The 422,456-nt window shown below is 37.4% G+C and overlaps 3 protein-coding genes across 8 annotated transcripts; 1 reads left to right on the top strand and 2 right to left on the bottom strand.

Moving 5' to 3' along the window:
* Positions 1-2,087: 2,087 nt before the first annotated feature.
* GPATCH2 (G-patch domain containing 2) lies at positions 2,088-152,195 on the bottom strand. Of its 3 annotated transcripts, none has more exons than XM_037496550.2 (10): positions 152,023-152,195; positions 139,055-139,771; positions 134,394-134,455; positions 130,913-131,095; positions 130,365-130,444; positions 51,223-51,290; positions 42,046-42,085; positions 35,093-35,157; positions 16,814-16,902; positions 2,088-6,583 (listed from the first exon to the last, which is right to left on the bottom strand). In XM_037496550.2, exons 1-10 carry the CDS (start codon positions 152,076-152,078, stop codon positions 6,363-6,365), a joined length of 1,581 nt encoding a protein of 526 aa, XP_037352447.1. In that variant the 5' UTR covers positions 152,079-152,195; the 3' UTR covers positions 2,088-6,362. The 3 variants fall into 3 exon arrangements, with proteins under 3 accessions (XP_037352447.1, XP_037352448.1, XP_037352449.1); XM_037496551.2 differs by lacking the exon at positions 152,023-152,195 and adding an exon at positions 151,738-151,819; XM_037496552.1 differs by lacking the exons at positions 2,088-6,583; positions 16,814-16,902; positions 35,093-35,157; positions 42,046-42,085; positions 51,223-51,290 and adding an exon at positions 128,218-130,236.
* A 66-nt stretch (positions 152,196-152,261) lies between these two features.
* SPATA17 (spermatogenesis associated 17) lies at positions 152,262-287,360 on the top strand. The gene is made up of 11 exons (XM_037497738.2): positions 152,262-152,547; positions 163,280-163,369; positions 165,352-165,433; positions 178,224-178,274; positions 189,214-189,317; positions 211,027-211,150; positions 236,657-236,860; positions 239,486-239,634; positions 255,704-255,839; positions 283,534-283,616; positions 287,080-287,360. The coding sequence occupies exons 1-10, from the start codon at positions 152,480-152,482 to the stop codon at positions 283,612-283,614; spliced, it is 1,089 nt and encodes a 362-aa protein (XP_037353635.1). The 5' UTR covers positions 152,262-152,479; the 3' UTR covers positions 283,615-283,616; positions 287,080-287,360.
* Positions 287,361-312,384: 25,024 nt separating this feature from the next.
* LOC119234264 (serine/threonine-protein kinase MARK2-like) lies at positions 312,385-326,726 on the bottom strand. Of its 4 annotated transcripts, none has more exons than XM_054690338.1 (3): positions 324,410-326,726; positions 318,029-318,231; positions 312,385-312,530 (listed from the first exon to the last, which is right to left on the bottom strand). In XM_054690338.1, exon 1 carries the CDS (start codon positions 325,325-325,327, stop codon positions 324,689-324,691), a length of 639 nt encoding a protein of 212 aa, XP_054546313.1. In that variant the 5' UTR covers positions 325,328-326,726; the 3' UTR covers positions 312,385-312,530; positions 318,029-318,231; positions 324,410-324,688. The 4 variants fall into 4 exon arrangements, with proteins under 4 accessions (XP_054546313.1, XP_054546316.1, XP_054546314.1 ...); XM_054690339.1 differs by lacking the exon at positions 312,385-312,530 and adding an exon at positions 316,968-316,987; XM_054690341.1 differs by lacking the exon at positions 318,029-318,231.
* Between the last annotated feature and the right edge of the window lie 95,730 nt (positions 326,727-422,456).

Genomic DNA, 422,456 nt, shown 5'->3' with positions numbered 1-422,456 from the left:
GCCTTCAGGTTGGCCAGTCCCCAGAACGAGGTAACTCACTTGCTTCACTGAAAGTGCTCTTTCTTTCCAGAATGCAATTCTGATTCACTTCTGGTATTGTCTCAGAAAAAAATCCTGTTGGTAAGTGCCTTATGGTGGCTCCCCGAATTTCCTGGATCTGAAAAAGTGAAGTGAAAGCTTATTTGCTTTTATATAATCAGATTCTTGGGAATTTAATCCTGTATCCTATTGATGGCTGAGCTAGCCATTCAAAATTAAAATGAACCTTTCATCCATGTGTATCATAAATGGGCATTTATCAGGATTATATGATTTTGCAATCCATCTGAATACGTAACCAGAATTTGTTTTCTTTCCGTTTCACTATGTAATTACCAAGCAACAATAACAAAAGTGACATGTTTGAAGAACAGATAAAATGCTGTAAATTGGCCAGTAATGGTGATATTTCCTCATCTTCTGAAAAACCCATTTATTCTCACTCTCAACAAATCAAGGCATTGTCAGCCCATACTCATCTTGTGGCCAGAGGGCCTCCACCAATTTCTGGATGTAAGTGAGTCCTGGAATGCAGATGAGGGCGACTCAGGAAAGCTTTCAGTGCAGGCAGCTGGTCTTTGCTTGCCTCAATTTCTAAATCATCCATAATGGGGCCAAGACCTCCCAAGCACTAAAAAGAGAGAGCTGACATGCTGGACAAACTGTTAATTTTTTCCCGAAGAAGCTGCTATATTGCACATCTGTCACTGCAGCGTAGACAATTACTCACAGGGCTGCCTGCTTTGAGCTGAGTTGTTAAGGGACCTAATGGAGAAATACAATGGCGGAACATTCACAGCATGCTGGCTTCCAGCATTGCTTGGCGATTGTTAGGTGATATTTAAAGGCTGTCCTGTGATATTAAAATATGTGAAGCCAGCAGAGATGCGTGGAGAGGAAGAGAAGTGGTATGATGAAAGGGAAGTTCTGGGAAGACAGGGAGACTCAAGAACCAAGTCTTAAGTTATGGATCACCTCACCCGCGGCTGAGAACCTGGGCACTCTGCCTTTATTTTAGAAAGATCGGAGATTTGCACCTAAATCTCACACCTTTCATGGGCTCCCAAGGGCTTCACACCCATTTCAGAATCTGTTATGTGAATTCCATCCGTGGTCCATGAAATGTGGATCATCTGTAGTTTCCATAGTGAATTCTAGTCATCAGTGAACTTCTGATTACAGGTGAGCCACACAGCAGCCCTCTGCAGGACCATTGTTCCCTCCCCTGACTTTTGAGTGCATCCTAACTACAAAATTCAGACATTTGAAGAAATTCACCTCAATAAGGAATCCATGAATTTGCTTGCTTTTGAAAAGCCTATTTTAAGTAGATGTGGAGTTAGTTACTATTTCGCATTCTTTCTGCTTTTATTAAAGAATGCTGTCTTCAGAAGAAAAATCACTGTATCTTGGAAATTAAATAGGGAAAAGAAGATGGGTCGAAAAAGTTTGGGGTCTTTTTTTTTAAACTTAGAATGCCATCATAATACACTCTTGCCTCTACCATCTTATAGCTGCAAAATCAAATAAAATGCTGGTGATTTATTTTGCAAATTCAAACCGAGGAAAAAGAAGAAACATAAAATATAGCTTCAATTTACTTAACTCCATTCTTGAGATAAAGGAGTAAAAACATAATATTCTGACCATGCAACAGGAGTGAGATCTGTGAATCTGAGAATGATTTAAACTGTGGGACAATTCAAAGACAGAAGACGACCGTAATGTACAGATAAAAGTGAAGTGGCAACAGTAGATCATCCTCCTGGCAGTTAATGGCACCGACTCGCTAGAGACAAATCTGGATCTACTTAAAGTGTCAGGTGTGTAAAGTAATGAGTCTTTGCTTAGTAGGAACCCAGCAGAAGGAGACTTCATGGTCCACTTGTCAGTTGAGTATATATTACTGCAAGCCTGTTAAATAAATGAATATTTAATACCTATAGGATTAAAAAAAATTCCACTTACCTAACAACTCTACTTAGTTTTTTGGGAGAAAAGATAAAATTTTATCAACATACAGAGATGCTTCTCATAGTAAGCAGAACTTAACATTTTAATGAGTATTATACAATATTTAAAATATCAAGCATGCTAATGAGATTCAACTTTCCAGAAGGAAATGGAATGACTATAACACGATTCTAATAGATATTTCAAATGGCCACAGAGAACTTACACTTGCTGCTTAGCAATCATAGAATCTTTGAGAGAAAGAAACCTTAAGCCAGTCAGTCCAGACCAACTTCAGAGAAAATATGGCAGAATAGGTCACAATCACCTGTTTGTTAGTACCATTGTGAGTCAAATGTTTATCAATTTATTCTCGAAAGTTTTTTTTGAAAATATTGAAATTTTTCAGGGCTTACAGATTAACAATGAATTTGACTGCACTGCTAAATGTTAATTGTCAACAATAGTAACTTACAAAAAGTTAAGACACTCTCACATTTATTACTTTAAGAGGGAAACATTTAAAGTACAAAGAGACAGCTTATAAATAACATTCTTAAACATTGCTTTAGTCTTTCTTTCTTTGTTGTACTATTAATATAACTTTCTACCCAAAGGGGTAAAAAAAAACTAAGGAAAAAGCCCAAAATATTCTTTGCTAAACAACTTCATTTCACAATACCAATTCAAATTACTTTTTTTTTTTTAGAAAGACAAAATACAGGAGGAATTGGTTTTTTAAAGCATGTCAACAGTGATTTTTCTTTTTCATGAAAGACCTGCTCAAAAAGAAAATGGATTGAAGAGAAGCAATTGTCAGTTGAATTAATTACATTATCAATTCACAAGTTTAGAATAAAGATATTATTAAAATGCAAGATTTTGCAATCATGTCCAGTATATTACACACACATGTGCCCAGTAAACACACACACATGTGGACCTCCTGCATGTCTTTCACCTGCTCTTCTGTCTTGGAAGCACAGTATGAGTTGCAAGTGCTACATATTCAAATTCTGACACCACTCAATTGAACATTTTAGTTAGTAATGGGTATCATATAATTAAAAATAAAAGCAAACAAATATGAAGGGAATGTAGTCTCAGAAACTGTATTTGGGGAGCAGGGAGGGGACACCAGTACATAACCTGGTCAGTATCAAGTATATAAAGCCAATAAAGAAAAAAACCTTGAATTACTAATGCTTAGCATCTCTTGGCTATTGCTGCAGAATGGATACTTTTTTTGACTAGTCAGGGAAGAGACCTATGCAGCCTCTAAAATTTTAGCACAACCAATTTGTTTCATATGAAGCTTTGCCTACAGTAAGAAAAGCAAATTTTGAAGGAGCAAACTCTTACTGTCTTTTTAAGGAGATAGACAACATACATTCTAATTCATGAGTTCCTTTGGATGCTTTGGGTTTTACAGTATATTGATAGTAGTATGAACCACAACTACATAACTAAAATAGTGGACTGCTTATCTTATAAGGTATTTGATTTACAACAAAAATTCCTATTTTAATTGTGTTAATTTCTCTAGTAAGTTCAGGTACAAACAGAACATCAGGGCTGTAGTGATTTTTCTTAAGGACTGAAAGATGAAGGGAGGGATTTCCTTAGGGTGTGTGTTTATGGAAGGGGTGGAGAGAGCTTGGGTATTGCCATTTCTCTACTTGGAGTATTGATCTATATAGTTCATCTTGTTAAACATGTCCATAGAGTAAAAATAAGTATTGAATCCTCTGTGGGTCCCATAGAGGGCTCAGGTTGTCAAGATGAAGACCTTTCTTATATTAGCTAAAAATTTAAAGATGAATGTTTGTGTGTGGGGGAAGGGTATTAGCAAGACTAAAGCTAAGCATCTCAGAGGGGTGCTTCAGAGATCAGTCCTGTCCAGAGAGGCAACAGAAATACTCATAAAGCCAGCAGAACTTAACTAACAAGTTCCCATGCCCCCAGTAAATCTTTCACTCTTGATCACACCCAGGTTCAGCTCAAGGTGAAGTGGAAAAGAACAGACAGTCCCCAGTGGTTGGGGACCAGTCTCACAATGACTTTACCATGTTACCAGCGGCTCCAAATTTGGGTTCTCAAAATTCTCATATTTTAGAAGATTTTTTGAAAAACAATCTTTTGAATAGAGCACTATGTACTACCCTGAAGAAATTTTATTTATTTAATTTTTGTGTAGCAGAACTGGGGTATAGGCCAGAAGTGTGGGAGTGACACACCAGAGACAGAGTGGGGAGCAGAACAGGTGGATTTACTGAATTCAGACCTGAGGGGAGCAGCAGGCAAAAATAGCAGAGATATGCTGCACCTTATTAGCTCCCTGGCCAGGGATCAAACTCAGGCCGTAGAAGTGATAGCGCTGAGACTTAACCCCTATGCCACCAGGGAGAACCTCCAAGAAGAAATTTTAAATGGGCATAGAGACAACTTCCCCTCCCCACCCCACCAGATATTCCCCTGTGATGAGCATTTAACAGAAAACATTGTTTAAAAAATGGTAAATTTCTAAGTAACCAACTTGTCAAAAAATAATCATAAAACAGTGTTGCTTCAACCAGTAAGTAAGAATGTGTCAACAGGGCAACTTATCCAGTAGTTTCTATTCTCTTAGCCAACCTGTACCACGAACCCCTGGGAAAGAAGATAGTTCTTGAAAGAAATGTGTGCTTTTGGGAGAACTTCCAGTCCTTCAAGTAGAGGGCAGTCCTTCCTCTGCCTAGTTGACTGTAGGCTCACCAGGGGACCACTTGGGAAAGGCCTGTAATACCCACAAGCTTCCTCTACTCCCCTTTCTAAAAAGTAGGGCTTAGAAAATTTTAAAAGCCTATAGGGTAGAGCACAGAGGAATTTTCAGGCAGTAAAAGCTATTCTAAATGCTGCTGTAAGGTGGCTACACGCCATTTCACATTTGTCCAAGCCTACGGGATGTACCACACTAAGAACTGTGGACACTGGGCCCACGATTGTAACAAATCAGAACAACCTGTCAATCATAATAAAGGCAATGCCCCTCTGTAAGGGGAGGTTGATGATGGGGAAGGCTGTGTAGGTGTGGCAGGGGACATATGGGGAAATGTTCTTACCTTCCTTTTAATTTTGCTGTGAAACAAAAACTGCTCTAGAATAAATAAAACCTTAAAGGACAAAACTATTAGAAAAGTGATTCATGTGTTTTGTCTTTAGTCAACCTTAATAAAGGCCACAATAAGTAGAGTATTATTATTAGTTCTTACGAGTGAAGGTGATAGCTAGTCAACATCCTCTAAACTATGAGCAATTTAGAACCTCTGCCATCAGGAAGCAGATGATTCAGAAATAACAATAGCAGGCACATGACAAAAATGACTTGTTTTACAGCAACTGCTCAGATGCTGGAAAGGCAGATCTCTACCATTCATTTTCTTGTTCACCTTGGGAATGGGCTGGATCATGCCAGGAGTCTGAATTCTTAGGAGAGCCATTTAACTCTTCAAATAAATGGATTCGATATTCTCATAATGTACTCCAATAGTTAAAATTTAAAATCAGTTTACTATAGTTGAGTTGATTTTAAAAAAATATCAACCTTTGGGAAGTGAGAGGTAGAAATGAGTCTAGATTAATAGAATTTACACTTCAGTCATGGTGAATTTAAAAAATACATCTTTCTCTCAATAATTATTTTATGCTCTAAATGAGGTAAAATTTGTAAAATCTGCATTAAAGTAACATGGAGGGCACTCTGGTGAGAACAAGGATGAGGTTTATTTTTGTTACAATGTCAGAGGGAAACATTAATTGCTGTTTGTCAGCTGTGAACTTCATACTACATTGTCCACGGATAGAAGATTAATGGGTAATCACCCATTAGAGAAGCTTCACAAAAAACCAAACTCAGGAATAAGACCTACCAAACCAAGATTTGCTTAGACTCCATGGATGTGATGGTAGGACTCTTGGGTTACAACAGGTGGGGACAATGGGCAACATCCTTCCTGGCCTCTCCCATTGTAAGACCCTGTGGCTATGTGTGCCCCCAGCCACCCAACACCACACACAGGTGACTGGATTGAGCTACACAGTGAGAAATGACTGACACAGGAGATCAAAATAAATAAGGGCAACAAGCTATTCTTTACACCTAAAAGTAGCTGAAATTTTTGAAAAGGTTTTCACTTTAGCACCATGAAGTATGATGAAATCCCATTTCCTTCTCTGTGACAGGGCCAGATGCAGTTGGGAAGCCAGGGCACAAGCTGGAGGCCGCTCCATGACTGCTTCACAAACAGAAGCTCTCTTGTAGTTTCAGAACAATGGGGCCTGTGTAGCCAGTAACAACTGTACAATACGGCACTGCCTCTTTGCTTTCCTTCTCAGGCGGATTTTCCTGAATTGGGGGTAGTGGTCGCTGGACTGCTTTTTGGTAGAGGAAACCCAAGTCCTAAGCCCTTTGGCCTCTGCAAGGCTTGGATGGGCTCCGCGATGCCCTTGCCATCTCGTCCAAGGCCTGATCCTGGCGTCCAGCCCATGTTCTGGAGCATTCTATTTCCAATGTTGTTTTCTAGAATTGGCTGGGCATTTTCTCCTACAAATCCTGAAACAATAAGATGACACAACATTAGCACAGGTGTAAGTGAGGATGCGCTCAGGTTAAGAAAACCGTATCTTCCCAAGTTGTTCTTTCAACGGGGAACCAGGGAGGGTTGTGGGTTCCTGTTTGCATAAGTAGTAGCTTGTGTAGTAGAGGCAACAATAAGAATGAGATTTTGGTTAGAGAGGAGTTTAGTAGCTGATTACTGAACTCCTTGGGGCTTTTGTTTTCTCATCTGTACACTAGGCCTAATGTGAACATGCACTGACTTAACACAGACAGTGTTTGCCCACGATTCCCCCTGAGGTCTCCAGGGAACAAAGATGCTCACTCTTCAAAGATCTGCGGGTGCCTGTGGATTATCAGCTCAGCCCTGGATCTTTTATATTTCTGTTCTGAAGTGTGGGCTATCTTCCCAACACTTTCAGGATTGAAATAAGTAATTGTTGACAAGATCACTCATTATTCTCAAAGGTGTGTGATTCAGTTATCTTGCTGGCACCAACCCACATCTTCCCTTTACCCATTTTCCATCCTCCTCAGTTTTTCCTCCCTGATTGGGGATTATACCAGGACCTTCTACCCTACCCCCAAGTTCAAAAAGTTGGGGCTCTGTTCTTTTCCTTCTCTTAAGACTACGCTTGGGAATGATCATATAAGGCCCAGAAGGATCCTCAAGCACCAGAGCCAGCAAAGATGTCCCAGATGGGACCACAGAGTATGGCCATGTCCTACCGTATGACCACATGGGGGTGGTTTCATAAATGGCCAATTTATGATTCTTTAAACTGTAAGCATTTCCAGGCATTCCCTGTATATGTGTCTTAAAAATAAAATAATAACAGAACTATCAGGGTTGAATCTATAAGTCACCAAGTAATTTGTATCTGACATTGTGGGCTGCCTCTTCTGACTGATAAAGGAAAACTGCAAAGTGGCAGAGGTGAGTTTTCATAACTGAAACTCACATTTACTACGGCATCATCATTAATTGGTTGTCAAGTCCACTATTGAACATTTGGTAGTGTCAATCTTCAGTGCGTTCTAGAGTCCAGATTGCTACCATTTGCTAATAAATTCATTACAAGGAGTAAGAACCAGGTTACCACAATAATGACCTGGCTTGGGATTTGTCAAATGGGCTCTTTACTCATCAAAACAAGACCCATATCATAGAAAAAACTTTCCCTTGCCAACCGCTTGAACAACAATGGTGGGGGGGAGGAGGAGGGGAAAGTGTCAAAGAAAAATTCTTGATGCACACTGTTTATTGCTGGACCAGGGCAAAATCTGCATATACCGAGATTTTTATCTCTAAAATAGAAATATAGAATTTATAAACAATGAATCTCTTAATTTCAACTAAACCCAACAAAGAAGAGCCCTTTGTCAAAATAACTCTTGCTTAATGTAATAACAAAAGCAAGTAAGTATTTACCTTGAAATTATGATTATGGTGGCAACCGAGACCACAGAGGTATGCAGTTTTTTCCTAAGAACTGTTGATTAGGTTTTTCAGGTGAAACAGTGCACGTGCATTTTTTGTCTGCTACTTTAGTGATTGCTAGCAATTAATTAAATTCCATGTATAAGTTAAAATCACATCAGAGGTCTAATGCTGCAAAACTACAACAGCTGTTTAGTCATTTTTGATATAAGAATGGGTAAAAGTTCAGGTGTAAAATTCAGTTAATATTTAAGAAAAAATATCAGGCTGATATAGAACATCTCTTCAAGAACTGCTAAATTCTGCTCAATTCTCAATTTCTGAAGTGAACAGCATAGGTGACTAATTCACTATCCAAATGTTGATTAAAAATATTGGTATTTCAAGCATGGGGGCCCAGGACAGGCCTCGCTGCTCTGCCCACATCTGTGTTTTTATGTTGGAAAAAAAAAATCCACTCTCTCTGCTTTTAATCCTGGCTTCATTTTTCTTCATGCTAAAATTCAATAAAATAAACCATTATCTTTTAACTTTGATGAAAAACAACAAATAGAAAGTGGGGCACTTAATTTTTCCAGTGCTCCGTCTTTTCACACAGAAATGAGATTCCTGAAAAACAAAACAATGGCTTTTCCATACAACCTTAAACAAAATAACAGTGACTGTATTTTTCATGGAAAATTATTCTAGAGGGAAATCTGCTGTTGGTCTCTCATCCTTCCTTTATGAGATTAAGATGTGGGAGTGGAGCAACGCAGGCTCAGCACAGCACAGTACAACCATAATTTCCTTTTCTTTGGCTCCTGGCAGTGCTAAATCCTTTAAGTCCTTTCCTAGAAGGCTCTCCTCCTGCTCAGGCAATTTTAGTGATATGCAGTGGGCTAACCCTTCCACAGCACAGGCTCCCAGCCCTCTCCATGCTGGATCTCTTATATCTATTACAGCTGGGTCAGTTCTCGCCCCTCAAATCTTCCAAAGAGTATTGTGGATGGCAATTCACTTGCGTAATTGGCTCAAGAGATGAAAATCTTGTATCGGCCTCTCTTAGCTGCTAATCTATCCAGCTGACTGCAAGCCTAATTGGCAGCTTGTTTAGTAATTTGGCTCCTAAAGTGTTGTATTGATGTTGGATAAACAGCCGATGGAAGGGGAGGGGACACATGCTGCTCCCCCATCACAGACAGTGCAGGCTCAGCCCAGCCCCTACCCTGTTCAGGAGGCATTGTGGGGCTTAAGCTCACCACTCTCTCCCATCCTCTCTCCCCATCACTTTTTACTAGCCAGCTGAGGAGAGGGGCTATTACTATTATCATCAATGCCATTAAAATGGTGTGACCATACTGTCCTCTGTGTTCAGTAACTACTGGTAATTTAGCAACATGGGTTTTTGACTTCTGATCAGAACTCAAGCATGAAGAACAGCTAGAGAAAGTGGTAGGTGATACCACTGTCAAATATTTTAATGATTTCATTTCTTAATACAGAAAACCTCACTAATTTTGTCCATTCTACATTTTATCTGTAATGATCACAGGTCTCCTTCATGGAATTTTGTCATAACCATTTGAAATAGTTAATTGCTTTAAAAAGGCATGTACTTTTTAAATACTGAAAATTTAATGCAAAACGAGTTTCCTTTTAAGAGATGCAACATTTTATTTTTATTTTATTTATTTATTTATTTTTTTATTTTAAGCAGCATGAAAGATGTTGGATACAGAAAAACATTTCTTCTGAAACAACTATAAAAGAAAAGCATTTGCAAAAAAACTAAAAAAAAAAAAAATATTACAATAAGACTGTTCTGTTTCTGGAGACACAGGGGGTGTTTATTTGTGTACTATTATTGGGACCATGTACAATCTGCCTGTTCTGTGCTAGGCCCTTAGCACACTGGTAGGCACACAGCATCCATGGTCTCTTGTCCTCAAGCTCTGACAGATGATTGGTGTTTCCATGGCCATTGTTTCTTTGGATCTTTATCAATCAGAAGGGCTCCAATCAGTTCCATTTTTCAGCTGAAATTGGGGTTTGAGAAAGTGATGGACTTGGTCTAAATTCAGCTAGCTGGAAATTGTCTCTGTTAGTTAGACCTTGAACTCAGGACAAATGTTACCGTGACTGAACAATGAACTTGAAATAACATGTGACCAATATTTTTGATATGTCTTTCTTCTGCTATATTTTCCCAGACGACTTAAATTTTTTTTTTTTTTTCACAAATTTCAGACTACTGGAAAAAGAACTAACCTTCCTTAGCATAGCAAGTCTGTCCAAAAAGGGTGTTCCAATTCTCCTGAAATACCTCAAGATCCATTTTGTTTGTTATAAATACAGCTACTCTAGCCTTCTATGTTGGATTATAGAAATTAAACAACTTATGCTTTCATTACATTTACTGAAAATAGGAAATATTGAGTTTTGTTCTTTCCTCTATTTTGATAATCCCTGAATTTAACTGATACATTTACTCCATTTACATTTATTGTGATTATTAATATATCTGGATTTATTTTTAATGTATTTAAGGCTATTTACAACTTGCTTTTAAAATACATTTTTGCTTCCTCCTATTAGCATCTATTGCTAGTGTTAGCTTGACAATTACACATTATATTTCTATTCTTTTGGTGATTGCCTTTAAATGTGAACATGCTAACCTATTATTCCCTAGCATTTTATATATTATGTTTTTTGGTTTAGTTCCTTCTTTTATACATCCAAATTAATCATCTTCTCTGTCAATTTCACCATCATTTTTACTTTTATCCATTCAATATTAGTTTAGTTTTAAGTACAGGATCATTAATTTCTTTGCTCATAATTTTTGATTTTCATTCTTTTTACGTGGGTTCTGTTTTTCTAATGAGGTATTAAATTTCGTAATGATCAGGCTTTACCTGAAAATGTCCTTATTTCATCCTCACTTTTTGGTAATAGCTTCACTGGATATTAACTGTAGGTGAATTCAGTTATATTGTCTGAGCACTTTAAAAATATTATCTCCTATCTTCTAGATTGTACACTGCGAGAGGTTTCATTTCATTGCTCTTAACTTCTCCTTGCTTTCAGTATTCTATAGGTTTATCGCGATATGTCAGGCATGACTCATTTAATATGAATACAGAGATTCATGTTTGTCTTCAATTTTAGAAATTGTCATTCTCTCCTTGATTATTGCACCACCATTTTCTCTAGTACTTCTAGGAGTTCTAATTAGACACATGTTGAACTTTATTTAGTTGCATGTTCTCCAGGCATTCTTTTTATATTTTCTCTATTGACACGTCTCTGTGCTTCTCTTCAGTTTTTTAGATCACTTTTAAAATTAAGTTTCTTGGCTGTACACATATTATTTGTTGTTTAGCCCATGAGTTTATGATTTTTCATAATAAATAATCTCAAATTTCTACTCAGTTCTTTACCACAGTTTCTTTTTTTCTGTATTTATTTCCTATCATTTTTAAAATCTATTCTTGTAACTATATATATATATTTTTTTTTTTTTTTTCACTTTTGGTTTGTGAGATTGTCTTCAGCAGGTTTCACTTTGCGGCTAGAAGGTGTGTGCCTCTGGAGTGGTCTTGGATTTGCTTCAAGATCAGTTTCCACACAAATTTTTTGGCTTGGCATATTTTAAGGTAGAAACTCATAAGGACAGGTGCTAGCTTACAAGTCTTCAGAGTTTTCAACAAGGGGCCCAGGTGTGGGAGGAGTTTTATTTCTCTTATGCCCTCTTCTGAGGACACAGATTTTCAGAGGTCCTGGCTTGATAGGAGCCTCATACTTAGCTGCCAGGAGTGGCTCCCTGCCCAGAGGGCCCCTAGCCTATACCCCTTAGAGTTCTGAGACTGGCAACAGTGAGGTGGATATGGGGACTGTGCAGGACCATTTCTCATCTTGAATATTCCTCTTTTGTTCCTGCAATCTCAGCTAAGCATCTAAAAAGATGGCTTTATATCTTAATTCAGCATGTCCAGGTAATCTGTCATTTGAGTACTTTCTCATTATTTAAGCTTCCATGTTGTCAGCAACAGCAGTCCTTTTTAATATGTGTGCTTACCCTCTTCTTAAGTGTGTGGTGTACCCAGAGGTGATGGAGGATGATTTAAGACTCTACTAAAACATGAAAATAAAGGTCATTTAAGGACACAGTCATCCTGAAATTATAGCATATTATAATCCTGAAATTTTTCAGAATGTAAGCCAATAATATTTGAATAAAAAAAATAAAGGTAGCTTGGTGGTTCATGTGTCAAGACCTGAGGGCTCCTAGGCTTTGGTACATGGTTATTCGTTTCAAAATCAATAACCACAATACCTCCCTTTCCCAAAGTCTCCTGGAAGAGATATGATAATCCACAGTGGTCTTATAGATCCAATGATAAAGGAAAGTAAAAATAAAATTACTGGACAAATGAACAGTGTATTACCTTGAGAGCGACCTGGGGTAGACCAAACATTTCCTGATTGTGTTCTTGATTCTGACTTTTAATTGAAAGCGCACCTTTAAGAAATCTTCACCTACTGCTATGATTTATAACCTGTCTTTATTTATTTATTTATTTATTTATTATTTATTTATTTTTGTGGGACCCTCACCGGTGGCCGGGGATCGAACTGGCGCTGCAGAGGCTGTGGGCAGCCTCGCAACCCAGCGCTGTGCCACCAGGGGAGGCCCTATAACCTGTCTTTATTGCTGTAAATATCCACAAAGATTACTTTCCTGTTCAACTATCAGTGGGATGTGGAGGAAAAAAGTCACACAAAGCTATAAAGTAACATCTTGCACAAAACATGGAAGTCCATGAAAACAGTTCACTCTGGAGCTGTATCTGTAGCAAGACATTAAACTATAATATAATGAGCAGCTCTTTGCCTTATTTAAAATATATAGAATAAAGTCTGATGTCTGATAATGAATGTTTTCATTATGTTATTATTTTTGCAGAAAGCTGAAACAGTAACAGCAAATTTCCATTGTGGACAACAATGAATTTAGTAATATATAAATGGACACAATTAAAAAACACAATGCTAGTCACACTAACTGAATAAACATACTTAAATTATTTTTACTGCCAAGTCCTCACTAAGCTCTGACTTCTGCCAGAAACACAGATCATAACCAACACTGCTGACTGCCTTTTAAAAATGTATTAATAATATTCCTCCTATTTTGTTCACTGCTTTTCTTCACCTTTACAGATGACATTTTTCAAACTATAAAATGCATTCTGCTGGCAAATCTTCTTGCTTCAACAGTTCTCAATTTTATAATAGTAAATCTACATCCTTTGCTAGCGAGACATCCACTATCTTTTGCTATGTGACTTTGAATGAGGCAGAGAACAAGTCATACATTTAAAAATCAATATCTAACCTTATCAATATTCATTTTACTTTGTCAATACAAAATACAAAGGTGAAAGAGCAGTAAATAAGCTAAAGCACTGAAATAAATTTGGTGTTCCTGTCACAATTAATAAATGTTCAACCGATAACACTGCTAGGTAGACGAGAGCCTGATAAAGCCACTGAAATCCTGCCTCAATACTAAAGCTGAAACAGGCAGAGTCAATTTTCAACACAGCCGCAGGTAAACATCATCAGATTTGGGGCCACTAATTTCACAGGGGACTTAAAATCATTTAAAATATATTCTTTTAATAAATGCAATATAGAGCTTTTTTGTGAGTCTAAAACTGTATAAATCCACTGGGATTACAAAGTTAAAGTGCCTAATTATAGTTTTCTGACAATTTTTTGGTAAATCTTCTCTAAACTTGCTGTTTGATCACATGCTATTTCACATGTCTCAGAGGATCATTAAACAATATTCAAATTGCCAGTCTTTTAAATCTTATCCCTGTTTCATGTGAGAGGGCATTATCTTCACCTGTATTTTCCAGCTTCGACTGAATGCTGACTAAAGGCAGAAGGAACTGCGAAAATCTGTCTCAATTCAATGTGCTTTACCAGAGGTCTGCCAGGGCCTATAAAGTGGTGAGAATATTCTCTCTGAAATAATTCTACCTGTTAACTCAACTTTGAAAGCTTACAAATACAACTGTCTTTCTTATTATGTGACTATGTTCCAGAATATCAAAATTGTAATTTTTAGAGAGGAGATGATCTAGGATTCATAACCTCATTATCAAAGTGTATTTATGCAAAAGCATTTCTTACTTGAATTTGGATAATGATCTTCACCTTAGAGTTGGTTCATTAGTATTAGTAGATATTCTTTTTAAAACTGAGGACTTTTAAATAACCTCATTCTCTTCCACTTTGAGAGGAGCAGTTATGCCTGAATTTTAAAAATGCATTGAAAATGAGAAACATCATTTTCCTACTCCACTACTTTTTCAGTAATTACAAAAAAGCATTATATTTTCTATAAATTGTATCATGTAAGTGAAAAAATCTAGTAATCTAATCAAAGTCCTGATTTTAAGAGAATCACAACAGTTTCAAAATGTAACATCTGGAAATATGCTGGTGTAAGTATATGAATGTTTTAGGCTAAAGTTTAATGTTTATGCCCATGCTCCGTATAAATGATCTCCACTGATGTTATTGAGTTGTAATGTCAAAATCACCTTGTAGAAATAATTATATTATCCTCTCTGCAACCATTATGCATTTCCTTCTCACTTCACGTATGTTCAGAGCATGAGGACCTGACCCTGACATTCTCTCTTCCTTATTGCTGGCACTAAGGTGCTTTAGTCACATTCCTAAGATTGTTCTTGTGCCATTTCTGCCACTAATGTCCGAATCATTGGAAGATAAAAGAATTCAGGGGACTATTCAGGTGGAATGGGGATATTAAAGAATACTACACCTGCCTTATGAAAGATTTGAACTGAAGAACTTATGACACGTATTTGATCTGAAAGTGGTTCTATGTTCCCATATGAAGACATATATTAGAAGCATGAATGCTCTGTATTTGCAATGAATGTTCTGTATCTCTACCTCTATTATCCTTAATATTTAGATGCATCTTCTATGAAATGTATGACATAGAACAGTGGACACAAGTACACTCATGCAATAATATAGTCCTTATAAGTATATTCTTACAAAGAGGCTGTAATTATGTTGTTGTGGAAAGTCAAGTAAATTAAGCTCAAAGCCTGCTCTCGCTATTCAATAATTATGTCATTTTAGGTAGCTAACTGAACACCTCTCTGAATCTTAATTTTATAGTGTATGATGATGATAACACCTGGATCATAATGTTGTTGCAATGATAAAATGAAATAATGAAAATCCTGGTGCACAGTAGAAGGTATTATTCTACATAAATATAAATACACATCACACTGAATTCTGAAAATTCAATACAGCTAGAAGATAAAGATCAGATATTGTACTTGTAGTTATAGGCATGACTTCATAATGTAGTTCTTTATGTGGATGGGATAACAGTATTAAAAATGCTTCAGTTTTAAGCTATTCTTTAATTTTTAATCTGAAATCCAGACTAGAACCCCTAAATAGAGGGTTCAACCTTCACATTTTTTTATTTCCTTTGAAATCACCATGTCTACATATAAACATATATATATATATATGCACATATATTTTTTCTTCTCATTATTTAACCTCTTGACACAAATCTTATTTTCATATTCTGTAAATAATCATGGGGAAAAATCACTTTTCCTAAAAAAAGACTTCCTAAATGAAGTTAAGAAAAAGTATATAAATCAGAATAGTTAAGAATCCCCACCTATAGGTCAAGGTTATCATTCCATGTAAATGATCAAGTAATATTGACTGAAAGTATTTTTTCAGTCACATTGCTACATACAAATCCATTATGGTTAGCTGTTGTCTATTCACGAGGTGTTTACATTTTTATTTTTTCTTTAGGAAATCAGGAGATAAGTCTTTTTTTTTTTAATTTAAAAATATTTTATCTTGAAAATTCTCTGACTTCAGGGAATTTCTTTTTTTAAATTTAATTTTATTTTTTTATTATTATTTTTAATTTTATATATTTTTTACATCATTTTTCATTTTTGCACAATGTATGCATTTAAAGGTGTTTACATTTTAATACTGGGCTTCCTCATATCCGATCTTTAACTATGCCTCCTTTACCACTGCTCTCACGTGCAACTTTGTAGTCCACACTAACCTGATTCAGACCCTTCAACCCCGAGCTTGAGTCCTTTGCCTTTCCAGGGTCTAGTGACTTGGCTCTGTTGAGCAGTGGATATCCCTGTACCACACTCCTTAGAATAACACGAGTTTTGAGGTGGAAGTGATGAGAGATGTTCATTTTAAGGCAAAGTTGTCTACATGAGGAGAGACCAATCTAAGCCTGCAGTAGAGTTCATGTGCATTGTGCAATTCCCACCTAGCCACAGGGAACCTTGTGTTCTGGGCCCCCTTACTTCTGAACTTATTACTGTTAATCTCTGCTGGGATTTCGTGCTGTTTCCTCAATTTTTATGCCTTGTTTTCCCAACCAAGCTGTCAATGTCTTGGGGCCAAAGACATGGTGCCTTTGACCCTTTAGTAGCCTGAATGGCTCTCCCAAAGTTTTGCATTTGGGCAGGCACACAATGAATATTGAAGTGATTGGCTGCCCAAAACATCCACACAAAGAACATGCACTCTGTCCTGACACCAAATGCAAATGCTTTGCCCTATGAGTTTCTTATAAACATGCTTCTTCTTCAGTGTGAGTGATGGGCACTGTCTGCAGTCTGTCCAGGATGACCCGGATGCGTGCGCTGGCGCTTTGCCCCAGCCCCTTTCTTTTTTACCTGCTGTGGTAGGTCCAGGCACTGGAGCAGCTTTTCTTCTCCTTTTGATATCTCCCGTGCATAAGGATCCTAAATGCATGCTTGTTTGCCTACAAGTAATTATCAGAAAAAAACTATTAACAAGGGAGGAAAAAAATGACAGATAAATACACAGCTTGTATAATCTGAACCTAAATCAAAACATTCTCAACAAAGATGGAGCAGCATAGTAAAACCACCAATCTTGTTTATATCGAAACATAATTACGTTTGTTGACAAGCGTTCAGCAGCTAAATGTGCCATCATAAATTGTTACTGGAATGAATAATATAAAAGGAATGCTTTTTAATTTTCAAAACTGGCAATCTTTCTGGCTCCACATAAAATCAAGCACTGTTGTTTCTGACAGGAAAATAGCTAAGATTAATTATCTAAAGAGATCACAATATTGTTGCTAGGTTATCAATTGGTTACTAATGCTTTACTGTCAGAACAACATTTATTACAGGAAAAGTATGATCAATTTCTTTTAGGATATTATGCAGCAGTGAATTCGCTGAAAAGATAGAAGGAAACAGTGATGTTCTCCCTTGTAATTCATATGATTAGAATTCTTTAGTTAATTATTAGCTAGGTGAAGAAGCATCACTTGAATGCTTTAATATTGGTCTACTTCTATTAAACAGGCTAACATGTATTTGTAAAGATGCAACATGTAAGAACTGAGAATTTCTGCTATTCTCGGACCAGGTGGAAGCACATCGTTCTGTCTAATCATGGACTTTTCCCTAAACAAAAGAGTTTTGGAAATTAAAAAGTGGCCCAAGAAAAACTAACACAAAGGTGGAAAGGATTTAAAAACCTTCTAACTATAGAGGAACTCTGTTTATGTCTTGGGTCATAACACCTGACCTGAGGCTGGGATAGTGCCTGCGGATCATGAGGCAGAAAGAAATGAGGCCTGCTTAATAGCAGGTTCTTTTAGTGATTTGGGGGTATTGGGTAGTATCCTGAAGTTTTATAGGACTCAATTTGAAAATAACCACATTCTTAGAGGAAAACCTTAAAGAAAAAAATAATTTCAGATAAAAACCAAGTATATATTTATACATGTATATGCTTAAATACAGTGAAAAATTAGAGCTGGGGAGTAAAAATACTGTAAATATAGGTTCTTTTTATAAGGTGTAAAATAAAGTACAATTAATGATCTGAATAATCCAAGGGCGCTACACAATTAAGTAAATATATCAAGAAAACATCAATATAGGTAACAGCAAACAGGCATCTGTTTAGTTTTCTGTTTGTATAGAGTGCACAGTTTCTCTGTTTATAATTAAAATGTCAAAGAAAAGTTCATTCAATTAGTGGCTAACCTTGTGAAATACATATTTATTGACATGCATAACTAACGTTTTGGTGGATACTGAGGTATGATCTTGGCTCATATGCCCAGAAAAATAAATTTCATGATGGCATTTACTTTTTCAAACTATATGGAAATTGTACAAAAACTACAATAATATCACAGAAGATATCCTTCTTTACAAAATGAATGAACTCACTCACTCAGCAAGCATGTACTACTATCGACTACAGACAGCATAAGAGCCCAGCGTGGTGGTGAAAATGATCAAAGGAAATGGGATGTTCCATTCCTATTATCTGAAGCGGTTAAAGTCTCATTGGGGAGATAAAGTCATAAATATGTGAGACAATTAGGGATGCTGGTGGTAGTGGAAGGCACAACCAACCTTATTAGCTATTTCTAGAGAATATATTATTTAGTTCTTAAAACAATTCTAAGCACCTTACATTGAATATACTTCTTTTCCTCTGGAGGCAAAAGTTGGTGCTTCAATGGACAACCACATTTGAGAGTACACCCTCCCTCCCAGGCACTGGATTCTGACTCCACGGAAGCTTTTTATAACTCTAAGTTAGAGATAACTGAAAGCAATGGAAAATAATGCTTGTCTACAAAAATGCAAATTAATTCTGTCCAGGGAAAGTAAAATCCTCTTGCCTATGGAGAAACCAGTTTTGCATCCATTTGCACATTCATTTCAATGCTTCTTACTCGCTTCATTGACCTCCTTTGAACCTCTTGTAACATCTGCCTGGTTCCCTCATTAATGAATGAATTACATAAAATTTCAAACACATGCTCATCTTATAAAAGCTTGTAAAAGCTTTTGATTTTACCTTTTTGTACAAAATTATCACTTCATATCTCCGATCCTGTTGAAACTTCCCTAGCAAAGGACTGGAGTCAAGTTTACCTTCTGCAGAAGCTCAGATATCAGGAATAGCTGATGTAGAAGGGAAGGTATTAACTTTCTGAAAATGGAATCAAGTGGGAATCTGAATTCTGAAGTGTGGCCTGTCATTGCGATGTGTAAACCAACCCACGGACCATCTACTTCTGACTCTCTTATTAAAACATATACTTAGGATTGAAGACACTGTTGGTCAGGTTTGCTATACTTATTCCTGGAAGTATTTTTATATGATGGCTTGTCCTGTGCAGAGAATTAGGAGCAGTTCGGGAAGTCTAGAGAGCAGTGTTTAGAGAAGGGATTATAAAATATGGTGGCAGAGGGCCTCCCAGGTGGCGCAGCGGTTGAATGCTGGGCTGCAAAGCTGCCGGCAGCCTCTGCAGCACCAGTTCGATCCCCGGCTGTCGGCGAGGGTCCCACATGGCGCGCAGACCTCTCTTGCTGCGCCCGCTGCTCCCCTCAGCAGTGTGTTTTGTCAGTCTGTGTGCTGTGCTCCCTGCTCTGGCTCTGGTGAATTCTCTCTCACCCTCCGCGCTTCTGACTGTACTTAGTGCTTGTATAAATAAATAAATAAATCTTTATAAAATATGGTGGCAGAGTGCTGGGCCTGGGCCATGGATGGTCTACACCATGTGTGCTGTATGCAGGCACTGAATTTTATAGCCACGTGGAGCCATCGAAGGCCATTTAGACAGAGAGGAAGTGGGCCAGATTCATGGGTGCTGACAGCAAACTGGGGTGGGCAGAGCTGAGACTGATGACAAGAGGGTAACTAGGTGAGTGGTAATCTGGACACTCATTTCCTCCAGGGATATCCATCTCAATTAGGACTATAGAATAATACAGACTTGCCTCAAGATGAATCTTCTTTGTGTGAGTCACTGTGTGAGGTGTGGGCAGGGGTAGGAGTCAATGGAAAGTCTTAATGCTGGGTTATTATAAAAACAAAGCCCGATTTTATTCCTCTCAGGTATGTTTAAGGTGCATACTAAGCTAACAACAATCAGCCAGGAGAGGCCTTAAGAAATACACTTTTAGAAATAATTAGAAGGAACACTTGAAGTTCTGATACCAGGTAGTTGCTCATTGTAGCTATTAATACTCTGGATTTACTTATATGCCTCTTGCACTAGCTGGGCATAACTGGAATCTTCTGATGGCTTGAAAACACTCTCTTGAGTTAGTTGTTGCCTTTAAAACATGACATTTTTGGACTATTTAAAATTTACTGGGAAAACCTGGATATAAAGATGGTGAAAAATAAACTCCAGGAACAACTCCCTCTTCCAAAGCTTTTTCTCATTTGCTGGAACAAAAGTTCCCTTTTGGGTGTCTTTATAGACCAAATGAATACAACATTTCATTCACTGCCCTCCTCCAATCCCCACAGAGCTACATAAAGGAAAACAGACAAACGGTTCAAGGAGAATCAAGTTAAAGTTAATAAAGTCAGTACATTGAACCCGAAGACCTGAGCCATAAGAAAAACAGCTAGCTGCATTTCAGTAATTCTATCAAGAATTGACTATCTGCTACAGCACATTGAGAGATCTGGATTATTGATCAGTAAGATTGCCCCATTTAAGCCTCCCCCTTCTCCTTCAGACAGGTGCAATGGAGTTGCTACAAAGAACACCAAGAGAGGTCTACTCTGTTACTTAGTTGTCACTGTTAATGTAAAACATAGCAGTTATTTTTTAATTTAAAATCAATGAATGTCTCAAAGGCAGCTTTGTTGCTTCAGTCTAAATGAGTCATTTGTCTTTGCAAAGCAGAGCACTTGATTACTATTCAAGGTGATAGTCGGCAAGTTTTGTTTTTTTTTTTATTTTGCTGTAGTGTTAATGACAATCCATTGTGCTAGGAACAAAACCAAAGTTACAAGAAAATGTTAAGATCCTTTTGTAAGGCCCTGTAAGGATATTACCAATCAACTATATCACTATATTGGTTTCAGTTAGAATATTTGGTTAGGGAGGAGAAGAGGGGAGACAAATCAGATCTGATAACCCCGTAACTACTGACGTTGTTAATATCAGAGGAGAACACCTGTCAGTGGGAAGGAGAAAGAAAGTTCTTATGTTGTGGATTAATAAGCATTATCAATTAGTTATGATATGAGACACAGTTTCCTATGTTCTAATTCTGCAAATTTTCCTATTAAATATTAGAAAATCAGCTCAGAAAAGAAGACTTTGTTTTGTTTTAAAGCAAACTTTACCCCACCATCCTTTTAAATGCTGTAATGGCAGTAATTTTATCTAGAGGGGGAAAGAAAGTAAAAAAAAAAAAAACAAAAACACACACAGAAAACCCTCCAACAAAAAAATCCCAGCGAAAGCCAGCTTGCCTGAAAACCTGGCCTCTGACCTAGACTGACAAGGACTGAAGCAGGCAGTGTCAAACACCATAATATTAAAGAGAAGACAATAGGAACTTGTCTCTTGCTTATACACATTCACAAATAGAGGCTTTTCAGGGAATTAGACCTAGTTAAAATTGCCCCCTGGATAAAATGTGTTCCCTAGCCATCTCAGACAAGCTGCAGAGGAGAGAGAAACAGATGTGACTACGGACCCTGGCATTTGGCAAGAACACTCACTGTCACTTAGAAAAATATAGGCCTGGACAGGGCATCAGCCGCACAGAAATGAAGCAGGTCTGGTGTCATTGCAGGAGCAAGTGGGTGGCCGAGAGAAGGTTGGGGCCTGGAAAATCCAGTCCTGTGTAAACTTCCTCTTCAAGATCCAAGGACTCTGTCCTCCCCTGATTCCATGTCAGGATGTCTCAACAAATCAAATGGAACAAGTGAACATCAGTAACTAGAGCTTTGTACCATCAGGGCTGAGGGCGGGCCTCCCAATGTACCAAGTGGGATATTTATTATTTTGTATTAAAGTTGCTTGACTCTGAACTTCCCTGTCTCCTAAAAGCAGGAAGTAAACCGTGGTCATACCAGGAGGGAACAAGACATCTCATCACAAGGTTTCAGGGCCTGTTTTACTGGTACAAATAAACACTGAAAAATTCCTGTCCAATTTAGGGATCAACATTTTCTTTATGCTGTTAACTCCTCACAGTTTTACAGTTTCTTTCTCTAAAAAAATATCTAAACCAAACATCTTAGTCATTTCTTTGAACCTCTTTGTAACAATGTCCCTGTGTATGTGAATAATTTGGCCTTTATTTACAGGTTGTCTTAGCTAAGAACCTAGAAGTCTGTCAGACTTCTCTGCCCTTCTAAGAGTACCAAAATGCACATTAAGTGCCACCATGCAGAAATAATTGTTAACTACGAGGAAGATTGCATAAACTCCTTGGTCTTAGTAAAGTTTTCTCCCAAAACCTCTTCTTGTACACAAAAGCCTTTGCATGTGCAATTGAGGACTGCACCCCAGCCAGCTCTTGGTTCTGAAGCCTTTTCTTCAGATAACTTTGGTCATTTGACTTCAAGCCTTCTGCTCTTTTGGAACAATACTGACTTTACCAGGGGTCGTTTAGTCTTAACTCAGTGCACTGAACTCAGTTCTCCTGTCCCAGGAACTGGGCCCTGGATTTATTCCAGACTTAGCCCATCTCATTATAAACCTTCTGGTATCTTTGTTCTTATAGAATTAGGTCATTGCTTGGGGCTCTCCATACGCTGTCCCTGAAATGCAACTTGGTGAGTGAGGCTCTTTTTAATGCTGTCAGCCAGTGTCCTGTATCAGCTGCTCTTGGTCCTCTCCATGTTGCTTGCCTGCCTGCTGGACAATTCTTTACATCATGTCCACGAACCTCCTGTTACTTGCCTGGGGCTCTACCCTGGGATATAGTGGTCAGCCTGCCAGTGTGCAGGTGCTCTCAACAGTTTCGGATGGAGCTCTCCTTTCAGGACCTCTTCGCCAGTCATGATTGAGTTGGCAGGCACAGGCTCAAGACTGAGCTCAGCCTTGGTTTTTGAAAAGTGCCCTGTGACTCTGTTGGCTGAGAGAGGATTTGGGGTAATGCCATAATCCTATGCGCTGTGATGTACATCTGCTGACCAATAAAGAGTGAAGGAAAATGATCACCTCTTATATATTCATATTGAGGAGGTAATAAGGACTAGGTATTTTAATTATAAGTAAGAATGCCTGGAACTTCTGGAATATGTAAGGAGTTAGTTCTACTTAGGAATATGTCAGGCAGCACTACCACTTAATACAGGCTCACATGAATTAAGGTTAAATTAGTGTTTATTGGTGGAATTCAAATGGAAATCTATGATGCAGTTGAAATGCCATCTCCTTTTTGTAGCCTTTTCTGAGTGCCAGTGCCAGAAAAATCTATCAATCCTTAGAGAAAACAATGTTTTCCATCTAAATTATAGCTATATATGTGCACGAATATGATAGCTACCCTACATACTCCTTGAAGGCAGTGGGGCCTTCAAGCAAATTTCCCTTAGACCTTACAGTCTTGTCAATATCAGAAACTTATTAAACAGTTATTAAGTGAGATTTAACAAGGTCTGCCAGAATTTTTATAGTAATTTGTTTTTTATGACAATCAAGACTTTCTTAATTGAGGTTCCTATTTATATAATGAACAAATGCAGACTTATGGAAATAGAGAACTAATTCAGTCTGTATCTTGCACTCTGTGATAAAAAATTCTGCAAACTCAAACAGCCCATATAAGCAAGCTTTTAAAGTATATGCAGGTGCCTTAATTCTAAAGTGTTTCCCTTTCTACATAATTTTACATTTCACTACGTATAACTTTATGAAAAGAATCCTTTCAGTTCCTCCTCTTCCATGATAATTTTTGGCAGATGAATGAACATTATGTCCATAAAGCTTTTACAGACTTGTTAGCAAATGTTTACTGGACTGTGAAATATACTGTAATAGCTAGGTAAGGTATCAGGAAGCTTGTGATGGCTACATGAACACTAATGTTCAGTAATCAGGAGAAAGAGTCCTTCGGAGTTCTCCTAATTCAATTCAGTAGAAGCACTTGCAAAGTTGGAGTGCATTAGCTTATATTTAGGATTAATTTTGCCATCAAATTTCAATGATATACACCTGAAACTTATATAATGTTATAATGCAAATGTCATTTCAATAAAAAAGAATGAAATCTGATAAACACTGCTATAAAAGCAATTATATTACAAAGTTATAGAGTATCAAAGTAACATATGGTACATCTAAATTTACACAATATTACTTATCAAATTTACCCAATAAAATATAAAAAAAAAACAACCAAAGTCTAAAAACAAGCAAAAAAAAAAAATACCTTTTCTTAAAAAAAAAAAAATCCTACAATTTTGGTAATTCAGAGCTATTTCTATATTTAAAAGATCAAAGATCAATAGCTTTTAAATATCCATGGAGAAACACCCTACAAAATTAATTTCAAATATAAACTACATCTTTCCTCTTCTCATATATGCATTTCTTTTAAAAAAATGCAAGCTCTTATTTTTTTTTAAATTTCAGAAACAAAATGCCAAATACTCATACAGCAATCACATCAGTCATTGTTTCAAGATGCTGTCACTTCCTTTTCTATTTTTTTTTTAAGATTTATTTATTTATTTATTTATTTATTTATTTATTTATTTATTTATACAAGCACTGGGTACAGTCAGAATTGCAGGAGGATGAGAGAATTCACCAGAGCCAGAGCAGGGAGCAGAACAGGCAGACGGTCAAAGTACACTGCTGAGGGGAGCGGCAGGCGGCAGGAGAGGTCTGAGCGCCACATGAGACCCTAGCTGGGCGGGCCGGGGAGGCCCCACTTCCTTTTCTGAATAATATATAGATAAATAATATTTTAAGATTGCAATTTTAGAGGAGTCAACAGTTTTCCCTAAAAACAAGATGCTAGATTTTAGAAAACAGTCCAGTTAATAATTATATATCTTTGAAATAAGACCTAGAAAAAAAATATATATATAGTGCTGGGCCTCCCTGGTGGCACAGGCGGTTGAGCGCCGCACTGTGAAGCTGTCCGCAGCCTCTGCAGTGTTGGTTCGATCTCGGCGAGAATCCCACATGGCATGGCAGACCTCTCCTGTCTTGACCGCCTGCTCCCTTCAACAATGTATTTCTTTAGTCTGCCTGTTCTGTTCCCCGCTCTGTCACTGGTGAATCCTCTCACCCTCCCACGCATCTGGCCTGTACCCCAGTTCTTGTATAAAAATAAATAAATCTTTAAAAATATATATATATTGCTGTAAAAACTACAGCTTTAATCTGGGAAAATCATTTAACTCTTGTTTCTTCATATGTAAAATGGGGATAATAAGACAATCCACCACATAAGGTAATTTGGGAAATTAAATGAGTTAAACTTGGTATTCTATAAAAGATGGGAACTACTCCAAACAATTTAGATAGAATATTTTATTTTATTTTTGACAATCTGACCTGTTTCATTAATAATTAGAAGCTAAGAATCCACTGAAAATGCAGCTTTAAAAATATTAAGAATGTCATGCCAGGAGGGCTCCATGGTATAATGGTTAGTGCTCTTGACTCTGGAACTGCCATACCACTTCTCCATTTAAGATGAAGGCCAATATTACACGGCATTGTAACATTATATAAGTCTCAGGTGTGCACTGCTATAAGTCAACACCTGTATATTAGGTAGTACATTTAAACCCTTTTTCCTTGGCTGTCCTTTTCTACATATCTTTTTGCTTTGACAGGTAGTAAAGCACTGTAATTAAGAGTGTGGACTAGAGTCAAAAGAGATGAATTTTGAATCTTCCTCTGTGACCTAACAACCAGTGTGAAGCTGGGCAAACTATTTAATCTTTTTGTGCCTTGCCTTTCCTATCTGCAAAATGGAGGTAATAGTAGAACTGGTCTTATAGAGAGTTAATGAATATGTGGCTCACAGCATATTCATATTTCCCAAAGATGAAGGGAATTTGTACATGATCAATTGAATGCTATATAACTTGGCAACTGTCCCTTACCTACAATCATTAAGTCCAAAGAAGTAGAGAAAATCTGTAGGCCAGAATATATTTTGTTGTTAGAGTGTAAGAGAATAGAGGGATTGTATAAGAGTTATTATTAGCTAGTAAGTCTAAATTTTACAAATAACATACTAATGTGTCATTTATACTAACACAAAAGAAGACAGTATACCAAGTTGTAGATCATCAAGCTGAATTCCCACATCACAGCAAGTCCTCAGATAATGTCTTTTCTAATTCCTTCAATATAGTTTCATTATAAAGCTGATTTTTAAAAAGCTGACATTTGAATGAAAGGATGTTATTCAAGGAACTACTTTAGTTATACCTAGTTTGCTTAAAGTTGCAGTTTCCAAGAACCAACTGATGACATAAAGTGAGTACCTGTGGCACTTTAGAAACTTTCCTGAGCCTTATATTCTACTGTAGAGGGTGCACAGTTTATTTTAGGAACAAATTCGTATCAGTTGGACTGTAGTATTCAAGGTAGGGAGTAATTGGAGATGAAGCTGGAACAGTGAGCAAAATCAGACCAACAAAGCCTTGCAAGTCATGTTTTGGACTTGATACTAAAGGAAATGGAAGCCTTAGAGAACCTTTAAGTACACAGAAACAGATTTGGGTTTTCCAGTGTCACTCTGGCTATGTTGTGGAGAATTAATGAAGGGGACAGAATGAGAGACTGAAAGGAATACAGGTTAGTACCCAGGTTTTCCTAAATAGGACATATGACCCTGGAATGCAGAGATCATATGCATCACCTGGCCCAGTGTAAAGGTCCTTAAAGGTGTGTAAGTAATTTACCAAGATCTTTTTAAAAAAGAAACACAGAAGATAGCTTACTAAGAGATTAGAAAATCATAATATGCTAAGTGTATCAGTGAAGAAAGGCAACTCTGACAACTTACTACTCTAACTACTTACTTAAAATCAGCACATTATGTCGAAGTCCTGGACTCCTATAATTCTAAAAGAAATGTCATAATTAGAACATTCTGGGAATGTGGTGGCAGTGACATTGTTATTTATGAATCTATAAAATAACATGTCAGCATAGCCACATACTCCTGGATAACAACAAATAGCAGAAGAGAGCATTCAGAAGGACAATTTGAAATGACATTAAACTAGAACACAGATGTGAAAAAATATGATAGAGAAGTAGAATATGACAATATATTGAAAATCGAAAATACAAAGGATAAAATTAACAATTAAAAAAAGAAACAAAAAGATTAAAGAGAATGTGATAGCTACAGAAGACAAAGAAGAACCAATGTATGTGTAATAGGAATTAAAAATAAAACCAAAGCAATGAAATGAAGTAAATATGAAGAATTATAATGGGATAAAATCTTGATATTTAGTTAAAAATAATCAAACCTACCTATTGAAAGATACTTTATCTGTGGAGAGAAATACATAGTGATTAACATCAGACTAATAGTCCAACTATTGGACTTTGATAAAAGGAAAATATCTGTTGAGCATCCTGGCAAAAGCAAGTCACATACATACAAGAGAAAACTAGACTATATCAGACGATGAAAACAAGGTTTCAAACAGGACCATGGAATGACAAATTTCAGACAATTAAAGTGTCACTTTAATCCATGAGCCATGGATTGTGATATCTGTTCAAATTGACCTTCAAAGATAGAGGTCATAGATCATTAATAACCTGTTGGCCTACTTCACCAGGTATAGGTCACCTTGTACACAATCTTGACCATAAATAAAACCTAAATGAAATAAGAATCACATATCTGATAAGCTTTCAAGTTTGCCTGAAGGTATATGTTTTTCACAGCCCTCCAAAGCTGAAGATAAGGACCTGAAGTTGACACAGTGGGAAGAAAAGACATTTCTGAGGACACCCTCTCACATTAAACAATACTCGGTAACTTCACCTTACTGCCTCCTCCACACAATGTTTTTGAAATGCTAGTTTTTTTGTCTGTCAAATATCCTGGACAATTACTAGTCAAAGAGGATGGGGATTAATAAGACACAAACAAATAAATTCTTGTCCTTTGTGCACCCATCTCGGTAGTGTCTTCTATTTGTCCCCCACACAACCCAAAAGAATGGACCAACTGAGTTGGTTAACAAAATCAACTAGTGAATAAATACTAAACAAAAAAGAATAAAGAAATTTTAACTTAAGATCTGATGGAAGTCTTTAAACACAAATTCATTTGTAGAATTAAAACTGAATGAATCTAAAATTAAAACTGTATCTGCAATTAACTAGATTGTATATTAAATGGCTATATGCTGTCTATCACCTACAACTACATAAAAACAGAGAGAAGTGAAAAATATATAGGAAAAATAGAATAAATTTGCTGACCACCTTATAAGTGATAGCAGATTAATATTTACTTCAAATCAAGTGCTTTGGTGAGGAATGAGAAGGGCAAAATAGGTTACTAGCTAACTTCACTACTGCTTATAGTAGGGAACCTGGGCAAACTGCCTCCCAAGGGGACAGGGACTAAAGCTGTTATATAAAGGTATTAATATAAAAGTAATTACAAGGGAAAAAAATACTTTCCTAAAAGTCAGAATGACATAGCAGAGTGAGTGCAAAGAAAATGGAAAAGTACTGAGCAAGCAAGAAGGAAAGATATATTTGCTTATCTTAAAAATAGAAAAGTCAATAGAGGATAAGCCATAAATGCAACAAAATAATAGTGATTTATATAAAAAGGGAGGAATAAAGGGAAGAGACTAGGTAGGAACTAAGACTTCTTTGAAAATAATTTCCTATGGAAATTTGATCGTGAAACCAGTAACTTTTTATATTTTTATAAAGTAAAATTAAATATTTTAAAAAGCAGCTTCTGAAAATTAAAATAAAGCCAGTGAACCTAATTATACATGAGCATAGCTATACATAGAGAAAAACCGTTTCAAGTAACTCTCACACCCAGCAATATGACTGTCCATTCTTACCGAAATATAATTCAGTACAAAAATAAAAGAAAAAGGAAAATTCTTAAAAATGGTTTTTCTGTAATTATTTTATCGGCATCCCTACTATGTGTATATGATGGAGTAAATAAAAGAAATAATCACTAGAGTGTCACTGAGAGTTAACAGCTTTAATATTAAAAAAAAATTAAAATCAATGAAAGAAAATATGAAAACAATGAAGTTCTGGATTTGAACTGCAATTCTCAGTTTGGGTCCGTATATTTTTTTCTTAAAAGAAAAAAAAATTCAAACTCATTTCTCTGAAATGACCTAGAAACAATGATATCCCTAACACCCAGACTGTGGTTTCAAAAACTATTTCACAGCAAATGAATCAGCACTTCCTAAAGAAATAACTGATTTTGGTCTAGGCTGGGAAAGGTCCAAACAAAAGCCTTAAAAATATAAACACACTGGAAAGCAAAAACTAGTAGCATGGGAACAAACTCAGGAACCGACTAAAATAATCTTCCAGTGGCTAGAGATGAGCTAATTATAACATCATTTAGAATCATAACTAGCAGGCTGAAACACACCAAATGCATTGAAATCACAGTTAAAAACAAAGTAGGGTAAACTTTTAGGGGTAACTTTTGGAAAATGTAAGGAGCCCATTAATTCTGAACAGTGGTAACTAAGGGGAAATGTCAAGTATCTATCTTGCTCTTCCTATAGGATCTGTACCTCAAAGTCATCAAGGGGGCACAGTTCATAGAAGTAATCCAACTGGTAAAGAGAAGCAAAATGATAGAATGAGCACATCACCTCCGTTCTGTAACTTGTAAGGAATCATGATTATGGATGAGAAATTGTACGAAGAGATAGAGAAGTGAGAGAAGCATGCAGTATCACTCCTGCAAAAGCATTGCCAAAATAAAACAAAACAAACACTGAACCTGAATCTAATTAATTCTCTAGCTCTAAATACAAACATAAGGGACAGAGAAATATGTGAAGCGGTATCATATGTAAATAATCAGTAACATCCCTCAGATGTGGCAAACTTTATAGGACAACTAGTCTGACTTCAATAACAAATACGAAGGGGAAAAAAGATGGAGGGCACTTACCGATCAAAGGGAACATAAGAGATATATATCAACCAGTTATAATAGACAGATCTCACTTGGGTCCGAATGCAAAAAAATATGTGATAAAAGATGTTAAAATAATCAGGGAAATGTGACTATCACTGCATATCCAAACACAGCCCCACATATAAGTATATTAAATTATTGCCCTTTTAATAGATGTGGCGATGGTGCTATTTTTTAAAAATAGACAAAAGGCTTTTTTAAAGAGGAAGTTATATTTTAGAGAAACACATTGATATATTTCAGTGGAAATAATATGATAGCTGAGTTTTAGAGTAGGGGAAGAAGATACAGAAGAAACAAGACTGGCCATACACTGTTTATGATCTAAGCCAGCTGACAGATATATTGACTCCATATTGTTCTTTCTTTTTACATATGATTAACGATTAATTTTTCCATGATAAAATATTGTTAGAACCAGGTTTTTACCATTCTGACATTGCAAGTAAAAAGGCATCTTTTCAACTCTTAAAATTGCCAGTACTAAGTCATTATAGCACAATAACATTATAGTCATAGTACTAAGACTTTCACATCTTAGTGACTAGTCACTTTAAGTGACTAAATTGAGACTAAGTAAGTTATCCATAAAGTCTATGTTTCTATTCTGTATATACCTCTGGACTATAACTTCATGTAAAAAGATTACAGAAATCCCTATTTAAGGTTTAATGTCCTTAGAAAGGATAATGCATAGTTTTTATTCCGTCTTTCTAATTAGTAATTTAAGCATATGTTCAGCATTTAACTCTAAATGTTTGCCTTTTCCCCAAGCTCAAAGACAGCTGTCCAAGATTTGAATGCCAGAAAACATTTAAATATCAACATCTGTTGAATTATGTTAATTTAGTGTAATATAATTGGGTATGAGTTGGAATTGATCAGAAGTATATGAAACAAAGGTAAATTCCCAACAATATCGGTATACAAACAAATCACAATGGAGTGACGCAAAAACATTTCTAAAGAGAAAGGGCAAAGAAAAATACTAATAAAAAAATTGATTCTTTTAACAACATTGCTCTCAGTCTATGGGACATTATTTTATGATTTTTAAATTTATTTTTAAATGGTCTCATAATTTAGAAGTAATTGAAATTAGTTAAAACAAGCAATAGTTAAATGTTTAACATTTGAATATTTCTGTGAAATTTTAAGTAAAATATTTAAATAAATATCAATTGAATTTTGTAGATTGCAGGGTGAACCCTGTTATATTCTGAAAAATTACAAACCTCAAAATTCAAGAGTTGACGTAATTTCTCTTCTATAGGTATGATGGAGTATTTTAAAATGGGAAATATTCCTGAGGTGGCAGATGTATTTACTAGGTGTATTCTGGGATCTGAAAGGTGCAAATTACAAGTAGCAACTGTTTACTATATTGCTGATTGAAAACATTAATTTTTACAATCATTCCTTTACAAATAACGTAGGAATGCTTGTTGCTCGGAGGAGTATTCTGGCACAGATACACATGGGGTGAGCAGAGCCCCAAACAGTCTCATTATGAAGTTACTGCCCAGGAAGTGGCAGTGATACAGCTGCTGTGACACCATCCTGAAGGTGCCTCCATCATTTCCTGAGGGAACGTCTCCGGGAGTTAAAGGTTAGTTCTGCTTCCATGCCCATTTAACCACAGAACTAATTTGGAAAATGCCAACTGTGAAACAGACACCTGTCCTTAAGGGAATGGACTTCAGATGACATATTTATTTCAGCTACAAATATGGGACACTGGGACTGCTTTCACATGCTAACTACCTTCCACTACCAGTGACTGTGGCCAAAGGTAACCGCCGTTCCAGTGGTGAGAGGGTATCGTGCTTTGAGTAATTTGACGATATCCAGTTCATCTGTCAGATTTCAAAACAGAGGGGCCATAGTAATGAATGCCTGTTTTACAGGGGATACCTGGTGCTTTTTCTGTTCATCCAACACTGGACACATTACATATTTTCAAATGGTAACTACCCCCCTTTTTTCTGTGTGAGGGTTAGTCATGTCAATCTGAAAAACATCCTCTCAAAATTCTCACTGGTTGATGACTAATTTTATTTAGTATAATCACAACTTAAAAATACCTCTGTAATCGGGAGTAAAATATTTTTGTAATGATAGTTAGCATTTCAGGGTGCCAAAAGGACAGGAGGCATGAGAACCAACAATTTGAGAACCGTGTCTTTTTTCAATGTAATAATTTGATCATATAGATTAAACAGATTAAGTCCTTTAGAAACCACTTGATGTTGTGTATGTGGTATGTTCCTAATTATTCTTCTCTAAGTACCTCTATACCTAGAAGCTATTCAAATTTTTGTTTTAATTAGACCACATTTGCAATTAAATGTATTCCAATTAAACAAATATGGAATGTATATATTCTAATTAAACGGAATATGTGAGCACTTTCTATTTGGTCATATATGCACAGGCATGAAGGCATTAAAATAATCCAAAGTCACTTTTCTACTCAGAAAATTGGGTAAAATATTTTAGAATGAAGACATTTAAAGCTAATTTTAGGTTTGGAATAAAAAAATTAAGTACTAGAAATTTTATTTTTAAAGTAGTTAGTATTTAAGAACATTATCAAACCATTATTTTAGACATACAACTATAAAAGGCATTAAAATATAAAATGCTCAGTGATGCAACCTGCTTTTAAAATATGGTGTTGAATCATTAGTTTTAATACAACAAAGGAGGACTTGTTTGAAACTCCTAAATTTACCAACATGTGATGGGTAACTTATCATCCTAAATAATTAAAATAAAGCACCACTTACTTTTGTTGATACATTTAATTTTGTTGATGCATTTCCGTGAAAAGCAACACTAAACAAATACAGTCCATGCCATTAGCCAATACTCTAATGAACAGTTATCCTATCCCAGTTTATTAACAGCTGCTCAAAAATGTAGTAATTAATAGTTTCATTTATTTTTGGCAAACCTGCAAAATGACAAATAGTTTCATATTTGTTGCAAATTAGGTCTCCTTTCCAAATAATAGATGACACTGTGGGGAAAACTGAGCAAACTGAATCCTTGAACATCTTTGGATATTTAGAAGTTCAAATAAAGAACAGCTGTAATTGTATTTGTTACATCTGCAACAAAATACAGTTAGCTCTATCATTGGGTGAAAATAAATGCAAATAAGGAGGTTCTTTTTAACCTGATGGAAGAAGACTGACACAAATGTGTGTATGTGTGTGTGTGATGGAATTTGGAATTTGTTTTGATTCTCTGATTTAATCTTTTGTCATTTTTTCACTTTAGGAGATTTGTTTTACTACTGATGCAAGACAGCAAAGAAAAATAAGCATCTCTCTCCTCACCACTAGTTGGTAACATAAGAAATCAGAGCGCCTAGTATTCAGGGATTATCAAATCATTTTATTTTTTATTTTTTTAAAGATTTATTTATTTATACAAGCACTGGGGTACAGGCCAGAGGCACAGGGGGTAGGGGGAGGTGAGAGAATTCACAAGGAGCAAAACAGGCAGAAGGACCGAAATACACTGCTGAGGGGAGCAGCGGGTGAGACAGGAGAGAGTCTGTTGTGCCATATGGGAATCCCTGGCCGGCCGGGAATCGACCCGGCACTGCAGAAGCTGCCCTATCAAATTATTTTAACATTAGATTGAGGAAAAATGTAGGTCTCTAATAATTAAGTAAATGTAAATTAAAAAAAGTTTCTAAAACACATTTTTAAATGCAAAGTAAAATTTAATAATGTTCGCGATAAAAAGATTTTTCCTTGATTTCAAACTATTTATCAGACCTCTAGATCCTTTAATCTTTCTGTTTCCGAATAGTGAATGGTGCACATCATGTAAAGAAGGTGGCTCAGGAAATTTCAAATGAAATAAAAAAAGCACCAGATCTTAAAAGGGAAGGCTCTGCCATGATACAGACAATCCAATAACGTTGAGATAAACTATCAACCTTTTTGTATGAATTCTTAGAATCACGAAGATGATTGCAAACATGAAGTGTGCAGGAAAATAAGACCTATCCTTTTGGGAAGGGCACATCACTGAGCATCCAGCGTTGCTTCATGTTTTACTGACTTTCAATTTGGGAAGGCTATACAGAACTTTCCGGAGCTAATCAGAGGTCATGCATGAAAAATAACATGAACTTATTTAATTGATTTTTAAAATGAGATGAAGGCAGAGGGAAAGATATTTTCAATTTAAGAAGTACAACATTAGATACTGAAATTTAGAAAATAAAAGGTTTGACATAAGCCAATGGCACACAATTGAAGTGTACACTCAGTAAGCTTTGACCCAGGTATACACTTGTGAATCCATCGTCCCCATGCACAAAATGAAGATGCCTGTCACCACAACAGTTTCCTTATTTCCCTGTATCATTCTTCCCTCCAGTACCCCCGCCCTCATCCCACAAGCATGCAACAACTGTTTCCACAACTAGAGGTTAGTGTACATTTCTTAGAATTCTATAGAAATGTGCTATGTGTATCAATTCTTCACTCCTTTTTATTGCAGAGTATTAATCCAGTGTATGAGTATATCCCAGATTATTAATCTATTTACTGTGTATTTAATGACATTTGGATTATTCCTCTTTAAGAAACTATTACAGGTAAAGCTGCTTAAAAAGGATATTAAGGGAAATTAATTCTACTTTTTAAATTAAAAAAATAAAATAATTATCCTAAACCCTGATGTAAATGTTATTCAGGTAAGAGAGACAGACATTTTCTTTTCTTGCAAAAATGTATTGTTTATTTTTCACTGGCCTTTTAAAATACAAACAAAATGGTTTATCTTCCTATTGATGCTCAGTAATCCTGAAATGATTCTAATAAACAGGACACAAAACACTTTAAGCAGGCTCTTTATAACCCAAGGCAACTTAACTACAACTCACCAAATTCCTATTGGTATGGAAAAATATTGCACATGATTTAATGATCAGCATTAAAGTGATTTTGAATGGCTTACCTGCTGGCTGTTTTCACGGAACAGTTTTTCTTGTGTCCTCTTTCAGCTCGGTTATCTCGCAGAAGCTGATGTTATCCAAAGTGTTAAGACAAAGTTGCAGAAACAAAAATATTTTCATTATATTATTTGGCAAGTAGAAAAGTATTCTCATTCAAATGGTCACTATTGTTCAGTGGCATTACTTTTTCTTCTACCTGTTTTCCTTAAAACAAACACTATCAGGGTCTCCCTGGTGGCGCAGGGGTTAAAGACAGCGCTATCAACCTACTCTCAGCCACTACAGCACGAGTTTGATCTCCAGCCAGCCAGGGAGCTACCCACATGGCGGAGCAAATCTCTCCTGTCTCACCTGCTGCTCCCCTCAGCAGTGTTATTTCAGTAGATCTGCCTGTTCTACTCCCCAACTTTTCTAGTGAATCCTCTCACACACACACCCCCATCACACATCTCTGGCTTACACCCCAGTTCTTGTATGCATAAATAAATATTAAAAAAAAAAAACAAACCAACAGGGCCTCCCTGGTGGTGCAGGCAGTTGAGCGCCGCACTGTGAAGCTGTCCACAGCCTCTGCGGCCGGCCAGCGAGAATCCCACATGGCGAAGCAGACCTCTCCTGTCTTGCCTGCTGCTCCCCACAGCAGTGTATTTTGTCAGTCTGCCTGCTCTGTTGCCCGCTCTGTCTCTGGTGAATCCTCTCACCCTCACGCGCATCTGGCCTGTACCCTGGTTCTTGTATAAATCAATAAATCTTTAAAAAAAGAAAACCAAACACCATCACAAATGCTAGAGCTGCCCATTGCTGCTGTTGTCAAAATGTTAGTAAGAGTCGCCAACCCAGAGCCTCCCTGGCAGCTGAACTGTACGTACAGTCAGCTGACACCGGCCTTAAGCTGGGGGTCGAGGACTCAGCTCTATCTGGTCCTCTGGGGTGGTCCCTCTTTATCATCTGCCCCCCACAGCATTGAGCTGTGACTTTGATATTTTTTCACCTACCCTGACATAAAAGATCTAATACTATTTTCTCAGTATCTGCTGGCCTAACATGGTTAAAAAACACTTAAAACATTCTTTTTCAAAGAAATTATTGGCTTGGAAAAATATAATTAGAAAAAATATATATATTCAATTGCCTTCTCAAAATGTCTCACCATCTACTTTTTCCTTCACACTTGCTTTACTCTAACTAATTGGAAAGAAAAAAAAAAAATTAGTCAATACTCCTTACTAGGTGTTCACTCAAACTGTAGCTTATCTTATTTATGCAGAAATGTGATTACATGCAAGACTGGGCTAAGAAGAAGTTGTACAGCATATTAGAAAAGGACCCTAACAAAACTAAGAATCTTAGAAGTAATAACGTAGGACAGACCTGGGTTCTAATCCCAGCTGTGCCAGTAGCTCAAGTTACTACATTTTTAAAAATGGATCTATCATTTATAGGGTGTGTATCCCAAGGCAAAGTACTTCACCTGGTTGAGTCCCTGTCTCTATCTGTAAAACGTAGATAATAATATCTACCTATAAGGCTGCTGTGAGTGTTAAATAAAATAAGCCATGTACAATGCTTAGGACCATGACCAGAACACAAGATGTGCTGAGAACATGGTTTAAATGCGCAATTATAATTCTCTTTATAACAAAATAAACCTGTTGGTCCATGGGTATGGTCTGACCAAAAGTATCAATAACTTCAAATGAAATTACTTTGTATTGCTTAATGACATAAGTTAGACTCCATTATTAATGACCTTGGTCATCTTTGAGAAGTTTCTTTGAGAAGAAATAGAACTTAAATAGATCCGCAAGAACATAATTAAATCATTGATTCTTCCAGGAAAGTCTTATCTTAACATATATTAAATGGTTCTTAAATATCTACTTCTTTCCACCCCTCCCACCATCCTAGTCCAGAACATCATTTCCCTCACCTCTAACAGCCTCCCAACTGGCCTTTCTGCCTCTAGTTTTGCTCCCACTAATCCATTCTGTACCCAATAGCCAACAATTCTAAAATTAGATCTGATTTCATTATTCTCTTCAGATAAGCCCAAGATGTTTTCCAAGGCTTTCACGATCCTTGCAATTAAATTACATTTCTAAACTCATAGTTTATTACACTTCCTCCTTGAATCTAACCTTCTTCCTTCTAAATTACATGTCCCAGTCTTCCTGAACTTTGTAGCTTGCAGTATGTCCCTCGTTCTTGCTCCTCTTTGCACCTGGTTTAAGTTATTTAGTCTGTCTGCATGTCCAACCTCTAGTAAGATGTCTGAAACACTTTTGTGCTCAATAAATGTTTGTTGAATGAATGAATAATAAGATAAAAACAAATGGAGTGAAATCCAGTTTCTGATATGTAGCTGTAGTCATAACGCTTTATTACTACTTATAGAAAATAACAAACCTTTATCTTAAGTCCATTAATCTGAAAGTGTTTCAATTTAGAAACACTTCGTACCATGAAAACAAAATTGTTCCTGAAAGTAGAGCAATTAATGACTTTGGCATTTCTAAGTCTAGTGCTTTTAAGTGTATGTGTGTGTGTGTGTGTGTATATATATATATATATATATATATATATATAAACCAACACACACACATAAACCAACATTTGTGACACAGATAGTGAGCGGGGACATGATGAGATCTCTACTGCTACCTTAAATTAGTAGTAGAAACTAACTTCTCTATATGTGAACATTATTGCTGAGGCATTAAAACAAAGAACTCAAAATCTCAAACAATGTTCTAAAGTAAGAATATCATACTAAAATTTAGAAAAATACAACTATTGGACCAAAAAAATATGAGGATGTATCCACTAGGTTTGGACAGTTCTCAGAGAGATCACCTCCTGGATGAACTCAAAGAGATAGCAGCTGCTGTGAGTGCTGGCGGTAAAGTTCTTCCTCAAAGATTCACATGACAATTTCTCAAATTCATAGTTTTGAAGCAATTCATAAATGAAAAGAGACAAATATTGGAATTACTTAAGACAACGTACCTACAGAAAAGAGTTATCACAAAATTATATCACTTGATCAGTAAAATTATGAATCTAGATGTGGTTTTGGAAATTTATAAACAAACTCCATTAAAAAAATACAGATTCAAATCTCTGGGTCATAAATCTAAGATGTTAAAATGGGAAACTTCATCTTCCTAAGGGCAAAGAGGGGAAAATTAATCCAGCATGATAGTAGATGAGAGAATATATTATTCGTATTTGAAACAGTCTCATGTTTCTGCTGTGTCTCAAAGAACAAAAATAGGGAGATAGGATCAGGTCAACAAAATGGGAAAAGACACAAAAATTCTTGAACTCTGAACTAAGATAAGAAGCAAGAGTAGCTCATCAGGTTTTGCAAAATGCTTCATTCTTCCTGTGATTTTTTTTTTTTTTCTGTCTCATGAGACTCCTATCAGTGTCACAAGTGAGGTTACTTTTCAGGGTTCTGACTCAATAACGTCAACTTTGATTAAAAATAGAACTTTTGAATATGGTGCGAAGTGCTTCTTACCTTCCAACTTTCAGATTGCTGGACTTAGGTCCAACGGAGATACAATTTCCTTATTAGTGACCTGCAGGTGTATATTAAACATGACTTGTATAAGAATTACATTAAAACTCATAAATATAAAACCTAGTACATTGTGAGGTTTATAAAAGTTATGTATGATTGAGAAAATGGCTGAATTTTTAAACCAGGGAGAAGTGCTGCTGTGGGTAATGGTTTTTACAGTCATAGACAGGAAGCTAAGAATCTCTGTGGCTATTCATGATACTTTTACAAGATTATTAAGTTTCAAATCCTTCAGACAACAGGAAAACGCAAAGAGCAGAATTTTCATTCCACAGCAATCGTCTCTTCACTACCTGATATTTGCAAGGCATGCAAGCTCAGGAGTGTTTCTATTAGAAGTTACTTTTCAGGCAAGTCCTCAAATATCTGCAAAATAATTTTCAAGTCTCTTCACACTTGGCCTCTCAGTTCCCTCAACCTTAAAAGGAGAATGAATTAATACCTAAACTATGATCTATGACTCATTAAGATACCAGTAAACTCAGTCAAAATGTCAAATCATAAGATGTTCAAGGACGAAAAACAAAAAAAGTAATGAAGAAATGATGCTTCATACAGTACCTCTCCCTCCTCCCTTCTACCTGAACAAACTGACATTTCTCTGCTGGGCCCAGGATAGAATCCACTTCAGGGCCTTCCTCAAACATCAATCAACACACTGTGATTATGGTTTTTCTGCCCCAGATTACACCCCCCCAGGGGGAAAATTTTGCTGTTATTTGTAAATATTTTAAATTCCTTTTTTACAAAAGCAGAGTATCTGAAATATAATGGTTAGCAGATTATATTTATTTAATAAATGCATAGTAAAGGAACCATAACTATGCCTGGTGTACATGGAAATGGATTTTAGCACTAAGAGGAATCATAAGGTAGGAGAAAAGGACTGAGGGATGGGATTCCAAAAGATGGAGGGCTAATAGAGTAATTAGTTATTTATGGAAAAAATCAAAGGTGATCATGCATGTGAAGAGCCACTTATCCATCAACTATATTGAAGGATTTTATATTTCTTCATAGTCTCGCATTTCCTCACTTGCACCGAGATTTAGCCAATAGTTACTGGGTTATATAATAACAATATAATGTAATATATATTAATCTAATCTAATATATATAATAGATGAAATATAATATTGATATATTAATTTAATAGCAATGGTCTAAGTTGAACTAAAATATTTTGACCCTTAAAATGTTAAATATTCTGTACATGTATTGGTATGCATAGGTATATGTACAGTTAATCTTCATTATTCACAGATTCTGTATTTGTGGGTTGATCTGTTTGCTAAAATTTATTTGTAATGCCAAACTTCACACTTCTGGCATTTTTGCATTCATTCCCAGACACGTGCAGAGTAGTACAAATGTGAGCCTCCTATAACACTTGTTCCCAGCCTAGGTTCTAGGAAGTGATGTTGGATTTTGTTCTTATGCTATAAACAAGTGCCTGTTTCTCATCTATTTAGTGCTATGTTTTTTGCATGTCTGTGTTCTAGCTGGTGATTTCATTGCTTTTAAAAAGGTCCAGAGCACAGTTCTGAAGTGCTATCTAGTGATCCTAAGTGCAAGAAGGTTGTGATGGGTCTTGTGGAGAAAATGCACGTTAGATAAGCTTCATTCAGGTGCAGGTTAGAGCGCCACTGGCCCTGAGTTCAGTATTAATGAACCAATGATATAGAATAAGCTGCGTTTAGTCAGAGATGCACAGCACACAAAGCTGAGTATTAATCAGGTATGGAAAACTGTGTGACCAGACTCACAGAGACCCAGCCCTGCATCTTCCCCAAGAGCAAAGTCTCAGTATTCACCACTTTAGTGTTCAAGTCAACTTTCCAGAACACAACTACTGTAAGGAACAAGAATTACCTGCATTTATCAGTGAATAGGCTATATAGTCGACATAAATATCTGAAATAGTGTATTACCTTATAAGCAAATATTGATTTAGACATTGATCAAAGATTTTAAAAAATTTTTAAAAATTTCTTATCAACTTAATCTTAAAAATTAAGTCAACAACTGCCGAGAGAAAGCTTAGCTGGAAGCAACCAGCTACACTGTCATCCATGCCTCTAATTCTAAAGGGTAAAACATTAAGAAATCTGGAGGGGAAAAAAGTATTTTGGGATAATCTATACCCTGATACAGGCTATTACTAGAAGCAGAATCTTAATGTACATATGTACACAGAAGGATATGAATCACTTGGGAAAGTAGAAAGTCTAATTTTTGCATTGTGAGTAAGTTCAACATTTCACAGATGTCACTTAGCCTAGTTAATTACTAAGTCTCTAGAAACAGTGGTACATATTCTATTATTCATGTGAGCTGTATCTTTAAAGGGGCATATTGCTCTCATGGACAAAGGTACGTTAACAAATTCACTGTAACTGAACTTGCAAGTTATTTTCCCTTAATAAGGTTCTTGTGCGTTAAGAAATACAGCATAATTTATAGTGAAGTTCTTTGCACCTTCTTTTCGTAAGTAAAAAGAACTATGGTAAATGCAGCCAACTCTGCACCTGTTGCCAAGCTTAAGAAATAAAACATCACCCACACAGTAATCTTACCAATTACCATTGCCAAGCAAGACCTTCTCTCTACCTGTTTACCTCCCTCCCTCTTAGAAGAAATGATCACTGTGGAGTTGATGTCTATCATTCTCATATATTTAAAGGTAATCCTTACACAGATTTTTGAGCCACTTGAAAAAATAACTTTGTAATACCTAATGAAAAAAACTTAGTAAGGCTATAGAACACAAACTACGTCTTAAAACTTATCAGAAATTCCAGTCCTTATTTACTTAAGCATGCTCTGGAGAGAGTACATTAAAGGAACAAAGAGATACTTATTTTATATGTAAAGTTAACTGAAATGAATTCAAGTTCTTGCTAAGTCAACTAGCCATTGTGCTGTCATGCATACTAAGAGGAAATAAAAATAAACTCACCTAGAAATATGACACAGTTGCAAGAAACTATCTCTACCTTCTAAGCCTCAAAAATAAAAATGATCTCTTGCTGGTTGGACTTATGTTTAATACAAACCAATTTTTAAGCATCTGTCCTCTTTGGATACCTCAACTTTGTGTAAAATAAATACAAATGCTGAAGTCCTACAAACAAGTGACTTCAGAGTCTTTCCCTGGAGGGGACAAGGCTGACTGCAGAGGGAGGCAGTCAGAACTCAGATCCTTGAAGACCATTGATTTGGTCCAGGTATTAAGCACTGGTGCAGTTAACGCCTTTTTAAATAAACTGAGGTTTATATTCTTTCCCATAAAGCAGATCTATGGTCCGGAAAGGAAATAGTTAATATTTGAAAGAGACTAACTTCCCAGTGCCTTAAAAAATTCCTTACCTGGCCATGCTCTGTCCTAGCCCCAGGGCTAAACCAATGGCTGCAGAGGAAAGAGAAAAGCAGTTAGCATAGACCTTCCAGAAAGCATATGTTTTTCACACCATCAATCTGCAAGAGTTTTAAGAAATGTATTTGCCACCAGCAACCAGCAACCCAGCCTTAAATATGCTTTATTTTAATGGATGTTTCATGTACTTGTAGACATACACCAATTTTGACAGAAATGCAAGAGTGCTTATAACCCAGTAATTTTCAATTTAATAAGCAAACTCAGAATTACATTTCCATTTAATTATGTTAACATAAACTGCTGGGACTGTATTCATTTTAAGAATCAATTCTGGTTATAAACTCTAAAATGCTATCAGCTACCACAATTTAATTATAGCATCATTACAACAAATTATGACCTTTTGATTGTTGGAGTTTTAAAAAAAAAAAACAAAACAGTAAAAATTCAGGAATATTATAACCTCTGGCAAGGCCCCCAGGAAAATTCACTTAAAGCCCTCCATGTGAATTCTGGAGCCTCGGCTAAAGGAACCTTGAACCCTTCCTTCTAGAGTTATAACAAACTGGATTCCAACAGAGAAGTTCAACACTAGTCATGGCACAGTGGGGTGCAGCCTTACCCTGCCTGCACCGCACCCCCTCCATACTGTTTCAGTTGCCCCTTAGACAGTCATACTGGCCTATCAGGTGGACCAGGGCAGTTGTTACCATTTTCTAAATCTAGAGGTAGTCTGTATAAAAACTCATTGTCAACATAACAGACCAGGAAATTGAGGCACTGTGGCAAAACTGAAAACACTACAATCATGAGGAGCCATGCAATGTTATTTTATTATTATTTATGCTATTATGTATAATGTATCTATATAATGACCATCTTATTTTCAATGAACAGTAACGAGTACCTCTATGTAACAAGTTCATTTTAGATATATGACATATGTTATTTCCTACCCTTACAAATAACTTACAAGGTTATTTTCATGTTCCTAATGCAGAAATGAGGCTCTGATGTTAAGTTCTTTGACAAGGATGTGATGATATTCCTCATTCACTAACTTTTCTATGACACAAAAAGTTTATTCTACAGCAATGCTTAAGGGGCCCTTCTCAATTTCATTTCTTTTATTAAGTGACAAACGTAAATCCAGAAGTTCAGCTTAGTGTGGTTGCCTAATCATGGGTTTTAGAATCAGAAAGATCTAAGATTGGATACAAGTTCTGCTGCTTACCAGAGAAGTGAACTCTGACAAATTATAACACTTTTATTTTCTAAGTCTTGGTTTATTCCTCATCTGTAAAATAAAATTAACCCCACCTCTCTTATTGTGTTGGAAGGCTTGCACAAGACTAAGAAACTGGCACATAGTAGGTTTTTAAAAGAATTTTTCTTCACCCATGGTACACAACGTAAGTAAGAACTCAATTTTTATTCTGTGAGTTTCTGCAGTAACTATTTATTCCCAAATATCAGTAAAGATACCAGTGCTTATAGATAATATTTATACGAACTCAGAACAAGGTTAGCATGTTAATCAAAGACATAATGATGCTTAATACACTTGTTTCTTTATTTGAGTTTTGCTTGTGTGGAGTAGTGTGTGACTTTTAGAAAAGTAAGATTATCTATACAATGGGGTATAGCAATGCTTAAGAGAAGTAGTAAAAAACATTGAAGAGACTGGTGCAAATAAAAATAAAATAAAATACACCACACTATACAATGAAACATCTTCAGCGCCTTGAGATGTTTGATAGCTAGTTTAATAATCATTCTGTATTTTACATAAGCACTTTTTTTAAAAGTCGTATATAAAATATGACTTATTATCCTTATTCCATAAGTAAAAATTAAGACATATGTAAGCTAAAAGACCTACCCAAGGGAATTACAGTAAATCAGAGCAGCAATTGATCCAGTATATCTTATTTATCTCAACCTGAAGTTAAAGCCACTTTCACTATGCAGCAAGAGTTGCTAAATTTCAAAGCGTGCAAGTATTCCCAATGAACATAACCTTTAATCCAGGCAAATCTTGCTTTAAGCAAACTCGATATTTACACAAAAGATAAAATAAAGGGTGAATATTTGCTTTATAAAGGAATTCATCATAGGATTACAAGTAGCTTCTGGTGTGCATTTAAAGTAAGTTTTCATTTACATTCAATTTCTCAGGTAAATATCCTGCAGTTTAAAAGGAAATTAAAGAAAACTATAAATACCAATTTAAAATCAATTAATAAACTAAGTCTGCTCAATTTAAAACAAGCATTTAAGAAGTGATTGAAAAAGAAAAGAAAAAATTCTGGTACAATTTAAATAATTGTACTTAAATGCAGGTGGAGTGAACAAGGCCCCCATTTAATGCCTTAACTACTAAAAAACAGGCAGTAATTTATTAATTTTATTTTTCACATTTTAATATATGTATTTCCAGGAGGTCAACAGAATGGTTACATGTGAATTTCAAAACTAAACATGTTATTTTTACACACAGAAAATAAGCACTAAATTCTCTATTTTAGTTAGATTGAGAGTACTGTGACTTTTGTGTACCTCTCTGTTAGTAATTTTAATAAACATTTAGTTTATCTGGGTTAACAATTTCCTATTAAAAGAAACCTATCATACATTAATGATTAGACTTTAAATGTAGATCTAAGTTTTCCAAGGGAATAATTATTAGATGGTAAATGGTAGGTAAAAGAATTATTTTATCTGTTATTTTATTAAAGTAATCATATTTTCATCATTATGAAACTCTGCAAGGTTTTTTAATATCTATACAAAGCATGTTAGTTTGCCCCTAAAACCTAAGGCTCCAAATTCAGACATGTAGGCAGCAAAGTTGACTGTTCAACAAATTTCTGTCAGTAATTTTTCTACAATGGAAATTATTTTAAAATGTCATTTTTACATTTTTATTGACCTATCTCCACTATTTTCATAGACCAACCTGAGAACTTTCAGTGAAGTGAGCTTCTCCACACTGAGCACCATGCTGAGTGATGTTCTATTAATTCTAAAAGCATCCTTTTCCATGCCTTGCTCAGTAGCTGTATTTTTCTGGAAGAGTCATTTCTAGGTACCATAAAGTTTGGTAAACATGAGACCATACAGCTACATGGTTTCAGAACTGAAAATTCCTCAATATTATTGTTTTAGAACCTGTAAAATATTTCCCCCACTTATTAAAATCTATTTTTAAGTTTGAAACTCTATTTTAGACATCCCTATGTCAGACTGTTTTTAGAGATGATCTTCCAAAGCAAATTAAATATTGACTTAGGAATAGTGATTAACTGAGTGAAAGTAAGAGTAGTGCTTACTATCCAATTAGGAGTTTCTAAATATTTAATAATTATTTTCCATTACAGGTTACAGGCTACAGGTTATTATAGCTCTGAGGCAAATACAGTCAGGATTACCCAAAACCACAGTTAATGCACACTGTCTCTGTGCTCTTATGCCAGTATCAGGAAGGAGTATGTCTTTCCAGCCCTAGCCAGGAGTAGAATTTGATAAACTTGACCTGGGAGCCTAGGATTTGATGTGTGTGCTGCATACCATGAGAAACTTTGAGAAGAACTGGACAAAGCTACTGAGCTTGGCAAATTCATAGCCCCTTAAGGGAACTAAAGCATTTATATAATAACTATATTTAAAGAGTGAGGTAGCACATACTATAACTGAACAGAAAACAAAAACCTAAAAAAGAAAAATTAAAGGTGTAGAGAATTGCTGATGGGAATTTGGGGAGGTAAGAAACCAAAGATTTCTTTCTTTTCTTTTTTTTTTTTTTTTAAGATTTATTTATTTATTTATTTATACAAGATTGACTGATTGATTGATTGATTGATTGATACAAGCACTGGGTACAGTCAGAAGCGCGGGAGGGTGAGAGGATTCACCAGAGCCAGAGCGGGGAGCAGAGCAGGCAGAAGGACCGAAGTACACTGCTGAGGGGAGCAGCGGGCGGCAGGAGAGGTCTGCGAGCCATGCAGGACCCTCCTCCGGTGGCTGGGGAGCAGCCGGGGATCGAACGGGCGCCGCAGAGGCTGCGGGCAGCTTCGCAACCCAGCGCTCAACCTCTGCGCCACCGGGGAGGCCTGAAACCAAAGATTTCTTAAAGGAAGTATAGTATATACTGTAGCTGCCATCTCAACAGCCCTGGAATTGACTACTTTTATGTGATTAAGTCAGTGAACTAATCCACTATTTGTTTAAAACATTAGTTCTAGGATGTTCTGTTATGTTTTGTGAAAGTGTTCTTGACAAGACAGGTAGTCAACCATTTTTAATTCTAAAATATATGTTGGACTCTAAATATCACTTTGATCACCGTGAATCTAAACGTATCCAATTAGGTACTTTAGAATCTAAATCTCAACCATGAATTAAAAACAAAAAAAACCAAAAAAAAAACCCAGAACATAGGACAATGTGCCAAAGTAAGATCAGCATGTGGTGGTGGTGATGGGGTGTCTTCCTTTTCTCTAAAGTAGAAGAAAAGCAAGAATCAGCAGAATAACCTGGGCTAATGATTTTCAGAAAAAGCATGTATGTGGAAGAAAGATCTGAATCTTGATGCCCTAAAAGCTACTGGTTACTGTGTATCTTGGAGACTTGTACATTCTGAGGCAGTAAATGCCTTGTCTGTTCTGCTATTAGGTGCTGCCACATTCTGTGTAGCACACACCCATGTGCCTGACTTTACAACAGGAGACAGGATGAATGAAAGAAGGGCAGCAGGCTGTGTGGAGTTGTATGTCTGCACAATTACAATCTTCTATTAAAGGAGTATTAGGAGACTTTCAGATACTGGGCTTGCCCCTAGGACAATGAAGGACAAAAAATGAAGCAGAATATGGTCAGTTTTTAAACTATAGAGAAAGGTGTTGGGAAACTCAGTTGGGACACCATGTGCTCATGCCTGTGTTTATCTGTGTGTGAAAATTGTTTCCTTGTTAAATAAAATCACACACAGTTATATCCTATGATGTCCCCTTATAAGACATTTATAGAGTAAGTAAGGCCTACCAAGCACCTTCCTCATATTCCCTACCTACATAAAGAATACCTAGGCAAAGGATAGGTCTGAAGAGAGACAGGAAAATATAGATTTGCTAAGAGAAGGGGTTTCAGCTTACAAATTACCATTTAATTTGAAGGAAAGTCTCATAACTAGGAAGCTGAAGGTTGGGAAACCAAGTGTGGGAACTCTTACATGGAAGGAGGCAGTGGTGGCATAGAAGCTAGACTTAATGGGAGCTATGGTTAATATAATTAGGGTTCTAGTTATACCTTCCCCAGAGTATCTCTCTGTTGCATCATAAAGAAATAAAATACCTGGGGATAATTTTTATCAAGACGGTGAAACACTCGTACACTGGAAACTAGAAAACATTAATGAAGGAGATGAAAAAGGACTCAAATAAATAGAAAGATATATCATGTTTAAGGATTGGAAGAATTAATATTGTCAAGATGTTCAAAGTAATCCACAGGTTCAATGCAAGTATAGAAATATTCAACCTAAGTATTAGAAAGCTATAACAATCAAAACACGATAGCTGGGACTAAAAAGAAAAAACTGATAATGGAAAAGAATAGAGCCCAGAAATAAACCCATGCATATATGGTCCATTAATTTATGATAAAAGAATGAAAACTATATGATGGAGAAAGGGTTAGTCTCCTCAATAAATGGTACTGGGAAAACTGGTCACATGCAAAAGAGAGAAACTAGACACCTATCTTAAACCATGCACAGAAATCAACTCAAATTAAAAGATCTGAATCTGGGCCTTCCTGGTGGTGCAAGGGGTTAAGCACAGCACTATGAAGTTATCCAGAAGCCTCTGCAGCAAAAGCTGGATCCCCAGCCGGCCAGGGCGCAACCCATATGGCACAGCAGGCCTCTCCAGACTCTCCCGCTGCTCCCCTCGGCAGTGTTTTCAGTCAATCTGCCTCTTCTGTTCCCCACTCTGTCTCTTGTGAATCCTCTCACCTTCCCACACTTCTGGCCTGTACCCCAGCTCTTGTATGCATAAATAAATAAATCTTAAAAAAAAAAAAAAAAAAAGACCTGAATCTAAGACCTGAAAGCCTTAGACTCCTAGAAAAAAACACAAGGGGTAACTTGATGGCCTTGGCAATTGTTATTATTATTATTATTTTTGATACCCAATGCAAGAGCAACAAAAGCAAAAATAAACAAATGGTACTACTAATGGAAAGGAAACCATTAACAAAATGAAAAAGCATCCTATGGATGGGTGAAAATACTTGCAAACCACACATCTAATAAGGTGTTAATATCAAAATATATAGGGAACTCATAAAACTCAATAGCAAAAATCCAAGTAATCCAGTTAAAAAGTGAGGAAAGGAGGGCCTTCCGGGTGGCACAGCGGGTTGAGTGCAGCACTGTGAAGCGGTCCGCAGCCTCTGCAATGCCGGTTTGATTCCCGGCCAGCCAGGGAGATACCCACATGGCGTGGCAGACCTCTCCTGTTTTGCCCGCTGCCCCCCTCAGCAGTGCTTTTGGTCATCTGCCCATTCTGCTCCCTGCTCTGTCTCTGGTGAATTCCCTCACCCTCCCACGCCTCAGGCCTCTATCCCAGTTCTTATATAGTAAATAAATCTTTAAAAAAAAAAAAGTGAGGGCCTCCCTGGTAGCGTAGGCGGTTAAGCGCAGTGCTGTGAAGCTGTCCACAGCCTCTGCAGTGCCGGTTCAATCCCCACTGGCCTCAGAGCAACCCACATGGCGAGCAGACCTCTCCTGTCTCTCCCGCTGCTCCCCTCAGCAGTGTATTTCAGTCAGTCTGCCTGTTCTGTTCCCCACTTGTCTCTGGTGAATCCTCTCACCCTCCTGTACCTGTACCTGTCTCTGGTGAATCCTCTCGCCTCTGGCCTGTACCCTGGCTCTTGTATAAATAAAATAAATCTTTAAAAAAAAAATAGTGAGCAAAGGATCTGAATAGATATTTTTCCAAATAAGTCATATATATGGTGAACAGGTAGATGAAAAGGTGCTGAACATTGCTCATCCTCAAGGAAACGTAAACCAGTACCACGATGGGCTATCACCTCATACCTATTATATTAGGATGTCTGCTGTCACAAAGACAAGCAATGACAAATGCTGTGAGGATGTGGAGAAAAGGGAAGCCTTGTGCACTGCAGTGAAAACTGGTGCATTCACTATGGAAAACAGTAGAACGATTCTTTAAGAACTTAGGAATAGACCTACCATACCATACTCATTACCATGAGCAATGCTACTTTGGCATATACGGCCAAGGGAAATGAAATCACTATCTTGAAGATATCCGCACCCCCATGTTTGCTGAAGCATCATTCATAATAGCCAAGATGTGGAAACAACCTAAGCATCCATTGACAGAGGAGCAGATAAAGAAAATGCAAATGCATGTATATCTCAACGTGGATAAATCTATAGGTCATTATACTAACTGAAATGAGCAAGACAGAAAGATAAATACTGCATGTTATTCTCATATGTGGAATCTAAAATCAGATTAAACAAACCTCAAACTCATAAAACACGAGAATGATAGATAGCAGGAAATGGGGGAACAGAAGAGTGAGAGGCTATAAATGGGCTCACACTTTCAGTTATAATGAGTAAGGGCTGAGGATCTTATGCACAGTATAAGACTATAATTAATACTATTGTATTGTACACTGGGAAGTTGTTAGGAGTAGATAAGTGTTCTCGGGGGGAAAAAAGGTAAATATTAGGTAACAGATGTGTTAATTAACTGGATGGTGCGAATTCTTTCACAATGTGTATGCATATCAGATTATCACATGTACACTTTAGACATATTGCAATTTTTGTCAGTTATACCTCAATGAACCAAAAAGGGAGGGAGGGAGGGAAGGAGGGAGGGGGGAAGGAAGGAAATCTGTTGTCATGAATGTATCAGTTGTAATCTTTGAGTATAAATCACAATGATAGTCTTCCAAGAAGCAGCAAGGAGAACTCCCTGTCCATGTGGATCCATCTGGAGGCGCACTGAGAATTAAGTGCCTATTTCCTGAATAGGAGCTCTTGTTGACAGAGCTGGCCTCCAAACATCTGTATGGTGTAGCAGACACTTCTAATTTATAGGCTATCTACCACAAGGAGCCAAAGCCAGATCTGATTAAATTTTCAAGCCACTTGGAAATCCTGGATGAAATTTGGAGAGAGTCAAAGTGACTGAATGAGATTTTCGAGTGGTCTCCTTTGGCTGAGGCAGGAAAGGTACTCCACACCGTATGTCTGTGTGGAGAGAAGAGTGGGTGTGGAGGTGGCAATAAGCTTGAATAGGACACATCTGTTAGCTGCTTCCCAGTCGAAAGCATCCTTTTATCCTCATTTTGTTAAGGGCAACTATGCATCAGATTCAAGTCATGAAACATGATTGATTTAAAAATTTGCTAGATATGGGCCTCCCCTGGTGGCGCAGTGGTTGAGCACTGGGCTGCAAAGCTGCCCGCAGCCTCTGCAGCGCCAGTTTGATCCCTGGCCGCCAGTGAGGGTCCCACATGGCGTGCAGACCTCTCCTGTTGCGTCCGCTGCTCCCCTTAGCATTGTGTTTCATCAGTCTGCCTGTTCTGCTCCCCACTCTGGCTCTGGTGAATTCTCTCACCCTCCCACACTTCTGACTGTACCCAGTACTTGTATAAATAAATAAATAAATCTTTAAAAAAAAATTTGCCAGATACCTAGTCTTTGTAGTCTTTGAAAGTATTGGTTACCAAGTAACACAGTTCTGGTCATGAAAATTAAGGAATGGGTGAGTGGTTCTGAAAAGAAACAAACTTTTGGTTCCATCTATTGTTAGTTTTGTATTCTGTTACTTGAATTTAGAGCATTCTGATAAAATGGTGGTTTTTGTCAGTCTTGACCAACAAGGAGGATCTTGAAGCATCTGGGTAGGAGAGAAGGCATGCATGAGCAAAATCCCAGGAGTGCAGGGAAGTAGAGGCTAAATCCAGGGAGTAGAGGGAGAACAGAGAGCCAGATCACGGAGGTTATGAGGGAGAGATCACAGATACACTGAAAAGGTAACAATAGCTGCCAATTTCCCCCCCCCCAAAAAAAGCTGCAGAATATTCCACAGGGCTATATAAACACAATGAGTACTCACTCATGGTGATGAGAATCTGGAGAAAAGTGAACCATCCTCTTGTTATTTACGGGGCCTGATGTGGTCACCTGAAAGGAGATTATACACCAAAATCAAATCACATTTGAGTTTGTAAGAAGACAGTGACTAATAGGTGCAATTCCATTTGAGGACATCTACTCAAAAATTCAGATGATAACATCACTTCTCACAACCTAAGATAAAATTGCAAGGACCAAAAGTATAATTTAAATTTGGTAAGGAATGTTCTGTTTGTTTGGGTCTAGTGTAGTTCCACTGCTAGAACTTTAGACTATTTTAAAGTATCTTTATAACAGAAAAAAAATATGAGCTAGATACCAGAGTCAGTTCAAATATAAGTTAAATTGTGTATACATTTGATTATATGTAGGGAAAAAAAGGTTTATTTGCTTAGATTAGTGTTGAGCAGATGCCATTTCTGAGGCCCAACATATTTGAGGTTAATTCTTAAATATAACAACATGTCTCACAGCGCAGGCATTTATATACACACAAAACTTAAGTCAAGGGAGTGTCTACTGTATAGTTTTCCCAGTTGATTAGAAATTACCTGTTTATTCACATAAAACGAAATGTAATTTTACCTAAGAGAAAAACGTTCCTTTATTTCTAAGTAAAATTAAAAAGTTGACAAAGAATTAAAGGTTCAGTATTTTTTTACATTCCTGCTACTCCTATTAAAAAATTCACAGCTTTCCCTATCTTATCAAAAGAAGGTCGTCAACACAAACGCCAAACAGGAATGAACCTAACATCACAATCAACTAAACATAAATATACAGCAAAAGGCTTTAAATCATGCTGTCATAATAATAACTAAAACAAAAAGCCCTCTATAATCTCTATAATGTCAGCAGTTCCACTTAAAGGACAGAATCAAAAAAAAGGTGGGGGAGAGGAAAGCCAGGAAGAGACGGAAACTATCTCTGAAGAACAACTAACACTTCCCAATATGTATCTCCTCTTGTATCAACTGGGTGACAAGGACCCCAGCATCCACTCTGAATTCCAAAAAATGCAAATATTGCAAATATGCAGAGGTTGTGGCATTAATAACCCCACAGTCTGAGCACCACAAGTGAACTCGCGGCTCAACTCCAGGACCACAGCCCGCACGCATCTCCAAATGAGGTTTTCATGCTATTCCAGTGGGTCTCCCTGGAAGACAGTAATCCATTTGCTACACTGTGGCTCTGAGAAAAGCCGACTGTGCCTATGTCATGCTTTGTTAGAGGTTCATGATCACATTATCTCATGGTGGACCTGACACTTTTATTCAGTTTACAGTATGCTCTATGTACAGGCGACTTATTTCCTTTGCCAGGGCTGCTGACAACCTTTTCCACACTATATTAATCTTGTTTACTGACTTTATCTTGGTACAAATATCAGAAAACTGAACTTTTTATCTCAGAGAAAGAATAAACAACGTGTTGACAGAAGCAGAAGCTATTTTCAGGGCTAAAATTGCTTGTTTACCTGAAGCTACACTTATGGAAAAAATGTTTAAGTCTTGCTCTGGCTTGAAATACATAATCTGAAATTTAATAAATGAAGAAATTTCACATACAACCATGTGATAAATTGCCTGATGAAAACAATGCCACCGACTACAATAAAACAGCATTTATAACTAATTTATACCACAATACAAATGTAAGCTTTCAATCTAGTCAGAAATAATCATACCATGTATTTCTCAGAAATCATATCTATATCTACTTAAAAACTTTAAGCTCAATTTCAAATGCAGAAAATAACTCACAAAAGATATATAGTATCAAATGTACATATTTAAATAACTTTACATTTTACCCAATACAAGGCACTTAAAAAATAGAGGCAGATATTCATTATTGTTATTTCAAGTCAATTTCTTTTTACTTTGAAAGATAAGCAAATAGGCAGAACTTAGACTTAAAAAAATTGAAATACAGCAACACTGAGATCTGTGCATGATGATTTTCTCAGGGTCAAGGTCACTTGGTCCATCTCAGGAGTGAAATGTTCTTATAATGGGAACCTACTGCTACTGTAGTGACTGGATACCCTTTACCAAAATCTACAAATCAGATCTGCATACAGAATTCACTGGAGTTCCAGTTTATTTTAAACCTGAAAATACATGTTTAATGTGATTAACTGTTAGTATATATTCAAAGAATTATACATTATCAAGAAACCCCAGTCATAAAGAATTGCTTATAAAAATTCATAATTCAGAGTTAAAAATAAACCAGTTTTAAACATCAGAGGAAAGTATTAATTTCTATTAAACAACTATGTTGATTATTCTCAAAAAATGCCTTTATCACTTTAGAAACGTCTTAGAAAGAAATCACAAATTAAAAAAAAAATCATATCTCTTTAAATATACAACAAAATATCCACATAGTAAGATTTATTTGTTAGCTTTTATTCCACAAGATTTGATAGGGAAGCAGGCACTCTGCTCTTCATGAGAAACTAATCTGCACAGTCCAACTCTTGTTACTTGCCAAAACTCTGGTGGCAATCATTTATATAATTAGCCAATATTTACTGATGACAATCTTAGATATCACATTGTATGTTCTGCATTCTTATGATTCATTTGCTAAATACAACTACACTGACAGTGACCTTAGTCCTAAATAAATTTAGAGTATTCCTTTCATTAGCAATGCTTCTTACATATTAACTTTTTTTAAAATAAACTTGAAATTTAAAAGAAATAGATGCTTTTCAGATAGCTAAAATATCAACTTCTGGCTTTTCAAAGACTATGAAATAAACTAATACTAAAGACCACAATGGACTAGATTTTTGATGTTGCTTACAATTAAATTATCAACCTCAGAAAGCAGAAATGTAGGAGTGAAAGATGTGAATTTAATAACAGTTGTACAAATACCATTATCAAAATCCGTATGGCCAATTCCCGTAAATGGGAATTCTAGCTAAATGACACTGCCAACCTCCAATAAAAAACAACCAGCTATCTCACTAACAAAATGGGCTTACTGAAAACACCAATGGCAAGGCAATTTGGAAAGTGCAGTCTCAAGGCCAAGAACTCCCTTACGTAGGTGGCACCCTCTTTTATAGCTTTTAGAAGGGCATTCATTAGGTGAGGACCCTCCTTCCTTCGTCTGGGGCTTAGAGAAGGCTGGCCTGCTCGGTCCTGTAGCTTCTTGACAGTCAAACTTGGGAACTTTCCCCTAGCCTCATGACCACCTTTATGTAGGGAGTCTATATAGTAATTTTCACAATATCAATAACAAAATGCTGCTTCTCAAATTTACTATAGTCAAAACAATTTCATCTTTCCATCATTGATTGACACCAGGTGTATGACTTTCTTCAAAAGATAAACAGAACAGTTGCTTGTATATCTCATTGTCATTTTCTTATCACCAAACCCCCTGCTTTCCAACCCATTCTTCTACATTAGGTAGTGCAATAAATCACTTCCCAAATCTGAGACACTCCAGTCTTTGAGGATTAAAAAGAGGTTGTCTTATCCTACTCGCATTCCTCATGATCAAGATTCCTTCCATGAGTTAACAACGTTTTATGTCCGCCTTCCTCTTTTCCTCTAGTACAGCTATTCCACTTCAACTTTGCTCATTTTTCTCATTTATACTTTATTTGCTTTCCAAATGCTATTCTGCTTCAGGGCCCACACTGACAAACACTTGTGGTGGCAAGTTGCCTTTTAAAAGAAGGCATTTCAGATTTTGTGAGGACTGGTCAATCTATCTGTCCAGCTCCAGGCTAGAGGAAGACAGTACCTGAGTCTCTTTGCCAGTATGTCAGATTCAGAAGTTACTCACTTCTCCAAGGACCCTTATTAATTTGACTCAACTTCTCTGAAGAAAGAAACAAGCCTTTAGAGTTTAGCAGGCTCTGCATGAAGGCCCCTGGTACATTCCACATGTGTCAGATATCCATGATGGAAATTAAAGACAGCAACTCAATGAAAACAGGCTTAAAAATAGGACTTGAAACCCTGGGGGTAAGGGCAGGAGAGCAAAGAAGTAGAAGGAAAGTTTTGTAGTTGGCAACCTACACATTTGTCATTATTAAAAACCTAGCATAAGAAAATAATATTCTAAATGTTTACAGAAACTGATTTTCATTAATAGCTATTAAAATGAATGTATAAAATGTTTATCTTTTGGCCATATATTTAAAATAAAGATTCTCCAAAAGTAGTTCAAGTGAGGGCACCTGAGCTTTATATTGGTTTTTTAAAAAGATCTGTTATAAGACAGTTGGGGGAATGAATAAAATATTTCATTGCGTCATCTCTTCACATATACATTATTATAAAAGAGTCAGAACTGACAAGCAGCACAATCTATTTGGGGTTAAAAAACATTCAAGAAAATAACATTACAAGTATTTTTAAAGCAACATACAAAAAAGTAAAAATTTTCTTTAGAATTACTTTTAAAGAAAATATAAAAAAGAGACCATTTAAGCAGCATACATAGCTATCATTTATAAGATTAAAGGTAAACATAGGGCCTCCCCTGGTGGCGCAGGCAGTTGAGCCCCACACTGTGAAGCTGTCTGCAGCCTCTGCAGTGGCGGTTTGATCCCGGCCGGCTGGCGAGAATCCATAATGCATGGCAGACCTCTCCTTTCACGCCCGCTGCTCCCCTCAGCAGTGTATTTCAGTCAGTACGCTTGTTCTGTTCCCCACTCTGTCTCTGGTGAATTCTCTCACCCTCCCGCGCATCTGGCCTATACCCCGGTTCTTGATAAATAAATCTTAAAAAAAAAAAAAATTAAAAAAAAAAAAGGCAAACATAGTAGTTACCTTATTTAAGAGGAATAAGGAGGGAACAATCACCTCTGAGGAGGGAGTTACATGCGATTTATCTCTCCCTGCTGCAATCACCTAACCAAAATTCTAAATTCAACTTTCTAAATCACTGCTTTTCACATGTCAATTTTTCTCATTCCAGAGCCTTTCACAGCTGTACACTGAAAGTAAAATTAAAACTAATGAAAAATTCATTCAAAGTCCTCCCTAATCTGATCCTTACTTTCCAGTGTCCTCCCTCTTTCCAGCTCCTTGCGTGATAACCGACCGCTCCTTGTTCTAAACCCAAACTCCCCTACTTGATATTTTTCATCAAATATTTAGTACTAGTTACCTATAGTGTGTATAAAATTATGCTTTTACATGTACTATATGACCAGTGACATACAATTCGCTTGTATTGTTCCACTGAACCAAACTTTTTGATGCCATGATAAAGCCCTGAGTTAAGGGAACTCTTTATTTCCAAGTGTTCTTTTTTTTTAAAAAGAAAAGTAATTCATATTGTACCTTCATATGTTGAGATTTCCATTAAAGTAAAGTATGAATTATGCAGTGGCTCAGTAAAAATCCTCCTTACTGGGTACAAGAAAGGGAAGGACAGAAAGTGTGTTCAGCATGCTCCCTGGTACCTGGTAAGAGGTGAGATATTAGGAAGAGGTCACTTAAGTCTCACCTACCAGGAGCTTTAGCTCAGGCCTTGTCCTCTAAGAAGAACTCTTCAGGAAGGACACAATCCTTTTCTGAAGAAAGGCAAATTACTTGAGATACCAGGACTAAGTTTATGCTGATAACTTGGTTTTCTACCTGAGAAAATATCTCAAAGTTTGGAATTTTGTAGAACCTATTTTGTAGAAGCTAGTGTTTCTTAACACTAAAAAAGTTAGGCCAGGTTTTCATCATCATTCATACCTTTAAATAGACCAACATTCATAAACAATCTCGGTCATTATCAGCAGAGCTCACACTGATAAAACTTTTAGAATAACTTCCACTGGGATCTATCATGTGTGGCATCTGCTATTCACAGCTTAGGTGTGGTCTGAATTATCCTGCAGTGGGTAAACCTGATATTTGTCAAGGTTAAGGATTCTACATGGTTGCCTTATATTTTTAACTAGGCAATTTTTAATCCTCCTTAGAAGGATGTGAGCATGGAAAACCACAAAGAAAATGTGATAATGTCAAGAACAAATATGATTATAAGTAATTATTATTGTCATTAGTGACAATCACACTCCATTAGTGTTCTTGCTTTTAAGATGTTTTCACCAGCAAGGTAGTTAGAGTGAATAGACTTCATTATTCTTAGATACAAGATAACAAAACTGACATCACTGAAATAGGGGTCCTGGCCCCTGAGCACAAAGATCCACAGAGCTGGATTTGAACCGAGTTGTTGTCCTCACAACCTACTATGTTTTCCTACACAAGGGATGACACAAAGACAATAGTCTGAAACAACCAAAAGAAGTGATATCTGTATTGGGGATTGGCACTCAGAAATACTGGCCTGAATCTAGTTTTGGAAATTCTTCAGTCCCAAATTATATATCCAAGGACACTCTGGTCCTTCCTTGTGTCTTTAGGGTAACCTACGGGGCTATTTTAAATAGAGATAAAAGTGAGTGAGGTGGTACCAGCAAGGGTTGTCAGCACATGCTATGGACAGACTGACAAGAATAACACATGGCTCTGCTCCTAGTCATTACAGCCAAAGTAGCAAAATATTAAAAAATGTGCTGGAAAGGAACAGATTTTCTGTGATGAGAATGTGTGAAGGAACTTGAAAAATTAAACTTGGGCTACTTTTTCCCTCAAAATCAGAGCTCTCCCACTAAATAAGAGTTTATACCTTCAAGCCAAAAAGGTTTTGCAGAGAGCAACAACAAAAAAGTTGCAGGAAATAAAGCACAGAAAAAACACAGTTTCCTCTGGGTTGAGTGTCATCTTACCAAGCAGGGCCAAAAGTGTGTGTCACAGGGGAGATGTGAACCTTATTGTTGCCAGTTGCAGAGGAAGCAGGGGTGAAGGTGAACTTTAGGTAATTGGGAAGTCATCTTAGTGCATATTCAAGTAATTGTTGCACATGTATTTCTTTAAAAGAATTGTCAAATGCAAACTGATAAGGGCTAGAAAGTGCAGACATGCACACAGACACTAGCAAGTGTCATGTTTTTAATCTAAACCTCAACAATGTCATTATTTAAAATCCACACTTTAGTTTTTTGCCCAGTTAAAAATCAGTCAGCATTAACAATTAAGAATTAGAATTATTGGCCTATTAGAATAATAATACTTCTAATTATTAAGGGCATAAATTCCCATTTCTGGTATACACTAATAATGAATGATCTAGATATTTTAATAGAAAACAATTATTTATAACACAATTAACAAACAAATACTCAGCAACAAATTCTTTCATACTGCTCCATGGCAATAATTTTCTTTTTTGAGTATGATACTAAAAATTAACCAGCTTAGAATGATGGCCTAACAGTGATTAAAGAAAGAATTTCACTTTGCTGTCCAGTTTAGTAGCAAGCTGTGAGTGGCCTCTGCTGGCTGACCAAAGGCTTCCTAAACCACTCATTCATGATGCTTAAAATATACATGTTTCAAGAAACAGGATATGTCAGCATATGTTTATGCAAAATCCATAGTGCATAAAACCCGCCTTTTATAAGAGTAAATACCAAAGCAGTAAAAATAAAAGTGCATAAGAGGGTGTAAAACTTAATAATTTGAGCAATGTACTTAGATTATAATCAGAATCTATATATTTTCTAATAATTCTAACACATACATAATATTATATAGGTTATTCTATACAATGCATATCAAGAAATTCACATCTACATTTAAAAATACTTTCTTGCGATCCATTACACACACACACTCACACTCACAGACACACACCTTTTCTCAAATTAATAGTTAGGTTTGGCAAACTGAATTTACAGGAAAATACATAGAAAAACTGAATTAAAACATTTTAAAGAATTTTTGATTAAAAAAGCATTAATATTTTATATAATGGTTTATGACAATACTATCCTAAAATCATAGTAAAGCATTTTAAAAGATTTGGGCAGAAGTAATATTATATTCAAAACTTAAAATAGCACTTAAGAAGTTGAAACCTCACTAGTGCTAGGTAATATTAATTCAGTAATCATAACAAGGAAAAAGTGCTTCAATTTTTGCACAATAGCTTTCTATTAATAAAAGTCCCCTGGGTTTGGCAAAATTTGTAATTTCTACAAATTTATCTACTTAAACATACAATTACATATTTGATTCAATTCATACTCTACCCTATCTATCCACTTTATACATACACACACACCATGAAAATGATCACATATGCCTAATGATGTCAAAAGGTGGCTACATTTATTTTAAAAAGTTATTGTTCTCACATGTAATGATATTCTGGTATATTTCAACCCTCATTTCAGAATTCAGTCCCATTATCTTGCCTGTTCACAGGGTTAGCTAGCTGACATATAAGATAACCCTCCATCTCACTAGACACCGCTGGGATATGACACACTGACCCACTGAGAGCCCTTGTTTTTAGCCTGAAATATACAGCACATGATGTAGCTCCTGCCAAATAATTTGTTTATAAAAACGCTTTCATCTCTCTGAACATTCAAAATGCTTTTAAAAGTGATGTTCAAGTATTTCAAGGAATTTCAGACAGCAAGTAAAAATTCTAATGAGTGTCTGAGGCTGTCCCTTCTACCTCCCTCAGTTCCACAGAAGGGAAGTCATGTATAGAGAGCAAAATGAAGCTAAACCATGTTTTCTCTTGGAAAACAGTCTATTATATTAATATAAAGACAGTCTGTTATATTAATATAAATCAACAGAACTTAAGAAACAAATAGGGTATACTCACTAGTTTTCATCTCTAACAGGAGTTACAACATATTGAAAAGCTTGTTACATGAGAATTGCTTTTCTTTTCTAGTAGAAGAGATGAGAGGTAACACAGTGGTAAAGATAATTGTGATATTCAACAAATATGCTTGAGGACATAAAAAAGTCATTAAGGTAGTTTTTTGGACAACAATTCTACCAAGTACACTAAAACTTTACTTAAAGAATATAAGCAGACTAAGAAAACTTTTAAGTCCTTTGTTAGAAATTACTTAAATTATTTTGATACTTGAAACATATGATCAACATTTCAGTAGCTTAAAAGTATTTCCTTTCAACATTAAATGACAATGCATCATAAAAAGATACATACATCTTTTTGGATTGCATATTATTTTATTGTTTCTGCAAACTAATCAATTTTTCCCTCCTTAAGCTGACAGTAATATTGTATGGTATCTTAATCTACATTAGGGAGAAAAAAATTACAGCAGATTTTGATGTTTAAAAAATTGCTTCTTAGAATCTCAAGGATACATTGATAGTAATTTATAAGAAAAATGCTGATCATCTTCACATTTTTACACTGATTATTTTAATAAGGTTTATATTAGCAAATAAAACACTTAAGACATTAGCTGTTCTCCCGAAGCTAATATGCAGGTAACCACTCAATCTTGTGTAATGCAGTTCAAGACTTGATTATTATACTGTTAATTGCAGTAAAAAAAAAATCTATACTTAAAAATATGTAACTTGGATTTGAGAGGGGAGAGGACAAGATCACAAGTATAAACATATGATAACTACCTTTAAGGTATAAACATATGCATGAATGAGTTAATTAAAAAACACGGTGTTAATAACAGCATAAGAATAACTTTAGTATATTATATTACATACTATCTTTGCTCAATGAGTGACAACCCAAATTCCAAATAATTTGCAACTTGTAATATCCTTTGGTTAATATGTATTTCAAGTAAAAAAAAAAAAAATCAGTGTCTCGTATTTCACAAACTCTCATTTTTGGTGCATATTTACTAGTAGAATTAGTAATAAATTGATAGAAGTAAATATTCTAATTCTGACTGCATACTAAAAACATACAGTCAGAGATGGCCATGTGAGGTAAACTCTGGCCAAGGAGAAATACCTGCAGTGAGTGGGTGGGTGGGGCTTCTCAGGAACTTCATTCAAGGCACTTAGCAGCTGGCCATGAGTCTTGTGCCCTTCTTTGTACTTGAGATTGTAAAAAGGCAATAACTTTTGTTTTTTGGCTAAGCATGAATATCAAAGAATCAAAGGTCTCTCTCCTACTATCCTTTATCTGGATAAGGAATCCATCAAATGCCTTCCCAGGAACTGAGGGAATAAACAAGACCAGTTCCTATTCAAGTCAGTGTTATCTGGGCATCGCATTACATGTACCAATTCAACCCCTAATTAATATTTATAATGAAGACAGTTATAATGGTTTAGTTCTACCTTTATTCTTAAAAATAGCAATAACATGCCATTCAGTGGGTCAAAAATGCAGAAAAGGAGAAGAGATAATGAACATCTAGTTTACACGCCCAGCACTCTGCTTGGTGCCCTAGAAGATCCTAAAAAACTGCAACTATAAATCCCACTAAACAATATGTTGTAAATTTAAAATATCTGAAACCAATAAAGATGAAACAACCGCTAAGCTATGTGCATTTCATCGGAACTGCAAGAGCAGTTCAAAAAAGAGAGATCATTAAAGCCCAACTTAGCAAACATGCTTTTTGGAGGCATTGAGACTTAAATTGAAGATGGGAAGCATGGAAGCTGATGGAAGGAGGGCAGAAACACGTCAAACACAGATGGGTGTGATCATTCACAGATTGGAAAAAAGGAAAGAAGCCTTATTACACACGAAATTTGCTCAAATATAAGTTGGGTAGCTAATGAAGTTCCATATAGTTCGTTCCATAAAATAATATCTTCCCAGGACTTCAAAAACTGAGCTAAATTATTCTGACTTGTTGATATTGTCCGACTAGACTCTATTAAGAAAAGGGTATACCAAGTCAAAAGTTAATGAAAAGAAACAAAAAAGGAGACATTATTTTCACATTTTTTTTATTTGAATTTTTATTTTTATATTCCCCATACAATTACAACCCCCTTATTTTTACCACAAGCCCTCCTTTCCCCGTCCCCCACCCCCCATAGAGAGTCTCTTGTTCATAGTTATTTGTTGATTTTGATATTTTCTTTCTTATAGTTATTATTTTTCCTGGTCCCTTATTTAAGTTTTCTAGATTCCTGCTATGAGTGAGACCATCCGGTATTTTTCTTTTTCTTTCTGGCTTATTTCGCTGAGCATGATCCCTTTCAGCTCCATCCATGTTGCTGCAAATCGCATATGTTTATCTTTTTTGAATGCTGAGTAATATTCCATGGTGTATATGTACCACATCTTCTTGATCCAGTCATCTATTTTTGGGCATTTGGGTTGTTTCCAAAGCTTAGCTATTGTAAACAGTGCTGCTATAAACATAGGGGTGCAGGTGCTCTTTGGAATTGATGTTTCTGTGTCCTCTGGGTAAATACCTAGGAGTGGAATTGCTGGATCATATGGAAGCTTTATGTTTAGTAGGTCCAGAAATCTCCACACAGCTCTCCATAGTGGTTGGACCAGTTTGCACTCCCACCAACAGTGCAGGAGAGTTCCTTTTTCTCCACAACCTCGCCAACATTTGCTGTTGCTAGTTTTTTTAATATGTGCCATTCTCACTGGTGTGAGGCAGTATCTCATTGTAGTTTTGATTTGCATTTCCCTGATTACAAGTGATGTTGAACATTTTTTCATATGCCTGTTGGCCATTTGCATTTCCTCTTCAGAGAAATTTCTTTTTAGTTCTTCTGCCCATTTTTTGACTGGATTATTTTCTTTGTTTTTGTTGAGTCTCATCAGCTCTTTGTAGATTTTTGTGATCAGTCCTTTATCATTAGTGTTGTGTGCAAAAAAATCCAAATAGGAAAAGAAGTCAAACTATCACTATTTGCAGATGATATGATAATATACATAGAGAACCCCAAAAACTCCACAGAAAAACTAATTCAACTAATCAGTCAGTTCAGTAAAGTGGCAGGATGCAAAATCAACACGCAAAAATCAGTCGCCTTCCTATACACCAACAATAAATCTGAAGAAGAAGAAATACAAAAAAAAAAAATCCCTTTTACTATTAAAACAAAAAAAATCAAATACTTGGGAATAAATCTAACAAAAGAGGTAAAGGACCCATACAAAGAAAACTATAAAACACTGTTATTTTCACATTTTAAACAGTCATGGTTTTGCCTTCAGTAAATCCCTATCCCCCCGAGTTTTCGGTTCCTCTATCTTGAGCCTGGAGATGCAAAACTGTATATAGAGGAAACTATATACAGTGGGTTTTGTAGATTCAACTCCTTCTCTGTGATGGAGGTTTCCTGTCCCTTCTCATTCTCACAGAACATGGAGTGGAGAAGCAAGATGAAGAAGGGGAGGAGGTTAGGAGCCCATGCAAGAATGCCCTTATCACTCTGGGGTGAAGGGAGGCACAAGGTCTGACAAGTGGGCATCTGCTTCCTGAAGCACAGAAGGCAAGGAGGCAGGTTGGGGGAGGAGGCACATTTGGGTAGAAACTTCACCCAACCCGGGGTAGGCCAACAATGCTGGCCTTTGTTCCAGGAGTTTCTGTGGCCTGTTGAGGGGACTAGTGGATGAGCACAGTATTGGAACCAAAGAAGCATAGAAATTTGGAGGTCAGAAGCAAGTTTCATGTGATATCTCAGAAGTTCAAATGGAACCAGACTCAGGTATGTGTAGTGCCAGGGTTTAGACCAGAATGGCCAGCCAGAGATCACCAAGGATCAATGCGTGACAAGGACACAGGGTGGTACATGGGTCTACAATAATCTCTAAAATCCCTGGAGCACATAAGCATATATCTTAGAGGGAAGCAGATGGGAGAGGCTGTTAGAAAAGGCTGATTTGCCCAAAAAAGTACTTTCTGATGAGATATAGTGATTGGCAAATCTGTTTGATTTCCCGACACCTGCCCCCCCACCCATGTGCTGTCCATTCTCACTGTCTCCTCACCCAGTGCTACTAAGTGGTGCTATTAAGTGGAAGTGCATGAAAAAAATCAAATGCAGTAAATCAAGAAACTATGTTTTCTCTCTCCAACTGTTAAATCCCCCCCCACTGTACTTAAACTGACATTAACCCTTTACATGTATTCATGAAGAGAAGTATCGTCTTTACATTCAAACGGATATAAATCTTTCTCCATGGTCCACAAGTAATAAAATACTACATCATACTTTTCAGTCAGCAGGTTATAAAATCAATTGTGGTAAAGATATATCTTTTATGAAGAGATTAGAGAACAAAGCACTATGGATTCCTAGTAGTAATTCCTGCTGTCTAAGGTGGTGATCACAACGGGACGTTCCATCCACAGGGTATAACAAAATAAACTGGCATTTATGGGTTCCATCAATTTTCTTCTTTGCTTAAGCATGAAGTGGTTCCTAAGAACAGACAGCACAGTGATGAAAAGTGTGGACTCTGGAGCCAGATTAGCTGGTTCTGACTCCTGATATCTCCATATTTTAGCTTGATGGCTGCCTCGATGTCCTCATCTATGAAGTAGGGATGAAAACAGTACCATTTTGACCAGGATGGAAGGTTATGAATACTTTGGCTGTGGGGGTGGTGTGGTAACATACACATGAACAGGTGTGTACCTTAAATCACACAGTGTGTTCTAAGCCAATGTTGCTTCAATAAACATTCTCTAAGAAAAAAAAAGAATGGAAACAATACAATTTTATGGTACCATTTTATGGTACTGTTTATGGTACTTATTATGAGAATGAAAGGGGATAATCTGGAAATCAGAGAAATCACAATCTATTAACTATCAGTTGTGTTATTTGTATTAATTATCTCAAAGGCTGATGCCAAGATACAACCCCAGTAGCAAGATGGCCCAAACATCGCAGGAGAGGTAGGCAAGAATAAGGGGCCTTATACAGTTGGTGGAGACTTGGGTGCAAAGAGGGTGCACAGGAAGAGGAATGGTGTAGTGGGAGATATTTATTACCAGGGTTATCATCACTCTTTTCAGTGAATTACTTGAAACAATCTCAGTTAGGCTTGATAAAAATCAAATGAACAGTTATTTCTTGTGATTGGATTAAAATGCAGATACATATTCAATATACAAAAACACACTGAACTTTAAAGGAGAGTTACTTTGCAAATTAAGTTAAAATTACACCGTAGCCAGTCTAAATCACAAAACTTTCATTCAATAATTTCCACAAAGACATTATTAGTGACTACATAGCCTGGTGCTTTTCTGATGCTTTTCAATTAGTGTAAAGGTCATGAGTTTAAATAAAATAGAGTTAAGTATCTTATCTATAATAATGGTCTCTAAATTGAATGTTTTATAGCCGATTTGCTGTTCTTGGCCAATTTTAAGGGCCTGAGAGAAACATGAATTGGCAGACTATTTGAATACAAGCTACTGAAGGAAAGGTACCTCCTCCCATGCCCAGATTTAAATACACACACACACACACACTTTATTTTACACAAAATAGTTTTGAAGGCTTACCTGAACAACTACAACAGCAGTTCTCTCTACACTCTAGATTCCTCTATTCCTTTGTATCTTTCTTACATCACCTGAATAGACAATCTCATGATGGAACTAGGTATCTATTTCTCTCCTGCACAAGGATATATGTTTCTGGAAAGTCCTGACCTACTGATTACCTTCCTGGGTATCATCAACAGAACTGGGTTTATCTGCCTACACTGAGCCATGTGCTGAACTAGTCAAAAGCACAAGCGGTGTTTGCTAGAGCCAAGCAGTATTTCACAAGAGCATAAAACTCTGTCTACTACAACTAGCTAGCAAAGAGGTTAAATACCATGGCCCTTCAAAAATCTGAATGCTTTTAAAATATAGAAAATCAAAGATACTATTACTATCTTTAATGAACACCTAGAACACTTACAAACAAGTTGGTCAAACATAGTAAAGAAAAAAATATACAAGAAAGGAGAACAAAATGCTAAATTATCGTTCTAGGGCAGCAAACTATGAAAATAATTCATTGATGGAAAGGAAGCTGCCAGGCACCAGTACAACTCTGAATGTTGCAGGATACTATGTGCTCTTAAACTCCATTCTAGAAGAAGTCATCTATAAAGCAATGGTAGCCTCTAAGCATAACTATAACCAAGAGTCTGAATATCATCAAATCTTCATGAACTGTCCACTAGTATTAACTGTGAGCACCAGGGACATTACGCCATTACACAGATCTGAAACCATGAGATGATCTAGTATTGACGGTCAGTTTGTGAAACATGGATGTGATATGGCTGCAGCCCAGTGCTGCTGGATGGGTGTACACGACAGAGCACCAAGGACCCACTCCACTGGACCATGAACAACACCAAGCACAGAGACTATTTTATCCTTTTCTTTTGTATTAAGTAAATGGGTCCATTATTACTGAGGCAACACATATTGAGTGAGTACCTGCTAGGTGGTACAGAAGCCATGTGAAGCACAAGTGGCATATTACGGTATTTCTCATGCTCACAGATTCCCAAGATTCTAATTATGATCTCACTCTCACAATGAGGCTCCGAGAGATGAAAGCCATCCACACAAGGTCACCTATTAACAAGTGTCAGAGCCAGTATTTTAGTCCAGAAATGCCTGGTTCCTTTACTCATCAGGAAAATATTAGGCAAGAGAGAGGAGGAGATACATGGGTGAACATGCCTGACATAGACCCTGTATCTATGGGTTTGCCTTTTAGTCTAGGGAGACAGAATGAATGAAAAACAAACAAAAAGACAAAAATACTACAGATCGAGGTAAAGTCTATGAAGGAAATAAATGAGAAGGTGGTGGGGAAGCAGAACCCCGTGGAACTAAGTCCTGATGGATGAGAAGGAGCAGTGAAGCCAATAGGGGAGGAGAGTGGCACAGGTGAGGTCAAAGGAAATGGCAGAGATGAAGGCCTGGGAGTAGGGAAGAGTTCATGAGTTCAATGAACAGAGGATGGTGCAGGGGAGGGAAGACATGTGTGGTACAAGGTCACAGAGAAGGAGCCAGAACATGTAGGATCCTATGACCTTTTTTTTTTTTAAGATTTATTTATTTATTTTATACAAGAGCTGGGGTACAGGCCAGAAGTGCAGGAGGGTGAGAGGATTCACTGGAGACAGAGCGGGGAACAGAACAGGCAGACTGATGAAATACACTGCTGAGGGGAGCAGTGGGCAAGACAGGAGAGGTCTGCTGCGCCATGTGGAACCCTCGCTGCTGGCCAACCGGCCGGGATTGAACCGGCACTGCAGAGGCTGCTGACAGCTTCACAGCACAGCGCTCAGCCACCTGTACCACCAGTGGAGGCCCAGGATCCTATGACCTTAATTCTAAAAAGTTGTCCTTTTCTTTATACCAGCAATTTTCAAATTCTGTACATTCAGAAATGACAGCTCCAAAGAGTTTTTGTTTACATAGTTTATCTGTTGTTGGTTGCTGTGTTGAGCATTAAAGTTGCCTTCATTTTTAAGCCCAAGAATATACAACACACCTGCTGGGGGTTTTGGAAAATACCATCATCTGCTTGTGTAAACATGAGGATGAAGGGGACAAATAGTATCCCAGTATTATTATGAGCACAGTTTTGCCTGTGAACCCCTGGACATCTCAGGTATTCATCCCCAGCATGACAGACACAGCCGCTGTCCACAAGTGGCCCTCAGCACCACCTGTGACCTTGTTAGACATGCAAAGTCTTCGACCTCACCCCAAATGTCTGAAGTTTTCACAAGCCCAACAAGTGCTTCTGATGCCCAATTTGAGAATCACTAACTTTACCTTCTGAAGAAAACAGTACTCTTTGGGAAATTCATGAGCAAAGAGGTCCTAAGACATGCCTTTAAAACACACAAAAACTGGCTGTCAAACATTAGGAAATGGCCTGAAACTAAATACAGGGCGGGAGGGCAAATTAAAACCTTGCAGGAGGAAGAATTAATAGATGGGCGACTTATTTTTGGACAAAGGTGTTAGAGTGAATGGAAACTGTCAGATCACACAAATATGCATGGCAGCAAATCCAAACGTTCACCTAAGTGGCTGCGTGATACCCAGTGTTAAAATGCTGTCTTAGACACTTGGATACCTCCAGATAATGAATGCCATCAAAGGGGCTAACCAAGATCACCTCTTTTAGAAAAATGCTGTTTTTTATTGCATCATATCTCAGTTCTCACAAATAATTCTCAGAGTATACCTCCACATAGCTCATCAAACCTTGTTTAGCAGTACAAAGAAAGGATCAAGGAAGTTTGTTCACTGATGCCTATTAATATATTAACTGATTCATTTAAAAACTGTCACTATACACCAACTAATATTTTGGATTCTTTCATTATATCTGATATCAGTCCTAGAACATTTTATGTACTTGGACCTATAATGACACATTGATCACCCTTTGGGGTCCTAGCCATCTTACTACATACCTTAATCACAATACTGATGTGATTCACCATGCTGTATTTTAATTAGATGCTCAGATATGTAACCCCCACACCCCGCCCAGACTATAAACATCTAGAGACTAAGAGCCATGTCTCACCCAACTTTGTTTCTCCGGTCCAGCACATGGTAGATATGAAATGAAACAGTATTCACTTGTTGACTCAAGTGTTAATGCTTTATCTTGACATCCATATTGAAATCCCAAAAAAATCATCCTTGATATTGTAATCGAATCACAAAAATGGACAAGATGCACATGTTTTCTAAGTAAGCCTTGCTTATTGAATATAGATATAGATACAATCTCATAAATGAAAATGGGAATAACAAGTATAATTAGTGGCAAAGCTCTCACTGTGCTATTTTAATTATGTATAGGAATATTTCAGTGAATACAAAATAAGATCTAGCAAAAAAGATTCTTATAGATCATAGAGGTAACTGCCCTCTCCCCATAAATAATGACAAAATTTTTTTTTACACCATTCACATTTTGAAGATGTAGAAGCAGCCATAAAAACATTCCAGGAAACATTTAATTTTCAAATCAGAAGCCTAGACTGCAATTTAAAATTACTATTAACAGTGTAAAGCACTAGCTTTATAATCAAAAATTGCTCATCTTCTTACTAGTGACCAGGGTGATAATGGTGCAATTAAGTTCACCCTATGAAACAAGGCCACGTTTCATATTTAGAATGAAATTCTGCTTTGAACCTTTTCTTCTGTTTATTCAACTATTTATAATCTCTTGGGGGGAGCGATTCAGAATTTCTAAAGATAAAAGCTCACAACTGACATCCATAGCACCCACTACCTGGATTAAACAACACTTGTCCTCTGGAACCTTCAGGGTCTCTTCCAGTTCTCAGAGGGTGACTAGACATCACGTGACCACACACTGGGCGAGGATACAGTATCTACTGTAACAGGAGCCTAATGTCTATTAACAACTTTCAACTTAAGATATTACACACGCCTGGCCAACCTGGAATTACATAATTGGAATTAGTATGGATTTTAGTCATGTTACCGTGCTCAAATTCATGCTTTGCCACTTTGCTACACAAATTATTTCACTTCTCTTTACTTCCGTTGTCTTATGTGCAGAAGAACAAAGGGCAATAATAGTAATTGCCTCATGGGTCTCTTAGGAGAACTAGGGTCCTTGATATACATGAAGTGCTTGGAAAAATGCCTCGCACATAGTAAGGACTCAATAAATGTTTGCATGTACTAATACTTCAACTAGATTTTATAGCCTCAGTCTGTTTTGCCAACCACTTAATATTTCACTTCAGATGTAGCTGCTCGGCTATTCATTCCTTTGTGGCTGGTTTTTAGTTCCAATCACTGGATTTCATGAATATATAACTTCTCTGTATTAATGCCAATTAATATGATGCCAATTATCTACTGACTCAACTTGAGAGGGCAGGTTCTTGGCATTGAGGTAACAGTTTAATAAGGAAGTTGTTCTCTTCTTTGTAGGTTTATGCATAAAATTAAGTTAAAGAGTATTGAAAAGGCATCTTATGTACCTAAAACAGTAGCCACAATGTTTGTTGACTGAATGAATGAATGACTATTGGTTTTTAGTGGCTATATATCACACCTGAATCAGGACTTAAGCCCCACCGAAAAGGAAGAGAGGCTAAACACAAAGTCTAGCAACAGATTCACTTCATTCCACTATTGACCTCAGATTTGAAAAATGTCTTCAAATTTCCCCTTCGTTGACTGACCCACACACAGATGGGCTCTTCTCAACCGAGCTTCCACACTTCCAATGAATCATCCCCTATTTCCAAGAACCCTTTGACCATCTCTTTTTTGAAAATTCCAGTATCACCTTAAAAGCATTATATCCAAATAAACTCATTGTAATCCCTTGAGAATCAGCTTCTCTTCATTAAGTTCAATGTTTAATTTTTATTATTTGTTTTTGACTATGGTCAGTCTCACAGATAAGAAAATTTGCACGTCAGCTACCTTACCTTTTGTTATGAAAGAAAGAATGCACATCTCACAGTCAAGGGTAGAGCCCTGACTGTCACATATTAACTATATACCCTTGCTATGCTAATTATCTCCTCTGTACCCCATTAATTCTATCTATAAACTGGGCTTAAAGCTGATCTCACAAATGTTCTATAAGGATTAAAGAGAGAATACATGGGGGTGGGGAATGAAAGTATAACATTCTGGCACATAGTAGATGCATACACACACACTGAATTATTTGTGGTGCCAGGAATTGTCACTCTCACATCAAGCTCATTCCAGCTTCTAGCTTTATTTTCCCTTCATTCACACTAGGCCACCAGTATGCTCCAGCTATCCAACCTTGCCTACACAGAAGGCCTCATATTAATTTTATGTTTTTATTGAGGTAACATTGGTTTACAGCATTGTGTAAGATTCAGAAAAAGAGGATCTATCTCTTCAGATCATCACCTTCCATACCCACCACCCAAACACCCACCTTCCTCCACCACTGTCCACTGGCTCACTAACCCTCTGGTAGCCTCAATTTCACAGTCAGACCGGAAGCCTAACTTACTGCCATTCTCTCCACATCAGCCTCAGCTTTTCTCTTTTTCCTCTGAAATCATATGGCAAGGGGGAAGAACACAATACAAATTCGGACATAACAGCTTGTTCTTCAGTCATTTTTCCTAAATGGCAACCTCTAGGAACGTATTAAATCCTTAATCAATGACAGAAAAAAATAACTTGTGTGTGAAATTTGAGATGTCACTCGATGTTCTTGGATCTCAATTTTCTGATCTATTTCTAAAAACTCAATATTTTCTCTAAAATCCTTTCTATCAAAAACATTTTGAATTCTCAGATCATTCCACAGAGATTAGAAATCATTGAAAAGGAGTTCCTTTTGGCTTTATTCCTTCACTCTGAATTTCCTCAGTCCTTCACTCATTTCATTAACAAAGTGCTTATCCAGCCATGTTAGGTTAAATACATGTCTGTCCTACTAGTTTCTACTGTCAAGGGGTTTCCTGTTTCAATCAGTCTTTCTGCCCACTAAGTGGGCATTCAATATATATGGGCATTCACATAGGGGGCATTCAATATATATCTGCTCTATTAAAATTAGCTTGAGGTTTGAGATGGACAAAGAATACTTAAGGCTAATGGATAAAGAATACATAAGGCTACTTGCTTTGTACTGAACACAGGCACTCTCTCTACAGAACCCAGTTCATTGTTGGCACTCTTCTCACAGTGATAACGTTTTGATGCTACTCAAGACACTAAAATATAAGAAGTGAAAGAATGGTCCCTGCAATAAATGACATCAACTCAAACATCTATACTAAGGATAATGGGTCAAAATAGATTCATCCAAGTACAACAAAACAACTTAGGATTTCTAGTCCATTCAGATGAAATAAGAGTAAAAGTTTTCCCACTAATTCATTAATTTGGATAATTGCAAGAATTTCAAGTAAAAAATGACATAGGAATTTCATCTTTTTAAAATTACATCCAAGAATTTCAAATCACCAATAATATAGAAATAGCATCCTTTAAGAGTCTGACACCATAATTTATATATTTTCAATTTTGAAAATTAAAAAAAAATCTTAAAAAACAATAATCAGATTATATTGCCTAAATAGCTATAGATTCACTCTCTTCAAAAATAAACACTGGGTTCTGGTCACATAGACTTTACCGTTTCCTTATTGGGACCTTCTATTTTCAGATTGCATAAAAATTAAGTAGAAAATGATTGTTAGCTTGACTTTTCTTCACAAAACAAACCAATTCTGCCCTAGATGGATTTATGTGGGTATCAAAAACTAGACAGTCTATATCCTCAAAAATTTCTTTTTGAAGTAAAGAAGTTTTGCAAGAGAATTTATTCAAGAGATCCAAAAGGCATCTGGTAGTCATTCATGGTTCTGATTCATGATGAGAATCCCATGCGTGGACCAAGTTCATAACAAGACAGCTGAGCATTTGTAGCTCAATGTCATTCCAAAATAGCATTAAGCTAATACAGTTTATGATGTGTAGATTCGGTAAACTCGGGGTTAATGTTACTAAAATAATACTATTATGTGGTATGGAATTTATGTTGGTGGCAGAATTTACTTTAACAGGCTTTATAAATACTTTGACCTTGTTATAGAATCATTAATGGCCTGAGGGGGTCACTAATTTTTTTAGTTTTACTTTACTGGATTTTATGGGCAAATTAATATGCTACGTTACATTTTCCCACTTGCAGTACATGAAGGTCTCAGGACAAATCTCTTACAAATGTCAAGGGTCTAATGCAATTGGTCCCAGTCTGCCCACCAAAACTCAGCAAATGGGTAATTCCCTGGCCTCTCCATTCTGATGGTGACTTGGGTGGGAGGGTTAATCACCACAAAGAGCAGAAGAGTTGAACCTTAACATTAAGATGATCATAAATTCCAACCCACAATGCATGCTTTTTCCCCCCAATAGGCTCTTAAGGTTAGAATGGGCCAAGTCATGTCCATCATCACTATGCTGGGTGATGAGCCCCAATTTTTCACATCATTATGAATAATGAAAAACAGGGCCATTTAGGAATAGATTCATGCAGATGCCTTATGCTGACTACCATCACCCCTTCCTTTATCAAATCACTTTCTAGAATGTTCTACCCATTGAAAAGCAGATGAGAAGGTTTATCCATGTAGATGAGATATGAAATGTGGGGGGTAGATATAAGCTAGTGAGTGCATGGGTTTCAATTTAGAATTTTTGTGTGGTAAAAGTTAATTAAATCCACAATTTTATATAAGAAGATAAGAAACTAGTTGTTTTTTTTTCTTTAGTAATCTAGAAATAAAAAAGCCCACATTGAAGTGTGAGTCCAGTATAATATACTAAGGCTAATTTCAGAATGAAAAGTATCTCAGTATTCTTCCCAAATGTAATTTCTATGTTGAAGAAATGGCTATTTTCTCAGTAAAAGAAGGGTTATTAATTTTAAATCAAGCAATGGTTTACACTTTTAAAACAGTATATTTTTGCTCAATTTAATATCTGGAGATTCGATCAAAAAGACTGAAATAGACTGACTACTTGAAATTTGAAAAGGGCAATGTCTGCACTGCTCCCTGGTACTATACAATGGCAGGTCAAACTTTTGTTCCTCTTGTCCTACAAACAATTTTCAAGCCCACGCTCAATAAATAAATTCGGTCTCAGCACTCCAGATCAGGCTGCACAATCCCCTCAGTAGCAGACCTATGATAAATGGACTTATTTTCCCAAATCAAACACTTGAATTTAAATTCAGATGAGTTAATGCAAAGGTCAACATTGTAATCAGTTCTTTTGATCTTTATAGAATTTCTGGAGTAATACATAATAAATCTGAAACAAGGCAATTTGCAGCTCTGTATGTGTGGCTGGCAATAAAAATCTTAACGATCAGAGCCTTTATGTACTTAGGGGACGTTTTATAGTAATGGCTGTGGGGGGAGCTTCAATGCATGGGAACAATGGCAATAGATAACCCGGAAAGACTGGGTTTCTTGATTGTTTCTACCACCTATTTATATAAAAACTTAATGAATACACATCTATGCCAACTGTATTTTTTGAAATGGTCACTACTTTCATTATAATCACCTCATTTTGAATTAATACATAAAACATGCAAATTGTTTAGGATAAAAATTAGCGTATTGGATTCAACCTACAATTTTTCAATACCTAAGTCAGAATTACATTTCTTGTAGCTTTTTGCTTTTTATATTAAAAAGTTTTGGGACCATCACCACAGTCCCCTGTGCTCCTCCCTCCCTCCCTCTCACTCCTCTCCCTCCTTCTCCCCTACAGTATGTCTCTGATTTGTAATTGTATGTTTTTGCTTGGTTGTGTTTTGTACTGTTGTTGTTGTTGTTGTTATTATTATTATTATTATTTACACTGAAGTCTTATTTGGCTCCCCTATATTCCTGGTGATGGTGCACGGGTGCCTTGGGGAAGGAGATTCTATGGGTACTCAATCTAAGGGGGTGGGGGGGAAGCAAATATTGTCAAAAAATGTAAAAAATGATAAATGTTAAAATAAAAAAATGAAAAAGAAAAAAAAAGTTTTGGGAGGTTAAACTATTCAAAAATTAAAGTGTATTTGAGTTTTATGACTGAGAAGAAAAGCATGGTTGATTATGGGACAATCACAAAGGATTCCTGGGTTCTTTAAACTGAATTTGAAATTTAAAAAAGGAAGGAAGCTAGGAGAGAGGGAGAGCGGGAGGGAGAGAGGAAAAGGAGAAGGAAAACAGACACGCCAACAGAAAGCAAGCAGACAGACCAGCAGCTAATGCCATCTCTGCAATAGTTGCCGGACAATGTGACTACCCCGCTGTTCCCTTCCTTCACACATCTTAGAATCCTCTGATAGCTATTTATCCTAAAACATCAGAGGCTCTTGATCTTTAACAAAACACTGCATGATTATGGGAGAAATAACATGACAATTTAAATGGAGAGCAGTGATTGAATCATAGCCTGTTAATTTTTTTAAAACACTGATTTTCTTTAAACAATGCAGTAGAGGTCACTCCTCTCTCAACAGTAAAGTCATTTTTTCCAGCTTTATTGCCCTGACCTGGAGGGCACTTGCACTTCAGTGCTACCATCCACTCTGATTCCAGCTCATGAGGCCACTTGGAACTGTTCTGGGTGATCAGGTTCAACAAGTACTTTATTTGACTCACCATTCAAGATTTCCATGAAATTAACCACATAAAAAGAACATTCTGACTTCTAGCAGTGAGAAACCTACTATCTACAGGATGAAATACAGACACCATGGAGAAATTAGAGGTTCAGTTTCAGACCACAGTCAAAAAGCAGGTTGCATGAATATTTTGGTTTTCCATAGAGTTGTCAAAGGTTACATACAGCATATGTCTAAAAAACCCATGCACACCTTAACTATATGTGACATAGAGACATAAGCCAGCAAGCACTACTTGGAGAAGGGCGCCAATGGCCAAGTTACCTCAAGCCTTCATTATGTAAAAAGCACAATAAAGCCAAGTGCAATAAAACCAAGTGTAAGTCTGCAGCTGTTGTAGGGCTATATAGCTAAAGGTGAAAAGAAAGAAAAACCTCTAAATATCATCTCGTATCTGCTTTGAAGTACCTGCATCTACCTGTGTTGTTGGTCACACCAATGAGGTTGAGAGAGAGCCTCCCTCAAAGGTTTATAATAATTGAGTTTTCTGGAAACTCAATAAGAGCACCAATATTTAAGAGACAGAAAGAGCCTGTGTATTTGTTGCATGCCAGTTAGGACTCCAGCTGGGTGCAAACAAGGCAAAGGGTTTCACCACAAAGCCAGAAATCTGAAAACAATTCTGGAACAAAAATATTCATCTGCAGTTTCTGCAATAAGTTCTTTCCTTGACAAGGAAATTTTTGATTCAGGGCCAGTAGCTCCCTTTGCACATTACTGGTACAATTTCTGTCATTCTCGGCTTGATCCTCCAAGATAAAGGAAAGAAAACATGACCTGTGCTGAAAATCCTGTTCATTTCCTCTAAATGGTGACTTCATTTCCCCAATTAGCCTACACTGCTTTCATAAATCTAAGATTCCGATGAATTCAAGACAATTCCGCAGTAAGAAATGATTGGACTATTGGACTTTCTAAGACAGATCAGCAGTGCTCCTGTTTTTCTCCCCACAGTTTCATATTTATGGTTTACAGATGCCATAGCCATTAAAAAGTACAGTCCCTCAATGCCTGCTCACACAAAAAGTACCTTGATGGGAGGCGAGCGACTCTCCATGTTTTCATCAACCTTTCTGCAATGTTGCGCATATTAAGAAAACAAGCAAACAAATCTATGAACTTTAAGCTTCCATCTCTGTTCAATCTTCTAAGTGTCCTAAAAATCAGCAACAGTGAAGTGCACACAGATAAAGTCTAGTTCTTTTCTTGACAGTTATTCATCACCATTGTGGGCAGGACAATAGGTTGAGTAATTCATTACATCACACATCAACGTGGTCTGCAAGCTCACAGCACAAGCATCTCAGGTCAATGACAGTGGGAGCTGGAAATACTGAATTTGTTCTGAAGGACATGTTAAAAACCCCTTTCACAAATTACATTTTAGGTACTCCACCAGGGCAGAGGAAGGCAGAATTTCCCCTGAAGACAGGACCCTCTGATTTTCTTATCAGCATATTTCCCTCAAATTATCAGGCTTCCATCCCCATTTTCTTTCTTTTCCCAACCAGAGGGTAAAATTCGTTGGGGGGAAAAAAAGTTGCCTCTGTCAACTCACCCTTCTACCCCGCAGTCCACGAAGCCCTCGTCAAAACCCAACCTGACTTCCCCACACGCCTGCACATTATCTGCTGGCCATACCCAGGCTGTCAGTGCTCTTGAAATAAACCCCAGTTCTGAGCTGGGGGAGCTCAGGCAGGCATCCCTACCATCTTGAATGAGCCCTGTCTTCACATCTTCACATCCTTATTCATAACATACTCAAGCCACCCCAAAACTTCTGACCACTTCTTACCACCTTTTACCCCATCTTACATTACCCACATTACCCTGAAATTTGTAAAGTCTAATCTACCCACTCCTTCTGTTCCTCCTAGTGAAATGGAAGAAATTTCCTCAGGCTACTTTCTCCATCGGAGCACTGGCTCCTGTCATTTTCCACGTAAGGAATCTCGCTCAGAGAGTAAGGCCCTCTCCTTTGGAATTTCTCAACCTCTCTCCCTCTGCCGCAGCCTTTCCAGTTAGTCCTTCCTTTATAAAACACAACGAAACTCTGGATGATGCAGCTCCCCTCCGCTTCCTTGCTTTTCCAAGCCCAACTTCCTGAAAGAATTGTTAGCACACACGGTCTCCATTTTCTCACTAGTGGCTGAAAACATCACCTAGGGTTGAGGTGGTGGCCCAGCAGCCAGGGAATTCCAGACCTTCCACTTCAGAAAAGTGAGCAGAGAGCGAGACGAAGCACAGTTCCTTCACAATGGAATTCCACCAATGGAAGAAGTATCAGGAACAGTCCTAAGGCCATGGCAAGCACTGGCCAGTGAGTGCTTACATGAAGTCGTGGCCTCTTTACTGTCTTGGTCACAGAGGGAACTTGGCAGCTTCAAAAGTGTGGGGGCATAAAGATGCAGCCTCGTATGCATCCAAAGTATTGTACCTGTTACTGCATTCAACATGGAAACAGCCTAAATGCCCATTGACAGATGAGTGAATAAAGACGATGTGTATCAATACACAATGGGATACGCCTCAGCTATTACCAAAAAAAGAAAAAAAAAGATACAGTTCTGCCATTGCAACAGCATGGACAGACCTAGAGGGAATGATGCTTAGGGGAATAAGTCAGACAGTGAAAGACAAAACACCTGATGGTTTCCCTCTTATGTAGCAGAGGATCCCCCATAAACATATGAATAAAACAAGACTCACTGTGAGAAGTTCTACATTGCCTGCAGAAAGGGAAAACAAAAGAAAAGGATTTTCCTAAGAAAATCAGATTTTCCCAATCATAAATGATCTGTCCTTAACTGAATGTCTAAACACTTAACAAACAGTAATTTGATTTAATAGCTATTGTCTAAAGATCTCACACATGATTATAGGTTTCAAGGCCATACACAATACATTATTTTTCTCTGTGCTGTCCCTGGTACCAAACATAATTTGTTGAAAGAACAAGCCAGAGAGTCATGAGTGCAATCTGGGATTCTGAGGGGGACTGACATATAGATAAAGAATGTAAAGGTTATATAAAAGGCATCATAAATGGTGAAGCACCAGATAAATAGAAAATTATTTTACACATAGCTAGATTGTAATATATATTTGCTGAGTGAAAGGATAAATGTTACAGACATTTATTATCTTACAAAATCAACGATGATGGCCAATGGGTGGGATGAACAGTCAGTCTTGTGTTCTTATTTGTGAAATAAAGATGCTCTAACCAGTGAGTTTTCACATCACAATGAATAGTAAGTGATTATGCTTTCTCCAAATACTAAGAGGCACCAGCATCTATCTATGCAACTTCAAAAATACCAATTTAAAAAAGACTTTGAATATTTACAGGCTTTATACAATGGATTCAAGAACTTATTCACTTGTTAAGATTTTTTTATGGAAGACTTTTGCCTAAGCAGGACATAGACTCCCTCCCACAGCATATTTTGCCTCAAAGATTAGAATATGTATTTCTGGACTGCCAGTCAAATCTAAATGGGAAATATATATGGTAGATACTGCTTTGGGATAAAAATGCTCTGGAAACATTTAAAGACTTTCCCACAATGTTGTATGGAAAGATCACTTTCCCATGAGGAAAGTTTATATGATATTTTCCTTTTTCCATCATTGATTAAATGGTAAAAATGAATGGTTCCACTCCATCTGAATGATGGCTCATACAAGACCATGCAAAGAGAAATCATAAAATGCCTATGGCCTCTTATCTTCATTCATTCATTCAATCACTCATCTATTTACTTATTCTTCAATCAACAAATGTGCTGATAACTCATATTTCTTGGTAAGAAAAATCTACTCTACTTGTATGAGTATAAACAGTCAACTTAGATAAATCCATGAAATAAGGAAAACATAAAAGCACTTTTTAATTGACAAGTGAATCCAAATACTAACTCGTTCTACATAAATTCATGGGCCTCAGTAAAAAGAAAATTTTCGTGATTGAAAGCTTTCACTAGATCTAGGCTCACAAGCTAAGTGGGTGCAAAAATATTATTTTAGTTGGATGCCAATTGCTTTAAATTATGTGTAAACAAAATCAAACCTCATTTCCTTCTGATTAGTGCTTTAATGGAAAAGGCTGCAGGGAATAACCATCTATTCCCTGGTTTCAGTTTCCTACATTCCCAAACACCAATAGTGTTCCATTCTTCTCTCCTAATACCTCCCATGTGCGCATTTTACCTCCCAATACATAAGACAGTGAGACAGCACACTATAGCAGCAACAGCCTCAGTCTTGTAGCACAAAGATAAGGCCCAACATTTGATAGATGTGACACAAGGTAGGCTTCTAATCTCTCCAAACCTTGGGGTCCTCAGGATTAATATTCATTTTTATAGTCTGCACTGAAGATTGAAGACTTATGTAAAGACCTAGCAAAGATCCAAAACTTATAATTATTATCCCTATAATCCATTTATTCAGCAAATATTTATGAATCATTGCTCAGTTCCAGATTCCAATTTGACCCTGGAGACACAGTGGTTAGCCAAAGATGCAGTCAATGACCTCAAAGTTGTCATCCCTATGAAAGGAGGCCAGCTAAAATCATGAAAACATTGAAAAACTATAAATATCTAAGCTAGTGTTAAATAGAAACTGATTTTGCTATGATCATTGACTGTAATTTGTTTTAGTAAAGGATACTCACCCACAAGCCAAAGTCAAATTTTTGTTTCCTTCATGGTTTAAAAAATGAACCAAAAAATCAATTGATAAATATGAAAATATTTAATGACTTGCTTGAGAAATGGAAACCCACAAAGTTTATTTGCAAAAGTAATTAGGATACTTTGTATTAGAAATAATTTTAAAAGGATATAAAATATTTTTTTAACTCCAACAGCCAGTCAAATAGGACTGCTATATATAATCTTCATGAACAAATACTTTCATGGGGAGCAATAAAAAGTCTGTGGTGCTGAACTGTATTTTTGTGACTATATATGATATTAATATGATTACTTAAATACATACAAGGAAGCAATTAAGACAAGTGATTGTTAGGATATGCAATTACATAATTAGTAGTGTAACACATAGCATACAATCAGACAATGGAGAATTTTTGCTTACATTGACAGGTAATTTCTCACACACGTCAAATTATAAATCTTGAAAAAGATTCCTAAGTTGAAATAATATGGTATTTGAAACAAAATCATTCTAGAACTCCAAGCCTCTCAGGAAAATAAAACAAGTTCTTTTCATTCATCCTTAATAAAATAGAGAGAAACCTGGACAGACAGGAAGACAAATCTGGGTAGGTCAAAAAGGAAGAAGATGTTTTATCAGTAAACAAAGTTACTCTCTTTGGGGCCTACATAGGAGTTCAACTTAGTGCCAATTTCACAAAACACTAAACCCTACTGAATGTAGGGTCACATAAATTAGCTTATTTCACTTTAAATGTTAGTTAAGTAAAGGGTGTCCTTAGATCAGTGTTGCTGGAAGCATTGGCATCATGTGGGAATTTGCAACAAATGCAAATTTTCAGACCCTCATCTAGGCCCACTGGATGAAAAATTCTGGGGGTGCAACTCAGCATCTTCTAGTTTTTAACAGGCCCTCCAGGTGAGTCTGCTGTACACAGAAGTTTGAGTACTACTCTCTAGGTTAATGCATTCAGAGAATCAAGACTGTTATTCTTTTCTATTTTAACCTTGAAAATCATGCCCCCAAGTCCCCTTTGCCAACTATATAGCAATCTGAACCCTAAACTGAGAAATAGGAACATGAATGTAATTCTGTGTTGTATTTGGATAATAATGTCTAATAAGTTTCAAAAATGTGCAAGAAATCATATTAAACAGTTTATATTCATGAACACAATAAAATGCTAAGGGAAAAGTACTGTTATTAAGCTGTTTTACAAGAGGAAAATTGGATTTAGAGGAGTTATGTAATTTGTACAAGCTATGATGCCCATTAAGTAAAATAGAATGCTTGCATATCACAAAATAAGCACAATCATTAAGTATCACCCATTTTTCACCTATATTATTAGTTTTCAGTTATCACAGTCTCAGATGCCAGAGGTACTGTTCCTCAGAATAAAATGCTAAGAGTTTTATTCAAGAAATTCTGATAAATTCTTGAAAGTCTAACATAACTTCAAGTAGTAAGTCAAGATGCATAAGACCTAGAAAGAATACTGCCCAACAGCCCAATATGAATGGATGTATTCATATACATCAGACTGATGTATACAAATAAAACCTCATTTACTCTTTTTTTGATTTAGTGACTGAAACAACCTGAACTGAAATTCCACCTTTACATGTACAGGAGACACTTAAATATGTTGCTATTCATTAGATTCTTAAGTAGGTTCATATGATACCTGATATCTATACAGGTATATATACACTCTTCAAAGTCTATTCATGCCGTTTGTGTAATTTAGCAACTTGTCCAGCTGAAGGTGGATGTGGCCTAATATACCTTCCATGCTGGCTCACCTGTCCCAGAGGTTGGAAAGGTAGTGAAAGGAGCCACAGGAGGCAAAGGGAGAAGAGACTACGTTCAGCAGAGGGTTTCAGCTGGACAGTGATGAAAAGTCCATATGTTATAGTGCCACCATAAATTATGCTAGAACGAATGGCCAGGCCACCAAGGGGTTCCAAAAATAGGCTGAGACTGCTCACCGTCTGAAAACAAATTGCCTAAATTCCAATATGATAAAACAGTGTTCTTGACATATATTTTCATGTGGCCCCCACTAGGTGAAGCTTGGTCTACAGAGATGAAATGCAATATGCTTTCCCTTTGAAATTGGAAGCTGTTATTCCATCAAGACACTAAAATGCAAAGAAATCTGCATGAGTCTGGTGCCTGAAGGCTTAAAGATTTATTATGAAGGAAAGACAAAATGAACGATGGCATGTCAGTGGGCCTGAACCCTGGGAGTGAACTGGAATTTTGGAGAAATGGAAACCTCTAAGTCTCACTTTTAAATCATCTCAGAATAACGTGAGTCTGAATCATATAATTATTGGCTTAGCTGAAAATACATATTTAAGTGATAATAGTAGGAATATCATACATCAAAAGCAAAATTGCTCAAGGGGTCAACTGTCTATTATTAATGAGTTCATTTTTCTTAAAGACCAACACCAAATCTAAAATGTTAAGCATTACTTATCTGTTTCCTCAAAAGGTAGAAAACAAGCAAAAATGATAATAAAACACCTTAAAAAGATGCTTATAATCTTTATGAAAGATGGCTGTGGTAAGTAGAGAGGAAAACTAATGACCTATCAGTTACTAAATTTGCAAATTTCCATTATAAGGATATCATTCACAACAAAGACAACATACAAAATACATAATTATATGATCTTCCTAAATGCACATACACCAGACTTTATATTTTTCTAAATTTTGATATGCCTCTAAGAGGGAAACAATCAACACAATAATAATATTATATTGATTAATCTTGTAACTGAGCTAGAATGGTGAAGGATCAAGTGAAAATGGCTTTATTTGAAATCAAAAAGAATTCACTTGTCAATTCTGGCAGAAATGCCATGAGCATATTATTAAGATTAAGCATAATATGTATCAACAATAGTAATGCATGTAGGGAATATTATGTAATACTTTGAAACATAATTTAAACGTTCCAATAATTTCTGTTTTTGCTTGTATTACTGTTTTGAAAATTACAGACAGTAAATTATGCTGAGGAAAATATAAACACATTATTATTCAACCTACCAAACTCCTCTAATTCAGGACATAGATTTCAACTGTGATTCAGGTTGTATTAAAAATATGTTCGGATTTGAGAAGTCATTTATCAACAATGGAAAATATCATTAGCTGAGTTTTGTGAAAGAGAATAGCATTTTTATGTAACTGCAAAGTAACCAAACCTTTTGAACCGGGTAGAAATGCTATATTGCAACTACCAAGAGAGAAGCAAGCCGTGTAAAGCCATATTGTCCCACAGCATGAAGTGATCAGATACCTGCCCAAAATGATGGACAGCTCTGGCCTAGTGAACAGGCAAAAAAAATCCCATTTACTCTCGTCCAGATGGGACCAACTGGACGCTTCAGCGCAAACAACTCATCCTTCTTCGGACCTTCTTGTCCGGCTCTTGAGCTGGCTCCAGCTGATAATGATGAATATCGAGGCTACAGTAAAGTGGGTGACAACAGAAGCCTTGTTATAGCTGTCAGTCTTTCAGTCTTGTCATTATTACACATTGAAGATTTATTTGAGTTTATTGTTGTGCACAGGGTCTGGCCATTTGCAATTCATCACCTACTACAGAAAGTTCAAGAGAGTGGCCTGAGCTATAATTGCCACCTCCACCTGCTTCTGGAAATTATGAGGTCACTAGCTATGGCAGCCAGTCTTCACTGAGCCCCTGAAATAGTCACGGTGGCCACTAGCTCAAAAAACACACACCCTATCTGCACTTGGGCATCTCTGGAGTTCACATTAATAATGCCATGTTGCCTGATCATTGACTGAATTTTATCTCTAGTGCAGGCTTTAAGGCAAACACTAAAAGGTTATAGCTACAGGAAAGAAATAATGAAACAATTAGAGTTGCCACAATCTGAACATTATTGTTATCACAAATGCTATAGTTCCTTTGCGTTTGATTCAGGAATATATAAATCCATTCACAAGGCACATTTCTTTTTTTTAATCTGGTGTAATCCGCAAAATGTCAGAAGTCAGACGAGTCTAACTGCAAATCTTGTCTGGAAGCAGGTAGAATATAAATTTTAAAGAAACAGTTCTTTGGTAAAACTGGTAAGATAATCAAAATCAAATTACGAAGACATCATTTTGCTTCCATCCAAGGGAGAAAGAAATCCTCATACATTTGGCATGTGAATGTTATGACAACAGTTAAATGAGTTTCTCAGAAAAGGAAGTCAATAATAAAGGTAACCAAGTTTTGTTTTTTTTTAAATTAAACCCTTTCTACTGTATTAATTCATTTTGTTAAAGAGATACCAACCTCTTTACTTTCCTTAAAAGCTTTTTTAAAGAGCTTTTACTTGTTCTGCTGAGATTCAAAGTTCCATGGACAGTACTGCAAGAAAGGAGGCTTATAAGATATCCTCTCTCTAAAATGCATGATTTTCTCATCAGTGCACTCCGTGGACAGAGGGCTTGAAAATTTATGATACCTGAATTTTCCTACTTGGTATTATGCCACTGCTTGGTTTCTACATTCTCACTGTTAATGGATTCCTAAAACCAAGATTTACCGAGACAGATAGTTTGTGTTCCAGGTCCTCTTAAAAAATCAGCCTGCCAAGTAATGCAGAAAAAGGTAAGCTAGCATCACAATTTAATATAAAACCTCAACTATTTATAAAGATTGCCTACATCTTATTTTATTCCCTAGAATCTAATAATATTCAAGGATTGCATTTGATAAGGTCATAGAGGAATCAAAATTATCAGTGGGGAATGTCTGCAAATTCTGTAACAAGTGGCTTCAGAGACAGAGTCAGCTGGAGTAGGAAATGTGTCCCTCGGACTCCTGCTGGAAGGTTTGGGTAAGAAGGTTTGGATGTTGTGACATATTTTTATTTTCAGAGCTTTTCTCCCATGTTGAAGCTCACCTCTGGAGCACTGGGAGGAAGGCAGTGGAAATGCCCAAGTCACTTCTTCATCCAGTTGTTTTTCCAAAAACCTAACTACACAGCTAAGGCAAATTAACATCTCAGTGAGCTGTCCTAGGCTGCCACTTGCTGGAAGGCTGCAGAGAACTGGAACCTGCAAGCCCTTCTGCTCAGTTTCAACCCCGTTAACCAGCTCAGAAGTAAAGGAAAAGAAAACAACATTTTGTTCAATGCCCTATGTTACTAACAAGAAGAAGGAATCCTGGACAATGCTGAACTAAAGGCATTTTAAAGGACCTGGCTTCCTCATAGGTCATTTCATTAAGTCTCAGTTTCCAGCAACTTAGGGAGGGCATGAAGTGAGGAATTACTGTACCTGCAGTAATACCACCTGAAAGGGAAAAAGTCTGCTGACCCAGGAGGAAAAGTTCATGAACTAAGGTATTTCTACCAGAGTAGTGACAAAGAGAACAGCAAATCAAGCAAGTCTGTTCCAATCAATCCCATTCAGGGAATCTTGATGGCTCAAACTAGAGTCACTTAAAATTTTCAAATCAGTCCCAGCAAATAAAATTCTTGTTTTGCGTAACTCTAGCTAGACTGCTCAGCAAGAGAGAAGGCTAACTGGAGTTCTGCTGTCATGCACACTCTGAACTACCTACCACTGGCACTTCATCTTCAAGTTGAGGGACTATCCCATACAGGCCTGTGAGATAGGGAGTAAATTCAGACCTATTTTACAGAAGGAGAAACTGAGGCTGGAAGAGGAAGTGACAGAGCTGGATCCTGTTTAGGGGCCACACTCCAAACTCTTTACTTTGTACTCAATCACAGGCAGGACAAAAGGTGTTCAGCTAATCCTTTAAACTGCTCCTACTTTCCTGGTATGAAAGGATTTTTGAGATGATGCAATGAATATATTTATATCTTTATATAGCCACCAAGAAAGCTTATTTTCTTTTTCTAGAACATGAATCTAAACCATTAATGGGAAAGGAATAAAATTATAGAACAAAATCAGGATATGCATTATTTGGCACTTTTTTATAAAATAAATCGTGATATAGAGTATACATAGTAGAGACAGTATGGAAACACAACAACAGTTTAAGGAACAAGAACCTGGGCTAAAAGCCAGAATTTCAACATGCTCCACTATCCCCTCACTATAGTTCTATCTTTCACTACTAAAACAATAATTCATGCAATGATCACACCGTGATTTACCTGTTCTCCTGCTAATGAGGGTCTAAGTTTTTCACTCTTAACAAAGATTGCTACCATGAATGATTTTGTACATGACTCCTGCACGAAGGTGTGAAAGTTTCTCTAGGGGTTCTACCTTGTGAGCAATCACACATCTGACACAAGTACTTTTTACTGGCCATTGCCTTTTGTTAAACAGAAACTGTTGCAGGGATATAATTAACCCCTACCTTGCTAACCTTGCTAATTTGCAATTAACTTTGCTAATTTGCATTGTCTATTTTAAATTTTGTCTTGTCTGATGAGGGAGAAATCATATTTCATTGAGATTTCAATGACAGCTCCAAATTTCCTATGAGGTCAGGCACATTCATGATCATAGGTTATTTATGCTTTCTCTTTTGTGAGGTGCCTGCTCTTTACTTTAGCCCATTTTCCTACCAGATGTCTATTTTTCACTTACTGATTGATATTCTTTATCTATTTTAGATTCTTAACTCTGACAGTTAGCTGTGTCCCTACAAGCTTCCCCAAGTCTGTGGCAGGATGGACTGCATCTCTCTCTTTTGCACTCTCTTCTACAAATGTCAAGTTCATAGTTTCAATTTAGTTGAATGTATCATTCTTTTCCATTATGGTTTAAGCATTTTTGTTTGGCTTAAGAAAGTCTTCTTGCCTTGATGTCTTAGAGTCATCCTCTGATACTTGTTACAAAAGTATTGTATTTGTATGTTTCCATTTATGTGTTTAATCCACTTGGAATCAATTTTTGAATGTGTGGTAAGGTAGAGAGTCCAATCACCCCCCTACCCCCAGCATGAGTAGCTCATTGTACATCACTGGATGAAGAGTCCTTCCTGCCCTCGATCTATAATATCTCCTCTGTCACATGTCAAATGACACTATTTCTGTGGTTCTGTTTCATTTGTTTATTTTCCTGTTCCAGCACCTGTACCCAGATTGTCCATTAATGTATCTCTCATAAAATACTAAAAATAGATACTGAATTTCTATAAAAAAATATGACAATTAATTCTGAAAAATAAGCAGAAGTCAAACTTTATTACCATTTAACAAGTTAATAAGCTGAAGATACAAGTTAATCTGTAAAATGCTTCTGAATCATGATCCACATCTTATGATTCTCCAACTGATAATTTTCTAATTCACTGACTTTTTCAAAGCACTTGCATGCTAACTCATCAATCTCGAACCTAAAGTGATAATGATTTTATGTAACTTTTTTTTATTATTCTTAAAAAAGCAAAGACTTTTGTGTCTCAAATAAAAAATAAAAGATTAGAAAGAGAGCTATATATAGAGCACATGCAAAATCCTGGCCAAGTCATTTCCCTCACTGCATTAAAGTCACCTCATCTTGGGCCTCCCAGGTGGCGCAGTGGTTAAGCGCTGGGTTGCGAAGCTGCCCACAGCCTCTGCAGCGCCGGTTCAATCCCCAGCTGCCGGGTGAGGGTCCCACATGGCGCGCAGACCTCTCCCGCCGCCCGCTGCTCCCCTTAGCAGTGTACTTTGGTTCTTCTGACTGTTCTGTTCCCTGCTCTGGCTCTGGTGAATTCTCTCACCCTCCCGCACTTCTGACTATACCCAGTGCTTGTATAAATAAATAAATAAATCTTAAAAAAAAAAAAAAGGAGTTCTGCACCTTAGGTTTCAAAAAAAATAAAAATAAAAAAAATAAAGTCACCTCAATTTAACACTGTTAATAAGGATGATCTTTAAAGGAATGAATGTAAGTGGTAATATATTTCAACATTTAACACTATGATTAACACAGAAAAGCACTAAATACATTATAAATACTGTGATATGGAATACATATGCGCTCAGGAATCTTTTACTAAAAAGGCATAACCCAGGATAACACTGAACAATGGACCCAGACATTGGGTATACAAATTAAGTGATCTGCTGTTATAATCAAGTGCTCCACACTAACCACATGAGCCTAGCTGACTGCTCCAAAGTCAAGCCCCAGCCTAAGAAGTCCACCACCTATCCTGATATCCCATTCCTTTTGCTTAGCATCTGTTTTGTTGTTAATTAAACTCTGATATCCACCCTGTGCGGGGTTCCCATGTTTCACCCACCAGAACTCAGAAAAGTTGAGGGTTATCATTAAAACAAAATAAAAGACCACAATCAATCAATGCCCAGGCAAAAACTCAGAAGTCACTCTTGACTCTTTAGCTTCCTCCCCTTCCACTCAGTGGGACCGAATCCTGTTTACACCCTAAAATCTCTGTCCAGCAAATATCTCTCCTGGAGAATTCAGCACTAACTTTCTTCTCAAACTCTTCACCCCACAGGTCACACTCCTCTACAAAGCCACAGAAAAAATATTTAATTAAATTAATTTAAGCAGTTATTTAAAGACTGCAGCAAATCTTCCTTAATGTTACAATGAAATTCTTTTAAAAATATATAATTAGTTTATGGTTGAGAAAACTGAACTGAACAGGTTAAATGCCATGTTTAGATTATACAGCTTGAGGTATAAGAATTCAAACCAGATCAAATAAAGCCAGAATAATCTCTCAACAAGCACACTAGGACACACACCAAGAGTCTTATTCCACGTTGTAAACTTCTATCACCCCCTGGTTAAAAACCCTTAAAAAGGTGCTGAGTAATCATCTGATTCTAGATAAACTTTTAAAACAGATCCTTTAATGCTTCTCCCTCACTATGATTTGAACAGCCAAACTCTTTTTTCTAACCCTCCACTGAGAGCTGGCCACTGTCTCCCTTGGGTCCTGTTTCTCACTAGCCCCCCACTCTCTACTCAAGGGACTATCTTTACCTTCATCTTATCACCACACACATATACCCCAGCTTCAGGAAATGGAAAAAAGGGTGGAAAGCCTGACAGGTAAGGTGAGAGCAGAGGGGGGTACTCCGCAGGGCTAAGCTGGCAGGTGAGAGAACATGGAAAAGCCTGCAAGCATCCTGCGAGGGTCCAGAGAGAAGACAAAGACTGAGCTGGACAGACCAAAAACAGAGAGCAGACAGCCAGCAAGAGCTCAAACTGGCACGCATCAGTAAGTTAAAAACCGTCAGCACACACAAGACACACTTGCGATTGAGAGACACAAAAATCCAGAGACAAAGAGTCAGTTTCTTATGTTCCGTTGTCCTTTTCCTTGCCCCTCCCTCTTAATTGCAGAGCCCTCAGGGAAAAAAGGCAAAAGCTTTGGTCACGTAAGTAATTCCATTCACCTTTGAAAAGAAAATACACCAGTTGTGCATTAGTTGCACCTTTTTGAAATGCTGCAGTTTTCAAAGTGGTCTCTGCAATACACTTGACTTTTTCCTTATAGGTAGATGAAACCAGACATTTAAAGTTATAGCACAACATAGGGGTAAACAACTGTGTCTGCTATAAAACTTAATAAAATAATCACAAACACCATTGCTTTGCTGACAGGAGGAGCTTAAAAACATGCACAGTAGTCACTGAGTTAAAATTAAATTTAGAGAGTGAAAAACTGAAAAAAATATGTGCACTTCAGAGAGATTTATGATGACATTTGTCACTGGTGTGTCATGTATTTAATACATATCCTGCAAGCCTACTATAATCCACTGAAGCGCCTTCTCTTTTACCTTCTCTCCATTACTCTCCTCAAATTTTGATCTGTGCCAAGTTCATTTTCAAAACTGAATCTTCCACTTTGGTATTTATTTCTTTTTCTGCCAATGGTCTTTCTTGCCCTACTTTCTCCTAAGATAAATGCAGTTATCTAGAAGGCTTGCTGAAAGTCTGAGTTATACCTAAAGAATAACCCACAGACCAGATCATCCTCTTTATTTGCATCCCCTGACAAGGCCAGGCAATAAAGCAGAGACAACATGGGGTGCACAGCCCATGAGAATGCCTCCACTGCATGGTATGACTAGACATTTGCTTGCTTTTGAACTGACCCTGGGGATCTTTTCAGGCAGACCGAGTTCTGAAGAACAGGCAATTCCTCTCTCTGAGGAGTGGTTCTGGTTTGGGGTTCTCCAATCAGGTATATGGAAATGTCAAAGGAGAACCTATCTTTTTATTCAGGCTGCTGAGGTTGGACAGTCCATGAAAACACACCTGCTCTCCTCTTTACCCCCAGGTGCCAGGGTGCAGGATAACCACAGCCACTGGAGTTCCCCAGGAGTCAGCATCAACTCTAGCAAGCCCCAACTACCTGATAAGTATTTTTGTGTTGGCGGGGGGGCGCGGGGAACAAATGTTTAGAAACGCCACTGAACAGTGGTGCCCACAATGCACCATGGTTTTGGGTTTCTTTTTTGTGTGTGTGTGTTAATTTGTTTTTAAAGATTTATCCATTCACACATACAAGAACCGGGATTCTAGGCCAGATGTGCGGGAGGGTAAGATTCACCAGAGACAGAGCAGGGAACAGAACAGGGAGACGACGAAACACACTGGGAGCAGCGGATGAGACAGAAGAGGTCCGCTGCGCCATGTGGACATCTCCCCGGCCAGCCGAGATCAAACCCTAGCCGCGGACGCTGTGGACAGCCCCACAATGCCATGCTCAACCACCTGTGCCACCAGGGAGGCCCTGCACCATGGTTTTTTTAAATGCAGAATTAGGTTTACTAACTTCAAAAGCAGCACACAGAGTTCTAGTAATCATGTTTCATGGGATAGAGCATATCACTTCATAGCACTTTAGGCAGTGGGAGTTATCCTAATAATCTCTTACACAGAAACCCAAGGCTGAAGGAATTATGACAGAGGGCAGGCTAGACTCCCAATGCCTAACTATCACTTGGCCTGAGGCACCTGTGGGAGTAAGGGCTCCATGGAAAAGTTTAAGGACCCAAAAACAATGCTGCAGAAACACTAAGACCTGTTCTCAAGAACTTGAAGGGAACATCACCATGAAGAAGAGCAACAACTGCTTAAGAGTCAAAAGATTGGTAAATGAACCATAGTTCTATATTTACTACTTGTCTAATCTGAAAACACGTTGATTCACTCATTAACCTTACGTTTTCTCAATAATGAGCTGGAGATAGACATGTATGTCTAAGCCACAAGGTCTGACTAGTACCCAGTGTGTCATTCATTAGCAATGTGACCCTGAATAAGCTCTTTAACCTCTCTGTACCTTAGTTTCTTCATCTGTAATGAATGGATAGCATTATCCATCTCCTATGGTTGTGGTTTAGGTTAGCTGAAATACTTAGCATATAAAGGAACAATGAAAGTCAGCTATTCCACCTACTATTTTCTAGTAGTAAACTTCAAAAACTATAAAAGACCTATAATATCTATGCCAACAAGAACATCTATTGTACCATATCATTAGCCTTTTGTTGTTACTGCTGTAATTGTTGACCACCCAGTACAGTTTGCTAAGTTTTTACCAGCTTGCCCCTAGAAAACCAACAGTCCCCCAACTATTCCCACCTGTTTGACTTTTATTCTCAAATTTATGCTAACCCTCAACCCCATTCCTTCCTACCCCTGTTTAATAATCCCAGCTTGAATTCCTTTTCAGAATTTTACATTAAGCAAGAAGATTCTCTTAAACAACAATCTATCCATCGACTTGAACTACAGTTATAGAGTCACCATTAGCTTTTCCTTCAGATGACTAATTTATAGTTTATACACAGGAAGTTAACAACCACAACAAACAGCTACAATTTTCAACTCCAGACTTTTCATAAATTGAAAACGTTACTGTATAAAATGCTGCTTTCTCCTGGATGGAGACAGTTAATGTCACTGGTTCTCAGTAAACACACATCTTTCTTTCTACTAAGACCTACAGAGCCTGAGAGAGAAAAGAAGGAAATCGGAATACAAAGTCACTGACTTGAATGAACAAATCATTTATTTCTATTTGACCTTCTGATATTCTGTTTTCAGTACTTAAAAAAAAGCTTAAATTCCAGAATAGAAAACAAAGAACAGATGAAATATAATATAACTGATGAAGCATAACTATAATATTCCACCAAATTAAAGAGTAAACTAATGGTACACCTGGAACTTCCACAATGTTATAACCAATGTTACCCCAATAGAAACTTACTTAAAAAAAGATAAACTAATATTGCTACCTCTAACGACAGTATATGGGCATGCCAGAAGAATGAAGATAAAATTTTGAAGAAGTTGATGTAAAAAGGATAATTTATTCCAGAATAATTTATGGTAGAAAAGAATGTTGCAGATTACTAAACAGTTCAAAAAGTTTTTCTAACACCTTCCTTGAAGTCTGATAAAAATCCTCACTTAAAAAAAGACTAACATTATTTGCAAATTGAGCAAGAGAACCCGATGATAGCCATATATAATCAGTTGACACCTTGCAGCTCAATTAGCCCTCATGTAAAAACGAGGCATGTAAGGAGAAATGAGGTTTTGACATTATCTCTGCCAGCAAGATAATTACACAGCCTTCATTTAACAGTAGGGCAACACTACTGTAGCAACAAATTAACTCAGCTCCATTTGCAATTCATGGTGTGTTTTCTCATTTAATACCATTTGTCTTACCCCAAGTGAATGTTTCCATTAGTTTTCTCTAGCACAGCAAATACTCAGTTTGACTCCACACATTACATCACTGAGTCAAAGCTTACCTTCCAGCAAGTCTCTGTAAGCCTACTCAAAATGTGATCAAATGTCCCGTTTTACTATTTCAGGTACAACTTTTCTTTGGTTTGAAGCCAAATCATACTGCAGGTGTATCTGTGTTGAACAATCAAGGACATGAAACCCCCTATGCCTACAACTGATTTCAGAGTTTTCTCTTTGCAAAAAGAAAAACCAAGAAAGAAACAAGTATCAGTTAAGTCCAAATCTGGGTACAATCATTAAGTTATTAATGTACTTCCAAAAGCTACACTTTATGAAAGAAACATTTTTTTTTTAAATGTGCTGCTAATAAATGTTAAGTTTTTATGTATAATAATCTAACAGATAACTTTGCAATCCCATTTATTTTCCATCACCATTTTTCTTAACTTGACTTAAAAGCCACACTATCCCCTTAAAAGTATTAATGACTGAAGCATTTGAACAGTACTAAGAGTTCACCTTTCTTTTTAAACAGCTAAGTAGAATTCCATTGACTACATATTCCATATGTTCTTTACCAAATTATCAATCCACTGAAATCTCGCATTTGCAACATAGATGGAACTTGCGGGGCTTGTGCTAAGTGAAGTCAGTTAGAAAGAAAAAGAAAAATACTTGAAGCTTTTGCTCACATATGGAATATGAAGGAACAAATCAAACAAACAAACAAAACAAAAACAAACCTTTAGACTCTGACACAAAATGGTGGTTATCAGGGGAAAAGGAAAAGATGCTGGAGAAACAAGTAGAAGTGGGTCAAATGGACAGGGGAGTGGTAACTAGACCTTTTGTGGCAAGTATGGTGGGGTGCAGATATACTTACAGAGCTATGAATCTGTACTGGAAGCTACTAGTACTGTAAAGCAATGGTATCAATACTGTTTTCTAAAAAAAGAAAGGAGCAGAAGGTCATGGACACAGAAACAAGGACTGATGGAGCTGAATATCATCATCAATAGGCCTGTCGTTAAATGTCCTGTTCCACTACAAATGTAATGTTAATTTGACTATGGGTTTATCACTTTAGATTTTACTCATTGAATTATGCACTGCTGACAACACAAGAGGCCCTCAAAGACTTAAAAATCCCAAGTTCCTAGAATTGCTTTACTGTAAAACCTATATATAGAATGTTTATCTTCAGGTATCCAAATTATTTAGCAGCCGTGAATTTACTACAACTAATGTGTGGTAGGATAAAAACGGAAAATTTAACGCTATTATATTAGAGTGATTACATAAGTGCCAAAGAAGAAGATTTTAATTTTTAAAATTAGTCACTATTTGCCTGAAGTTTAAGAAAATTCCTGAGGAGAAAAACAATACTTTCCAGACATTTTATTTCCTTTATCACAATAGTGAGTAGTAAAAATATTTACAGAAAACGGCATTATTTTAGACTCTCTAAGAATTAGGAACAAAAGCATACACATCTACACTTTACACCAAGTTTTACAGCAAAATGGTTACTTTCACACTGGAAACCCCAAATAACTATCCACAATGTATTCATTTTCTTTTTTTTCCCCCTCTTACCATTCATCAATATCTCCAATACACTGACGTGGCAACTATTCTGAAAGAGAGCTTTCAGGCTTGAAACAATTTACAAACAAGATGTATCAGAGAGAAAATTCTGTGCCTTTTGGCCTTCTATCCATAGTCAAGGTGCAGCTAAGTGAAAAAAGATGAAAGAACTATTATTTTGTTAACTCTTAGCAAAGCACTGTGGAAGTGAAACTATTCTCAACACAGTATACTTGCTCAACAGTCATCCAGTACTGTCTCAAACAATGGACATTCAGAGAAAATACATAAAAGGAAGACACTGTAGGGTGTGTAACTTTTAACTAAAAACTTCTTTTGTACTAACTTGGACTTACCAGTTGGACATTCATTCATCTGCTGTGGGGAGGGAAACTGCTTCCTCATATTTTCTTTTTTCACTAGCTCTAATGCTGGACACATATCATACTAGTGGCTTCTATTTTGTGTAACAAAACAATGAATTATACACAAATATGACAGCCAAGGACTTATCTTATTTGTTCTGTATAGTGCACTCAAATCAATAGTTGTGCAAACGATATGAATGAATATCGTGTCCAGTCTACTGATAACTAATTCATCAAACCAATTATTAATGAAGCACATAGAGAAATGTTCATTCTTTTGTTTGGATTCCTCCATGACTCATTTACCCAGTTTAATCAACTTGGATAAGATCAACAGGGTATGTCTCCAAAAGGGATAGTTAAGTTAATCTTTAAGATAAATTTGATTTATCTTAAAAGAAGGTAATCAAAACATTGACATACCATTTCTCCATTTATACAAAGTAGACACTTAAAATACAACAGCGGCTACTCTGCTCTTGCCAGAGTTTTACTTCTAAGAAATGTCACACGTTTTAATGTAAAAGAAACAACTGTTTTGATGGAAAACATGGTCAGAGTATTATTTTTAGACTCACAGTTATTTTTAGGCAAATAGTTAAATACTAAAAGGTTTTCTGTGGATATTAGCTTAGAGCTATGAAATTTAAACACCACTCAGCAAAAACAGCTTTTTTTCCATAGTTTTTTTTTTCATTAAAAGTAATACATGTTCATTTTGTTTTATTTTTTAAATTTTCTTTTTATCTATATTTTTTTTTTACCTCATTGTTCATTTTTAAATAATATTAGCTTTTACCAAATCTAGCTTTGTCTTTTCCTTTCCAGTTCACCATCAGGAATCATATTAATGTAGTGCTTCATATATGTTTATTTTAAACATCTGTACAAGAAAGTACAAAGCCACTAAAAAAATGGAACTGTGATGTACAGGTTGGAAGTACCTTATCTTAACTGATTCAGTTCACATAACGTACTTGTCTATCCAATCTACTTTATGAATATGCAGACATAAAGCAAGAGAAACACTCATGTAATGTTGAGGAGTAACTGATGAAACTGATTATTTGAACACTAATTATTTATAGTATAAGCCTTTTGGGTTCAGATATTTTAATATTTCTATAGTCTTCAACAAAAAATTATATAAATAATTAATTTTAAGGAAATAATTGTGTTTGTGTGCATGTGTGTCCTGAAAGGGAGAACCTTGCATGTACAAAGATGTTCATTATAAAATTATTTAAAAGTTTTACAATGAGAACCTAAACAAAGGAAATACTTTATATCTACATGACAGATTATTCAACCACTAAAATCCATGACTATTAATACATATACATTAAGTTAAAATGCAAGACTCAAAGAGACACTTAACAGTGTGCATGACTCATCTGCTGATTCAGACACTGACTGCATCTCTCCTATATGTGAGGCACTGTTCTAGGTCATGGGCACAACTACAAACCAGAGAGAAGAATCTTGGACTTCATAAATCCCATATGTGAGTGCAAGGAAACAGACAGCAAACAAGGAAGACAGCAGATCAGATAAGTACTGTGAAAGGAATACAGCAAAGTAGTGTGGGAAGGGAGGTTGTATTTTTTAAATAATCAGAGATCAAGCAGGTTTACCCACTGGAAAAGCATTGCAGGGGAGGGAACGGCTGTGCTATGACATGAAAACTCGGAGGCTGCCTTGCTGTAGAGAAGAGGCCAGAGACCAGAAATAGATCAGAGATTGGGGTTGGGGGTGAGTGTGGATGGACAATCTTGTCTATAAGCTATTGGAGGACTGCTGTTTTTATTCTAGTGAGAGAGAAAACCATGGAAGAATTTTAGGTAGAAAATGATGAGCTGGGACGTCCACTAAATTGGTCACTAGCTGCTGTTTTGAAAACACTGTGAGAGCAGTGTCAGAATTCAGCAGCTTTTGTACAAATTACAAAAGATGAAGTTGCACGACAGTAAGAAAGAAGAGAAGATTAGAAGGTGCCTGATTCTGAAAGCATGTGAAGACAGCTGAGCTAGATTTACTAATGGGTTAAGAACTTTCTGAGAGGAAGCAAAGAATCGAGGATGGAGCCAAAGTTTATAACACCAACAGCCATAGAGAGAGTACTACTTTATGTTTCATGGCTCAAATGAGAAAAAGTGGAGATCAAAATTATTTTAAAATAAGACTAGTCAGGAGGTTGGAACTTGCACTTCTTACAAAACTGATTTGATTTGAATAAAAATTCCAGAAGGAACTCTATCTTTTAAAGGAGGATATCTTACTCTAATCAAATTTTACTGAGTAAAAATGATGATTTTAATAAGAAAGCAATGGGATGGAGTGACAATTTTATCAAGTTGATAAGAATGGATCAAATGAGTCCAGACATTAAAATAATATGTATACTATACAGAATGAAACCAAGATGAACCTAAAACATTGACACATACCCATTGCAATAATCTGGAGCTAGGGAAATGCCAAAGGTATACAAGAATGGGAGTCTATTTATTTTTGGCAAAGTCTAAGCAAGAAAAATGAAGATAAAAGATATGGACTCCCTGCCTGCAAATGACAAAAAAGGCAGAATACTACGTCAAATCCTTTTTTATCTTCCCCCCAAAGAAAAGTGCTCTTCAGATTTAGGAAGTTTGGAGAACTACTCTCAAGAGTGAACTGAAGTCCAAGAGACAAAAGATATTGTAAGAAAGCACCTAGTTCCTTGACATCAGCTTAAATTCTAGGTTTATATAAATGAAATTGGAAGGGATGAGACATTTGTGGATATACTTTCAGAAACTGAAAAAATATTTTGCAAGCCATGAAGAGGAAGATAAGTGTTAGAGCAGTACAATAGTGCAACTACACTGAGCTTCAAACTGGGGAATAAACAAAATGCAGTTGGAGCATAACAGACCAGAAAGATTCCTGTCTAATCAACTATCAAATTCTAGAATCAAATACAGAGCTGATTATTTGTGACATTAGAATGTATTCTCTTGCCGCAAAAAGATAATCAGTATGAATCAACAAAAGTTTACTAAGAACATTCCATTGGCATGTTCCTTTTCATTTTTTTTTTAAAATTTGTTTATAGGTTGCCAGATCAGTAGACAGATATTGTACCTTAGAGATAATTTAATGTCAGCATGACTTTAGAAGACTGTCATTTGTACTCTAGATCTTTCTACATATATTACAGCCCAAAGCAGAGAAGAGTGAAGATTTATTTTTAAATTAGTTGAAATTTCTAGGTTATTTGTATCTATAAGATACCAGGAGATCTACAATAACCAACATATTGATGACAGACTGAGATAAATGTCTCCATCACATTTTCATATAGTTTACGAGGATGTAAAAGAGGAGACAATAATCATTGGGAGCTAGCATAAGTTTGCTAAGAATACGTTCTGCCAATGGAATGGCATCTGATTTTAATATCAAGGTGAAATTCCTAAATGAACATTGTAGAAATACCATTTATTTGAACTTCAAAAGGGTACTTAATAAAGTCTTTAATAGAATTATTTACAACAATGAAGGAATTATAGCCACACAATCAGGTGTAGAAAATTGATTCACAGATTGGAATGAATCTATAAAGAAGTCTCCAATGGCAAGCCTTCTTGGATCCTTCAGTTTATTCACATTATTCTGAAAGTACTGGAATAAAAAAAAAATTGAAAATAAGCCACCTAAAATGAATGATACAAGACCACATTAGGTGACAGAGTCAAGATTCAAAAGAAAACCTTGACAAATGGAAGTTCAGCCTTCAACTAAGGAGAAGTAATAAGGGTATTATTTTATCTAAGAAATAGCAAACAGACACACAGCTCTAGAGAAAATGGAGGGATGAAGTGTGTGTAAATTAGTGGTTTTAGTTGCAAATTCAAAGAAATGAACCTAAATGTGGTAAGCAACCTTCCTTCTACCTTCTTCCCAAAATGAAACATTCTGAAATAATCTTAAAGTAAATCCTGTTTCCAGAGCAACAGAAGAAAAATATCCAATGAATTTAATACTATTTTAGTTCTGTGTACCATATCTGAAAGACATTAACAAACCAGCATACTGAACAGAAGAATCAGAAAGGTGTGGAGGTTTCGAAAGATATGGAAAAAAAAAAAAAACAACTGGACAGCAACGAGGTGACCTCACAGTAAGAAAACAAAGTATAAAATTGCCCAAGTATCTATGGATATGACATCAAAACTCTTAATTCCTTTTACTGGCCTAGTAGCTTTGTAGCTAGCTCACAGGTGAAAAAAACAGTGAGATATATTATAGATACCTAGTAGAAGGACTGGAACTTAAATTTAGGTCTTGTGAATCTAACTTAGTCTGGGTAATTGGCCAGGGTAAGATGATTTATATCCTGAAGTCAGATTTGGGGTCACTATAAGGGAGAAAAGAGAACAAAACAAGAATATAGACTCTTCTATGATAATGTTCAGAGTTTTCATAAAGTCTAGACACGGAAATATATACAGTTTTATCAAGAACAACTTCAATTTGGAAAAAGAGTTATCTATGTTTCCACACTCTGTGGGTACTTTGTATTTGGTGAAGATCCAATATATCAAGTGTTCCATACCCCCTTAATCTGTACACAGCCCCAGTGAAATAATAGGTCTCATGAAATACTACAGTAATCTGTCCAAGGTCTAGAAATGAATAAAGCAAAAACCAGTATTGAATCACAGGTCTCCTTAATTAGTTCTTTAGTTCTCTTACCTGGGTGGCACATTAAAACCACCCAAAGGACTTTCAAAAACACCAGTGTCTGGGTTCCACCCCCAGGAGTTCTGACTTAATTGGTCAGAGATGAGCCTGGTTGTTGAGGTCTGGTTATGACAACTGGGTAGAGATATGGCCACATCTGTAGGAGAGAAAAGCTACTTTTCTGGGAGGGAAAGAGAATAAGTGAAAAGGAGGATGAAATCTTGGCCAACAGTGTTAAGCAACTTCATAAAAATAAAATTCCAATTCAATGCCATGCCTTTCTTAGGATCTAGTCAAACAAAATCCAGATATTCTGAGATCGAAAACATTTGAAGTACAAGAAGAAAGCCAGTGTGACCCTAAAGTGCATAACCCACTCATCTAAAATATGCTTTTTAAAGTCAAATCCTGTAAAAGATGACTTGTCTTTTGCACAAGAGGCAGATCCGTTATCATTCTCATCATATTGAAAGCTTATCCAGGAGATGCCCTCTCTGTCCCTCCAAAGGCTCTTTGTGACTCAAAATTAACCCCACTATCACAGCGTTTCTTGGATCCACCAATGTAAGATATTGGAAGTGGGTCTTTGTTGTTGCAAAATGAGAAAGTTGCATTAAAAGCATTAAAATAATTGTGGTCACTTGGAAAAAAATCAGCAAAACACAGTGCCAGCACTTCGTGAGTCATTCCTTCCAAACAACGAAGACAGTTTTCAGCTCTTTAATTAAAGAGTTATTCTTTCAAATTGGGAAGAAACGTTAAGTTGAATGTCATCCCCTTCTATCTAGAATGAATGACCTCTGATAAGTATCTGAACCATTGAAATACAAACACACATAAAATGTGATTTTTTTTTTTTAATTCAACAAATGTGAACTTTGGGCTGGTTGAAGCAAAGCAAGAACTATTTTCTAAATTTAATTAAATGGAAAAAGACAGAGCTGACAAGCAAATGAGTTGTCTAAACAAACTTTACAAGCTAGAGACTAAGAAAAACAGTGTCATTTTTTGTTAAAAGAGCCCAAGGTGACTGCTTATGTTTTGAACTGCTAGTTAATTCTAGCTGGAGCACAAATCTGTCTTCTCTCTTATAATTAATTCTCAGTGTCAAAACTGCTAGTTGTCCTTTTCAGAATCAACCTATCCTGGCTGTTAATTATATTACAGAAATGTGTTCAAATAATGTTAATGGTCTGATTCTAATGTTCACAGAACAAGTTATAGGGAAAGCTAAATTAATGACTTTGCAAAATATGTTTACTTAATTATTCTGCAGAGAACATGAGAATGATTTCCTTTATGCAAAAATGATACAAGAGATGATTTTTAAAAAGAAAAGAAATGTGCAATCTTGACAGGAGAGGAAACAATGCTGGAATATTACAACAAATACTGATTATTCTTAGAAGTATGTAACTGAAATAATATTTCTAGATTAGTGGGCTTTTCAAATGTTGAGGCAATGGGAAAATCAGAGCAATACAGTGATCAAGAAGAAGTCTTTGGAAGGACAGTGATACAAAGTGTGTCTTTTTACACTTTTATATGGTCAGTTACAAAGGTTTTATTTTTCAATGGTCCATATTTCTCTTAAATTCCACCCTAGACCTTAACCCAGAAACTGCCAAGGGTATTTAGACTGAAACCAAGAGGCCTATTACTGTCCATCCCCCAGGGTGAGCCTAAAGCTTGGAGTACAGACTCGGAAGTCCCCAGGACTCCAAGACTGCTCTTAGTCCAGAGCACCCTCTTATTGCTATCTGCAATGGGATATGACACTCAGCTACTACCCTTCACTTTCAGATGGTTTACCTGTTTGTGGATAGTGGCCCTGTAATTTATCAAAGTGAGATCAAAGAACATGTGGAGCAATCCTAGACCTAAGAGAGAGAAAAGGGAAAGCACCTATAATGGGCCAGTCATGCGGCCCAGGACTTTGCAAAGCTTACATTTGTTCAACCTCTCTTCTCCCATAAAGGTTTTCAGGTAAATATTACTATTGCCATTTGCAAAAGCAGAAAGTGAGATGCAGAAAGGTTACAAAAATTGTCCAAAAAAACTCAGTCAACAAGAGACAAGTCCAACTAGGATTTGGACATAAAAGTTTTTTGGGCTCCAAAAAGCATGCTTATCTAGTAAACTACAAAGGAAAGTGAAATTCAAGGTTAAATTCAGAGCTTAGAGAAGCACAAATTTCAATCACATATACTCACACTTCATGTGTAAAAGATAATTCCTGATAAATTCACACAGAAGTTTGGCAATCTGGTTTTTTCTAGATCTGATGATTTGGCCTGTAGTGACTTTAGCACTTGGAATCATAAAATCCTAACATTTACTGGTTAAAATAAAAAAGCCTTAAGGTTTCCTAACTCTTACAAATGAAGAAACAAAGACATGACATGCTTAAATGTTTCACTAAAAGTCACAGATAGATTTTTGCCAAGTTGGAATTAGAATTCATACCCAACCTAAGGGAGACAGAAAGGTCTACTGTTCCTCCATTATAGTGTGGTTTTGCTTTGCTCCCCCACTGTCCACACATTCCCCCAACTCTGGAAAAGGTTGCAACTGTTGCAAGTCCATGCTACAACCATGAGAATGTCATTAAAATCCTCTCACTATTTACGTACTTTAAGATAATCCAATCATTACCTTAATGATTGGAGCAGTGGGCGAGACATGAGAGGTCTGCCACGTCATGTGGGATTCTCACTGGCCCACCGAGATCGAACCCGCGCTGCAGACTGCGGACAGCATTACAGTGTGGTGCTCAACCCCCTGTGCCACCACTGAGGCCCAGAATCTTTGTTTTAAAAAATAATCAGATGGCATTAAGAAAAAGATAAAATGAGGTAAGCTTCAAGTAACCAAATCAAATTTTTATTATTATTTTTTTTTAATACAAGAACTGGGGTACAGGACAGAAGTATGGGAGGGTGAGAGAATTCACCAGAGCCAGAGCGGGGAACAGAACAGGCAGACTGATGAAGTACACTGCTGAGGGGAGCAGCGAGCGCAGCAGGAAAGGTCTGCGCGCCATGTGGGACCCTCGCCGGCGCCAGGGATTGAACTGGCGCTGCAGAGGCTGCAGGCAGCTTCGCAGCCCATTGCTCAACTGCTGTGCCACTAGGGGAGGCCCCAAAAATTTTTATCTTTTTTTATTAATTTTTTAAAAATTTTTTTACATCATTGTTCATTTTTAAACAATAGTTGTTTTCCCCCACCCCCTCAGGTGTAGTCCCCATAGTGTTTCCCTCATCAATCAAATCAAATTTGAATTTACTGGTCAAAATTCCAGGTGGCTCAGATTTAAAATATAACTGATGTCAACAATCAATGCATCATGACAGAGAAAACTGTTACTGATTCTTTATGTGCTTCCCCTTTGATTGCTTTGGCCTTCCAAACAAATAAATGGAAGTACCAGAAACCTATTAGTATGATAATAAAGCCTTGCTCCTAGATGCGTATAATCTCTATACTTGCAGGATAATAAACAAACAAACAAAAACCAGTGTGAAGATCTGCTCTAGATTTCAATGGAAGAATATTTGAACTAATTATAAAATGTAAAACTTTAAAAAGGATTTTAGAATTATCAGATTGCCTTTGCTTTTTTTATGTCCCTCCAGAAATCCATTTCTGCAAGTCTTAAAAGCTAACAGTCTACCTTTTAACCCACTGTTACCAATTCAGCTCATTTGTTTTCAAAATTCCAATTTTGAAAAATTAAAACCTAATAGTGTCAGGTTAGTATAATCTAATACTATTCCAAAGACACTGAGTACAGTGGGTCCTTATGTAAACAGAAAATAGTACAGTTGATAAAAATGTGCTTATTAATGAATGTTATGACCAGAGAAAGTAAAAATGTAAAAGGTATATATCTATACACAGATGAGTAAATACACACATGTACACATACACATATTTATAAACATGTTTGGGATGCTTTTGCCTGGATAATGTACCTCCGATTCCAAAACAAATCAGAATAGTTTTAATAAATTAAAATGTATATTCTTATTATGAATAGATATTGTCCTATCAACTGTAATGAAATGAAATTGGAACAGTGATGATAGCCAGGCTGATAATAGCCCATGATCTATTTAAAGTGAATATATACTTTCCTAGGGTTTAATACAGTTAAATCATTTATGTTGCATCATCACTAGATGATACAGCATCATAAAATTAATACTGATTGCAAAAAAACCTGGGCTAGTGGTTTCATGTTTTTGCTCAGCTTGTGTAACTTTAAAGAATCAGCACATGTGCATACCCATGTGAATGAAGTCCCCAGATTTTTATGTATTCTATTTACTCAATTGTCACTAGCCACATCATTCACATGCAGAACTATCCCCCTTTGAACTAAATGAATTCTGCTATAATGGAGAGTTGAGACTTGAAAAAATTGCTTACAATTGCACATACAAGTGAAAAAGATAGCTAAGTCTAAATTAAGATGTTGGCTATGAGGTTTCCAATAGGACCTTGACATGACTGTTGACCTACTCATGACATGATCACACCAGTACGGATTTGGAATTCTATTAGTATTACCAGAGGAAAAAAAAGTCAAGGAGTCATCAAGAAAACAAATCTATATCTTCTACTCCATCAGCCAATTACTGTTGTTAAAGTGGAATTAGATGGGTATTGACAATGCGAGGGGGATAAGGATTAAGCAGATGGCCGAATACATCATAAGCGCTGGTATTCATGCTTTGCTCTTTTAGCTACTGTTTTTGCTTTTGCTGCACAAAGTTTTTTACAATTCTAAAATAGGAATGTTAAAGTAGATCAACTGCTAATATCATGCCTAAAAAAATAAAAGTTCTAATGTATGTTAATTGAGTGATGCACAAATATTTTTCACAAAAGGCACTATTTTATACAAGTATATATTTAACAGCTTAGCAAAAAGGTTTAGTAGAAATATTACCTGCCTATAAATAATGAATTGCTGAATTTTTTAATCCATTATATATTAATGCAGAAAATTTCCTAACTTCCTTTTAAAGACTTTATTCTTTCTTGAAAGTAAGGATAATACAACTCAATTGATTATAAAACCACACACTCTCCTGCATGAGAAGGCAATATAGTATAATATTTAAGAGCATGATCTTTGACTTTAGCGAGACCTAGTTTCAAGTCTGGTCTCTGCCATTTGCTATAGCTCCATGACCTTGAGGAAATTACTTAACCTACATCTTAATTTCCAATCTGTACAACTGCGATATAATACCCATGTCAGATGGCTGTCATAAGGGCTGAACAAATCCACTTGTGTAAAAAAACAGTGCAGTATTCAATTAGTGTTAGCTTTTACTAAAAATGTTAGCACTATATTTCTGTTGAAATCAGCCAGTTATTTTGTCTGTAGATAAAATTCAGTTTTGTTACACAATGGTTTCAAATTCCTTGCGTTCTAAGTTGTCAAAGTCAAGGAACTCATAAAAGCATCCGTTACAAGGGCAGTGAATTATATAAAAACTGTTTTTTACACTCTATTTCAATCCTCACTCCACCCAGAAAAAAAGCACAAAGGACTGGGTAGATTTGACTTAATGGTGGACAGGGCTTATCAGCTTAAACTGCAAATAATAGCACCAAGCCACAAAAAAAATAGTCTTGGTTTTTTAAATAGAAATATTTCCTACTATTTCCTACATAGCTTGATTAGTTCATTAAATCCCAGTATGAAAAATTAAAATGTCAATACCACTATGTCCCCCTTATCACAATTCATACTGTTTGAAATTAAATATTTCCATTGTAGCCTTTGCCTTTAAAGTCAGTTTTGGATTATGATATATAATAGATATGAACATATTTATGCCAGTCTAGAAAAATCTGTGTAAAATCATACTCTGATGAATAAATCAAAGAATTTAGATTAGTGTCCTTTGATGCTACCAGTTTCTATCATCTCAGTGTGTGAATATAGAATAAATGATTTTCTCATTTATCCTAAACACATAACTTACATTCTAGGTTAGTCAAAATATGCCAGAAAGGTTTTCACTTACAATATCAAAAAGCCAATGCTTTATGCACACTTAGAAATCACGGTGGGTTATGCCTAAAAGTTTTTAAACTCTCATGAAACTTTTCTTATTACTAGTGAATTGAGATAATTTTGGTTCAGTCTGATACTGGTATAAGATACCCTAAACTTAAGACTTAATAAAGTCTTTTAAATAAAAATAGAGTAATAAGATGTAGTTTTATGATTCAGATAAAAGTTAAACAGTAATATATTTTACAATAATATAAGGCAATTAAAATCATATGGTTTTAAAAAACAGTAGCAAAGAATGCAAAAAGCAAGTCCAGATTTCTAACAGCAATTCATGTAAGAGTAATCACAAAAATAGAAAGATGCATGAAAATGTGTTATTAATAAAAAGGTAGTAATTATTTTAAAATAAAATTTTTATTAAGAATAAAAAAAGCAAAGAGATGCCCAAACATAGACAAGAAAAAACCTCTAGCAAATCTAATAAATTTAACTTGCCTGCCAGATCTTTTCAACTTATTGGAAAATTCACTTGACTTAATATTGACACAGGGATGTGTAAATCAATACATCCAGAATGAAAGATATATTTTAATTTAAAAATGTTCAAACTGCAGCAGTAAATCTATTCACTAAGCACATAAAAATCATCAAGAGTTTGAATGTCAAGACAGTATTGGGGCTAGCCAACACCTAAAGGTAAATGACAAATACTAAATTTTTATCATTACAATTTTTACTTTTTATGACACATGTGAGGTAATCTTTACAAAATTTACCGAAATTTATTTATAAGCACCAGGTAAGCTAAAACACATTGAGAATCCATGTGTTGAATGGAAAAAGTAGACAACAGACTTTGAGTACAAAAAAGGTGGCAATTATTTACACTTCTGCTACAATAATTTTAGTATTACTTATATATATTTTCAGGGTATAAAACTAGGAAAGATAATTTGTTTCACTTAGGTAGGCGTTATATAAGATAGTCAGACTTCCACAGATTAGGACAAAAAATTAACTACGGTTTAACTTATCTCCTAAATAAGTTTATAATGTATGCACAAATTTAACTTGGTAACTCACATAATAAATTAAAACTATCTTGAATCTAAATAAGTAGTAAATATCTGCCCTACTGAATCTTTTCCTTACTATCTACTAGATACTATAAAAATAAAACACTGATAACCATAACTCTTATCACTAGTGAGATAACCTTTTAACTTATAAATTTGCAAGCTTAATAAAAAATGTTATACTTCAAAAATAAAGTGTATCCAACGAAAAAAAAAAACAGTTGGGGACAGCATATATTTACTGAAGTATGTATGATCTTAGTCACATTTTCCCAATTACCTCAAAACCACAGCAAGAAGATCTCTTATGATATCCTGCCTATAATTTCTCTTTATAATTAGTGTATAACTTTGCCTTCAGGAATCTCACTTCTTTTACTTTTAGCTTTCTCCTTTAAAATCTTTCTCTCAAGTTTTACTGCTAGAAAGAGTCATCCCCAGGCGTGCAGCATCAGCATTTATCTGGGGTTTTGTTAGCATTATCTGGAAGATTGTTAGAAATGCCAACTCTCATGTATCCCACCCCAAGATTTACTGACTCAGAATTTATGATTCATCAAGATCCATACCCACCAACCCCTACGATTTGTGTGGAGACTGAATTCTAGAAGCACAGCTCTGGGCTGGCCAGGAAGGAATTTCTGCCCTCATGTCTGCTTCTCTTAACTTACCCTTTGCATGTCTTTGTTGGTCTTCAAGTTACCAAGGTTAAAAAGCATCTTAGTAACCACTGATTTCAAAGCCTTCATTTGACAGATAAGCAAACCAGAAGTATTAATACCTAGTACAGGATCTTGCATAAAAAAGATTTGAATAAATGACAAGCTGTAAGACAAAGGTAAGAGGAGAAATGGAGGCTAAAAAGAGGTTAAATACCTATACAAGTTCATGCAATTAATTAGTTGCAGGGCTAAAACAACAATCTATGTCTCATGTTGACTAAAGAATCCAGTGCTAGTTTCAACATATCATGTTCCTAGAACATGGGGTCAGGTTTCTGAGAGATGCCCACTCTCCTTCCTCAAGGAAGGATGTGTTGATGGGTGTGTTTGGCCATCTGTGAACAACACATATGCCTATCTACCACAGGAGTGCTTTTCAAAGGAACTGTTTTAACCACGAAAGCATAAAAATGTAACTTATGCAAATATGATACATATTTTAGGTTGAGGTTAAATTTCCTTGTCTATATTCTTTGATTATCTTCACTTCTACCAAAAGAATATCTGTGGCACTTGAGCAGTGGCCATCGGGGAGTACTGAGTAAAGGTCACTAAATGTGAAGGAGATGGTAAACACAGTCCAAATGACCTTAATGAGGTTGGGCATTACTAACTGAGTTGGCCCCCGTTCAATTTCCCCTTTCATCTGCTTTTCTATTCCATTGCCCTTTGTCACCCTCTTCCTGTTCCATTGCCCCAGAAAACACAAGGCTGAAGGGTTACTTGTACAATGCTTGACACCCTGGGAGAAAAGCACCATGTAAATTATTGTAACATAACTTAGAGTTGTACAGTGTTTAAAATTATGTGCCTAGCATTCACAAAGTATTTCCATAAAAATTATCTTAAAGTCACGATAATGCCAAATACCTTTTGAAAATGGAGTACATTACAAAGTGATTAAAAGATGGACTACATGTAAGAGCATTCTATAAGCATGGTAAATCTATTCACTTTTCTCAAATAGTAACATAATATAAAAAGTTGTAAAAACAGACAAATATTTGGGCAATAAACTAAAAAGTTTACAGCAGAAAAAGCAACACCACAATTTTATTTTTAATAGCAATAAAAGCAAATTACCCACTTTTATAAAGTTGTTTCAAAAAATATGATAAATTTAGAAATCAATGCTTACCAAAAGATTGTGGCATTAAAGGTAATGGAAAAAATCATGCCTTATCAAAAATCAGAAGCTGACAGGTATGCAAGCATTTCACAGTGTAACTAGCCAGCAAATTAGTAAACAGAGAGCTTTAATGACTTGAATGACTGGCTTGGGCCTTTATATATTTAATGTCTTACTCTGAGTATAAAAAATACTTAACTGATATTAACAGAAGCACATTAGGTTGCAGATTTCACACTGGAACAAAAAAAAGGTTCTAAAATAAGCCATTTCTTGTAAGAATAGCATATATAGCTAACTTTATTATAAATATATTAAAAATTAGAATTTTTTAAGACTAAGATTCTTCTTGGTTAAAATGCAGCAAAACATGACTAAATAAGTACTGTAAGTATTAGGTTATTATCATTCACATAATGTAAGAATTAAATAACAAATTAGTTGCCGATAAAAAGAGAATTAGTTAGCTGGAAGTTAGCTGCCAACACGACACAGGAAGACAATGAAATGGAACTAGGTGAAAAGGGTTAGGAAACACTGAGAATAAAATGTAACAACACAACATAAGCTGCCTGGAATCCTAGAAAGACAGATAAAAAAGAAGAGGCAATATTAAGATAAGGAAAAACAACACAAAAATAGGGTTAAAAAAAAGGTCACATCCATACATGATGTTGTGAAAATAAAGAATATCAAAAAAAAAAAAAAAATCAGGCAGGGGTTGAAAGAAACACATTAACCATCATTAGTCTGTAACATATTTTTCAACAGCAACAACGAATACCAGAAAACAATAAGATGAACTTCCAAGAGTTGAGAAAAATGGTTTTACCCAGAATTATATAGTAGGAAATTGTTTTTTCAAAGCAAGGGTGAAATGAATCCAGTTTTACATTAAAATCATTAATTTTAGGGCCTCCCCTGGTGGTGCAGCGGTTGAGCGCTGGGCTGCGAAGCTGCCCGCAGCCTCTGCAGCACCGGTTCGATCCCCGGCCACCAGCGAGGGTCCCACATGGCGTGACAGACCTCTCCTGCCGCTCCCGCTGCTCCCCTTAGCAGTGTATTTCGGTCCTTCTGCCTGTTCTGTTCCCCGCTCTGGCTCTGGTGAATTCTCTCACCCTCCCATGCTTCTGACTGTGCCCAGTGCTTGTATAAATAAATAAATAAATCTTTAAAAAAAAATAAATAAAAAAAATAAAATCATTAATTTTAGAATTTTACTAAATGATATTCTATGATTGTACTTGAAGAAAGAAAATATCAAACACATAAAATGGCAAGAAAAAAAAAAACTATGGTAAACTTTATAGACCTAGATAAATACTTTTTCTAATTCATAGGTTTATAAAAGTGAGAGAGAAAGAAAAGGCAGAGACCAGGATGAGGTGAAGGGACATGACCACATATATCACTACAACCTGGGCAAGACTTTCAAACTATAACCACTGTTCTCCCACCTGGAGATGGTGGGACTGAGCTATGACTCCTACGACTGTTAAAAATTGCTTATGAGTGAATCATTTTATTGAAGTAATATGTTACTATCTGTCAAGTATACTCAGGTGGAAAAGTACCTACAACCACTGGGCTAGAAGGCCCGTGGAGCTAAAGATGAAGACCTATTTGCTTTCTGCATCAAGGCAAGAACTGAAAGCTGATAAAGCCAAAGTGAAAGTATACATAGAAGAGATCTGATTGAAAACAAAAGCAAATGTGAGCATGCCAGTATCTAAGATACAGGGTAAAGAAAAGCTGGAAAACCAGCAGAGAGGCAGAGGGACAGTTAGAGAGGAGAAATCTGAGCTCTGCAATAAGGAGCAACCAAGGTGGGAGTTTTAACAAGAAGGTGTTTAAAATGACAGATAGTGAAGAATAGCTGAGGAAGATGAAGTTGAGAAAAGATCCCAAGAATCATTACCACAGAGTTCAGGGGTGATCTGGGAAAAGGATGAGAGAGGGGAGTCTTAAAGGAATTAGAAGGGAATAGAAAAGATGAATCAAGGAAGAACGAAAAGATAACAAAAAGATCAATAAAAAGAGTTACAACCTCTGCATAGAATGTAAATAATGCTCTCAGTAGCATAGCCAAAGACTCAATTACAAATGACAACTGATAAAAATTACTTCGTTCTAATGCCTGAATAGCACCAATGATGGCACCTAAGAAAACAATCAAGAGAACTGATTTACCTACTAGGAAGCTGTTTCAATGGGGTCAATTTTTTAAGCACATAGTTGTGTTTTCAAACATTATTAATACAATTATTACTGTGATCTCATTTAAAAGTCTTAAGTTTTTTTTTTAACATGAAGCACATTAGCTATTAAAACTTAACAGAAACATGAAGATATCATACATTCTCAGAAAAATTCCAATCACATAATTAAATACCCTTCAAAATGAAGAGAAAAAAATAAAATGAAATAACTTAGAAATCTTTCACTTTGTATTACCTTATGGTTCTTTATTCTTTACTCACTGTCATCATTCATACAAATCACTGTAAGATCTCACATATATACACACACACACACACACACACCAAAAAAAAAAAAAAAAAACCAAGTACATGATTAGTAACATTTGTGCAAAGTAATTTTTTTATATGAATGAGATTAAAAAAAACTTAAAAGTGCATTTTTGGAGATACTTGTGAATGAGGAAAACTGAGTAATTATGAACTGAGCATTCATTGTATCAGGAAATAGTAAAAATGTAAGCCTTCCAGTGGGAACAATTATTTCAAATCTGAGCAACAGAAGGTATTTGGCCCTGTTTGGTGGTATTACACATGATTTTCCTTACAAATGAACAAACATGAGCCCACAGGCCGTGGCAAGTCATTGAACAACCTTCCTAGGTCCTGACTGCCTCGTCTAAATCACATACACTTCCAGTGCCTTAGGACCTGCTTCTTCACCTCTTCTATTCATCCTGCATCAGTCCCTCTCTTCACATCCCGGTGGAGATGACTTGACTACCTGTGGCTGCCAGAACATGCCATTTAGTCCTTGCTTATGCTTTTCCCTGGAAAAGTGAGCCTCTGGCTCACTCTTCTTCAGCAGGTAACACCATGGGAAGACAGCACTCATCTTCCATCTCCTCAGGTTCAGGGAGGTCCATCTACTCTGCCCGTCTCACCTGGACAACTGATTCACTTTCAGTGCTCAGTACTCCCAGTACACCATTTCCTCATTACCTCCCCAAAGGTGGGTGAGGGATCCTTTACCAATTTGTTTAATGAGTGCATCTTTCAGAAAACTCAGCTTATTATGTTGTAATTCGCTGTATCTATTTCTGTAATAGAGGATAAGCTTTCATGGATAATAGCAAAACATATTCAGCTTTGTACATTCCTTAACTAGCAATGCGTTGAAGGTGCTGCCTACAAAAAGTTGAGTTCTGCAAAGCCAGGGATTTTGGTCTGTTTTTATCCCAAGAATAAAAAGAATGGTGTGTGGTACACAGTAAGTTCTCAATGAATATTAGCTAATATTTAAAATAAATATTTCCTAAACTGGAATGTCTTTCTGAATGCTCTAAATGTCCCAAAACTTGAAAGTATAACAAGTATTTAACATTGTAAACCAAAAAGTATAAACACACACACAGGTACAGAGTTCTGTATTTATAAACAAGGAAATTATTTAGGCAACTGTCAACTATTAAGCAATTGAATGGAAAAGAAACGACTCAAATCTAACACTCTATTCAGTCTGCAGGAGCTCACCAATGCGGAGGACAGGGAAAACAGCAACCTGACAGGCAAATGCCTGGATTCTCAGTAACTCTAATAATGCGTCTGTGGTCAATGCTTTTGAAAGAAAGTTAAGACAAAACTGCAGAGCTTCTGCATGGAAGTTCTGCCTAAAGAACCAAAGAGAAAGGATGGTCTCCATCACGTCTTCTGGCATACTTCCAACGTGTGGATCAGAGAAATAGCTAAAAATGCCGACCTCCCTTTCCCCACATTATACATTTAAACTTCACTTTCCCTCTTAACTCATCCACTCAACCCGTTCACCCTGCTCAAGTCTAACAAGTACCTTCAGTAAGCGAGGATTCTGGGAGGGCAATGCTTTCTTCAGCTTAAGTTTGCATAGGAAAGCTGATGCAGACAGGGGGCAGCGGTATGTGACAATAGACAAGGTTGTCTTTCCTTTTGTGGCCATTACAGTGCCTTAAAATGTTTTGAATGTGAAATCTTTTACTAGGGAATGCCCCTTCCAGTGTGAACTCCGTGCCTAACACCAAGTACTTTATATTATGTATGTGTGAGTATATATCTCCTGCCTGGCCCCCGAAGGCATTGGAGCTTTGAATTCCTGAAGTACATGAGTAATAATAGTTCCTTTACAGTTCACAAAGTCCTATTACATACCTTATTTCATCTTATCTTTTATTATCCCTATTTTAGGGATGAGGAAACTGAAGCTCAAAAAGTGATTTCTCCAAGGTCACACAGCTAGTAAATCATGGATCTGGGAGTTTATTCTGACTTCTAGTTCCATGCTTTTTGCTTGCACTACACCACAAATGCTAAAACTTGGTTCTGGGAGCTGTGAAAGGATGGCAGCAAGGTCTCTGAAGGATAGAAGAGACACCTGTTGAAAACAGGGAAGTTTTCAGATAAGGTTTTAAATAGAAGAGATTTTGATTATCAGGCAGGAGGTCCACAGACTGGCATGAAGTGTGATGAGCCAAACAGTAAATCCACAAGAGCAAAGTGATCGAAGCTGGAAAGTACAGGGCGCAATCAGGATGCATCCACTACAGAGAATTAGGATATGAAGACTGAGAGATAATTCGAAGACTGGCTGAGAAAGACCCAGAAGAGGAAGAATGGATTTTACACTTTCTTTGTATAAGTCTAAGTGAGGCACTAAAAAATTTAAAGTCAACATCACATTGGCTTGAGGAGCAAGGATGAAAGAGTCTACATGGAGAGACTAAACAGGAAGAACAGTTACGCCACGTCAATGACGAGATTGAATTAGAGAACAGGGGGGAAATAAATCAATTACTAACAAACCTGCTTTTAAAACTTGCATTCTGCTTATAAGAGTAAAATTTACCTGGAAATCCCAAAAACTATGGCTAAAAACCTAGACAATATTTCAGTCTCAAGGATCTGAGAGAGGAGGTGTGTGGGAAATAGTGAACTACAACTGGATCAGGAAAAAGCAGACTGATGGGCTCTGCTTTTTATTAGTTATGTCAGTTACCCATCTTCTTAGAAACTTCACTTCCTCTTTTGAAAGGTAGCATAACAAATCTGTTGTCCTTCTTAGAACCTTCACTTCCTCTTTTGAATGGTAGCATGACAAATCTGTTGTCCTTGCCATGAAAAGGTGACAACTACGATATTATGTTTATTGTTAAAGTCTTCATTACTAACAGTAAAGAGAAAAATCCCAAACACTTAAGCAATAAATTGACTCTGTATCATTAACCAGAGCTTATAAAACCACCAGTGGAACACCTCTCAAATTTATCAATACTTTTTTAAAAAGGCATAAACATTTTAATTTACCATTTTTTATTTAAAGAGTATAATTTGATTTACTTTCTATCTAATGTGAGGGAAACCTAAATTAAGAAGTAACAGAAGTTAGAGATTACTTTTACAGTCTTAACACCTCAACTTATTAAAATTATAATTTGTTAAAAGAGAAATTAATTTAAGCCCACATGAGTAATATACATTATATCAGAGAATTCATATATCCGAAAAAAAGGTTCAGAGCTTCTAAAAAAAGGGCAGTTTTTATATGAACAACTAAGATCTTTACTTCACAACTAAGTTTTGCCTTAGAAGATATTTTCTTAATTATGCAGTTAAACTGATTAATGAATTCTATGGCATATGGCATCTTATATATTAGGAATGACACAAATTTGTCAATGAGTTACAGGTTTGATTCAAATTAATGTCACTTTCATTTTTAACAGAGTTTATTCTAAAAATCTATTTTAGAATAGACGATGAAAAAAATGGATACCAATCTGAATTCACAGTGGAATAAAGATACAAAATTAAAATGACAAAAGTCAGTGTTCACCATATGATATTTGAAAAATCTAATTTAATTAGGTCTAATTAAATTATTATGAATACAATGAGAAATGTTCATGCACCACGTATCAAATTAAGTAATAATTCCTATACTGGAGAACACAATGTGTGTGTAAAAAAACAATGTGACTTCACACTTAGGATGTACATTAAAAAAGAACAATCTGAGAATGCACATATAGAGAGATTTTCAAAGTGTACCTTGAAATTAAGGAAAGACATCTGTGTATGACTTCGATGAAGTATAGCTGATTATCTGTGCTTCCTATAAATGTGACTTTTGGATTACCTCAATCAACAGATATAAAGGCAGGCTCCCAATATCATCAATATCCGATCCTAATTCAAATAGGTGTTTCTTCCTCTTTGTATGAAATACTTACCTGAAATGATGGCATAACCCCATGTATCTCTCTCTCCTCCCCTGCCGACTCAAAAACGGGATCTATGGCAACAATCCTCTAACAACCGCCTAAGTGCTTGTTTTATGAATCTGGCCCTTAGTCAAGAAGTTACATTGAAAAGTCTTTTAATCTCCTCCTGAAAAGAATTTACTGGATTGCATTTCAGTTCAAGTTCAAGGGTATTAAAATGTACAAAGGAGAGCGAAAAAGGCGCTAGGTTATAGATTTTAACTTCTTAACTAGAAAACTGACTCAAAATAGATTTTCTAATTTACAATGAATCAAAAGAGAAAACATTAGACCATAGCAAAAGTGGCACAAATGTATCAAAACCCAAATGAATAAACATTTGAGGAGATTTATTATTAGAAATTGCAATAAATTTTGGAAAGATGAATTGATTTTAGTTAAAAGGTATAACTGACAATTTATTGGGCGGGAAGATGCATTATTTTCCAATTGTTATCCATCTACAGTAAAACTGATTTGTGTCCTATTGTATTTTATGGAAAAGGAGAGTGCAACTTTCAGTGATTTAGATTAAATGTATTAATCATAACCAGGCACTGTGAACTATATATCTACTATTAAAGAAGATTTTTGACATTTAATTCTGTAGCAATATTTTGGCTCTGTACCACTCTTCCTAAATCCAATTCCTGCTACAGTTGGCAGATTTCTCCCTTTTAATTTTATGAGGCTTAAAGTAGCATTTAACCACCCATGCGGTAAATAATGCGGGATTAGAAATATTTAGTGTTTTGTTTCCCTTTGAAGAGTGGTAATCCATCAAATCCAAAAATGTTCTCTAAAATTTTTCTATATTTTTGGCAATCTCTAATATATGATATCATAAAAACTATAAAATTAAATAAAATGCATTACATAGCCAGAATAGATCTGCTCTTCTAAAGAACTGCATTAACCTATGAGGGCAGGTAGAAATCATTTTGAGCCAGAAACAAGAATCCTTATTGAAAACAAAACAAAAAAAATAATAATATGGACTAAATCATGATATTTAATTGGAATCTTTTAATTTTATTCTCTCGGATGACAGATGTTAATGAGTGTGCAGATAACGTCTAAGCAGTTTAACCATTTGATATCCATCTAGATCACATACTATTGCAAGACACAGTACAAGAGTTATACAGGAAAACAATTATCAACCTCTAGACGTGTTAAGTAATGGGCTAAGTGTTCCATAAAGGTAAAAATAAATTCGAAGTTTAGTACATCGTGTGATGTACATTTGCTCCCAACATAAATTTAACTCCTAATTTTTTCATACAAGTGAAGCACAAGACAGAAATGAACTGGTTAGCCTAGAGAAGCTAGTATTTCTAACTATAACTTAGCATGGTTACAAACATGTTTTATACTTAACATGTGAGCTTAAAAATAATAAAAATGACAACGGAAGCAGTTTATTCTGTTATTAAATCAAAATAACTACCAGAAGTAAACAAAATCAAATTCTAACTTTTAAATTTCAAGTTATATGAAATATGTTTTGGTTATTAATGAATCTACATTATCACAGTAACATACTATAGCTGCATGTGGTACTTAGAGATATATCAAAATAATAAAGCTGTCAGTTGAGTAATTATATTTAATCTACACATAAAACAAATTGCCCAGAAATGAGCAAAGTCTGTAATGAACTCAAGAAACATGGATGCCAATATTGACCTTAAGTATAAGTTCATGATTATGATTATTGTGATGTTTATTCCTCACAGTGTAGAAATCCAGGATTCTCCACCAGAGGTAAGATAATTCAAAAAGAAAATGTGGGTGGAAAGGTTCCTTTTCTTATATAAAGTGGTCTGCCCTTCTTGCTCCCTTTATGGTGGAGCTGGGAGTTACATGCTAGGGAAAACAGGAGCGAAAACTCATTCAGTAGTTGGATGGCCAGCACTTCAAAGGACCATCCCAATGAAAGTGAAGGTATTTCAATAACAAACAATATGATGCATACATACAACAGTTTGTTATTAATGTGTCAGGGACACATATAATAATTGGTTGAGGAAACAAGATGACTCTGAGGTGATGTTCCATCAAAGAGTAAGTTAGAATAATTGACAATTAATGGTCAATTCCAAAGGTTTGTTGTGTGCTTGTGCTGTGAGGAACTATATGGAATAGGATTATGGAAAAGTTGGGATATTAAGCAAATATGAAAAATGCTAATGCCAAATTTGTAGCATGTATTATTTATTTCAATACAATTTGCAACAACTTAAAAGGGTAAACAAGAATTCAACAATAAAAACTCCTGAATCTTTCCTCTAAGCAAGAACCCAATAAAATTTCCAAGTGGATTTTTACAACTTGACAAGAAATTAAAGTTTCATGTCTCATGGTATTTTCAAGAGTTAACAATCAAAGAAACAAAGGACTGTGAACCCAGCTTAAAATACAGTAAAAGAGTACAATTTATGAAAAATTTTATTTGTATATGGAAGTTCAGAAGACCCATCTCTGATTCTTCTTAATGAAGCCAAAGTCTTTGGAAATCTTCATGAAACTACAGGATAAAGATCATAAAGGTGCACTTAATGAAATACTAAATTCTACTTCAATATTTATGTCACCAACCTTTTCAAACACAAACAAATGTCACTGATAGGTAACCAAATAATTTACCTTCTAATAAATTTAAGAAAAAGAAGATTTTAAATGCCAGTGAAGACCTGCTAAGTAAGTCAACAAGTACCAAAGAAAAGGAGAGAAAACATGTTAAGTGGGGTTAAAGAAGATGAAGAGTTGCAGAAAAGATGAACAGAGTATTTATAGAATGAAAACTAGTACTTTATATTTCTTACCCTTGAAGAAGAAACTGTATCAGTTGTTGGCTAAGTCCTTAAGGAATAAGCCACAGGACCAGAGTTTAAGTCCTAACACTACCAATGACTCACTGTGACTTTGAACAAATCTTAATAATTAAGCACTTTGTCCCTGTTTTCTGGTCTATGAGACAGAGCAGAGAGTATTTACCTCCTTAGGCTTTTTTGTTGAACATTAAATGAATTAACACATATGAAGAGATTAGAACACTAGCTGGCAAATAAATGTTAGCTAATATAATTGAGAGTACGCAAGCATGTCTACCCTTTAATACTAGTTTCATAAAATAGAAGCTAACATGAGAAATAAATTACTGAATAATATACTATTATGAAATACTAGAAGGGCAAACATTTGAGAACATAAGTATGATTTACAATATCTCAGACATGTCTTTAAAGTATAAAAACCAAGATGCTGAGTAATGGATGCAATATGTGCAGATAGCTATGGGGGAAGTGAGAATATAGCAAAGACTTTGCACTGAATTCTTGAGTCCTATTTGGCTTATAAAACCTGTTTGTTCATTTCTTTAAAAAAGAAAGAAAATGAAAAGAAGAGGATACTAGATAAGACTCCTTAGTAAATATAACATACAACAACCATATTCAGCTCCCTCTCATAGCCCCAATAAAATAATACAATAAAAAGATATGTAACTACCAAGGACAAAGAGCATAAGAAAGATACTATACCAGGGTGAGTCAATAAACTCATAGAAAATAAAAATTAAAGGATATGAGGTTTGTTATTCAGCTTTCTCTAGTGCAGTGGGGTTGAGGTAGAGGGTGGCAATACAGTGTAAGCTGACTGAAGCAGGGAGCCACAGAAAGCTTCAGGAATTGGAGGCTCCAGGTAATCCCCAGATCCCATTCCTCATTCCACATGCTATTACTCCTACCCAATCTCCCAGCTCAAACTTTATTTTTTGAAAATGTTAAACTACAAAGGGGCCATACCCATGGGCCACCTGATAGATCTTTAACCAAAATCAGAGGAATTCAGTGATTCTGTATTCTGAAAACTCCCTGTCCACCGCTTTACAGTAAGATGGCTGGGTAGTGACACCAACATCATCACCCTCCCCCAGCCCCACCCCACATGCCTTGAGGTGGGAGATTACTAATTACATTGTGTCAAAGGAAAACCCTAAGGACCAGCAATATTTAAAGATCCCCAACCAAATGGTGCCCTGTGTTTACACATGAGGCATCCAATCAGCTGGTTAGTGTTCGATCAAATGGAATTTTAAGTTATCAGATCAGGGACTATATAAAAAAGGGTAAATTAAAAACAATGACAAATTCAAATATTGATATTGGTAGGAAAGGATGTTACTAAGGTTGTACTGGCAATATCCCCAGTGAGGGAAAACAAAAACAAAAGGTGATACAAGTATTACCCAGTAAATCACCATCAACATTTTAGAAATTACTAGGGAAACACTAGGGTGTGGCCTGCACACCCCAATGCCAGCAACACAAATGCCAGCAAATGAATAGCAGAATAAAATAGAAAGGTTAATTATTAATGAATGAAAATCTGCCAGATATAAGTGCAGTGCATTTCCAGAAGATGAAGTGATCTCAGAAGTGTAAGGAACTGGGGATGATTTTGAAGAAAAGGTATAGAATATGGACTGTTCCTTAAAGGTCGTGACTCTATGAGTAAGAAGTGGGGCACACTGGAATGAGCAAAGGTACAGGGTGAAAGAATATGGCAGAATATGGTTGAATATGGGAAGGCTGAAAGAAAAGGAGAGAGTGTTGTAGGTCACAGGTGAGCAATGAAGGTAGAAAGGAGCACATCTGCATGTGATGATAAGTGCAATGAAAATTGTTCTCTGGCTAGCACATAAACATGTTTTAGAAGTGTTTGCTAAGAGTTACATTTGCTATGGATTAGAGGGAGGAAAACTGGAAGAAAGACTAATGTATTATCAAAATGAAGGGGTATGGGTAACCACACTAGGGCAGTAATAGATGAAGTTGTAAAAAAAGGAGCTTATATGACAGATAAAGAGAAACACGGTTCAGAAGTGCTTGATATGGAAAGAACAGAGTCAGAGAATGATAACACATGAAAGTAAAATTTAAGTTGAAGAACAAGCCATCAATGTAGTCTCTTAACAAATGTTAGCCCTCCTCTCTCTCTCTCTCTCTGTGTCTCTCTCTCCCTCCCTTCTGCAATTAGTATTTACTAAGTTGTCAAGTGCTGGAAGACAAAGACGGGTGCTACTCATTCCGTGGTCCCATGCCTTTGCAAAATGAAGGTATCACATATATACATGCATGCACAATGGCACTGCGGAATCTGTGGCTCAAAACACGACTAAGTAAGACATCAAGTCTCTAAGTCAAATGTTAACTTATGCTTATTTATTCATCCAACAACTGATATAAAAAGATCCTTTAAAATGTGCAGTAAAAAAGTGAGAAGAGTCTATCAAGGATGCTGGTAAATGAGATGAAATCTCAGCAGTAACTGTTTAGTTTTTGAAGATAAAGTTTTTAAAGAAGGATGTCTTGATGAAATACTGCCAAGTTTGTACAAACCTGAAAGACCTCAAAAAGCCCAAGCACATAAAAGCTATTCTGCTTGTGAAACAAGTCATCATTTATTTGGAATATTAAAAAATTCATCAAACTTATACTTCATTCCCCCATTAAATACTGGGCAGTATTTTAAACAATTGTGATTAAACAAGAAGTTTATAACTTTTATATACACACACACGTGTATGTATATATATACACATATGTGTATATATGCATATGTATATATGTATATATACATATGTGTGTATATTTGTGTGTGTATAAATAAAATATGTGTGTGTGTGTGTATATGTGTGTATATAAATATTTGTTTATCTGGTTTATCAGAATCCCCTTGCCTGGCTGACAGGCAAGGCTGGCAACTGCTAACTGGAGTACAGGAAACCCCTTCTATTTATAAGACTTCTTCATGAATTCTCAGTTGTTCAAACTGACCTTCACTTAGAAGATTTGCAGGTGACTTCAATATAGAAAGAGCTTGTTAAATATTATTTGGAAGTGTTCTACCCATCATTGATTTTGAACTTTTCTGATATTAGATATCTGACATATCTGAAGGCAAATTAGAAAACTGAGTTTTATAGACCATCAGAATAAATTCTATCACCAACATAAAAAGCAGAAAAGCAGATTTGAAGCTTCTAAGAAAGTAAAATGTTTGCAACATTTCTGTTTCCCTGATTTTGATTTAAAAAGGGGGGGGGGGTAGGGACTTTGGCAATGTCACCACCATTTAAAGAGAATCAAAGAAAAAAAGTCTTCAGTCTCCATTTATGGAATCAAATGATTATCAATCAGTAGTCTTAATTTCTAAAAAAAAAAAAAAAAAAAAAGCACTTCAAAACATATTTCAAAGGATTCTTAGTACAAAAGAGGAGAAAAGTTTTTCAACAATAAGCATGATCCTTATAAGAAGCATTTTTAACAACTTCAAACATTTACAATTTTAATCCTTTTAAGAAAATATTTATGTAGCCATAAAAGCAGAAGTACTATTACATTTTAAAACATGCTATAATTAAACCTAAACAGGAAAACTAAAACACTGTATAAATATTTGGCACCTGCAAACTTACTTTTAATAAAAAAAAAAATTCAAAAGCATCAGCAGCAATACTGTACTTTAGAAAAAAACCGACAGTGACTTTTAAAAGTTGTGGTGCTATTGGGAATGCAGGGTGGTGAAGCATCTATGGAAGACAGTATGGAGATTTCTTAAGAAAACAAAAATGGAGGGCAGAGGGACACCCCTGGTGGTGCAGGTGGTTGAGCGCAGTGCTGTGAAGCTGTCTGCAGCCTCTGCAATGTGGGTTCCATCCTGGTTGGCCAGGGAGATACCCACATGGTGCGGCAGACTTCTCCTGTCTCACCCACTGCTCCCCTCAGCAGTGTATTTCAGTCAGTCTGCCTGTTCTGCTCCCCGCTCTGTCTCTGGTGAATCCTCTCACCCTCCTGCACATTTGGCCTGTACCCCGGTTCTTGTATAAATAAATAAATCTTAAAAAAAAAAAAGAAAAAAAAAACAAAAATGGAAATCCCATATGATCCAGCAATACTAGGTATTTACCGAAAGAATACGAAAACTATTAATAGGGAAATTCTTATGTACTCCTATGTTCATAGCAGCACTGTCCACAATTGCCAAGTCACAGAACTGACCTAAGTAAGTGTCCATCAACAGATAGATTAAAAAAAAAACATGGTGGAATATATACTCAATGGAATACTACTTAGCTATTAAAAAAAGATGAAATAATGCCTTTTAGGTGAAAATGGATAGATCTTGAGGTATTGCTGTTCAATGAAATAAGTCAGAAAGTGAAAGATGGATACTGAATGGTTTCACTTATCTGTGGAATATACATAATCAAAAAACATACTGGTGAAATACAACAAAGACAAATCTTAGATTTAGTAAATTTAGTGGCTACCAGAGGGGGTGGAAGGACGTAGATGAGGATAAGGAAGGGAATAGAGCACTGACATGGGAGGTTTGGTGGAGGGTGGTGAAGCATGTGAACATTTGGCAGAATGAAAATGTACCCCTAAACCTATATAAAGATGTAAATGCATGAAAATTCTATGAAAACCATCAATCAGTAAAAGCTGAGGTCAACCTGATGAGGAAGAGAATCCAACTTGGTGAATGAATCGCAGTGAGTAACGTACACCCTTGTTTCTTTCCCCATGTGGTTCTAAAAGCATCAAGAAAAAAGGTACTTGACTGGTCAAGGTTGAAAAATCACATTCTCTCCAATCACCTCATGTCCTGAAACTTTCCCCACTTCACCCTGTTTCATTTTCTCTGTGGCTATTTTTAGCTGCTTACTCTCCTTCTTCTCCCAACCAACTTTATTTTTACTCACTATAGTGTAAGCTCCATGACCCTCATGTGCCTTTTTCATCCCTATAACCTCCGAGGCCTAAAACAGAATCAGGCATACAGAAGAGACTCAAGAAGTACGTGTTGAGTGAGTGGATACTACCCAAAAGGGAATCAGAATATCAAGTCCCATATAACATAGGAGTTCACTCTACTGTGGATCCCACCTATTGGGAGAATAGATATGGGGTTCATGCTCCTGATGCAGTCTTAATTTGTAGTTACCAATGTACTCTCTATACTACTGTACATGTGATCTTTTAAAAGACAAATATGATCACCTTAACTCCACCAGAGTTCATGAGTTCACATGTGTATTTCCATGGACCACAAAGTCTAAAATCATCTCTGGCCTACTTTGCCAATCAAACTACCACCAACACCGCCAGGTAAGCATGCCTTACACTTCAGCAACACTGGAGTCAGGGTTTCCCCAACAAGAAGTTCCGTTTCAAACTTAAGCTTTGTCCATCCACACCTCTAGCTGCCAATTCTATCCCTCATGAGCTAGTGAGCTCCAACTCATTCTTGAAAATCCAGATGAAAGATCTTCCTCCTGTGGTTAGTCTTCCCAGAACGATGCTGCCTTGCATTACAAGGAGGAGTCAAGGAGTAAAAGAAATACAGAGGATATCATCACAACTAAACCAAATAGAAATGAGACAGTGAGTAAGAACACTGTAAAATAGATTTGGAGGGATGAGGGACCAAGGAGTGCAGGGCAGGGAGAACAAGAACAAGCTGAGGAGAGCTAGAAAGCCAACCAAAATCAGACAATATTAAAGATCAAAAGGGAAGTCCATAAAATACCAGAGAAACAAAGAGAAGGCTCAGAGTGGAGGACCTGGCTCCAGTGATTAGTCTGATACACACAGTAAAACATTTTAATTCTCATTTTTATTGTGGCACATACCTTGAGTGTGTTTGCCATTCAAGACAGCAAAGGATGCTGTCTACCATAGCATCAAAATATTTCAAAATAACTCACACATCCAACAGCACATGTAACCAGGAATGAAGACTGGTGTATGAAGAGAGAATTTATTTGTATTTATTAACAATAAGGAAAGAGAAGAAACTTCCAGACTGAATAAATTCTGGCTTACCAAATGGGTAAAAATGTTTAAGTTGTAGCCATCCACCTACATTATAGGGCTGTTAATAGGATAAAAAGTATTAAATATATAAAAGCACTTAGGAAAGTATCTGGCACATAGTAAACATCACTATAATGTTTGCTATTTTTACTAACATTCTCTTTGATGTGTTCCAGATTCCTTAAGCATCAAATTCAAATAATTATATATATCCAAATAATATATATAAAATATATATAAAACACATATATATAAAAATAATATAAATCCAAATAATGATATATATACTAAGTTACCAAAGGAAGAAGAACAATACTTAAATATAGGGGATAACAGTGTATGTAGCTAAATACAACAGTACTAAAATACCAAGACTGAACATATATACGCAATTATTCTTAAAGAATTTTTAAGACTAAATATGGAGAACATAATAAGTCTTCAAATGCTTGATAAATGAATAAATGAAAATTATATATCTATACTATTTAAATTTGTATGTATCTGTCTACTTTTAATGATATATATTAAAATAAGTAATATTACTATGTATTGGTTTCTAATGGACTAAAATGAAAAATTGTTATTCAATTTTTAACTATCAATTATGAATAAATTATATATGAAATATAAAGTTGTGAATGCTATCAAAATAGAGAATTTAAACCAAACAACAGACACCGTTAAAATGCCTTTAGTAAAGGAAAAAATCCTTATAATTCTATTAAGCAGTATTTTTCCATAATACAAAATCCACTTTATCTCAAAATAAATCCTAAGGAAAAAGGATCCATTTCTAACATGAAATATGAATCTCAGGTTACTTTGAGATAAGATAAAACTTAGATTAGCATATATACTTAGAATACAGTCATATAGTGATATTCTAAATATATAGCCTTTCTATTCTGCAAAATATCAAAAATACTTAAAGATTATAAGCAAGTATTAACTCATACAGACTATAATTAAGCTTTAGTTATTGAATACCACTGAAAAATATTAGATAACTAGTTAGCAGATGGTCAAATTACAGTTGAGGATATATGCTGTGTGCATAAATTTTTAAAAATCATTTTATTTGTATTCATTGTAAAAGTTCTCCAATATCTCAGACTAGTCTAAGAGAAATGTCTTGTAGTTCTCTTATTTTAACCAGATCTAATCATCATGAAACTAAACCTTCTCTAGTAAAATCTGGTACAAATCAGGATAAATATTCATACACTACTATCCTAAGAAATATTAAAACAAAGGATGAGCAAGACACACAGAATAAATCATTATAGTATTGTTATCATTACCAATATGCTACTCATAAAAATCTGGTCTTCTATCACTTCTAAGGAGAAAAAAAAAATATTCTTTTTCAGAATGAATTGAGATTCTGAAGACATAATTTGTGTTCAGAGCCACTGTATGTTTGAATATACAGTAGAATGTGTGTGTGGCATGACAATTTAGCTTAAGTATTGATGTTTACATTTTTTCCCAAATATTTAAACTTAATAAACATGTATAAATAAAAGTCAATGAAATAAGACTCATGTTCTTTGACAGAATAACCCCCATGAGCATCATCAGCATATTTCTTCTCAGTCCAACCATACAAAAAATGGACTAAAAAAATTATGAATGACTTTTAGATAAACCTTATTAGAACCCTCACATACGATTCCTTATGTAGCAATTATATTGGATTTCAGGTAATATGTTTTAAGAGGAGTCACTTCCTTCCTGCTAACTTTGGTAAATTTAACTCTTGTTGAAGACCATCAGTTATAAAAAAAAAAAAAAAGAGAAGAAAAAACTCATGTACAGAAAACACTGATTAATTAGAATAATTAGGGTAAGATCTAGCTAACTGATATGCTACACTTAAGTCGGGTTAATCAGACTTTCTTTTTAAGTACTGTAGCCCAAAACTGATTCTAAATCATTTGAATCATTATTCTAAGGATTTTCATTGTGAATTCATTTAACATACATTTTTTGGGGCCTCCCTGGTGGCGCAGGCGGTTGAGCGCAGCACTGTGAAGCTGTCTGCAGCCTCTGCAGTGCCGGTTTGATCCCCGCCAGCCTCAGAGCAACCCACATGGCGAGCAGACCTCTCCTGTCTCTCCCGCTGCTGCCCTCAGCAGTGTATTTCGTCACTCTGCCTGTTCTGCTCCCCGCTCTGTCTCTGGTGAATCCTCTCACCCTCCTGCACATCTGGCCGGTACCCTGGTTCTTGTATAAATAAAATAAATCTTAAAAAAAAAAAAAATACTTATTTTGGAAATACAGGAGATTTGGGATGAATCTCCTGGATACTGACAACCCTGATATCCCTTGGAATGAAGTATCATTTATTTAAATTTCCTGAAAGAGGACCATGTTAGATGCTACTTAGCTGGGTGACAATAAAATAAAGCATTATTCTAATCAAAGGATAACAATAGTTAATCCTTTCAACATTAAAGTCTCAGGAATGCATTCACCCCTCATGTACTTGGACAAAGAATTATGTATTAAAATAAGATAACTCTAGACAAAAACTTACTATACTTCACATGTCTTTCTACAAAGACATGTATGTTGAGGGTAGGGAGCAATCTTAGAACAGCTTCTTCATTTTATAATTAAGTCTTGAGATTTAATGCAGAAGTTGTCAAACAAAACTTGATTTGGAGTTATTCTTTACAGACAGTATTAAAGACAAGGGCTGGCACAAATATAAATGATAGAGAAATGGCTGCAAATAAAACATTTTAAAAACATTTTAAAATATTAAATATAAAGGCATATTTTGTATAAAATATGAACAGAAAAGTTTTAAAGTCTCCAATTCTGCACTGTGACCCAAGATACAAATGTTCTCTTGGTCATGAGCTACTGTGTTTAATATATATAATAACAGCAACTATCATTGACTTCACATCCACCCTGTGCTGGCGATGGTGCTAGACCCATTATCCACACATAATCTCCAAATCCTGACAATACTTCTGTAAAGTAATTATTGTCTCTGTTTAACAGAAAGAGTAAATGAGGTTCAAAATGTCATTACAATAAAACAAAGAACCAGAGGATAGATCCATGAAGGTCTGGCTTCAAAGCCTGTCTACAGCATCCCTCTACTTCTACAAAATTAAATACTTTCATTTTTTATTCCTAGTCCAGGTCTCATAGGTGCATATTGGCCTACTTGCTAAAATGTATTTCTAAACCCAAGCCAATGCTCCCAGTGCTTTCAGTCATTCATGAATATGAGCAGAGCTGTAAGATCTTGGAGTCACCTGCATATCCCTAGCTGAGGTCAAATGAGGCAACACTGCCTTCTTGTTGCAGCTCTCATATTATAAACAAGTATCCTTTCTGTGGCTTATTTTTTTATTTTATTTTTTTTAAATAGAGGCATGTTTTATTTATTTATTTGTTTGTTTGTTTGTTTGTTTGTTTTGTTTATACATGCACTGGGTATAGTCAGAAGCGCGGGAGGGTGAGAGAATTCACCAGAGCCAGAGCAGGGAGCAGAGCAGGCAGAAGGACCAAAGTACACTGCTGAGGGGAGCAGCGGGCGGCAGGAGAGGTCTGTGCACCATGTGGGACCCTCCTCCGGTGGCCGGGGAGCAGCCGGGGATTGAACCAGCGCCACAGAGGCCGCGGGCAGCCTCGCAACCCAGCGCTCCACCGCTGCACCACCGGGGAGGCCCCTTTCTGTGGCTTATTGAGTGTTGTTTTTTTTTTTTTTTTTTTTTTACATTTTTTGTGCTTTTTGGGGTGACTCACTGTTTTTAAATGGCCCCCAAGCTTAGTGCTGCTGTGCTGTCTAATGTTCCTAACAACAAGAAAACTGTGGAATTGGCTATGTCAGGCATGCTGTTGGCCATGAGTTCAATGTTAATGAATCAACAAAATACATTCAATAATGTGCTTCTCAACACAAAAATACATAAAACAAGGATATGTATCCACTGACTAATGAAAATGTCCTGACCAGAGGCTGAGAGGAACCCAACCCTGTATTTCTCAGAGGTCCAGTATTCACTAAGTGAGAGTTCATGGTAACTTTACAGAAAATACCATGAATAAGAATCGACTACAATGCTGTTGAAAATTCCCTCACCCCCAAATTGTTTACATTAATATTTCAGTAAAAGATCCAATCACTTCTTTCAAAAATCATTATATTTATGCAACCATCACTCATCTAATTAAGAAAAGGAAACTCTTTGTTACCATTCTGCTTAATGATTGAGGCTGCCATGTCTGATTTTACTCTGAAAATTAATCTCTTAGAAACAATCTGGCTTTCAGTGTGAAAGTCTAAGACAATTAAATTTTATTTCTTTTTACTAGACGTCATGGGTACTGTTCAAAGATGACTGTTTGTGAGTTATGATATTTAAAACTAGTTAGTTATACTATGATATAGACAGTATGAAAAACAAAAAGCAAAAGAAACTCAGCATAGCAATTTTAAAATACGAGCACAAACTCGAACTCTTACCTTGCTTGTCCAAGTCAGATACTTTTATTGAAAAAAAAGATTACAGTACTTAAAAATCCAAACATGGACAATTTGGAATTGAAAGAAAGAAAACCTGAAGGTGCTCATTGTCTTCAGTAAAATTTTGAATACAAAAAAGTGTAGACCAGGAAAACAGTTTATGGCCTAATGCACTAGTTTCATGATAAATACACATATATAGTATATCTCCATCACGTGAAACTTAATCACCTTTTTACAATTGAGAGAGGAAAGGCGGCTTTTACTATGGTTAAGCCATGTATCATCAATACCATGAAGCTAGCCTATCAGTTGTAATAGCTTCTATAAAATACCACAGTGAGATTGCAATAAGCCTAGAAAATGGGCTACAAATCCCAGCTATGCTCAAGCAAGCAGTGAACCAAAAATAAAAATAGGTAAAACTGAACCAAGAACTAGATAGCATTCATCTAGATTCATGATTGGTAAGGCAAAGTTCACAGGCCAAGGTTTTAAAGTGACTTATTCAGATCTAAAAGACAGTCATTATACAAAATAAAATAAAAGCATTTATGTAATTCAGAAAAAAAAAATCATGAATTTTCACTCCAAAGGACATAACACAGTAAAGCTTACTTACAATTACCAAACACCACATTAGTGTACCTCTAAAATACCACTTTATGCAAAGGTAAAGAGACTCAAAGTTGCACTTTATCATTTTACATCTCTCCAGTTTAGACAAGCAATCTAAAAGGTGTTAGATATGTCTCCTTAATACATTGGCTAAAATCTTTCAGAGTATAATAACTTTCGGTAAAGGTCAACTTTAAGTTTCTTTTCCAATCATATTTAAATTAGCCATTTAAGTGCTGAATTAACAATCAATCCATACAATAATAGGAAAATACATGTATTCAATCACAGTTTTCATCAGTTATTAGAACTTAATAAAAATATTAATCATTTCAATAAAACCTCATTGAAAAAGTCAAATGACCTGAACTGGCACAGTGTCTAAATTAAGCCATTGCTAGCAATGGTGCATGGTGCCCTCAGTGTGGGGGAAACGAGCTCCTGCAAGGATGTTTGACACTCACAGTGACACACATGGTCTGCCACTCTAAGGGTGTGCAAGCAGCTCTCGCTCTTAAACATGACAGTACGATTCAGTCATACAATATTTGTTGAAATACCAGCTTTCACATAAGCTCAGAGACAAAATGATAATTTTGAATGGTTTCAAGTAGCAGACAAAGCGAAAAACTTGAAAGCTAATAGTGGAGGATTCTACTGGCACAGACCAGTTATCACTGTGGCTAGTCTATAAACTGGACAAATTTCTGTAGTACAATGAACACCAAACTATAAAATACAATGTATTTGCAATACAGAGCAGGTTATCTAAGTAGAAAGCAAACTGAACAAAATACAAACTAGCGAAAATTAGCAGGCTCACCTACTATTCATCTTAGCCCTTGTTAACATACCCTGAGTAAAATGCAAGTATTTTAAATAATGCTGGTTATATGACTTCTCTAAAAATGAACCATAAATTTCAATGCATCATGTTTATTTACAACAGGCAGATATGTAAAATTGAATTCTTAACCAGACACAATATAAACATTGAGAAATACTTATGTAAGATTTGCAAATTTTTCATTTGCTAGCTTTTGTTAGCATTTTGGCAACAAAGCAAGTGATACATAAATGGATTCAACGTGAAAAAAAATCATAAGAGAAAAATATATAAAATTTACAGTAATTTCTATCCACCCTGGGCCCACCTAAATCCCTAGAAAGCCCTCCCAACCAGTTCACCTCTGACTAAAGGAAGAATCCCAGTCCTCCAGCATAAACAGCCCCATCTTTTCATCAAAGAGGCTCTCACTTCAATGATATTTCTCCAGGGGAAGAGGACAGGAGCCAGGTTCCCTCGAATGTCATTCCCCAGATGTTCAAAACGTAACTAATTTATTAGCATTAGAAGATTTGGTTTATAGGGGAATCTCACTGGTCCAGTTTGTAGCCTACAAAAAAATGGATTATTTTTAAGTATAACATTAGAATACGAATAAAGGATGAGGATGTGGCTTTTCATTCCATACAAATGGATACATTCCCAAACATGACAATTAAACAAAAAAAGCATGCCTACCATTGAAGTGGGGGTCCCTCCCGATTTTTTAATATTCTTGGAAGGCATTCCATGAAGGCGACTGAGTCTGGCTTGGAAACCTGGAAAATCAAAGTACTCAGTTTAGGGGAGTCTGTGATCCCTGGAGGATAAAGAAAGCTCCTAACGATACAGATGCACAGTAAGTTTGAGGGGGTAAAACATTAAAAAGAAGCAGCAAAAGTGAAAAACTCAAGTTGACAAGATCTAAAATGTTGCTGATTGTGGTTCTACTGCAGTCAACACACAACTAGTCAGTATTTCAATATGAGGATATTACCAAGAACTTTTGCTTTCTCTAAATTTACCTTTCTATCTTTTTAACATTTTCATGATGGGCCTAGCAAGAAAGCAAGTCAAACTTTTCTAGTGACATGACAGCTTGATCAACACAGTAGCTGCATTAGTGGCCACATGTCTCTGCAGCATCCTGTCTTTAGATCCCTTCCATTTTAGCCTGTGTCCTTTAGGTGAATGTGCCTAGACTGACCACAAGCCCAACATATCCACCAGACAGGGGTGCCACTGACCTCTTCTGCCCGAATGTGACATAAGAGGGAAAGAATCAGTTAGGATACTTTCAAAGCCAGGATCCGGCAAATTTTTGTCTAGGTCAGTAGGATCTTCCTTCTCCCACCAGGGTATGACTCCTGTGATGCCACAAGCTCCACCTGACTCCTTTTCATAGAACCAGTCACTCTGCTCATCATCACCTGTGCCAACACAAGAAGCCCCCCAATGGTCAGTCTTATCCAAATAAACAGTTGTCAGATTTAGATAATTGAAATACCAGATGGCAATTAAATCTGAATTTCAGATAAATGATTAATTTTTAATATAAGTCTATAGTACTTGTACTAAATTTTTCATCTAAGTATGTACAAATTCTGCAAGGGACATACTTCTATTAAAAAATGGTTTCTTTATTATATGAAATTCAAAACTGGGGATCTTACACTTTCTCAAGCAATCGTATATTAGATATGCGAAACTTCATAGTCTGCATCACAGTTTCATCTAAGTGTTTTTTAACATTACTACAAGTAACAAAAATGTAAAATGTTAAGTTTTAGAATTAATTCAAAATGTGAAAAACAATAATAAAATGGCAAAAACTGTAAGGAAATCCATTTGCATTACTTCCTTTTCCCCATTAAGGAAAAAACAAGCCTTAATCTCCTGCCGGGAATGAGAAGGTACAAAGCTGTAGAACCTATTCTTTGCAGCTGATAATGGTATATAATTAGCTTAATTTCATGATTTGTATGGAGTGTAAAAGGGGAAGCAATCAGGAACAGATGTGACTAAATGAAATTAATCTGATTAAGTTCATTAAGAAGTAGTTGTGAAAAAGTTGATTTTAAATGAAAAGTGACAATACGACACAGTTGACAAAGAAACGACACTGGACAACTACAAGAACTGTATTTCTAAGACAGAATGCCATTCAAGTAAGTTTGACTTTGGGGAACATCCAGGAGTGTGACTATGGAGTAATAAGCAATATAAAAATTTTATTAGTTTGAAATGTGTCTTTGGTGGGAATCAACTATATTTTGTATTTTATAAAAAAATAATAAAGAGATCTAAAATGAGACAAAAATAGAGAATAAGGCCGCTGGCTTTTAAAAATAAGACAGGGGCCTCCCCTGGTGGCGTAGTGGTTGAGCGCTGGGCTGCGAGGCTGCCCGCAGCCTCCGCAGCGCCAGTTCAATCCCCAGCCGCAGGCAAGGGTCCCACAAAAAAAAAAAAAAGAAGACAAATCTTAGCTATGCTTCTTTGTTATTCTTAGCAACACCACCGTTTCTGGTTTCCATGAGGATCACTACCACAACTGCCATTAACTATTTCACTCTAGAAAATGAGATTTTTTAATTTTCAAAATATCTGCCTACAAATATTTTTTACTGCAAACAAACAAAACAGAAAACCCTTTCAACTTCAACTGAAAATGATTTTATGAGTGAAGATGTAAAGCAATTGGGAAGCTAAAGTTACTGGTTAAGTTTATTTCAACTTAGAATTTAATAAAGATTAATTAGAAAAAAACACAAAAGCACATAAATATCAGTATTTTCACTGAGCATGACATTCCAATTTCATAAGTCTGCTATAAGCACAAGAAAACACAGGGGTTGCTAGAAACTGACTACCCTAGAGTATAATTCCATTTGACACATTAAAATGAAGCTAGTGGTCCTCCCTGGTGGTGCAGGTGGTTGTGCGCAGCACTGTGAAGTTGTCCGCAGCCTCTGCAGTGCCGTTTTGATCCCTGCGGGCTTCAGAGCAACCCACATGGTGAGCAGACCTCTCCTGTCTCTCCCACTGCTCCCCTTAACAGTGTATTTTGTCATTCTGCCTGTTTTGCTCCCCGCTCTGTCTCTGGTGAATCCTCTCACCCTCCCGCGCATCTGGCCTGTACCCCAGTATTATATAAATAAAATAAATCTTTAAAAAAAATAAAATAAAATAAAGCTATTTTACTGTTGATGTGATACTCAATTTTTATTCCTAACAGGGAAATCAAATAGCTAAATATTAAGAACTTGGGACCTAAAGTCAGAAAGATCAATTCGAATTCTGAGGTTTCATAACACTGGGGAAGTTCCTTCAACTCTATTGTCCCAGCCTTCTCCATCTAACAAAAAGAAATTCATCTAAAAAAAAGAAAACAAATGGGAATATCATAGAATACTGTTAAGAACTAAAGATGCTAAAGTAAATTAAATGTAAAAAAAGGACTTAGCAATTTCCCATTAGCAATGGGAATAAGCTCACTTACATATTAGCATATTCATCTAAACCTCAATGTTTTCTGAATATTGATAGGCTTATGAAAAAGTTATTTTTTTAAAGTTTTTCATTTCACTTCATGACCAAATTTAACATTTTATAATAGAACTCTGGGTAAACCTCTATTTTAAGGAGAATTTAGGTCTATCATCAAGATTACTCTCAGCTCCAATGCTCTAACCTGCTTTAGTAAAGTCTCTTAAAGTCCGTGGTCCTTAAAGTAATTATGTATCTATCTGAGACAAATAGTTTATAAGTAAGCCATAAAGAATGGTCATTTAATTTATTTTACTCAATTGCCAAGAGGATGAATAGGTATGGCAGCTATTACTTTGTCCTTTGTTTCTTAACATCATTAAAATTATTCACAATTAAAACAAACCTTTCATATTTTCCCTTGGAACTCACTTCCCTCTTCTAAAGAGTTTCAAGAAGATAACACTGTTGATATTTGCATATATGTCCCCTCCCCCCCTTATTAACATTTTCATATTTTCTTCCAGAACAGATAATTTCAAAATACTGCCATGTTAAAGTATGAAAACCTTCAGGAAATCTCAAAATAGAAACAACCTAAGTTGTAAGACATTACTGTTCAAGTTTATAACATTCAATTCATGAAAATTGACTAGTTACTTAAAAGGTAGAATAAATAAAAGTCTTAATACGAAGACTTAAAAATCTACTTCTAATGTTTAAATAGTATAAATAAATTTGGAATCAAATTTAAGTAGAACAATGTCTTGCTAACATGCTAAAAAACAAAATTATAAAGACAGGTATGCAAAGCTTTCTCAAAGAAGATAATCCTTTCTTACTATTATTTAGCTATACAGAGTAGCTTTTGGAGATAGTTACTTTAGGTCCTGAAGACAGGATACATTTCAGAACATATACAAGAACCAAAGCCCAGTCCACCAGTAGTATGTGTGAAGTAAACAGATCACATTCATCAACTTATGAAATAACTAGGAATAAGCGCAACTTTAAAAGAAGACATTTTTAGAAGGCACTGATACCTAAAGGGAGTTTTCTGAGATTAGAGGGGTTGGGGAGGGAGAAAGGGTCAAGGGGGTAGTAAGGAAAGGGGATGGGGGAGAAAAAAGAACGAGGTTTACTTCATGGAGTTGCTGAGGACTACATAAATAAACATACATATTTCTACATAGAAAATAAACTACTTTTTCCCAAAGAGAGAAACAAATTGCATCTCAGTACCTTGTCTTCCCTCATCATTGGTAAACAAACCAGCATCAGTGCTGCTGAGACTGCTGGAATCACTGTAATAAGGGGGGAAAAAAAAAAACAGATCAAAAGAACAATTGATCTCTCAGTCGTAAAATTTTAAAGAGACATGGCAGCTCAGAGATGGAACTTAAGCCTGACAAAGATCTGAAAGAAAAGATGATTTTTTCTAATCAAACTGCAAATATCCCAGTTCCATTAACTACAGAGCATATTATTTTTGGCACATAAAACCACAGGAATCTAATGGGACCCTGACAGTAAGCCAGATGTGACTGCAACGAGGTGCTGACACAATTGATGCATTTTATTATCGGCTTTCATCAAATGCTCACTGCTCCTTTCTTATGCCACGCAATTCAGTCTGAGCCTGGACACCACTGCTCAATAAAATGGGAGAAGTCTCCATCAAAGGCAGGCTAAGCCTTTCTTCAGCACATGAAATGCAAGGGCCTGGGATGAAATTACTTTTCATAACCACATTTGCAAATATTCTGGAAAAGACATTATTTAAGCATTCACAACATTTTTATTACTTGGCAAGGTAGAAAAAAGTTTACAATCCATTAAATCAAAGTTAAGGTTCCTTTGAGCTTAAAAATAAAGAATAGTTCTTAAATTAAGGAGCGGGGATACAAAAGACAAGTCCTCATTATTTCCACAAAACACAAGAGTATGATCAGTCATATTTAACATACAAGTTAAAATAAATAATAGGTAATTCGACTGACATGAACAAACTAGTATATTCTTTCTAATAGAAGCAATACTTAATGATCTAGTTAGTAAAATATGAGAACAAGGTCAAATAATAAGTGATGTGTGGCCTCTAAACAAAATTGAGTGATATTCTTTAAAATTCCCACGTTCTCTTTTTCTATAATTCTTAATTTTATCAACTATCAGCAAATCACCTCTGGTGATTTCTTTTTAAAATAACTTATAATATGTTTCCCATTAACATGCAGAACTCTGTAACCTGGCTTATTAAAAAAAATAATTCTAATCTGTCATTTGTTTTAAAATATTTAAATTGAGATCTAAATCCACATACATTTCTGAATATAGAATATCATTCACTTTTGTTTAAATTTTTAAAAATGTTAACAAAAAGTGTAAGAATTCAAAAGGCACATTTTCCCTAGGAAGTCTGCATGAATACCTTTTTCCGTAACTTTCTTCAAACTGAGAGACTGTGTGAATATCCCTAAATTATACCATTGCTAGAGAAAGGAAATATTACTCTATAAACATAGCACATCATTGCTCTCTATGAACACACATGCTCTTCTATGCACAGTGATGCTGGAGTATTAAAAATACTTCAGAAACTTGATCTTTCTGCTATTTGGTTGTCAAACTACTATGACTCTTTTCCTCTGTGACTGAGCCGTGCTTTCCTGCCTTATTAGGCAGCTCTAATAAGAGCCTCATCATACATATCCCAGGTCACAATTCTTTTTCGGAAACCCTTGAAGCCAAATGTATTTAAAATTCACGATTTTTCAAACTTCATGAAAGTACATTCTATAATGCCTAAAGAGGGGTCTAGGGTGGCATTCCACAATGAAACTTATTTTTTTTTTAATTAAAAGAATGAATATTCACATTAAATACAGGTCAAGTTACATCTGGCCACAATTGAAATCCTGTTTTACAGCTTTCAAAGTTCAGCTTTGCAGAGGAAGGAAATTGCAGATAAGTGAAGCTATGTGCCTTTTTCTTTTTGGTACTGTGGTCTTCTGATCTATGTTCAGATTAACCCCCTCTCATCCATTTCACATATGGCCAGTGTCACCTTTTCAAAATACAATTTAGGACTAAAATATATACTTTGGATGAGATCCTGGGACAGAAAGAGCATGTTAAATAAAAACAAAGTATTGACTTTGGTAAATAATGTGTTAAATTAAAATAAATGTTAATGTGCTAAATAAAGTATTGGCTTTAGTTCATAATGTATCAACACTGGTTCATTAATTTTGACAAACATAAGACGTAATATATAATAGCAACAGCAGGAGAAACTAGGTGTGGGTTATAAGCAAAAAGAATATACAGAAACTACTGTACTATCTTTGTAACTTTTCTGTAAATTTAAAACTATTGTAAAAAGTTTACAATTATATACCATTCCATCCCATACCACTGCCATATTTGGTGGATTCGATTTGGATTTCAAGGTTTTCTAGGGCTGGGCCCCCACATAAATTCTACCCATTGACTGGTCTTTTTGCTTATATTCTTTCTACAAGTAACATCTCCATTTCCTCTCCTCTCTCTCTCTAACTTCTTAAGATATATCATTGTCACAACTCATCGCCCACTGAAGGATGGACCAAAGGTCAAAGCTAAAAAGCCACTGTTCTCAAGATTACTGTTCTCAATAATTAAAAAATTATTCACTGGCTTCCTGTTACTTATATAAGGAAATTCACACTTTACCAGAGCACAAAAGCCTTCCAGATTTGTCATCACTAGAGTTTCAACTCCTACTTTATATTCTAGTGATAATGAATAACACATACTTCCCCAAAGACCTCACACTGCTTCACCATCCATGCCAGTGCACAAGCTGTTCCCTTTACCTGGCAATGCCATTCCCTCCCTCTTTACTCCTCCAAGATTCAGCACTTGCTTTCAATCATAGCTCCTTTAGGGAGTCTTCCCTCACTAGTACCTTCACTTAGCACATTTTATTTTCATTATTTGCGTGTCTGACTATTCCAGACTATGAGATTGAAGAGGTCAGGTTATGTCTTACTAGTCTGGGGGTCATCAATGAATAGTAAACAACAGTTATTCAAAAGTGTGTTAAGTCTCACACGCATAAACACACACAGTGAAACAGTTCAGTTCTTGTTTGTAAATCAGTTGCAAGGAAATATAGAGCTTTATATAGTAGGAACTATAGAAGTAGCTTTAGAAGTAGTCTCAACAATCACACTTCTGAAGAAACTACTTTAAGTACTTAGCTATCTTCACACAAGAAGAAACACACACCTAATTTTTAAGTGACTGTGTAAGGTAGTTTCATAGGTAAGTTCAAAACAAGAGAAAACACATTTTTAAAATTCATTCAAGAATGAAATCATTCTCTGAAATTTTGTACCTGGGCTGTGGACTGCTGGATAGCCTGATCACAGCAATAAGAAACTCAAATATTTTTTTTTATTTTTTTTTTAATTGAGGTAACATTGGTTAATAACATAGCATTTGACTCAGATGTGTATTTTCTACAATGAGGAGAAATAAAGAGTTTCATCTCATTTCCATTCTAGGGTGGATGTCAATCAATAAAAGGCACACATCAATAAAAGGAGGGGCTTGCACAATCAATCCAGAAAGCAGGTAATCTGTGAATAATCCAGAATTGAGTACTTATCTCCACTGCCACACACCCTCCCTCCCAGCAATTGAGCAAGATAATTGCTTTCAAGTCAAGCTGAGTGGTCCTCAGTCACAACAGCCCAATACTAGCATATAAGTAAGTATCAATCAGGCCAAAAAAACAAAAACAAACAAACAAACAAAAAACCTACAACTTTCTTGGAAGAAAAACTGATACCATAAACTTTTCAAAGCCTTCATGAAACATTGCTTTAAGTAATTTTTACTTCTTTAGGGAAAAAATGACATTAATAGTAAACAATTTCTACTAAGATGTTCATTCTATAAATTTTTACCAGGACCTACTCATATCTATAATCAGTATTTATAAGGAAAATAAACACACACACACACACACACACACACAGACTCACACACACAGATCCATAGCTTCTAATTCACATAATTAAAATGATGCCAATCTTAAAATCAAATACTCTTTCCTAAAGCAAAAACACTCCCTAAGTGTTTTTTTCTAGATAATAGATCTGCCTTTGGTTTTAAGGACGCATCAACACTTTATCATTCCCTGCAAGAGCATTAGTTCCATGTACAAGAAAAATGATTACTTACCTTTTGATGCTGTCAAAATAACACAATTATCAAAATAGTACAAGTCAAAACAGTGAAAATTATCATTGTGATAAACGTGTTTTCTAGAATGGACAGATTAGACTATGGGACAAAGGATAATTACTTTCCCATTTGCCTAAAGCAGATATCAGGTGTTTGCAGACTGTAAACTAGGTTTCACAATTCATACGGGACCAGAATTCCTAGCGGTCTACAGACTTCTTAAAATGCCACAGCACACACTGTGAAGTGGTATCAACTTTTGATTCTCAGGAATCAGGACAAACTGATGAGTTGCAACACCAATATAATACCAAAGACTACAGCTCTATAATTAAACAAATAAATAATTATAAATCCAATTCTAAGAGTTACAAATGTGCTGTTATTCAAAAGCACATTCTTTCCATTGAAAATCCATTTCCTTTTCTCTTTGTAGCTGAAAATTAAGTCATTATAATACAATCAAAAGACTGTATAAATCAAATAAGCAATTTTGCTTTGTGCTAAACATCATAAATTATAAGGAAAGATAACCATGGTTAAACAGTCACATCACTACCATTATTGTAATTTATAATTATTTTAAAATAGAATTAATTAAAATACAAAACACAGTCAACCACAAACACTCGGGACATATTTTTAGAATAAGAGAATATAAAAGTCACCTTTCACTCATGAGTTCATCTGAGACTTTTTGCTCTTCGTATTCCATTTTGTCCTTATTGGTCTGGCTAATTTCTTCACTTTCCAAAACTATGCCTTCATCTTGGATTTTTGGTCCTTGTCTAATTATTTTCAATTTCCTTTTTTTGACTTTGTTTTTGGTAAACTCTTGGTATTGGCAAGCTCTATCACTGTCCATGTCCTGGTCTCTACAGCCTTCAAGGGGCTGGGTCATGGTCCGCTTAGTAGCGACGTCCTGGGGGATGTCTACTGCCATTCGTTTGACCTTTCTCCTCCTCCGCAGTGTCCTATTCCCCAGGTTGTCCACAGCAAAATCAGACTCATACCACAGAGGTCTTTTCCCTCGAACGTTATTATTTAAGTTTGATGATGGCCTGCGTTTTGCCACTAACATCTGGTCATCAGAGTCACTATGATCTTTTTTGTTATTATTATGATTCTCTCTATATTCTTTGCTTGGTTCTTCTAAACTAGAATCAGAGCCTTCACTTAAGCAGTGCCCAGTCTCCCATGGGTGATGAACATTAAAGGATCTCCGTTTTCGCCCTCTCCTTTTCCTCGCCTGGCGTTTCAGAGGACAAGATAAACTTCGAGAATGGTCTCCTGTTTCAGCAAATCCACCTCGAGCTTGCTCTGAGCTCTCCTCCAATGCAGAGACAAGATCATGGACCAGTTCTTCCATGGTTCGACTGAAATGCCTACATTTTTAAAAGAAAGAAAAAAAAATTAAAGAAATAGTATTAACTATATTGACCTACTTTATTGCAGCAGACAAATCACTCTAAATCTGACTAAAATTAAGTTATTATAAAGAAATATTTAAAAGCTATTTAATTCCCTATCCAGGATATAACAATTTCAAATATTCTGATTCACTTCTAAACCCTTTTATCTTGTATAAGTTCTTTTATTAAACACAGGAATTATTTATAGTAAGCATAATATCAGCAATGAAAGGTCCCAGTATTTTTATATTTTTCCTATGTAATTATGGAAAAGTTATTTCTACTTGAATCACTGTTCTTTGTTCCACTCCTGTCTTTTTCCTAGAGCACAAAATAGGAAGAAATTTCTCATTAACGCCATGCTCCTTACACACACACACACACACACACACACACACACACACTCTCATTTCCAAGAGAAGGAAATATCCCATTCCTTATTCACCACAAACTCTACTCAATTACTACCAAGACACACAAGGTAGAGAGAAAGAGAGACAGGTACTTTTAAGAGTTGTAGTATATGTGGGAAAAAAAGTCTAACCAAACACTAGGCACCTATTCAGGCCACACTAATCCTATAACCCAATGAAACAGAAATTTTGTTCATATATAAACTGGAGGCTTACTGGTCTAAATAAACTGGGTAATTGTGTTTCTTATCATTTATTCTGAAGTAGTCCTGTGGCTTTTTTAATAAAATACCACCCACCCACCAACCACTGAACTCAATTTATTACCAGGGAGAAAATTAATCACTGGTCAGCAAGAGTAAACATCAATATTCTTTAGAAATTTTTATAAATTCTACAGAACCTGTCCACACCCAACCCCTTAAGTCCATTGGTTATGACAGAGCACCCAGATATAGAAATTTATTTTGTAAACATTACAGATAATTCAAATGCACCCTTCTTAGGAAGATCATGAAAATTTTTTTCTCAAACTGATTTTGAGTAGCACCTAAGGATCAAAATTTCAACTGGGAGAGTTAACATAGTTTGTTGCTGTGGGAGGGGTAGGCATTTACATTTCTGTAAAAGGCCAAACAGTAAATATTTTTGGCCTTGCAGGCCATCAGGTCTCTGCTACATGGCTCATCTTTCAACAGTCTAAGGGGAAAATAGTCATAGGCAGCACATACATGAATAGATACGGCTGTATTCCAATAAATTATATTTATAAAATCAAGTGATGGCAGGGCATAGTTTGCTGATGTCTAGTGTTTACAGTCTCTAATTTTGAGTACTTGCAAATTCCCTCTAACAACTCTCAATTACATCTTCTCATTTAAATGACAATCTGAAAATAAATATACATACTGTGATTCAATTGTACTTACCACTTACATCAGTGTTATGTTGCATATGGCTGCTAGCACTTGAGTACCTACTATGTGACAGGCCCATTTCTAAGTGTTTTATAGGGCGCACAATAACATAGTGCACACAATAACACTATGAGTAGGTAGATGAAATACAGAGAGGCAGATATAAGGGTACTTTATCTAAAAAGTGATGGAAATTGGACTCTGACTCTAGTAATCTGTTTCCAGACCCAGAATATAAAGAAATGCTTGACCCAGAATATAAAGAATATAAAGAAAGACCCAGAATGCTTGCCCAACTATCAGGAAGAACAATTGCATAGCTCCAGTATCCACCCTGCATTTTTACAATTGATTTTGTAGTAGGCAGAGGTATTATGCGTGAAATAGATTTAACATACCTCTATGTAAAGCCAAATGACTAACAGGCATTCTATTGTTTTGAGTAGAAAAAGGGGTAGGAAAGCTGAATCAACACAAGATACAGAGCATCAAGTGAGTTGAACCCAAAATGCCAATACACCATGGTAGTCAGAAAAAATACAGTGAGCAACTAAGTATCTGACCTTGTCTTTCAGTGAATGTGGGTGTACAGTCCAGATCCATCACCTTTGAGGCTCTGAATGTATAAACAAAAAGTCTATATGAACACATATTTTAAAAAAATAAATTTGAAACTTACTCTGGAGGGCCACCAGATTTCTTATTATAGCCCTTAAAAGGGTTCTGTATATTATTCAGGTCTCAGAACTGTATTAGATTAAGAGAAGTGAGTGTTACATAGGAATTAGCATTAAGGCCAAAACAAGGACTGCAATTCTGATTACGCTAAGAAGTGGTTGTTTTCTTTATTACCTATATGTTAATCATTGCCTTTTTGTTTTCCTTTTATTGCAATGACTGCTTTATTCTTTTCCTTTAACACTACTTCTTTGGATGAAAAGTAGTCTGAGAAACCTATTATCTCTGTCTATAATATTACATCTCTAAAAAAATTCACTGTACGCCAGCTAAACAACAAGGAACCTTAGTCTAAAAAGAAGACTCTGTAGCATCATCTGGCTCTGAAGTAATTTACTTTTCGAAGACACAGTTTTCTTAAAAATGTATGAATGACGACTAGTCTTAAATATTAACTTGAAATTAACACAATGCCTGAATATAAACTTTAACTAAACCTGGAGATAATTTTAGAAACTGCAACTTAATTTATTACTTTAGAAGTGAAAACTTGGTCTTAATTAGAAGGTTAGCACATCAGATTCAGTCCACTCTTCAATTAATTTTATTTAAAAAGTATTATTATAACTTAAACAACTTAACAAATTATACCAATACAAATTCTAAGAATGGAAATAAATTTTTATAAAATTATTAAAATTGTGTCAGTCTTATTTAATTTTATACCATTTTTCTCATGAGAAACTGATATACTTAAAAATACATTTGCTAGAATTAATGTTTTCCATGACATTACTTAAATATCAATCAACTAAAAGCTATTTAAAAGAAATTTAAATGCTATAAAATCACACACAAATGCTATAAAATCACACAATACCATAATTTGACTCACTTTTCTCCCTTCCATTTCAACTAATCAGCCTCCTGCAAGTCAACTACACACAAAACTACTGTTAATGAATAAGCAAAGTTAGAGCCCGTCAAGCTGCTTCACTAACATTTCTCAGGTAAAAATGACATCAAAAAGCTCATAGAAATAAAGTCATTATATAAGACCATCACATGATCAATAATTCATTTGTTTCCTATGCCTTCGCGGCTATAATGAGGAATATCGTACTGAAACACTTTCTCTAAAGATGTTTTCTTAAGTACGTTCTTTCCTTTGGAGGGAAGCCTGGAATTACGTCACTTTTCCACACAAAAACCTCTATTGATGAAGCATCCAATGTGCTACAGTTTGTAGTAAAATTTAGTGAATTTTATAATTTGAACATTTATTTAGCTAATTTGAAAGTGTTATGTTCTTAAAAAATAGTTTCTCATCACTTAGAATTCATTTTGGAAATGAAATCTTTTGGGAATCATTTGCAGCTAGCAATGTCTAAGATAACAGTTCACTAATAGTTTCGTAAGGCATAGTCCATAAGAATAAAATAAAATTATAGTCCCACTATCTATAAAGACTTACATTCTGTAAAAGGAAATGACTTGAGTAGTTGCAGAAAAGTAAAAACAAAGCATTTTGTTATTACATTACTTTGAGCAATATAAAATGGATGATGAGCCCAAAATCTGATATTCCAGTTTCAGGTGAAGAATTTTTGTTCAAAGGTCGTTTGTTTCTCATTAGGCAATACTAAACTTCCAGGTAAATGAGTAAGTTGCTCTCCTCACTTCCTTAACACCAAGTTCTAATTTATTCAGAAAAAGCATATTAAAAAACTAGCAACAACAAATGTTGGCGAGGTTGTGGAGAAAAAAGAACTCTCCTGCACTGCTGCTGGGAGTGCAAACTGGTCCAACCACTATGTAGAGCTGTGTGGAGATTTCTTGACTTACTAAAGATAGAGCTTCCATATGATCCAGCAATTGCACTCCTAGGTATTTACCCAAAGGACACAGAAACATTAATTCCAAAGGGCACCTGCACCCCTGTGTTTATAGCAGCACTATTTACAATAGCTAAGCTATGGAAACAACCCAAATGCCCAAAAATAGATGACTGGATCAAGAAGATGTGGTCCATATACACCATGGAATATTACTCAGCAATCAAAAAAGATAAACTCATGACATTTGTAGCAACATGGATGGAGCTGGAAGTGATAATGCTCAACGAAATAAGCCAGAAAGAAAAAGAAAAATACCGGATGGTCTCACTCATAGCAGGAATTTAGAAAACCTAAATAAGGGACCAGGAAAAAGACTAATTAATAACAAAGTAAAAATCAAAATTAACAAGCAACTATAAACCAGAGACACACTAGGGAGCCGGAGGGGGGGGGGGTGGGGAGAGGAAGGATTAGGGTCAAAATAAGCGGGGGTGCAATTGTATGGGGAATATAATCAAAATGAAAATGCATACATTGTGCAAAAATGAAAAATGATGTAAGAATTATATAAAATAAAATATTAAAAAAATATATAAGCTGAGGCATACAAAGGAAAAGCAGATAGGCAAAGTATAAGATTATAGGTGGCTTCATTCACTTCTTTAAGTGATCAATTTACAGAAAAAGTGTTCCCAAAAACATGTGTTTTAGAGAAAGAAAAGTCAATAAATGTAGAAAACATGGCAAGGAGTTTAAGGTTTTTTTTCAAATGTTTTTGGTTCATAGAAAAACTATCAAAAAGCTGCCTTAGTCCTACCATGCTGCTTAAATGTCCCTAAAGGCCTGGGACCTGACTGTTGATGCAAAGGTTCTCCACTCAGACATGTAAGGTGGGCCCAGCAGGAGTGTGAGAAAGCCCATGAAAGTGTAGAAAAAAGATTCCTCCAGTAATAGGCTTGAAATTTGTCAATGATCACTCCTTTTTGAATCTTCTATTAACAAGAACTACCATTCCTAAGACATGACAAATATAGCAAGTATATAGAAATCAATTAATTAATTGCCTGGATACTGACAAAAGAATTCCATGTTGCAAGAGGCTATACATTTGTCTACTCAATAAACCCAACAAATCCATTATAAATAAACAAAACTTTCCATATATAACTAAAGAGTAATTGACTGCAGCTATCAACTATGTAGGAATATTAAGGAAAAAGGAAATCAAATACTATTTGTCACCTAGTAAATGATAAAATTCATACCTTCAGCTCTATAAAACCTGGATTGCCTTTCCTATAAAATTAAGTAATTTTAAGAGGGGAGTACTAAAGTTAGCTGTTTCTCAATACAACTGCTTAATTGAATTTCAAAAATCTAAGGGAAGACAAAGCCATCTGGAAGTGAGATTCTGTACACACTCAATGTGCACAAAAACTATGCTGATGAATGCATGCTACAAGTGCTCATAAACCTAAGAAGAAAATAGTCTTGGAATTAAGTACTTAGCTATTCATGCTATCTTTTATTTGATACCGGAACATCAGGTGGGTCATAAAAGTATATCACAAACTCTTTTTGAAATTAACACTTAATAGTGCAGACCATGACAATGGATGACTAAACATCCAGATGGTGAGTCTCAGAGATGCTACACAAAGGATTAAATTTGATACTTTAATGAAATATGATCTGTAATTATCTCCAATTTGAGTACAATTTCTGTGTTCACATGAATTTTTAAATTTCCTTTCTTAATGATATTATTTGTCAAAATAAGTTTTATCTCAAAATGGTCATATTACTTGTCAAAATAAACCTTTATCTTAGACTAGTAATCTATTAACAATGTATTTAATTTTATCCTCCTACATATTTGGGGAGGGAGTCATCTTAGAAAAGTAAGAATAACCCCCTAATATTAAGTGCAAATATTTGTGCTAGTTTAAAACTTCATTGACCTGTTTAAAAGAGTGTGGGGGAGAGCAATTATTAATAGTTCATCTGCCAACAACTCCTACCCACAAATAAGAAAAACCAGACACTGAAATATCAAATCAGATGATCAAAACATTTGAAACATCCATCACTGAAGGTAAAAACCACACCATACATCCTGAGGATTTCATAATAAGGCAAAGACCCTCAAACTTCCTGAATCACTCTGTGATTCTGAATGTTGGAAAAGTGGTGACAACAGATATTTGCAAAAATCTTACATACAATTTCAAGAAATTCAAGAACTCCATAAAGACTTATGAATGGAGAAAAATATCCAAGTTTAAAAGTACTATTGCTATGTATCTGAACTGCCTCTATCTTAAAAATATAAAAATGTTAAGAAAAAAATTAAAGAAAATGATCCTCCAAATTAAGTCAGGCATTCTCCACCAAACAGAAAAATGCATGTCCCAGAAGTGGGGCAAAAGCAAAAGCTCCCCTGACTGGCACTCAGCAGAAGATGGTAGGGACAACAGCTACTTACCTCACTATAGGGCACTCAGAAAGCAATCCTCTACTGACTCCAGTTACTTGATGATCAACAAGTAAAAGGCTTTAGGAGAAAGTCTAATTCTGTTTTCCAAATATTGATTTACTAAGGCAAGCTTGTTTATTATTTAAATGTGAAGAACATTACTTTGATTTTTTGGGTAACTTTAATGAGTGACCTCAAGATTCACTCAAAACTTCTTTCCTTATACTTTTAGTTGCTTTCAAAAAAGTAAACCACTGAACACAAAACCATTTAAATAAAAAAGTCAATAAAAAGTCAAAGTCTAAAACAAGCAAGAATTTAAGAGTCTAAAAGTTGATTAATTCCAATTCACATCAACACACATATATTAAAGTGCTTCCAGGGAAGCTTCTAGTATGTAGGAGAGGATTCTCATTCATTGCTTATACATGGTAACTGCTCAGTAATTACTGAATTATGTAATATACTCTAGATTCCTAGAACAGGAATTAGAGTGAAGACAAATGAATATTAACTACAAGTACCCAGTGTAATGCTTGACACATACAGGTGTTTTTTCAAAAAATCTGTTTGGTGAACAAGCTGTTGAGTCATTAAATGAATGAACAAATAACAAAGAAAAAAAATAAGACTTGACTAAAGATATAGACAATCCAGATTTCAAATTTTCTACTGCATCAGCAAACCAGATAATTTGAGGTTTTAGTTAAGTTAAAGTGGCAGTTCAGGGAAATTATGAAAGATGGTTTAAACATTTCCAGGTCGCCATAAATAATGATGTTAATAATCTATACCAAGATTAACAAAGGACTTGCCCAAAATCATACAGGGCAATGCTTAGATTCCTAATTGTTGAAACAGAAACCTGATTCAAACAAACTGAATTTGTGTTCAAGACAAAAAAAAATAAAATAAAATAAAATAAAGCAGGTACTTAAATAAATGCACATTTTCACTATGCAGTTTTCCAGACCTAAGAACAATCAAAATACCAAACAGAAATGGAACTTCAGAAACAAAGTCCAGAAGCAAAAGAATTTATTTTTAACCGTCTTTTATTTTAAACCACACTGTTGGGGGGAAAGGATGTCCTGAGCAAACTCCATATAGGCTTTGGGGATGCCACCCCCACTCAATCAAGACATGGGAACTACGAATCCCATGATCCCCAAAGGGAAGCTGCAAGAACCTAAGGGCGGAGTTAAGCAGCCATTTTCTCTTTGTAAATAAAAACCAGCCATGTTAGTGGGATCTGGGGCACTTGGCTCTTGCTCTTGGCCAGGCAGGTTTGGTCTGCGTGGGTCATATGGGACTCCAGGTGGGTGGAACGGGTAGGATGCATTTAAGAATTTATCTCCCTCTTTTCTCCCTAAGTTGTACATTTCCTCATTCCCCTTCCCTTGTAAATAAACCACTTGTTAACCTTTTGTGTGTGTCTGCAGCGTAAGTCCCTTTTAAGTCCGTGGGTGAGGACCCACCGTCAGGCAACCCATTTTATATTGGGGTTGCCCTGTAACAACACCAAGTTAAATAAAGATATATATATTTGTATATAGTTATACATATGCTATCCATCCTAACAGAAATATAATCATAATGTCTATACTTATACACTAATATCTAATAGCTATACTGATATTATGCTATGATACATATTAGTTCAATATATCAGCAACGATTTAAGTTTTATTATCAAGGAATTAATTTTTAAAATCTGTTTAATTCAACCTTTAACCCTTCTTTAAAAACCCAGAAATTGACTTCAAATATAAATCACTAAAAAAGTAAAAATAAACAATAAAGACAACGTGGATTAATCTCAAAAGCTTTATGCTAAGTGAAGTAAGTCAGAGAAAAACAAATACCATAAGAACTCACTTGTATGCATAAAGTTAAAAAAAAATCACAAACTCATACAGAGAAGAGATGGGGCAGCAGAGAAGGGAATGAGTGAAATGGAAGGGGTGTCAAAAAGTACAAACTCCAGCTACAAAACACGTCAGTCCTGGGTATATAACTTACAGCAAGCTAACTACAGCAACAACACTGTATTCCATATTTGAAGGGACTAACTAAAAGAGAAGACTTCATCATTTTTTTAATCAAAAAAATTGAAAATGATGCATGGTGATGAATGTTAACTAGACTTCATGTGATCATTTCACGGTATGTATCTACATATATGGAATCATTATGTCATAAAGTTAATTAATAAAATGTTCTGTCAATAATAGCTCAATAGTGCCTCCCCTGGTGGTGCGGGTGGTTGAGTGCAACGCTATGAAGCTGTCCACAGCCTCTGCAGTGCAGGTTCGATCCTTGCCACCCTGCGAGGGTCCCACATGGCTTGGCAGACCTCTCCTGTCTCGCCCACTGCTCCCCTCAGCAGTGTATTTCCTCAGTCTGCCTGTCCTGTTCCCTGCTCTGTCTCTGGTGAATCCTCTCACCCTCCCACGCATCTGGTCTGTACCCCGGTGCTTGTATAAATAAATAAATAAATAAATAAATCTTCTTAAAAATAAACAATAGCTCTATAAAAGCAAATACAAAAAATACATCAAGAAAAGTCGATCTGGGCCTCCCTGGTGGCGCAAGAGTTTAAGACACAACCTATGAAGCAATCCGCAGCCTCTGCAGCACAAGTTCGATCCCCAGCCAGCCAGGGAGCGGCCCACATGGCGCAGCAGACCTCTCCTGACTCGCCCGCTGCTCCCCTCAACAGTGTATTTCAGTCAGTCTGCCTATTGTGTTCCCCACTCTGTCTCTGGTGAACCCTCTCACCTCCACCCCCCACACCTCCGGCCTGTGCCCCAGCTCTTGTATGCATAAATGAATAAATCTTTAAAAAAAAAAAGAAAAGTCGATCTAACATCTAAATGTGATATAGCCATTAAATGACTGCAACTTTGTTTTTTTTTTAATTAATTTATTTATGCATACAAGAGGTGGGGTGCAGGCCAGACATGCGGGGGGTGAGAGGATTCACCAGAGACAGAGTGGACAACAAAACAGGAAGACTGACTGAAATACACTGCCTAGGGGAGCAGCAGCAGGGAGACAGGAAAGGTATACCATATGGGTGCTACAGTGGCTGTGGATAGCTTCATAGCGCTGATGCTTAACCCCTTGCACCACCAGGGAGAACCAAATGACTTCAATTTTTAAGGGCAGGTTAACATAATTACCAAAAGTTTTTGCACCCTTTATTTCAAAATTGTATGTGAGTAATAAGGCAGAAAGTGGAGGTCAATCTCACTTAAGATTTTGTAAAGTATAAAATGAATCACTTACAAGAACAACTTGCACAAGGAAATTTTCACTTCCTGCCACTCATGCAACAATCAAGGTTTTTTTCAATTGTATAAAACTTTTCTTCCTTAGGCTTTAAAATTATAAAATAATCAGTTCTACTTTTTAACAAATTGCTAAGATATAAACCATCTACATTTACCCATTTGGGGCTTAAAAATTAAAAGCTAACTGCGACACCAGAGAAAAACTTTAAAGTCAGGGTATCTTACTCAAACATGTAGGCAGTATAACAGGGGGTTAAAATTACATACATGTATGTATATGTATATATATACACACATATTTTATATATTATATATATATGCATTCACACTGAAGTCATGTTGCAAAATATGATACTGGGCAAGTTATTTAATTTTATTTGTTGCATCTCACCATTTCTAAAATGCGAAGAAATTATAGCACTACTTCAAACATATACTTGAGATGAGATGTAAGTATGTATGTATGTATGTATTTATGTATGTATGTGAAATCTGACACCAAGTTAACAACCTAGTAGTAGCATACCAGTTGCTCTGAGATTTCATCACTGGGATAAAATGTACATACAGAGTCTAGCAAATATCTGATGAATGAATAGAAAATTCCATTCAGAAATTTAGAATGATGGGAGGGCAGTGTCAGATAAATTAGAAATAACAACTTTCAGTTATCTGGAACACATTTAATTGATCATGGTTTTACTTTCACTCAAAAGCAAGGGTAAGTGCTAGGCACGATGTTCTACAGTGCCATATGGAAAGATGAGTAGCATGCTGCCATGTCAAAACAGGATAGGATCTTGACAAGAGGAACGAAAGAGGGCCTCTCTATTAAAAAGAGGTACCTGACCATCATTTGGGTAGAGGTGGAAAGAAGAGGAAAGAGTGGAATGGTTTTATTTTTTAATTAGATGTTCACCTAACCAAGGAATCAACATCGCCCACAGCAGAGCAAACCAACCTCCATAGAATATTTTGTCTCAGCACACAAAGATAGTGAATGGGGCAACGTTAGAAAAGATGCCCTGAAAGGGAACTGTGGGATGATGAAAATGTCCAGTATCTTGCTTTCTGTGGTGATTACACAGTATATACAAATGCCCAAACTACAAATACTAAATACTTAAGAACTATGTATTGTATTTTATGCAAATTATATCACCATTAAAAAAAAAAAAAACACAGTTCATTGAAGGAATTATGTCCATCAAAAGTGAAGAAAATGACAAATTCCAAATGATTTCACTCATAGGTGGAATGTAGAGAAACAAAACACCAAACCAAAACAAACCCCTGAATCTGACTGCAGAACTGATGCTACCAGAGGGGGAGGAGGGGAAAGAGAAAAAGGGTGGAGGGAGCCCAGTGGACAGTGAGGGAAGCTCACTGGTGCTTTGGAGGTGGGTGTGGTATGGTACCACATATTTGAAAAGGTAAACCTGTACTCCCAACACAGGCAAAGTTGTAAAGCAATGTTACCTCAATTTAAAAAAAAAAAAAAGTGTTTCCTGTTTTTCTCACGGTAAAATATAGGGATTTGTAGTATAACCCATCCACATTCGTTAGGAAAAGAAATAGAGAATGATCTGATGCCATGCAAAACATTTGGTGCAAGTTATTCTTTTAACTTTTCAGTGATATGTGATGCGAAAGAAATTCTTTGAGATCACAAACTTTTAGAAACCTCCCTGTCCTCATCTTTTCACCAGTTGCTCAATACGTTATGCTTGAGAACAGTCAGTAGAACATTTGCTGTTCATTTCACTGCTTGTCATGGGTATACTCGTAGGAAAGGGGCTTGGGAGAACAAAAAAAAAAAAAAAAAAAAAACCCACAACTGGACTGGCATTACAGTTATCAACGAGAAATGCAAAACACAGGTTCCAGTTCTGAGGCAACAGTGTGTGTGTGTGACGATTGGAGTCAAGTCACAAATGCACTCCGTGCCTGTGATCATCTCCTATCACAGAGTTGTGATAAGGCTATTAATTTGTGATCGTGCTTTTGAGAGGTCACAGCAATGTGTTACTTTAAGAGCCAATGGTGACAGGACACAGTAGACGCAGTCCAATCCCACACTGAATCCTGACATTTTATCTGTTTTTAGGGGATGTCTAGACACATCTCATTTGAACCAACACGAAACCTTCAGGTATAGAAACAGGTAGGTTACTCCACCTTTTTTTTTTTTTTTAAAGGGTGAGAGGACCCATAATCAAACTCTCAGAACTCCAGGTTTCTGGACCTGTTCTCCCAAGACAGCTAGTAAATTTTAAAGGGCAAGAGGGGGCGGGGGCCTGGGCTCAGACCACTGCTTCTACCTCAGGTCTCGCCTGCGATCGACGAGGAGATCCAAGGAGACCAGGCTACAGAAAGCTTGACTCCGGGCTCACGGCGGAGCGCGGGAGAGGCGGGCAGCCGGCCCGCACCGCACCCTTCACCGACGTTACCTCACACCGGGCGGCCTGGCTCCCAGGCGGCCGGCTCGGCTCGAGGGAGCGCGCCAGGCCCGAGCGCCCCCGCTCCCTCCCCGGGCACTTAGGGTCCCGCGGCCTCTGGCCGGCTCCCCCGCTCCTCCTCGCCCGCCCCCGGGCCTCCAGCCTCACCAGCTGTTCCCGGCGGCTGGAGCTCCGATCGGTTGGCGCCCGGCGGCCCCGAACATTAACGACACCCAGGAGCCTGGGCTCGAGGCTCAGGCCCGAGAACAGACCCCAAGCGGCAGCGCACCAGCGACCAGCCCGCAGCACTTGAGCATTTTGAGCGGAGCTTCCGGAAGCGGCCGCAGCGGAAGCCGGAAGTGGGAGCGACCATCGGCCCCTCTGCCCCGGGCTCCGCGCGCTCACCTTCACCTCTTCGCGCTCCAGGCAGAGACCCAAGCTCTTGAATTGCATTTTTGCCTGCGTGAAATGTCTTCGTTTTCGTTTTCCAGCTCCGAAAGCTGAAACAAGCTGGAAAAGGGGGGCGTAAATCCTAGCGAGCCCCCCCCCGGGCGGGCTGAATGGTTCATCCAGGTTGCCTAGGAGACTAACGGCAACACCGCGGTAGACCAGATGCCCAGAGGCTATGGCCACGTTAGCCGGGCTGCAGACTAAATTGAAGGACCTAGGCAGACAGTACTACTTCTCCAACAGGTATGTCAGCAGTGAGGGGTCCCGCGGGGGGCCGGCTGGACTCTAAGCTGTTACTCCTCAGCAGGAGTCTCCTACTAATATACTCCCTCCTTCAATAAATAGCACCCCATCCTTCCCATCATGTGTGGCCTGCAACATAAGTCACAAAAGTTTTTTTTTAATCTTTCATTTTTATTTATTATTTTTACATCATAGTTAATTTTTAAACAATATTTGCTTCCCCTCACCCCATCAGGTGTAGTCCCCATGGAGTTTCCTTCCCCAGTGCACCCGTGCACCATCACTTCAATCCCCCGTGCTCCTCCCTCCCTCCCTCTGAGCCCTCTCCCTCCTCCTCCCCTGCAGGATGTCTCTGTTTTATAATTGTCCGTTTTTTCTTTGTTGTGTTTTGTACTGTTATTATTTTTTACACTGATGTCTTATTTGGTTTCCCTATATTCCTGCTATAAGTGAAACCATCCGATATTTTTCTTTTTCCTTCTGGCTTACTTATTTCACTGACCATAATTCCTTCTAGTTCCTTCCACGTTGCTGCAAATGGCATGAGTTTATCTTTTTTGATTGCTGAGTAATATTCCATTGTGTATCTATGCCACATCTTTTGGATTCAGTCATCTGTTTTTGGGCATTTGGGTTGACTAGACCACTACCTTTCACCACGCACAAAAATAAACTCAATGGATAAAAGAACTGGACATAAGACCTGAAACCATAAACTATATAGAAGAAAATATAGGTTAAACACTACAAAACATACATTGCAAAAACATCTTTAAAGACTCATCACCCAAAGCCAAGATAGTCAAGGAAAAGATAAACACCTGGGATTACATCAAACTGAAAAGCTTCTGCACAGGAAGAGAGACATTAACCAAAACAGAGAGACATCCCACTGATTGGGAAAAAATCTTTGCACCCCAGTCAACTGATAAGGGACTGATCACAAAGATATACAAAGAACTCACATGACTTAACGCAAAAGTTTTAAATGAGTGTTACCATAGCAGGTGGATTATAAAGAGACAGGAGACAGAGATAACAGCTCAAGCTGATTTCAGTAAGGACCCAGCGTTGTGAATTGAAGTGTTTTTCTATGGCATCGTCACTCAAGCAGTTTCTTGAAATCTGTGATCTCCCTAGTTAAGATTTTGTTCTCACTACACTGGTCTGATGAATTAAGTGGCAGCAAGCACCAAGGTCCAGAATCCAAATTGCCTGAGCATGTGTGTCCAAATCCAGTAACCTGGAGGCCACAGACCCAGAGGAAACAATTTTAGTTCTCCTTGATTTGTTTCAACATCTTCCTTCTATATTGGTGGCAAGGCAGTGGCAAACATGTTTCTACCCACAGCTGGCACCAGAATGACTCTGAAGTTGAAAGTTGCCTTTGTTGAGGAATTATATTATTACTGAATGCTCCCTTTACCCCTGAGTCTTCCAGGGTCTGGGAATCCACAAGGAAGAAACAAGCTTCTCTGACTAACAGAGGAGGATTTAAAACTCCAGGAAGTGATAGGCTGTATGGGGAGTAGCTGATATGAGAGGGGAGCCAGAGACCAGAGGAGGACTGCTTTGTTGAACCTACAGCAATCCTCTGGAAGGGTGCCCATACAGGAAATGTTAGGTGGGCATTCAGCCCATCAAAGTAACTGAGTATTGTGTGTAGGATGTTATAAGGTCAAAAAACATAATGCTCTATTGTAACTGTAACTCAATCTAGAATTGGCCTTTTTTTTTTTTCCCCACTTTCACTATTCTAGTTTCATTTCTTCTGAATTATTGAGATTGTTTTGGTGACTTATTGGTCATTTCTATTATCTTCTTTGTGGAGAGTTTGATATATAGTCATTAATTATACTGCTCATTTGCTCCTATCCTTATTTAATTTTTTTTCTAGTTAATCTGTGAAATGCTGGTAAGAATGAGATAAAATGTCCTCTTCCACTGATGTTATGTTCTTTGTCTCATATCTGTGCACTGGTGTGTCTCTTCATTACTTGCTATGGACTAACCTTTTTTAATGTGCAAAATATTTTATCTTTAAATTATATTTGTTGTAATATCTTATATCTGATAGAAGTTAATCATATCTGTGTATTTTTCTTTTTTTAAAGGGAGATCATTTATTAGTTTTATTAGTGATACTGTAACTAAATGCAGTTGATATTGCTGGAATGTAAAGGAAAAATTGGGGGCCTCAAACTACTTTTCACAATGCACATTTACAATAAACTCTTTTTTATCTTTGGTGAAGTGTACAATCAAATCATTTTACTGTGAGTCCTTCCTATTAAAATACAACTCACTTTACAAGTTAATATTTACATTATGACTGCAGACTTCTAGATGGGTATTTGAGTAACTTTCAGCATACATGCAGCACAGTTTGGGATTTAAAAAGATCAAAACTGAGAAAGTTTGTGATGTTGAAGAAGATGAAATGTGCTGGTAAAAGAAATTAAAATTTAATGATAAAATCTCCTTTAATTGGGCCTCCCCATGGCACAGCGGGTTGAGCGCACTGCTGTGAAGCTGTCTCAGCCTCTGCAGTGCGGGTTCGAGTCCCAGCCAGCCAGGTAGATACCCACATGGCATGGCAGACCTCTCCTATCTTGTCCTCTCCCCTCAGCAGTGCCTTCAGTCTGTCTGCCTGTTCTGCTTCCCGCTCTGTCTCTGGTGAATTCTCTCACCCTTCCATGCCTCTGACTGTACCCCAGTTCTTGTATAAATAAATATTTTTTAAAAATCTCTTTTAATTGACTTAGTGCTAAGAAAAGGCGTATTTAGGAAATACTGAGGAAGCTGTTGCTCAGAAAGAGGAATAGAAGTTCTATAGAAACACTGTAGAGACCAAGCATCCTGTTACCAAATTTCCAGATCTTTCCCATCTAAAAGGGTATGGGGCATGCATAGAGATAGGAAAATGGAATGTAAACAAGATAAATGTTCTTAAATAACTGCTGTGTGCTGAGAACTCTGAAGTACTTTCACAAACATTTATTTTGAAATCAACAACAATCTTATGAAGTGATTTTTATTATTCCTATTTTACAACTGAGGAAAGTGGCATTTAGAATGTTTAAGTTCCTGGCCAAAGATCAAAAAAGATAAAGAACAAATGAACTTTGACCCATCTGAGTCCAAAGATTATGATTGAGGTGGAGGAATTTAAAGCATGAAGCCTTTGCATGGAGGTTAGTACACGAAGTACATAAAGTCCAAGGGTAGATAGAGGAAAGGAATATAGTAGATACTGTGATTTTGCCTGAGCTTCATTACCTTGTATCAACCTAAAGGATAATAATGATCCTTGAGCTGGCCTGATTCTGGAATCCATTAGTCCCAGAACTTCAACATCATCAACAGTTCCTATTTGATTCTGAGACTTGTCTGGTTGGTTTCCTGTCCCTAAATTTGGATAATTTATAGTCCTATTTACCTAAACAAGTAATATAATCATTTTAGAGAGATATGAGTCCCTTCCTCTGACTCTAATTAGTTGCTAATTTTGCTCTTACAATAAACTTTACTTTCTAACAGTAAGGAAACCCTGGCTCCCATTGTCCTCAATTTATCACATATTTGATCTACCCCGCTGTATGGAACCAAACTCCTATTACCAGGACCCTCTCCCCTTTATGGGGGGTCCCCTCTTCTCACAGTGGGAGCTGTACCTACCTGTGCTGAACTGACACCTGCTTACCACTGTGGATAATCTTTTCCCCCTCAGGCTCTGAATCCCTATACTGGCCACCATCCCATGTGTTTCCTCTCCTCAACAATTCTTGATACCTTACAGCAGGCCTCTTCTCTAGAACAACACTCTCCTTGCTCAGACTGTGACCTTAAGTTCTTGGCCAAATATCAAAAAAGATAAAGATCAAATGAATTTTGACCCAGAGTGCTTTTTCCCACACAGGCACTGATACCGCAGTCGCAGTCCAGCTATTGTGCTCCTCAAGTGCCCCCTCTACTTCTCATCCCTTCTGCTAATTTCTTAGGTCTTAATTGTTCAGGAAATCAAGTGACAGGTGAGAAGTAAATGGAGGAAAAATAAATATAAGACATTGTAAAAATCACTAATATAAATTTGTATGATAAACTTTGATAATACCACTTTATGATCTAGTACATATTTGCAAGCGATTATTCACTGAAGTGTGAAATAATAATGATAGTAACAATAATGGCACTACTACTACTACTACTAAGGGGGGGACTATTAATGAAAAACAAAACATGGTTTCTGGCTTGTAAAATGTAGTCCTGTGTCTCATCATCAAGTAGTTATTGACCTCTAATTAGGCACATGGGTGATGATCAGAACATATAGTAGAGGTTCAGTGTACCTCCTGCCTTTAAATCACTAAGGCCTAATAGTGAAATGACATACAAAAAAAAACCCTATCATCCTACACATCAATATACAGGTATCCCCCATAACAAAAGGCATGAGTGATACTAGCATTCAGTGTTGGTTTTCCAGCAGCCTTTCCAGAGGGAGCAGTGCCCCCAGCAGGGTGATTGGCCCCCAGCTCCTTCTCCAGAAGTACTTTCTACAGGATGTGTATCATATCACTCCTGCTATTAGTAGATGTGTTATTCCAGATTTTGTGTGTAATTTCTTATGATTTGGTAGGTTATATTGGTGGTCTGGGAATGCACAAAAATTCATCCATATAAATGAATAATAATTGCTTCATGCCTTTTGGGCTTAAAAAAGATGTCACTAGGGTGTTCTGATTTTGAATAGGAGGGAAAACCTGCATCTTATAACACTAATAGAGGAATTTTATTCCTAGTGCTAAAATACTTGCATATTATATGATAATGAGAAAGAATGGGTATTGTTTCCTTATTTACTCAGTAGCTGATCCACTAGGTCAGTCTAAGCACAGTCTTCTGATTTGTAAAATGAATATATTTTGCATATTACTGGAATGCTGTCTAACCACGCATTTTTTTTCATTTTCCATTTATTGTCAATTAATTTCTGGCCACTAATGATACACATGAATATAGTGTTATCCAGGGTTATATTACTTATTTCAGTTGATGATGAAGTGACTAGAAACTTCCAGCTTTTCTCAATGTTTTATTACTTTCCTGGTAATGCTTTTGGTCTTTCATCGTTATTAATTCATTTAGTATTCATTGTGATAATACTGATCATAATAAATTTATTTCAAATTCTTGTAGATGTCATATTTTATTCACTGCTATAGGATTTTCATTGTAATTTGGAACTAATTAATATACCATTAAAATAAAGTGTTACCCACATTTTTCATTTTAAACATAAAATGTCTAGTAGTTCATGACGTATTGTATGAGTATTCAGCATCCCAGTGGTAACCCAAGTATCTGTAATTTTATTTTTAAACAGTTATAAAAGGGCAACAGAAAAATGTGCATAGAAGTCAAATTTCAGCACATAAGTTAAAACTTAACAGTAAATTAACTACTAGTTATTTCTTAAATGCCTCCCATTCATTAAGATGTACTGTTATTATGGAAATATGTGTGCTTGTATTTATGTACATTGTTGCTCATAACTTCAGAGATATTATTTATCTTATCTTCAGATAAATAATTTATCTTCAGATAAATAATATCTTCAGAGATATTATTCATCTTCTTAACTATGTATTTTGTGTTAACATTATTACTAGGAGAGAATAAAAACATAAACTCTAAATAGAGAATTTGATTATCTACTGTGTTTCTAATATAATTATAAATAAAGAGTATGTTCAAACTGGTGCATTAGTTCAAAAGAAATATTAGGTTTATCTGTATATGTCATTCATAATTTTTGAAGGAAGGAAAAGCAAATGTTTTTAGTAACCAAAACAGTAAACTAAGAAGGAAATCAGATCTACTGAGCATATTAATGGTAAAAAAAAAAGTTACACAACTACTTTCTTCCATTGTCTTGAATTTCACCTTTTATCAGCCTCATGGGTTGAAACTATTCTTTATTTTCTTCACATTCTACTTTGAATTGCCTGCTCTACTGAATCTTGCATTGTAACATATTTTCTATTTATGCCATAAGTGGCATTTTATATCTGGTACTATTACCTCATATTTTAACTAGAATAAGTTTTGAAAAGTGAAAGATTTCCTCTAACCTAAAACTCCCTGAAACAGCAATGTTCTTTTCCTGGCACGGCTTAATTTTGTCTCCCTTCCTAAAGCCTCTTCATGAACATCTGTGACATGGAGAAATATTTATGTCTTATAATTAGGCTTTGTGTTTTTTTTTTCTCCTTATTTAACCTCTTTCACTGTAAGTATTTCTGATTCAAAGATTATTAAGCTTGAAGATATGTAGTTTCAGGACCATGAGGATTGATATTAAGGGGTCCAATATCCTTTTATATTATGCACAAAATTCTGAAAACTGTTTAAGAGCCTTGCCTTGTGCCTTGGCTTCAAATGTTAACATTTCTTTTCCCTCCCTCCCTACCTTCTTTCCACAACCATTTGTTTAGCTCCTCCATGAATCAGACACAATTCTGTGCATTGGGATACAATTATGAATAATACATAAGCCCAACTCTCAAGAAAAGTGTTATAATAGTAAGGAGAAGAAATTTCAGAATACTATAAAGATAAATCTTTCTGGAAATTTAGTTGTAAAAAAATCATTTCAAGAAGAGACGTAGCTTTGTGATAAGAGAGATATCTGTGATAAGGAGTCTACGAGAGAACATGGTCTGTTTGGAGAGCTGTGGAAATGAATGAGTCATAGGCTGGACAAGTGAAGAGGTAATAGGACACATGACAGTAAGTCTGGGCTAGATGCGGAAGGCCCTTGACATTCTAAAGGCTTTGGACTTCAATCAGCAGACAAGGAATATTTTGTGGGGTTGATAAGAAAGGATTCTAAGAAAAAGTGGTATTAAATTTGTGTTTTATGAAGGCCATTCGCTAGATTGCAGGATGGACTAGAGCAAAAGATGACTAGAACCTGGGAAAAAGATTTTTGCAAGTAACTCATCTTAAAATGATGAAGGCCTGAACTAACTTTGAGCTTTTATTGTGAGCCGCTGAATGGGTCACGTTGCCATTCATGAGAAAGAGTTATAGGATTACAGAAATAAGAGGTACTCCCGGGGAGAATAGAGGACGCATATGTGACAAGGAGGGGTGAGTGAGTCCCTTTAGATACACTGAATTTGAGGTACCTGAGAAGTATCCCAGAACAGTTGTTAAAATGTTTTACATGTACAGATCAAGAGAGCTACCCACACTCAGGGCACCCTCAAATACTTCCTTGACTCCCTTTCCCCCAAGGCTTATTTCCTGAAAACAACCTCTTCTACTTCTGAGTTTTCCAGATCTTACCTTTTTTTAATTATGTATTTTTTACATCATTGTTCGTTTTTAAACAATATTTGCTTCCCCCTCGCCCCTCTCCCCATAGAATTTCGTTCACCAATGCACCCATGCACCATCACCACAGTCCCCTGTGCTCCTTGCTCCCACCTGCTGATCCCTCTCCCTCCTCCACCCCTGTAGGATGTCTCTGGTTTATAATTGTCTGTTTTGTTTCATTGTGTTTTGTATTGTTACTTTTTATTTTACACTGATGTCTTATTTGATTCGCTTATATTCCTCCTAAAGTGAAACCAACAGATATTTTTCTTTTTCTTTCTAACTTATTTCAATGAGCATAATTCCTTCTAGCTCCATCCATGTTGCTGTCAATGGCATAAGTTTATTTTTTTCGATTGCTGAGTAATATTCCATTATGTATATATATATATATATATATATATACCACATCTTCTTGATCCAGTCATCTATTTTTAGACATTTGGGTTGTTTCCAGGTTTAGGACACCTGTACCCCTATGTTTATTGCAGATCTTAACTTTTTACACAGCATTTCACTTATTACATACTTTCATTTACTACTGCTTTTGTTTTCATTTTGTGTTAGTTTGTAAGTTTATGTGTAACTTATGCTCGAAGTAGTCTTATGTAATCTTTAAATACCAAGCTAAATTATACATGGTTTAGAATGTGTAAGTTATATTTTGATTTAATGAATATGACATTAACAAACTGGTAGTTACTTTTTTCTTCATGCCATCTACAGATATGCCCATCCTTATATAATAATGTAACAATTATTATTTATTGAGAGCATCTTATTGCTAATCTTCTAGGTTCTTTAAGATAGGCCAACAAATATACCTGTGATGTAATGTTATTGAAATCTTACAGAAGAAACTGAATTTTGGGTCAAAAAGCATGCTCCAGGGCCTCCGCGGTTGAGTGCTGGGCTGCGAAGCTGCCCGCAGCCTCTGTGGCACTGGTTCGATCCCCGGCCACCGGGTGAGGGTCCCACGTGGCGAGACAGACCTCTCCTGCCGCGCCCACTGCTCCCCTCATCAGTGTACTTCGTCAGCCTGCCTGTTCTGTTCCCCGCTCTGGCTCTGGTGAATTCTCTCACCCTCCTGTGCTTCTGACTGTACCCAGTGCTTATATAAATAAATAAATAAATCTTAAAAAAAAAAAAAAAGCATGTCCCAAGTTACCCATCCAGTGCGGGCACTGTGGGACTAGGACCAAGGTCATTTCTGCAAAGCTAGAGTGAAGTTCACTACCTCAGACCTTAAACCAGCTTAGGCCATGGTTCTTGTAATATTACAATACAGGACCATATTCCTTAGGATTTAATGCCTTGATCAGGCTAATGCTTCCCTTAAATGTGACTATATATTCAAAATTTTCTGAAAGATTGTATTAGTGTATCTCATTTTTAATTTAAAACTGTCCAATGATGTAAAAAATAAATTGAAGAATGGGGGGAAGCAAATATTGTTTAAAAATGAACAATGATGTAAAAAAATAAATAAAATAAAAATAAAACTATCACACAACTATTATAAAATAATTGAAAAAAAGCTGAAGCTAATTCAGTGAATTTTTCCCTTCAAATTTTGTTTTCTAAAGACAACCACTATTTTTTTTTCTAAAGATTTATTTATTTATACAAGCACTGGGTACAGTCAGAAGCGTGGGAGGGTGAGAGAATTCACCAGAGCCAGAGCGGGGAGCAGAGCAGGCAGACTGAAGTACACTGCTGAGGGGAGCACCAGGCGGCAGGAGAGGTCTGCGCGCCATGTGGGACCCTCGCCGGGAGGCCAGGGATTGAACTGGCGCTGCAGGGGCTGAGGGCAGCTTTGCAAGGCAGCGCTCAACCGCTGTGCCACCGGGGAGGCCCGACAACCACTATTTTTTTAAAGATTGATTTATTTATGCATACAAGAGCTGGGATACAGGCCAGAGGTGCAGGGGGTGAGAGGATTCACCAGAGACAGAGTGGGGAACAGAACAGGCAGACTGACTGAAATACACTGCCGAGGGGAGCAGCGGGTGAGACAAAAGAGGTCTGCTGCGCCATGTGGGTTGGCCCCTGGCTGGCCGGGGATTGAACTTGTGCTGCAGAGGATGTAGATTGCTTCATAGTGCAGTGCTTAACCCCTTGAGCCACCAGGGAGGCCTCAAGACAACCACTTTTAATATCCTCATCTATACAAAATGAAACTTTTTCTGTGTATTAAGGCACCTATACTTGCAGTGTTAATTATTTTTTATAAATTTGAAAGCATATAATAATGTACTCCTTTTGTTTATTTTTTGAAACATTTCAAAAATGTTGCGTCTCTGTGTCAAGACATATTGATCCACTTAATTTTTTCTAAGGACAAAGTAGTATTCCAGTTTATGGATGTGCTACAGTTTATCTATTATTTATCTGCAGCTGCTGTTTTAATAGTATAAGCAATGATACGTTAAAAAAAAAAAAAAACCTTCTAAGGACAAAACTGCTAAGGCATAGTTGGAGAGTGTTCCTGTCTTTTCATGCAATAATTGAACTTTTATGTTGTTTGTACTTTCTTTTAAGCAAATTGCTTGTTTTTTTTGTTGGTTTTCAGTTGGGTGGTTTAATTTTTTTCAAAGTTCCTCTTCTTTTTCTCAAATATAATGAGTACTGCACAAAGTTGTTAGCTTTCTCCTTTAGGGTATATTACCTTAAGCATCTGATTTTATTGAATGGAGGAGATAGAGAGTTGTAATCACTGAAAAAAATGGAGATTTTTTTTTTTTTCTGATCTAAGCCTTTTCTTGCTATAAGTCAGTAAAATCTAAGGACTGAGTTTCTTTTCTCTTTATAAGCCCCAAGACCCTGCCCTCTGTCACCTTCAACTTAGAAGATCTTCTGAGAATTCTATCTGGAACAGGTGCTTTATGATGGCTTCAGTTTACTTTAGAAGCAATTCATTTAACTGATGCATTGAGTAAAAGAGTCAAACATTTTAATCTCGGGTGATATGTGTAGTGGCATTTAACCAATAAACTCAAATAATAATGTTTTTAAAATAATGACAAAACAGCACATTACTTTAGAAAATTACCTTGTAAAATCATTGGCAAATTAATTAGTTGCAAAATAAATGATTATAAAAATAAAAAATGGAGAGCTGTTGAAAGCATGTGGCCTCTAAGAGAAAGGTTAATTTTTAAAACACAGCGCGTGATTTTTGAGATGGTTTCTTTATTTAATATTTTAATTTTATTTAAAATGACATTTGGGTTGTAATTATCATTTAGGAAGCAATTGAAGATTAAGTTTAACTGGCTGATTTGCTTTATAATTACAATGTATACTCATAAATGAAATACTTTAAAAAAAACTTTTTTTTTTTTAATAGAGTTGTGGATGTGTTTAGAAAAAAAGAAAATAATGCAGCAATTAAAATCCAGAGCTGGTTTCGAGGATGTCAAGTTCGGGCATATATCAGGTATACTGATTTTTTCATGGAAACCTCAGATATATCATAAAAATATACTTCATAGCAAATGTAATTTTTTCATGTAGTATTGTTTCATATAACTTTTGTTACTTGTGATGAAGTTAATAAATTGTATGATGTCCTTTTCAGAAATATAACTTGTGTTTTGCTCCTCATTTCTTACATACCAAAAACTGATTATATTGACTATTTCTGTTTTTAAAAATTCTCAATATCCTAAACATACTTGATTAGATACTTTTCATCAAAGTCCATAGGATGTGACAAGTGACAGGATTTCTATTCATAGTAATGAATTGTTGACTGGTAAGGAAAAAAAAAAGAGGAATCTATTCTAATCCTCGCCAAATTGTGGGTAATTAGAGGCAGATAATGACAAAAGTATTCCATTCTGATTGCCGAGGCTGAATTTTATCCCTATCTTAACTCTTCCCACCCACTTTTTCTTTAGTGCTTAGACTTAAGTCTCTCATCAGTTCCAAAAAATATTGCCCTGATAAGGAAGAGAAAATGATAGGCCTAGTCCAAAATAACTCAAGTGGTGAGCTGTATACTTCCTTGTTTATGTAAGCTAGCAGGAATCAGACATGCAAATTAAAGTATAGTTTCTCTTTGGGCCCCTATGCAAATTAGAAATATGGCAGCAAAGAGTATTTTTTTTCATTCAGTAATGGATAGAGAATTCTGTGTCCTAATCAGAATGGGGGCATCCTCTAACACTACCAAAAAGCAATTCTCTGGACTCCCATTGTATGTCTCACAATTCAACTCAAGTATAAAGCTATCTACCTGGAGAGAGCATCAGATTTCACAGGTTAGAGGTTCATTCTCACAAGACTGTACCCCTGGTCTACCACATACTTCAGACAACCAGTTCTAGCCCAGGTTATTACCTACTTCTGTCCAACTGGCTAAAGATTGGAAGTTCCAATGACTCCCACCTTGGGGTTGGGTTAATCTGGTAGAGCATCTTACAGAACCCAGAGAAGCATTTGTTACTACTTTATCATAAAAGAATATGATAACGATACAAATGAACCCCCAAATGGAAGAAATGCATAGGGCAAGTTATGGGAAATGGTCATGGAACTTCTGTGATCCGTCTGAGCCAGTCTCCCTAATATCTCCCAGCGTTTACCAACCCAGAGCTTTCTAAGGCCTCTCTTTTGGGCTTTTTATGGAGATTTCTTTACAGGTAATCAGAGGCTACCAGATGACTGAGCCAGCTTCAGTTTCTTTTTCTCTCCCTGGAGAGTTGTGAGGTGGGGCTGGGAGCTCCAACGTCCCATGGGGTGATTCCATTGGCATCCAACCCCCATTTTTAGGTCACCCCAGAGTCACCTCATTCACACAATGAAGATGCCTGCATTGTTTCATTACTTAGGGAATTTCAAGGGTTTTAGAAGTTCTGTGTAGAAATGTGAACATAGAGCAAATGTATATTTCTTATTATAAATCACAGTATCATCCTGAGTTAAGAAGGAATGAAAAAGAAAAGTGCTACAGGGACTACACCTGAGGGGAGAAATCAAACACTGTTCAAAAATTAACAACCGTGTAAGAAAATAAATAAATAATTAAGAATTGCTTTATGAGTACTTACAGTGAATAGCATCATTTGTGTCTGGCTTATTTCTCAACATGTGAATAGCATCATTTGTGTCTGGCTTATTTCTCAACATGTGGCTATGACCTGTATTGTTAACATTCAACAATATTTTAGAGAACAGGTATTGAAAGGTAATCATAAGCACCAAAGAAAAGTGAATAAATGAATAGTGATTTAGACCTTTTTTTTCTCCTTCTAGAAATGATTAAGTCTATTGCAAAATGTTTACTCTTTAAAAGCACACAAAAGCTTGGCTTTGAATTTGATTTTTTTTAAATTATAGAAAAGTAATACTAAGCAGTAATTTAAGAGATATTCTTGTTTCAGTGAAAGCAAATTAATAAATGTATTTTTCACCCAGGCATTTACACAGAGTGGCAACCTTAATTCAAAAATCATGGAGAGGTTACTTAGGAAGAAAATATTATCAACAAGTTGTGGAGGTAAATATTGAAAAATTTATTTGTTAGCTTTTGAATTATACAATATGTTGTACCTTATTCATTTTAGTTATATTTACATGTGGTTTTGCAGTTATTGATAATAAATACTGATATAACAAAATTGGGTTTAATTTTTAGTGTGAGACCTTTTCTGAGAAGATTATCCTAATTTTTCCATGGACAATTGATGAGATTCCTTGGTGCCTACACCACACCAGATATTCCTTGGTGCCTACACCACACCAGATATTTATGTTTGTCAATGTACCTTTTAGAGTATAGTTTCTGTATACTTACTGCCTGGTGATTATCTCTACGTGCTAGATGGTAAATTCATTCAGGGTAGTCACTATAGCTTGTTCATTTTTGGTTCACCAAAACATTTAGACTAATCTCTGGCCCATAGATCAATCTATAAACATGGGTTGAATTGAAGTGCCCCAAATTAATTCCACAAAATACAAAAATAAGTCAATTTCTCTTTGTGCTGCTTATCATTCTCCATCATAAGCTCTTAGAAGATTTTGAAGACTTGCCTTTAGAAAGGTAGCATACCATTGTTCTCAAAAAAGTCCTGAAAAAACAAATATCCATGTGTTTCTGAAACTGTAAATTAGATACTTTCAAAAGCCTATTTAGGAGGTGGAGAGGAAAAGAGACATAGCATAGCACAATCATCTCTGTCTACCCATCAACTTGCAGAGGTTAATGATAACATGCCAACTTCTACTTCTTAAAAGTTTTAATAAATTAAGAAAAAAGAATTTTCTTGATACAAAATGACAAGTTTCTAATTTATCCTACTCATAATTTGTTGCTCTTTTCTACTCTAATAGTTTAAATTTGTTCTTCATTTATTCTTGATTAATTGTAACTAAGTAAAATTAAGTATACACATTTAGCGAGGGAAAAGACAAAAATAAGTAGATAACTAAATGATGAGAATTCATCTATGGTGAGCAAGTTTTAAAACATGTTCATTAAGTATAGGGACTACTTACAAGAGAGACTGATTTCTTAGATTTAATGAAATGAAGCTAATGTTTAATGAAATGAACAAACAATGGTGCTGACCTGAACTGTTGTACCTGGTGCCTGTCTTACAGCTGCATTTAAAATTTAAAATGACTGTGATGTCCTTTACAAATTTTTGTTATCCTAAGATAACAAAGGTTATCTTAGGATATCCTAAGATATCCTAAGATAGCCCTGCCTTTATATCATCATTTCCCTTAATACTGTGTTACTCTTCCCAATTTATTTTCTCTATTTGATTCATGAAAATGTTACTTAACACATTTGGGCCAAACCTGAAAGTAAATCACTTCAGCCCCTGCAGAAGACTATTTCAGGGATAACTTCTCTAAAGAACATGATTCTCTTGGTTTCAGTGTCTGTTTTCCTACTACATGTCCCTAGTTCATGTATGTCACTCGGGATCTTAAAAATCCACCAAAACTGAAGAAATGTTTATTCTTTTAATTCAACTAGCTGTTGAATTAAAGCTGGCTTTTGAATTGATCATCTCTTGGATCCCTGACATTTCAGGCCACTTAGAAAGTGATTTTGAAATCATTATAGATTTTAGAAAAGTTGCAGAAATAATAGAGAACACCCCTGTATTTTTTCACTTTAATGTAGAAATCTGCTTTATCATTTCCTCTCTTTTCTTTACATATACATATTTTTTTGTGTTTTTTTCTCTATATGTACATATCATTATTTTTGATCATTTGAGACAGGAATGCATAATGTTGTTCCCGTACCTTTACATTTCTCATTGGTTATTCTCTACATAACCATGTGACCTTGATCAGAACCAGGAAATTGACACCTGTACCACTACCTGAGGTAAAGATTCTATTCAAATAGTTTCACTGTTGTCTCAATTATGTCATTTATAGCTGAGACAGCCTTTCCAGGTACAAATCAGGATTTCATCCTGTACTTAGCTATGACTCATTGGTCACCACTAGTGTGCTTTTCAAGATCTTGATGTTTTTGAAGAATATAGACTAGTTATTTTTCAGATTATTCCTCAATTTTGATTTGGGAATATTTCCTCACTATGAATTGAGGTTATTTTTAATGGACATGCACCTCATTAGATTTCATGTCTTTTATTCATCTTATTAAGAAACTGCTTTCATTTATTTTATACATCATTAGGAACCTCTTGAAGGCGATTTGTCCCATGAAAGTTGATACTAACTTTGACACAAAAGGGACATCTTTCAGTTTCCTACACTGTGAACTTGCTATTTTTTTTTTTTTCTATTGAGGAGCCCTTTCAAGACTGCATGCATATCTTCTTCCTTTAAAAACTTTTTTTATACTATACTAGGCATCCACTGATGCTTCTTTCCCAGAATCAGTTCTTTCTCTATTTGTCAAACAGTGATTTCTAAGTTGTTGGTTTCTACATTTACTTGTTAACATTTTACTATAAGAAAAACTTTCCCTGCTCTTTCAATTATTGATTGATTGATTGATTGATTGATTGATTTATATACATCAGTACAACCTCATGGATTCCTGTTTTATTCAATGGGTTATAATAACTTGCCACACATTGGTTTGGGGTTCACATTGTCTCATATTTCTCAATTAGGAGTTCCTTCACTGCTAGTCCTGTCACTCATTAGTGGTTGAGGGTCTGTATCATTGGTTTAGATAAGACAATGGAATATGTATGTCTGTGTGGCCTTCTGTGAGCAGTACTGATTAACTGGTCTAATTTCTACTTAAAAATCACTAGTAAGATCTTTATGAATGATCATTAGACATGATTCATGTGTACATTTCAGTGGCTATTGTCAAAAGTAATTATCTTGGTAACCAGGGTTTTTTCTAATATATGAATAGATGCTGAGATTGCTGATGAAATATGTTTTTAAGTTCAAGTAGTGAGTCATGCAAGATATTTTTTTTTAACTGTATTGTCCCTGCTGGGTTTGATCTACAAGAATATCACTTAGCATTGTTACTGAGTTATTCTCAGATTTTGATCTGGAGAATCTTTGGGTTCTTGAAGTAAATCAAATGATGGAGATTTTTTCCAACTAGATTGTTTTTTTTTAAAGTATTTTAATATGTAAGTTATTTTATAACAGGTCTGTTTTCTTATCTATTTTGTCATTATGTACATAGTGCCTAACATAAAGGTCTCAATAAATAGTATAATATGATCTCAGTAAATAATTATTTAATGAGATTAAAATGGCTGTATTTACTTGTTGACTAGCATGAGTGAAATATCACATTAAGCATTTTACACCCTTAATATTTTCATCAACTCTGTTAATCTTACCCCAACTCTGAGAAGAGTTTCACTATTTTATGGATTAAGAATTTTTAGTCCCAGACACGGTTACTTCCCCAAGGACACACTGTTAGTGATAAGTCGAGGAAAGTTCAACCTAACATGATCTGATTCCAACACTTATAAATTATACTGGTAGGCAATTCGTAACAGTCATCACTGAAGAATTTCCTCATTGGTTATACAAAAAGAGGTCCCGTGAGAGTTCTTCAGTGGCAACATACTAGGGATTCCTCCCTTTGTGAAGCCTTTATTCAAAGGATGTCCATTGTCAAGCCTTTCTATTCAATCCTTCAGGATTCATCCTTTGAGGACCCTGGCTGCTGGGCCACATGATGGGAATGGAAACATTTGCCAGAGCTCATATCCCTGGTGCTTAGATCCCTGTCTCCTTCACAGATAGCACCAGGTTAGTCCGTAGCCTTTTAGATACTGGCTAGGAGCAACAGGAATGCCAGATGCTTACTTGACATTTCCAAAAACTCATGTCCAGATCTTTCTCAAGATGGGGAATCTTGGAGTGAGGGTTGGGGGCACCTTAGCCCACCTGTAATATTGAGTGAGAAATCTACTTTATTTTTTTTGTAAGCTACTGAGGTAACTGCCTCTTTATCTCAGCAAAGCCCACTCATGTTTATAATGCTAACGAAAGCATGGATATTTGTAAGGAACATTCTAAGGGGTCTCAGTGAAGCCACAGAAAGCTCATAGTGAAGCTGAAAGATGTTTTGGGCTTTTTGAGTTTGTAATGATGTTAGGACACCTCCAAGTGGTAGTGTCTTGTAAGGCGATTTGATGTCTCTTAGCAGAGTGCCTGGCACAACGTAATTAGCACTTAGCAAATGCTTATGCAAGGGAACTGTTGAATTTGAACTGAAGATTCAGAGTCAGAGCTGGAGACAAGGGGTCTAGAGCGTTGAGGACACAATGTCAAGATTTCTTACCTGGTGAAAGAGCAGAGGGCCAAGAATTGAGGCTGTGAAATGTTTTGGGTAGGATTTAACAGAGGAAAGGGAAATATAGGTAGATAACATATAAGAAGGCAGTGATACAAGCTCCCAGGAAGCAGAGGAGAAAACTTAGAACTTTAGTTGTCAACAGCCTGAGATGTAACTAAGGCCAACAGAGAGTGATTGTGAAAAGACTGACGTCCTAGGAGCTCTTTCTGCAGTTTCTGTGCTTGTAGATGGCCTCCCTCAGATTTTGTGCACCAGAGTATTTCTATGCAGCTTTTACCCAATTCACATAGTGACACCTGCTCACTAATCCATGTGTCCTGTTCCCTCTGCTACGGTGCCCTCACTAAGCCACACTGATTGAGCCATTGCATTTGCTTTTGGGATTGCATTCAGTCTGGCTTCCTGAATGACTACCCTTTTGCTTTGCTTTGTTTTCAACCTCCCTATCTGGCCTTCCTGCTGACTTTCATGCTGCTGTATTTGGCATTCTGACTCAAATTTCTTCATATGAAGTGTTCAGGACCTTTGATTCACAACCTTTAAGAAGCTATTCCTCTTCTTGGGGATATGCAGAGTCTTCTTTTATTGTCAATAAGGAAAGGACTGTACAGTCACCTGGTGTGAGCTCAGGGCGCATGCACTTTCCACAGGCTGAACTCTTGCCATATTTTCACAGCCACCTGCTCTCCCCGACAAAGCACAAATGGTCCTACGGCAGGAATCTTTGATGTCAGCTGCATGGTGTTCTGTGTCACTTGGCCTTACCATTCCCTGCCACACCAAGTAGAGACATGGAAGTAATGATTCCTATATGGGATAGTGCCAAAAAAATGTTGAAATATTCTTTCCTGTGTCTCTTTAGAGCCCTAGCACTTTGAATGCTAAGTGGGTTGTTCTATGTAAACTCTGCACGACAGCTTATATACACATACACATCCTCATCCTTTTCAAGTTTCTTTTCTTCTTTATACTTTCCTACTAAAAAGCTATGTTTAGTATCATATATACTATTTTTATACTTTTTTTTCACACTTTTGAACAGAGAAGTATAAAGATTGCCCTTTATAAATGATTAATTCTATATGAGTTACCATGAAATAAATAGAAAGAGCTATAGCTCTAAACAGCTCAATGTTACAATTTTAAATTGAGATCATCCAATGAATAACATGTAATGGGAATCATGTTAACAGAATTCAATTAATTTTTTTGTTGAAGTGTATTAATGACCTGTAGTAGGACAATTTACAAAGATAATTATTATTAACACAAAGATTATTCAATCTATAAAAATCACATTTTTGCTGAAAATCAAGGCTCACAATGTTTGTATACTGCTTACCATTTTGCAGCTTCTTATAAAGTTTTCATATTTGATTAGTATTTAAATGCGTAGCAGTGGAAAGAAGTTAGATTAACATTAAGTGGGACAAAGCTGCCATCCACTATCAAATTCCCTTATATGCTGTCATGATGAATACCAGCAGGTATTCAATAGTGATCAATATTTCATATACATACTTATTTTCAATTTTATTTATATATTTTTTATAATGACATATCATTATTTTAAATCCTTGTTTGTTTTTCACGATATAGGTTTTCTCCCTTCAGGTGGCGTCACCATAGTTTTTCCACCACAAATGTACCCATAGTCTTCTGCAATAGTCCTCTGTGCTCTCCTCCCCAATCCATTTTTTTCCCCACCCTGTTTTCTCCCCCTTATCCTCTCCTTGATGCCTCAAATCTATGGCCAGCTTTCAAGCTTTGGTTTTAAAGTTTGTCTTTGTTTGTTCCTTTGTTTGATTTCTCCATATTCTCCATATAAGTGTAACCATCCGGTATTGGATCTTTCTCCTTCTGGTTCACTTCACTTAGGATAATCCTTTTCAGTTCCATCTCTTCAATATGCTGCTGCAAATGGCCAAGAAGGATCGCTAGTTTTAAAACTAATGAGAGTAACATGTTTGCTTCTATATGCATTTTTATTTCTCTTCATTATATAAAGAAATGTTTCTTCTGTAAATCAGGAATGCCAAGTCATTTTATAAATTTCTTTGTAGAACTTCCAAATCAGTTATAAATTAATAAGGCAATACTCATCACCCTTTAGAATCAGAACAGAAGACTGAAACATAGTTTTTTTTTTCCCTTCAGGGTTTTACATTAAAAAAAATAAATAGGGCCTCCCCTGGTGGTGCAGTGGCTGAGCGCTGGGCTGCGAAGCTGCCTGCAGCCTCTGTAGCACTGGTTCCATCCCCTGCCACTGGGGAGGGTGCCACATGGCACGCAGACCTCTCCTGCCACCCGCTGCTCCCCTCAGCAGTGTACTTCGTCAGTCTGCCTGTTCTCCTCTCCGCTCTGGCTCTGGTGAATTCTCTCACCCTCCCACACTTCTGACTGTACCCAGTGCTTGTATAAATAAATAAATGAATCTTTAAAAAAAAAAACATTATTAAAAAAAAATACCCAAGGCTGAGTATCTTAAAACTATGACTTACTAATATTAATTTAAAATTTTATTAACATATTTTCATTATAATTATGAAATGGATTTACATTTCACTCACCTGCTCAGAAAGGTCATATTAATAGTAACTGTGAGAAATAATATAATTAGCTTTTAATTTTTCCTGTGAATAAAGGTTATTTTAAAAATCAGCTGTTGATAATGACCAGATCAGTATCATTTGCCAACAAACAAGGCAAAGCATATGCACAAAATACTCATGATTATTTGATAATAAATCATTTTAATGATTAGATTCAAAATTATGAAATGAGGATGCCACTGATGTGGAAAATAACAAAGGCTCAGGCTCATCAGATCTGTTATCCAGATGTTCATGGCTTCTAAAAGCTCCATTGTCATCACTTTAATGTGAATATTTCCTCTTTATGGCAAAGAAAGCAAATAATGACAGTTGACCTGGTGAAGTTATAGAGCCATATTACTCAAAAGTATTCTAAATATGTATTATTTTAAATGTTCTGTTTTGAAAATAGTTGACCTTCTCTTCCTTGAAACTCACCTATTCCTCGTTTCCACCCTAAATTTTCATCAATAAGGAAAAGATCAAATAATTCATGGTATTTTCATGTAGCGATTTATATAAAAATACATGAAGAAGGAACTTAAATTGAGGAAAAGGCAATATCTGTATTAGATCTGTCTAAATGAGATGGAAGAAGCTGTAATAGAAATTAAGCCACCAAGGGTTTAAGAAGAGGGATTTGTAATCTGAGTTTAAGACTCAAGAGGGGGGACATTCCAGTTCATAAGGTCTGGAACACGACTATTGGAATGTAAAATTAAAACAAAGAGGTCCTTGGGGCTGAAAGGCAAATGATAGTGAGATTAAGTCAATGAATGTGTTCCCCATATGAAATTGGAATTCTGAAGATAATGACAGGAGCTGTGATGAAGAGAGACATTTAGCTTGGTATCCAAATCTTTGGAGCTTATAATGGAGCATGTTAGGGAGCTCCAGGAGGACATAGAAGGGGGAAAAGGGAAGGGGGAAAAAATTAAGGGAGAGAAGGGGAAGAGGAAGATTTGGAAGCATGAGGAAGGATGACAACACTGAAAGGGGTTAGAGAGATAAATTAGATCAGCAAGTAAGGATTTTCGTTTTAGGTTTTTGTTGTTGATTTTAAAGAAGTACTTACAATTGGTTTAGAACGGCACTTGTTGTGGGTCAGAAATGGTGTCTCCTATAAATACTTGCAAGATAAACAAGGAGATATAGGATTTGGGGAACTAGAAAATAAGGGGTAAAGCATTTCAGGCAAAGAGAATAATCAAAGCATGTAAATGAAGAAGAAAAAAATGTGCACAAGGTTGATCAGATTGAGATTTAAAGGAAAGGAGCAGTGAGAGATGCTTGAGGTGAAAATGGGACCCAACTCTTGTGAGTGTTGAAAATCACATTGGCCTATAAGAGAGTGATTACCATTTATTTTTTTCCTCATTGTAATTAACCTGATTGAAAGAAAAAAAATATGTTCCCATCAGTGATCACTATCCTATTAGAGAAATAAAAAGTGTGAGAACTATGTGCCTTAGTGTGTAACTTCGTGTCTTCTCTTCATGATGTGAGATACTCAAGTGTAGTTAGTTACATCGACCAGGTCAATTAAGATGCCTCGTCTTAAGCAACTGGAAACTATTGAAGATCTATGAATAAAACAATTGCTAAAACAACACTGTACAAAATTAGTTGGGAAGAAGTGTTAAGTATAGGTTAAAATAAAATGAATTGAGTATCAAGACTGTGCATAATTCAGTTATGGGGAAAGAAGACTTAATTGAAAGTTATGGGACCTAAATGAAAGTTATGGTAAAAATGAGAGAATCAAATTATTACTACAAAACAGAAAACAGTCACAGGTACTGGTGAGACTAAGCACTCAGATGTTTGTCTTAGAAGTGCTAACATGCCACCAAAAGGGCACCCAAGGGCCCCAAATTGTTGAGGGGTACATGCTCTTAAAGGATTCCAGATCTCAAGAACACAAATGCAGACTCCTAGTGTGAAATATTTTTAATAGAATTAATATGTGTGGGAGGGGAAGGGGATATTCCTAATAGAACTCCAAAAAGTCCTCGTCTTCTCGTGGGTAAATATTTGCCTCATAGGTAAATGCCTAGACATACATGCTCATCCTGAGACAGGGCTGCTGAGACCAGAAATCTTGCCATAGTTTAAGGTACCTGTTGGCGGGAAACCACAGGAAAGGGTTAGGCAGGTTCCAAAGTGCTGAGACACATAATATGAAGTCAAAATAATGACTGCCATACTAGGAGTAACCTCTTGATGTGTTTCTCACTCATGTGTGTCCTCCAACTACCTCTTCACATGTTTCTCCTTTGTTCCACCTCCCTTTATATATCCACCTTATTTCTTCCTACCTGCCCTCCATTGAGGAAGTCTGGTTCATGGAGTGCCAGGACTTATACTCCAAGGTGACTGCATATAAGTGAGGGCTGGGAAAATGGCACCAGTTCAGTACTCATCATCCTATCCCAGAGATATATCTGTTAACAGAGAGACTGATATTTAAAGCACTTAGCAATCCATAAATGGAGTCACTCATTGATCAGAATTGTTGACAAACATCACAAAGCACACCACCAATCAAAAATAGTATGGCCACTCTAGTCCAGTTCCACCTGAGTAGCTGCCCTGTGCAAAAGGCCCACATAGATCTTAACCACCAGAAAGTTATGTTTTTAAAAGGCAGGCATCCTCCAGAAAAAAATTTCAAAAGCCTTCTTGAAAATTGAGCTAGGTGGGGCCTCCCCTGGTGGTGCAGCGGTTGAGCGCTGGGCTGTGAAGCTGCCGGCAGCCTCTGCAGCGCCATTTCAATCCCCGGCTGCCACCGGCGAGTGTCCCACATGGCGCACAGACCTCTCCTGCCGCCCGCTGCTCCCCTCAGCAGTGTACTTCACTCCTTCTGCCTGTTCTGCTCCCCGCTCTGGCTCTGGTGAATTCTCTCACCCTTCCGCACTTCTGACTGTACCCAGTGCTTGTATAAATAAATAAATATATCTTTTTTAAAAAAAAAGAAAATTGAGCTAGGTGATATGACAAAGGCCATATAGCTAACAAAGGTTGGTTAAGTGTTCAGTGCTGTTTCATATCCCAGGAATTCTTCCTACTCTGTTATAAAATGCAACACATCAATCCTGTTTGTCCCTCTCTCTCTTTCTTCTTCTTCCTCTCCCTCTCTCTTTTCCTTCCTTTATTTATTTAACTTTTGGGGTGTATCTGTAATTAACCATCATATTTCCATCACAATGAAACTATCACCTTTTATGCTTGATGTGCAGCTGATCTTTAGACTTCCCTTGCTATCATAATGATAATAGAGTAAGGAATAGTAAATAGTAAGGATAAATTTTAAAACTTTCGTCTGCTTAGAAATTATAGTAACTTGTCATTCTTGGATTTATTACTAATTTTTAGAAGCTGGGATATGCTTTGCATATCTAACATCATAGAATGAATAAAAAACTTTTATGACAGAATGCTAGAAAATAATATTAAGGACAAGGACCGTTGTGTGAGTTATATTTTAACAATTCATGTAACCAAAAGGAAAAATGTTAATATAACAAATTTTCATCATTGCTCAGAATGGGAATTGAAAGACTAAGAAATTTTTCAAACTTTTAAGTGTTTCATAGCAAGCTATGGAAATGTGCAATTCACACTCAACAAATGTTTTTTTTTGTTTGTTTGTTTTTTTTAATAATACTTTTTTTTAAAGATTTATTTATTTATTTATACAAGCACTGGGTACAGTCAGAAGCGTGGGAGGGTGAGAGAATTCACCAGAGCCAGAGCGGGGAACAGAACAGGCAGACCAATGAAGTACACTGCTGAGGGGCCAGGGATCGAAGCTGGTTGCAGCTTTGCAACCCAGCGCTCAACTGCTGCACCACCGGGGAGGCTCTCAACAAATGGTTTTTTGTCTCTTTTAAATTTGTGGTTTTATATATATATATATATATATATATATATATATATGACATAAAATCTATTATTTTAGCCATCTTTAGCAGTTCTGTTCAGTGGCAAGAAATACAGTCACATTCTATAAAACCATCACCATTATCCATCTCTAATACTGTCCCATCTTCTCAAAGTGAAGCCTCTTGCCCATTGAGCAGGGAGCCTCCCCTCCATCCATCACTACTACCCCAATTTCTGTCTTTGTGAATTTCACTCTTCCAGGTACCTCACATGAGTGGAATCAAAAACTACTTTTCTCACAGTTTTTGTTTTTGTTTTGTTTTGTTTTGCTTTTTACTTTCAAACATAACACCCAGACCATGGGGCAGAGAACTGAGAATACTAATAGTGTCACTTAGTTGGAATCAAGAAGTACTGATAATCCCTTTCACGATGACCATCCACTATGTCCTGAAACCTTCAGTACTTTATCTCGATTTAGTCTTCACTGCAGCCATGGGAAACATGTACCCATTTTGTGAGAATGGAAATCAAGACTGAGACTTCACCTAACTTTCTCAAAGACACACAAGCTGGTAAAAACAAGTCAGGAATTGAACTCAGATCTGTGGTTCCAAAACTCTCACACACTCCACTGCTAACTGCGAAGCAATATGAAAAGAATCAGAAGCAATATCTTTTTCCGAACCCAGACTTGTTTCTCGTATTTCTTCTGTATAAAAATATTTAATGGTTTTAGCTGCTTCCATATAACTTGAAGGAATACGATATAAAATATTTTAAATTCACCTCAAACACCAAGAATTATGCCTCACTTGCTATAACAAAGAAAGAGAATTTAAAATGAAGTAACATCATTGTGTTCATTTGTAAATAACATATTGCAGCCAACTGTTTCTTAATTGCTCAGACTGTTGATAAATAATCCAGCCCTGCTGCTCTCCACAGACAATTTGCTTTGGATCAGACCAGGCAATTCAAACAACACTAATTACAGTGAAACCTTTTTATATGAATTCCTGTTCATCTCAGGAAAGAAAGCCCCTGTATAAAAGATTAAGGCACTTTTCTCTGATTTCTGCCTGTAACATCAAACCTATTCCTTGGGCCCAAGTTACATTAGTTATGAATTTTGATTGACTAACAACAGACCAAGTTGCATTTCGTGTTGAAAAATATGTTATTTCATGGCATTGACTGCTTATTGTACTATCATGAATTATGTTAGTTTTATATTTTTAATTAAATGGTACAACAGATGTGGAAGCTTTATCTAAAGCAGTGTTTTCACAGAAATAAGCTGTCTTGCTATGTGATTATCTGCTATCATGGAGATTTGTCTATTAATAGAGAAATATGTCTCTACTCAAAAGAAACCAAGACTTTAGGAAGTCTTCCCTTTATCAGAGGATTTGCTGTAACATGATATCATTGTATTTGTGATTTTATGGTGTTAAAATGAATATTAAATGAAACAAAATTCCCAAGGATTACTCAGGAGGCAGCTAAGTACATAACATTTTGTACAGATGGTTGGAAGGCACAATTTTGCTCCATCACTGCACCCATATCCTTGAACGATTTCGACTGAAGACAGCATTTCTTTGAATTTTTCATTAAACCAGACGTCTTGAAATATGAATTCCTTTTATGTTTCTGTGAGTTTTGGCTAAAAGAACCCCAGTGAATAAATCATACAATACTACGTGTCACCAGCACTTGTGAATATTTCTGCTTTGTTATTCTATTCTCAGTAGAGCACCATTGATTATCAAACTCAGCGGAGAGCATTTTATGATCATATATCTCCATTAGCTTCTAGTTTGACTACCATAGATTTTTCTGGTTAAGACTGCATTATGTATTAGGAGGCCTATCTCTTCAATACAAAGTTTGATTTCATTTTTCTAAGCCTCAAACTCTTATTATGTATTATGTATAAAGATTCTTATCTTTTATATGTAAAAATAGGCTGCACTGTCTTTGTGTAACTGAAATACATGCCATCTTTTTTTTTTCTTGATTCACAGTTAGCGTATTATACTATGAAGATGAATCTCTACAATGCAATGGCTGTCAGGGTAAATATTTCTTCACTTGTTAAACAAATGAAAAGTCAATTGTGCCCTGAATTCACTTTTAATAAAATGAGCAAACCAGAATAATGCAAATTTGATTGATATGCTAATGGTAAAGAGAGAAAAGAGTACATAATTTAAAAGTTAGTTATACTAAATAATCTTGGCAGTATTAAAAATTAGAGTAAAATGTAAAACATGTAATTATCAATGCTTATGTTTTAGAATGTTAAATATCTCTAAGCCGTAACTAGAGAAAGACCGTAAATATTAATGAAGCAATGTATTAGTTTCCATGTGTCATATAGAATATTGTGATAAATAGATGAACATGGTTCTACAGTATAAGATTCCTGACCAATACAAATCAATTAGAAATTATTCATATGATTTAACAGCAATGAAGTCTGTTTCCAGCTTAGAGGTTTTATTTCTATCACTTTCTATGTTGATTTTTATGTGCTATTTTTCTAATAGCTAAATTTTGTGATTAGGAGGCTTACTTCCTTTCTGCATATTGTGGGAGTGAACACAGCAAAAGTATTATTTCTTTTGTTCACATGATATTGTAATAGCTTAAATTATAAGCTATTGCATATGGAGAAATTAATGTCCTTAAAAACATTCCCTTTCATTAATCTCTTAGCTTTTCTGCTAATAATGGATTTTATTTTTTTGGTGAGGCATGGTAATAAAATACCTTCTGAAAGTCCTGTGGCAGATAAATTAACATGACTTTGACTGTCCAGACTGTCTTTGGAAAAGTGCTTTCTCTATAGGTGTGAATGTGCTGGAACCCTAGTCCTAGGTCTGGCCTCCAGTATCTTTTGGTCTGCCTCTCTGTTGTCATAGTTTAAGGAGGAAAGAGAAGAAGAAAGAGATCTTTCTTCTGCTCCTCCTTCACCGGAGGCAGACGCTGACCGTAATTAGTTTTTCCTCTTTAATGGAAAATGCTTAGAAAATGATGGGAGCTTAGGAGATTCTGGATCTCTATGCTCAAAGACTTAACCTCTGAACCTAAAACACTGGTAGATATTTCTTATCCTCTTACCTCATGTCAGATGTGTCTCTAAAGTAAAAAGGAATAAATGACTGAGAACCTAAAGCAGTTATGGACTGAAGACTTAGGTATCCTGTCCCATCACTAGGGTAGATGGAGGCACAGGTGGTGGATTTATTATCTAGTCCCAGATCTTTGTTTTGAATTCTGATCAGACTTGATCACTCAGATTCCTTTTACTTTGACTAAGGTATATCAAAATATCCCACATCATTATAAGCCACTTGTAAGGCAGTCTGACTCATTCCACCATCATACTAAAAGCTATATTTCCTGACAAAGTCAGCTTGTCTTTGATTAATGTCACTGGACAAAGTTAGCCTTTACCTGAGTCCTGTGATTCTGGAGAACCACAGAGATTCACAACCCCACTATCCCCTTGTCTTCAGTTTAATGCAAAAAACACCCACCCTTAGCCATTAGATAAGAGGCACAAAGAAGCATGTATTCTCCCCTCTTGTTTACCTCTGACGAACCAGACAACCCTCCTCCCATTCCATTCTTTACCTCACAAATGATTAACTGAACTGCTTGTTCCATTGATCAATTGGAAAAACATGTTTGTTAACCAAGCTATGGCAACACTTCTTTCCATCCCCTGTCCCTGGCCCTGAACTTTAGCCTGCATATGGCAGCTTAACACCTTCATCTGAGAATAACTGGCTGTAGGGAAATAAACCATTCTCTGATCTACCATCTGATTATGTCACAAGTTCATCCCACATCCTCAAATCAAGTTCTTTCTAGTTTTGTTTACACCTCTCCATTGGGGAAAAAAAAAAACAACAACTCTTTTTGCCTAATTTTTAACATGCTTGCAAGTCTTATGGTGAGTGTCTTCTCCACCTTACATAGTACCATGGTCTCTCAGCCCTCTCCCTTGCAGTAATTCTATTGAAATATGACCATATTTTCTTGACACATCCCAGGAAAAAAGAATATGGGTGGGAATACAGTGGCCATTCAAGAACTGAGGGAAGGAAGACTTAAGCCTTACTTCAAAGTTGGAAGGATCCACTAAATACACTTGGGAATTTTTGTGAGACTTGATGCAGTACATAAATACTACTATGGAAAATTTATGTTAGAAACACTTCCCTAACAAAGAAATTCACAGTCTTCTGTCAGAGGTTTAGATGAGTTAATGTTGGTAATAAACTATGTACTTCATGTTCCTAAGATGAATGATTGAGAATAAGCCTCTCTTGTGTGGAGGCCAAAGTAATTGCCTAACAAAGATGAAATTTTAACAGTGGTTCATCACAGTGACCAGAACAGAATATATTTGTAAGTGGACTTTGACTGATTTATTTGCTAGTAGATTTTTGCAAAATGGTGCTTTGAAATTTGGTTCTCTACAGCAGTGGGTGTCTGAAGAGACCCAGGCAGAATCCTTATACATGTATGTTGTCTGCACCTGGCAATTATAACCCATACTGGATACCAGCTGCTGAAGTTTTTACTTCTCTTATCTACAAGTCTGATTTTTCAGTTCATTGCCTACCAAGTAAGCTTCTTCAAAATAATACCCTATAAGTGATTGAATTATGACTAGCTCTGAGTGTCCAGGAGGAAGTCTCTAAGAGTGACTGGTAACTATCAAAAACCTAAGTGATATATACTATTCAGACCGATAACTGTGTACCCAATTCATGAATAGGGTCACATAGAATGCATAAGAGAAAACCTTTATCTTATTTGGTCTCATGTACTGATTCTATTGCAAGTTATAGATTTGACTGTTGATTCTTAGCATGACAAGTAAATGATATTCAGTTGCCAAAGAGGCTAGCAGAGCATTTCTAAAATGAGAAGAGTTAAAAAAAATTATTTTTAGCCCATCCATTCCTAAATAGATGTCATTTTTTTATAACAAAGAATAAATTACATGTCTGTAATTTTAAAAAATATAGTAGGCATTCATATGCTGATTTGCTGCATGTATTTTCTAAAGGGTCACCTTTTATCTCAAGACTTTATGATCCCCCTACCCATATAGAATTGATCACTCACTTTTTTATGTCCCTATTTTTACCATTGACATACTTTCTGGAGAGGACCTGTAACATTTAATAATCCTTGCTAATTTACCTGCCTCTATCCATCCCCAATACCCTGTAAGTCCCCTGGAGCCTGGATCTTATCTGCGTCATCTTTGTATCTTCAGTTCCTGTCTTTTAAGAGGAGGTCAAGAAAATGGCCCTAAATAAATCCTTGAATGTTGCCATTTCTTTTCTAAACATGGAATTATAAAAAGTCATTTGTTTTTAAAGCCTTTTCTCTAAGACCCTCAGCGCCCTTGTTAGGAATGATTTAAACCTTCAGTGGGGAATTTTGAAGGCTTTTTGGACTATGTGCTGTGGGTAGCTGGTCAGGTTCTGTTGGTTTAGTCCAGCTCACATGTGCGTGGACATGTGAGTGGCAGGTCTCATAAGGGTTAAGTCCAGCTCATATGTGCGTGGACATGTGAGTGGCAGGTCTCATAAGGGTTAAGTCCTTGCCAGTGTATCATAACACATCCAGGTTGGAAGGAGGTTCGCTGTGATAGAAGCTTTTGTCAGTCCCACAATATGCCTTTATAAAACCCCTGTTACTGCTTTGCAGCTCGGCCAGGGACAGTCAATTAATACAGCGATAAACTGCTCAGTAAATTTTTATTTTAGTTCCTAGGGCCCTATTCCTCCTGTTTCTCTGTGTGACACTTTAATGCCTTTGTGGTCTTCAATCTAACTTTACTCCAGGTTTGGATTCTGCTTTTCCTTCAGCATCTTGGCTACTCATGGTGGACCCCATTTAATTTTGGCCCCCAGCTTTGATTTTCAGCCCTCTCTCTTTGAATAACTCTCAGTATATTATATAAATGTCATGAACTGAATCTCTTATTCAACTCATTTCTCTCTCTGTCCCATGTGAATGTATGGACAGCCTCATATTTTTTTATAGTTTGGCATAGAACTAGCCCTCCATTTTTGAGAATGTGAGTGACAACTATTTAAGCACTTGGGTATTGAATCAGACCCACTAACCCTGGACTTGGGGAGTTAGCATCCTGACAATGCTCTAAAGATGAAAGCAAAATTACATCATGTGTGGAAAGGCCATTAAAAATATCTGCAGGTGGGTCTCCCCTGGTGGCGCAGGAGGTTGAGTGCAGGGCTGTGAAGCTGTCTGCAGCCTCTGCAACGCGGGTTTGATTCCTGGCCAGCTAGGGGGATACCCACATGGCACGGCATACCTCTCCTGACTCTCCCACTGCTCCCCTCAGCAGTGCCTTCGGTCTGTCTGCCTGTTCTGTTCCCCACTCTGTCTCTGGTGAATCCTCTCACCCTCTCGCACATCTGGCCTGTGCCCCGGTTTTTGTATAAATAAAAAAATAAATCTTTAAAAAAATCATTGCTTTAAAAAAAATATCTGCAGGTAGCAAAAAAGGGCAATTATGGTATAATGCAATGATAGTAGAATTATCTCATCCATCCTAAGATCTATTACTTGTTCCTTTCCCCTAATACCTTCTAAGCATTTAGTATTTACTTTTGCTCATGGCTTTGTTTCCTGGCTGACCAATCAGGATGAAGTGTCTTACATGGAGTGGCATATATCTTATACTTAGTTCTTCCATTGACAGAGAGAAAGTAACCCAATGCCAGGGTAACATACATGCAGTCTCATCCTTGTTATTTGGCACCTATTGCCTCAATAAATAGCTCCCCATTCTCAGATATATTACCTGAGGGGGAATGGATAAGCTAGATGCATTATCACACCTTAGTCAAACCAACCTGCCAGTGAGAGGTGTGTCTTTGAGGCCAGGAAGGAAAAAAATTTCTAACCACATGTTTCCAAATTTAAGTAAGCCAGAACCACTGGCAAATAGTAGTAATAATAATGATGATGATAATAATAATAATAATACCAGTGATAATATAGTAGTTGTTAGCAATTGCATAGAAGTTATTATTCTCCAAGCACCATTCTAAGTGCTTTAAATGACCCTTCACTCTAATCCTCACAACCAGCTCTCTGAGAAAGGTGTCCTTAGGATTCTAGTTTGAAAGTTGAGGAATTAGAATTGCAGAATTGTACCTTGCCCAAGGTCATACAGCAGGTAAATGACTCTATTAGGACATGAGTCCAGGAGGGCTGGTTCCACATTTGTGTTATTTCTGGTCACTTGCAATCTTACCTTTATTTCAGGTGTTCCATTTTTTTCTCTCAAGGATTTGCACGAGAACAACTGTAAAACCTTAAACAGAACTCTCAGGAAAAATCTCATACTCTGTTTTCATGGAAATTTGACCCTGTGGCCTAGCAATTCGTTACCATCCTTATTAATGTGTATTTCACTCAAGGTAGACTAAATTTTGTTTATGTTAATTAGTAGGAGACTAAGTTGAGTGTCCTCAGTTCAATGCCACTCATTTTCCCTTGGAGGGAGGCCAGGATGACAGGATGAAATGCCTCTCCTTATAAAAGAATGTTCAGGCTGGGACCTTTCATACTCTTATTGCCAACGTCAGGATCTGTCGTCCATCATAACTCTAGATGCAGCACCCTTCCCTGCCACAATTTTAAATGGATTGTTTGTGTAGCACATGGGACTGGATAAGAAAAAGAGAATCTCATTTCTTTCCTGTTTGGAGTCTAAGGTGCAGATCACAAAGATTTCGGTGATCTAAAAGTCTGTTTGGTGGTTGTGTGCTTCCACCAGGCCTGAAAATACTAATGGAAAAGAAGAACTCCTCTCTTTCTCTCTTAACTCTTAGAATATATTCGTCTTCAATAAACTGAGCTTAACAGGGATATTATCTAGCACAGACTAGAAGTTAGCAAAGGTAAATGTTCTGGGGATTGCTAATTCCTGGCAGTGTCTTTGAAAAGCCTCCTCTGGGTCGTCTCATCTATACTGAGACCCCAACTGCTCATGTCTTAGAATGACTAGAGCAATATCTGATGAATGCAAATTTCAAGAAGTATGTAATAATTTAGAGATCTCTAAAAATATGTTCCATCAGACTTTTTCCTCCTGTTTTCAAAGATCTACAAAGAGTGAAAAGTGATAATAATCTAAAGTTTACAGAGTTCTAGAAAACCACATATGTCATTGGTTGTTATAGGTAGAATTCCTCTTACTCCGGAAATCTTGTACATCATCCATCAATCACATATTCTCACTTAGTAATCTTCTGCTGAGACCTGGAGAGTCTCAGTGGGTCCTTTATTATTGCAATTAAATGATTTATCATGAAACTAGTGCCCCAAAACATTTGAATTCAGATAAAAATGCTCACTTCAAGGAACATAAACTATGTTAACAAGAAGAGCATTTAATTAGCCATCACTTAAAATAACTACTTTGCAAAATACCATAAATAAATGTATTGGCTCTTTTCTCTTAGAACTCTGGATATGTAATAAAACTTTTAATTTATAGAAATTAATCTAACTTGAAATATCAATTAACTATCTTCTTTTGTTTCCCACTTGTGTATAAAATATGTGAGAAAAGATTGTATGGTAGCTTTAATTTTAAAAATGGTTGAAGATGTGTCAGATATATAAAGATTCATATCAATCTCTTAAACTATTTATAATCCAATTTTTGTTTTTATAATATTATGAAGAATTTATGTTTAAAATAATGTCTCCAAGATTAGGTAGAGATAAATAGGTAAATTAATTCAGGTAAATAAATTCAGTTCTCTCATAGATCTTATATTAGGTTCTAGGAATATAAAATGGGTAAGATTTTGTCTTATTCATGGGGAAAAATCCCAAAATGTCATTCTGAGAAATACGAGAAGGAAACATCTAGGCAACCTGAGCTTTTGCTTGATGATAGATAAATGTTCCATCACTATACGAAAGAATAGTTCTCCCTCCTGCTTCTCCTAGTACCAATATCATTATGAAATGATTACATAAATTTTTAGAGAAAGGAAATATAAAGTCAGGGTACAGTGGGGAAACAGAATATTAAAGAAAAGAAACTGCATATGGAACAATTATCCAGAATTTCTGCTAGCTAAAACTATCTAGTTAAGATTTTCATTCGTTCATTCATTCATTCATAGGTGTGTGTAGGTGTGTTTGACATTGTAGTTTATTTATACCTATACTGAAAACATGGATATTGCTATTTTTAAACACCCTGTCTTTGAAAATGTAGTAAATTCACTGTTCTGTGCTCATTGTATAGTCTTCTGGAATGTTGAACATTCTACTACATGAAAGTATAGTTATAGGTGACTTAATTTTATTTCTATGCTGGCATATACATTGGGAGCACTGACACTAGGTAGTTATTTTAATGAATTTGTTTTGCAGGTCTTCATCTTAATTTTAGGTGAGGGTAATTTTTCCCTCTCTTTTGATAGCAGTTAGATTACTATGAATTTTGAGGAATAAAGTAAACTCAATGGAAGGAAAATCTTTTCTATGAGCAGATGGCTTTTGATATATCAAGGTTTTGCCATTTGTTTTAGTGCTTAAAATAAGCATTATTTATAAGACCACTTACATTTTGATGTTACTTAATGAGGAATATGCATCATTGATTTGACTAGCTTAAGAGGTCATTTAGAACTTGCCCGTTAACAAGCTGTAATCTGCTGAGCACACAATGACTTTGTTTAAAATTATCTATTCAAAGCTGATCAATGACAATAATTGTTTTATACCAGTCTCTTCTGAAAGTTGCTAATTACTTTGAAGGACATGAATACTAGTCTTTTTTTTGGGGGGGGGTGTTATAACCCATTCACCTTGAAATTCAAAAGAAATGCTATTATTATCAAAAGCCAACTAGCCTCTTAAAAACACTTTTTTTTCCCCCCTATGTGAAAGTTTCATCACTAGTTCTGGGATATCAACAGGAAGTTTAGGCAAAATTTAAGATGTCATTTGTTCTTATAACAGGAAGTTGAGCAGATCTCAGCTATTGTATCTTATATTAATTAGTTATTAAACAGGGATCCTGATAATGTAAGAAAATATTATCTTTTAAAGTATAGAGCACTCCACACACTCTTTCTCTTTATACAATATATTCATGAGATGACTTAGTGGAAAGAGCTGTGGCTCAGAAGAATCAGGTTTGCATACTACTCTGCCATTTACTCTTTTACTGGTTATATGACCTTTATCAAGTTAGTAAACTTTAGTTACTTCATTTTTAACATGGAGATCATGCCCTATTCACAAAGTTATTTTAAGAATAAAAGCATAAGCTTGGTATATTCATGGAGCTCAATAACGTTTAGGTTCTTCACTGGATAATTGCCTTCACCCATCCCAATGCCAGGTTTCTTCTAGTTTTTTTTTTTATTATTATTATTTTTAAACTCAGAAAACAAGATTAATCATTCTTTAAAAGGTGTAAGCTTAAATTTGTTACCTTAATTTATTACCTTGACCATCACTTATTTATTATTCCTTTACATGCCCAATTGTGAACAGAAGGATTTATGTTGGAAAGGAATGTAAGCTTGTCTTTGAGGAGGATGTCTAGGGTGCTAGTGTATTAGGAGATTCCCTGAGAACATCAACACAGATTCCCTGAGCCCTGAGTTGTGTGCTGCTGTTTCTAGTTGTTTCTCAGTTTGGCATAAGAAGGGACCATACCTTTGCCTTCTTTTACTCTCTTCCTATTAGCACAGATTTTCCAGCCAATTTCAGTTTTGTTTTTTTTAAAGATTTATTTATTTTATACAAACACTGGGATACAGGCCAAAGGCGGGAGGGTGAGAGAATCCACCAGAGACAGAGCAGGAAGCAAAACAGGCAGAAGGACCGAAACACACTGCGGAGGGGAGCAGCGGGCGAGACAGGAGAGGTCTGTCGTGCCATGTGGGAATCTCCCCTGCCGGGCAGGAATCAAACTCGTGTGCCACAGAGGCTGTGGACAGCTTCACAGAGCTGCGCTCAACCTGCTGTGCCACCAGGGAGGCCCCCCAATTTCAGTTTTTATCCTTTCTAACTTCTGTACTCAAAATGGGCATGCCCTCTATTCTGGCAGTACCTACTGATAGTTACCTCTCTCCTCTTTCTCCTTCAGTACAACATCATTTTTTTATGTTTTCGGGCAGATTTAATCTTGCTTTATTTAATAATGTTTCTGTGTAATAGGTAGTACCTTCTTTAACACTATCTGATATCCTAGTATTTCCCCCGTGTTTCCCTGAGTCACTTTTATCTCTGGTATGATGGGATTTCTGTCAGTACTTTTGTTTACAAGTGTTCTCTGCTTTAAGACAATTATTATTGTACTTGCAATAAAAGTATGATGTTGAACTATTTGAAGCCATTCAACCAACAATATGACCTTAGGCAATTATTTAATCTTCCTATCAATGTCTTCTCTGTCCAGTGAGGCTAATATTAATCCCTACCTCAGAATGGTGCTGTAATGATTAAATTAGATAAGCCAGGAAATATTCATTCATATGCATGATTTATTTATGTATACATATTTCAATTGATTATTTTTTTCATTACGAAAGTGGTTTGTATCAATTCCTCCTCTTTCTTTGTCAGCAATAATATGATATTGGTCAAATTAAAAGGAGATAGCTTCTAAATAGAGTCTATACATTTAGAAAAATTAATTTATTTTTAATTTGAAGAATCTCTAAAATAAGATCATTTGAAAAATAAATTTGAAGACATATTCTATGGCTTTGTTCCATTAATTTGCTATTTATTGTGCTTAGTTTTACTTGCTAGACTTGTTACCTCTGATGTAATTATTCTTTTAAGCCATTTCACATCTCTTCAATTATTTTGGTCATTCTTTTACTAGGAGGGTAACTAGAACACTCCTCAAAATCTTTTTTTAATCCAATTTTATTGATTTGTCATTCATTTACAAAGCTACATACTTATAGTAGTGCCAGTTCACACCTCAACACATGTACATGATTCACACCCCTCCATCAATGGCCCAGTGCTAATACCCTTATCACCTTACCCCACCTCTTCACAACAAAAATAACTCTAAACTCTGTGAAAACTATAGTGGTATTGGTGTGGGGGTGAAGGGTGAAGAGTTCGATTCCCTGGCTGGCCAGGGAGGTGACCCACATGGCGCAGCAGACATCTCCTGTCTCACCCACTGCTCCCCTCAGCAGTATATTTCAATACATATGCCTTTTCTGCTCCCTGCTAAGTCTCTGGTGAACCCTCTCACCCTGCACCCCCTCACATCTCTGGCCTACACCCCAGCTCTTGTATACATAAATAAATAAATCTTTAAAAAAAAAGTCTAAATGCATGATACAAGCAAAATCCTGGAGGATAGTGCCTTTAACAAAGTAAGAACTCTGAAAATGTTAGCTATTATTGTTTTTATTGAGGAAATATTAAAATGTTATGTTTCAGATATAAGTCAACATGATGTTTAAAGATTTTGAATACGGATGAATTGAAAAAGTCTACTTAAAAATGTTATTTCAGTGACACTAAACACAATCTTCAAGGTTACGAAAAATAAAAAATCCATATGGTTAGGAAGGAAGTGGAAGTGGGGGGAATTGGTAAGGCAAATGTTTAATCTTTCAATTGTTAATTTGTCAAATTAACTGCACCTACAAGAGTGTAGTCAAATCTAGTATTTGTGAAAGAATTATAATTGTTTGTTTGTTTTTTGGAAACAATTATCATTATTTTAACATAATTTATAATAGCCTATAAGTAATTTTTATCTTTATAATAGTTTATAATAAATGAGTACAACCTATATTGGCAACTATGTACTGTGATGTTAGTGGAAAGTGTAAGACTTTATTTGATATGTTATCATCCATCATTACCTTGATTTTGAAGAACTATTCATGTTTTCACTAAAAATATTTACTGTGTATTTTATCTTTGAATTTGCTTCCATAGATTCAGAGACATTGGCGAGGTTATAGGATTCGGAAATACTGCTTTAATTATTACTATTTGAAAGAGTACCTGAGAGCTGTTTCAGAGACCAATGATGCAATTAGGTGAGTAATATAATCACAGTCTCCTGGTAAAGATTTTAGAAAGAATGCTCAATAGATGTTTATCATTACCATACTGGAGAGTGCCTTCTCAAACTCAGTGAAACTAAACAAGGATCAGAGGGTGACAAACTGTAAGACTGACCCTTGAAAGCAGACTGTAGATCTGAGACTCTCCGGGGAGGGGGTGGAGAGTAGAGAACTAGAGAAGGGGGAGGGTGAGAGGGCATGAGGGGTGGCGGTGGGGAGAGAGCTGATGGTGGGTGACTGTGGGCACTTTAGTGGTGGGAAAACTATGGGGACTGCACCTGAGCGGAGAAATCCTATATTGTGAAAAAATAAACAAGTTTTTTTTTTAAAAGAGAAATTAAATAAATTAAAAATAAAACTCAGTGATACTTTAGGCAGAAATTTATTGCTAAGGTGTGTAGATACAGTTTACTGTATCTGTATCTGTTTACTTTGACATTTTGTCTATTTTTGAATGTCTTATACTCTTCACTATAAATCATATTGTTTATGTGTATAATGGTTATAATTTATATATTAATTTATGTATAATTTGTGATGTATAATAATAATTTATGTTACAATATCTTGGTCTTATGCAAAATAGTTGAATTTCAGGAAACATCTCATTTTTGTCTGTGAAAGGATCCCATAGATGAAGCCTTCAGTATGATGAAGTTCATATGTATTTTAAGAAAGATGTTCAGTAGCAAGAACTTTCCTCTCAAAGAGCAAAATACCATGGAACATATTACAATGGGCTGCTCTATGGTCAGTTTTTATGGTTTTGCACCCACAAAAAGGTAGCATCTGCATCTAGGCCATCTATTTGCCTCTCTTATTCCCTCTTTGGAATTCATTTTTCAATCTCCAGTACTTAGTTTTTTCTTGTAGTAATTTGAACATTAAACAAATTTATTTCTAGGTTTTCTGTGTTATGTTTGGTACAATTATTACTTCAGGGAATTTATTGAGATTTTCACCTTATGTATGTATAATTTTGTTTTAGATGTTCTCTAAAGGTAGATAAATAGATTTCTTTTTCCATTCTAGCTATGTTTTTGCATTTTAATTGAGCAACCAAATGTTTGCCTTCATCATCTTAACTGTTGCAATGTCTCTCACCTTGCTTTATGTTCCTACATTTTATGATTCCTTTCATAAATATTAGGATTTGTTTGTTTATGTGAACCTTTTTTTTTTTTTAATCTTTAAATGTGTTTGATTAAGTATTTACTTAACAGCCACTGTGGGCCAGTCATTATGCAAGTTGTTGAGGATACAGTGGTGAATGTGACTAACCCAGGTAGACTTCATGAAACTTCCAGAGAAGTGGGGAGAAAAGTACCAGAAACAGAAGAGATCTGGCATCAATTTACCTATATTCCATTATTTTACAGCAATAAACTGGATCCATCCCACTTTCCTAGGGAGGAGGTGATACAGGGGGTTTCAATACCAGAGGGGAGATGGCTGGAGGGTATATTCAGGAAGACCTTCCATACTCAGTCTTACATATACCCCTTGTTCAATACGTGCTTTGATTTTTAGCTCTGTGCCTAGGACAAGAGATACTTTATTTTCATAGGACAATAGTTTATTAAATTGTCCTATTATTAAAGTATTTCAAACTTTAATACTATAATTCAAACTTTAGTTTTGTCTTGAAGCATTTTGATAGTTACTTATGCCAGCAAGTATTAAAATATATACTTTCTGGATTTCAACAACAATGTGAGACATGTAGAGTATGCCTCTGTTTTGGGGGCAGGGCAAAATCATAGAAAAAAATTGGTAAAACCAATTTTATATTAGAATATGTTTCACATATTCTATTGAATTATATAGGATAATAATTCAATAATTCTATTGAATTATATAGGATACCAGATAACATTGGGCTTAACATTAGTTGATGTGCTCTTTTATTGATAGGATTTATTTTACAGTGTATGGTAAAAATAAAATATGTGTACATATGCAAGAGTATCTTTTCATAACCAAGAGTGAACCTTTTACAAAGAAAAATGGAATTGATTAATTTAGGGCTGAGTTTGCTCTTGGTAGACATCTTCCTATGTAACATCTAGCCTGATATGCAAAATCTGCCCCAGGTTACGAATAAGAAAATTATATAATGAAATAAAAAATTAGCTCCAGAGTCACAGATTGGTAGCATTAATAAAACATTATTAGCCTGGAATGCAGAAAACTGACTTTTTTTTGACAGAAATTCAAGTTAAAAGTAATATATTCCCCCAATCTTAAGGCTTCAGTTCAGTTGTTGGTTGTTAATATCTCATAACAATAGCTCTGACTTGAATATAAATTTGTCATTCATCAAAGAGAATTAGTTTTTCAGCATTTTGACTTTGGACAGCACAGTTTGGCTAGATGGATTATTATGGATATTCTTCTTTATTTCTTTTTCATGCATCATGAAAGTTTTTTAAAGGATATACTTGTTTTGTTTTTATTACAGTAGCTTTATTTATATATAATTTGCATACCCTACAATTCATCCATTCGAATTGTACTATTTTCGTGTATTCACAAAGTTGTGCATCCATCAAAAGGATTATTTTAAAACATTTTCGTTATCCTAAAAAATAATCATATATCCTTCAGCAGTCCCTCTTCATTCTCCCTTCCCTGCTCAACCACTAACCTGCTGTGGATTTTTTCTATACTGGACTTTCCATGTAAGTGGAATCTTGCAGTGTGTGGTCTGTTTTGTCAGATGCTTTTTGCTTAACCAGATTCACACATGTTGTAGCATATATTAGTACCCTACTGATTCTTTTTCTTTCCAATTAATATTCAGTTCTATTGGCAAACTACATATTATTGATCCATCTGTCTCCTGATGCTCTGGAGCCAGCCCTCCTTGGCCTCTCCATTCTCCTACTCTTAAACAGACAACATTTTCTCTAACTATGATGCAGTTTTCTTCTTAAGAAAACATTTCATAACTTTCTTTCTCTGGGATGGACCCACTATTTTATGAATGTGTGTTAACCTGTTTGTGATTTATTTCCTTGTTTTTCTGGAACGGCTGCTATCACACTATTTTAATGTATATGGAAGGCAATATTGGGGTCTTTGCTGGTTTTAAATGTCTTATTCTACCCTCAAACTTGATTGGTAGTTTGGCAAGGTATAGCATTCTAGCTTATAAATCATATTCCCCTTGAATTTTTAAGGCACTGCTCCACTGTTTTCTGACATTCAAATGCTGACTTCTCACTGTGGTGTTTCACCTGCCTTAGAAAGTGATCTATTTTTAGAACAATTATTGATGAAATTCATATGGAATCACCAAAAACCCCGAATAGCCAAAGCTCTCCTGGAAAAAAAAGAAGGGAATGGAGGCATCACACTCCCAGACTTCAAACTATACTACAAAGACATAATCATCAAAACTGCATGGTATTGGAACAAGAACAGACACACAGACCAACGGAATCAAATACAAAATCCAGAAATAAACCCACAAATTTATGGTCAACTAATCTTTGACAAAGGAGCAAAGAATATGCATTGGAGCAAAGAAAGTTTGTTCAATAAATGGTGCTGGGAAAACTGGGCCGCTACATGCAAAAGAATGAAGCTTGACTACTACCTAACACCATGCACAAAAACCAACTCAAAATGGATTAAAGAACTAGACATAAGACCTGAAACCATAAAATACATAGAAGGAAATATAGGCAAAACATTACATGATATGCACATCAAAGACATCTTTACAGACACATCACCCAAAGCAGTGATAGTGAAGGCAAAGATAAACAGCTGGGACTACATCAAATTAAAGAGCTTCTGCACAGCAAAAGAGACAATAACAAAAACAAAGAGAAACCCCACCGACTGGGAGAACATTTTTGCACACAACACTAATGATAAAGGACTGATCACAAAAATCTACAAAGAGATGATGAGACTCAACAAAAACAAAGAAAATAATCCAGTCAAAAAATGGGCAGAAGAGCTAAAAAGAAACTTCTCTGAAGAGGAAATGCAAATGGCCAACAGGCATATGAAAAAATGTTCAACATCACTTGTAATCAGGGAAATGCAAATCAAAACTACCATGAGATACCATCTCACACCAGTGAGAATGGCACATATTAAAAAAAAAACTAGCAAAAACAAATGTTGGCGAGGGTGTGGAGAAAAAGGAACTCTCCTGCACTGTTGGTGGGAGTGCAAACTGGTCCAACCACTATGGAGAGCTGTGTGGAGATTTCTGGACCTACTAAACATAGCTTCCATATGATCCAGCAATTCCACTCCTAGGTATTTACCCAAAGGACACAGAAACATCAATTCCAAAGAGCTCCTATACGCCTATGTTTATAGCAGCACTATTTACAATAGCTAAGCTTTGGAAACAACCCAAATGCCCAAAAATAGATGACTGGATCAAAAAGATGTGGTACATATACACCATGGAATATTACTCAGCATTCAAAAAAAATAAACACATGCAATTTACAGCAACATGGATGGAGCTGGAAGGGATCATGCTCAGAGAAATAAGCCAGAAAGAAAAAGAAAAATACCAGATGGTCTCACTCATAGCAGGAATCTAGAAAACTTAAATAAGGGACCAGGAAAAAGAATAACTATAAGAAAGAAAATATCAAGGAGGGGAAAGGAGAGATTGGGTCAAAATAAGGAGGTTGTAATTATATGGGGAATATAAAAATAAAATTTAAATTAAAAAAAAGTGATCTTTTTTTTTTTTTTTTTACCTTTTTCAATGTGTGATAGTTGAAGTCTACCAAGAAACTGATGGTAAGATGGAATTGAATCTGAAAAAGTTTATTGACAAGAAGAATTGGAAGAAGGTGGGGGAAAGCCTTCATTCCACAATACAAGTCCAACTTATGAAGAATAAAAGGAAGAAGGAAGGAAGATTGGGAGGAGACTGGGATTGCAGTATATTTTTAGGCAAGGCTGATGGGTGGCTCTCAAGCCAAAGTTACCCTTTGGAGGTGGCAGCAATTTTGCTAGACTGATCCTGTCTTAATACTCTACCATTTTCAGACCCTGAATGGAAGTGAACTGAGGGAGGTGTAGTCTTCATAAGAACATTTTTATGGATTCAGTACTACCCTGTTAAAGTCATTATAGCATGTCTTAGTTTTTTTTTTCCCTTCCTGAAGTTTTGACATTCTTTTGTTTTTTTAGATATGACTTTTTTTTTAAGGAAAGGCTTGTGAACTAAATAGGGAGTAGTAGATATACCAAAGGCAGACAAGCTTCAGAATTTTGACATTTATGGGCATTTTTCATCCATTTCTATGAGCAATCGGAGACCTTTTATTTCTGTGATATAGTCTTATATTATTTCAGTGATAATTTCTTCATTTCTGTTTTCTTATATTCTCTTTTCATATGTTTCTGATTTGTTGAATGTTAGACTTCCAGCAGTAACATGCTGTGTCTCTGAAGTTTTTCTGCCTCCTCCTTCACCCTGAGCCTTTGTCCTTCCATTCTGTTTTGTTGGGAGATTTATTTCCTAATCTAATACTACAATTTTTTATTTAAGCAATAATTTTAACATTTATGAACTATTTCTAGCATTTTCACCATTTCCTCTTTCATAGCATTCTTCTCTCATTTTATTTGTGAAACATTTAATATTATTCGCAAAATATTGGAGCAGTTATGGTGTTGGTAGGCAGCAGAACACACCTCAGGAGACTCAAGTAATGAGGCCTGAATAAGGGGAGTACGGCCTATTTGGCCACCAGACTGAACTTTCCAAATTGCCTTTTATTGTTGTTTCCCAATAAACCCATTTTGTAGGTGGCAAAAAAAAGAGAAATGAATAAAAGGATGATTTAGGAGTATGATCAGGGCTAAAAGATCAGCAAGGCAGAAATTTGCATCCAGTGACTAGCAAATATAGGATGTTGCTACCACAACAAGTTATAGACAATTTCTAGGAAGAAATGACATTAATGGTTACAGTGAGAACCAAGAAGTTTACAACCAACCATCCTTGGCTAGGACCTCTAGTTGTAGAAGAATGTGGCTACTGCCAGAGGTATATGGCACCAAAGGAAAAATAAATGAAGAAGAAATACCTCCAGCTTCTTCCTCCTGCATTCTCATCTTCTGTGAAAATGGACCCATCTGGAAACCGCCAATGGTCTCACATGTAGGCCTCAGCATTTTTAGTCAGGTGCAGAGCACAGATGGGTATAGAATGGATTGAGGGCGTGGTAAGTGGGAAATGATCAACACAGTTAATAATTTGAGTTCAGAGAGTAATTTTGACTCAGTCTCTGTTATTAGTTTCCTCTGGGGTGTCTTTCTTCCCTTAACTGGTTATCTTCCTCTTCTCTTCTATGTTGGAGTCTTGCCTCACGTGACTTGTGGTCCTTAGGTGTTTTGCTTATCTGTGAGCATGAAAAAATGATGTATCAATTCAAATGTCTACACACACAGGTGGATTTTATGGACTAGTAGGCTTCATTTGCTTTTAAAGTTATTGGACAAGTAGCTGACCCCTTTTCAGTTCTTAGCCTGTTGCTTTTATTTAATGTGCACAACATGTACATGAACTATGAGAAATTCTTTTAGAATTTCTTTTAGGCTATTTAGTTTCTTAAAGAAGAAATTTCTGATGGCCTATTGAAGACATAGATGCTCTAGTTACATTTGGGTGAAAGGTGTGAGAAAGGCCTTATGCTTCAAACCCAAAAGAACTATGCTCTGAGTCCTATGACTTTTCTCTCAGTATCTCTAGAGAGCATACCTTGCTCTCTCACTTCAGAGATCAAAAACTGGATGCTACCATTCTCTGCATATCTGTGTTCAAGAAACAAACTAAACTGGGCAACTGTTGTAGGTGTGTAGCCCAAGATTAAATTTGCTAAATCATGGCATAACTTATCTAGATTTTATGACCTCAAGAATTGTGTTATTTCCAGTATATTATGCTCTTTCCATGTACACACAATAGCTTAAATGATCAGAAGACATCAGGAGATAGAAGTGCCTCAGTTGAACAATATATGGCACATAGTTAAATTCCAAATGCTACTATTGATTGACAAAAAAAGGTCTGCATGCAGCAGAAAACAATCAGAGGTTCAGAAATCATAATGAATTTAAGGGGTTCAGGAATCATAATGAATTGGCTGAGACAAGAAAGTAGAAGTCTAAAGGAAGACATGATATTTGCATCAAATTTCAAACAACCAGCTTGTGCAACACATCTAAAAAGTGAAAAAATTAAGACAAATGGCTAGACTTAAGTTCAACATGAAAAATATATTTCCAGTAGTTGGAGCTATTCAATAATTATCGGCCTTGGGAGGTAGAAAACACTGATAGAAGGATTCATCTAAAATTAAGGACTTGTGGAGAAAAGATTTCTGCATTTGATGACAAACCAGGTTTCCAATTTCCCTCTCAATCCTGGACTATTTACTTAATATGGTAACAAATATATTTTAAAGACACAAAATCTATATATGTATTTACCACAAAACTCAGAGCACTTTGAATTCCATAAGGGTGCTAGGAAAGTTTAAATGGCATAATCTATGACATAAGTACTTCTCACGGTATTTGGTATAAAATTTTCATTTACCATGGCCAAGATGGATATAATAATGCATGTAAATCAAGATTTTGTGTATATGTTACACATGCATTATAATGATGTATTTATAACCTTTAAATCATAAAAAGCTAAAAGTGCTCTAACTCTTATGAAATTTCAAAAATATTTATACTACTAAAAGATATTATTGAAAAATGTTATATATTCCTGAAGTATCAAGGTGGCTTTGCGTTTGAATAGCTCAAGGAGGTTGGTTACCTTAGAGTTGATAAGACCTGCATAAATAACTGAATTGGTCTTTCAGAAATTTGGAGAAAAATGACTGATGGATTTACCATTAATGTGGCTATTATTCCAGTTTTAATATTATATTTAAGAGTTCTAAGATTAATTGACATGCTTGTAAAATGTTAACTTGGAAAAGGCAATAAGGTCTATTAAAATGCATTGCCAGTTCTTTTTAATATGTGTAGTGCTGATGAAATATGCCAGTTATGAGAACAACCTCGGGACTATTCAAGATCCCCAGAATGTGCTGCCGTACTGGACCAGACTGGGTGGTGTTTCCTTGGTTATTTGAAGTCCATACTCCATACACTTAACTCGGCATATTAAGAGCCAACTTTAAGTTCTTTGCCTGTTGCTGTTATTTTATTTCACGCGCACAACATACACGTGAATTTTGAGAAATTCTTTTAGATCTTAAAGTTCACGGTTCCTTTCTTTATGTTGAATTTCCTATTCAGCTCTCAGTGTTGGTGCCAATAATGATAGTCACAATCCAGACCTAACAGCTAGCTAACAGCTTGCTATTTTAAAATATTTATATCAATATTTGTGTTAATTGCTGTCTTTGTAATCTGCTCATTAGCATTTGTTTTCAAGATTAAAGTAAAAAGGCTTTAAAAGTGATTTTTATGAATATCCATCAAGTTTCTAGGAAACTCAATTCAAAAGACTGAGTTAACCTCGCCTCCTTATTATGGTTACTGTAGTCCTCAAGTCCTCTTCTGGCTGAAAGGCTTACAGATCCAACAAATGTGCTAGGCCAGTGACAAAGCTGAAGAATCTAGAGATGGACAGCATTCTGCATCTGGACACACAATGCTAGAGATTTCCAGTACTTCAGAATGGAAAACTTTTAATATGTTAAGCTACCCGGGCAGTACATTTCCAACTGTACTTTAGTTAACAAAGACATAGAGACAGGAAGAGAAATCAGCATGTCCTTACAGACGGGAAGCATGCACAGTCCTTAAAATTCAAAGCAGCAACCTAGAGTAAAAATCCTCAAACTAGTATTGGCATCTCCCCCCTGACCCCCCAACTTTGCTCACATGAATTCTCAGAAGTTTTACCAAATTCATTTTTTTAAAAGATTTATTTATTTTTATACAAGAACCAGGGTACAGGCCTGGTTCTTGCACGGGAGGGTGAAAGGATTCAGCAGAGACAGAGCAGGCAGACTGACGAAATACACTGCTGAGGGGAGCAGCGGGCGAGACAGGAGAGGTCTGCTTGCCATGTGGGTTGCTCCGAGGCCGGTGGGGATCGAACCGAAACTGCAGAGGCTGTGGACAGCTTCACAGCATTGCGCTCAACTGCCTACGCCACCAGCGAGGCCCTTATAACCTTTTAATATTAAATCCATCTGGAATCTATTTGTGATAAGGATTAAATCTGGAATTTTCCTTAAGATTTTTAAATGACTAACAAGTTATTCCAACAGTATTTATTAAATAATTCACTTCTCTCTTACTGCTAAGTGCCATCTTGTCACATACTAAATCCTGCTATGTAGTCAGTCTGTCTCTTGACTATCACGTTCATCTGACTTATTTACCTTTGGAATCCTGTAGAGTATTGCATCACCTAACTAACTGTACATTACTTTTTTCCCTCAGAAAAAGTTGTAACTATTTTTGCTTAATTTTCATCCAACTAAATTTTGAATTATGTTGGCAAATTTAAAAGAACATCAAACTGGGAATTTAAAATGGTTTTGAATTTGTAGAGTAGTATAGAAAAATATAGCATTTTCATAATTTGAGTTTTCCTATCAACCAGTGAAGTTTTTCTCTTCATTTGTGAGGATATTTTTTCAAAAGATTTATTTATTTATGCATACAAGAACTGGGGTACAGGTCAGAGGTGCAGGGGGTGAGAGGTTTCACCAGAGACAGAGTGGGGAACAGAACAGGCAGACCGACTGAAATACACTGCTGAGGGGAGCAGCAGGCGAGCCAGAAGAAGTCTGCTGCACCATATGGGTAGCACTCTGGATGGCCGGGGATCAAACTCTTGCTGTAGAGGTTGCGGACAGCTTCACAGTGCTGTTGTGTTTAACCCCTTGTGCCACCAGCGAGGCCCGTGTGGGTATTTTTTAAATGTCCATTAGTAAAATTTGTGACTTCTTCCTATTTTTGTGAATTCTACCTATTTCTTGTTAATTTCTAGGAATTTCACCTTCTTCCACTGTGTTTGCTTGTGGTATATTTCATTTCCCAAGTTATTATTTTTGCATGTAAGAAATCAAAATATTTTGAGAGTAATGTATCCCTTACTGAAATATCTCAGTGGGTCTCGGAATTCTCTTACCTTTTTTTTAGAGCTTACGTTACATACTGATGGTTGGTTTTCTTGTTCACTTACTCAACTATCTGGTGAGGGGAAGAGACACTAGCTGGAGCAGGGGCAGTGGTGCCCTTGTCACTGTCCTCCTAAGCACTGACTGACCTGTCCCTGAGTCGGGATCTGGTTCTGTTTATGCTGCTTGTGGACTGGTTTTCATTGCTCAGCTTACTTTAGTCAGCCCCTCTCGGGTTATTTTTCCCTTTTTCTTCCAGCCCACGTTTGCCCTCACATCTCAACTTAATCAAAGGTTCTGATCAACAAGAAAGAGAATTTACTTGGCTGCAAATTCTCTCCTTCAATTTTACATTCTCGTGACCATGAACCTCTAGTCCTTATTCCTCTTGGTTGGGTTTCTTACTAGGCTCTTCAAACTTGTTCCTTTATTTCTCATGTACAACACTAACTTGGTGCTTTAGAAGATTTCTCCGTACTTGTGGTTTAAAATTTAATGGAATATGATTGATTGTCTTCATTCATATTGCCAAATTCCATGTCTGAAGCTTTTCCTCTTTATTTTCTTCTAAGAGTTTAATAGTTGAGGATCACACATTTAAGTCTTCAATCCATTTTCAGTTAATGTTTGTATAAAGTGTGCTTAAATGTCCAAATTCATTCTTTTGTTTGTGGATCTCTAGTTTCCCCAATATCCTATGTTGAAGAAACTGTATGTTGAGTATGCTAGGAATTAATCTTTTAATCAAAGATAGCTATTGTCAAGCACATTATAAACTGCTAGCATGTATTGAGCACTTATTGTATACCAGACATTGTGCTAAGTCCTTTATACTCATTACCTCTTCAATTTTCACAACATAGAATATAGACAGTTGACTATTTCATAATTATTGGCTAAAATCAAATATAATTCATTCAGAATCAATATTAAGTTATTTCTATATTGATGTTCTGTGATACAACACATCCATCTACCTCTTAAAAGGTATTTGAAATATCAAGCATATTTGATATTTTAAAGTTAGTCAAGAATACTTTTTATGTTTACTAAGCAAATTATTTTAAGTTGATGAAAAATGAAATATTTTCCACTTCTTATATAGGAAATATATTTGAATCCTAAAAAAAAAAGCCTGTTTTGTAGATTCACTTGGTAGGTAAAGTGTCAGGTAGCTGCCATAAATGGGCTATTTTATTATTTTGTGTATTTTTATTATTCAAACAAATTAGCTTCAGTTTCATGATTTATCTGTTGTGAATCGGAACAGTTAACTAGGACAGAAGAAAAGGTGCAGTTCCATTAAACTCCAGCACATCACTGGCTGTCAGGTAAGCCTTGTTATGCTGTCCATCCTCATTTAACTATCCCACAAGATCTCTTAATGAAGTTAAGCCCCAAGTTCACTCCAATAATTCTGTGGCAAGAGTTTGTGCAATGTAACAATTCATCACTTGTCAGGAAGGCACTTTTAGTTTATACATTTAATAAGGGCATCCTCTAGCTTGGTTAATTAGAAGTGAACAGTTTGCATATTTACTAAATGCAGAGTGTCATTGCCACCACGGCCTATTGCCTACATGAATTATTTCTCTATCTGCAATAAACAGCTGGGTAATTATTACTGCCATAATCAGATAAATTCCCTCTGTAAGGCTTTTCTTACATGGCAATTCTTTGAACTCATCCAAAGCTGAACAAAATTTATGAACTCCAGCAGCGAGGCCACTTTTTCATATGATCATGCCCCTGTTCTCTGTTTCAAGGACATGAGTGGAGCACCACAGATATACTGTGTAAATAAGGAAAATAAATATGATTACCTAAAGATAGCATTTCCATACACCTTATTTAAAGGATATAATGTTCCTGTCTTGGCCAACTAAATGAGAACAGTTTGGTTTTTCCTAATTGTATCTAGATGGCAGGCCCCTGTTAGTCAGGGGTTGTCTAAGTCATAAAGAAAATATCACTTTAGTTTTCAAGAGCCGAATTAGTTTGTAATGTAAGCTATACATGTAACCATTTTCTGTAGAATCATTTTCTAGATGAAGGTACAAGAATTAGAGCAACTAATTTGGTAGAATTTAGATAACACCATGCCAGAAGGGCTAACTTAAAATACAACACATATCCTTCACGTTAAAGATTTTTTTTTCTCATTTTCTTGCACATTTCTTGTAAGAAGTGTCTTGTGGGACTTTGATCTCTAAGCTCAACTTACACTCCTACTTTTATCCTAATGCACATTTGTTATTGTACTGGCATATTTCAAAGCATTCATGTTTATCCTTGTAAGATATTAATTTTACTATTGCTCTAGTTTACCTTTTTAAAGCTACTTTTGACATGAGTTTTAATGTCACTATAGTTACCTTTACCTTTGCTTTATACATTTTTGTTATAAGATAACATTGATTGACAACACTGTATATAATTCAGAAATAGGATCTTGCCTTTTGTGATATATGCACACCACCACACCTACCAGCTGTACTGTGAGTAAAGCTATTTTTAAGTATTGCTGATTAAAAGCAAATTTATATAGCAGAAATCAGATTGAGGTAGGTGATGGATTAATAATATACATAATTTTTCAGTCAGACTTGAAGATGTATTAAAATTATTGAGAAACTGTAACTCTTGCTCAGAAATAATTTGTAATGCTATTCCATGGGTCAGTAGGTTCCCGCTTACCTGACCTTCTCAAAGGTGCAACAACACCCTCAGTCACTTTATTTTCTTCTCTCTAGTACCTTGGATTTTTTGACACTGGTCTCTATTCCCATTTTCTATGGTTTCTTTGCCATTGCCTTTATGTTCTTGTCTTTATTTGCCCAATATGGAATGTGATGTTTTCTCTCTGGTCTTTGTATTCTGTGTACTCTGGACAGTTTCTTCTGCCTCTGCTACCTCTGCTACAACTTGGAGTCAGTAATCCATAAATCTGAATATTCTCCAGCCTAGAACTTCTGATTTTGATATCCGTCTATTTAAAAACCTGCTAAAATTGCCCCTTGGAGGTTCAAAGATATCTCAAGTTAAGCATGTATACATATAAAATAATTATTTTCCCAAACTTCTTCTTCCTATCATGAAATGGACCATTTTCCATTTAAATGTCCAAGACAGTAACATGGATTATCAGGCTAAAAATCCTTTTCTTCAATCCACTTGCAATCAAGCCCTGTCTGTTCTTTTCCAAACTCTCTGCTCTCATTCGTCATCAATCTATCCTTCTAATGCTGCCTGAGGATTCTTGTAAAATATGGATCTGCTGTGTTTACTTCCTGTTAAGGGTCCCATGGTAAATGATGACTGGGAAGTACAAGAAGCATGTGAAATAGAAATACCGGGATTATATTTTAGAGTGTCTTCTTAACATGAGAATTAAGTAAACCCAAGATAAATATCTGCATTATATTTTAATGGTTATATTTAAAAGCAAGAATCATTGAGGAAAAAAAAAAAGCTACTAGTATGTATCTTATTTAAAACATTATCGTAGGTCCTCCCTGGTGGCGCAAGTGGTTAAGCACCGCACAATGAAGCAATGTGCAGCCTCTGCAGCACGAATTCAATCGCCGGCCAGGGAGAAAACAACATGGCGCAGCACACCTCTCCTGTCTCGCCTGCTGCTCCCCTCGGCAGTGTATTTCAGTCAGTCTGCCTCTTCTGTTCCCCTCTCTGTCTCTGGTGGATCCTCTCACTCCCTGCATCTCTGGCCTGTACCCCAGCTCTTGTGTGCATAAATAAATAAATCTTTAAAAACAAATAAATAAAATATTATTGTAGAATGGGAATTCCCAAATATATACCTAAGGAAAACAGAAATTTTTTGAAAAGAGGGGAATGTGTGCAGTGCTGTCATACTACAAATGCATCACATTATTTAAAACAATTTTTTCATCACCCCTTTACAATGCTTTCAGCTTTTCCCATCTCATTGCCTTTCTACTCCATCCTTTTCCTCTTTCAGGAGTCGCATTGTAGAGGATGGAGAAAGAAATTCACTCCAGTTTCTAGCTCTCTCCTTTCTACTACTCTTCTGTACTGTTTCTTATCCTGTCAAACAATAAATAGAATGAGATTCTGGTTAGTATTCATATGCAAGTGATTTCTAAGATCGATTTTAAAATAATTGATCAAAAAATAGACTCATTAGGTAATCTTCTGAAGTTACACGTGACATGCTGTTTTAAACTACACTGATATCACCCTCTGGCACATTATTGCTTTATGATGGCATCAAAATTTGTTTCACGATATCCCTGGTCTATGTTGAGGGGATGGCATGCAAAAACAGCAGCTATTGATTTTGCTTTGAAATGAAGTTAATCCACTTTCAATGGGAGAAAATATGTGTGTTTTGAGTAAACACAAAGTAAATAAGATCATGCAATTCTTTTCCTATAACATGGAAATTGTAGCCACCTCAACTCTGAAATTGACCTCAAATATTCAGTAGTGTGGTGCTCATCCCCCACAGTTGAATCATTGTGCAAAGGAGAATAAGATGTGCCTTTATCTACCTGGATGCAGGAAAGCCCCCATGCTGTGTCTCCATCTGTAAAGTCATTGCATTTCACCAAGAAGAACAGGAACCTTGTCAATAATACCCTGCCCTGTACCAACCTCAGAGCAGTGTGGTGAGGATGAATTAATGTCTACGAAGCACCTGGAGCTCCTGAGATAGTATGCTATGTAAATACTTTTTTATTGTGCCTATTGTATGTAGCTCAATGTCACTCAATATTTGGACAGCATATATGTTACTTAAATTTTATTTCCTTTTGCAGACTCTCTTCAGAATAGTAAAAAAGAAACAATTTTATAGTGAAATATGTGCATATTTTTACAAAGACTATGATACAAAAATCTCTCTTCAACTCAGTTTATTCAAGAGGCAGAAGAAAAAAAATAGATTTTCATGAATGATCTTTGAATGGAGCCTTATTGCTTTTTAAATTCATGCAAAGTAGGTAAATGAAATAATGGAGCAATTGGTTGATCCCTCTTTATGATCAGAGTGAAGTCATGGCATTGTAATTTTATAACATCAGCCATTATCTGCTTTCTCACTTTTTTCATTCTCAAAATATCTTGTCTATAGAGCACAAATTTGCTAGCATTTCCTGTAGAGAGGCCATTCACCCTTGGTTAAGAAACCTTTCTTCTGCTCTAAAGCACATTTCTCCCCTTTGCAGTTGATGGCCCACATCTACTGAAGAGAATTAGAGCCTCATCCAGCCTTTTGTCATTTCACTCCCCTCAGACCCAGTTCTCTTGAATGCAGATCCTACCGCTCAGATCCCAGATTCCTTCCTAAGCCTTTTCTCATCCCTCCCATCAGAAGGGGACTCGCTGAATTCAGCCTGTGTAGCTCTTCTAGACTCACTCTGTCTACAGTCCAGTTAGTTCTCAGCTATTTTATTTGCACGCTACTTGTAGGTGGCAACGGGGCCTTCACATTTCGATGTTCCCTGTGCTATTTGAAACACACTTGGGGCTGCCTGCCTGAATAAGCAGATGAGTGGTAATTTTCGTTATGATGAGAACCTGTACAATAACTTAGACATTTTGAAGAGAAATTGTTCTCTACTACAACAAACGAAGGAGGCTCAAGATTAAAAGTCCATATAAGAAAGGGCTTTTCGGAATGTTTCCAACATGTTCACAAGTCTCTACTCCCAGTTTTGAAGTGGAGAGTGAAATTCAGGAGCAACCTGAGTACTTGAATGTTAATGACTCTGTGCTGCTAAAGAACTTTATTTTCAACTCCATTTTTCCTTTGTAAAGGCTGCCCTAATGAAATCTTCAGCACTTGTAGATCGTTGCAGGACTAGGTAGACAGGCAGATAAAATAATGGTTTAAATGATTGAATTAACTGCAAATGAAGCTTTTATTTCTAATGTAAATGTTGTGAGTATCTTAGTAATTTCCATATAATCTTTTCTATGGTTTTGTCAGTCTCAATTTTCTTTGAGGGGATGTCACACACCAAGTGCAAGCACATAATTGGCTTTATTTGTGGTTAGTATTTTTATTTCTATTTTAGACAGCCTCTTTTTTCTTTTATTGTCTACTTATTTGGTTAAATTAAAATGGATATATTGAGAGCAGAAAATTGATAGATAAAATGAAAGTGTATTCAATACATTAAACTTAAGTACTTTCATGCCATAATACACCACAGCAGAAACTAATGCTATTCAGCTATTTTTATTTTGAAGTCTTTTTACAACAGAATCACATCAATGACTTAACTGAAAACAAAAGAGTAAGAACTCCAGAGAATTGTTTAAATACACTTTCTTAACATTATTTTTTTCTTAAAGATGGTGCCAATGATGTCATTGTGCTTTTATTTGAGAAATTATGTAACATTATTAGCACTTCCCTCGAAAATCTTGGGCATTTATGTTTTTAAAACAATGTACTTTTTTTTAATGTTCTGCAAAATCATAATTTCTGTGAGAGTATGGTGATGTTTGTTTCCTGTCTCCTTTGCAGTACTTCATAGTGCTTTAGCTAACATGGTGATATGCAGATTAACATTATTAACTGAATGAATTGTGTTTCTCCATGCCATACATTACAGTGTTCATAGTTTTTATTACCAAAGGCTGGTGCTTCTCAAACTTCAACAGGCAGAAGATAGCTTTAAGGTCCCTTCCCCAGAATCTCTGGTATAGTTGTTTGGGGTAAAGCTATCTTGGCTGTTTCAGGGATACATTGAAAACCAAGGTCCTAGACAGAGAACCAACTTCTGGTGCAACCCCAGTTCCCAAGAGAGACTTTGTGTGGCTTCTCCCTCCTCCAGTTAAACCCCAACAAGTGATGGAATGTGTCAGTAGGCTGAGAACTAGTTCAGAAGACCACTGAGTTAATACCAGATATTAGACCACCTCTTTTGGCTGGTGGGGGGACATGTCAACATATAAACCTTAATCTTGACCTTAAAGACCTTAGCACATAGTAGGGGGAGTAGAAGAAATAGGTTATAAAGACAGCTATAATATATTGCTGACTTAATAGACACATAAAAGAGAAGTAAAGCATGAGAATAGGAGCATCTGGAGATTATTTTTAAGGGCATCTGTGAAGTCTTTTTAGAGATGGGGAGTAGAGATTTTTGTTTCTTTATTCTACATTAAAAAGAACACAAACATTATAGAAAGATTTTTTTAGTATTATATTTTGAAACAAGTAAGAAAGTCAAACCAAATGGCTGAATAAATAGCTCCCTTCTGAATGGCTTAGTTGGCCATGTTAGTAATTTTTATTATGTTAAAGTATTGCATGAAATCTGCTAAAAAATGTTGAACTCTGAATAATTTTCATCACTATTATTTAGAAGGGGATAATTCTCAAATTTTAATTATGAGTTTGGGGATTTTTCATCCTATATATAGTCTTTGTGAAAGAAATTAATTTTGAGCAGAGTGCTTTTTTTCTCATATTACTTTATGGAAATATATCATTTTCGTTCTGTGGCTCAGAGACTGGAGAAGGTGAAGGGCATCAGAGGTCTAGTCCATCTCAGGAAGCTCTGAGATTTGGATGGGCCTTTAGAGTCACCCCACACTGAGCAATGAGTCTGGGCCTGGGTGTTCCTTTAGATGCAGGCTAGGTGGGGAAGGTGACAAAACCTGGGGTGAGTAGAACAGCTGATTTTCTCAAGTGAAATACAGCTATGTGCTGTCAACCCCAGATACTCGGGGGAAACTGGAGGTTGGCCGCGCTTGTCCTGCAGGGAAGAATGGGCTCTGTGCTACAGAGAGGAATGAAGTTAGATGCTTGTCCTACAGGGAGGTATGGTGTCCGATGAGCTCCTGCAGCCCTGACTACCTCTGCATATAAGGCTTCAGAGCCACTCCCTGTAGCGCAGCAGGTAGGTGTGCTGTGATGGGTCACACAGATTTTCTCCAGGTTGGCAGTATGTGGAGGACAGGAGACAGGGAACTTTATTTGCCTAATTCTCTTACATTTCCATTCCCACTGGCTGAGGTGTGCCCCATGCTTCATGCCTCTTAGGAAGACAGCTTCTACTCTCAGCATTGTGGAATTTCATCCACAAGTGCATCCTGATGGAGAAAGGGAAAGGGAATCCCTGAGGGAAGCTAAGAAAGTACAATATTCATCTCCAGTTGAGCAGACAGTCATGTCACCTGGTTCCTGGCTCAGAGAAAACATTCAAAGGGCAGCTCCCATTGCTGGAGAACCTTGCTGTGCAGCCACTACTCGAGTTCTTTATATCAATTGATTTAACTGATCCTCACAATAGCTTGATGGAGGCAATGCTACAACTAATATAATTGCATTTCACAGAGGAGGATTTTGAAACTCAGTAATTAAACAGCCATTCACTAGCACAGTAAATTTGATAAACCTGGTCTCATTTCAGAGTCTGTTTTGTTAACCTCTCCACTCTATTGCCTCTAAGAGGCTATTATTAATTTTATTATTGCTGTCATTATTAGAATGTGTAAATATTTTATTATCAATATAGATAATACTAGCAAAATATATTAATGATATGCAAAGCTTTACCTATTAAAAAAAAAAAAAGGATGCTTTAGCTATATGCAAACCCATGCAGAAAGTGTTGCGGCTTACCCAAATTTCTTTCACTAGGTTGCAGATGACAGGATCATAAGATTAAAGAAAATATGTGTGGCTAATTCAACAGAAATATCTCCTGCATAATATTTCCTATATCACAATAACTCCTGTAGAGAATCTGCAGATCTAGGGATTCTAATTCCATTTCTCCCACTAGCTGATTTGTTATTCAATGCAATCACTTCATGTGTACATGTGTTCCCATATTTGTAAAATGGGGTGATTAGTAATACTTATCTCATATACATTGCAGAAATCTTTATTTTTTGGAAGTTAGAAATAAGGGAGTATTCCTGAAATGAAAAAAAAAAAACATACACATACACACACACACACACACACACACATACACACACACATTAAAAACAACCTGAAATCATTGGAGAAAAAAATTTAGGTTTTTAAAAATACTATATTTTAAAAGTCCCTGGATAAATATAGATACTATATTTTATAATTTTGTAGGGTCTCCTAGTTATAGTGGTTCCCATCATTTAACCTTTAATGAAATCATAATTTTTTATTGCATCCTTTACATGGCACCATATCTTCATCTTTATTGATGTAACAAAAACTTGTATATCAAGATAAATAATTTATTCAGCTCTTCCTACTTGGTCATTTAACAAAGAGTAGTTGACATAAATATAACTGTGGTGTTCAATATGTCAGAGAGTGTTCAACACTATCTTGTATGGCAATAAATCAATTAGGAGTGTAAGATTGATTTTTTCAATAATTGTATAAATTTATTAAATTAATTACTTTTGTGATTTGTGATAACCCCAGATCAGTTTTTCTAGTGTTCTGGCAAGTTTCTTGAATTTATTCCTTGGGCTTCCCAGTTCTTTCTGGGCTTATTGTGTGTTTTCTTTGTATAGCAGCACTGACATTCTTTAACATATCTCTCACTCTCAGCTCTCCTTGTCAAACTCCCCAAGTACACACTGTTTTATTTTGTATTTCCATATCCAGAAGATATACAGCTTTCACTACTTCAGATAATTTGCATTTTTTATTTTGTATCCAAGCCCTATGTACTTTTTACCTGTACATGTATGCAGCTCATTATATTAGGTCCTTTTTTTCTTTTTAATATAAGGTGTCTTCCTATTTATCTACTAAATAATCTATAGAGCATCAACTTCTCTTTTTATTTATTTATTTATTTTTGCAATTGCTCAGAAAAATACCATCTTTATCTTTGGATAGACATACAATTGGTTACATGCATAGCTGAGTAATTATCCTTATAGTGGCAGTTCATTGGCTATTTTAAATTATCTTTTAAGATAATAAGACTTTTAAGATAATTATAGAGACTTTTTCATAGAATGACAAAAATAAAGATTAAAATTAATACTCTTTTCATTTTTTAATGTAACACACGATTATTATTTTTTCCTAGAAAAATTCACATTTATTCATATGTAACTGCCTTGAAATTTGTACCTTAAGGACAAAGAAAGGTCACCAATCCCTCTAACTCCTGGTTCTTTGTCAAAAATGGACACAGTTAATGAGGTTTGTTTGGTACAGAACAAATTCTCAGACACAGATAGAGATCCTTTCAATGGAAACAAATTTGTTTGGCTTTACCAGGTTACTTAGCGATTAATAATAGCCTTGAGATGCAGGTCAGAAAGGTCACTGTACCAGCTTGCCAACACAATCTAAATGTGCAGCTAGCCCGGCTCTGTGCAGGGGAGCGAAAGACCCCAAATACTATGCATAAAGAAAAACGGGCTATTTTCTGACTCCTTTTTTCATATTAATAAGCAATTTTCAAGAGAAGGATCGCAAAATGAGGGCCATGCCACTCCAAGTAATTCATTTATTTTGCAATTTAATCTTATGTTGAAAAAAATTGCTCTGCTGCGATAGCATAGCATGGTGATTTTTAAACGTCAGTGTGTTTCGTAAGTAACCTTGTATGAAGTATTGTATGAGGACCCTGTAACAGAAAATTGCAACAGAAATATTTCTAGACATTGAAGTAGACATGCGAATCTTTTTTTTTTTTTTTTAATTTTTGGTATTCCCCTCTCTGCTTTTCCCTGATATCTCTGCGGTCAGTGCTCAGATGATTTATTTAAAATTTTGCTTATGGAACTAGACACTGTGTTACTTATGTATTTTTCAAGAAGAACAAAGTACAATTAAAAACATTATTTTAACACAAACAGGTAAATTACTTCTATAACAATAATGGATTTACTTCTCCATAGTTGTTATATTTGACAGGTATTTTCATATATTATGTTTTAAAATATTTTTTTGTTTTAAGTTTTTGAGATACACATAGATGGTGAAAACTTTTGTTATTTTAATGGGATTGTTTGTACTTAGAAAGTCATGAGCCTATTCGTCTAATTTATCTTTTATTCTAATTTATTATAAAACTGGACACAGGGTCAGCCTTGCAAGTATAGGATAATATCTATAACCTTGTTGTTATTATTTAAAAATGTTACCTGAAGTAAACTTACAATAAAACCAGTATATGTGTAAAAAAAAGTTAGAGCTTTGTAAATACGAAAATAAAATGAAAGGAAATCAGTAGCTTAGAGGTTTTCTTATACCTTTAAGTCTGTTCAGAATCATTCATTTTCAACCAAAGAAATTGTCACTTCCTTTGCATTTGATATATTTGCTCAGCTATTGAATTAATTATAATATGTAGGTATTTGACTGTTAACATTTAACCACTGAACATTCACTTCAATGCTTTTAAGGATTTCGAGGATTCACGGTGAACGCGCAGGTAAGACAGATTACACTACTGATTTTGATGGATGTGGGTGATGGTTGCCCCTCAAAAACTTATTTGATTATTGTCAGTGAAAGAATTAAAATGTTAGCAGATTTTTAGTCCCATAAATAACTGCTGGCTGTTATGGTGCAGGGAGGCACTGGAGGAGTTTGCAGAGATGAGAGAGAGAGAAGAAAAGAAGGCCAACCTCGAAAGGGAAGAGAAGAAAAGCGCTCACCAAGCCCGAAAGATGCATCACCTGCTCAGCACAAAGCAGGTTGGTCTACCTGTCCCTGACAGCTCCCGTAAGCCACTTGGGCCTCCAGCCTGACAGAGATAAACTAGCAGGCTGAATGGGACATGACTTGTTGAAAAGATATCACAAAGACACTACTTCGAGTTCAATTCCAGGCGGCTGTGAGGTGTGTGCAGCCCCAGGACTGTCTGTGACAGCAGCTTGCAGAGGCAGCCGCTGCCTGGCTGGCTGAAAGATCCCAGTCAGCAAAGTGATCTGCCTCTGTGATAACACAACACAAAGGGCATAACCTCCCTTTCAAAACCCATTCTGAGTGGCTCATGGTTGTGTTGTGAATTGATCAAAAAATCAGAAGTTATTAAGCTGAGGTCTCTTTCCTGTTTTCTCTTTTAATTGGGCTAATGTTAACATTTAAAGCCTTCTTAAAAGCGCTCTCTAAATGTTGAGGCAAGTTTGCAGGTATAGCTTTTCACAAAACTGCCTCAGCCATGACATCGTCCTACAGGGTCACAAATGTGGAATTTGGAATACATAGAAGTTTATCTTCTTTTATGAGCCAAAATTTCAGTATCTCAGCTCTTGTCATGGATGCTAAGAAAAAATAGATTGCATATAGGATATTTTGCTCACAAAGAAATATAGTTACAAAAAAGTATGAATTTGGAGGCTCAGGTATGTTTTGTTGCCTCGGTTTAGAAGAAAGTAGCAATGTCTGGGCTTTTATTTTTTTCTCAGGGACTTTCAAGTGCTGTCACCTAGTTCTAGCCAGAGTCACAGTCAGATACCTTCAGATCAGACAGGATTCTCAAGTCTCGTTGACTGAATGTTGTTCTTAGAGGCATCCAAATTCAAAGCCATAGTAAGTATGAGATGGTCGTATTTAGATTACAGACGCCTGCACCTGTACCTCCTGTGTGTTTGTGTAAAACATAGCACTGTCATAACTGATGGCTATCTTAGTATTTACTTGGTTTTGGATACCTAAGTCATTTGCAGACAAGGAAACTGAATCAGATAATTATGTGACTGTTTATAGACATAGAGCTGGTCATAGTAGACTTTGTCCTAAAACCAAATTCGTTTGTTATGCTTTTGTCTTTTGACTCTAAACACATCAGCAATAATTTAAAGATAATAATTGAAATAAAAAAAGGCATTTTTACTTTCTATGATACAATCCATAGCAGTATAAAAATTATAGATGTATGATTGGTGGATTGCATTAAAAATATAGAATTCTAAATCAACTATTATTTTCAGCAAAGTATTTTTATTACATTTAGTTTTTAGTAATTTCAATTTTGATGAAATTATATTTTCTTTAACTCTTTAAGTCTGATAATTCTCGGGTAGTATTATTTCTATTGATAACCCTGATGCCTCTTTATACTTTGAATTTTCTTACATCTGAGTTCAAATTGTGCTATTTTTACATATGATAAATACTGTAATAGAGAAAAATTCTAAAAGTGGGGAAATCAGATTAATTGAAACATTTGTTATTTCTGTTTTATGCAGGGTTATCTATATATTAGATAACCCATATATTAGATAACCCATACTTCATATTAAGTATGAAGTGAAACAATTTATGGGGAGTCCATAAAGACTTAGTCATTTTACTGTAAAAATAATATGATACAAAAAATCCATGTTGTTTTTTCCATGTACTAGAGAGACTCTTTTGATGCATTATTTCTTCAACTCTTTTGAGTTCCTTTACTTTTAAAATTAACTACCTGGCTTAGCAAATCATTTCACACACTTGACTACATGACTTGACTCATGAATCTTAATAAATTTTCAAATAATATTACCGCCGTTGTGTGTTAGGGATGTTCATGTTAACAAATGCAAGTTGTCAGCATTCTATCTCATTTTTCTTCTTGTTTGTGTCATCCCAGCTGCTGGAATTCCAATGAACATCAACTTTCGTTGACTGTTCTCTAGAAATCCCCAGTGTCCAATAATATGGTTCTTTTTTGAGGTGCTGTGTACAGTCGAATGAGTACAGTCTGCATCATCAGACAAGTGACACCCACGCTCTCCCACTGGAATAAGATATCAGGAGATGAGCAAGAATTTCATGGGCTTGTTTCACTCTGGACCTTGAAAGGATATGTTGAGAATTAAATGTAATATATTTAAAATAGTGTTAGGCCCTTTGAGATAATTCAGTAGATGATAATAATCATATTATTCAAATTTAACTTGTCAGGAATAAACTATAATTCTGCACTTTCATTTTCTTCTGTTTGTCTTAGTTGCTGGAAGCATTTACTTTCTTATTTCCTTTCTTTGTGTCCTTTTAGTTATTAATGAAAAGTAGTTAGAAATCTTTATAGTGGTATTCCTCACCCCACCCCAATCTGAGGGCAATACAGAGAGAATTATGTTCTCAAATAACCTCCCTTGGAGAGGAATGTTATAAAAATGTCAGGGATTTATATTTGGATCTGGCAGGTTGGTATGCCTTGTCACTATGATCTTAATATTTGTTGTCTAGTAACTAGTTGATAAAGGACAGCTCTCTGTACCCTTGGAGAGACTTTTGTTCCCAAGACAAACTTTTTTGCGGGATTGCCATGAAAGAGTCATGATATCTGTTTGCTTTGGTGAGGGGATTAGTTGTGCTAACTGGATAGTATGGAAATGTTAAAATTTTATCCCACAAACCCCCTAGATTTGCCTCACTTAGCTTTAAATCAGTTTTTATCATCATATAAAATAGTTCAATTTTAAAACTGATACTGAAAATCACAATTACAAATCACCTTACCTTAAACAAATATATACATCACTTAGATTTAATAGAACAACCATAAATATTATCATTGAGATTCATCAGTTAATTACTCTAATTAATTTTTGAATAACTGCAATTTCTCTCATGCTGTGCTAGGGCTAGAACATACAAATATATCCTATGTGATCCTTATACATAAGGAACATATTTGGCTGATTTATAGCTAATGACAATCAACTTTTTTAAAGTAGAAGGAAATTCCCAACTCGTCCATTACAGCTTATATAATTTTCACAAAAATGAGAACCATTTATGTTTATGATTTTACTGAGACCATTTGCTACTCATTTATTTTAATAAATAATGTTCAAGAAGGAAGATGCAGAGAATCAAAAACATACTTCATTCTGAATGTTGTTACTGACTTTCTCAGCATGACTTGGTTTTCAGGGAGAAATTAAGGCACAAATTTAAAAATGTTCTTCAGTGTGATGCTTACAGATTAATTTCATTGCTTATTTTAAGACTTGTCTCAAATTACATTAAATACACATGTAAGTAAAAAATAAAGGGAAATATGAAACTGAATATTTTGAAAGACCTGCATTCTGTGTTAAATGTAGATATTTGAAAATATACTGCAAATCATTTTCATAAGGAATAAATCAGGATAGGGAAAGTTTTGCTAACTTGCTTAAAAGGATTAATCATAGTAGCATTTTTAGCAAATAGGGAAACATCATTTTATTTGTAATTTCAAAAGTTTAGGAATATATTAATGTAGTGTATAAAATACCAATTTTTATATTAAATTTGTGTAGTTCTAATATAGCTTAACTTAGGTGAGAAGAAATAAATCATTAATTTGGACAAATGAATGCTTCAGAAAAGGTAAGGAATTTTATAATCCAAAAATGAACCTGGGATTTAGGTATAGCTAACAAATGAAATCCTTTGTGTCATTTAATGTGCTAAAAGTTTTAGGGTGTTTATGCCAATAATCACACTAACCACATACTTTTAAAATTAGTTTTAAGCCTATTTTTAGTCCAAATCAAATGTATTTCTTAAAGTAGTTCTAGATTCTGTTAGCAGTTTTGAGTCACAATCTCATCTTTATGCAAGCTAATATGTTAGTGCTAATAGGAATTATACAAGTAAATAACTAATATTGCAATGAGTGAATTAATAGACCCCTCAGGGTTTTATTAATTAAAAAGTTCAAGTCATACTAAAGCACCTTTAGTATACGTTTATTTCAATCAGAAAGCTGAACATGGTAACTTATTTGCATAAATAATCAATCACCATTTACTAGTAGTAATAAGGTTAATTTGTTGCTACAGACATAATAGCATTAGTCAATTATATTTCCCAGAAAATACTATTTGTTATGCACCCCATCACCAGTAAAACAGGATTGGGTTTAGTTCCCTTATTAAATGAACACATCAAAAAATCTTTGTCCCTATAAAAGTTTTACGAAAAGAAGGCTAATTTTACTTGATTTGAATAAGTAAAATGCAAACATTGCCTCCATTTATAAATTTAATTTATCTCTCCGCAAAGATTGATTATTTAATAAAGTTATTTATTTTGATTCAGTAGCCAGTCAAAGTAAATCTAAGGCACACAGGACATATTTCCTTTGAAGAAAATCTCATTTGCAGATTTGTTTTCTTCCAAATAAACAGACTTTCATTCCTTTGCCCTTTTTCTAAGGTAATAAATTATGTTGTCTGCTCCACCTACTGGTGGATACGTGCAAAGGACTGATGATAGATTCATTACCACATGAAGCATCTAACATATTCTATGTTCTGGAATTTTTAAGGATCTTCCTGCAGATCAACAAAGTTACAATTACACATTTAAAGCTCAAGCCACAGATCATAAAAAGTTAATGTTTAATGTGTAGAATTAAATACATTAACAATTTCCTGATGAGTATTACCCTGTTTTTAATATGCTAATAAAAGGAAAAAATAAGGACAAAATATATTAATAACTCAGTATATTCTAACTATGCATATTTTAATTTAAATGTGGCACTTAATAGTTTATAAATATCAAGGTAAAACTAAAATGAAAATTTATAAATTGAAATAAAGCATGTATAAATATTTTATGGAAATTATTTTCATGCTATTTATGTAATAGGTTGATAATGTTTTTCCTTTTGTGGGTAGTGAAATTTTTATATTGGCACTGAGAAAAAAATTTCAGTTATTTATGATTCCTTACAAATCTGATTATTATTAATAAAACTATTTTGAGTTGCTTTTTTTTTTAAACAAATGGTTTCATCTACCTTTTTTAAAAAAATCATGTCCCATCAATCTATATACAAAAAGTAAATTTAAGAAGTCTGTTGATATAAAGAGCATAGTTATGAGCAGATTTTGTAAATTGAAGAACATGCATTAACTAAGAAATACAGTAAGTTCCCCAACTCATTTATCGCTTTCAACTCTGTCTTCCAGAATCATAACTGGAGAGATTCTATAGTTGACATGTATGAAGTACTCTATGTGTGATTTCTCACTTTTGATCTGAGGAGATTAAGTGACGGAATTATGGTGGCCTTTCTTTGTGTATGTGAGGGGCGTTTGTGTGGGGGGGTGCCTTCTGAAAGTGTCTGTGGAGAGCCTTTTCACAAGCATCATCCTGAAGAAGTGGTATAACACAGCAGCGCTTGGGAAACTCCATTGTGATAGTAAGTCTTACCCCTGACAAGACTCTCTGGAATATACTTATCTCTGAACTACTTCTTTGACTTTAAAACATTAACTTGGTTTCTTCCTACTTTCTAGGGTTCTAGGTCTGTTCTCTTCTTTTCTTCTTCTCTCTCTGATATTTTCATGACACGCACATGAAGGAAGGTGTAGGCTGTTCACAGAACCTTCCCAGGCACTGAGCTGACTCTTGCGTTTATGACAAAGCCTGATCTGGGGCATTCTTGTAACTCCTTTCTTCAACTTTCTGCCTTTTTTTTAGACTAGTCCTTATTTTGAACAATGATTTTAAACTATTCTCAGCCATGTAATGTTTTAGTTTTTTTTCCCCCCTATAAACCATTGTGCCTTTCATTTTCTGTCTAAAATCACCAATGTCTTTTAATTCCTCCTTTCAAGTGTCTGTCACATCAATTCTACTACATGGGACCAGGGACAGTTTCATGTGTGGTGGGGCCTGAAACTTATGCAATTTGGAATCCACCTTTAGATGAAAATACATAAAGTTGCAAATGCAAGAGGTGAATATTATTTATAGTGAGAAAAAAAAAACACTTCAAACACATTTCAAAATTTAGCAGTCTGAAAATACCACAACTGAAAAATCTGAAAATATACCTGTGCTTTTATTACCTGCCTGAGAGCTGTGTAATACTTGTTCTCCATTTTTTTAAGCTTCATAATCTTTGATTGCTTCTCTATTCCCAAAGTGAGAAGAGAAAGTTCATCTACTCTTTTCCTTGGAATATTGATCTAAATTTTTCATGACTAAATAAAAAGATAAAGGATATATTTCTATTGGCATGTGCTGCATTAGCAAATGTGTTTCTTAGAGGAGTATAAGATGGGAACCAAACTATTTCTAATTTACCTGTCTGAGTTTCAGAATCCTTTTCCATAATCTCGCTTCTGGCACATTTCAAACCCAAATTCTCCATGACCCACACACATGCAGCACACTGTCCAGTTTTTGTATTCAATGCAGCCTCTAGCCCTGCACCTCAATTCCTGATACCTGGTGTGTCTGCCTGGTGGGAACTTACCCTTGCAGTGGGATTGCTAACTAGTTTTATTGTATTTGGAAGTAACAGGACATACCACTTAAACAGATCCAATTAGACCCAAAGTTAATACCTCAGTTGTTTCCTCATTTAATCTCTGTCATGCTCACAGTTACTATTGGGTCACCCAATCCAAATACCACAGAGGATAAGCCAGAGTGTAAAGAAACAGTGGAACTGAATACCTCATTTTTGCAAATATACAAAAATCATAGCGATGTTGACACATTGCCAGGGCCGCTCCCTTCCGGTATCTGGGAAAGTGCCTGGGAAGATGAGGGTTCCTAAAGCTTTGGTTTTACTCACTGTGTAGCTTTTGTACCTCTGGGTGGACTGCACTTTTGTATTTTATGCAAACCCTGCCTCTCTTCTTAAACTTTTGCAAATAAGGGTTAGCTTTGCTTTTAATGTGCTACAGTTCCTCCACTGCACACCAGATCTCAAAGCCAGCGTTTTGACAATTAAGGGAAGATTATTTTCTTCCTATCTTGTAATTTGAAATACCCGATTTTCATAAGTTCAGGATCTTCCTTGCTTCCTTCCTCCCTCTCTCCCTCCCTCCTTCTCTCCCTCACTCTCTCTCTTTCTTTCTTTCCATCTAACTCTGGCTCAATTAATTTCCATCCAGTAGACTAGATAAAGTTTTAATATACTAGACAAGGGATATAGTGAATTCTTATTAAATAATTTTCAATGACCCATGCACACGCACACATATATGTGTGCGCTTGTATGTAAATCTAGGTATATATACACAAATACAGCTATGTAAGAAATTTCAAATTTTACAAAATTTTTAATATAAAATTCAAAAGTTAGAAAAGAATTCAGGTGAAATACATGACGAATGAAGTTTCCATGCCTACCTCAGTGTGAAGCATCACTCCACCCCCTTTGTACCCCAGCCCCCAACCGTGCCTTACATTGCATTATAGACTGATATTTCACACTAACTAATTGAAAGTTAACTAGTGTGTGTTTACATCTATTGATTTTGCGTAAAATGAATGTTAGTAAATAAAATTGCAATCAATCCTATCATTTGTCATTGATAAAAAGAAACTGAGTTTTTGGTGGTTCCCCTTTGTTATCACTAATTTTATTCAAAATATAATACATGGGAAATTTCAAAATGCAAGGAAATTACATTCTTGCTTTAACTTGATCTGGTAAAATAGTTAGGACTATTACTCTTCTTGCAGATTTAAAGGTCTATTCCTATTGTTTTTATGAATAGTTATCTATTTTCAGGACACTTCAGAAATATTTTGGATAAAACCAGTGATAGGTTAGATGCTGCTCTAATTGATACCTCAGGAGGAGGTGGGGATTGCTGGATCATGGTATATGTAGATAAGCCCTACTCGCTCTAGATCCTCTTCTGGAAACTTTAGAAATCTTCAACTGAGTTTCTCATAGTCAAATTTTAAAACATCTCAGGCTTTGGTTTATTGTAGCATCTTTCTTCCCTCCTTCCACTTTTAATCTTCCTTTCTGTCTCCTTCCCCAGCCCTTGTACCCAATAATCACACCTGATCTAGCCTTCTGGTTAAGAGTAGGGACATAAAGAAAAAGATTATTCTTCCACATCTTTTCTTTTTTTTTTTTTTTAAAGATTTATTTATTTATGCATACAAGAGCTGGGGTACAGGCCAGAGGTGCGGGAGGCTGAGAGGATTCACCAGAGACAGAATGGGGAACAGAACAGGCAGACTGACTGAAATACACTGCCGAGGGGAGCGGCGGGCGAGTCAGGAGAGGTCTGCTGCACCATGTGGGTTGCTCCCTGGCCGGCCGGGGATCAAACTCTTGCTGCAGAGGCTGCGGATTGATTCATAGTGCGGTGCTTAACCCCTTGCTCCACCAGGTAGGCCCCACATCTTTTCTTAAAAGGAACTCTTAACTAAATCAGTTGTTAAAATATGCAAACATTGGCTACAGTCACTGACTTGGTCATTAAGGTCACTATTAACACATGAGTTTTATCTTCTAAGTTTATAATTATTTCTTTTTCTTGGTCCCTTATTTGTTTTCCCTAGATTCCTCCTATAAGTGAAACCATCCGATATTTTTCCTTTTCCTTCTGGCTTATTTCACTGAGCATAATCCCTTCCAGCTCTATCCATGTTGCTGCAAATGGCATGAGTTTATCTTTTTAAATGATGGTATTATTCACCCCGGGACATCATCTGTGAACTTTAGATTCCATGCAGTGTAAATTCATATTTTAAAAGAAATGGAAAGTTTGCTCCTTATTTATGTACTTGTTATAATCACAAAAAGAGCATACTCAAAGAGAAAATATAGTTGTTTAAATATAAATTAATTTTATTTTGGTGTGAAGATTGTTATTTTACATATCTGAATATGAAATGGCAGGTTTCCTGTATAAATGATTTTCTGTCCACTGTGTCTTTTGTCAGTTGGAAGTATTTCACTCAAAAATGAGTTATGTTATTCACACATATCCCAGCAGACAGTAAAGTAAAAGATGAGGAAATGGAAGGAAAATATGGAGAGGAGAGAAAGGGGAAATAATTTGTCTTTAAATCTTAATCTGTTATTCTCTCTTGAGACTGACATAGATAAATTGCATTTATCTAGTTTCGTCTTACCAAAAGGATATAACCTTTCTTATGTTAATGTTTAATGTTTAATGTTACATTTTCAAAGTGCTTATGGAATGTAAAGCCCTCCTGCTTAACTTCATACTCTCCTTAACGAGTTAAATTTCAGAGTTTTTTTGCTTAATTTTATTTGGTTTTATTTCCCACTTGCTTTTTTTTTTTTTTTAAAGATTTATTTATTTATTTATACAAGCACTGGGTACAGTCAGAAGCGTGGGAGGGTGAGAGAATTCACCAGAGCCAGAGCGGGGAACAGAACAGGCAGACTGACGAAGTATACTGCTGAGGGGAGCAGCGGGCCGGCAGGAGAGGTCTGTGCGCCATGTGGGACCCTTGCCCAGCGGCCGGGGATCGAACCGGCGCTGCAGAGGCTGTGGGCAGCTTTGCAACCCAGCGCTCAACCGCTGCGCCACTGGGGAGGCCCTCCTATTAGCTTTTAAATCAAAACATGTATATATGCATATGCATACAGTTTCGGTTCTAAGATTCCACTAAAGTAAACTATGAATAACTAAGATATTTTTGTTGTTATATGTATCTATTACATATGATTTATATTTATATATTATATATTCCATATATAATTTATGATCATCTATATTAGTCTTGATCTCACATTATTAAAATTATTTCATTTATTTTTCCTGTATTCTTATTTATATATGCATACCAGAAGTAATTTTTCTGTCAACTAGTCTCTGAATGCTAAAATGATTGTGAAACTTTCCTCTGACCTTCCAAAACAGAGTTGTTCCTTTTTTCCTCCCTGTTCCTTAGTATAACATTTACTATTGGCTTTGTGGTTGCATCTACTTCCCTGTATTTTTAGGTGAATTCATAAAGGAGAACAATCATATAGTTTGAATACTCCCAGTATCTAATACCAAAGATGGATATCAAAAGTATATACTTTTTTGGAAGTCTACTTCTGAAGCAATAATGAGTTAGCTTTTACATGATTCCACAGTTAAATCTACCAGATATAGGCAAAGCCAGAAAACCTAGTCTATTCATATGAATCTTAATGCAAGTGGTAGTAAAGCATATTTGCTTCCCCTGGCATGCTGACCTTCAGGAGATGGCGGGAAGCACCTACCCCGGGCTGGACCACCCCCTTTCCTGATGCCTCAGACCTAGAATTCAAACCTTCCTCCTTGTAGTGAACAGCAGAGAGGCCAGTGAAAACCCGAGGAATGGGAACTATGTCCTTCCTATTAATTAGATTTATTTATTTATTTATTTTTAAAGAGGCATGTTTTTATTTATTTGTTTGTTTTGTTTATACATGCACTGGGTACAGTCAGAAGCAAGGGAGGTTCAGAGAATTCACCAGAGCCAGAGCGGGGAGCAGAGCAGGCAGAAGGACAGAAGTCCACTGCTGAGGGGAGCAGCGGGCGGCAGGAGAGGTCTGCGCACCATGTGGGACCCTCCTCTGGTGGCCAGGGAGCAGCCGGGGATCGAACCAGCGCCGCAGAGGCCGCAGGCAGCTTCGCAACCCAGCGCTCAACCACCGCTCCACCACCAGGGAGGCCCTATTAATTAGATTTAAAAGCTTGACAAGAAGCATTTTTAGGATTGTAGAAACTTTTATGTATTTATGAAGGTGTTCCTTGGGGAAGAAAGCTTGAGCATATAGAAAAGAAGAAATAACTGAATAAGCATGAACCCAGGAAAGGTGATAGGAGATGATGAAGAACATAAAGTTGTAGACTTAAATAGGTATATGGTTGGAGGTTGAAATAATTAATGTTTGAGGACCTCAATATTCTTGTTGGTCTTCTAAAATAATCCTGAGAAGACTCAGAGAGGGAGGGCTGTTTAGCCCAGCTAGGTTCAAAGTCCATAAATATGTAATGTCTCCAGACCACCTGGTTGCATGATTGATTCCAGCAGTTATTAGCATCCTGAGCTTGTAGGCATGCAGAATTATAGTACTAATAGTTGCTAATATGTATTGAATGCTTATTGTGAGCCAAGCATTCTTTTAACTACATGAATTACCTCCATTAATGCTCATATACCATTCTATATGTGGACTGTTGTTGGCCCAATTTATGGATAAGGCAGAAAAACACTAAGTAAGGAGCACAAAGTCAATGTTAGTACATGATTGTCTGCCTCTAGAGCCCATTTTCACAAAAAAATACATGATTCTACCTCTATTTAAAAAGTTAGCATTTATTGAGTACTTACTTTATTTTACACATTGTTCAAACTAGTTTAGCTATATTAACATATTTACTTTTTATTGACCAGTTGACTCAGTTCCATTATTTCAGAAGAGAAAACCTTGATACAGTGAGGTTAAGTAATGCAGATGAAGATCACAGGGGTAATAAGAAGCGGAGTTGGGGATTCAGATTTAATTTCTGACCCCAAACCCATGCTCTTAACCTTGAAGCTATACTGCTATCAGTGAATGGATTCTGGTTTGGTGTAAGGTTAGGCAGACATGGCAGGATAGTGGATGCTGGGGACTTGAATAATTAAGAAAATCAACCATGTGACTCAGGGAAAAATGTGAAGGCAAAAAGAAAATAACAAATCAGGAAAAACTTGAGGGGTCACATGGACTTGAGATCTTTAGGGAGTGAATCATTTAGTTAACAAGAATAAGAATGAGAAAACTAGTGGACTAGAGCACTGTGGTAAAAGGGTGAGCTGTCTGTGTTTAAGATTACCGAGTCATTAACACTGAGCAGTTCTGGATAATGGGGATGTATGGGGTGTGGCTGACATTGTGTAAAGGTGAAGGTCAGTAGAGATGATGGAGTCAAAGAACTGTGAAGCCGTGCTATTCGGACCTGAAGATGAAGTATTATCCCAGAACGCACGCACAGCAGAAAGGAAGATTGAGCTTGTGCCAAAGGCTATCCTGAATATGGGGAATGACCAGTGCGTCCATGTATAACTCTAAGAAAAGACAAAAGATGAGATCTTTAGATTGCGAGAAAGTAGATGAGGACATTTTGGGAAGTGACAATGAGGAGCTGAGATCATGCACATCAGTGGTCACTCTGATCCAGGGGAATACTAAAATGCTTTGCTTCATAAGGCTGCAAGGAAAGTGGTATTTACAGGAGCAGGAAGCTTCAATATAGTTAAAAAGGAAGAAAATTGCTTTACTGAAAAATTGGGGGGAGTAAGAGGTTGTTTAGCATTGACAAGAGAGGTGTTCCTCAGAGCATGGATGAAAGCAGTGTAAGCAGGGTCTCTGAAGTTCTGGGGAAGGTAATAGGGTTGAGGATGAGTCTAAAGAGAATATGAAGGAGAGGCTGTGATTAGTTTGGCAGAAAATTATTTGGGCATTAGCAATTTGACCAAAAAATAAGTATGTCAATGGTTGCTTGACCCCACTAGCTCCTGTTCTGTTAGAAATTTATGTTACTGGCCATGCCTATTCCTTATTTCAATGGTGGTATACTAGACTGAAAGTGAGTTATAGATTAAAATGTACGAGGGAGGTACTATTACCTCAAAATTTGAAAAATGAAATTAAAAACACAAAGGCCTGTGAAACAATCCAATAGTACACCCCAAAATTCAAAGACCAAATAATTTTCACATTAGATCAGATTGGTTTTTTAATCACAATTATTATATTGGCCAACTTTTGTTGATCAAATTAATTTCCCCCTAATTATTTTGTGACCAAATTATGTTATTTCAAGAGTGACTTACAGTTTGAATGGTGATAAAAGATAACAGGGTTGTGAAGCATAGTGGAATTTTCTGGGCTCCCTGCCATCACAGAGATCAGAGTGAAACAGGAAAGCCAAAGGTAACCTAAAAAAGATAAAATAAAATTTTTATTGAACAAGAGCATACAAAAAGTGCAAAAAATCTAATCACTCAGTTCAGTTATCATAAAGGAGCAGGTATAATCTGTAGCTAATAGGAACTAATTAATAATTTCCATACAAAAAGCCATAGGTCTACAGAACAAGAGTGTATGAGAACAGAGTGACATGTCTGAAAATGAGGTGGTCTTTAAGATCTGGACAGATTGTATCTAGCCAGATGTAGCGACATAGCATCCTCTTACAAGGCAGTCAGCCCTATACTTGGATAAAACTTAAACTGGATTTTTCCTGTTAGCCAAAAAAAAAAAAAAAATCTTCCTTCAAAGACTCTTGGGAAATCAGTTTTTTACTGGATCCCATGTAACCATGGGGATGATGTTTGACAACTGCTGCATTCTATTTGGTATGTTTAATTACCAGTAGGAAAAATTCATTCAGTTACCTACTTCTGTAATGCTAAATATTTGTCTTTTAGCAACTAATTGTTTTGATAGTCATTTTTTGAAACCCAAACTATGAAACAATTTTCAAAACAAATCATCTGTTGAAGAACCAAGCAAGAGAAAACACTGGGTTTCCGGGGGGGCGGGGGAGAAAAGGGCTACAATGACGTTTTCTAGGAGGGTGCTAGTTATAAAATCATGTCTTATTTGTTTTTTTTTTTTTCTGTTGTTCTTAGGGTATGCAGGCTTCATGCATATGTATAGTAAGCCATTTCAGAGTGTGTGGAGATAGTATATTAGAAGAGTTGCAAAAGGGAGTATTCAAATCACCCTAGAATTTGGGCATCTATTTCTAAAGCCCTACTGAAAATATCTCTTTATAAGGTCACCAGGACTCACCTAATTTTAAATCCATGGGGTATCTCCAAGTTTTGTATACTACTTATCACACCTTTGATCTTGCAATCGCCTTTGCACATTATGACATACAGTTAGCTTTTTCTCACTGTTTGCTAATTTCTTCTCAGTCTTGTTTACTCTGCTACTACATAGAGCTAGTAATAGTTCTTTAACATCAAAATTATTTAGTTTCCTTTGTACCTTTTGTTTTCTCAGAAGGACTTCCCCACCTTAAACACCAGACAGATTCCTTCACCTCCTTCATGATACTGCTCAAAAAGCGGCATCTTAACCCACAGACTAGTCTCTCGGTATATATGCATAGCAATGACAATTTCAGTGTTTTATAATTATTTTATAATCTATAATATAATATTATGTTATTATAATGAATAGAAATTATAATGCTTTTTCAAGTGGAAAAGCAGGAATCAAAGCCAAATCTAGAGAAATGGTCAAGATAGCAGATAGAGAAGGAAGAAAATAAAACTATTTTGGTGGTGGTGGTTGATGTTATTTGTTACAGGTTAGCAAAAGGAGCAAGTCTAGAGAAATTGACTTGACAAGAAAGCAAGCAAATTTCTTCCGGTTCTCAGAGACATAAAATAATGACCTGACATTTACAGATAAAGAGATAAAGGAATTGTTTAGCAAGGAAGATTTCCCAGGAAGTCTTTTATGTGGACTCTTTCTAGAAAGTTTTTCAAAATGTGGTATGTTTAAAGAGACGTTCTGACTGAAAATAAAAAGAGAGAGAGAGAGATTCTTTCAGTCCCAAGATCTTCTGAGTCATCATGTTATTGCTATATTTTGAAAGACTCAAATGAGTCGCCACTTCTTTTTCTTTCGTCACATTCAGTGAATTACAATATGATTTCTGCCACAAGAACAGAATCTGCTTCAGCAGAGGTCACCTGTCACCTTCTAATTACCATTCTGTTGTGCGTTCTCCGTCCGCATGCTGTTCCACCTCCATAGCATCCGACACCACTGACCTCCCTCTCTCCCCTGTGTCCTGCTGCTCCTCCCTTGCTGTTTGCTCTTTGGCATGTCCTTCATGGACTTCTCTTCTCCCACTCTTTTCTTATATTTACACACTGCTAAGCCTTTTTCCCTAGAAAAATGTCTCAGTCTACATTCTCCCCCTCAGTGACCCCATCCATTTTTCAAACCATCAGCTGTTTTTAATCAGAAAGCACTCCAATTGCTAGCTATGACCTCTTTCCTAAGTTCCAGACCTCTTCTGACAACTACACACTGGGCCTTACAACCTGAATGTCTTGTGGGAAGTTCAATCCTAGTAATTCCATAGTAGAAATTAATATTCCTGCACATTGCTCCTCTTTCTGTCTTCTCTGCCTGGTTTCTAAACAAAAGCTTTTCTGTGACCCCAGTTTCTCTTTTACTCTTTAGAGTTAACCTATTATCTATGTCTTTTAATTCTGTTTCTCTAGAAACAGATGCTTTGTGTTCCTATTATTCTTCTATTTCCACTGCTCTCACATCCTGCCTCTGAAAAAGAATTCATCACCTCCTTTATGCACCTCTGATCTTACCTCACCTACTCAAATAAACACACATTAATGTACTCCAACCTAGATACCAGGGTACGCAATAAGTCAGGGCTCTCAACTCTACCTGTACATTAACTTTATAGAACTAAACTACTGTCCAGATATATACTTCAAAGATCCTGATTGAATTCATCCAGGACAGAGCTTAGACATTGGTATTTTTCAAGTTCCCCAATTGTTTACACTGTGTAACCAGAGTAGAGAACTACCAACTTTGGTACACAGAATTCAAGAAAATGGGCACATCATATAGTTGGAGCATCTCAAAATGGCTTCTTTCACTTGATAATATATATTTGAAGTTTTTCTATGTCTTTTCATTGCTTATTAGTTCATTTATTTTTAGTGCTGAATAATAGGCCACTAATTATTTATTCACTGTCACTTCCAAGATTTAGCAATTATAAAAAGATGCTATAAAAATCCATGTGCAGATATTTGCATGGATGTAAGGTTTCAGTTTAGTTGACTTAGTGCCAAGGAGTGCAATTGATGAATTGTATGATAAGAGAAAGTATAATTTGTAACTCAAACTATCCTCTAAACTGGCTGTACCATTTTGCATTTCCATCAGCAATGAATCAGAGTACCTGTTGCTCTACATGCTAACCAGCTTGTGGTGTTGGCATTTTTTTTTTTATTTTAACCATTCTTATAGGTTTGTAGTGATATCTCATTCTTTAAAGTTGCATCGTCCTGATGACCCATGAAGTTGGGCATCTTCTTTCCTGTGCTTATTTGCCAGCTCTCTTTCTTCTTTGGTAAGCTCGCCTTTCAGGTCATTGATGCAATTTTTAATATAGTAATTTACCTTCTTATTGTTGAATTTTAAATGTGTGATGTATATTTTGAGAGCAGTCTTTTCTTAGATGTTTCTGAGTCTATCACTTGTTTCTTCATTCTCTGGACAGCTTTTATAAAACACACGTTGATAATTTTAATGAAGTTCAGTTTATCAATTTTTTTAACAGATTGTTACCTTGTTAATGTATCTAAAGTTATTGACGTAACTAAGATCACCTTAGGTTTTCTTCTATGTTATCTTCTAGGAGTTTTATAGTTTTGTATTTTACATTCATTTTTATGATCTATTTTGAGTTAATTTTTGTTCAAGTTATAATGTCAGTGTCTAGTTCATTGATGTTTTTTTTTTTTCTATGTGGATGTCCAGTTGTTACAGTACCAGTTGCTGAAAATACTGTCTTTGGCCCATTGTGTTGCCTTAGTTCCTTTTTGCCTAGATCAGTTGAATTTATTGATGTGGGTCTGTTTTTGGCTCTCTATTCTGTTCCACTGATATATATTTATCCACTCTTTTACATCCCTTGATTATTGTAGCTTTATAGTAAATCTGGATGTCGGTTCTCTGACTTAATTGTTGTTTTCTTTCAATCTTAGGTTGACTAGTTGGGTCTTTTACCTCTCAGTTTGTAAATATCCACAAGATAGCTTGTTGGGATTTTAATTGGGATTAAGTCAAGTTGTGGATATAGTTATGAAGAACCAACATCTTGGCAGTTCTTAAACATAGGCAGAAAATTAACTGTTTTAATTTAGTTCTTTGCTTTCTTTCATCACAGGTTTGTAATTTTCTTCATATGAATTTTGTACATACTTTGTTAATATTATCTAAGTGTTTTATTTGAAGAGGCATCAGTGTAAATGTAAAAGAAAAATTTAATTAAAATGTCCACTTTTTCATTGCTGGTATCAAGCAAAGTGATAAACTTTAATATATATTCAAAGTGATTGACTTTTATATAGTAACGTTGTGTCTTATAACCTTGCTGTCCTCAGCAGTTCCAGGAGTTTTTTTTTGTCTATTCTTTTGGATGTTCTGCATATATGATCATATCACTTATAAATTAAAGTGACAATTTTATACCTTTGTTACTAATAATGCATATTTTATTTCCCTTTCTTTGCTTACTGCATTAGCTAGCACTTCCAGTATGATGTCAAAAATATGTAATGAAAGGGGGCATTGTTAAATGTTCCTTATCTTCACAGGGAAACTTCAAGCTTTTTACCATTAAATATAATTCCATTGATATTCCTTATGAACTTAAGGCTTTCCCCTGTCTTCCTAATTTACTGGGACATTTTCTCATGAGTCAGTGTGTATTTTGTTGGTGCTTTTTCTGTATCTGTCGATAAGATCATGTGATATGATCAACATTTATGATCACATGACTTCTCATTTTCAGTCTATCAATGTGATGACCTATATTAATTGAATTTATTTTCAATGAGAGAAGTTGTTGAACCAGTCTTGTACACTTGGAATAAATCCTGCTTGGTCATTATATATAATTCTCTTTGTGCATCGTTGGATTCAATATTTGTTGAAGATTTTTGCATCTATGTTCATGAGAAATATTCTTTTTTTAGTTTATTTTTTCAGTTATTAGAATAATGCAGATATCATAAAATGAGGAAATATTTTTTTCTACTTCTATCATCTAGAAGACAGTGTAGAGAATTGGTATAATTTCTTCCCTTTATATATGACAGAATTCACCAATGCAGCTATTGGACCTGGTGCTTTTTTCCCTTTGAAGAATACTTATTAGTGATTCAATTTCTTTAATAAGTGTAGTCCTATTCGATTTTCTATTTCTTCTTGTGTGAATTTTGGCAGATTGAGTCTGTCCTGTATTTGATACACGTCTAGTTTCTTAAATCTGGAGGTTTATAGTTATTCAAAACATTCCTTTTTGTCCTTCTGCTCTCCATGGTATCTGTAGTAATGGTATATCTCTTATTTCTGATATTAGTAATCTGTGTCCTCTCTTTTTTTCTTAGTTAGTTTGCCTGAAGTCTTATCAATTTTATTGATTTTTATTCTAAAAAAGGCTTTTGGTTTCATTGATTTTCTATTTTCAATTTCACTGATTTCTGCCCTAACTTTTTTTCTTCCCAACTACACTTTCAAATAACACTGTCCTGCTTCATTGGTAGTGCAAATACCATATTATAACAAAATATTATATATAATAGCAAAATATCCTAATTTGCTTCTCCTGTTCCTTATATCACTGCTGTCATTCATTCCACTTACATGTAAGCATATATAAACACTACACACATACACTCCTCAGCATGCTTGATTGAATGGTTACATTGTTGCTGTTATTTTGAACTCATTGTTATCTATTTGATCAACAAAAATAATGAAATAAACATTGTTATTTTTTCTTCATTTACTGCTTCTCTGATATTCTTTTTTTCCTTATGTAGCACCACTATTCTGAACTATATCTTTTTCCTTCTCTCCAAGGCATTTCTTTTAACATTTATTGCAAGAAAGATCTATTGGCAACAAATTTATTCAACTTTTGTTTATCTGAGAAAGTTATTTTTCCTTCACATTTGAAGAATAATTCAAGATTATCTAGATTCGTGGGATTTTTCCCAACACTTTAAGTATTCCATTGCACTTTTAAGGCTTCTCTGGTTTCTGAGGAAATGTGGAATGTAATTCTTATCTCTGCTTCTCTATAGGCAAGTTGTCTCCCTCTGCTTCTTATACAGTGTTTTATCTTTGATTTTATTTCAAGTTTGAATATGGTATGTCTAGGTATAGTTTTTTTGTTTGTTTTACATTTATCCTATCCAGTGCCCTCTGAGCTTCTTGGATCTGTTATTTGACATCTGGTATTAATTTTGAGGAAATCTACATCATTATTACTTTGAGTATTTCTTCTGTTCCTTGCTCTCTTCTCCTTCTGATATTCTCACTATGTGTGTGTATGGTATATCTTTTGTAATTGCCTCACAGCTCTTAGGCATTCTGTTGGCTCTTTATGAGAGGTTTGTTCCTTTGCTTTTCTATTTTAGGAGTTTCTATTGACATATACTCAAACTCAGAGATTCTTTCTTCAGCCATGGCCAGTCTACAAATGAATCCATTAAAGCCGTTCTTCATTTCTGTTACCAAATATTTGATCTCCTTTTGTTTCTTTCTTAGCATTGCTAGCTCTCTGCTTTCATTGCCCATCTGTTCCTGCATACTGTCTACTTTATTCATTAACACCCTTACATATTAATCATAGTTGTTTTAATTCCTGATTGATAATTCCAATCTCTACCATATTTGAGTCTGGTTCTGATGCTTGCTCTGTCTCTTTTTTTTTTATTTTTCTCCCTTTTTAATGATCATTTTATTATATATGTATTTTAAATTATTTTTCATTTTTTTAAGATTTATTTTTATTAATACAAGCACTGGGTACAGTCAGAAGCACGGGAAGGTGAGAGAATTCACCAGAGCCAGAGCGGGGAGCAGAACAGGCAGACAGACAGAGTACACTGCTGAGGGGAGCAGCGGGCGGCAGGAGAGGTCTGTCGCGCTATGTAGGACCCTCGCTGGTGACCGGTGACCAGGGATCGAACCGGAGCTGCAGAGGCTGCGGGCAGCTTCGCAGCCCAGCGCTCAACCACTGCGCCACCAGGGGAGGCCCTATTTTTCATTTTTGTACAATGTATGCATTTTCAACTCAGTTATATTCCCCGTGAAATTCCCACCACCCATTCACCCGTAAACTATCACCTGGTGCCTTGTGCTCTTCCCACCCTGTTTTGACATTCTGTAGTGGGGGGGAGGCGGTGCTCTGTCTGTTTCCATGGAGTCTGTTTCCATAGGTATCATACATCATGGGGTCTTGCTTCAGACTTTCTCTTGAGTTTATCTTCTAAAGAAAAATGTGAAAACTGGGGGATTCTCATTTTATGCAGAACTAATTGCAACCTTGCAGCCTTTTAGAGTTGGACCCCGGTTTTCCTTTGTGAGTATATCTCCACTGTAGCCTTGTACTGTAGTCAGCCAATGCTGCATTCACTGAGCAGGGACTCTATCTTTTACCACAAATATTACCTTATCCTTACCTTTCCTTTAGCTTAGTAGCCTTTCTCCCCCTCCCCTTTTTTAAAAATTCCTTTAGCACAAATTCAGGCACTTTCCCCACAGAGTTTTCTAAAGGATGTTAATTATAGCCTATAGGGTGTACTTCTTTTAATGCTGTTATTGGAGGATGCTTACACATGCTGGTGTTGATGTAATCACTCACCAAATATTCCTAAACTCCCCCCTACCACCCACTGGCAAGAGCTTGATGGACTTGATCACTTTTTGTGGGTGGGGATGGAGGAAATGATCACTTTTTATTCATCTGTGTGCCCACTTTAGATCTAGCAAAGTATTTCTAAGTTAGTAGGAGCTCAGTATTTATTGAATTGAATTAATATTTAGAGATTATGTATTATTTAAGTTTCTTTATTGTCATGAGAATATTTCCTATAGGATAAAAATGAGTAGAATGTCAAAATGACTCATAAAAAATATACATTTGTTAGCCTAATGAAGCAGCTAACTTGACCTATATTTAACCTGACCTTTTGGTCTACATTTAACTTGGCCTTTTCTATAATTTGACTTAAAACCTTAGAAATTCTCTATTTTAATTGAAGTAGACGAAAGAAGACAAAAGCATTTTTAGTCAGGAATTTTGTTTTTTTTTTCTCCCAAATCTGGAGATTTTATATAGGTTTTATACCAAAGACATTCTTTTTGAAGTCCTAACATTGCCATGAAATTCCTGTTCCTTCTGGGGTAGTGGCTCTGAGGGCTAATATGCCTATTGTCTGAAATGCATGTGGAAGCATAACTGTTGCAGCTGAGAAATGACCGTGTTTCCTTTTACTTTTCAGCAAGAGTAATTGAATGTAGAATATCTTACTAAACACTGGACTGTGACAGTGTGTTAACACTCTGACTGTCTCCTAACAGCAGGGCAATTATTTGCTGAGTGGGATTTTTATAAATCCCCTGGCACTAGTATGTCCTGATCATTATGATGAAGAGCATTGGTCAGTGTTGATTCAGCAGTCCCTGCCTTAGCAAATATCTCATCCACAGTTCTCTGGCCCACTTTTACTTTTCTTGTTATCAGAGATCTTTACTACTCTTTTGTACTTACAAAGTAACAAAGCATTTTTAAAAAACAATCCAAAAGATCAACGAAATCAAAAGTTGGTTCTTTGAAAAAATAAACAAAATAGACAAACTGCTAGCCAGGCTCACAAATTAAAAAACAGAAGAAAACACAAGTAAACGGGATCACAAATGAAAGAGGAGAAATTACAACATACTCAGAAGAAATCCAAAGAATACACAGAGATTATTAAAGCATTTGTTATTAAACTTAAGAAACCAAACATGTTTTAGACAGCCCTCTGATTAGAATTGGTTTTCTCTCAGAATATTCACAAGTTCTGAATCCAGGGGCAATAAAATGCTTTTAAATTTTGTTCCTTTTTGTGGCACTCAGTGACTCCTGTTGGCACTGTAATTATCACTTCTAACAGTAAAATTTGAATTCATCCACCTTCCCTGTATGTTTAGTAGTTCTGCATTGTTGAAATCAGTCATGTCCTAGAAATCATAAGAAATTATTATTTCTAATAGAGTAAAATATGAAATTGAAACTCTAGTAATTGTGTTTTGGAAACTAAAGGTGTATACAATCCTGTTTTGTTTTCTTTTTATTTTGCAGAAACTTGTTTTTAAAGTAAACCTCAATAACAAAGAGAAGGAAAAAAAAAACTAGACTATTGCTTCCCCCAGGAAATTACAAAATAAAGCTCAGTGTATAAATGGGAAATGTCCATTAAAAACCTTCTTGGTGAAATAAAATAGTAGACACAACAAATATAACAAGTAAATCCATTTGTTTTCAAATCCATTGCATTTTATGGTATTTTTTCCATATAATACTTTAATACAAGAATAAAAACTGAGAATAAAAGAGCCAACTGATAGATTGTTCAAAATATGGAAGGGTTCAAAATATTAATGTAACGCTAAGGGTGACTGGGTAACAAATGGTACATTTGCTCGTTGCTCAACCTGACATAATTAATATTCTAGGTCATGCTTAAGTTCCCATGATGGAGGGTCTGAAGGGGGGAATTCAAGAAAAATATATATCTATTATATAACTCATTGCCTTCTTTTTTTTCCTTTTGACGAGTCAGAATCATAGCCTTTAAAAAAAATCCCTGCTTTCACACCTCATTTGCCGTCTTCACCACTGGGCAACCAGTCAGCAGCAGGGCCTGATGCAAGGAGGTCAGTCAGAAGCTATTAGCAGAGTCCTCTCCTGAGATTTCTTGGGTCTTATTGAGTTGAATGTTAGCATGACAGTACTGCAAATAACTCAGTTGTAGACCTTTTTTTTTTAAACAGTTAGCACAGATTTCCCCATAGTGTTGGTCACTCTAGAAAATTATTGCTGAAAATGAAGTCCCCAAAGCTAGCTTGGCAGTAGCCCTTCTAAGTTGTGAAAAATGTGAAAACTGAAAAATATGTCATAGTCCCGTAGGGTTAACTTTGCCTTTTGTGACTCATATTTTAAAATACCAACAATGAACCATTATTCACTAGTGGCTTACAAATTATGAAATATGGCAATTGAGAAAATGGTAAGTAAGGCTTATTTTATTTACCTAAAGTAATACTAATAAAATGAGCACTGGGTCAATATAAATAAACGGGACATTTGCTTGCAGTCGGGATGGAGGGAGCGCTGGACTGTTTTCACTGATGTATGTTAGCAAATATATTAATTTAATGTCTAAAATACCGACTCCTTGAAGATTTTAAATGATACATTTTAAATTCAATTAAAATATATTTTCTATCTATATTTGATTTAAATTGCTAAGAGAATACACATGAGGAGGTCTCCATATAGGTTGCAAAATATAATTTAAGAAAGCTATCATGTCTACTGATCTATTTGCATTTCCCATCTAGCCTATGTATACATGTGCATGCAAATGTGGAAGGAGATCAAAGAAGATTTCTAATGGGGGTACAGCTAATAGCAGGTTGCAGCTATTCCAGTGGATAGATATTTTTAAATGATAAATATTAATCTGGTTAAAGTGTCTGTGTTTTACTATTTTAATCTCTATTATTGTGAATAATTACTAGACTGTAGTTTATGAGATTGTCATCAAAAGTATACATCATTTTTCTATCTCTTAGATGTAGATATAGATTTTATGTCAGAATAGCCTTTCAAATACAATATTTATATACTATTTATTGTTTTTTCTCATTACAATTCATAAATCTCATCTTAGATTTTCACTCCAAAAATCATCTTAAAAATCACCATTCACTTAAAAAATGACAATCTATGGAAAACTATTATGAGCATGTGTATGTATGTATTTTCTTTTCTTAACATCATTTATGCAATCTATGTATCTACTTTGCTCTATATTGTTTTATAGTAAAAGAATGTTAATACCACCTTTAAAAGATTCATACATTTGACTGTAATGTTTTCAACTCGGTATTTTTTTTTTGCATAAATTTAATTGGAAAAAAAATGTCAAGGAAAAGCCAGTTCAAAAATATTTTTAAAATATACAAACTTATTTATAACAACAGTTATAACACGAAAAAAGTTGAGCTGGAGGGGACCCAAGTGTTTCTGTGATAATTCAGTTCCTGATCACAATGTGATCGAAAGCAGTTTGAAATGGACACACTATGAAATTAGAAAAGGGTAAAATCTATAATTTTTTGAATGAAGTCAGTAAGATTTTGAAATAAATCTCATTTTACTAAGATAATTTTTGGCTTGGACAGCAAGAGTGGAGTGGGGGCCGCCTTTGGTCTTCCTGAATTGTGCATTGTAATTCTAAATAAGCATTTAGGGTTCCTTCTGGGAGTGTCTCCTCCCTGCCAAGCACTGTAGCAAGCTCTTGGGATGCAAAAGAAAACTAAAACAGAGTCTTTTGCTCCAGCTCTGTTCCCTTAGGGAAGACTGACACCCACAAAAATAATTATGAAATTATGTGATGGTCAGTGACAGAGAGTGATCTGTGGGGCTGTTAAGAAAGCATTAGGGATTGGACACTAGTCCATCCTGGGTTGGCATTCGGTGAAATTAGCCCTTTTTGAAGTTCTAGGCTGGAATTTTAAATTATCTGGGATAGTTTTTCAAAGAAAACTGTTAATCATAATACTTCGGAACTGCTGATTCTATGAAGTAAATATAGCAACCGGAAATATTTGTGGATGTGATGGAGGCATAAGAGAAAAACACATTTTTGGGAAAAATAGGTTAAATGGATACATTCTTTACATTAGTTCAGAGTGTCTATAGTGTAACAAACAAGTTGCAACTCTTCTTTATGAATATGTATTTGTGTTTATGCAATGAGTTTCACAATGTGGTTCTGTGCAGCTTGTCTACTCAAAACACCACTGGATGTTCAGAAAATGGACATCTGGTTAATTTGAATTTAACATTTGCCTTGCATACATCTATGGCACCTCTGTTGGATGGCAGGTTTAGTGCTAAGTCTTGACTACTGCAATGCAGTGTGTGGCAAGGTCAGTGATAGAAGAGCAAAGTCAACAAGACACTGCAGAAGTATAGCCTTAACCACATGAATGCAACAAATACTCTTCATTAGAAACCACATGTAATTTTGAATGATTCATAATATACATATATGTATGTATACATTATGCATACTATATGTAATTGATATAATATGCATTGATGATGCCAGTTTGATTATTATTCTAAAGAATTATAAAAAACTGCCATTAGTGTGAAGTGAATAATCATTCAAACACTAATTGAGATCAGCTTTGAACCTCATACTGTTTCCAGCGGTGTATATGCAGAGTTTATTTTAGTGAATATATGACTTATAGGTATGGCTAAACATACACCTAATAGTATATGATTAGAATGCAAAATGAATGACTTAGGGTTCTTCTGTTGTTTTTTCCCTTAAATACATTTATATAAAATATGCTGTGTGAGGTCAGTAGAAACCCAAACTATTGCTTAGGTATTTTTGACATGTTTAGTCTTCAGCCAGAAATAATTCTGAATTTGTTAGTTTGGAGCAGAGACAAAGTATGAACATTTTGTGAAATCTTCTCAGATATATCAGATGTCCACAACTGTAATTTATTTTTAATTGAGGTAACACAGAGTATGCATCCACCACCAAATCAAACTTGTGAAAACTTTCCTGGCACAGCTTTATCTTCTGTCTCAGATGAAAATTAAATATAAACATCAAAATTCCATCATCTTCTCTAGATTCCAGGTATTTACAACTCACCATTCAGAAAAGAACCTGATCCTTGGGAGCTGCAGTTACAGAAGGCAAAGCCTGGAACCCTGGGAAGACCCAAAGCCAAGAAGAAGCACTCCCTCCACCTCAGCGATTGGCTGGCTTGTACCAGTGCCCGCTCCTTCCCTCGTTCTGAAATCCTGCCACCCATCAGTAGAAAACAGTGCCAGGTACTCCTCAGGCCTGTGTGAGAATTCAGTTAATGACTGTGGTTTTTCTGCTCTTGAAAAAAGTTACCATCGTTTTTGTTTTGTCTTGATGGCTAAAGAGGAAAACTAATATTTACAGAATCTAATTTTAAATAATCATTCTAGAGTACTATTAGAATAGATCCCAAGGAAGTGATTAATACTTCTTTGGTCTTGAATTTTACTGTTTGAATAGGAATAGAACACAGTGGAGAAGGGCTCAGGTCTGGTCATTTTTTGCAATCTCAGTAGTTGTGATGATCTGCTATTGCTAGAAACATCTAATATGTTAACCAAATTATTTAATGCAGGCTCTAATCTGATAATCAATATCTTTATATACAGTTGGAAACATAATTAAGTTTGAGTAATTAAAAATCCAAGTTGGAGAATTAAGACAAGGCTCAAAATAATGCAATACTCACAGTGAAGACAGACTTGCAGTGAAGCAGGTTTGACAAATGATTCCCAGGGCTGAAAAGCACAGTGGGTGGGTTGGGTGATGATTATCACTATCCTGAAAGTTCCAGAGAGCTGCTGCCCTATAGTTACCATCAGTGTTCAAGCTGGAGTAGACAAATACTCTCAGGTAGCGCCAACCAGGTAGCACCAACCTGAGCTGAGTTGGTTTTGGTTCATACAGGTAGGCTGCCAGATGGCTACCCATGAGCTCTCTACATAGGCTTGCCTCTTAATCTCTTGTTGTATAATAAATTAGCCCCAAACCTGGTAGCTTAAACCAATACACATTTCTTAGCTCACACTTTCTGGTTGTTAGTACATTTTATTCCAAACTCTGATGTTCAAGAAAGACTCCCCCTTTTCATTTTCTAGTCTAGCAAGTTCCAGGGCATGCAGTGAGGTAGCCCAACTAGTGGCTATGTGTTATGTTGACACACCACCAAATGTTAGAAGGCACCATGAAGACTCGGGCACTCTGTGCATTCTGCAGCTTCAAAGTCATGGATTTAGCCCCTTGCTTCTGCATTAGAAGCTACTACTGCTCAACATCTTTTTTAAACTCCTCCTGAAATATATAATAATGGTGGTGAGAATAACACTCATTTTGGAGTGTTTACTGTGTTCTAAATGCAACAGAAAGACCATCACTAAGATCATCTTTACTTATCTTAAGAGCAATGCCGTGCTTTTAAAGCCCTGTCTGCTGTGGTTGCCTTAGCAAGGGTCTTGACAGATCAGGCCTCATCCATTGCCTGCATGAGAAAAGAAATCAGTAATTGGATTTCCAAATAAAGTCATTTTACATCTGAGGACAAAAGGTCTAGAGAAGTAATTTTCCCCTAATAACAACCAAATGTTAACTTTTAAACCATAGGATTTTGTCAAAGTAAAAATTAAGAATCTATTTAAAGGAAAAAAGAATCCCCATTTGATTTCTTAATAGTGAACTTGAAATCACATTACTGTATCTTTAAAAAGTAAAGTTCCAATAAAAATTCATTAACTACTTTCAAATATAGCAATCCTCCTGTCCAGCTGTGAAAAGTACTAGATGATACTTATTTGCCATTTGTGTTATTTACGGTCCATGACTTTTATGGTAACTGGTTCCTATTATTGGTTTCTATTAATGTAAAACATAAGTGAACATAAATGAGGCGTGAATCATTTCTTTTTATTAGCCCCACAGTCTTCACTCAGTGCTTGCAGTAACTCCAGCTGTGTCTTGTTAGTGATAACCTATTTAAAGAAGAGATCCTTAAGGATAAGGAATATGAGTAGAAATCTTTGTCCACTATAGATCACTTCTCTCTGGCACAACAATAGTGGTGGGGAAAAAAGAAGCCAATATGTCATTAATTGCACAGCAAACTCTTAAGCCACCTCTAATTTGTATTGTGCTTCCTATGATATGCATTAACTAACCACTGGGCTCTAGTAACTAGTATAAGTAACTACTAATTTAAAGGTAGGATGGTTATAAATCACTCTTTTCGTAGTTGCCACTTACAGACTTCCCTCTGCTATATATTTATGTTGTTAAATGATTGTTATTATACCAGAGTTACTAAGCAATAGACTAGATTTTTAAATAAAGAACACTTAAGATAATGGCCCTTAAAAGATGGCCCTTCTATATTTGGTAGAGGAAGGGTGACAATTAAATGTAAGATTTATTTTTCACTTAAAGCTTTATTTTAATGAAAAAAATGTATCAGTAAAGGAGGTCTCTAGGAGAGGAATGCTCAGGACCTTCCTAACAGTTTACTTAAAAAGGGAGAGAATTCTTTTTTAATTATATTAAGGGAAATGCACTTTTTAAAATCAGAAAACCAAGTAACCTTTCAATACAAACTTACCAGAAACTTTTACATAGAAAACTTTTAAATAGAAAAGTTTTCCCTTAATTTAGGTTTCCCTTAATTTAAAACATTTTTCATGGAATCACTTGTTCTTTTGTCTACATATTTTGAAGGTAAGTGATATTCTTGTTGTGTTGTGTATTTTCCAATTCAGAGAACACATTCTTCTTTAAACACAGCTTAGTAAACTTGCTATACTTTGTAGTATTCAGAAACCATGGTCATCAGTAATAAACCATGGTCATCCTCTGTACTGAAATACCTCCTCTGCCTGTCTGTTCAGGGGCCCTTCCGTGATATGGCCGAGGTATTGGAGCAGCGCTACAAGCCTTTGGAACCAACGCTGCGGGTGGCAGAACCCATTAACCACCTAAAGGAAGCCAGAGAGGAGCTCAGGAAACAGGAGTGTGTGCGAAATGTCCATGATAACATGTGAGTTCTCAGCTAAGAAATGGCTATGTTCTGTGTCCTGCCCTTAGGTTTCTAGTATTTCCTGTGTCCTTGTAGTGTAGAGAATCTTTTATTTGTGAGAACTTGACCTATTCAGAATCTATAATCTACACTCTGCAATATAAGCTACAATCATCTTTCAGCATGCAAATGATTTAGATAATGTCAATATCAATGGCAAATATATGTGTATGTCTATATCTACCTATTTATGTCTGTCTATGCATGGATACATGTGTATGTGTATATGCATATTACATAGAGAAAAAAAGAATGAACAACATTTTTAGGGGTAAGTAATCACTAGTTTCATGCCTCTGTGAAAATAATTTTCTTAATTCTCTAGTAAAAAGCCTGTGTATTTATGATCCATCTAGAATGTGATGCAACAGAACAAAAAGATTTTTCTTAATGTGGACTAAATTTCATTTGGATACACTGATATAACATTGCAGTATTTATCAGATGCAGTGAAAGAAGTTGTTTCTTACTGAGGAAAATGACTGAAAAGATAAAAGAGGATCTAATAACCTGTACAATCTTAAATTATTTTATTAACATCATTGATCTGGGCTTCAATTTGTGCATTTTCTCCAAAACACTTAATCTCTCATAAAGCATAGAGTCATTTGTGACTTACAAATAGACCATTTAAAATCTAGAATAACATTTTAGAATTATTATTACCTTATTATGTATCTTATAATCATCTTTATATTCTATCTTATAGTAATTCTCTAGTATTATACATGCTAAATATTAAAATAATTATATTAGTCTAGTACAAGTTATGATTATAATTTAAATATAATATGAGTATTATAAATTATATAATTACAACATATAAACTGAAATTGTCATTTGTAACAAATGTAGTGTGTACTAATTATATATATTTATATATTTTATATATAATTTATATAATAATAATTCAAAAATACCTTACTAAGTACCTCCCATCTAGCACAGTAGATTTTGGACATTTTATAAGTCAGAGGGATGTATGTCTATTATGCTTTATTTTAATCATTTATTTCTGGAAAGACTTGAAAAATAAAAGTTCTCACACAAACTCATATGAAAGATAAAACTGGTGAGCAGTGAATAATTTTTATAAAGCTTTTCATTTTATAGTAATTACATGAAGTAAAGTAATTAGCTATATAGTGTTCAACAAATTCTTTCAATAAATGACTGAGTCACCCAACATCTGATGCATAAGAAAATAAGAAACATTTATTTCCAATTAGTTTTGGGGAGGTAGATGTGTTTTACCAAAAAGATAATAGAAAAATTAATGCTGCTCAGACTTAATCAAGCAAAGTATGCCATTTTGTAATGAATATTTAAAGAGTTTTGTTACTCAGAATAGTTTTTCTATCTTCAATGATGCAAAGGATTATGGAATAACAAGATTAACTTATCAAACAGATAACTGATCACACTGATATCTGTACAGAAACCATCATAGGGTGGCATCATATCTGAGGGACTGGCACATTTGGTTATTTTGCTTTTATATCATTATGGAAATGATAGTCATATTAGAAAGAATGCAGACTCTGGAATAAGATGTATGTAGGTGCAAATCTTGACTCCATTACACAATGGCAGTATGATCTTTAGACTTTATGAGCTTCTGTTCCTCTGTCTATAAAATGGGGAGAGAAATATTATCTTAAAGGTTGAAATGAGATTGAATCAGGTAATAGAACACAGGAGAGTCTTAATACAAGATAATTTTATCATGTTGTATTTGCTAACAAACAAGATACTTCTGCATGTAAGGCTACAAAATATGGAGAGGAAATGAGAGGTTCCACCAACACTGGGTTTCATCTAGTCATCAGGAGTCAGAAGTTAAGGAGGACCACATATAGAGGTCTTCAGACTCCAAGATGTCCTAACCCCATCAAAGATTCCTCATTCAGCCTTTGAAATACAAATTTTCTGCATGTGTTACTTTGGCAGCCATAACAAGGTATCACAGACTGGGAGGCTTAAACAATAGAAATTTAGCACCTCACAGTTCTGAAGGCTGGATGTCCAAGATGAAGCAGGGCTGCTTTCCTTCTGAACCTGTGAAAAAGAATCTATCACAGTCCTCTCCCCTGTTTCTGATGTTGACTGAAAATCTGGTTTCCCTTGACTTGTAGAAGCACCACCCCAATTTCCACCTTCATCTTCACATGACATGTTCCTTGTGTGTGTGCTGTGTCCAAATTTCCTGCTTTCAAAGATACCAGCTACAGTGGAGTGGGAGTTCACCTGCTCCAGAATAACCTTAACCTTATCCTAACTTACACCTGTAACAACCATGTTGCTAAATAAGGTCATGGTCTTTTTTTTTTTTTTTTTAGATAAAGAAAAAGTTTATTAAGGAGAAGGGGGAACAGAAATAAAGTCAAGGTCACATTCTTTAATGTGGTTTTTAAAATAAGCTCCAGAAGTGGGACTACACTATTTTACATACTGAGTGTGAATTAAGAGGATTTTTCGAAGTCCTTTAAAAGCTTTATGTGTTTGCTCTTGGTTCTAAAGAAATTCATTCCATTTTCTCACATTCTTTTGAAGAAAATTGTTTTCCTTATTCATATATCTATCTATTATAAAGCCAGGAAATTAACCAAACGATTAGTGAACAATTATTAAATGACCTACGTGACCAACTTTAGCTAAATATTGTTTAATACTTATTCAGGGAAAGTTTGCCTGTCCAAAGTAGTTCTAGGTTTTGGGGAGTTAGGACTGAATAAAGTAGACAAAAATCTCTGCTCTCATGGAACTTCTATTCTTGCAGCTCTAAATTGAACCAGAAAACCTAAGGGCATTCTGAGTATGAAGTAGCTAGGGAAGTACTCGGAAGTAGTCAATTATGTGTTCAGAATAATAATTGTGATTTTTTAATGCAGAAATTTTATCTGGTCTCTGATAATATGAAGGGTGTTCTTCATAGAATAGGAATTGAGTTGGAATCTGTGAAAGAAATAGTTAAGATTTTGATAAAGATAAAATGTTGATGATATAAAAAAATTGTATGATAGAAGAAGTTCACAGAACAAGGAAGAGATCAACTGGACAGAAATTCATTTTTATGTGAGACTGTAGAAAGAAAAATTGTGGGAGACTTCACAGCCAAAGATTTGCGGGTTTATCTGTAGATAATGGAGAATTATTTAATGCTTTTGAGTAAAAGGATGTTATAAAGGGAACATGAAGTTGTTGATTTTGAGACAGATGTACTTGAGAGAAAATATCCTGGAAGGAAAGAAACTTGTGAGGAGAGCATTACAATAATTTTGGTCAGAGGTAGTGGGGTAGAACTAAAGTGATGGCAAAATTCAAGATTCCACTGTTTTTCCTCTATATATAGTCTCTCTCAGTGATCGCTTCTGCTTGAAAGACTCTATTGCCACCGCTATGCCAACAATTTCCAGAGTCCTCACCACCTTGCCCCTGCATTCCAGATTTATACTTCTCACTGCCAGTTTTGCTTCTCCATCAGATGTTACTGACTCAGTGCCCGCATTGACCTGTCTCATCTTGATGTGAATCACAGCACCAGGTGTCTGCCCAGTGTGAGGACTGTCACTCTTCTCCAACATTCATTTGGTCCTCAAATCCTGTCTACGTTACCTTTTAAGTATCTCAAATTTATTTAGCCCCTGTTTTCCTCTTACCACTGCTTTTATTTAGGTCATAATTTCTTCTTTAATTGCCATGAAAAACCTGTCTGGTCTGCCTAGTTTTACTTCCATTTAGTGTATTTACTGTAATAACATTAGAGATTTTTAAGCAAGCGATTCGTTCCATCAAAATACTTCGCAATGGCTTCATCAGCTCTAGGATAAGTCATAATTCCTTATTGTAAGACTTCAGCATTTGATCCAGGCTTATTTCTTCAGCTAAGCATCTGCTACAGTCCCCCAGGAAACTGCACTACAGAGCTTCTGAGCTGTTTTCAGTCCTCTTTGACTCACTTCTCTTCTGCTTCTGTTAAGGAATTTACCCCTTCCTTTGACTAACTTAAACTGTTCAAATCTACTTAAAAAATAAAAAGATTTTTCATTTACTTTATAAAACATGGACTCTGCACCTATATTTACCATAAAATCTTTAAACCTTACAAAATGATAGCTCCCCAGTTATGTTTTCAAGAGGAAACTGCGATTAACCATTTCTTATGCATCTTTTGAAGGCATTTTTGTTTGCCTATATAGTTACATATGTAAATATTATTACTTTATTTTTAAAATGGAAGAATGGGGCCTCCCCTTGGTGGTGCAGCGGTTGAGCGCTGGGCTGCAAAGCTGCCCGCAGCCTCTGAAGCACCGGTTCGATCCCCGGCCACTGGCGAGGGTCCCACATGGCGTGCAGAACTCTCCTGCCACTCCCGCTGCTCCCCTAAGTAGTGTATTTCGTCAGTCTGCCTGTTCTGTTCCCTACTCTGGCTCTGGTGAATTCTCTCACCCCCCACACCTCTGGCCTGTACCCCAGCTCTTGGATGCATAAATAAATAAATCTTTTAAAAAAATAAATAAAATGGAAGAGTGTTACATATATTGCACTTCCTCTTTATGGGAGATCATGGTTAGTGAGAATTTTAGGGTTTTTTTCAGAAGACATTTCAAGGAATATTTTCAGATGTAAATTGGGACCATAGCCAAGTTTCCTAGAAGAAGTGGGGAAAGAAGTCATTATTTTTAAGAAGTAGAAGAAATGCAAGGTCACAGTGGTACAAGAGCTGTGAAAGAAAATATTTAACTTACCTATCAGGGTGGCAGAGATGGACTGGAAAGGAATATTCATCCACCAGATAATAGAGGCTGATAGGGGCTTCACTCAAGCCTTACAAAAGGGCCTGTAGTCCTATGTGTTAATGCCATCGATTAATTGTAAACATCCTGGCTTAATACAGGCAGGAATAATTATACATACTATGACTGTATCCAAAATGGAATGAATCTAGGGCATTACAGAGAAATCAGTGTCAGCCTGTGTTCTGGTAAGCAGAGTAATGTACCCCCCCCGCCACGCTCTGAGAGTCCACACCCTAATCCCATGAATTGGTGAATCTGTTACCTTGTATGATTAAGAGGAATTTGCTCATGTCCCACTCATAGCAGGAATTTAGAAAACCTAAATAAGGGACCAGGAAAAAGACTAATTATAATAAATTAAAAATCAAAATCAACAAGCAACTATAAACTGGAGACACACTGGGAGGGGGGAGGGGGGGAGAGAGTAGGATCAAAACAAGGGGTGGTGGGAATTGTATGGGGACTGTAACCAAGATGAAAAGGCATACATTGTGCAAAAATGAAAAATGCTGTAAAAAATATATAAAATTTAAAAAATAATTTTTTTTAAAAAAGGACTTTGCTGATGTCATTAAGGATTTAAAGATGAGGAGAGTATCCTGGACTATCTGGGTGGACCCAACGTAATGACAAGGATCCTTAAAAATGGAAGAGAGAGGCAGAAAGAGACTTGACTACACGGAGGGAGGGAGTGATACAGGGAGAAGGACTCATCTTTGCTAGCTTCGAAGATGGAGGCAGAGGGCACAGAATTAGAGGCAGCCTCCAGAAAGTGGGGAAGGATTCTCCCCTGGATCCTCCAAAAGGAGTGCAATCCTGACCATACCTTGATTTTAGGCCCATGAGATCATTTAGACTTCAGTTTCATAATTCTAAAAAATAGTAGACAATTTATTTGGAATTTATTTGAATTCTGAAAAATAGTAGGTAATTTATTTGGACCTTTTAAATATTGTCTCTAAGTATCACTATCACTTCATAGACAGTGCCATAGGAAAAATGTTGTGGAAAATGTTTTAAAACTAGATCAAAATTAAATTTTTTGAAGTGTACTTAAGAAAATGTGATGTAGATGATATCTGCTTATAATTCTTACTGAAGAATTGTGCTAAGGAAAGTTTACAAACACATCTCAAAACTTTTTTGTCTTGTATGATTTTTGAAACACTTTCACCCTTTACAATTTGCATGTTTTCTGAATTGTTATTGTATTATGATAAATAGGGATTCTCATATATTTTCAGATAATGTTTTCTTAACATTTCAACTTTTATTTGTAACTCTTCCACTTATTTTAATTACTAGCACAGTGTGTAACATTTATTAATCAGCAGAGCCTTTTTAAGTTAAAATACTAAATTAGCTAACCCCATTAACACAGAATACTCCAAACAAGCAGTAATAGGAGAGGTAGTTACTGTGCAAATCGCATTATCCATGTGGGTGCTGTAGGGCACAGTTAAGCATGATTACCCTCTTTTGATCCAGTATTCCTCTGCCTCTCCCAGCTAATTTCCAGTGGAAATTTACAAAGTACTGCCTTCATTTTTCCAGCTTAATTTTTCTAATGAAGTTCTGGTTCTTTATAACACTGGGGATACAGATAATAAGCCTGTGTATAATTAAGAAGTTCTAGAATTTGTGTACAAAAGAGCCCTTTGCTACTTTGGTGACACAGTGAGAGCTGTGTTCTTTTTGTCCACTGTTTTAAAAAAATATTTTTTAAATAAATAACCACAGAATATTAGAATTCTTTTCTTACAGATACGTAATTCTAATGAAGTATAGGATTTGTAACATTGACTCATGGTGAAGATTTGGTATACTTTTAGTGATAGTCCTGAGTACACCATATACACTTCCAGTACGTGAAATCAGATAAGTCATAAAAAGGCACTTTTCATCTTTTAGTTAGCTGTTATCATATTCTAAGCTCTCTTCCTCATATAGTGCATAACATATGTTAAGTAAGGTTTTGCCAATTGACTTTTTTAGTCAAATTATGAAGCAGATGGAATTTCTTTTGCAAAAGTAAGTCATTTTGTGCCATATTCACATCCTTATATTGGCATGGCATTTATCTCTCAGATTTTTCCGTTTCAATTTAGGGCTCAGTAATGTGTTGGGGATCAGAGAAGCTTGAACAGTGGACAGAAGTTTCTCAGGCAGTGTACAGAGAGGGTCCAGAGGAGGTGGCCTGGACAAAGGCATCTTTACTCTTCTCAACATTTAAGCTTCTCATCTCCTTTCTCCCAACTAGCTTTTTCTGTGACTCAGTGGTTTCTGTTTGCCTTCTAGGGTCTCTTGTGAAGCTTACCTTATAGCTTTAGTGCCTCATTCATAGGGGTACCAATGTGTTGGACAGTGTAGGTGGAGCCAGAGAATCCATGGTCAAGGGGCCATGATGAATGTTTGGGCTTCACCATATATTGTAGAAACCATGTATTGTAGAATCTCTTTTCAGTATATGTGAAAAAAGCCAATAGCTTAAAAATAACACTGTACTAGTTACGTTGATGATTAAGTAAGGGGAGTCACTGGTGACAGAGACCAGTTAGGGGAGTGTTGCCCTAGTCTAGTTCAGAATTAACGAGGATTCTGAATAGAACAAGAGCCAGAGCAGAAAGCAGAACAGTCAGACTGACAAAGTACACAGCTGAGGGGAGCAGCGGGTGGCAGGAGAGGTCTGTGCTCCATGTGGGACACTCACCCGGCGGCCGGGGATTGAACCTGCACTGCAGAGGCTGCAGGCAGCTTCGAAACCCAGCGCTCAACCGCTGCGCCTCCAGGGAGGCCCTGGACTTGGTTTTCTACCTCTAGTGGCATCACTGCTTTTCATTACAGTTTTCCTTCTTATATTCTTTCTGTCCACTAGACTAGTTTTTTACCTGCCGACTCAATTTCTTTCCCATAACCCTTCAGCTGTCACTTATTTATTATGGCTGCCTCAGGCCTGACTCAGCATAACCTTTCAATGCTAGAACCCGTAGCTAATATGATTTTCAATTTAGATTTCTGAAAGAGAATCACTTTTGTTTGATTTATATTATCAAACCAGTCCAGGTAAGTGGTAGTCTTAGAACACAATAGATAGGTGATTAATATGTGTTGCATTCATGGAGAAGTGAAATTAAGCTTGTGAATTGTCTGCAACTATGGTCTGGGGGCAGAAGGGTTGAGGAGTGCCCAGTCAGGGGCCCCCTAGTGCCTGGACTTGTTGGACTGTGACTGAGATGGCTCTGGCTAGATGGCAATCTTTCCTAACTAAGGAAAAGTATATAGGAAGGATTATTGGCTTGACAGATTGTAAATTTTGGATTTAATTTGGGGACAGCTCTATTTAAGGTTCTTATTGCGCATATAGATAGATGTTCCTAGTGAATCTATTTGAAAATATTGGTCTCGGGCCTCCCTGGTGGCGCAGGCAGTTGAGCACTGTACTGTGAAGCTGTCCACAGCCTCTGCAGCGCGGGTTTGATCCCGGCTGGCTGGTGAGAATCCCACATGGTGCAGTAGACCTCTCCTGTCTTGCCCGCTGCTCCCCTCATTTCCCCTGTATTTCCTTCAGTCTGCCTGTTCTGTTGCCCTCTCTGTCTCTGGAGAGTCCTCTCACCCTCCCACACATCTGACCTATACCCTGGTTCTTGTATAAATAAAATAAATCGTAAAAAAAAAAAATAAAGCCCAGGACCTGATGGATTTACAAATGAATTCTACCAAACATTCAGAGACGAATTAGTGCCTATCCTTCACAAACTCTTCCAAAAAATTGAGAAGGAAGGGACAATACCAAACACGTTCTATGAAGCCAACATTACACTAATACCAAAACCGAACAAGGACAACACAAAAAAGGAAAACTACAGGCCAATCTCCCCAATGAACACTGATGCAAAAATCCTCAATAAAATTTTAGCTATCAGAATCCAACAATGTATCCATAAGATAATTCACCACGACCAAGTAGGATTCATTCCAGGGACACAAGGATGGTTTAACATCCGAAAATCAATCAACGTTATCTAACACATCAACAAAAAGAAATATAAAAACCATATGATAATATCAATAGATGCTGAGAAAGCTTTCGACAAAGTGCAACACCCATTCATGATAAAAGCCCTTGAAATTCTTGGGATACAAGGAACAAACCTCAACATCATAAAGGCCATCTATGACAAGCCAACAGCCAGTATCATTCTCAATGGTGAAAAGCTGAAAGCAATTCCATTAAGATCTGGAACAAGACAAGGATGTCCACTCTCACCACTGCTTTTCAATATAATACTGGAAGTCCTAGCCAGAGCAATAAGACAAGAGAAAGACATCCAAGGAATCCAAATAGGAAAAGAAGAAGTCAAACTATCACTATTTGCAGATGATATGATAATATACATAGAGAACCCCAAAAACTCCACAGAAAAACTAATTCAACTCATCAATCAGTTCAGTAAAGTGGCAGGATACAAAATCAACACGCAAAAGTCAGTAGCCTTCCTATACACAAACAATAAATCTGAAGAAGAAGAAATCAAAAAAACCATCCCTTTTATTATTGAAACAAAAAAAAATCAAATATTTGGGAATAAATCTAACAAAAGAGGTAAAGGACCTATACAAAGAAAACTATAAAACACTGTTAAAAGAAATAGAAGAAGACACAAAGAAATGGAAAGACATCCCCTGCTCATGGATTGGAAGAATAAACATTATTAAAATGGCCATCCTTCCAAAAGCAATATACAGATTCAATGCTATTCCAATCAAAATTTCAATGTCATTCTTCAAAGAAATAGAACAATTATTGATGAAATTCATATGGAATCACAAAAAACCCCGAATAGCCAAAGCTTTCCTGAAAAAAAAAAGAAGGGAATGGAGGCATCACACTCCCAGACTTCAAACTATACTACAAAGCCATAATCATCAAAACTGCATGGTATTGGAACAAGAACAGACATACAGACCAATGGAATCGAATAGAAAATCCAGAAATAAACCCACAGATTTATGGTCAACTAATCTTTGACAAAGGAGCAAAGACTATGCATTGGAGCAAAGAAAGTTTGTTCAATAAATGGTGCTGGGAAAACTGGGTCGCTACATGCAAAAGAATGAAGCTTGACCACTACCTCACACCATACACAAAAATCAACTCAAAATGGATTAAAGAACTAGACATAAGACCTGAAACCATAAAATATATAGAAGGAAATATAGGCGAAACACTACGTGATTTGCACATCAAAGACATCTTTACAGACACATCACCCAAAGCAGTGATAGTGAAGGCAAAGATAAACAGCTGGGACTACATCAAATTAAAGAGCTTCTGCACAGCAAAAGAGACAATAACAAAAACAAAGAGAAACCCCACCAACTGGGAGAACATTTTTGCACACAACACTAATGATAAAGGACTGATCACAAAAATCTGCAAAGAGCTGATGAGACTCAACAACAACAAAGAAAATAATCCAGTCAAAAAATGGGCAGAAGAGCTAAAACGAAACTTCTCTGAAGAGGAAATGCAAATGGCCAACAGGCATATGAAAAAATGTTCAACATCACTTGTAATCAGGGAAATGCAAATCAAAACTACCATGAGATACCATCTTACACCAGTGAGAATGGCACATTTTTAAAAAACTAGCAACAACAAATGTTGGCGAGGGTGTGGAGAAAAAGGAACTCTCCTGCACTGTTGGTGGGAATGCAAACTGATCCAACCACTGTGGAGAGCTGTGTGGAGATTTCTGGACCTACTAAACAAAGAGCTTCCATATGATCCAGCAATTCCACTCCTAGGTATTTACCCAAAGGACACAGAAACATCAATTCCGAAGAACACCTGCACCCCTATGTTTATAGCAGCACTGTTTACAATACCTAAGCTTTGGAAACAACCTAAATGCCCAAAAATAGATGACTGGATCAAGAAGATGTGGTCCATATACACCATGGAATATTACTCAGCATTCAAAAAAGATAAACACATGCAATTTGCAGCAACATGGATGGCGCTGGAAGGGATCATGCTCAGTGAAATAGCCAAAAAGAAAAAGAAAAATACCAGATGGTCTCACTCATAGCAGGAATCTAGAAAACTTAAATAAGGGACCAGGAAAATGAATAACTATAAGAAAGTGAAAATCAAAATCAACAAAAAACTATGAACCAGAGACACTTTTGGGGGGCAGGGGGGCGGGTCGGGAGGGATTGGGGTCAGAATGGGGGGGCTGCAATTGTATGGGGAATATAAAAATAAAATTTATTATTTAAAAAAAAATATTGTACTTGAGTTGAAGAAAGCATTGTATACAGAGATAAAGATAGAACCTCTCAAGGAGAAGCTATAGGAAGATGATTTTGTACAGATTTCTGGAGGAGGGGGGCGGTACTAGCACTACTTTTCTAGATTTTCTTTCCATTCGATTTTAATCTTCCACTTTAGAATCTTGCTGAAAATTAACATGAGGTTAGGTCATCCATATACAATAGAATCTATATTCCCTTGCTGTTAAAGTCATCTTGGTACATCTTTGGTACACTGACAGCTTCTTCAGAATAACTAATAGTGACTTGGACATGGCACCCAAAGGTCTGCCCAGCAATTTCAGATATAATTTATCTTGATTAGAAATCTTGAAGCCATTGACAGAATTAGATGCTCACTTACAAATTCTAAATTCGTGGTTTCAGACTAGTAACTTCTGAATTAAATACTGCCTCGAGGTGTGTTACATTTGGATCCTATATTTTTCTAGAAATTAAATTAATTAAAGGGATTGAAAATAGTAATTAAATCTTATGAAAATCCAGATTTTTTCAGCTTATATTAAAAATTGGGAGATCTGGAAACAGGAGGCCCACAATCTCACATGACAACAGTTGAGGAAAGCTTATGTTCCTTGTTCTTACATAAGACTCTCTAGTGTTTCTTGCCTGACCTCTGTAGTGTTACATTTTAGACACAGAAATAGGAGACCCTTGTTCTAGATGAGAAGCTCCCAGAACAGAGCCCCTGACATGCAGCAGGCCTAGCTGCACTGCTTGATAGATGGTAGGGTGCTTTTACTTTTTGAGGTTTTGTGTTTTTACATATTGAGCTTAAACTAGTCTTTTGTATGTTTTCTTCTATCAGATTGCCAAAATCATTCTCATTGAAAGACAAATCAAGCAGAGTAAAGTGAGTTCATTTGGGAGTTCTCTCTGAACTTTACTGACATCCCACCAGCAGTCCCAACAACAGGCCAACCTGTGTGACCCTTTTTTCTTTTTCTCACCCTTAACAGCATTTTGCAGACTGTCTCTTAAAACACTAGTCTAGAGGACATTGCTGAGTTTTTCATCAAATAAATTTGGGTAAAATTATATTTAAAATAGTTACCATCAGGAAGGGTATTAACAAGATTTCTCACTCTTAAGTATACTTTCATTGAGTGTGAACTTCAAAAAAGAGCCATATAAAATAGAGCTTGTTGCAAACTTCTTCACTCATTCAGTGAAAACTGTCGCATACTCAACATGTGCCAGGTACTATGCTAGGCTTTTTTACCTTTTTATGACCAAGTGTCTAAGCGTTCATATTGAATATTTATTGTAGACATATCTGATGAATTCAATTTCTGTGAATCATGCCACCCACCATTTATTATATACTTATGATTCGTTTCTGTGAACAGACCCAGAACTGAGTACTCCTCTCAGTATTACTAGGAGCTACCTCAAGGGGAAAAGAAGGCTCCCTTGCCTCCCGCCCCTGCCTCTGCCAGCTATTATCCCATTTAGCTTGAGGAGGATGGAACCTTCTGTCATCACTCCTGGCAGCCTCTATCCAGAGAAGTTTTCCTCTCTCAAGTAGTAAGGTGGTGCCCTGGATTGGCTCCTAATGGAGAGAGTCCTTGGCTGTCTCTCCCCTTCCTTTTCTGGCCAGTGGTCAGAGCAGAAATCTCATCTTGCTTGAGGTGGTGTATGTTGTCGCCTATTACCTCCTGACTTTGCTGTTGACACCCTGAGGGCATGTCAACGACCAGCCCCCACATGAGGAAGTGCTGAATTCACGAACTGCTGTGAAGTCTGAGACAAACTAACTCCAGAATGCTATTCCTGCCTCTAGCCTATGCATGCTATTGGCGTGACTTGCGTAGTTCATTGGAGAATTTATTGTGAGCTGGACCCAAATTCCTAACTTTAATTAAGCGTGCCTTTATCCTGCTTTGTATTCAGTGCATATATTCACTAGGAGTGCTTTAAGGGAGAGAAGGCTGATTTGGGATGAGTTAGTGTTAGAGACCTGATCCATAGCCATATAGCTTGACATCTGCAAATCATTATCAGTATGTTCATGTTGAAATGGTTTACCTAAATCAAAATTCATTGTGCTTGGATAACTACTTTATGGCCAGTCAATGTGTGTGTGCATGTGCGTGTTTGTGTGAAAACAAACAAAAATGTTTTGCTATTTGTAATGTTCTATAATACAGGAGTATACATGTTCAAGGGCAACCTCATTTGCATGAGAGTAAGGCTGTTTACTCTTACCTTGTTTCCTTCCTGAAGTTATAAGGCAAAAAGTGTATTTCATTAGTCTTCTCACTTGGAAAATGATGCAGAGTACATTAATACTCAAATAATAAAGACTTTATAATGTATTTCAGTGGATCTTTTTTTCCTTGAAGATAATTGGCTATTTTAATGTTTGCTTCCTGACACCTCTACCAATTCTTCTTTAATTGCTGAGGTGTTCAAGTTGTGACCTGTTTGTATACTTTATTTTTCCACACTGTATTTAAGAATTTCTGCCAGATCTGAATATTTGATGAGATCATGAAAAGTAAAAGGCAAATCCATATCTTCTTTTTTCATTGGAAAAAAAAGTACCTATTGCAAACACAATTCCATCAAATATATATATTTAAAAGAAGCAAAAGATACGTCTTTAATTGGTAATTTTCTAAAAGTTTGATTAAAAACTGAAGAGTTTTCATTTGGGAGAGTTTTCATAGAGCAAATTCTATTTAGGAATTAAATTTCTTCCTAATTTGAAGATAAATATCCATCTATCATTTATAAAACACTTAAATATTTTGAATATATGTACGTGTATATGCCTATCCATAGGAGCACCTTAAGAATATGCATCGTATGTTACTTGAATGCAACATTATGGCCAAATGAAAGTAAAATTAATCCATGGAGAGGGAAATGCCCAGTCTTCAGCCTTGTCTTTTCAGCCATCCATTCCCTTGAGAAAGCATATTTTGTTTAGACACAAAAGAAAAATGTACTATTAAAATGCAATTCAGAAGTGCTAAGAACTATAAGTGCAGCAGCCGGCTCACATGCCTCCTCTGTACACTCAGGGACACTGGGGCCACATTAATTTGTGTGTGTGTGATGTCCATCCCATGTGCAAATTAGCCCTGGAAGGACCACAATCTGTCTTATATGAGAGCTCTTCCCCCCAGAGCATATGTAATGCATGCTTGTGTAATTTTCTATTATGCAAAGCACTGTGTTTGTTTTCATTTTAAATAGTATTACAGAATATTTTCTTAAGAAAATTATTAAAAAGGAGCTATTTAACAAACATTAAAAAACAATTGTAGAGAGGTGTGAAAATTGATGAAATAACACCACTTTTCCTAAGTATATTACTTTTCAGACAAATTTATGTATATAATGGCAATTTTTTTCAATTGCATTGAGATTTAAAAAGCCCTTCTTTGCCTTCATTAAATGAGATGATATATGTGAAAATATTAGCATGTACTAATGGTTCAGTAAACTTGTTGAGCTTCAACTTTATTCTTATGAAGTGTTAATTTCAGAATAAATTCTCACAGAATATTTCATGTTGCCATATATTTTTCTCCTAAACTTGCTCTTTTTCTGTAAATGTAGTAACAGTTTGCTTTAATTTCATTGATACCCTATCTCCTTTGAATATATTAATTCATAATTTCTCTTTATCATATATGTTTGGATTTGTGTCATTCTTTTATGTTGGCAGCTTTCCCTTTTGGTGATCCATTCTTAAATTCAAGGAGAGACTGAAAATTAGATTAAAAACTATTTTGTGTGTGAGAATGGCTTTTGACCGACAGACTTTATTGCATGGTGGCTAAGACACAGACCTTTTAATTAAGAAATCCCAAAAAGGACAGAATTGAACTGTTAGTGGTGAACTTTATGAAGGATATACAGAAGTTGGTTTATAGTGATATACACCTGAAACTTCTATCATGTTATAATGCACTGTCACGTCAATGAAAATTTTAAAAATAGAATCAAGGTGTTTTCCTAGGAACTCTCAGTGTCTTTTGAGAAGGTATAGTTAGTCTTCAAAAGTGTTCAAGTCCCAGCTGCCAGATCACTCACAGATGAGCACAGGAAGAGATCAGGACAGCACTTTGAATTAAAACCCATATGTTCCTTGAGCTGCCTTGTTCCACACTCTACTGTGCTGCTTTTCCTGAGAGCAGGGCTCTCAGCAAAAAGTTCTGAGAAAAGACCCTCCTTAGACTTGTATGGGCTGGGAGAGGAAGATGGGGACTTAGTTACTCCCCCATCAACTTTCAAGTTTCCAGCTTTATCCCTCCGCTCCTCTCCTGCCAGGTGGGTAGTTTCAGTTCCTGAGCTTTGCAAGGCTTCTGCAGGACAAATCACCCCTAGGCATCTCCCTCTTCCTTGTTCTTTTCAGATTCCACTCTTAACATTACTTGTTTTTCATTCCTTACAATGACCCTATATGGAAGTAAAATTTCATAGAGATCAAGTAACTTACATGAGGGAACACAGCTCACAAGGACAAAGCTAAGTAAGATATGAATCTTACTCATGCCCTCCACCAAAGTAACTTCATTATTTGAGCACAGGCAGGCCTTCTCATTTGGGATACTGTTTTAAAATTAAGAATACTTTGTAATTACATAATTGATTTTGAATTATTTGGCATCATTAGTTGATGAATGTATTATTTAATATGTATTTACAAAATGATGGAGACTCACAAAAATTCAGTGAAGAAAGTTTTAGTATTCCCACTTGCAGAGTAAGAAATGAAGATTCATAAAGGTTAGTAACAAAGAATGTCAATGGCTAGAGGTGATACCAGGTATTCTGATTCTAAACCGTGTGTTATTTTCATTATACTGCTTCTCTCAATTATGATTTTTTGAAACAAATAACTCTAGAAACCAAATTAAGAATATCACCTATATTTTCAGGTTTTTGCCATTTTCTACCTACCATAAAAATAAGAAGTACATCCCATTGATACATTCATCAAGCAAGTATGGTCCTGATTCTTATGGGTCTCAGCATTTCAGACATGAAGATCCTAAGAAATGGATCTCTCACAAGGTGAGTTTATGTGACATCAGAAAGAATTGTGTTCCTTTTAAAAGGCTGAAAAGGTATACTAATTAGAGCAAATATAAACTTTCTCATTATAATCCTTACCTTCATGGTTACAAAATAATTTATAGCGCTTTAATATAAAGATGATATTGTTAACCTTTGTCCGTAAGAAATTTGCTTTCATGTGAACATTCAGTGTTGTGTTCTTACGTGTCATGACACAGCTATCCTGTGATCAATGGCCTGCATCACTAGCTAAGGCAAAGCCAGTGCTCCCAGTCCTTAATCTGTGTCTCTGGTGAAGCTAGTTTTTAGGTATGTGGATGAGTGCTTGCTTGCTTTCTCGCTATCACAGTTTCTGTTGATAGCTAAGTAGGTAAATGGGGAGCACCAAGAGGTCTTGCACTATAGAACGTGAAAAGGAATGTTCTCACTATGTATTCAACCTGTTATCTAACAGAAAGTATAACTTATTCATCGCAAAACTATGTTGATAAAATGAAGAACTGATTTTTCTGGAAAGTGGTTAGGGCCATTGAATTTAGCATATTTCTAGACCTATTGGTTCTATTAATGGTCTGACAATGTGGATTTATTCATTTACACACAAATGTTTTCCAAAAGAATCTAAGACACTTGTTTAAAAGGCCAATGCAACAAAAACAGTATCCTAGAAATAAAAATATAGGGACATGATCTTAGAGAAAAAGAGTACCTATGCCCACGAATAAAGGAGCACCTCTGCTGTGAGGTGACTTAGGAATTCCAGCAGGCGAGAGGCCAAGATGAAGAGGAAAACAAGTTGCTGAGGGATCCTCATTACTCAGCAGCAAGAAAAGTGCAAACCCTTAAGAAAAACAAGATCTTTCTTTGCTAAAGTAAGAACAATTATTTATTTTTTTTTTTGGACATTTTATCTATCAAATTGCCAAGGGTATGCCATGCTTGAGTACTTTTTGATTTGTACCTAGTCACCTTAAAAAAACAATAAGAAATGTCTCTGAAACACCAAATAATAATGCTATCTATGCCTTGAGGAATATATGTACAAAGTAATTAATCTGGACCTTAGATTGCGAAACCTATCTTGGTGACAATGTTATTTTTGTAAAAATCCAGAGTAAAACTATTCTAGGCATTTGTTTTTACCTCATTTGCAACCATTCACAATTATAGACTCAAAAAATTAATAAGTGATTGTTCTTACAGACCCTGAGAACTGAAAGAAAAGTATAGGAATTCTTTAAATCTTAGCAAATTGTTAGTCTACTTAACCTTGCATAAAACCTTGGAGAAAAATATTAAATATAAATTTAAATTTCGTCCTTCCTCCTTCCCATCATTGTTTCTTCTCACCTTCCTTCTGATCTTCTGAAATAGCTATGTGAAATAAATCACCCCTCTATGTAGTTTATATAATTCAGAAGTATTCATTCTGTTACTTATGTGTAATTCTTGCAACTAGTAATATTATATATTTTGATACGATGTTAAGTGACTTGGGTGAGATTTGTGTCCAATAAATTGCTAAAAACAGGCTGTTTTTCTTTATTTTTATGTTTTTGTTTCTTGACCTGGGTGTTTGGAGGCCACAGCTTGTTCAGTATTAGTGGATTAAGGATAGTTTTAGGGAGACTGGTGTTGTTAATTTCAAAATGGTGAAGACAGAAAATACAGCTATGGGTTTAGTCTTCTATGGGCAGGTGGACTATTTACAAATGTTTAAGTGCATATAAGATATAGTTGAATGCAACAGATTTCAGTCAAGAAACAACTCAACTAAGTGTATTTGGCTTCTTTACTCCATCTTTTCCATCATTTTTAAGATTGTCTGTATGGAAAATTTTCTTTCTCTTCACCTTTAAGCATGTAAATTATAATTGCCAAATGATTTGTTATACAATTGTAATAAAGGGTATCAGTTGAAAGAAAACCAAATACTAATTAAACAAATCCTCTAATGACACATTAAATCATTTAATATAATCAACTATATCAAATATTTAATATTTTTGTTTCATGTGTATTGCTATTGCTCTGAAGAACACAAAAACATCACAAAGTCAAGAAATTGAGAGAAAGTCATGCTATTTTTCCCAAAAGTATAAAAAATCAATAATGAAAAATAGCATATATATATATATATATCATTGTCTTGAAAGTATGGAAATCAATAATAAAATAAAGTACATATCATATAACTTACTCATATTTCTTTGGCCTGTTTGTAAAATGCTCCAAGTTAAAGTGCTAGCTAGTCACTCATCTGTGTCTCAAACGGCTAAACTTTTTGAGTTTCAGCAAGTACTTTGTATTTATCAACTCCTTACTGTTCTCATCACAATATTTAAAATAGAATTGAAATTAAAAAGGGGAATCTAACAGTCCATCACTATTAATTTAATCTATATGGACTGTTCTAAAAGAGTTGGATAATAGGAAATTCTGTAAAATAAAAGCATTCTTTTGATTGTCAGAACATTTGCACATGTTCATATTTACTGGAGCAGAAATGAGAGTCTGAAGCCTTTTTCTGAACAAGAATGAGTTTTCAGATGCACTTGAGACAACAGATTGTACTACAACTATTTCATGTTTTTCCTTATTTGCAAAAATGCAGGAAGAGACTTTTCAGATGGCTCCTGTTGATAGAGTCTTTCCTCCCATGCTTTATTATAGGTGAATTACAACATTAGGCAGTCCTTTTTTTGCTATTTTCATGTACATTTGGTCCTAAACAGGATTTTATAAGCTACAAAGCATAAAAATCTCCAATACTCCAAGAATTAATTTAGAGAACCTAAGCATATTGCACAGAACATAAAGTTGACCTTTACCGTCTACGGCTTTTGGAATAGGGTGGGATGTGGAACACGTCATAGATTTAATGTGGCACATCGCTGTCTGCAGAAACTCGGGTGGGACTGTGCCTGCTTGCCCACTGCACCCGGTGATTGAATCTGCTGTCACCAGCATCCTGATAATAATGAACATTCAGCTTAACGACCGTGATTATGATAATCATAATTGATGTGCAAGCGCAGTGTGTGGGGGCCATTACAGCTGAGCTGCACAGCAGAGAAACATGCCTCAGTTATGGATAATTTTACTTCTATGCATTGATTGGGATAAAATATGCCTTTCTATTTAAACAACCCAGCTTCATATAATTTTAAGAATCTTTCCCTACATGTTGATTGATGATTATGCACTTGCTGAAAAACAGCCCCTTAACGGTTGTTTGTTCTGTGTTACTTCGTTTCATTAGTAAATGTAAACAATTAAATAATTAGGTGTAATTGAGGGAAAATATTTTGCTTATGAGGGTGGCCTTCAATAATCAAATATTCAGTGTAAATGCTTTCTCTGTCCCTTTCTCCCTCTCTAGTCTTCCTTTCTCTTCTCCCTCTTTCTGTCTCCCTTCTTGCCTCTCTCTCTCCTTCTCTTTCTCTCTCCTTCCCTCTCTGCCTCTCCCTCTCTGTTTCTCTCTCCCTCACATACATCAGGCCCTGAAATTCTTCAGTTTCCTCCCTTTGATTATCCTTGCATCAGTCTTCTTGAAGTCAGTAAGCTTCAGGAAATCTATGTTTATATCTTTTGTATTATAAAACTATAGTTACACTTGCATATGCATATATAAATGTGTGCCCTATTTTATTATGCATTTAAATAATTAGAAGGAATCAAATACTGTTATATTATTTGTTAAAATAATGTTTAACCTATAGAATGTTATAAATGTTTAATGTTAAGATGTATGTATTTATACTACCATACTTTCTAATCACTGTTTTGTTTCTGATAGATTTGTTACCTTGAGTAATAATTTTCAATTACGGTTTTAAAAATGGTTTGAAACGAGTTTTTGATTTGAATTTTAACTTGTGAATGAAAATACTGTGTGCAGTGATGTATCTAAGATTCTCAGTAGATTAGATCTGACCATATTAGTCTATGATTATTAACCTCAGGGCTCAATTTGCATTTGAGTCTAAAATATTACATTTGAGGGATGAGCAAACATAATGGAACACATTTTTATAAAGAAGCATGGGATAAATCATTAAAAAATTTTCAAACTGCATTAAAGTATGGGATTGAGAGCTCCTCCTCTACCCCACCCCCAAGAGATTCACCAACACACCTCTAAACACACTGTGCCCAAGTTACTTTCTGAGGGTGGTGTGGTTTGCATACAGAGATCAGATGTGTGGTCTGCATGTGCAGCTATGAGCTGACATGTGGGGCAGAGTCTTGTTTTGGATAGCAAAACATTTTATAGTTTGCCTATAAATTTTTCCTTCTGAAAATTTTTAGTCCCAGAGTGATTCTTGATATATGTGAAGAGTTCCTCTTGAAGTTTGTGTCTGAAGAGTTAGCATATGCTAGTCTTCTCTGCATCATTCCTAATCTAGAATAACGAAAATCAAATTCTTCATCTTGACAAAGGTCATGGAGCATGCTATCTGCGTTTCTCTGCAATTAGATTATTAACCTTGATTTTTATTTAAAGGCCCTCAGTTTACTCTGTTGTTTAGCAGTTGTAATAGTAGTGATGGTGGTTGTGGAGGTGGAGGTGATGGTGCTAATGGTGATGGTGGTAATGGTAGTTCTGGTTGCTGTTAAAATACATTAATATATCAGTGGGAGTTTTAGGCTCCTGAAATTATTACCAGCATTCCCAAGCATAGTATCATGGCTTTAATTTCCTTCTATTACCTCCCGCTGATGTATTGATCTGATTTGGTGAAAGAGGAGGTTCACCAGAATCAGGAGCCTGAGAATAAATAGAAATATAGCTAGGAAATAAACATTATACCTTAGAAAACAGTCAACTTTGATCTTAGGCAAAGAGTTAGCAGTCCTTAAGTATCATTCTGGTTATATCTGGAAGGTCATTATGAAGAAATCAAAGGATATTTGTGTGTCCTTCTAAGTAGGCCACTATCAAACCACTTAGTAATATTTGAGTGCTCCCATGGTGATAAATATTCTCACACATCTTAGCCCTAATGAATTTCTGAAAGTGATCTTTCTGAGTCAGAAATGTGATGTTTAGGTGTCAACTTGACTAGTTATAGTATCTTTATTGAATAAAAAACTAATCTAGGTGATGCTGTAAACATATGGTATCTTGTAGACATGGTTGACATTTACAATTAAAGTAAAGGAGATTACCTCAGTGATGTAGATGGGTTTTGTCAAATCAGTTGAAGGTCTTAAGCACAACAATTAAGGTTTTCTGGGGAAGAAAACGGCTTGAGAAGACTGCAACACCAACTTCTGCCTGAGTTGTCAGCCTAGCAGGCTGCCCTGAAGAGTTTGGACTTTACAGTTTTCACAACTCTTGAGCCAAATCCTTAAAATCTTCCTCCCTCTTCTTCCCCCCATAGACAGCTGAGTTCTAGCTGCTCTGTCCTCACCTGGCATCTGCTCTGTGTGCCATGGAAACAGAGATGTTGTTGGTGTCTCTTCCTTTTTTAGAAGATCCCAGTCCTGTTGAATGACGTTCTGGCTTCAGATTCCCAGGTTTCAAATTACTGCTTAGCTGCGTAATTTTGAACAAGATATTTAAATTTTCTATACCTCAATTTTCTTATCTGTGGGAAGGGGAATATTAACTTCCTTCATAGTGTTTTGATGATTGAATTAGGGAATCCTATTATTCACTTAGAGGAATTCCTAACCTGGTAAATACCATACATTTTAGCTATTATTATACTTAGCACTCTTTTGATTTCTTTTCTGCTCTATTAGTGTAATTTGATCATTGACATAATAATATCCTAAATCTCTAACACTCTGCACCTGTCATTTAATATTTATCCATTATTAGCCTCATTTTCATGGCTTAACATTAAAATAAAAGCTATCTAGAAGGTAGTAACAGGCCATATTAACAAATATGGCCGAGATGAGAGACCAAGATGATATAAATGTTAATTTGTCTTTTATAAGCATAAATTCATCTCTCATACTGCATAGTTCATGTTTTAATATTATGAAAATTAAATATTGAAATGTAAATATATCAAACATCTAACTTGTGTTGCTTCTAAGACAAGTATAAGAAAGCTTGCTATCAGACTGAGTTTCAATTTATAGTGAACATTGCATATCCTTTTGTATCTTTCATTTGATTTTATAGCAGAATATGAAAAACAGTACTTTGAAACTTATTTTTGGTAAATTTCAAAGTGGGTGCTTCATATTGCTTTCAACTCACACTAAAAGGAAAAGGAAACCAGTAGTGACACAGACCATTAAAAAAAAAAATAAGTCAAACACTTCTCTTAATTTTGTATTACCTTATGGCCACACACACATGACATGAGGGTACAAGGAGGGCCCAGAGCTTCATTCATTGGTCTCACACTCTGGGCTTTCTGTTTGAGAATTCATTTGAAGAAACTACTCCACTGTGATAATTAGTGTTGTGAATTTAATTTATTTTAGTATGCATAACAAAATATTTTCCAAATTGTACCTAAATGTAATATGTTTTCTTCTAAAGAAGAGTTACAGAGTTATTTAACTGAACATTCATATTCATCCTAAAAAGATGCTAGAAGCCATATACCAGACTCACTTGGGGAATGCTACTGTTTGTAGCTTCTGTTATGTGAGTGGCAGGTTGATAATTGTGTTATTAGCTCTGGAATAATTTATAAGTTACTTTAGTGGCTATTATAAAGTCATAAATTATTAGGAAAAAATATAAATCTACTAACATGCTAAAAGTTTAACAAATATAAGATATCAGATAACTAAAAATAGGTAGCTTGATAGTCTGAACAGCAACTACCTTAAGGATATCAGTTAAATTCTATAAAGATCTAAAAGTAAGGCAAATATTTCACGCTACTAGCTGTGAGGATACAAATATTGACCTTACTTTTTTTTTTATTAAATCTATTCCAAGAGCTGTTTGAAAAGAGTTTACTCACAACAATTGGAATATTTAATAAAATCTCTTTTTCCTCCTCTGTAATTCCTCAGTTGGAAAATGTGGTCCCTTGATAATGATCTAAGGCTTTGAAGAATAAATGGATTTTAAAGAGAAAATTAGATGTACTTATTATGCTGTCTAACTAGCAATGCATTGCCATTTGTCTGTTGTATTATAAATGTCTTGCTTTCCCTACCTTCTTCATTTAATCATGTAACTTGCTTTAGAGTAAAAATGTTGCTGTTTTACTTTTGCAGCTGTTTTCTTTGCTGGCCCCAGAAACAGCTCACACTGGCTGTGCCCATACAGAACTCTTCATTTGTATGACTTCTGGGTTCATGTCAGTTCACTCCATCCACACAGTCAGCCACTTATACCAAAAACTTGGAGACCTACTAATTTTCTCCCTCTGCTTCCTTGGGAAAGCTTTTTCTAACACCTCCCACCCAATGCAGTTAACTATGACTGGCAAGTCTAGCACTTTAAATAATTAAACCTTAATGTAAAAATTACACCCTAGCCCAAACTTAAATGTTCTTGTGGTAAATATAGTTATGTCTATGCATTTATTCAGTTTTTAATTATTTTATTGTATATTCTGAGCATGTCTTTGTTATGAATCTTATTTTTTTGTTATTGAAACAAACTGGAAACATGTCTGTCCAAATTTCTATCCAACCTCATGCCATATATCAAAATGGCATTTATTGAAGCAACAATGAAGAACAAATATCATTTACTACATGCTTTCCCCCTTCACTTTTATGTCATATGTATTATTTTTAGAAAATGCATCCATTTTATTTGTCAACATATTCAGTAGAAATTTGTATTGTGAAAGCTTGTGAACCATTAAAAATGGTTAAAGCATTTTCTTGAAAATAGAATTTTTAAAGGAATTAAATGGAATTTGAAGCTATGCTTACTTTATCTCTAAATTACTTTTGAGACACTGCATATTGTTTTCCTAATTGAATTCAGAAATCATCTGTCATTTTAGCCTTGACATTTAATATTCATAAATAATGTCCAAAGGGTGGAAGCAATCTAATCTGCAAGTATTAATGTATTTTCTAGCTTTAACAGCATAATTAAGGAGGTAAAAAATACTGTATATAAAATGTATACTTAGTTTTGAATCAAGTTTCCATATACATGACTACCTAAATTTCAAAGTACACCAAAAATTCTAAATTGATACCAGATAAAAGGTGATAGAATATAGTCCATGTATTCACAGTTAACACATATACTTTTTCTTATTACCCCAAAACATTACCGATGGAATTTCCCATGCTTTAACTTTCTAACTCTCTTCTTACTGATCCATAATAGACATAAATGCTGACAATAAAAAAGGATCTGAAGTTGCATGAATTTTTCAGATTGGGAGATTTTCAGGTATCAAATGTTAAGTATTTGGTATTCTATGAAAAAAAAGCATCTCCTAATGTAGCTACTATATTAATGTAAGTTATCACTTAGTAGCATTAAAATAATCAATGGTAGCTTTAAGGATTGATGTTTCATGACATGCTAACATAAAAATGAAGTTCACTTTCAAGAACACTTCTTTCTACCATAGGGTTGAATGTATTGTAGCTTGTAATACGGCCCTTGTGAAGTTTTTTTTACTTCCAAAGAAAAAATTTCAGGGAGATGACAATGTACTTGGTTTTGTGTTATAATCAAAGTTTACCTTCAGAAAACAGTAGCTGCACTGAATATGCATATTCACTGTCTGCTACATATTCTCTAGGTTGTCTGTCTTTACCCCATTGAGCCCACTGTCCTCTGCACACCTAAATACAGAAAAGGCATCACTGGGTGGGAGATAAGGGGCAGTAACAGAAGAACCAGCTCTCTCATACTGAAATGTGCACATACAAGGGATTTTCTAAACTATGATTACACAGAAGTAAATTGTCATTTCCCACATTATCCCACAAAAATATTCCATCAGATGTCATAATTGTCTTCCTCTAATCATGTTTTCCAGAGTACGTGCTTTTTTCAAAAGGACTCATGACTTTCTAGCACCATACATGATATGACTGTAGTGCATTGAGTAGTAGTGATAAAATTACCTAATAATCTAATCCACAAATGAACTCCTTAACATATTCTGAAATTGACATCCCATGTCACAAAAATATTTTGAAACTTATTAATTTTAAGTTTTTATTTCATATTCTGCTCTTATTTTTTCACAAAAAATTTCCTAAGAGGCTCTAGCGCTGACATCGATTAAAGGAAAATGCCCACTTCCACTCAAGGGGCCAGAGCTCCATCTTCGGCAGTAATTCCTGCTGATGTAGCAAGAAGTGATCAGGGTGGTATGTGGAACTTTTTTCATCAAACTGCAAAGCCAGATGTGTTTCCAAAGTTGGCACATGCTGTACCTAGTCATGACGTCTCAAGATTTTCCTTCCAGTTGAACTGTGTTTGATAAAAGAACTTTTCATCATTTTGAAGACTAGAAATAGCCTATACAGTTCCAGAAGGGACTCAACGAAATAGGAATTTTCCTCTTGTGATGTTTGTAGGAACACAGACCAAATCCATGCATGCAATGGTTCTTCTCAGTTACAACTTGGGACATGATGAAGGAAAATGTCATTTGCTTCCTGACCTGCTTGAAAACATCAACTATTTGGGAGACAAATATTTGTTTTATTTTATTTTATTTTATTTTCTAAGTCATAAATTACTTCAGCTTTTATCTTCATGCTACCAGAGTTCTCTCCAGTGATACATGACTTCTTGCGTTGGCATTATGAGATGTTTCTGGGTAAAAAGGTCTTTGGAGGGGGCAAATCATAGTTTGGTTAATTTCTAGTCTTCATAGATCAAGCTACTTTTTGTGACAAAGAGCCTCTTTCTCTGAAGTATTTTCACAAAGCACAGAAGTGTTCCAGCTGTATTTACTTCATGATTTTAATGGGGAAATCTTCAGTACTGAAGAAGTTACTTATTTTATATGCTATTTTATAATTCAAATCTCAAGAGTCTCTTTGTGTTACAATATTAAGATGAATGATTCGACACAATTTTGAATATTATGTAGAACTGTAAGAGTTATTTTTGGAATATCTACCACTGTTTAAAAATTAAATCAAGGATAAATAGTTGAGATGCAGAACTGTGGAAGTAAAACCTTCCCCACACTGCAGTAGGCAAACAGAAATAATCTCTGTAATATCTTTTGAAGAGCAAAAGACTTGGCAGACTCAATTGAGATTAGTTTCCATATGCCTTTTGTGTAGCTGTTTACAGCTACTAAACTTAGATATAAGCATATTTTTGGAAATTGTGGGAAGAAACAGTTTGATGAGTAGATAATAATCCTTTTGAGTTAGCCATGTGTGTATATATACATATACCAGTAATTAACTATGGTCAGTATGCCACACTAATTACATATTTATTATAGGCATGAGTAATATTAAAATTATTTGCTAACTACACCTCACAGTTTAAAGCAATCAAAATGTACAATGATCCTGGGCATCCCTGCTGGTATAAACTGCTGGACTGTGGTTGTGTTGGGCGTGGGCTGTTTGCGGTAGAACTTAGGTTAGCAGCTAGTTTCTAACTGATGTGAAAATAATGAAAGCATGTTCCTTTGTGAATGGCGGGTGTGCCCACACTGGCACACACAGGCTACTTCAGCCCTGGCTATAGTTAGACCTAGTTTTCACTGGACATTCCTGCCCAGTGTGTTGCTGTACTGTCTGCATGGCCTGTTGATTTCTTGAGTCTTACATTACTGGTATTGATTGTTGGCATTCTTAAAATCTATGTGGATTTTATTATTGTCCATTTATTAAGAGAGAAAGACATTCCCTCTTCACTGAAAATGTTGAGTTGGGCATTGTTGCATCTGTTGTTAGAGATTCATGTGTTGTATCTGGAAACCCATAGAACTCCAGAATTGCTCTTCTGCTAAGAAGAGGCTGTCCATTCTGTAAACTTGTACCATTGAGCATGATAGCCATGTGGCCTCTGAGCACCAGACATGGGGCTTCTCTGAATTGAGTGTGCTGTAAGTAGACCTCATAAACAGAGTACAAAAAACTTGAAATATATTCATATTTTTATATTAAGGATACATTATCCTGGCAATGTTTTAGACATACTGGGTTAAAATTTTTTAGCACCGTACAATTAATTGAACTTATTTCTTGTTACTCTTTCTAATATGACTACTAAAATTTTGAATTGCATGTTGGCCCGCATTGTATCTATTGGTCAAGACCCTGCTAAATTATGTAATTGCCCTATTGTTTGGTATAATGAGACTTGATTGTACTGGAATCTTTGAAAAAAATTCTCTGTGGAAACTTAGACAAGGGTTTTTCTCTGATGTTATTTTTTTCTACTGTAAAACTTTTTAAAAAATTTATTTATTTATACAAGAACCAGGGTACAGGCCAGATGCGCAGGAGGATGAGAGGATTCACTAGAGACAGAGCGGGGAACAGAACAGGCAGATTGATCAAAATTTATTGCTGAGGGGAGCAGTGGGTGAGGTAGGAGAGGTCTGCTGCGCCATGTGAGTAGCTCTGCAGCCTGCCCAGATGGAACCTGCACTGCAGAGGCTGTGGACAATTTCACAGCACTGCTCTCAGCTGCCTGCACCACCAGGGAGGCCCTACTGTAAAACTTTTTCATTGAAATATAGTGGGTTTGAAAATACCCCCAATTTCTTCAGCTGTGAAAACAGCCTCCACATGTGACTAATTTCCTCCTTCCATATCACTCACTATAAGTCAAAGAAATGATATTTTTTAAAATACACAAAGTAGATATTTTTGGTTTGAAAGTGATTATCTTCATGCAAATATTATAATCAAGGCAAGGAGATCACAAACTAGGGCTTTGGTGAAAATTTTAACAGCAGCGTCTATGTGTATATATTCTCAGTTTGGGATCAACTTTGACTGTGGCCAAAGAACTAACATAAATCACTTTTTCTTCCTAAGGAAACTAAATATGAGTCCCCTTCTTCCAATCCCTTTCAACAGGACATTATTAATTTACACTGTGAGAAATCAGAGTATACCTTTAATCCCTGAGTAACATCATAGTACTGTATTTACAAATATAGGTAAAATTAATGTAACCTTATAAGTTGGTTAAATATTTTTAATCTTAGAAGATTTATGAATACCTCTGAAAGATGTCATTCTCCATTCATAGAAAGTATGGAAGTACTCGCTTTCAGATCTACAGTGAAAGAAGGAAGCAAAGTACATTAACCAAATTATTCAATATTTTAGAGGCGCTTTCAAAATTCTGATATAAATAACTAGGTGTGAGTCTTGGACCCAGAAAACAGGAAGAAAAATCAATCAAAAATAGCCTGGATATTAAAAGCGACTTTGGGCAGTAATGTGAAGCTGCTTGAGTGAGTAGTGCGGTGTCATCCATGTCTTTCTCCTAATGTCTTTCATCCATGTCTTTCTCCTAAATATTTTTAATCTTAGAAGATTTATGAACACCTCTGAAAGATGTCATTCTCCATTCATAGAAAGTACGGAAGTACTCTCTTTCAGATCTACAGTGAAAGAAGGAAGCAAAGTACATTCACCAAATTATTCAATATTTTAGAGGCACTTTCAAAATTCTGATATAAATAACTAGGTGTGAGTCTTGGACCCAGAAAACAGGAAGAAAAATCAATCAAAAATAGCCTGGATATTAAAAGCGACTTTGGGCGGTAATGTGAAGCTGCTTGATTGAGTAGTGCGGTGTCATCCATGTCTTTCTCCTAATGCTAAAAGTAATGCACATAGACAGAGTGACAATCACAGCACAGCCTCCCATCAGCAATAATTAATCTTTTAGTTAACAGAGACTAGAAAAGCCTCTCATCAGCCTCTTCTGAAGTCTGAGGGACCCTGTTTTTTTGATGTTTGCATTCTGAGGAAAATTGTCCCCACCAGTTCTAACAAATTGAAACACCAGGCTAATTATGGCAGCTAATGAAGTGTGTGGAATGGTCACAGCTTGTCGTGAAACTGTTCCTTCAGCTTGGATTAGAGTTTCATCAATCACTTTTTTAAACTGATCCAGAATTGCTTCTGCCCGGTGCTTGGCATTTTTAATGCTGTTTCTGTAATTGGTTTTTTCCCTAAAGCTTAGACTGTTTTTTGAAATATTACAGTCTCAGGACAGGACTTGCAAACTCTAGTTTATAAAAAAAAAATTTATTATTATTGATATCAGCTGATCAAATGGTAGAAAGCTAATAAAAAGGACCACCAAAATAAAATGTGATATACTGTTTCAATCCTGCTAAAGGTGTCAGTAAAGCATATCCATGTATATCATTTTTTTTTTCAAATATATGTATAATATAACATGGGCAAATCATAGTGGGTGGGCCCGCAACTAAAATTCCACCCAGGGTTTCTATGAAATGAATACACAGATGTTAGTTTATTGTCAGGGGAAGATATTTGTCCATTTATCATTCTATATTGTCTTACAAGCTGCATCTTGCACTGAGCCAAACATTTTAAAGAATTAAGAGCGAAGATCTGTACATTCCCAGTTACATCACTCTGAAAAAATCTGAAGTTCAACCCAGAAAGCCTTGCTTAAAGGATTTTATCTTTTCTTAAGGGAACCAAGAATTTGCAGGCATCACTGCAATTTCTAAGCAATTCAGTCTCATTTTTAATGTTTGCATTTGTCAATAGCAACTCGAGCACTTGCTCAACAGAGCACTGACTCCTTTGTAAGATGATTCAGTAAAACAGGTAGTAAATTCCACTTGCATATGTTCTGTCCTTTGAAATGACAAGAAAAAGAGTTTGGGATGTTTACTTTATTGCAGTTTCCTTAGAGACCAGCTGTATGAGTGACAGTTTCCATGCACTTCAGGCCTTCCCTTTTTATCAGGAAGTTATCTCAGTAGGTCTTGTAGAGTGCTATCACTTTTAGTCCTCAGAACTAACCTATTTTGTTGATACTATCTTTTCTCTTATTTTATAGATTAAAAATTAAAAATAAATAAAGTTAACTATTGCCAACGTCTAGGCTATTAGCTATTATACCATACTGTCTCAACTATCTCTTTAAGTCAGCTTTTTCCAGTTGTATGCTAGCTTCTTTAAAAATACTTAGAACATTTGCTAGTAATCATGTTATAAAATGTCAGCTAGATTATGACAAAGATAACGTAACTCTTTTATAAATTAAGAGGAAAATATATAAATATATGTAGACGGACATATATATTATGTATAGTCACACATACATGCATATATTCGTAAAATATTAAATGTATTACAATTAATACATTCAAGGGAACTTTCCTTTGAGTTTTCAAGATTCTTTAACAATACAATTACTACTCTTTATGTTTACCTTATTAAATGTAGCACTTGCCTATAAAATTTTATGAAGCATCTATTAAATAATATCTAGAATAGTGTACACTATAAAGTTTCTAAACATATTTGGCTATTTTTCTGTGTTTTGGGTCAAATATTAAATTTTTTTCATGGATAAAGAAATGAAAATTAGGGGATATTAAGAATGAATAATGAAAACACATATGCCTCTGAGAAGAATTTTGACATCTGATTAATTTAATGTCTTTATTTTCTTATTAGAATCATACATTTTTGATTATGAAAAACATATTTTCTGGGCCTCCCTTGGTGGTGCAGGCGGTTGAGCTCAGCGTTGTGAAGCTGTCCGCAGCCTCTGCAGCGCCAGTTTGATCCCCCCTGGCCTTTGAGCAACCCGCATGGGGAGCAGACCTCTTCTGTCTTGCCTGCTGCTCTCCTCAAAAGTGTATTTCTTCAGTCTGCCTGTTCTGTTCCCCACTCTGTCTCTAGTGAATCCTCTCACCCTCCCACGCATCTGGCCTGTACCTCGGTTCTTGTATAAAATAAATAAATAAATCTTTAAAAAAAACAAAAAAACATCTTTTCTGAGGCAGAGAGTTCATTGCTATACCATATATCATTATCGGATCATATATCATTTTCCCCCTATATACCAGGACTAAGAAAACACTTTCTTACAGGGTCAGATATAGACTACTTTTGGCTTTGAAGACAACAGGGCCATGTTACTACTCCTCCACTTTACCATTACAGAACAAAAATAACCAGAGGCAATACCTAAAAGAATGGGGATGACCGTGTTCCAATAAAAATTATTTAAAAATGAGGACGTCTGGCTGGCTTGCTCTGTGGGCTGTAGTTGCTGATTCTTGTTCTACACTAATAGAGTCACTGATTTATAGCTGGGTACTTGGCTGAGTGAGATAAAGACTCCACTTATCGGCTACCTTTTTAAGCTACTAATAGTCCTGTGACTACATGCTGGGAACTGGAATGTAAGCAAAGGTATGGGTCCAACTTCCAGTAATTATGGTATTTGTTCCCCCATAAATAAGTCTGATGGTGTGGAGGACAGCAAAAAGTAGAACTCTCACCAAGAGAAGTATGGGTGCTGGTAAATTAGTCTGATACCACTCCAGGGATGCTGGCAAAATAGACAAGCTTCCTCGGTCAGAGATCATCCCTCACAGCAAAAGCAGTGGAAGGAGTTTTAGCACAGTGATCTGATTCCAGGTATCAAGTGCCACAGGGTGACACTGATAGCCCAGTGGGTCTACCAGGCAAGTGTACCTGAGGAGAAAAGCCCCAGATGTAGGGAACCCATCACTCTTACAGAAACACAAGGAAGCCTGCTTTGTCAGGAGGGAGACCTTGTGCCCGAGGGAACACCTGATAAGTTCTGTGAGTTGTTATACTACTGTTCTCAGGCTTGCCAGTTTCATGAACATTACTGAGAAATGATCCAGGTGAAAGAAGGATCAAGGCTTTGTGATTCTGACACATTCAACAAGACGTGTAGGAATTCAAGACTCCCAAGATGGACTGTCTTCCCATAGTGTTTTGTTTTTTTAATTGTGTTCATTGAAATAATGTTTGTTTACAACACTATACAGGTTCACACCTGCATAAACGTATGTCACAACACCACACCACACCCACCAGCAAAGCACTCATAGTCCCCTATCACAGTCCATTGGCTTCTCTTCTCTTGGCTTCCTACTTCCACTCTTCCCCTCTGGGACCCTCAGTTATGTAATCAGTTTTCAAGCATTTGTTTTGGTTTGTTTTTGTCCGATCCTTTGCTTTGCTTATTTATACTCCACATGAGTGAAATCATTACTATTCATCTTTTTAAAGACAAATGTCATTCTTCTCATGTCTTCATTCTGGATGTCTAGATGGTTGATTTGATAGCTAGAGATTGACATCTTCTATCATATTAAGATCCTTGGATCAGTCCAACAATGGTAACAAATGTCGGGTCAATGATATAAAAGAATCCTCAATCCTTTACACTGGAGTATCACACCAGTCCTTGACTTTTGTGTAGAAGATTTAGAATATAACCTTTCTTGTCAGTTTAACTTTGGATAGCCAGTTGTTACCTTTAAAATGAATTTTAATTCTGCTATTGTGATCTTAGGGTATTTATTCTTCTTAACTAATATCTCTGACCCTGTTATTTTTATGGGTATCATTCCTGTGATTTTAGCCTCTTTTTCCCTTTTGGTCTTTGGATCTGTTTTATAAAATTCATATTTTCAAGAGTTGGTTCAAGTTGGCAAATACTGTCTAATTTAAACTTCCTTTAGAGTCCTATAAATGATGACTTTATATATTCTTCTGAAACATTTTTTCTCAACTCTGGGTTAATATCCAATGATAGTTCTCAAATTCAGAGGTCTGCTTTGCATCCATGTGCTTACAATGCAGGTCTAATTTTCTTCCAAGGGCCTGTATGATTTGTTCCCTCTTATCCTTCTCCTTTCAAAGAGCACTAACATAGCCACTCTTTGCCAACATATAGACCCTGTGGGCTTGAGTCTTGTACCTCTTTGGATCAGGGCCTCTTTCCAGGCCCAGTTCACTTACCCCCATTTCCTAGATCTCCCACACTAGAAAATGATGCATGAGATGAAACTACTAACTACCAACTTAGTAGTTCCCACTTGGTACTTCCCCTTACAACTCCTGTTGGCATGGCATGGAAAGCCTTGTGTGTGGTGTGTCTCCCCTACAATTTAGCTTCTGCAGCTCAACCATTCTGTTTTTCACACATTACCCTTCATTGTCCTGAAGAGATTTTTCCCTTGAAAAAGCAATAACCCAAGAAGAAATCCCAACTTTAATGCTGTGCTAAAGTCAAAAAGGAAGTAAGGAGAACTTCCAGAACAATTTATACAGAGAATTATCTACCCTCTGAAAACTTTCAAAGGTTTGCAGATATAAATGTCTGAGCACCATATCTTTTTGTGGAGATAATTCTTTGATGACTTTTCCAGTTCAATGCATGAAGTCACAGACATTAGCAATTGTTGTTTTGCAGTTTTCGTTCTACATCCTAAGCCAGTTCTATGAGCTATTGATGATGGATATGGAAAAGAGTTGCCTTGGGGCTCTAAATATAAGATTTCTTGGAAGAGGAAATTCCTCTTCTAAGCCAAATAACTAGCAAGCCCCCGTGATGGATAAGAATTTAATGGAACATTGTGAGCTTAATATCCACTAAATCACATTAACAGTTTTGAAAATTTGGATAGGCCCTAACCATCATTGGAGAGCGGACGAAACTGATTGAAATATTTTACCATTAATTTCTAAGGTCTTAGAAACTAATGGGTTTCCAGAAATATCATTGATGACAACCTCCACTTATATCATAATCTATATTAGCTAAACATGGCTACATAAAAGATATATAAATTATTAAGCATTAGTGTCCTAAACTACATTGCTAAACATTGTTTGCATAAAACAAATCTGACTCATAATTATCTTCACCTAGCATATTCATATTATGTTCATGATAGATTAGAGTTTAAAGTGGATTTTCATTATTTTACATCTCCATTTCTTAAGTTAAGTGAATATATACCTGTCAAAATTTTACTTAGTAACTGTAGAACTTTCTGGTTCCCATTTGTTAGAAGTACACCATGAATTACCACTGGAGGATTTTCATTTGTTTGGAACACTTTTAACTTAAGCTGAATTCAGAGATGTTTTCCACTAATAATTCACATTAACCTTCAAGTTGCTAATGACTACAAGATATGTTAATATTCCAATAAGCTATTTTAGCTTTTTCACACCAGACCCAAATCAGAACTACTTAGAACTTGACGCCATGTAAGCTTGCTGTATTTTTTTTCTTATATTGAATTTGTTTTATATTTGTTATAAAGAGGGTTTATTCAATAGAATGTTAATTTAAGCTATATCATACGAGTAGTTAACCTACTTAGTGGGTCAGAGTTTCTCAAGTGTTTATAAATATTAACTGTATATAATTCATTCCCTAAGTATGTAACAATTTAATGGCTTGGTTTTAAAAGTACAATTTTAAAAGAGATATCAACTAATTCACAGTTACTACATATGGTGAGATATACTTCTGATAAATTCTTATTTGTGGGACAGAGATACTGTAAATCAAGGTCTGCACATAGTTGAATTTAACTTTGTTCAAGAGATTCCTCCCATACTATGCCAATCATAGAATTTCAATCCCTTAATCATTTGAATTATTCGATTTTTAAATCTTCTCCATTTCTAAATAATTTTGTGTTGCCCCAAAATAATAATGAAATAACATACTAAACATTGATATTAAATTCTTATATGTCAATTTTTTTAATTTGACAGTCTTCATAAAGTTTCATTTAAGAGTTATATTGAAACATTCTGTAATAAGTGGTGCTTTGGATGGTGACAGCAAATAAACATTCTTTAATATTTTGAATACTAAAGTATTTTACTTATGTATGCTTTAGTTGAAACTCAGTAAAGCTCAAGGACATCCAAATATAAAATAGCCTGTGAGAAAGTTTACATTGCTGTCTTAATTTGATTTAGTTGTAAAAAAGGGACACCGGGTCAGAAAATAGATCATTGTCTTTTTTACTGTTAGTTCAATTATAAGTTTTAAACACAGGTGAGTAAACGTGTGTAATTTTCCCGAAGCTCATAAATGGAGTTGGCATTATAAAATACATTAATTTGCAGTGACTGTCTTATCTGCATTTTCAGTGTTTTATTATATAGACTTGCTTGTGGGAAGCTTTGTTAAGAATACCCAGAAAGGGAAATATAACAAAATAATAACATAAGAAAGCATATATTTAAACCTATAGGATAAATGTAATAAGGTATATTATATAAATGATAAAAAGATAGGTCATTAGTGACTGAGAGAAATGCAATTGATAAATACTTGTCCAAATAGAAAGGAATCTTAATTCTAAGAAGAAAAGTAGATATTCTGATGCAGTAATTATTTTTCACTGTACATCAAAGTAAAACAAATACATAGTCAAATAAGTAAATATGTGCAAAGATTTGTAATGTAAAGTGCCAAGCTCCTGACTCATTTCTCACCATCCTCCTTCCCAGAGATCACCACTTTCAACCCTTTTATCTTCAAACTAAAGAATATGCTGTCTCTTGATGAAGCAGCTTTAGGTGTTAGCCATTAACCTTCAACTACGGAAGATGAGAATTTAGATCTTTGATACCATCATCTCCATGTGTTCTTGGATTTACTTACAAATTTTGACTCAACAGACATTTAGACTTAACTTTTTTTTAACCATAGACTTAACTTTTTTTTAGTTTATTTCCCTATTAAACTAAGAAGTTTTATGTTTGTTATTTATATGACTTTCTGTATTTCCTGAGCTAATGTCTTTTTACCCATTGGTTTAATTTACTTTGCACCACTTGTCATGTTTCCCCATACCTGTAATAACCTCTCAATACAAATTTATTTCTGTAATCCCATTGCACATGAAACTGATATTGAATTGATATAGAATTTTATGTCAAAAGTTGTCTTTATTTTCATATAAGCCACTATTAGCTGTCATTCTTCTTTGGGGAAATCTTCTTCCATTCTTTTTCTAATTCTTTTCTCCTATCTTTTTCACTGGAACACGTATAGTAGAAGACCAAATTGTCTACAGTGATCCTCAATTTTTGTGAAAATCTTGTATCTCCTATTTCTATTCCACTGTCCTTTGGGGAGAGACCCTTGATATTAAATTCCAATTTTTCTATCATATTATGTTTTTCTACTTTCATATTACTCATTCACTAAAGCTTTTTTTCTTTTTTCTTAAAATAGCAGCCTACACTTGCTTAGTAGACACAATGCCCTTTCTAATGTCTCCTAGAATATTTGCTTTAGGTTTTAGTGATGCTTTGTTATGTTTCTTGCATTGTCTCAAATTCATCTAAATTGCCTTTTCTTTTATCTCTCTGTTTTTCTCTCTCTGTCTCTTAGTTTGGAGGTTTTTCCCTTCAAACATCTCTTGCTCTTTGACTGTTTTTATTGTAAAATGAGGACCTGAGATGCTAGTAGAGATCATGGCATTTGTGGGCAGATATATGGATGGATAGCTTCTCTGTAGAGGTGACCTTCAGTGGAGAGGCCACTACTTCTAGCAATTCACTTTTTCCAACAAAAAGTTCTCTAATTTGTCAAGTGTGCTGGTACTCTGGGAGCTGGCCACAGGAGGCAGGGGGAATAAGGTAGTATCCTCACTATTCAATCTGAGGACTTTCACTTAATTTTCCATGTAGGAACTTAGCCTTGACCTCTACAGAAGCCTAGTATCTCCAACTATGTTGTTTGATTTTGTTTGTTCCTTAGAGAATAAAACTTCTGAATCTGGAGGAAGGGAAAAAGGAAAGTTCTCTTGCAGAAACTTGGGAAGGGAGCTTGGAAGGTCAAGTTTTTTATAGAGACTTTCAGCTAAGCCCTGTGCTTTCCTTTTGCCTACTGAGACCTGAAGATTGCAATGACTGAGTGTGCTGACTTAGGCAGGAAATTAGAATGGGATGCTGTTGGTGTTTTCCTCTCCCACTCAAATGTGTATCACTATTCTCTATTCCTCTTAGTACAGGTGCCATTCCTCATCTTTTTCTCAATATAATTTGGGGTCACTGCTGTCTCCTGGTGTCATTGAAGATGTGGTTTTGTAAATGCTTCTAATTCTTCATGTTTTGGGGAGCGATTTCTGAGACTATAAGATAAGTTAAGAAATCATGGCTCTGCCCTCTTTGGATAACTGCAAATACAGGTCTATACAGCATTCATATGGAGACTTGAAATAATAATGTTCCCAAAACATTCTATTTGTACTGGTATTTTTTCATGTGCAGGTATATTTGAATGGTAGATGGATTACATAAACAAAGAAGGTCTTTATCCTACCCCCAGGAACCTTATCATCTAGTGGGGGAGATGAAACAGGGCCAGAGTTACTGAGGTACAAAACAGATCATATGAAAGGTCTGTGAGAGAGCTATAATTATGCACCATTGGCATTCATTGCAGGAAGATTAATTTACATCTGAAGAGAGAAGGAATTTCAAAAGGAGGTAACATTTTTACATGAGATTTAATGTTTAGGTAAGATTTGTACCTAGTAAGAGCTTAATAAATATTTTATGAATATAATTAATACTGTTCAGCTTTGGTGATTTGACATATTTCTTTCTGCTCCTATAAGTGGTAAATATTCTTGTCTTCAGTACAACTTATCAATGGCAATCAGTTTCACTTATTCTCATCTTAGTTATCCTAAGAGGAATTAACAAAAACATTTCTATAGAGATAATTCACCATTCAGTGACAGTTATTGATACATCCTGTAATTACAAAAAAAAAATCCTTCCTGTGCAAATTCCATTATATTAATGTTGCGTGTATATTATTAAGAATTATAAATATTGAGTAATAAAACTTCACATGTTCCCAGATGTTATTTTGGGGCTACTAGATTAGCAATTTTTCAAAAACATAAGCAGTAATTAGAAATCTTTCATAACTTCTTTCAGAAACAGCACTTGATTTTAATTCTTTCATTTAAAAAAAACTTGCAAGAGAAAATCGTGTCAGAACTAGTGACATTTTTATAGCTTGACAAAAATTAAGCATAATTAAAATGAAATATTTGTTGCATAAATTAAACAGCAATTAATATGTTTTCTGCTGCTGCTTGAAGGATAAGATTAAAATGGTGTTGTTAGCAGCCTCCCTGCTGGGAGACTAATTTCTTGATTTTTATACCATATATTATCACACACATTCTCACAGTGAAAGAGTAAAATAACAAGTGGAAAGCAGTGTTTGATGAAAATGGTATACAGAAGGAGATAAACTGACTTTTATGAAGGCAAGGCAATATTACTTCTCATTTTAAGATCTGATGATGAGTTGATTCCAAGGATAAGATTTGCACTTTTAAAGCCATTAAAATAACTCGAAAATTGCCCTTCATTTCAGTCAGCTACGCCTTTTAAATTACCCAGTTTATTGTTTCAGAGGTGTCTGCTTTTTCAGGAGGTAATTAGAAAATGAACAAGACTTGTCATGGAGAGGCCTCCCCTCCAGTTCACCAAGAAATAATAATAAATTCTACCACAAAAACTTAGGTGGAAACAATTTCAACGAAAGGGGAGGGAAAGGCATTCTGTTAGTTCTTTCTGGGAGGATCACTCTTTCTCCTGTGCACCCACAATCACAAAACAACACATAACCTCGACCAAAGTTAGTTGTTGCTATCAAAAATCTCTCCAGCTTCCCCTCTACCCAGACAAGGAGTGAAGTATTATTTTTATGAGAATATTTTTCTGGCTAATTGCTTCTTGACATTCGACACCATTTGTGGTATCCATGAAAGAAATAGGTAACCATTCATTATTAATAGTCCTCTTTATTTCTCCAAATGTCTCTCTTGGGCAGTGCTGCTTAAGGGATATAAATGTACCAGTGGGAATTAGAAATTATAGGCTGGGCTCCACTCACTGACTGAACTAGCTCAACCTCCTCCGGGGGCCGAGATGGTGTTGTGAAGACAAGGTTAGGGTGAGACAGCACGTGTTAAAGAAGTGAGATGAATGGAGCTCATCCATATACAGCCACTCACTCTCTTCTACGTTGTAGTCACACACACACACACACACACACACACACACACACACACACACCTCCCTACTCTCTCTTTCTGACCCCCTCTTGATTTCTCTCGCCCTCAATTTCTCTCTCTCCCCCAAATACTTTTGCACTCATGTTACTATAGACACAGAGAAAGGAACCTGGGCATGCATATCCCAACTGGAAAAGGAAGGTTCTGAGCATAGAGTAGACTCCCCTGCTGATGGAGTCCAGGACTTGCAGCTTCCATCATCTCTTGGCTTCTGAAGTGATGAGGTTGAGTGAGAGAGTAAGACTCAAACTTGGAGCAGATTCAAGGTTTCCCCAGTGCCTAGCCATCACTCCTTTGGCCAAGTGGTCCTTGTGAAGCTCTATTTTGTATACACACTGTGATGGACCCTGGGAGTACAACCATGAATACAATGGACCCATTGTTTAGCAATTCTTCCCTCTCATGAGGATCTGTGGAGTACCTGCTTACTGAGAGGCATTGGGTTACTTTCCTACTCAGGAACATTTAGTATTTAGGAATGTCACAATTATGCTTCAGTTGTTATTCCCCTCTAAATGCTTCTTCTCAACCTATTCTTACAATCTCTGAACATTGTGGTCCATATTTTCCAGTCCACTAACCATATGCAAGCCTTAAGTTTCCCTATACTGTCAGGTTCACATAGCACTCCTCTATTTAAGCGGGCTGTCTTTGTGAATGAAAATAATGTTATGATTATGAACCACTTAACCCTGGTATCATCAGCTCTGTTGTCAAACCAATTAATAGGCTACAGATCATTCAGACAATAGCAATGTATCTAGTTGGATATCCCATTTCAGTGATTATTTTATCTAGATGACATTCTTACTGTTTTTAGTTGAAACTAAGCAGTTAAGTCCACTATATATACATATATAGTCTAGTTATAGACTAGATCTAGATCTTGTGTTTCTTTTATTATGATCATAATGCAAACATACCATAATATATTGACTTGGTTAAAAAGATCCAGCATGTCATCTCCCACCTGTACATTTATAGCCAAAGCTATAAAGATGGAGGAGGAGTATGAACTAAGTGAGCGAAAGATAGATGTAACTATGAAGGTAAAGAAAAAATTATAAAAACAAAATAAGAATCATTAGAAACTCAAATATGAAAGTTTAGAATTAGATGTACCCACATTAAAATGTAGGACTATGGAAACCTTTGAATAAATTATTTAAAATTCTTCCCCACAACATCATCCAAAAAATGAAGGGTATTTGAGAGCTGAAAAATAGTTAACATTTATTAAGTACTTGCTATCTACTGGCCACTGTTTTAAATGGCTTTACAGGTTTAAACTCATGTATTCATTGTACAGTCCTGTAAGCAGGGATTTATTTTTTCATATTATTTGAGATTTGTGTTTCAAATGAGAAAAACTAGCAATGCAGAGGTTAAATTCATTGCCCAAGATCACAGCACTCATAAGAATAAACCTGCATTTCAAACCCAGGTAGCTTAGCTCCTGGAGAGGTCAGAAGAGTGTTCTCAACTAGACCTTGCCAATAGCATTACTGAGATGGAGGGTAATATCACATCCAAATGAACACAGACCTTTCAGGTTTCGGTTGACAACTCATCATTAATTCTATCAGCTAAAATCTGTTTCATTGAAACAGATGTACAAATGTTTCATTGAAAGAATACATGATAAATATTAAATCCATCAGATTGACAAGAACACAAGAATTAGAGGATTCTGTAGGATGTTTTTCTCAGTCATAGTGAACAGGAAGAAGGGAACAATTCCTATAACTCTTACCAATGGCCTATATATTTTTGCCAAAACTGCAGAGATGCTCATACCATCACAGAATTTCCTACCTGTAATGAGAACAAAATTTGTGCAGGTATAATGACAGGGGATTCTTTTAGACCTGCCTATGAAGTCTTCTCTGCAGTCTGTCAAATCCCAAATGATGGATTGAACTGTCAGAATATTTTCAATGAAAACAGTGCTTAACACTCAACTATAAGTTCTGGCATTCCTTCTTTTTTTTTTTTTATTGCCCTTGAACCCAAAGAGAAATATCTTTGTACTACTTTGAACTGAGTAGGTAAAAAGATATTTTAAGCTGAACAATTTGTGCCTTACCATTGGTTTCCACCCTGATCCTCTCCCATCTTGGAGGTTATGTCTCTATGGTGTACCAGCACTACCCTGCCCAGTAACAATGAAATTGGTTGTTTAAGTACTCATTGTGAATATCTGGTGAAAAGCCCTAAATAACTAGATAAACAGTACAGCTGCCAACCTAAAGTAATCTTACACTCCGGGGGTGAGTGGCCCAGGAAATTTGCTCTTTGTCATTTTGACTTGGGTTTGAGAATGGACCTGGGCTACATTCCAGCACAAAGAGCCATTCACTTCCAAAGACTCCTAAATTGTCCCAAGGAGCTCATTCTGGCAGTGGATTATTTGTGTTTGGCTGGGAATCCTAATAGCAAAAGCTGTCTGCTCTGGCAAGCAGGGCCATGGAAGGACTTAGAATTACCAACCCCAGTGTTTTTTCTTGATGAGGTCATTTTTCAGAAAAGCAATCCCCGGCTCTCCTCTAAAAAGTGAACACTGCAGGAGCACTGTGGAGGTAGCTTTCTTGAGTTCATAAATAAAGTCCCATGGCATGGTGGACCTTTTTATGAATTAGAGGCAAATTTGAAACAAATGAGAATCAGCACTAGATTTTCCCAAAAGTCAGGCTGTCTTAACGGCATATTCCCCTCTTCCTGTACTAAGTAACAGTTATTGGTTGACAATGGTCAAGTAAATATATGGGGTTTAAAATTTAAAAATTCAGGGTGAAGAAGAATCCTGAAAGATATTTTTCCAAGGGGTATGGAATGAGTGTAGATACTCCAAGAGTCAGACTTGGTTTTTCTACACAACTGTTGATCCCTATTGTCTGACTCTCCCAGTAACAACCAGGAAGATCCAACTAAGACTTGGTTACCATTTGTTGGAAACTAATAAATAACATAGAACTGACTCTCTATAGATGTTCAAATGGTGGTGGAATGCACAGATGAAAGAATAACGCAGAATCAAGTGATAACCTCATTCATTATATTAGAGAACTCCCAACTCAGCACACAGGAAGATTCACACAAATGAAGGAATAAAATATTAGAATTTATATTTAATTTAACTGATTTGACTACCTATTTAACATTGCATTAAACTGCCACAGTGTTATACATATATAACTTAGCACAAATAACTAAATATGTAGAGCTTGCTTGCTCAAAAATATTTTTGCTGTTGGAGGATGTGATCAAAATCCTTTGAGTCCCGTTTCACTACATTATTGTCCCATAATTAGTCTTTCAGAGGTGTCAATGGAAGTCAATTTGATTTTTGAAAGAACAGAGCAGGTAGAATATGAATAGACTTCTACAATTGAAAGAAGTGGGGAGAGAAACACTAGCGCTAAATGTCAGATACTTCATCCTCGAAACAACCCTGCAAGGAGTTGTCTCCATTTTATAGATGATGAGACATATTGAGTTAGGAAGTGCTTCCTATGCTTCTATTTTCTGGAACAAATTAGAATTGGTATCATTTCTTCCTTATTTGGCTGAATTCACCAGTGAAATCATATGGGTCCATTTTAGAAGATTTTTGATTTTTTATTCAATTTTTTAATTATTATTTTTTTTTATATGTTTCTTTTACATTATTGCTCCTCTCAGGTGTAATCCCCATAGAATTCCTACACCCAGTCACCATCACCCTTTAAATGGATATAAGCCAATTCAGATTATCTGTTTTTTCCTTTTGGGAGGTTTTGTAGATTTTGTCTTTGAAGGAATTGCTCTGTCTCATCTCATTTATCAAATTTGTGGTTATAGAATTATTCATAGTATTTCTTTATTATGCCTTTATTGTGAGTGTGATAAGTAACAATGACCCATTTTTCATTTCTGATTTTAGTAATTTGTGTTTTCTTTCTTTCTGCTTAATCTGGCTAGGTATTTAGCAATTTTATTGATCTTTAAAAAATACATATATATGTTATCAAATGAACCTTGAAGCCACAATTCAAATGCAGCTAACAAAATATATATGAAATATATAACATGAGAGAGAGGTAGTTACTATAAACTGATAGCCAATTAAAATGATAGAAAGTTTCTGGGGTGCCTTTGTATATGAAGTGGACAGAGAGGGTCTCTGTGAGTAGACATGTGATAAAGGGAAAGAGTGAACCCTGGGGGTAACTGGAGAGGAAGCTGTCCAGATGGAAGCATCTGTAGTATAAAGACTCAGAGAGGCAGTGTGCCCAGTAAACAAGTTTTGCTGGAAACTATTAAATGAGGGGAAAATGTGGGAGAAAATAAATTATGTGGAAAAGGTGTCAACAGCATGATCATTTAGGGACTTGAAGATCAAGTTCAGAATTTAGATTGTGGGCTTGCTGAAGACAGGTGGATGTATCTGCATTGCTCTGAGCTTCTGGAGTTGCATCCATAGCTGTTAAAATCTGTGTTTTAGAAAGGGTCAATAGATCTGGCTTTCCACTGATAAAATATGCCTGTTAGCATTGTTGTATTTGAGGGAATTATAGAAAATTTAAGTGCAATTAAAAGCTATTTATCAATTTAATAAAATATAAATTATAATATAATAACAATAATATAAAGTCAGTAAGATCTCTGTGGTAATCTGATCTTTTCCCTCCTAGGATTTCCAAACTGTGTTACCTTCATTTGATCTCTTTGCAAAGTTTGGAAAATTATATTCAAAAGCTGGACAAATTGTATAAAGGTATGCATCTTGCTAGAAATTTTTCCAAAAAATAAATAACACTGAAAGATGATTGACTTAACTAGAAAGTATTTTTAAAACCATGACATAATAATGTTTATATACAATGCAACTCCATCTATTTCACTGATTCTAGTCTCAACATCCAAATACCAGATTTTTTTTCCTTCAAACCTCTTTTCCAAAATGGACTCAAAATACATTAAGAAATAAAACTGACAAACTGCGAAGTACCCTTTCTCTTTCAATTAATTAATGTTTCACACAAAGCAATGAAATATTTTGGTGTTTAAGAGTGAAACTATTTTTCAGTACTATGTTGATATGGTATAGTTAAAAATACTGTATTCGATATGTTTTTTTTGAAGTACAAGTTGTCTTTAGAGATCCCAAGAAACCAGTATATAGTCTCTGATTATCAACATTTACATTATAGAGAAGTTTAGAAGTATCCACATAAAATATAAGATTGCAAAATAAGCTCTTAATGGCCAAAGCGTTTTAGAATAGAGAAGTGATTACAATCAATGTGAGATTAATAGGAGTCTTTCTGGCATTTTCAGCCGAATGTAAGGGAGACCTTGGCTTCAGACAGCAGAGATCACTTGTAGGGAAAGAAGCAGGGATGGAACACCGCAGGAGAGAATTCCCTGAGCATCCTTCCCAGGGAAAAGCTCTCGCCCAGAGTGGATTCCAGGAACTTCTGTTCCTTAGATTTCTCATTAGTGTCTTCTTGGCCCAAATTACAATTGTGCATGCTTCAACTTGGGAGTCAGTGTGTTAAATGCAGAGAGCAATGTCTACCTTTTAACTACTCCAAAGCAATACATAAGGGGGACCATAAAATATTCTGAGCTAATCAAAAAACATATATAAGGTCAAGTGGCAGTGCAGTTTCAAATGTGTATAAAGTATCACTTCCTGATGGAGCATTTACTGAGTATTTGTGACATAATGTGAAGTAATGTAAATAAAATTTTCCATAGTCATGTGTGACTTCAGAATATTTAACTTAAAGGTGCACCTGGGGGCCTCCCTGGTGGGGCAGGGGGTTGAGCGCAGTCTGTGACACTGTCCGAGGCCTTTGCGGTGCGAGTTCAATCTCCGGCCGGCCAGGGAGCTACCCACGTGGCGCGACAGACCTCTCCTGTCTCACCTGCTGCTCCCCTCAGCAGTGTGTTTTGGTACATCTGCCTGTTCTGTTCCCTGCTCTCTCTGGTGAATCTTCTCACATACCCCCGCTACTCTGGCCTGTACCCCACTTCTAAAAAAAAACTTAAAAAAAAAGTGCACCTGTTTAGTGGTGAAAGCTGAAAGTAACGTCAGTCCTTGTTAATAAATGCTAAGTTAAAAAAATAAGGCAATACGCAACACTAGGAATTTTCATTTAAGATTATCTGTGTGTGGTATCACACATGTATAATGCACATGCATGTAGAAAAGCACATTCGCATACACATGTTTACATATTACATCTTTGGCATACATTCATGTGTTACAAAAATATTAATTGTAGATATATCTCTGGATAGTGAGGTCATGGATAGCTTTTTGGGGGATACATAGTGGTGTCCTCATTTTTTTTGAAAATTTTTTGATAGAATCAGACAAAAGCAAAGTGTAAAACACTCCAATAGAGATGACTTGCTCTTCTCTACCAGTTACAAAAGCATCTTGACTTTATTCTATTCAATCATAATAATTTACAATTATCTTGTTTTCATGAAGACAAAATAATTACTTGCTAAATTATTTATAAGAAAGACAAGGATGACTAACAAATGTTGCACATGACTTTTAATTAAAAAGAGTGCATATTCAGAGACACAAATATGTGACAGAAATGTTTACAAAATATTTGCTAACTCTTCTCTTGGATTTTTAACTGTGCTTTGAATTGAAAATATTATCAAAACATCATCTCCTCCTCCTCTTAGAAAGAAAAGCCATGTCTAGTGTTTAATTTGGATAAGTGAAGGGTAGCAGCCTTAACTGAGGTTCTCCTATTAAGATTTCATTTCACCAAATACAGGAAAGTGCTTCTGCTCTTTGTAAAGAATGCCAGGATGGGGACACATGCACCCCACTGTTGAATAAAGATGCCTAGTAATTTTTGAGAGCTATCTGTTTGATTGCTTCAGCTTCAAGGTAGTTCATCACTTCACTATAATTCACCTGACATTATCTCTCACACCCACACAACATTTTCTCATCAGTCCGATTAGAACCAGCGATGCCTTTATCAGATTAATCTTTCTTTCCTTTACCACATCTGAGCTTAGGATAAACACAGTCGACACCTACCCATTTTGATTAATGCACTAAGATTTTAGCCACTGAAATTGCCCAGCACAAATTAGATTTGAAACACACACAAATTTTAAGATCTAGTCTCTGATGAGGAGAACATGACTGTTTAATTCCTTTAATTTTTCTTTATAACTGGTCACTTTTGTAACCTTTGATAGTTTCCCAAAGGCAGTTTTGTCTAAATCAGAATGTACTATATCCTGCCAGGGTGCTTTGCTCTATTCATCTTTGCAGGCAGAAGAGTCTCTTTAAACATTAGAGTGAAGAAAATTAGCCCAATAAGGTGAAATCATTGGTTGTAATTTTATGAATTGGATCATATATCCCATTAAATCTGGCATGAATGTGAGTTTTCTTGCATTATGTGCAATTTTCTCAAATTCTTCTTTGCAAATGGGCTTTGGTCCAGTCTTTTTTTTTCTGCTAAAAAGTGGTTCAATTTTGAGGCCAAATGTGATGGTTTTAATTAAATTATTTCTTACATATGAAAAACTAGGTTTTTTCCTTTTCCATACATATTTGGCATATGAATGACTGAAATTGCTGAAGGAAAACAATAAATGTGAAAAATAAGTTTTCTTAGTACCTAAACCGGAAACAAGTGAAATTCTATGGTCTTTTTCCAAAGGAATAGGCCCTACCAATTGTATAAGGAGAAAGAAGGGGGGAGTCATAATTGGGCATATAGATGCTAAAAATGCCTGTTAGGGATTAAATTTTTAATTCAACAAGGAAAGCTATTATATCTTGTCATTCAGTGTAGTACTATGTGAATTTATGATCCTTTTCAGTTTAGTTTCTGTGAACTGGAAAAAAATATCAAGATATCATTAGTATCTTTCTTTGATTATATTATACTGTCCTTTAAAGTGCAGGAAACACTTTGCGATGTTTCTCCGTGACTGAGGCAGCTGGTGGGATACTCTGTGTCCCATGACACACAGTCAAGCTTGATTATCAGTTTCATCTTTGTTGGTGGAGATGGAGGTGAGAGAATAGGATAAATCCAGCAAGGAATAGGTCAGATCGGGAGTGTGGCCTCCCAGACTCTAATGAGCTAACTCTACATGAGGAAGATTTAAATAGAGAATTCAAGAACTCTTGTGTTATCATGGTTCTTTTTCTTCTTTCATTTGACTGTTTTGTTTTTTAGAAAATGAAAGAAGAAAAGAAGACAAATGTAAAATGAGGTTATGCTGGAATAGAAGACCCTCCTGGCCGGAATCCTGGTTTCAACCTGTACCTCTCATGAGTAACTTGACACAATTCTCTTAATTTCTGAGCATTTTTGCTTGCACTTTCTCTCTCTCTCTCTCTCTCTCTCTCTCTCTCTGAAGAAATTGCAACCATCTCTGCTTCATTCAACATCATCCTACAGAAAATACACTTAAACTGTATTTATTATTATGACTCAATAAACTATAATTTTTTACAGCAAACTGGTCATGAATGAGTTATAATGTGACTATATATATATATTTAGTGTATGAATAGTGGCAAGGAAATGGAAATAAGAGAAAAAATTGTTATTATCAGGTATTATATACAATAATAGAAGAGGAAAAATAATTACTTTTTGTCATAAACTATAAGAAATTGTCTAGGAGTTGCTAAATTCAGAACAGAAAGATTCCTTTGAAACATATCTTGAGTCTATTTCAAATTAAAAATTGAGCAGATCTTCTTTCAAGGTTCATTTACCTCAGTGAAAACTAATGAAAGAGAAAGCTGAGGTGAGATTTTAGAGAGTAAATAGTCTGGCCTCATATAATAGTCCTAGATCTACTAAGTCTTGTTCTATCTCTTCCCTGGTGATGTTTTTTTCAAAAAGTTATAATTATTTTGTAGTAATAGTAACCATTGTTTGCTTTTAGTGCATAATAATAACAAAAATGCTAGGATACTGAAATATTCTAATGCAGCTGCCAATGCTTCAAGTGTTTTGGGAACTCATTCTTTTAAAATACCTTTCAGGATGAGATTAAGAGCTATTAAATAGCCTTGCCATGTCGAAGTTGCCTGTCCTTGGAAATCTGGGAACAAAAGTAATTCTAAGTGACATCTGACTTCTCTGCTCAGAAAATTGTGAATTAGCCTGCCCTAGCCTGTGAGTTTCACGTGTAGTGATCTCTCTTTTGCTCTTTGTCTCCTTTTTCAAGTTCTATGACTACACCCAAGAAAAGTAATTCTTCCTCTTGATATAGTCTTGGGAACAACTAAGTGTTTCATTGTTCAAAATGTCACTTTTATCTTTCTCACTGAGACCTGAGTCTGAATGTTTAAGTGAATATATCTAATGTTGTTCAACACAGACACAGACATACACACACACACACACACACACATGCACGCATGCACCCCTCCTGACAAATATAGAGGTGTCCAGATGTGTCAAAAATGCCTTTGCATTGATGAGTAAAATGACTGAGATATGGCATCTTAACAGAGAGTATAATTGGAAATGCAGTCAGTTTCTTCAAGAAAAGTACTTAGCTCCATCAAAATATTTAATTTCTTTCCTATATCCTTAATATGAACCACTGAAGAAAATTGGTGAGATCTAGTGTTTGTCCAAAACTGTTGGGAAACTGGTCACCCACCTTATTCAGTAAACCTGATTCCGAATGAAGATTGACCATTAAAAACATCAAAAATAAAATACAGAAATGATCCCTGAAAATTACCTAAACTGAAAGAAAACACACATCAATACCACAGTAGGTGTTTAAAAGCATCTGACTTGAAAGCACTCAGAACTGGATCCTCCAGTCCTGAAATCAAGACTCATCACCTTTCTTGTAGTTAATCAGGTAGTCTTTCTTCCCCACTGGCCTCTAATTTTTTTTGAGGCAAAGACTGTCTCTTTTGATTAATGCTCTGTATCCAATGTCTAGCAGAGCATCTGGCACAGGGCAAAATATCTGTTGAATAAATGTTGATAAAGAAGTTCCCAAAATATTCAAGAAATAGGAAGTATAAAATAGCAGCTAGCTTCCTAACAACTCTTAAAAAGTTGCCATCTGAATGCACATGTGTAGTATGTTATTTTTAACTAAGCTCATTAATTTATAGTTATGTTGTAGATGATTTGAGATGCATGTTTTGATTGGCACTAAGTTGGTTGATTCTAAGGTCAAAATATGATTTCTGCTTGAGCAGAGGGTTCATTTTGGAAAATAATAATTCATGTCTGTAAATGCTTTAGTAGTTATCCCACTATATGCAGTGTATTTGTATGGTTGTAAACTCAAGATTATATCCATAGGGAAATCATGGCTTGTTATTGATTATAGTCCCTTTTTACTCTGGTCCCTCACATTCCTCTCCCAATCCTATTTCCTGTACTAATCTTATCTTCAATCTCTTTATTTGTCCCCTCCAGCTCTCTTTTTAACTTTGACTAAATTTTCTCCTCAGTGTTCTTTTTGTTTTCCATTATAAAATGATTCAAGATCATTTGTTTTTTTTTTTTTTACATAATTTATTTTAAAATAACAGAAGCCACTTGCTTTGAATGAAAATGGGAGTGGGACAGCAGGAAGAACTATTCCTGTTGTTCCCTGTTGTAACCCTGAACTCGTTCTTTGTTCACAGAAATGCTGTTAAATGTGGCACTTTTTCTAAAAATTTTTCATATTCTAGAGAAAGCTGGATGTGTTGGATAGGGCTTATATGGATTGTCCCCAATGAAAAACATATCTTTATTTTCAGAGGTGGACAGATTCACAACTTTAAACTGCCTTAAGAAGAAACTAGTCCACACCTGACTTTTGACAGGTATTTCCCATATCACACTATTAAGATTTTTCAGTTTCATACATACACAAATTGGTAAGGGTAGTTTCAGGGAGCGCAAATCCATAGATAATTAAATATTCACTTGAATGCTTATAAGTAACAAATAAAAACATTTTTACATTCCCAACCCCTGAGCCTATATTTTGATAATATTCTTACCCTCATGGTAGATCATAATGTGAATACCTACTATATCATTGAAAATATATACCAGACCTAATATGCATTTTGATCAAATATATACTAGACCTACTGCATTTTTATCATCTATAATTAATTTTAGGCCTTCCAGTGCACTTATTCAATTGGCCTTTTACCCAATATTTACATGAAAAATCATGCCATTTTTTGCAGGGCTTGGCTCATAGCTATTAACTATTTCTAAAACTATATGAGCTTAGGATTCCTATCTCTGTATTCAGATGAGGAAATTAAGATGGGATAAGTAGCTAAACTGATGTTGTATGGTAAATAACAAAATCGGTTTGGTCTGGGGTCTAGTCTGAGTCTTCAGCACAGATGATTAGTTGTTGCATTAGAATGATGCACTGGTAATGGTGGATAACAACCCCCAAGTCAAGACCATGCCTTGACTTCTTAGCAGAAAATAGCATTCTGGAAACCAAGAGTATTGCAATTCACTCCTTCCTTTTAGTGACCAGTTCCATTCTTTGAGTCAGACCAGGATGGTGCTCTTTGCTGTATTTTATAATGTCCAACAATGTCAGCCCATTTCTTTATGTCATTTGTTTTGAAAGAAGAAAGTGATATGTTTTTCATTATAGCGAATTATTTCACTCTTTGTAAGGCAGAGCAAGAGAAAAGAGCAAGAAAGGGAACATGAAATTTCATTGGAGATGAAGAAATCAATGACAATGATTCATGTAAAATTTTATATAAGTAAATGTGTGGTTATAAAGAAGTAGAGTGTAATGAAAACATTAGAAATAGCTTCACAAATACTAAACAGAAATTTTATGTTCCTGCACCTTCTCTGCCAGGTCCAGGCCACTGGCTTATTATATCAGAATATCCTTTCTCCCCCTTTAAAGGAAAAATAATAGAAATAAAAAGAACAACTCAGCTTGAAGAAGAGAAAAAAGTGAGAATAACATATTGGGAACAGAAACTGCAGTCTAACTAGTGCCTCCCCACCTTCATTACCATCCTTCCAAATAAATCTCCCTGCTCCTCTTGAGCTGGCAAATAAAAAAATCAACCCACAAGATATATGTTTGTGCTTCTCCTGATGAGTATCCCCATCCATCTACAGTACGTCCCACGTGCCAGTTTGAAGATGGGCTAGAGGGAGAATTAAAGACTTCAGAAAGTCCACAGCATAATCAAGAAAGCTTTTTTCTTCTGACTACACAGCTTTCCTCTCTGTCTTGTGTGATTTTCTCCCCGTCTCCTTCACTCTGTAGCACAGATGTTGATGCTGACAGGACAGTAACTGATCATAGACCTAAGCTTCCGGAGCAACCGATTGCTTTTAAATATATGGCACAAAGACTTTGGGTAAATTTCATCTTGGCAAGGACTGTTGGTTCAAATATATCCAGATTGGGATCCCAAATTTTGTGATTTTAAACAAAGATGTCTGATTTCAAATGCATTATTTAGAAATTTCAAATAAATACCTTTTAAAATATAGGGGGCTGACATATCAGTTTGTGATAAAGTTTCAGTAAAAATACTAAATATATTAATTTATCTGAAATAGTGGGATATTTTTCTTTGTGTTTAATCTTGATACAAGTAACCCTACTCTAGAAGGTGATGTTTTTCATGATTTGAAGTTTGATGACCTGTGGTAAGATACCTCTGAAATTATTTTTATCACTTCCTACATCTGCTGGAACTTTTCTTGAAATTCATACCCCTGTCTGAGTACTTCAGAGTTTCAGGAATTACTGTCCTACTCAAGAAAGCATGGTTCATTTGGAATATTTCTAATTATTTAAAAGTTCTTAGTAGTAGGGAATGTGTGACTTCACTCACTGCTACTCATTTGGTGCCTTAGAAAAAAGTTGCTTTGCTTTTTGGGGGGCGGCTGTTGTTCAAGCATTTGGAAAAAACACCACAACTCATGTAGATTTCCTTTCTCTATGTGAAACACCCTTAGATTCCAGAACTTGTCCACTAGACGTTTGTAGCGCTACCTCTCCATGCTAGACAGTGCCTGTTACAATTCTCATTTCTATGGACCTACATTCAGCATCCTCCACAAGTCTCTCCAGCCACTCCCTGTTACATTTGAAGTGGAATGCAAGTGTAAACCTATGTACTCCTTGGTATTTTGCTTTTAATATGATACAGTTCAGTGAAGATGAAGATGGAGAATGAATAAAAGTTCTTTAATAATTGGAATATGCTTTCGTTTGGGTACCAGTCCAACGTTGATGTCACTGTTTCCACTACTGAAAATTAAATTAAGGAATTACACAGGATGTCAACTGTGCCCTTGATAATGCAACTTCTATTAAAAAGAACTTTCTGAGGAGATCATTGGACCCAAAATAATCTGTATTTAGCAAGATTCTCAGTGCTAGATTGTTAAAGAACAAAGCAATAAAAGTGAGTGGCTAAATGATATCTATTAAACATTATGTCAGAGCTTTGGCTTGGCTACTTTAAGAAATAATTAACTTTTATCCATTTTAATTCAAGTACATCTATGTCCCTGTTCATATCAGACACATAGAATCCAGAATACCCTTGTTTGATAGCCACAGAAAACTTAAGTGTATGGCAGAATTCATTAGGATTGCCATTTCTTGATAAAATACTTATAGATGATCTTTAAAAGAAAATATTGCTCAGAAGTTTAATCTCCTTTTACACTTCTCATCACATTCTGCCAAGAGAATCAGAGAATGTTCTATCTTTGTCTTATGAGATCATGCACATCTACTGCCAAACTTGAGAGAGGCCACCCAGAGTGCATATTTCTCCATCTGTCAGCACCAGGAAACTATTGCAAATTATGGATGTTATCATTAATAAAATTTTGTGGCTCTTTCTGTGGATACAAGTTTTGGTGAAGAAGTTAGGTTTACAAGTATAGTGCTATCTGAGTATTAAACTCATCAGGTCTGACTCTTTTTATTAGTCAAAGTTGCCTCAAAAAATAACAGGGTATATAATTTCTCCCCATTTGATCTACTTATTCTATAGATGCTGGTGATGCAGACTAAATAGACATCAAATACCTCTGCTTGTGCCTGGAAGTCACTGTGATAAGTTTGTTTACTTTGAAGAACAGAGCAAACGGCTTTACTTAAGTAGATCTTTGGGTGAAAATATTTTAAATTATGAATGCAAAGGAAAATGTTAGGTAGATGAAAGAAGGCTTGGGTGGCAAAATGGGTAAGAAAACATGATGAAGAGTCTTGTTTGTTACAGGACAGGGAGAGGGGCAGCCCAGACCCCGCAAACCTGCCTACTCTATATGGGTTCTGCCATCCGCCGCATCAACACAAAACATATGAGACTTTAATGGGAAGGAATTTTAATACAATTAGCAAACAATACAGGAAAGGCAAAGAATCTAGTTTCTAAATCAAGCACCTAAAGTTTCCCATCCCCTTGTGGGTAAAATCGATTCAAATGGGATTGGCCCAGAGCAAGACCCCAAAGCCTGCCACAAATCTAAAGCATCTTAGAGTGAGGACACATAGAATAGGATCGAAACAATCAGACAAGTCTGGAGGGAAAAGAGCAAAATCAAAATCAAGACAAAAACCGCCATTGTCACCTCCCCACGGGTCTCTCACCCACATCTGTGTCACCCAGTCCACAACCAAAAGGCGAGAGCAGTTTTTTGACATGGCTCTCGGCTCCATGTGCCTCCTCCAGGTCTCTTGGATCTCCATCCTGCTTCTTTCCTTCCTCAGCCTCCTCTACAGCTTCTTCTCTCCCTGCTCAGCTCCACCCTCCTTTGGGTGGGGTAGGAAACCTGGAAACTTCCCCTTTCCTGGGGACCACCCTGTTACACTGTTGACTCAGAGAAGTTTGGTACTGCGTTACTCTTGGGTAAAGATCTGGCATAGGGAAGATGATTCAGTCTGTGCCTTTGAAGTCCAACTTCATTATATTTAAGAAAAATGATTTGTAGAATGTGAAATGAGAAGTTGTCATTCTGGTGAATTCATGACCAAAAATATAATTTTGCATATACACCAGAGTGTGGGTTATGTCTGAATCAGGGGTTAGTTCACTAATGTGGACAGAAAATCTGAGACTTGATTATAGTAGTAGAGGATAAAGAATGTAGAGGATGAAGAAGAGAGTAACAGTAGAAATCTTTTGAATTGTCATAGAAGCATAAGAAAAGGGATTTCAGAGAGGCAGTAATCAGTTTCAAATGCTGTCATTGAAGATGATGTGAAATGGTTAGAAAGAAAAAGTTCAACTTATTTTCCTTATTACTGATTTTCCATTTGCTCCAGATTTTGTTCAATGACCAAACCATTTCCACTGATTGTGTAATGTGCTGTTCTTCACAGCCACAGTTCAACCAAGTCACTGTCACTAGGACATGAAGTACTTGTGTTGAATAAATATGATGCGTTCGTCATCTCTGTATCTTGAATGCATCTTTCAAGTACTCATCTAAAAGAACAAGGATGGAGTTCTGGTTGTGGAATGAAGTCTGTTCCTGTGGAACTCTAACTTGATTACATAAAAGTCAAGTTTAGCATTTTCGTATCATGACTATAATACCACAACCAACTGAGCTAACTAGCTTGGATATGGGATTCAAGTCGCATTGTATATTGCCTGATTGATTCAAGACTAATGGGTAAACAGATGATTTTGTTACAAGAAATACATGGTTAAGCTGAATGAATATAGTTCCTTTGGCCAATTTGTTGCTAGCAAAGAGGAAGGGGGATAGAAAAGCAAATATGCGGGATATGATTTCTTCTAAGTGACTAGCTGAATAATGTAAGCTTTGTACTTATCAGTTAAGATGTTGATTTATCTTATGAAAATTGTGCTCAGAAGTGGAATAGAAGTGTCAATAAATTTTGCTTTTCTCCATCTTGGCTCTTCGGTCTTGCAGTTGACTCCTTGCTCATCATGCAGAGATCAACAATTCTCAGAAACAGATGGTGTTCCCTTTACCACCAACTAATCCTTCTCCAGTTCTGCAGTTGGCTGGGCCAGATGGATTAACATCATGAAATTAAACTTTTCACCAAATTCTGATAAGTAAGCAGACGTTTTATTAATATGGACTTCTGGACATGGAACAATCCACAAAGATGACTGATTAGAAAATCTAATTAGGAAACAATGTGGAAGAGCTAAAACAGTGGATTCGTTCTGAAAATAGCCAACATATTAATATCCCATACACTTAGAGTAACAAAACGGAGCCAAGAATGTATCTGAGAGCGGGGAGGCCCATGATCATTGCTTACTCATGACTTGCCTTCCTCCTCACACACTGAAAAATGACTACAAATAAATCCAATAAAAATGGTGTAGGTAAGTTATTAGATTTCAGAAACATTTTATTTTGGAAGAGTAACTTGGGGCCCACTCATATTCCTAACTTCCCTTAAATCCATTGATGTATTATCATCCAAAATTCACATTACAAAATAAATCTAACAACATGTTTAGTTTTGCAAGAAGCTGAAGTAAGGGGGCTTCTCTACAAGAATTAGAAAGGAAATAAGATCATCTCTATGCATCAAACTGTAAAACCAACCCAAAACAGAACAGAAATATACAACACTGCAGGCTGGCTCAGTCTTGTTCATCCAAGTCACCATTTAAATGTCATTTTTTCACACTTCCTCTGCTCACCAACTGTTTTATTTCTACCCCTCCAGGCACTATTACTTCAACCCCCTTTGATTTTTTTTTAGATGGAAGCACAATTCACTTATATTAGTTGCAGTTGTACAGCATAATGATACTATGTGTGCATTGTGCAAAGTGATCTCCACAATAAGTTAATGAACATCCATCACCACACTTAGTTACAGATTTTTTTCTTGTGGTGACAACTTTTTTTTTTTATTTTTTATTTTTTTAAAGATTTATTTATTTATTTATACAAGCACTGGGTACAGTCAGAAGCGTGGGAGGGTGAGAGAATTCACCAGAGCCAGAGTGGGGAGCAGAGCAGGCAGAAGGACCGAAGTACACTGCTGAGGGGAGCAGCAGGCGGCAGGAGAGGTCTGCGTGCCATGTGGGACCCTCCTCCGGTGGCCGGGGAGCAGCCGGGGATCGAACCTGCGCTGCAGAGGCTGCGGGCAGCTTCGCAACCTAGCGCTCAACCGCTGCGCCACCGGGGAGGCCCTGGTGACAACTTTTAAAAGCTTAGCAACTTTCAACTATGTAATATAGTATTGTTAACAGTAGGCACCATACTCTGTATCACATCTTCATGACTTTTTCAAGTTATAACTGGGACTTTGCACCTTTGACCCCTTCACCTATTTCTTCCACCTCCACCCCTGCCTCTGGCAACCACAAATCTATTCTTTGTATCTGTGAATATGAGTGGGGTTTCATTTCCCTCTGTTTGACTTCTTTCCCTTAGCATATTATCCTTAAAGTCCGTTGATGTTATAAATGGCAAGATTTCTCTCCTTTTTGTGGATGAAGAGTACATGACATTCCATTGTGTATAGATATGTGTATATACACATGTATACATAATTTTTCTTTATCTAGAGCCATCAATGGGCAGACATTTAGGCTGTTTTGAGATCTTAACTATTGTAGATAATGCCACAGTAAACATGGGGCTGCTTATACATTCTGGGGTTTTCATTATCTTTGGATAAGTACCTAGTCATGAAATGGTTGGGTTTCATTATGATTTCTCGAGTCACATGATTATAACACAACTATATATAAAGAATACTGTTTAGAGGAGTAAATTGTGAAATATGTTCAAAAGTCAGCATTAATTTCCCTGCCTAGAATAAGTCACTGAAAACGATTTTAGGTAGTTAAAAAGAGTATCTGATCAAATAAGCTATTTATTTACACTGGCATGTATAAATAAACAATACACAAAGCCATTGAAGAGGATTTTGAATTAACCCAAGGTCTGGAAGAGGTCATCTATTTCTTTCTTCTTGGGATATAACAACATCTCAGCCTGCTATATAGTCTCTAAGGCACAAGGTCTTGTGCCTCACTAATAGGATGCTTTCGGGCCTGTGACCACATCACTTCTGCCACCCCTGCTTCTTCAGACCTTTATTACTGATGTCAAGGAAATGTGAAGATTTCTCATTTCTCTGTCATGTTTAGACTTTGAAAGGTTGAATTTAGACATCTTATTTCACCCTATGTTTGCTAAAAATAAAAGTAAAAAATAAAGCCCAGAACAACATCCTCACAGGGGCAGAAGATGGAAAGGACCAGTGAAAACTTCCTTCAGAGTTATTCTAGTGAGAGGAGAGTGAGTCAAAGGAGAAACATGAGATCACTTCAAAGCTTCAGATGCTGTCTGACGTAATGCTCTCCAAAGAGGCTTCTATGGTGACATCACTTTTGCTTTGCCAAAGTGTTTCTTGAAAGCCATGGATTTGAAGGAGTATTTTCTGAATAGAGCTCTATAGTAATATATCGATAAATCTGAAGTATCGTAAAGAGTAGCATTTTTCATAGCAGACTTGGAGAGGAGAGATATTACAGATTACATGACTGCTTTTTTTCATCAGGAAAAAAATACAAGCAGCCACGTAAGTCCTGCTATAAATTACTGTGCAGTGACTCAGAGAAACCAGGATAGCTCAGTCCATTTCCAAACAGGATATAAAGTTACACAGTAGCTCAAATAGGGAAATTTTAATATAAAGAATTAGTTGCCAGCAAGGCTAAAGAAGACAGGAATAGCAGTGAGAAGGCACTGCTGTCCCTAGGACTAGAGCTTCCAGCCACAGGGCGGATGGACCGTGGCTCAGAGAGTGGCAGAGCAGTACTGTGGGTGCTGCAACCGCAGAACTTGCTGTCAATCTACCCTTAGGGGTGCTGGGAAAAGCTCTTGGCAGGAAGTGCCTCTCTGGAGTCATTCTGCTGCAGAACTTCCCAAGGGGATGCCTGAGGGGCAGGCACTGTTGGCTGTGTAAGTTGGGGAGTGGGCTGGCTGCCACACCCTGCAGGGATCAGGCACTGGAGAAGCTTTGGTGCATGCCTTGGCACTAAGAAAGCTCCCCAAGCTGCAAGGACCAGATGCAGATGTTACCTAATGCTCAGACCTCTGGCACTGAGGAAGACAGTGCACCATGAAGACCTGGTGCTAGAGACCCCAGGATCCTGGGGAGCCACTCATGTTGGCGGAGCAGTTGTGGGAGCCTGCAGGTGGTGCTTTCTAGAACTTAGACAGCAGACCCTTCCCCCTTGGTGGTCCTCTAGTGCCCTCTCCCCACAGCGCTGACTATCATAGCCCTCCAACAAAGGCCAGGTATTTCAAGGACCAGATCTGTTTTCCCAGGTCAGATAATAATGGTAGAACTAGAGCTGAGAGACTGTGAACTGCTGACCCCAGAGTATCTCCTTCCCTGCAACCCCTACACTAGGTGGTTTCCTATCTGGGAAGTTCTCTCTCATACTTAACTGCAAAGGAATATCACAATCTACCACCAGTTCCAGTCATTTGAGACTCTTGCATCTTTATACTCAATAGCTATGATAACTTTCATGCTTATAACCTGCTGTTGCATCCACCCCACTCATCAAAGTCCTATTTCTCAGCACAGACTTACTTCCCCTCTCCCCTTCTTGAAAGATTCCCTGAGGTAGCCTCTTTCTGTTGCACTCTGAGCTTTCTTCTCTGGGCTAAATACAACCAGATGTCTGGTACTAAAGGAAGGAGGACAGATGGTGTGGTATTACTCTTGTCTTGATTTTCTGAAAAGATACCGCATCAGAAATGAGCCTCTCTTGCCTTTAACTTTGTTTACAGGGTGACCATGGCTTGAGGCAGTTTCACACAGGGTTTCCATGGAGCTGAGAACTGTTCAGTTATTTTCACTTTGAGAGCTACAGATGATAGTTTAAAAAAAAAGTCACATTTCTTGAATTTTAGAAAGTACAATAGATAAATATATTTCGTTAATGAAAATACTTTGTATCATTGTTTATTATCTTCATATAAATCCCCGGAGATATTTATGGCATTTATTTAGTAGTTTCCCTCTATATTTAGTCCACAGAGACTTTGGAGAAAATTTAGCTATAATTTCAACTTGATGGCATTTTCCTCTACTACCAAACATTCATTCATTTGACAGTTATTCATTCATACATTGCATCATTCATCACATAAATGTATATTCAGCATAGAACTCTGCATAGGTGGCTTTGGGGAAAAGGGTAGTTGTGAAAACACATGACAAATTTCCCGCCTGTATACTGTTTAAAACCAGGCAGTGCAATTGTTATAATACAGAGGAGATCATGATAGGTTTCTTAAGAGATTAATAATGGCATATCAAAGAAGAGAGATGCAAATTCAGTAATCTAAGAACCAATTAGTTAAAAATGGAGTTTTAGATCAAGATCATGTAAGAAGAAGATCACAGTAGGTTAAACTCCTTCACAAGGAAACTCATCATGTTTGTCGGGCTGTCCCTGCTCCTACAGAGTGGGGGCTCCCCTTGTATGTTTGGTGGTTGCCTCTAGGTATCAACAATTAAGTAACCAACTAAGTGGAGTTGCCAAAGTGAGTGAGCACAGTTGATTCTGTTTCTGCCACTAAATAGCTATGAGCTTGCAAAAGACACTTGTGTTCCGGGATTCCCAACCACCCTTAGCTTCAATGATTTTCAATTCATGGAACTTAGAAAAGATAATTATACTCACAGCTACTATTATTGCAGCATGAATCAGCCACAGATACAAAAGCATACGTCAGGGCCCAACAGCTACCAGGCACAAGCTTCTAGATGTCCTTTTTCTATGTGCAGCAGTGATGTTTTGTAATTTGCATGGAGGATGGCCAACCAGGGATGCTCACCTGACCTTGGTTTTTATTGGGGGTCTGTCGCACAGATATGGCTGACCACCCATGTGGCTAACTTTAGTCTCCATCCCTTCCAGAGGCAACCTGATACCACATGGCCCAAGGACCCTGCCATAAATCACTTTGTTAGCATAGACTCTGGCATGGCCCAAAGCCCCTGGTAAGCAAGGGCAATATTAGGCAGGGCATTTCAAGGGCTTATAGGTTAACTTTCAGGAGCCTAGAAAGGCCCAAACTTTTCCTTGAAATGTGCAGACTGTGGATGACCCTGAGTTAATCCTTTTCTGTTCATCCTTTGACTTTTGTCTTCTGCCTAGTTATCTTCATCTCTAAACTGAGGTGATGTAACAGGGCCAGGAAAATTCCTAACTCCAAAGTACTACTTAAAATTTTAATTAAGCAACACAGAAGTTGAGTAAGCTTTAAAGACCATTTTCCTTCAACAAATAGTCATAAAGACACCAATATGCAATATAAGGACACATTTTGGTGTATTTCTTACAATTTGGTAAGAGTGCTCTTTATTTTTGCATTCGGCTTGTAATGAAAAGCAGTGTTTTCCAAGCTGCACTCTCACCCCTTCTGGTCCTTCTACCCTGCCTAAAATCCCCACCCAGATCTCTGTGCTTCTCAGGAGACTTTGAAGATTAGTTCAGGCTAATTGCTGCTGGATAAGTAGTATTTTGCAGCTGTTTAAAATAAGAAAAAAAGATTGTTCATTTCTTTTGCAGTAAGAAGAATTTAGGTTCAATTTAGGGACAATTTGCTAACTAAGAAGAACATGGAAAACTAAAGTACTTCTCAAAGTTTATGGCAACTCCTAGTCTATAAAACTATCAGCAAGTGTATTCCTTTCTGTTTCTGGGTAATTTAATCCTGGCCTTACAAAAGGCCATTTTTATTGTAGTAGAAGCTAAACCAGATCCAAAAAACTGTGGATCAGATTGCAAAATCAGGCTAGAATGTTTTAGAGGGCAGAGCATATTTCTGATACCCATTTAAGGGTGAAGGTGGATTAACTTTGGGGTATTATCCTGGAGTTATTTGGAATGAGAAAATTTAGCATTAATTTTGAACTGGCATTCCTTCTGCCTGCAGGAATGGGTTTCTGCTGGCAGCACGTCAAGAAGAATTTGCAAGTCTCAGATGTCATGCCTTCAGAGAAAGAGATTTTCTCCTCAAAGAGCATGGCAACAAATATCTAGTTGAGCAGGTAAATTTGACTCAACAGTGGGCAAGACCCATCAATATCCACTACGTGCCAACCACCTCCTGCTGACTGGCACTCCCTCGCTGGTTTTAGAGTTGCTTTACAGATGGTGCAGGAGGCCATCCCAGGAAATCATCACTAATGGAGTAAACCAGGAAGTGTATCGTTAAACATAATGGTGGCAGGTGAGCTGTGATGGTCAGTTCAGTTTGTGTGACTCTAGAATAATCTATGTCAATTAAAAGCACACTTATTATGAAAGAGAGGGAGAATGACACAGATACACAAAGGTAGATTGTACTTCCTTTAAGCAAAATTAGCATTAAGTGCAGTAAAATTGAAGTTCAGATCACAAGTATAGATCGAAGATGCATGGAATGAGTAAACAGTAAATATATTCTTAATATAAACTTGTGAGATGTCAGCAACTTCTCAAAAATGAATGTTTTGTGCTCAGAGCGAATGAATTTGTGTTCCCCCAGGTTCAGATGTTAAAAACTATTCCCCAGTGTGAAGGTATTTGGAGGTAGGGGCTTCGGGGGGTGAAATCCTCATTACTGGCATCATTGACCTCATAAATGAGACACCAGAGATCTCCCTCATTCCTTCCACCACTGTGTGAGGACACAGTGAGGAGGAGGTCCTTGAGCCAGGAAGTAGACTCTTGCCAGACACAATCTGCCCTAACCTTGACCTCAGACTTCCCAGCATCTACAACTATGAGGAATAAATGTTAGTTGTTTCAGCCACCTAGCATATGGTATTTTTGTTCAAGGCAGCTCCCACCTAAGGAATGAAGTGAAATAAGCACGGTATTTGAGGATCAGAAAAGGGTCTCAGATTTTCCTTACTAGTGTGCTCTCTTGAGTTCAATTAGCAGAAGTGTCGGGTGCAAAGGCAGCCAGAGATGCAAAACCAGGTCCAGTGTAAACCTCCAGAAACAGGATCTACATTTTCACAAGATCCTCAGGTGATTCATATGCCCATTCACGTTTGAGTAGCACTGCTTGCCATTCTGGGCCAGCTGCCTGTTTCTGTTTTGTTTTGTGGGTCAAGGTTTTTCAGGTGCCAATGGCCTATGGTAGCTTTTGCAAGACAATGACAGAGAAGAGCTTTTGTGACAGAGACTGTATCACCCATAAAGCCTAAAATAATCACTATCTGAGACTTGACACGAAAAGTTTAAGGCTCCTTGTGAATCCAGAATATTGTTTCCAAGCTTTACTGAGTAGGAAAGAAACTATCCTTTACTATCTGCAGTGACATAGGCTCTTTGATGGGGATTTTTATTTGAATTTTCATAATCATCATCTTTGGAGAAAAGGACAAACAATTTGTTCAAATAATTTGTTCAAGTGTAGATCTTGAACACTCCTGTAGAGTATTCGAGGCAGAACTTCAATCCAGGCTTCTCTCTATCCAAGGACCGTGATCAGCTCATCCTGTCCCTTGCCTTTTCCTGTAGAAGGTTGGGAGTCTCCATGCTTTGCTTAGGAGGTAACTACCCTTGGAAAAGAGAACTAATGGTGCCTAGGCTCATATGTGATATGATTGTCCTCCAAAGTTAATTTCCTAACTTAGACAGAGAACAAATGCTCCAGAAAATCCAAGTAAGGACAGAAGGAGGCTTGGTTCTCAAATCAGAGCTCAGTTGCCTCTGATTTGGGCTCCTCAGGCCTTGGCAGGAACCTGGCCTCCTATTCCCAATTCCTATAAGACATTATATAGTGTTTCACTCCTAAATCCCATAACCTAATTCTAGTGACTATTTGAATGATATCAACTTAGTGTGTGTGAGTAGGTCTCCCATTTTTATGAGCAGCCACTTATTCAAAATACTAAAGTACATCAGCCCAGATCCTCCCTGCCCTCCAGAGACTAACAGTGCCTGCAGTGGAAAATAAGGAAGGGTGTTTCAAATCAAAAGCAGTGAATGAACACCATCTTTGACAGCAGAACGTGAGTCAGCCAGGATGACACAGGAGCAGGCTTGGACACAGCTTTGTCTTAACACTTTGGTCCAAGTGTCCTTCCCCATGCTTGCTAACTCTCTTTTTGTTCAATCCCATGACCTCACTTCCTCTGAACACTCCCCTTCCAGGTCTAGAAGCACTACTCACTTCCCTCTTCCTTCTCACCTTTGAAGAAGATTTCAAGATCAGTGGGAGGAAAAGGATTAAATGTAGTTTGAGACAATTTGCATCAGAGAATAAACCATGCAACAATAATTTGACAATTTAGGTCATCTCATTTTCTAGATTAGAATATAAGGTAGCAAAGATCATAGGCTACCTTTCACATTTAAAAAAAATATATCTCTATGGGCCTCCTTGGTGGCTCAAGGGGTTAAGATGCAACCTATGAAACTGTCCGCAACATCTGCAGTACGAGTTCAATCCCTGGCCAGGGAGCTTCCCACATGGTAGAGCAGACCTCTCCTGACTTGCCTGCTGCCCCCCTCAGCAGTCTATTTCAGTCAGTCTGTCTGTTCTGTTCCCCACTCTGTCTCTGGTGAATCCTCTCACTCTCCCACACATCTGGCCTGTACCCCAGTTCATGTATAAATAAATATTTTTTAAAAAAATCTCTAAACTGCCCTGCTTGCATAGTGTCATGAATATAGATTCACTTGCTTCTCCAACTTGAAGTAATAACACTTCCAGCCACCGCTGTCACCAGTGTTATTCCTACATTGTTCTCCTGTTCCGAGTGTCTCTCTCAGCTTACCACCAAATGACCAGCCCCTAGGAGCTAAGTATTTCACCAGTTCTTGGTCCCTCTTTAATACTTGTTGGACTCCATAAAATTCAGTACTTCATTCTCGATCGAGAGGATAGACCTATGTGTAATTCTGTATTTCTGGTTGCTAAAACAGTGCCCACTTTGTGATAGCACCAAACAAACATTTGTTGTAGGAGCCCTTTTGGACAAAATTTAAAACAACGGAAGTGCATTCACCAAAAGTCAAAAAGACTCGAAACCTCACTGTAGGGCATGGCAAGAAATGGTGTCAGTTGTTGTAAAGGAAATGGCTCATAGAACAGAACTTCTGTCCCTGACAGAGGGGCACCATGCCTTTCTGGATACCCCTGTGCTCTCCAACCCTCCCTTGTCCTGCTGCTCCAGGGAGACCATGTCTCATCAGATCAACCGCCTCATCAGCATTTATGAATATGTATTGTTAGTTAGCCATCCTGACACAAAACAAAAAGTTTTATTCCAAACAATGTTGACCTTAACTCAGGCTCATGACTTCTTCCAGACACCAAATGTTCAGGGCAGCCAGATGGTAGCCTGCTTTAAAGTTGGGGAAAAAAACAATTGATGGAATTTGATTTCCATACTTCGACTGAGAGTTACCAAAGGATTTTGCTGAAGATTTCACTGGAAGAAAGGATCTAGACAGAAGGAACAAAGCAAAATGTCAACACTTCTTGACACCAGAAGCAGCAGCAGTCTTATTATTCTCAATAGTTAGCACCTACCCCACCAATGAAACTCAAATCCTCACATTTAGCATTGAAGACCTTATTTAAAGAAATATTTATTGCAAGCACTGATATGATATGAACTAAATAGACACATCCAGGCCTCCCCAGTGGTGCAGCGGGTTGAGCGCAGAGCTGTGAAGCTGTCCTCAGCCTCTGCAGCGTGGGTTTGATTCCCAGCTGGCCAGGGAAAAACCAACATGGCGAGGCAGACCTCTCCTGTCTCACCCGCTGCTCCCCTCAGCAGTGCTTTCAGTCCGCCTGTTCTTCTCCCCGCTCTGTCTCTGGTGAATCCTCTCACCCTCCTGCACCTCTGGCCTGTACCCCAGCTCTTGTATAAATGAATAATTAAAAAAAATTTAAAAAACTAAACAGACACATCCTCTGCCTTTGGAAAATTGTTCTAGGAAAGAATTTATTTTATATATCCAGTAAGTATGATTGTCTACTATGCTGAGCACTGGGGATGTGGCAGAGGTGAAAGTTAGCCCAAATTCATGGTCATAGAGCTTATATGTTAGTGAGAGGAGATAAATGATAAGTAAAATGTAGAATGTGCTCGAGGATGCTGAATAGCAAAGACAGGATTGGGGAGTGGGTTGGATTTTGACCTGGGGTGGTTGGGAAGGTCTGCTTGAGAAGGTGGATACCTGGGCCTGCTAACTAAGACCTTCCTCTAGAGATGATGGTTGGGAAAGGGGTAGGCCCTGAGCATATCTTCGGCACCAATCTGAAGGTGGAGAAAGCAAGAGAGGAGGCTAGGCTGGAGGCAGTGCCTCAGACACTGATGTGTGCTCGCATCAGTCAGGGTGTTAACCAGAGGAGCAAATGTCTGTGTCGGGCAGGCACTTAATTAAGATGGTGTCACAGAGGGTGTGAGGTTGGAGGAGCGCCTTGAAGAAGCGAAGGCTAATGTAATCTGACCACATTGTAGAGTTTCTCCGGAATAATAATTTTCTCAGGACAGAGTGCCCTTTACATGGACTACATTGTTCAGAATCTTCAAAAGGCAACAAAGGAAGTGCAGGCAAGGCAGTTCACCCTCTCCCTGTATCTCCCAATTCCTCCCTTTCCCTGCCCCCTCTCTCTCCTTCCATGCAACCCCTCTCAGGGGTTTTGGGGGAGCTAACCACAATCTCTTAAGCCAGTCCCTTTCTCCCCAGTTAGGGAGGGCAGAAGTAAGAGGAACAAGCTCCAGCAGCTAAGCCCAAGGAGGATAAAAATACAAGTGGCTTATTATGTCACATGCTCTCAATTTTCCTTTGAACCCCCCTAATTCTCCTTCTTTTACAACAAAATGATGATCCCCATTATCAGCAGGTACCGGCAGGACACCACTCCTGTTCCCTGTTGCTGTGAGGCACATATGGTTGTGTGGCTAGGACCCTACAAATCACCCAGTAAGTTCATTTTTATTAGTAGCTTCTGCTTAATTAAGGGATGCAGCCTGCTCATCAATCAGCCTCTGTGCTTGGGAGTCACCCCAGCCACTCCACGACTAATAGATGAAGTCATGGGGCTTTTGAGAAAAAACTTGGGCATCCTAGCGCCAACCGCCCACGGGGTCACATCTACTGGCTAGCACACTGCTATGGCCAGTCCTTTAAACACATGATTGTGACTAAGGGGTGATGCGTGGACAGTTTCTACCTTTCAAAGGGATGATCTTTGATTCATTGGTATGTTCATATGTTAAGCCCTATGTTCTGAGGCTCCCGAGAAGCAGTGATAGTTCAGGAGCTACAGAGCACTTCAGGTGCCCAAATCTGGGTTTTTAAATACTATTCCCAAATAAAAGGAACCAGCACCCCTAGAGAAGAAGCTGAATCCAGGTGTGCACTGTGCACAGTGGAACCCACACTTCAGATGTTGGATCTGATCTTTTCCCAGGCTAGTGATGTGTGGAATGATGGTTTCATGATGTGGGCCGGGGGCAGCAAGGAGCAGCTCCCAGCCAAGGTGATGAGGGCAAACAGCTGATCCCCTGCTTTCAAAATACTCTTCAATGAGCTACTCATGTGAGCTACTCACACCTTACTGGAAAATAGGCTTTGTGTTAGATGATTTGTACAATTGTAGGCTAAAGTAGGGGTTCTGAGCACATCTAAGGAAAGCTAAGCTATGATGTCCAGTAGATTGGGAGTATTAAATTTATTCTCGAGTTAAGATATTTTCAACTTAGGATGGGTTTATCAGGATGTAACCCCATCCTAAGTCAAGGAAGATCTGTGTAATGCAAACTTTCAGTGCTGTGCATGCCATTGCTAATTCTTCCTCAAGTCTTCAGTGTCAGTATAGTTCACAAACAGAATAAGAAGGTCAATAAATCCAAGAGAAGCTACCTGGATGCTAAACTCTCAGACCCTTAACTTCAGTGATGCTGCTTTGGGAGTCACTGACCTGCCTCCCAAGTAGGCTACCTGTGTATTCACAGATTAATGCTGTGTTTGCCCCCCCAGAGTATGAGATACTGGGGTCCCTAGTTTTCCTAGCTATTTCATACAGTTATGTTTAGACCTCCTCAGGGCTGAATAAGTCAGTGATGACATCACTTAAAGAAACAGCAAAAATGTGATAAAAAATCTGCAAAAATGACACGACTCCATCTAGGGTTAAATTCTGGCTTTCAGACCCTTAGCAGAGGCACCGGCAAAGTCCATCTTCACCCACACACTCTGTGCTGGGTGAGGCTGCGTCCTTCTTGGGGAAGAACAACTCTATGAGGGCTGTTGGGAAAATTGTTCGGTGGAGTCCAACACACAATTCATTTGAGAGGAAAATCAAATTCTCTCTCAGTCCTCAAGCAGTGAAAAGGTGCCATATCTCCCTCTGCATTTCTTACAAAAATGAGGAAATTCAATTCAGTAAGACCTTCTAACGGCCAAGAAGCTAAATCATCAAAAACACACGGGTCAACATTTTTCCCTGATGCTTTTTCACCCTCATTTTATCCTCTGTGCACTTCATGATGACCATGGTTATGAAATGGTTCCATTCACTGTGTGGAAAGTGTGAAAAATTGCAGGCAAACATTGCATTTATTTTTTACAATATGAATAACGGTGCACTACATTATTATATGTATGTGATAATATGCATTGATTATCCCAATAAATATATGAAAGAACTGTTGTACCAGCAGGATATATCACAGGCCATTTCACCCCATTTATCCTTAGAGAGATTTTCTCCCTCGGGGACTGTATTAAGAAGTTTTGTGATTTTTGGAGAATAGATAGGTGGCATGATGTAGCCGTAAGCTTCCTCTACTGGCCACTCTTTGTAAATTGAGTTGGATTATGTCATTTCCTCTGATGCCCCGTAATGCAGCCTTAAGAATAATGACCCTGCAATGTGGCTCCACTGAAAATAGCTTTTCCAGTGCCAGAAAAAGATGATTCATACTTGGCTTAGGAGCCATTTCTGGAAACTGCCAGAACAAAGGACAGAGGTAATTCACTAAAGGACTCCATCAACATCCACCTCGATTTGGAAATGAAGGTACCTCCCTGAATACAAACATTTCAGTGGATACATTTACATATGTACGGATGTGTGTGTGTCCTGTACAAGGCTGTTCTCTGTGTGTATATTTTATAATATAGAGGTGTGATTATACACATGCCTATCCTGTGCATGTGTATGTTTTAAGGGCAGAGAGAAATCAAGTTGGAGGCTACAGTTAGTCCTTGTTCCCTAATTGTAGTGGTGTGCTCTGACATGCATTGAATGACACCAACCTGAAAATAGGAGCTTGCTTGAAATTCTAACTCAGCCACCACATGTAAACTCTTGTTCCCAGAGGTCACCAGTACTTCCAGGGGTAGGGCCTTCTACCGCTTCTTGGAGTCAGCTGTGTCCTCAGGGCCAGAGTTGGGGGATTGTCTCTGCATTCCTGAGGCACACCTTCTCAGTACGGCCTTACACACTTCATCTCACCACTCAGTTATCATATTCCTTCTTGGCTATGTGTCAACCTGCACATTTATTTTTCTTAATCTTTTCTCAAAAATCAATTCCCTGAGTCCTTTAATCATTTTTATTGACCTGTGTTGAATTTTCTCTAATATGATGGCACCTATCTGCTCCTGAGCAATTCTGCTCACTCTTACCACTCGGCCTTCACGTCTGCTGGGCGCCACCTAACACAGCACTCGAAGGGTTCCAGCTGGTTTCTGTTTCACACACATCTACTTCCCACCATTTTGTTGCACTCTAAAATACATCAGAATTGAGGCCAAACTGCTCTCCATTTGCCCATGTGGGGGGGTCTCCTGTGGTTTGGCTAAATCAGATTCTGCTACAAATGTGGTTCCCCATTACTGAAACTCTGGTGCATCTCCAACTCATGATTCTCTAAACTTCTAAGGCCTCTTACCTAACTTTCAATACAGATTTCAACTTCCCTTCTCCTTAATAAACTGTACTGCGTGTCAACTAAAAGTTTAGAAACTGTATTAGAAGAGAAAGAAATTACAGATTTTTTTTCCAATTGAAAATCTTGCAAAAATGGCAAACTAGTAGGACATGCAAAGAATTTTTTTAAGAGTTATTTATTTATACAAGCACTGGGGTAAAGGCCAGAGGCGCAGAAGTGTGAGAGGATTCACCAGAGACAGAGTGGGGAACAGAACAGGCAGATTGACTGAAACACGCTGCTGAGGGGAGCAGTGGGCAAGACAGGAGAGGTCTGCTGCACCATGTGGGAATCTCTCTGGCCGGCCGGGAATTGAACCGGCGCTGCAGAGGCTGTGGACAGCTTCACAGCGCTGCGCTCAACCCGCTGCACCACCAGGGAGGCCCGGACATACAAAGAATTTACCTGACAAGCTGTCAAGAAAACTGGGAAGTAGCACCAGAATCCCAGCTCCATTGTTAGACCACTGGATTCCAGGAGCTGAGGGTAACGACACCTTATATTGCAAGCTCCACCAGGGAGTTTAGTTTGGTGAGACTGTATATGATGATAATTACAAAGTGCCAGCTACTATTGCAAGAGATTTTTACATAACTCATTCAAACTTCAAGCAAATAATGGCAAGAGACACAGTTATGGTCATTTCTTTACAGGTGCAGAAATTAAAGTGAAGAAATCCTGAATGCATGTTCGAGGTCAGTTCCGTTACTAAGTTAACAGTGTGGAATTCATACCCACACAGTCTGCCCAAGCACCTGCAGATTTATTCATTTTTTAGTGTCACAAAGAAGCCTGCACTGGGAAAGTGTAAATAAATCCAGGGAGAGAAAATGTGAGGAATCCACCCAGCACTGGTCACCAAAATATTGGTTTGAAACATTCTACAAGCATCTAGTTGTGTTGTGTCCAATAGGGATTGTTCAGGAAAGTACACATATCTAGTTGGAAAATACTGCTAATTATGTATGAGATTTATGAACTTTCCTTAAAGTAGCTGCACCACTATCTTCACTGGAACTTTATTTATAAGAGCTAAGACATGGATACAACCTAAGTGCCCACTGATGGATGGAGAAGGTAAATGCAGAATATAAAAACAATGGACTATCATTTAGCCATACGAAAGAAGGAAATTCTGCTATTGGCAGTAACATGGATAGAACTTGAAGGCATTATGCTCAGTGAAATAAGTCAGGGAAAGACAAATACCATATGACCTCACTTACATATGGAATCTGAAACAAATCAAATTCATAGAAACAGTAACAGGTGGTTTCCAGAAGTGGGGGTTGTATATATATAAATACACAGTTATAAGATAAATTAAGTCCTATACAGAACTTATTGTACTGCATGGTACAATACAATAGTTAACAATTCGAAATTGTTTTTTTTTTTTTTTTGAAAGTTGTTAAGAGATCTTAAAAGTTGTCATCACAAGAAAAAAAAGTTATAGCTATGTGTGGTGGTAGATGTTAACCAAACCTCTTTTGGTAATCTCTTTGTAATATATACATATAGCAAATAATTGTGCTGAAGACCCAAAACTATACAATGTCATATGTGAATTTTATGTCAATAAAATTTTCCCTTAAAAATCTTTCTGTTTATTCTTATTAGTGTGGAATAGGTGTGCTCTGGGGGTCACTGGTCAAAATGCAAAGTTATCAAGCATTTTCTAGGCACAAAAATCTTTGCTTAAATGATTTAACTTTCCCTGAATTATTTCTTGAAAAATAAAATCAGTTGGCAATTAAGAAGCATTCACAACTTTTCTCAAAAAGTTAGTACTTTATTTTCCTTGTTTCATCTATTTTGTAAACTTTTAAAGATTCATTTTATTGAAATAGTCCCACATTATACAGTTCTCACATTTTAAGTGTACAATGCAAATGTTAGTTCTTTATTGAGGCCTCTTTAAAACTTCTTTATCACAAGATTGACAAATTGACTCTAATCCAAAGGAATATGCTTGAAGTTTTCCTGGATCATAAAATCTTTCTTAGTGAACTTTGCTTCAAATGTACGCATGAGGTCTCTTCACCACCTGCTTATGCAAATAAGCCCCAGAGGAAGGACAGAAATTTACCTGAAAGGATGAATTCAGAAAGAAGGGCAACTGACCAGTATGTTCTCCCCAGGAACTTTCGCCTTCACTGGGATAGCAAGATGAAGTTTCAAGCCCTGATTATAAGGGAGGCCACTCAGCTAAGCTCAAATCAAATCCATATTCATCAAATCTCCCCATTTGTATCACTTATTATGTTAAAATGAAAAACAGTATTTCAAGGGGATTCAATTTATGTTCCAAGGGACATAAGAACTATTCTTAAAATATGAACAATTCTTGCAGTGAATTACGAGTGGTAACCTCTGGTCAGGTCTCTCAGAACTGTTCCAAGGAACTAAAGATGAATTTCCCATTTCTCACTCCCAGAGTTTAGAGGCCTACAAGAATGAGTTTTTTAATCTATGACTTACTGCCTGTTACTAAGTGATTCTGGCTGTGTCAATAAATTTGTTCACAGCTCTAATTGTGTTAATGAATTGAACATAATTAAACTTACAACATGGCATGAGTTTCTTCTGGCAGAATTCGGTAGGTTTTTCAAAAAAAAAAAAAAAAAAAACTTCTCTGTGGAAAAACAAATAAAGGTTTTACATAACTCCTGCCATCACTCTATAGTCTCCATGGAGAGGAGGCTGAAAAGGGGTTCTGAAATTGACTTTAGGAAATACTTTACTGTCTGGACAGAGTTTTACTCAATTTGCAATGACTGTGACCTGTCCTTTGGTTAAATTCATTAGGTTGAAACCCCTTTACGACAGATGGTATATATGATTTTATCTTTATTCCCAATACTGTGAGTGCACTGCATAAAAATGTTTGGTGAGAATGGTCATGTGAACAAGGTCACAGAGTATGTGGGGAGCTCATAAAGGGATGGGAACTTACCATCTATAAGTCATCTCCTAAGTATTGGCCATTAGGGTGAGAGTCTTCCCATGCAAAATTATATTTAATCCTCACAAAACCCAGTGAAGGGGATATGAGCATCTCCATTTTGTCTGTGAAGAAGCTAAGAGGCTGAGTAACCTAGCACAGCTGTACAGGGACTGAGCACACCTGCTCTTCTCAAGGCCCCATGCTGCCCTCACATATTCCATGTGGAGCAGGTGTGTTCAGGGCCATAGTTTGACCAAAATGCACTAGAGAAAGTTCTCAAGGCTCCAAAAGTTTTGTTGAAATTATTTTACTTTTCCTGAATCATTCCTTTAAAAATAACATCACCTGGCAATTCAACAGGGTTTGCAACTTTTCTCAAGGTATTTTATTTACATGTTGTCTTCAAAGTTAAGGTTCGTGACTTACCATTTCTTTTCTACTGCTGCAGAGCCAGACACGGCACTCACTGTGTTTAATAAGAGCTTGCTCGTGACAACATTGCATTGGGATTGTTTCCTGAGATGCTGTGGCCAAAAGAGTAAGCTTTTAAGCTGTAAGACCTAAGATACTGGTTTTTGAAAAATAAGGACAACCAAGTCACAACTTCAACAATATTCATTACTTATTAGTGCAATAAAAGGGAAAAGTCCCCGATCTCTGGTTTATCCAGGTTTATATTCAGTCCATCCTGCTAGAACTGTTCACAAAATGATGTCATGAGTTGTTAGAGTTTTAGCTGTTTTCCTAAGGGTAAAAAGCATCAGAATCAGAAAGGAAGGAAGAAAAAAAGCAAAGGATGCAGATAAATTATAATCACCTTAATACTTACTCACAGATTATCAGTGCTTCCAATACACTTGATCTTATTTCAGCCTAATAGGAGCAACCCTATGAGGCAGCAGGACTGTTACCATTATCTCCATTTCTCAGATGCAAAACTAGAATAATTCAACATCATACTTAAGAAGACAGTCTGGGCTTACTCACCCCTTCCCATAGCTCATCCCTGCCTAGAGGTGAGTTTGCTTGCTGGGTGCTGTACTCAAATCTCCAGCCTATTTCATTCTGTGTCCAAAGTAGTTTCCTTTTGTAAGAACACAAATGATGGGCTTGCCACTGTTTCAAATATATATATATATATATATATATATATATGGTATTACTTTTGGAGCACTGTGTCAACACTGCTTCTTGATTGATTTTTTTTCAGGTAAACCTTTGTATATAAAGTACAGTCAATCCTCTTTGTTGATGGCTATTGTGATTGTGAATTTATCTGCTCATTCAAATGTATTCGAACCCCCCCCCCATCAATTCTTGTGGTGTTTTGTGACCACGGAGGACGTGCTCAGGGTGAACACTTATAATACTTGACATTGAACAGAGGGATGCTCTTTGCTTCGGTTCTTATACACTCTCAACAAGTGTTCTTTTTATGGTCTATTTCACCACTATTGTCACATTTTTGTGGGTTTTGTTGGTGATATTGCTGTTTGAAATGGATCCCAAGTGATACAGTGTTAGTGCTCTTCAGTACAGGAAGGCTGTGATGAGTCTTACAGAGTCTGTGTTAGATAAGCTTCATTCAGACATGTGTTATAGTGCTGCTGGCTGTGAGTTCAGTGCTAATGAATCAAAAATAGGAATAAGGTATCTTTAAATAGAGCACACAGGAAACAAGGTCCTGTGCTGATCAGTTGATGGAACTGTTGTAACCAGAGGCTCATAGGAACCAAGTCCTTCCCTTGGAAGCGAAGGGTCTATATGAACTAATGCAGTGTTTTCTGGTGACATTACAGAACATGACTATCACAAATAACAAGCATCAACTGCATGTTTTAAGAGTTCAATAAGACTGAGAGATAGTGTGTTACCTAATAGACACTCAATAAATGTTGTAGTGAGTGAATAAATGAAGCCAAAATATTGGCACTGTGTAGCTTGGTAAGAACATGAGCTAGAATCTCTGTTTTTTTTTATACAAATTACATGGAGAAAATGAAGAGTATGGAGCCAGGTTAGCCAGTAATTGTCTGAAACTGACTCCCAGAGAAAGAAATTGCAGGGTAAGTACTCATTTAGCACAACTTGGGCAACTTTGAGAGATATGGACACGTAGAGGTCCAATTAAGTCTCATCTCATGGTGTGTTTGTGTTTGTGTATGTCTGAGGCCCATACCTTCCCCTGGGGCTATCTCAAGCTGACCCCTCAGACAGGAGATAATTGAGTGAGAAGCTAGTGGGAGAAAGCAGGGGGCAGTAGAGCTCTGATTGGAAACCTCTCATCTCAGTAAATAATTTCTAGGATAAAACTCTGTTATTATGCAAAGTACAAAGGGAATAAAATGAATAAAATGAGAATTTTCTACCTGTGCAGAAGCAGTTAGTAACCTGTGAATGAATGGAAATTTATCTAATTTGTCTATCCCAAATCTAAATGGGTTAGACAGTTAGATAACACAGTGGAAATAATGATGCCCAATTGCCCACCATGATGGCACTAGCATGGTTGAAATGATGACTCACCAATACCCACACTCTGTTTCATCACATGTGAAGACAGTGACCAATGAGGGTCAGAGCACGTGTCTCTGAGACTTCCCTGTCACCTCCTTCCTCTACCATCACCTAGGTGCCTGGTCAATGTTTTCTCCTTGTGGTAAGACTAAATATAACTATCAGGGTTTCCACTTGGAAGCCACATCCAGCAAAGTGCTTGTGGTCCTTTGGTAAGTTCCATCTCCAAGACCACATCTCCCGACACCTGCAGTCCATAACACCTTTATATCTAATCCTGGAACCCATTTTTTTTTTAACATAGTCTCTATGGTATAGGAGGTAGAATTCAGAGGGGTCTCAAGCAATAAGTTTTCAAAGCAAGAGTTGGGCCAGATAGGTGGGAATGGAAGGAGTTCCCCACAGAGGCGGGGGCAGGGAAACTTCGTGTGTATCGGGGACCAGCAAACATCCTCAGAGAATGAAGCCAGGAATAACTGCTTGCAATATGACACTTGGTGTTGACACTCTAGTGAGCCTCTCCAGTTTAAACACCAGAGGTGAGTGGAACCAGTGAGTTGTGGAAACAGGTGGTCCCACGATGGACAAACTATGGACTTCAGCTGGGCTACATGAGGATCCAAATAGAGGGTATGCGTGAGGGAACCAGGAAGATGCACTACAAGTGCTCCTGGTGGCTGCCTCTCCACATCCCCTAATCCCCCCTCGCTGTCCCTGCGGTCCTGGAGGATGAAGGGTGGGAGTGCCCTGTCATGCTAAAGAAGGAAGACTTTTTCCTCCTTGAGGTTGGAAGTGGCCACAGGGAAAATTCTGCCAAGTGGCCAGCAGTCCTCAAATGTGCCCGATTTGCAAAGAATAGTGCACTTGTGTCTACGCCAAGGGAAGTTTCTTTCTCTGCAAATGAGAGCCAGTCTGTCACCTTTGTGCAGGCCTCCCATGCTCACCGTCATGTCCGTCACACATATGGCGCCTGGCAGGGTGCACCTCCGCTCCTAGGCCCTTGCTGGAGAGCATCTGCTAACCCTGCCAGCCTGATGCCTTCCAACCTCAGCATCACCTTTTCCCAGGGTTCTTGCTGAATCAACCAATTAGCTCGACTCGCCTCTGACTGCTTTGAACTATGTCTTGTTAAAACATGGGTGGATGGGGACCTGATGAGGTCCAAAAAGTCACACTAAGAGATCCCAGCCTCTTGATGTACCTAAGGCCAGAATCTCTCCCTTCCATTTAAAGAACTCAGAGGTCTTAGAGCTCAAGTTGTCAGTCTGACTTCTGTAAGAATCTTGATCAGAGCAGTGCCTTCACCAAAGCAGTCTCTTTGCTGTTTGCTCCAGGATCATTCCACCACTTAGAAGCTTTACCGCAGGATTTATTTTGAAAAAAAAATTAATAACTGACTCTGAGCGCAAGTCATCAATGACCCATTGCAGATTATCTTGTCTGAACAGCCTCACTTCAGCTCACTTCAGTGTTGGAGCCCAACACTTGGGGTCCAAAAAGCCAAATAACAGACTCAAATTTCATCAGTTCTGTGTCTGCTTACAGGTAGGGCTGAACTTGCTGAGATAATAGGGTTCTTGCAACTTCCCTAGGAAGGCTGCTGGGGGCTACCCTGCACTTTTGCAAACCAGGTAGAGGGAAGCAGAGGAATCCTGTCATTCTGGAAAAAACAAAAAACAAAAAAATACCTGTCTAGTGGCCTGGCATTTTGTCCTCTTTAGGTTGAAAGCCTTGCCCCAATTACAAACATGTTAGTTCCTAGATTCTATTGATAAAAGTATAAAAGTTAAGTAAGAACTTACTATTAAGGAACGTTAATAAAACATGATCTTCTATAATACATGAGAGACTTTCCTAAGCTCCAAAATGACCCTCTGAAGGTTGTTTATTCTTTATGAGCGAACTAGTCCCATTAATAGATGGCCTGTCACTACCACTGCCGTTTCATGAGAACTCTTCTGTTTTGTTACACCGCACAAGTCTATCTGCAAACTCCCAGAACTTCTAGCAATGGAAACTTCAACCAAAAGGACACCACGAACCTGCATTATTCAAGGGGATATCTGCCTGCATTATTTACAAATCGCTTTGCTATCACCGTTGACATCATAAAGAGGAGTGTGGAGGAAATATCTATCAGCCAAGAGTTTCTTTTGATCTAAATGATTTCTTATAAGTGGATTCTTTTAGCTTTGCATGCTCAGTGTAATTAGTGCATATGGTCCAGCTGTGAAGAAATAGCTGCAGACCCCTAACTTATTATTAATTAGGCTCATTAAAATGCAAGTAAGAGAACGTTGCCTAGGTAAACAATACCTTATGTCAAAAAGTCATTACTTGACAAGAGCTAGTCTTCCTAACTAAAGTCATTACTGATTTGTTGTGGAGGGTTTTTTTCAAGCACCGTGGGTGCCAGTTAACTACTTTTGACTGACATCAAGGACAGACATGCCGCACGGGAAGGAGCCCCTGGTACAACACAGCAATTCTATTCACATCATTTCAAAATACGTCTGGGGGAGGTTAAAGGTTGACAGCCCAATGACAGGCCTTCTTCAACTGCTGCGGAGTCGCAGCAGGAGCACGTCAGGAAAATTTCCTCAGCCCCTCTGAATTTCTTCTATGTTCACATTTCTTTTCCTGTCTCACAAGTAGGGAGGGATTGGCAGCTTGGTGACAAACACCTGGGAAAGAGAAATGTGCATTGTCCCTCTTAGGACCTAGGGGGGCAAGGAGGGGAAAAGGCACCTGAGTTCAAGGGGGACGCTCTCCTGATATCTGACCAAATCAGAGGGCAGGGCCAGCTGGACAGGACTAGGGATGTACAGTGACGGCCCCATCTCCTGTAGTTTGGGAACTTTCCCAAGGGGGTGCATAAGTTAGCTGCAGCCTTTGATCCCTAGAAATGTGGCTCCATAACCTGGTAACTCACGAGTTAGTTCAGGTAACTTGGTAGAGGGCTACCCTGTCTGAGGGGTGCCAGAGCACAGGTCACAGAAGATCAAGGAATGGCCGCTGGGGAGAACCATCCACAGGTCCCGGAGAGCTCACGGCTTCAGGGTCAGGTGCTGCAGTGTGATCTTTGAGGGTCCTGGGTATTAGTCTCCAGGCACACTCTCTCTGGCACTCATTGCTTGAGAGCAATAGAAAGAGCAGTACCTCGCCAGCTGCTTTCCAGAGCTCTAGAAATGCTTCCCTGTCTTTGTAAGTCTGTGCACGCTTCAGTATAAATCACGACGGGGATGCAGGCTCTGGTCTAAATGGATCAAAAGAGGCTATTGACAGATGCTGAAATGAGTGTCTACCTTTAACACCAGGTCAATTGATAAGTGTCTGCCCTAGACTTTTGACTGACATGAAGAGCTGTCAAAGGAACCGTCTTTCCCGGGGATGACAATGAGGCAGGAGGAAAGAAGAGAGAAAAGGGAAACCTAGCACAGGACCTGGCTCCCAGGTGACCCTCTCATGTCCTCGCTGGTGCACCCCTGCAGCTTCAGGTTGATGATGACATTCAGCACCTGGGCTGGCTCAAGGATTAGAGACAGACATTTATATCTGAGAGTTCCAGGGGTGGGACTTAGGAGAAATTAAAATTGGTCTCTATCCAATAGAACCTTATCACTAATTTATTTTTAATCCTATTTCAAAATGATTAAAAGATAAACCTAAAATGGAAAACAACAAACAACTTTTCCCCCCATGTGATCCTATAGGGAAATATGTACCTTAATGGAATTAGGCGCAAGAAGGGCGTCAAGGTCCAAAAACAGCCTGGCCTGTGCTCTTCTATTTTGCCGAGCAACGTGTCACCTCTACAAGGGGAATACTGTGGAGTGTATCTTATTTTTGCCATTTCATTTGTTCCATATTTTCATCTGATGAATATCTGCAGAGTTATTTCATTGAAGTGCTTTCATTTGTCCAGAAGCTGGAATTATAAAGTTCAGCATTTCACTTCTGACAGGCAGTAGATTCAACTGTTAAAGCTCAACTCTGCCCCAACCCGGCCTGCATTTGCCTTAGGGGCCACAGCCACTGCTCCACGGAAATGCCTCTTCCCTTACTGGAACCCATGCTCCCTGACTTTCTCACAGGAGGACCCCCAGTCCTCACCGCTACTTTTTGAGGTGGGTATTGTCACCCCTGCAGACGAGGAGACTGTGGCTCACAGTGTCTCAGTAACTGGCTCAAGGGCAATGGAACACTTGTTTTTTAATATAATTGGAATGAAAGAAACTATGATAAAAGGAGTGATTTGGAAAGAAATTAACCAAAATGCCAAGGACATTTGTTACTTACTAGACTTCACTCAAGATGATTTTGCAAGACTATCATACTTTTCACCTAAAAGACAGGATCAGGCAGGACTGGATGTTTACATGCAGTGATAGATGCTTAATTTTGATAATAATGATGATGAAGACTGTGGTTGTCAAACTACTTTCAAAACTGTAGTCAGTTCATGCACCATAGCCGTGAAATAGCTACTTTCCTAATAGGATATTAGTAGATGATTGACAGCTCCTTATAGACATCTGCAGGATATTCAGAAAATTGAAGTGTTGTATGGATGAATTATTTATAAATGAAATATTTCCATTAATAGATTACGTTTTACTGCCATTTGTCTGGGGTTGGAAAGGAGGGTTCCAGAGACTGGCATCAGCAAGAAATATCTATTTGCCCAACATGTGTTACTGCTTGAATGTATTTTTAAATTTTTAAAATTGTATTTCTTTTTATCGCGATCATGTTGGTTTAAAACACTGTATGTGATTCAGGGGTATAGGATCCCACCTCTTCAGATGTAGGTTATCACACCACACCCACCACCGTGGCAGCCACAATCCTCCAACATAATCCATTGGCCTCCCTACTCCCTTTCCTGCCCACCTTCCACTTTCCCTTTCTGAGCCTCAATCCTGCAGCAGATTTCTAGAATTTGCTTAGCTTAGTGTGTTCCTTTGATTGTTTCTTTAAATTCCACATAAAATCCTCCACTATTTGTCTTTCCTCTGACTTAATTTCATAATCCCCTCCTGTTCTATTCATGCTGTCACAAATGGCAAGCTTTCATCTGTTTTTGCTTTTAATAGCTGAGTAGATTTCCCCTGTGTATATACATCCCATCTTCCCAGGTCACTTATCATCATTGGACGCTTAGGTTGTTTTCATAACTTGGCTATTGTAAATGAACACAGGAGTGCATGTATCCCTTTGAATTAGTCATTTTGATTTCTTTGGGTAAACACCTGGGAGTGGAATTGCTGGATCCTGTGGTAGATCTACTTTTTAGTATCTTGCAGAATCTCCATACTGTTTTCTATAGGGCCTGGACCAGTCTCCATTTCCATCAACAGTGCACAGGTGTTCCTTTTTCTCCACACCCTTGCCAAAACTGGCGGCTTCTGGTCTGCTTGATATGGGCAAGTGTAATTTGATCCTCAGTCTGGTTCATGTTCTTCATTTGCGCCCCCATTTAAGACCAAGAGAGTAAAGCTACTGTCAAGATATTCAGATTCTGAGTAGCCACAGAGGCAAATTCTCATGAAAATCAAGCCTGAGAAGCTTATTAACCAAAAATGAATGGGGGTGGGAGGAGGGAGGGTGGGTAATGGAGAAGGAGCAGGGGGTCTGAGGAGGACTCATTCCAGATTTCAGTTTCTTTTCCTCTTATTTCAAGACTCTGATGACCTGTGCACATTTGGGAACATAGAAGTGAAATTACTAGTAAGATTCACCAAAAGGGAAACTTGCAAGGAGAGTAACTTAGAAAAGCCAAGCTGGCAGCACCTGCAGGAGGTCATGGGTGAGCTGGGAGCAGCAGCAGAGTAAGGGTGGGGTGGATATGTCCTGTCTCAATAAGCTCTTGAAAGCTCTCCTTTTCAAAACCTGATGTTCTAGGAAAGAAAGTTCCAAATCACAATATAAAGAAGCACAAAAAATGCCATATAATTTCCTAGCCTGAGATAGGTCTTATTTTCATGCCCATATTATAGATGAGGAAATGAGACTAAAGTTAACAATTTTCCCGAAGTTGCATAGTGGCAGAAATTGAAAGTAGCAAGGAGCCATGGGCCTGAAGCTTCAGGGTGAACCTGGCAGCTCATGACAGTGGCAGGGGCAGGCAGCACGCACAGGACAGACCTCTTCTCAGTGTCTCTGCCTGCCCTCTCTTCTCACGAGGGGCCAGTCACTGGATGCAGGGCCCACCCGACTCCAGTATAGTCTAGTCTATACACAAACATATAAAGTCTGCATATTTGCCTCAGGGAAGATAGCTAGTTAATTAGTTTTAAAATGTTAAGTCGAGGGGCCTCCCTGGTGGCACAAGGGGTCAAGAGCAACCTATGAAGCTGTCTGCAGCCCCTGAAGCACGAGTTCGATCCCCGGCCAGGGAGCAACACACATGGCACAGCAGACCTCTCCTGACTCGCCCGCTGCTCCCCTCAGCAGTGTACTTTGGTCTATCTGCCTGTTCTGTTCCCCCCTCTGTCTCTGGTGAATCCTCTCACCCCCCATGCCTCTGGCCTGTACCCCAGCTCCTGTATGCATAAATAAATAAATCTTTAAAAATAAAATAAAATGTGAAAGTCGAGAGACGCCAAATTTAAGAACCATTCACCAAAGCGGTAACCAAACCATCATGACAACAGGGAAACTCTTGCTCTATTTGGAGTTAAAAGGGTTCAAATGAGAATGTAGAGACAAGAACAGTTTGCTTCAGGCCTGCACAGAGAGCCAGTCACCAGAGCTACCTGATTTCCTGGCCGAGGCGCCTCAACCAATGTGCTCATTTTCAGACAATTCTATATGTAGCCGAATAAGTGTTCAATAATTGAGAATTGCTTCCACTTTAGCTGACATCTTTCTCGTTTGTGCATAAACTGTTTGTGATTTTATCCCAGAGAAAGGAAAGTACCTTCAAAAGGCCTCACCTAACTTTCCTCTGAGCTAAAAAGGTACAATTTTCACCAGGCTAAAAGTTACTTCTCCCCTCAAATCTGCTATCATTCTCCCTTGTGTTTCAGGGCCGCCAAGTGTTATCAAAATGCCTCCCTGACCTTCTCCTTCCCTTTCCACCGCACTCTGACACATCCAGCCTAAATCTGCGTCTTGCATCACCTCAGGAAACTCATGGCTAATTTCATTATTTGGGAGAAAAAAAATGCAAATGAAGCCAGACAGCTGGTGCTTTCCTCGAGGCGGAGAGTGATGGAGGGCTGAGGCCCACCTCGTCACAGGCCTCACACCCTCCTGCTCAGACAGGCCCTGGCAGGGGGAGGGCAGAGGGGCTGCGGGAGCAGCGGGAACAGATGGCTGGGAGGGGAACAAGATGGAGGAGCCCAACTTGTGGGAGAGACCAGGGAAATGGGTGTCAGTTGTGTGGCCAGTCAGAGGGGGCACGCAGAACAGGGACTGTGCCCTTACCAGCATCCCAAAACACCAGGCACATCCAGGCACACGCACCTGGGCCACCTCGCTCACAGGCAACCCATGTTCCTCTGCTCTGGCCCACAGGGCTGGGTCTCTCCATTTTCTGTGAAATCAACATCTGCTTTCCCCCAAAAAGTAGTTATCTAGCTAGCTAGCTAGCTAGCTAGCTAGGTATCTAGGGAGAAAAGCTGGGAAAGTCCACTTCTTTTACCCTGAATGATTCTCAGTTTGCAGCCCAAGTGGGTAAGATTTCAACTTTATTTGTCCATAACGGATCTTTTGTTTCCTGATCCTACTTTGCCAGCTGGATGGAAACTCTCTCATCTGTACCCTCCCTTCCTCTAGAGCATCGCTGAAAACGAGAAGATGTAGAAAGTCCCAGAGTGGGGCTTTAGTGCCCCTCTGTCCACATTGCTCTCCACTGAGGCAGTCATCTTCCCTGTCAGTCCTTGACCTTTGGGCCAACTTTACAGCTGAAAAGGTCATTTCTTCTTGTCCCTCCATGTCCTTCCAGCACACATGGCGCTAAGTCTGGGCCATGCCAGGCTGGGAAATCCTCGTGCATCATCTCAAGCTAGGTTAGCATTTTGACACTGAGTTCATGGGGGTCATGTGTTGCTGCCTCTTTTTCTTAAGAGCCTGTCAGGGGGCAGGTTCCTACAGCTCCCTCATACCCTTCACTTCCCTGCTAAGCCTCCTTAGAGAACCCTCACTTACTCTGGGCCAGAAACCTGCCTCTTTCCCGTTCTGGATTCTCCTAAAATTTCAACCAAGAGCTGAGACCAAGAAAAAAGCAAGACAGCCCCACCTTCCACTAACAAAACAAAGTAGCTAGAATTTCTAAGACATCGACTTATCACTCAGAAGGGAAGAAAATATGGGCGTGCCAATGGAAGCCTCCAGTCAGATTTCGTTGGGATGCATTAGGGACTCTACATCTCCTTGAGTTATTCCATTAGCTGACAGATATTTTAGGCTAGGTGAGGTCACCTTAGTTCACCCCAGTCTTCTGTGTCATCAACTATCTCAGAGACCATTTAGTCATCTTGGAAATTTGAATGGCATTCTGGTCAGAGATCAGGGTGTCTGATGTTCACTGACACAGGCACCTAAAGTCCTGGAAATGTGGACAGGGTCTGAACTGTGGAGAGGACAGTGTTGGGAAGGTAGAGAGAGGGGATGGTGGAGGAACTCAGATTTAAACATGACCTTCAAATCAGCCCACTGATTACAGCAAACCTGGAGAGGGCTTGCTGGCAACTCATAATCATTCCTCTCGTGAGTACGGGGCTTGTCACATTTCCTAGCACTCCTGCTCTGATTCTCTTTCTTTGAGCTCACAAAATCTTTGCAAAATTGGATTATATTATTTATTTTCACTCTCTGTCCAAGTCCACAGATCACTGTCCCAAAGCTTCCTGGCTCCTAAGGACACAGCCGCAGTCCAGGCAGGGCTTATGTAGGCTCTGCCGGTGCCACCACAGTGGCTCTCTGTGGAGTCAGAGCCAGAGGCCACAGCCACCTGCAGAGGGAAACCCCAGTGGTTTTTCAGCCTTAACGAGAAAGCTACTGCCAAGAGGTGTGTTTATAGGACTTACTAGAGATTGAAATGAACCCAGTTAACGACAACCCATAGAATGCTCGAGAGGCCGTGTCATTTGTACTGAGAAATCCTGTCCCAGGTTTTGGCTTTTCAAGGTCTCCCCATACTGTCACTGCCTTAGTCTCTGATGCGTCCGTCCCAAAATGACAGGACACCATCAACTGACATCATAAACCACACAAAGTCATGAGCATGAGACTCAACACAGTCTGTTCTTCGCATCCTAACACTGAAAACTCTCTGGGACATGGTTTCCCTCCATTTTTGCCCATGAGCTGAGCGTGCCCATGGGCCATGTCGCAGGCCAGAGGCAGGGGTGGCTCTGACAGGCGGGCGGATGCAGTAAAGCTCGGCCTGTGGGGTCCCTCTTCCCCGTGTCTGCTGCTCTCCTGTCTTGCCTGCTAGTGCCAGGGCACAGCCCCTCCCTCGCTGTCAAGAGTGTGGCCAGCAGCACGACACGGGGTGTGTGTCCGTCACGCGGTGCTTCCTGCCACGGTGGCCCATGCGCTGGGGACACCCTCTGACCTGACTCAGCTGGGGCTGAGGGCAGCTGGGGGTGGTCAGCTCCCACTGTTTAGGATGCTCTTTTGTCAGCAAAATCCCCCCGGTGTGGGCTGCACAGATTTACAAGGCTCAGAAGAAAACCAGGAGGCCCTAGGAGCCGCCACTAGCTGGCGGGTGAGCGATTCTCCAACTTGGAATTTCAGTTGAAAAGGGGCCAAATCCAGGAGGACTTGCTACCATGGCTGTCAGTCAGTGACAATGCCACTCAGACAGAAGAGCTCCTGCATCCTCTGCGCCATCCGTGTGCCCAGTGGGTGGCAGCAGGGCTCTCCCAGCAAGGAGGCAGGGTGGTCCTCAGGGGACAGAGCCTCAGATGGGGGACTGGGGCCCAGGGTTCCCCGCCTCTGGCCTTGGGGCCTCTGGAGGCTTCACCCACACAGCCCCACACCCCTCCTGGGCCCTGTACCTGCTCAGCTCTCCCCAACCCCTCCATGCCCCCCCTTTACCCACTCTGCTCCCCTGCAGAAGCTTCACCATTTCCCTTGCCCTCCTGGCCCTTCACCTGCTCTGCTCCAGGGACATCGGTGCCACCCAGACTTCTGTGCTGCGGTCCTGAGCGTCTCATGCTGCTCCTGGCCCCTCTGACTGGGCCCAGCCCCTGAGCCTCTCCAAAGCCTCACCCTTCCCGGTGTGCTCCTGTTCATCATGGCCACAGAGTGATTGTGCTTTGGGGGGTGGGGGTAGGCCTTCTGCCGGGTGTGGTGGTCCTCAGTCTTTGCTGCTTTCCTGTCGGAATGCTGGGCAGCAGCAACAAAATTTGACTATTCTGTTAATTATTCTCCTAGCTCTGGCCCTCCCCCTTGTCTGGAAACACCTGAGCTTGCACGGCAGCTATTTTGAATCTGGCTGACCGTGTCTGAAGGGGCCACTGAACTGGTCCAGCGCCAGCCACGTCTTGGGGGAGGTTGCAGGGTGGTGCTGGAGGTCCGGGGAGCTGGACTTGTGTGTTGTGCTCCCCGGCGCCCTCCAGTTGGGGTCCTGCCACGGAGGTGCTTCTCTCCTCCCAGGCGTCCTCCTGCACAGGGCCTAGCTCCGAGGGTCTGGTCTTCTCGGGGGCGTCCTCCTGCAGGGGGCCTGGCCCGGAGGTGGTGGTGTGCGCCTGGGCGTCCTCCAGCCCAGGGACTCTGTTTCCCGGGGTGGCAGCCTTTTCCCTCTGCTGGACCCCCCGCTGTCTCAGGATACTTGGCCTTCGGGTATTCCCCGCAACCTCAGGCCGCGGGGGGCCGTCCTCGGAATCGGGGTCACCATGGGGGAAGGGCTCACGGAAGGTGACGCGCCTTGGCCGCTCTTCCTCCTCCTGGTCCTCTTCCCCCTCCTGCTTCCTGCAGCGGAGGATCAGGTACGTGCCCATCACTTCATTGTACCTTCTCCCCTCAATGGCCTCTTGAATATCCTGGCACTGGTAGCCCAGGCGCTCCATGGCTTTTATGATGCGGGGTCCTGGTGGCCGAGGGACGGCTCGCGGAAGGGCAGGAGTCCTTCCACCCAGGGGTGCTGCTTGATGCTCTCCAGGGAGCTGCGTCTCCGCGGGTCCCGTGCCAGCATTTTCCTTAGTAGGTCCCGGCACTCGACCGAGAGGTCGGAGGGCAGGTGGACGTTCCCGGCCAGGACGCGGCCCCTGATCTCCGCGGGGCTGGCCCCCTGAAGGCCACTGTGCCGGTCACCATCTGCAAGAGCGCGACGCCCGGCTCCACACGTCCACCTTGGAGCCTTTGTAGCGCCGGCGAAGGTAGACCTCGGGGGCCCTGTACTCCGGGCGACAGCAGCACGAGCTCAGCGCCTTGTGGAAGCCCTGGACTCCCTCTCGGGTCAGCAGAATGTTCTCGGGCTTCACATCGCGGTGGGCTATGCCTCTGGCGTGGCAGCAGCTGAGGGACGAGAGGATCTGCCGAAAGAGCTGGCGGGCCTCTGCCTCCACCAGGCACCCACGCTCGCTCAGGTGTTCCCGCAGGTCTTCCCCCTCCACGCACTCCATCACGAGCTGCAGCTCCTCCCTGGTGTCCACCACCTGGAGCAGTTCGACGATGTTCGGGTGGTGAAGGACCTTCATGCACCCATCTCGTGGGCCAGGAGCCCGAGGTCGGGCAGCTTGGACTTGCGGACGTCGGTGATGAGCACCTTGGGGCCGGTGAGCACGTGCAGCGCCAGCTTCACCTGGGCGTGGGCGCCCCGCCCGAGGTCCCGCAGCACCAGGTACATTTTTGCTTCACGTCCCTGGGGAGTGAGGCGCTTAGACATAGCGAGCTTGGACTTGAACTGTGCTGACTACGCTCACAAGCCCTGACTGTGCGCACAGCCCTTGCACTACCTCCGCTGACAACTAACTCTATGATATCATGAAATGTACTACTAATCTAATATTAATAGCACTCAAAAAGTATTCACTAAGCTCACTAAATACCAACAATAACTAACTTAACTCTAACTCTTAACTAACTTAACTCTACCAGCAATACGAACTTCACTAAACTTACTAGCTATACAAATACTAACTGCACTAAAAATAAATGAAAATACAAACAAAAAATTACAAATGATATAAAAATGTAAAAATATGATGAAAACAAACCAATTACAAACTAACCACTAAATTTAAGAATAAAATATAGAACAATAACAAAGACAAATAGGACAAACAACAGAACAATCAACAATTAGAAACTAAAAACTAAAATATAAAACAAAGGGGGAAAAAAAACAAACAACAAAATAACAACAGAAGGGAAAATGGGGGAGAGCACACGAAAAATAAAAATCAAAAACTAAAAACTGAAACAAAAAAATTAAAAGAAAAATGAAAAAAAGAAAAAAACAAAAAAGCCAATAATAAAATAATAAAGGAAAATAAAAAACAAAAATAGAAAAGGAAAAAGAAAAATAAGCAAATAAACAATAAAGGAAAATAAGGGGAAAAAAACAAAGAAATAAAAATAAAATAACTAAAATAAATAGCTAAAACAAATAACTAAATAAGTAAACAAATAAATAAACCAAAAGAAAACCAAATAAACCAAAACACGTTCTCTCTCTCTCTGTCTGAGTCCACAGGTCACTGTCCCAAAGCTTCTTGTCTCCTAAGGACACAGCCGCAGTCCGGGCAGGGCTTATATTGGCTCTGCAGGTGACATCACAGTGGCTCTTTGTGGCATCAGAGCCACACCCATTGGCAGAGGCCACAGCCACCTGCAGAGGGAAACCCCAGTGGTTTTTCAGTCTTAATGAAAAAGCTACTGCCAAGAGGTGTGTTTATAGGACTTACTAGAGATTGAAATGTACTCAGTTAACGACAACCCATAGAATGCTCGAGAGACCGTGTCATTTGTACTGAGAAATCCTGTCCCAGGTTTTGGCTTTTCAAGGTCTCCCCATGCTGTCACTGCCTTAATCTCTGATGTGTCCCAAAATGACAGGACACCATCAACTGACATCATAAACGACACAACGTCGTGAGCGTGAGACTCAACACAGTCTGTTCTTCGCATCCTAGCATTGAAAACTCTCTGGGACATGGTTTCCCTCCATTTTTGCCCGTGAGCTGAGCGTGCCCATGGGCCACCTAGCAGGCCAGAGGTAGGGGTGGCTGTGGCAGGCGGGCGGATGCAGTAAAGCTCGGCCAGTGGGGTCCCTCTTTCCCGTGTCTGCTGCTCTCCTGTCTTGCCTGCTAGTGCCAGGGCACAGCCCCTCCCTCCCTGTCAAGAGTGTGGCCAGAAGCATGACATGAGGTGTGTGTCCGTCACGCGGTGCTGCCTGCCACTGTAGCCCCATGCTGTGGGGACACCTCTGACCTGACTCAGATGGGGCTGGGGGTAGCTGGGGGTGGTCAGCTCCCACTGAGATTTCTGGCTTAGAAATATCTGCTGCTTGCTCCAGCTGGGGGTTGGGGGGTGGGGCAGGTTGGTTGGCAAAGGACAGGTCCAGACGCTGTGACCCTGAGCCCTGCCAGAAATTACCTGGCATCTGAAAGTGGTGGGTTCAGGTGAACAATGGGGGTTCTGTTGCCACTCAGGCTGCAGGTTCCTTTCACCCTCCAAGCCTACTCTGCTCACTGCTAGTATCAGCTGAGGACCAAGTCTCACCTGAGCAGCCTGGAGCACAGTCAGAGTCTGAAGCTCAGAAGCATTGGCTCAGGGGTGTGGGGACTGATATTGCTCCAGGGCCTCTTTTCCCAGGTCCGGAGGGCAGAGGGTTTGATTTGGCTCAGGGCATGAGGACACACAGGGCAGGCTTCCCGCTAGTCTGTCGGCCCCTGGGGAGCCTGACCCATTAATGGCTTGGAGAGGTTGTGCTGCTCCCTCCTGCCAACTGCTGCTGCTGCTGCTGCTCCTGAGCTGCCATAGAGAGCGAGTTATGGCCACCCATCCCCTCCCCAACTTGGTGCTTCAGTTCTGTAGTCAGCTCTTAGGGTTAGTTTTTAAGCTTGTCTTGATGTTACTATTAATTTAGTTACTTTATATTCCACATATTTGTGACACCATTCAATAATTTTTTTTCTCCTTCTGTTTATTTCACTCAGCATTATCCCTTCAAGCTCCATCCATGTTGCAAAAATGGCATAGGTTTATCTTTTTTGATTGCTGAGTAATATTCTCTTATTTATATGTATCACATCTTCTTGGTATAAATACCCAGAAACACCAAACAAGTTAGATTTATTATTAAGGTTGTAAAGCTAGTAGAATTCTTTTTCAGGTAACTTAGCTACATATGTGATATAATTTTTTCAAAATTTCCCATTAAATCTAATAAACTAGTTTTGATTTGCAATATCATTTAACCATTGATCTTTTTCTTATTTTCATGGGAATAGGCTAAAAAAATTTCATAGCATTTTCACAAGAAGGGAAGTTTTTCAGAGACCTTTTAAATGTAATTAAGAGCTGTGGTCAAAGCCTTGGGAAAGGTTTCCTAAGGCTGTCACTGCAAGATTGTGAGGTAATCATCTGTATCATCTTGCTCTGCTATAATCCTCACAGAGCTTAAACCAATGACTATGCCTAAGAGAATGGAGACCAACCTGGGGTCATCCCAATGGTCTGCAGTGATGCACTCGGTTTTCTTTTGGTTTATTTATTTTTTTACTTATTTAGTTATTTGTTTTAGCTATTTATTTTATTTTTATTTCCTTGTTTTTTTCTTATTTTCCTTTATTGTTTTGTTTGCTTACTTTTTTTTTCTTTTTGTCTTTATTCTTTCAATTTTCAAATTTTTTATTTCCAATCTTTTTCTCTATTTTATAAGAACTATGTTTAAGAATGCCATAATCTCTCCAGTATCAACTGAAAGGAAATATTTTTGTGGATATGTCTTTCAAATTTATATATACTCAAGCATCCATTTTTATATAGTATTGGAGCCCCCCCACCCCCACCATCTCTGGCCTGTAACCCAGCTCTTGTATGCATAAATAAGTAGATCTTTAAAAAAATAAATAAAATGGAAGAACCACACAGTGATTGGAGTCTCGTCACCAGCCCTCCTTGGTGGCTCAGCTTGTCTCCTGGGTCTCCTGGTTCCCAGACAGGATCCTCTTTTTGTCTCCACCCTCCCAGCACACACTGCCCACTTTCCTTTAGTATCATTATACTAGTTTGTACGGGAATGCTTTGGCATGGCCTTGTAATCTCCTGCAACAGCCAACCAAGTCCTTCTGGCCCCTGGTCCTGCCCCGCAGGTGCTGATAGTACTTTGCCTCTGTTAAATCCTTGAGTGCTTTCAGTTCTTCCTGTTCATTAAATATAATGCAAGTGACTCTGTTTTTGAGAAACTGAGCTGGCCACCGAGAGGCAGTGCCCTTCTGTCTTTCGAGGAAACAACGTGGAAATGATCCTGTTAATTGACTCTTTTCAGAACACAGTCCGAGTAAAATATAAATGCTTGCAGGCGTCTTCATATGCAAACTGCAGTTTCTCCAAAATGACCTCCCGTTCAAAAATCGAATGCTTTTGAGCTGTATTAATCCTGACAATATCCAGGAGGGAGAAACTGAGGCCCACCAGATGCTTTGGCTGAAAGTCTTAAGTCTTGGAAAAAGCCAGAACTCTCAAATTCATTTGTCTTAGTTTACAGAGATGCTGTTTTGCTTTTAAATACTTTTCCCTTTCGTACCCATCCTTTGGCCTGATGGCTGGCCAGGATGCACACTGTCATATGTGATTGCATTACCATGACTCACTTTCTCCAGGGGAGGACAGGGAGGCTCTGAAAGATGAAGGAGGTACCAGCCTGCAGGGGTTCCCCAGTGCACTCCCACCCCATGGCAGGAGCAGCATCAGGGCCCATTGCTGAGCTGTGCTCAGTGGGCCATGCCTCCTTTTCAGGGAAGAGCAGCTGCAGCGAAGTTCTGCAAATACTGTAATAGAATTTGTTAACCACTTCCACAGGATTTTTAAAGTAAATGTCACACTGCATTGTAACAGGGAGCTAACAACACATTCGTGCTTCTCATTCTCATTTAATTCACTTTCCAAATACTGAAGTCTCTGCGATGCCTGTGAGAGGGCCGCATTCAGTGAATTACTCAGCAGCTGGGCCATTTATTTCTTCCCTTCTCCCCGGCTGCCTCCCTGGGTAGCTTGTGAAGTTTAGTTATTGCTAGGCTGCCTCTCACGTTGCTCTCCTAGAGACAGTGCAGCCGTGGGGCTACAGACTGCCAGGTCTGTGTCCAGGCCACTGGAGTAGAAAGTGACCCCACTTTGTCCTGGACTCTCTAGGCCCCCCACCACCTTTGTCTGCTGCTGAGGCCATAGGCAGAGCGGGGCATGTAGGCTGCGCAGGGGCTCTCCCCTTGCTGTATCCGAGGCAGTTATGGGTTGAATGTGTGTTCCCAAAATGCCAGGGCTGAAGGTCTAGTTTCCAGGACCTCAGAATGTGACCTCATTTGGAAACAGGGTCATCACACATGTAATTAGTCAGATGAGTTCATGCTGGACTAGGGCGAGCCTCAACCTACTGAGAGAGTGGACTAGAAAGAGAGTTTATGACACATTCTATGATCTGACCCACGCTTCTCTCCATTTCTCCCACCCGGAGCACAGACTTCAAGGGTGGGCTTTCTGCTCGCTTAGTCTATGCCCAGCACTGGAGACTCTCCAAAGGGGGTAAACTCTGGGATTCTCTTGGGCAGGGAGGAAGGTCTTAGAGAAGCACAGGTTTACCAAGTTATGTTTATGTCTATACAGCCGGCACTGCCCAGTATAGACACTTAAGACAGCAAGGGACTTGAGGGGATTCCATAGATACCCCATCTGTGCTATAGAAACCCTTGCACAGTCAGGCAATAGATTCTGCTCTGTCTCCAGACTCCCAGTTAGGAGTGTGCAGTAGTGATGGTACCTAGGTAGTATTTCACTGGGTCTGTCCCAATAACAACAACAATGATAGTAATAATGATGATGTCAACAACCACTACAATGACTCAGTCATGCATTGAGCATTTACTACACGCCCAACCCAGAGTTGATCCCTTACCTTGTGATCCTGGGCAGTTCATTTAATCTCTGTGTGCCTCAGAGTTTGCTAATTTGCAAAAGAGGGCAATAATATTGAAACCATTAAAAGTGTTAGTCTTGGGCCTCCCTGGTGGCTCAAGGGGTTAAAGCACCACACTATGAAGCAATACGCAGCCTTGGCAGCATGAGTTCAATCCCCGGCCTGCCAGGGAGCAACCCACATGGCGAGGCAGACATCTCCTGTCTCATCCACTGCTCCCCTCAGCAGTGTATTTCAGTCAGTCTGCCTGTTCTTTTCCCACTCTGTCTCTGGTGAATCCTCTCACCCCCCGCATCTCTGGCCTGCACCCCAGCTCTTGTATGCGTGACTGGATAAATCTTTAAAAAAAAAAAGTGTTAGTCTTCCTTTTTACTAATATCACAGACAAGCTAGGTAAAATTGTGCTACTTCAAAGGTGAAGAAACTGAGGATAGGGAAGGGTGAGCAATGTTTCTAAGTTCACCAATGAGCAAGTGACACCTGTTGCCACCTCCAAAGGTGGCATCCCCCCTTGTGAAGTAGAGCGAAGGGCTTAACAAGGCTGTCACCAGGAACAGCAGCCACAGAATGTCACTATACAGCATGGTTGGCAGGTCTCAGGGTTCCCAAGAAAGACACAACTTACCAGGCACTGAATGGAGCACGTTCACTCATGTAGAAAAGAGACAGAGCAAGGTCAGTGTCAGTGGAAATGGAAATGTATAAAAAGAACCTAATAGATCAGATTAAATATTTGCAGGAGTGAAAAGGTCACAGGCTTAGGGGCATTTGAGGAACACACACTGTGTGAGCAATATCACATCAGGTGAGATTGAGAGGTGTTTTCTGAGGAGACACAGCCAGGTAGGTTTGGGGAAATCATCAACTCACTTCTAAATACGTACACACATAGTATAACAAATGTGCACAGTTGTTTTCACATATATTTGGCAGCCAGACTGACAGCAAGTTAGAGAGATGTACATACATGTGGCTGCCACAGAAACAAAATGCTTTCTTTGTCATAAGAAATGTAGCCTTGCTTTTCCTTCTCAACCAATTGTAGACAATTAAGGAGGACAACAGACTTTAGAAGCATGTATCTCTGAGTTTGCATGAGTTTTACCATTTTCTATTTGCATGTGGCTGGATTAGTTAATTTCTCTAAGTCTTAGTCTCCTCATCTGTAAAATGGGATCGTATTTATTCAAGGATTATCAGGGTTAGATATGTCCATGGTAAAATTTTCAACAAATAATATTTTATGCATCCTTTTGAATAGCTGCTGTATTACATAATATGTGATGTGTATTGCTGGTTATAAATGTAGCACATATTCAATGCAAAGAATTTAAAAAATAAAGAAACATGAAGATTGCATAAAACTCAAAGCAGTTGTTTTCACTCAATCTGACTTCCATAAAGGGGGATATTTTAATTTATGTAAGGAGACAGTGAAGGGTTAGATATTGCTTTAGGCAGAAATATACACAGAAACAAAATGTTTTTTACCAGGTCTCTGCTCTTTGTATCCTTAACCAGCTGTGCTCATGAGGGGGCATATTAGAAGTCAAGGGCATGCGTTGGGCATGTTCTAGAGGAGAATTCTCAGTGAAAATAGAACTTGTTCTCTAAAGCTATCTCCCAGTACCAAAAAAGTCTCTGAGCAGCCCAGCCTGTGTCTTGCATTTAACCTTGCACTTGTCTGGGACCTCTGACTGGCCAGGCCAAGGTCATATGGAGGTGGGAAGAAAGCCAGTCCTTCCTGAATCCAAGGAAGGGACTTCTGACAGCTAGCAAATAGGACAGTCAATGCTGCTACCACCTTTTACAAAGCAAACCAATGCCAGTACCCCTGTCAGTTGGAGAGAGCACCACTATTATTTTGTACGTTTCCTTCCAGATTTCTTTTCTTACACATGTACAGATGACCACTGTTACAAAAACAGAACCTACCACATGCTAGCCTCTTTAAAAATCCCTTACCAACACATCATAGCTTTTATTCATGTAAATATAAATCTAAGAAATCATTTTAAACAGTTGCATAATATTCTACCATATGATTGTATCATCATTTATTTAACTTTCATTTTATTAAACTCACTGAAGGGGATGGACCCTCTAGGGGAAATAGAAACAGAAAGTTTGTATGATCTGGAATCATCAGAACATGTCCCTACTCTTGAGACAGAAAACATACCAGAACTCAGTGCCTCAGCAGCTTTAGATTTTTTTCCACCAGCCAACATCATGCGCCCTCGTGCACATCTAAAGTGCAGGACTTACTCTTAGTCTTCATCAGAAAAGGATAGGAACCCATGTTCTACTATGGACTTCCTGTAAGGCCTACAGCAGAGCTCACTCCAAGAGCATTTTGATGTCTCTCAAAATACAGAGATCAGGACTGACTGAAGTGAATACACAATGAAAAATTTACATGGTATGTAATAAACAGATAAAGAACATGTGAGGGTTCTGTAGAGAAGGAAGGAAGAGCCAACCTTGAAGTCTGAGCAGAAGAGAAGATTAAAACAACAACAACAAAGAACAAAAAAAAAAAAACCTTTACATTAAAACAACAACAAAAAGAAAACCTTTACAAAATAGGCAGCTGCTGCAGATTTCTTTTTGAAAGATTCCCTTTCAATAGTTCTCCAAGAGACTCATCGCTGTGATTTAAAAATAGAAGTCTGGGTGCCAGACTTACAGAAGGGCCCCCTTCTTGCCTGGCCTCTTTCTCGGAGCTCTAGAGCTGCACTGAGTCAGTGGACGTTGGCTGAGAGCGGCCCCAGGAGCCCAGCGCGCAAACTGCCCCCGGTGCCAATCTCCAGCCTCCCCGCCGTGAGAGTCAGCGAGAGGACCAATTAGTGCAAGCTGTGATGTGGAGACGGGTCCTCCGAGGACGAAACCTGCCCTGTTCTCTTGGCAGAGGCCACTGGCAGGGCCTTCAGATGTCAACAGTTTTCCATCACTCCCCGGGCGCAGGGGGGCTCCCCAGCACCTGGCCCAGACTTAGCCAGCAGCCGCCTGGCTCACCAGTTCGAGCTGCCTCATGCCCATCAGGCCCCTTCTTGGAGGTAGAACCGGTTGGATATTGTTGCGTTTGCCTCTTTTACTCAAAGGCAGGACTCCGGAAGGGAAGGGAAACACTTTCAGAAAATAAACGTATGACTTTCTGGCCACTTTGCAGAACAAGGAAATGCCCTTGACCTACTCAGAAGCCTCTTGTTTCGAGAGCGTGTGAATGAAAGAATGCACCTATATTTTAGGCTTGCCCATCCACCAATTTGTGACTTATTTGGAAAATGAAAGTATTTTATAACATTCCCAATGGGACTAAACCCTGAAAAAAATTTTTGTGAATTATCAGGAACAATGGGACACAGCCATATTTATACAGATATACAAAACTCTTCTAAGGAGAAATCCCTTTGTACAAAAGATTCTCTATTATTGTGTGCTAACAGGTAGATAACCAGATGACTAATGGTGTTTTCTTCCTTTCTAATCTATCCGTAATTTTGATAATTTCATTTGAACTGAGAAATGGATGTTTAATCCAGCAAAACTATTCATCCAAAAACCCTTCTCTCAAGCTTAGAAATATATGTCATGACTTGGCAAACAGCAAGTTTTGATTTGATTGAAGCACAACAAACTTATAGTTACATTTCCATTGTATTCGGAGGTGAGGTAGTTTAGAAATTCACAGAGGCAAAATCAAGACAATGCTATTGAGTTTGACCCTTTGTTTTGTTCTAAAGGAATGGAATTGATACTTCAAAGTAACAGATTATCCAAATTCAGTCAAAAATTGTTCTAAGAAAGGGAAATAGAGACTTCAAAGTAGTGGATTACCCAAATGCAATGTTTCCATTGGGATTGCAATATTTATGGCTTCTTTGCCCCTCCCTGGAAAAATGTATACATATAAATATATCTCATCTCATTCTTTCCTCTGGATGACAGGAAGAGGCTTGGTTCCTGACACCAAAGGAAAGAACTTTCCAACTCCCTAACTCACATAAAATGACTCTCCAAGAAATGACCAAGTTTTAAAAGTACATGTGAATATAATTGATGCCCTAGGAATTTAGTGATAACTCAGGTAAACTCAAAAATACAGAGGATTGTGAATTTTCTAAGTGTCTAACCTCCTATTTAGCAGCCTCCTCAATTCCATGGCCCTCTCCTCCCAATTTTAGGAGCTCAGCTTATGTGAAATACACCAAACAATTCCATCCTAAGCATTCTCTTAACAGAGTTCAGTCCCTCTAGTTGTCACCCTCTCTTCTTCTCCTTGGTCTATGCTATGCTTGAGGAGAACTCTCTATCTCAGTGACTCTGTCTCCTTCCAATCTTCTTTCACTCCCTTCTCTCTCCAAGTCCTCATTTTCCCTCATTCAACCACTATCTCACAGAAACATCAGAGCCTCAATCCATATACAAAATATGTCATTGATGTGCTTGCCTCTGACCTTCCCCAATTTAACCAGCTAAACAGGTAGTCAACCGCGTTAGAAAACTGTCATAGGTGAAGACACCAAAGTCTTATCATTCTGGTTCAGAGACTGAAATCTTGGTATTAGATAGAAAAGACTGGAAAACATGTGATGTTTAGTATTTATTTTTTTTCTTGCTGACCCCCGCAAAAAAAATATCCCCACTGCAGAGGAGAAAGAAAAATGGGAAAGAGGGAGGTGAGATGTGAGTGTGGTCTGGGACAGGGAGGGGCAATCGCCCCCTGACTTTGGGTACTAGGGGATTTAGGACACAGGATAAATTCCTGGTTTCCACTTGAGCCCTAGGAAAGAGTGAACCTGGTATAGGTGCCTTTATCCCAGATGACCTAGAGGCCATTCAATATTGATGGCTAAGGGATTACTATCAAGTCCTAAGAGGGTGGTCAAAATCTCTGCCCCACTTTCCCCAGAGGGAGCTGTGAAGGTTAGCTGAGTCTGCTGGTAGAACTGTTGGGACATTTGCAACCAGTGTGAGGAGGACTCTGGGCCGGCCAGTGGAAGTCTGTAATTATCTTTCCATGGAAGCCACATAGATATAAAGCAGCTGAAGAGAAAATGAGTGTGGGGGAGATGAAGGTGGATCTCAGAGCCTTTTGAGGGTAGTGAAAATACTACAAAGAAGGGTAAATGCACTTGTCAAATCCATGAAAAAACATACACCAAGAATGAAACCTGATGTAATCTGTGAACTGAGTGATTATGACATGTCAGTGTAGGTCCTCCATTGTAGCAAAGGCACTCCTCTGGGGGGTGTTGGTAAGACTGTGCCTGCATGGGGCCAGCAAGTATATGGAAATCTCTTTACTTTTCTGTCAATTTTGCTGTGACTTAAACTGTTGTACAGAAATAGTCTTTAGGGGCCTCCCTGGTGGTGCAGGGGTTAAGACGCAACCTTTGAAGCTGTCTGCAGCCTCTGCAGCTTGAGTTTGATCCCCCGGCCTGCCAGGGAGCCACCCACATGGCACAGCAGACCTCTCCTGCCTCGCCTGCTGCTCCCCTCAGCAGTGTACTTCGGTCAGTCTGCCTGTTCTGTTCCCCACTCTGTCTCTGGTGAATCCTCTCACCTCCTGGCACCTCTGGCTTGTGCCCCAGCTCTTGTATGCATAAATAAATAAATCTTTAGAAAGAAAGAAAAAAGTCTTTAAGAAAGAAACACAATTGGGAAGAGTTGCCTCTCAGTGATTACAATATTGGACTTTGGTGTTAACCAGACACCTCAACCCCACTGGAGGTGGCTAAGACACCATGAAAAGCTGGAAATAGGAGGAAGTACAAAAATTAATCCTATGCCACCGTTGTGGCCTAGGGGTTAAGTCTCACTAAAGAATCCCCTTTAATCCTGGGGTCTTTCTCCCATTTCATGAATGAGTAGACTGAGGCTCACTTACCATTTCAAGGTTAAGGGCTAGTTAAGACACAGAGCCTGGACTGAGCCGTTTTTCTGCTTTGTGACTCAGTAACCTGGCCTTCTTATCCTGCTAACGCTAAGCTGCAAAAGCACATTATTAATGTGATACTTTTAGAGAATCAAAATATTGCCTTATTCATGGCAAGACATGGATGACAGGTTGAACATTTTTCCTTTGAGTCTGTTGAATGACACATAGACATCACAATACAAGGCAGAATTCTATTTGATTAGATTTCCATTTCTTTTCAATGAACTTCACTCAAATGACATATTTTAATATGAAAAATTGAGGAATCCAAATGTAATTTCTGTGATGACTAGAGTAAGGAAACATCACTTGCAAAGTAGAATCCATCTCAAGTCAAAAGCTTATTATTGCTCACAAAACCAGCGTCTTAACATTAACTCTGAAATCAGGGGCAGATTTGTCGGTTCATTTTGTAAATCATTCCTCACTGGTTTCCTGGCCCTCATTTGATCATTTTGCTGCACTTGCAATTTGATATCTCATTCATGGCCCTCCTGTCTGCAAACTCTGTTTAGTGCAAAGCTTTGCAGAAAAAAAAAAAAAATCTCTTATTTGACCATGAACTTTCGATGATCTAGTTAGCGTTACTGTCAAGCTTCCCGCGGTCTTTTTGAAAAGCAGGACTTGTCCGTGCTGCCCTCTGGCCAACTTCAGAGGGACTAAAGCGCTAGCAAGAGCTATCAAACTGCCTGACGGCTTGTCACCAGCGAGGCTCCATTAATTTACACACATTTTCCACTGTTTGGCATCGACCATGATAACTCTTTTCTCTTCCAAGCAGCTCCTGTTTGCATTTAACACTTGGGTTAATTTTCATCAGAGTTTAAATTTAGCCATCAGTTATTTCAGAGGAGCTGTCAGCCAACATATGGAGAGAGGAAGAAAAAAATCCTTCTGAATTTATAATAAAGTGGAATCTGTTGAATGTGAAACAAAACCCAACTGCAATATAGCGAGGCCCCGGTGGGGAGAGCAGGGTCAGAGAAGAATTGCAGAGTGGATTAGCTGTTCTATTCACCAGAGCCACATCTGGGCACCTCTGAGCTTCTTGATATATCAAAAAATGATGGAAAGACACAGTTCAATTTGTCCCCCTTTTATAAAGGATAATTAACCTGTCAGTCTTGCTACTTTAACAACTTCATTAAATTGGAGGCGAAATGGGTGCTGAGAAGTCTTGTCTTTATCCAAAAGGAATACAGGGCACTTGTATAAATGGTGGAAGAGGAAGGAAAACACATACCCCGCACCCCGATAATATGGTCTGGTTGTGGAAAAATGGAACATGCTTCTTCCAATTAGGTAATAATCCTGCCTTTACTATGACCTGCTAAAAGTAATTTTCTTAACTCAAAGGCAGAGGGAATAATGTCACAGTCCAACTAGGCCAGAGCAGCACACACCATTTAAAAATTGAGGTTATAGGGTTTCAAATGCTGTTGGGTCAAACTATTTAAGACCTAGAGTGATGGCTCCTAAGGTGAACAGCTTTTCACAAGTAATACAAAGAAGGGAGAACAGAGTCCTCAGCCCACTCGCCCCAAGCTGCCTCCATGTTAGCTTCCAGAACTTGTGTCTTGTCAATAAATCATTTCTCTACTACTGCAAAGATCCAAAACTTCAAAATGCATTCATTCAAGAGAAAAAGAACACTTAAATCATTTTACTGTTTGAACCTTAAGTCATTTAATTTCTTTCTTTCCTGAAGATAATATCCTGAGTATTTTAAATAACTGATATACAGTAGATTGATTAAAATTATAATCATGGTCTTTTTCTAATGTCTGCTCTATATAAATAAGTATAAAGGCACAGCAAGAAATGAATTATATTTTTTCAAACGTTATTAAAATGAAATTTATGTTTTTTCCAGTTGGAAACATAATGGAAATTTGTGGAGATGGTAAAATCACATTTAGCTATTACAAAATAATAATTTATCACAGAAAAATAATTTAAAAATTTCAAATACTTATAAAATATAAAATCTTATATTATTCTGTTGTCAACATAATCAAGAATTCAGTATGTGATCATGCAGTTTTCTAAGAAAGGAAATTTTTTCTAAATTTGGAATGATTAAAAACAAGTCAATTTCTCTCTCATTCCATTCTTGTTAATATTTTCTCATGAGACATTTTAAATGTTTTTATAAAGGGTTATAAACCCTTTGCAGTTTATATTCCAAACCAAACTTAATTTAGGATCCTTGTAAACCATGATATTTCATTGTACATTAATTTTAAGTGTTTCTTTTTGATAATTTGTGAATAACGCAGGAAGTCAAAATTAGAGAAAATCATACTACTTTCAGTACAGTAGTTGCCACGTTGATGAAAAATTGTCAATTTTGTTACAAATGATGTTTAGAAAAGAGGGACATCACACAAACCTTTCTGTGCTTTATTTGATGGAGACATGAGACTCACAAATTTTGTTTTATTTGAAACAAGACTCACTTCCTCTTCTGGGATAATTGAGCTACTACAACAACTGTTCAATTAATATTTAAGACCACAGTCATTCTTTTTCATACTTTATATCATGAAATCTGTCTAATTTCATAGAAACAATCATTAAAATAAGAGAGAACCTCTCTGAAGATTACTGACATCCAGCGATTCTTGGAGCACAGTGAGTTTTTCCATATCAACTACAGGCTTTCTATTCCTGTCACCTCATTGAAGATTGTATTTATCATAAAGAAGAAAATTCACTTTTGTCACAGTTTCTGGAAAGAGTCCAGTCGTCTCCAAAGTAACTTTCTCCTGCTCCTGAACTTGTCTGGGTGATAATAATAAAGATGATCCATTTTGTGTTGCTCCAACTTAGACTTCTGTCTGTCTGCATTTGCAGGGAAGAATTAAAGGTGCTCTTAGTCTTTCCCCCCAGTATCGAAAAGTGGGGACCATGATTCAGTGTGGCAAACGTTCTTGCCACTGGTGCTTTCCAACTTGTGCAGGATCTTAAAAATCTTGGTGGCAGACATGCCACTCCAGTGACATCCCACTTTCTAGAACTAGCACTTGGCAGGCTCACCTGCCTGTGCTTTTAGAGGAAAGTGCCAAGGGTCATTGAGATTAGCTGCTCCTAAGCCCTGTCACCTTCTCCAGCAGGTCTGGCACCAGGACCCTGCAGACTGAAAAGCAAGTGACTCAGATTCTGTCTGAACTAATGTAGGCAGGCTGGAGATGTTAATAAGGACAGTGGTATGCATCAGAGCTCATTGGATATCAGCATGTGGAAATGAAAGGGAGCAGGGACAAAGGAGGTTTCTTAAGATTAAATCTTACTTCAGGGTCCAGAACCAGGTTCATTTGATTGCACCTCTGAAAGAAATCAGAGAACAGGATTATAGAGGCCAAATGAGCCCATGTGTCCAAATAAAAATAAACCCAAACTGGATCCTGACCACCTTATGTCCAAGTGGATGTGAGAGGCAATAAGCTGTCTCATGTATGTGCACATCTGGCTGAACCAAGCTTTGTCTTAAATGGAGTGTTGTTTGATTTTTGCTGTGCATCTCTGTCTGGTTTCTTATACTAAAAGGACAAAACACTGCTCATTTAGAGTCCAGACTGAGCCCAGAGCTAAAATGAGCAGCTAGTATCACACATAAACACAAGAAGCAGCTCAATTTTCTGTTGTAAGAAAATGTTTTAATTTCCTCAGATTTAATCACTGTAATTTAGTCATTTTGTGAATGTAGGTCAGCCATTTGTTGGCAAGGATGTTTTTTTACTGAAAGGCCATCTTTTATTTTCACTAATAACCTTCAAATTTGCAGTCAATTTATTCCAAAGATGTACAAAATTATCAATGAAGCAGAAATATAATTAGGTCTCCTTATAGTCTCACTAATACAACTCACTACAGAGCTCTGAGCCTGAGGTGAAGATCAAGTCCTGGTGGTTGCAAATGTATTAGTAATGGAAAAGGAAGGTGGTCATGACAGAAAGCACTTAGGTGTCTGCATAACTGTGAAGACCTACCATCTTTTTTCTGGAATTTTCTTTTGCTTATCTCATCACTGTACTGATAACAGTTACCTTGAAGACCATCACAGCCACGGGAATACAAAGAGTGGAGATGAGGTAATTGTCTGATAGTTTCAGTAAGTATATGTTTGGTTCATTATCTATTTTTTGAAATTATTTACTTGGCTTTGTGTTCATATCTACCAGGCACGCAAGGATGGAGAATGCTGATCGAAATCTCTATCTCTTGATTCTAAAGGAAACTTCTAGACTATAGGAGAATTTTGACTCTCTCCACTCCACCCTTCCCCCCAAGACTTCTTGAATGGGAGGGTTGGAACTGAGGGCAGAGTGGAGCACAGGGGTAGACTTTCAAAGATAAAGTCAGCAGATATTTGGGTCCACTTCTGCTTCTGCTACCCTTTGACTCCCCTGCCTCTGAAGATGTTGGTGGAGCTCCTTCTTCTGCTCAAGTCCCAGGAGACCTCTTCAGCTGGCTCCTGCCTAGAGCTCTACTTCAATCTTCCCCCACTTTGGCAGGCAGCATAAGCTCTCTTGAGAAAGACTGGTGGCCACCATCTTGATGGCAGATTAAGCTTGGGTGGTACATTTTGAATGTTGGTTCCTTTATTCCCTTCCAGCTCTGTGGGCCCTGTACAAACTCTGCTCATGTTTCTTTCCAGGAGATTGCCTTAGATTTGTTCTTCTGGTGGCTCTGCTCTCAGGCTTTAGGCCCTGCCTATTTGGCTGACTGCTTGCCCACAGGATATGGGTAATTTTGGAGTTTGATCAGGAATCAACATTTTGAAGTCTTTCTTTTACTCCTCTTCTCCTGTCTATATTCCCTTTGAATCTCTTACTTATTTAAAATCTCCAGGCAGGCAGAATTTGATGACTTCGATCTTGTGTGCACAGGTAAGCACAAACCTTGAGAAGGGGGCAACCTGGTCTTTCCCCTTTAACAATCTGGGTCCCTGAATGACCCTTGCTTGGTCTAATAGTAATATAACCTCACAATTCCTTTGCTCAGATTTTAGAAGCAGATATATTTTGGATCAGATTACCAGCTCCCCACATGTAGCCCTCAAATTCATAAAGACAATAACTGACTCATTTCCTTTTGGGCAGTCCTTCAATTAAATCCCATGGGGCCTCCCCTGATGGCGCAGCGGTTGAGTGCTGGTCTGTGAAGCTGCCCGCAGCCTCTGCAGTGCGCCGGTTCGATCCCCAGCCACTGGCGAGGGTCCCAAATGGCGCGCAGAACTCTCCTGCCACGCCGCTGCTCCCCTCAGCAGTGTACTTCGGTCCTTCTGCCTGCTCTGCTCCCCACTCTGGCTCTGGTGAATCCTCTCATCCTCCCACACTTCTGACTGTACCCAGTGCTCATATAAATAAATAAATAAATAAATAAATAAATCCTTAAAAAAAATATCCCATGGGTAAGAGAGGAGTTAAAACTCTTCAGAGTGGAAGTAAAATTGCAGGATCAGAACTTGATCTTGGTTTTGAATCATGTACATACAAATATGGTCATTTGCATGTCAATTTCATAGCTTTGGAAATACAAATTTGTATTGTTATTTTAGACATCTGTCTGAGGAAACCTATCAAAGCTGAATCTAGATTGCTTTTAAATTGCACTTAGTTCACACAGGTGTGTATTTTGAGTTGGCTAAAAAGATTTTTCAGCACACTAAGTTCAACTTGGTTCCAGGACTCACTTTGCTTCATTTTGTGACAAATAACTAGAATTTTATATGCAACATATTTTTCCTTTTAGTAAGAATTTAAATTCTCATATTCTAGGTCTCATTTTTTTCTTTTTTAGGGATCATTTCTATAAATGTCTCATAACTCACTGTGTCCTAACTAAAAAAGTGAGTGCCAGGGGGCATCCCTGTTAATTGAATGCTTTAGATAAATAAACACACTTTCCCCATAGCCTGCTTATCCAGCCTATTTATCCAGCTCCACCATTGATCAATGGAACCCTAAAGATCTCCCTCACTCCATAACAATTCAAAACTACTCACTGTCTATTCAAATACATGCTTCCTCCTGCTAGTCATGTCCTCTCAATATGGACTAGTCTTATACAACACTAGTACTAGTGAGCACTTTGTGATTGCACAAGTCTCTTGGTGTCCACAGGCAGATTGCCAATATATGCAAAAGCTCCTCTACTTCATCTTCACTGCCTGTCCACCTGTCTGTCCCTTGCAAGAAGCTCTCTTTTATCTTACTCATCATTATACCCCCAGTGCCTGATACACACTTGTTTCTCAATAAACAAAATAGGGGGGCCCACAGAGAGGAGTGCCAATGTTGCCAACAAGAGAGAAGATCCAGCCCCTCAGTTTTATTTGAAAAGAAGAAACGTCAGTTGTAGAAAACCTCATGTATTATTGACTAAGTTTTTTACTTAAGAGATAGAGACTTTAAAAATATAAAACCTTTGTGGTAGATGTAAGTAAACTGAGATTAGGAAGTATGTTATCAGCTAAGATTCTAAAAACTAATACTGGGTCAGAACCTCTCTCACTGGTTCTGAGTCCAGCCACCTGTCACTTCAAATGGAAACAAAAGGGCCTTTGGGTGGCAGCAAAAAAGGAAAAATATATCTTTTAACCAAGTGGGTAGCTGGAGAGGGAGCAGTCCAGTTACCAACTGATGGTAAGTAGAGCAATGGCTACAGGAGCTGGCAAGGAATGACAGAGCCTGTTGCAGCAAGGGCTGGGGTCTGTGCCCTTCTGGGGCTAAGTCTTATCAAGTCCTGCCACCTCTGGGAGGTAGGGTGTGGCAGAGGCCTGGCACTGCTGGGGTAGGGGCTCCTTCGCACTAGGGAAGAAAGGTATTAAAGCCTGCTGCGCATTAGGCTAGAGGGGTGGCTGCTGGCTGCAGTAGCTTCAAAGACAAAGAGAGCATGTCCATGTGAACTGTTCACTATTAAAACCTCTCCAAATGGCCAGTCAGCTTTGCCCCCTTCCCAGCAGCCCCCTCGGTCAGGACATCAGCCTGGTACTGCCTGTGCATCCTCCCTTCTATCTTAGGCTGTGTATGGACATCATGGGGTGGAGTTGAGCCACCCATCTGTTCCAAATAAATGCAGACATCCCAAAAGTCCCCTAAGAGTACCTTTGTCTGTTGGTTTTACTGAATTGTTAGTATTAGCTTGCTTTCTGATCAATTATTTGGAATACTTTGTTCTCTCACTCACTCTCTCTATATATTTGCCTTTGAGCTTCATACCAATTAAAGATCTTTGAGTGCATAATATACCCTGCTTTCTTTGCCTTTGTGCATGCTGATGGCTGGACCCTTTTTGGAATGGGCAAAAATGGTCTTTTCCCTTTAATAGTTTGGAGTCTCTGAGTATCCCTTGATTTCATGCAGTTTCAATATTCTTATAACAAGGGGATATCTGAACACAGAGAAACAGGCCCAGAGGGAGAATGCCTTGTGCAGATGAAGGCAGAGATCAGAGTGATGTTTCTATATGCTCAGGGAAGCCAAAGATTGTCCAAAAAACTACCAGAAGCAAGAGGGTTAGGAGGTGGGGAGAGAACCTGAACAGAATCTCCCACACAGCTTCAGAAGGAACCACCACTGGGTCTCCCTGGTGGTGCAGGGTTTAAAGTCTCAGCGCTATCAAGCTATCACCAGCCACTGCCACATGAGTTCCATCCCTGGCCAGGGAGCTACCCCATATGGCACGGCAGAACTCTCCTGTCTGGCCTGCTGCTCCCCTCAGCATTGTATCTGCTCTTCTGCTCCCCACTCTGTCTCTGGTGAATCCTCTCACCTCCCCCCCCCCCCAGCTCTGGCCTATACCCCAGCTCTTATATGCATAAATAAATAAAAATAAATCTTTTTAAAAAAGTAACCACGACTGCTGACACCTTTATCTCCAACTTCTAGCCTCCAGAACCATGAGATAATAAATTTCTGTTGTTAAGACACTCAGCTTGCTGGTATATTGTAATAGCAGCCTCAGGAAATGAATACACTTGCTTTACTCTAAGATTTATAGACAACTGCCTATAATATAATTAAATAGCTTCTATCTCTACTTACAATGAAAAGGGAAATGATGTTTTTTCTTGTTTGTGTTTTCCTTTAGCCCAAGCAACAAATGTCTGGGTCATTATATGCAAATATTACAAAAAGAATATATTAATTTTAGAGTACTTAAAGTCATTTTTGACATTACCTTTTGAGTACAATACACACAAAATGTGTGCTTGCAATAGTATTTGACAGAATGTTTTATTATTAGAGTGCTGCAAGAGCTAATCATTTGTCACACTGGTGAATAAAGAGAAAACACAGTTATGCTTAGGTGGGAAGAGAGAAGCAGGCCAGTACCTAAATGTGACATTCTCTACCCCATTTTGCTGTGGACATCAAAGATTCAAAGTGAGAAAATTAAGTCAATTGGCTTGGATGCTGTGCACAAAGCTTACTGGTTGCACCAGAATTTCTGGAAACATGTCAGGAGAGTGGAGAACTAAGGAAAGGATGAATTCTCCACCTCTGCATCAGATCCTAATTTTTCTAATTTCATGTATTGGGTTTCTATGTAAGATTTCATTTAAAATCAGACTGGGCTGCCCTGCTTAAAAATAAAAATTAAAATCATTACTTTGGCATTGGTTCTTTTATTACCTTTCTATTTTTTTTTCTTTTCTTCTTAGTCTAGTGGCTAAAATCATGGGTTTTGGAACTAGATTTTCTTTTCTGCTGCTCTTGTACCTTGGGCCAAAGTGCTCCCCTCTCAGTTCATCATTTGTATAACAGGAATGAGAACACATCACATTGTCACTGTCAGTGTTCAAATATGCCAGCCCTACAGAGCTTCAGGCTCTGGGGAATCCAGAGTTCATTAAAATAGTTTTCTGAGATGACACTATTTAATAATACCCCCTAATAAGTAACTGTTTCTAGGTTTGACTTACTATTTGTATCTTCAGTAAACAAGCCTATTTTCTGATGTATAACAGCTGATCCTTAATGGTTGGTGCTCTTCACTTAAGCTACAAGACCATGGTATAAATGCTAACTTATCACACTGCTACCTGAGTGGACCAGTCTCAGTCAGTCTTGACTGTACTGGAGAGTTGTTCTGTGGTCACTTGTGCTATGCTGAGGTGTGCTGATAAAGTTCAAGCACAATTTAGCTTCTAGATGCACACCTATCTTGCTTAGGTTCCATTATCTGTGTACCTCCTTGCTCACTGCTTCAAAACAGGAACTTTTTGAACTTCAGGAAAGTCCCCTCCTTCTGTTCCTACAACTATTCCTTCATTGCACTCCTAGCTGTGTGTATCTGCTGAGACTGTGCCTTTTTCCAAGTGTGCAAATCTATCACATTCCACATTTTCAAAAAGCAACGCAAAATTCCTTAAAGTGAACCCAAGCCTATTTGTCTTCCTCTTTCCTTGTCTAGAGAAGGTAACATTTGAAAGAGTCTCTGAGGGCATGAGAAGAGGGATGTCTTTCTGATTGGGTCCTTCAGATGGATTCCTTAAGTATTTCCTACATTTGTTTCTTAGCATCTTTCCCCATTAGACTTTCAGCTGCCTGAGGGTGGGCAGCAAGTCTGACCTGGGCTCCTCAGAGAATTAACAGTGCTGCACAGGCTGAAGTATCCAATTAATGACTGAACAGGGACATTCAATTCACAGGATTTGAAAGCGTGCACGTGCTCGTGTGTGTGAGCACTCACACACACTCTCTCTCTCTCTCTCTCTCACACACACACACACACACACACACACACACACGCACACACAGAGCAATCATATCTGTTGTCTTTCCGCTTTCACAGCCAAAGTAAAAGTGATGGTAAAGGCAATTTCAGTGGATATTCTTGACAGAATAATCAACATGACATTGATGGCCAGTTCAGGAAAGCAAGCTCTTTCTGTATCCTAACGCTGGCCACACCTTAGGGCCGGAGGCTAGTAATACATCATTCACCTCTGACACAACCATTTAGCAAAGGTGTTTCTGTTTAGAAACTAGAAGAACTGAAGGTTGGCAATAGGATCGGTATGGTAAATCTTATCCAGTTCTGGGTGCCTAATAAGTGCTTAATAAATGCCTGTTAACCCCAAGTGCCCTCAGATAGGGCAAGAGCCACCCCAGAAAATAAAAGCATACAGCAAGTGCCACTCATTTCGGTAAGTCATGGGTTCTCATTTTTTTGGCGATCTTCTTTGTATTCTTAAGAAGAGAAGATGATAGACACATTGCATTCAAACAGCTCTCTAACATATGACCCTGAAAGGGGCACTAATTTTCTTTAATATTCTCATCTGGATTCACTTGTTCTTTTTATAGAAACTTACTATGGCTACTTGAACACAAAACGCAGAGTACGTTCTTCTCTGAACGGTCCTCTGTGGCCCAGAAAGGAGCAAAAGTCGACCCCTCCACCATTCTCTGAATAGCAGGCTCTTCACAAATTTGATAAATTTGATAAAGTGACATGTCTCTAATAATAACATGGAAATATTTGATATTTATACGGTTCCCAATGTTGGCTCCCTGTGGTCCAAGTATTTGGTTCCAGCAAAGTCCACAGACTCAATCCAGAAAGATGACTGTAAGTGCCCTGTGAGCTTTTAAAAGTCCTCTACTTAATGTTCTGTGCTTCCTTATCACCAACTTTGTCTTTACTTATTATTTTCCAATTTGGAAAGGGAAATTCTACATATTTAGAGAGCAGCTGCTACACATGTCTTATTCATCGCAGGCTGCCATTCTGTTTCTCCAGCAGCCTGACTGCAAATTTCAGTGATCACAGAGGTAATGGGGCATTTGGGATTTCTGGAGTAAAACTAGCTGTGTCCCCAGAACAGTTACCCCTGGAGCTCCTCTGCATTTAGATATGGTATTCCGTTTGCTCTTATCCATATGGGTTTAGTTGGAGCTCCTTCGTGTCTCTCAGGTGCACATGCTGACCTTGCCGGAGGGATTCCCTCAGGGCCTCCAAAGCAGAGTGAATGCATTCTTTTTTCCGAGAAAACCCTAAAGAAGCAGACACTGCTCCTGCACGTATCAGGGGCAGCAGTAATGGAACAAAGTTGACTGCCTAATATCTCATGTTTAGCATATCCAGTCCAGGAAGCAATCATTTCATGAACATACACTCATGCATTCGCACACGCATGCATGCACGCAAGCTTGTACATACATGGTAACTTAGGTGAGTTTACAAATTCTTTAAATCAAGATACTCTATGACTTGTGACCCTGACATGCACAGTAAAGTTTTGTACATTTACATGACCACCATCTCCTTTCTGGGGGAAAAAATAGATAGTGGCCCTTCTTCTTAATATAGGGGAGCCAACGAAGCACACCTGTAGTGGAGAATGAATATTCTAATGCTTCTGAGCCTTTTGGTGAAGGTGAAGGGGGCTTGTTGAAAACATCGCTGTGAGCAGATGGACCCCTGAAGCCATCTGCTATGAAGCAACTAAATGTTCAATGATGCATTACGGAATTATTTAGCTCTCAAAGAGCCTGAAAGTAGTTAGTAATGATGGCATCTGTACCAAGAGCAAACAACCTATTTATATATGATCTATTACTTCATAAACTGTTGGAGACCCTCACTTCTTAAAGAAGTAGCAGCCTGCAGTATTTCAGGCGTAAAATTGTGACTGAAAAAAATAACAAATTACTTTGTTAAAATGAGTGTCTGTTATATTCCTTTGGGTTAAGTAAACTTTTCGTTTGACTCCGTTTTTTTAAATATTGCTAACTAAGATTATGTGAATTAAATCAAAGGAAATAAAGTGTATTTTAATTTATCCAAATCATAGTCTCTAGGTATTTGAACATCTATATAAATGTATCATGCTTTTCAATATAAAGTTTTTCTATTGTAAAAATATGTGTCCTTTATTTAAAAACTAAACAGATAGTAAATGGAAAAAAAAGTTATTCAATTACATAAATATTTTTGGCATAATTTCTCTAGGTCTGTTTCTATACTTAGTTTGAAAATGAACAAATAAATTTCATTCTATAATCCCTGTGGAATCATATGTATTGTCCCAGAGACTTTTGTGATTTATACCATGATATCATATTCTCTGTCTTTATGGTCTCATGGAAATATATGAAATACAACTGGCTTATCCACATAATGGGATATGACTCAGTAATAAAACAGAATAAACTAGCAACAAACACAATGGCATGCGTGAAGCTCATCTCCTCATACTAAGAGAAATAAGCCAGGCCTCAAAGAATACCTGGAAAAGGCAAAACTGTAGAATGGAGAGCAGGCCAATGACTGTGGGGGTTGGAGATATGAAAGTGTCCATGGTGGGGAAAAGGCTTGACTAGAAAGAGGAAGCATGAAGGATTTTTGAGGAATGATTGAATTGTTCTTGATCTGGGCCTCCCTGGTGGCACAAGGGGTTGAGACGCAACCTATGAAGCTATCCGCAGCCACTGCAGCACGAGTTCAATCCCCGGCCAGGGAGCTACCCACATGGTACAGCAGACCTCTTCTGTCTTGCCCACTGCTCCCCTCAGCAGTGTGTTTCAGTCAGTCTGCCTGTTCTGTTCCCCACTCTGTCTCTGGTGAATCCTTTCACTCCCCACACCTCAGGCCTGTACCCCAGCTCTTGTATGCATAAATAAATAAATCTTTTTAGAAAAAGACTAAATTTTACTTTATGTACATTAAAAAAGGAATTCATGAAATATCATTCAAAAAAATAGAGACCATAGACGTTATCAGGTCTCAGCTTGGCACTTGCTTAAAAATCTATGTGCATTCATTGGGTGTGATACGATCCAGGCCCTGGTAGTCCTGGGGATAAAATAGTAAACAGACAAATACTTGTTTATACTCCAGTGGGGAAAGATAGTAAACAAATTGAATTAAGTTACAATGGTCATGCTATATAGAAAAGTAAAGCAGAGTGTAGAAAATGAGAGGAGGGCCTCTCTCTCCAAGAAGATGATATTTGGGCAAAGTCTTCAAGGAGATGAGTGGATGAACCCTGGGCTTTCTTTTTTTTAACTCTTTAAGATATTTGTTTATGCCTACAAGAACTGGGGTACAGGCTAGAGGTGTGGGGGGGTGAGAGGATTCACCAGAGACAGAGAGGGGAATAGAACAGGTGGATTGACTGAAATAAACTGCTGAGGGGAGCAGCGGTCAAGACAGAAAAGGTCTGCTGTGCCATGTGGTTATCTCCCTGGCCAGGGATCGAACTAGTGCTGCAGTGGCTGCAGATAGCTTCATAGGTTGTGTCTTAAACCCTTGCACCACCAGGGAGACCCTGAACCCTGGGCTTCCTCAGGGAAGACTGGGGAAGGGCCTAAGGTCCAGAGGGAGAAATGTGCTTGATGCCATCCAAGAACCACATGAGAAATGGCCCACCTAGGGGACAGAGAGGGAGAGCTGTGGGCTATGAACTCAGAGCAGAAAGGAGGTCGTTCTGAGATGACCCTAGACACCTATAAGACGTGACTTTGCTCTGTGTGAGAAGGAATGTACTAGAGAACTTGAACTAATGCAACAATGTGACCTGATTTGCATTTAAAAGAGATCATTCTGGTAGCTGTGTACAAATAAAGTGTATGGTATTGGTGGTGGGAGAAAGAGGGAAATCAACCAGGAAGCTAGAGCCATCCATGAAGAGGTGTGGGCATGTGGCTTGGGACAGGGTGGTAGAGTTGGTGAATGTGACTGAATTTGAAATCTATCTGGAGTTAAAGATCATAGGATTTCATGGGTGGAATAGAAGTAGAGTGCTAGGGAAAGAGAGAAATCAGGATGACTCAACATTTTGGGGTAGATCCATTGGGTAGGTGGATTTGGTATTAATTAGAATTGGGGGAGACTTAGGAAGAACCAGTTTGGAAGAAAAAACATTAAGTCCAATTTTGAGTTTGTCCCATCTAAGATGTGGACTTCCCAGCGAGATGTCTGTTAGATAGTTTGATTTGAGTCTGGAGTTCAGGGAAGATATCTAAGGGATAGACACAGAACAGGAAACAAAGCTAAACTTCCATTACTGATCACCTCCCATTGCTGAAAAATTGCAACAGAAGCATGAGCTTAGTTTTCCAAGTATTGAACCTGAAAGTAAGATAAGGTTGGAAGCTTCTGCTTTTCCTTTCTTATCTTGCTGCCTGAGACCATCCCCAGGTGAGAATCCCTGTCACACACACGTCACATGGGAACTGCATCCAAGGTGTGCACACACCAGCCATGGCTCTTGTCATGAGGCCCCAGGAACTTGCAGCTTCTACATGCTGTGCATATATTTTGAAGGGATTTTAATTTCAGATTTTTTTAATTAAAATAATTTTCATTTGGCAGTGTAGGGAATCATTTCAAAGTTTGTCTAAAAAGGTATTATTTTGAAGTAAAAATGTAGAGAGAACTTGGAATAGGCAAATTAACAAAATTCATAGTATAATTGTATGAAGAATACATTCACACAAGTAATACAGCAGGTCCTCAAATAAAAGGTAAAGTCCAATGTCATTTCTGTGTAACTTTAATGAGAAAAAACTAATCAATTCCCTCTGGGCCAATGTGAAGTTGGCACGTTCTCCCCTTATCTTTGTGGGTTTTCTTCAGGGACTCGAATTTGCTCCCACATCCCAAAGATGTACACAAGAGATTCACTGGCATGTCTCAATGGCCACAGAGGGGTGATTGTGACCATCTTGAGATGGGAGGAGATCCAGCCGCTCCTCCCATGTGCAAAGAGCTACTGGGAAGGGTTCTGACCCTCAGAGACCCTGCACTGGAAGAAGTGGGTTAGAAAGTGAATGAATTATTGAATTGAATGACTACAAAAGATTGCTTCATATTAGAAGTGTTTGGCGTCTTTACTCTGAATTTTGATGATAATTTTGTGACCAGAAATATGCCAGAGGAACTTAACTTTTATTTATATCAACTAGCCTAGGGTCAAATTGATTTCCTTATAAGTCATTTCACTTAAAGTCAGTTTCCAAGAACTTGAGACTTACTTTGAGAATGTATATATACAAGACTTACTTTGAGAATGTGTGTGTGTGTGTGTGTGTGTGTGTGTATCTTTACTTCTTAATTAGTAGTTAACAAAACTTTCATTTTTAATGTATTTCTATAAATTAAATGTATAAGAACTAGTTTTAAAAACTTATTATTTTATGTAGGTCATCCCCAAATAATATTCTCAAGACAAAATTCATTTCAAAAATTTGAAGAATGCTTTTTTGTTGAATTAATAATTTTTATTTATGTCTGACCTGATCTTACCAAGTCAAGATGACAACTTTCTTACATAATATGAAAGAACTAGCTTTTAATGAAACATATCTGAGAAAAATTCATCTCCTAAAAGGTCTTTAGAATTTGAGCACTAAAGAAGTTTCTGAGTTGGGACACATAGTATCTTTCAACCAATTCATCAAACATGTCCTAAGCAACATCTGATCACTGAGACACTCAATTGCATTGTGTTTTGCTTCTTTTTTTAGAAATTTTTATAGTTATTGCTCTCTTTCCTGCATTATGACTTGCAAACACAACACCTTTGCTTTAGCAAATACAATGCATTTCTAATATATTGCAGAGGTGTCCCTAAAATTTTATTTTGTTAATTTGATTAACACTTACATTTGATCAATGTGTTTTAATAGAACAAAAAATTCTCTCCATTGTCACACATTTTGGAAATCTTAAGCATTCTCCTTTTTTATTGTATTAAAAATAAAAGGCTTGGAGAACTTAATTGTTCCATTGCAACTACAAATTTGCTTCATAAATACAAAGAAATTGTAAAGCAACACAGGAATTAAAATGTTATACAACTGGCCATCTCTCTCTGCCTTCAGGATTAAACCAGGAATGCTTCTCAAAGGGAATCAATGGCCTCTTGCTTGCTCTCTTTGTGTGTTGGTTCTGTTTTATGTTTTGTTTTTGTTTTGTATTGAATTGTTAGAAAAACAAAGTTCCTGAATCACAGGTGATGAATCTGAAGGGAAATCCAAGTGTGTTGCCACAAAACAGGTTCCCAGAAACTACAGAGATGAGAAGCCAGCTTCCATCTCCCTGACGGCACCACGGGCTGCACCTCACCTGTCAATCCATCACTACTCAATCAAGGAGAGAGGCACTATCACAGCGTAATGACAGCCAGATGGCACCTGCCTTCCATGAACTGTGTTCTGAAGTCACATTCAGCTTGGGACTGGCCTCGGGGTTCTGTGTCCCCAGGTAAAAACAAGAGGCTTCTGAATTCAGTATAAGCTGTAATGGCTCACACATTCAAGACCCTCGAGACCCACCTCCCCATGAAGAAAGTCAGGGTTCCAAATTGGTTTACTTGACATAAACAAAGTGGTCTCCGATCCCTGACATAGACCACCCTATTGCCTTCTCCAGTCTGACTTCCAAGGAAGGGTGTGTTAATTGCCCCTGCAGAACAGAGGGGTAAATTTGAGAGGTACCTAGCCAGCCTGCATTTCCAGCAGCTGAGCAGCAGGACTGAGACTTAGACAAGGCCTGGTGTACTCTTCCTGACACAGGTTTACCAGAGCTTTCAACCTTGACCTGAAGGGAACACCTTTTCTGGAAGTGACAGGTAATTTAGCCTTCTTGCTAAGTTCTGGGGCTCTCTGGTGGTGAATTATGTATGGCGCTTCTATGACACAGATACTTGTCCACTGAGAGGCAAACCAAAGCTGATAGACTCCTCTTAAAGACCTTAGATTAGCTATAAACTACCTTTGCCCCCCAGAAAAGGCATCAAGATGTCAATCACCTCACTTCCCCTTTCGTCCCATGATTTCAGGGGAGAATGAAGAGAAAGAATGAAAACAAACTGAGCAGTATTGGCTTTTCGCAAACAATTCTTGGAGGAGCACTCTGCTTTCTCTCTTGTTTTTGTCTGTTTTCAGAAATAGTCAGGCCCCCTTATTGCTGGAGCAATAACTTGTGAGGTGTGAATTACCAATGTCTGTGCATGCACCCCAAACTGGGCCTTAAAATAATTCATTAAACTGTCTAAAAAATGTATTATGTTAATCAAGTCAGACTTTTCAGCAAGTTGCAAAAGCAGCTTTTGCACTAAACACACACACACAAATTACATCACACTAGACTCCTGGGGTACATTATTATTGGAGATGGGCCAATCAAATATTTCAGGAAATGAGTAATAGCAATAGCACCACAAAAATCTTGGTGCCATGAAGAGAGGCTAGATCCATAGTCAGTTAGGGTGTGGTTTTAATCGTTCCTCCTGCGTGGTGGGGAGGATGGGTGAAGGGAGTGAGCACAGTATGGGAAAGACAGAGTTCTCCAGAATAAAGCCCATATTTATGTCTTGTTCAGATGGTCCCTGACCTGCCAGACTTTGGCCAGAACTTGATCTGGAATCCATGTGCAACTGAATGATTCTGGGACTCTGGTGTCTTAGAGAATGTCCTTTGATATGTTCCTTTTTTGCTAATTATGGTACTGGTGCAAAATAGAAAAGGGATCACATCTGATCACCGGAGTAAATCCCTTTCAGAAACCCCATTTCAGTCTGGATATTTCCTCAGGGCTGATTCCCTGACAGTGCAGTTCAGCCCCAATCTTTAGTCCTGTTTTCCCCTTTGGAACTGAAAAGCAGCCCACATTGCTCTGTAATAGTCACTAGATTCCTACTTTTTGCCCAGGATAGTCCAGGAAGGGAAATATGCTCACCTTATGACTCAAGGGCAGGCAGGTCCATATCCATTAAAGATGGGATGTAAATGGGGACAAATCTCCGGAGATGAGCCCCTCCCACAGTCACGGTGCTCCCAGTCCCTTGCTGAAGTGCAGAGAGAATCTCATTAGGAATCTAATACAATAAAGACATGTAGATCTTAAAGGTGGGGGTGGAGTGCAAATCAAATTAGCTTCATTACTTTATTTTGCACCTCACAGCGCTTCTGCCAGTGGACAATTGCATTAGATCAGTGAGGAGATCAAAAGGCAAAAAACTCCCTGGAAATTCATTGTCTGAAGCAAGACCAGGGGGCGGAGGAGGCCTGGAGGGGGGGGGAGGCTCGAGTAAATTGTGTTGACCCAAGACATAAATTTAGTCCATCTCCCCACACTGCCGTTGGGTTCTTTTCTTTTCTTTTTCAACTCCCAGGTCAGTGTCCTGTTTTATGCTGGCCATGGGAGATGGAGTTGGGAGGGCATGGAGAGCAGGGAGAGCAAAACTGCTTGCTCCAACTTGACCACAGAGCCTTTGGAGAGTTCGGCATTTACAGGCCTTACATTTTGGAAGGGCCTATTATTGACGTCAGTATACAAAAGGGTTGCTGAAACATCCCTAGACTTCTTGCCTATAGCTGAATATGGAAAGAAAATTGTTCCTGAAGAGATTTGTAAATATATTTGCTCAAACACAGAGGGTATGTGCATCTGTACAAGAGAGAAACTACAACCAGAGGTGTTACTGTTTTTGCAAATTTAATTGTGGTTAAATATAGCAAATAGGCTGCACTGTTATTCAACACAAACTGCATTTATTTACCAGTGAACAGAGGAATCTCCATAAAGGGAGAATTTCCATGTTCCCTACGCCACCAAATGATGTGAGGAGCTGAGTAGCCAGGTGAAGCGAGAGGGGAGACACCTGGAGAAGAAGGGCCTGCTTGCTTCTCAGCTGTGGACTTGCACCAGGGACTTGCAGAAGACACACGGGTGACAGATGCATAGGAAGGGTGACAATGGTAGCTGTTATCTTGATTTGTACTTCAGGCTTGTTTTTCCCTCCCAGCCTTGCCTGGCCTCTCTCATTGCTTTCCTAATTTTCCCCAAAAGAAGTTTCTTCCGACTTGGCAATCTCTCAGGTATCAGTAGGCCCACTTCAGGCCAACCTTGTTTGGCTGAGCATTTGCCCACAATGGGAAGGGTAACTTTGGTTGTTTTATTGGAAACTATTATCCTATCTTTTCTCTCTATAAACACTAATCTGATTCAAGTTCTTTCACACTACAAGTCTCTTCTGCCTTGTGCACATCCATGGCCATACTCTCTTAGAGTGTGCAAGTTTGGGGGTTTTGGGGTACCCCTGGGCCTGTATGCTAACAGTACTAGAAGTGGGTGGTAGAGTTTCTGTACCAGAAACTAAGGACACGCTCAAAGCAAAAACAGCAGTAGAAGCAGCAGCAGCAGCAACAACAAAAATAATGGGATACAGCAAAGGCGAACAGGAGTCAACAGAAAGAGACCCCAATGATCAAAGCTGGAACATTTTGAGCAATAAAATACAGTACTAAATGATTATTACCCAAGTGTGTAATAGGGGTCTGACTATGTGTGACCCCATACTAAAACAAATTAATTTACTCATGAAGGAGAAGAGAAAAATACCTTGTGTAACGGAGTTCCAAGTAATCTCTGGAAATGCATCCTCTAGGAAGTGGGCATAAGCCAGGCCATGTTTTTCTAAGTGTGGGGCTATGCATAGTAACGTCCTCCCAGAGGGGACAGAGAGGAAGTAGACATTTCACAGTGGAGAAACTCTCACCCCTTCCTCAGCAGGTCCATCTAGCTCAACATTAACAGTGACGCCATTTGGCTTGCATATGCCCTTGATTTGATGTGATGAATATGACACTTCACTCATATTCATGACACTCTCCTGATGTGATGAATATGACACGTTACTCATAGTCACACCATGACTATGCTAAAAACCCATCGCCCCAGTTCAATCATGAAAGAAACATTAAAGAAACTCCAGTAGGTGTGTGTCCTATGAAACACCTGACTGATCCTCCTTGAAGCTCTCAGGTGAACAAACATGAAGACTGTCTGAGAAACTCTCACAGCCAAGAGGAACCTCAGGAGACACAATGACTCAATGTAATGTGAAATCCCAAGTGGGCTTGTAGGGGAGCAAATATCTACCACCCAAAATGTCTTTTTTTGGGAAAAGCTTGATTCAGAGCTCTGAAGGTTGGGTGGAAGCTGCTTTTGATGTTCATCTGAACTTCTCTCTAGAAAGGTCCTTTCCAGGACAATCTAATCCCCTTATTTCTTTTCATGGGAGAAGGCAGAAGTACCTTTGCGTTCTCCAGCAAAAGCCTTGACTTCCTTTTTTTTCCCCTTCCTCCCTTGTCTAGGCCTAACAATTTAAGATGGAATCTAAAGCCACATGGATGAATTATTCAGTCCTGCTGTGTCTCTCCAATGGATATAGAAGAGACGCATGTTAGTACTAAACTTCCTTTTGGCGTCTTATTATATTAATCTGTCTGATGCTTGTTTATCTGCCAGCCTAGAAGAACCCAGAGGGATATGGGATGATTTTCTTCACATCCCCACAGGGTTCTGGAAGAGAAAAAGCTAAGGAAATCCAAATAAAGTATGGACTTTAGTTGATGATAATATATGACTGCTTGTCCACTATTCCAACAGTTGAAACATGTCAATGTAAAAGCTATAGGAGAAACTGTGGGTGCGTAGGTCCAAGAGAACTCTCCATACTGTCCTCTCCACTTTTTGTAAACCTAAAACTGTTCATTAAAAAAGTGAACTATATGACCCAAATGCCCAAAAATAGATGACTGGATCAAGAAGATGTGAGTATAATAAAGTAAAAATCAAAATCAGCAAGCAACTATAAACCAGAGACACACTATGGAAGGTGGAGGGCAGGAGTGGGGGAGAGATTAAGGTCAAAATAAGGGGGATGGGAATTGTATGGGGACTATAACCAAGATGAAAATGCATACATTGTACAAAAATGAAAAATGATGTAAAAAATATATAATTTTTTTTTAAAAAGTGAAAAACATGGTCTTGCTTTCAAAGGACTTAGAACCAAGTGGGAAATATTCCAGTCACTTCTGCAATAAATTCCTTCCTCTGTAGAGTTTGAAATACTTTCCACCCTTTTTGGTTATCTCTAGGACTCATTGACTATACCATATTTGGAGATATGATTTGAATGCTATCTACAATTTTTCTCCTACTGTTCTGGTTTTTTTGTATTCCCTTCTCTCCAAATAGAGATAATCCTGTTCAGATCATGGGGGCAGCTCTCAAAGAGGGTCCCCAATGCCCCTCTCCTGCATTTACATCCTTCTGGAACCCAATCCCTCAACAGTGGACTGGCCTAGTGACTTGCTTCTAGCAAACACAATTCAGCAGAAGTGATGGGAAGGTAATTCCTTTTTGGGTAAGAAAAGACTGTGTGGGGCCTCCCCTGGTGGCGCAGCGGTTGAGTGCTGGGCTGCGAAGCTGTCCGCAGCCTCTGCAGCGCCGGTTCGATCCCCGGTCACCGGTCACCAGCGAGGGTCCTACATGGTGCGACAGACCTCTCCTACCGCCCGCTGCTCCCCTCAGCAGTGTACTTTGGTCCTTCTGCCTGTTCTGCTCCCCGCTCTGGCTCTGGTGAATTCTCTCACCCTCCCATGCTTCTGACTGTACCCAGTGCTTGTATAAATAAATAAATAAATCTTTAAAAAAAAAAAAAAAAAGACCGTGTGTTCTGTCTTGCTGGACTCTTGTTCTACAAAGGGAGATGATCCAAAGATGCAAAATATAATATGAAAGGAATCATTTAAAACAAGTCATGTGCTGGCTTCTAAACCATAATAAAAGATGACTGGCTGTGATGTCTGTCCTTCAATTCTCTTTTCATCTGCAAATGAAAAGATCGCTGCCTTCTGCCATTTTTTTTTTACAATGGTCCCTTGTAGTCTGACAGAATGAAAAACATTCATTTCCCAGTGTCTACTTCTGTCTTCCTCACACGCCTGTCTCCTCATCCCCAACCTCCCTTTCCCATCCATCCCCAAACACCTGTGTCACTTGGCTCCTGCATTAGGCTGACTTTTAACTTTTGAGCTGATCTTCTGAAAGGGGAGATGAACTGACAAGGAGATTTCCTTGTCTCCACGAGCAGTTGTTCCTGCCTTTAATTAAAAATGGTATTGATTTTCTCTGCTGTAATGATGAGCACTGGTCTGCCCTCCCGATGTTAGTCACTGACAGTTAAGTATGAAACAAAGGACATTTATTCAGCACTTAATGTGAAATTATGACTGATTAAACAGTGATTTATCATACGCATTACATCTGTATAGGTTTTGGGTTGTGAGTGTGTGTGTGCATGAGTGCACTCCCAGGGACAGCTGCATGACTGGGGCAAGTGCCCCCTTCTCTAATACAGTTCTCCTTCCTTGGTTTCGAGGCAAAATGAAAACCAAAATTGGCACCAAAGTTGGGGCCAAAACACATGGGAGGGAAAAGAATGCGAGAAGTTGGATCGGCAGCATGTCCTACATGCTCACTGGTAAGCTGCCAAAATGCCTTCCAGGAACAAAACGTGGTCAGCTTTTCCAGGATTCCATTCATCTGGCACCTGATCCCTCTCTTTTCCTATTTCAAATTATGTTTGACACTAGAAACTGACCTAGCATCTTAGAGGAAAACTCAGTGGTAGAAGATTTGGCAGAAGAGAGTAAGAAAGTAAGAGTTGGGGAGGGAAGGAAGTTATATCCAAGTAAAACTGTCAAGTTGATTCCTTGAGCAATCTTTATGGGTTCAGCTCCTTCCCAACAAGGAGCCCATTTTGCCCTCTCTCCTGGGACCAACAAGGGTGGTATGTTTTTTGGTTAAGAGGTCAAACTCTGGAGCCAGATTCTTGAGATACAAATTTCATTTCTACACATATAAAATGTGTGCTCTGTCTCTGCCTCAGCTTCTTCACCTAGAAATGGGGTTAATTGTATCTACAGCATGTGGAGTTAATTGTAATATTAAAATTAATGGTAATATTAAAGCTGACGGTATTAGCAACAACAATTAGCAGTGAGACAAACATACACCCACCATCACCACCCCACCCCAACAATGACCCTGCTCTCATGAAACGTACATTCCATTCATACAAATCAACACCTGTGGGGAACATTCAGATAAAGGTATTTCTTCAGTATTTCAATACCCAAAATGGTAGCTGCTGACATCTTATGATATAAATTATTAAAATCTCATCAACATGTGTCAGATTTTCTGAGGATACAAAGAACTCTGACATTTGATTTCCCTGTGCAAGGAAATAAATCCAACGAATGAGGGGACTAGATAATTTAAAGAAGGGGTATGTAAGGGAAATTAGTTGCTGTGCTAGTCAACGAGGTCGCTCTTCAGCTTTGGCTCTGAAAAAGCCATCTTCAATCCCACTGCAGTATACAAGCAGCAAGATAATAGCCTAAGCGTTTGCGTTCTGTGAAATCTGAAAGTACTGACTGATGAATAACTGCAGCACAATGAATCCTCTTTTAGTGAACTATAATTATGTATATTTTGTATGTGGTGAAGAAACCTGCCCACTGAATGATGACAGCTAATTATATACAGGCCTCGTGGTTTTTGCCATCAGGCTGTAATAAGAGACTTTCCTTGAAAATGTGTTTGGTGTCTCTATTCTGGCAACTCCCTTTCACCCACATACTAGAAATCAATGATGCTGCTTTCTTATCATTGCAGAAATGAAAACTTTAGTCATCAGCAAGGAAATCTTGCTGGTGATCACATTAAACTCTCTGTTCCTGGTGTATCAGAGGATATTATGTCACAGCCCGTGGTACTAACCATGCAAGGAGGACGGGGGAGCAAGAATATGAGAGAAATGGTCTCTGACCTGATGGACAGCTTACAATCCACCAGGAAAGATTGACTTTGGTATGGTCAGCATTATAAAGGAAAAATAGTTACAACAGTTGGATTTAGGGCCTCCCCTGGTGGCGCTGTGAAGCTGTCGGCAGCCTCTGCAGCACCCGTTCGATCCCCGTGCAGCAGACCTCTCCTGTCTCACCCGCTGCTCCCTTCAGCAGTGTATTTCAGTTAGTCTCCCTGTTCTGCCCCTTTCTCTATCTCTGGTGAATCCTCTCACCCTCCCGCACATCTGGCCAGTACCCCGGTTCTTGTATAAATAAATAAACAAATCTTTAAAAGAAAAAACAACAGTTGGATTCAACATGGCCTTATGGATGAGAGATGGCTTCCTTAAGGAAATCGTATTTACACTGAGATGAAGAATGAGGTATGAGTTTATCAGCTGAAAAGAAAAGACAGAAATGGGGCAATACTGTTAGTTGAATGATGCAACTGCGGTTTCCAACCCCGTCTTCTTGCCTACCTGTTAAATACATGCTAAAAAGTTGATCTAGATCGCCTTCCAGCTGGGGTAGCTATGGGACACAATTCTGACTAATGACCTATAGATAGAAATCTCTTAGAAGCACATTCATCCCCAAAAGAAAGAGAAGATCTTGCAGTAACAAAATCTTTTTTCATCTTTCATTCCTGTTTGCCTTAAAAAACAACAACAACAACAAAAACTCCTTTCTTTTTGATCTGGTATCTTGACTTGACATCCAAATTACAATGGCCACATTGCCATAGTGAGGTGACAAGTATGAGACAAGAAGGGCTAAGGAGAAAAGATAGTTTGCTCCCTGTGGCATCTGTGTACAGTGTCCCCCAACATGAACTTCCATTAGAACTGGCATAGACTTCTGGGGGTGAGAAAAATAAAGCCCTAGGTTAATACTTTTTGTATTTTCTGTTGTTTGCATCTGTGCCTTCCTAAGTGCTATAAGAAAGGAGAGAGGAGTTGAAGTAGTGGACCAGAGCTTTAAAGTGCAAGATCTCATTAGGCCCTTTTAAGGACTATATCACTCGAGGTTTAATCAGAGAAACAGAACTATGTGTGTATATGCAAGCATTCATAAATGTATGTACACACACACACATACACACACACATTGTTTACACATTTATGAGAAACAACAAAGAAGTCCAAAGTACCTAAATAAGCAGTCAAGGAGAGATCAAGAGCAGGCTGAAACTCCACAGTCACAAATTGTTTGGAGTCTCTAAGTGCAAGAGAGTACTAACCTGCTTTTAAAGGGTTCACCTGATTAGATCAGGCCCACCTATGACAATCTCCCAATCTCTCATAAATTTAATTTATCAGGGACTAAATCACATTTGAAAAATCCATGCATAGTAGCTCTTAGATTAATGTTTGATTAATTATCTGGGAACTGAGTTTAGCCTCCTCAATCCAAAACATCAATGTCATCATGGGGAATTTATTGCAAGGTCAATAGGAAATCTTTATTTTTATTTTTTTTTTAATTATTAAATTTTATTTTTATATTCCCCATACAATTGCAATCCCCCCATTCTGACCCCAATCCCTCCCCTCCCGCCCCCCACCCCCCAAAAAGTGTCTCTGGTTCATAGTTTTTGTTGATTTTGATTTTCAGTTTCTTATAGTTATTCATTTTCCTGGTCCCTTATTTAAGTATTCTAGATTCCTAGAATAGGAAATCTTTAAAGTTTTAAGCAAAGAAGGAGCACGACCCTATTGAAATCACTGTGGCTATAGTATAGAAGGTGATTTTCGAGCAGAATAAACTTAGAGAGTAGAAAAATCTAGTAGGATGTTATTGCAGCAACCTAAGAAACTAAGCTTTATATTCTAATAGATTTGGAAATACTTCCCCATCCCAACACTATCTCCATAAACTTAATTCAGTTACTTAGTATCACTGAGCCTCAGTTTCCTCATCCATTAAATGGAGTTACTTCATAAAAACTGAGATAAAAATTAAATAATGTATTTAATTTGAGACATAAATGATACTCATAAAATAATTTTGAAAGAGACTTGGTTGTATTGTAAACCCAAACATACACGATAATTAATCTATTTTTTTGAGCACTTACTACAAAGTTCTAAGTGCCTTACATGTATTAAGTCATTGAATTTTCATGGCAACCCTTTAAACAGGGCTCTGAATCTCAAGATGAGCTAACTGAAACACAAAGGTCAGTCTAACTTTGTTCATTCATTTATTCAGCAAATATCTATTAAGTATATCTACGTGGTTTTGAGTTGCGATACACTAATTACAAAACAGACAAAATTTCTCCTCCCAGGTTGATGTGCTAGTGGGAAGATGATGTCAGGAGGTTATAAGTGATATGGAAATAAGATCAAAGCAAGATAAAGGGGATTGCTAATAGAGGGTTAAATTTGGAGACTGTGTGTTAGAATATTAGATAGAGTGGTCAGAGTGGCTTCACTGAGAGGTCTCTATTTGAACAAAAACATGATAGAAGGAGTCAAATGAACAATGAGAAGGTCCATTCAGTCAGAGTGAGCTGGGCAAATGGGAAACTATAGAGATGAGCTTAGAAAGTTAGAGGCAGGCCTGCCGGAGGAATCTTGGAGGTCATTGAAGGATATTGACTTTGTGCTGAGTGAAATTGAGAGTTTTCACAAAGGAAATCTTTTGATTCACCTAATAAAGGGATACATCTGGCTGCCAGTGTGATAATAGATTGTATCAGAAAGCTGGCAGCTGGATGATCAGTTGGGAAGCTCTTGCAAAGAGCCTCTAGCAAAGATCTCTTGCAGGAGATCACTTGATGTTTATATCAAGGAAGTGGTATTAAGTGGTGGTAAGAGTTGACATATTTTGAAAATAGAGCAAATAGGAGTTCCTGATTGGATGTAGAATACAGTAAACAGCAGATCAAGAATGAGTAACAAGAAGTAAAGAATTGTCATTCATTAGCAAGATGAGGATGCAGGAGCTAATAAAATTAGTTTTAGTTAAAAGTTCACCGTGAACTTCTTCACTATACAATTGCCATTTATTTTCCTCCCATATTTTTTTCCCCTATAAAGAGGCATATGTGGAGTGCGTATTTACTTGAAAATAGCAATTTGACAAGGACTTACCTTCCTTTATGGCTAAGTGACCATTTATTTTTTTATATGGTTAGCCATAATCTTATGTTTGTATTAATTTGGGGGAAAAGTATGTTTTAATAATAATTTAGCTCTTTTATGCTACAGCTTTTAATAGAGACTTCTGAAGTTCTTTGCTGGAAGGTGGATAGGACAGGTGTCAGGCCAAACAAAGCAGAAGCAGGGACTCCCTAATCCCGCCATCTTTCCCTCTTCCGTTTCTCACAATCAAGTATCCTTGAATCACTGCTACATATTAGCACAGGGAAGGCTCATTCCCCATCCTACAAACTGGAGCATCTCACGTTTTGCAGGGTAGCTTCTAACACTCCATCCAGGCAGGGGTGAAGGGAGCAAGATGGATCCCATAGTGATGCGTGGACAACAGGGGCTGTGTTCTCTCTCAGTCTCCCCTCCAGTGACTAGTTCTCTCAAGAAAGCATGCACTAAACATCAATTTTCTTATCTTTTATTAAAGAGAGAAATTTTTTCTTATTAAGAAGGTTTTGCCCTCACTGTTTGACACAGTGCATTTACTATTACAGCTTGTCTTACTCCAGAGCTTGGCTTACGTTACAAAAGTCACATTTACTGAAAAGAGCTTCCTCTTCATTAGCCTTGTGGTGTTTGTGTTTTTGTTTAGTTCAGGCTTAATCCTGATAGAAGGAGAGGATTTTCCAGTTAATCCTGCCCCTTGTAATTATAAGAATAAAAATGGACTGAATGATTACAAAAGACTGAATTAAAACAATCCCCATACATTCATCCAGACATTTGGATATTAATTATAGAAACTAACTTAAAATAGACACTAGAGAGCAGCTGGATTATAAAAAATAAGAATCCCTTTAAGCTTGTATTATAGATGAATTTTGCAGAGAGTCAAGATGTTAACATCAGTGAATAAATTAAAAAGCATCTATTTTCTAAATATCAGGAAAAAGTGTTCATGCTTTGGATATATTGATCATGGTTCACCTAAAACTGGCCCCTCTCTTGGGTCATCTCCCTTCAGTTAGGCCCTGTCTTATTTCTCGTTTAATCATTCTTTTGTACTGGCACCTTCCTCTTAGTCTATCATCATGCTCACGTCTCTCCAGCAGAAAGCCCTTTGTGTATCCAGGGATGCTCTTCACCCAGTCAGTCTCATCTCCTTCATCCTCATGATCCCCAAAATCATACACAGATCTTACTGCCACTTCCTCAACACCCACTAACTTCTTAACTATTCACCTTCTACCCCATTTCTATTACTTTATGCCTTAGAAGAAATATTTTATAACATCATTTAAAACCTCAGGTACAATCTTAGGATAGCCTTGGTCTGGCTTTCACACCTTCCTTCCTAAAATTTACCTTATCTGATTTGCAGAATGTAGCCATTTCTGTTCTGTCTTTAAAACTTTCGTTCTTGGTTCTTTTTCCATTATCTCTAATCTATAATGCTGCTGAATTGTCACATCATTCTCCTATACCAAAACCTTTAACAGCTTTTCATAGTTCTTGAATTAAGATTAAATTCCTCAGTTTATCATTCAAAGCTCTCTTTAGGTGGCCTCTGCAGTGGAAATCCAAGTAGATGGCAGATCCACATGGTAGGGAGAGTGGAGACTGGAGATTTAGCCATCTTGTGTTGCTGTACATGAAAGGTCAGACATCAGAAAAGTCCTCAGATAGAAGGAAGAGTGACCAGCCCTGGTGTCAGTGCTCTAGGTCATGGTGCTAAGGAGATCAAGGCCAAAGGGCACTGAGCGTACCCAACTCCATGCTGTCACGCCTCTCAGCACCAGCATTCTCCAGTCAGGAATGTCAGGAAAGAGTAAAAGCTAACTGATACCCATAACTAAGATGCCATGAGCAAGAGCACAGTTCAGCAGAGATGACGGGGTTGCCAGTGAGAATAACACTGGGATTGAGTGACAGTGGTGTGACTGAATAGGAAGTAACAGCTGCCTCGCTTAGGGAAACACCTGGAGTAGATGTGTAAGGACACTCACTCAGCAGTAGGCGAGAGTAACAAGATTGCATAGGAAAGAAATCCCTAACTGGATAATTTTTCGAGGTTTATCACAGCTAATGTCCAGAAGGGACCAGTCAATATTAAAGTGCACCCTCCAAGCAACTGTTCTTTGGCATCCAGACACACCATACTTTTTCACTCCTTGACTCACTTCAGCTATTTTTCCTCTGTATTTATTGACATTTTTACTGCATCATATCGTGCTAGGGATAGTTGTAAGTACTTTATTAATATTAACTTGTTAAAGTCTCATGGCAACACTAAAAACAGGTACTATTAATACGCCTATTCTAAAGGGAAGGAAACTGGGGAAGTGGGAAGTTAAGTAACTTGTTTGATTTTTCATAAATAGAAGGGGCAGAGGTAAAGAGGGTCGTTCCAAAGTGCATACTTCCAAAAATAAAGCCACTGGGTGAACTCCTATTCATCCTTCAAGACCCAATTCAAATAGCAACTTTGTTATGGAATATTTCAATGTAATAATTAATCAGAATTAGAATTACATAGTCTCTCAGCAATGATCCACCAAAATTCTGAACATACCCCTACTTTACCATTCAATTATTAAATTTAAAATAAATTAAAATTTCATCTATATTTGTAATCTTCTCAGAGGCAGGAACTGTATTATGAATCTGTGTATCCCTTCCCCTAAGTATAATGCCTGGCAATAGTGTACTCAATAAACAATTGGTGAATTAAATTAAACTCAAATAAATTTAAATGATTTCTCAGAGATGATTGGGGCTCAAACATTATTTTTTATACCAAAAAACCCCCCAAATTAATATCAACTTGTAATCTTCAAAATAACTACCTATTAAATAAACTACTAGGTAGATGAATCACAGACTCGTTAACAAAAAGAGTTTATCGGAAGGCCTCCCTGGTGGCGCAGGGTAAAAGTCTCAGCACTATCAAGCTATCATTAACCACTGTGGCACTAGATTGCTCCCCAGCCAGGGAGCTAACCCATTGGGTGCAGTAGGCCTCTCCTATCTTACCTGCTGCTCCCCTCAGCAGTGTATTTCAGTGGATCCGCCTCTGGCCTACACCCCAGTTCTTGTATGCATAAATAAATAAAATAAACTTTTTTTAAAAAGAGTTTAGCAGATCACGATATACACTGGAAGAGCTTATCCTTCGGCCATCATCCCTCTGAAAGCAAATGGGCCCACAGGAGCGGAACTGAAAAGGCCCATAAGCCCTTTCAACCCTATACTATTACAACTGTACATTTGCTGTTCAAGAAGCGCCTCTCCATTTTGGGGGTGGGGGGGGTTTGTGTTGGAATAGTGTCCTTGCTGCTCTTTTCTAAAAGTTTCTCTTATGTTCTCTAAAATAACAGTGCTCCCTCACCTTTACCTGATTCTCACCAGTCTATCATGCTGGCTGTCTAGCCCACTTTTCCTACCCTCCTCAACAGCATCACTATGGGGATCACAGAAGCACAGCAGTGGAATGTAAATGGACTTCGTCGATCAAAAGTGAGCTAAATATCTGCCTCCCTGGTCGCGCAGGTGGTTCAGCGCCACACTGTGAAGCTGTCCGCTGCCTCTGCAGCGCTGGTTCGATCCCTGCTGGCCGGCGAGAATCCCACATGGCACAGCAAACCTCTCCTGTCTCGCCCGCTGCTCCCCTCAGCAGTGTATTTCATCAGTCTGCCTGTTCTATTCCCCACTCTGTCTCTGGTGAGTCCTCTCACCCTCCCACGCATCTGACCTGTACTCTGGTTCTTGTATAAATAAATCTTAAAAAAAAAAAATTCTCACAACCTTCCTATGAGGGAGAATTTAAAAAAAAAAAGTGGGTCCCATTGCTCTCCAGATTTCCAAAGCTCTTAAGTCTGCTGTGCACAATTTCTGCTGTCTAGCAGGGAGGCAAAAATTATAATCCAGACTTCATATTCTGCCTCTACTCAAAAAGTATCCTTCTGGACACAAAGAATAGCTTGAAAGCTGGCTAGGGAAACCTTGGCTCAGGTACTGGGCAGGTTTTCACAGGCTGCTCTCTAAGAAGCTGTTCACTGAGAAGACAATGAGAAGTTTTCATTTGAAAATTTACTATTTGCTTAGTCATTTATTTCTAATTCACTTAACAGCAAGCTAAGAAGACCTTTACTGATTCAGCCAGGCATAGGGGGTACCTGGGACAGCCCCAGCCTTCAGGGTGCATAATCTAAAAGAAAGAAGGTATTAAACAAACAGAAGTAACTACTCATTTTATTATAAATTTACTAATTGCAATTGTAGTTATCAGTGGGAAGGTCTAATTGAGAATGAGAGTTGTCATCATAACCTGCTGACAATTGTGTGTGTCTAAGAAGTGTGTCTGGTGTTATTTTAAAAAATAATCTGAAGGGGTGGCCCTATACCCCAAAATCATACACAATGTTGTAAAACAACATTATCTCAATAAAAATAAAGAAATCATCATCACAATAAAGAGCAACACTGGAAGCAATGGCTTCCCTTTTTCACAATTAATTGAGCAATTGTGCTAAGCACCTTTCATACATTGTTTATGTGATCCACAGAACAATGCCACCAACTGACACTGTTTGTTATGCCATTTTACAGATAAGGAAACCATGCCCCACAATGCAGACCTCCATGAGGCTGGCCAAGATGTAGCAGTGACTTCAAGATCAGTGCTCTTCACCTCTACAAATGCTTGGTGAGGGCCTTTAATTAAGTTTAGCTCAATAATTTAACTGAAAATGGCAAACCTTTCCTTTTCTTGGAGAATATCACCATTGGTTCTCAGGGAACAGGGTGGAGGCAGGAGAAGACTGGCCGCTCTGGAACCCTGGCTCATCCTGAGCCCCTAAAGCTTGGCCTCTTACTAGGAGAATGGAAATAATAATGTCTACTCTGCAGGACTGTAATGAGGAAAGATCATAACATCCACCCATTCAACTCAAAAATGTCCCTCATTTTTGAGCATTGGCTCTGAGTTGGGTAACGGTAAAATGCTGAAGATAGTAAGATTGATAAGACAAACTCCTTGTACTGGAGATGCTTCCCATGCCAGTGGGAGAACAGACGAGAAGACAAAGTGTGGGAAGCGCTGTCTCAGGACAAGGAGGGAGCACGCAATGTGCGCAAATTTCAAAACCCATAGTTGGTGGTCCAGCAAGTCCTTCCCCATCACTGTTTTACTTTAAATGTCCATTGTATCCACAATGTTTCATCGCTGGTTTTTCCAGGATACTTGGTAGCTCCCAGTGCTGGAAGGAAGAGATCTGGCCTTTGACCAGAATCTCGGGGAGACAGGCAAATGCTCTCCCATTTCACACCTACCTTCCCCTCTGCTTTGAATGCTGGAATGTCATCATGAACGGCATCTTATATTAAGTGCCAAAGCCCCTTTCCAGGCTCCACTTTTGCCATCTTTCCTTTCTGTCAAGACAAGGTCTCTTGGCAACGATACCCTGGACATCAGAGGCCAATTTCTCATCCATTAGACTGGGAAGTCACACATCAGAAATATCCAGATTTCTGCTGGATCCCTTTCTAGTATTTTGAATACCTTCTAGGGCAAAGACAGCCTAGATCTCAGTAGAAAATCTTCCTCCAGGCCCTGACCCACCAACTCATTCCCCCCCATAACCAGGTAGCTGCTTTCTTCTTGCTTTGAGTCTGGTGGAAAGAGAACAGGAGGTGGCCAGAATTGCCTGCCAGTGACAGAGGGAAGCGTGGAGGAGGGCATCTCACTCAGAGCCATTGACACAGAGAACTTCCCAGCTAAAGAGAAAGTTGCCCGGGCTGAGGGCAGGAGGAGGGAGCTTCCTTTCAGAGCGCTGCTAATGACCTGCGGGCAAACCACACAGCAGTCATTTTGCAGATCCGATGGCAGGTCACGGCGACAGATGTTCCCAACATATGTGGAGAATTAATTACCCACTAGTAAACAAAATCTGTGATGCGGAGAGTCATTTTGTCCAAATTTCTTACGATTTTGCTGTTATTAGGAGTTTAATTTTTCTTGATCATCTAGATGCTCTTGGATAAAGCACTTCTTAATGGGCTCTGAAGAACATTCCAAAGAATAAGGTCCTAGTGGGTTGCAGAGGGGAAGAGGGGGAACAGGAGAAATAAGAATTGAAGAAGGGGAGTAGGAAGAGGAAGCATGCAGTTCTCAGCACTGGGGAGGACTGAGTTAACAGAGGGCTGATTGGGAAGCTACGCCATACTGGGTGATTAGCAAATTATTTGATTAAAACATTGGATGCTAGTCATATTTTTTTAAATATTCTAATGGTTACCTCCTATTTAACAGCGCTTACACTTAATTTAACTGCGTGCTGTGGAACAGCTGGAGCTTCTAAAGGAAATTACAACATTCTGACAAAAATAGGCTTCCAGAAAGGTTTTCTTTTGAGTTGCTTTTAAAATTCTGAACATTTCCTGTCTTGGGTCGTGGAAGCAAATTCTGAGCTTCATTATTTAAGAAGTTAAATTTTCTGAAAAAAGGAGACTCAGACACCTCGATGTTTGTAAGGCAATAATTTCCTGGGCCATTTTCACCAATTGCAAAAACATTTTTTGCAATCATTAAATCAGGAAGGCCAATGGAAAAAAAAAAAACCAGTTCCTTATCCACTTAAAATTTGAACTCCTCTAAATCTTGAAATCTATGTGTTCCTTAAGTCTTTTATTTAAGAAAGTAATTTTTGTTTAAAAAAAAATGGTTTGGTCCTATCAAACATTGTCTATAATTAGACACAAACATACTCGCAGACACTCAACAAACATTTGTGGGGGAACAAAGGTGAATGATATAAAGTCCATCAATTCAAGGGCTCATGCAGAAAACAAACATATAAACAGTTACCTTACCCAGGTATCTTACCTAAGGAGGAATTGAATCTCCTATCACCTTGACAACAAAAATGCCCTCTAGGGGGCGGTATGGCACCCTCCTCCTGCCATGTCAAAACCACTGGTTTAGTTAATACTCAGTCTAGAAAGAAGTGGGACAGAAGTTCTTCTGAAGTGTTGGTGAGAACCTTGGAGGCTGGGACATTTCTAGGGAATGTGCACAATGAGAAGGTCTGTGGCTACAGTGATAAAATGGAAGGAAAACACATACTGAAAACAAAGTCCTCATTGATTGCATTTCTTTACTCTAACCATTGATTTTCTGTCTGTCCTTTCTACAAATTTGACCCATCACAGGAAAAAAGATTATTTCTAAAAAGGTTGACGGTATATAACATCCGTTTGATATTCATTTTGGCTACAAGTCACCAGGATGTGACAGTTGAAATTTACTTAGGTGAAACATCCCATCAAAAACCAAAATTATTATCCCACTTTCTCAGGCAGTCTGAATTTCTTCCTGAATTCCCGGAAATTTGAGGGGCATGTCAAGAACTGTGCTAGATTTCACAAAGCACTTTCATTAACTGGAACCAATGAAACCTATTCTATGAATATTTTCAGGGAGCAAACTCACCACTGTGCTCTTTACCTTGTTTGGTGCTATATGACCCTTTTTTTTAAATCATGGTTGATATTGTTAGGCATTAGAGCAGGGAGGGCGATACCTAAAGGAAATGAACAGTCAAGTATATCCAGGATCCCAGGAAACTCTTGTCAGAGCCCAGGGAAAGCCAAGAAATGCGTAGAGAGGTATCATCTCCCATCCCAACCCACAGGCAGGTGGATAAAACCTGGGGACAGCAAGAAGCAGCAAAAGGGGAAGTTAGATCCTCCACCCAACCTGCTGCCAGGGCTGATAAAACTACCCTAAGACCACAGTAGAAGCAGGGTGGGGGTGGGGAGCCATGGCTTAGAAACTCCTGCCTGGACTGAAAACAAACACCCCAGGAGCACCTGCACAGTACACCCCAGAAAGGGACTGATTGAGTGGCCCTGGCACCCTATTTGGCTCAGTTGTTCTTCATGGATTTTGCCCACCCAGACATCACCTTCTTCATGGATTTTGCCCACCCAGACATCACCCCAGCTGTCCTGTCTTTGCTCTGCCTGGATATGGTTTTGAATTCTTTCATGACCATAGTCAAAAGCCAAGGAACCCCCAAAACTGATAAGATCTAGAAACCCCCAAATCTAGAAGCAATATCAGACTGCAGTGAATACTGAATAAGTTACATGACAGATAGAATATGGTAGGGATGGGAGAATGGCCTCTTTCTTGCATAGTTGGTATTTCCAAGTAAAAATCACAGATTGTAAAGAATCATAGGCCCATGATTTGTACACTTGCTACAACTCACTTTGGAACTTTTTGGGATCTCTTAGTTGCATCATCTAGGCCCACTTTTATCCACTTTTTTTATCCCACTTTTATCGTATGATTCAGTCTGTTGGCATGTTGCCATGATTTTGCATTTTATTCTTCTTTCATTAGGTAAAACAATAACAATCTAATAGAATTCATATGTATTCCTGCTTCTAATCTCCATACCATTGTTTTCATTGCAGAGCTTATACATAATTCAATCCTATTTGAGCATGATAACATGGTACAGTATGTTGAACATTTAGATGCAGGCCAAAATAGTTCAAGAGACAGCCAGAGTCTTCAGCTGCAGCAATTTATTATTCCTTGCAACAAATGATTAAACCAATTCTCTGATTAATCAAAACTGTACTTTGGAACTAGCCACATGAGACCAGAATTTTAAATCATGTTATGCAGGCTGACTATAGCAATATAAAGAACAAGATTGAAAAATTAATTCTATAAGAAATATTTTGTAAATAAGCGTTAATCTTCCCTCAGACTTCTTGAAAGATCAAAGCCACACTCAAGCAAACTTTAAAATATATGCCTTGCCAAGTACCAAGGAAAATGTCACATTCTTTAATAGGTGTGTGGTGTTAGTGTGAATTATTTCTCCTTGAAGGCCTTCGGCACTGTTTATGGCTTTCCCAGATGACACTCCTTCCGTCTCCATCTTGCCAGTGCCTGTTCATGCCCCCTCCTCAGTACTTAAGGGAAGGGCTTGGATTCTTCGCATTTCCCTCAGCTACTTGTACAACTGTATTCAATCACTCCCCACTCCTTTGAAGTAAATGTCATCTAATTAGACCACCTTTTCCCATCCTCCTGTCATCCACTAAACTCCATCTTCATTATTCTACTTTCTCCACATTTGACTGACAATTTTCTCTTTGTTCTGTCCTTGGCCTTGTTAGTTCATTCTTTCATTCACTCCTTAATTAACTGAACATTGACCAAACATGTTGGATGGGCAGAAAATCTTCTGAGTATGAATACAGAGAAAAATAAAATAGACATTATGAAGCTTGAAAAGTGTGGGATCATCCCAGGGGTGCTAATGGGGAGGGATAGACTCAAGATGCTAGTGAACTGCTGTTCCTTGCACAGTGTAGTATAAACCTCAGCATCCCAACATACAGTTCAGGCAAGAGAAGGGAAAAATTAGGTAACAAAAAGTGGACCATGATAGCATGTGATTTCATGCTATAAAGTAGGAAGGTAAGTATTATTCTGTGGAACTCTATATTCAACTATGTGAACTATAATTCTATTGATTCTATGGAAATATACATATATGGCAATCTATAAACTAACACAAGTAATCAGTGCCCAGGATGGCTGCAACCACGTCATCATCACCAGCTCCTGACCTCCAAGCATTTGTTTCAATGTATTATGGAGCACAAGTAATATGATCTTTATTTTGCAACCATATCAACAATTAATAAGCTGTTCTAAGAATGAAAATACTGAAATGCACCTGTTTCATAAAAAATATGTTGTTTTACTAGATATTAGGGATCAAGATCCCAGGTATCTTACCATGTTTTCACTAAACAAATTTTGTTCTGCAGTCACCTAGCCTTTCCTATTCTGAGTCTCAGTCTTTTCCATCTTTATTTTCATCCTTAATTTGGTTTATGAGATAAGATTTCTTTTTTTTTAAAGATTTATTTATTTTTATACAAGAACCAGGGTACAGTCCAGATGCACGGGAGGGTGAGAGGATCCACCAGAGACAGAGTGGGGAACAGAACAGGCAGACTGAAGAAATACACTGCTGAGGGGAGCAGCAGGCAAGACAGGAGAGGTCTGCGTCGCCATGTGGAATTCTCGCCGGCTGACCAGCCGGGATCAAACCCGCTCTGCAGAGGCTGCAGACAGCCTCACAGAGCGTTGCTCAACTGCCTGTGCCACCAGGGAGGCCCTATGAGATAAGATTTCAACTCTTCATTACCAGCATATGAGATTACTCCAACTTTATGACACTAGGGAATTTGTCCCATCCCCATCCCTAAGCATGGATTTATCTAATTCAAAGCCTTTTGTCTTTCCTTCCTGACCCTGTATAGATTATGGGTAATAAGTATAAATGCACTGACTGATTCTATCATGAGCAAATTGCACAAACCTAAGCTGGATCCACAAAATGACTTATGAAACCTTCACCTCATCCCTAAATACCTGGCACCCTCTCCCATTCCCTCCAATGCGTCATAGCAGCTACTCCAAACTTCACAAGAGTTAATGAAGTTCAGAATTTTAATCTAGCCTGCATTTCCTCAAGGTCTGTAGCTAATGTCATAGTTACTTACAAGACTAACTTTTGTGAGCAGTGTTTTTAATTTTTTACTACCACAAATTTAAATGCTCCTTGTATTGTTTTATACTTCAAAGCACAAGAAGATTTAAATAACTAAATAAACATATAATAGAACAATAATTAGGGCTAATTATAAAGTGGGCAAGAGGAGACTTCTATTATGATTGGCAATTAAGAATCCTGGGCATTGAAATTAATTCAGTTTAATTCCCTAATCTGAATATACTGACTTCATAACAAAATTAACATTTAAAACACTAAAAGACATTTATAAAAATTATGAACAAAATGTGAAGGAAATTAATTTATCTCTAATTACATCAGCAATAATCCCTTGATGTCCCAAATACAACTAAATTTGTACCCTGTTATGAAACGTTGACTTTATCCCCCCTCCCATGGTAAAGGTGAGCTCTATGTATTCACAATAACTTGTATGTTACATTATTATTATTATTTTGTAACAAATGCCAAAAAGTGCCAATCCCAAATGAAGAGCAGAATGAACAATGGAAATTTCCCAATAATGGTGGTTTGTCCTGGTATTTAACCCTCTTTCCCAATGACAAAATTCTCTATGCATCTCTTGATTCTCATAACACTTATTTGTTGAGCATATACCAGGCACTGTGCTGTGCACTGAGCATCCATAAGTGAGCGAGAGACACCAGGTCCTGGTCATTCTGTATAAAGACATAGTCCTCTACACTAAATCAAATCAGTATATTGTAAACACTTGACCACCAGCCCATGAGATCTGTTCTGGTACACATAGACCACTGAACTATTGATAAAGAGGTCACAGCCAGGGCCTCCCTGGTGGCGCAGTTGGTTGAGTGTAGCGCTGTGAGGCTGTCCGCAGCCTCTGCAGTGCTGTTTTGATCCCCGCCAGCCTCAGAGCAACCCAAATGGTGAGCAGACCTCTCCTGTCTCGCCCACTGCTACCCTCAGCAGTGTATTTTGTCAGTCTGCTTGTTCTGTTCCCTGCTCTGTCTCTGGTGAATCCTCTCACCCTCCCATGCATCTGGCCTGTACCCCGGTTATTATATAAATAAAAATAAATTTTAAAAAAAGAGGTTACAGCCATGGGATGTAGAACATAATTTATATTTACATAGCAAGGAAGGCTCAGAAGTATCTATTCCCACTATTTACTATCTTTGTCATTACAATTTACCTCCAATTAACTATAATATAATCTCACCACTTTGCACATATTGTCTTGTTTACTCTTCTTCCCCTACTAGTGAAGAAAATTCCATCACCTCTGGCTTAGAAATAAGGACATTGATCATCTTGCGAAGGTCAATGGAATGCCCAAGTTCACACATTAGTAAGAAGGACAAATGTGGCCTGTCTATAGATATTACCTTCCCCTGGAAAAATATGCTCTTGTGCTAAATAACAATGGATAAATGAAAACAGTAAGAACCACTGAAGATGGATAAGTAGATGTAGCTAACCCTCCACTTCCCCCACCCACCCCCGCACTCCACCATCACCACCACCACAGCTTGAGCATGGGCTTGGAAGTTATAAAGTTTCAAAGAAGCCTCCACTAGAGTTTCAAAGCCTCTACCACATTTGACAAGCTGCTAAACTTGTTCAAATGTTTGGTTAAAACAGGAAGTTAAGAAAATTTGGTTAACATTCTTTCTCTGGTCTTTAAAAAGGAGACAGCAAATTTGATCATCTTGGAAAAAAGTGATAATCAGGGGGAAATGGTGGTGTTTCCCCTCACTGACTCTTAACTCATTTTGTCTGAAAACCTACTGACTAAATTTGCAATGATTTTGTGGGGAAAGTGGATTACTGTCAATGTGAGCAGCTTGTATGTGCAACTTTTGTTCCCACAGCAAAAAAATGTTGGCTAAGATGCCAGCACCATTAACTGCCTGCATTTACAATGGCCCAGGGAACCCCATGAAACAGGCACCAAATGAGGACAGCTTAATGTAAATTGAATAGTGCCCCTAAAATTACATGGCCATTTAGCGCTCAACTTCTAAATAAGTGTCAGGGTAGCATGAGCCAACTTCTACTCTGGGATCTGAATAGTGATTCATGAACAGTTATGAAAATGATCAACCATTACAAGAACAATGTAACTCAAACAAACTGTCACACCAGCAATGCCTTTTTGTTGTTGTTGCTCAATTTTCAGTTAATACATCCTGCAATCACATTAATTCCAAAAGAACAATTGCAAGAAAATAATTTTGTAGTAGGGAGGAGGTTGGTTCTCCAGCTAACTCTTCTAGGGTGGTACTTCAAGGGTGATGCCTGGCCAGGGCAAGAAAAGCATGGGAGACACACCAAAGTATTAAGCCAAGGAAGCTTGAATCAGAAATGTGAAGGTCAAATATGAGGAGAAGGGAACGCAGACAGTGTCAGATTACAAAGTTATCATCAAAGACACAAAAATATCAGCATCTGCACTGGGCAGAGAAAGAATCTGGAAGCACCCCTAAAATCTGTGGGATCCAAAGCAGATGGTAGCCACACCCCACATGCCTTATGTTGAAAGGTTATAGCCCCAGCTGTGCCCAAAGCCTGGCTCATCTTCCTGTCCAGAACTCCCACCCTGGGGGTGGCAGCCCACTCCCAGAGAAAGCTTTTGTGCAGCTACCCTGGGGCTGTCAGCCTGGGGGGGGAAGGGGGACCTGCTGGTGCAAGATCTATCTAGATCAAAGCACCTGGGCAAAGCAATCCCAAACCAGGATAGAGGGAACAGGTCAACTTCCTTCCCACTCAAGACATGCAGGCAGTGCTAAATGTCTCCCCAAGTGAAACACCTGATTACAAAGGCAGGAACAAGAACAGTATGTGGAGATCCTGGCCTGCTTGGTCAACCACCTTGGAGGTCGGAGCAGCCAGGTACAGGCAAATCAGTTCCTCTGCTGAGCCAGGACAGGGTCTGATCTCTTCCTTGGCCCTGTACTCACGCATGCTCTCAGCTCTGCTCTCTGGTCTGGGCCATCTAGTACCGGTTGTTCTAGGACATACTTTAGCTATGCCTAGTCGTGCGATTAATTGTAGATTCTTCAAAAAAGCTTCTTAGGAAAGAATAAAATGGGTCTTGTTTTTCAGTGTGATACGCTAATTTCAGTTAGATTGTCCTCTAACGCACAGACCCAGGACCCTCTCCCCTGTGTCTCAGGGCAGAACTGAGAGCATCCCACTTCAGTAACCCATTTTAAACATAAAGGAATGTACCTGATTACCTTATATACTTAGCATTTCTGCAATTTCCTGCCCCAAGTATTTCCAACCAATGGTGGATCACCACTTCTGCCCATAAAGGAAGAAAACAAATAATAAAGTGTAGAAGGCACTAAAGTACATTTTCAAATAATGTAGAGTCCTCTACTGTAGAAATTAAGCTATGCACAAAGGAATCTGGCTTTGCTTTTCGTATAGAGCACAAGCTTTAGATTAAGTTCCCAGTCTATGAAACAGGTTTTTAGGCAGTTATAGATATTGCAAATTACAATTCCACTCTGGAAAAGATTAGTGCTAATCCACCATTTTAATGAATCATACTCTTACCTCAAAATAGAAAGGACACCAGAAATATCACCCTCAATACATATCTCATGAAAGCCTAAAATTTGTCATTTTGTTTGATTTACAAGAGGGAGTAGATATTAGGGCAAAGGACTTAAAGGAACCAAAAAAAGCCTAAAATGGGCACCGAAGCAACTATTAAAATTAGGATTTAGTTTAACAGTAGCTACAGAGGTCTGCACACTATTGTTCCTCAATAGATGAAATGACTAAAATGACACAATTTTCTTAAACCTCACACTAACAGGCCTCACACTTTTCTGAATATAACTATAAATGTAAGCCATAAATAGTAGGACTTTCAGAATTGACCTAATCATTACCCATTGGTCAAACCAATGGCCCTCAGTTTACCCAGAGGTTCTGTTCTGCATACTTGTGATGCAATCATTCTGATTCTATAGTGAATCTCTTTGGAAATGTGGCAAATGCAAAAAAGACTTTTAAAAGCTGCCATTAAAATGTCTCAAAATATTTTGAAGAAATTTAAGTCCACCTCTGCCAACTTTATTTGTTTATTTATTATTTGCACTAAGCACTAGCTTCAATAAAGAGTCCCAAATAACAAATAAAAACAAGGGCTTCAGAAATTCTTGCTGTTGCTCATAACAGGGAGATTGCAGTCAAAGACATCCTCAAGTTAATGACCCAACTTACCCAGTGTGGTCTATGATGAGTGGTAATCTGAAAGTTGCAAGATAGGACTGGCAACTACTTTGCAGAAGGAACAATATAAAATAGACACACACATAGAACATGGAGACCATCACTAACTACATTCATTTAGAATGAAAATAAGTTTGGGGTATATTACTTCTCATTTTGGTTGAAGGTGACAGGTGCAGAGAAAATATACCTGAAAACTGGATAATGAGAATCATGCAACTGTTATTTCTGTATCTTAGCAAATCTCGCTCTTGACCTTCATAGGTCCTATGAATAACAAAACAATTTTTTGTCTTTCCAGGTTACGTTAAAGCAGAGCAGGCCCAGAGAGACAAAACTTAGCAATTGGTTCAGATTTTCACCTACAAATGTTCACTTGCCTGCACCTACCACATACCACCTGTTTTCATGAGGAAGGATAGACAAGCAGCTTATCAATCTATAGAAATATGCATCTGTATATTCTCCCCAAACTTACATGGGAACGATAACTTGAAAAATTTTCCAAGATGTAAAGAGAATAAATAAATAAGAAGGGAACTTAAGTAACAAGTTCTTAATTTTCTTTCTTTTGCCTTTCTGGCTTCAGGCAGCAAAATGCTTCAGCCCTGAAATGAGCAAAAAGCAGTTTTAAGAATATAGGTCAGGACGTTAATATAAATTTGATCACCTCCTTTTTATTCTCGAACATTCCCTGCAATAAATCAGCCGCTGTTCCTGCACCCCCTCCTCACACACACTTCACCCTCCTGTCCCGATTTGGGATCGCCGGATGTAAATCTGTGACAAGGGTATCTATATATAATATTAATGGTGCCGAGGAGGGCTGGTGTGACGTGTGAGCGCTTGCCAAGAGCTGAGCGATCTGAGCCCAGCCGTTCATCCTCCACAGAGTGCTCTATATCATCTGCAGGACAAATGTAACATCACTGTGGGGTGGAAGCTGGGGTTTGGGGAGGGGGAGGAGACAGGAAGGAGGGATGTAGCCACTCTGCAATGAAATGGCTAACTTGCTGTTTCTAATCAATCTAGCCAAGCCAGCTTCTCCGTGATACTGTCAACTGCTATAGACAAGACAGATTGCAGGAGACACTAACCAGAGTCAAACAAACCAAACAAAAACTCAAATGCAACAACTTTGTTGTCAGAGATTTACTCATGTACCAGGCAACATTTTAAATCCCATTATTAGTTTAGCCCAACTTTGCATGCCCAGTAAGGAGAAAGAAGTCTGCTTTATGAGTAAATAAGGAAATCCAAGCAATCCGCTCTCTAGGAAGTATTTTGTTAAAGTCCAGGAACATTTGATGAAGGTGTAAAAAGATAGCTTTTGAGACAAAGATAAAGAAGAGATGCAGGAAGGATAGAGGGGTTTAAGTTTGGAAGGGAGATCCAGTTGCTTTGACTCCTGATCAGTTTTATAAATGAGGATTATATCCAATTAGACATCTGTAGGCACAGAAAGTATGAACCAATGAGCGGTCAATTCCCTGTGTGTGAAATAAGCATAATAAGCCACCTAATCCACTGATCATGAAAGTTAAGATAACCAGTGCCAAAACAGAAGAATGAATAGAGAGAATGAAACTAATTCTTCACTATTTGGACAGGAGAAATAAAATTCCATTACTTTCTGATTCCAATTAGACACCTGTCACTTAATTCACTAAATTATTCTGATTTGTCATGTAAACTGCAGCCAAATCTACTTCTGAACCCTTTAGTTGCAACTTGATGCATCTTTTAGCATTCACATTAGATCATTCCAAATTCTTTTGCCATGACCCAGTGGGTTATGTCCAAACCTAATTCAGAGTTTTTAGGTCTACTCAGTCTTGCCCCAAAGTCAACAAGATCAGTCACATGGTGATTGATTAGCTTCATTTCAAGTTCTAATGAACAAATACTCAGAATAATGCAAAAATTGTTTACTGAGTATTTCTAAACCAGTACCCCCCTCTGCATCTAATACTTTTTTAAAGTTCACTCATTAACAGTTTATTATAAAATAAATCACATGTTTAGCTTTTATAACCTTGTTTCCACATGATAAACAATACTATTGTTCCTGCTAGTCATTTAAATACTGTTGAAGGAGAAGACCACATGTGGGTAGTTCCAGATTTGTTAGTATAAGGAAATAGGGCTTAATGCAACCAGACAGAGTGTGAGATGGTATTTCACTGCATCGAACATTATTCTTCAAGCTTTAGGAGGACTTGATCGTGTAACTCTGGAAAGCTGAATTTGTCTAGTAATGGTTCTTTCTCTTTCTATTGATGGCCATAGTTTGTACATAATTTAAATTGAGATGCATAAAATCATGGTTATGGTTATGAAAAAATCAGATTTTTATTTTATTTACAATTATGTGCTGGGGGTACATACTGCACACAATTATATAAATAAGTACAGCAAGTCTTCATGAAATGCACAGACAGGAAACTACTTAAATAGAAATTTGTTTTTGGTATATGTGACCCATTATCTAGGTCAGATTCCAGGACAGAATTTCCCCTAATCCCCAGTGCACTAAAAATTCACCAATCCATTGTACACAAAATAAACAACAGGCAGAACTAAATTATTAAGGGTTCTTGGGCAGATGTTTACAAATTTTCCACTATGGTCTCTCCTGTAAAATAAAGGTTAGATGGACTGAAACAGGAGAATGAAGGCATGAATGAGAGAGATTTTCTTATAATTTTTAAAACAAACAAGCAAGGGTAAAGGTAGTGTACATTAATTTAAAATGGAAATGATGCATTTGCTTAGTCAATTTAATTTTGTACCACTTAACTAATCTAACAATGGAGAAATTTGAAAAATTAAAATAATATTGCAAATATATTTTGATTCAGATGATCTTGGGTGGCTCATTTTTATGGTTCATTCTTAAGTTTTAAATTAATGGGAAATTAATTTATTTGCTAATACTTAAAAATTCTGCATATGTCTCTTTTGTCTTCCATTGCATCACAGAAGTGTTAGTAAGTATAGTGCATGATGTTCATATATTTTTCCCAAAAATTAAAACCGTGACTTCCTAACGATGTCAGACATCTTCAAAGTTCCTCACTCTTATGGAATGGAACCCTCATTCATTGGTTTTACAGAGCCGTGAACTGGAATTGGGTCTTCAAGTCACTGAAATCTGTGACTTTGTACAAGTTGCTACCTATCTGCAGGCTCATTACCTCTTTCATATACTGGAAATTTGTATGCGATAATCAATACAAATTCTTTTCACAAAGAACTCTATGTTTTGATGAGTTATTAACTGAGGACACAGTACCTGGTCTACTGGGTCTTAACAGTTGTAAATTTTTGTAAAGAAAAATCATATGAATAAAAAGCATTTAGGTAAGACAAAGCAAAACATGTAGTGTAATGGATAAATTGCATGAGAATATTATGGTAATATTCTTAGGTAATATTGATTTAGCAATGAAGAAAGACTTAAAATGGAGCAACCTTTGAGTTGGGCATTGAATGACAAATAGCATTTCCAGTGTGGGTGAGGAAAGAAGACATTTCAGGCTGCAAGAACAGTCTGAGCAAAGATAAAATCTGTTTGGAGAATGGTTGATTAGCCCAAGGTAGCTCGGGCACATTATAGGTGAGCAGATGTAATGGAAGATGAAAATAATACCGATACTAAGAACTAGGATTTGAGGGAAGGGAAAGAGAAGATCAGGTCTTGGTGCACACGAAAGCTTTAACAGAGGCGGTGGGATTTGAGCTGAATCTTGGAAAATGAGTAGGATTTGAAGAGGAAAGAGAGAGGATAAGAGTGAGTTTAATATAGAGAAAAGTATATTTAATAGATATATATAGGTCTGGAAAACAGTTGGATTAGAATGAAGCATTCATGTGAAAATCAAGACTGTAAAAGGACATCAGGAAGCTTTTTGAGAGGAAAGAGCATTTCAGACTAAATAATTTGCCTATTTTTCATGTATTGAGTAGAATTCGCTATGTCATATGCAGAGGCATCAAATAACAACAGCATTGGGCCTCCCCTGGTGGTGCAGGTGGTTGAGTGCAGTGCTGTGAAGCTATCCGCAGCCTCTGCAGTGCGGGTTCGAGCCTGGCTGGCTGGCGAGATATCCACATGGTACGGCAGACCTCTCCTGTCTTGCCTGCTGCTCCCCTCAGCAGTGTATTTAAGTCAGTCTCCCTGTTCTGTTCCCTGCTCTGTCTCTGGTGAATCCTCTCACCATCCCGCACATCGGGCCTCTACCCTGTTCTTGCATGCATGAATAAATAAATCTTTAAAAAAAAAATAACAACATTGGGAAGTCTTCATTAAGAAGACTATAGAACAGAAAGACTAGAATGGGTGAACCAGTGGGGAAACTATTACCCAAGTCCATGTATTAGATGATTAGTAAAACAGAAGAAAGAACTCAGAACTTGGTTGACAAAATTATTATATCATGTGAAGTAGAGAAAACATTCAAAGAAGTTATGAAAATGGGATCCCTTTGCACTCACATGGAGGATCATACATTTGAGGGACCCTACTCTTTACATAGAGGATTGTTGCAAACAAACAGCAGACAAAACTGGGTCTTATGGTGTAGAGGGAGCTCATTGGAAAGCAATAAAGTTGGTAATAAATATGTGCATCTGCTGCAAGTGTTCAGCTATGGAAAAATAATTTCCAACCGTGGGTGGCAAAAATAGGAATTCAATTATCTCACACAACAAGAAGGCTAGTAATAGGTATTTGCTGTTAGCTTCAGATGCCAGGCAAATGCTATCTCCGTACTTTGACATTCCTAAAGTATAGGTGTTCATCTAAATGCTCATCACCTCCTCATGATAAGATGGCACTAAATAGAAATAAGAGCTTGTTCTCTTATATTCAGAAAGCAAAAGCTTTCCAGTAGACTTTCATTTACATCTTATGAGTTTATAAATATGGCCACTTCTAGAAGCAAGAGAGGCTGAGGAAGTGTTTTGTGGACAAATTGCATACCAAACAAAGTCAGGATTCTGTTAACAAAGAAAGGAAAATGGACATGGTAAGGGCAATTAGAAAAATATGCCAGGGTATATTTTATAGTATAGTTAATAAAAGTTGTAGAAGGTAATTGCTTTCAGTTGATAAAAAAAAAAATGTGGTAAATATACACAGCAGAAACAAACCCAATGACAGATGAGCAGATAAAGATGTGGTCTATATACACAATGACATTCTTCTCAGATATAAAACTTGATGAGATCTTGCCATTGGAGCAACATGGGTAGAACTGAAGGGAAATATGCTAAGCAAAGTAAGTCAGAAGGAAAAAGACAAATACGAGATGGTTTCACTCATATGTGGAATATAAAGAAATAAAACACAAGAAGACAAAATTAAACCAAACAAACCCTTGAAATCTGCGTGTTCAATTGAAGCTTCCAGAGGAGTAAGGTGAAGAATGGGAGTAAATTGGAGAGTAAGCCCAGTGGATTGTGATGGAAAACTATGGGTGCTCTGGTGGGGGTGTGGTGTGGAGACATACGTCTAAAGAGGTGTGAGCCTCTGAATTATATACAGTTTTAATCTGCTTGGCTCAGTAAAAAATAATAAAATAAAAAATAATAAAATCACCAAATCAACATACATACACATACACACAAAACCTGAATCCAGTGGTGACCCTTCTAATCACTCTCAAAATGCCCTTGGTCCTGTCTCCCTAGTTCTGATTTCTTCTACTTGGACTAAGCAAAGACTTCTCCTGGTCACTTTCTGCCATTCTCTTGCCCCATAACTAGCTACTTTGCGTATTGTAAGAATGGATCTTACAACCCAGTTTGATCTTTTGCCTAAAGATCAATGAAAATAGGGGTACTCTATGTTGTTGTGAGAAAGCTATTTTAAGAAAAAACCTTAGCCTAAAATATTTTTTTAGCATTAAACATTAAAAATGAATTCAATAGCACTTGTTCTCTTGCAAGCAACAAACAAACAAACACCACAGCAAAATTAACTAAATCAAGTGGGAAATAGGAATTGATAAAGACAAACAATAAGCTGGTTATTGAGGGGAAAAAATCAATAAAACTGATTGATAATAAGAACTAATATTTTGAAAAGACCATTAGGTTAAAGCTTAAATCCTTTTAAGGAAAAAAAAGGCAATATACACATGTATGTATATATAATACATGTTCATGTAGGAAATATATTCTAGAATACAACATCATTACATATGAGAAAGTAGCATAATAAAACCTTCAAAATAATTTTGTAATATGCGAAATTGGTCTATACAGTTTCATATAGTAAATCTGAAATTAGTTTGGCCATCAGTTGTAATTATTTCTTTCTCTACTATTGTTCCTATATTATAAGCCTCTTTGCCTTGTGGTAAAAATAATGTCCAAAAGGTTATAATGACAATTTACTTTAAAATACTTCAGAAATTTAAATGGGTTGATGGATGAATAGAAGCATAGGTAGAGATATCACAAAGCAAGAACTCTAAATAAATACGATAAAATCGAAGTAGTGAAGATACCAGTGCTCACTGTCAAGTTCTTTCCATTTTTCTACATGTTTGAAAATCTTCAGAAGAAAATTTGGGGGGAAAAATTCAGAACAGAGAAGTTTACTCTTTTCCTTTAGTCATATAAAAGCAGAGGAGTGAGACTCATTTACTCAAAGAGTGCTCTAGATGGGCAGAGAAAGAATAAATGCATTAGGATCATTTAAATGCCAGCAGTTTTATGTCAATTGATTATGTCAAAAATGCCAGTTATCAAAGCACAGTCAAACCAAAGCTTGACCTCAGATACCCCAACACGGCTGATCCGGAGCTGTTCACACATGAGGCCACAGATCCTGCTGACTGACGCAGTTTTGCCTCTCTGTTCCCGTGACTTTGAAAAAAGTCTTCAACCTCTCCCTTCTGGAATGGTCCATCTGAAAATGGTGACTACTGTTCAGCTGTTAGTGGTCACAGAGCCACTGCGGACATTACAGAATGGCTTTTCAAGCCCTCAGAAATGCCTTAGACAGATTAAACGACTCCCTCATTCCTACTGATCTCACTTTTAAGTATTTTTTGAGAATCTAAGGTAAGGTTCAAAATGCACGCTTCCCCCACCCCCATCACATCCTCCAGGGCCTAGCATAGTGCCTTATACATAGTAATCACTCAATAAATATTTATTGATTTGATCTGATAACCTAACAGTGTTAGAATGCATGTATTCAGAAAACATATTAGTCATTTGATCATTACAACTGCCTTGTCCTAAAATATACATCACAAACCTTGAGACCTGTCTGATGCAGCAGAAACCAAGCTCAGAGCATAATCCTAGGAGACCTTGAAGTGAAGGCAACATATGTCCAGGGCTTTTTTTGTTCTTTTTTTTAATTCCCCACAATGATACATACCACAGAGTCAAGAGAAGAGATAATAAATCTAATTGATCTCCTTGTACTTATCTTCACACAGAGTCAGGTACAAACTGTCTGCAATATTTAAATGAAAATCACACAGAGTAAACATGATGCCAGGGAAGAGAATGGCTTGATATTCTTAATTCTAAAAAAAAAAAAAAAAACTGTATTGGTAATCAATTGGAATGCAAGAGCAATTGAAAAGCTGTCCAATTTTCAATTGCAATATAAGTTGGGAAACAATTTGAAAATAATGGCTCCTACAAAGAGTTTTTGAAGCAGTCAATATGGACTTCATGTGAAGGACAAATAGGAATTTGGCAACCTAGGCTAAGTTCAGCTACTGAGGGGCAGACAACACTGAAGGGTCTTCCCTGCGATCAGAATTTGCAATCTTTCAGCATGACTTAGAGCCCCTTTGAGACTCTGTTATAAATACTGGAAAAGCATTTCCAACAAATGTGCATTAACAGGACTCAAGACCCTCCAATGGATTGACAGTCAGGGCCAACATATTTACATATCTGGTTTACTGAATTGCTCCACATTAGAAATGCTTATCTTCTATCTTTTTGGCCACAGTGACATGATGAAACTGTTTGCCAACATCCTCCTATCCATGGCAGCAATTTTTTTTTCTTATACAAAAGGATTTTGGATAATGGATTCAAAAGCCAACAACACAGAAATCTACATGTTGTGATTTATTTACTTACAGGGAAAAAACAAAGGTCACTGACTTTATTTCATGGCATCACAAAGATGGAAATAGAGAACACTTATAGAACTCAATTATACTTTCAAATCTTTGAAGATGATACCTTTTTAGGGAAAGCTGATACAATCTCAGTGGCTCTAGTCCAGATCATACAGAGAACCTACATCACCACCGCCCTCATCCTGCACACTCCTAATATTGTGGTACTATTTGGTTTATACTCAGCTTGATAATAATGCAAATATTTCTTGCTGCCGAAAGCAAAGACAACAGTTTTCCCCCTATGGAAAATGGGTTTTGAATCCTGTTTTTAAAATAATAATATTCCAGAACCCACATGGCATAGCAGATCTCTCAGCTGCTCCCCTCAGCAGTGTATTTCAGTCAATCTGCCTGTTCTGTTTCCCAATCTGTCTCTAGCGAATCATCTCATCCCTCTCCCTGCACCTCTGGCCTACACCCCAGTTCTTGTATGCATAAATAAATAAAATAAATATTTTTCAAAAAATCCAGAATGAAATAAGAGTTCTATACCTCCTATTGGACTCCAAGTAAAAAATAAAAACAAATGGACACTGTATACTGGTTTCTTCTTTGTTTCTGTTTCTCTAGTGCCCATGTACATCTTTCCTAACTCTCCATTAGAGCTTCCCGCTTGTCTATTGATCTTAACAAGGGAACCAACACATCCTCCTGGGATGATTTGAATATGAGAAACTGAGGATGTCCTGGCTGGTTTCTGACACTCCCTCCAAGCTGGGTCTGCTATTTTGCTGGAGCCCTGTCTCTGCAGCCTCCTGTTACACGCCACACAGCCCAGACCACGAATCTGTTGGTGCACTGACTACATGTACCCACTCCATGCTGCACACTCACACTTAAGGCAGTTGAGTATTTATTCAATTTGCTCACTTCCTAATCAGCCTGCCTCACAAGGGCTGCGGGCAAACCTTACATGTGCTGATGTAGAAGGTAGACAATAGGGGCCTCCCTGGTGATGCAGGGGTTAAGACACAACCTGTAAAGCTATCTGCAGCCACTGCAGCACGAGTTCGATCCCCGGCTAGGGAGCAACCCACATGGTGCAGCAGACCTCTCCGGACTCACTCACTGCTCCCCTCAACAGTGTATTTTAGTAGATCCATCTGTTCTGCTCCCTACTCTGGCCCTGGTGAATCCTCTCACCCTGCCACACCTCTGGCCTATACCCTAGTTCTTGTATGCACAGATAAATCTTCAAAAAAAAGAAGGTAGACAATAAACTACTATTATTTAAAATATATATATAATATATATATATTTTATATATATATATATTATATATATATATATATATATATATATATATATGTTGATTCCAGAGGCTGTTTCCTATCATTTCTGACCTCAGTGGCTAAATAAATAAATTGTCTGGACTTGAAGAAAATCGGTAAAGCACAAAGCAGGGCGGGAGTGCAGTGGACTAGGGGTGCTCTCTTTTTTTAAAAAAAAAATTTATTTATTTATTTATACAAGCACTGGGTACAGTCAGAAGCACAGGAGGGTGAGAGAATTCACCAGAGCCAGAGGGGAGAGCAGAACAGGCAGACTGACGAAATATACTGCTGAGGGGGGTAGTGGGCACCAGTGGAGGTCTGCGCACCATGTGGGACCCTTGCCTGGCGGCCAGAGATCGAACCAGTGCTGTAGAGGCTGTGGGCAGCTTCGCAACCCAGCGCTCAACCACTGCGCCACAGGGGAGGCCCTAGGGGTGGTCTCTTGGTGAAAGCACTAGGGTGATATCACTGGAGTGGAGGGTCCTATACTTCCTAAACAAACAATTATTTAAGCTAACATTACCTCAATAACAATTAATTAAATAAACAAATACATGTTTCAAACAATAAAAAAAAAATACCATATTAAAAGTTAGGGACTATTTCTAAACCTCTACTTATTTTCTTATAATGTATTATTCAATTTCACAGAAATTGAATACAAGTGATCTCTATTCAAACAGCTTTTTTCATAAGAATAAACAGACTCTTGAAAGCTGTATTTAAGCAAAGTTGGTGCTAAACATAAACAGAAATTGGTGGAATAGAAAGAAATAAGCAAACAGGTGAAACTTGTTACTGGAAATAGCATGTTTTCTTTCGCTTTGCTCCAAGTCACCTTCCACCACTGTTTAAGCAGCTATATCTTTCAAATTTGAATTTACCTTAAAAACTTTCTTCTTCATTGATGATAATGTTGAATTCTAGAAGGAAAATGCCAAAGAGGACAGTATCACCTTCTTGATAGAAGAGAAATTCTTAACAGAAGCACAGAGTTTCCTTGAGTGACCTTAGGAGTTTCAACCAGTCTGCCAACACTACCTCTAATTGCCTGCAGGCCAGGACTTAAACACCTGTTCAATATATTGTGAAAACATTGCGATTGATAAAACTTAAAAAAAAATCATCTCAAAGTGTATGTATTGTACACTTTTTTTAATGTACAGTCGTGTATTATTCTCTATGTACTTCTCAAATAAAGAGGCAACAAAAGAAAATTACTATCATGTTCTGGGTATGTAACTTCAATAGTTTTTTTTAATTAGAAATTTCCAGCCTCAGACTGAACGCAATTATGAAATAATACTTTAGATCATCTTGGCTTCTCTCCTTTCTGTTATAAAAAAGGGAATGGGTTCAAGGACAAAAAAGTCTATAATGTAAAAAAATCCCTAAACTAACACTAAAATTTCTCCATTTAAATGTCTTAAAAGTCCTAAATTTCCTTCCAAACGTCAAATCTCAAGAACCCTATGAAAATAAAAAACTTACCAACGTTTCCACAAACATAGATGGAACAAACATCTGTCTGTTGTTCTTTTTCATTTTTAGGGGGAAGAAGGAAGACCTCTGAGGAGAATTTACCATGGAGTAGATTGTGTAACTTACAGATAGAAAACTTCACCCACTATTCTATCAACAAAAATCGAAACGTCGCTTTCCAGTTAATACCCTTTCATTGGAAGGATGCAGGCTGCCTTTGTCACAATTTTATTTTCAAAGCCAGGAAGGGTCGTTTTTATTTTTATTTTTTTTTAAGATTTATTTATTTATACAAGAACCGGGGTACAAGCCAGATGCACGGGAGGGTGAGAGGATTCACTGGAGACAGAGCAGGGAACAGAACAGGCAGACTGACAAAATATACTGCTGAGGGGAGCAGCAGGCACGACAAGAGAGGTCTGCTGCACCATGTGGGACCCTTACCAGCTGGCCAGGATCGAACCAGCGCTGCAGAGGCTGCCAACAGCTTCACAGGGCTACGCTCAACCACCTGCGCCACCTGGGGAGGCCCAGGAAGGGTCAATTTTATTCACCTCTTCCGTCAACTCTAGACAGGAAGGCCCTAAAATCATTCTGGACCAGGATGCATCATGTTTATTTTAAAAAGTCTTCAGGGGAAGTAGTTTCAGAGTTTTCCTAGACACAAATTTCAGTATAATGAAAATCCTTCCCTGTTCAGGTCTCTTCAGCCTTTCTAACCTCAACCCCTTCTTAACGTACGTAAATGCTCCCTCTCTTCCATCTTGGAGGAAATTGGAACTATTCAATCACATTCTCTTTCATCTCTTATAACTTCTTACAAACAAGAACATTGGTCACAAATCATTTCTTGGCTTTTACTTCATTATGCTGGAAAACCCAAACTTCTAAAGTGTTTGCCATCTGCTAATTTTAACCTTCCATTACTCTTCTAAGAATTTATCATAATTTTTGTTTGTTCCATTTGTTCAAGACTTTGAAAGTAGTTTTTGATCATTTTCAATCTAGTGAGAGGAATGAGGAATTATTTCTTTAGTTTCTTCTTCTATCTGTTTTCAAAATAATGAACTTACAAAGATGCTGCACAGCTAAATTAGATTCGGCTTGGGTAGCACTGGGAAACCACATCCTTTTCTGCACTATTATCCTGTATATCTACACGTCTCGAGTGAAGGCTTTAATTTCCCAGAATCACCTGTTATAAAATGAAAAGCCCTCTGATCAAAGGTGTTTGCTGTGGTTACTCTAGATGACACTTTGGCATAATTTACTGCTAATGAATGCACTGTCTACAAATAATCTCTCTCTCTCTTTTTGTCTCTCTCTCCAACACAATCTTGTGAATATTTTTTGGCAGTTTGGCATTTTTATTTCTTCCACAAAAATTTTTAAAGAATTTGCCTTGAGGGCCTCCCTTGTGGCGCAGCGGTTGAGCGCTGGGTTGCGAAGCTGCCCGCGGCCTCTGTGGCGCCAGTTCGATCCCCGGCTGCTCCCCGGCCACCGGAGGAGGGTCCCACATGGCGCGCAGACCTCTCCTGCCGCCCGCTGCTCCCCTAAGCAGTGTACTTCGGTCCTTCTGCTTGCTCTGCTCCCCGCTCTGGCTCTGGTGAATTCTCTCACCCTCCCGTGCTTCTGACTGTACCCAGTGCTTGTATAAACAAAACAAACAAACAAACAAATAAATAAATAAAACATACCTCTATAAAAAAAATGTAGAAAACAATAAAATCCTTGAAAGTGTTTCTGTACAAGTTGATAGAACTAAAGAAATCCGTAAACTAGAGTAAGTGGCATCCATTGGAGGGACAGGAAGAACAGTTCTAGACTCCTGGTGACCATGGCACTTGAAACTTTAGTTTTGATCCTTATCCAAATTTATCAGGATTTAATGTTTAAAATTTTTATTTTTGGAGCTAAGTATCAGAACAATCAAAATCCCAAGAAACTGTTTCATATCTGTTAATAACCAAGAACCCCAAAGCTTTCCCTGCTTTCACAACTCTGAGAAACAAAGCAAGAACCTTGAGAGCAATAATTAATTTTCCTATTTTCTTTATTCATGCTGCATTTACTATTCATGTCATTAAATATATCATTGACTTACATATTGTGATGTCCTGTCCAGTTTCTTCTGTGTTTGTTCTTGCTCCCTTTTAGGATTTTGAGACATAGTGATCATTAAATTATAGTTATTGTATTAAGCAGGTAATGAATAACATTAAAGTCTTAATAGGTGAATAGAAAGAGGGATACCAATGTAACTCATTTAATCTTAGTAAATGTTTTATCCAAGCAGGCTCAGTATTGCCTTATCACTTGGCTGGCTCTTTCCACTTGCCAGAACTCCAGAACTGAAGACTAATTTGAAAGGTTGCCTATATACAAAGGAGACAGGTCTTTACTAAGTGAGCATACCATCTCAGGCTTTCTGCCAGGCAGCTGCTACTGAAAACAACCCCACACTTTTCCATCACAAATTCACCTTTCGACCATCTATGCTCTCTGTGTACATTCTTGGGGTACATGTCTTTGCTGAATCTCACCTCTAAATAGAGAATTGAAGTGTTGCTGTATTTTAACTCTACATTTAGTCTTCACCGAAGAAATATTAAGCCAAAACAGAAAGGTCTTGGAGACAGCTTGCTGGTTTTCATTTTACAGTTTGACACCATGGAAGTTTATCGAATAGTTGTGTTCCTTCCCACATACCTAGAGATGAACCACAGTCTCCATGGAACTCCAGGGCCCTCCCCCACAGCAGCAGTTTAAGAAATAACAGCCACCACCCCCCTACAACATCAAGGAAACAGCAGTGCTGAAATGGAATGTAGAGTTAAATAAAGCCCTCACTCCAGATTCCATTAATGAAAGGAGCCTATTTTTTCCCTGGGAGTAGCTTTGAAACAAGGTTCTTTCTCCAAGCGAGAATGGCTGTGCTTTGTTAGCTGATTGCTGGTGACATAATTAGCTGACAATCTGGCACCAGAATATTATGTGCAAATAGGACAACAATGCAGGAGAGTGTGGTAAGGTTAACCAATCTGGGAGCCTTTCGACATTAAAGGAAACCCTGAAAAAATAAATTATACCCTGCTGTTGATCTTTTAAGCTAAAATCAATTTGAGTCATTACAGTTGTTACAGAGAAAAGGGCAGTGCCAATTTGTTGTAGGCTTGAAAACATTTTCTATAAGAAATGCAAAATCTCCAATTTGATATTCCTGTTACTTCACTGATAGCATTGAATGGTACAAAGGTGAGAAGTTAATGACGATAAGATTAGGGAGCTGGCGTTTAGAATTCCCCACACTGATACCCACAACTGTCTGCAAATCTAATGTTGCTCCCTGGACAGTTTTAGCTGTTTTCCTCTCTGTGATTCTCTCTTCCCATGATATTGTAGGGACAGATTATCACCACTTTAAAGTACATGATGCCAACATGAAAATAGAAAAGAGACCCAAAAAACAGGAATGTCAGTAAGACAGGGATCAGCCCCACTGGATAAAGAGAGACAGCACAATCTATAATTTTCAGAGGCAAAAAACTTAACTGTCGGTCTTCGGTAAGTTTGTTTTGACATTACAAATGAAATGCGAATTTTGCTTCGAAAAGCAGTAAATTGCTCAGTCGCTGCCACCTTTTCTCCGTCCATAGCTTGCCTTTTCTTTTTTTTCTCTCTATCTCTTTTCCAGGGTAGAGTTGGTTTTGTGGCTGTTTTACCACCTTTTTCTCCTGGACTGTCAGATTTCGAAGGAGACCTGGAGGGAGAAAGCTTGAAGAACTTGTTAGTCTACCACCGCCTTTCTGTCGAGGACTGTGGGTTTGATTCAAAGGGAGCGCCCCCCTGGATTTCACAGATCACATCCATCACGTTGATCAGCCCCCGAAAGGCAACATATTGTCTGGGACTCGGCCAAGGAGGGATATCAATTTCACAATTGCACTTATGTCTTTCAGCCAAGAACCAGTTTATTTTTGGCTACTGAAGGCAGAGGCTCACTCTGGAGCAGCGTTTACACTTCCACGCTTCACGCTAGTCTCTCAGAGATAACTTTCTCTTCAGTGGAAGACAGCTTCTTTACATAGCAAATCAGCTCCTCTGCATATTCTCCCTAAGAGCCTTGTTTTATAATTTAACAGAGTTTTGAGGTTTCTCCCTTTTCTATGATGAATTCTGACTTTTAGAGAAAAAGATGTCTTGAGGAGGAAACCGCCTTTCAAACCTGAAATATTTTAAGAAAAGTTAAAGAACAAAAAAGCAATGCAGGAATCTTCAGTTTCTGATTAGTCTGATAGCAGTGATCATAATCACAAAACCAGTATAACATGAGAAATTCATTCCTTATCATTGCATCAAATTTTGGTATCAGGTACATTGTAGGTCTAAATATGTTTAAAATGATTTTCAGCATTGTTCTTGCAAATTGTGGAGAATCGTGTATATAACATATACTTAGGACCTCATCAAAATTCTGGCCTGCGATCCATAAATTGTGGGTGCTTTTCTATCTGCCAATTTCTCATTCTGTATCTTTATTATTCTTGGGGAGTCCTGGCTCACGTAGGAATAAAATGCTTACAAGGAGATGCATTGCAATGAAAATTTGATTAATCACTGCAACAGATATTTGTTGATGAAAAATTAAATATACCTTTTAGAACTTCGTAAATAAAAATACTCTTCCAACTACCATTAATATCTTCCTTGTAAAGCATTTCATGTTAATAAATTAGATCAGATAAATAAAGTGCATTGTCTAGCCAGTTCTGCTTTGTAAATTATTTAATGAGTTGCAGAATTAGATTTAATGACTTTATAATAAACAAGGTGCTGGTTGGTTTTGAAATTCAATAATTTTTAAAAATAGCATGATTAGTCACAAGGTGAATACTTTTCAGCATTGGCATCCCTATAGGTCTTAAGCTTGATGACTATAGCTTCTGTAACACTTCTTTTATAACAAATGAGTCAATACTTATTGTAGCATTACTTATAAATTATATATATCAAAATGACACAAACCTAGTCTGGGCTGTTTTTCTATTAGTTCTGAAGACTCTAAAAAACAGATTTTGACACTAGTTTATAACACTGGATTTAATGTGTTCTTTGAGTAATTCAATAAAAATAGGATTGAAGTGGAGCTATGTTTAGGAAACACTGTTTAATCATATTATTTTCTTTTGAATCATCAGAAGAAGGTAATACCTTTTTTTTTCCAATTATTTTCTCAGATAGCAAACCATAAAAAGACATCATTTCAATGTGTTCCTGAAAATTAACTGGAGATCCCGGCTTCCATTTTAGTGTGATTATATTACAGGCATTTGGAGCTGTAATAAGTACTGATTGTGTTTAAATGAGGTAAGATATGTTAACTACCGTCAGCAATAACTATCTTTGAAATGTACTGCTGGCTTCTTTAATTACCTTTAAATGCTTTTCTTAAATTCTTTTAAAATAACTTCTCTTTTTGGTTCTGGGGATATAGATGATTCTTTTGTAGCTCATGCTTACAATTTAACCTTTATATCAATAAAGGGTTTTTTTATCATAGAAATAATTTTACCTACTATTTCTTTTCTATTGATACAAAATTTAATTCTTTGTTTATTATTTCTCTGTTGTGCAGTCAAGTTCACTTTAGAGGGCAAGAAGGCAAGAACGCTAATCAACAATTTCATATCAACCACTGTTTTGAAAGAATTCTTTATTTTTTAACCTCATGCCTTAAATCTGTTTTCAAATGTGAGTAACAGGGATGACTCTCACCAAATTATATACAGAAGAAAAACAATCGAGTGATATCTGTCGAGTAACATTACTTGTCACATTGAGGGCCATTCTTGAAACTGTGTCATCATCCTCCAAAATTAGGATTTTGATAAAGTGAATACTTTAATGTTTTTGTTATTAGTTGTAATTGATGAAAATTTATAAGATTCCTATTCTTAAATTAAAAGTGTTTACTTCTCTTTAAGTCATAGATTAAATATCAGAATAGACTACACCATTTAAAACTACAAAAAAGCTATTATTTGCCTAAGTGAATTTCACAACCTGTGATAATTTATCATTAATTTCACTGAGTCCCTTGACTTTCTTCATCTTGATTTTCCTGCTAGATATCTACTACTTCAATGCATAGCCAATATTATCATGCACTGAACTAAGTCAGCAGTTTTGACATCTTCATTTCAATGTCCTTTTCTGTACCTTCAGCAATGTTAATGTTACAAATTATAGGAGGGCATATTAATAGCCATACCCAAGAAGCAGAAAGAAAAGTGCATTTTTTTAAACTAAGTACTAACTTGGGATTTCCCGGGCCCATTGTCAAGTCAGCCGAACCCACGGCTCCTCCATTGTAATGATAATGGATTCCCTGTTGTTGGCGCAAAGGTCGCCAGGTCACCGTAAGCTCCTTAATGGACTGTGAAATAACTTTAACTGCATTAACCTCTCTGGATCACATGGGTGGCACCAACAGCCACTCCTGAAATTCTCATTCGCTTATAGAGACAATACCATTAGATTATTATATTTTCCATTTCGAATAGCAATAGGCTCAAAGCAATTATGCAGCTAAGCATTTCCATTAAGTGAATAGGACCTTAAAGAAGATTAACTAGAATGTTGCTCACATCAGATATGCAGGGGATGGGGTGGATTCTTCCAAAAATTTCATGAGACTTTCAGATACTCAAAAGAGTACTTTTACTATCTTAGGTTTTAGGTTATAAGTTTTTGCATGAAAATATTTACACATATTAAGTCCTAATGAAGTCTCCCTGTTCCTTAAACTGAGTAGTTATACTTAGAGGATAAAAAGTTTCTCCTTGGACTGATTTTCCTAAATGAAAGAAATCATCAAGTATGAAATCAAGGGAACTGAGAACCACGAAGCAAAGTCGGAGAACGCCACATTGAAAGCCATATGGTCTCCTTTCCCTGACGGCCTGTAACAGATATACTCTTTTCCCCAGGAATTTGAATGCTGTTGTTCTAATTTCTGCCTGCTGGTTATTGTGTTTTAAAGACCAAAATGCTTTCCTTTGAAACCATACAAAGCTGGAAAGCCCTTATTATCTGAAGGACAAGAATAATTGGTATTGGTTTGCATAGATGTAATCAGACATGTATTTTTACCCACAAGTTAAATCCTGTTGGATGAGTATCCAATTGAGATTTAGAGAGTCCTATGGTCATCAGTATTATCATTAAACTGCCTCATTGTCATCTTGATATGACATAATGAAAAAACACACTGCATTAAACACATGTTTTCAGTGTTGTTTGATTTTCTAGTGGGACATCATGAACTGTAAAGTGAAAATGAACTACATTTCTTTGCTTCTGAAATGCATATTTTAATGTTTCCAAAATTAGGTTCTGACTGGCAATCACTTTTTGCTTTGAACATAGCAACTTTTGGAAAATCTGTTATAATTGAAGGTGTCTTCGAATTGGAAAAATATAGTGAACTAAATGGAGGTCTAAATACCCAGGTTGAATCTTGATCTATGTGTGGTTTGAGGGGGGGCAGTTTGTTTGTGTGTGTATGTGTTTTAAACTTGGGAAAAACTGATTTTGATGATTAGATGGGCATTGGTTATTGTACACTGGAAATGAGAGAGGAAAAGTATGTGAGTAAGGCAACTTGTGTGAGTAAAGCCTTTGGAATAGAAGGTGGTATTGCTTATGTTACCTAAGAAATATGACAAAGGGGTGTATGACGCTCTGCTCCAGTCAAACACATGGAAAGTTCTCTGATCACAGAAGCTACTGCTTGGTGAACATCATTGCCTCTTTCCCTGGGAGCTGCTTGGCTTCCATTGGTCAGAGCTACTCAAACTGTGTCCCACCAAATCCATCCACTAGCTCACTATTCACTCCTTCAGCAAGCAACTATCACACACTACCTGTGGGCCACATGCACTTTTGATAGACAGACATCCTAGTTATGGGGAACTGGCAAGTAAATCAGCAGTGACTGTGATAGGTGCGCAGACAACATGGAGCTCTGGGGAGGGTACCTGCCCTGCACATCTTCAACAGTTGAATTAAAGTTGTATTTTAAGCTTCTACATCTCCCTTCTAATTTCTTCTCACATAAAACCACTACCTAAAGTACTTGAAGCTATATTTCCTTAACACGGCCTGCTTATTTTGTTCTTTTCTAACTTTTTGAGGTCTCGATCCCACTCCCTGGTGAGTCTGAGGCTCTCTCTGGAGGAGGCTGATGATGCCCAATATACATGGCATGACATGGGAGTTGCTTGGGAAGGTCTTCAGAACAGGCCTCCCTCAGAAATGCTGCTCTATCATGTAGAATATTGCTAGCTGACATTAGTCAAGGTCCTGCAGGCTCAACAGAACTTTTACCATAACTTTCACCACCAACAAGAATGAAAATTGCGGGTCTTAACTAGAATTAGGGTAATACCAGAAATAACCTTTCTATCTAAAAATCCTATTTATGTGGCAGGGCAAACATCTAATTACAGAACAATTGCTCTCTGTCATGTGAATCACCTTCTCTCTGTCATGTGGATCTTCCTGCTCACTCCTTGAAGTTCCAGACCCTATCTCATTCCTTAGCACAGGTTAGGTACTGCACTTTACCTTTCCATGCTCAGACCTCTTAGGTTTATGTGGCTCCAAATACGTACAAAAGTAAATTAGTTTTTTTCTCTTACAAATCTATTAAATGATAATTTGATTATTTGACCAGTCCAAGAAGAACCCAGAAAAGTAAGGAAAAAATTCCCCTCTTTCTCCATACTTGCTTGTCTCATGGCCCAGTTGCAAAAATACACCAATCAGTTAAAAAGTTTAGAAATTGCTATTTAGTTATTCTGCCCTGTGATTTTATGCAAAAATAGGTAATATGGTTTAAAAGTAGATTTGGTTTGCAAGCTTTTGCTATGCTGTTGAAACAATTTGGGATCAAGGTTGAGAGAAACTGTTTTTGCATAAGTTCAATCAATTTTAATATTTTTCCTGTGATTTGATATCTTTGCTGTTTTGTTTTGGCTAATGCCCCCAGATGATTTTTTGGGTGGGGGCTTGGACTGATAAACTATTTCCCAGGAATGGAGGACTTTTGCTTTCCACAATGGACAATACCCAAGGAGACTAGTTTGCTTTCCAATGGGAACCCTGAGAAAAATTTTCAGCTGAGACTGTACCCCAGCATCCATACATTTGATCTTCAACACCGTGGAAATGGTGGCAAAAAGTGAAAGGAGGGAATTGTTAGGGGGAAAGAATGTCCTGAGCTAATTTCATTCAGGTTTTGTGGATGCCACCCCCACTCCATCAAGACACTGGGAACTACAAATCCCAGGATCCCCAGAGGAAGTTGCAAGGAACTACGGGCAGAATTAAGCAGCCATTTTCTCTGTTTGTAAATAAAAACCAGCTGTGTTAGTGGGGTTGGGTACGCTTGGTTCATGCTCTTGGCCAGGCAGTTTTGGTCTCCGCAGGTCATTTGAGATTCCAGGTCAGTGGAACAGGTAGGACGCATTTAAGAATTTATCTCCCTCTTTTCTCCCTGAGTTGTACATTTCCTCATTCCCCTTCCCTTGTAAATAAACCTTTTGTTAACCTTTAAAAAAAATTAAAATAAAAATTGTTCAAAAAAAAAGAGAAAGAAATATGCATAGAGCGCCTACCATGTAGCAAAATGTTGGGCATATTTACTCAAACATATGTTTGAGATTTGGTTTGATAAGGATACTGTAAATGATCATATGACTAAGTGATGTCCCTTGTAATCTTAAAGGAGGCCATGTCTTTTCAATAATGATCAGAGTTAAAGCCAACAAATAATTTTAACATATTGTAATGGATAAAAATTGCAGAACCCTCAGTGTAAAGCCTGCATTTCTCTTGAATCTTCTTGCTACCTATAATAGAACCACACTACATAGTTAGTGAAACCCCCTGAAAAGTTATAATATAGCCAGCAACTGGGATTTATCCCAAGGATAAAAGATTGTTCCACCATCCCAAAATCAATTCATGTAAAACATTGTATCAATATTTTTTAAGCATATAATCATCTCAATGATGTAGAAAAACATTTCAGAAAATTCAACACTTTTCATGATAAAAACGCTCAACAGACTTAGGGCATCTACAAATACCCATAACTAGCATTACATTTAGTATTAAAAGATTCGATGTGTTTCCCTTTTCATCAGGAACAAAAAGATGTCTACTCTTGTCACTTCTGTTCAACATTTACATTGGAGGCTCTAGTTAAGGTTTAAATAAGAAAAAACAATAATAGTAATCCAGATTGGAAAGATGTAAAACTATCTTTAGTCACACATGACATTACCTTGTTTATAGAAAACCCTATATAATCCATTAAAAAACCCTCTTTAAACTAAAAATAAAAACCATTTAAGCAATAATGCAAGACACAAGATCAATATATGAAAGTCAATTGCATTACAGCTCATTTGCAATGAACAATCTGAAAATGAAACTAAGAAAATAATTTCATTCACTATAGCTTTAAAAATAATAAAATACCATAAACTAAAGAAGTACAAAAAATATATGCTGAAAACTATTAAATGCTTTTGAAAGTAACCAAAGAATATCAAGCAAATTAAAAAATATTCTAGGTTTATGAATTGGAAGTCTTAACATTGTGAAGATGACAATTTCTCACAATCAAATCTATAAATTTAATGTAATCTCTAGCAAAATCTCAATTTACTTTTTTGTAGAAACTAGGAATTTGATTCTAAAATTCATATGGATTTGTAAAGGACCCAAAATAGCTAAAATGAACCTGAAAAAGAAAAAAGTTGGAGGACTCACACTGCCTGATTTTGAAACTTAACACAAAGCAACAGTAATCAAGACAGTGTGATACTGCCACAAAAATAAACATTAGGACAATGTGTTTGGCTATTGTTCTCTGTTATTGAGAGAGGAAAAGCATGTGAGTAAGGCAACTTGGCTTTTGATCTGTGTGTGTAGAATGTATTGATGGATGCTATAACATGGATGAACCTTGAAAAAATGATCCTAAGTGAAATAAATCATTCACAAAAAATCATATAGTCAACAATTCTGCTCATATGAAGGCCCAGAACTAAAAGTAAATCAACACATCTATGGTCAACTGATTTCCAACAAGGGCACAAAGGCCATTTGATGAGAGAAAGATTAGTTTTCTTCTTCAACAAGCAGTGCTTAGACAACAGAATAGTCATATGCAAGGTAATGAGGTTGGACCCAAACCTTATATCACATAAAAAATTAACTCAAATGTAGATAAAAATCCTAAATGTATGAGTGAAAACAAGAAAACTCTTAGAAGAAAACACATTATTTTAGATTTGTCAAGGGATTCTCAGATAAACATGAGCAAGAACTCATGAACTCAAAAGTATGACTAAAGATGGAAAAAATGGATATGTTGGATTTCATTAAACTTGAAAGTCTTTGTTCTTTCAAGGATAACATGAAGAAACTGAGAGGACAGAATGAGAGAAAATAATTTCAAGTTTTCTATGCAATAAAAGAAGAATTGGTGTATGAAATTCATAAATAATGTTTGTGACTCAATAATAAAAAGAAAATCCAATAGAATGGACAATGGATCTGAATAGACATTTCCTCAATATATATACAAATGAACAACAAGAACATTAGAAGATGCTCAATAGTAGAGATACTGTGATATAATAACATATATTGCTAGATCCCACTGCTAGGAATATACCAAAAAGAAATGAAGACAGGGCCTCCCCAGTGGTGCAGGCGTTGAGCGCTGGGCTGCGAAGCTGCCCGCGGCCTCTGCGGTGCCTGTTCGATCCCCGGCTGCTCCCCGGCCACAGGCAGAGGGTCCCACATGGCGCGCAGACCTCTCCTGCCGCCCGCTGCTCCCCTCAGCAGTGTACTTCGGTCCTTCTCCCTGCTCTGGCTCTGGTGAATTCTTTCACCTTCCCGCGCTTCTGACTGTACCCAGTGCATGTATAAACAAACAAACAAACAAATAAATAAATAAAAATACATGCCTCTTTAAAAAAAAAAAAAAGAAATGAAAACATATCCACACAAAAACATCTATGTGATTGTTCAGGTCAGCATTATTCATAGTAGACAAAAGGTGGAAATAAGGCAAAACAACAGACAAATCAATAAAGAAAATTTAGTATCTCAATAAAATGGAATATTATTCAGCCACAAAAAGGGTAGAGTGTATTGATGGATGAACCATGGATGAACCTTGAAAAAATAACCCTAAGTAAAATAAATCATTCACTAAAAAAAATCATATAGTCAAAAATTCTGCTCATATGAAAGCCCAAAATAGGAAAATCTATACACAGAAAGTAACTAGTGTTTATGTCAGGCTAAGGTGAGATTGGGGGAGGTGAGTAAGGAAATGATATCTAAAGAGTACAGGTTCTCTTTTTGAGATGAACTATTTTAAAGTTGAGTGTGGTGATGGTTGCTTGTATCCATGGATATACTAAAATCCATTGAATTGTACACTTTAAATGGATAAATTATATGATAGGTGACATATCCCAAAGCTGTCCATAAAGAAAACCCCACATGCATATTTTGATATGTTTGAAAGAAATATATGGGAAATATATTTTTCAGTCATTTCCTCTGGATATATTTAATTGCCTTTCCAATGTGGGAAATCATTCTCCAATAATAAATGTGCACGAGAAGAGATTTATTATTCTCACTACTTTACCTTTGGAGTCAGATCAGGATGGGATTTAAAATAATTGGCAGCAGGACTTTGAGGTGACAGACTTGTGTAGGTCTCAAGTGTAAATCATCTAGATAGGTTTAACCTCTGCTTCCATATTTAGATTTATACAAACAAGACTGGGAACTGAGATTCAGTCCTAAAAACTCAAAATATTTCAAGGCTAGCTATCTGAATATCAGTATTTGAAAGCAACTACTGCCTTCATTTTGTCCCTTTTCTTCTGTACATTGGACTTTGGTATAATTTTTGTTCCCAGGTGGTATTTTCTAATACTCCAGGTTTGTGTCCTGCCTATCTTCTCTCTGCAGTTTTTATGTATTAGCTGGTTTTAAGTATCAGTTAGTTTGCTCCATGGTAGGTACAAGTGACACCATTACTCACTCCGAAACCCAGAAATAAGATTATTTTTAATATTCTACATGGGAGCTCTTTTTATCAAGGAAGTGTCTGACCACTTCAGGTCACACAGACTGATTCCACTGTCAGACTCAAAGAGAAATCCTGAAATCCATTGCTCGTCCTTGTAGAGAGGAGAGGTCAGGGGTGAATATGTCCTATGTTAAGTGTTTTCCCTGAAGTTTATTTGCTTCGGGTCTTAAGGTGGCATAGACTTGTCCCATGAAGTCTCCAGCAGCCTTGCATTGTGCTATCTGAGGTTCTTTACTTTTTCAGGCCCTGCTCCCATTAGTACCCATTACATGATGGATTTTTAATCCACATGAGCATTTTTCATATAGAAGAAGACATTTTTTAATAGCCTGGAGACACTCATATTCATTTCACAACCTTCAAGGACATTTTAAAATTCCCTAGAGGGCTGTTTTCTTTTCTCTCTCAATGTACATGGGTTAGAAAAATATTAGGCACAAGTATTGAGTACTTGGCCTTTCATCTTTAGGAAGGATAATTAAGGAAACCCACTGGGATGCTGCAGCTGGCTTGGCTACTAATGTCTTAAGAGAATCACAGCACCAAGACCCAGTTGTATGGTCAAGGGACCCAGTCATTCAACACGTGTATATTGTGTGTCTGTCATGTGGAAGGCACTGAGCCAGCTAGTGAAAGTCTCGGCCCCAAGGGGAATCAGGCTGCAGATATCACACAGTACAGTCATTTTAGGCTCCACCTAGTGAATGTACAAGTTTTGGTGGGAAATCAGAACAAAAGGAGATCAGGTTGGCTTCACGGAGGAGGTGGCATTTGAGTTGTAACTTGAAGAAGAATGGTAGTTTAGCAGGTTAATGGACTGTCAGAACATTAAAGACAAAGTTAAGTGGACAGAGAAAAAGACACAAATTTTAGGACATTTCAAGGAAAGGAAAATAATTGTATTGGGCCAGACAACAGAAAATTAATAGGAAAAAATGGGTCTCCCCTGGTGGCACAGGCGGTTGAGCGCTGTGCTATGGAGCTGTCTGCAGCCTCTGCAGCACCGGTTTGATCCCAGCCAGCAGGTGAGGGTCCCACATGGCACAGTAGACCTCTCCTATCTCGCCCACTGCTCCTCTCAGCAGTGTATTTCAGTCCTTCTGCCTGTTCTGTTCCCCGCTCTGTTTCTCGTGAATCCTCTCATCCTGCCACGCCTCTGGCCTGTACCCCAGTTCTTGTATAAATAAATAAATCTTTAAAAAAGAAAAAAAAATTAATAGGAAAAAAGTCTGGAAATGAAGTTGACACTAGATCATGAATGAGATTAAGATACCAGTTTAAGATCTCTGGGTTTCCAAATGAGCAGACTATTTCTACAAGCTAAGGCAAGGTTTAGTGAGATATATGAGAGTTTTCTAGGATGAGATATAGAAATAGTGGTCTTTTAGTAGCAGAACTGATAGAAGCTAGGGACTGATTAGATACAGTGTGGAGGTAAAGCAAGAGGCAGACATCACTACTGGGTATTAAGAGAAAATGTGGAATAGAAATAGAAAGATAACAACATAGACCTAGTTTGATAGGAAAGATTATGTTTAGGTTTGTGAAATAATGAGATTGGACATTTCTGGGCATAACCACAAGCGTGATCTCAGATAGCAGGTCGAAGTGTGTGAGGTGAGAGTTGAAGAGAGGTCTAAACTTGTAAATTACAGACTTGAGGTCCACCTACACACCAATGATGACTTAATTACTACCTCCTCAAAAGATAAATAACAAGAATTAACTACATATAAAATAAAATCATTCAAGAGGTGTTAGGAAATAAAAGGAATAACTAATAGAGAAAACATAATTAAAAACAAAGAAACTCAGAGACAAACCAAGGACAAAATATTAAGGACGTCCTCATTTCCAACTCACAGAAAAAGAGTCAGATCTAGACAAAGGTGGTGTTAGAAAGGAAAGAAAAGAGAAGAGAATTTCATGGAAAAGAAATGAGATGAGGCAAAAGAGGAATATTGATAACAGAGACAGAATTAGTGAGGTGAAGGGAAGCTGGACAGAAATGAGCAAATGACAAAATAGTTTTGTTATAAATCAAAACTGAACATATAAGAAATTTCACTAATAAAACTAGCTTTTCAAAGTTTTGAGCTTAGATGTTCATTTTCAGAACCAAGTACAAAACTAAAGAGGAAACCAGGAATAGATTAGAGGAGAGGCTAATTATCATTTAGTGTAATTAATGCGCTTTATAATTAATTAATAGAGCGTAACTCAATGAGACTTCAAATTCCTATATCATTAATAAGTGGATCAATTTTATATAACCATCTCATATTAAACAGGAAAAATGACCAAACTTTTGAATTTAAAAAAGGAAACGCTAAAGGTCAGCTTTAAGCTTTATAACTCTAATAAAACTGAGACAACTTCTTACTAAATTCAAAGGTTAAATAAAAGAATTAAGAAAGAGAAAAGGTGTGTCCAGGGCAATCATTTTTAAACTCCAGAAGATTAAATAGACCCAGGAGAGACTGTAAAACTCTCTACAAATCTCTTTGCACCCATAAAAATTTACCTTTTATTTTTTTTCAAGGTGTTTTTTCCTTCAAAATATGCATCATATAAAAACCCTTTCCCTGCAAGCAACTTAAATCCAAAGTTCCAAGAAAGAAAACTGCAAATTTAGTAAACTGTTTTCTTTATTATTTTCTAAGTGGGTACTTCCAATATAAAGGCCATTTCACTTGGCTCATCAGGAAGCCCTTCTGTTGGTTAAGGTAACTGTATTTAGTTAGGAGAAGAGAATTCTCGAACTGCTTTGAAGGGTAACCTTGACTGTTCTGATAAAATATTCAATTATACCACTTTCAACACCATTACTAAAAAATAAGCACAAACAAAAGGAATGTGACTGAGGAAGTATTATTTGGGGTGCCCAACTCAGGGAAACGTGGTGTTCTGTTTACATTTTCATTTTAACCCTGTGCTATCTTTTCTTTGAATAGACACCAACCTTATTTTAATCTTGATTTTGCAATACTTCTTACAACTTTAGAACTTTTCATAAAACTCATCTTACTTGCTTCTTTTTCTTTTTTATTATTTTTTTTTTAATAGAGGCATGTTATTTATTTATTTGTTTGTTTGTTTTGTTTATACATGCACTGGGTACAGTCAGAAGCGCGGGAAGGTGAGAGAATTCACCAGAGCCAGAGAAGGGAGCAGAGCAGGCAGTAGGACCGAAGTACACTGCTGAGGGGAGCAGCGGGCAGCAGGAGAGGTCTGTGCGCCATGTGGGACCCTCCTCCTCTGGCCGGGGAGCAGCCGGGGATCGAACCGGCGCTGTAGAGGCTGCGGGCAGCTTCGCAACCCAGCGCTCAACCGCTGCGCCACCGGGGAGGGCCTGCATTCAACTTTTAGCTCAGTAAACTACAATAATATTTTGACCTTCCTCATTCATAGTTAATGTATTGGATGCACTCTTATTCTATTTTTTTTTTTTTTAATTTGTTTGTTTGTTTATACAAGCACTGGGTACAGTCAGAAGCGCGGGAGGGTGAGAGAATTCACCAGAGCCAGAGCGGGGAGCAGAGCAGGCAGAAGGACCGAAGTACACTGCTGAGGGGAGCAGCGGGCAGCAGGAGAGGTCTGCGCGCCATGTGGGATCCTCCGCCTGTGGCCGGGGAGCAGCCGGGGATCGAACAGGCGCCGCAGAGGCCTCGGGCAGCTTCGCAACCCAGCGCTCAACCGCTGCGCCACCGGGAGACTCTACTTGGTTCTTTTTTAAAAATCTTATATGCTAAGCAAAAAGAAACACTAAGTCCCCATTTCACAGACAAAGAAAATTATTCTTCAGAAAATGAAGGAACCAACTTGAGGACCTATTACCAGTTAATAGCAGAACCCCGCTTTTTGAGGCAGGGGGATACACTTCGGTTTACTCATTTAAGATCCATTTTCCTCCACTGACATGTAAATTTGCCTGGGATTCTCCTTGTTCCTACCTAGCTCATGGCTGACTCACCTTAGATACTCAGTAATTATTTCTTAGACAAATGAATAACAGTGATGTATTCGAAGCAAGTGGATAAACAGTAACAGCAACAACAGCTGCCATCGTGGAATGAGGACTGAGCAGGACTGATGGGAATGTGTGAATTTGCATCAGCATTATGAAGATTATGGTTTCTACTTTTTAGAATAAATTTATTGAGGCATAAATCACCCACTGGAAATACACAGTTAAATGACTTTTAGTAAATTTATAGAATTGTGCAGTCATTACCATGGTACAATTTTAGAACAATTTTATAACTCCCAAAAGATTGTTCATGCCCATTTCAGTCATTCCCTGTTGGCACTGAATCCCATGTAACCATTAATCTACATTCTGCTAGAGCTGCCTTTTCATGTACATTTTATATAAACAGAATAATACAGTAAGTGGTCATTATATAGGTTTCATTCACTTAGCACAATGCTTTTGGGTGTTGTTCATGGTGTAGTATGTATCACTAGTTCATTCCTCTTTATTGCTAAATAATATTCCATTGTTTGGATAAATCATGTTTGTTTATCCATTAAGCAGGGGACACTGGGTTGTTTCCACTTGTTTGAAAATCAATTGACCATAAGTCCAAGAATTTATTTCTAGAATCTCAAGTCTACTCTACTTATCAATGAGCATGTCCTTGATTGAATCACATTTAGGTATTTAATCACATTTAGGTATTTATTTGTTCATTCAATAAATATTTTTGAACGTTTATTGTACATTAGACATTGAGCTTTGCAGCAAGAGCGAATAAATGATGAGTTTTCTTCATTAGACAGGGTTAAGAGTAAAGTGAGGCACTACAGAAAACTGCTTTAAAGATAATCGAGAGGGTTTCTTTCCTATATGGAAATAGAAGAATAAAAGGGTCTATCAAAGCCAAGCCAACAACAAACTCTAGAAATCTATCTGTAGAATTTTTTTAAAAGATTTTTCTGGGCCTCCCCGGTGGCGCAGCGGTTGAGCGCTAGGTTGCGAAGCTGCCCGCAGCCTCTGCAGCGCCGGTTCGATTCCTGGCTGCTCCCCGGGCACAGGAGGAGGGTCCCACATGGCAGCGCAGACCTCTCCTGCTGCCCGCTGCTCCCCTCAGCAGTGTACTTCGGTCCTTCTGCCTGCTCTGCTCCCCGCTCTGGCTCTGGTGAATTCTCTCACCCTCCCTCACTTCTGACTGTACCCAGTGCTTGTATGTATATATGTATAAATAAATAAATAAATCTTTAAAAAAAAAAGATTTTTTTAGTCGTAGAAGAACTGGGGTGTAGGCCAGAGGTGCAGGGGTGAGAGGATTCACCAGAGACAGAGTGGGGAACAGAACAGGCAGATGGACTGAAATACACTGCTGAGGGGAGCAGCAGGCGAGACAGGAGAGCTCTGCTGTGCCACATTAGCTCCCTGGCCAGGGATTGAACACAGACCATAAGTGGTGACAGTGCTGACCCACCAGGGAGGACTCCTATCTGTAGAATTCAGGCTACTGAGGGGGAGGGGACGGAAGAAATCAAAATGAGGAGGAGACCCAATGAACTGTGGTGGAGGACTTTGGGTGCTTTTGTGGTAGGTGTGGTATAGTTACATAAACCTGAAGAGGTGCAATGCCTCTGAATCACATACATTGCAAAGTAATGTTACCTCAATTAAATATTTTTTAAAAAAGAAAATCAAAGAGAAATGCAAATTTCTATTGGGTTTCTGGTTAGTCTAGTCTTATTACCCATGCTGTGCCTCAGTTTCCTCATCTGTGAAATGTCTGGGGGACATAAGTCAAATAGAACTAGAAGATATTTGGGGAAGCAATGAAATCTAGTCCTATAAATCTGGGGGGAAATCAAATAATTTCTACTACACCAGGTTTATTCACCCTGCGTTACCATCCAGTAACCGCTATATTCAAGCATTGTTCTGGGTGATACAGCAGCATACAGAATAAACAATTCCTGCTTTCAGGGCTTATTTGAAGGTGTTTGAAAGATTATAGAGGTGGAGAAGAGAACTGGGCCATTTGTTGATATTTTCTAATACCTGCGTTTAGTAAATGCGGTTGGGGGAAACCTCTAGAAGCCGATTGGAGTTTTTGGAGAGTTAAAAATGCAAGAAATTAGGCATCAAACTAGAAACTAGAAACCAAGAAAAAACAAGGAATGTGACTATAAGTCCTGATTTTCCTTAGATGAGTTTAGTTTCATCTATGATGCCAGCATAAAAGTATCAATTTTAATGTTAAATTATATGATCTTACTATCAAAATAATACAGTGTGACTGAGATCTGGGGAGATGTGGACAGAGTCAAGGCCAAAGACCACTGGCCTCTTTGAGAGAGCAAGTGTAGAGGAGAGCTGAGGGGAAGGCAACTTAAAGAGTTCAGGAGAGCATGGTATTTAGAAAGGAAAGGTGTAATGTAGAGTAAACCTTTAAGAAGTCTCTCCACAAGGAGAAGGAGAGAGGGTTGCCAAATCTAGCCACTGAGAATAGAGAACATGAGCTAAATTTGTCATGTTTGATACATGCTTATACTAGAAGAATAAATGTTGTTTATCAAAAACTCATATCAAAGTAGGTATTCTTTCATCTAGCAACTCTGTAAGGAAGGAGATAAAATGGAAACTCTAAAAGTTGCATAAATAAAGGGACATTCTCTAATGATTGAATTATGGAATTTTTATTGTCTTACAAATCCCAAAAAGTTATGTTTTCTTTCATTGGTGTAATATGTGGATGGTACAGAGAAGAGAGTAGATAAATAGATAAAAGTAGGCAAAAGACAAATCTGAGTTGCCTGGATTCAATTCTGACTGCCAGGTCTTTGCTGTGTGATTTCAGGAAAATGACTGAACCTCTCTGTGTCTTAGATTCATAGAATTTTTATGATGATTTAACAAGGTCATTTTCAAAACACTTAGAATGGTGTTAGTGCATAGGACTTAGAATGTAGTAAGCAACACACATCCTTATCTATTAAATAAATAAAATTTTTAAACTGTTAGTTGTCATTAAATGTTGCTGTTATTCTAAAATGCAATTATTTCATTTTAAAAATCAAATATTCTTACCTTCTGCACATTATCATATCAAGGTATATTCTCTATCAAATTTTCTAGAAAATACTCTGATCAGTAAGGTCAAGGAGCATTCAGTAATTTGTACAACTGCATTAAGGGGTCAGCCATAAAGTGGACTCTGAACAATGAAAGGCATATGAGAATAATCTCAAATGACTAAGAACAATTTTGCATAATTTTGACCATTAAAATCATAAAATATTTTTAAAAACTTTCAATACTAAAAGAGTTCATTCTTGACCTTTGTCAAATGGAGTTTAAGGATATAATTAGAAAAAAAACATAATAAAATTGAAGTTGTTCCTTCTTGTGCTGAGTCATTTGAGGAGGAAGGAGGTAGGAAGGAGCCATCTTCAGTACTTGACATTGGTGGCAGAGAAATCCCAAAGTATAAAGAGAAACAAAAGAAGTGACTGAAGAGTAGAGGGGACCCAGTGGATGGTAGTGGAGAACTGTGGGTGCCTCAGTTGGGGTGTGGTGTGATGACTTACAACTGAAGAGGTGTGAGCCTGTCCCTCTGAATCACATACAGTGTTGTCATCCAATGTTGCCTCAATAAAAAAAATAAATAAATAAGCAGCAGCTTGGAATAAATAATATTGAAAAGTTTCGGAAATCATTCTGACCTTCATAAAACACAATCCACTTTAATTTCAGAAGTTGTGGCTAATTTGGCTTGTATCTCATGCAACCCGCCAGAGGGAAGCTCCCATTTCTGAAAGATTGTATACACCTCAAGCTTAAAATTTCATTTAGTAACCAAGTCTTGCAGGGATCTCAAAGTTTTTTATTCTATCCATATCCTAAAATTGCAAATCCAAATGATTATTTTTATCCCTGCATTTTCATTGTGAGACACTTGAAACTTTTTTTAATTGTATCATTTTTATTAAGATAACAATAGTTTACAATACTTCTTTAGATTTATGTTGTTACTCCAGGTCCACCACCAAAGCACCATAATCCCACAGGCAGCCTCTCCTCCATTGTCTTGAAAAGTTTTGGAATTATCTGGAACTCTATCATAGTCCGCTGGGCTTCCTCTTCTTTCCTCCCCTGCCCTGTGGTAGTTTGCATTCTAGAGTTAGATTTCTAGGATTTGTTTTGCTTTCATTTGTATTTTCCTTTGTTTTCTTTTGTGAAATCATATGGCATTTAAGACAATTTTTTTTTTTTAATCAAGCTACATTACAAGTTTTCTAAAAGAATTCTAAATTAGTACATTGCAACTGTGGTCTGATCTCTCACCGGACAATAGCTTCTCTACCTCTCCAAACTCACCTAGACTTACTTCCACCCCAAACAATATCCCAATAATCTAAATGGTGTTACCAACTAGAGGAAATCTTACTTAGAAGTAGGATTTTATTTTTTAACACCCTGTGAATTAATAAGATTGATGATTTAGTATGTTTATTTTTTAATACAGTTAAGTACTAATGAGGAGTCAATAAAAATAGTTGAAAGACAGCATTAGTATATAACAATCCATAATATGGATTCTAAAATCAATGTTGCAATATAACTCGAGAAAACTCTTCTTAGGGAAGGTTAGGAACTGTGGAGATGAAAACAGACCATGTTTTTATTTTATTTTTAAAATTTTTTTCAGTTGAGAAGCTTATGCCTTCCTTCTGATAATATTTAAAATCTGGATTCCAATCCTGCCATTGCAACAACATGGATGGTCCCAGAGAGTATGATATTTTGTGAAATAAATCAAACAGAGAAAGACAAACACCATATGATTTCACTCAAATGTGGCACATGAAGAAACAAGTCAAATGAATGAACTAAATAAAATAAAACTAAACATTTAGACTAAATAGTATTTAGTCAAAGAAAAAAATTGGTCATTTGAGGGAAAAACAATTCTACCAGAACAAGAAGGATTGTTCCAGCACCTACAGGAACCATACCAACAGCACAGCTGCTCAACAATTTAAAATAATATTAAAAACTGGAGAAATTTGAGATACACATATAATAAATATTATATGTAGTGTGTAATAATAAGCATGCAGTTAAAAAATCAAAGTGACAATGCTTGATCATAATAACATTCTTTGGCCAACAATCAGAAATACGTATGCCTGGCAACTACCCTAGCCAAGTTGATTCATTCAGCTGGATGGTCTCCTTCTGGTGTGTAGACAGGGTGAAAACCTGAAATCAGATCACAGCAAATCTGGACATCTAAGGAACCATTCAGAAGATGTCCATCGCTGAATCATTTATAATAGCGAATAAGTAAATTGCTATTAAATTAAGTAAATTATGTTACAGATAAGTGGACTAGCATGCAGTTAAACAAAAGTAAGCTATGGGGAATTTAAGGACATAAGAAATTCTCCAACAGGATGTAGACCCCTGGGAGGCAGGACCTTTGTCCCTGGGGTTCACAGTTCTATGCCCAGGTACCTTAGTCTGACACAGCCTCTGCTCATTAAATACTTGATAAAATAATGAAGAACTCAGGGCTCCCCCTCCCCTGGTGGTGCAGCGGTTGAGCGCTGGGTTGCGGGGCTGCCCGCAGCCTCTGCAGTGCCGGTTTGATCCCCGGCCGCCGGCAAGGGTCCCACAAATAAATAAATAAATAAATAAATAAATAAATAAATAAATAAATAAAACAATGAAACACTCAAAAAGCGGGATACAAGATTGCACATATAGCAAAGACATGATTTTTTTAAATGTCATTAAAAAGTTAAAGGAAATATACTGTTTGCTTTTCATTTAGGAAAAAAAAAATGTGAAGTGAGAATCTGTGTTCATGGCATCTCCTAAGTGGCAAATTTTTGACTGTGGAAACTGGGGTTTACAAAAACATTTACTCACATATTCTCCTAGATTAAAATTCATATAGCATCAGGCAAATCAGGAAGTCTTGGCAGGAAAATATCGAAAGGAACCCACAGACCTTTGGGTCTCTAAGAAATCCGTGATTATGGCCAACCCCCCTGACAAATGCTTCCTAGAGATTGAATCTGACTCTTGACACTCAGCTGTGCTTCCAGCGGATGTGGAGGGTGTGCTGGCTCTGTGTGCTCATCTCACAGCGAAGGGCCTTGGTGGGCACATAAGGTGCGCTCCGATGCTTGATGATTGACTGCTCGATTGGAAAGAGAAAGAGTTGAGTCTGGAAGACAGACTGTTAGTTCCAGATGGTCCCCTGAGGAAGAACAGGAGATGATCCAGGAATGATTTCCCCAGAAAAACCGCAGGCTGTCAATTACATGCATCAAGCAATGTTGAGAAGAGGCAACAAAGAAGCAATAGAGAACTAAGGAGTTCTCCAATTTTCAACTTTCGCAGTATCTTCAATCCACCTTTGCCAATTTGCAGGACATTCCCTGGAGCACTGGGGTCCCCATACAAACCCCTCAGTGTCTCCATGCCTTCCCATGGTTTTGGATGTGCTCGGAATAAAAACAAATGGACTTCACAGTCCTATTTCCTTTTTCTCCCCAGGCGCCCTCCTTTCAACAGAAAAAGTTTATTTGCTGCCCAAGAGAAAGTGTGGGTCTTTGTTATTAATGTTGTAGAAATACAAATATGTCCACCTCAGAAAGGAGTCTTCATTAACTCCCACGGCCCAGAAAATTAAGGCACGCCTCATCAGGATCCGCGCTTGCTGTCGACTAAATTGCAAGGGACTAGTTGAGTCGCTGGGCTTCATAATGCTGATAGAGCGGTTTCCACGTGAATGAAGGATAAACAGCGATTAATTTCAGCCAATAAATAATGGTTTGAGGCCCACATTGAAAGAGGAACAATTACTTTTCCATTTTTCCTGCCAAATGAGCTGATAAGAGAAAACAGGGGAGTTGGCCACGTAAATCAGTCTTAATTTTATCTTCCCCATTAAAAAGCAGCCATTAAGACCATCTTCGGCTCATTTCATCCTTCTCTTGTTTCACTTTTTCAATTTGCACAAAAGGGGGGAGTTTGCTCGTCATAAAATTTCACTTTGGCCAACCTATCATTTGCATCTGGGCCAATAAATAGCAATTAGCATAAACATTTAAATCAGGAACTGGAACAAATTCTTGTTCCCCCAGCAAGCTGTTAAATTACAGTATTTTACTATATATAAGAAGCACTAAACAAAAGATCTGTTGGCATTGTTATCCTCTTCCAAATAGGACATGGTTGAAGAGAAATAACAGGCCAAACCCACAAACTTCCCTCTTGATCTGGTATCTCTGTCCTGTAGTCTTGACTTCCAGGATTTGATCCGTGGTCTTGACCGGTAGGATCAATAATTCTTGCCCACTATTCCAGATCTCAACCAAAAAAGTAGCTTTTATCTCAGTTTGGTGAAGTATGAAAATTGCAGTAAGACTTCCTTGGGTAAATGAATGTTTTTGCCTTGTTCTTCAAAGATACAACAAAGAGTTGTTCTGAGCGCCAGAGTCCATTCCACCACCACAAAGAATGCATGCCCAGGGGAGACGAGGCCTGGCTACTTTGGAGGAAGGTGCCCTCCTGAGTTTGGATGAAGGAAGTGTCTTAGTCAAAATCACAGTCCAGACCCATAGCTCACCCTACCCAGAACTCCTTTCTCTTGGCAGTCTAGAGATAGTCTATGATAGAGATTGGTTGACTCATATGATATTGTTCTCCAAGACGGAAACCTGATTGTGTGTTTGGCCTACGATCTCTCTTGACATGGCAGAAGACAATAATGAGTTTTATAGAGATACACAGAGAGGAAAAATACAGAGCAGGGCCCTACAGGACTATCTTCTAACCAAAGGTTAAGTCTGGCCCTTTCTCTTCTCGTTAAGCCCCTTTTCTTGTCAACTGAAACTTAATTCACTATTTATCTATGGCTCATTGAGAGTCAAGGTAAGTGCCCCTCTTGATTAGGCCCTAATTAATTTTGGCTGGAAACCCAAAGTGTTTTGATTTTTTTGTGAAAGCTTTCCTTGGGAAGCATTGGGTTTGCCAATAAAACACTGCTTCCACTTTTGCCTAGGTATAAGATATTTATTTGCAATTTTGTAGGTTCCACTGAGGAGACACTAACATTTTAAATCAGTTGTACCTTATTGTTTTTTGGGTAACATTCTTGTAAAGGCTTCTTCAAGTTTTTATACAATCAGTTATTTCTTGGAGAGAGTGCAAAACACATTGTATAGTAGGACTTTTTTTGACTGTGGAATATTTAGAAAAGAAGGAAAAGTCTAAAGAAAATAAAAAAGTCTCTGTGTGATTGTGGTTGCCCTTTTGCTAAATATGTTTTAGCCTAATGGAAAGTACACTTCATATAGAGATTTATTCCATGATCTTTCTTCCACTATTTATTTGTTATTAAAACTCTCCACTGGTTTTCCATCACAATGACCTATGCACAGTGGGTACACCAGGCTGCAGATGTGGCCAGATGTTGATTCTCAACTAACAGGGCTACCCAGAGGGGCCAGTGCTTCATCCACATATGCCAGCGTGTTGCAAATATATCATAACATTCTGTGTCTGCTGTGACATGAAAGATTCAGAAAAATACTGTAAACTATTGAATTTGTTCTTTTTTTTCCCTCCACCAAACCACTTTTGTCCATATACCATCTGACTCTCTTCCCCACTCACTATCTTATTTATTTTTAAAATTCAACTTTTTCCTATTATATGGGTCTCTTGTTTCTTCCTTCAATGATTCTACAAGCTGGATTAAAAAAAAATTCATAATAATTAAGGACAAGTACAGGATCCTAACTCCTAGGAAGATGCATATTTATAGCATTTAGTATGGGACAGTCACTCTATTCTTTATGCTTGTCATCCTTTTTTGTTTTATATCTCTGTCATTATGCTCTGCATTTTACAGTACTCTTTGAGATATTTTCTTCTTCATCACTCTTAAAATTTTCTGAAGTTATACTTCTACTCTTGACTGCCTTCAGTGAAAACTTTAGTTCCACCCATTTTTGTGTTTCACAGATGTCTTTCTTATCATACCTCTCCTACCATTTATCACCTCCTAACCTTCATTCTGTTCAAAACAAATCTACTTGTTCCTTTACTGCAGAGTCTGTCTTCAGAAATCTTCCCCACACACACTTAAAAAATTTTAAGATAAAATTCACTTACCATCCAATTTACTATTTAAAAAAAATACAAATCCATGTTTCTTCAGTACATTCTTAAAATTGTGCAACCATCACATATAACTGAATCTACTTCCTGAATATTTTCATCAGTTCAATCAGAAACTCCATACCCATTAGCAATCATTCTTCATCCCAGAATATTCTTAGCTTTGGGAAACCACCATGCTGCTTTCTGTTTTTATGGTTTAGCCTGGATTTTTCTGTACATGGAATCATACACTAAGTGGCTTTTCATTGTCTAATTTCTTTCATTCAGCATAATATTTTTAAGATTCACCCATATAACATGTATGGGTACTTCACTCCTTTTTATGGCCAAATAGTATTCCATTACATGGATATACCATTTTTGTTTCTCCATTCAGCTATGGACAAACATTTGCAGGGTTTTCATTTCACAGTCATTTTGAATAACGCTATTAATCAGCATTTGTATGCAAGCTTTCATGTAAACTTATGTTTTTGATTCTCTTCTCTTGCATGTGTACCTCGCTGTAGGACTGCATGGTAAGATCTATGCTAAGTTTTAAGGAACTGCCAGACTGTTTTCTCTAGCAGCTGCACTATTTACATTCCCACCAGCAATGTGCGTTCCAAGTTCTCTACTTTCCTCTCAAACATTTGTTATTTTCCTTAAAAATTTTTTTTTTACTATATTCTTCCTGGTTGGTATGAAATGGTATATCATTGTGGTTTTAATTTGCATTTCTCTAATATCTAATATGGTAAGTATCTTTTCTTATGCTGATTGGCCATTTGCATATCTTCTTTGGAGAAATATATATTCAAATCTATTGTTCTTTTTTTTTACTGTATATTTTTCCTCTTTGTTGTTGAGTTATAAGAATTCTTTACATATTCTAGCTACCAATTTCTTATCAGATATGTAATTTACAAATATTTTCTTCCATTGTTTTTTTCCTGCTGCTGTTATTGAATGCACAAATAATGAAATCAAATTTATATGCATTCTCTTTGGTTGTTGGTGTAAAAACAAGCAGGATCAAGGGTCACACATTTGACAGGTTTACCTGACTAGTTGGAAAAGTCTTCATAGACTATGAACATGGCACTTTGCTTAGTCTCCTGTCAGATAAAGACTATTGTTTCTCTGCCCAAACAGCATCTGTCCCTATAAAGGTGAGTTTTACTAAAATGATTTGATCAATGTCTAAATATCCCATCAAACCAAATTTTGGCATCATAGTTAGAGAACTTTTCTAATAGTTTCCCTACTCTCATTCCTGGACTCCCTCCCCACAAGTAAAAATGCTGTGTTGAATTCAAACAGAATAAATTTGTGGATGCTTTGTATTGAACCCAGACAAATAGGTCTGAATCCTCAATGAAATAAACAGAAGTGGTAATGTCCCCAGGGCCACCACTCCTGCTTAATAGAGAGGTGGTGAATACCCTGCACCACATTGTGAAAACTTCCCATTTCAGTGGGGCCAACAGCAGGGAACTCCCTTCAGAGCATGTGTGAGAGCTCAGTGAGAGTTGCTTTGTGGATCTATTAATCAGAATGAAATTTTGGAACTCCTAGGGTCAAAGCCCAGGAAGTTGGCAGGTTTTACCTAGTAAAATGTGACAGTGACTGTAATTCAGCCCAGATAACTAGGAAGAGCTAGCTAGGCAATGTGATTTTGATAGGTGAATTGCAATGCAAATTTCTTCTTGTTGAGCTAAAACAAAGCAACCCCTTACTCCAACAAATAAGGTTCATTCAGAAACAAAACCACAGAAAGAGTGCAGATTAGAGAGTGCCTTCATGGCGTGACCCACTGTGCTTTCCAGCTCATAGCCCCAATATAACCTCTGGAAGACTTTCTGAAGAGTTCCACTGAAAGGGGAGACAGCGACCTAGTTTGTGATAGGTGCAAGCATTCTGGGTCCTGTAGTTTGCTGATTTACACATGCGTGGACACTTAGTAGCCTCTTGACCTCATTTAAATAGAGTTCTGAATATTAACGTTCACACTCTCAGGTTAAGACTCTCTGACTTATGAATAGAAATTTCTTCATAATTGTTAGAAGTAAGTCATTAGAACATAAGAACAAATTTCACTGTCTACCATGTTTAGAATGTCCCCAGAATTTTTTTTTTTTAAAAAAAGACAGCCAAGATATTAACATTTCTGTATGTCTGAAGAAAAAAAACATACTTTTTTTTACCCAAATTCTTTGGCGTCTAAAGCAGCATTTAGCATTCTGGCAAATACTGGATTAAGGAGAAAATTCTGTTATCTGAATGTTGAATCATGTAATGTCGACATCAGCATAATGGAAAATAGCTGATAATTGGCCAGATGTTTGGCTTTTCATTTGATTGGTTGTTTTCGTATTATTTTCTACCCCAACACACCTGAGGGTCACAACACACCCCATCAGTTAGAGCAATTCTCAGGGGAAGAGGAGAGGCTGCTCAGCTCCTGATGGTTGGGGGTAGGGGTGGGGCGGGGGAAAGTCCCTCAGGTGACTCTGATAGTATGTGCCCCGAGGGGCCCATTGTGGGAAAGACAAAGTAGAAATGAGGCGTTTTATGAGTGAGCTGTTTCAGTGGCACCACACTGAAAATGACATCATCAATTATGGTATTTTAGTCCTCCATTTTCCAAGATTAAAATCTCTGTGCCAATTTTAAGGCAACACTTGCGCTAGGAAACTAAGATATAGGAACAACTGAGTATAGATTCCAATGCTGACTGTGAGAGGACTGAGATAGTGTGGCCACCCCATCTGCCTTCCACATCATTAGTGGAAGGCAGGGAGTGTTTAAGCAAGAAAGCATTTCAGTCTGTTTTACTGACATATCCATTCATTCAACATGCATTTTGGTGTATCTGTAACAGGGTGGTCCCCAGGAAAGGGGGAGGTTCCAGCTTCCCTGCCCCACCCAAGGAAGGGTGGAGCGGAGCAGGAAGAGGAGAAGCAGCAGAAGAGACGGAGGAAGGAAGGAAGCAGGATGGAGCCTAGAGACACGTGAAGAAACTGTGCTTGTCTTTTGGTCGTGGACTGGGTGACACAGATGTGGGTGAGACCCGTGGGGAGGTGACCATGGCAGCTTTTATCTTGATGTTGATTTTGCTCTTTTCCTTCCGGGCTTGTCCGGTTGTTTGTGACCCTTTGCTGTGGGTCCCCACTGGAAGATGCTTTAGACTTGTGGCAGGCTTTGGGGCCTTGTTCTGGACCAATCCCATTTGGATGGACTTTTACCCACGAGGGGACGGGTAACTTTGGGTGCTTCATTTAGAAACTAGACTCTTTGCCTTTCCTGTATTGTTTCCTAGTTTTATTAAAGTTCCTTTTCATTAAAGTCTCATATGTTTTGTGTTGATGCGGCGGATGGCAGAACCCATTTAGAATAGGCAGGTTTGCGGGGTTTGGGCTGCCCCTCTTCCTGTCCTATAACATATCTACTTTGTATTGAACATTCTACTGGGTCCTGCAATTCCATCTTATATAAGCTTGTCATTGTCATTTGTTTGGGAATTTTAAAAAAAGAATAGATTACTTTCCAAACTCAGCCCAACACATGTATTTTAGTTTTAGGAATATAAAACTAAACCATAGCCAGTTTGAGATTTGAGAAGTCAATTTCCCTTAGACTTTTTTAAAACCGTGGCATTAGTAGCTTTGCTGTTTTCTGTTCTGTGTATTTGTATAGCTGTATGTCATAGACATGTGTCTACATGCTCATGGACCACAGACACACACAATTTAACTATATTAAGCCCAAGATTGATGTCCAGAATTAGGTGACTAATACACCACATGAGCTTGGCCATTTAATTAATATCAAATGATCAAACATAAAGTAAAATATAAGAACTCTTACCCTCACTTTAACATATAATTTACCTCGACAATTAAGAAAAATGGAAGCACAGAAGTATAATATGCTTATAACCCTGCTCCCTTTACCTTGATTAATTGTTTTGCTCTTGACCATGCTTGGGTGGATTCCCAATTTCTGAGGTCCCACTGTATATATCCAAATGTGTGATGGTCTCCCTTGCTTCCTGTGACACACACACACAATGGGCAAGCCAGTATCTGTGGACTAAAAAGCACTGCCACTTAGCTCCAGAAATGACCTTGACACCTTCCAATTGCAAAATATACCTGTAAGATTTTGTGATAGGCATAGTTTGGTTATAAGCCCAATTACAGAGCAAGTTATCTTTCTAACTATTCTTCAGAAAAGAGAGTCTCCTCATAGTTAAAGACTTCAGAGCTTTGTCATATAGAAGGGGTTTACTCTCACTTCATTTTGAGAAGTAACATATTGTTTAAGAAAAAAAAATGAGCAACCCTAAATGACCTCAATTAATATTGCTGATGAAATGGCTTAGGAAGACAAAATAAAATAAGAACTATAGCTCAGGTTAGTAATTATTCTGGGACTCTATGCCACATAAGTATTGTCTGACATTTTAATCAAGTCTTTTTTCAAAAATCACCTTAAAATAACAATGATGCTATGAGGAACCCAAATATACATGCACAGGGTGAACAGAAAACCCCAACTATCCAAATAGAAAATGAATGATCCACAAGGTTTGGATGATATTTTTAGTGACACTGTCCTATCAACATTTAAAGGTGTTATCTCAAATGAAAGAATGTGGGAGGAAAATCACTGAAAAACTCTTTGATGGCAAATGAGGCTGAGTGGTGATAAAGACAGTGATGAGATACCATCTCACACCAGTGAGAATGGCACATATTAAAAAAACTAGCAACAACAAATGTTGGCGAGGGTGTGGAGAAAAAGGAACTCTTCTGCACTGTTGGTGGGAGTGCAAACTGGTCCAACCACTATGGAGAGCTTTGTGGAGATTTCTGGACCTACTAAACATAGAGCTTCCATATGATCCAGCAATTCCACTCCTAGGTATTTACCCAAAGGACACAGAAACATCCATTCCAAAGAGCACCTGCACCCCTATGTTTATAGCAGCACTGTTTACAATAGCTAAGCTTTGGAAACAGCCCAAATGCCCAAAAGTAGATGACTGGATCAAGAAGATATGGTACATATATACCATGGAATATTACTCAGCATTCAAAAAAGATAAACACATGCAAGTTGCAGCAACATGGATGGCACTGGAAGGGATCATGCTCAGCGAAATAAGCCAAAAAGAAAAAGAAAAATACCGGATGGTCTCACTCATAGCAGGAATCTAGAAAACTTAAATAAGGGACCAGGAAAATGAATATAAGAAAGTAAAAATCAAAATCAACAAAAAACTATGAACCAGAGACACTTTTTGGGGGGTGGGCGGCGGGAGGGGAAGGATTGGGGTCAGAATGGGGCGTTTGCAATTGTATGGGGGAATATAAAAATAAAATTTAAGATTTAAAAAAAAAAATGATGAGAGGGAGGGGTTTGAATAGGACTGTGGGGTGAGATGTGAGAGTAGATTAGGCATCTATTTTCAAAAATAAGTATGTTATGAATATATATTGATAAATCTCTATAGCAAATCAATTAAATACACATTTGACTCTTCCACATGTATCAATTATTGATTATTGATTATTGATTCAATTTCAATCATTATTTTTAAAATTGGAACAATGCAATCAATGAGTCCTGATATCTGATCTCACATTACAGGGGAACGTACTGGGCCTGATGTGCCACCTTTAAATTTCAGAGGTAAATATGTTAACCTGTGTCTGACTCAAGCAAGCTTTTGTTTACTTTAAACACAAACAACTATTGTTTATCATTTAATCATATTTTATGCTCACTGAATAGCAGCTTTGATTCTTTTCTACCTGCAAGTCATTGTAATCAAAAGTTGAAGTGTTGGTCAGTTGAAATTTTAATGTTTCTAACATATTTTCCCTGGAGTTAGGGGTCCAGATTTAACAAATAAAATATAGGATACCTGGTTAAATTTGAATTTCAGAGAAAAAGTGAATAATTTTTGTAGTCTAAGTTTTCCCCTTGAAATACAAGGGACTGACCTATGCTAAAGAGAAAAATCAGCTGTTTATCTGAAATTCATATTGAATGGAATGTCCTGTATTTTATCTGGCAGCCTTTCCCTAGAGTAAATCCAGAGTTTTCTTGTTATATTTAAAAGGAAGGAGTGGGTGGTGTGTGTTTTGGGTTGGGGAACTGTGAGTGGCATTTTCCATATGCCACTGTTAGGGGTACATTTATTTTCAAGATTCCCAAGCCCTTCAGAGTGACAACAAGCCCA

Source organism: Talpa occidentalis, unplaced genomic scaffold, assembly GCF_014898055.3.
Source record: "Talpa occidentalis isolate TD23 unplaced genomic scaffold, MPIMG_talOcc4v2.1 talOcc4.8, whole genome shotgun sequence".
Taxonomy (NCBI): domain Eukaryota; kingdom Metazoa; phylum Chordata; class Mammalia; order Eulipotyphla; family Talpidae; genus Talpa; species Talpa occidentalis.
The sequence above is the reverse complement of the archived record's forward strand: the minus strand, read 5'-3'. Positions and strand labels throughout refer to the sequence as shown.

Bases quoted from the DNA above. Each gene is read 5' to 3' on its own strand.
- GPATCH2 (XM_037496550.2), bottom strand. From the start codon at position 152,078: ATGTTCGGGGCCGCCGGGCGCCAACCGATCGGAGCTCCAGCCGCCGGG. The intron at 42,086-51,222 runs GTGAGTACTCAT...TTTCCTCTGCAG, and splicing joins CCAGATTCTCATCACCATGA to CCATTGGTTTAGCCCTGGGG. The intron at 6,584-16,813 runs GTAAAAAAGAAA...TTATTGTTTCAG, and splicing joins GCCTGGACCTACCACAGCAG to GATTTGTAGGAGAAAATGCC.
- SPATA17 (XM_037497738.2), top strand. From the start codon at position 152,480: ATGGCCACGTTAGCCGGGCTGCAGACTAAATTGAAGGACCTAGGCAGA. The intron at 211,151-236,656 runs GTTGGTCTACCT...CATCTTCTCTAG, and splicing joins ACCTGCTCAGCACAAAGCAG to ATTCCAGGTATTTACAACTC. The intron at 255,840-283,533 runs GTGAGTTTATGT...TTTCCCTCCTAG, and splicing joins AGAAATGGATCTCTCACAAG to GATTTCCAAACTGTGTTACC.
- LOC119234264 (XM_054690338.1), bottom strand. From the start codon at position 325,327: ATGGAGCGCCTGGGCTACCAGTGCCAGGATATTCAAGAGGCCATTGAG.